Source organism: Delphinapterus leucas, chromosome 4, assembly GCF_059928025.1.
Source record: "Delphinapterus leucas isolate spDelLeu-1000000601 "Yukka" chromosome 4, BTC_Dleu_Yukka2, whole genome shotgun sequence".
NCBI classification, from domain to species: Eukaryota; Metazoa; Chordata; class Mammalia; order Artiodactyla; family Monodontidae; genus Delphinapterus; species Delphinapterus leucas.
The window spans coordinates 32034769-32611484 of NC_143132.1; the positions used below are offsets into that span (position 1 = coordinate 32034769).

At 35.7% G+C, this 576716-nt stretch overlaps 1 protein-coding gene across 1 annotated transcript; it reads right to left on the reverse strand.

Annotated features, from left to right (window-relative positions):
• Positions 1-29187: 29187 nt before the first annotated feature.
• On the reverse strand, positions 29188-419565 carry ROBO1 (roundabout guidance receptor 1). The gene is made up of 29 exons (XM_022579460.3): positions 418425-419565; positions 340147-340473; positions 167339-167496; positions 141972-142092; positions 141482-141620; positions 139301-139428; positions 118355-118363; positions 113741-113865; positions 110420-110591; positions 102832-103037; positions 101245-101326; positions 100917-101085; positions 100664-100830; positions 93989-94110; positions 93055-93286; positions 91954-92075; positions 88601-88772; positions 84828-85025; positions 79119-79161; positions 72501-72655; positions 69639-69974; positions 67296-67403; positions 64103-64244; positions 60555-60803; positions 49610-50016; positions 46569-46721; positions 39067-39375; positions 32347-32540; positions 29188-30876 (listed from the first exon to the last, which is right to left on the reverse strand). The coding sequence occupies exons 1-29, from the start codon at positions 418477-418479 to the stop codon at positions 30862-30864; spliced, it is 4815 nt and encodes a 1604-aa protein (XP_022435168.1). The 5' UTR covers positions 418480-419565; the 3' UTR covers positions 29188-30861.
• Positions 419566-576716: the final 157151 nt, after the last annotated feature.

Here is a 576716-nt window from a genome sequence, read left to right on the forward strand (position 1 = left end):
ACTCAGCTCTGTGGGAAACAACAGAAACCAAAACTAAACAGTATGTTTTAGAAAAATAAAGGTTAGGTACTAATAAATAATAAGATAGTATGGAACAATACATGAATAAACATTGAAAATGAATGACATAAAACAAGTGGTTTAGAGTTCTGAGAAAGGAGAGATTACGTGGCTACGGTAATGAGGAAAAATCAAGAGGAACGATGACGAGGAGGCAATCTTAGCAATAAGACACTTCTGTGTGTTCGTTTGTCTTGAGGAGCTTTGATTTCTTGCTGGAAAAGAGTGGAGGATAAAATTGGATTATTAAAACTAGGCCATAGAGGGACTTCCCTGGTGGTCCAGTGGTTAAGACTTCGCCTTCCAGTGCACGGGGTGCGGGTTCAATCCCTGGTAGGGGAGCTAAGATCCCACATGCCTCGGGGCCAAAAAACCAAAACATAAAACAGAAGCAATATTGTAACAAATTCAATAAAGACTTTAAAAATGGTCCACACCAAAAAAAAAAAAAAAAAATCTTTAAAAAAAAACTAGGCCATAGTTATACACACTTAAAACTAAAGAATTCAGACATTATTCTGTAGAAAGCTGGGAAATTGGTTAGAGGACAGGCAATGAAGGCACGTCATCAGTTTGATTAAAATAAGAATAGCTTAAACAGTTACATTTTACAGAGTGCCTAGAAATATGCAGAGCAAGTGATATAGGGGTGTGAAAAAGAACCTGGAAACAAGGTGATCCAGGGAGAATTAAACTTTAAATGCAATTCAAATCATCTGAGCAGATAAATGTAAAGTAACCCCAAAGAGGCAAAATGGCTTCAGTATTAAGCAGTCTAATTGAATTCATTAACATTTCTAAAGTGTTGACCTGAACCAAATAGACTGCTAGATATTTCTCCAGCAAAGATGGGTTTTTCAGGATTAGCAGAGAATTGCAATTCGGGTCTGCAACCACGGTGAACCACATGCAAGTGCCCTCTTGGCAAGGGAAGAAGAATGCTTTTATAGAGAGGAAAAGGAAGGTGAGAGGGCTGTAGTAAACAAAGAGTCTATGGCTCTTCATGGGCTGAGTTCTTACCAGGAAAGAAAAGGGATCTTTTTTCTTGCTCTGCTATCATGGCAGGTCACGGGGGCTCCCGCTTCTCATGTCCCAACTCTATTTTACTGAGGTTTCTGTTTATTAATTTTTTACAAAAGAAAAGACGTTCTCTACCAGCAGTTAGTAATGAAGGAAAAGGTGACAGAACTGGCAGAACCACCTGAACCATTGCCCAGGGCAGAGTAACCATAGCCATACTTGTCTTTGCCTGGAAATTAATGTTTCAACTAAAGCCATGTTGACATTTGACTCACAGACCTAATGCTTAGCTTTTATACAGTCAGCCCTCCGTTTTCAAGGGCCCTGCATCCATGGATTCCACCAACTCCAGATCAAATTCAATCTGTAGTTGGTTGAATCTGCACATGCAGTACCCCCAAATATGGAGCACTGACTGTACTGCTTTCACAAGCAACCTTTTGATTAATTACAATTAATTAGGTATCATGTGATTATCTTAATGAGAAAAAATAACAGGCCAAAGCATTCACCAACTATTCCCTGTGATATGTGAGCAAACCTTTATTCTGATTCATAGATCCATCTCTAAGGAGATTAGTTAGTGTGAATCTGCCTCTAAGAGTAAAAACTGCCATTTACAGGGTTCTTTGGATCTGTTAAACATTGTAAAGAACTTATGAGGTTCAGGACACACCCTAAAATATGGCATTTTGAAATATTCAATATTTCAAGCTGAAGAAATTTAAGAATAAACAGGTGTAGGAAGGACCTTCAGAACTTCCCTTGAAGCAGGTCCTAAGGCCATCAAGGGAGAGCTTCCCTTCCTATACCCAGCGGAACGTAGCATCCTCATCTCTGAAGACTGAGGAACATCAGAGGGATGCTGGGAGAAATCTGAACAAACAGAGCTTGTCAAGTTCCCCCCTGTTTATTCTACTTAGTTGATACCCTTTTTCCTATTACATTTTCCCACAACTTTCTATTCCATCAAATCTAGCATAAAAATGTTCAGGTTTAACCACTTATTTTGGGTAATTTCATTACCAAGCCTCCCATGTCATGTAAACTTATATTAAATAAATTTGTATACTTTCCTCTTGCTAATCTATCTTTTGTTACAAGGGCCCCAGCAAAGAACTTAAAAAGAGTAGGAGGAAAAGATATTTTCCTCCCCTACAGGATGTTTTGATACTAATTTATTTAATCCTCTATTATTCTACAGAGTAGATACTATCATTCCCATTTTATAGATAAAAATAAAAACAAAAACCTTAGAGGTACCCAGGTATGGAAGATTGATTCAACATTTAAAAATCAATTAATGTAATCCATCACATCAATAGACTGAAAGAAAAATATCACAGGATTCTATCAATAAATGCAGAAAAAGCATTTGACAAAATCTAACACCTATTCATGATAAAAACTCTCAGAAAACTAGGAATTGGGGGAACTTTCTCAACTGGACAAAGAACATCTATGAAAAATTTACAACTAATTCATACTACATGGAAAGAAACTTGAAGCTTTCCCACTAAGGTCATGTACTAGGCAAGTATATCTCCTCTCATCGCTCCTTTTCAACATCCTATTGCAATTTCTAGCCCATGCAATAAAACAAGAACAGGAAGTAAAAAGTATGTGTGTATATATATATATATATATATATATATATATAAGGAAGGCAGACATAAACCTGTCTTTGTTTGCAGATGACATGACTTTTCTATGCAGAAAATCTGAAGGAATCAAAAAAAAAACCTCATGTACTGATAAGCAATTATATCATGGTTGTAGGTACAAGTTAATATGCAAATGTCAATCACTTTCCTATGTCAGCAATAAGCAAGTGCAAATTGAAATTAAAAACACAATGCCATTTATATTAGCACTCAAAAAATAAAATATTTAACTATAAATCTAGCAACATATGTATAAAATCTATATGAGAAAAACTATAAAAACTGATTAATGAAATCAAAGAAGAAATTAATAAATGGAGAGACATTCCATGTTTGTGGGTAGGAAGACTCAATATTGTCAAGATGCCAGATGCCAGTTCTTCCCAATGTAATCTATAGATTCAATGCAATTTCAATTAAAATCCTAGCATGTTATTTTGTGGATATTGACAAACTGATTCTAAAGTTCATAAGTGACACAAAAGACCTAGAATAGCCAATTCAATATTGAAGGAAATGTACAAAGTTGGAAGACTGACACTACCTGATTTCAAGACTTACTATAAAGCTACAGAAAGCAAAACAGTGCGGCATTGGTGAAAGAATAGACAAACAGATCAGTGGAATGGAATAGTGAGCCCAGGAAAACACTCAAATATAATCAAATGATCTTTGACAAAGGAGTAAAGGCAAGTTAGTGAAGCAAAGATAGTCTTTTCAACAAATGGTGCTGGAGCAACTGGACAGCCACATATTAAAAAAATGAATCTAGACACAGACCTTACACCCTTCACAAAGATGAACACAAAAACAAACAAACAAACTAACTAAAAAGATGAACGCAAAATGGATCACAGAAATGTAAAATGCAAAACTCTAAAACTCCTAGAAGATAACAAATGATAAAACTTAGATGACCTTAGATACAGAGCTGACTTTTTAGATACAACACTAAAGACGTGATCCATGAAATAAATAATTGATGAGTTACACTAAAATTTAAAACTTCTTCTCTGCAAAAGAATGTATCAAGAGAATGAGAAGACAAGCCACAGACTGGGAAAAATATTGCAGGAGACACATCTGATAATGAACCATTATCCAAAGTATACAAAGAATTCTTAAAACTCAACAATAAGAAAGCAAACAACCTGTTCAAAAAATGGGCCAAAGACACTAAAGACATATCACCAAAGAAGATATACAGATGGCAAATAAGCATATGGAAAGATGCTCCACACTAAATGTCATCAGGGAAATGCAAATTAAAACAACAATTAGATACCACTACACACCTATTAGAATGGCCAAAATATGGAACACTGACAATATCAAAAGCTGGTGGGGATGTGGAGCAATAGGAACCATCATTCATTGCTGGTGGGAATGTAAAATGATAGAGACATGTTGGAAGACAGTTTGGTGGCTTCTTACAAAACTAGACATACCTTTACAATATAACTCAGCAGTCACACCCCTTGATATTTACCCAAAGGAGTTGAAAATTTATGCCTACCAAAAGACCTGCACATGGAGTTTTATAGCAGCTTTATTCATAACTGCCAAAACTTGGAAGCAACCAAGATGTCCTTCAGCAGGAGAATGGTATATCCAGATGATGGGATATTATTCAGCACTAAGAAAGAAATGAGTTATCAAGCCATTAAAAGACATGGAAGAAACTGAAATGAATATTCCTAAGTGAAAGAAACCAGTCTGAAAAGTCTACATACTGTATAATTCCATCTATATGACATTCTGGAAAAGAAAAATCTATGGAGACAGTAAAAAGATCAATGGTTTCCAGAGGTTGGAGATGTAGAAGGTATAGAGGGATGGGGAGGTAGAGCACAGAGGATTTTTAGGGAAGTAAAAATACTCTGTATGATACCATAATGATGGGTACACATCATTATGAGTCTGTTTAGACCCACAGTATGTACAGCATCAAGAATGATTCCTAATGTAAACTATGGACTTTGGTTGATAAGGATGTGTCAGTGAAGGTTCAGCAATTGCAACAAATGTACCATTCTCGTGGAGGATAATTGGAGAAACTATGCATATGTGGGTGAAGGGGGTGTATGGAAAATCTCTGTACTTCCCATCAATTTTTCTGTGAACCTAAAACTGCTCTAAAAAATTGTCTTTAAAAAAATTGTTTTTAACTGGGAGGTAGAGAAAATAAGTCACATTCCTACAGTTTTATAACCAGTAGGTTTTTGTTTAGGGTTTTAGATCCCTAAATCTGCCTGGTTCCAATACCTGTACCCTTAGCCAATCAATAATAACAAAATTAAGCATCTCAGCCTGCAAGGCTGGGTAACTAGTCTCAACTCTGATAACTTTGCCTTGGTACTTATTACCCTTTGCACCTTCTTGGATAATTCAGGCATTTTCTTATGGTGACCCAACTGTGCAGTTCATCTTTTTTCAAATTTCAAAAGCTGCCCTACCCCTCAGCCTCTTAAGAAACTACTCTCCCACGAATCTTGGTGTTTGATCCACTCAGGTCTTTCAGTTCCTGGAGAAAGCTTAATTCCCTCTTGCCTGAAGAACTTAATATCATTCCCTGACTCTAGAAAGTTCTACTCCTAGCAGCCTTCCCCCATACTGCCTAAATAACTAAAATTCCATATCACATCAGATTCTTTTTTTCCCCTACTGTCTCATTTATCTGCAGTCCTCTCCCAGTTTCCAAATACCACAGAGCTGAAATCCTTTCTGTTTCCCACCCCAGAGTGAAGCTGAGCAGCAAAACTTTCATGTCTTATGAAAAAAGAGCACAAGTCCATGGAAATTCTCTCTTTTTGCTTCCACTCCCTCTCTCTCCTTCTCCAGGAAGAATCCTTTGGATTCACAGCTTTCTTAAGAAAGCTTCCCTTAAGACTTCCCTTCCCTTAAGGTAAGAGAAATAAGAGTTTGATTTTTTGTTTTTCAAAAAAAGAACTGTAAACCTTCTCTTCTTACTCTTGTTATGCCCTCGGCGGCAATCCAAATTAGAGTAAAAATAACCAATAAATATTGTGTCAATCAATCTCTGAAATAAAGAAGGTGGTAAAGTCACCAGAAAGTTCAGCTAGACTTCATGAGGATAATCACTAATGAAGAAAATCACGTTTGATCTCTTGCTCACATACATATGACCCCTATAATCAGGCTGATCTGAGACAAACATACCTTTTGAAATACTGCTTTAGCTGTGATTCATTGGTTAATTGGAGGATAGAAATTTGATTTCAGATTAAAAACACATAAAATCACAGTGTCTGCCTTCTAGCTGATTTTGACCCTTGGGTATATACTTCAGTGTAAAGTTAAACAAGACCAGGCATGCAATGTTTTAGACATGTTGAAACTTAGAGATCAAGTAACTTTCTCTGACACTGAAGGTAAAGAATCTAAATAGAATTCATAAGAGAAGGTTGTGGCAGTAATCTCATGGACCCTGAATGTGCTTTATTCTTTCTACAATCAACACTGAAAAGACGACTTACCATATCCTGAAGATGGAAAATCTCCAAATCCAACCTGAAGGAGGGTGAAAAGAGAAGGAAGAGCAGGCAAAGAATAGAGGAAGTCATTGGCACTAGTACAGCAGATCCCCATGTTACAATGTAGAGCAAGAGGAAGCATATGAAGAGCCACACACATTCATTCATTTCAAATAGTTCCTCTTAATCTGGGTTGAGTGGCTTCATTCTACATTTTTGAGTACTAAAGTAAGTAAAATATATTTTTTTCCTTTCATTTTGATATCTGGAAATGAGCCTATTTGGCACTAACTCACATAGAATACAGACAGGACTAAACAGGCTTTCTAAAGAAATTAGCTTATTTTGGCAGAGTACTGGGTTTGCAACACCAGTTGCTTACCAGTCTATGAGTGTAATGATTAACATTGGCCTTCTTGTTCTTTCCTTTATACGGGAACTTCTGAGCCTTTGATCACCTTTCTATTTCACCCATTGCCCTTCAGCTCCACAAATTATTCACACAAACTATATTTGTTTTTTTCCTTTCATCTTTCTTATTCATTGTTCTTTCTATCCACTAATGATTATTGAATTAGTAATTTAGGGAGACCCCCCCCAAATTGTAATGTTTTCAGAGGCTCTTCTTTTTTCATGGAAGGCCATATAGATAACATTAAAATTTGCCAAGAAACAGTTGGTCCTAACCATCATTTTTAGATCTACAATGCTCAAAATCAATATTAAAACTTTGTGGAACCCGTTATCACCATATGAAGTACTTAGAGATCTAGAAAAATGGATTTTAAAAAAAATTCTAAAGATATTAAACACTGCGATTAGTGGCTATGAAGAACAGCAGATGCAAAATCTGGTTAAATAACTTGCAATATCATTGCTGTTTTCCTTAACAGGGATAATGTTAATTGTTTGTTTGAGAAATTAATTCCGGGAAGAGACTCAGAAAAGTTGAACCACAGTCTCAAACCAGATTATGATTTTTTTAGGTATTTCATACATTTTAAGCATCAAACAATATACCACATGCTATGTTAGATATTTTAGCTATTATCACATTAGTACCCTACAATCATGTGGGGTAGGGTGTTATCATTCTGTGGTTTTACATAACAGGAAACTGAAAATCAGAGGAGTCAGATAACAAACACAAAGGAAGTGCCCACACTGGAATCTAAGCATCAGAGTTACACAATCATAGATTTCCATCACACCACACTGCCTCCCTTAGTTAGACAGTACTTGAACGAGAATTTTTATTTCTCCCTTTTAAAATTCTTTTGTGCATCATGGTACTGAATAACGAATATTTTATTACATCTTCTCTCCAGTTTTTCTTTTTTTTTTTTTACTTCAAATGATTATATGTACAATGGTTTAATACTTGAATGATGTTACAAGGCTATAAAAACAACAACAAAAAGCAATATCTTGCTAATCTGCTCCCATCCAAGTCCCACTTTAGCTGTTTCCTTTCACATCTGTGTCCATATTTTAAATAATACTTTTACATATTTTTGCCTTTCAAAATTTAGACATTATTTATTTTGCTTTATGAAAAAGACAGTTAAGCTCTCTTATGTTCATCACTCCCTAATCATACAAACTCTCTTTTCCTCCATCCATTTTCTAGGTTTAGATGAAACTTTTAAATGGGTATTTACCTTATTGCAATAATAACAATACTGTTCACAGGTGAGTCATATGGTATACTAGAACAACATTTCCTTTTCTTGTACAATTTTATATAGTTTTCCTGTAATTAAAGGTTACTAGGCATGCGCAGTGAGGTGGTGCGGCACCAGCCCGCCAGAGGCATGAACTCTGGGAAGCCGTGCTGTCAGCCGCAGGCGAAGGGCTGTATGCCTGTTATGCTAGAACTACTCTATGATTCCTGGACTTCTATAAAGGTACTCTCATCCTTGAGTCTAACTCTGTGTTCTCCAGGGGCTCTGAGACCACGCTGAAGGACGAGAGCCAGTTTACAAGGCACTGCAGGGTCCACAGCCAGGACCAAGCCTAGAAAATTTTTAACAACTCTGTGATTAAACTGGGTGCTCATGAGTAAGGATATTCTCCCATCTCAAGGGGCAGGTCGATGGTGCTACAGACAGCCATTGCCAGGAGAATGACCAAAGACAAGCAAGAACTGATGGTTGAGTGCACCATCTTTGCCTTGTGGCTGACAGGGTCTTGGTGCTCCAGTCAGGTGTCAGGCCTGAGCCTCTGAGGTGGGAGAGCCGAGTTCAGGACACTGGACCACCAGAGACCTCCCAGCCCCACATAATATCAATCAGCAAGAGCTCTCCCAGAGATCTCCGTCTCCATGCTAAGACCCACCTCCACTCAACCACTAGCAAGCCCCAGTGCTGCACGCCCCATGCCAAACAACTAGCAAGACAGGAACACAACCCCACCCATTAGCAAAGAGATTTTAATATTTATGATCAAAATCATAATAAGTTCACTCTCACCAATATTATTCAACATAGTTTTGGACGTTTTAGCCACAGCAATCAGAGAAGAAAAAGAAATAAAAGGAATACAAATCGGAAAAGAAGAAGTAAAGCTGTCACTGTTTGCAGATGACATGATTCTATACATAGAGAATCCTAAAGATGCCACCAGAAAACTACTAGAGCTAATCAATGAATTCAGTAAAGTTGCAGGATACAGAATTAATGCACAGAAATCTCTTTCACTCCTATACACTAAAAATGAAAGATCAGAAAGAGAAATTAAGGAAACAATCCCATTCACCATTGCAACAAAAAGAGTAAAATACCTAGGAATAAACCTATCTAAGGAGGCAAAAGACCTGTAGGCAGAAAACTATAAGACACTGAAGAAAGAAATTTAAGATAATACAAACAGATGGAGAGATATACCATGTTCTTGGATTGGAAGAATCAACATTGTGAAAATGACTATACTACCCAAAGCAATCTACAGATTCAATGCAATCCCTATCAAATTACCAATGGCATTTTTCACAGAACTAGAACAAAAAATTTCACAATTTGTATGGAAACACAAAAGACCCCGAATAGCCAAAGCAATCCTGAGAAAGAAAAACGGAGCTGGAGGAATCAGGCTCCCTGACTTCAGACTATACTCCAAAGCTACAGTAGTCAAGACAGTATGGTACTGACACAAAAACAGAAATACAGATCAGTGGAACAGGATAGAAACCCAGAGATAAACCCACACACATATGGCCACCTTGTTTTTGATAAAGGAGGCAAGAGTATACAATGGACAAAAGACAGCCTCTTCAATAAGTGGTGCTGGGAAAACTGGACAGCTACATATAAAAGAATGAAATTAGAACACTTCCTAACACCATACACAAAAATAAACTCAAAATGGATTAAAGACCTAAATGTAAGGCCAGACACTATCAAACTCTTAGAGGAAAACATAGGCAGAACACTCTATGACATAAATCACAGAAAGATCCTTTAGACCCACCTCCTAGAGTAGTGGAAATAAAAACAAAAATAAACAAATGGGACCTAATGAAACTTAAAAGCTTTTGCACAGCAAAGGAAACCATGAACAAGACAAAAACACAACTGTCAGAATGGGAGAAAATATTTGCCAAGGAAGCAACTGACAAAGGATTAATCTCCAAAATTTACAAGCAGCTCATACAGCTCAGTATCAAAAAAACAAACAACCCAATCCAAAAATGGGCAGAAGACCTAAACAGACATTTCTCCAAAGAAGATATACAGATTGCCAACAAACACGTGAAAGGATGTTCAACATCACTAATCATTAGAGAAACGCAAATCAAAACTACAATGAGGTATCGCCTCACACCAGTCAGAATGGCCATCATCAAAAAATCTACAGACAATAAATGCTGGAGAGGGTGTGGAGAAAAGGGAGCCCTCTTGCACTGTAGGTGGGAATGTAAATTGATACAGCCTGTATGCGGAACAGCATGGAGTTTCTAAAAATAGAAGTCATACAACCCAGCAATCCCACTACTGGGCATATACCCTGAGAAAACCATAATTCAAAAAGAGTCATGTACCACATGTTCATTGCGGCATTATCTACAATAGCCAGGACATGGAAGCAACCTAAGTGTCCATCAACAGATGAATGGATAAAGAAGATGTGGCACATATATACAATGGAATATTACTCAGCCATAAAAAGAAACGAAATTGAGTTGTTTGTAGTGACGTGGATGGACCTAGGGTCTGTCATACAAAGTAAGAAAGAGAAAAACAAATACCATATGCTAACACATATATATGGAATCTAAAAAAAAAAAAAAAAGGTTCTGAAGAACCTAGGGGCAGACAGGAATAAAGACGCAGTTGTAGAGAATGGACTTGAGGACACGGAGATGGGGAAGGGTAATTTGGGATGAAGTGAGAGAGTGGCACTGACATATATGCACTACCAAATGTAAAACAGATAGCTAGTGGGAAGCAGCCGCATAGCACAGGGAGATCAGCTTGGTGCTTTGTGACCACCTAGAGGGGTTGGATAGGGAGGGTGTGAGGGAGACGCAAGAGGGAGGAGATATGGGGATGTATGTATACCCATAGCTGATTCACTTTGTCATGCAGCAGAAACTAACACCACATTGTAAAGAAATTATGCTTCAATAAAAATGTTAAAAAGAAAAGAAAAAAAGGTTATTAATTTGAACTGTTCACATCTGAACAGTCAGCTATCATTTGCAAAGTCTGCTCTCCATTTTTAGAGTTGCTTGAGATCTATTATTAGCTCTCATTTACCCCCTATCCTCTTTGCCCACATTGTTGTTTTGTATTTATTTTTTATCCCTTTTAATTTTATTTTAAAGGAGTTTTAGGGAGAGGTTAGTATAAATTTGTTTTAAACCAGCTACGTTTGATCACAAGTCCAACACACCCTGCAATGTCTTTAGCACATAATTTAGCCTTCACTAGAGCAACACATAATGTTACTTTGTATGATAATACATTTTGCTTTTATAACATGGAGCAGGGAACTTAATTTTATGTTTCTTTGGATCTACATGTGTATTGAGTGCACCGCATTTTACAGAGTAGTCACTTTATAGATTCCTATTGTTGGCAGTCAGCCAATTCATGCTGCCATTCCTTGAACGTGAAATATAAAAAGTGGGAAGACTCGTGGTAGAAAGAGTCCTGTTTAATAAATTAAGTATAATCTCAAAGCAAAAGCTTTTCTTTGAAAAACTGTATTTTTTTTTGATATTTACATTTTATATATTTTAAAAACAAATTGGGGATTTTTAAATGTTTCACAACAAATTATATGGAAAAGGGGACTTTCCAATTTTCTAACACCAAACAATTAAGTTAATTTGATTTTTAGCCAATTTGCCATTGAGCTGTTTCAGCAGGATAAATTATTCCGCTGTTCAGTAATACTGTTGGCAATTATGTTGCAGGAGAACAGGAAGGATTACATAAAAATTTCCTTTATAACTTCTCTTTTGAAGTAGCAGGGTCAGCCTTTATAAGAGTCAAGCATGGAAGAACTTGTTTTTGTATCAATATATGAAGCTAAAGTCCTAACCTCTTAATAAAAGTTCATCCACTAGTTGAGAAGAAAATATTTTCTCTTCAAATATAAAGAAAATTTAAATTAAAAGAGAAAGGTATTAAGAGTGAGTTATTTTATAAAGTTTCTATGTTTATTTTTTTTTGCAGAAACACAGGTTCCCAAAACTTATTTTATTTATTATGTCTCTTGTTGAAGGAATTTTAAAACATGAAAATGGAAGAAAAATTAAAATATCAATAAAAGTATCTTATATTTTTTTCACCTTTAATCTCTCAGGATTATTTTATAATCTAATTTTATTTTCCATGGTTTTAGGTTCAACATCCAAAAATGTATTAGCAGCAAATCTAGTAAACTGCCTTCTTAGAGCCCATGAATAAGTAGTTTTGGATGACTGTCACACCAAATGAAAGATGATTCCTTCCCTCTGTCTGGATTTTCTTATCTAAGAAACATTACTAATATCAAGCAGACTTGTTTTCACACATTAAGAGAAGGGGGTGGGAGTGGAGAGAGAAGGAGAGAGAGAGAGAGAATTGGAGTCATCTATCATCTACACTGTCCACAATCAGACTAAAATTCAAAATGATTTACTTTCAAAAGCTGATGAGAGAAAGAAAGTTAAGCAAGTTCAAGAGAAGAACAATCCTGCTAAATACATGAAGTGTAGATTATCATGGTTATTAAAAGGAAGAGGATATTTTAAGTCTAAGGGCCTGTATACAGTAGTTATATAGTAGTATAGAGTGGGAGTTGAGAGCATGAGCCTTGTAGACAGATGGTCTTGCTTCAGATCCTACTTCTGTGACGCCCTAGTCCTGTGACCTAGAACAAGCCCCTGACCATCTCTAAATACCTTTCTGCATTTATGAAATATGCAGATAGTACCTAGTTCATAGAATCATTAGGAGGATTAAATAAGAATAACTGTGAAACAACATTCTGTCCAGAACTTATTAAAAAATATTAACTATAACTGTTAACAATTTCACTCATGAATTCAACAAATACTTTTTTGAATGCTTATTATATATTCCACAGGCACTGTGAAATAAAGTTCATAATTTTATGGCAAGACAAGAAAAATTTAAACAAAAAATTCTTCTCTGCCCTTTGGCCTCCTCTCTCCCCTTACTGTGCATTGTGTATCTGCATTATGCACTGTCCAAACCACCCCCAATAGCAGGAATACCTGCTCAACCATAAAGAGCAACATTCTCCTAGCAGCAAGACAAGTCCTTAAAAGATAACATTTCTTCTTGAGCTTATAAGGGGTCACGTGACCTACCACGATGATGTTTAGATCTGGATTACGTAAACTGTCAATAATATGTCATGTGATGTACAGCCCTCTGTCTCAAAAAACTTATATAACTGTGCCTTGACTTCTAAGGGGTGCAAGAGTTCTCAGAGCTTTCTTAGATGCTCTTCCTGGGTTATAATCCTCAAATGTGGCTCGAATAAAATTTTCCATTTCTGTCTTATACTGACTGATTAATTTTTCATCAACAGCACTATTCTAGGTGTTGTAAACACTGCGTATGAAATTAATTAAACACGGAGATCATTAGATTGAGGTGGCTCTAATGGCCTGTGTAAGCAAACTAAAATCTAAGCCTATAAATATGTTAAGGTTAAGAAATCAAAACCTAAAAACAATCAATCACAAACAGCCAACTAGGCTTTCCCAAAAGGCAACTGTTTAAGGTATAGCAACTCAATTTCCTTACTTTGCTTCTGCATTTTCTCTATAAAAGTCTTACCCTTGACTCCTGTTGATGGAATGCTCCTAACAACTTCCTGTTTGGCTCTGTCTGGTGCAAATCAATTTCTGAATAAACTCTTTACAAATTTTAATATGCCTCAGTTTATTCTTTAAGGGTAGTGAATAAATCAGAATTTTTACCCTCAGGGAGGTTATATCCTAGTGAGACTACACAAACAATAAACAACAAGTAAACATAGTGTGAAAAGTGATATAGAGAAAAATAAGTCAAGATAAAAACAAGGATTTTTTTTTTAATAGATTATCTCTTGAGACTGCCTCTGCTGAGTATAGAGGCAATTCAATTCATCCAAATATATTTACTGAGGATGTATGGTAGACCTGACTTTGTTCTAGGGACTGTGAACAAAACTTACACAAATCCCTGCCCTCAAGGAGTTTTGCTCTAGTTGAAGGTGTGAAGCAAACATTATCCCCACCCACAGCTTGGAACTTCCTTACCTCCCACAGAGCTTACCGCCTGCATAAACATGAATTACCATTCCATTGTCTTCATTAGCATAACTTTACTATTCCAAGAGACTCTCACCCAGGCAAATAACTTTATTCTCCCTTTATCATAGGAACTTTTCAAAAGACCATCAACCCTTCATTAGGAAAAATCAGCAGTTTACATCCTAAAACTCTTTGATCTCTCTGTCTCAAAAGCGGTGCCCTTTCTTGTCCCACTCCTGTTCCCCTTGGGATTGAAGAGTGTCAAAGAAAAGGGGGAATTGAAACCAAGTAGGAGCCTTGGGGGCCCTCCTGTGTGCAAAAGCCCCTCCATGTCCCCCGTTTCTTGGAGAAAAAAGGCTTTAGTCTCCTAGGCCTCCCCTGAGTTCCAAAAAGCAGGTGCTAGCAGTTATTAATTAAGGAAGTGAGGGAATACAGAAACAAAGGGAAAGCAATTAAGCAAGAAAAGTAATGATAATAGTTCAGAGACAAAGCACAATCCTAGTTCATCCTCAAGGAAGAGACATAGGAGATAGGGTAGGGGATGAGAACCCTCATCTCACCAACAGAAAGAGAACTAGGCATGGCCTCTTGACACTGAACATGAGAATGCACCATGTTCGGGGTGGGTTCCTGGAGGGTAGGCAGTGATGTGGGCTTCTGGCACAGAACCCTGGGACTCGATCAGACTTCTGCCAAGGTCTAAACTGCAGCAACCCCATCAAGCTGTTCCCGTCTAAAAATCAGAACATGAGGTCAGAACAGCAGAAAACCTGAGTGGAAGCCCAACTGATAATACCAGGTGATGTCAGCACTGGCCACTTCTACTGCCCCTCTCTAGCCATCCTCCTCTTTCTCCTCTTCCTGCAAACCTGACTACAGGGTCCTCAACATACCACTTGGACATACCACCTCTACATCCATGCAAACTGTAGACCCCGTCACCCTGGCCTCCCTAGCCACTCAATAGCTAATGCCATGTGATCTCACTTACACGTGAGATCTAAAACAAACAAACAAAAAACTAGCTCATAAATGCTGAGAACAGATTGGTGGTTGCCAGAGATGGAGGGGTGGGGTGAGCTGGGGTCAGGGGGATTAGTGGGTTGGAGGACAAAATCAGTGAAGGTGATCAAAAGGAACAAATTTCCAGTGATAAAATAAATGTCATGGGGATGTAATGTGCAAAACGGTGACTACTGTTAATAATACTCTATTACGTATATGAAAGTTGCTAAGAGAGTAGATCTTAAAAGTTCTTATCACAAGAAAACAATTTTTGTGATTATGCTGATAGATGTTAACTAGAATTATTATGGTGATCATTTCCAAATATATCCAATACAAATCTCAAATCATTATGTTATATACCTGTAACTAATATAATGTTATATGACAATTATATCTCAACTTAAAAAATGACCAATATTCTTGACACTGAACATGAGACGGTACCATGTTTTAGCTAAGTTCCTGCAGGGGCAGTAACTCCTGATAGTTCATAAGCAACTGTGCAGGACTAGTTACAATACTGACACCATAGGCTCGAAAGATACCAGGCATAAGGACCCTTGTTGGGGCTCAACTTGGAAGGGTCAGTAACAAAATTCTGGCACCGCACATGGGATGGACCATGGCCTTCATGCCTGTACCTATCCACTAGGCTCCAGGCTTGCCCTGGCTCCAGCGGGAGGACAGCAGAGGCTTTGGGACATTAGTGTGAGGATGACTGACCCTGGTCTTTGAGTTCACTCTAAAGGGTAGAATGGCGGCAGCCTTCAGCCAATTTCAGAGCAACTCTGCCCAGCAACCGGATACCAGGAGTGGTGCATACACAACGTAGCCCCCAGAGTAATCTGAACTGCTGCCCCTTGAGGGGATCACACTGTAACATCTTTGGGGATGGCAGACTGAAACTCACCCATGTCTGCCTCTGACTAGCCTTCTTGCAGTACCAGACACCTGGGGACAGTGGGGACCTGTGGACAAGTGGGAGCCACAGCAGTCTTGCCTGCCGTCTCGCCAGTAGTGTTGTCTACTTGACCCCGGTGCAAGGCAATAGCGGCCGCACCAGGGCTTTTTCCCCTCCTCAGCAACCTCCAGGGATCAATAGCAGTGTTCTCCATCACTTTCAGTTTGGTAAAGGAAAGTGGCCAGCCCCGTGAACCAAGAGGCAAGACTGGGAAATGCCCCAGGTAATGAGGACCCCCTGACAAAATGGAATGAGGGCACTCAATCTGAGTTCAGGAAAAAGCACCGGGGACACCCAAGTGTGAAAGGGTCCCAAGGTAGGTATTCGACTGGTGACTTGACCTCTTCTGGTCAGCGCTAATTTCTCTGAAGTGGGCTGGGGAGCCCTGTGAGCCCCTCACAAGACCAGGAACCCCATTACTGTTCCCTCCCCTCTCTCTGCTTGTGAGGCAAACCTTGGATGATTTTTATCAACCTTGACAGAGGTTCCACAAGCTCTCCGCCCCGTATCAGCACAGAATACCAGGTGCTCTGGCCATTTGGAGAGTACCCCATGGGGATCCCTCATGCTTTTAGCCCTCACCCGGCGGAAAGTCCAAAAACTCCTCCTTTTTTGGCTGAAAGGAGGAAAGAGAAGACCCTGCCTCAGACAGCTGTGCCACCCCCTACCAGACCTAGCAGTTTAGGAACTAACATGGCTAAGCTGCTCTGGCCCAGAGGCATCCCATCTAACCTCCTGTAAGATGTTCTTACTGAGAAGGGACTATCTCAAGCACAGGCCATCACGATCAAGGGGACCCCCAGTTATATCAGAGTCCATGCTCTTTGGACGCCTCCTGTTTTGAGGAATCCATTAATAGTTTGGTGCTGGTTCCAAATTTCCTGAACTGGAAATCTTGTTTGGGTCAAATCTTGTGGCATTTGTGTGCCAACAAATCACTGCCCGTCAGTTGTTGGAAATCAATCCCTACACCCTAAAAACAGAACATCTGAGGTGCGGGAACCAAACATCCACCATACTGAAGAATAACCCGTTAGGGCGCATCCTGCAGAACTGGAAGTTCATCGGATTTCAACCCCGGACCCCCAAACATTTAATCTTTCTATGTAACACAGCCTGACCCTGGGAGATGGGGAAAGTTGGCCCATCAAGGGGTCTCTAAGTTATGTAGTTTCTGATTGTTCTGTTCCACATGAAGTTAGCCCCAAGAGGTAAGTTAAAGTTCAGTGCATTTGAACTCATGGATGGTAGACCCATTCCTCAAGCCCGAGAGAAGGGACACTTTAGCCCTTTTGAAATGGAACAACTCAAGTGTGCCCTCCAGGTAGGAGAAACCATGAAAGCTCTCACAGAACACGGTAACCAAGTGCCGCCCACACCCACTGACCTGGCCCTCTACGCCTTCTGGCAAGGAGCCTGGGTGCACCTAAAAGTCTGGAAAATCAGCAGCCTGCAAGGCCAGCTCACTCCTAAGCGGAATGGAGCCCACTTGGTGACCCTAACCACCCATTCTGCCCTGAAGCTCAGTGGGGACACTGTACTTGAGGGAAGAGGTCCCGGAGCCCCAACCTCCGGAGGGACAGCCTGGGGCAACAGCCCCCTTGACTACTCATGTAAACCTCTCTCTGACTTGAAGCTTCTCTTCTGAAAAACAACCAAAGTGTGACCAGCGGCATTCAGCCCCGGCAGTGAGCTTGGACATCAGGGTACACTTCCCTGCAGACAAAAACTTAGATACCTTCATTTTTAGAAACATTTAACATGTGACCATTAGTCTTGCTAAAATTTGGGCCATGCATCGTAAAGTATCTGGTGTCCTTTGTCTCCAAACGTTTAGACAAATGGTGGTCACTCAGGGATACAAACAGTTAATGCTAAGGCCTGGTGACCACCCAACACATCTAAAGGCAGCTGGGGAGAAATGCTGCTCCTCTACCCATGTTTATTATGTTCCCCCAAATCAAGAGGAAGCAGTTTGGAAGATGGACCTTTGACCCTCAAGAATAAGCAGCAGGACAAAAGAAAGAGGAGGGATTTTTTCACAGGCAAAGCCCATTAACAATTCCTGGGGAATCTGGGTAATAAAATAAAGTCTAACCTTTTTTTTTCCTTGGTGCTTCGTGCTTCCTAGTTTCACTTGCTCATAGGGTGCCGCGTGCAGAAGCCACACCTCAGGTCCTTCAGGCCAGAGCTCCTGCTGCTGTGCCGACACCTCAGCTTGGGATCTGTGCGCAGAAGCCAAGCACGGCATCCAATCCAAGATGGCCGCGGCAGGCCATGCGCACTGCGATCTGGAGCCCGAACAGCGCAGCTGTACCTGCCTCGCGAGAACTCCGTCTCCCTCCCCGCTGAGCGATCCCTATAAAGCAGCCCCGCCCACCGCCTGTCTGCGAGAAAGCAAACAGCAGAAAAGGAGCTCGCACCTCTCCGTTCTCTGCACAGAGAATGAAACTTTCCTTTTCTTCTGACCTCGTTCTATTGGCTCATATGATGCTGGGAAGGAGGACTTTTCTTGGGGCCCAACTGAAAAGGATCAGTAACATAACCACAATGACTCTTCATTTTCTCATATACAAACTAACATTTAATATTGCAGTGAAGATTATATTTTAATATGTACTTGAAAATACACTGTAAACTGCAAAATGCCATAAAAATTGTAAAGAAGCAGGGAAATACTCTGCAAGTATTAAATTTTATTTTTTCCCTGTTATGCCATTATCCCTACAAAAAGGAATTAAAAATGAGTATATTTCTATTCATTTTCCTTGCTTTGGTGAAGTTACAAATAAGGAATAAACAAAAAGATTAAAGGTAGGAAGAGAAAGAAAGAGCAAAGATGATTGTTCTGAATAATTTAGGTCCCGGTTATTAGCAGAAGAGTTGTTGCCTAAATTTCAGAATTTATACAAAACCCCCTGTAGCTTCTCTGGCACATGCAAATGTGAAGGAATATCACATTTCTGGTTTATAAAGTAAAACCCAAGAATCAGTGACTCAGTGTGACTGTTTGGAGCAGAAGATTCTTTACAGCTGGACAATGTATTCCTAGGATCATTTAAGGTGACACTAGGCATATAATACAAGGGTTTTGATTACCATCATCCTATTTCAAAATCAACATCCTCCCCTCAAAACATAGGCTGTTGCTTAAATGCCTGGCAACTGCCTTTATTTTCAGATCTTCTTTCTTTCTGTTTCCAAGTTTATGGATTTCCTACTCACTAAAGACATTAAGCAGTTCTGGTTATACACTGCTGTGTAACAAACCACTTCAAACTCACTGGCATAAAGTAACATCAATTTATTATGTGGGTCAGAAATTCAAAGCAGAGCTGAGAAGGCTTGTTTGGAAAGTCTTCACAGCTGCTCCATGAAATCCAGGACCCTGGCTGGGATGTTGTGAATGTCAGGGGTGACTCAAGTGGATTGGAATCATTAGACTCCTATGACAGGCACTAAAGCTGGTCGCAGTTGAGACTGATGACCGACACAAGAACTTTCTAGGTGGCTAGGTTTTTTACAGCATAGCAACTGGATTCCAAGAGCAAGTTTCTGCAGAACAAATGTTCAAAAACCGAGAGGAAGCTGCATGGACTTTAATGAGCTAAACTCAAAAGTCAGTAACCCTCTTTATTGGTTGAGGTAGTCACAATTTTATCATGAAGGGGATGAGTCATAGACTGCCTCCTGATGAGAAGAGTGTCAAAAAATCTGTAGTCATTTTTTAAAATTACGACATAAACTATATACAAAAGCTAAAGATAGAGCACAGACTCATTGCAAAATGTATGAATGAGGATGTGCGTGTTGCTCATTGTTGAATGTATTCCATTATCCCTTCTCTTCAACAAGCAGTCCATATACTTCAGAATTAACAGCTCAATACACTCCAGTGGAAGACCTGATGAGTCTAAGGGAATCCAGACTTAAGCCAAACGGTACTTGGTATTTCTCTGGACACAGGATTCGTCCTGGAAAGAGCATATGTAATGATTTAGATCATTGGGGTGCATTTTTAGAGAGTATTGAGTTTTCCTGCTTTTGTCTCTTGGCCTCTGAATATTATCACATGTGCCTTGAGGCTTGGCCTATTAATGGCCATCTTGATAACAGCTGGAGAAAGAAACATGTGGAGCAAAGCAGAGCAAAGACAAAGAGTAAGAGCCTTGATTGAACCGTGTCTGCTAAGAGCACTTTTGTTGTCCTTTTTTCAGTTCCATTACACCATAAATTTCTTTCATTGCTCAGCCGCACTGAGTTGGATTTTATGTGTTTTATGCATATCTGTGTTCAGAAGCATCATTACTGATACTCTGTCTATATGAAAGAGAGAAATTAAATATAAAAGAAAGCAATTTAATCCCAAATCCTCTTAATATTTTTATCAGTTAATCCTTTTATGTTTTTATTGGCCAATTCTTTAAAATTGTGTGATTCTAAAATTATTTTAGTTGGAGAATGATGGAAACTGTCCAAAAAAAACCAAACAAATAAATAATCCAAATCACCTTTCTCACACATAATTAAGAATTGGTCTTTGGGGCTCATTTGAATGTATTTTCACTTTAAAACATATTTAATATGTATTTTTGTAAGTAGAAGACAGTACAATTTTGAGACTACCCAAGCTTTATATGTTATAAATGAATCGATGACTTCCTTTTCAGCCTTCATAATCCAGACAAACTACCTCCTCAATTCCTGTTTAGAATTTCAACAAGCTCCTTTTTTGCCATGTGCTAGAGTATGAATATCTGTGTCCCCCAAATTCATAGTTGAAACCTACCCCCTAGTGTGATAGTATTAGGGGGTGGGGCCTTTAGGAGCTGATTAGGTCATAAGGGTAGAGCCTCAGAGAGCACCCTTTTCTCTTCTGCCATATCAGGACACAGTGAAAGATGATTGTCTATGAACCCGGAACCAGTCACAGAATCTGCAAGTGCCTTGTTCTTGGACTTTCCAACCTCCAGAACTGTGAGAAATAAATTTCTGTTGTTTATAAGCCACTCAGTCCAAGGCATTTTTGTTATAGCTGCCCGAATGCACTAAATCACCGTGTAAATACTTTTATTACATGGTTCACACTCTGTTGTGTGTGTACCTGCTTCCCATTACGTTCTTAGCAAGCATTTCTGGAGCTTATTCATCTTTGTTCTTAGCACACAGTGGATGCTCAGTAGACTGCTGAACCAATGAATGAATGCTTAGATTAAAATCAGGGTAGGGAGCTTGAGTAAAAGTTTATAAGTAATTTAATCAAACTCTGTTGATTACATTGTAGAGGGTGACTATTATTTTAGAATAGTCCAGTAGTCATATTTTTGGCACCATATCGTATAGCAGGATAAGAAATCAGGTTTTTTTCAAAATGATTGTTTAATTATGCACACCTGAAACATGTGGGGCTTAATTAATGGCAGTTGATAGTAAATCATCCAGATAAATATATTAACTTCCAAATGTATGCTAATCTTATGCATAGGTGCATTATTAGTCAAAGTAATTTATTATTTTTCTTGACTTATTTTTCCCCAAAGTACTCAAGCATTCAAAATGGTAAGGTATCTTACTTATAATAAATGCCTTAGCCCATTTAAAAAAGATAAAAAAAAAAGTTAAAACCTCTCCAAAAGATTTCTCTTTCCCACAGAGAGGTAGGGATTGCTGAGTTGGGCGAAGCAATTAAAAATTCAACTTAAAAAGTAATATTGTATGACCTTGAGCAACTTCCCAAATTGTTTTGATAAAACAAAGGTATGTGTTCTTTGTTTTTGTTTTGACTGCATTGGGTCTTCGTTGCTGCACGTGGGCTTTCTCTAGTTGCCGCGAGCGGCTACTCTTCGTTGCACTGCACGGGCTTCTCATTCCAGTGTCTTCTCTTGTTGCGGAGCACGGGCTCTAGGCACATGGGCTTCAATAGTTGCAGCACGCAGGCTCAGTAGTTGTGGCACGCCCGCTCAGTAGTTGTGGCGCATGGGCTTGGTTGCCCCGAGGCAAGTGAGATCTTCCTGGAGCAGGGCTCAAATTCGTGTCCCCTGAATTGACAGGCAGATTCTTAACCACTGCGCCACCAGGGAAGTCCCAAGGTATGTGTTCTTGGAAGGTTCAGTTTGTTTTCAGTCAACTTGTTAAAGTCCTTTAATTTGGGGAATGTTAATATGGGATTCATATCCTGTATATATCTATATATACCTTTATCTATCTATATATCCATATCTACATCTACACACACAGTCGTTATGTTTTAGAAATTATCATTTATAATTTCTTATTTTTAAAAATTGCCTTTGGAGCCTAAGCAATACTTTGAGATTTATATATTAATTAAAGATAATGGAGCTTTTAAATATTTGGTGCCAACAGCACAGAACATTTAGCATCCACGCATCTTCCTACTTCAACACAGACACCATTTTTTCTCCATTTCAGTTATAATTAATGAAATAAAGAAAGTTGGGTATTGTTTCTAAATTTTATTCACAAGTTTCTCATTCCTAAGGGGCAGTTTTGTTTCCTAGAAATAGAAGGAGTTTTAAAGCTGGATTCATATCTATACTCTATGTCTCTCTCCTGAGAATTTCATCACATTTTTTAGTCTTTCAAAATCTTGGTTTCCTTATCTGTCAAGGGGTTAAGGCTAGCCCTTTCAAAACAATTGTGGCAAAATTTTAATCTGATTACATATTTAAATCATAGCAGGTACACAATAAATGAGTCAATTTTTTCCCCATGAACTATTTATCCATAGTTTACTTCCTATGGTATTCCCCATAGTAGCTATTACAAATGCCTGCCACTCTCCAAGCCCTTACCAACATGTTGCATAATTGTGACTTGTAGGTTTGAAAACAGGATTTATATAAAGAACCATTCATTCAATTTACTATCACTGCCTCCCCTCTAAAATCACAGGAACAATGTGAAGACTCTTACACACAAAATGAAAAGGCATTTTAGGGATGATTTACACATAACCTTTACAGAGAACACATAGGTAAGATACTGCGTATCTAAACTCCACACTGTGAAAAACATAGGGCAGTCTATTAAATAGTCATTCTATATAAAAACTCAGGTTTTTATTACGCTGGTTTAAAAATATATCTTTTTCCTAACTTCAGGGTTTCCTTAGTGTGGCAGCCAGGTCAAATATTGTGCAGAACCTCTGTTTTATAAACAATTTAAGTCACCTCAAATCAGGCACATCAGTACAATTTTGGCAACACAAGCTCACTCAATCTTATGAAAAAAATGTGACAGCCAATGGTAGCAATCCACTAACCAGGCAGCCCTCCTGGAACCAGGGGCCAGCTGCAGGGCCCCAGGAGGAACCCAATAGATACAAATCTGGATTCTGCAGCTCCTTGGGTATGGAACTCACGAGCAGGGGACCTGGGCCCATGTTGGTCCCAGAACCGAGCCTTAAGGCACTGTCCACCCTGGCCAGACAGGCACTGGAGGAGGATTTAAGGCACTTCAAAGTGCAGGAGATCCCTGAGTTGCAGGGTGGGGACAGCAGCCCTGCTTGTCCAGGTTAGTTTTGTTACTTCCTGAAGCTGAGCAGGTTGTAGAAATCACTTAAGTAGGAGGCATCGAAAGCTCTGCTTTACTTGAAATTAAAGAACTCAGAGCTTTATTCAAACGCAAGAATAATTTCTAAAACCTCAAAGTGCAACTTCAGTCTTAACGTGTGGAGTTACTGATTATGCCAAAGATCGGAATGAAAAAAAAGTACCAAATCCAAGTAAATATTTTGAGCCCAATTTATTTAAGACAATGGGTTTGTATAAATGTTACAATAGTTCATCAAATGTAAGACTCCACTGATTTGAAGATCTTTATATTCCACTGTGAAAATGCTACCAATTGTAGTTATGAAACAGTGCCTCAATGATAATCTCACAGACACAAATTGTTCACACCCTCAACTTTGCTTGATATTTCATGTTTTTCTGAGGTATTTGATAATTTTACCTGCATTTATTTGCATTGTGCGTGTACAGTATGACACAACTTTAATTAATTATTGTGGTACTGTTAGAAGATGCTCATAGTTACTCTAATGATTCAGTTCATGTCTCACTGCTGTTTCCATACTTTTTTGCTTTTGTTTTGTTTCAGTGATGATAGTGTAAACTTTTTCAGAATACGTTAAATGTCAAACTCAACACCCATAGTACTAACAATTGGTAAGAACTCCACCAATGTGAAAGTAGTATAAATACCGAGGACTAATTTCATATATTCACAGTATGAAAGAAAATTTATCTTAAATTTAGAAAAAGTAAATTGATGATTGCTTAATTTTTGCTACCATGCTAAAACGTTTCCCAATAATCCTGCTTTTAGCATATGGCTTTGAGGACTCCTCTGCGACAGTTCCTTTTGAGTTCAGACTCACGTCATCTTGGCACCTTCCCGTCTCAAACACCTGCCTTATGCGTGTCCACTACTGCCCCAGGGTCTTCTACTCCCACTTGGTCTGCTCACTAATGCTCGGGAGATAAATCCCACACCCCACTCCACCTCATGCCACTCCACCCCTACCCCACAAGCAGCCTGCAATCAAGGCAGAAGCAGGAACAAACTGATGAACTTCTAGGCTTGCCTCCTTCTGTGAAGGATTCTGGAAGGGATTCTGTATGATTTTTGGAGGAGCTAGTAGGGTCCCCCTGGAGGCAATTTCACATACTTTAAAGAACAGATATTGACTTCTCCTCTTGTTCTCCTCACATTCCCATCTACTGAAATTACTTCCTAAATAAACAGCACCTAAGTCTTTGTCACAAGTTCTGCCTCTGGGGAACCACAGACAAGGCTAAGTCACGGTTTAATTCTCATCTGATTTAAGGAGGGGGGAATGTAAATTGCCAAAGTATATTTTTTACTAATTCAAATGATAAAGGTGCAGATTTCATGCAGTTATGAAGGTTAGTGATTAACCTAAAGAATAAGAGGTGCTATGATTCTCTGCTTCTGTAAAGATATTAATGTCATACTTGCTAAATTAGCAATCGTATTTGTTTCTTCCACAACTGTTTTTCAAATGCTCTTTGTCTTTCCACTGATTCCCTTATTAATGAAGTTGGACATACGCTCACTGTCTGTTTGTATGAGGTATGTTTTTTAATAGCAGGCAATGAAAACTATTGGGGTGACCAAAAAAGTTCATTCGGGTTTTTCCGTAAGATCATATAGAAAAACCCAAACAAACTTTTTGGCCAACCCAATACATCATAACTGTTGCCTGACAGCAAGTGGTTGTAAGACACAGATATATTATAATGAAACTTACATTTGATATGTTAGGGTAAGTGGCTTTCAAACTTTTTTTTTTTTTAACATAAAATTACCTGGGATTGTCTCCAAAATGTAAATCATTAGGTCTTGCCTCCTGGGATTCCGACTCAGCAGAATCAGAACAGGAATCAGGAATTTACATTTACAACCAGAAGACACATCGATGAACATCACTTTGAGAAACGTAGTCTCTGGAGAACAAGAATTTTTGAAAATATTTTTTAAATACCCATTTGTTATCTTTTCTCTCACTAATGTTTAAAATAGGCAATAAGGGAAAGAGAAAGAAAGAAAAAGAATATAACTTTTCAACTATTTTAATAGCACTCAAAGTGCTAATTAGTCTAGTTTGTTGTTACGAATAAGACATTTTCATAATAAAGGATTATCTAACTTTGAAGCATAAAGCAACATTTGTTTCCTCATGCAACCTTTGAAGGCAACAACCAAAAAATGTTTAGGATTTGCTTAAAAAGTCAATTTACTATTTCAAAATAATTTTATGCTTGTATTCTGAATATGAGCAAATCTTTTATTTTTAAGCCCAAGATCTCTTAATTTCTTACGTTCCATTTCCATATACTCTACATTTTTGTTAATTGTGGGTTAATTTCTTTAAACCACTAAATTCATAATTTTACAGCTGACAGATAGGTGCTAAGCAAACAGTTCAATTTGGCAGTGTTGGCATCTGTCTTTGTAGTGCTATTTGAATACTCTGTGTTTTGTCATTTTATAAAGACGAGGGAATAATAAAAACGAAAACGCTGATGAAAATGATCTGCTTGGGGTATTTGGTGTGTTACAGACAGAAATGTGGCCTTAATGAGAAGGCACTGGACTTTGCAGGTGGCGTGTGTTCATATATGGAAAAAACAAAGCAAAACAAAACTTGAGCATCACTACCAAAACAGAAACTACACGTAGGGATCCAGAAATACAAGGTCCTTAAGGCTATTCGTTGGGAGTCTTGATACAGACGACTTTGTGAAAAGAAAAAGGGCAATGGCCATATTTCTCTGGAGAAAACTTCCCTAAAACTTTTTGACACTAAAATGATCTTTACACTCTCATGCTCAGTATTCCATTTAATATGTTGCCAAATCCTTATTTTTTCAACACTTAATTTCTGTCTGCTAAATTTTCTTGAAATAAGCTGAGAAAACTAGAATTTGACAAAAGATATTTCTATTTTTAAAGACTAACCTCCTTGTTTAATGTTTTCTTTCATCTTTTGTAGCAAGATCATATTTTGAAATATTAACAGAAGCTGCACCTGTTATAAGGTATTTCCTGCTATCCCACCCCACTTGAGGCAGCTGAGAGGGCTTTCTATATATACTGCCCTGAGATGGTTACCAGAGAAATGCAAAGGAATGGTTACCACAAAAAAGCAATTCAACGCTCTCTTTTGGGTTTCAAAATAGATTTTTGAAATCTGTAGCAGAGTGAAGGTTGACTGGCAAGAGATAAGGTCTTGCAAACTAAAGACCTGGCGTACAAGCCATACGCATGATAGTTTTTCTCCCTCTCTGCTTCCTTCCCTCTTTTCTTTCCTCTCTCTCTTTCCCTCCCTTCTTCTCTCTCAGTATCTCTGTCTCTCTCCCTCTCTCTTTCTCCCTCCCTTTCCATCTCACTGGGAAGAGAGAATTAAATAGGAGGTGAGGGAACTAAATATGGCCAGTGTGTCACTGAGGTTTCTGATTCCTGTGCTTTCTCACCTTCTAGTCCTCTAGGGCTTGGGGAATCTGAAAGTAAGGCGACCTATGAGGCTTTTTCCAGTTGAACACCAAAGAGGCAGCAGGTATTGCCCAATAAATATTGGGCACTTACTATATGCTTTACGTATATCAACTCATTTAATCCCAACAACCTTGTAAGGTAGGTATTATTAATTATATTAATATCACTGTTTTAAGATTAAGGCATAGATTCATTACCTTAAACGGTGGTTTACACAGCTAATAATTTGAGGGGCCGAAACTCGAGCACATCTTGTCTGGATCTGGAACCAAGGCTTTTGTCTTCATAAAGCAGAAGTAGCTGCCATTCCCTCTCCCCAAGCACGCAGCCTACACGTGACAAGCAGTTTAGGAGACAGAGTGATATGGTGTGAGGCCCTGAGGAAGGGCCTCCACACCCCAGTCTCCAGAGCCCCAGACGGCATGGAAGGGCATACAAAAGTCCCATTCTGGGTCCCCTACACCCAACCTACATCAAAAGGCTTAGGAGAGGGTCAGCAGATAATGAGGGTTGTTGAGCTTGGGGAAAGGAGGATGCAGAGTAAAGGTTCTGACGAACGGAGATCAGTGGAAACCTGGACGATAGCAAGAATGCCAAAGCCCCTACCATCTGACCCCATACACCTTCTACACATGAAGACAGCCTCTGAAATTCTGATACCACCCTGCAGAGAGGGGAGAGAGGAGAAGATCCAGACTCTATATTCAGAGTGACCGAGAAAGATATAACTGAGTTCCGCTGGCATTAAGACAGTATTTTCTGCCACTAGTTGGAACAGCAGCCCAAAATAGACACTAAGTCTAGTCATTGAGACCTCAAGTCATATGCTTACACCCCTGAATTGTGAAATACATGCTGAAAATGTCATATCCTTGCCCTCAGGAATTCAAAAGCAAGGAAACAAGCTAAAACACCAAGAATTTATTCCACAATTAGGTATTTCACTGTGAATTTTACTCACCGGAAATGGAACCACCCCCATCCTTGAACCACACTTACTTTTTGACCTTTTTGGAAAAACTCTTTGCAGGTTACGGGGAACAAACTATGTGTGAAAAGTGGAGATAGCATGTGTGCAATGATTTCAGTCCATAAATACAACAATATCTTGTATTGTTTTGGAGGTTTACAGAGTCCACGTCATACACATGAATTCACTAAATCATGACAATAGCTCCATGAGGTAGGTATTATTGAATTTACAGGTGAAGTACCTGAGCCTTAGAGGTTAAGTGATATGTCCAAGGAAACACAGCCCATGACAAAACTGGGAGTCAAACTCAGGCCCTCTGATACACATAATTTGTATGTATATCATATGCTACAAAAGAGAGACTAACTTAATTTTAGTCAACTCACCAAAAGGAAAAGAAAAATTAGGCCATAAACATATCTCTCCAAATTTTTTTCTTTGATATAGCTTGGAAACTGACTTCTTGACCTATGGACTTGTTCATCTCTAGGTAGATGCTGGTGGTTACTTCATTTTTGTAAAATTAAATTTCAAATGATCACCCCCATTTTTTCAAATTTTTTCCATATTTTCAAAGTATGATCAACACAAAATTTAGCAATGTATATGCCATAGGAAAAAAACGTTCACTAAATTCTATTGCCCTTGGAACTTCCAAGACATGATGCCCACTTCATTCATCCAAAGTTGAATAACTGAATATGCTAACTTTAATCTAATGAACAATAGTATGCAACCTGGTATATGATAGGTATTGTATTCTCAAAATTTCACATATATTTGTAACCAGAAAGCAGATAATTACTGATAAACCTTTTGGATTTACATAATTTTCTTGTTGACAAAACATAAGTAGTCCAAACTTTACAAGTCAGATTTATCGTAGTTGAATTCTGGCTATTTCAGAAATAGGTTAACTGAAATTCAGATTCATACACATAAACATTTTAGGACATTTTTAATATTGACAAAGTTACTCTCTGATTAAACGACTAACTTTTAGTTTATGATTCATCTTATATCTTTAATTTCAGAAAAGTAAAATGAGAATTCTTCCTTACAAGTAAAACCTGGCTGTTCATAAAAGAGAATTTTTACGCATTTGATAATACAGTAGTGACATGTTAAGACAGCACAACTCTGTGATTAAATGGAATACATTTGATAACACAATGCAAAATAAAAGAAATCAACACAAGAAAGAATGATGTATTTGAGAACATTTTTAATAAATAATGTGACAAAATTACTTTTCTGATTATTGGATTTTCAGTATGCAAAATTATGGCTAAAAATAAGAGGCTTCTTACATGAACATAATGAAAACATTAATCACATGGATTGTTCCCTTAGTACTGCACACCTTTTCTATGTAAGTTCCAAATTATCTAAATGAACACATTTAGTTTTTGGTGAACACCACCTTTTTTTGTGTGTGTGGTTCAGTTTTGTTTGGCTTTGTTTTCCAGTGGGGTCAGGCCTGATACCTATATTTGAATAAATGTACATTTTTTTTCTTCAATAGCACCAATTATAAAGTCAATGAAATTTATATAATGACAAAAAAAGGATCATAAAAATCTACAGTCAGAGGGCATCATTTGGCAATTCAAAGCAAGTAATGCCTCTATTTGAGCTTATAAGGAATTCTTGTAAGTTTCACCATTGGCCACAACAAACTTAAACCTTTTTTTCTTTAAGTCCGGGAAAAGTAAGAACCATTGCGTACATGGCCCACAATAAAGTATGCACGTTACTTCACCATCTGTCATCATTCAAATATTCCAAATACAAACATAGAGCATTAACAAAACAGGTTAAAAACGCTTCTCAACATTTTTTTTTCAATAAGACAAAAAAGGTTAATAGTTACAATGGTTTACAAATAAAGTTTAGTGATTGTGCTTTTAAAACCAAAAAAAAAAAAAAAAGATTAAAAACAGTGCATTACAAAAACAAAAATCAAACTTCCTTAAGTGGCACTTCTGAAAGTTGAACTGACACTACCAGAAGAAATTTAGGCCAGTTAAGATAGGGATGTCCTTATTCAATTGGTCATTAAAAACATCCATTTGTTTGTAATATGCATTTATAATTGCTTTTTGATTGAAAAATAGAACAAGGTTTTTGCTAGGCTGACTTATGACAATGACTTGACAACCAGATATCCAACTGGCTTACCCCTACTTATCCAAAAGTACATTTCCAATAAGAATATACTTCAATGATTGAAATGAAGACAAAGTAAAGTACCACCAGGGGTTGCAAAGAGTATATATTTACAATGTTTCTACCCCATTCAAATTGTTTGTGGTTGTTCTGCATTTGCTACGTATTTTTTTTTTCTCCCAGCAGAGGGTGGTATGAAAGACTGATTTTAAAATCATGTTAAAATGAAGTTATGTTTTAGTTTGCATTAGCAGTTGGTTACAGAAAGATTATATCTTGAGAGCCCTTGACATGAGGTTGATTAGTCAACGTTGTATCTTTGATCAATATTTTGCTGTAAATTGGCTTGGTATATAAGCAGTGCAATGCCACATCTCAGGGGCAAAATGCAAAAGAACTGTTTTGTTCTCTCCTGCTGGCTGATGACTGAAGCAAGAAGTCAAATACTTCCCTTGCTGGAAGCAAGGTGTAATGATTTGTTCCAACAGTGAGGGGAATAGGGAGGTTCTTCGTAAGGATAGGGATCAAACAACAACAATAAAACCCCAATAAACTTTAAAAAAAAATGGTATTCCAATAAGAGGAATAAAAACGACAATTTGTACACTCTGATTGCACTGAACATTTTATCTGGCGTCATATGTCATCAGACACGAGGCATCTTGAGTGATAACTTTCACATTAGATCTCACAAGCCTCTCTGGTTGTCTTCAGCTTTCAGTTTCCTGTAAGACATAAGTTCTTGTTAAATTTTAAAATAAATCTTAGAGTATTGTCCTATTTCATGTTTATTTATATGCTTTTATTCTTATAATTTGTGTTTCTTCATTCATTCACTAGCTACACTAGAAAGTGCTCATGGCAACATATTAATTTGTCAATTTTAGCTGGTTTTGATAGCAAATCTAATAGTTCTCTAACAAGTACTAAACTGTGTTCCACACAGTGTCTGGGTGTTGGCAGGTGTGGCACAGGGTGAGAGGAGAAGGAAGAGGCGAAGTTCTTTACTCCCCCAGCCTCAACTCAACATTATAGCTCAATTTTTATTGGTTTTAAGTAGTAGGTTGTCTATGATGACTTTTTTCCCCAAAAGGGCTCTTCTAAAGAAAAACAACCAAAAACCTAAAAAATAGCTTTTCTAACAGCATTTGCAAAAGGAAAGCCTTTTTTTTTTTTTTTTTTTTTTTTTGCAGTACGCGGGCCTCTCACTGTTGTGGCCTCTCCCGTTGTGGAGCACAGGCTCCGGACGCGCAGGCTCAGCGGCCATGGCTCACGGGCCCAGCCGCTCCGCGGCATGTGGGATCTTTCCCGGACTGGGGCACGAACCCGTGTCCCCTGCATCAGCAGGCGGACTCTCAACCACTGTGCCACCAGGGAAGCCCAGGAAAGCCTTCTTATTCCAAACCTCAAAATCAAAATATTGATATATTGGGCATTATAGAAAATTCAATTTGACATAATTAATTATAATTTTTCATCTTCTATTATAAAAAGATTTAGTTTAACACTCAACTTAAACAATCTCCTTGAGATTAAATATATTTGTAAGATAAATTTGTCCCCAACTTGTTTTTTTATTAAATGATGAAAACACAGTCTTAAAAACAGGAGATGATTTTATAATATGATGTGATTTACTGCCAACTCTATCTTAAAACACTACCTATAGATTCCAACAAAGGAGTGTATCTTTGACTCAAGAAGATTGGGAAGGTCAGTGTCAAGTATCAGGTTCCCATTTTCAAAAGACTGAAGATGAACGAGTTGGCCAGGTCACCCTGATTAACCCCAGTGATCACTAGGGTGGCAGGTAGCGCAGGCAAAACACCCGCACTCACACCTGATAACTCTGTCACTTTATTGGGTTTTTATAACCTACTGTAATATTATGAATCATAATTATCTAGATCAACAGTTCTTATAACCTAACAACATTTTTGCCATATATATTTCCTATGTGAATAGCTACAGATAAATATGAACCCTAACACCTAAAAAGAAGCTGTTATTACCATTTAAAACTTTGGAACACATTTCAAATAAATCATTAAATTCTCAGAATTTCAGTTGTTGGCATCAGTGACAGGGTTTGTGATGAAACAGTAACATTTCTGTAGACTGATGGATGTTTTTAACTTTGAGACTGATATAAAAACTTGTCTAATGTTGGGAAACTTGAAAAAAATTATAGATACCTCTAATTCTTCATTATTATCTTCTCTTTCATATCCTCCAAGAACTTGCATTTCTGAAATATTTCTTCGACCTACATTTGCTTGTTCTCTTTGTCTGCTTCCTGATCCTCTTGATGACATTGAGCTTGAAGAACTAGGATCTCTGGGATTATTTGATGTCGGAAAAGTAGGTCTACAGTAAGGTAGAATATCCTCTGTGTAATGAAATACAATAAGTGCGTATGAACACCACTGTACATTTCATTGTATAATGTATCACTTGTGTCTATAATTCTGAATGGGGAAACATCAGTGTTTCTGAGGAACAAATGAGGACGTTTTATAACAGTAATGAACAAGGCAGCAATGTCTTTTGAAAATAACAACCTTGCTGTTTTCCTAGTAGTGGTTGGGATTTTTGTTGACTCCACTCATAAGCTCTTGTCTACCTCAAATTCACTTGAGATCAACATCCTTAAAAGAGGGAACCCAAACCTGGAGTCAGACATGGCTTCCAGTTCTATCCTTAACCATGTGATCTCCCATTATTTTAGGCTTTAGTTTCAACTTTTCTAAAAAAGTGATAATAGTATCTACACTCAGAGGAGCTGCTAGTGTTGATGGGAAAACAAGTGAGACATTGTAATATGTCCCTATGTAAATTATGAAGGAATTATAAGGCATTGATAGAAAAAAAGCCCAGTCTTCTTGAATCACCAAAACAGAGCCAAGACCGGATTCACTTCCTAGATGCCAACTACCATTTCAACATCATATTTTAAATTGTGAAACCTTGATTCTCAAAAGCCTGACATCATTGCTAGCTTCAAAAAACAAGCCACTCCAGGGGACCTCCCTGGTAGCGCAGTGGTTAAGAATCCTCCTGCCAATGCAGGGGACACGGGTTCAATCCCTCGTTCGGGAAGATCCCACATGCCGCGGAGCAACTAAGCCTGTGCGCCACAACTACTGAGCCTGTGCTCTAGAGCCCGTGAACCACAACTACTGAGCCCGAGTGCCGCAGCTACTGAAGCCCACGTGCCTAGAGCCTGTGCTCCGCAACAAGAGAAGCCACTGCAATGAGAAGCTTGTGCACCGCAATGAAGACTAGCCCCTGCTCGCCGCAACTAGAGGGAAAGCCTGCACGCAGCAACAAGACCCAACGCAGCCAATAAATAAATAAATAAATAAACAAACAAGCCACTCCAGTTAAGTACTGTCTCCTGAATTTCTATCTCCATACTGCTTTAAATTTGGTGCTGCATCTATTGACGCATCTTCCGACCGCTCGCTTCTCTCCAAAGCCTATCCATTCTACCCTTTGGACACCAAACACATAAAAACAAAGCAAAACAAAACCTCTTCCTCATGCCCTTTTGTTTTCCTCCTCTAAAAGCTTCCTCTACGGCCCACATTTCCTGAATGAAATCTGATTTCCCCTAAAGTTTCCACTGCAGTTCCCTGTAGTGGAAGGAGGAAGGTTTGCCTTTAGCTCACTAACACCAGCTCTAAATCACTGCTCCTCCACAAAAACATCCTCCTCTTGTGAGGGCCAAGCAGTCGAGTTATGTAGCCTTTGTAGTCCACCCTAATGATACCTTTTTCCTGTTCTATTCATCACAACTTTAGTTCCTGACGCAGACTTCTGACTCTCTGGGGTTTCACAGTCCATGTGGACCACTACACCTGCACCCTAGCTTCACGGCACTTGGTCCTCTGTGACCTTCGTCTTCAGTCCCTGTTTCATCCACCTTCTTCTACTGAATTTAGTTTTTGACAAACTACATTATGACAAAATATCTCATTTGCTAAAAGCTTTCCCCTAAGTCTGTGCTCTACATAAATCAATACTTTATCTACCGATTGCTTAGCAAAGCTTCTTGAAAAGCAACCTGGACTCAATATTGGTCGTCACAACTCCCATTCACTTTGTATCGCACCGAAATCTACTTATGCCCACATTACTACAAGGAAACTGAGAAAATTCACTGTTGGCTTTGATAATGTTAATCATGTTTCAGCCCTTACGTCTCTGGACTTCTCACTGCCCTTCATCTGAAAACCACTATCAATTTAAACATGACTACTCTCTTAGCTCCTATATCCCTCCTTCCTTCCTGGCCAGTCTTCTGTGGGTTCTTCTTATGCAGATGCCCTTATGTTGATGCCCTTCCTGCAGGTTTCTGCTTTTGGTCCAGCGTGCGCACGTGCACACACGTGTGTGTGTACAGAAAAACCTTTTTCTCCACTCACCCTGGGTGATTTCATCCATTCTCTCATATTGTAAACTTTTCTAGAATACAGCTGCCATGAGGGCAGATATTTTTCTCTGCTTTGTGTACTGATACACTCTCAGTTTGACATAGAATAGGCCATCAGTAAGTATGCTGATTGAATGAATGAGTGGCTTAAATTTTAACTCATCATGATGAGTTATTAATTTATAGTTCCTGAACTCTGCCTGGTTGAACACTTCCCTCTTGAGGGTCCCTCAAACTCCACATGTTGAACATTGACTTCATCATGTCCACTTCTCTGAGATTTCTTCCCTCTCTGTATTCCCTAATGTAGCCAATGACGTCACTCATCATTAAGATACCTAAGACAGAAAACTGGAATTATTTCAGGATCTTCCCTCCCTTCCAACAAACCTTCCCATAACCCTTAAAATGTATCTTTTCCATACATTCAACTATATAACATGTAAGGATGATTTTAACTCTAAGAAGTTTCCTGAATTTTCCCACTCACTCATCCCTGCTCCCACAGCTTGGTTTATATTCTCTACATCTCTTCTGGGGGTTGAAAATATCTTCTAACAGGTCTCTGCTTCTTAAGTTATTTCCCTCTAAACTGGCTTCACTCAGCCACCTTCCTTTTATAGTAACTACAGGCTCTCTCTGATTTAAGCTTACGTTTACCGCAAGAGCTTCATTTTTACCAATTTACCATGTTTAATGTCTAGTAATACTGAATTTCTTACAGCCTCTTCAATGTACCTTAACCTTTCATGATGACTTTCTCTGCCAGAACAATCTATCCACTCTTCTTACTTAAGCTAAATTCCACCCATCCTGGACACTCAGCTTATGGGTCATTTCCACCAGGAAAGATCAAGAAGTCTTTCTTTATATTCCATCTCCCACAAGACTGGGCTAATTTTCTCTTCTCTGGACTCTCAAGTATCAGAGCACCATAAACATTAACTGGGCATATACCCTGAGAAAACCATAATTCAAAAAGAGTCATGTACCACAATGTTCATTGCAGCTCTATTTACAATAGCCAGGACATGGAAGCACCTAAGTGTCCATAGACAGATGACTGAATAAAGAAGACCTGGCAAATATATACAATGGAATATTACTCAGCCATAAAAAGAAACAAAATTGAGTTATTTGTAGTGAGGTGGATGGACCTAGAGACTGTCATACAGAGTGAAGTAAGTCAGAAAGAGAAAAACAAACACTGTATGCTAACACATATATATGGAATCTAAAAAAAAAAATGGTTTTGAAGAACCTAGGGGCAGGACAGGAATAAAGACACAGATGCAGAGAATGGACTTGAGGACACAGGGAGGGGGAAGGGTAAGCTGGGATGAAGCGAGAGAGTGGCGTGCACATATATACACTACCAAACGTAAAATAGATAGCTAGTGGGAAGCAGCCACATAACACAGGGAGATCAGCTCAGTGCTCTGTGTCCACCTAGAAGGGTGGGATAGGGAGGGTGGGAGGGAGACGCAAGAGGGGGGAGATATTGGGATATATGTATACGTATAGCTGATTCACTTTGTTATACAGCAGAAACTAACACAACATTGTAAAGCAATTATACTCCAATAAGGATGTTAAAAAAAAAATATGAGTGTACCTGTGAATCTATAGATACCTGTCTCCCTCTCTGACTATAAGCTCCTTGAGGTCAAGGTTCATGTTTCCACAAAAATCTCAGAACTAGTACAATGCTTAATAACACGGTAGATGTTTGATATATGTAGAGATAGATTGAACTAACTGAGGTAAATGTCAGCAAAAATATCAGACCCTGAAGTCTGGAAGACCACTCTCCTTAATTAAAAATAACCATTTGTTACACATGTAAATCAGGGAGCCTCTTTTATTACAAATAATGTAAATTGAATTATGAAGGTTAAAATTATAGCAAGGTACAGAAATGATAATTAAAAGACCCATAATTTCATCTCTTTGTTCTAATTATGCATACACCAAATCTTTCCGAGTTGTAAAATTTTCTCCTGAAGAATTGAACTTACTTTGGAGGAAGGTTGCCTGTGAGCAGCAAATCGGTCTGCACTTTCAGCCAGACATAAATTTCATAATTTATGAATCACTACTTGGAGTATAATCACACAAAGTTAAAAGTTCAGATCTCCTTTGGCTTAACTGACAAAAATAAGCAAAGTTTTTCAAACTTCAGATTGTGGTGATGTCACCAAGTACTCTGCGGCCACATAGGAATGCACAGTGTTACCATCATTTCACGGCTGAGTCCATGCCTAGATGAGGGATTCAGGCTTCTGTCACAGAGCAAAGTGAAACTGTCTTCCACATTGAAAGGAAGTTGCTAATGACCAGATGCGCGTAGTAAATAGAACAATAGATTGATGTCTAATCTTACCAAAGTACAGCTTTGAAAATACAGTTGTAGTTAAAGTGCACTTACAGCCTCCTAAGATTCATTTCCCCATCATTCTTTCCTGATTCCTTCATCAATCACCTTCCTTTTCTTGTATCTCTTCTGCCTAAACAGTTTCTTCTCCTTATTCTATAATAATGTTCAAATACACTATCCTAAAACATTTTCACAGATTCTGCCTTCCTGTCAAACCCTACCTCGACCTCTCTTCTCCTTCCCAACCTTCTGCGAAGAGCCCATACTCATCACCCGCTTCCACAACTTCCATTCACTTTCCAGCCCCCTACAGGCAGGATTCTATTCTGACTACTCCACTAAAAACAGTTCTTTTAAATACAACCCACAAAAAACATTTTGTAAAATCTGTGTGTCCTCCACCCATTCTCTCACCCTCACCCCCATTCACACCCACCTTTCACTTCTGTGGCATTTTATATTCCTTCCTATCTTAAAATTTCTATCTCCATTCTTTCTGGGATACTATTATTTCTAGCTTGGATAGCTTGATTATTTTATATCACTGGGTGGATCCACCTCAGTTTCTATATAGAATGTCCCTCTGCCAAACATGTAAGTATGTATGTATGTATGTATTTTTATTGAAGTGTAGTTGATTTATAACATTATATTAGTTTCAGGTGTACAACGGAGTGATTCAATATTTTTATAGATTAGGCTCTATTTAAAGTAATGGCTATATTCTCTGTGCTGTACAATATATTCTTGTAGCTTATTTATTTTATACATAGTAGTCTGTACCTCTTTATTCCCCATTCCTATCCTGCCCCTCCCCCTTTCCCTCTCCCCATGGGTAACCTTTAAATACAATCATCTCTGACTGTGGTGTGTTGGAGAGAGCTCACTTGTTCTCATAAGAGCTCACTGTACCCATCTCCTCCCAACTCCACATACACTGATTTCATATTAGTAGCTTGAAACTAGCCATTCTGGGAGTAATTACACAACAGAAGTAAGCAAATGGCTACAAACTGGAGGTTTGTTTTGTTTTCTTTCCAGAGAACTGATTGATACATTATCTACTGTATCACTGCAAGATAATTTAGCTTTTGTAATTCAAACAATTTTCACCTCTGTGTTGCTGGTTCTAAAATCCACTCTCTACCTACAACCTTTCTCCTGATCTTTAAACTTAGTTCTCTAAGTTCTTATTGATTTTCTTCATATCTGTGTTCTTGTCAGTACCTTAATCCATTCATAACTGAAGTTATTTTCCACAAGACTTTTATCCTTTTCCCCATTCTTCTTTACATTGGTTAATACAATTATGTTCCACTAGTCATAGAGAGCCATCTAGTTAACACCTGAGTAACTTTTCTTTTACTCCATTAGTTCATTTTACTTTTTTACATTCAATTAGTCACCAAGTCCTATAAGATCTACCTCTGAAATGCCTATGTAGCTTGTTTCTCCTTTTACTTTGCATAACTGTTTTAATTCAGTGCTTTCATATTTTATACCTAGATTATTTTGCAATGTTCTGATACTTTCAGCTACCCAATTCCCGACTCTTCCTTCACTGTAGAGTGCTGTCAGTTATTTTTTTAAAGCACAAATCTGATTATGTAATTTCTTGATCAGATTTTTGGCTGGCTCATCACTGCCCATATCATAAATCCCAGACTCTTCAGAATAGTATTCCCTGCCTTCCCAGTCAGGCTAAACCACCTTTCTAGTTGTATCTTTTACCATTTGTCCCTGGCCCCAAGTATCTAATTCTCCAGCCAAACTGTAAATAAGTATTCACCAAACATTCATTTTCCCATTTTCATATTTTTTCACCACTTACTTCCTTTGCCAGATATCCCCTTCTCCCTGTTTAACTTGTGGAAATCATGCTTTCCTTTAAAATTCAATTCATTTGGCACCTCTCCAAGGAAGACTTGCATATGTCATGTATTAGAATTAACTGTATTCAAATTATCTGGGAGCATGCCTGTCTCCTCCAACAGAGAGCAAATTTCTAAATCTCACCCTTTGCACAGGATCCTAAAGAACCTAGCAGAGTACCATGCAAACATGTTCAATCTATATTTATTGGCTGCTTGACTAAATCAGTACCTTGGATGAGATGAGTCTTTGCTGGTGGAAGGTCTCGTTTTGCTGCCTTGTTTCCTCGTCCTTTCCCATCATTTTGCTGTTCCTGTGCTTCTCTGGGGTCACCTGGATTTGGCCGCATTTCAGCAACTTGTCTTCCATCCAATACTTCTCTCCCCTTGTAACTGCCTCCTTTTCTCTCTGATGATCTGTCTGTTCTTGCTTCTATGGAAGGGAGTTTTGGCACCATTACAGGTCGTACCTCCAGCTGTGCCTTGGATTGGGCAGTGGGTGACTTTATAGCAGGAGGTGGCACAGGAGGAGGTGGAAGATCTAAAAAGAAATATTTAAAGTACTGTAAAAGTTTGCCACTTATAAAGTTGTCAACATTAGCATTGCCATTAGAGTCACATTCAACTGTGAGACAATATATCTTAAATGAACTGGAACAACTGAAGGCAACCAAGGAATAAGATGACCAACAATTTTAATGTACTCTCATTTTTATCTAGCATAGGAATATTGAATCATAGAGCTGGGACTTAGAGGTTATCTGGTCTTGGGATGGCTACCATGGTGGGTATGTATGCCATAACTTTCTCTACTGCAACCACGGCAGATTTTCCCAATTGATTTCAGCGTAACGTTGCTGATTCCAGATGGATACCCTTACGCTTGAGGCAATCACTTCAAATTGACTGAGGCTGGCACTTGAGTTGAGATCTATTTGCCATCCCTAATCCACCCTGAATCCTTTCTCATTTTGTAGATAGGGAAACTCAAACACATAGATCTTAAGTTATTTTCCAATCTTAAAGGTAAATATGATCAGAACTAGGACTAATGCCCCCAAATTCTTAATTTTTGGTTCAGTGTTGTTTATACTACTATTTCATTCTATCGCATGTTCACAATCTACCATTCACTGATGGGATCTCTCCACTTTGTATATGCACCCACAGATTTTAAACAAGATGATCACTAGTATAAATATAATTTAATCTACATCTATAATTATATATTAATATATTACATATAATTGGGTATTATATATAATTCAACTTCTATTATAGACATACTTAAAGATAGAAGTAGGTATAAAATTTGATTTCTAGAAAATTCATTTGCTTTAAGTGGCGTTATTTTTTTAAAATGACTCCTATGTACATATTCCAGGGAAAAGAAGTAAATAACCTAGTAATAGCTGGAAAGTTAATAGAAGAATATGAATAGCTTCTAGTTTTAGGCTGTTCTGGTGTAGTCTGGAGGATGGATTAAAAGGAAAGTCTTGAATCCAGGAGGCCAAGAAGTTATTTTAATAGCTCAGTAAGTAATGACAGGAGATAGAATTGTATTGTTGCCTGTTCAGATGGAGAGTAGATATGTTTGAGAAAGTAAAAGGAAGAAAAATCAGTATTATCTAATGATCAATTGAATATAGTAGGGGAAGACTATCCATTAGATAACTTTTAGGATTTTTGCCATAGTTGACTAGAGGAATGAGAGAAGCATCTCTGAAGATGAGGAATATAGGGGTGAGGAAGAGGTGGTTTGCAAGGGAAGAACGTGAGTTCTATTCTAGAAAAGTAAATAGGAGGAGCTTTTGAAGTATCCAGATAGAGATGTCCAGCAGGTTGTTGTACATAAAATCTGAATTTCAAGGGAGGTCAAAACCAGAGACACAGAGATTTGGGAATTATCAGCGTAGTTTTTTTCGTCATGACTTTAGAAATGGTAATGTTTCCATATTTGCAGAGAAATGTCTGTGTGATAGAATAAGTCAACTAAAACATGTACAGAACATGTATTAAATGCTTAGTTATTACAAACTTAACATTAAGATTTTCCACAAAAAATATACACTCACATGGTAAAAATTCAAAAGTACATAAAGACTAGGAAATACAATCCTTTATACCTCCCCACCTTCATTTCAAATCCTCAGTATTGGTGCAGAGGTAATCAGTTTGAATAGGTTTTTATAGATCATTCCAGAAATTATTTATGCATCTAAAGCAGGGCTGCCAAGTTGCAAAACTCCAGGGAACACCATTCACATTAGGAACTATGTAAAATGGCCACATCTGGGATTGTGTAGAGTGGCTGTCTGCCCATCAGAATGTGACAGTCTTTCTTTCTTAGTAACATAAAAGGGATTGCACTTTTTTCACCTGTGTAGTTGTATACATTTTCATATGTGTACATATAGTTACCTCTTTTTATGAAAAGTTTGTATAATGTTCTGTTTTATGAATATATCATTATTCATATCAATCCCTACAGAGGAATATTTAGGTTATTTCCAGATATTTCACTATTATTAGCAATGGTCCACTGACTATCATTTACATATACCAGCATAATAAACTCTTGAATATTAAAATTGTGCCTTGAAAATTTTTAATATAATAGCAAATTAAGGGTTCTAGGAAGCATCAGTTTTAATCTAGTATTTCTCATTCTTGTATTTAAAAAAAAGTAATTAATCCTTTTCTTTTGTTCCTTAAGTAGATATGAATTTTTTAAAAACTAATTTTCTTTTGACCTTATGTGCTATATAACTAAGGCATTACGATTTGTTGTATTGGTTTTTGAAAGCAGAAAGCTTGAGGTACCATCTTACTACCAGCTGTTTTACTTAGGACTCCGTTATTAAAAGTGGTCAGACTGTAACTTGCATTTTGCTGTTGTTGTTAGTTCTCACAGTTCACCACGTTCTCCTTTTCATGTAAACGGCCTCAATACTTTTTATCTAAAATGGGGGCCATGGGCTTCCCTGGTGGCGCAGTGGTTGAGAGTCCGCCTGCCGATGCAGGGGACACGGGTTCGTGCCCCGGTCCGGGAAGATCTCAGGTGCCGCGGTGCGGCTGGGCCCGTGAGCCATGGCCGCTGAGCCTGCGCGTCCGGAGCCTGTGCTCCACAATGGGAGAGGCCGCAGCAGTGAGAGGGCCGCGTACCACAAAAGAAAGTTTTTTAAATAATAATAAAAATAAAATGGGGGCCAAAGTACAGTCCGTAGCATTAATTTTCCCAAGACTCTGGGAAAATCAAAAGATTTTTTTGTCTTACAACATAAATTGCCGTCGTCACTAGTGTTGATTTTCCTCCTTTACGACTTTAACAAATTTTTTTAAAACAACACTTAAAAAAAAGTACTATCATGATATTCTCCCTCATCTGTGGCTTGTTTATTAAAAACAACCAAAGAGTCAGAAGACAGGTTGTAGTGAGTGGCTTAAAGCCAAGAGGCCCAAGGCTGAGCTGTTCTAAGTTCAGACTTAGCCTGGGACTGACAATGCGAGGAGAAAAGCCTAATTCAGAACATACCTGGAAGCAGAGCGAATGAGTGACTGCAGGCTCATTTCTGCACTATCTGCTTGCTACAAACTCAAACTGGTTGCAAACACAGCTTCTCAGGAAGCTGATGACTGCCACTATCACCAAATCGTAAAGTGTCTGGGCTTCTTGGGTCGCAAAGCTGACGATGATCACTATCATAAGATCATACAAAGCCTCAGGAATCTATAACTCTCGAGACAAAATCTATTACTGGATGCTCTATATAGGTATATAGATACACCTGTATCTATCATACAGGTAGAAAAAGAGAAGAGAATCCAATGATATTTTTAAGAGTTCTAACTTCCTGCATATGATTGCCACTGTATATAAGTGACAGAGGGGAATGCTGGTGGGCGTAATTTCTTAAGATAAACAGATTACCAAATAAATTCTTTTTTAGGTATTGTAAAATCCCTGAGTCAAATCAGGGATTATCATAGTATAAACAATTCTATATTTCATAAAGTGATAAATAGTACTTTCATCCAGTTCATACCCCTAATAGCTAAAATTGGGTTTAACAAATGGGATTATGGAACTCATATATATGTATAGACTCTTTCTTTATACAATCATATAAACACCATTCTTTATACAAGACTGTCTAAATACCAATATAATGCATGTAAAATAATACGTAAGAACATACACATGGAGACAATTCTGCCGGCATTAACTCACTATGGAGATCCAGCACTCTATTTACTTAACTACTTAAATTCCCAGACCTTGTAATTAATGATATATCAAGTCAAAACAGCATCATTCCAAAGAGGGTGGTGAATTTATAATTTATGAAAAGTAGAGCTGGAGAAATAATGTAGATTTGGTTTTTAAATCAAGTATGTAAATGCTTCAGAAGGGGTTGAAAAGCGGTGGAAAGAATCAATTAGAAGGTCCTAGAAATGCACTTATGCTTGGCTTTAACTCGATAAAAGTCTGACTGATAAATATTCATATATTTTAATCCTACCCTTCATCTGGGTTAAACTTGGAAGCGGCAAATATGAAATAAATAAAGAGTTGGATTCTGCCTGTCAGTGTGTCAATAACATGCAGCCTTCTGCTTTGCAATGAGTACTCCCTGAGTGTTTATGAGACCCAGCATTTACCTGCAAACAAGGTATGGCACAGTGCCATGGATTAGGGGCTTGTGGGCTGTTATGGGCTGAATTGCGTCCCCTCCGAAATTCCCATGTTGAAGTCCTCATCCCCAGTGCCTCAGAATGTGACTTGTATTTGATGACAGGGTCTTTAAAGAGGTAACTAAATTAAAATGAGGTCCTTAGGGTAGGCCCTAATCTAACCTGACTGGTGTCCTTAGAAGAAGAGGGCACATACATTCACTGAGGGAAGACCAAGTGGAGACACAGGGAGAAGGTGGTCATCTACAAGCCAAGAAGAGAGGCTTCAGAAGAAACCAACCCTGCCTACACCGTGATCTTGGACTTTTAGCCTCCAGAACTGTGAGGAAATAAATTTCTGTTGTTTAAGTCACCTAGTCCCTGGTACTTTCTTAGGATAGCCCTAGAAAACTAATCAGAGCTGACTGACAAGGGTCATCACAAATTACTCTTTATCATTTGAGACCCAGCCACTCTTTATCTCTCCTTATAGAATTTACAAAAATTCTGCAAAGGAAACTGATAATTTGAACAAAATTTACAAAGTAAAGATGCTGCACACTCGACTGACATACCATAGACTGAAAATAGCTCACATAAGAAGTCTATTGACAATAATCAAACTCATCCATCATAGTTGATGTATTTTAATCATAAAAAGCAAAAACGAAAGAACCCTCCAGGTCTTACTAATATATTTAATTCTCATTTTCACAATTGGCAGCTCTTTAAATTCTTTCTTTCCCTTCCCTCTCTCTCTTTCTTTAATAACTGTACAAATTGTATCTGCAATTGAGTTTCTTCATGAATGAACTGTAAATATTTTTTTCAAAAAATGAGAAAGTGATTTCTGATAAAATGATGTTTGTTTCCATGCTATAATCAGTACTATCAAGAGTATGTGCATTTCTTTTATTTGGTGCATTAGGAAGTATCTGCATTTAAATGATTTTGGTTCATCAATATGCATTATGGAAATGTATAAAATAACACATAGCTTTGTTATTTTTTTCGTTACCAAATCAGAAAGCATCCAGAATTAAATTCAAGACTTGTTAGTACAGTAAACGTAACTAAAAGACAGTTGGTTATCAAAATGCTAAAAGGAAGGTAGATCTAGTATTTAAAAAACAGCTTTAGTTGTAGCTCAATTTTGTCTATTTCTGTGACTTAGAGAAAATAATTACTGGCTTCTACATTGTGGTATATATTATGACTACTCTGCATAATCACTTGTGAAATGAACATTTAGAAATTTAAATAATATTTCTTATTAACTTTTTCGCTTTCAAATATTTTAACATATTTCTTTGGTATTTCTGAAATTAACTTAAAAAATAACTTGGTTGCTTCATCATTCAATTTAATAGCTGTTATTCAGGGATTAGTTAGAATTTATATTTAATTATTAAACACACTGAAATAAGTACTCCAGAACGTGGGGCAATAAATATAGATCACAATTTTCAAGCACAGTGTAATTTGTAACTGCAACACTATGCCCTTTAACTGGCATGTTTACATTATTTAAAGCATTTTTTTTTATTGGAGTATAATTGCTTCACAATACCGTGTTAGTTTTAAAGCATTTTAAAAAGCATCACTCAATGCCAGAAGCCCCTTGAAACAAGTATAAATAAGAGGTAGAAAGAGCTACACAAACCTTTAGGCTAGGTTTTTTCCCTGATGTATTCAACCTAGATGTATTTACATCAAGGTTTGATGTTTGACCAGTTTTCTCTTAGGAGCACTCTCTTCTAGATAATAAAAACTGATAGAAGAGCTATAAAACTTGTAAAATGCCATTATAGGGATCCCATAAATGTAAAACTGCCAATAGAGTTTGGGGATTTACACCTAGTGTTTGTCCCTTCACAGAGGGAAACATGCACAAAGCCACTATAATAACCCTTCAAAACCGGATAATATTCTGACAGCTCAGTTTCGCTGACAAAAGAGTCCTGGGCAGGATCCAGGAGGCCCAGGTGCGCTGTGTCATGCCAGTATTTAATGTAGTCTAATATCAGATAGATGCTAGTGAGAGAAAATACTCCGAATAAAGTATAGATAATAGCATGGACAGCCACTCATTGCAAAATTACTTGTGCTCATCATGCTGTGAGCTTTGTATTAAATTTTTTCTGTCAAGTGGCAGGAATCAGAGAAGTGCCTTAGAAAACCTTCCTTGTAACCTTGGATAAGGATCTATAACATTGGTCTTTCATATGGTAATGGAAAATGATGCCCTTTGTGAAACATTGCTGACTGGTAATGAAGGTTCTATCAGGTTGGGGAACAGCACCTGTGACAATCTTCTCCCCCCAACCCTTTAGCAGATTCAGCAAACTTGACAAGATGGGTGAGTCTGAGAGAATTTATCTTACGTGAATTTCCAACAAAGCCCTTGGGGTTGTTTTATAAAACGAGAAGGTGGCAGTTTAATAAATGCCGGGCCACCTGAGGCACTTTCATTAAAGGCTTTCTCTAGACAACATCACAATGTTTGCGGTATTCTCCTGTGCTCCCTGGAGAATACAAGCCTTACTTCTTCAGTGAGAATGGATACTGTATGTGAAGGCATGAAGGAAGATGATTCGATTTGCCTTTTGGGGCACAGACTAACTGTTCATATCATCACTATAGTTAGAATTTATGTTTAAATGAGCTTATTGTCTTCTATTTGAATGCAAAATTCACCAGGAAAAAAAGTGAGGACATTTCGGAAGAGTTATCAGTGAATGTGATGAAGGTTAAGCCTATGCCATGACTTCAACTACAATAATGTCTATTTGTTTAAGACTATATAATAACCTTTTAAGAATATTAAAAGTATTATACATTGTTTTACTTTCTGAAATAACCTACTTACTAGAAAACTTCAGGGACTTGAGATGCCTGATAAGATATGGAAGTCAATCATTCCTATAAGTAATATGAGGCTTACTGTTTAATGAATTTTTAATGTAATTTCTAATGTCAGTGGATGCATTTTCAAGTCCTGGAGAGCCAGGATAAAGAGGAGAGATTCATAGATGTTTCCATCCATTTCAATGGACTTACCATCTGTGTAGGCTTCTCTGCGCAGATGTCCTGGCTGGTGTTTTTGTTTCTTGGTTGGTCTGGCCTTCTGTACTACCGCAGCACTCATGTTGCTGTCTGTGGAAACAGGACTTGTGGGTCTAGGACACTGGGATGCATGAAAATGTCGGCGGCCTGAGGAAAAATATCAGAGCCAAACTCACCAATAAAGTTTAATTTAATTTAACACTAATAATCAAAATAAAACACTAAAACTATAAACATCCCTAATTAAAAAAAAAAAAAAGCTTAAATAAACGATTCTAGTAAACAATAGGATTCTTCTTATTCTGCTTGAGCTATCCACTGGAAAAAATACCCTAAAAGCATTTTCAGGCTCTTTTTTTTAAAAATGGTACCTTTATTCTGATACCTATTTATTAAAGAAAAGCATTTTGACTGTTGCATCTACCTTCACTCAAGTGTTATGATTAAACAAAAATGTTAATTAAAATTTTACATAATATATCCAATGTCTGTTGCTTTCTCAAAAGGAATAGCCAGGGCCCTTAAGAAATTCATATTCTAAGAATGAACAGTACAAAATACATCCCTTATTTTAATTAAATATGTTTGTGCTATTCTTTGAAGACAGATTCCTAGTATCTTAATACATTCTCAGGTATTTTCTCTTAAGGTGGGCTGGAATTAAGCTAGCTCACGTATTCAGACCTGCCAAAAATTACTCACACCCCTTTTCTCTCACAAGATATTTATTTGCTGGTTATGGATATTTAAAGTGACCCCCTCCAGAGACTTTTATATTTTTTGGTGATGATATAGGTAGTTGTTTTCGGTTATTTGATTTTAGAGGGACAATATTCACAGGTGATAAATGAATCTGCTAATCAGACATGGTGCACTGCGGTGCTCTCCAATTCTCTGGCTTTTTCTTACAGAGACATCTTACAACTGCACAAAATATTTAATCCATAATGGCAGTGGAGATCTATTGGCCCTACACTTGACCTTTGTTATTTTGGTTCCTTGAAATTCCAGAGATTCAAATCCAGAACTTTCTGTTGCACTACAAGAAACCTCAGAGAGACCCAGACAATATGTGTTTTGGCTATAAGCAGAAGAAGCCACATATAGTAAAATCAACACATTTAAATGTGCTAACGGAAGCATATTAAGTAAAAGACATTAATGCAGCCAAGTGAGAAGCAATGTGATTGGATTATTCATTCATATTAACTTCAAGTCATATGATAAGCAGCACCCTTTCCTGAAAAGAACACTTTAATAAGCAGAGTCCAATGCCTGTTTAGTTCATTATAATTATGAACCGAACGAAAACCAGAAGAGCCACTAAATTACAGTACAATAAAATATTAAACCAAACTCTTTTTAGCTATGATGGAGACTATTACAATTAAAGTTACATATCCATGAAAAGAGAATTAGGGCTGAGACTGAACCCATTACTCATTCTATTGTGTAAGGCCATCTACTGCTCATAGACCCTAAGGCATAAGGTTGTTCGCAGATGCATTTTCAACATTATTTCTATGTCTTGTTGATTTAATGAACTGAAACACATGCTTAATGCAATCTGAAAGCAGTAGTTTGAGATGCTTAATTTCACTTATTTAGTTTTTTTTTACAGAAGATTAAAAAATAAGGAGAAACAAAAGCTATATATAAAGTTAAATGTTATTTATTTATTAGGAACGATAGATATGTTTGCATACTTATTTTATTATACCCAGAAGCAACTAGGAGAGAAAAAGGAAATTTGGTTGAATATCATAAAGTATAGGGCTGGCTGAAATAAGTATGCATTCTATGATAATAGTTTGAGAGATATTAGACATTCTTTTTCCCTGCAACACATTCTTGATAAATAATATATAGGAAAAGAAAACTTTATGATGTGAGTTAAATTTTCTCTGAATATATTCTACACTGATAAGAAATAATGACCAATCCAATATCTGAAGAGAACATGGAAAACTACCAATGTGATAGTTAATAAACTAAGAAAAACAGAACAAAATAGCAATTATTGATTTGTTGTGATAGTCTTTCTCAGAAATAGCTCTCTTTTTGACCACATTATTTTTACTCTATTCATATTTTCTTGGTTACCAGAAATATATATACACTCAACATGTATATGAATGTCTATATGTAAATATTCCATTATACAGAAATGAAAAGCATGTGATAAATGTATGATTTAAATTAAAATTTTTTTCTTTCTCATACTATTTACTTTCTAAACAGAGTTGGGAGTGGGAGATAAGTAAAAATGGGTTAAAACATAAGAATGGATATACAGTAATTAAAAACAGGCTACTGGCAATGAAAAGGGAAAATAGATGGAAAAAATACATAAGCGTTTGGATTAACTTGCTCTCCAAATTATTAGATTAACAATGTATACTTTAAGTATCGAACATACTTATGCTTGAAAATGTGTGTATAGTACAAACATCTTTATATCTTCTCAATTAAATGAGTGTTCTAATTGAGAGGACATGAAGAGAATAGGGGTTAAGGAGAAACAGCCCGGTTTCCAATGGTTGAGCGTCCCCTCTGGACATTTATCTATTTCTCCTAGACACTTTCTAATTAAATGGGATGAGAGAACTACCTCAATGAATTTTATTTTGGTGACTTTTTACATCTTAAAAAAAACCATATAACACAAACCTCATTTAATTGACCATATACATTCCAAAAGAAATTGTACATATATTTGCTAAGACTATCTTAAAAATGAAGACTTTTCAGGTAGCTTCACTCACATTACATAGGATTTATTAAATAAAAATAAAATAGAAGATTTAAAAAGCCTGTTATGAAAAAGGGAATAAGCAAGCTACATCATCATCTTGGACCTTGGTTTCCTTAGGCAGCCAAAAAAAAAAAAAAGAGTAATAATAGTTGCATTTCATATAGGACATAAGATTATGGATCTCCATAATCAGCAATATACGATTATGGATCTCCAATCAGCAACTGACAAATGCACATCGAATTTCCTTTCCCAGCTTGGAGAAAAGCGGACGACTTACCAGCAGCATCCTGCATTTGGCGCCGTGCCACTTTCAGACCAGCGTATTCTGCTGCTGCTGCCACTGCCTGGGCAAAATCGGCATCGGTGAAAAAGGAGCCGTCAGAAGAACTAACACTGGAGCGTCCGCTGGAAATGTTGTCCTCCTCTGAGGCTGAGCCCCAGCCATTGATCATGGACCCAGTGACAGAGCTCTCCAGGTCCCCAACACTGGAGGCAGGGGTCTGCTCAAGCCCGCGTAACAAAAGCCTTCTGGTCTGCATCTTGGCTACTTCCATGTCGGCTTCGTCTTCTTCCTCTTCTGGCGCATCTGTATCCATATCTGAGACAAGGGGTCCTGAAATGTAGCCGTAAGTATGGGGTGGGGAAATCGGCCGTGGAGGTGGAGGAGGGCTCACCGGCTGCCGTCTGCAGGAAAATGAATAAACAAGTATGGCTTAGCTCATTACTTAGGACAAAAAAGCATAAATTAACCAAGAAATTCACAAGTCTTTGCTTCCGTGGAGATAATTTGTTCAGGAAAAACAACGGTAAATCAGAGCATGTGTATGTTTTATTCTGAGTTGTAAGAAATTTACTTCAAAACCAGAGGTACTTTTTAAAAAATTTTTTTGCGGTACGCGGGCCTCTCACTGTTGTGGCCTCTCTCGTTGCGGAGCACAGGCTCTGGACGCGCAGGCTCAGCGGCCATGGCTCACGGGCCCAGCCGCTCCGCGGCATGTGGGATCTTCCCGGACCGGGGCACAAACCCGTGTCCCCTGCATCGGCAGGCGGACTTTCAACCACTGCGCCACCAGGGAAGCCCCAGAGGTACTTTGAAGCATGCTGGGCTACCTTTTGATTCAAGCTTAATAGAAATATACTCATCTATCTATAAGTCTCCTTACGTTTTATCTTTTGGATTACGTTCAGTTAAAACAGGGGTAAGTAATACCTATTTCAAAATTGACACCTATGTATTTGTCCTAAAGTGTATGGAATATTACTGACAGCTTATTATGACCAAAGACAGCAGACATCAGTCCTGAAACAGGCTGCTCCATAAACATATAAACATGTTCCTTTCCCTTTCTTTCATTGCCACTCCCACCATTGTAAGCAAATGGACTCATTCATTTTGACTATAGAGAGTAGAATTTTATAGGATTAAAAAATTATGCACTGAGCATATGACACAATTTCCTTTAGATTTTAGTCTATTAAAAAGGTCTAAGAGCCAAGAGCAGTTTTTCTCCAAATTACTTACTTATAAAGATTATTTGCAAGTATATTGCTTTTACCATTATTCCACCTGTTCAACAAAATGCTTACAGGTATTTTTCTTGATGCTCTGGAAGTTAAGTGCCAAAGTTCAGTACAAAACAAAGCAGTATCCTACAATTTAAGTTCACAGTTACCAATAACTGGTTTCAACCATCTCTCCACAGATCTGGGGAACATCAGTGAAAAGCAGTCCTCCTACCCTCCAACACCATCACACACAGTGAATATAAGATGACTGAGAAGGTAGAGAGCTTTTGGACATTAGTGGAAAGCAAGGTTTGTGGAAATAAGCTATTCCCAAGGCTGGAGAATGCCAAGAGATTAACTCCTAATTAGGAAAGTGCCTGAAAAAAGGGACACATATAGTGATTTCCACTTGGAGGACTACTTAGTGATGTGCTCAACAGTCCCAGTGCTCTCTAAGCAAGGTTAAAAAGATGACATAAGGGGAATATCATTTGGAAGAGTCATGACAACACCTCATCGAATTCTGTGCTTCTGAGAAGTAAAGAGGATAGATTCCAAATAAGCCTGCCGATCTGAGCACTAGTGTTGGAGGGTAAGTGACATTAGGATCTAGTGTAATCTGGTGACCCTATGGCTTGGGAGGCTAGGAGAGATATGGCATGAATGCCACTCACTGGTAGTCCATCTGAAGATGTGGCTAAATTGTTCAAGGACTACAAATGCCTATCGATGCTGTCCAGGACTGAGTCCTTCATCAGTGGAGGAAGTTGGTGCCAGCCCCCTTCCCTCACCATTCTTGTGATACTCATAGAGCAAGATGAGACAGAACAGTCAGTCGGGCTAACCAAAGAGAAGACCGGATCCTCATCTACTTTGCTCTTTTTATGTGCCCTTTTCCTTACCTTAGCGCTTGGGAGAATGCACTGGGAAGAGTGAGGAAGGAAGTGATTAAAAACAGAACACACCCATTACTCCATGCCACCATGGCCACAGGCATGTGCAATCTGCAAAAAATCTGGAAATGCATGATTATGGTTTTAAAATTAACAGGACGGGGTCTTAAATTAAAAGAAAGCAAACAAACAAACCAAAAAAACCATATAGGATCTGGTCAAGATCTAACTTAGGGACCTGCTATAGAGAGGGAAACGGAAGTTCAATATAGCACAGTGGTTAGGGTGGCATGGCAGTTGTTCGAAGAAAAAAGTGTTGTGCTTTTTATCCCAATGAATTGAGACACTTCAATAAACATGTTTTATTAACACAAATGGAAAGCATTAAAAATGAATGATTACTAAAATACTACAGTTAACTAATTTATTGAGCACCTACTTTGCAGCTAAGTATTTTACAATGTTAACTCATTTAATTTTCTCAACAACTTTCCAGGGTACTTATTTTATTATTATCTTAACAGATGAGGAGATTGAAATTCAGAGGATATTGAAATTAAGGACCTTGCCTAAGTTCCCACAACTAGTATGTATCAAATTTAGAATTTAATCCCACATTCCATTTCCAAGGCCATGGTCTTTCCTCTAAGAATGGTGTTATTACACACATATATACACACATACACACATATATATACATATGTGATATATATACACATACACAGTTCTTCAGTATAATGTGTTATTTTTCATTTCTGGGTCGTTTCTAATGCATCTGTGTGTGGCACTAGAAGAAACATGAAGAATACGCCAAAGCTGAAGTTATTTAAGAGATTAAAATGGATAATCGTTTCAATATGGAGTGTGTTACACACACAGGATGAAAAACCTTTATTTAATTTGGATTGTTATAAAATACCGTACTTAGAAGTCAATTTACAGTCTTTGTCAGCAGGCACACCCAAAATACAAGAAACTTCTTTTTTAAATGCATGTAAGACTTTTTAGCACAAAAGGGACTATTTTGACCATCAGTGAAGGGATGTAAGACAGCCAACTTCACAATGAAAGGATGCTAGCATTGTTGTATTTGGATAATTCACATTCTGTGAAGCAGAAACATCTTCACGTTAAATGAGGGCTGGCTTTTAACTACTACCACCCTGTGCAAGTGCTGAGGAAAGACAGAAACATTTATTCAAGCCATCTGTAAACAAGGCGAGCCCAGGGAACGTGTGATAAACCTGTACGGTTTGAAATATGTAATATACTCTATTTGAAAACAAAAAGCTATTTCAAGATGCTGCACTCAAGTGGGACTTGCCACAAATAAGCCTCAACCCTCTCACTTTTTCCCCCTGAGGGGTTTCAATGTCCTCTGAAATAATGTACAACTACATGGCTGCTAATCACAACACTCTAGGCTCCTGCAAAAATGATGCCTTCATAAGCATGTTCAAGAGAAGAAGGGAAAAATTCCATTAATTTATGAAAGCAGGTATTTATATAGTTTACCACATAGCATTTACCAGGCAAAAGATGGAAGGGAGAAAATACATACCTTTGAGATTTTTTTTTTAAAACTGGCATAGTTTCAATACTTTGTATAATTAACCATTAACTGGTTTGTAAACAGACAAAATATTTAATTTTTCTTGGCCTTCTTTCTTTTCCTTCCAATTATATCATACTCAGTTCATCTATAGTAATAAAATATCTATAAATTTCCTGTTCCATACATAAAATTTACTTTTACTTTTCAAGAGATTGTTTTCACTAAATATCAACTACAGTAAACTCAATAGCACCAGGCACTTTTGAAAACAGCATATGTAAATACAGTTAATTTTATTATTTTCATAGTTATTGTCTGAAAAGAGAGAAGATTCCTATTATGCTGGTCATCTAGTTTATCTAGTTTTGGACAAAAAATGGAATATCTCAGAAGCTAATGAGAATGCCCAAACTGCAATATCCATAATAATGCAAGTATGAAATACTTATCTAGTTAAATATTGCAAAGTTATAATGGTTTTAGTTCAGTAATTTCTTATTCATATACATTACACTATTTATAATGCCCCTAATCAGTAAACATAAAAGTAAAAAACGGGGCTTCCCTGGTGGCGCAGCGGTTGAGAGTCCGCCTGCCGATGCAGGGGACACGGGTTCGTGCCCCGGTCCGGGAAGATCCCACATGCCGTGGAGCGGCTGGGCCCGTGAGCCATGGCCGCTGAGCCTGCGCGTCCGGAGCCTGTCCTCCGTAACGGGAGAGGCCACAACAGTGAGAGGCCCGAATACCGCAAAAAAAACAAAAAAAGTAAAAAATGTATTCATTCTTTAAACTTTGACCGTGTACTAATTATGGTGAAGGAACTTTTAGGTTCTGAGACCAAAGGGATCACAAGGACACGGCTTAGGGAATGGTTTACTGTTTATACTTTAAGACATGGAAGAATTCGATTTTAAGGCACTCATACTTAATAAAGCTAACTATGTATCAGTCCGTGGCAGACTGTATTTTGCAAAGATGTCCATAACAATATCTTCCATCCACAGTGCTCTTCTGGGATGAGAACCTGCTAACCCCCCATCGAGAGAAGGAGTTTAGTTCTAAGTTCCTGAGTCTGGGTGGACCCTGTGACTGCTCTGACCACAGAACGTGGCAGAAGTGAGACTGTGCCAGTTCTGAGTGTAGCTCTTAACTGGCCTGACAACTTCCTTTCCCTGCCACGTAAGAAGTGCCACTCCGCTGAGGTCGCCATGTCATGAGAAGCCTGGGCTGTGGTGGAGAGCCCCTGGAGGATAAGACTCCATAAGGAGCCAGAGAGAGGTCACGGAGCACTGAAACGTCAGGCATGTAAGTGAAGAAACTCACTTCAAAGTTGATCTCACAGCCCCAAAGACCAGAGGAAGCCATGTGGGTTGGCGATGAATCGCCCAGGTGAATCCTTTCAGAATTCCTGACTCATGGAATTGTGAGTAAAACAAAACGGTTTTAGGTGATTATGTTTTAGTGTAATTTTTAGGCAGCAATAGAAAAAGGAACTTAGGGACTATCCTAGAAATTCAGCTAAATAAAATAGATATGTTCCTTGCCTGAAGGGACTTAGAGTCTAGCGGAGGAGACAATTAATTAAATACGCAATGGTAATGCAGTATTCACAAAGCTCCATGACAGAAGATATCTAGGGCACGGTGGGAACACATAGAATTGGCTTCAATCTCAGAGCTGGGACATCAGGGAAAGATTCTAATGAGAGCATCTGCCATTTAATCTTGGATCTAAAGGATATGTAAGTGTTAGCTCCAAAAAAAGAGAGGGGATAATGCTGTCCCAGGAAGATGAGAAGGCAAGTGGTAAGACCTCAAAGTGGTTGAGAGTGAGGCAGGAGATAGATGGGCCCCAGGCTGAGCGCCTGGAGTTTGTCCCCTGTGGACAGATATACCAAGATGAAGACAATAGCAGGAGGGAGGAGAAGCTGAGCCCTGCCCAGATGAGAGATAAAGAGACCACATATTCCTCATTCTCCAAGTCAAGGAGACCTTCCCGACTACACACACACAGAAAGGCTCCTTGAAGGACAAAAATGCAGGGGGGCCACCCCATAGTAAGCAATGTCAACCTACCCACAGGCCTCTTCGCTGGAATCCATCTTGGCTAAGAGATGCGCACGCACACATGGGAGGACCCTGAAATAAACCAAATACTGACTCAGAGCCAGGCAAAGCAAGATGATTGGCCAAAGGAAACCCGGAAGAAATGCCCCACGTAAGAGATTCAAACTACCACGAGGGTGCAACTCTCTCTCTGAGCCCGCCTGTGTGTGCCTATTCACACGTACTCTTCTTCCCTCTAATAAACATTTTACTTGTTTCACTACTTTCTGTCTCTTTGTGGAAATTTATTTGTCCCTGGCCTTGCCACTGGCCACTGGTCCCTGGTGGTCTTGTGGCTAGGATTCAGCGTTCTCTCTGGGGCAGCCTGACTTCAGTCTTTGGCCAGGGAACCGAAATCCTTCTTCAAGCCGCTGCAGGCTGAGGCCACCCAAGATCAAGAGCACTGGTCATTCCAGGAACTGGAAGAAACTTAGAGTAAAGGCAACAGGAACAGGGAGGAGGGGAGTGGCAATGGGTAGGCAAAGGAAGGCATGCAGCGGTCAGGTCACAAAGGGCCTTGATTGCTACATTAAGGAATCTTGCCTTTATTCTAAGGGAAATGAGAAGTCATTGAGAGATTTTAAGCAATGGAGAGACTTGATCAGTGTCGCATTTTAGGAAAATGCCTCTGCACAGTCTGCAGCAAGAAGATTAGATTGAAGAAAGGGCAAGGCTAAAGGCAACAAAGACCACTTATGGACCATTATACTAATACAGGCAAGAGAAAATGGCTGTAGGAAGTAGGGAAGTGCCTTTATGGCTGGAGATACATGTATTGCTCTGAGTGATATTCAAGCAGTAAAAATCTGCAGGAACAGGTACTTGGATATAAGGGTCTGATTCTCTAGAATGAAATCTATAGAGAAATACCTGCCTATCTTTAATGAGCGCATCATGAGGGGAGTGGCAGGATGATGAGAAACAGAAGTCATCTACTGATGGGGTAGGCATCCAAATAGGTTAAAGGTTTGAGAAGAGGCTTGACTCAAAGACTTAGAGATGGAAATTACAGCATTATATATAGTATCAAAAAGGTGGACATGACTTAAATGCCCAATATTAAGGAACTGTTTAAATAAATTACAGTATACATTTGTTTAACGTGAGTATCTGAACTATAGTTGGCATGGAAAAAAAATACCTTATAAAATTATATTGGCATATCACAAATTCAGAGCAGTGTGGGTACATGTAGAGATGAAGAACGGAAAAGATCTTTACCGAGTTCTTAATGGTGACAATTTCTGACAACATAGATCATTGGTACTTTTGTATTTTCATTTTGTTTATATGTATTTTCAAAAATTTCTATGGTAAACATGTAGAATATACCTTCAGCATAAAAGAGCAGTAATAGTTTTTTGTTTAATGGGCTTTCATCTACTTCATATTAGTGTCCAGTGTTATTAATATTGTACCTTCATAGACTGAAAGTCATACCTTTTAAAAAAAGGCTGAATGTAGTCAAAGAGGATTTTGAGGGCAGATACCCAATGCATTTCCCAATTATACCTGTTCACTTTGAGTTCACCCCCGCCAAAACAGCAGGGAGTCAGTCAACTCCTCTAGTATCAGATTCCATTCATCAGATACTTACTGAAGAAGGCTTTGTGGAACTCAATGACGTGAGTAGGACTTGAGCTCTGCTCTCAAAGAGCTTTTAATTTAAATAGGGAAACAGATGCAAACAGCCAATGCTAATGCAACATGAAAACCTGATTAGTGTGGTAGCAGAGCTGTGAACAGACCACTGTAAAGAGTAAAGAGAAAGATCAGTTGATTTTTGCCAGGCAACAAGAAGAAAGTTGCACAGGTGGTGCATTTGAACAGGACTTGGAAAGATGAGAAGTGTTCACCAGGCAATCAAAGAAACAGCATGTGCCAAGACGCATGTGCTTAGTGACGGCGCTAAGGATTTTGGGGACAGTCATGAAAGGCAAGAGCGGCCTGCCCCTCCTGCTAGCCCTCCGTGGGCCGGAGAGTGGCATTGCTGACAGGCTGTCGGTGAGTTTAAGACAACAGGGAATTTCAAACAGACTAATTAGAAAAGAGGGTGTGTGGAGGGGTTGGGAGGGAAGAGGTAAGTAAAGGAAAAAGGATTGTAAAAGGCTTTGAATTCTGGGCTAAATAGTAAGAGCTGACTCTGAATGGGAGTAACATTACCAGACTGGGGGGTAAAGTAAGATAATGTGGAGAGTGGACACAAAAGGGGAGAGAGAAGAAAAGTGGTGGTCAGGTCAAGGATGTAGCAATATTTCAAGAGACAGGGACTGAGGGCCTGCCCTGGGATTCTAGGAATGGAAACATAGGAACAAAATCAAGAGATATTTTGGAGTTAGAAAAGAAGGGGCTTGGTGAATAACTTACTTTGGGGAATGGTAGGAAGATAACAGAAGAAATCAAACCATAAGATAATTACACTGATTTCAAAATCACAATTTTTGTGATATTTTTGCCTATTTCCTTGGCTCTTTTATTTTTAATATGTTGGTCAAATAAATAAGGATTAATGATTCTAAACAAGATAGCCAATAAAGGAGGAAAAGGAACAAGTTTGAAAGGTCAAGTGCAAAGAAAAAGAATTTGATTTCAGACATGTGTAGTCTGAGATGTCCAAGTGAAAATATCATGGTAGTGCTCAAGGAAAAGGGCTGGGCTGGCGAAATCAATGCGAAAATCAATATAAGTAATACTTGAACCAAGTGTAAGGATGACAGCATAAGGGTGAGGACAGTAGGGAACTAATATTTGTTGAATACTTACCCTGCTTTAGATACTTTATATACATGATTTCATTTAATTCTCACAAGAAATCAGAAAATTGTTATCACTGCAGAAAGCGTAAGTGTAATAAAGATGGAGAAGCCTTTAGACTGACGATTGAGAGGTTACCTTCCGAAGCCTGATGGAAGCAAAATGGTATAAGCCAGCATACAGGGGGCTGAGGTGTGAAAAAGAATTAGGAAGGTAGAAGTGATTAAAGAATCCTACAGGGCTTCCCTGGTGGCGCAGTGGTTGGGAGTCTGCCTGCCGATGCAGGGGACACGGGTTCATGCCCCGGTCCGGGAAGATCCCACATGCCGTGGAGCAGCTGGGCCCGTGAGCCATGGCCACTGGGCCTGTGCGTCCGGAGCCTGTGCTCCGCGACGGGAGAGGCCACAGCGGTGAGAGGCCCGCGTACCGCACAAAAAAAAAAAGAAGGGGAGGCTAAGGAAAGTTTAAAAAGTAGTAAGGTATATACACTACCATGTGTAAAATAGCTAGCTAGTGGGAACGTGCTATAAAGCACAGGAAGCTCAGCTCGGTGCTCTGTGATGACCTAGATGGGTGGGATGGGGGATGGGGTGGGAGGGAGGTCCAAGAGGGAGGGCATATATGTAAACATATTGCTGATTCACTGCATTGTACAGCAGAAACTAACACAACACTGTAAAGCAATTATACTCCAATAAAAAAAAATGCAGTAGGGTTAACAGTGAAGAAAAAGGATTGAAGAGAAAGAGGCTGAAAAGTCAAGATAGATAAGCTGCTTTTTGATCGTGATCAAGAAAGGTGAAGAGGATGACATAAGGAACACAAAAGAAGAGCTGGCCAGGAAAAAGATACTGGGTGTACCACTTGTAACACAGAGGAGGATGGTGAGGAAATAGGTAATTTGAAAGAATGAGAAAAGAATGTTGAGGTATTTCAGAGCTAACAGCCTCTATTAGCGTCTCATTTTCTCCGAATAAGAGTGGCAGAGATGCTTGTGACCTTAATAGGGAAAAGAGATGCCTTATTTATTCTCAATCTTCATGACGTTCCATGGGTTAATAATACTAAAGTTAAATGTCTGGCAATCCAACTTCCCCCTTGTCACACAGAAGAAAATTTAACTGCTTCCTTCATTTTAGAGAGTATATGAGTTAAATTTGGCAATAAGCTCTTACTCGTAGAATAGTTAATAAACACTGCAAATTCTATTTTAACCTACAGAATTCAAGCAGCATAAACCAGAATTTGTTATTCATTCACGAATATTGAAGGAGATCTTCTGGGGCAAATAATATACTCAGTTTCAAATGATATTAGGAATACAGAAAGTAATATATATGTAATGTGTCAAGGGCAATAAAATAGCACAAACAAGATCATCAATAGTGAGAGAAGTGCTGACATGATGCAGCAATAGCTTTTATGTGGTAGAAATGCCAAGTGAAGGATTTGTGCAAAACAAAAATGTACCTGTTAGCAATGCTGAACATATAGGTTAAAGAAAGTCTAAGAAACACACACACACATACACACACAAACACACACTACTAAGTAGCTTGGACAAAAGGGCTGCAACCTAACATTCAATCAAAATAAAGGTACCTGAGTCAACACAAAATGAATACACCAAATTCATGCTTCTGTAACATTACAGCTATGAAAGAACAAGTCATTCTGCAGACCTAATTTTAAAAGACAGGAGAGGGACTTCCCTGGTGGTCCAGTGGTAAAGAATCCGCCTTCCAATGCAGGGGATGAGGGCTTGGATCCCTGGTCGGGGAACTAAGATCCCACATGCCTCGGGGCCACTAAGCCTGTGCGCCACAACTACTGAGCTCGTGCGTCTCAACTAGAGAGCCTGCGTGCCGCAAACTACAGAGCCCACGTGCCCTGGAGCCCACGCGCCACAACTAGAGAAGAGAAAACCCGCACATCACAACTAGAGGGAAGCCTGCGTGCTGCAAGGAAGACCCTACGCAGCCAAAAAAAAAAAAAGTTATTAAAAACAAAAAATAAAAGGAGAAAAATCTATTCTTCACAGACTAAAGAAGTGACATGCCCATGCATAAAGAAAACTAAAATACAAAATCACCCATCATCAATAAAATGTTACAAGATTAGCAACCCATATATTTACTACATGATCTCCACCTGTTTATGAATGCAATTATCATAAGTGGGTGAGAATTAAGGCACATTATTTTATGGTTGCAAGTTCACTGGGATCAATTAATCTAATGTTCTGATCAACAATATTACTTGATATGCTAATTACCAAGGCATACTGTGTGATGATACCGGAAAAAAGCCCCATGTGACCTGAAAATTACTTCATGTAATAGCATTCTGTAAATGCCACTTAGGAGTGGAAATTATCTGATTTGTCAGTAAAGACTGGTAACAACGTACCTCCTGTCGGGTTGGTGCTGCATGTGGCCGATCTCCTCTGGACAATCCTGTAACATGGGCTGGAGTTCTTCCTGTGGAGAGGGGGTCAGAGTGGCAGTGGACTGATGGCTGTAAGACACGGCAGCTGGAGAAGAAGCAGCTCCCCGCACAGGAGGAGTGGGGCCTCGTTCATCTTCCTCCTCTTCTAGTTCACCTTGTTGCAAATACATCCTGGCTGGTGGCACGGGACATGGCATTTCTTGGTCATAGCTAAAACAAATTATAAGGACACTTAGACTGACTTCAGGTTATTCAAATAAACTATTTGTATAGTTAGTGAAATATCAACTTTGGATTGCTTTTGAAATCTGAATCTTCTGGCCACGTTAAGAAGGTATTGTTTAAAAAAAATAGTTCACTGTCATAAATGTGTGTGAATTGTTATATATAACATTTTTTTCTCTGAGGGATTACAATTTAATTGGCTCATTACAGGCTCTGAGAAGTCATGCAATAAAGAAATCTATTTAACATAGTTTAATTTAGTAAACCCCAAAAGTGTTTGATATATTCTATCCCTCCAACTCAACATGATCTCTAAAGGATGACTCAAGGACGGTCCTGCAAATAATCCAAAGATGATATGCTAACCTCTGTGAAAAATTACTCTTGAAAATCCCTTCAGAGGGAGGTACATTGGAGATCAAGCTATTAGTCCAATATAACCCACTTTTCCTCTAAAATTATAATAGATCACTATTTCTTCAGTTGAGCACAAAATAAAGTACATGGCTTGCATTTAGGATGCTGAATGAAAAACACAATAAATAAAATAATCAATAAACAATAAAATGTCCCTTCTACTCCTCTGCTAGAGCTATGTGGAAGCTCTAAATGGATCTGGGGAACATTCATGACTTTCTCTTTTACCTCAGGGCATATGGTTATTAATTAGAATGGAAGTAACTTAATGCATTATATAAATTGTGTTCATGTTACCCCTCTCTCTTGTTCATTCTCCACCACCTGCCTTGTTTACCAGAACTCAGGAAAGTTGATGCTCATATAACATGATTTCTTTGTATCTTCTTTTACTGAACTAATCCTACCATATTCCTCTTGGACACTTTTTCCTGTGTTTCCTAGGTATCTTGTATTCATCCTGACATTTCTCTCTCTCTTCTACCTCAAACTGTTCCCCAGTTCATTTCTATTCTACTTCTAAAGAAATCTCTAAAATTTACTCCTTTTTCTCCATCCTCACATTGCTTCCAAAATTACTTTATTATAATATGCATCACTCTCTGGTTATTCACCTGCTTTAAAGTAATAAATGGCTCTTTAATTGCCTAGAGGATAAAATACGAGGACCTAAACAAGGCATTCAAGTACCTGTATAATCTGGCTTACACTTGCCTTCCCAGCTTAAATGGCTCTTTAATTGCCTAGAGGATAAAGTACAAGGACCTAAACAAGGCATTCAAGTACCTGTATAATCTGGCTTACACTTGCCTTCCCAGCTTCCTCTCACTCTCTACCATGTGTTTCATATTAGTTCTCATGTTAGTCCACATCCCTCTGTGGTTTCAATGTCCAAAAAACCCCTCCTCTTGATTGAGAAACTTCTCACTCGTTAAGCTCAAAAACAAAAGCAGTGGAATTCCCTGGTGGCGCAGTGGTTGAGAGTCTGCCTGCCGATGTAGGGGACACGGGTTCGTGCCCGGGTCCGGGAAGATCCCACATGCCGCGGAGCGGCTGTGCCTGTGAGCCATGGCCACTGAGCCTGCGCGTCCGGAGCCTGTGCTCCGGCTCCGCAACGGGAGAGGCCACAACAGTGAGAGGCCCGCGTACCGCAAAAAAAAACAAAAAAAACCCAAAAACAAACAAACAAAAAAATCAGCAAAACAGGAAAGCTTCATTCTTCCCAGAATCCGCCTTTCTTTTTCGGGCACAGTTGCATCCCTTGTTTTTTTTTTGTTAAACTATATCGACTTATTTCATTTTATTCTTATTTTTGGTGGACTAAAATAGTAATGAATATTGTTAATATAGCCCAGGAAATGAATTTTTAAAAATATAGCCAATCCTGGTTATTTGCACATTCCATATTTGCAGATTCACCTACTTGCTAAAAAAAGTTTGTAACCCAAAGTCAATACCCATAGCACTTTTGTGGTCATTCATGGACATGTGCAGAGAAGCAAAAAATTTGAGTCACCTGATGCATACATTCCTAGCTGAGGTCAAACAAGACAACACTCCACCTTCTTGTTTCAGCTCCTTTTTATGGCCTATAGTGCCATGTTGTTCACTCTCTCTCATTTTTTTTTCTTTTTTTTTGCTTTATATTGGTGAGTTCCCTGTTTAAAATGACCCCCAAGTGTAGTGCTTTAGGGATGTCTAAGGTTCCCAAGGGCAAGAAGGTTGTGATGTGCCTTAATGGAGAAAATATGTGTATTAGATAAGTCTTGTTCAGGAATGACTTACAGTGACGTTGGCTGTGAATTCAATGCTAATGAATCAACAGTACATAGTAAATAGGGTGTCTTTAAACAAAAACACACATAAAACAAGGTTATGTATGGATGGACTGACAAAAATGTTGTGACCAGAGGCTTGCAGGAACCTAACCCTGCATTTCTCCTAGGAGCAATGGCACAGTACTCGCTAATTCAGTGACTGGAAAATTAAAGTACAGAGACTTTGTTTCCTGGCATAGTTGGAACTGTAAAACTGTGTTTTGTTTTGTTTTGTTTTGTTGTGGAGAATGAAAGAACAATGTCTTCATTTCTATAATAGTCATTAGAAAGACTGTATTTTCAGGTCGATTTGTATTTTTTGTGTTAATTCTCCACTGATCACACTAGTGAAGCTGCTGTTTTGTTTCGCTGGGCGGGACCATGTCCAGTTCTACAGAATCTGGAGTGAGGAAGAAGCACGCTAACTTCCTAATTGCTGTCGTGTGGATTATTTACACTTGTAAAATCCTTGAGAGAGACAATTCAGTAAGTTTAAATTTCTACAGTTTTCCACAGAATGTGATAATATCTAAGAACAAAGAGTTTTCAGGATACTGTGGCTGTGGTATAAATCCATACAATTATTTTATGAAAGTTTAGAGATGTGCAACAGAAGTTCTGATATTTGAAAAATACAAAATCATATACAGAGAGTGATATATATGTGATCTCATATAAATTCATATATATTCATGATCATATATGTAAACTATGTGTATACGATGTAAAATATTTGTACATATAAATATGTAAACTATGTGTGTGTATAGATGTAAGTGTGTGTGTGTGTGTGTGTGTGTGTGTATTCGACTCATGATTCTTAGTTCCAAAAGAAGCTTCCAAGATGCAAATTCCTTTTTTTGGCAACACTGAGGAGGGTTTTTAAGTTGTGCTGAGCTATCAGTAGCTCAGAGACAAATGTTTTATTCAGAGACAGATGTTCATGGACCCTAGGAGTCAGTCTCCCTTGGTGATCGAGTTTAACAATTACTTAACATGGTTTAAGGAATCATATTATTCCACTTACCTCTGTCCTAAAATCCCTCTTACCTTTCATCTACGGAAATACTGTACTCTTCACTAGCGCTCTGAGGTGGATGCACCGGGGGAGGAGGAAGCAGGTCTGCCCAGTTCATGCCACCTTGTTTTGGTACCTTGGGTGTCCGTGCCCCTTTCTTGTGCCCTTGACTCCCTTGAAAAGAAATAAAATGCAAGTCTTTTACTTCTGGACTTTAAATCTTTTCTATTATCCACAGGTTAATTATTTTCTGTAAATATGACCTTATGATTCATATATATAGAGAGATAAACACACTCTTCTTCATTAATTTTAAACAGCACTTTGTACAATAGAAGACGCAGAATATTGCCAAGTTTAACTGCAAAATAAATAGGGAAAAAGCAATAAAATCATAAATGAATTTTACAAGTCATATCATTAATAGTGATCTTCTTACAGCAATTAATTGCATTATGGATTATCATCTAAAACAAATGAGCTGAAGACATATTTTCTGAATTGCCTTTCTATTATTTAATTGCTGGAACCTAAAATACAATATGATACAGATGCGATCTATTACATTTCCACTGTTGCATTAAATCACTGAGTATATATAATTTGTACTTGTCCATTGAAGTGTTTTAGGCACAATGAAATTACTCGTTTTTGTCAGAAAGGCAGGTGCAGGTGAAAGTAATTGCTGGAAGAACTAATATATCTAACAACAAAAGAAGCAGAAAACTGATTTTTAAAAAGGAACAGAAATGGGGCTTCCCTGGTGGCGCAGCGGTTGAGAGTCCGCCTGCTGATGCAGGGGACACGGGTTCGTGCCCAGGTCCAGGAAGATCCCACATGCCGCAGAGCGGCTGGGCCCGTGAGCCATGGCTGCTGAGCCTGCGCGTCCGGAGCCTGTGCTCCGCAACAGGAGAGGCCACAACAGGGAGAGGCCCGCGTACCGCAAAAAAAAAAAAAAGGAACAGAAATGTTTTTAGCCACTGTTTCTATAAAATTATGGCTTAGAGTGAAATAATGTTGCTTGAACATTCTTAGAAATTCAGAATAGCTCAATTATTCAAGTTACCCAATGTTCTGATATTAGATTTGGCATATTCTTTAAACATAGGTAGCTGCACATTTTGGTATATTCATTCTAAAATAATTTTAGGTCAAAAGATATTTGGGGATAAAATGGTCTTTATCCTCCTCCTCCAATATGATACATTTTAGATTCTTATGTAAATTATAGACAATGAGTCTATAATTATTTTTCTCATATGATCCCTTAAATTCAGTGAATTGTCTTGATCTTTTTTTTTAAACCTTTCTGAAAAAGTTCCAAGTTACATGGTACATGAAACCAAGTCTGAGTATATTCAATGAGTCTTATTTTTTTAAAGTCACTTGGAAATTTTCTAATGGCAGTGTTTGTTAAGCCAGATGTTCTTGCACTGGTATGTTACTGCACCAAGTGTGGGCTGAGGGACATGCTGTTATTCATAAATTATGACGGTCAGGCTTCTGCTTATGTGTCTCCATTCTCTCTTCCTCCACTCAGTTGTCCTGTATTGGAATGGCTATGCATGTATTGTGGAGTTAACTATCCCCAGAGCCTTCCTCTTGACTTCCTGGCTTACATCTACTGTAACAACTCCGTCTGTCCTGAAAGGCCTAACATCACAAATCTCTCCTACACTTAATTTAATTGCTTCATTCTCCCCCCTAATTACCATCAGATTTCACATCTTTGTATCTTTTTACCACATATGTATCTAAGCTGAGGGATGAAGAAACTCAATTGAATATTAACAACCTAGAATCATTTTTTTTCCATTAAGACATGTTTTTCTCTTTAAGTGGCTAAGAATTCAAAGAAGAAACACCATGAGATATCAAATACGAAAATATTTCATATACTTTTCCCAAGAGTACATCCTTGAAATTTTTCCCTTAAATTTAGGGTTTACTTACTTCGAAAAAGAAAAAAAAAAGTTGTTTGATAAGATTTGATTGTTAAAAAAAAAAAATCAAACCATACAAGAGTAGACCTAGAAAGGTATAGGAGCTATTTCTAAGATCCTTAATTCAAATAGAAACAATTTCAATCAGTGACAAAACACAGCCTAGAAAATGCCAAATCAGCATGCCTTAGTCAAGGGAAGACGGTAAAATGCAAATACCGTCTCCATTACAGAAGAGAGTTAGAGACATTTGGCTAAAAGCACCTACCAGCAACTTTAATCCAGTTGCTAGGAAGTAATATTTCTATCCTCTCCTGGAGAAACAAACTAGAGTCAAGATCAATTGGTTTTGTTCTCATTGTGGTATAACTTGTTGTGGTGCCACATGTTAGTTCTAATAATGAACCGTCTTAATTAGAAAAACAGGACTTAAGTACCAGCAAGCTCACATCTGCAACCCCTATCAGGAAAACAGCTGGCAAACAGCTGCAACAGCATGAAGACCACAGGGAAGAGGCTTCAATGTGGCTTCTGAGGCACTTAAAGACTGAAGTTGGGAAGTTGCTTTACGAGGTTTTAGAGCAAGAACTGAGTGAGGGATAGTAGAGAGATTATAAACTGAGGCAGGTTCCAACTGTACCTAATCTCATGATATTATTGCTTAGGTTTTTGATTCTGCTCAAGTGTACTCAAATTTTATATGCTTTAATAGCCTTCCTTCAAATGGTAACATATTTAGCAGATTAACTATATGTGCAACATTTTTAAGTTATATTTTTGCTGAGATGGAAAAAAGTTTCAACTGCCTTTAAAGATTAAGTCATGCTTCTGGTTTTAATAAAGGTTTTTAACAAGGAGGAAAATAGGAGCCTTGATCTTTGTTACCAAATAGAACATAAAAAATGGTAGCACAGGGAGATCAGCTCGGTGTTTTGTGTGACTACCTAGAGGGGGGATAGGGAGGGTGGAAGGAAGACGCAAGAGGGAGGAGATATGGGGATATATGTATATGTATAGCTGATTCACTTTGTTATACAGCAGAAACTAACACACCATTGTGAAGCAATTATACTCCAATAAAGATGTTAAAAAAAAATGGTTTAGTGAGTGAACAGTCCCTCCAATTGCAGAGACAAGACCCATCCCTGGAAGATTCAAATCATATAAAGTGATTAGACATGTCATATACACATATCAGATCATTAGCATTCAAGTTGTAATCTTGAAATGTACCATCCTTTTAAAGGAGAGATTGGCTTTCTCCTTGGTTTCCCTTACTTACCAGATGTACTACTGCCCCGGTCTGAACTATTGTAGGATCCTCCTGTATTCTGGTCATATGATTGATTGTATGGGATAGTTGGAGGAATTGTGTCATTTGCTCGATAATCTAGACATTTCAGATGGGAAAAAAAGTAAACATTTATTTTGGTGCCTCAATCATTTACCAATGATTAAGCTTTCAAACTATCATGTTGATCACCCGCTAAGATGTACGTAAGTGTTCAGAATGAAAGGTCAAGAAAAAAATCAAGATCTTTAAACATGTCTCCTTTAAGATTTATAAAATACAAACTCATTGCATCATCTTCTACACATGAACTGGAATGAATCCTACCAGGGACTATTTCTTCTTTTAAAATACTTATAAGTTAGCTAAGGCAGAAATCAGATTTGTTTGACTTCTTATCTTTAAAAATATAGTAACAAAATAATTTTAATAACAAGAGATCAGGAAAATGTCATGTGTGTGAATCATTAAAAAAAATAAAATAATAAAATAAAACATAAAACTGAAACTTGCCAGGAAGGTTATAGCTAATAAAAAATATATCCATGTTAAGAAGATGAAGTATCTCAGTCTCCCACAAATGCTTCTGCTTACTTAGGCAGAGGTGAAAATCCAAATGATAAACTCGCCACTGGAATGTACTGAGTAATAATCTGTCAGGCTAGCTGCATTCCAGTGACTTTATTATACTTTGACGTACCAAGTCTGTTTATAAGCAGTATAAACAATAAATCAGAGCTCTGAAATACTTGTACAGAGGACTGTCAGACCTTTCCAAAGTCTGCAATAAAGCCATATACTATACAGGAATAATATGACAATAGTTTGAATTTCCACTGTAAACTTTACAATTACAGAAACTCTCCTATTCATCTTTGTCAGTCTTTGTCATGAACTCATATATTATGCTAAGTGAAATAAGTCACACAGAGAAAGACAAATATTGTATGATATCACTTACATGTGGAATCTAAAAAATACAACAAGCTAGTGAATATAACAGAAAAGAAGCAGACTCACAGATATAGAGAAAAAACTAGTGGTTACCAGTGGGGAGAGGGAAGGGGAAGGGGCAATATAGGGGTGGGGGACTAACAGTTGCAAACTATTATTTATAAAATAAGCTACAAGGACATATTGTACAACACAAGGAAAATAGCCAGTATTTTATAACTACAAATGGAATGTAACCTTTAAAAATTGTGAATGACTATATTGTACACTATATGTACACTATAAATTACACTATATTGTAATTTATATAATAGTGTACATCAACTATACTTTGAGAAAAAAAATGGTTAAAAAAATAAATATTTATTGAATTGGGTTATTATACCAATCAAATGTTTCCTTAAACTGGGAAAAAAAAGCAAGATAACTGTATTATTAAATTAAAACGTACAACACTAACTTAAATGAAATGTTTGTCTGAAGTTATCTTTTTGCAATCTCCAACTGTGATAAGTTGTTCCCAACTCAAACCTAAAAAAAAAAGAAATCTGTGTTTCCAATTATCTGTAATTAAATGTGTTCTTTACCTGGACACTCATACACAATTGTCCTGACCTATTCAAATCGGAGCAATTCCTTTATTTCCAGAGGTCTAACTTTACAAATCATGTTATTAAAGCAGTAGTCTGAGGGACTACAAAGAAATCAAATACCTATCTCGTCCAACTCACCCATATTGTAACAGAGAAACATTCCCTTCAGGCCATAAAATATTATTCTGCTGCAACAAGCTAACACTAAGAATTTATTTTAGGTTCTATCGTGACAGACTTCAAATCAGGTTACCCAAAGAAATTTAGGTTCTGAAATCAAACATTGCACCAGTCTTAGTAATCACATGAGGTAGGAGAAATATAACAAACTGAACCGCTTCTCCAGTTCAAATTTAATTTAATTATTTTTCTTCAGTTTGATAAAAAAGCCATTCGTTTATATGACCATGTAGAAGCAATTATCTTCCATTCTCGAGTGGAAAGAATGGGAGAGTCTATTTATTTAAAGTGTGAGGTATTGTGATGGTTGTACATCTGCCTTATGAATAAAAGATTGTCCTGAGCCATCCCTCACCTACGATTAAATTTAAATTAATCTCAAACCATTTGAAAATACTTATATAGTATTCTAAAATCAATATTCCAAGGTTATTGTTGTGCTAATTAACTTTTTGACACTGGAAATTTTGAAACCAGAGAAATAAGAAAACCTTAGCGACCAAGGAAAGATTTCACACGCTAGTTGCAGACAAGTTTCGGCATGTAGTGCTGAAGGGTTAAGGACGCCAATACAGAAAAGGATGGGAATAAAGGCAAGGCTCTTCACCTTTGTTCAATTTGTTTTGCTCCATGATGTTATACTGAATTGGTGCCACTTCTTGTTTCTGCTGTCCGGACGGTTTCCAGTGCTTCTCGCTGGAGTCCCCACTGCCATTGTTCATGTTGTTGCTGAGGTTTGACTGGATGAGCTGGGTGGTGGCATAAGGGGTGGGCTGCCCTGATGGATTGACAAAACGCCCATCCTTCAGATTTGGGCTATTGAAGGTTTTCATCTCATTGATTTTGTTACTAAGGTCCACATCACCATAAACAGTTGACTCAGGGAGCATCAGATTTGTTTGTTTGTTATCCAGTTGGTTGTTATAATTTGCTATACAATCAGCTATGTGCAATGGAGAGGAAAAGGAAAAAGTCATTCTGCATGGTTATTCGTTTTCAATTTCCTTGTAAGTAGTTTTGTGAGTCACAGTAAAACTGTTCTATAAAGTATAAATGGGATTAAATATAATGAATAAAAAGGACCAAATATTCTTATGTCCTTTCTAAAGAACATAGTCAAATGTTCTTTCTAAAGAAAAATTGAGTGAATAAGAGAGGACACGTAATTTATATGGAGCCTAAATAATTCTGAACTTCTGCTAGTGTTACACAGTTTATAAATAATGCACCCAAATTAAATAATTTTCCTTTAACAGCCCCATTAATGGGAATTGCACTAAAATAATATATACACGAATATCTTTATGTGCCAACTTAACATTTTCTAGTCTGGAGTTACTGAACTATTTGAAGTTACTAGTTAAGCTTATAGGTTAAGAATCCAGACCAAAAAAAAAAAAAAAAAAACCCTCTGCCCTCAGATGAAAGAACTTGAGATTTCAATATTTTATAAAATAACTCTACTCAAAAAATATGAGGAACAGAGGTAAAGTGACAGTAAATAGTGCTCAGGAGAATTTTATTAGTTTTCTCCCTTGGTCATGCAGGATAATCATTATCAGGAAAAGATGTTATGTAATCATTTTTCATGGCTTCATAATGACACCTCAAGAAGTATAAAATGACAATAATGATGGCAAAATGAATCAAAGTAGCCAGGGCAATTTATCAAATAACACCTGAAATAATACCTAATATGTCTAATATTTCAATTTCACTCTAATTTTCCCTTTCTTTAAATATTTGAGTGAAATAACTAATATATATATATATAGGAAATATTCAAAGCCTGTAGCTGAAAATATTCAAACAGCAGGAAGAACTTAAATCATCATTTAAAATTGAAACATTTTTAAAATAAAAAATTAGTCAAGTTATAATAGTAAAAATACCACTATTTTAATTCACGGTGGCTACAACATTAACAGGTCACCTTGAGGATAAGTTTTCAACTGGATATCCTAAAAAATGATAAATTAACACGGTCACTACTAAAGATGTAAAAATGAATATAGTTTTAAGAAAAATCTGCAACTTCTCTATCCTACTGAATTCAACTACCCTGCATTTCAACAACAAATGATCAGGGATCAGGGATATCTGATCAATCTGGCTTTTAGTAATTCTTATTTCTAATTTCTAGGTATTAAGTTTTATATAATAGTGGTTAAACAATATTTTTAATGGCAATATGGTTTTGGCAATCTCGTTTTTCTTTGCTAATCTTTCCATATGAGTAATATCCAATAGAACTCTCTCAGATGATGGACACGCTCTATTCTGCATTGTCTAACATGATAGCCACTAGCCACATGGGGTTAGCTAGCCACTTGAAATGTGGCTAGTGCAAATGAGGAACTGGATTTTAAATGGTACTTTATTAAATTTAAACTTAAATAGCCACCTGAAGCCAGAGGCTACCATATTAGACAACACAGCTCTACATATTAATTTAAATGGATATTGTCATTTTTTCTTTTATTGGGCTCAGCATAATCTTTCTTTTACTTATAATTACGTGAGCACTTCTTCTAGACAACTAGAATATGGACCTCTAGAGAACATGGACTTGGTCACATGGATATATCATTTCCATATCCATATCCAATGGAGACTATGATTTGTTCTTTATGGTGCATCACACTTTTTACTTAAATGCCATGTTCTATTTCCCTTTTCCTTAACTCCATTTTACTTCTATAGTCATATATTTTGATTCTTTATGATTCTTTTTATATTTCCTCTATTGTGAATGAATGTTAAAAGGTTTTTTGTAAGAATTATTTGTAATTTTCTGTTTTTTCCTTTGCATATTGCATATTCTACATCCGAATTTTACTGTCATGTTTTAGCATGAGATTTTAACGAGCAATTTACCACACATATTTCTGAACCAAAAAGACACAATACAAAATTAGTATTAGTATACACACCTGCAAAAGATATATATTTCTTGTATCTTAGGATTTACTAGTATACTATAAAAATATAATTTTGAAATTCAGTTAGCTTTCATTTAAAGTTATTTATTACCACCATATAATTATTATTGTTGCTGCTATTAAAAATTTGGTTCACTCAAACTATAGATCTATTGATCTGCTTTATTCTTAAAATCTTTAAAATAAATACTATAAATAACTACAATTAAAATTACATACATTCTCATGAAGATGAATACTTTTGTATAATTTCACTTTTCCTTATTTGCTATCTCTTCTAGAATTTATATTCTCCGTTCTCCCTTTGCATACTGAGAAACATTTTTGGGTGGAGGGTGAGGTGTGGAGATATAGGGATGGAGAAAATATTTGAATCAGGCTAGTTTGCTAAACCATGGTTAATATTTCATGAAAATGCTGATTAAATTTCATTTTCAGTTTAAGGAGTAGAAAACGAAAGTTATCTCCTCGTGGCTTGTTCCTAACAATGCCAAGCTTGCCTATCAAGCTGTCTCTGTGCCTCTAACCTGGGCGACTATACGTGGTCAGGTTACTGTCGCTGTTTCCATTGCCTGCTGTGCAACAGTTGATGGAGCACTCATTGTGATTGTTCCCAGTATTAGGCCACGTGTCTGCCAGCCATGGCTGCGTGGCAGGTTCACTGATGTTGAGAAGTCCTGGCCTAAAGAAAAAAATATGTATAAAAGCAAGTTTTATATAAGTAGCAAATGATATTTCCTATTCAGAATTCCAGAAAATTCTTCATCTCACTAGTCTCACAAATAATTTGGTCAACTATGCCGAAAGATATACTAATTCCTTTTATTTTACAGACAAGGCAACTATAATGTAATGTTCGGAGGCACGCCTCTGTTTATAGAGCCATTATGTTGTAAACAGTGAGACAAATATTGTACCATTTGTAATGCTCTACTCCACCTTCAGTCACAGTGGCTAAAAGTCAAACATGGAATCTAAAAAATGTGGATACTTATATTTTGTAGTGTTTTAGTAGCATAAAGAATATTCTCGTTAAGACAGTTTGCATTTCTTAATTTTTGACCCATTAAAAAATAATGATCCTTCTCACAACTTCATTAAAAAATGGAACAAGCTTCTTTACTGAGATAAAGGATGCTTCACAGTAAGCACATTTGCATATTTTTCTTCAAAACCATGTTTCAGAGATAGTGAGTTTGGGGCTCTGTGACATTTTGCAGAGAGCCTCATCAGTGTTTCAGTGCACAGTTCTGTAAGCTTGTCAACATTTTCTGATGGTGACAATGTAAGATGCCTTAAATCCTATATAAACAAAGGAAAGCTACTGAATTAAATCTGGTAAAACGTTGTCCACTGTAAGAAATATTAGCGTTCATGGTTTTTTTTGCACGACAGATGTTAATCCTCTTTCACTGTGCATTGGGAATGCAAAGTACATCAGCAGTTATTAATGGCAGCCCTGGACCACCAGTGCCAGAGACACAGACTGAAGTCCAGGAATGGAAATCCTGAGGTCCTTTTCCAATACTGACTCCATTTGATAATCCAGCAAAAGAGGTGATACGATGCATCATGTACTGTCAGATCCACAATAAACAGACTGGCACTACAGAGTCTGAAAAGATTTTCTTCATGGTTTCATTTTCTTTGCTAAAGTGCAATAACCACACTTTCATTTACTTGGGAAGCAAGAACCTGACATTTCACTCACCATGGTTCCTATGCTGGCATACAGAGAATCAACCGAGGAAACTTTCTATGCAAATGATGGTTATTTGAGGAATAATTCACTTCAAATGAAAAATACGGATTTATAAGTTATATATCTGTATACGTATATGTATGTATATATGTGTGTATACATATATCTGTAATAATAATGAATGTTTACCCTTTGTTTACAATGTGTGAGGCGTTGTTCTGACCTTCATGTGTATTAACTCATTTAATCTTTCTAATAATCTACAGAGTAGTTACTATTATTATTCAGATTTTAAAGATTAGGAAACTGAGATACCTGAGAAAGGTTAAGAAACTTGTGCATGGGTACACAAAGTGAGCAAGTGGCAGAGCTGGGATTCAAATCCAAGGAGTCTGTCCGTAGAATCCACACTCTAAGCCAGAATACTATAAACACATATACTGGAGAGTGCTGAAATTTCCTAAAACCCTCAAACATTCTTAATAAAAGGAAGAGGGGGGTAATGTCTGAAGTCTAAACATTCAGAATAATGCCGTTAAAACCGAATAAATTTACTGTTAAAATTGTTGATAAAAATATGCTTTGAAGAGCAATGTTGCTGACCTGTTAAATTTAAAACATTTAAATGCAAGCTGCATCACAGATATCTGGAGCTTTTGAAATCCATGTTGGTTATAGAAATTCTGCACCTAGTAGTCTATAGCTTTCCTTATTTTCTCGTGAGCTTAAAGTGTGTTATCACTTTTTAAATTATTAAAAATAAATCTCCATATTTGATACTGTAGAAATATTATAGGATGTTTGAAGTACGGGTCAAGCCTGTCTTACACGTTTCAAAAGGAATAGACAAAATTTTCATGCTACGATTCCCTCAGAAAAACACTTTTAAAAGTGAACGTTTTGATATCATCAGAGGCTGAAAAGAACTTTTCATATGTATGGGAGCTTTCCAACAGGAAGTAGGATTAACAATTCACATCCTAGCTTTCAGTTCAGACTTTTGTTTGGAATGCTAATTATCTAGGGAAGAAGGTTGAGTCGTGATTACTGGCCCATAATGAATCTTAAAATGCCATGTGTATATTTCAGAGAACTCTGAGGAAGTCAAGGTCATATGTAGCTACTCTGATAAGGGTGTTAGGGTCTTTAGAAACTAACAATCTCTCAAGCTATCTTTATGCATTTAAGATGATCTAGTGTGTATGAGACAGATTTAGCTGCCCAAAAATAAGAAATGAAGCAGAAACAAAACACAGTGCTGGTTATAGTGATTAATATATGTCGGAAATATTATATAATGTTACCATATTTTATATATATAAAAATGCAACCATTTTATACATATATATCATATAACATGTTAGTTGTTATATTTTCATGCTAATATATGAGTTTTGCCTATTTTTTCCTTGTCTTCAAAAAGATATTATCAGGGAAAGGAAGAGACTAGGGCTCCCAAAAACCATATTTAACTTCCTGTTTATATTAAGGGGATAGTTTTGTGTCACAAAGGAAAAGAGGACAGATGCACTTAAATAATTATGTGGCAATTACCTTCAATTCCTCTGCTCCTGTTACTCCAGACATTCCAATCACTCACTCCAAAAACAAACCAACCAACCAACCTATTTGAACTCCTAAACCACAAAATAAAATACTGATACTAAAGGGTCCAGGGGCTGGGGAAAATAGTGAAGGGGCCCAGCAGCAAGGGTTGCCTGTAGGCTGTCTCCTCTTTCTTTCCATAGCTTGAAAGAATTCTGAAGCCCAGGAAGAAGCAAGGGATAGAGCTGAGAGTGGTCAGTCCTTCAAAGAGAAGCGAGGCCTGAACTCTTTCTTTCTCACCTCCCACTGCCAGGAAATGTGCTATTGGCATTCTTGACCTGGTTAGCCTTTCCTATGCCTTTCTTCAGGCTTTCTCTGCTGATTCCTGGTTTCTGCTGTGGTTTGGATTTTAACTAGGTTTTCATTGTTTGGAAGAGGAGATCGAGATGTGGGAGGTAAGGAAAACCAATGAATAGAAACAGCCACTTAAGATCCATGATCTGCCACTGGATTACACTGCAAATCCTTTGCCCTTTTTAAGTTGAGAAGAGGTCTCTTTGCTTCCCGCCATCCTCGTTTTCCCTTTTATGTGAAGAGGGAAATTCACAGTTTAGAGAACGAGGAGAGCTCTCAGGTTCTCCTCTCTCAACCTTCTCCTTTATCAGAGGAAAATGTCCAGGGCCCCCAAATCTTCTCTCATCAAGGAATGAACTCAAGTCTTCTGACATTTATTTACTCGATAACTCATCCCTTCCTTCTTTAGATACTTTTTGGTGATATCTTGCAAAGATCAATAATTCATATATTGAATTTATGGCTATAATCCAATAAATTACATTTATTGCATTACAAAACTTCATGCATTTAATTATTGATTAATAAATCACATAGCCTCTAACTCCAGGATCTCACATTCTATGGTGGGAAACAATCATTTAAGCCAGGAGTTAGAAAACTATTTCTATAAAGGATTAGAGGGCAACCATTTTAGGCTTCGTGGGACATATATTTTCTGTTTCAACTACTTAACTCTTCAATTGTGGTGGGAAAGCAGTTATAGACAATATGTAAACAAGTGAGTCTGGCTGTATCTTAATAGATCTTTATTTACAAAAACAGGTGTCAGACCAAATTCAGACCAAGAGCCATAATTTGCTGACCCCTGATATAAACAAAAGATAATTGCATTACCTCTTATTAGGTGCTTAACTGTGGTATTTATACAGCACAAGGAGCGCACGGAGGACACAGCAGGTGAACCTCAGCCAACTAACAAGGGGAAGGGGGACACATTATGGGCTGATGTAATAAGTGCATAGAAGAGAATGCAATATTGGTGATTGGCAGGTGGGTTGACACAGTGGATTGTAGGGGGTGGCACACAGAGATATGAGGAGGGCTACAAGGCCCTAGAGGTTGTGGGTTTCACATGCTCTGCCCAGTTTGGACTTGCTATTTTAAATACGGTGTGTTCTACTGAAACTGGGATCTTCAGAAGCTCAGAGACATGATCCATATGCATTTCAAAATTTCATTCTGGTTCCAACGGGCAAAGGGAATTAACAGGAAATAGTTGTAATGAAGGTAGATGAAGGCAGGACTGCTGGGAGCAATTTTAACAGATTAGACAAGGGACAAAGAGAGCTTGAAGTGAAACAATACAGCGACAGTGAAGGGAGAAGAAGGCAGGATCAACGAAATGCAGTAATAGATGCAGGAAAGAGGATGACTTGACATTTTGACTTAGGTGTCATTAACCACATGAGTCGGGTGATACAGTGAGGGCTCACAGAGTCTGAGATGCCTGAGGGAATCCAATGTTTAAGAGGTGGCATCAGAGAAGTAAGTACAAGAGTCTGACTCACTGTTCATTCTCTTACCACACTGGATCATGGAACACACACAACACACATACACAGAACACACATACGCACACACCACACACTCACAAATGGCTAGAAAATGAGACCTCTTCCTAACGCATTCCTGATGCTCTTACCCTGTTCTGGTTTTTCCAAAGCACTCACCAACTGCTTCTACTATAGAGTTGACTTTTTAAAAAATGTTTATTATTAATCTTCTATCTCCCCTACTAAATGTAACATTCAGAAGGACGGGAACTTTTATTGACTTTGCTCACTGATGCATCCCAGGCAACTAGAACACTGCCTGTCACATTGTAGGTATTCAATAAATAGGTGTGATGAATAAATAAATTTAAAATTGTGTATGTAACTGTCATTTTGAGCACTAACTCTAAGATCTTTATTTAACTGTTGCCTCTATAACATTCCAGCCTTTTTTGTCATTTTATTTGGTAAAAAGATCATTTCTATTTGGTATTTAAAATAAATCCATTTCACTGTTATACTATTTTTACATTCAGAAGGTTAATTCTGTATGATGATTTAGCGACCTTTCCAAATGGAACTTTGTAATTTTTCAGTCCTGCTGAAGAAACGAGCATTTGGTACTGAGAGATCCCCGCCATCATTTCCTCCTTGATAATCTGGTCTACCTAGGTTGAAAATTCCTTTACAGCAGAAACTAGACATATTTTATATGTGTGCGCATGTGTGTGTGTGAGAGAGAAAGCACATCTGTGCACGTGCTCATGCACAGAGACTGGTGCAGAACCCACAGAAGATGCTCAATAAGCATTTTCATAAGATCTGATTAATGAGAAAGCTGAAGTCTACCGTCATGAATATACACATGTAGAGAGGTGGCTATAGCATCAGGTTCCAGATTTATCCACGAGAGAATGTTCTTATGCCAGAGACTGTTTCATGAATGTCTGGGGTATGATTTAGACAGAATCGCCCCGGATGCAAAAACATGCCCTGGTTTAATTCCTGAATCAAGTGGATTTATTCCTTATGAAGACCTCCCTAGCTTTGGGGTCTTTCAGTGGCTGACTTTGTTTCACAGGTATGAAAACAGGAAGCTAGCAGCAGTACCCAGGAAAGAAAACAGTAGTGCTAATTGTCAAATTTGTACAGCATTTGCTAAAGGTGGTCAACAATTTTTTCACCACTCTTTCTTATTTTTATCTTTTCCAGTTGCAACCACATATCTAACTATACAAAGCAGGACACTCAATAAGTTAACTGAATTTGAATTAGAAAATGGTTCTGGTGAAAAGGTTTTTTTTCTTACACCTTAAGCTAGAGGTTACTGTTTTTGAAAAGAAAAAATTATCATAGAAAATCCTGAAGCTTGACTCATGTAACTTATACCTTCTTTCATCCCCTTTCAGCCGTCTGTCACATCAATTTGTGATTTCTCTGTGAATATATTAAAGTTCACTGAATAATAATTACCAAAAAATCATAAATGTAGGATTGAGGTTCATTTTAATGAGAGGGGAAAAAAAAAAAAAAAACCTCCGTGTTAACAAGCTACCTAGATTCTCCTTTTATTTCAACATATTTTCCGGCAAATGGAGACTGAACTATGTTGAATTCATAACAAGAACAAACAAACAGACATAAACTACAACAACTTATGAGCCAATGCTGTGTTCAGCAGGTTTCCAAATGAACACTTTTTCTTTGATAGTGTCTGTTAACTAGCTATATTTCTTAATCTTCATAAATGCCAGCGCTTAATTACTTTAACTCCTTTTAATTATCTGCTAAATCAGCAAGTCTGTCTTTCCCGGTTAAAGTGCTCCCTCTGGCGTTCACTGACTAAGATGCAACAGCTCCAATCAAGTGCATTTGTGTATAAACAAGCTTGGCTCCACAGCACAACAGAATGGAGTATTTCCGAAATATTTAAACAAATTTCACCTTTAAGTTAAACCTTTTAAGCAAAGAAAGTGATGTCATCGGTGAAGACAAGAAGAAATACCTGGAATTCCCCTGAGAATCTACAAAACAAGCAGGATAGTTACCTCCCTCCACTGCTCACAGCTTCGCCTCCTCTCTGATAAGTTACTGGAATGTTACCAAAAAAAAAGGAACAATTAATAGACATGTTTGTGTTTATATATCAAAAGCTATGACATTCATGAGCATATTTCTAGAATGGCATGTTTTCTTCCTTTCTACTTAGAAGCATTGCAAAAATTCATCACAGGAAATAGATTTCCAATTCAACTAGTATTTTTTTAAGATGGTACAGAATTAGATATAAGTTATTTTTATTTTCTTTACGTGCCAACAAGGTTGAAAACTAAGCAGAAGCCAACTTCAGTTCACTCTTATTAACTATAACTATTACACGTTTGTACATTCACATTCTCATAGATTCCAATTTTGAATTTATTATTTTCATGTAATTTCATGATTTTATGTAAGTGGAATCTTAAATTTGGGAAGAAAAAAACCTACCAGACCATTTCCCCAGAAATATGAGTACCAGTAAGACAAAGATAAACGTTAAAATAAACCTTCTTTCTCTCCACACACAAAGATGTATGCCAAGTTGTGACTAGTAATGAATGCGACCTAGTTTTTACTGTGGCTTGTGAAAACCCTTCTCAATGTATTTTCATCAGACATGTATACATATTGAAAATATATTTTAACGCTCTTGAAAGCATCCTCGGCTTAATAAATTATGGGTATAAAATTTAGCCATAACCGAAAAAGATTTGCACATAGTCAGGCAAGGGGTTAAGGCTATTAGCGTGTCTGTAAATATAGACCCATTTTCTAAGGAGAAATATGTTTCTAAAAGCTGCCAAATTCTGCTACTTAGAAGAACTCCAAACTGGGAGTCTGTTAAGGAGAGATAAGTGCTCCCAGTGATTATAATAACTGGATTAAAACCGAGGAGGAAAGGCTACAGGTACATCTTTTACTAAAGGTGAATCGAAAGAAGAGGACCCACTTTGAAAGAAACTGAATGGAATGGAATCTTAGTGCTCGGACTTAGGGAAAATGACAAGTTTTATCTTTCACATGTGCTGGATATTTTGGTTACCTTTAAGAATGTTGATTGTACGGATAAAGAATTGCAAGGGAGAGAAATTTTTGTTTGAAAACCTGAAAGCTTAAGTTAAGGGAAAAAAATGCACTGCCAAGTCTGAAATAATCAATGTGATCATTAGCATGTTAAATCATGCTGAGGGTAGAAACAGTGTGTCCATCTAATGAAACACATGCAAACAAGGCTAAGATGCAATGCGGAGTCACGAATAAGTAACGGCATTGAAGGAATGACAGGCAACACCAACCATTTCTACTTCAAGTGCATGCCTGGCATGAGTAAATGTACGGTCTTCCATTGTAAGTCCTTTCCCCCCAGCTTACTGCAGAAAATGAAATAAAAACAGAAACACAATAGTACAACACATGCCAAACTAACAAAGAAAAGGAGGGGGGTAAGCGCAAATATATACCTGTTGGTGTGAAGGTAAAAGACGGGACTGAAAAATCAAAACAAAATATAAACCAGTTATTAAGCTGAAGAGAGAAAGGGAACATATCACATTAGTATAAATCAAGCAGACAGCTGAACATAAAACAAATGTAAATAACTAGGCCAGTAGTTCTGACACTCTGATATATGAATAAAACCAAATCTGAGGTTAAAAAAGAAGCTTGTCTCTGAGGTACCATTTTGAAGGATCTGACGTTCTAGGACGGGAGGGGGTGGGGATTGTGCTGGGTTAGCCTGCAAATGACCCCTGCATTTAGTAATAGAGATTTAGCTCATGGCTTTAGTACAAACAGGAGTCCTCAACTATTAATCATTTCCAAACATTGGATAATGGGTTCTTAAACAAGTATTATCAGAGTCTTGCGTAAACCTTATCTAGAAATCTTAAAGTAAAGGCTTATTAAAGTGGGCTAACTAATAGGTGTGTTTAAGTATTCATCATCGAAAGAGAGACAGAGGGAAGGAGACAGAGAGAAAGAAAGACAAAAAGAGAAAGAAAGAAAGAGAGAGAGGGAGGGAGGGAGGAGGGGGGAAGAAAAAGAAAGAAGGAGAGAGAAAGAGAAAGAAAGAAAGAAAGAAAGAAAGAGGGGGGAAAGAAAGAAAGAAAGAAAGAAAGAAAGAAAGAAAGAAAGAAAGAAAGAAAGAAAGAAAGAAAGAGGAAAAAGGAAGAAAGAGATGGAAGGAGGAAGGAAGGAAGGAAGAGAAAGGGAAATGGAAGGAGGAAAGGAGGGAAAGAAAGAAGGAAAGAAGGAAGGAAGAAAGGAAGGCAGCAAGCAAAGAAAGAACTGGAACAAAAAAACCCATAAAACTGAATTGTTTCACTGCCAAGAAATGCCTGATACTTATCATATAAACAGTGTAATGCTACATTTTTATCATGATAGAAATTTGTGAATGGACAGGAAAAATGGGGAGCTTTAAACTTTAACTTCTCTATTATAGTTTACATTTAGAAGCTTCCTAGAAGTAGGCTAAGCATTTTTTTTTTAAATACCACACCAAAAGCTAAACAATAGAACAATAATGCCCCTCTGAAAACCTTCACCCTGCAGTTATACATCTTAATCCAATCAATAATGCCTGAAATTGAACTGCAGACCTCAAAAGTAGCAGCCTTGCCTCTGCCACTTTTCCTATCTTCTCTCATTCCTGGGTGTTGGATAACACCACAGCTATTTCCATGTCATTTCATACAGGGAGGAGGCTGACATTTTTTCCAAGCTCTTCATGTTAATTTAAAGTAAACACTGCTCTGGTAAAGAAAGCAAGGAAATCTACATTACTTCCTTGTAGACTAAAATTTGCTTTTAAGAAATCCTTAATACACACAAACTAGAATGTTGATTACTTATCACGGATCAAAAAGCTGCCAAAAATGTATTTTCCACTTCACATTTGAACTTCTCCAAGAAATTTACTTGAAGATTAGAGCACTGGGGTTGCAAATTCAAATGCCGTAGCATCCTTTACAACTGTCACTTCTTACCAAACCATTTTATTTCTGAGCATACTAGGAGGAACAAAAACAAAACCCTCAATGCTGGGGATCCAGTTTATACACTGGGCTTCCTTTGCTGCACAGCGGTCTCTGTCTTAGGAATTCTACTGTGTCTTCTTTCAGTCAGGTCTTTTCAGAGAGTCAATGTAATTTAGCTACAATCAAAAATTCAGAGCCATAGTAACCAGTCCTCATAAAAAATAATAAAGAGGTACATTTGAAAGTAAAGCTACTCAAGGAAGAATGCAGTGCCTGAACATTAATTTGCAATAAAAAGGACACAGGCAAAAAATGAAAGGTCCCCGTCAGTATTCCTAGCCAACTGCTAACCTCAGTTTAAGGAATTGAAAAAGAGATGAAAAGAGTTCTGTCTAAATGAATTTTTTACAGCTTGTACACCAAAGGACAACTTAATTCTCAAAGCTTCCAGTAATAAAATAAACTCCCACTACGTGGATGTATGTGGATAAGGGGTACGAGCAGAGGGTACACCTCCGGATAAATGTAGGGGGGAAATGTTAAAAATGCTCACTATTACCCGAAAGTCACACTCTGGTTTGATGGTTTATAGGTCAACAGCCTATTGATTTCTTTAAAATATTTCACTTCCTTTTTTCTTAGAATTACCAGCATTGTTTTGGGCATAGACAATTTAAGATTTCAGGATGCACTTTTCAAAACTGCATACAACCAGAATTATGAAAAAGTGCTAACACGGCAAAGTGAGGAAAGCAGAATCGAATGCTCACCAATTACATTTGTAATTATGTTCTATGATTTCTGCTTAAACACAAGCTAGTTAAAAGGACAATGATATTAGTTTAACAGGTTTTGCAGAAAGAGCACATAGGCATTTGCCGGCATGCTTAAAGTACATTAGTAAAAGAAAAGAAACACTTCAGAAGGGGAGAGGGTTTCATGTCACATATTTAGATTTCAAGACAAGAGAGAGCATTCAATTGTTACAACTACACAGCCATCAGACTTCATGGCAATAAAAAATACAGGATTCCTGGGGAATTCAGGAGTCTAGACGTTAATTAGTCACTTTTCTTCATTCAAATGGGATTTCAAACGCACAACTCCCAACAGCCTGCCCCTGCCCGGCTTCACAACACACAGACACCCACAAACCCCTTCTCTGCCTTGTTTTTCAGTCAAAGGTTTTATATGGTAACACGTGTGCCTGACATTGATCTACTTTGTATACGTAACGAGCACCCAGTCTCTTTGCAGTAACCTCCCAGCCCTCGTTTTCCATTTCACAGGCAGGGATACTGACATTTTGCTTTATCTCTGCATAGGACACATATCTGAAAAAGACATATTTAAGGATGATAACACTAAGGTGAACGTAGGTACACGAAGAGATTGCTGTGGAGCCATGGACAGGAGGCACATTCATGGATTTCCACAGTGTGGGTGATGAATTTGTGTTGACTCTTGCCAAGACACCTTGGGACCAAGGGCACAAATATTTTAAGACTGTTGTCCCAGACTGTTTTACAAGCGTACAGGGATATTCAGTAGAACTTTTCATTGAGAAAAGGTCTAGCTAGCACTAACAAATTCTGACTTTGCCATATCATTGATCAGAGAAATGACTTGGCCAAGCCACGTAGGAAATGTTCACTTAGGAAATATGTAGACAATTTTTTTTAAAGGGTGGTGATGGTGCAGGGGGTATGTGTTTACTGGTCATCCTCTAAATTTGCTTGGCAGCAAAAGTGTTATCTTAGACTTAAGTGTGGGCCCTATAACTAGGGTGAGTGTATAATTTGCCATCCAAAAACTAGGACAATTTTAAGAGCCAAAGGAGCACTGTAAATAATTTGTTGGACTAAAGACATAAATTGGGATGGTGGCCTGAAAACTGGGACTTACAATCACCGAGCCTTAGAGCCCAGATCTGATGCCCAAGAGCGGATGAAGCTATTTGAGGAGGGAAAGGCAAAAGGATTATCTATCTGATAGTGTTAACAACCTCATCACAAAATATAAAATACAAACCACCGACCTACAGACTTCGAGAATATGTGGTAAAAGTGTCTGTGAAATCCTTAGCATATTTGGCTTGTCCATAAAATTGTAAACAATTGCAGCTAAATAAACGTTCTCTTCTAAACTGTAAACACATTTTTTAACAAATCATCATCACCCATTAACAGTATATACATATTCAGCTCTGCAACTTTAAATTTAACAATAAAAAAGTTCTAAACCTCCTCTCTCTGAAAACTGAAGCACATTTATTAAGAAACTATTTCATAAATAATCAGAAATAATCGGAAATATCATTATTTATAAATAATCTCTTTAGCTTTACAAAGGGCAACAACACGCCCTTTAAAATTGTGTGACAGTCCAAAGCTTGTATTTATAATTCCTGTGACAAGGAGATTAAAAAGTTTCCTCCAGAATATAAAGTAATTCCCTAAGAGAACAAGGGAATGGTATCACAACGAAGTGTAGACCTACCCTGGTGAAATATATTTTAAAGGAACTGGGCCTGAAACTGATAAGCCTATTTATAGTACTGATACTCAAGAGGAGGTTATACCTAGATATTGCAATAAAATAAAAGCACTTTTGAAAATCTTTATATATTAAAATAATTTCATATAGGATATGCGTAATCATGAATAACTTGGAGTCACAGATTAAAATGAAGAGTTATGTAAACACAGTAAAATATGGAAAGCTTAGGAAAGCTAATACCTTTTCTGATACCCGCATAAGTACTAGTCAGCCCATTTCTCTTCTTCCGGTGTCGGTAGAGCCAGATGCTAAAAACCATAAGGATGATCCAACAGGCTGCCCCGATTCCTGCGATGAACGCTGGCTGCTTCACAACGTCTGAGATCTGCTGAGCAAGGCTGACTTGGTCCTCAGGAGACACGGGGTTTCCATGAGAATCTGAAAAGCCGTCTTTGGTTTAATTTGGGTGTAAAACTCAATGAGACAATGAAAAAAAATTGTGTGTGTGTGTGTGTGTGTGTGTGTATATCTCCCCTCCTCTCACCCTTGAATAGTCTAAGACACTTAACTGCCTCAGAAACACATTGTTTGAAACTATGTTTAGAAGGGTCTATAAAAATTCAGAATCGTTGGGCTTCCCTGGTGGTGCAGTGGTTGGGAGTCCGCCTACCGATGCAGGGGACGCGGGTTCGTGCCCCGGTCTGGGAGGATCCCGCATGCCGCGGAGCGGCTGGGCCCGTGGGCCATGGCCGCTGAGCCTGCGCGTCCGTCCGGAGCCTGTGCTCCGCAGCGAGAAGGGGCCACAGCAGTGATAGGCCCGCGTACCGCAAAAAAAAAAAAAAAAAAAAAAAATTCAGAATCATTAATAAAAAAACAATGAAAAATTAAAATCATGTTACCATTGAAAGAACTATGAAAAATCTTTCTTTTAAAATAATGAACATGGCCAGCAATAGCTATAAGAACGTTCATTAAATATGGGCAAGAATTATCAAGTGTTATGAATAGTCAAAAAGTCTCCCGTTTTCTGTCAGCTATTTTGATTCAAGAATTAAAAATTGATAGAATTTATTGCTATTCTCGGAGCAACTAAGCCCATGCGCCACAACTACTGAGCCCGCGTGCCACAACTACTGAAGCCCGTGCATTTGACTCTGAAAATGTTCTGCTAACACCACCTGCTTTAAAGTAGAAACATTTGTTTCAGTCCAAAACTCTATTTTTTTCCAAGAAAAATAATTGGTATAACTCATTAGTTATGAATAACATTTCTCAAACAGAAAAAAAATGCTTACTGATTATTTTTTCTTTATTAAATGACATTGCATCCTGTTAAGACACTGGCAGGTAAAATAAGTAGCATTCAATGGCTAAGGAAACAGTCTTAGGAAAATAGCACCCCTTTCTACGTAAAAAGGCTAAGTTGCTACTCATGTTGTGCATGCGTGTGTTTTTTTTTTTTTGCAGTACGCGGGCCTCTCACTGTTGTGGCCTCTCCCATTGTGGAGCACAGGCTCCGGACGCGCAGGCTCAGCAGCCATGGCTTACGGGCCCAGCCGCTCCGCGGCATGTGGGATCTTCCCGGACCGGGGCACGAACCTGTGTCCCCTGCATCGGCAGGCGGACTCTCAACCACTGCACCACCAGGGAAGCCCATGCGTGTGTTTTTTATTTGCTTTTTTCTTGAACAGAATTCCAGATTTCATTCTGTGGAGGGTCAAGTCTGAAAAACCTATTTTCACAAGCAGTTGCCGTCACCTGCCTTCAACTGTTTGTTGACTGAAAGTTTTATTTCATGTTCCAGACTCTTTTATCTATGGTTATCCTACAAGCACTTCATCCTCTGAAAGTTCACCAAGCTGACTCTTCTTTTTATTTCTACTACACCCTTTGTATCTGCTAGGTTTATAGATTTCATGGTTATTTGTGCAAGGTTAAGTTGGGTAGCTTCAGATTTTATGCAGACAGCCAAGAGAGGTTCCATGCAGACGACCAGATGGGCTTAACAGAATAAAGTGTGGTGTGACTAATGAATTAAAATGGCCTCTCTGTACCTCAGTCTTTGTCTCACTGCAGCTGAGGCTATATTAAGATATGGAAAATTGGAACACATCCATAATTTCAAAAAAACCAATTTGACCCTTAAATCCCATGATTTAAATCTTAAATAAATAAAATTACACATGGTCCTTTTTCTAATTCATATTTGAAAACCCAGTACTGAAAGTCATATATTATACAAAATAAGTAAATGACATGACAATGTATAAGGTCATCACCATGTAAATTTTAATTTCAGTTTTAATAAGTTAATACTGACTTTTCACAAAACTAGGCAACTATTTGAGTAAAAAGATCTATGTTCAGACTATTTTCCCCCATACCTTAGATAACGTTGTAACAGATACATCAAGCAATTTTTAAACATAGTTTTCGGTATTGCCTAAAAATTTTGGAATAAATGAACCAGAAATAAACCATGAAGCTCTTTTTGCTTAAAAGTTGTGTATATTATAATCTCTGTTGAAAAAAAAAGTGCTCGTTGTAATAGATAATCCAAAAATCAAATTCTGGCCAATGGCTGTGGCAGAAGCAGCAAGCTCTCCACTAAAGACGTGAATGGTACTCTCATAGCATAGAGCTGTTGGGAGGTATCTCCCTAGCCAGTTACTTGATTTTGCAGTGTTGCCATTCATCTGTTTGGAATCACAAGACTAAGCTCTGTGCAGCAGTGATGTGCACCATTTCCAGACATGTGCCATTTAAACCCTCCTCCACACTATGTGTTTCTTTTCTTCCTTTCTTCTGGCCCAGGGTCAACCTTGGAAGCCCCATGTTAAAGAAGGGACACCTCATCAGTCTGTGACCCTCCATAGCTACAACCATTGGACTTCAGGTAGACTTTATTATATTGCACTCCAGAAGTTCTGTAAGTGTTATCTGTTACAGCGGGTAGCAGTCTTAACACTGGAACATCAATAGCCGTTTCCAAATTGAATGCAAAGTTCATTACGTACAGCAACAAAGTTTATTCACAGTGGAATGCTTCTTAATTTTGTTCTGAAATAATTTCTAAGATGTCATCAATATTATCAACATGCAACAGTACTATATACTTATTTGTGATATACAAAGATTCATGTATCTGATTCATTTTCATAATTTAGTAACTGGCATGAAATATTACTAATGCTTAACTTCTGATGTGAAAGGAACAAACAAAGTTGTCTATATACTTCTTAGTATCTTAATTTAAATGTCACCTCTTAATATCTGACCCTTTTCTCTCCCCTTTCCATTTATAATTTTGGTGCTGTTTTTTTGTTGTTTGTTTCAGATTTTACTGGTAACCAATAAATTTGAATTTTATGTTCATGCCACATTGTCTATCATGAAGTGTGGTAACTAAGGCTTCTGTCAGGTTTTTGTGTTTCTTTTTTATTCATCTAACCACTTTTGAAGCACACATTGCATTTTTAACTTTCTAAGTAATTAGCATATGTCATATTCCAATGCTCTTTTACATCTCAATCTATCTTTTTTGTTATCAAAAGCAATACAATTTTAAAGACACAAAAATGGTGAATATAAATTGCATATTGCTGTAAACTTCCAATACCTAGTTTAAGTTGTTTCTTTTTAAACCCAAACAACTGTAAGTTCCATGCAGGTGCAGACTGCATCTTTCCTGTTCCCTGAGGCATCCTTGTTGCTCAATTAATAGTATTTATTGAAAAGATGAAAAAATTCAATAGGACAGGATTAGGATGACACAATACTGACAGCCTTTTGCTTAAAATATCATTTAAAAATGTGTGCTTGGATAAGTTTAAATTCAGTTGTGATATTATAGATAGGTAAAATAAAGCTAACACCATCATTTTCATAATTCTATTGCCACATTCCATAGCCTATTCAACTTGCAATGGTTGGCTCCACTATATACCAAAAAGAAAAGCAGGACAGTGGGTACACTGATATGTCTTTCAAACCAGATCTGCACTGGCACTCACCTAACTGGATGAACTGTGGCTCACTCTTCACCCCGGCTCCCGCCCCAGTGCTGGCTGCCACCTCTACGCTATAGCGGATCCCAGGAACCAGTGAGGGAATAACCACAGAAAAGGTGGAACCATCTACTGTCTTGTTTATATGGTATCGAGTTTCATTGCCCAGACACCAAACCTATAAGAAGAACACAACAAATTATATAAGTTAATGCAAAGATCAGCACTGTGGTTTTAGACTTAGACAGAGTTCAGACCTATCATGAACCTAATGTAGGAAGTTTCAAAAGTCATTTATCCCCTGGATCTAGTTCTGAGAAGACTCTTCTAGTCAAACCTAGTAGTACCTTAGTAGTACCTTAAAGACCTCCTTGAACTTTCTTATATACTTTTAAAGGATTATACCAGGTGATTCTATAAAAGTTTCTACAAAGGATTATATCAGATGATTCCACAAATGATTCTACCAAGACCCTGGTTCTTATTAACCTTATCATCAGGATTTTTTGTTTTTTTAACACCTAGAAATTATATGCCAGGAAAAAATAAAAGGAACTTGCAAAAAGCTGTATACATCTAGATAAAGAACAATAACTTACCTATTATCGTTCAGTATTTGCATTCCTACTATGGACTTGCATAATACTAGCTGACCAGATATCACAAAACAAAAATGAGTAGGAAACTCTGTGTCTAATACTTTACTTCAACAGTTCTCTAGATAAAATTCCCTGGTGCTGTCACAGTCCCATCACCTTTCATGTCAAAATTGAGAAACAGTTGATTTAAATAGAGAGAGCTTCTGAATAATCTAAAGTATCTTGGCATAAACATGGTTTTTAAAAATAAAACTGAACATAAAGAGTAAGGATCATTCTAGGATTTATTCCACCTATGGTAGGTTGAAAATGAAAGAAAAATTTGAAAGAAAAATAGCGCTGAAAAGAAAAATGAAAGAAACATAGCACTCTGATCTTGTATTTACAGTAATTTTAATTAGCCTTTAATAACATATATAAGATCATAAAGAATAACAATATATATTTGATTTAAAAGAAGAATATTCTCCTAATAAGAAAATTATTGTATGTCTCATTAACTTTGATATTTGTGGTAGGAAATTATTTTCAGGAAATTAAGATTTCTGAACTATGCTATAATCCTTAATTTAAATTTCACTAATGGATTATTTAATTATTAGAGTGATCTTTTGCAATGTTATAGAGCTTGAATATGATGCATGACAGTATTTGGACTCAGTTTCTATAAGAAAATGATCCATGGAGCAGTAAAACATGCTATATTCTTTATGATGTCCTTAAGCAAGGTGTAGGATTAGTTTCAAGTAGCCTATTGTCTAAACTGTAACAGGAAATGGGATTTCAAATAAATCTAAGAGTGTCAGTGTCCTCTATCACACGGGCAAGAACCTTTAATTTTTTTCTTTGAAAGTTAATATCATTTTAATATAATTTCAATGCATAATAACAACAAATGGTCAGACTCTATACCAGGGTCTGACCATTTGGAAATAAAGAGTCCTTTGTGATTTTTTTCCCCTCAATTACATTACACAGCTGAACCAAAGCCACAAACTGATTTTGTACCAGTCAATCAGGTTGTGAAAGGCATTTTATTATTTTAAATTGACCATGAAGTTAAGTGAAATCCACCCTTTCACATTTCTTTAGGAGAGAAATGAGTTTTGACTCTTAGGGGAAAATGCCTACGTTACACAATTTCGCTTAAGAGCTGAGACATCGCCACATTTTATATGCTTGAAAATCTCTATGACGGTTTATTTTTCTGGACTGAACCATAGCACCCCATCACTTCCCAGTCTTGAAATAACCTTGAAACTCATGAGAAGGCACTTGAAAGTGTAGAGACTCTTACCTTTTAATGACTCAATTACAGTAGAAGATCTATTTGAAATACCCTAAAATATCCACAGCACATTTATGGCAGTATTTTAAATACTTTAAAAATATGTTGCCCTTTTAAAGTACATGCAACTGTCATACAGAGGTTTTTAGTTTGTTTTTAAAAATCATTTTAAAATAAACTGTTATACCTAAAATTGAGCTCAGTATATTTGGTCATTGTACAAATTAATTTGGTACTCAAAAGTACACTTATGATCTCTATTTGGGTATTATCCAAAAGTGCACAACAGAATCACCTGGAAAGATCTACCAAAGTATATATGCAAGGGCCTTATTAGACTTACTGAATCAGAATCTCTGAGAATGGTGGCCAGGCACCTATATTTGGAAAATGATTCCATAAGTGATTCTGATGTTAGCATATAACTACCTGTAGAAGGTAAATGTGTTCACCTTCTTAGCATCAGTTTCATATCAATAAACATATATAAATATTTACATATATGAGATAATTTACAAAGTATCATAATTTAGCTAGTAACTAGAAAAATACTGAGGTATAATGGACATATAAGGCAGTGTCTATAGAAATACGTTTTCCAGTTAAAAGTCTTCTAGTATGTAGTGTGTTTACATAAGTGTTGAAAAAATACACATAAAATTTACTCTCTATTGAGATTTCCCTAATTCAATCTATCGTTTATTCATTTATCATAGCTCATTAAAACTGTGCTTTAATGTATATTCATTAACAGGATTAATCTCATGTCCTTAATTTTTATTGTACCTTGGCATGCTTGAAAATATTTGCTGGAGATGAATCTACATAACCCTCTCTAAATTCAATGATTAGAGCTGATAACTTCACAGGTAAAAATAATTATTCAGAATCACTGGATTACATTACTTGACAATACATCATATGTTTAAAAAATTCATTTAAATATATACAGAAGTTTATAATTGAATTTCCTCTGAGACATAAAATTTTGTTTAGAGATGAAAACAAGGTTTATAAAAGAATTTTCAGGCACAATAAAATAATTTTTCCAACTTAGCTCCAATGTTACAAAATTCCAAACATGTTAAAAGAAAGAAATCAAACCATATCTGATACAATTCTATGGGGCAAACTAATTCTGCAAAATGTATTTAAGCTGTTTTTTAAGGGGAAAAAAAAAGATTCTTTTATTAGCCTTTACGTTTGTTGTTTGTGTGAAATTATATGTACCTATATGTACTGTGACCAGGTAAATTCTCTCTTTTAAATTCTTTTTTTCAAATGGCTTAAGAAAAAATTATTCCACAATTATTGAATAAACAGGAAAGTATTTTAAAAATAATTTTACATGCTGCTGTGTGGACCAGCAGATGGCGCCAAATATCCATGAACAATTTAACCAAGGTTGCTTTTTTTTTTTTTTCTGCAGGGGAGAGCGGTGTCCATCAGTAAATTGCTATATATGTATTTACCTTATACTCTTGGACCATTCCATTCTGAGTATCTTCAGGAGGTGGCTGCCAACTGACAAGAATTGCAGTTCCATTTCCATCATGCTTTGATACAGTTACACTTTGGGGTGGGGCACTGGGTGCTATGAAATTGTTTTAAAAAGTAGATATATTATGAGCACATTAGAGAACACTGAAAGCAGGCATTTAACATTTAAACAAAAACATATAAAATTTATATCCATATATGTATATGTTTTAAAGATGTATCTCATTCAATTTGAATAGTCCCAAACTATTTGTTTTTCCTCGATATCACTAACCTATTGTTATCGTGAGTTTTCCATAACCAAAGTTATATAGATTATCTCCACAAAACATCCCAGGAGAATTCCTCTTTCTCCTACCCTGTAACCCTAGTCCCATGTTCTCCCTAAAAATGTTCAAAAGCATAAAGATAAATACTAACCATCCATGTTATTAACTGTATCCTATAATTTATTGTAATCAAAGTAATAAAGACATTTTAGGAAAAATTCTGGTTATTTTTAAAGAGTACACTTGTGACATGTAACCTTTAACCTTTACGTAAATACTAATTTTTAATCTCTAGTTATAGAGTGTCCAAACATACTGGTTTGTCTAGAGCTGAGGGGTTTCCAGGGACATGAGGCATAAAATGCTAAGCCCAGAAGGTCCCGGGCAAACCAAAACATTACTCACCTTATTTACGGATCATCACTCAAAATAACATTTGATAAATGAATGAAAAATAATTAATGGAAAGACAAGAAAATTGAGAATAATTCCATCTTTAAATGTGAATCTTAGTTCTGAATAATTAAATATATCCAATATGTCATTAAGCAACACAATGTACACATTTGCACATTTTTAGGTAGGCCACTACTAAAGCAAGTCGAGTATAATAGAATTTTGGTTTTTAGTAGTTCTAATTAAATAAATCCTATTAACAAAATACAATGCTCTCTATCAAAACAGTTAATAATTAATGTCACTAATATTATGACTTAATGTCATTAATACTTTTCCATTAAGTTAATAAAAGCCTAACAAAAGAGTATCGCAATGCATAGTAACCGCACATTTCGTTATACTTGCCTTCTTCTAGGGTTTTGGCAAATTTAATTTCACTATCTGCTCCTTGAAATTCATTAAAAAAAGGACGAGCCTTAATTTCATAGTTGACTCCTTTTTTGAGATCAGGAATAACCACGCTATTTTTGGTTGGAGTCCTCACTTCAAAAACTAACCACTCCGATTCACCATGGCTGGCTCCAAACGGGCGATAAAGAATTTTGTATCCTTGAATATACTGAGACTGTTGGTCCACCTGTTAAAATGACAAATAAAAATGCAACCATTCATGTCCTTTTATTGACTTTTTAGAAAATTATGAAAATTAAATGTGACACTATGCCAAAAAATTCTATCTGACTTCATTCCACAGTTTTCTAGTTTACATAAAGTAGAATACTAAAAACAAATCACTATCTTTTGTAATACGTCCGCTTTTTCAGCTTTTATGTAAATATTAGATACTAATTTCTATGCTTCATGCAGAAATGTGAGGCATCATGGCACTTCCACAACAGATATCTAGAGGTAAGTCAGACTGTCAAGGGGATGAGGAAATAAAATGTATTTTTCCACTTCCTAATTTTAAAAGACTACTTAATATTATTCAGAAATACTTTTCAGTTTCAAAAATTCATATGCTAATGATCCTATCGTTATAGTACTATGAATATATAATTTGTTTCGTCTGAGACTGGTAAAGCTCATTACTGCAGCATAATATAAAATACACACAAGATGAAATTTTTCTCTGTTTAAAGCCACTTCACAGCTACCATAATAAACAATGCTTACATTATAAAGTTATCATTGGTAGAGAGGTAAGCAACAGATATATATAATTTAACTATCTGTTGCATCTCTCTATATATACATATAATTTTTCAGGTAATGATCTTCCAAAGTCATCTGCTTATTAAAACTGAGATCAAATATTACGGCAGCAACAACGACTCACTGTCCAGTGCACTTCGACCGAAGAGGAAGAAAGGACGGTGGGGTTGTGGAGATGCAGTACGACATCTCCCAGTTCTCGCTGGACCTGCTTGTGATCCACCCCCTGACTTGTTGGGGGAACATCTGCAACAATCCAAGGAGACCATGTCAGATCCTAGACAATGCAACTGACTTGAATGAAAGCATGGGGGAAACAATCCTTTCATTCATAGAAAAATCTCAGAAAAGAAGAAGCATTCCAACTGTGAAGGATAATTCCAACCTGTGATACAGAATAAAATAGGAACAACTTAACCTTTTTACGAGAGTCAGGAGGATAGGACATATAGAGAGAGACAACAAGCAGAGGGCATGGAGACAGCAATAAAGAGCAGGAGGCAAAGATAACAATGGCAAACAGCAGCATTTGAGGACTCCTCCTATCATGTAATGATCACTTTCTTGCCAAAGATGAGGAGCCTATGCAATCTCCTCTGAGTTTGTTACACAACCTTCTGTACTGATCCTAACTATGCCAGAAAGAAAAGAGCCAGGATTTGCAGCACAGCACGTGAGTAATGGAGAGAATGGACACACAAAAAGACATCCTCACCATATAAGATGAACCTGGATAGCTTCCCAAATAAGATATATGATAAGTTAATGGTTATGATGGAGGATACATGAACCACCAACACAATAGGATAGCATAGGATAAGATAGAATAAAACAGAATAGAACAGAACAAAACAAATCTGATGAGAAAAGAGTACTTAACATCTACTTAATTGATGGTTTGGTTTAGTTTAGTTATTGTATCACTGTCAGAAAGGTTCAATAAAGAGTTCTAAATCTCAAGAACAACATTTTTGGAAAGGAGACCGAGAACATAATAAGAATTAAACTGCTACTAGTGTTCATTTATGTTGCGCTTTTTTCCCAACAAGAGAGTGTTTTGTTAAACTTACTAAGAAGTCTGTACTTGATAAAAATTGCCTGTTTCTAAAGAGATTTTCTAAGTACAGACGCTTTGCTTTGTTTACAGTAGTAAAAGGGAACACAGGATGAACAAGAGAAGAAAATTAAGATTTTTCTAATATCCATAATTCTCCTTCTCAAAGTACTGTATCTTGGCACATACATTCTGGATTACTTTCCATCGCACAAGCAACAGAAACAAGAAGTTTAGTTTTATGAATGATTAAATACTTTTAAAGAACTGAGGTCGGATAGAAAACAAAAACATGAATATGAAAAATGTGGTTGGGGACTTCCCCGGTGGTCCAATGGTTAAGACTCCATGCTGCCAGTGTTCAAGGAAGGGAACTTGGCTACAGAAAGACTGAACACCTGCTCCAAGGCCACAGCATCCATGAGCAGGCAGTAAAAGCCAGGCCTTTGGACACAAATCATGCATGCTCTTTTCACTACCCCAGACCACCTTATTCATGGGATCTAAGTTTCTTGGTTAAGAATGCAAGTCAACTGGAAGTTCATACCTCTTTGCAAACTTCCAGTTGCAAAATAAATGACTCACAGGTATGAAATGCACAGGGTGGGATATGTAGTCAATAACTATGTAATGTCTTTGTATGTTGACATATGGTAACTAGACATGCTGGTGATCACTTTGAAATGTATAGAAATATCGAATGACTATGTTACGTAACAGGAACTAACCCAGTGTTGTAGGTCAGTTATACTTCAAAAACAAACAAGCAAACAAACAAACTCACAGAAAGAGAGAACAGATCTGAAAAAATAAAAGACTCTGAGCTTCCACTGCAGGGGGTAAGGGTTCGATCCCTGGCTGGGAACTAAGATTCCCACATGCCTCATGGCGTGGCCAAACAACAACAAAAAAATGAGGTCAGCTATATGGGAAAAGAATCTAAAAGAGAGTGGACATATGCATATGTGCATATAATATTCACTTTGCTGCACACCTGAAACTAACACAACAGTGTAAGTCAGCTATACTCCAATAAAAATTTTAAAAAATGAGGTTGGTAAGTATGTTTGATGAAGTCCATGGAAGGCAGGCAAATGAAAGACAAGACAGAACAAGAGTGCTATTCAGGGGCTTCCCTGGTGGCGCAGTGGTTGAGAGTCTGCCTGCCAATGCAGGGCACACGGGTTCGTGCCCCGGTCCGGGAAGATCCCACATGCGGCGGAGCGGCTGGGCCCGTTAGCCATGGCCGCTGAGCCTGCGTGTCCGGAGCCTGTGCTCCGCCACGGGAGAGGCCACAATAGTGAGAGGCCCGCGTACCGTAAAAAAAAAAAAAAAAAAAAAGAGTGCTATTCAAAACCCTTAGATGTAATAACCTTGATTTATAAACTTATAAATAAGCAAAATGAGAAAACCTGAGATAGTTTTGGCTTCTCATAGTTTATCAGACCTTTGGCTCATATTGGCCTTCGGGCTACCCATTATCACAGACTAGAGACAGAAAGCACTTGATTGTAACTTTTCCATCTCAGGCAGATTTACTTCTCTACTGGCCTCCTTTGCTCCTACAACTTTAGCTACCATCTATCTCTAGGGTAAGAGTGGAGTTCTTGGAATAAGACAGATTTGGCAACTCCCCAACTTAGCAACTCGACAGCCATGTAATATTGGGAAGATTTCTTAACCTCACTATTTTTCAGTTACCTCATCTGTCAAATGGCAATATCAATGGAAGCTACTTCTGAGGAGGGGATTTTTGTGAGAACTGCATTTTTTAAGGCATATAAAGTCCTCTTCTTGAAGGTAGGGATTGGGTCAATTTTTATGAACCCAGAATACCTAGCACAGTTCCATACATATAGAATGTGTTAATAAACATTAGTTGAGTTAAAGCGAATTACTGTATGGGAAACACACACATATCAAACATATTATATTAGCTTCTAAACATGTTCTCTCACATGTAAGCTTCCATCCTCAGGGAATCGTCTACCTTTTAGGAAGTGTCTTAGTAATCATTTTAAAAGGTAACTACTATAATTTGCATGGCAATCTCTAATTTCTCTGGTTGAGGTAACATGCCAGTTAATCCCTTCATGGAATCTAGGAAAAATCCCTAGTGTAACCATTTTGGCAATAGAATATTATTTTAGAAAATTCCTCATCAGAAAGAAAAATGGAAAGTAATGTCTAATAATGTAATATTGAGACATGTATTAATTGGTCCCTTTATTGTTCTTGCTTTCCTTCTCCTCCTGAAAGAAATGTATTATAATGTGAAAGGTCTTCCCAACATTCAGAATTAAACTTGGAGGAAATCTCAGATATGATTCTACTCCCACTATTTCCCCAGTATTGGAGCTTCCTATACATAATCTCTGAGGGGGGGCATTATCCAGGCCCCCCTTCATTATTTACAATAACTGGTCTCTTATTATCTATAGTATACACATATTCTGTACATTCTACGTCTGTGTGCATATTCTTTAAAAGATAGGGCTCAAGAATGCTGTGTGGACAGAACATGGATAAAGAATAGTAGTAACAGTGGCAACAACTACCCCCATCTCAGCAATGTCTACCCCCCAGCCCACTCCCACTTGCTAGGTGCTCATGTCATCTTCCTTGCATTATCAAATCTTGTATTTGGGAAAGCACATTTTGATTACACTGGGACAGGGCTCCAACTCCAACTGCGACCTAGGTTTACCTGACTCCTGAACAGGAAACCATGCCCTGGATCTGTGCAACTTTAAGACCCAGCTCATTCATAGAATTGTCTACTTGGGGAAGACTTTTTTTGCAGCCATGCTGCAGAAGTAATTAAAGAAATTATGCCTGCTCCCTTGTGAATCAACTTCCAACAAGTCTTTCCTGAATTCCCTCTACCCCTGGCTCTTCTCCTAACTGCTTACACGTTCTGTACCCTTCAACTGGATTTTCCCAGGTTCTTCCCCAGGCTCCTGTTATGGCCTGACTCAGCTCGGCTTCGGTGTGTCTCAAAAGCAGTCTAAGAACTAGACGATGAAATCTGCCTCAATGTTAACTTCCACTCATTGGCTTGTTTTGGTGCCTGGAGTTAGAATAAGCATATCTTACTCTTAAAATGTTAAGGAAGAAGAAGTCAAGCCCAGTCTAACGTTGTTATTTTGGGGGTTAAATGTGCCAAGTCTTTGGATTTCTTTTCCAATGATGTGGTTTTCAGCCTTTAGTGCAGCCTCACCAACCATCCTCACTGTCTTCCTCTTAAAAGTCTACCTGAAAATGCAGTGCTCAAAACAAGACACATTACTCCCTTCGTGATCTGACCAGCTCAGATTTTGATCTGCATATAATTCTGCTAAGACTAGATTTGTTTCTTTGACAACTACTCACTCTGTTGGCTCAGGTAGGTGTGCTAATTGACTTCCAACACTGAAGTCATCCTGACACACCTGACACACACTCACATGTACTCTCTTTTTAAGCCCAGTATCCTCAGCCTATTCTTCTACAGCTAATTTTTTAAACCTCAGTTCAAGTACCAGACTTTTAAATTTGCTCCATTAATTTTAATCTTGTTAGTGCTGACCCATCATTCCAGACTGTCGAGATACATTTAATTCTGGTTTTCTCATTCAGCACACTAGCTGTGTTTCTCAAATTTTATGAACTTCCTCTGTTTTTAGTCCAGACAGTGAAAGAAATACAAGCCCAATGACAGTCTTATGGCATATAATATAAAAGAAGTATGAGCCCTGTATATTCATAAATTGGCTAATTTAATAATCCTTGTCCAATCTTGTGGAGTAGGGATTTTTAGCCCCATTATATAGATGAGGGAACCGATGCTCAGGGAACATACTAACTTGCTAGTAGGTTGAAGAGCTGAGATGAAAAATTCTTTGATTTCACAATTGTATGCCTGTTTCACTATGTTTCCAGTTTTCCAGCTGACATGGGTTTGTTTCCTTTAAGTTGTTCTACTAGCTATCATGTATAAAGGTAAGTTGATTAAAATTAAAAAAAAACTTAAATTAACTCACAGATAAAATGTTGACTACCTCCTCGCTTAAGAGTTGAGGATATATTTTACAAAATCATTCATATGAGTATATGACAGAACTGCAGTTAATGAAAAACTTTTCCTAAGGTCTACTGGGTAGAGGCCACTGTACTGGGGACAAAAGTTTAAGTTCACTTTACAGATGTCATAGTTTCTGCATTCTTTACAAATGCGTATCTAATATTGAAAACCTCAAACTGCCTTAAGGCAGGCTCCAAGAATATTAAAGCTACTGGTGAAGTGACTCATAATAGCAAATATATGCATTTGGGTGTGTTGATTTCACACAGCAAGAAACAGACATGGGCATGTTCTACACTCAGTTTGCTCTCTCAGTGAATTCTGAAACAAAAAGTCCTTCCCAAAAGAATGCTTATATACTCACTGGAGAAGACAAAACATGCAACATGGCTGGCAGACCCTCTCCCAAACCAGGAAAAAGTAATTTAAATCTTTCAGTACTTTTGTGTGCTATTTGTTTCTGTCACTGTAACTAAGTTTCCATTTTTCCTTTGGAAATATACGAATTAAGATAGAGACATTATGATTCCTTGGCATGTTGAGAAAAGAATTTTATATTTCTAATTCCTACCATCTAGAATTACCTTTCTTTATTAATCTTATATTAATAAAGTATATTTTAATTGTGATGACAATAAGTTTAAAAAAAGGTAAAGGTTGATTCAAATTCATCTTTTTTTTAATATATAAATTTTACTACTATTAAAACATTAAAATAACAGGAGGAGCAAGAGGGTGGGTAGGAGATAATAATCTGTTGAAAGCTAAAAATAATTCCTGGGCTTCCCTGGTGGCGCAGTGGTTGAGAGTCCACCTGCCGATGCAGGGGACACAGGTTTGTGCCCCAGTCCGGGAAGATCCCACATGCTGTGGAGCGGCTGGGCCCGTGAGCCATGGCCGCTGAGCCTGCACGTCCGGAGCCTGTGCTCCTCAACGGGAGAGGCCACGACAGTGAGAGGCCCGCGTACCACACACACACACACACACACACACACACACACACACACACAAATAATAATAATAATTCCTATTCATGAAAGACAATAAAAAGCAGTGTATCCAGAATGTGGTCCAAGTGAAAAAATTTCCAATTTCAAATGTTTTTAGAAGCAGCTTCAACATGTTCATTTTTCCTTTTATCTGTTTCTTTAACCCAGCTTTGACGAAAATATACATGATTTCCATTTAAAAGTTTAATATATCATGGTTCACATAATTGGCAATGAAAGATAGGCGAAACAACATACAGACCTAAATTATTTTTGCAATGGTTGCAATGTTCAAAACTCATCCAGGAGGTCATGAGTATTAATCTCAACATACATAAAATTTACTCAATTTTAAATACAATTATGTGATTAAAATTTTACACCCACATATAGTCATATTTAAAAATCAAAAAATTGAAAATAATACAAAAATATTCACATAATATTTTTGCTCATTGGATTTGTGATTTATAAAATGAGAAACATTTCTCTGTTATTCATCTTGTCTTGGAGTGCTTAATCCAGAAAATAAGAAAGTATGCAGACACTGTGTATTAAAAATTAATTGAGCAACTTGGATAATAGATCTATGTTAAATATACAATCCTAGCATGTAGTACAAATGAGTTACTTGTAAAATTATAACATCTAAAGATAAGTAGATGTCTCAAGGCTGAGTAAATCAATATTTACCTTGTGTTTTCACTGGGTCTGATATCTGGCTTGGATCACTAATCCCATATGCATTTGCTGCCCTCACAAGGAAAAGGTAAATTGCATTAGGTTTGAGTCCTTTAATGGCAAATGTTTCTGTTTTCACATTCTCTGCTACGGTCTGCCAGCTGCTGCCAGATGCATGGCTAAGGATAGATACACAAGTTAGAACATGCATATTTAATGGTAAATCAAAAGAGAGAACAACTAGGAAACATCGTCTTCACTCTACCTGAAGGCTTCTATAATATAAGATGTTGGAGTTGCACCTGAATTCAAATTTGGTTGCCATGACAACGTTACTGTATTTCGGCTGACATCTGTAACTTCAGGTTTTGAGGGGGCACTAGGGATTAAATTTGGGTCGGTGGGTCTTGGAGGCTGAACTGGAACTCCAAATTCTAACAAAGAAGAAAAAGATGAAAGATGCTTACGCAGATAAGCACATAAATGTAGATATCATACCCATCCACCTACTCAAGCATCAAGACATGCTCTTCATCTTTTTACCAGTGAGTAAACAAAAGCTTTATTTTAAGGTAAAATACTATTGAATTTACCTTGGACTTCAATGTAAGCACTCCATGTTGCTTCACCGCTGGGGGTTGATGCAATGCAGGTGTACCGACCAGTGTCACCCAGCTGAGAAGACAGATGCAAAATAAATATTTGGAACAATCAAGAGCTCACTGGGCTGAAAAAGCAATTATAGTTTTGTATATGGTCCATGAATATGGATAACTTGCATTAAAAAGCACTAACCAGAAACTGCCTCTTAATTTGTTTTTATTGAACGTGAAGTAAAATATTGCATGAAGACAGAAGACAAAAATGTTATTCTAACTGTATAATAAAAATATAATATTTAAGTGCATTAACATCACCATTTTCTGTGTCGTGCAGTAAACAATGAGCTATATAACTTTAATTTCAAAGGGTTAATCTTTATTACTAATTTATAGCTTTATATTTAATAAGTCATGTAATAGGGCTAATAAAATTTAGCCAGTGACTATTCTTGCTATTTCATATATTATGTGAGTTACACCCATATGGATATCAGAGATAAACAAATATTTATAGAAAATGGATAGACACAAAATGATTTCTTCTTAAAGCATTCACTCTTTTTTCTCATTTTATTTTTTTAACCTGTAACTTAAGGCAGTTTCGTAAGTATAAAGTCAAACTCCAGCTGGAATGATGCTTTCTCTTCCTTTGAAAGACTGACTGCCAGAAAACAAACACAGGTCACATGTTCAACGTTAAAATCATCAGTACCATAATGAACCCATATACCTCTGCCTAAGGTAATAATTTTATCATCAAATAATGTTGGATAAAACAAAAATGCTGTCATCTTGCTCTGGCAATTGTAATAACAAAGTCACAATCATTGTCACATAAAAGTACAACATATTAACTTTCGTGGCACATAAAATGAACTGCTATGTTGATCCAAAGCTCCAAAGAAGCCGCCCATAATAGGCAATAAAGCAATCGAAATTTATGTTTATTGCTGTCAAGGCTATTCTTTCATATGCCTCATGAGCTTGTCTGATCTTGATCTAAAATGAAAAGAAAAATCAAAGCGAAAGAACACAATCCTGAAAGAACAGGTATGGGATGTGATGCCCTGGGAAGGTAAATCCCTAAATTGTTCCCACAAACCTGTGGGCTTTCATCATTTAATATTCTGATTTGAAATGTACATTCAATGTGTACATTGCTTTATTGTTTGCATGCAGAGTATTCTGTAATTGCAAAATTCTGAACCAAATATTCACAATAAAAGAACTCTTCAAGTACACGGCACATAATATGATACTGGAAGGTATCTTTGAAAAATGCTTTATGGAATGAATGCATCACATCACCACTTGGAAGGTATTTTTATCTCCCATAAATCCTCATCCTTTTCTCCTCCATATAAAACCTTAAACTACTTGCCATGGGCTAAATTATGAGTCAAATCATCTTTAATATACACAGTGAAATGTCTGAAAGAACAACGCATCAAATTAAAAATATATTAATACTGTTATTAACATTTCATTGATTCTAAAATTTGAGACTTCAACACTAGTTGCTGGAGGCAAAACCAAAGTGGAACAAAATGGGAAACCCAGGGTGTCATTTCAAGTTACCTTAGCATATCGGATCTGTAGTACTCCGGTCTCCAGCTGTTTGATTCGAGAATCTTGGGTTGAAACAAGGACTCCATCCTTTCTCCACAGAATTGTGGGCACTGGACTGCCTGTGGCCACACAGCTGAGCACTAAAGTACCATCCACTGCTACAGTCTGATTCACAGGACCCTGTCGAATGACTGGGGGAGGCCGGTCTGCGATCACTGCCAGAACAAACAACAGGAAATAGATTTCTGCAACTGGAAGCAATTTTCTAATCATCCGAACAACAGCAGTTGCTCTAGGCTTTGAAACAAACTAATTAAACAAGTAATTAAAGTAGGAGACATGCATTATTCAGAATGCATTTCTATGATGCACTGATTCAGAATATTAAAATGTGCTCCTTTCAAATGACCAACCACCGACTAGGCTTGCTGCATTGTCAAGGGACCTACTTAACTTAAGAGTTCAGAGGCTAAATAAGGATTGTGGATGGTGAAGGAAATGTATAGTGGAGAGAAGTGGAATACTGTGCTTTTTAAACTTTAAAATATGTAAAACACAAAACGACAAAAAACCCATTTACCCCAAGGAAACGTATAAGACAGATTTTCATAAATGACCCAAAACCAACTTGATAATCTTTCTGAGTCCAACAGAAAGAATGATGGTATCATACCAGCATGCTTGACAATTTTGGATTCAAAAATGTGCTTTGGACTTTGATAACTGATCAATCAATATGACTGAGCTCTTTTTATCTTGGAATTTTTTCTATTAAAAGAGTACATAGTGAATTCAGAGAAACTGGAAAACTGTCTAAAAATATTCTTGGTAAGCTAATCCAAAAATATAATTGAAGTGGATATCCTAACCCAGGATACAACACACTTCCATATCAGAATTATAGGAATGGGAAGGCACTTTCGCTAAATCTATCACCTTAACAGTTTTAATGTCCCATGGAAGAAAACAATGGAAGGCATTTTTATAACATATAAATAAAATTACTCTTATTATATGAAAAAATCTAAAACCTAAAAACTTTATCTGAGATAATAAAGTCATAAATTTAGGGAAAAATCCAAAACAACTGTAGTGGAACTAGTATAAATCCTGCATTAGAGAGATGTTCTGATCTCCTGACATAGGCAATTTAGGTGAAGTTCCATAGATAGTTTTTTAAATGAATAAACATTAAAAATAAAGTCCATTTTTCATTAATAAACTTTAAAATTCTGAATATTAGTTTAAAATATTTTAAGTCACAAATATTCAAAAGACAACTCTAAGAAATTGCCTGATTAAACAAAACTGGTTGCCAGAGTGACTAAATTTTGGATGCAACCATTTGCAAAGCTGGATGTGTCATGTTCAAAGTTTTATGCACCAAAGATTTCTCACAAGCTGGAGTCACACTTCAATTTGTTCCTCATTTATCATGCAATAATTATTAGTTTTGGGCATTCAATCTAAGAAAAACAAGAAAGTGAAATCAGCAACTGTGCATTTTCACTCCACCCTTCCAATTCTCTTCCATCTTTGGTTGCTGGTGTGAAATCTGTTAATACCGTGGAGGTATATTAGAAGGCTGGAGTTTGAAACTTGGCAGGAGTGTTTCAGATACTCCACGGATGAAACATATAAGCCAATAATTCCTTTGCTTAGAATCGTTTAATCTCTTCTACATTATCTGTTGATTTTGGCTCAAATCAAATTAGAGGCCCCTCCTGGTAAGTATGAAAAAATAATGATAAGTGTTTTAGTGCACTGGGGTTTTTATAAGACTCTACCACCTGTGTTCCCTTGATTATAAGAATGAATGAATATTTATTTCCAGTTATTAATTGAATTAGTAACAGAGGGTTTCTTTATAACTGATTATAATAAAGTCCAGTAACAGAGTGGTTTACATTTCGTAGTCTTGTTATATTTAGAAACAATCCAATATCCGGGGATTTATTCAACTTTCTATATCTTTACAGTTCTTTGATATTTGCATCATATTTAGCGTCATCCTCACTTCCTTATCCTATCCTAACCCAGTTTAATGATGTTGTTTCTCTGTTATTGATTTCTCCCTGGTTTACACTGGGTATTTTACAAAAATAAAGCAAGAAAAGAGAAGCAGGGTTGATTATCAGGCTACACCATCTGTCATGTGTCTTTAGGCAAGTTCCTTAAATTATCTAAGCCTCGGTTTTTTACCTGTAACATGAGGATAATAATACTTGCTCTAACCAGCTCAGGGGATCGCTATGAAGATATAAATGGAATAACAAATATTCCATGTACTTTGCTAATTGCAAAAAGCTAGACAATTATATGAATTGTGATATCACGATCCTTTTCTGTAAAATAGTAATATGTAAATCAGAGGTAAAAAAGTTCATTAAAGCAATTTTATGTTTTTAGGTAAAGACAATGAAACATTTTGGTGTTGTCACAGATTAGAATAAAATACTGATGAAATGTTCAAAGTTACACAAATTAAAATGCGTAGTACATTTAGCAGTCAACACTAAGTTTAGGATTTATGAGAAAAACTTCAAATAGAGTCTAATAGCTCACATTTGGATTATTAAAATGAATTATCAGGTAATAAAATAGGATGTGTAAGACACAGAAATATGATTTAAAGAAAGTAAGTGCATGGACTTTGTAATCAGAAGGACGTAGCACTGTAAAAAGAAAATGTTCCGTATTTGTGCTCTCCAGTACAGAAGCCAAGAGCTTCAAATGCTACTGAGCACCTGAGTGTGGCTGGTGTGACTGAGGAACTGGATGTGTAGCTTTACTTAATTTTAAGTAATTTTGATTCAAATTTAAATAGCCTCATGTGGCAAGTGCCTACCATACTGGACAGTGCAAACTTTTATTTTTGTTTTTCTGTTTTATTTTTAACAACTTTCTTGGAGTATAATTGCTTCACAATGGTGTTAGTTTCTGCTGTATAACAAAGTGCATCAGCTATATGTATACATATATCCCTATATCTCCTCCCTCCTGCGTCTCCCTCCCACCCTCCCTATCCCACCCCTCTAGGTGGACACAAAGCACCGAGCTGATGTCCCTGTGCCATGCGGCTGCTTCCCACCAGCTATACATTTTACATTTGGTAGTGTCAAACTTTTGTTTTAAATCTCAGTTCTGCTACTTAGTATCTGAAGGATCTGGGTATATCTTTTTACCATTCTCTGCCTCAGTTTCCTCATCTGTAAAATAAGAAGTCAGATTTGAAATTATTGAACTGTTTAAAGTTCTTAGCATAATGCTTGGCACAAAGGAGGCATTGAATAACTTTACAAAAGCCAGGACATGGAAACAACCTAGGTGTCCAACGACAGATGAATGGATAAAGAAGATGCGGTACATATATACAATAGAATATTACTCAGCCATAAAAAGGAACGAAATTGGGTCATTTGTAGATATGTGGATGGACCTACAGTCTGTCATACAGAGTGAAGTAAGCTAGAAAGAGAAAAACAAATATCATATAACAACACATATATGTGGGATCTAGAAGAATGGTACAGATGAACCTATTTGCAGGGCAGGAATAGAAACGTAGATGTAGAGAACGGACATGTGGACACAGCGGGGGAAGGGGAGGGTGGGACAAATTGGGAGATTAGGATTGACATATATGCACTACCATGTGTAAAACAGATAGCTAGTGGGAACATGTTATAAAGCACAGGATGCCCAGCTCGGTGCTCTGTGATGACCTAGATGGGCGGGATGGGAGGGGTGGGAGGGAGGTCCGAGAGGGAGCGGGTATAGGTATACATATAGCTGATTCACTGCATTGTACAGCAGAAACTAACACAACATTGTAAAGCAATTATACTCCAATAAAAAAAATTTCTTATTATAAATATCAGTATAGTGGTGATGGTGGTGGTAGTGGTACAGATATGAGGAGTGTAACAGATGATATAACCCTATTAGAGCAGGGTTTAGAAAAGTTTACCTAGTTTTCCACATGTTCAATGAAAGATTTAAAGACCCTAAGAAATGAGGGTATTTCATCAGAAGTAATATTTTTTGTCACCTCAAGAATAATAATCATAAAATCTATGTTAATACATATAAAATATTCATAAAATAATTTTAAGTGAAAAAGAATACAGAATAACACACACACTGACTGGTTTAAGTATGTAAAATTCACATCTAAAAACCAGCAAACATCAGAGTCATATATCACAATTGCCATCAGTTTGTAAACATATCTCAACACCTATGAGTTAGGCTGTAAACTGTTACCTCATTTCAGCAATTAGGGAGCTGAAACATTGAAAGTTCACGTGACTCGTCCAAATCAAAGAGTTAGTCATTGGCAAATAGCTAGTAATTAGAAAGTTAATGCTCTTTCCACTGTATATCAATCACTTTTGAGAGATTAATGCAAGTGATTTTAGATTTTATACATCATTTAATCATCACTAACTACTTCTTACTTTCTAGTAATTAAGAGAAGAAACATTTTCAATTAAATAGGTTATATGAATTTCTATGTTCCTGTGTCAAACAGGATTTGGGGTAGGCCTCAGCTACAGAAAAACAACATTCAAAGACAACTGCTACTCTACCATATTCTGTGTCTCATGTTTTATTCTGCCTTTGCCTTTGTTCTGTTTGCAAACAGTAAAGAAAGAAAGTCGAGAAGCTAAAGTCAAATAGTTTCCAGAAAATACTCTGCCTATTACCTCTCTTCGACTTGATTTGGTAATATGTAAATACTGATATTATCAGCACTCACAGTAAGTACAGTTTACCTATGAAGAATGAGTCCATAGTTGTAAGTTGTTTGTACAATATTGATGGACTCCAAAATAAAGAAAACAAAACTAAAAATACAGTACCACCACAGCAAACACAAAACCACCTTAAATCTCCCCAGAGACTGTAAGATGAAACTTTTAGAAGTGAATTGGCTATCGGGGATGAACCCCAAATCCACAAATTTAGGAGTTTTGTTTTCATTTTAGTTTAGCAAAAGTTGACATGCTTGATCTATGCTCACAAATGTAACCATTCACGATAAGGCCATGTCAAAAGGCACCTAGAAAGTTTTGCTTTCAATTATGAGAATAATAATAGATATTTGAAAATATTTTATTACAGTTTTCTTTGGCCTTTTTAAATGTATATCCTTACATACAAGTTGCTTTATAAAGTTGCAGTCATAAACATATATGCAAATCTATGTTCTACTTTTTCTATATATTGATTATATTAATCATTATATTCATTACATGGTCTTCACAATCATCACTTAATAGCTCTAATGTATGTAAGAAACTGTAAAAACATTTTAGGTCATTCTAATGTAGTAGGGCAGTAGATACATAATATATATCATAGATAGTGTTAAGAGTGTAGACTTTTGAGTGAGACAATCTTAATTTTGAATTCTGACTTAACCAACAGCTAGCTCTTCATTCCTTCCTTCTTTGTTTCATTCACTTGTTCAAAAAATATCCATTGAGAGTCTACCATGTGTCAGACCTTGGTGGATACTGGGTATATATTTAACTTGATTGGACAGATAAATTCCCTAAATTGGAAGACTCAGATTGTTAAGATGTTAATTCTCCTTAAATTGTTCAATAATTTAAGTGGAATCAAAATTAAAACTCTGATTTTTTTTGTTTGTTTAGGATGTTAAAATGTGTGTGTGTGTGTGTGTGTGTATACTATGTGTATGGAAATTGAAAAGTTGATTTTAAAATTTATAAAAAAATGTAGAGGACCTCTAATAGCCAACCCAAAACAAGAAAAACAAAGTTGGAGACTTACACTACCAGTGTGTAAGACTTACTATAAAGCTATAATAATTAAGACCATACATACTTGCATAAATAGATTAATGGAATATAATAGAGAGAACAGAAGTAGGCCACTGCCTGTATGCTCATTTGAATTATGATTAAGATGCCACTGCAATTCAGTGGGGAAAGGACTGTCTTTTCATAAGTGATGCTGAAACAATTAGTATCCATATAAGGGAAGAAAAGGAATTTTGACCCTTATTTTACACTATACACAAAAATTAATTCAAGATAGATTAAAAATTTAAATCTCAAAAGTACAGACAATAAAGATTCCAGAAAAAACACAGGAGAATATCCTCAGTCTCAAGGTAGATTAGGGAACTAAAAGCACCACATATAAAAGAAAAAATAATACATTGGTCCTCATTAAAATCAGTTACTTAAGCCTTAAAATCATCATTAAGAGGGTTTTCCTGGCGGCGCAGTGGTTGAGAGTCCGCCTGCCGATGCAGGGGACACGGGTTCGTGCCCCGGTCCAGGAAGATCCCACATGCCACGGAGCGGCTAGGCCCGTGAGCCATGGCTGCTGAGCCTGCGCGTCCAGAGCCTGTGCTCCACAACGGGAGAGGCCACAACAGTGAGAGGCCCGCGTACGGCAAAAAAAAAAAAAAAAAAAAAAATCACCATTAATAGAATGACTGGGAAGAAATATTTATAACACATATATCGGAAAAAGACTTGTATCTGGAATACATGAGAAAATGAAGAAAAAAAAACAAATGAGAGAGAGAAATGAGTATATGCATCCACCAAAAGGCAAACAAGATAACTGAGTGCACATGCCCACCCATAGACTTATACAGAAATATTTAGCTTTATTAATAAAAGCCCTAAACTGAAAACAACCCATCAATAAAGGGTCCATAAATAAATTGTGAGCTATTTATACAATGGAATACTATACAGCAACAAAAAGAATGTATATATGTTTATTTTATGTATATATGTATATATACATATGTGTATATAGGTACTGTGCATTGTTTGAAAGTTCATTTTAAGTCACTTTGTTTTTATGAAAGACCTACATTAGTACATGTGCCCACTAATCAAAATAAATCTGAAGTGGATTTTCATTTTTATGAAAAGAGGAAATTGCTTCTTCACTTGATGCCATTTCTTTGGCTTACAAAAGGTTTCATAGGAATGCTCTACTTTCGGAGAGCAGGGAAACCTGTTATATACACATATGTATATATTTTTAATATATTTACATGCTTACTTATAGTTTCTTTTCTTCTTACTACTCTCCATCTTATGGTTTGGAGATTTTCTCCATTACTGCGTTTTTATGATGTATTTGGCATTAATTAATCATGCTTAGAAGAGTTGATAAATAGAACAAAACCACATTACTAAGAAAAACTTACTCATCATGAATTGTGAGTTGGATTTGTCAACAATTCATCTTATCTCCTTAGTATGGAGGAAAGAAAAAGGATGATATTTTACACTAAGGGATTTTACAATAACTTCGTATTTTCCAAAACATGGAGAGTCCTACGTACAACTACTCAGTGTAAACTTTCCTTGTATAATTGCTAGGCTTTTATGAATGTAATTTGATGCTAGAAGTTTATAGTATAGCCAAGTTAAAATAAGAATGATTTTACATTTAATCACTGTATCTTCATCCTTTTCACATTACACCAAAATCGCTATAAGAAAGGATAGAAAGTTGAAAATAAATGCATTTACTGGCACTCTCTTTAGACCCTAAGCCAAACTTGGACATTTTGAAATAAAATGTTCTACTTTACCATCGGTAACTTCCAAATATGCTTTTGTGATGATACTTCCAGCAACATTTAAAGTCTGGCAGATATAATAACCAACATCAGATCGCTGGACATTAGTAATAGTGAGGTCACCAGTCTGGGAGACTGAAAAACGGCTGGATGACTGTGGTGGCTGATATGAGAAAAGCAGATTCTAGAACCCAGAATTTGGGAGGAAAGAATAACAATAGGTTAGTTGCTAGTTTCCAACATGTTGGCATACATACATACATATATCTACAAATAGATGTATAAACATTTACACACACACAAACACACATACTTGTATATGCAAATAAGCTAAATATCCTCTAACACATACCCAGATATAGATGTGCACACACATAAACATATAAATGCACAAGGTTTAATGATCTAGCCTTAAATAGGGCTATTTGAAAATTTAAATGAATTCTAAATATGGATATATGCCTTTATAATTTCAGTTTCAAACAATACTAGATATAAAAGGATGTTAGATACCATTAGAATTAAAAGTTTTACATATTTAACCAAAACAAAGTCAAAAGCTTTGTTTCACATAGATGTGCCTATTAGGATTCTAAACTCTAAATCTTTTCATGTATAAAAATAACATTAAAATTTAAACACTTGCTGACAAATTAAGTTTAAGAATATCATTTAGGCACCATTATAACTATGTTACCTGTCCATTATAAAAGTTCACTAATCTATCAAATTGTTAACAGTTTCTTGTTTTTCTGGTTAAATGGTGGGCACATCTATTATAAATTTTTAATCAAATACTGAATTTAAGAATTCCTGATGGAGTTTTATTTTTGCAGAAAGTTATCTTAAAAACAAACTCAAAACAAAATGTGATGTTATTCTGTGGTACAAATTTCTCTCTATGAATCAAAATATGCTCATTGGAGAGAGTGCATATTTCATGTAAAAAACATATCATGTCATTGTTTTTCATGAAATAAAGAATATCAACATTTCTTCTAATCAAATAAATTTGCTACTTTTTAAAAGTTTAGGTGCCTTTTAACATTTGTCATTTACAAAGGCTTAACTACTATTGCATGGAAATGTGTCCAATGACAAAATTTTAGGTAACAGTGAGTTATATCATTAAATCAAACCAAACCAAATCAAAATTATTTCAAAGTTTGATACAGATTTTAGGTGACAATGAATAATTTATTTAAATAACTAAGTGAATCATTTAAATATTACTCTACTAAGAAGAACTGCTAGTGGATTTACTATTATCGCTACTTGATATTCTTATATAATACACTTTCAATTTTTCCTGTTCTACTAAAATATTTTTTTTTCTTGTCTTTAATTTGCTGTCAGCAAATTTAGTCCTTTGAGGCCAAATGAAATGTATTAGAACCAACTGAGGTATTAGAACTTAAATGACAGCCTCTGTACAATAGTCAAGTTGATATTTGCCTACCAAAGTGAAAATTATAGTGAACTTGATGGCATTGCATACAAATGATTAGTGAGTGCAGTCAGTAAACTACCTGTGTGTTATTTGTATGAACATAGTAGAAGCAAGATCATAAAGCAACACACCCAAGGTTGATTTAAGCAAAAACTAAAAGAGGTTAGGAATAACTGTATCAAAAATGAATGAGAATGTTGTTTTACAAGTTTCAGAAACAAGTAAAGGGAAATGTGTCCATTTACTGAAGAACTGAAGTCACTAAGAGATAAGAAAAAAATTGTGTTTTGGCCATCATCAAAAAATCTACAAACAATAAATGCTGGAGAGGGTGTGGAGAAAAGGGAACCCTCTTGCACTGCTGGTGGGAATGTAAATTGATACAGCCACTATGGAGAACAGTATGGAGGTTCCTTAAAAAACTAAAAATAGAACTACCATATGACCCAGCAATCCCACTACTGGGCATATACCCTGAAAAAACCATAATTCAAAAAGAGTCATGTACACAATGGTCATTGCAGCACTTTTTACAATAGCCAGGACATGGAAGCAACCTAAGTGTCCATCAACAGATGAATGGATAAAGATGTGGCACGTATATATAATAGAATATTACTCAGCCATAAAAAGAAAAGAAATTGAGTTATTTGTAGTGAGGTGGATGGACCTAGAGACTGTCATACAGAGTGAAGTAAGTCAAAAAGAGAAAAATAAATATCGTATGCTAACACATATATATGGAATCTAAAAAAGAAAAAAATGGTTCTGAAGAACCTAGGGGCAGGACAGGAATAAGGATGCAGACGTGGAGAATGGACTTGAGGACACAGGGACGGGGAAGCATAAGCTGGGACGAAGTGAGAGAGTGGCATGGACATATATACACTACCAAATGCAAAATAGATAACTAGTGGGAAGCAGCCGCATAGCACAGGGAGATCAGCTCGGTGCTTTGTGTCCACCTAGAGGGGTGGGATAGGGAGGGTGGGAGGGAGACGCAAGAGGGAGGAGATATGGGGATATATGTATACATATAGCTGATTCACTTTGTCATACAGTAGAAACTAACACATCATTGTAAAGCAATTATACTCCAATAAAGATGTTTAAAAAAATCTAAAAAAAAAACTATTTTAAAGTTTCCTATTATTTTTAAAGTGAAAGTGTTTCAAAATTCCCTTTTTAATAAGCTGAAGCCTAATAGTGAACTTAATTTTTAAGACCACAGATCTCTATATTCTAGCTTCAATATATATAGAAAATTCTGGTTTATAAAAATATATAGAGAGTAGGACTTGATAGCAAATGGTGACCACATATTACAGTTTTCAAAGAATTAGAATATACTGAACTATATCCAATATGACATCTATGTTAAAGAGACTTTCATATAGTTTGATGAATTTTTAATTGATAGATATATGATAGATAAAACATAAAGAAGCAAAGAAGACACTTCAGATTCCTGGTGCTTTCAGAAAAATTGCACTGACTAATTATCATCTTTGTTTTAAATGTGTGTAAATCTCTTTTAACATATAATTACAAATCTCTGAATAATAAAAAGTTATAAGTAATTAAGTTGAGAAAAAAGTAGTTTTTAAAAAAATGTGGCTGAATTGGAAATAAAGGTAAATTTTATACAATAAAACAATTACTATTCTACATACCACTCTCTGTACCAAAACTAGGCAGGGAAAATTTGAGAATTAAAACAAGGTAGGAAATTTTGTCTTCTCTTTTATTGCTGAAATGATTAGGTCACTCAGAGATTTCTCAGTTCTCTTAAAGCGACAGATATGTGACTAAATAATTTGTTGCTTTTTGTTATATATCTGGCACTCATCTTTACTGATTGAAATATTAGAACAAGGTCATACCTGACTCCCCTCTCTCCTCCAGAAGATAGCTGGTTGAGGATTTCCAGTTGCTTCACACTGGAAAGTTACAGTTCGTCCCAATGCAACAACCTGGTCACGGGGTTTCACAACAAAATGTGGAGGTTCTGAAGGAGATGAAACAAATTACCCTGAATCAAAAGCATGGAGTCATTGTCCTATTTGAGACAATTTGCTGATATCCCAAGTGCTGCTGTTATTTTATACCAGTTGTTATGTACTCTATAGATATACATAATGTCCCAATTCTCATCCTTAACCTAAATGAAGCTAAATTAAGTGCACATTCATAGAGTGGAATCGTGTAGCTCTGTAAAGAGGTTTTTTTTCTTTTTAATTACTTGACTTTCTAAGATTAACTACCTTATTAAAAAGAATTCTTGAACTACAATTTGACCATTTACATTCAACGTATGCCTGAAATTTGTATGAATAAATATCTTTTCTTATTTAGAGCTGCTTAAAGGTGCATGGATGTTAATCACAGACACAAGGACCTCCTGATGTAGGCAGGCCCTAAAAATTAATTTAACTCAAAAGCTCCCGAAATGCTACCATGGAAATTATAACCATTTAAAATCTTCAGTCCAATTACTTGAATAGAAATGAATTTAAAGCAATAGTGGAGTCGAATGCCTCTTTCATTTACATAGGCAAGGGCATGTTCAAACAGAATATATATGGAAATGAGGGCAAATTTGAAACATCTGCTCATCCTGACATTATAAATACTGCCAGCTTTGTCCAAACTGTTTGATTTATACAGACTTAAATGGCCACTTCATCCAGCAGTAAATAGAGTGTCAGAAAATTGTGTCAGTTACATTGAGAACAATGGCAGCTGAAAACATGAGGTGTGCTGATGGGGTCACTCGCTGAAAAAAAAAAAATTTAAAAAGCTTGTTTTGGGGCTGTGCTTTATGATTGGAAAAAATGTGCACTGAACATAAGTCTTTCTACCTACTGTTTACACTTTTCAAATTCATTTGTTATCAGCTGTCTGAAACGCCTAATTATTCTCCTTTCTTGTCTCAGTTCAAACTGAAGTGAATGTTTCAAGCCAGACACTTAACAGTTTATACAGGATAATCCGCTTTTTAAGACTCTTCCATTATTTCTAACCTTTTCCTTAAAAGTACTTTTAGTTACTTATGTCAGTCACTTAGGATAACTGCTTCAAGTGAATATGAATCAAAAAGTATGTTCAGATTATGTCCACAAGTGCTACTTCTCTGTTCATGAGAATATGACTTCTTTGTGAATGAAGATGAGTATTTGAAAGGGTACTCTTTTCTCTTGCTAAATATTTTCTGGTCAATTGTATCTGAGACATATATACAAATACTTATGATATATAAATTTATCAACTTTACACATTTGTATGTATACACATATATACATGTGTGTAAAGTGGAATGTAAAGCCCCTTTAAAAAAGGCGATATGTAAAACAACTTGCATGGCCACAAAACTGAAGAAAGCAATTAGATCTCCTAACTTCTAGATAAGTGTGCTTTCTTCTATACTCCCTTTTTATTTTTAATTGAGGTTTAGTAGAAATTATACCATTTGACAAGAAAATTACAGGAGACCTGAAAAATCAGGTCAAATGCCCTCAAATGTCCTGTAACTTATAGGGAAGAAAATACAAAGTTACGAGAATAAGTTTACGTTCAATTTTGGTAATGCTGATGTTCTAGCTTATAATTTTTTTAAACTCTGATTGTAATTGACTGGTTTACTCATGAATTTGGCAAACACTGTCATTAGCCAGGTATAATAACAGGCGTGTGCATCATTGCCTGAGGATTTTCTTCCACACACATCCATACAGAAGCGTTTGATTCCTTAGTTAAGGGTTGGAATAAGTGACATAGAAATCAGACCAAGGAATTGAAAGGACTGACTGGATAATAAACCAAATCCAGAAGAGAGTTTGGTTTGTTTCAATGAAAGAAAACCAAGTGATTAATTAAATGAATGGGAAAATATGACTTTCCAATATATGCAGGGAATTTGAGTAGGAAAATCTAAATGCTCAAATCACTTAGACAAGTAAAAACTTCGGGTGGTCTCTTTTCTAAATCTCAGAACCATGTCTAATAACATGTGCCAGAATCCATGTTTCTTTTATAAAACGCCAGCTCTCCTCAAACCTCAAAGACTTATGTGGGAACAAGGGATACAAACCCTTATACAAACTACATTTATCCTGCAGCAATCCTTCCACACAGGATATTTGCCTGGAAATGAATTTACTATATCTTATAGGCATATCCTCCAGCCAACATCAACAATGACATCAGCCACGAGGCATGTCTTAGAAAAAAATCCTTTCCTACATGTATGTTAAATATTAGATATAGACATAGCTCTAAAAAAAATTTTAAATGGATTAAATATGCCTTTTTCAATCTTCTATCATCACTTATCTATTTAGATTGAGAAGGCCAATCACCATATGCATCTGATGTTCATGATAAAATGTTGGACTATTTTTCAAGGGCTACGATATTTAAACTTGCCATAATTAAAAACACATAATCATGTGACTAATATGATGTTCAGTGTTGAAAATACAGAAAATTAGATAAGCAAAGAAAAGCTACCTATAATTCAGCCATGCGAATTGTACCATATTGTTTTAAAATATTCTCCTACAGTATCACTTGAATGACTGTTTAATGGTCTAAATACAAATTACCTTAATTATTTAACTAATCTATTGTCTTTAAATTTAGATTGTTGCTAATTCCCCCCTTAAACACAATGGTGAGATTTACATCCCTCTCAATTTTATTCAAGTTTATTTCAACTGAAACTCTCTCTGATAGGACACTTTCCTCCCAAACCTCACTTTCCTCCCAAACCTCACGAACACTGAACATTAACATCCTTGTCAAACTTAGAATAGAATCTCCTCTTAATTGGCACTTTTATATTAGTGAGGTTAAACATTTATATTCACATTACCTTGTCATTGATATCCTATTTGTTGTGGATATTGTGTTCTTGTGCTTAACTTTTTTTTAAAATTTATTTTATTGAAGTATATTTGATTTACAATTTTGTGTTAATTTCTACTACACAGTAAAGTTGTTCAGTTATACGTAGATATACATTCTTTTTCATATTCTTTTCCATTATGGTTTATCTTAGGTATTGAATATAGTTCCCTGTGCTATACAGTATTCCCCTTCTAAATAAAAAGGCAGGGGGTGGGTTATGGGTTATAAGGGCTGGAATGTTAGAAAAGATTAAAAACCTTCTATCTCAATGGTGTACAAACTTTTTTGTCTTCTTAAGCCATGAAACTCCTCCTCCAAACAAATTCTTCCACAAAGATCTAATTCCTAAATAGATAACAGCTTGGGGACAGGGGAGGGGGCTCCATGAAGTGGCTTCTGAAGCCATTTCCGGGGGTCCCTCTACTCTAGGTAGTGGTTCAAATAACATCAGCCTAATCCAAACACTGCCTTTTAAATTGTGCTTAACTTTTTGATTCTAAGAACTAAGGATAAGCTAAAATTTTATCCACTTCTCAAAAATGTCATAGATATATTTTTCCATTTATTAAAAGTCTTTCTAATCTAGTCATTTGTGTTGTTCTATCAGTAAAATTATATAAAATAGATTACATAATACATATGAAATTATATAAATATTCACTCTATTTTCATCCTGTATTTTGCTTTTATTAAATTTTAATCCATCTATATTTTTGCATATATAGAAAGCTATTTTTTTCTAATAGCTCATTATTACATCACCATTATTGAACAATCCATCCTCTTATCTGTATTAGTATGAAATGACATCTTTATAATATGTGTATAACTTTTTAACTTAAAACATAGAGAGATTCTTTTAGGGTCAAAATTATTCCCTGGAACACCATAAAAAATTCTCCAAAAATGGTGCTCCAGCATCCTTAAAGTATGTGAATGGACCTTCCCCAAAGTACTGATCATGAAAGTACTTAGAAACCTTTATTTATATGAGGACAAATTGTTCATCAAAGCAAACTTTGATAAATTTTAGACACATCATGTGGTTATTTCTTACATAAAATGAAATGATTCTGACACATAGAAATGAAAATGAGTGCAAACAGCCCTAAGTGCAAGCTTATTCACCAGCAGGACTTTTAATGACTAATATTGAATAACAGTTACAAAAAGACAGACATGGATTCATAAACATACTTTGGATCCCCCAAACCCAAACTGTCCTCTGGGCACCTATTTTTCTTCATTTGTTTATCTTGTGAGATATAAATTGAAATAGTACTTAATCAAGATAAAGTCCTATCACTTATTTTATCACTCATTTAAAAAGAGAAAAAATAAAAGGATGCAGATCACACATCATTTAATAAGACATAAAGTTAGCAACCCCATTACCTTTACTCTTTGTCACAGTTACCCATACTTCCTGCAGACTTTATTCTGTGCAGTCTGTCTTTGTGGCCAATGACAAGTGAAACATGGAGGCTGATTGGTTGAAGGACATGGAAGGGTATGGATGGAAAGGGGAAGAGAAGTTCCAGTCACAGTGACACGATGATTAGAAGATGGCCAATAAAATGTCAACTTACCAGACCCAACTAAAACGAAACAAAAAAAGAAAACATGGAATAAATAAAAATAAACAGAAAATGAAACTGAAAAAGTAATAAGATTTGACTTAACAATGATCGTTCTTTTAAAATAAAATGAAGAACACATTAATATTTGGATACATGGCTCATACTGTCCATGAATGAATATTTGTTAGCATTTCCAGCATCATCATAAATCATTTAAGAAAAATAGAAATGAATCTTAAAATCTCTACTTTGATTAAATGGCAGAGCTACTACGAATGATAGCTATGAAATTATAAAACACTTTTCAATGACTTTACATTTTGCTACCAGGATTAGATAACTATATATGTAATGGGTTTAAAAACACACTATAAATCTTAACTGCTAATGCTACAGAGAATAGAAATCAAGCATCTTAATCAAAGATAATGAAGTATTAAATCCTGTAACTCCACCATCAGATTAATTTTAAAAGGTTCATGCTGTCAATGATATTCTATTAAACCCATGCTTCTCATACTTGAATAAGCATAAGAATCACCCTAAGATCTGGTTAAAATACAGGTTATGATTGTATAGGTCAGAAGTGTGACCAGGGATTTTGCAGAACCCACGTGCTGCTGGTATAGGACCATAGGTTGAGTAGCACGGTTAAAAAAAGGTATTATATTTGAATTCTTGCATATTTTTAATTGAGAAAACACACAGGAAAAATGTAAACACATTATGGAAACAGAGAAAACTTTATAACACTATCTAATAAAGTTATAATCACATTACCTGTTTTCAATGCTGAAACATTGGGTATTTTAACATAGAAAGCTCATGTATTACATATTTAAAAACTGGAAAGCAATTGTTTTGCTCTTTTAGAAACAAAGGTAATTACTGTCAAATGCAGAGCTTTTTCATAATAGCCCAGTAGACATCCACAATATATTCTACTCAAATAAATAATGTCCATGTCTTTCAGCAAGTCACAACTAATTAGACTTGATATACATTCCGGTACTTTAAATAAATGAACTATGCCAAGCACTGCTGCTGTGAAATGGTAGTTTTAAAATAGAGAGAGGAGTTTTCCTGCCTATTGTTACCACATATGCAAAATTTAAACGTAATTCAGAAGCACATTTTAACTCACACGTTCCCTTTAACGTGAGTGAAATAAATTGTCTACTTTTCACTCTAAGGTAAAAACTCTAAGCATAATTTTTCAATCACGCAGGCAAGAAAAGTTAAAAAAAGCATACTTTCATTTGCTCAGGCATAATGTTTATCATAGCATAACTATGTTATCCAGATTTGAAAAAAAACAGAGGATGGGACTTGCTTACATTTCTCATAACCTTAAAGATGATGTCTTCTAAATGACAGGAAGAAATGTTCAGAAACTACAAGAGAGAGAACCTGACAACTGTAGCAACAGAACTTTGCTTTGAGAAAACAAAAAGTCATAAAATTATCTTTTGGGTAATCTGAAAATAAATTTGATCTCATTAGACTGATGCAGTTAAAATCAAGCCTTATTTGAAGTCAGGAGATCAAAGGAATAATTCCTAAATAGTTTCTAGTTGTGTATTTTCAGTAATTTAAAATTTCTTAAACAGTTTCAAAAATATTTAACATGTTAGAAACCAAAAAAATCACTGGGAAGCAGCTCATTTAAAATTTTTAAAAGCACTTTTCCCTTGCCTATAGGTTTTACCAGCAATTGAACCATAGCAGTTGAATCTTTTAATTAAAATCCAGTGTGTTTAAGCATGTTAGGCTGGGCTTCCCTGGTGGCACAGTGGTTGAGAGTCCGCCTGCCGATGCAGGGGACACGGGTTCGTGCCCCGGTCCGGGAAGATCCCACATGCCGCAGAGCGGCTAGGCCCGTGAGCCATGGCTGCTGAGCCTGCGTGTCCGGAGCCTGTGCTCCGCAACGGGAGAGGCCACAACAGTGAGAGGCCGGCGTACCACACACACAAAAAAGAATGTTAGGCTAATGCAGTTGCATATCACATCAATGACAATTGATAACTGTAAGGTTTTTCATAGTCTATTAAGGACCCTAAAACTTATCTAAAACAACATCTAACACAGAAGCTCCTAAAACATCAGAGGTTTTTGAGAGGACCCTATCCTGAATGATCATTTAAGCTTTTAACAACCATGATTATCAGGAAGTGATTCTTCTTATCTAAATGAAAACCTGCCCATCACAATTTCATTTGTTCGAGTTTCAGTAAACAAATAAATGCCATTTATACCCTCCAAATAAAATCCTTTTTCTCATTTGAAGAAAATTATCATCCCAAATTTTCTCTTCTGGAGAATAAATGATAGAAATTTCTTTAAGTTTTTCTCAGATTTCCCCTTTCTCTGTATTTCTCTCAGGGTCAGGTCAAAGGATTTTTTTTTTTTTTTTCCATTCAGAAAGCAGAGATCTTCTACACAACAGGCAGTGCCTATTACTGTCCAGTTAGGAAAGTCCAGAAAGAATTAGAAAAAACAAGAGTCATTTGGATCCTGTTCATTCATTATCCTCTAAAGCTCCTGGTTTATGGGCTGCTTCACTCCCACCCTCCACATAACTCGCCTCATCTTTTTTTTCTGCTTTAAAGGCTGGGAGCACCTCTATCCCAGCTCCCCTTTCTCCCTAAGAAAGACGAAAAGCCTGTCTGTCTCTATCTCTAATAAAACAATAAAACAATAAAATGTTAGCTCTGGAAGTGACCTTAGAACTTATCAGTCTAACCCTATCTTTTTGCATGAGAAAACGGAGAACCTAAATTGTTAAATAACTTTCTCAAGGTCACGGATGACTAACCAAAGGCTGTCTTCCAGGTCTCTCGACTAAATCCATGTCTGTACAAATTTCCCTACTAGTTAAATCAGTTTGGGGAGAACTATATGCAATAGGACACAGAATCTATTTGATTTTACATTTAAACTGTTATAAACTGTTTAATCTAAAATCATTACTACCTACACATAAAAATAGTTTTAAAGAATTCCTCATGACATTAAAAATCTTTAAAGAATATTTAGCTAGAGTTTTAAAAAGACATGGGAAACTAACAAGTGAGAAGAAAACAGACTTAAAGGCTCTTACAAAGTTCACCTTTTTGGGAAAAAAATGTAATGCAATCATTTCTTAAGGGTGAACCAATTTTAATCATTTCTTGTCTTGATCTCACTATAAATTGAATAAAATACTACTCTTTTGAAGCATGAGAAAAATATCTTAACAAAAAATACTTTTTAAGGTAAATGTGTCAAATAGGAAGGTAAAAAAAACTTTAAAAAATAAATATATATTATTAAGAGGAAAAAACCTTACTAGTTTTTCTTTTTTTTTTTTTTAACATTGCAACATTGTGCAGATTACAATCCATCTCCAGGAACAGCTTTAAATTTCCTTATATTGGAGGGAGTTTGGAAAGGGGTGAGGGATTAGAGAATTTGCCACTAAGTTGAGTTTGTATACAAAGCATACTGTTTTCACCTAGATTTTATTTTCTTGGGGTTGGGTGGGGGAGGAAGGGAAGTTAATCGAAGTCTAAATATATATATATATATATATATATATATAATATATATAATACACGTTAATTATATAATTTTATAAAACTCTGGTTCTCTTTTGAGTCTAAAAAAGAAAAAGAATAGCTTTCTTCCAAATATTTGGAGATATACAAACATTATACACTCGACTAACAGTTTTTAGAAAAAGAACTGTTCAAAAAGTTTGGGAGAATTTAGCCTCTTGCTCTCTGTCTGTCTCTCTCCGTCTCTCTCGTCTCTCTCTCACACACACACACACATACACACACTTAGAATAAGAGATTTTCTTCCTCATTTGAATGTGCCATCAAAGGGCTCCAGACTATCTAATTAGTTTGAAATCTTATTCTAAGAATGTACATTGTTCAGACACTAATTTCTAGGTATAAATGAGAAGAAGCTAAGAGAGAAAAGAAACAAAAATGAAAATAAGGAAGCAAAGAAGGAAAGAAGGGAGGGAGGGAGGAAAGGAGAAAGAAAAACTCATTTCTTCTATCTCCTTGCCATATTCAGGAGACATGAGTCAGAAAGATGATACATGTTTGAAAAAATTATACAGAAGCTGGAGGAAGAGGCTTTTTTTTTGGTCTGAGAAAATAAGTTAGCTGGACAGATACTTAAGAAGTCTTCAGATTATGTCTAATAAATACAGGGACCAGCCAATCTTAATAACTACTTACGCCAGAAGAGAAGTAGATAATGGGCCTAAATAATAGCACGCACGACTTAGGAAAAGTATAGAAAAGAAGCAGTTAACAGTAAAGGTCACTGAACCATGAATTGGTTGCCAACTGTGATGTCTCTAGAGGTCTTTAAAAATGGGATTTATTTCCATTTGGCCACAACAGTTTAGCTATATAACGCTGTCTGGTAAAGAAATAGAGTAGCTGACTCTTAAAGTGCTTTCTACGCTATGATTTTAAGACTCTGGAAGTTCAGAGGTAAAGCAAGACAACAGATATACCCCTCTGCTTCCAATATTTTTCCTTCAGATTATGCATACCCAAATGTATACTCTAGTAGAAAATGTCCTGGAAAATATTCTTTTCAGTTAATATTACCTAAAGTTGATGAAGTACTTTGTACACATAGCTCATATGATAAATCCAGGAGATAGCAGAAAATTCCAAGAAAGTAAAATATTTGCATGATTAGCACAACATTAAAATTACAATTTTGGTATTTCCACATTGAAATCTCAATGTTTGAAGCATAGTGGCAAAAATATTGGAGTTTAACCTTACACATTAAAGTCCTGAGATTCTTCACTATTAGCAATGGGCTATACAATTATTTGTACTGTAATGACAGAAGATTTCACAGTATTTGGGTCTAAAATAATTTAAGTATTCTAAACTCTTAGAATGGCCCTATAGAATATTTCATAGCTAAGCAAATTTACAAACAGTAGGACCAATCCTACTAGCAAATATCAGAGAACAGCACCTTTCTTAAATGGGCTACAGATGAAATCACCCTGACTATGGAATTCTTCTGCTAATTCATAGATATTCATTTTCATTATTAGTAGCTAAATTGCAGTGAATCCCTAAATTGATGTGATGTTTTTCATTCTCATACACAGTGCTTTTTGAACAGCAGGGCTCAATTAACAAATCTGACAGACTAGAATTGTAAATACCACATTCCAGAAGAATATGAATGGAGTAAAGTAATGAGTTACAAGATTTTTTTGAGAAGAAACACATTTTTATTAAAACAGAGGAACACTCAAATTTTTAAGGAGTGAAGTATCTACATTTGAACTGACAAATCCCAGTCACTGTTACACCAGAGAAATTTTATGCATAGATACTCATGAATGATAATATCTCTAACAATTAAAAACCCTCAAGATATTTTAATACTCGGTATGATTTCTTTTTAGGGAAAAGATTGCGTTTAACATAAAAGCCTGTCATTACATCTTTCAACTTTTCAGACATAAAAATAGAGTGATTAAGAGGAACATTTTTAGAATATATTTAATGGATACATAAAATACCATGAACTTTTCCCCTCCACTCAAATATCTCACTTTATTCTTTAGATCAGTGGTTCTGGAGACAATTCTGATTGTCACAACTGAAGGGGGGGTGTTCCCGGCATCTACTAGGCAGAGGTCAGGGATGCTGATAAACATCCTACAACGCACAAGACAGCTTCCCACAGCAAAGCATGATCCAACCCAAAATGTCAATAGTGCCAGGACTGAGAAATCTTGCTATCTGCACAAAATACCTTGCACTATGCCTGACATATTACAGGTACTCAGAAAAAGTTAGTATTCTTCTTTTCCTTCTGCTTCTACAAATGTCCCCACTGTCCCCAAAAGCAGTTATTAAATGGTGCAACTTAGTTATTTGCCTGCTAAAGAGTCTGAGATTGAAATGCAGCTGCCCAGCAATCTATGATAATGTGTATGCCACCAGACGTAGGATCTCAGGATCATAATTTTGGTGGTAATACTCCCGAAGTCAACTTAGAAAGCCAGAAACCTAGATCTTTCTTCTCCTTATTCCAAGAGATACACAATTCATTACCAAATTCCACAGCTTGTATTTCATAACTATTTCTCCATTCCATCCACCTCTTTCTATCTCTATTGCCACCACCTTGGACAAGTTATCCACCAGCATTCACCCGAACTAATGTCTTGCTTTTTTCCATTTCAACCTCACAATTCAGCCACAATGATTAAAAATAAACTAATCTGATTATAGTACATTTTTGCTTAAAACCCTTCAATATGGTCCCATTGCTCTTAAAATAGAGAGCAAAATCTCGAACATGGCCTCGTTATGTAACTCTTTGGTGTCTTCTCATATCCCTTCCCTTCCTCCACCGCCCTATCTTAGCCCCATAGATTTTCTTCTCATCCTCGAGTACATGTTGCTCCATCTTACTTCCGGTTCTGTTTATGCTGTGCCCTGGGATCCTCCCCTTTTAATTCCTACTCACCCTAGCACTCAGCTCAAAAAAAAAAATACCTCTTCAAGGAGCTTCCTCTAAATTTGATACTAAATTTTATCGGAATGCTATATGTTCTCACAGCAACCTCAACTTCTCTCCTTGAGCACTTACTGTAGTTTTAAATTATACATTTGTGATTATTCTATAAATGTCTGTCTCTTAAACTAGCCTATAAGCTCCATGTGGGCAAGTATTTAACCATTTTGTTTGCCATCATTTCTCTAGAACTTATCAAGTTGAGGACATTATTCACATTGTAAATATCTGTTGAAAGAATGAACAAGTGACAATAATGCCCCCATCGCCCAGTTGAAAGCACTTTCTTCCTCCCTGGCCTATCTGTTCAAATCTACTTTTCATATACTGCTGATGCTGTAGACATCTATGTATATCTCTCTTTATCAATAGGCTGTAATAAGCTCCATGAAGGCAGGCTCCATGTCTCATAATCTGTGCATCCTTCACAGTGCTTAGCACATTGTTTTATATATAGAAGGTGCTCAAGAATTTGTTTAGTTGAAAATCTGGAACCCTTACCTTCAAATGGCATAATTCATGGAGGGTCAGCGTTAAGGTACATGATGGCATAATGATAAAATTATTCAATAATGATAAAATTGAACAATTTTGGATCAAGATTCTCTGCAAAATTAATCAGATCTATCCTGCATAAATCACATAACCTTTCTACATCTCAGTTTAGTAAAGAGCCATCAATGTTAGCTAACTATGTGTCAGATCATACACTAGAAACCTTCTCAGCAACTCTGTAGAAAAGAGTTCAATATGCCAGTTTTGCAAAGGGAGAAATGTGAAAATTAAGTAATTTTCTTAAGGTCACACATCAGGTAAGACATGGCAGACTGGAGCTCAGGTCTGTTCAGCTCTTTAAATCCTTGCTATTTTTACTACCTTGCATGACTTGTTTGTTTGAAAATTTTTAAAAAGTGTTAAATCTTATTCTAATGTAAATTTGGTTCTGAAATCTTTTGGCTCCATGACCTAAGCAAAATAATTTTCAATAAGAAATTATTTACAAAGTAAATCATCAACAAAATGAAAAGGCAACCTACTGAATGGGAGAAAATAATTGCAAATTATATTTCTGATAAGGGGTTAATATCCAAAATATACTAAAAACTCATTCAACTCAATAGCAAAATACCAAATAATCTGATTAGAAAAATGGGTAGAGAATCTGAATAGACATTTTTCCAAAGAAGATATATAGATGGCCAATAGGCACATGAAAAGATGCTCAACATCACTAACCATGAGGGAAATGCAAATCAAAACCACAACATCACCTCACACCTCTTAGAATGGATAATTATTAAAAAGACAAGAAATGAGAATGTTGGCAAGGATGTTGAGAAAAGCAAACCCTTGTGCACTGTTGGTGAGAATGTAAATGAGTGCGGCCACTGTGGAAAACAATATGGAGGTGCCTCAAAAAATTAAAAATAGAACTACCATATGATCTAGCAATTCCACTCTAGGGTATGCATCCAAAGAAAACAAAAACACTAATTCAAAAACATATACATACCCCATGTTCACTGCAGCATTATTTACAATAGCCAAGATATAGAAAAAATCGAAATGCCCATCACTAGATGAATGGATAAATAAATGTAAACTAACTAACTAAATGAATACACACACACACACACACACACACACACACACGCAATGGAATATTACTCAGCCATAAAAAGAAGGAAATCCTGTCATTTGAGACAACATGGATGGACATGGAGGGTATTATGCTAAGTGAAGTAAGTCAGACAGAGAAAGAAAAATACCAAATGATCTCACTTACATGTGGAATTTAAAATAAAAAAAACAAGTCCATAGAGACAGAGAACAGGTTGGTGATTGCCTAAGGTGAGGGTGAGGAGTAGATGGAATGGATGAAGGGGGTCAAAGTTACATATTTCAAGTTATAAAATAAGTAAGTCATGAGGATCTAGTGTACAGCATAGGGAATATAGTTAGTAATACTCTACTGCATTCTTGAAAGTGGCTAAGAGAGTAAATCTTAGAAGTTCTCATCACAAGAAAAAATTTTCTAACTTTGTATATGGTGATGGATATTAACTTGACTTACTGCACTGGTCACTTTGCAGTATATATAAATATAGAATCATTATACTGTACACCTGAAATGAATATAATGTTATATGTCAATCATACCTTAACAAAAAAGATATTATTTAAATGCACAATATGTATTAATATATTAAATTAACATGGGTACATAATCTGCTTCACATATGGGCATGTTTCAAACATATAAAAAGGTTTTAGGGGACGAAATGACTCATGCTATATTTTATTTTCTCATTAAAAAGAAAGAAAAACAATGTCCAAACAGCCAATTCCATCTCTGAAAGATGATATGATGCAACCTTTTAGGACAACTACCATAAATGTCAAATGCATGCAGTCAAGTATCAAATGTATATGTTCACAGTTTGCTATACATTATAAAGACATCTCTGACCTCAGTTTTTTCATCAGTAAAACAGAGCCCCCATCCATGTCTAACATTCATAATCTCAACAATCCAGCACAGGAATTATGTAATTTACCATTATTTCCAAGAAGCCTAAATCAGGCCAAAATTACTGATCATCAATTATATTTAGTCATTTAGTACACTTGGGGGGAATAAAAAACCTAAGGAAAAACACAAGAGCACAACTCATCTCTTTACTAATGACCTAAAAAGAACACTGTTTGAAATGACTATTCTACCATCCACAATGTTAACTTTTTAAAAGCATCTTTGTAAAATGGTCATTTCTATCAGTTTTAGTTGTGCAATGCTCTAAATTTTCTCCTAATAACACTGACCACACAAAATAAATGTCCTACAGCTAAAGCTAACCTTAACAACCATTTATGGATTTTCCTACTCTCATAATTCTGTTTTAAAGCAATTACTCAGCTACATTTTGTCTTATACTTATTTTAGTATTTTCTACAGGTGTGTTTATACTGGCACATTATTTATCAAGTCCTGAGAATAACAGTTTAAAAGCAAATTAAAGTGCTCGTGGTATTTTAATCAGTTTTGCAAACTTTAGGTATGATATTAAAAGGTGGTGACTTCCAATTTATACAGAATCTTTTAAAAAATGAAATAAAAAGCATATTATATTTTGAAATTATTGAAATAAGGCTCAAAGGACACCAGCTGCTGCTGGTATAACTATTCTAATGATGACCCTAATGTTTGGAATATACTGAAATGATTTGTGAATCTATAAGGATGAATACTGTTCAGTGTAATTTTCAATTCTGTGTATACCTATAAAATATTTAAAACGATAGCAAGCAAATAATAAAATTTGATACATATGGATGCATAAAAAGACCATTTTTCAATTATCTTGCATATTTAATTCACCCAGGGTTCATCATAAGAAAAGGGTGTCCTTGATGTCAATTAGTCTAAAATTATTCTCTTTATGATTATTCTCTCTTAAACAATGACTTACCTCAATCACTTTATGTCCTAATAATTCTGGACAAAATAGGATACATCAATGTAAATTAACTTAGAATTAATTCTTTTACATTAAATTATACACAATATCACAAAATAATTCCAATTCTTAAAGTTATGTGAGATTGTCAGTAATGAATCTAATGTTTTAAAATGAGCTACCCATTAATGACTAGAGCAAAAATCTAATTTATTTCATTCAAATTTCATTCTCAGGCTGAGTAATGCAGATTGTGTAGATCCACACAACTCGGTTACATATTTCCAGGATGATGTCATTAGTTCATAATGTAGGTTGCTAAAGACAGTTGCTAAGTTATACATCTACGTAACTGAGCAACGAGAGAAACTTGTCCACTGTTATGTAGATGAATAAATCACAGTAAAGCTCAGAACATAACGGAAGACCCATGATGTGCTATTTACTAGTGTGGTATTGTGTCATTATTTGTCACAGAATCATCTTATGTATCAATTATTTCTTGTACCTGACTGCTCTTCTTATTTCCTCAAATACTTGCTTGGCAAAAAACATTAAGAGAGTGTTTCAAGTTCTCTGTAGGAAGGCTAGGTGGAGAATTGCTTTTTCTTTTGATTAATTTTTAAGATTTTATCAGTTTGTTTGAAATAACTAAAAGCAACCCAAAACCTTCATGAGTAAGTGAAAGAAATCTAAGAGAATGTCACATCTTCAACAGTCATTAGGGTTAAAATGACTATTTCTGAAAGGCTATAAGAACACAAGGAGTTCTTTATTTTATCTTTTCTACAAAAAAAAAAAAAAAAAGGAAAAGAATCATAGGCCATAATGCTGCTGGGTCTCAATCAAATCAAATAGCATAAAAAAAAACCCAGCAGGAGTGGAGCTCGGCATCCTATTTATGCCACTGGATCAGAACAGTTAGGAGAGGAAGCCATTCTCACAAATCATTCTCTTGTTAAATTCTGTAGTGGGGCTTCATTAAACCTCTTGAATGATAGCACTTGACTTTCAGCCTGTTCACAAAGAGCTCAGCTGGCAATACTGACTCTTTAAAAGTCTTCAATCACACATTGTCTTTTGGGTTTTCTTTCTATAATAACTAATCTTTTTTTTATTCTCATTAGCTCCTCAAATCTTCAGTTAAATTTTTAAAATCATTATTTTAACTACAAAACAAGCAACAACAAAAACACAAAACCCACAACAAATCCTATAAGGGAGGCATTCTGAATAAGACTCTTGAGTTCAACATTGAGTGTAGCAATACATACATATAGGAGGTGGTAAATTTATATATGACACTGTGTGTGCGTGTGTGTGTGTGTGGTGTGTGTGTGTGTGTGTATCCCAATCCCTGAAGCACTGTTTACTCTAGTACCGCTGACTTTACTGGGCCTTTGTGGATTGCTGCCATGTGTGATGAAGAATCATTCCCCAAAGAACCAGTCTGCCATATCTTGTCAGAGTGTGGCAGACATGTTCACACACATATCAAGGTTCTTAAAGTCATCCAGTAAAGCTTTGGGGGCCTTAGAATATGTGTTTCATCAAAACGTTGAACTCACAGTCCTTTTTTTTTTAATCTGAAACACTTTATTTACCATTTCATAATAGTGAATTCACAGTTCTTAACGAAAATCTTGGATTATAGTAAACCTGACTTGAACCTGCAAAAGGGCCATCTGACACTATTAGTTTTGGCTTTGACTCAAATAACCATGTTATTGGTCAGAAACAATGTACTATTATACTGCCAGCTTTTCTGAAATCAGCAATTTAAGCACACTGTTCCAACAAATGATTTAAATGAAGTCTACATCAAAGAAAGGAAATTCAGAACTGAAGGGTCCAGTTTTTTCTCTCATTACTTCTTTTCTGTCTAGATATTATACCAGCTCTAAAAAGTCAGATGACTCTTACCCTCTATCAGATCTCATATGCTGATAGAAAGCTTTAGCCTGGTGAAGCCTGTTTATGGGAATTACAAATTTACAAAACAGGCTTTCTTTCCCCCAGAGTTTGTTTTTGAATGCAAGTTTATTAAAGTTTATCCCTCACTACTGGCAATAAAATCCACAGTAAGCTACATTGTTTAATTTTCACTTAAATTTTAATTTTACATTCTGAAATAATTATATAGCGGTCCATAAAAAAAAAAAAGCCATGCACATGACATGTTGCAGTGTTCTGTTGCAGAAATTAACATGTGGTTTGGTAAACTTCAAAGTTGCTATTTCACATCTTAGAAAATGTTCAATGCACAAATGCACATTTCTTTTAATGGACTATGCCTTCTGATTAATTTTCAAGACTATTAAAGTTTTAAATTATATGGAAGTTATTACTGGGGACAATCTAGCCACATTATTTTTATCTCTAGTTTCAACTGGTCCAATATATGGATTATATTTATGGAAGGTGCAGTGAAGGGATTCAATATTATTCATTTTATCAGGAAATTTAGCAGCATTGAACATATAAAGGGGGATAATAATTATGTTTAAAGATCAAAGGGAATCATGTTAATTATGGATCTGTTTAATAAAAAAAACTATTTTGGTCTCAAATGCATATCAAATACACACAATTAATAAAGACAAAAAAGTATTTTTACCTAATGTAGATTTTTTTGTGTTATACCTAACTTTTTTTCTGTTTCTTGAAGCAATTAGAATAAAAATTGACATTTTTTTAAACCACAATTACAGAAACCTTGATAGTCATTGTTTATTGAAAAGCATTTATTGTGTGTCTATATAAAGTATAATGGGAGATGCATACATGACTCAGACTTTAATCTTTTTATACAGCCAGTGATAAGCAGCTAAGAGCACTAAAGCTACATAAAGTCCTGATATATACACATATAAAGACACATGACTGAAATGACTCCTTCTCTTCTTCTGCCTTCTTCATATCACCTTTATTGCTTCTCCTTTTGCTGAGCATTTAAATGCTTCACACAATGTGCTAAGCATTTCATATATATTAGCTCATTTAATCTCCACAAAATCCTATGAGGGAGACATATTTACTCCCCTTTACGGAGGAGAAAACTGAGAATCAGAGATTTAACATCTTGTACATTCAGTTTTTGAATCCATGTGTGTCTATCAGAAAAGACTGTTAGTTCTACCCTACAGAACATTTCCTAAAGCAGCAGCAAAAAAAAAATATTGAGGACTGATTTTTTTTTTTTTTTTTTTTCGGTACGCCGGCCTCTCACTGTTGTGGCCTCTCCTGCTGCGGAGCACAGGCTCCGGACGCGCAGGCTCAGCGGCCATGGCTCACGGGCCCAGCCGCTCCGTGGCATGTGGGATCTTCCCGGACCGGGGCACGAACCCGTGTCCCCTGCATCGGCAGGTGGACTCTCAACCACTGCGCCACCAGGGAAGCCCCTGAGGGCTGATTTTGACAGACCTCAATATCAAGGAATCACAGAAAATTATAATTGCAGAAAAGCAAAACAATTACCAAATTCTACATTAAGCAGCAACTAAAAATTTCACATCTCTATGGTCAACGTAAATATTACTGAGACTCTAATGGGTTTTTAGTTGTTTTGAAAGAACAGATGAGAAAAATAATCATAACAGCCATCATTTTGCATAAGCATTTCATAATCCACAAACCACTTTTATGAGAATATACTTTGTTAATTATCTTTTTAAAACTTTTCTATCATCTTTGACGTTTATAGTCCATGTACATTCATTTTTTTCAACAGATGAGTATACTAAAACTCAGAGAAGTTAAGTGACTTGCCCAGGATACCACAGCTGGTATATATCAGAACAGCCCTTGATTCGCTCAGACAGAAAATGTTACATGAGCACCAAGGATGCTCCTAAGACTGCAATAAGCAACGAGACTAAGAAGGTGAAGTACATAAAGTGTGTCTGTAAGGAACTCACAGTCAAATGGGGCAGATATTGAAATGCAATAAGGGTGGCAACAGCATGCAACGGGTCCATGAATGTGCATCCCTAACCTGACACTGGGGTAAGGACTGCCTGCAAAGCTTCCTGCAAGATGCCTGCCTAAGCTGGATCCAAGGATAGGAGTAATTAGCAAGTAGAAGATGGGTCAGTGGGGGCAGAGCATCTTAGACCAAAGGACTAACATAAAGAAAAGCCCAGACGGAAGCTCCATGGTGGTATTTACATGAAAAAATATGTAAACAATACAGTGTTACTACCCTGAAGGGAGTAGCACGAGGGGACTAAGTAGCCAGGCAGAGCAGCATTTAAGTACTTTGAGCCTTATCTGGAGAGATGGGAAGCATGACAATGTTTCATGAATGGAACTAATACAATTCGATTTGTATTTTAGGTCAATGTACCTGTTGTATGAAGGATGGATTCTATGGGACAAGATGGAGGCAAGGAAACTGGTTAGATGTTAAGTTTCACTGCACAAGAGATAATAAAGCAGTGACAAGAAGATAAGACAGGTGTTGAGAGTTGAGAAATATTTAAAAGGCAAAATAAATAGGATTTTAAGGTGACTGACATTCGAGAAATGGAAGAGTAAAGCATGACCCCACCAGCACCCAAGCTGCCTACTAGTGTGTATTTGCAGGTTGCATTGCCATCAACTGAAATGAAGAATACGGAAGAATTCAGCTTCTTATGCCTCGTCTGCTCCTGTTTTCACTGCATCACTACTATTTCCTGTGAATTAATACTCACACACTGGGTTAGGAGAATCTTAAAAGCTTAGCCAAACCTCTGACAGTTGCTTCTTGTTTTACTGGAAATCATAACTATTGATCAATTCCTAGTTCATTGGGATATTAACTAGGGGTCAATTATAAACTATAGTGCCCAAGATATTTCAGCATTTTTTTTTTCTTTTCCTTTTTCTTTTTTTTTTTTTCTTCTTATTTTCTTTGGCATGCAGTTCACCAGCAGCAAGGAGAGAAGCTCTAGGAAACATTCCATTAGTAGCAGTTAAGTCAGCCAAAGGACTGCACTGGTCTTTTTTTTCTGCCTTGTGTCTCTCCGGTCTCACATCAATCTCAGACTTCAAGTTTCAGCCTTCCAGAGGCTGTCAGTGGCTAACCAATCCTAACGGGGAAGTGCTCTGTTCCTTCACTGCAGAGTAGGCATAATACTTATGGGAAGCATCAGACAAAATAATAGTTCTTCAGAACAGAATAGAATGCACGTCTTTTTGATGATCCATTTGAACATTCCTATTGTATGCCAAGAATACATTAAGGAGATATCAACATCATTCATGATACCATATTTTAGAACTAAAAAAAAAAAAACAAAAAAAATAGGTGATGAAATTGAGAGAATGGAGTAATTTCACATCAAGGGAAGAAAAATGGATAAGCGCCTATGAGAAAAGAGCTGGGATGTCACAGAAATCCCAATTGTCTGGTAACAGAGCATCACCTGGTTTAGAGATGTTTGGCATCTGCCTTTTCTTTTAACAGAGCTGTTGCTGAAAGGGCAGAAAAGCAACTGTTTTTTGAGCTTCAAAGAATAACTGGTCCCTGGGAGAGGCCTGTGGAGGAGTGCAGTGGGGTGTGAACTAAACGTCCAGTTTCCTGTGTCTAACTGGCTCAGCACTTAGGGCTAAAGGGAAATGGGAAGACTAAATGTCTTTTAGTGCCTATTGTAAGAAAGACAGACAAAAATGGGATTAGATTTTCTTAATGGTTCAAGTCAGCACAGATAAAATGAGATTGCTTGGGAAATGGCTGGTACATGGAAGTTTGTTTTCAGTTCGGTTTCCTGTGACAGACATAGCGATGGGAACACGATCACTCTGGTGATAGAGAGTCACAAATTTACTTTGTCAATGAAATTGTGACAGTAATAAGAGCTGCTTTATCTGTGAAGTTGCAAAGAGAGTGGAAAGATTAATAATACCATCGAGTTTGCCTTGTTCAAGCAGTGAGTATCACTGAACCAAAGAATTGTAAGAAATCTCAGAGGTGGAGGACAAACTTGGAAATGGGAGAAATTTGGAGTTTAAACTCTGTGTGGCTTTATCTTCTATCTTTCTTTCAGAAGAGCACACCTCATAAATGGAATTATTTAAAAAGCTACAGACATGATTGTCATCATAAATAATTACTAATTTTATAGGTTTTGCTATTAATAGAATGATAAAGTTATTTTTCTGCCTTTATTTTTCTTTTAAGTGTTTTGAGGCTGCATCCACCATGCTTTTCTTTAAAGGCTACCTTCAACAAAGAAAAAAAAAAAGTACCCACTGTTTAAATTACTATGAATTGGTTCAAAAATGAAAGCAAGCAGGAAAATTTATGTTGGCTATCATGTGATTACAAGAAGAACCTCAAGGCCCACCTGGCAAGCATCTAATAAAGACCTAATGGGTTTAGATTAAGATAGTAAAATAATGTAAAACAAACCTGCAACCATTCTCGGAGCACCAAGCCGAGGCATAAATTTTAGCAGTTTCAATAGCACACTGTTTAAAAAATCTGGCAGGGTGCCTCACTGCATCTATTTTGTTCAACTTAGACTTTACATTTTATAGGTATGTCACAACCTATAAAATGGTTATAAATACTACAGTATATATCTTTTTCCTTAAACGATGGGGCCATTATGCAATATGAAACACTAGTTCAGAAGATAATTCATTCCTACTGTGACAGCTAGCAATCCTAATACTTGTCGAATTGAGACATTAAAATGCAACTATCACAACGTAATCAATCAAAATTGAGATGAAATTTCTTTAAAAAGATGCCTGAATTTGTTTGTGTATTACAGGTTTACAAAGAGAATTCTTGAGGAGGTGCATAGACATTATTACAGTATGGAGGGAAAATGAGGCAGACAAACATCAGGCGTAAATGTAACAACACTGATGGTTTACATTTATAGGTAATAAAGTTTTGATTATTCCAGAAAATGACAGAATATCAAGTTCAGGTTAACTGAATTTTCTGGTTAACTGGGAGCTAAACAGAAACACTTCTCTGTTGTGATCATTCCAAACAGCATTACTTCACCATTTTTTATTGGTCATGTAATGGACATTAATTATTTTTCAATAGGTCAAATTACTGCAGAGTCTCTGAGTCTCTGCTGAACGTTTTTTCATAACGATAACACTCCATTGCTCATAAAATGTAATCGGTTTTTGAATCATTTCTATTCCCAAGTGGTCGTAATTTTCATTAAATTATCTAGTTATTTTGCAAAACCTCAACATTAAGTCCAGCACTAGTTTTGATGGCACTAACAAGACTTAACACATTTAGTTTAAAAGCCAATAAAGTTTTTTTTAATAAAAAGGTAATGCTTTATATTTGAGAAGAGTTTTAATAACTTGTTACATAATAAATTATCATGATTATATTACTACTTCAGGTTTCTCATTTACAATAGCAAAGGAAGACCTACCTGTCTAGAATTATCTGAACATTACTACTTTTCTTATGAAATAACCAATAATTATTAAAATTAAGTGATAAAGCTATCACTAATAATAACGCTTATATGACTACAACACTCCTTATTTATAAAACACTCTGTAACAGACAATATGTTAAGCTTTAAATATATATAATTTAATTTAATCCTTATAAAAATGCTGTGAGGTTGGTATTACTGTACCCATTTTACACATGGGCAACTGAGACTCATGTAATCTAAATAACCTTTTCTAGGCCACACAGTTGGTAAATGACAGAAATAGGATTCAACTACATTTTGTCTGACTCCAATGTCTATACTCTTCGCTACACAATTCTCTGTAACACACTTCATCCAGCCCTGGTAATTCCCAAACTCTAGAGCAATTTTTTTTTTTTTCGGTACGCAGGCCTCCCACTGTTGTGGCCTCTCCTGTTGCGGAGCACAGGCTCCGGACGCGCAGGCTCAGCGGCCATGGCTCACGGGCCCAGCCGCTCCGCGGCATGTGGGATCCTCCTGGACCGGGGCGCGAATCCCTGTCCCCTGCATCGGCAGGCGGCCTCTCAACCACTGCGCCACCAGGGAAGCCCTAGAGCAATTTTTTAAAGCCCTTTATTCTTTCTGTTAGCTCAACAGGTAACTCCTCATTCCAGAGACTGATGAACTTGCTTGAAAACAAAAATAAAAACAAATTTCTGTGCTCTAACCCAGATCTACTAAATCAGGTTCTCCAGGGGCATGCTTGATAATCTGTATATTTAACAAGCTTCAGATAAGTTTAGATATACACGTTCAGATAACATCAGATAACAAACTCCATCTAAGTTTAGGAAACTCTGTCCAGCCCCAGGTTTTACTCTGTTCCTTTCAAACACAGACCACCAGGCAGCCATCAGAGATGATTATCTATTCAGATCTGATCCAACGTAACCTATTGTTAGCACTCAGGATCAAAGTCACCAGAAATGCTTGAATTTCCCCTGTGACGTACTGTATTGTGATATCTCTACCACTCAAGCAGAAGGTTGGAATTCAAATGCATATTTCAAATTGTAACAAGTATTTATTACATAAAGTGCCTACTAGATGCCCAGTACCATACTATAAGGACTGTGAAAAATACACAAGTATTAAAACCAAAGAAATCATGAGTTGAGAATGGAATACTTGAGGAAATACATACAGACAGAGTCTCTAAAACAGCAGAATCAGGATTTCAAAAATATATATATATATCAAAAAAAAGGAAGTAATTCTCAAATGAGGGTTAATTTTTAAATGTTAGAACTAATCATATCTGTACTGGGGGTGAAAATCAAACGCTCACCCTTATTTAAGACAGTTTTTTTCCCCGAACTGCTACTGGAACACAGGGCTCTGTTGTCCAACATCAATTCTCAAAATTAAATATTTATTGCATGAAGAGTGAGGAAAAGGAAGATTATTTTTAAGCCCATACTGACTCCAATAGTGCCTCAAAAATGAACCACAAATGAAATACAGAAATCAAAAACAACTATGCTACTGAATTTCTAATAATTGTTTCCTGCTATCAAATGTATTCATTTCTGATTAGTTTCCTTTGTAGTAACTAATATTTTTCTATATTCAATCTCAAAGGAAAAAAATACATAACTTCTCAAGTTTCCTTTGAAAAGTTTCCTTTGTTTTTTTTCTTAGTTAAGTTTTGCTGTTGGGAATCATGTTACTTTCTTTGACATACTGTGTATATTATTCTAGCATGTTAAAGGTATTTTCACAGTGATGTTAATATGCATATTTTATTTTAATAGTTGAATAAAATAATAACTTCTCAACAATACACAGATCTTTCATAAGTTTATAGAAAACCCAATGCAGTTGAAATAAGAACTTCTAAATTCCTTAAGTAGTTTCTGGATTTGATCATTCGTACCCAGTTTTCACTGAAATCCAGGCTTAGGAGCAAGAATTCCATATGGAAAACTTAAGGCTGAATTAACTTTGGAATTGAGTATAAAATTGCAGGAAGAAACTCTATTTTGATTTCAATGTCTACTGTAGACACAGCAGAATGGCTATTATTTATAAAAGCATCATCTCTCTGACTAATATAATAGACAGTCAGCCTCCCTGTCACAATTGCCTGGAGATAGACACACCTTTTCATGTCTTGGATTCATCCTGGGCTACTTTCACTCCCTCCGGAGGGCTTCTGAACTTGAACTTGACATCTCTTAAATTTATGCTTTCTCTAAATGTAAAGGGGTTTTCTTTTCTTACAGTTTTAGCCTTATGTGGAGTTCAAGTCTAACTCAGATTAAAGAGAAGTAGTCTAGGCCTTAGAAATTCAATGTTTGTTCTTGATCTTTTCTTTTTTTTTCTTTTGTTTTTATGAGGTTGAGCTAAAAACCCCAAAGGGGGACATAATGGCTTTAGAGACAGGAAGGAAATATTCTTTATTCCTTTTTTCTACTGTAAAAAGCCCACAAGGCTCTTTTGTAGAAAGCCCACAGTAGAAGCTCTCCTTCAAAAGCCACCTTTTTCTTCGTAATAGCCTTAGAGGAGACAGTGCTCAGAAAAGATGACAGAGCAAGTGTTGCTAATGTCATACTCAGAAACAAGCTAAGTGGTTTATGGTCAAAATCCCTGTTTATATACGTGTCAAAATACGGAATTTTTTTCACCAACAAAATGCTCTTTAAAGGTCACTGTCTCTCAAATTCCACAATAAACAATTTGTCCCTAAAAAGGAAAAACATGAGAGAAAGTTCTCAGATGATACATAGTAAGAAATAATCAGTATGACATCATGGAAAAAGGGGAAAAGGGATAATGAGAATGAAACACATATGAAATTATGGAGACAAAGGAGGTGACAGAACCATTTCTGCATATCAGTTTAAGATGTGACTTTGACATTCAAAAGCTTGTAGCCAAAGAATATGGCACCCATTTTGGCTCACACATCACACCAAATAATAAATCTTCATCAAAATTAGCAAAGTACAAATGCAATTAATTCACTCAACAAATATTTATTGAATGTCTGTTAAGTCACAGGCACGGTGTGCACAGAAAAAGACTGCAAAAGTCCCTACTCTATGGATGCATCTTACATTCTAGTGGGAAACAGAATCTTTTCACTTTTTTGTTCTGAACTGTACAGACCCTTGAAAGTGCATGACCTGAAGGAATGGTAGACGTATTTTCATTGAAAGATCAAGTTTTCGCGGCAGTAGCTGTCATTTAATTAAAGCTCTGTGTTTGAAGACCCAGAGATTAAAGCACACTCCCCTCCTCTACTTGACGGAGAAAATGCTCTCATAATTTAGAAAACTTAGTTCAATTTCCTGTAACAGACACTTACAGAGCTCCCATAGGCAAAACAATAATTTCCTTTAAATATGTTTGGAATAATGTATATATATACAGCACTATTTAAAGTCTATATTTTATATAGACTACTCCAATATGTAATATTTTCAAATATCAACATTGTATCTCATATAATAAATCAACCACAAAAAATGTTCCCCAAACCTTACCTTGGACAGTCAGAGTAGCGGAGGCTTCAGCTTTTCCAACCATATTTTCCGCAACACAAGTATATGACCCCGTGTCACCAGCCATCACCTTCCGAATTTTCAAGGTATGATCATCTCTGATTTCATATCTAGTGACATAACAAAAGAAAGCACAGTTAAGTGACTTTCTACTTGAAAGAATCCATCATTACAAATATGTATTTAGGTATCAAATCACAGCCAACATTCTCGAGAATTTAAAGCAGAAGGTAAATAATGCAGCATTCTTCTAAGTAAGCATGTGCATAGAAAAGAGCACTTCTTTTATATTCGTGTGGGCAAAAATATTAAAACTACTTTTTAACAGAATATTTTTAGGCAAAGTTGACGCTTATTTGTTTATTTCCTCAAGCTCCTGTACTCATACTAAAATTTAAGTGACCATTAAACACATTTTTATTATATGTCAGACTTTAAGCATTTTGTAGGTTCTATCTTTTAAAATTCTTATAACACCTTATGAAGTATTATGCTCATCTCCATTTGGTAGATGAGAAAATTGAGGCATAGGAAGGTAAGGTAGCTTGGCTTTGGTCTTCAGCTATTTTAATGGCAGAGTTAATATTTAAACCCAGAGAGTCTTATTCTGGAATTCCCTTGCCTTGCCTCATCTTGCCTTTTCTTAAATGTTGGGTGTCCCTTGAAATTTCACCTCAGTCCTCTTTTTACTCTATATGATATCCCTGAGTTATACTACCTACACTAGTTTATATACTGATCGACCACACAAACATTTGCTGCCCCTATTTCACTTAAGCTCCAAATTCATAATCCTGACTAATAATTAGACATCATACCTCCAGAGACACTTAATATTTAATACGTTAGATAAAACATTTTTTTCTTATCCTATCACATAAAACAACTCCTTCTCCTAACACAACCTACCTATCTTCCTTCACCAGCTCCCTATATATAACAAATCATTCAATTCATCAATTGGGTCTCAGAGCTTTCTCTCCATGATGGACCCCTAGCCTATTTCCATCTCATCTCCCGGTTCAGGCGATTCACATCTCTTATCTGGACAACAACAATGGTGACCCAGACAACGGCATCCCCCCAACCCCTTGCCACATTAATGTGATACCCATAATGCTAAAAAAATTATTTCCTCTAAAAAGCAATTCTGTTCATAGTTATCCCTCTTGGCTTATCAATGTGCATGCCGTATGATTCAGAATTCTTTAGTCGATACAAAGTCCTGTAAATCCGGCCTCACTATCTCCAGCCTGGTTTCCCATAACTTCTTGCCACATGCGCTGTGTACCGCCATGCTAAATTTCCACCACTCAAAACAGTCTTAGATATGTGTCTATGTTGTGATGTCTCTTTTCCTGGAATACTCTTCTCCTCTTTCTTGCTTATCAAATTGATACATATTTTTCAAGACATTGCTTCTATGTCACTTTCCTTTGAGAACTCTCTCCTGATTTTCTGCTCCCATGGGTCTACCTTTATGCAGCAAAAGGGTTTGTTACGTTACTCTGTATCTATCCATACATGACTCCTTTGGTGAGTTCCTTGACAGCAGAAACTATACCTAAACACTTGCTGTGACCCCCAAACCTAGCAGGGGCTCAAGGTATGTCTGCTGAATGAAGGGACACACTAGAGAAGACAGCCTAAAGACAGTGCCTGAAAGTTTCATTTCATTACCTCATTCCCTAAGGCTGCGAGTGTATCTCTGCTTCTAGCCAATTTAAGGATTTGATAGATATCAAGAAACTCTGACCTCTTCTACCATTCCCTGGTGATGTTGTAGCTAAGGAAAAGGGAGTTTGCTTTTTAATTGGTTTGTAGTCACATCTTTAGTGCTGTACCTCCCTTCCCTACCTATTCCCATATAAGACATTGGTATTAACTGTAGTCTGGTTGGACAAAGAGAAAACTGTTTAAGGAATGTCACATCTTCCAAGGGTTCCCTGGGCAGGCTGGGGTCATGAGCTTACAGTTATCTGTACACTCTCAAAGAAAGCATGGCAACCTTCTGATTCTAATTATCTCCGTTACTATGTCTGGCCCAAGGAGATCAAGGAGTCTAGAGTAGACCATTCTAATGGCTTATATGTGAAAAGTGGTCTGATGAGAACTGTAGAAATTCCAAGTGGATGAATCCCATCATTAAATTCTGATCCATACCTGGATTTGGGCAGTTCCCCATCATCTTTCCTCCATCGTACTGTGGGCACAGGGTCGCCTCGGGCCTCACATTTAAATTCTGCACTGTCATCCACAGTGACTGCCAAGTTACTAGGTCTCTTCACAAATGAAGGTCTCTCTAAAATTAGAAAAAGTCATCTCAAAAAAAAAAAAATACAGATGAACAAACTAAAAGCCATTTTAGATGTTCCGTAAGAGCAGATTTATAATTTAAAATATTATTTAGAAAATTATTCCACCGAGTTCCCTACTTCTCCTCCCGAGGTGTAGTGTTTCCTTCGAATTGTCTTCCTATGTCTTGGCTACTTTATCTCAGGCTGCTTTACTGATTTCTTCTGTCTTTTTTCCAGCCCCAAAAATATTGGTTTACCTTCTAGAAAAGGTCATTTCTTTCTCCCTTGTATAAAGATACTAAATAATAATAAGAGATAAGCTTTACAATGAGCAGATCAGATAAAATTGCACTTACCTAAAACAGTTAGCTCTGCTACTTCACTCTCACGTTCCCCAACCATGTTGGTACCAACACAAACGTATTTGCCAGCATCACTTTTGCGGGTGTAAGTAATCATGAGTTTTCCTCCTCGTATCTTAAAAAAAAGTTTCACGTGACTATCATTAAAATTGCTATAGTAATTTTTACATGACAGAGGTCTTCATAAGTGAAGTCAACTTTCTAAGCATGCAAAGAAAGACGGATTATATCAAAAAGCTGATGTGTAGTATTTACTCTATAGGTAATAACTTTAAACAGAATTTATTCCAAAGGTACAATATAAAAGAGGCAAAACATTTTTACTTACCTACATTTCTTGTAAAGTAATTATATTCTATATAACTAGAAATTTGTTTTTCCAAACCAGCCAAGTTCCTTCATATTATTTAATTAAATGAAAACCAAAAACATTGTGTGAACGATTTGGTTAGCAAGTGGAAAAAAGAAAAAGGAAATTTTTTTTTAACTGCAGTATAATTGATTTACAATGTTGTATTAATTTCTGCTATACAGCAAAGTGATTCAGTTATTCATATATATATATATATATATATACACATCCTTTATCTTCTTTTCAGTATGGTTTATCACAGGATATTGAATGTAGTTCCCTTTGCTATACAGTAGGACCTTGTTGTTTAGGAAATTCTTAATACCATATGACTATAATTAACATGTAAATACATATTAGCTATACGTAATTGCAAGGAAGCATATTCTAGTATTACAAGATGTGGAAATTAAAATGTCTCTAATTACTTAATTTGCCAGAGTTGCTTTAAGCAAATATATCTTAATTTCCAAAATATTACAGAACCTAACCTGTCCTAAAAAACGTAAGTGTCTCTGCTGTCCAAACAGTTTCTTGGGGACTTAGGAGGCAGAGACCGAACAGATACTAATAAATCATCTGGAAAGTCATTCGGGTACACTCTTGAACACTTAATTATTTGAAGAAGGATTAATTACAAATGTAAGCAGACTTCCAGTACAATATGTAGGCCAAAGCTAATCATGAATTAAGATTGGGATGCGGAAATTGAACTATCTTTACTTAATTTAATATGCTTTTGGTGGGGAGTAGAGTTCAATTACCCCTGAATAACTATAATGCTCTGAATCTTAGAAAGGTTTTGTCAGGGATAACTTCCAGAATGTTTATTCATGGAGGTTTTGACCTCACAGTTATTTTGTGCAGTATACAGATTAAACAAAGGAGGAAAGAAAAAATACAGAAAGTAAGGAAGGAACCATTCAAATAGAATTTTTTTTTCATCCTAGACTGGGAGTTTGTTGAAACTACTACTTTATTAAAGTGGGGTCACAGTGTTTTGGAATGCCTAAATTGCTTTATTTCAATCCAGACATCCAAACTAGATATTGCGACCAAGTCTTTATGTGTTAGGACAAACCAAGTATTAATAGAGCAGTTTTAATTTTTGTGCCTTTAGAACTTGACATTTTTCAGTCCTTTTATTTAAAAAATGACCATGATTCTCTAGGTGTCATTATAAAAATCATCCAGGGACTTTTCTCTGCATTGTTCATGATTCTATCCCTCATGCTTAGAAAAATGTCTGCATATAGTAGTCACTCGAAAGATTTTTAATGAATGCAAACTGCTTTTGTAGATAAAATTAGTCTATTATCCACTGAAGCATTTTCATAAAGGTTTATAGCAGCTACAAGATATATTAATGATAGATTTATTGTTTTCATATATACTTACCTGTTTTCAAACAGAATAAATAAAAAGAACAAATAAATGTCACATGAAAAGAAAAAAACCTTCCAAAAGTTTACTGTCAATACTTTATGAGCATTTTTCTTTTGTACCTCCCTCTCTCTCAATATAGATATAGATAAATAGATATGGAAATATAGATATAAAATATACATACACACTTTTACTAAAGTAAAATCATGTGATTCATGCTTTTCTTTGTTAAGTTGCATTTTCAACTCAATAATATCCTACAAAGCACAAAGGGGTCCACCACAGTAAAGAATTATCACACACCCCGTATGTCAATAGTGATGATGTTGAGAAACTTTGTTCTAAAGACCTGGCTCTGGCCTAAGGATAAAAGCTGGATTAATATAACAAAAGGAAGGAGGGATTAAAATCATGTAATACCATTAATGTTTACTCTATTTGGAAAAATCATCACTGAGAGTCCCCAGGTTAGTATAAATACGCCTACACAACTTCCATCCCATTAACAAGACAATTTCACTATAAAACCCTACATTCTACTCTACACTCACTGGCAATAATGGTTCAAAACCCCAAAGTGAACATTACAACTTAAATGGAAAATCAAACAAGCCTCACCAAACCTGGGAGAAACTTATTTCCTAGGAGATGATAGAGACAGAAATTGACAAAAGTGAAGGAAGAAACAACAAATTACTGAAAACAGAGAAACACACAAAGTAACGGATGCAAATGGTAGTCTTCAGTTTCTACAAGTTCAAATTGATTTTGGCATTATGTCAATGGCTGAATTGAAACAGAGCAAACCAAAAGCCATAATTCTATTCTCTATGGTCACAAATGTGGACTGCATGGTGGCCTGTTCTTTTCAACAAACAGAAGAATAGAAAAAAACATAGTGCTATAACCCCGATCAAATATAACGTACCAGCTTTAAAGCAGTACCTACTATTAACAATCACCATTTTATGCTGTCATATAAAAATATTGATTGTAAAGGGTGACTATACACATTCTAAATCTTAGTGCTCCTTTGTAAACCAAAAATTGACATTTCCTCTCTCTACAGAGAAAGGAAGAATATGTCTAACACATACAAAACACCATAAATGTGAAAATAGCACTATTTAAAACAAGTTAAGAAATACTTCTTGGCAGCTCTCTTCCTGCAGCTGGATCTGACAGCCGAATTGTAAACCTATCAAAAATGAGTTTGTATAATGAACAGACACAATGTTAAACACTGCACTGCAGCAGCTCTACTTCAATTAACCTAACCGGGTAGTGGAGAAGCAGAAAGAGTTAAGCTTTCCGACAATATGGCATCTAGCCTATGTCAAAACTCGAAGCAGAGGTCCCACTTCCTCATTACCATCTACCTTATCAGCCTGCAGTAGTAACCACATTAGAAGCCTACATTTCCATAAGCTCTAGACAGCACTTAAAGGGGGACCTCGGCTAACTACATACTAGGTGAAAACAAAACAAAAAAGGTCCTAGTGGTGTTGCTACTTCTGGGGAAGGAGACAGGAGGAGAAAGGAAAAGGTGGGGAAAATGTTAAAGTTTCAAGTATCTTTATACTTTATATTTTTCTTCAGAACAGTTTCAGATTAAAAAAAAAGTTTTAGTGACATTAAGGTATGGAATACCTCAATGTACTTGATATATAGGATTCTTATATACTAGTATTTTTCCTTTAAGAAGCTATAAATGATTATATACCTTAGGGGTAAAAGCCTTCTCTCCTAGTACTTAAAGACTTCTCTGAAGTAGTTGAAAATCTCTTCTAGAATGCTTTCATCTCCTTTATTGCATTGTTTACTGAGTAACAAGATGATATAGAAAAATCAGGTATAAGATGTAGCTTTTCAAACAAAAGTGAAGAGAATTATTTCATATTTCTGGTAAGCATGAAAAACCACAATCAGAATTCTCACTTCCAGAATACAAGAAGGAACATTATCTTTGCACATATAGAAGCATGCTTTCTTTTAAAAAGTAAATTAAGTAAGCTTTTTGTCTGGTTATTCTATGGCATATACAGCTCACTCTGCAATCAGTGCTTAAAATCAGAAATAAAGATGAACTTAAAATGAACCCCTTGGTATGTCGTCATTTTCTACCCTAAAGCAAGTCAGGTGATTTGCAGTATCTGTTACACAGGAATTGTTTTTCAGGCATCACCCCGACAATGTTATCTATACACCTCTAGGTTAATACACTAAACCAACTGGGGCTAATTAACTAGTTTGGCTACACAAAATCTTTTCTGCTTTTAATTACATTAACCTAATGTGACTTGAATTCAGCAGACCAAAAAACGAAACCACTAATTATATTAAAGGCTTCAAAGATGATTTCAAATTGCTAACCACCAAACTGTCATATAATTTATCTCATTTCCTTTAGTAGATTTTGCATTCAAAATCTGTTTCTTACTATAAATACTATTTTTAAAATAGATCCTAACAATGGATTAAAAGAACACTGATCTAGAATGCTAAAAGAGATATATGTTTAAACAATATACGTAAGATGCAAATAGGTGTTATGATACCAATGAGAAATGGTGCAGTACTTAATTTTTACAATTTTCTAAAAGATTAAAGACTCAGAAATATTCATTTACAGTAGTAAAGACTTAATAAGCAGGGTTAATAGGAGGAATAAAAATTTTAAAGCACCCAGGTTTAGAAATTATTTTTTCTGAGACACTTGATTCTTTACCACTGTTTTCATACTGTTTTGCAAAGTAAATGAGATGAGAGGTTTTGAATTATAGTCTACTGTATCATCCTTAAACAATTCACTAAGTCTCTTTGGGCAGAATATCTCTTCATAGCAATGCTGCCAATTCTGCCTGGATCTTTGACCTGTAGAACAGATATCAAACTGTTGCGAACTAGAAGGGAAGTACTTTGCATGGGTTTAAGACTTCTTAATGACCATGAGATGCAGGTACCCCAGATGGCCAGTCACAGGCCCCAGACATTCTCTTTGGTGAACTAAACTGCAAGGCAGTTTTGGGTGGTTCCTAAGGACTCCTTTCAACAGAGACATGTAAAGAAGAGTCACAGTAACAGCTTTTATTTCTTTAACATTTAGCATTAAATCAACAACAAAAATAACCACCCCCCTCAAAAAAAAAAAAGATATATTGTTTGATCAGGGAGCAGAGAATGGGAGGAAATGGAAAAATACCCATTACTTTCCAATCTGGTTGCAAGAGTGGTATCAACCTTTAATGTAAACAATTCCAACTGAAGCATCCATACCTTCTAACATATACCATAGTACCTTTCAAAATCAATTATGCTTTGTTGCATTCTAAATTAAGGAAAAACACTGGTGGTAGTGTAATTATATTGTACAAATGATAGGCAAAGGGTTGGATAAAATACATGTCTCATAGCAGTTAAAAGAATTATAACCAAGTAAAAGATAATTCATATAATTCAGATCTTATACAATATCAAAGAATACAGTATTTCTTATTTGGCAATATTTCTTACTCACACTCCCAGGTAAGCAGTTCCTTAAGAGCCGTTAGTAAAAAAGCCATGTCTAGAATGAAATAATTTCATGTTTTTCTAATCATGGTTGAATATCATGTGTAGGTACTTTATATTTTTTGAATATACACCTTCATGATTTTGCTGTTTCACTCTTTGGAACCTAAATTTTAATGGAGTTAGTAAGCAGATAAAAATGTAAGTTTTTGAAAAATTTCCACTATCAAAAACCATTGATATAGGACTTCCCTGGTGGCACAGTGGTTAAGAATTCACCTGCCAATGCCGGGGACACGTGATCCCTGGTCCGAAAGATCCCACATGCCCTGGAGCAAATAAGCCTGTGCACCACAACTACTGAGCCTGTGCTCTAGAGCCTGTGAGCCGCAACTACTGAGCCCATGTGCTGCAACTACTGAGGCCCGTGCACCTGGAGCCTGTGCTCTGCAACAAGAGAAGCCACTGCAATGGGAAGCATGTGCACCGCAACGAAGAGTAGCCCCTGCTCGCAGCAACTAGAGAAAGCCCATGCACAGCAAAGAAGACCCAATGCAGCCAAAAAATAAATTAAAAAAAATTTTTTTAAAAACCATTGATATAGGGCTTCCCTGGTGGCACAGTGGTTGAGAGTCCGCCTGCCGATGCAGGGGATGTGGGTTCGTGCCCCAGTCCGGGAAGATCCCACATGCCGCCGAGCGGCTGGGCCCGTGAGCCATGGCCGCTGAGCCTGCGCGTCCGGAGCCTGTGCTCCGCAACGGGAGAGGCCACAACAGTGAGAGGCCCGCGTACGGCAAAAAAAAAAAAAAACAAAAAACAAAAAACAAATCATTAATATAAAACAATTTATATCTACTACTCTTGTCACCATCAACACTTTTCTTAAGTATAAGAAGAAATGTCAAGAACTTAACCTTTATTTATTCTATTTATTTGTACTAATCTTGTCACACAAAATATTTTTAAAACTGATATCATGTATCCATAACAACATGATTTCATATTAAAGTCTCAAACATAAGTTTTATTTTAGATAGATAAATAAACAATAAACCATGGTTAGCCAAATCACAGTTCTTCCTCCTGGCTAACAAAGTTTATTTCCTTTCTACTTTTCATAAAGGCTACTGCCTCTCAATATATTTTCCAAAAAAAATTCAACTCTTTCTATTCCTATTTTATTCTGGTTCACAGAGACCTCAAAAAAAAGGAGAGAAAGAAAGAGAGAGAGAAAAAAGAAGGAGAAGGAGGAAGAGGAAGAGGGGGAGAAGGAAAAAGAAATGCATTGTCTTAAATTTCCCACTCAAGTTTCTTGATGAGATGTGATCTGGTTTCAAACTCGTCATCCAAAAGCTGTTAGGCAAAGCTGGCATGTACTCAGGACCAGTTCAATATAGACTCGTGATACAAAATGAGAGTGACTGTGTCTCTTGGATGGGTTAAACTAAGAAAAAATAGATTATATGCTAATATTTACAATACTTTTTTTTACTATAGATTATTAAAAAATGTAGTTAGATTTCATTCACACTGTAAAAATTTTTCACCTGAATGATACTAATCCATTTGCTTGCCCATTCTTATGCAAAGCTCCCTTCCTCTTTATAGCCTACTTATGGTATGAACAATGTTCATGAGATTTTCATGAAAAAATCTTGTACAACAAAAGGATGCCTGGATAAGTACATATACATCGTAAAGAAATTATGAAAATGACAAATTGAAAACACATGACCATTCCACATTTTACTTGGTGACATTAAAAGGAACAGCATTACAAGGAAAAAAAAAACACAACTTATTGTAGGTCTTTCAACTGTTCTCTTAGGAGTGGAATTGAGAGGAAAAACAGGCAATTAGGATCTCTCCGTTGGCATCCCATATCTGCTTGGGCTACATGCATACAAGAGAACATGATCCAATTTCATTTGTTTGCTGGTACACTTTACAATATCATTTAAAAACCAACATGATTTCTGCCAGGAGTTTAAACACACTTGATCATCAGAGAGAAGCAACAAGAGACTCATGCAGAAAAAGCAATTATCCCAGTGGGGACACGTGGCTCTCTACACAGCTTGGTGAGCTGTCAGCTGAGAACACAGGCCTGGGAGAATCGCTGCCTAAGACTATGGCAGCTGCATTTCTCTGTGATTTTCATTTCTCTGACTAAACTTCTCATTTCTTCCTCATAGCAATTTATAAATTGGTAGTTGGCTCTTTGCTGCCACAGAAGCACACCCAGGATAATTCGATATAGACTATATCAGGAAGAGCTGTTTTGCTAATTGCAGGCAAGTGGGAGCCACCCTGCAGAGAGGCATAGTTAGTTAAAGGGAGAGGATGATTTTCTTTGTGAAGGTATAAATTGTTACCTTTCTATCTATCTAGTTTATATCACCAGAGGACCTTGCCATGAATCCTAATTTTAACAAGGAATAATAGAAAAAAGAAACCCAGTCTCCTTAAAAGACACCGATTTTGCTTGCTTAAGCGTGGCTCAAAGTCAATATGAAGACTTGGGTTTGGCATTTTCTCTTGAGCACCCATTTTCTTGAACCAGTCAACCGGGAAAGCCATCTCTAATTTATCGTATTCTAAACCAGGGGCAGACAACTGCCGAATGCTGGTGAAATGGAGAGCAGATGAAACAGTGAGGGCTTTTAGCTAATTCCCCAGGTATCTGGTTCCCAAGTCATTAAGATCAGAACCCCAAAGTGAATCCTATAAAAAGGAGGCAATATAAAGAGTGGTTTGGGAAGAAAATAGCCTTTGCTAGCTATCCCCCCAAAGTAAGTAAGTCGATTGATCTTTACCTCTGAAAATTCTACGTATTTCATGGTAGTATTCTGCATACATATGAGAAATTAATTTAGTTCCTAGCCATTAAAGTTAATGTATTGGTTCCTTCACAGGTCTCATGAAACAATGTCCTGCTGTTTTAAAGGTAAAAACAAAGTCTTATGGGCAATTTTCACTTTCCTACGAAACCAGGATTGCTTTTTATCACCTCTTCCAACCATCTGGCTATAATTCTGAATTTACATACAGTCACTGTTAGGACAGCCTGAAATAAAAATCTATGAAGGAATTATGACTATACTCTAGAAATAAAGTTGACAAATGCTCATCATATTTGAGGGGAGAAAAGCTCATTTTCAAACACTTGGCTCTTTTGAGTTACAAGCGGACCAGCTGAAAATACTTTTCAAATTGTAAATCTTTTTTCTTCACCATGGGTTCTTATGCTCAGTTCTTTTCTCCAATTTTGGTCCAGTGTGAGAATTTCCCTCACCACCAAACGCATTGCTCAGATAATGCCTTTTCCAGAGACACTATTTTGTTACTCTTGAAATTTAAATTCACTTATATTATGAAGAAGACATATAACCATGGCAGACAAAGTCAAACCAAGGTTGAGTATATAAGGGATTCTTGGATTTAGAAATGCAGGATGACTTTATGGAAATGAAGTACAGAAATTAACTAAGGAGAATTGCTTTATGGAAACATATTTGTAACTTGCAAAAATGAAAAAGCAATAAAAGCATTTAATACTGTTTATTAAGATTCTATACAAGTATGAAGATCCCTAAAGTAGCTACAAATTGAAATAAACACTCATTCCCATTCTGTGGTATTTTAATCTAAAAGAGTCAAAGGAGAACAAGAAGAGACTTGCAAGTGACAGGCTTAATTGATTAATCAGAGTCAAGGCTCATCAGACAGGGTCGGTCAGAGATTCAATATCCATATGGCCAGTTGCTTCACTCTCTTTTATTGATCACAAGACTCTGCTGGAACCTAGCTCTCTTACTTGGCAAATGTGTGCCTCATTTCATAAGGGAAAGATGATAAGATAAAAGACGATAACCCCCTCTCCTCCACCACTGCACATGGTAAAACAAATGAATATATATCTACAAACTACCTAAGAGAAAACAAGTAGACTAATTTACACATGTAAGGAAGAGAATAAAATCTTGGGAAGAAAGGTTTGAGCTAGGGCTTAAATGAACTCTTTTTGGTGGGTTACATTAACCTTCAGAATTATCCACATGTACTTCTATTTCCTGAGAACTAATGGTTAACTTGTGGACAAATAAATCAAAATAAATGCATCCTGCCCCTTATAGTTCTATAGTTATCTGTGAAAACAAAAGAGAAAATGTCTATCTGAAGAGTATTTCAGACACCATTTGGAATGATACTTGTTTGTGACAATGCTTCTCAGCCATAAATGGTTTGGTTCCTCAGTCAAGACAAAAACATACTGAACAGAAAATGTAGTGCAAAAAGTATTAATGCTGTTAAGGATCTCAGTGTTTTGGATTGCTCCTAACCCTAAGGCTATGAGTTGTAATATTTGAACTTTGATTTGAAATTCAGAATTTTGTGAGTCCTAGGTTGCTTCCATACAAACCTAAATAGGAGGTTTCAGGATTGAGTAGAGGGAAAGGTTTTGGTGTTAGTGATATCAGTCAGTGGGAAAATGAAGGCGCAAGATAAAGTCAATACGAAACAAAAACAAACAAATAAAAAACTTGATCTTATGCTTCTTGCTTCTCTTCTATATAAAATATAAGTTCTGCAATGGCAAGGAGTTTGTTGTATCTCTAGAATCTTGCTCAATATCCACATAGAAAGTACACTATCAGATTTTTCAAGATCTGAGATGTAGGATACATGGAATTCTTTGATTTCAGTCATCATCTCTTCATAAAAAGGCTTGATATTTTAGAATTTATGTTAGAAGTACACTCTTTTCTACTGTCTTGTGGAAGACAAATTCAAATTCTGATGACTTCATACAAAAGTAATAAATACATTTAAATTTTCTAATGTTTCAGTAGGAGTTTTAAATGACTTAACAACTGGAAAAACCTGAAAAAAATTATGTCCTAAGTGTAAAATGCTTTTGGCAGTTTTTTCCACAAACACATGAAAAAAAAATCAGTGAACCTGTGGTAAATTTCGTAAATGTACTACTGTATTTAAACAACAATCTGGAATACCATTACTTTTGTGATTAATGAGAACCATGACGCGGCAACATGTGCTGTGTATATGACATTGCTGCATGCATCATCTTTCATTTTTACAACAGTCTCACAGGTGAGGTATATTTTTCTATTTGGGGATGAGAAAACTAATGCTCAGAGAATATCAGAAACTTGCTCCAGATCATTTAGTAAGTGATTGGAGTTCATTCTGCATAAATCCAAAGTAAAGTTTACATAGTGCACTTTCTTTTGGACAGAAAACAAGAGCTCATGTTTTCTGTGCTTCTCATGCCACAAACTGCAAATTGGCAATGTCTTGTATAGATTGCGAGAACCAACAGCTTGGCGAAGAAATAGGTGCTATTGGTGGACCTCCCTGAGTCCATTAGATTGATGGCCTTCCATCTATTACACTCCATGTTTAAACCTGAGTGATTGGGATAGCCAATCTAATTGCCATTAATCCATCTAGCTGCCAGTGGAAAAGATGTGCATGTTTACATTTCACATATGCATGTGCTCTTTGCAGGCGAAATCTAGTTAGGTAAATATCTTAACGTTAGTTCCTATACAGAGGAATAGCTCTTCTTTCCCCATATAAATATGTACTTATTACTATGGTATATTTAAAATTTGAACAGAATATTTGTAAGGTTTCCTAATAAAGATGAGAAAATCTGACATGATCTTTTATAAGCATGATGTATGTAGCAATATGGTGATGTGATGTATCTAGGAGAGAGAAGAGTGACACCATGAATGTTAAAAGGCAAAGAAATAATGGATTCCTTAGTAAATTACACTTTATCCACTCAAGGAGACAGAGTTCCATTATTTTCAACCAGTATTATACAGATTGAGTTCACCTGCTTTTGAAATTTTCCCATACAAGATGACGCTCTTAAAGGTGACTTAGACATGAGCCTTCTCCTAGTGTGATCAGCCTTTAAAGCTTCGTGATCACCTAGATTTGTAAGATTTAAGGAGAGAAAACCTGTGCCATCTGTTAGTAATTTTGTTAATGCACACCGGATTATTTTACAAGTGTATGATTTATCATATTATCAAATTCTTTGGGCTTAAGGAGATAAAAATTGAAGTGGTCAGATATTACCAAGAGAGTATTAGTACTTTTAAAACAACTCACCTTTAGACAAAAGAAATGCAGAATCAGCATTAGATTAGAGAAGACATCAGCCCCAGCATAAGATTTGGAATTATTTTTGGAGAGAGCTTCTTTAAAAGTGACAATATGAACAAGATGGAGAAATAGATAAAACCAATTTTAGCCAATTGTAAACTATGAAAAGGAAAGCCCAACCCCTTTGCTCAGATTAAAAATAATTTTAAGTTTAAAGGCTTAAAATAATTTCTTTGATTTCTGCATTTTGAACTATGTTTTAAGGAAAGAATGCTGTACAATCAAATGCACTTTTGAATCTACTACTTTGCTTTTAAAGATTACAATTCATTCTTCCTGTGGTAAACAGAAAAATAAAATTATGTCTGGGCCATCATGAGCAAACACCAAAATCACAAGCATTTAGAAAAGTCAACTTTTTAAAAACAGAATTTATGAAAAAGTACTCTGATATGATATAAATATTTTCCAAATTATAGGCAAGATTTATAAGCAAGGTTTTAAATAAATTTTAAAACTGTATCTTTAGAGAAACATTTCACCCGTGATTAATAGAACATTGAAAATAAAATAAACTGGTTGGAACACCATCCTTGAAACCACAGAAGATTGTACCTTTAATTTGGCAAACTACTTTAACCTATAATTAAACAAAGTGCTCCCAGACAGTAGTAAAATTCCACTAGTCCTTGGCTATTTGGAAAAATGTAATGGCCTGATCAAATACATCAAAGTGCTTGGAAAGTGAAGAAACCCAGCTGCTTGAGTGAGCCTGCATTATAAGGAAAAAACAAACGGGACAACAACATTTGTAAGTCAGCTATCTAAGTTAATCAGCAATTCCTATTATGAGCTCTGTCTCTGACCATGTGTGTTCATTCTGTAGAGTTATAATACTTCTGGTAGTATACTGTATTGATAATTACCTTGAATTATGAGCTATAACTCTTTCTTAGCTGTTTACTCTAATTTCTGAGACACTTTCTGCTTTCTGGAAGATCTCCTCTGACTGAAGGATCATGGATGCTGAACAGCAGTATACATCCACAGCAGGTTTTGGCCCAGTGAAATTCAGGAGTTGGCAGAATTCCATACCGAAGGTGGCTTAGGCAGATCTGCCAGGCACTCCTGAAACTAACATTTGGGTGGGACTAGATTTTGGGAGAATATTCAAAACTGTTTTGGAGGAAACATATTTGGAAAAAAAATTCAGAAGGCCAGAATCATCTTGAGAGATTTAAAAGAGTACTGACAGTCAACATTAACATAAAGCTGGATAAAAAAATCTACATTGTACAATACCAAACTGTTCAAGAGTATTCTGATTTTTCACATATGTTAGGACTTTTACTCATATGGAAGTTCATTACACTTCTTAGAGGAAAATTCAAAGTTGAATTATAGTATATTGTTTCCTGAAGTCACGAAAGATTATTTGTTAAACTAGACAATATTTTATCTGGCACTCTTTAGCCTCTGCTACTTTATCTCTGCATCCAACCGTACTTGCACCCTCTCTGCGGTACTTGAGTCATTTTATATGGACTTACAAGGATTTTATTAGGAATTACAACTAGGTGTCTCAAGGGACCCAGACAAAAATGGGCACGCAGACTATAAATTACAGAGGCCCCTAAAAGTATATGGCATCCAGAAGGAGACTCATATATTTGTACACTTAAAAAAAACTGATTGAAACAGGATATACCATTTTTATCAGCATTTTTTGTTTGTTTGCTTTGTTTTGTCCACTAAATAATACAAAAGGGTTCTTTTTCATTCTGAACTTAAAAATCTCTGGTCTCTTACCTCTCCAAGTTATTAATATCAATGCAGAATGAACATTAACTGAAAATCATGACAGCACTACTTAAAATAACACCTTACAATAAGGCAGTTATTGTGAGTCTTCAAAACACTCTCACTGCTCTGGTTTGATTCTCATTATGAGCCTAATAAATAGGGAAGGTATTATTAGCTTAGTATTTTCAACAATTAAAGGATGTGACCAAGGTCTAGTTATTAATGCAGTTTCAAAAAAGGAGCTTCAGACTTTCCCAAGATGGCCATAAGTTAACCTTAACTTAGTATTTAAATTGCTGTAATTTATTTTTATTTATTGGATGAAATCCTGAGGCAATCTCAGATAATCAGTCACTTAAGATGAATTTAGATATGTTCTTAAAAACATAATTGATAAAGCAAAAATGCATACAGAATTATTAATCAACATGACACAAGGCCATGTTTGTACCCAGTGGATAAATAATTGAAAATAATAAGGGAAAATATAGAAAATAATACTTTCTTTTTTTCTTTATTTTTCTTTATTTATCCATTTATTTATTCTTGGCTGCATTGGGTCTTCGTTGCTGAGTGCAGGCTTTTCTCTACTTGTGGCAAGCAGGGGCTACTCTTCATTGCGGTGCCTGGGCTTCTCATTGCAGTGGCTTCTCTTACTGCAGAGCACGGGCTCTAGGCACGTGCGCTCAGTAGTTGCAGCACGCGGGCTCTGGAGTGCAGGCTCAGTAGTTGTGGCGCACAGGATTAGTTGCTCCGTGGCATGTGGGATCTTCCCGGACCAGGGCTCAAACCCATGTCCCCTGCACTGGCAGAAGGATTCTTAACCACTGTGCCACCAGGGAAGCCCAAAATAATACTTTCTATAACTAGTACTAAGATAAGAAATACTGAATTTAGGACCAAAACAAGTAGCAAAATTGTATGAAATGAGTCCAGTAAAACACTTTACCTGTGGATTTTTTGTTAGGAAATATCTTAAATTTAAGTGTTGTTTGAGAAGGGGTGATCAGGTCTAGTTCGTCACGGGAAAATCAGAACAGGCATTGAGAGGTCTGGCTCTTATTCCTGACTCACGATACAGATCCATTAAGTGACTCAGGGCAAATCTACTCCCCTGGCTTCCCTTTCTTTCTTAAAAATGAAGGGACTTGCCTATTTACCATCTCTCCTCAGCTCCATCTCTAAGATTCTGTAAGTATTTGTAAGTCACACTTACAGAAATATATTTACTCACATAATTAACCTGTATAATATCTCTTCCTTCTCTTGCTGATAAGGCAGTGCAAAAAACGTGCTTTAGAAAAACCTAAATGGTATGGATGATACCTCCTTTCCAATTTATTAGGGAATAAGAAAGTAAATATATAAGTGCATATGGAAATAGAATCAAGTATGTTCATATTAGCAACTTTTCAGTTCTGAGTATACTAGAAGACATTATTATGATTTATATTTCATTCATTTAATATTTGCTCAAGAAATATGTATTGAGCTCCAACCACAAGACAGAGGGAATACGGCTGGCCTTTATGTGTCATGTATATTCAATGAGTAATATATAAGTAATAATTTGCAATAGATTAAAAGAGAAATATTTAGCAAAAGGAAAAGGAACAGATAATAGGAAGTCAAATCTAGTGTGGAAGTGCAGAGTAGGGTTTTGCAGAAGGCTCCTCTGAAGAACTTGCCTTTAAGTTGGAACTTGAAAATGAGTGAGCTAGACAAAGACGGTGTAGGTGTCAAAACATTCCAGGCAGAGGGAATTGGATACGCAAAGACTTTCATAATTCGGTACTGCAAACTCTTAGTATCCAAGCTTTTAAATGCACGTCTAACACACAAATAATGAAAATCTAGAGAGCAATAATCAAATAAATACTCACTGGAATTATATTTATAACTATATTGTCATCTAAACTAATTTGTGTGCTAGAACTGAGAAGGCCTTAGTTTATTAAAATCCTTTCAAAAGAGTGCTTGGGCTTCACAGGTAGGCCTGAGATGCTTGGCTTTCTCTTTTCTAGTTTCAGCGTCCAAACAGGATGAGTGTATGTTTAATTATTTAAATAGAATTACAAGTTTCTGAAAAGGTTCAGGATGTTCCTTAGGAAGATAAACCAGCCTTTCTCAACCAGTGAACCTCATCTGAATCACAGCATTTCTCAATTCCCCCGAGAATTGTACATAACTAGGACTGTTCTAGATGCACGGGAGAAAAGTCAATTTATTACACAGAGTGGATGCCTTAGGGCATTAGGGTTTAATTCTCTTGTGGAACCCCCAGTTGATTATTGCGTTTCACAGTAGGGGTGAATATAGGATTTTAAATTAGTTTCTTAATATCAATATTAGTCTGAAAACTTTACTTACTCATAATATTCACCTGCACTAAATACTCATGGTGATTCTGTAGAAATTGATTTTCTCACAGTTGTAAATCAGTATAAATAGAAATTTAGGTGAGACAAATGCTGGGTCTGTTTTCATATACATATATGGTCTTCTTGTTAATTCAGAAAAGTTGAAATTGCTGTGGCATAAACAGTTCCTGATTTTCCTTATCCATCAAGTTATTGATTGCTAAATTTATCCAGAGTTCAGGCAGGTACAACAATAATCACCAGAATACTGATTACTAATACGTACAGAGTGTGTCACCATTTAAAACGACATGTAACATGTATTTCCTCACTGGATTCCCACAAGGACACTGTAAACCAATATAGGTATTATTAGACAATTAATTTCACAGATGGATATGATGAAATATTATAGAGATCAAATGTCCATAAAATCATGCATATAGGTTTTAAAACATTGTCTTATAATATATGAAACTGTTTAATTTTACTAATACTGTATTTCAATGACTACATTTGAAAATTAAGTATGATAGGATATAAATTTACTTTTTAACTCATTTCTTCAGTCTCATGATTCATATTATAGATTCATATTAACTTATATTTAAATCATGAATAAAATTTTTATTCTTTAAAAAGAGTTTTTATTCTTTAAAACATCATGAATAAAATTTTTATTCTTTAAAAAAGATGATATATAATGTGCATGACTCTTTATGTAAGACGGGCAGAAAAAAATTCTGGTTCAATACACCAGTTTCCTTTGACCTTCACACAACAGAACTACAGATTTATTTTTCAGGAACACAAATTTAACTTCTCAGGGAAAAGGGGCTCTATGACATCAGCTGCATTAAGCATGTTGATTTCCTGTAGGGGAGCAGAGGGGAAAAGGAAGCAACGGACATTGAACAATGAAAGAAGTTGGAAGACCAGAGGAGAGCACTAATCGAAGGAAGGGAGGAGAAGCAGATGGCTTAGGAAGGAGACATGTGGGAATTGGGGGGAAAGGAAGTAATTGGCAAGGAGAGGGCTGAATGCCAAATTTATGAAGGATCTGGAGGACACTGGGGATTTGGATGGGATGTGAGTCAGCTGCTTTTTACCAAAATATCACACCAACAAGGGAAATCAAAGAAGCCTACAAAGACACACAGGAAGCAGAAAAGGACTTGAAAAAGAACTGATGACATATTGCATTCTAACAGTTGTACCCCTTAGCATGAGGAATGGGAGGTGTTAAATCATTTTTTATGTATAACTGAATTGTTCTCCTAACTTCACTAATGATTTTCAAGTCTTTAACTTGCTTATGAAAGAAATGACATAGATACAACTCTTCTATTTAAACTACATTTTATTTACCTTGTATGAATGAGATTTCTCATTCATATATAAATCAATTCATTTAAACCATCTAGGCTTAGGGTGACCAACTGTCTCAGTTTTCCCAGAACCGAGGGTTATTCTTCTGGGACTAGGGATTTTCAGTGCTAACACCAGGACAGTTCCCTGCAAACCAGGATGGTTGGTCATCCCATCTAAGTAAAAACCTTAAGAAAAGGCTGCTAAATTAACCTTTGCTCATCATGTTAAAACACATAGATGCTGTGAAATTTTTTCCACATTTTCAAAGAAGAATGAACAAAGTCTCAATATGGTTATTTGATAAGTAGATGAAATTGACAATAAAATGGTTTCTGGACTATGGATTTGATAGAAATAAATAACTTATAATGAAAGTATTTCTTTATAATCTAAATTATTTTTTCTATTAAGTAACAAGAAAATCTATGAGACATATAAAACGTTTTGTAGCATGCTGCTTTGAAGACAGGTAGGAAAAAAATTAAAAATTCAAGACACAGCTTATCTCAAAGAATAATACAGGTCATTCAAAAATGTTTATGTCACAAAGCCACATACAAAAAAGATGGGAAAAGCATGCATTGTTCATCTCTAAATTTTAGCTTAGAAGCTAAGAATTTAGGGCTTCCCTGTGGCACAGTGGTTAAGGATCCACCTGCCAATGCAGGGGACACGGGTTCAAGCCCTGGTCCAGGAAAATCCCACATACCGTGGAGCAACTAAGCCCGTGCGCCACAACTACTGAGCCTACGCTCTAGAGCCCGCACGCCACAACAACTGAAGCCCGTGCACCTAGAGCCCGTGCTCCACAACAAGAGAAGCCACCGCAATGAGAAGCCCACACACCGCAACGAAGAGTAGCCCCCGCTCAACGCAACTAGAGAAAGCCCGTACGCAGCAACGAAGACCCAACACAGCCAAAAATAAAAATAAATTTTTTTAAAAGCTGAGTTTCGAACATGAAAAGAATGTCTTTTAAGCTCTTCTTTTAAATACTAAAATGAAATAATTCAGGATAAATGACGGTGAAAGGTTATTTTGAAGAAACTTACGCTGGAATTTCAGAATTGAGTCCAGGCAGATCTTACCATTTACATTGTACTGTTACTATATTAGTTTCTACAATATTTTATTGTATTTATATGAAATTGTGAAGCTACTACATCAATATTTTCTTTGACTTAATTATCCATTTATTTATGTAATGTCTCATAATTGCTTAATTTTTCAGCAATAACTTTTGACGTGTGTACAGCTGATGGTATTAGAACCTAGCTAATCCACAATTTGGACAATTAACTATAAAGTACAGTCAGTTAAATCATTCTCTGACTCATTCCCTTTTAATATAAGTCCTTCTTTCCCTAAATGCCAAATGGCAAACAGTCATTTATCATCCTCTTTAGATAATCTCCTAAAATCTTTTGAGGTAAGACCTCTAGTGTCCAGAATAAATAATTTTAGTTTATCTGAGCTATAACCTTTGGTCGAACTTGACCATTTCTGTGCCATAGTTTGTGAAACTACCAAACTTCAAATTTTATAGATCTTTGTTATGTTACAGTTTTTACTACTGGACATAATATGGACTAATTCTCAAATGTACCAAGCTTAGTTTCAAAACCACTATAACCTCCACTGTGTGAACTAATCTCTCCAGACCCTTACAAACTCAAAGGCAATATTTCACAACGGAAACTAAGAGTTACGGCCATTCTGAGTTGAAATTTGCATTGACAGCAAATCAGAGTCTTTAATATATGTAGCAAAATCTATAGGACCTATAGAAAATGTTGTCAGTAAAACAAAAGGCAGGTGTCCCCGCAGTCAACTGGAGTTAACCACTGCACTAGTGAAATTTTAGTATCTGTGTGACAGGGTCAGGATAAAATGGGTCAATATATATAAAGTGCTTAGAATAGGACCTGGCACATAGTAAGTGCTACATTAAGGGTTTAATATCAATATCCTTCTCCTCCTCCTCTTATCCATAAGACTGAATTGACAGGTATAAGTGTGCCATAATGGAAAGAAAATAGCTTATTCATTGAGTTTTAAAGGGGATTAAATGAGATAATATTAAGTTTCTGGTACATGACAGGTGCTCAATACACAATAGCTATTGTTATTACTATGGTAGAGTAGTAAATTGTTGGTGTCCCTACAATAACCAATTCTAAAACTCAACACATTTGTTTGAAAAACTTCAGATTGAAAAAAATAGAGTGGTGTTTTTTCAGTTTGTTTTCATGATAGACTTAAGCACAAGAGCTGTAACATTCCGGAGGAGCTGTAACATAAATATTTATTGCATATTTACTATGTTCCATGTACTGAGGATTTACTATTATTCCTATAAATATTAATTTATCAATCCAAGTCCAAAGATTTAATTCCCAGTCATAAATCATCAGATCTCATATACAAATACATATAACTATCGTTTTGTTTTGTTAAAATAATGGTATCAATTTGCTATACAAATTTATCATATGTTGAAGTAAACCATATAGTTGATCTTGTCTCATCAGTATCACCTAGGTACTATTGGATACCCTAATACATTTAACTTATGAATACATTTGTTTTTATGCTTATAAATAAATTAAGTAAGTGTTATTTAAATCTTCCGTGAGAGATGGGCTATTTCCTTCTGTCTTTATGCCTGCAATTCCTGTAGCTACCACCAGGAGCATTTTCTTTTTGTAGAGAGCCAATACAAAAGATATGGCGTGGGGGCGGGGGGCTTCCCTGGTGGTGCGGTGGTTGAGAGTCCACCTGCCGATGCAGGGGACGTGGGTTTGTGCCCCGGTCCGGGAGGATCCCGCGTGCCGCGAAGCGGCTGGGCCCGTGAGCCATGGCCACTGGGCCTGCGCATCCGGAGCCTGTGCTCCGCAGCGGGAGGGGCCGCGGCAGTGAGAGGCCCGCGTACCGCAAAAAAAAAAAAAAAAAAAAAAAAGATATGGGAAACTGATGCCTCAGACATTCTGCAGTTGTGTGACCCCCCAAAACTAGCCTGATTTTTAACACACTTAACTTTTCGCCAAGGTAACAATATTAAAACTACCCAGGACAAAAAAAAAAAAAAAAAAAAAAAAACTACCCAGGTCTACAAATATAAAATAGATGGCAAATTTTTTAATAAGCTTAATACCATTTCACAATGTTTTGACATTAGTAAATTTCTCTTTATCAATGATGATTGACTCCATCCAAAAACCCAAAATCATGCTAAAATTTTTCTTGGGCATTTTTGGGTCTAGTTGTCAGCTTTTATTCAACATAATTCTGTAATTGACAATCTTTATACATACTTCAGATCTTCTGTAATCTAGGAAATTATTTGCGATATGTACTTTCAACTGTACTTATCTTTTTCTTTAATTCAAGGGCAATTTTAGTTTTTTAACTGAACACAAATTTTTTTCTCAGTATTTGGTATTAGTTGTTTTCTCCAACCTTAACATTCTCAGTTTTTCACTCATACAAAATAATCTTGACTTAAAGTACAATATTTCCAAAATGTAATGAAATAAACTCTATATATCATTTTTTATAAAGTACATCGAAATGTTATTCTACATCAAAAAGAAGTCTTTGGTCCTCTGATTCATCTCTATGAGAAAAATTCATTTATTAATAATAATGGTTATGACTATGTCTCAGACATATGAAGTAAACCTACTTAATCCATCCTGCCAGTTAAACTACTTATATTCTCATGCTAAATACACTAAGGTTTAGAAAAAAAAGAACGAACACTAGAGACAAACATCATCTAAGGCCGCCTTCAAATTATTCTAAGAAATACACGCCAAAAAAGTTCTAAAAGATTCTCCTCTCAGGCAGGAAAATAAGAAAATGCTTTTTATATTTTCCTGCATTATAATCATCATAGATCTAAAATTTGGCTTAGAATACAGGTCAGTGTAAAAAGAAGTGACTTAAGAACATCAAAAAAATACAGGTGCAGCTACAATTCAATTACATATTTTCCTTTTTTGTAGGGTGTGGCTTTGTTCTCACAGCTGGGAGAGTTGTACTTTACATTTTCAACAAAGAAAGCCACCACATCAAAGAACTCTAGAAATTCCTATAACCAAAACTGTAGCAATAACCATGCAATCTTCACTTGTCTTTCATAAAGATATTATGTGCTTTAATCTCTTGTTTGTCTGTACTCAACACATTTGGCAAAGTAACAATAGAAATGAAAACAGTCATTCAAAAACAAAGTTCAGGAAAGAAGAATCACATAAAATATCTAATAACCAACTTCTCTTAAGAATTTACTTTGAATTTTTGAAAAAAAATTAGAAATAACATCAGGCATTCTGTTTCTGTTTTAAGTTTTTGTTTTAATTACTCAATTTTAGTTTTGCCTAAAGGAAGAAATCCAACAAAAACAATTATGATTTAAATAAGAGCAGTAATTTTGCATCCAAACTGCTGATTTTTAATCTATTCATTTCCCTGCATGTATAGATGTGTTTTACCTCCAGTGTTTTATTAGTTTAACAGTCATAATTTACACAAAACACACAGATGGTCTTAGAAACAGTAAAAGTTTCAGACGTTACAACTTCCTGGCATACGGAACACTATCATGGATCATCATTTTGACAGCATTTAAATGATTTTAAAATTATTTATACATTAACATCTTGGCATCGTTTCATAGTCATAGGTTATTGTAACTTTAAATTGTTTGATTCCTGAGAGCAGTTGGTTCTTATATTGACTATAAGCTACTAATGGGGGGGGCATTGGTGCCCTTTATTTACAGCGTAACATCTTCTAGACAGCAAAATGTAAAAAATATAGAAAGAATTGTCTATAGAATTCTAACGTGTCTGATTTCAATCTTTCCAATTTCTCTTGTACCAGTTCAGTGAGTTTTAACCCCACTCCCTGAAACTGCTCTTGTCAAGGTCATTAATGACTGACCAAGTTGTCAATTCCAATGGTCAATTCTCAATCCTTACATTACTTGATCTACTGGCTGCAACTGATTCAGTCATTGCCACGTCCTTAAAGCACCATCTTCAGTTGGCTGCCCTTCTAGTTTTCCTCCTTTCTTTCTGACTGCTCCCTTTCAGTCTCCACTGCTCTTTCGCCTCTTTTCCCACGAGAGCTAAAGACTGGATCTCTCTTCCTTTCTATGTATAATCACTCCCTTGGTGATTTCAGCCTCCTATTTTTAAATAATATGTACATGCTGATGACTCCCATATTCATTAAGATAGGCTACATTAGTCTGTGTTAGGAAATTCTCTATGGTTTAATACAACAAAAATTTCTCATTCATTCTACATGTCCACCATGGGAAGACAGAGGTATGGGGTGGAAAGTTCTACTACACCTAACTCAGGGACCCAGGCTCTTTGGGTGTCCTGGAACATGTGTCCTCCTTGGTTGCCACCTGATAAAGAGAGAGAGCGCTGGAAGCTCACCCACTAGTATTTAACGTCTTTAATTTTCACTCATAGCTCATGAAGCTGAACCAGCGAAATTGCCCCGTGGCAAGGAAGCTGGGAAGTGTTTCATCTGCCCAGAAGGAAGGGAGGACTGTATGGTAATGAGTACTTGTTATGTCTACCACAACTCAAATTTTTCTCCAGCCTCAACCTCAACTCTGAATTTCTGACTCATGTTTCCAACTGCCTATTTGACACTTATACTTGGATATCTAATAAGAATTTCAAAATTACAGTGTCTAAAACTGAGTTCCTGATACTTCCCATCCCAAATCTTCCCTTTTTACAATTAATGGCATCTCGACCTTTTCAGTTGCTCAGACCAATGGATTAAGGTAATCCTTCTCTTTTTCTCACAAGCCACATCCAATCTCTTAGCAAATTCTGTCGGCAATTGCTTCACAGCAGATCCAGAATATAACCTCTCCTCTTCAAACTACCTCCTAAGAGAGTGGTCCAAACCACCGTTTCCCCTTTGCCTGGATTACTGCAAAAACTCCCACTGTGCTCTCCACGTCAGCTATTATCGCCCTTCACTGTGTACTGCAGAGCATGGAGGATTCTGCTGAGAAAACTCTGATGCTTTACACCTTGCTTCGAGGAAAAGCCAAACTATTTACAATGTCTACTAGGTCCTAGACAGTCTGGCTAGTTTTGGGTTTTTTAAAAAAAATTTTATTGGAGTACAGTTGATTTACAATGTTGTGTTAGTTTCTTCTGTACAGCACAGTGAATCAGTTATACATTTACACATATCCGCTCTTTTTTAGACTCTTTTCCCATATAAGTCATTACAGAGTATTGAGTAGTGTTCCCTGTGCTATACAGTAGGTCCTTATAAGTTATCTATTTCATATATAGTAGTGTGCATATGTCAATCCCAATCTCCCAATTTCTCCCTCCCCACCTTTCCCCCCGGTAACCATAAGATTGTTTTCTACATCTGTGACTCTATTTCTGTTTTGTAAATAAGTTCACTTGTACCATTCTTTTAGATTCCACATGTAAGTGGTATCATACGATATTTGTCCTTCTCTGTCTGACTCACTTCACTCAGTATGACAGTCTCTAGGTCCATCCACGTTGCTCCAGATGGCTTTATTTGGTTCTTTCTTGTGGCTGAATGCAGTCTGGCTAGCTGTCACCACCGATGCTATCTCCGACAAATCTCCCCTAGCTCACTCCGCTACTCTGCTCCATCCACACTGACCATTCTGCCTGTTTTTTTTTTGAATGGTAGAGGTACACCATGCCTTAGGGTCTTTGAACTTACTATTTTGTTTGAACACTCTTTATCCAGATACCTACCTAGTTCCTTCCCTTAATTTTTTCACATCTTTATGGGGAGCATTTCTGGTCATTTCTATTTAAAATTGGAATTCTACCCCAATCTTAATTAATCTGTCTATCACTTCATTACTTTTTATAGGACTTATTATAGTCTAATATACTATATGTTATACTATCTATTTTGGTTTTATCTGTATAATTAACCACAGAATATAAACTCCAGAAGGGCATTCACTGATTTTTGTTTAATGCTGCATCTCCAATGCTGAGAATTTTATCATTAATTTGTATTAAACACAAATAGGTAATCGGGAAAGACATGAGGGAGGAGACGGATAATAATGGTTTCAATGAGTTTGAATTATTAGGGTAGGAAAATGTAAATTACAGATAATGGTCATCAAACGACTTAAAATAGTTTTTAAAGGGGAAAATATTATCTTAATTGTGCATAAGTCTAAAAGGAATCTGTTATCACTAACAGGAGAAGCATTTGGTCCCAGAATCTCTACTCCTCTGCTCTCTTAACTCTGTATCCCCGAGTCAATATTTCCAAATATAGTTCACTTTGCTATGTGGCTTGTCAGCATCTCCTAAAAGTACAGCTAGGTCCTTCTCACTCCAATTCCTAGAATTAATCATTTGACAGACTCATTCTAATTCGGATCAATGCAGGAAAAATGCTTGATTTTCTTTGAAGGTCTCTAAATCCCTGTCCACCACAACCTTCTCTCTTTTTTTGTTTTCTCACTATTTAATTTTCATGCTAGTCTGCTAGCTGGTTATTCAGAAACAGTGCAAGCATTTATTAGGATTATGTGGTCTGTGTTATAATTTTGTTCTTCTACAACTTTAGCAGTGACCTTAGCCTTACACACACATTCTCCTGGGAAACATTAAATCTTGGCTCATAAATTCACAATAGATAGACAGTATGTGCAGAACAAAGAAAACAGAAAAGGGGAATGTTGTACAATCAGAGAATCAATGAGAGTTGGTTTACTTAGGTACTTTAGTTAATGCCTTACAAGATAGAAAAAGCAAAGAAGCCTCATAGAATCGCTGCTGTCAGAAGAAAACGCATCATTACTTACTACAGACAGCATACTTCTCTACTCACATCACAGCAGAAATTTGAAATCCAGTAATCTAGTCACACTATTTTATTCTGGAATGAGATCAATCCATCATTAACCATCATTCAGAATGAGATTTGATTTTTCAGAAACGATATCAAACTCTACAGAACAGAAAATCAATTTAAAAAGGAGAAAGAGATAAAAATTCTGAAGGGATTTAAGAAGTCTTCTGGAAATATACTATATTTCTGAATTCTATTTATAATTTTTTACTATACCATCTAGAAATGTGATATGCCCTGAGTGATGCAAATAATTATGTCATACACAAAAGTGTTAACTCTAAGACATTGACATAGAAATTAAAGTCTTCTTTTACTGAATAGCAAACTAAACAACATGCATTTTCCTCACTTATTTTTATGTCAACACAAGGAGAACTGAAATATATTTATTTTAAAAGAAGAATTGAAAATGGGAGTTAACGCAATCCTGTATTTGAAAGCACCTACTTTTTTCTCTTTTTCTTTCGTGAAGATATACACAGTTGGATTTCTAAATGTCCCCCACCGCTGGCTTAAATACTCACAGTTATTCTTTCATCTTTATCATCCAGCGGAGAGCCATCTTTCCTCCACGAAATGGTGGGCTCCGGATGGCCTCGTGGAGGCTGGCATTCCATCACTGCAGGCTCTCCCACAGCCACCATGACATCGGAAGGGTTTTGTCTGAAGTCATCCCGTAGTACTGCAGGCACAAGATTAAATCATTACACTCAACGGTGAAATATACAGTCCTTATCTCTGAACTTCAGTGAAGGAGACATTTATTATAGTAAACGACTACTAACAGCTATCTCAGTACATCTTGGAAAATCTATATCTACTTACAGACATATGCAGTTTAATAATGATATCTGGCCTTAAGCACACGACAGGGATAATTTGATATTCTTCACAGGCCAGTGGGCAAGTGTTTTTTGCTGCCTAGTGCCCTCACAGTTAGCATTTGGCTTATCTCTAACTTGCACTTCTCTGTCTACTGCCTACAGTTTCTCATCCATGTGCTAATGAATATAACCAAACCCTCCTTTTACTTACATGACACGTTGGGATGATGCTTTCTGTTATTAAATGGATTACACATGCATACAAGCAAAAATATTAAAAGTAAAAGTAGGGCTTCCCTGGTGGCTCAGTGGTTGAGAGTCCGCCTGCCGATGCAGGGGACGCGGGTTCGTGCCCTGGTCCAGAAAGATCCCACATGCCGCGGAGCGGCTGGGCCCGTAAGCCATAGCCGCTGGGCCTGCGCGTCTGGAGCCTGTACTCCGCAACGGGAGAGGCCACAACAGTGAGAGGCCCGCGTACCACAAAAAAAAATTTAAAAATTAAAAAATTAAAAAAATATATATATATATACTTCCAAGCATGCATTTGACTGAGATATTTTAAAGATATTTCAAACTAGTGTATAACAGTATATAGTCACTATAATTTAAATATGTCCATTACAAAAACTTTAGACATATTTGCAAAGTGACTAAATTCAAAACACTGTCTGTTTTTCCATTATCACTGAGTGAGGGACAGTGTTAAAAGGCACCAGTGATGATGACAGCATTGCTACCAACCATGTCACTTTGTATGTTCTGTACTTTTTAGTTTTTGTGGATTTGGTGAGGAGTACACATTACTTCATTTAAATTTCAAACCTGCTCAGAATAAGAGATATTATTAACCCCATTTATATTATTAAACATAATTTTTTAGAGGAGGAAACAATTCATTACTATAATCCTAACTGGATACTAATATAATACTAACATACTGTGAACCAGTATTATTCACTTTGCGATTATTGGAATAAAATGTAGAAAATAAATCAAACATGTATTTCGAAAATAGTTAATACAGTATAATTGTCTTCAGTATTTTGTTAACACCAAGAAATCATGAATTATTTGGCATCAATTAGCCTTAAATCACAGCTCTGTTGTTTACGAGGTAGGTAATCTCGAACACATTACTTAATACCTCTGTTTCCATATTTACAAAGCAGGAATGGAAATACACACTTCAATACAAAATCTAAAAATGTTAGTTACCTTTCTCCCACCCCATTTTCCCCCAGTGTGTAATAAAAGGTGAACAATTTTAGTAATCTAATTTGATACTTAATATGCTCATTGGTATGTTAAGTGCACAGATTTGAAGTGATAAATATTTATCTTTAAAAATCTATTGAATTAAATATTTGATACTACAATTTTGTACTGGAATGAATGTGTTTCCATTTCAATGGCATTTAAAAATATGTCATGGATGAAGTACTACAATGAAAAAAAAACTTACGATTTCAAAAGTCACCCTTAAATTTTGGTTTCAAAACCCCAAATAAGCTTAGAGACTTACAAAATACTATACTTTTCTCTTACAATTCTCTACTTTTCCTTCCTCTATGCCAGCTAAGTGTGTGCATACATCTGAGTAAGCCTTAATATCCACTCAACAAAACCGCTTTTTAATCTACATATTACAACAACTTGGGCACAATATGACAGTATTAACACTTGGAAAATACCGCTTCAAACAGGAGATGTCTGTCCTCATTTTTGGAAAGAACAGTAAAAGGAAAAAGCAAAGGAGATATGATCACACCACACTGTTGTAAGTCTAACTCCATAGACACACTATTTACTAATAAAATACACAGACACAAAGATAAGCCTTGCTGAACTGAAAACTGCAGCTACTGTTAGCACATTATAAAAGAACAGAGTACGAAGACTTCCACTATTTATGAATTTACACTACTATTAGGTATTAAGAATACACCACAAATAAAATGTAAGGTTTATAGAAAAAGCAAATGAACTGACCTTAACAAACAGTATGTGCTTTTGCTAGATCACATTATTAATCTAAGATAACACCTCTGAAAATTTTTAACACCCTCGAAACATGCAGAAGTGAAATACTTTTCAAATTAAAATAAATAATTTGCACCACTGTTCTGTTTGGTGAGCTTAAAACCAACTTGGTAACACTATATCTTATTTACAAATTGAGATATCTCAAATAAACCAATGAAGAATAAAATGTCTTTCAAAAATATCAAAGGTCTAAGTCAGATAAATCAAGGTTTTTTTTTTCTTTTCCATTTACTATGTTATTTGGGTTTTTACAGTATATAATGAAAAGCTAACAAAATGTAATCCATTAAAGATTGCTGCTTAGATAATGCTCATGTAATTATTTTTGCAGCTGTGAAACACAGAACTCTAGCATTGCTTATGGCGACAGGCAACCTTGCATAAAGTTATGAATTTAAGATTTTTTTCTCTCTTCTATAAAAGCAACTTTTTTTCTTACTTGCCTTGAACATTTCCTTTTGGGGAAAAAATAGTATGTGTCACATTATAAAATGATATGAACTTCTGGTTAAACTATCCAATTTTTTAAATTCATATGTATATTTAAGAAATTAAAATAAAAATTGAATTCAAATGACTGGCAGCATCTTGCAGAAAAAAACAATGGTATCCATAAATAATCTGAAACACAGATCCTTTAAAAGAAAATCTCTCCTTTTCTTCTGTAACATGTCTACTAATCAAAGTGTATATTCGCAAATGTTTCTTGATTTGAATAGTATGAAATTCTAAAATATGGAACTAACTTTTGAAAAGATTTGATATTAATTTGATAACATATATAATGTATCCAAGTAGACACCACCTAAAAAGGTTGTTAAACCACAGTTCATCCTAATATCATATTTCTTCCATATTTATGTAATTGTTTTATGTTTACAGGTTGGTGCATGTAATCTGGCTCAACTGCTTTTCACTTTTTTTCATTCTGCTCAATTAGAAAAAAACCATAAGCTTCATTGAATCTGAATCTCCTGGAAGTTTTTGGTCTAAAAAAAATGGCCAACTAAAGTTTATCCTTTAAAACAAAACATATAATCATTTGTCTTTCTGAAAAACCATACATCAATTTTAATACAGTTCTCAGAATAAGTAAATTTGCTTTCAGAAAAGGATTCTAAAATTCAGTGCTGACTTTGCAACCTATTTGGGTAACATTGAAAAGACAAGGGACAAAGTGAAAAAATACGTTAAATGGAAACTTTCAAATATTATGGAGATTTTAATATTTGTAACACACTCTTTAAAAGCATTGTGGGAAATTTTAGAACTGAATGAAACATAAAATTATAGAAAGGGCAGGAGTCTTTGACAACATCTAATCCATCCCACAAATAGAGGCAACTGAGTCCCAGCTTTGTCACTAGCCTGTGTTATTTGTCAGGAACAGACCAGAAGAAAACATCAGTATCCTGATTTCCAAGGCAATGCTCTTTTTAAAATTGTTTTACCATGTCACCATTTTACCGTAAAAAGCAATTTTCCTAATCTTTTGTATTTCCAACAAATCCACTCCCTTACTGCAGAAGGTTTGACTCACCAGTGATTGTACATCAACGCACTGCAGTCTCAGGACTGCCCCATTTTGGTGAGGCTCAAATGCTCCCAAAATTAATTTTGTTCCCTAATCATGTGGTGAACATATGTGAACTATAATACTCTGGCTTCATGAATCACAGAATCTTGGTGTAGTCAGGGGCCTAGGAGGTGTGGGACCCAAACTTCTTCTTTTAGAAATTAATAACCTAAGGCTCCTCAGGAGGAGAGGAGCTCATCACATAAATAAGAATAATGATATTGTTAGCAATATAATAATAATGTTAGCAATGGCTGACGATCATTGAACATTTGCTATGTAAGGAACCATGCCAAGGATCCACTCATTTAATCCTCAAAACAAGGCTATGCAAAAGTGACTTTATTAGTTTCATTTTACGAATGTGGAATTTGTAAAGACAGGCGCAGAGTCCACCAAGGACACTTTTCCATCAACTTGCCCACCCATCTGATCTTAACATTGTATGCACAATTCTAAATGTATGGCTATTATGATATAATTAATACTTCAGCCTTTTTCCAGTAGAACCGAAGTTGAGTGAGAAATCTCCCTCTTGACACTCAAATGGCTACCTTTGAATATATTGTGTATTCTTGTATCTTCTCAGATTTTTCCACGTTTGGAAGAGGCCACTGAAGATTTTCAGTGGCATACTGAGAATTAGAAATCATCATTCAGATTACCTATGTCGTGCTTTTATGATGATTCTTCTATTTCAACAACAAAATGACTGAAAAAGCTGCACAATAAAAAGCATCTTAATTAAATATGGGCATTTAAATTTGAATTTTAATGGGGATCTTGGGAAAAACAGAGGAAGAGAATATGCAGTCCTGGGAATTTATCTTTTATCAATGAAACCTCGCAGCAAATAGTAGTAAGCAGTTGACAGGGGAAGGGAAAAAAATGAATGAAACCCTTAAAAATGGGACATATTTGAGGAGAAAATAAATGTGGAAGTGTATTCCCAAAGGCAACAGCTTTAAGGATGCTCAGAGACAGCCTGCCTTGGTTACAATGTACCACTTCAACTGCTTTCAAAATCACTAATCACTTCTATTGTCTTTAACTAGCAGAGATTGTATTACTCACTTCTTTGATACTTTTAGTTCGTTATCTAAACGTCTACTTAACATAAGTAAGCTGTATTTCGTTTTAAAATAACTATTATTCTTTCATTTAACACATCTGTACTGAGCACATACTTGGGTGCTTGGCACCCGTGCTATAACATTTGTATTTCCCTTGCAGCACAGTTTACATCAGTGGAGAGGTAGGTCAAGAAACAACATTAATCTTCACCTTGTCAGGAAATGGTAATACAATAGGGTTTATTGCAGGTTATTTTGTATTAAGATATATGCTTTAGGAGCCAGCCAAGGAAGCATATCATAAAGGCGTAACTATTTTCATTCTTACTTTTTAAGCTCACAGCGTTACCCAGAAGAGCAAAGTGTTATCTGGCGTAAAATGTTTTTCAAAACTCCTTAACATTTCTTAAAATAAAATCATAATTCCAAATGTTTAAAAGCATTCCAACCAAAGGGATGAATGTCCAGAAAGATATTTTAACCCATTAAAAAAAAAAACTAAAATGATAATGTATAAAATAATCTTTCATGAAGTATTATCTATTTTATAGCATCATATTCTTAAGGTATTTGATATTTAAAGTGATGCATGCACACATCAATTCTGTATAAAGTTATGATTTAGTCATGATCATTTCCTAAAGCGTACATATTTACTTTTTAAAATTTGACACTGAAAAGATCTATGAATGCTCTTCAATAATTATGTCATCTTCCACTTGTGTTTTTTGTAGCATGCAACTTTATTTTGAAACCTTAAATTATACTTTGGTTAAGATCCTGGAAGAAAGTATGCTAGTAAAAGCACTTATTTTCTCAACTACTGCAGCTTTTCAAGATTCACAAACCTCCTATGCTCTACCCTAGGAAAGCAGTACTTTTTTTAAAAAAAATTATACATTCTGAAAAAGTGATATAGTATGGATGGATGTCAAACATCACTCAATCTTAACTAGCACTGAATACAAAGCCTTGCAAATAGAAAGATAAGTTATTACCAAAATGAAAGTAATTAATAGCTATTTATTGGGTTTTGTTTTAAACAACATATGATGGAGGAACAGGCTTAAACACAGTTGCATGCCTCTGTGTTCTGCTGGGCGGCAGCAATGGGGGAAAGCCATCCTTGCTCTTTTAGTGATTAGAATTACCTCCAGGTTGGGTCCAAGCTTAAACCACATTCCCATTTTGCAGAAACATGGACAGCATAATGACACTTCCTAGGAAAAGCCCTCACAGCTCTCTGCTGTCAATGTTTCCTGGTTTCATTATTTCACTTCAGGAATCATGTGTGCTACAAGATGTACCCTAGAGTGTATTACACTGGCACCAAGTCATCAAGACAAAGGGGTGAAGTTTGGCATGCTAGATTTACGTTAAAACCTATGATGCATTCCAGAGAAAGGCGTACCTCAATAAGGATCAACATTTAAATAGTTAATATTCAGCAGACTTGCAATCTGGTAGATCATAAAAAATGAACTCCCAAAGTTAGTCAGGTTGCTAAAATCATACGTTTTCACTTAAAGATGTCAGTAGCTTACTAGATGTTTGATTTGTATACACTTTCAACTATAAATTAAGTGGATTTATTAATGAAGAATGCAGCTTTTGTAAAACACCATTTGATAAAGTATTATTTGTAGCTAACGTTTATTTAGGAGTCAAAAAACAGAAGTCAGGGGTTTTAGAATCACCCCATGTATCCCACCACTATGCTATGATTTTAATAGGTATATTCACAATGGCTCAGTTATTTCCATACAGAACAGAAAATTTTACACTCCATCTTGCTAGGGTTATTACGAAGACTAATTATTTAGTATTTGTACAGGACTTGCCATTTATATGTGCATTACATCTGCAAAGAAGTATTACTATTAGTCACTATGTGAGGAATTGCCAAATTTCTCAGCTGCCAGTACAAATGGAAAGGAGGACAAAGAATGCCATTGATGAGGGTTTCTAAGTGCCAGAGCAAAAGTCATATTCAGGAGTAGCCTGGCAGGGTTAAAAAAACACAGATAGAATGAGACTATCTGAGGTATGGGACCCTGATTAGGGCAAGAGAGACGTGTTCTTTCTTTTGTAAAATCCAACTTTCTATTTAGCGCCCTGCTAAATAGAAATATATATATATGTGTGTGTGTGTGTATATATATATATATATATATATATATATATTCCTTGATCAAAGGAATATACTTATCTATTAGTTGTCTGGCTTTTTGTATTCAAATGTCAGCTCCATGAGAACGAGAAGTTTGTTTTTGTCACTATGTATCCAGTGCCTAGAATAATGCCCAAGACATAGTAGGCATTCAGAACATAAATATTTACAATACACCTTCTGAATGCTGGGTATTATATCTGAAATAGCGCTAACATCAGCTCAAGTCCTACGTTTATGGTGTGCAAGGTATGGGGAGGAGACAGATAATAGTCAAATAAACACATGCATAGATACACAGCTACAATCGTGATACATGACATGAAGGAAAGGATAGGATTGCTGTGTGAGAAACTAATGAAGGACATAATTTAAATAACAGTTCAACTAAATCCTGAAAAATGAATAGAACTTATCCTATGGAAGTGTATTGCACGCATAGGAAATAATCCAGGTTGAAGAAAAAAACTTTAAGAGACTCAGACTCTGGTTAGTGGGACAGGTTGACACTGGTGCACCATGAGATTGTCAGGGGAAGGAGAGGCCAGATCTGCTGCGCACAGCGGTCATGATAAAGGGTCAGCTTTTATTTTAATTCCCATGAGAAGCCACTTCTGTGGTTTTTAAGCAGAGCTGGAATTATCCTATTTAAATATTCATTTTAGTGGCTTTGTGAATGAAACGAAGAGGGAAATAAGAACTGAAGTGGAGAGACCAATTAGAAGGCTATTGTAGTAACTAAGGGGAAGAATGATGATTATTTTTATACTATTATAATGACACTGGATTTGGTACAAAAGGGAAAGGAGAGCTATACACTGGGGGTAAAAATCTAAACAACTTCTTGAGGGGTTGAAGCTGAAAGAGAGAAAGATGTCAACAGTGATACCCCAGGTTTCTGATTTGAAGAACTGAACATGCCATTTTTAAGGGATAAGAGGACAGAGAGATAATATACAGACAAATCCTCCCATGAGGAGAATAGAAAAATAAGAAACCCATATTATGAAATTATGTGTACATATGTAAAAGTTGATAATTTGGGAGGAGAAGAATAATATGAAAATTGTTTTATTGATTAAAAATGCTATGGTTTCAAATTCTGCCCCTTAGTATTTAACACAGGACTCATATTTACCTGTTTAGACCTTTATGCTACTACACTCCAAATCTCAACTGCTCACTCGTATCTCTTGATTAATTATATTATAACTATTAGGATGACAAAGTTTAATTTAGTTGGATGCATATCATTTTTAACTGACTGAAAATCTGACACAAAACTAACTGATTTTGATTATATAGGTATATATACAAATATGTGATTATACCTGTCTGTATATGTGTGATGTATATGATATATATATGATTACTAATAACTGAATTATTGTTTTGATATCCACACGTTGCAGCAAATTAATAAAAACTCACTTAGTCATTTTGTTCAGAGAATAAGACAACTCAAAACATTAGGGCATTTTTCTGGACTGCCATCAATTAAGCTTAATTTACTATTTATGTATAAGAGAATCAATAGCATAATAAATGTTATTACATAATTAGAATAGTCAGAAAATTCACATTTGTCAGAAGTTTCCAAAATCTCTAAAGCATAGTAAAATTCCCTGGGAAAATGCTGCATCATGAAACTATTGAGGATTTATTTGTGATTCACTCATTTGTTCATTCATTCAATAAAAGTACTATTGTACTAGGAGGTGGTGGCTAATAAGATAAACAAGACATAGTTGATCTATGCTTTCAAGGCACTTATTTGGGTTTTTTCTTTCTTTCTTTCTTTTTTTCTCTTTTGTCACAGAACGCCTTGTTCAACTGAAACTTTAGACAAAGGTTTAACATGCAAAATAGATCAAGGGGATAATGTTGACTCCTCCAACTGGGGCTGCCCTGCAGGGGAATTCAGGTCTAGCAGTAAACTGACATATGGGAGGGTACATAAATTTCCCCAGCTCCTATAGCTATATTGTATGTAGCTAGTTAAGTGATAACCCTGGATTCAGGTTTGGACCTGGATGCAGTGGGGTACCAGAGCCTACATTTTTAGCACTAAACCCTAGTGGCTTTTTAGGAGATAGATATTCAGACCTGAGTTTGTCTCCTTGGCAGTTTATAAGAGAACTCCACTTCTGTGCCATTTCAAAATGCATCCAGCTTTCACTGTCATTTCGAACTGAAATGTGGAGTCGTCATTCCTTGCCTCTAAAATAATGCGTAAAATAGGCCTGTATTACTACAGCTTCTAAAACCATAAACTTATACAATCTAAGTGCAACCTCCCCCACTTCCACCGCCACCCCCAATTGCAAATGAGGACCTGAAGTCAGGTGCTAAATAAAACGATTCAAGGTTGTACAAATGAGGACCTGAAGTCAGGCGCTAAAAGGATTCAAGATTGTACCAATGAGGACCTGAAGTCAGGCGCTAAAAGGATTCAAGGTTGTACCAATGAGGACCTGAAGTCAGGCACTAAATAAAAAAATTCAAGGTTGTACAAACGAGGACCTGAAGTCAGGCGCTAAATAAAAAGATTCAAGTTGTACAAACGAGGACCTGAAGTCAGGCACTAAATAAAAAGATTCAAGGTTGTACAGACGAGGACCTGCAGTCAGGCGCTAAATAAAAGGATTCAAGGTTGTACAAATGAGGACCTGAAGTCAGGCGCTAAATAAAAGGATTCAAGGTTGTACAAATGAGGACCTGAAGTCAGGCGCTAAATAAAAGGATTCAAGGTTGTGCAAATGAGGACCTGAAGTCAGGCGCTAAAAGGATTCAAGGTTGTACAAATGAGGACCTGAAGTCAGGCGCTAAATAAAAGGATTCAAGGTTGTACAAATGAGGACCTGAAGTCAGGCGCTAAATAAATGGATTCAAGGTTGTACAAATGAGGACCTGAAGTCAGGCGCTAAATAAAAGGATTCAAGGTTGTACAAACGACGACCTGCAGTCGGGCGCTAAAAGGATTCAAGGTTGTACAGATGAGGACCTGAAGTCAGGCGCTAAATAAAAGGATTCAAGGTTGTACAGATGAGGACCTGCAGTCAGGCGCTAAATAAAAGGATTCAAGGTTGTACAGATGAGGACCTGAAGTCAGGCGCTAAATAAAAGGATTCAAGGTTGTACAGATGAGGACCTGAAGTCAGGCGCTAAATAAAAGGATTCAAGGTTGTACAGATGAGGACCTGAAGTCAGGCGCTAAGTAAAAGGATTCAAGGTTGTACAGATGAGGACCTGCAGTCAGGCGCTAAATAAAAGGATTCAAGGTTGTACAGATGAGGACCTGAAGTCAGGCGCTAAATAAAAGGATTCAAGGTTGTACAGATGAGAACCTGAAGTCAGGCGCTAAGTAAAAGGATTCAAGGTTGTACAAATGAGGACCTGAAGTCAGGCACTAAATAATTGGTTCAAGGTTGTACAAATGAGTGACTGTACACAGTAGGACTGATCTTGAAACAACTATTTTTCATACTTTGTTTTCATAGGCATTTTTTGAAGTGCCTAAGACCAGAATATTTTCTAATTAAAATATTTACTGGGAAACAAAGGTGGTTGTTAAAAAACAAAAACAAAGCCCCAGGTATTTCTTTACCTTCTCAAGCTCCATGCCAGCAGCTAAACAGAAGAAGGCCTAAAAGCAGTTTTCAGATTTTATGGGGGTCTAATGGCAACAGTCTCAAGGAAGAAAAATCCTCACAGTTTAAAATGATCTCGTTAAAACCTCTCCAGTAATCGGGAAGAGCCCGAGAAAATAGCTATTGGATTTAAAAACAAAAACAAAACCGAAAAAAAACCCAACCAAACTATTCTCCCTAATGTATCTTAGTGCAGCATAATTAATATTGCCCATTATAAACATCTCCCCCTAACCCCCAATGAAAGGAATATTTAAGTGACAGGAAAAAACTAAGTCTAAATAGCACACACAAACACACACACACACACACACACACACACACACACACAGACATAGCGACTAAACAAAGGAGTCTTTAATTGGTGACAATCTGCCCTAAATCACTGTTACTATTCCCCAACATAATAAGTTTCAGATCTGTTAATACCTCGTATCTTCCCCTATCACTGGGCTGTCCGGGGCTTCAGAATAATAATGCCAAGTACCTAACAGAGCTTTCAATCTCCAAGGAATATAACAAACATGCAATTGTGTAGCTGTGTGAGCTGCCTTTTCCTAACAAACTACACAGCCCTTGGGAGAGTTCACTCAGCCCTCAACTCTTTGGCAGACAAAGTTTAAGACCTCTTTTTGCTGATAGCTGGAGTCATGCTAACAAGCCTTGCCTTGAGGTACTAGGGATTAAACTGGTAGAAAAGCAAATAATTTTGTAATTCTTATTAACCATTGTTATCTTTACCAATAACCCTCAGCGTTTTACATAATATAAAATGTGTGCCTCCTAAGGAAGTATCAGATGCAAAAGAAACAAATACTGAACGTGATAAAACAATGCAATAAAAATAATTATTGCTCTATCAATATAAAAACCTAAGGGGAATCCACAAGCAAGGACATTTTCAGGTACCTCAGTTTTAGAAATGATATATATAGGGAGAGTGAGAATCTGGAAAATGTAAAACAACCATACCCCATACACCTTTGAAATGTACAGGTATTTTGGTTTGAAGACCACTTGCTCTAAAATGGCTAAGCCCTCACACCCACTAATCTAGTCACCAGCATTAAAGAAGTTAGCAACTCATCTCTATTACAATGGGAGCCACAACCTAAAGCATGTACAGAACCTCATGAATACACATGAATTATCTTCCTTGAACAAAATTTGGTTAAATTTCATAAACCTAAGCTGATGCTAACATGGTTTATATGCTTAATTGTAGAATTTGAAGTTAAACAATCCAAACCAAACGTAATTATTATGTTCACTGGGTTGAGTAAATTATCTATGACCCAATAGATCAAGGTACAGTTTTAAATGATCAGTAGTCAAAATGGGAATCAAATAAGCAAAAACCTAGTCTCAATGGGTGAAGAGGGCCAAATGCTTCTCTGGAGATTTTAAGACCTCTGCTTATAATGAGGAACAAATGGCTCTTGGGACCAGGTTAGCTGACCAGTTCTTTAAAATACCCTACAACCAACTTAAAGAACTACAAAACCATTAGCTACTTTTAAGGAGCTCAAATAAATACAAAGAAATCTCTCAGTTTCTCTGCAATGCTGGCAAGCTTGGGATTACTTTTCTTCTTTAACAGACCCCAGTTGGAACAACAACATTTCTTGTAAATTAAACAAATGTATAAGGTTTTTTTTTCCCACAAGGAGCAGCTCTAACTTCTGCTTTTCTATTTTAAAATCTTTTTTTATTTTCTAAGTGCTAAAAGTTGTCAGTATTTTTTTAACCAAGTAGTTTATAGCTAGTCAATAAAATCTCTGATGATCATAAAACTTTTTCTGTTTTCTAAATATTTGCTAGGCTCCCTGACATATATGTAATACAAGTTCTCTCTCAATCATCAGCACTTCTTTAACTAAGAGTTACAATAAAAACTAAACAAAGAATGACAACTTTAGCTATCAATTTTAATCATGTATCCTTTATCAACTACTGGAAGGATATACAAAAACTGATTATTAATAGTGTATAACCTTCTAAGTTGAAATTTATAATAATTCAATTGACAAAACAAGGCACAATTGCTGACATAATAATATTAAATACTCATAAAACTTTGATGCCTAAACTCAATATTATAAATTTTTATGGACAAAAATCAACATTTTTTCACACTGTAAAATCAAGATTTTTAAAGTGAACTTAATGCTAAGTTAATTTGGTGTTCCTATCCTTAATCGTGTATATTCAGTCTCAAAGACCTCAATTTCATTAAAAATCTACATAGCTGAAGTTCACATTTATTTTCAAAACAGGAATATTTTCTTTATCAACAATGATGCAAGAGTACCTTATCCTGATAAATTATAAATTTTTGTAGCTCTAAATATGCTTTCTTGACTCTTAACAGATATCTTAGGCTAGTATATAAAGGGTCCACTTTAAATACATGATTATTTTTAACTGACAGTGACCTATAATTTAATAGAGATGAAGTTCAGAACTTGCAGACATCATAGAGGAATCACAAGGTCTTCATGAGCAAAAAGCTAAGTCAAGTAAAGGATTATTTACTAGTTTAAAAAAAGCATGGCAGCTCGGTGCTTTATGACCACCTAGAGGGGTGGGATAGGGAGGGTGGGAGGGAGGGAGACGCAAGAGGGAAGAGATATGGGGATATATGTATATGTATAGCTGATTTACTTTGTTATAAAGCAGAAACTAACACACCATTGTAAAGCAATTATACTCCAATAAAAATGTTAAAAAAAAAACAAAAAAAGCATGGCAAACATCAAATAGCCCTTTGACCTAAATACCAAAAGGCAGGAAAATAATGAAATTTAAAACACATTGTTAAATGGGAAGGAAATCTAAAAAAGAGTGGATATATGTATACATATGACTGATTCACTTTGCTGTACAGCAAGAAACTAACACAACATTGTAATGCAACTATACTCCAATAAAAATTAATAAAAAAATAAATAAACTTAAAAAAATCACATTGTTCCTACTCTCAATAATATTTTTACTTGCTATTTTATTTGGTTAAACATTTTCAAATTCACTGTTTAAAAAGAGAAGTTTATGTGAACATATAATAATCTGTGATATATATCATTAAATGTTCCAATGTCACCAAACAAATGATATGCTAAATTAAATTAATTTTTTCTTTTGTGTTCTCAAGGGCAGAACTAGAGAGAAAACTCTTTACTTGAGTTATGCATACCAATTTCTTCTTTAACTTCAAAAAAAGTAAAGGTCATGACCAACATTTCATATAAGGAAAAATCAGCTAGGTTTAACATTTCTGATGGAAAGTATAACATTTTAAGAATTAGTAACTTTATTGTCTTTACTAATCAAACTATTAACATTTAAATAATAAAAATCACGCTATTCCTCTTTGCTTAGAAACAAAAGAATCAAAGAAAGGCATTTCAAAGCATCATAACCAGAAAAGAAAAAACACAACCAGTAATTATACAGTGTTCCAAAATTTGAGGGAATCGTAGACATATTGAAAAAGGTAATTAAATATAGAAGAAGAAGATGAAATAAGCACCCTGCAATATGATAAGCTCCTACAACTGTAATTAATTGATCTAAGTAACACTTGAAATAAACATATTACCACATTTCTAACAAGGATAAGAGCTGGCTCAAAGACAAGATTGGCAATTAAAATAGCCTAACTGCATTACATGGTCACATAAATTCAGTGTTGGTAGCAAAATAACAAATAAAAGTAAAAACATAAAAAAAAACACAAAGAAATTTCTTATAGGTTTTTGATTTTGTACCCTAACGGCTAGAAAATGAACTACTGAAAACATTTAGAGCAAGCACCTTCCATATTTTGAAGCTGTTCGTAACATTTTAATCCATGAACACTGCCTCCAATTTAAATGACTTAATATATGTGATAGTTTATCATCTTTACCATAAAAAAGAAATTTATACCTTAATCTTCCAGGTTATCATCAAGTTAGGGAGTTTGGGATTGACATGTGCAAAACTGAAATATTTTTTGAAGCAACTCTAACTTTTCGCCATGTATTCACCATGAAGTGTGATAATACAAGCCTACAAGCAGACTTTACAAAATAATGCTACCTGCTCTTCATCTTCCAACTCCATCTAACTGATTGCCTACCTTTTTGTTTATTCATTTTTTATTTTATTTCAGTCAACAAACATTTGAGTTCCTACTACTGGGAGCCTTTGAAAAACTGTCTCCATCTATGATGCTGCCAATGTTGAAACCCTCTGTTGGACTTGACTCCAGGGGAACTCCTCAGCCAACGCTCCCTTCCCACTTCTTTCTTCAGCTCCTATTGCATTTCATACCTGCTACCCCATTTCCCACTTCTTAACTTAGGCCTCAAAGACTGGAAGTCTGTACATAAAGGAATTTGAAACCAACATAGACAGTGTGAGTAGTTTAATCAGTTAAGGTTAGTATATGAAGTAAAAGTTTTATAGGGTGGAGCTGTAAGAGATAATTATGCACTAAAAGATTTAATTTTAGTTAGAAGCTACAAATAAATAGAAGTTGAATGTGGATTTTCTTTTTTTGTTTTCCTCTGTGGAATTCTTTTATTGACTATATTGACATATAACATTGTGTAAATTTAAGGTGTACAACATGCTACTTTGATACATTTAATATATTGTAATATGACTGCCAAGGTAGCCATATTTCACATTACATAATTATAGTGCAACATTGTTGTCTCCATTCATTATACTGTGCATTACATCAATATGTCTTATTTACTGCTCATTGCAAGTTTGTACCATTAAACAACATCAATTTTATCCTCTACCCCCCCAACCCCTGGTAACCAGAATCTTACTGTTTTTTATGAATTTGACTTTTTTAGATTTTACATATAAGTGATATCACACAGTACTTGTCTTTTTCTGTCTGACTTGTCTCACTTAGCATGATATGCTCAAGATCCAACCATGTTGCTGGAAATGGATGTGGATTTTCAATAGATAACTCTGCTTCATCTTAAATGCAAAGGAAAAATTCTAGTAGATTTTCAACTGAATTCAACAGAGAAGGATTTAGTGAAATGTTTTAAAGTTTTATACTTTGGAGGCAGGAGAGAGATAAAAGATAAGCAGCCCACTCTATACTCTGTGACCTAATTTCATAAGTTTATTGTTTTGAATTATAGAATGTTTTAATTAAAAGGAACTTAGTGATCTTTTTAGCCCACGTCTGCTTCATTTTACAGATGGGAAAACTGAGTTCAGCAAGGTTTAATGCTATTACAACCCAAATAGATTAAGAAAGCCCATTGACTTCCAATTAGACTATCATTATCTACTGACAGCTAGAACAGAATCCAAAGATAACAACGAGCTTCTAATTGCAAAAAAAAAATTTTTTTTTGAATTTGAGATGGAATTTAGAGTATTTCTGAAGCAGCTTTAACTGGGGCTTTAATTGAAAGTCCTTGTCAGTCACAGGATTTGCTCAAGGTGGTTCACTGGGGAGGGGTTGCTTATTTTGTACTTTTCTTGCTAGCTCAGTCCCAGAAACCCAACAGTAAAGAGAGAATTATATTAATATACTAAGTAATATCACTGTAATAAGCATTAACCACATGAAGAAATTAACTAAACCCATTCCTGTAACAACCATTTAAAAATTCGGTACTATATCTGATAGTTTACTTTCAGTTTTGAAAACCTTCAAGCTTAGGAATTTCATTCTCAGGCTCATGAATTTAGGTTGAAGACAATGTCATCATAATCTCCACCTGTCACAGAGATATAAGGCCTATACTGATAAAATAAATGGTTCATTCTGTCATCATGACAGCTATAAAAAGTGACAGCTCTCCTAAGACTGCATACTTACTTTAGTTTAATAGGAAAATGTATGAAAAACAATTTGAGGGTTTGAGTGGGGTTTTTTTAAGTAAAAGACTTAATATATCAGGAAAGTATGGTTGTAATTTGATTCCAATCTTAACACCTCATCAATGAATCAATGTATATTTTGGATTTTTTTCAAATGCGTATTAAGATACTGCATGATTAAAGAGGAACACCTCCCCATTAATTTTTTTTTTTTTTGCGGTACGCGGGCCTCTCACTGTTGTGGCCTCTCCCATTGCGGAGCACAGGCTCCGGACGCGCAGGCTCAGCGGCCATAGCTCACAGGTCCAGCTGCTCCGCGGCATGTGGGATCTTCCTGGACCGGGTCACGAACCCGCGTCCCCTGCATCGGCAGGCGGACTCTCAACCACTGCGCCACCAGGGAAGCCCCCCCCCATTAATTTGTATAATAATTTCAGCTCTTCCTTCAAGTTCTGTATATGTAGATATGATGGGATATTGTTGTTGCCTACACGAAATCTTTCAGGGAAGGCAAATAGCTCTTTCATTTGGAACTGGGTCCAATCTAGCATTTTGATTATATGTGGAAGAGAGGACATCTTAAAAAGTTTGCTTGTATGTCAAACTTTACAGGGGGAATAAAAGTGATTATTTTAAAAATCATTTAAAATTTAGAAACATTAAATTTATTATAAAGATAAGTTTGATAAAAAGTACTTATAATTCTATATATACAGCAATCTCAGTGGCTTTACTAAGAAAATTACCTTAAACTACAAAAATACATATTTTTTAACTTAAAAAAGCTACTTCATAATCTTTTTACTAAGGGAAAGGGTAGAAGAAAAACTGTCTTAAAGAGTCCTTATAAAGGGAAAGAGAAAATAAAGTATAGTTTTAGATTATTCTAGTAATCATGACTATCTAACAGAGTATAACACTAATAAGGTGGTCTTTGGAAATGCCGTATAGTGTAAGATAAATATAAGAGCAAGCCAAAGATTTCCAGTCTCATTTTATCATGTACTTTAATAGAGGGCAAAGCTAGCTAAACAGATGGCACTCAGGATTTCTCAATGAATTCAGCATCTGTGTATACATGTTGCATAAATGCCAATTAAAATGTGTCCAAGTAAATTTACATCCCTTGCTGATAGAAAGTAAGCCAATCTTGCTGGCTCAAGATCAAGGTTAAACTTAATCAACTGCCAAACTTGCAGCAAGTTGCTCTCAAATTGTACAGAAATTCCGAGTGAAAAAATAAAAACAGAACTCCTGTTGATTTGTATTTATTTACATTCATAACTCATTTCCAAAGCCTTGGGCTAGAGCTCAAAGGGAAAAAAAGTTACTATTTGTATGACTTGGCCAACTACACTTTTAACTGTATTTCTAACAAATACCTCTTTGATTAAAATGCCTGCCTGAATAAATTTTCCTAACCTCCTCCTTGCAACTTCCTAGTTGAGATCATTTTGTTGAAAAATTATCCTTTCAAAATGATCTTGAACAAAGGAAAAAGGCATGTAGCAGTCGGAATATCATTTATATAGGAAAGAACAGAATCTGCTTCAGAGTGACAGGCAGCCATGAAATTATTTGAAACAATTCCTCCTAGAGGAATATAAAAATGGCTTCACCTGACATCTCTTTGGCTCTATATTTTTCTGCAGCACCTGCTCACCTCCAGTTCATATGTACCTCCCTAAAGCTTTTTTAGGCTGCGTTAGCCTTGCTCTTTTTGAATTTCAAACTTTCAATACCCACATTACTCATTCTAAAGAGAAATTTTGGACTTGCTATTAAAAATAGGCACCTCATTATAAGGGACTATTACACAGACATTAAATATAATGTTCTTTTTAAAATAAAGTAATAAAATGCTCAAGATAAAACGTTAATTGAAAAGAGAAAGCATACAAAAATAGGTATGACTCAGTTTCCGAAAGTACGCTCTATAAAACACTAGTTCAAAGTGATCCTAATATGTATTTGCTTTAAAAAGTAAGATATTTATGTTTGGAAAATGTTATATTATAGCCAACGTTTGGAAAATTACAACATTCATTAGCATATTAAAAGTACTGTGAAGTCCTACAATAAAAAGAAACTCATTTAACTTTGTTGCCCTAGCATTTTCCAAACACATTTGACCATGCCAACTTTACTTCGTTTAGTTTTATAAATTACTTGAGGAACATCAGTGCCTTCTTTCTAAAATAAAATCCTTAGTAATATACTTTGGGAATGGACAATATAAAATATGTTTCTAGTTTTTGCAAAAAACATAAATATATATGCATATATGTAGAAAGCAGAGGCATAAAGAGAAGATAAACTATTAAGAGTAGTCACTTCTGAGTCATGAGATTATGATTTTTTAATCTTTGCCTTTGTACATTTGTGTCTGATTTTTCTAATATAGTGAACCTATATTGTTTTTATAAGAGAGAAAAACATACATTGTACTAAATGCATCTTATTTCATATATTACATAAATATACATGATATCGTTTCTCATCCCCCTACTACAAATAGCTAAAAATCTGGCATTTTGTATGTGGAAGCCTTTGAATTAAGAACTGAATCTCATTTGATCCTCACAAAGGCGGATGAAAAGTTTTCACTATTTTACCAATGAAGAAACTGGTATTTTGCTTGCTATATGGGGTAATCAGGATCCCATCCTAGGTCAGTCTTGTGTCAAATCCCATACTTTTAAAACACTAAGCTCTGTTAAAATCTTGAGGACAAGAATTAGGCTTCATATTAGACATTCCCAAAGTATATCAAAAATAGTACCATATGATAATAACCAAATAAAACTAATACTTAACATTCAATATTAGGTGGAAGGTGTGTGTGTGTGTGTGTGTGTGTGTGTGTGTGTGTGTGTGCGCATGTCCTAAATACTAACATTTAATGAGTATTTTATGCTGTGCTAGGAACTGGGTTAAAATTTTGTTATACATTAATTTCATTAATTCCCACCAGAACCATATGAGCTTAATACTATTATTATCACAACTTATTGGTGATAAAACTAAGAGGTATAGACGTACAAAAACCAGGATACACACCATATCAGTTTAATTCTAAAATCAGGGTTCTTACTCACTAAATCAGTGTAACGCCACAGGAGGGATGCTTTGTTATCCCAATATGTACTTTTTAAATTGTGTTTTTTTTTTTTTTTTTTGGAGGGGAAAAAAAGCTTAGAAGGCAAATTTAGTTCAAATTGCTTACATCAGTATATAGATGTTTATTCATTCTATTCATTTTTTTTTCTTAAAACGATGAAATTAAACTGTTATCCCAGAGGGATGAAAAAATCCATATCATAAATATACTTAGATTTTGATAAATATCTAAACATCTCTTTAAAAAAATACGGTTCAAAATAAAATGGTAAGGGCTTCCCTGGTGGCGCAGTGGTTGAGAATCTGCCTGCCAATGCAGGGGACACGGGTTCGAGCCCTGGTCTGGAAGGATCCCACATGCCGCGGAGCAACTAGGCCCGTGAGCCACAACTACTGAGCCTGCGCGTCTGGAGCCTGTGCTCCGCCACAAGAGAGGTCGCTACAGTGAGAGGCCTGCACACCGCGATGAAGAGTGGCCCCCGCTTGCCACAACTAGAGAAAGCCCTCGCACAGAAACGAAGACTCAACACAGCAAAAATAATTAAATTAATTAATAAACTCCTACCCCCAACATCTTAAAAAAAAAAAGTTCTCATCAGAAGAAAAAAAAAATTAAAAAATAAAATAAAATGGTAAAAAAATATTTTATGGAGCTGTACTCTATGATTTTCTGACTTACAGATTTGGACAGGAAAGAAAAAAATTCATGATGGGTGGGTTTACACTACACTCAGCATGGTGTACTAGATAATCCCCAAGCATCCTTTTCATTAGTTATGTCTTCTCCCTCTACTTAACCTTAGGCAAGTGTATCTGAAACAATGGGTGCACAAAAATGTTGGCTGCTATCTTTAATACACACGACAGTGTTCAGAACACACTACCCCCGAATGGCACATTGAATATTTTAAGAAGAAGGAATTTGAGAAATGGCAGGTAGAATAAGGGCCCTCTGACCTCCCTCTGCTCCACTGAAGCATAAGACCCTTATGTGAGAGGTGCATCTTATACCTGGAAGAAAGGAGAATCCTTACAGCTGAAGATGGAGGGCCATTGAGAGGGACCTGAACTAATAGACCTTGCTTATTTCCATCCACTTTACTATCCTTAGCTCACACCTATTTGTCCTATCATGTTTTTCATGACTTTCTACTCTTCATCAGACCTAGTATAAAAATGCTCAGGTTAGGGCTTCTCTGGTGGCGCAGTGGTTGAGAGTCCGCCTGCCGGTGCAGGGGACACGGATTTGTGCCCCGGTCCGAAAGTATCAGAGGAAGCACACTTTAAATTCTATAACCTGATAAGCATTAGTTTTTATAAAATGAATAAGAAAAGGAATATGCAGTTCAAATTTTGCTCCCTGCTCAATAGAAGTTTATAAACAACAACCACTAATACCAAAAGTCTCCAAAGTGTCTCTATATATGCAAAAACATTTACTCTGTATAGGCAAAAACATACAGAAATGACCTTCTATTCGCCTTGCAAAGTATTAATGACTTGAAAATGTATTCAGTATTTACCCTTTAATAAATTTCTACCAAACATATATTTAGTCACTATCCACTGGTAATTTGAAAATACTCTTCAAAGCAAATCATGAAACTTAAACTTTACTTATAATTTTAATTTACTGGAGGGGATGTTTTCCAATTTTCCTACATTTAGTATTTGACATTTCTGATTTTTATGTATCATACACTTTGAAGAAATCCATTATGTGTACATATCCCTTTATGCAGGATGCCAACTTGTAGCCATCATAAAACAAAGCTGATTAACTGGTAAACCATCCAATAAAATTCTATCTTTTGGTCAGCTTAACCTAAAAGAAGTTTTTCCACTAAATTGCACAGATGAACACAAAACTTGGACAATTATATCCCACTAGCTCATGTGAGTAATTGCTAGGGTGGAAAATTGCAGCAAGTATGAAGGTACAGATGTTCATTTTTCAGATGACCAAAATAAGGGGAAAAATGTTCTTTTCCACGCTGAATTCTGTTTACATAATACATTTTGCTCTATTTACACTTTCTATGGAGTAGAAAAAGTATTAAAGTAGAAAGACAAAAATGGCACAATGGAAAAACAAACTGAGCCCAGATTATTTTACACACTTTTCTATAAAGACACCTGTTCATATTTCTAAAGTATAAGTAAAATAATTAAAATAAAATGAGACAGGTGAGACTACTAAATCATGTACTACAGGACTGCAGTTATGCTTTTTGAATTAGCACTTCACTCAACATCCAATAATGTAGTCAGTACTCTGTACAAGGAGGCAAAGTTACAGGAAAAGTGGCAACAGTATCTTCCTTTAAATATGTGCAAAGATTGTTCTTCAACTTGCTGAGAACAAAATACAAGCTATCCCAGCTTCACAGCGTTCAGAACTTTTCTAACAAGCTCACCTAGTTTTTGCTGGTGTGCTTTCACGCTACTTCAATATAGTTTAGTCCTCTGGACCCAGTTTTGCCCTGTTGCTTACTGCAAAATTATTCTCTGGGAATCATTTTTGGACTTCTATTGAAAAGTGTTTTTTTTTTTTTTTCTTAGCCGCCTTAGCTATTGTTTTAACCCATCTCTGCTGAGGTCTGTGCACAGACTGCTCCAACAGCTTTCTCGATGGTTGAGAGCCAGCATCTCATTTCACAGGATTGACAGAGAAGACAAGTAGGGAGCACAGCACGTTCCATTTAAGTACAATCTACTCTTCTAAATTTAGGACACACTTATGGAATCAGAATCTTGTCCTATGGTTATATGTTATTACATTGTACTATATTATAGCATGTTATATATATTTTTTTAATTGTCTCTTTTCCCCACCTGTCTCATGCCCCAAGAAAGCTTTGGTCCACAGCACATAGAGTAGCATCGAGGACATAGTAGACACTTAATAAGTACTGTACAATGAATGACTGAATGAATGAACCTCATATCCCCCATCAGGCACTCTTCTGTGTGAAGAAATCCTTTAATAGCGTTTCCATGAGTAATTAGCCCTTGGCGGCCCTTAACACGATTCTATAAACAACAAGAAATAAACCTTTGGCTATAACTGGCAAAAAATACACTCACCTGCTGACATTGGTATTTTCCTTTCCAAATTTATTTATATTAAACTAGACTGTATAAATCTGGATAGAACAGTGTTTAAGAGCAGAGACTGTGGAGCCAGACTGCCTGGGTAAGAAACTTGGCTCGGCCGCTTACTTAGTATATGACTTTGGACAAGCTGTTTAAGTGTTTCATGCTTGAATTTCTTCATATATAAAAGAAGAAGAATGAAATAGATTGATATTAAGATTGATAATAAAAACTATCAGAGAATTGTAAGGATTAAATAAGTTACTATATGTGACACATTAAAATAGTGCCCAATGAACTGAATGATAGCTACAAATACCAGCTAGATATTATGGTAAATATTAATGTGGTTAATATTAATATAATAGTGAATTCTATTTCTAGGATAATTACTATTATTATTAATCCCATTGGGAGACTGGTTAGATTGAACTAGACCCTAACGGGTTGACTGTTTTTTGGTGGACAATAACATTTGTTTATTGATTATGGAAAGTTAAGGACCAAACTCCTGCTAACCCGATTAGAATATAGATAAACTATGTAGTTACCTTCAGCTATTAATTAAAACAGCATCTTTATATAAAAAAGCTCTCCTAACTGATTCTACTAAGAAACATTAACTTCTAATGAAAGGATGGCAAGGTTCAAGAAAAAGCACACAGCAATGTCAAATTGAGAGGGATTTTAAAATGTGGGTCAAAAGACACACTAAAATAGAAGAAATGGGAGGCTCATGAAGACATATTTAGGCTGTATCACAATTTTCCCCAGTGCATATATACAACAGATGTCATCTGGTACCACATTATTCTTACTACTATTATTATTTAAATGAATAGATATAATTTTAACCAGCATTCTTTATATTTGTTTGTATTTGAAAGTCACGTTATGGTGAAACCAAATAAGAAATGCACCCATGAAATTAGTTGCACATGTCTAATCCACTTTAGTGATTATTTCTTTTCAACAGTACTTAATTTAAAAGAAAAGTCAAAATAAAAACTTTTGCTTACTTTCTATAAAAATATTTATTTTCACATGTGTGATTGATTTATCATTAACTGAGATTAAATGTCACAGCCATGTTACAGCAGCATATTAAAATAAGACACAATTTCCGAAATGTAAAATAACTTAGATGCTAGGAAAAAAAAAAACAACAACTATATAAAATACTCTGGGCTCAGTTTGTTTTTCCATTGTGCCATTTTTGTCTTTCTACTTTAATACTTTTTTTACTCCATATGCATGTACGACCACATCTCTCCATTAAATAAAAACATCCCCTCAAACTTTCCTTAAATGCATTTTCATATCTTATTCCTTCCTCCATTGCCAAACATTCTTCAGGTTGAGACACACAGTCTAAGCTTCTTTTGTCCTTATCCTATCGAAACGCTTCTCAATTTAGAGTTTAAACATCTTAGCTGTCCTGATTAGAAAGCCTTTTTCAGGTTTCATCCTACTAGATTGTTTTGCAGAATTTGTTTTTGTTGACCATGGCCTCTTCTTGGTACCCTACTCTCACTCTGGCCTACCATATTCATTTCTGCTGCTTTTCTTTCCTTGTCTCCAGCTGTTTTCCTTCTTGGTCTTTATGAATTTTTCTCCGTATGTTGTCTTTTTTAAGGTTCTATCTTTTTTCTCCTCCTTTTTTACTAAATACTCTTCCTGACTCAATATTACTCAACCATATAATGTTCTATACTGTCTGTATGTGGGAAGCTTCAGTATCTATAAACCTAGCCCAGATTTTTCTTCCAAGTGCTAAATCAATTATACCACTTTCGTCATACATAACCACTTGGATGCCTCATATGATTGAATCCTAAACACACACGGTCTTCACCAATACCACTTGTCTTAAAAAATAATAACAATTATCACTTTTATTCCTTGAGTATATCCTCTCTCAGTATATGAGTACGCTGAGAAATCCTAGAGTCAACATGGAATCCTTACTCTGTAACAGCTCCATATTCATAGTCAAACTTACCACATTTTTTCCTGCAAACCAGTCATCTTCTCTCCAACTCCAAATTCACATATTAAATCAGATCCTAGCCAGCGTGTTTGTCTAGATTAACCGTCTAAGTTTAATTCAATCTAGATGAACCCAAAGCATCTAATACAACCCCAGCTGGCTACACAAAGTCTCTAGAAAAGTAAAGTAATGGATGTAGTTTGAAATAATTTCCTATGTGATTCTAATATAACTACCATTCCTCTCTCCTGTTTTCTCTGGGCTCAGGGTTGAAATCACTCTTCTAATCCCTTTATATGGTTCTTATCCTTGACTTCACACTAGAATCCTCTGTGATAGAAAAATTCAAATGTATGGGTCCCACATCCAGAGATTCAGAAGTAATTGCTCTAGAATACAACCTGCTATTTCCAATACACAGCCAAAGTTGAGACGCTCTCTTCTAAACCAATAATATCTAAAGTAAGTGAGCAATATTCCAGGTCTACATAAAATAATCCATTGGTATAGGATATTAATAGAAATTCTATTGGTATATATGTTAAATCTAATCCTTAAATTTTTAATAAAATTTCATATGATGTTTAAAAATGTACATAATACCGTAGCATCAGTATATAGTAGTACACAGTAAATACTTTTACCACAACTGTAGTTTACTTGCAAATATTTGTTACTAAACAGGCATGTAAAAACTGAAAAGTCTGAAATCTTTCCCTGTAAATTCTGTAGCTCGCCACCTCTCACTGTGCAAATGGGCCTCCTTTCACCCAGCCTCACATCTTCTTGGGCCAAGGAATTATTCCACTGTAGTTATCCTTTGGGAACACCAAATACGATCCCTGTCACTCCCTTGTTTTAAAATCTCTATTGACTCCAAGCTGCCTTGTTTAACTCCAAGTAGAAAGTTTAACTAAGTGACCTATTAAAATATAAGTAAAAATTCTTAGTAGGGCTCACAAGTACCTTCACAGTGTCTCTTCAAGCTCTTTAGCCTCATTTCTACTCTTCCATCCCCATATCCTATGCTGCAATATTTGCTCCATTATCCCAATATACTATGTCCCTGTTCACATTTACTTTACTCAGTCTACAGTGGTCAATTTCCTTCTTTTCTACCTGATATACCTCCATTTAATTTGCAAAGACAAAACAGAGTTCTCTCAAATATTCCAAGATTCCTCTAGACAGCATTAATTAAATGTCTACTGGAGTATTTATCACATTATACTGCAATTATTATCATATATATTGGTTTGTTCCTATTAAATACTGAGATCCTTAAGGACAAAAGTTGACTTATTCATCTTTATACTTTCCCAATATTTGGCATTGAGCTAAGTGTACAATAGTGGCTTAATATATGTCTTATAAACCGTTCAGTTTTTCAATAAATATTGATTGATTGCCCACTATGTGCCAGACACTCATGTAAGCACTATGAAAATAACAATAAAAAATTAATCTCTGAATAAATAAATGAATACAATGAATTTTAAAAGTGAATGTTGTTTGTTACAAGGAAAATCAGAAGAAAAATAGCCATTACTAAAACAAATAAACAAAAGTAGCTCAACATTTACTACGGACCAGGATTTCATCTACACATACAATTAATTCTGTTTTCTTTCTCTTAATAGGACTTCACTATTAATAGCAATCTAAACACCTACTGCACAATGATAAACTATGTTCATAATAGTAATCTAAAGGAAATTCAAGATCCTACGATGCTATGTTAATACAAAATTAAATATGTCTATTTTACTCTGAGGTTCTACTGCATTTGTGATATTCTAACTGCAGGAAAAAATCAGACTTAATAGAATAACAGTACTAGAAGACATAAATTCATCACTATACAGAGGGAAAAACAGATTTACAGAAGTAAAATGTCTCGCCTTAGGTCACACAACTAGTTAATAACTGAACCACCAGTGTACATCACACCTCCAAAGACTGCACTCCTTAGACCATACCAAACTGATTCTCTTTTGGTGAACCAGGATATCTGGCCCTAGATTAAATCATGCTGAATTACACTTCACTGTCCAAGGAACAGAATGTTATTATGAATAAAACATTGCTCCTCATTGTTTAAATGTAGTGAGACTTGAGAAATATAAAACATTATTATGGCTCTACGAAATATTAAGTGGCTTTGAACTAAGTTAGGTTTTTGAGCATCTAAAACAAGAGTGATTGCTAGGGAATGGTGCTTAACCAGAAAAAAAAAAACAAAAAACACATTTTAAAGGATAGGTTTATAACTCCTCAAATATGGTAACACCATGTAAGCACTATCAGTATACAACAATCATAACCAAAATATTTATAATTTGTCATATAGAGACAAGAGTTGTAGCTTAGGTTAGCTGAGGTTGAGAGTGAATTCAGGGTCAAACTACCCATTTACTATTCAATGCCTCAATTTCCTCATCTGTAGAATGGGGATAATAATAGTAATTATTGTTATAACTAAATGAGATTACTCATGTAAAGCCTAAATACCATTGCTGGTACATTCTAAAACACTTAATAATGGTAAGCCACTATTAGTTTTATGATCAAATACATAAGGCGCCAGTATAGACAAATGGTTACAAGCACAAGCCTTAAGTTCAGACAGGCATCTCAAAATTCTAATTCAAAATGTTGAGCTGTGTGAAAACTTACATCAAGTATCTAAGGAAACATAATACACTCTAAGTATAGAAGTCATGATTACTATGCACTTATGAATTAATAAACGATAATAACAATGCATGAAATTCATCTGGGAAAGTTTAACAATCAAAAGTGAACTGGAAAAAGAAAGATTGGGGCTTCCCTGGTGGCGCAATGGTTGAGAGTCCGCCTGCCGAGGCAGGAGACATGGGTTCGTGCCCCGGTCCGGGAAGATCCGACATGCCGCGGGGCAGCTGGGCCCGTGAGCCATGGCCGCTGAGCCTGCGCGTCCGGAGCCTGTGCTCCGCGACGGGAGAGGCCGCAACAGTGAGAGGCCCGTGTACCGCAGGAAAAAAAAAAAAAAAAAAAAAAGAAGGTTTAAGTTCTAATGGTTTAAGGAATGATATGAATATATATTGGATTTGTCCAAAAAATAGTAGCAAAAATATTCTTACGGAATTTGTTTTACATAGGTTACAAACTGTCCTGAATATTAAATCGTCTTCATGCCTTAATTTCTTATAGGATAATTCTAGATGCCATTAGACATTGGCAACTATCAGAATTACTTATTCAATAACTTTAAAAAGTTCTTCTTGTCCTTGGGCTTCATTTTCTCGTCTATAATGTGAACATATATTCATCTGGGCAGTTACTAAATTTTCTTCCCATTCTATAATACTATAAAATTAATAAGCAGGACCACCATGTACAGTTGTGCAGGTTATTCACTGTACAAGTACACCCAGCAAAGAGGGTGAATGGGTCTGAAATGCAGCTTGAACTTCACTTGCCAAGCTGTGCTCAGGGATGTTACTGCAGGTTTTTGCATAAATTTCAAAGATATAAATTTTAAGATTATAATCCTATATTAAAGTGTTTGAGGTACACATTACAGTCAATCACTTTTATAGTTCTCATTCTTTTAATCAGTTCAAAAAATTAACAAACCCTTCTAAGTCCTTTTCTTTAATTTCCATATTTATTCCCTTTCAATGTAAAAACAGTGCAGCGTGGCGACCTCAACCACATTCAAAGTGGATACACTCTCTCGGTGAGGCTCCAAGCTCTCATTGACTCATTACCTTCCCCAATGAACTTTTACTATCTCACTCCCCTCAAAGTACAACTGTGGGTTGCTTATTTGATAACATTTTTTTTTTTTTCTTTCGGTACTCGGGCCTCTCGCTGTTGTGGCCTCTCCCCTTGCGGAGCACAGGCTCTGGACGCACAAGCTCAGCGGCCATGGCTCACGGGCCTAGCCGCTCTGCGGCATGTGGGATCTTCCTGGACCGGGGCACGAACCCGCGTCCCCTGCATCGGCAGGCGGACTCCCAACCACTGAGCTACCAGGGAAGCCCTGATAACCTTTTCTTAACTGTCTTTGCCTTCTCCTTACTCCTACTCCTCATACAGTCCTGTCTTCTGTGCTTCTCAATTAGACAAATCTCACAAATTCTGCCTATGATTCAATTCCTCCTTATTTGAAGATAAATAAGGAAATTCTTTATTCTTTATGAGTACCTTCCTTTTTACAATATTGCTTGAAATTAACCCGATTCCAAGTATTCCAACAATTTCTTATATCTAGTAACTTCCATGTCTGTCCACCTTAGGTTTTCACAGTAGAAATGTAACAGTGTATATTTATTCTCTGTGTACTTGCCTTCATTTAGCTTTGTTTTGCAAATCCTAATGAGTATATAAACGCCCTCTTCCAATAATGGATATTTTATTTAACTTCTTTCTTATTTATCAGAGTTCACACAGAGGGCTCTTTGGTTTTCAAAAGTAAATCAGAATCAGTACTTTTTAAAGGTGCCAACGAAAACTGCTAGTTCTCACTATAAAACTCTCAATTCGGGCTTCCCTGGTGGCGCAGTGGTTGAGAGTCCGTCTGCAGATGCTGGGGACACGGGTTCGTGCCCCGGTCCGGGAAGATCCCACATGCCGCGGAGCGGCTGGGCCCGTGAGCCATGGCCGCTGAGCCTGCGCATCCGGAGCCTGTGCTCCGCAACGGGAGAGGCCAAAACAGTGAGAGGCCCGCGTACCGCAAAAAAACCCAAAAAACAAAAACTCTCAATTCAACAAGGGTATATAAATTAAACAAAATGTGAACTACTTTTATTTTGAAAAACACAAAATCAGTAGAAAGAAACAGATAAGAGCACAAGTCCTACGGTCAGACTTCCAGATGTGAAATTGGCTCCGTGACCTACTACTCATTGCTTTTCTCTGCTTTTTTCCTCCTATCCTTAAGATAAGGGAAACTGCTTATCCTTTTCGTTTTTTGAAAAGTAGAGTTAATAGTCGTTTCTATCACATAAGTTTAATATGCATGTAACTTACAAAAGTGACATTATTATGGTCACATTATGTAACTAAGCTTAATACGAGCAATAATGATGTTGATTTTTGATAGGAAAAACACATTAATGAAACAGTGTTTTATAAAACTATTTCAGTGAATTTCAAGAATTATTTCTTGACACTATTCTTAAAATAATCATAAATTGAGTACTTAGTATGTTGCAAGATGATGCTACATATTTCATATGAGCATTTAGTTTAATTCTCATGGCATCCCCATGATACAGGTATTATCATTTTACCATTTTACAAAATGCGAGATCTGAGTTCTCAGAGAAGTTAAGCAACTCACCCAAGGTTACACAGTTAATAAGTGCACAAGCCAGAATTTTAGCTTAGAGGTTTGTGTAATTCCAGAGCTGAAACTCCTAAACTAGCAGCCCTCAAACTTTAGCTCACATCAGAATCACCTAAGTGGCTTGATAAAATATAGATTGCTGGCACCCTGGCTCAGGGTTTGTGATTCAGTTAACTCTACTATAGGATCGAGAATCTGATTTCTAATAAGCTACCAGGTGATATAGAATCTGCTAGCTAAAAAAACAGACTTTGAGAATCACTGGCCTAAATTATTAAATATGCTGATTTGATTGTTTCATTAAGTAACCTATTAAAAACCTAATTAGCAATCCTGTGGGCATAGACCAATATTTCAAGTTCGTTATAATATGACAATTCGTAATATTATTATCTTTATATGATTTAGTACTTAAAAATTAACTATAGTAATTGAAATGAAGACAGCAAGTACTTCAATGATTCCTTGGGATACAACATGGAAAAAGTAATATTTAATACAGTTAAATCCAAGTACCATTTATTTAGTTGAAGTAAATCAGAATTTTTTTAATAATCCCATACTGATTTTTGGAAGCAAGATGTTACGGATTTATTAAAGAAAATAAGTTCATCCAGGGTACGTAATAATCATAACTGCTTTCACTTTGATGGAGTTTATTTTGTCTGTTGCTTCACATTACTGTAAGTAAAAATCTGATTTAATACAAGCTATCACTTCTGTGTGGTTTTCATGTACTAATATTTATGTATACTGATTTCAGAAAAAGTTAAAAAAGTAGAATTCAAAAGGTTACCCATAGGACCTGGAACATTCAGTATTGCCAAATAAAATAATTAGATCTCTGACATTCAATTTGAGTCCAATTATATTGCTTATTTTCTAAAAGGCATTTACCACATTCATGTCTTCTGAAAACAGTTCTATCACAGGTACAATTTGAAATAATTCCAAATTATCTAATTGTTTACCATTTCTTGATGTGTTATTGTTTTGTTTAAAAAGACAAGTAATTAAAGTTTCAGTGCATTTGGTTCTATGATTACAAAATGTTAGGGCTTCTTATTCACACTGACAAAACCAACACAGCTAAAACTAAATCCTAAATTTATAAGATGTTAAAAATTAATTGAGGAATTAGAAAAAGATATGTCTAAGTTACTCTACAATTTCACCATTCTATAAATATATTCCAGTGAGAATTAGACAAGATTTCACACTATGAAATTTTAATAATGCCACAACTAGGTATAATATTCAGGAGAATAGGTAAATGTCTCTACCACTTAGGGGAAAAGAATTATGAATGGACTAATTTCACTAACCCAGTATGGGCTGAGCCAAGTACTAAGATGTGAAAGATCACTATTGTCATCCAAACTAATAAGCCCAGTAATAAATTTAGTAAGCCTGAATGAAGTGCTGAAATTTATTTCTAATAAGTGTTGAGTGATCTTGGCAAATCTAGAGAACTAGACCACACATAGCTAAAATTCAACAAGTCATCACTGGTTTTGTGTCCCAGGGGACTAGAATGAATTAAGAGCAAGGTTATCACTTAATGATGAAAATAAAGAGAAAAATTAAACCTAAGATATTGATAATAGCATTCTCATTCCAAAAGCATTAATTTAGACTTCACCTCAACTTTGGGCTCAAATTTGCAAATGAAATTAGGGTTCAAGTATGAACTCATCTTTTAATGAATGAGAATAACTGCTTTTCCACGATCTCTCAGCACCTTGGAATACAAAAGTAGATTCACTCTTGGTAATGATTTGTGACCGACATTTTGAGCAGCACAGATAGTATTTCACATGCAGATAAAAATAAGCCACGCCTTTAAAATATAAATGATAGTTGTCATCGTATGGTATCAAAAATTGCCTACATTTTGTTTTCACTACATCCTTTGGGAAATTATATAAATGATCTGCCTTTTATCTTCCATCTCTTCCACATTCTTCATATCCTTTTGTCTTCAATAAAATCTGGTTAACCTGAGAGAATACTGGGAGGCTCTCACTCACTCAGTTTTTCAGTGCTAGGACGGAGTGCGAGCATTTCGTTTTCAAGCTCATTGAGACTTTTAGTTCATTGACCTCACACTCTCAAGAGCTACCCTCACCCCCTTCTAGCTCAAGCCATTCGTACATACAGCTAGCTATCCCATCACACCATCACTTTCAGCTACCACCTCTGTTGAATCAGGATTTGGATAATTCAATCCCATATATTCTTCCCCACACCTTCCCCAAGTCTACCAACATCTTGTTGTAGCTCACCATCTACAAATGGCTCATGCAAAATCCCAGCTTTTTTTTTTTTACCTTTTATAATGAACTTAATCTCCACTTGTAAGCCTTGTCCTCCACTGTCCACAAACAATATACCCTGATATAAACTGAAGGCTGTTTGAACTCTAAAAGATAAGTTCTCAAATCTCTGACAGCCTTCTTTTCCAGTTTTCTTGCTCTTTTTACACCTGGTGTCAAGACACTAAAACTTATCAAAACATCCAGGTCTTAGATGCCACTCCAACCCCCATCTTTGTTTTCATAGCATCCCTTTCCTAGATTTACAATTTCTCCTACACAGCTTAAAATTCATGGCCCATTGCTTTAAATATTTGTATCAGCAAGGACACTTGGCTCAAAATTGCCAATGCTCCCTACTCTATTGGATTAATCAACAAGGAAAGGGCATTATCTAACCAAATAAAAAGTCCTGAAGTAGGAAGCTCCAGAACTAGTCCATTCTCCAGTCAGCAATGTCCTTATAGATCCAGGTTCCTTCATCTTTCCAGTCTCCAACATTCACCTCTTGTGTTTGCTTCCGCATTATGGTTGACAGATGGCAGCTATAATTCTAGTTCTCATAAGGCGAAACGATATGAAGAGGTAGTAGGAAAAGGGAAATGCCACCTCAGCCTCTTGAAGCAGTCTCATCAGACTTCTATTCCTATCTCATTGTCAAGGAAGGGGTCAACCATCGTTTATGAAACCAATTATTGCTAAGGAAGTGTAGGACAGTACAAAAAAGGATTCATCCTGGAGCTCGTAAGAGGACTGTCCTTCCTTAATTAAGTCTTATGGTGGAGAGATGAACACACCAGTTCAAAACTGAAGCTCTTCCACCGAGAATGAAGGGGAGAAAACTGCCTGATACATAACCAGCAGGGTATGGCTCTCTATTTTCTTGCCACTAACCATTTTCCTGTTGTCACTTTTTCTTCCTACAATCTTTCATTATAGGCACACTATTAAGTGAGGCACAAAATCAGCAGAATCATTATAGTATTAATGGTTGTCTATGATCCTACCCTGTAGGTTAATATTAGAATACATGCCAATTTGCTGAATTATCTAATAAAAAGAGCAGCACGGCATGCCAGAAAGAGTCCTTTGCTTCAAATAAAACAATACAACCAAATCTCCGCAATCGCAATTCAAGCCCTGACTCTGATATTTCTGCCTTGGGAAAGTCAGCAACTTTAAAAACCAATCTTTACAAGTGAATTTATCCTGAATCTAATAAAGTTTAAGCTTTAAGGCTCTTCACTGACACAGGCTCCTTCAACACCCCTGATTGTGCATTCTTGTATTGTAAAAAGACTCTGAAATTTTTAAGAGCTTTAGACTCCTAAAAATCTGTATCCGTCTGTGCTGATACCTTTTCTACCTGGGTGCTACTGAGCATGTCACCTACCCCTTTATCCATCCATTTCCTTACCCTCAAAATTGGCTTAATATAAGGAGCCCCACCTTGCTTGCAAAACTGTGATGAGAATCAAAGATACATAAATAGAAGTGCTATGTAGTAATGCTCTGTGTAATTATTATAATCATCGATATACAGTGTTCTCTTGTGGCCGCTATTTTCCAGCAAGAGGCTGCTGTTGCATCTGCTCCTGTAGTTCGTCTCCAGGATATTACAAGAGCTCAGCTCTAAATGAGCTGTGCCATCCCTGACTGCTGTCCAGAATACCCATTCAGCTGCAGGTGTTTTCCAGCTATCTACTGTGACGTTACATTGCTTCAGGCTGTGCTACAGGGGACCCTCAAGGGTTTCATCTGCCTGCCATGTGCTCATGTCCCCTCTGGCCCTGGGGAGTTGAGTTTCGTGAAGAATGGTTTCAACTTCTCAGGATTGCATGAGTCCTGGGATCTCATTGTGGGAAACTATGCCCTACCATCTGGTGTGAAGCGTGGTACTAAGAGATGCTGATAGAATTTGTCTTGTAATTGAATGTGGTGATGGTAGGTGTCATTTCCATAAACAAGACTAGACAGCACAATAGCTTCATAGACTTTAATTTTGGTCTGGAATGTGTTTCTTTGTTTTCATCATCCTGTCATTCTTGCAAATGTTATGAGTTTTAAAATATGATTTATTACTTTACCCACTAATGTGCCATTATTAGATAGAGAGCTGCTGAAATAGCAGAATTCGGTAACAAGCAATTTCACAAGCAATTATGCAGTCATGGGTTGAGTGCATCCAAGTGCTGCAAGGGTTGAATGGACAATAGCAAGTAGAAAGCTATCAAGGGGTGCAGGGATGAGCAGCCTGTGTATCAAAGAGAAAGAACTATTCTTGTCCTGGCCATCACTACAGCACTGATGAGAACAATCATGTAAAATGGGGATTATACCCAAGACAAATTCTACAGTGGCCTCATTTCCCCCCCTCAACATTTTATATCAATTAAAACAAATTAAAATCAATATTAATAGTCTCTACCATTTATTGAGCTTTTACTATATGCCTCACTCTGCTAAGGTCTTATTGTACATTATCACATTTAACCCTTATGACAATCTTATGAAATAAGTAATAATATCAGTGGTTATATATGAAGAAACAGAAGCTGATAGGTGGAAGTTAACTTACTAATTACAGTTATTAACGCATGAAGGTGAAATATAAACATGAGTTCTTCAGATTCCAAAGACTTCATTTCAATTCATTGCTTTTTAGCCATGAGTGCATAATGGAATCTCCTATAGAGTTTTGTTGTTTTTTTTTAAATAAGATACTCATAACTATCGAGTTCACTAGCTCAGGCTTGGAATCTGGTTTCTGCGTTTAAAAAATATTCCATAGGCAACTCCAATGCACACTTTAACTGGAACCCTCAGATTATACTTAGCCTTACAAAGCATAATCAACAATGTCACCTAGAGTTTGATAATGAGTTAAAGAAACATGCTAATCATGGGGTCTAAATGTAGGTATATGGTCCAATATTTTTTTTCCTTTTGAAATATCGCAGATCAAGCTTTCTCTCTGCCTGGGTGACAAATAAATCATCAAAAGCAATTGGCTTAATTATTGAATCCTACGTAGGACATCAGATAGAGTATATCAACATGCTAATGCTAAAGATATATTACACCTTACATTAGGAGCTGGAGAAAAAGTAAGAACTGAAAAAATTAGCTTTTTAAAAAATTTCAAGGTACTGCGTTTTATCCATATAAATGTGTCAAATGATATTCAGGTAACATTTTTTCATGTACAGGCAATTCTCTATGACTAAAACAAAAGCAAAACCCCGCCACCAGGGAAGCCCCTGAATTATTTTAAAATTTTAAATTTAAAGGAAACTATAGAATTATTTTTAACTAATTCCTCATCTTAAAAAAGAAAATCATATTAATTATCATTGTGACTTTTTAAAAGTTAATATTTGGCTAAATTTTCTACATGTAATTAAAGACCTGTACTCTACTCTTAATTCTAAAACTACAAAACTATAGCAAATAGGGGCTTCCCTGGTGGCGCGGTGGTTGAGAGTCCGCCTGCCGATGCAGGGGACACGGATTCGTGCCCCGGTCCGGGAAGCTCCCACATGGCGCGGAGCGGCTGGGCCCGTGAGCCATGGCCGCTGAGCCTGAGCGTCTGGAGCCTGTGCTCCGCAATGGGAGAGGCCACAACAGTGAGAGGCCCGCGTAACGCAAAAAAAAAAAAAAAAAAAATATATATATATATATATATAAAATAAAAATATAGTAGGAGGTACTATAGTGTATTGGTTAAGAATATGGATTATGAAACTCAATTGTCTGGACTGGAATTCTGGCTCTAGCCTGAGCTAGGTGTGTCACCCTGGGCAGGTCATTTACCTCTCTATGCCTCAATTTCCCTATTAATAAAATGGAAATAAAAATCATAATGCTTACTTTATTGAATTATATGAAATTACATAAAATTAAAATATATAAAACAGATTAGTGTCCAAAATATAGTAAGCTCTATATAGATGTTTACTATCATCACTGTTATTTTAAATTTAAAAAATTCAATTTCTAATAAAGTAGTATGAAACTTTAGAGTTGGGAGGAGCCTCTTTATTTTACAAGAAGGAAATGAAAGCCTGAGTCACTTGCAAAAGCGAGTGACAAGGCACAGTCAAAACTAGTATATAGTGTGCTGAACAGAGCAAAAGAGTAGTTCTGTAGCAATGACATTCTTTACCAGTGACTATATTCTTGGAGTTTTAAAAAGAAATAATTTCAAATGACTCATTTTAAGTATATTTCAGAAAAGTAACTTACAAATAGGCCAGTATTGTAATCAGATTGAACAGAAAACAATCCATACTAAAAAGTATGTCATGTTTTCAAACTACTGATGCATCATTTATGGTTTCTTTACAGAAAAAAAATTTGTCTGTAAAAAGATAACATTTTCTTCCAATACCTACCCTAGATAACACAGTACAGAGCTAACCTTTGTTCTTCAGCAACAAAGCTGACAAATTACCCAAGAAAAATAATGAAGCATGATAAAAGTCAGAGCATCAGCTCATATTCCAGGCATCCTTTTAATTATCCCCATTAGTAAATAGGAAGCTATTTCTCAATGGAAATAATAGAGTCCTTCTTAACCTAATCTCAAACCTAATCTCAAGGACCAAAATCATAGCCTCCCCTTCCCATAACTGAAAATATGTAACATTCTGGTTTAAAGGCCAAATATTTTGACAGAAAACTCTTGAAAACTGCATAGCCTGCATGAACAGCTTTGCATATGTAAATAACATTAAGATAGGGCCCAGGAACCATCTTTATTGAGATCTCAAAGAACAAGATATTACGGTAAGATATAAATGAAAATACTAAAGTCACTTCCTTCAAGTAGCATAACCTTTTTGGTGAAGATACAACTGTAAATATGAAGATGATTTATAATTACTCATAAAACAACTAAAAGGGAGTTAGCATACAGTATTATAATTCTGAACCCAAAAGGAAGAAAAGCCAGTCTACAGCTCAAAGTTGAGTTTAAAAAGTGTAATTTACACAGAAAATTTTTTAAAGTCCATGTTTTTGCAAATAGGAGAGGACTTTCAATTCAGGCTCATATGGAAGTTACACTTCATCACCAAAGGGAACAGTGGCACAAGCATGGAGGCATAACCCAAGAAAATGGAAACGATATATCTGAGCACAGAGCAGACCTTGGCCCTTCACAAATGGAAGGAAAAAACTTTCTTGAGGAGCCACTTCTTTCAATGTATTGATGGAGTAGTCAATTAAATATGAACTTCAAATCCTTGAGATAGACTTTGACACAATAAACAGTCTAGGTTTGAATCTCACCTCTACCACGTATTGGCAATGTGATTTTGCACAAGTTACACTATCTCCTTCTACCTTTTAATCATTGCAAAATGTGGATGACAATAATGGTAGCTGCCTCATGTGACAGTAATATGGATTAAATGAAATAATTTAGGTAAGATGTTTGAGATAAAGCATTCCACCGTGCAGATACTCCATATATGTTGGCTATTATAGTTATTTTTCTTATTAGAACAGAGTAAACCAAAATGATGAGGAACATCTTCCTACAGATGAAGTAAGGATACATGTTCGTTAGTCACATCTCACTAAAAGATATGACTAATGAGAGATTGAAACTCAACATCAGAATCCCATATAGTATTAGTACAGACATACAGTCTTATCCGTGAGGGGTTGATTCCAGGACACCCCGAGGATGCCAAAATCCTCAGATGCTCAAGTCCCTTATATAAGTAAAAGGGCATATATTTGCATTTAACCTACACACATCCTCCTGTATCCTCCTGTATACCTGTATAATCATCTCTAGATTAACTATGATACCTAACATAATGTAAATGCTATGTAAAGAGTTGCCAGAGCATGGCAAATTCAAGTTTTGCTTTTTGGAACTTTCTGGAATTTTTTTCCCACCCATATGAAGCGCCAACTATACTGTGTGTGCTTGCACATGCACCCACGCCCCCTGCTGAGGTTTTCTGTGTAACAAACTACTACGAAACAGAGAACATGGCTGTCCCAAGCCAATTTATCTAACAGACACTTAGATATCCTCACTTCAATGTTCCTCTCGCACCCCAAACTCACTGTATCCAAAACTGAGCTTCTAATCTTTTCTACCCTCCTCTACTACTACTCCTACTACCCCACTTTCCACTAATTCTGTTGTACCAAATTTAGCTCCTCTTTCAAGTCCTTTCGGTCTACCATCAAGTTCTGTCAATTTTAATTATCATTCAGCTCTCAATTCTGTCCACTTTGCTAAAACTCCACTGCCACTTTTTTTTTTTTTTTTTTTTGCGGTACGCGGGCCTCTCATTGTTGTGGCCTCTCCCGTTGTAGAGCACAGGCTCCGGACGCACAGGCTCAGCGGCCATGGCTCACGGGCCCAGCCGCTCCGCGGCATGTGGGATCCTCCCGGACCGGGGCACGAACTCGTGTTCCCTGCATCGGCAGGCGGACTCTCAACCACTGCGCCACCAGGGAAGCCCCACTGCCACTCTTATTTACTTCCATCCTTTCTCTTGACTAACTCACAGCAGCTAACTCCCTGTGTCTCCAACCTTTCCCCTTTGTAATGTCTCCTCTCTGCTACAGGAGTGTACTGTCTAAATGCATATTTTAAAAATGTCACTACCCGGGTAAAAATCCCAATGGCCTTTCATTTCCTTTAGAAGAAAGTCCAAAGTCTTTAGGGTAGTTTATCATTTATATGTTGACCCTTTTTATTCCACCCTAATGTCTTATCTTTCCACCCCCTGGACTCTAATCTCTCCAATCGACTGAACTACTTTTCATCTCATGTGTTTCTTTTTGATTATCTAATTCCTGTTTACCTCTGGCCACAACTTTAATAATTCTTCCTCCTGGAGCTCTTCCTCACTCTCTAAAAGTCTGGCACAGGTGCCCCTTCTATTCTGCCATCATCCTGTATTCCCCTTCCTAAGTTTATACCTCATCATTGTACCCACATGTTTAAATGAGTCTCCCACAAGACCAAAAGTTCTCAGAAGTTGGGGGCAGTGTCATTGTTCATTGATCTATTCTGAACTCCTAGCCCAGTGTCAGTTACACACAAATGCAAAAGAAATCGTGATGGTATTGAACTTTATAGTGTTCTCATCCCACAGTACTGGTTCAGTTATTTCCAAATAATCCTTCTATGGCCTTCATTTTAAAACTCCATATTGCTATCAGTCAATCAATCAATCAATTTATCTATCTAGATATAGAATGGGAAGGCTCAATTGCCTACTATAATCAGGGTTCTGGTACCCATCATGGCTGTACTGGAGCAGCATCACCCCTTATGGCCCTACACTAGCTAAGCCAGATTTCAGTCTGCTTCTGAGTGGTGGCTACTGAAATACAAAAGTGAGTATATTTCAAGAGGTTATGTAATTAATCAGGAATAACCAGATATCACTCTTCAGTCACCTTTCATAAAGCAGAGAGATTTTGGGGGGAGTAGTAATAACAGTTAATTATGTAACCCTTGGTATAATGACATGTTTAATTCTACACCAAAATGGAAGAAGTTTCTTAAGCAGTTTTTCCTAAAAACCACCACTATGAAAAATTATAACCATATATCTTGAAAATACATATGAAATGAATGAATATGTACATAATTTTAAAACCCCTGAGAATCAGATATTTAGGTGTGATAAAATGCCTCTTGAAATTACGTCATACTTGGCATGAGATAACAAAAAACAAAATGTGATCTCTCTTTGTATATATAATGACTGTTCTCTATGATATGAGGAAACAGAATAGCAACGTAGTATGCTATCAGTTATTATAAATTTTTGGTTTCTCTTTCTCTAAAAAACATTAAATAATCCAAATCAACCACAACTGTTGATATATGTGTTATTTTCCTCACATTTCACATGTGTAATTTAGTATAAAGAAGACAAATGCTATTTAGAAAACATTCTATAAAATCCAGATGACTATAGAAAAATGCAGGATTGTTCAAGTACAGAATATAGTATATCATCATTCCAGGATCTGTTACATCTAAATAAAATACTTTTTCTTTGGAAAAACATAAGAAGTTAATTTTTTGAATGGCTAATTAATAGGTACTACGCATGATATTTTCAGTAAAGTGTCAAGTAAATATGTTAGAACCGATACATCAAATAAATAAGATTACTAGGTAGTACGTATAGATGCTATCAACCTTTCTGATTGACTCTTATTTACTCTGCATTTAGCTGCCAAAGCCACAAGCTTAACAGTTCTGTTTATAAAAACAAAGTGAGCAAGCTGAATGCTAAGAACAAATATATGTGAACTCATTTTTTAACTTGTGGATGCATGCATGCACACACATCTTTTTATTACCAGCGTGCTCCCAAATTAAAATCGTTACCACATGCTAAGTAAACTTTTTCAGATGTTCAAGAAAGGAGATCAAATGAGACTTCATCATATATTTTTAGATCCCTGACCAGTCAAACGTATAGGAACACAGATATGTCAAAACATCAAGTAATCCAAAGGTACAACAACTTGGAAAGTTTCAGTTCAATGAAACTCATGAGTAGCTTGGTGTACTTTCATACTTTCCTTACTGATGTCTTATAGGTGAAGCTCTTCATGGAAACTTATTTAGTAGTTATTTGAAGGTAAGACTTGAGTAGGGACTAACAGGAAGATGAGAGCAAAGATAAGCTGGGAAAAGAGGTTTATCTTTCCAGGTAGATAGAAAATCAAAAAGCAAAACATGCAGGTAGAAAGGAACATGTTATATTTGGGGCCTTGAGAAAATCAGCTTGGATAATTTTTTATTGGAGGTATGAGACTGATAAAGTGATAGATTAGTATCATGTAGCGGGGTCTAATGACCATTCCTGGAATTCTTCTCTTCGCCTGCCCCAAATTCTCACAGCTTCTGTTAAACCCCTTTTGTAGATAAGGGAAGTTTAATGGATGTGTGGGATCCATTCTCTAGTGGATAAAAAAACCTATTTTACGATTTGTCATCCAGTGCAGTAACTGAGTTTTGGCCTGCTTCTATATCCAAACCTATTTCCTACTCTAGTTTCAGAAACTGAGCCATTTTATCCTACCATTTTTGAATCCTTATCTTGTTTCTCTGCCTAGTTCGTGGGTTCTGGTGCTCTTTTCTCTAATCTTCTGGATTTCCTCCACCCTCAGTACCAATGATTGTACTACCATTTCTGGAACTCATGCTTCTCTTGCGCCAACCCTTTACATGCTGGGACCCTCACCTAGCACACTAAGACAGGCTCTCCTGATACCACACACTTCCTGCTATTTGATGTTATTTTCAAACAGTCATTCAAAATCAATTGTATTTTCTGCTCAAGGATTCACCCTTATCATATTCTTTTCCCTTGATAAGCATATCTTGGTTCTGAGTCATCCTAACATGTCAAGTAGGGTGCCAGTTCACTCTAGTACTTTCCTAGAGTGCCTCATCAAACACAGTCTCCTGTTTTGTAATTGGTTCTAAAGTTGGAAGTCTGGACAGATGTTTTGCTAACAGTACAAGTGTGCTGTTGATGTTCCAAAAGGATTTTATAATGGCACTCATAATAGCTGACATTAACAGTTCTCATTATCCTCAGAGTTGAGTATATTTTATTTTGCTATTAAAATACATTTTTAAATCCTGCAATATTTCTGGGACAAAATAGATTTAGGAAGCAACTCAGAAACAACTATCAACAGCAAAGAGATAGCTAAGTCCTTTAGCAATATCTGACCAGTAGTAAGCAAAGGAATTACGATAATTTCTGGATCCCCTGTTAAATTCTTAAAAGATATTTGCCTAAATATGAAAGAGAAAAAAGGTGATGAACACTTTAATGGGTGTGCTCAGGAAACTTAGCTTGCAATGAAGCTGCAATCAAAAGGGATCCCCAAAAGCCATCAGCCCTCAACCTCAGAATACGATGACTTACCCTCATTTGTAATAAAAAAAATCACATTAGCCTCACGTGAACATGATATAATAAAGGTTTTTAAAAAATGAATTCAATCTAGAAATTAAAAGTTGAGAAAATTCTAATCAAGGAAATATTAAATAGTTCACGAACAGAATGAATACTGATTATCTTAATTCTCTATGATTCATCACAGACTGAATGTCACACCACTTTAGGTTGGCGAACATAGAGTACATTATTTTATTCAGATGAACACAAACTTAGAGTACTTACTACTGTGAGATATGGTATGGCTAAAAAAACCAATTCACATGAGGTTTAGGGCTCATAAAAGATAGATCTAGGGGCTTCCCTGGTGGCGCAGTGGTTGAGAGTCCGCCTGCCGATGCAGGGGACACGGGTTCGTGCCCCGGTCCGGGAAGATCCCACATGCCGCGGAGCGGCTGGGCCTGTGAGCCATGGCCGCTGAGCCTGCGCGTCCGGAGCCTGTGCTCCGCAATGGGAGAGGCCACAACAGGGAGAGGCCCGCGTACAACAACAACAACAACAACAAAAAAGATAGATCTAGAAGGTATTATTAAAGGAAGTTAAGGACTTTTCCAACATACTTGTCCCAAAAGTTCATGCTGCAGTTGGCATGGGAAAACTTCTGGATAGCATTAAGTAATGCTTAACATTTCTTTTGTCTTTGCTGAAAATTTATTCAGGATATAGTCAATTATGAAATAGTTTTCTAATCCTCTAAATAGAGGATTAAAATAGAGGATATTCTGTTCATATTTTTAATCTTGAACCTATTATAACATAAGATACATTCAATGTTTCAGTACACAAAAGTTTATATCAACAGCATTCACGTATCAAAAACCTAAAATTGCAGCGCTATTTCTCTATTCTAACTTTCTTTACAATTTTATCCTAATTCTGCCATTAACAAAATACATACAGGCAAAATGAAAATGCTGTATTTTAGTTACAAATATTTAAATTGAAGAAAAATTCCTGTAACTGTGCTATATAAAATATAAATGCAAAGCACGTGGCTAGTTGTAGATAATCAGGAAACAAATCCAGAAGTATTTTATCTGTTGCAAACATAATATGGGGGACTTTCTACAAGTTACCTGCTTAACAAACAAGTATTTTACCTAATTAGCATTTCTTCGGACAAATAGCTTATAACAAATAAGAATAAAACAAGTTTGAAAATGAAATTCCAGTAAGCAATTTAATAACAGAAATATTCTGGAAACATTTAGTGGTACATTTACACATAAGATATATATGACATGACAAAAACAGGAAAAGGAAATGCTTCCTGTAGGTTTGTGATGGTTTTTTTTAGTGTTTGATGCCCTGTAGTAATCAATGTATTCACTTTACAGTGTGATTATATTAAATCACACTTATATTTTCTCATGCTGATCTTTTTCCCTGAAGAGGTCTCATAAATGTCAAGTCTTTCCAAACAGAAGGCACTTTTTCTGGCCATTATTTCTGTTTCTTTGCTGCTCCAATCGGGTGATTCAACAGGCCAAAAATTTCCTAGGAAGAGATTTTCATGAGAGGCAGAGCAGTTTTACAGGCAGTGAGAGGTGTATCTGCTAGATTCAAAGAATTTATTATATAATTTCTCTAATCTTCTACAAAAGTACATTTTCCATATCTAACCAGTTCAACTATTTCTTTCTGAAGAATGCATGGTTTATGGGAGAATATTCTTGCAGTGATACATTGCTACTAGTTGAAAAAGCATAAAAATAAAGAGTTTTTCAAGATATAACCATTCAAGTTCGAAAATAAGAACAAACTACACATCAAGACCTTTAGTACGCGAAGAAGCATGTTGTAGAGTCCTTCCCTAATCACTGGAAGGCAACACAGAACTGAAATATTTCTTTACTAAGTTACAAAAAGAATACTCCAAATATATAACTAAGATATGTCAAAAGACTTGGGCAGGCTCATCAAACGATTTGGTACAAAAACGAAACAAAACAAAAAACACTAGATCCCAATCCAGAGATATATCTGCTTTTTCTTTATTAAACCTACTTAGTTAATTTCAATTTATCAAATAAGTGTTTTCAATATTACATAAGACTTTATGGAAACCATGTTACAGAAGGAACCCATGGACCGTCATCATTGTCATCATCGTCATCAAGGGCCTCAGCTGCAGCATTAACAATAGGACTCTACCCTTGAAAGCATTCTACGAAGCGCTTTCATTTTTATTCTTTCCTTTTTAAGTTACAATGTCTTTATAAGTAGGGAGTTCATATATATGTTTTTATTTTATAGATATGAAAACTGAAGTATAGAAAAGATATATAAATGTTTTATGATGACTTGACCAAGGAAACATAGCTAGTAAATATTCTGAATAAACACTGCCTGCAATAAAGGCTGTTTTCCCTTTATATTAGAAGTATTTACATTGTACCTATATTGAAAAGAAGGAGTAATCTCTGATCAATGCAGTCATCCAATTCTAACAGGAGAAATTATGCCATTGTAAAAAGAGTAGGGACATGAACATCGGACCCATGTGAGTTCAAGTTCCCACCTCTCCATTTAAGTAGCTAAATATCATTGGTAAACTGATCAGCGCGCTTGACCTTAAGCTTCCTCACCTGCATACTGGAAATATTCCTATCTTTCCCTCCCCCATAGGGCTACTGTGAAAATAAATGAGATGCATATGACAAAGGCTCAGGGCAATGTCTAGAACATACGATGCACACACAAACACAAAAATGTTTGTTCCTTTCTCTCCAAATGTTATACTATTCTATACCATGTACCTAATGTTATGTCTAGGAGAAAAATTTATACGGTCGCTGTTCTTGAGGAAATTTTCACCATTGAGAAGAACAAAATGTCAAACAGAAAACAATATACTGAAAATATGATAGGTTATAAAAATGAGGCACCAATCACTTTTTTTATAGAATGTCAGACTAGAGAGAATATAAAGTGGTCTAGATTATTCACTTTCTGCTAGCTATTTTCTGCTAATACTTCTAGTTTCAAATAGTAAGTGGTCTTTTAATTTTTCTCTACACATGATTTAAAGGCCTTTGTATCTAGCCTTCTTTTTTTTAAAAATTAATTAATTTATTTATTTTTGGCTGTGTTGGGTCTTCGTTTCTGTGCGAGGGCTTTCTCTGGTTGTGGCAAGCCGGGGCCACTCTTCATCGCGGTGCGCGGGCCTCTCACTGTCGCGGCCTCTCTTGTTGCGGAGCACAAGCTCCAGACGCGCAGCTCAGTAGTTGTAGCTCACGGGCCTAGTTGCTCCGCGGCATGTGGGATCTTCCCAGACCAGGGCTCGAACCCGTGTCCCCTGCATTGGCAGGCAGATTCTCAACCACTGCGCCACCAGGGAAGCCCTCTAGCCTTCTTTTTGAGATATTTCCACGAAACACATTAAATTCACTAAGACTTCTTCCTATTTTTTCCCCTGTAAGCTAAGCTATGGTTGCTACTGGCAGCATGAAGAGTGACAATATAGGAACAGATTGGCCATGGACTCAACTATGGCTTAGGAAACTAGCCACACATACAGCTTACTTTGCAGAAAACCAAAAGGGAATAAGATGAAAGAAGGCTACTAAGTCTTCCCAATTAAAGAAAGTCTCAGTACTATATCTTGAGAGTGATTACCTCTTAAATGTGCACGTATACTTCAAAAGATGTAAAGTTGCACGGTGACACTACGTGCTGCAAGCTGTACTTAAAAAGATTTTCCTTCTACATAAGAACCATATGCACCTAAACCCTTATGCTATAAAGTATGGTGTCTCTAAGAGCATACTAAATCATTCTCCTTCAAAGCCCATGTTCTTCAGATTTCATTAAAGTCAACCAACAAACCCCTACCCACAGCATTTTGAGATACTCTTTCAAAACTAATACATCTTTCCCTATAGATTATAACATTTAGATTTGGTAAATATGCTGGACTATTATTTGGAGACTTTTGTTTATTTTTCAGACTTTCTACTATTAATTCGGTTCTAAATCAGAATTAATAGAAATGGAATAGTGAGCACAGCTCTGGTTTTTTCCCTCAAACATGTCATAGATTTATTAACAGATTTATTCTTATATTAAAAATGAAGCTAAGCTAGTCTTATTTCTCAAGCATTTTAGCTTAGGTTTCTTCTTTCTTCCACTAAAACATCTTCTGTGTATACAACATAAGTAAGGAAAACCACAACAGTTGTTTTCTGCCAGTGGGAATGTTTCAAAAACTATTACTTCTGAGTGGCTTCCTTTCTCCTCCCACCCCACCCTTTCTTTGGCAAAGGAGTCTTTTATTAAACCCACTGTACCTCTCAATCATTCCTCCCTCCCTTCTTTTTTTTTTAACTCTGAAAAAATAGTACTGAGGGAAAAAAAAAATGTTCTGAGGAAGACATTTTTCTTCATTGACGAATAGTCTGGAATCTGGTAACTGGATGAGAAATTGAGTATCTGTTCCTTGACTCAATTCACTGGAGCAAAAGCAAAAAGAGAAAACACTCAGGGTTTGGCAACAAACATTCCTCTGGACATATTCCATTGGCTTGTGGCACAACTGCTGTCCATATATTAAGAGTTCCAATGTCTATTGGTTGGGTTCATCTGCTTCAGGCATTTCTCTTTTCAGCTCAGCACTTGTTGGGCTTATAAGAGCTCCTTGAAGGTTCAGTTTCAAAAAAACCTCTTTTGGTTACACGAGTTCCTTCTGCTTGTTCCTTTATATAGCTTCCTGTTTGTGCCTGTTTATTAAATGCTCTTTTCCAAGTAACCACTGACTGTTGGAACTTTTACAGGATTCATAACGATTCATTTGATCTTCAAATGCTTGGAAGGAATCACTATTGGTCCTATCCTCATTCTACCACTTGAAAGTCTGTCAGCCCAATTAACACATTCCCAATTGTGCACTACTAGGGCTTTCTTGGGAAAGTTCATACCAAATTAAGAGAAAGTTGGTATTTATGTACGTATTTTTCTTTCCTGGTATTTACCACGTTGAGAAATATATTTGCCAGAAGATTTCTTGTGACTAATTTAGTCTCTCTCCCCCGTTCTGTGTCTTAATGACACAAACCACGTGAGAAAGTCACTAAGAAATGTGGAATTGGAATTCTCTCCTTAAAGTGTATATTTAAATTACTTACACAGAAATAATTGTCAGTTAACCATATTTAAAGCTATCTATATAATTCTCTGATCTGTTTTTTGATAAATAAATGTGTCTCTTTCTTCTAACTCTAAATTTGGTCTTAAGATCCCCATTACTTGGTTCTTTTCATAATCACAATAGTATCCAAATATGAACATATTTTAGGGTTTGAGAAAAAATTAATTTTGATGACATTCATTACAGCACCTTTCTTTAGGGTAACTAACTAGGTCTATTGGAGTAAAATATACCAATTAGATGATAATAAGTAAACTTTCATTGTTACTATTCAATATTATTATAATGGATTTCACTCATACTATTTTAAACCTGAAGTTTGTACTTTCTGTATTTTGAAATGTACCCTACAGATATAACATATTTTGACCTATCAATCAGTACATTATAAAGAATAAAGTACATTACATATACACATGTAGTATAGTATAATCATACTTTATTTTAGCCAGTGGTATACTTGAGCTAAACTTGTAATTATTATATAGCTTAATAATATTTTACTTACAAAGGATTTACAAAGAAATTTTAAAATATTTAATTTGTTATCTCTAGCTTTGGAGTTATTTATAGCTGACCCTAATCCCAACCAACACAGCACCTGATTCAGACTTGAGGTATCAGTGAAAGTTGCTAGAAGGAAGTGGTGTCTAAATTGAGAACTGACAGGTGAAAGGAGAGTTGTTGGAATGAAAGGTGGTTAAAGTGTTTCAAGATGAGGAAGAAGGATGTGCAAACTGGGAGGTCAGATTATGACATGCTTTAGCACTAAAGCAGTATTTGGAAAAGTGATTAGTGTTTGCGGAAGTGGGAAGAAGGTTTCAAGACATAAGACTGTAGATATAAATAAGGGACACATCAAGTGGGACTTATAAGCCATATTAAGGTGTCTGAACTTTATATTTGAGGAATTGGGAAGCCCCTGAAGTTTTTGTTCTGTTTTGTCTTAGGCAGGGGAGCTACGTAACCAGATTTGCATTACAGAAAGACAATTGTGGCAGAAGCTATGTAGAAATCCATTCCAATGACACTGATATTCTTAAAAACTCATGAAAGCCCACAACATAAAGAATGTGTTAAAACACTTTCATACTAAAAGATATGGATTTCACATTATAAATCTTTATAATATTATCTTTTAATTAGAGATTTATATGTACATAAGTACCAAGATGGCATTCTTGTATACGGTAGTTTTATGGAATTAAAAAAATTAATTGCTGGGCTTCCCTGGTGGCGCAGTGGTTGAGAGTCTGCCTGCCCATGCAGGGGACACGGGCTCGTGCCCCGGTCCGGGAGGATCCCACATGCTGCAGAGCGGCTGGGCCCGGGAGCCATGGCCGCTGAGCCTGCGCGTCTGGAGCCTGTGCTCCGCAACGGGAGAGGCCACAGCAGTGAGAGGCCCGCGTACAGCAAAAAAAAAAAAAAAAAAAAAAAAATTAATTGCTAATTAATAGAGTGCTTTATAGTTACTAAAAGTTTTTCACATACTCACTTAATGATTTAGATCTTCTAGAATAGGACAATGAAGGATTAAAAAAAGCAAAGGAAGGTTTTTCTACACAGACTAAGACACAGTAGAAAATTAATAGGATATTTCATTTCTTTTCCAAGACTTTCCCACAGAGCAATCTATAAGGAGGAAAGTACAAACAGCAGTAGGATCAAGAATTCTGGAATGTAAAAGAGAAAAAAGAAATTACAAAAATTTATAAACATTGGTTATTTTTCTCTTAAGAAAGTAATATTTTCAGGTTTAAACAACTTTATAGAGAAACCAAGTGACATTTTCTCTGTGTCCTTGAACTTTTTTTGGTCCTTTTACTAACCTAAAGCATTTTCCAAAGAAACTAAAAAGCTGTATGTAGTAAGAGATAACATAGGAAACTGACTTCCAGTCAGGGAAAAGGAATTTCCCCCTCATAGGCAAATGAGCCTTTGTTATTCTTTTCCCTTTTAGTGAAAAATGTTGCCATATTTCTTTGAAACTAAAATGCCATCAACTGCAAAACTTACTCAGATTTCAGAGCTATTAAATGTGAATAAAAAGATGGCGTTACAAGTGATGAAGAACACTGAAGTGACAGAAAAGACGAAGTTGCTGTGGAACTTCCTTAAATTCCTGTCAGAATCAAAGCAACAATGAAGAGTTTGTTGTACACAAATAAAAGCTTATGATAACATATGGTGGCATCCTTTTAAGCTCTAATTTAAACATCTGTATGCATACACACAGTATATACATGTGCATTTGCACGTGCATGTAAAGGCTGAAGTTCCAAAGGGAGAATAAATGAGGGGGGAAAGAAGGGGTGGAAATAGGGCACAGAAGAGCTGGCATGCCATACTACAAAATGAAAAGAAGCCATAGCATTATTAGTATTAAAATCCAACAAACATTTGCTAAATCCTTGTAAACCCATTAACAAGATTTGTCATTACAGTTCTCTGTTCTGTAACTATGAGAGAACAGCAATGAATAATGATGCTTTCATGACATAGGAACTAAAACTTGTCCATTTTCCTCATGAGGGTTTTATGAGAGTTTAAGAAATATTAGATAAACAGATTATAACAAGAATGAGGACATTTTTTCTACAAAATGATTTATTTCATAGGCTATTTCATGGTTTTCATCTCCCCCAAAATCAGAATTCTGCTTCCTGACCAATGATGGGGTTAAAACCATCCAAAATTAATGCTGTAATGTATATTTTAAATGTTAAGCCTAGCCAAAGCCAACATCACTTAAATAATGATGGGTAAAAATAAAGTACAAAGATTTTTAAATTAAATTGTAATAATAAGTGAAGCAATGTAAATGACATAGCCTCAATGACTTTAAATATATTGTTGAAAAAAAATCTCGATTTTAAAAACGGGTTTCATAATTCAGCACTCATGTTTCAAGCAACTGTCCCAGGTTGGAGAGAGATGTAGGAAATTTTGGACCTAAAAACGCAAGACATATGGTCTTGATTGCCTTTTGCAGCTACGTTAAGAGTTCAGTGTAAAGAAAAGCTTTCCAAACGCCAGCTTGCAAACTAGGTTTTTATGTGAAACTCTAATAAAACAGCAGCAGATGTTTCTATGCTATTAATTTGTTTGGGACATTTTTGGCTGGTTCATTCCAAATCAACTGTTATCCCTTGTCCAACAACTGCAGCATTCATTTCTTTTTTATACATGGAGAAAGAGAGAGAAAGGAAGCTTTTCCTTTGGAATAGATATTGCATCAATTTGCTGTATTCATGGGAAAGTGAATGCCAACGCTAGTTTTTTGGGTTTTTTTGCTATTGGGGGATGCAGTGGGGGGGAATCACCCAGCCAAGGAATTGCAGACTAATCTTGACTTATTTACTTCCGAAACAAATCTTGACTTACTTACTTCTGAAACCTGCCTATATTGCTGTAGATGAATGATAAATTTATTCTGGTCCTGATTTACATGACAAAAAGATCATCACCTTATAAATGTTCACACCATCAGAGTCAATTCACTTCTATTCCCCCTCTCTTAACCTTGTAATCCATTCTTGCTGCCCCAAAGATCTTAACAGATTGCCCCTCATTGGATGTAATATACCTGTTGTTGAGTTCTATTAAAACAGTCAACATGCTTTACCTTCAGAAGGAAAACAGACGTGATTTTCAAAATTCAAGCCTTTCTTTAACTGAGTCATTTTCCCAATTATGTATTAATCAAATTTTGACAGCAAAAGTGGGAGGAAACAACAGATCCATCAACAGATCCAGATGATTCCCTCCAATGGGGCCAAATGTGTTCACTCTAACCAGTTTTCCTCTGTAACTGGGCTCCTGAGAATTCATTTTTAAGGATCATTCTCAGTCCATACAGATTATTAGTATCTTTCAAGATTATACAGAAATCCTTAATGGGATTTAGATAGAATCCCTAAAGCCTATTACTCTATGAAATTACTCAGGCTGCTGGCTAAAGTGCCAAAATGATTTGGATTTCAGTTTTGTTTCTAAAACAAATGTAATAAAGTATCATTAACAAATTCAACTACAGTTGGTTCAAGTTCAAAAAATCTGCACATTCTAGTGTAACAAGAAAGTTTTAAAGCCCTAATGGAATTTTCTATAATTCTCTCCTTAATTGGAAAACATTTGCTACTTGGAAGTATTTCCATGATGTAACAGCCAACTAACAAAGCAAAGTACCTTATAAGACTCTTTGTCTATATGTATATACTCTGATTTTTGACATCGTAGCTGCTCTTCCAGGCCTGTGGGAACAGCGAAATCCTACAATATCTCTCAGTTGCCCTGAGGATAGAACCCATGTTCTTGTATGATGAGCATCTTTCAGATCTCGCTCCTCTCCTGCTCAGCTCTCCACTTCATCTGTTGCCACTCTTGACCTCCCTTGCTACTCTATCCTCCAGGCCGACTGAACTAATTTCAGTTCCTAAACTAGTCACCATCTCTCAAGCCACTGTTTGGAGACTAGTATGTTATTTCTTACATCCCAAAGTCTTAACTAGTCACCTACTGTATGTGGTCTCAGTCTCAAATTAGCTCCTTTTTCTTCTCCTACAAATTTCTCCTAATTCCTTTCATCCCACAGCATCTACCTGCCCATCACTGCCCCCCACCAACATAACACAGGGGAAATCTCATTTGTATATGCTCACATAAAACACAGTCCTTACCTTTGTAAGAGCAGAATACATTGCACTTGTCAATCTCACTCAAGCTCCTTTACAGTAGGAACTGTTTAATGTTACCATAAAATCTTTTCCTAGCACAGTACCTGAATTTTAGAAGCCATCTGATACTACACTTGGAATTGAACACTCTTTAGTACCTCTACAACACCAGCATGGATTTTGTGATGTAGAGACCATGTAGCTGCATTTCTTGATTCTGCTTATTCTGCTAAATCAAGAATGGGTTTTCCAAACTTAACTTGTCCCAAACCGAGTCTCTGCTCTGAGCCCTCTTCTAACGCTCCTACAAAATCATGTTTCTCCTACACTCATTTCTGACTCAAAAACTCTCTGATTTTCCCATCTCAGAGTAAAAGCCAAAATTGTTATAATGACCTGCAAGACTCCGTCTATGCCATTTGCTCACCCTATTAACTCTCTCACTTCTTTAACATACTTCTACCTTATGCACTCTGTCCAACCACGCTGGGGTCCTAGCCATTCCTTAAATGCCTCAGGCACACCTCCTCCCTCAGGACTTCTGCAGTTACTCTTCCTTCTGTGTGGATAATGGACACCCACAAGCTCCTTCCTTCACCTCCTTCAGATTCTTAGTCAAATCACACTTACTCAGGGAGGTCTAGCCTGGTCCCCTTATTTAAAACTGAATGAATATCCTCACATTTGCATTTCCTAATCCCTTTCTACTTTATTTTCGTCTTTTATCATCTAACAAACCATACACTTTCCTTATTTATATTACTTACTGTTTATCCTCCTTCCTGTACTGCAAACGCCATGAAAGCAGAGATTTGAAACAGAGTTTTTTTTTTGTCTCCCCAGCACCTATAATAGTGCTTGCCATTAAGGAGATACTAAATTAATATTTAACTGAACAGTGTTTGATAAATATAATAAAACTAAACTACATATCTGTATTTCTAAGCATATCTAACTATGCTAAACTAAACTAAAATCCTGACCTTGATCATTGTTTTTAATTGCAGCTTTGTAATTATTCACATGGTAGAATTGAAAAACTAGTAAGTATAAAATGTTAACAGCTTACACCTTAATGTCTAAAAATATTTTTACATATTTTTGTAGTTTTATAGAAATTGATAGAAGAATTTCAGTTAAAAAATTCCTTTAATTCTTAGAAAAATATAAACTATGAACTGTTCCAGATTCTTTAATAAAACTAAAACACACAGCTATTTTGTCAATCATTATATGATCTAATCTTTGGGAAAATAAAAACCACAATTTAACCAAATTTAAAATAATCAGGAATAAAATAGTTTATACACCAAATATTTTTCATCTAGAAGCTTTAAACATATATTCACACACACACTAACACAGACATACATCACACTTTGATAACAAAATAAAAAAAGTCTTCAAAGTCATAAAGTTTGAAATTCACATCACGTCTGAGCTGAAAGCTCATGTTTGTAAATTATCTGTCAAATTTAAAATCATTTCTTGGTTTTTCTGGTTTTTACAAGAGATAAATACGTGTATAAATATATAAATATAGATGTGTCTCTATTCACCTGGACCAAAAATGTATATATATGGCCCTAACTTAGTTTATTTTTACACTGAAACATTAGTATACTGCACTCCCAGATAATCCAAAATCAGTTAAATAGAATCCTCGGAAAAATTCCATTTAACCAAAACATTTTTTTTGTCAACCACATTAAAAAAAGAAAGCTATATATTATGCCATGCACACCTGTGCCTTCATTCCCATGGTTATACACTAGATAGATCAGAGATCTCAACACAGGCAGTCTGACTTTAGAGTTCATTCTTTTTTTTTTTTTAATTTTTATTGGAGTATAGTTGCTTTACAGTGTTGTGTGAGTTTCTTCTGTACAGCAAAGTGAATCAGCTATATGTATACATATATCCCCTCTTTTTTGGATTTCCTTCCCATTTAGGTCACCACAGAGCACTGAGCAGAGTTCCCTGTGCTATACAGTAGGTTCTCATTAGTTACCTATTTTATACATAGTATCAGTAGTGTATATATGTCAATCCCAATCTCTCAATTCATCCCACCCCCTTCCCCCTTGGTATCCATACGTTTGTTTTCTACGTCTGTGACCACTACTCATTCTTAATTAGCCTCCCTGTAGCACTGGCCTATGGCTATTAACATTCATTTCTGCTCTCACTTCTGTCAGAGTAATAGTTATCATTTATTGAAAGTCCACTACAGGCAAAGCTTACTTGAGTTCTATCTGTAAGCTCTAACTACTAACTACATGGATGTTGTCCTGTTAGGCTGGATCGGAGTACAGATATTCCTTCCTTTTTTCCTTCCTTCCTTCCATGATTCATTCATTCATATTTAAGTAAATGTTCCATTCCTCCCAAATCCTAGACCTGTTAGCATATTAGGCTGTTCAGTTAAGTGTATGGCAATTTTCTTATTGGTAAATTGCAAGTGTGTCTTTCTGAGACAAATATTTAAAACAGGATGCAAGGTCATTTAGGCATAGTTATTCCACTACTGACGGACCTTTTTACTCTTTATCAGCTTGTGGAAAATGTGGCTTTATGATATATTTTGCCTTTAATTTTTGAGAACAGAAAATAATTTCTAATAAATAAAAATATAAGGGATCGTGTCAGATTGTTAATAATCTAGAAATTTAACATTGGTTTATCATTAAAATATACATAGGAATTTACTACATCAACAGATAAGGTGGGTAAAAACACAGGTGACATACTCAACATATCCAGGAAAATCATTACATACAATTCAGAACTCATTCATGAAAAAAAAGAAAAACTCAGAAAATTAAAAAGATACTATATATTTAAAATTTAGAGCAACTATTACTCTTAATAGAGAAATATTAGAAGCAGTTCTTCTTGAATCAGGAATAAGACAGGGAAGCTTGGTATCACCATTCCCATTCAACATTGTTCAAGAGGTCCTAAAAAATAAAGTTAGAGAATTCCAACCTCAACAGTCCCTATAGTCATAGATAATTTCAATGATCATAGTTCCAACCACCATGGTTCCTAACTAGGGCTGTGAAACTGGAATCTGGAAAATGAGATAAAAATACAGAAGTCCATGGTGCACATAGCAGACCTACAGAGGTGAGGCTGTCTGCTGTTGGAACTTTTTCAGATCACATCCCAAAGTCTTGAGTAATTCAGCATTGGAAGGAATAGTCCCTCATGGTTCAATCAAAACACAGCTAAGCAAAAGCTGTGCACAGAACTTCTAACTAAAACCGCTTCAAGGGCTACATTTTGCAGCCAGAAGAGCTAAGAATGAATGAGTCCATCTGCATCACGTTTAATATTCAGTCTAATATAGGGAAGGTTTAAGTAAATTGCAGAGGCCCTAGGCTATCCAGACTCCCAGCTGGCATTTAGGTTACGGACTCCACCTTGGAGTTTAGGAAGCCAGGGCTCTGTGGGGCTTGGGGCAGAGATGACAGAGGTGCCTAAAGTTCCACAGCCAGATCCTCCGGGGGTGGCATCATTCATTCACCGCACCACTGTGAGGTCCGTACAAGCTCTGACCTCCCTCAGTCTCCTAGAGCCTGAATCTGCCAATGATGGTTGGTGGAAGCCGAAATCCTGCAACCACCATGGCAGCCCTGGATGCCTAGGCTTCGATCCCGGGCAGGGGCCTTCTGCTCTCAGCAGTGGAAGCCATGACCGTGTCCCCACGTCTGAAAATAGAGGCAGTCAGTGCCTTGGAGACCAGAGAGAAAGTGACAGAGCCTAGGTGCCAGCAGCCACCTGGGAGCTTTACTACCTCAAGCCCGCAAGTGCTGCTGGGAATATGGCGGCTGGCGTGAGGGCAAATGAGCTTAATTAAGCATTTGTGTGCCTGTTTCTTGACCGTTTGGGTTTCAGCTTCCGTGAAGGGCCTGTTCAACTTTCTTGCTCACATTTTATTGGACTGTTTGCTACCCCTACTCTGCAATATTTAATTTATATATTTAATATTCAATATATTTGATAAATTTTAATATATTTGATATATTTTTAATATTTTTTATTGTGAAAGCTAATCCTTTTTCGTATGTGTTGTGAAGATCTCTTGATCCCTGTCATGTTTTTTTCACTCTCTCCATGGTGTCTTTTTGATAAACTGAAAATTCTAATTTTAATGTCAAATTTGGAGTTTTTTGTCTTTATAATCGTAAAGAAAGTGCTGTTTACCTTTATCTTTTGTTTACCTTTACCCCAAAGTCATAAAGTTTTATTCATATATTGTTTTATAGTTTTTCTTTTTACATTTATGACTTTTATCTATCTGACACATGTCTTTGTAGAATGTAGAGCGTCTACCTCTTTTTTTTTCTTTTTTTCTTTTCTCCATATGAATAGCCTCTTGTCTTGGCACTTTTTACTGAAAAGATCATCTTTTCTTCCCAACCTGTAATATCTTCTCTGTCATAATTCAATTTCCATTTGCCTTTGTCTCTGTTTCTGGGCTCTTAATTGTGCCTGTTGATCTGTTTGCCTATGTCTGTACCAGTCTTCATTACTACAGTCTTATACTAAGATTTTACCTCTGATAAGGCAAGGCCTCCCACCTAATTCTTATACTTAGACCTGTCTTGGTTATTTCTGGTTTCTTGCTCTTACATAAAAATTTTATAACAGCTTCTCAGCCCCCTCACATACACACACACACACACACACACACACACACACACTCCTGTTGAGATTTTTATTGAAATTGAAAGAAAATAAATAAAACAGAATCATTATTCTCATTGAGGGAAAATGATTTTCAGCTAAGATCTACCATAGCTATTTATTGCCTAATAGGATAGGATTTTTACAACTTTTTCATTCAGTCCACTCTCTCTTTGTAATGCACCTAGGTTGCTGGAACGAATTGAGAGTGTGATGTAACAAAAACATAAAGTGATCTAATTTGAAAGCTAAAGGATTTCATACTTAGCCTACACTCAGCAGTTTCCTTATTTTCTGTCAGGTTGGGGCTACTTATACATATTATTTTAGTGTATGCATTATCTGTATGGTTAGAGGCAAATTCTTTTAAGATAGAGAACTGTTTGCTCACTCCAATAAAACCCTCATATATTTTGCACTGTTGTGTTTGATTCTTTCCAGTATTTAGCATGTCTATGAAGGTCATGCCTAGCAAAGAATTAAGTATTTCATGCTTATCATTCATGTTTATAATAATTCTGTAAGATAGATACCATTATCTCCATTTTATACCTGCAGAAATTGAATCTTAGAGAGGTTAGGTAACTTGCCCAAGGACGAATAGCCAGTAAGTGGCAGGACCTGGATTGAAACCCAAGTTTTTCTTAGTTTAGGTTGAATAAATGTTTATTACATGTATAAAAAATGGTAATAGAACTCAATTTGGAAGAGGCCAATGTGGATACATTGTAAGCGATTAAAGATGTATGATATTAATTGAGATTTTATTGACTTTAATCATTCATTGTTGATAGGTTGAGTCTGTACCAGACCTATGATTCCCACTCTGCAATCATTTCCTTCAGCTGCAGCTTGATCTATGCATTGTTTCTCTTGCCAAGAACTGCAGAAGTCCAGGCAGCCTCTCATACTGGTCTGTAACTATATTAAAACTGCTACAAATAACTGAACAGACTGTCTCTTATATATCATTCAAACCAGAAGTTCAGTGGCAACATACCACCACAACCTCTTTCTGATTTGGTAGCTATAAAAGTTGCTCTAGGATTCTTTCTTCTGAGAAAAAAATCCTCATACACACACACACACACACACACACACACACACACACACACACATAATCTAAAACGCTATGCGATCTTTCTTGACTTAAAATATGATTCTAATTACAGTAAAATTTCATCTGTCTGGCCCACTAAAAAAATAATTCAGGCTAGCTAGCTAGTTTTCCTTTTGAGGGGGGTACAAATTATGAAGCAAAATTTAATGTTTTAATCTGAAAATGTCAATTAATATATAGTGGACACTTCAAAATATAGGGAAGTATAGATAACTGATTATATCTTCATTTTATAATGCTTCTGTTTTATCCTATGACATCCCACCTGTAAAGTCATTTTACCTGTTCAGGTGTGCCTATCCTTACCTTCTTTTTTTCCTCTTAATTGATATCTTTTCACATGCAACAGGTTTTAGATACCAGACTACAAACTAGTTAATATTGTATATAAATTAATTGTCAACAGATTCATAATAATAGCATGTCTCACCCCTTCCTCCCCAGCTCCCATAACAGCACATAATGAGTATTTGGATTTGGCCCAGAGAAATGAGGTTACAGGATAATTTCATTTAATTCAATTAAATTCTACATAATTTAATTCCTTTCAACAAACTTTTACAGACATCTGTGGCTACTCCAATATTCCAGGAGCCTGGGTCCCTGTCCCTTGCTCCAGAAAAAGATCCTGAGACAAGGCTTTGAGTGCCATCACCTTTAGGAGAGTGGGAAATTCAGACAAAGAAGGAAAGGAAACCAATACAGGACGTATTCATGAGCAGATAGAGTCCTACTGGAGCCCTCTAGGACATTATATGGAATACCCTTCAGAGTTATTCCACTAGAGGGGATAGGACGATAAGGTATAATTACGCATCAAATCCTCTCTGGGGAAAAAGACAAACGTCTGGAACTGATTGAGGGATAGTTCTGGACATGTTAATTCCCCACAATTTCAGGGTACCTACACGTACAGCCAAACACATGGTCAGAGAACGAGTCACACATATTTGCAGAAGAAAGCCCTGTGCATGTATGAAAGCAGTGAGTACAAAGCAGATTTGAGTGCTAAACCAGTAGCATCCACTACAATATCCTTAAAGTGCACAAAGGGAAAAATCTAGAGATTCTGTCTCTCTATTCATAATTCTGTTTGTGCCAGTTACCCTGGATCACCCAAATATTCTCCAAGCACCTTCTGTACACAAAAACTAAATTGGGCACTGTGGGAAAGACAAAGATATCAAAGACACAGTCCCTGCACACCCAAGGGACTAGTAGTTAGTTTTTATGATTCTATAATCTGGTGGAAGGGTTCTATATGGACTCTCTAAGCTCAAAGAGGCTAGATGTATATATTTCAGAAGGCCACAGGCAGACTACATATTACATATTTCACAATACGTAGCACAATACGTCTTCCCCTGAAGAACGAACATTGCCATGGGTTAAAAAAATTATATCTGCCTTCCTCACTCTGTTCCAATTTAATGTCTATCCAAAATTAAAAGGAAGCCAATGGAAAAGGGGGAAAAAAAGGAGGAGAGATCAAGTGGTTGTTTATACTTCTAAAAAATGTAAATATTTTCCAAAGATTGAAAATTAACATTTACAAATTTAGTTGAACATGCTTTGTTCATGCACAATAGTGCATTTGTTAACAGTGACATATTTATCTGGCCTTTCCTAGTCCTAGGAAAAATTATGTCAATTTTCCCTCAGACTGCCTTCCTATTCTGTCACACAAATTATTTCATGAAACATGAATCCAAATGTTCTGTTCTTTTTCAATTTCCTTTCACCACAAATTCCAGAGTTCTGCACTTCATGGCTTTTCAGTAACAATTCAGTCTTTTTATTCTAATGGCAAAAATGCAATACTGCTGTCTTTAATCAAGCTACTTTTGACATGTCTTCAATAGTGAAGATTCAGCCTTTTGTGTCAAAGGGAAACTTTTAAAAATAATTACAATGATTTTAAATTATGTTTTGCTGATGCATTTTCAGCTCTTGGGATCCTCATTATTGCATTTTCCTATCAGTTTCCGCAATGCTTTGGCTCCTTATTTTTAATGCTAGATAATCACTATAAATACAGAAATGTCACATTTTAAAGATTTCTCATGGGACAAATATATAGATAATATACATAAAGTATCAAGGAATTTAAGATAATTTCCTACCCTATCTCTTTGTTAACAAGTCCAAGATCTAAGAGGAAAATAAGTAATAGGGGAAAAAATACTGGACACATATCCTTATTGCATAACTCAAAGAAAGCAGGCTAACTCCAGTCATTTGTTAATAAACCGTGAAGATCATCTACATATAATTAAGTGGCAGGAAGACGATGGCTCCTTTAAGTCATCATCAAGGCAATACAAATCTGCCAAAGAACATGGTCTATAATCTTCTCTAAGACCTGGCCCTACCTATATTTCCAGCCTCAGCTCACACCTTTTCCCATCTCCCTCCCCCCATCCCTTGTGGTCTCTGAACATGAATAACTTTCTCTTACCTTCAGAATTTTAAACTACCAACATTCTCTTTAAGAGTATTCCTTATTTTCCTCATAAATTTTGTCACAGTTTGCGTGTGTGTGTGTACCTACTCACAGTATGTATGGCTTACAAGTCTAGAAAGCATTTCTATTTCTTACACTATCAGGTACTCAACATCTCTCACAGCTAGTGACCACCCAATTAACATTAGTCAATTAAATGAATAACAATTTTCATCCAACACTTTGGGATAAAGAGAGATCTACACATTTATTATTCATTGACCTTAATGAGAGATATGACTTGCTGAATTCCTTAAGTCTGTATTACACTAGCTTTCCAAGAGCACAAACCAGAAATTATTCATTTTGTTTCCTTATTTCTAGAACAGTGTTTAGCATATCGTAGGAACATAAAAAAAGTTTGTTAAATTAAGTAAATCAATGGGCACGTATGATAGTTCCCAAAGTTTCACATTAGTCAATGTGAAGAAGTATAATGGTCTGTGACAAGAGATATATATTATATATTATCAATGCTCTTTATCTTCCATTCTCTAAAAGCAATTATGTTTGATTCGGAGATTTCTTTTACCCTGTTTGGTTAAATAAAGTCAACATAAAAATCTCGTTAGGAAGGATTATTTGTGATTATTTGCATTATTCAAAACAGACTGTAAAATTTCCGGTGTTTAAACAAAATATATTTGTAATGATAAATGACAAATGTTGGCTTAAGATACCACTTGGAACTGTAGTTTATAATGATAGAAGTCAGGATGTAACAGAAGTCAGGATATAATAGAAATGATGAGAAAACAAGCTTGGAATCAAATAAACCTAGACTCAAGTCCTGATTTAGCTACCTAAAAGATATATGACTTTGGGTAAATTATTTAGACTCCCTAAAAGAAGAGTCCTTTTCAACGTCCATTTAATAGGCATAATAGTACCACTCATATTTTTTGTAAATATTGGAACAGCCTAAATTAAGCAAGTAATATAATGGTTACATGCACATAGTAACCTCTTAATAAAGGACAGCTATAATAATACTCGTTATTATTATTCATTATTTTTTATGAGGCAGTATGTTTAAATTCCCTAATCTGTTATTTTCTCCCCTTTATCTCTGCTTATCCACCTATTGCCTAATACTTACTCCATCTCAGGAATGAGTTTCTATTCCTTCACAAAGCTATTCCTTTCACCTAAATTCTGCAGCTCACTTTTTTCACTCTCAAATTTTTTTTCTCTGAATAACCTTTTTTTGTATAAAACCCAAAATAATCTCCTTTAAAGGCTATCATTCTAACAAGGCAAGAGTTTCTTCAAATACATAGAGAATGCGTTAGTTACAAATAACTATCTTTGAATAGAGGTAAACATTTTACAGTTTAAAAAAAGCAGACTCATATAGTTTCCATTCACGCTTACGAAGGCATTTTTAAAACTTAAAAACTGCTAGCCTAATAGTAAGAACAAGAGTATACAAAGAAAGCCAAACAAGTCTGAGGTCAGCAGAAAATACGCCCAGCAGCAAAATGATCTCTGGCCAGACGATATTACTCATCAAATAAGCCCTGATTTAGACTAGCTGAACTCAAAAAAAAAGAGAGTCCTGAAGCAACACATATAAAACAGTGTGACTGATAACAAGTTAACCAAAATCTTCCTCAGGAGATGAGTTAGAAATGTCCCAGTCCCAATAGAAGGCTATTCTAAGACAGCCACATATGTCTTTCTTGAAAGAGACAGCATTCATAAAGGCTTGGGCCATCAATTCTCTAGAAAGCCAGGAGAGGAGCAAAATACATTTTCTATTGTTGATTTTTTTTTCTGTCCCTTAAATCACATCATCATGAAGAAAAAGACTGGGTACACATACCCTTAGAAGATGTCATTCTTCACACAAGATGTTTAACAGAGGCCCTACCTGACAAAATGCATTATCTACATGTCAGTCCTGTTTCAAATTCAAGAGACTGTAGCTTCATGTAAATCTGATTTGGATATCAACTGTAAAAGTGATATTCTCTCTGGGACAGTCACCTCATATAAAATGTGCTGATACTGTTCAATCTCAGTGCTTAATTAAATCTGTCATATCCTAAGGATTTTTATTAAATAAAAGGAATGATGACTCCTGCTAAGATTTTGAAAGATGTGAAGTACCCACAAAGACCACTTTGCTGTAGTTCCTATTGGAAGAAAACATTCTCCATTCGAAAAATGCCTACAACCTAGGATATCCAAAAAATCTCTGAATCAGCATACCCATATCACTGTAGTACAGTCAAAGAGTTGTAACGTTTTCTATTTCCCCCCCCCCCCGATGAGTCCTAAGTCAGCTGTAATTCATTAAGGAAGTTGTTGGAAGCCAAATTAAAAGTTCCAGAAACTGCATCATCTGACATAAAGGAACTCTGCTTTAGTAATAGATTCAGAAAAGACTAGCTAGTTTTTCAGCATTACTCCTTTAATCTCATGTAATCCTGTTACGAATGGATAATACACATTATATTCTGTACAATAATCAGCCTGTACTACACATTATTGCTTCAATGAACTTTTTGGTTATTGAACCATTACAGAAACATCTTTCTCAAAAATGGTTTTAACTCTATAGTTTGCCTCATTTCAAAGCCATAATATGCCATGATTTTTGGATGCAAATTAACAGTTCTTGAGAAAAGGTGATCCTTTTTATGATGTTTTAACATCTGTTTTAACATAAGTTTGCTAGAGGTCAATCAGAGAGGCAGAAGCATGTGCTAGTGTAAAAAGTAAGAGATGATTGTGTAAGGAGTACTTCCTTTACCAACAACCCTATTAAAATCAAGAACTGAAGTTGACGATGGAGGCCATTTAGAATCTGTACTTCTTGGACACAAAATGCTCCATTGACTTACTTCAAGTGCTATTATGGAGGAAGAGGTAAAGGGATAAAGATATATAGAGTGGGCTCTAGTTCTCCAACTCCTGCTCCAATCAGAGCAGTTTTGTTTTAGCCCTCCGCTGTGATATATTCATCTCTCATACAACCTACACATTCAGACATGATACATTGACACCCTCAAATGGTTTTTTGTACTGTTTTTTGTACTTCAGCTGAAGTAACTATGGTGACATGACCTGGCAGTTGACATTTCGAATTTGGTAGTTGCCATCTTTTTCTGGACAGGATTGTATCTGTGTTTTAATGTGCGATTGTGCTTACACATATGTATATATCTTTAAGTTTTGCTTTTATGAAAAGAAAAACAGAAAACTGAAATGATGACACTAGTAGTAAGCATTGACCTCAAGTATAATATAATTATAAATCTAAATTTATAGGAATGTAGGAGGGGTTCATTTTAATTTCAACTGAATAGTTCGATAGCTATGTTTCAGTTGGATAGGAAAAGAGTAAAAGAACATGTATGAAATTATGGGAAAAATTGTCAAATATTGTGTTTAAACAGTAAGATATAATTAGAAATCACGTTTTAGCTTTCGTGAACTGGAACTTCTTATCTTACTACATGAAAATCTATTATTCAATTATCCCTTTGAGAATATAGGACTTGTCTGTTGTGCTGCACTATGACATTTTATCCCTAAGACTTGAAAAAAGTTACAAATAACAAATCTATTCCAATCTCCTGAAGTAATTATTAAGAAATTCGATGTCCCCAAAGTTAGAGACTAATCTAAGTTCACATAACACGTAAGTATCAGTGGTCTTTCTAATAGTTCACAATCTATATTTGTAGAATCATGTCTTTCGAATGTATATTAGGCAGGGTTCTCCAGAGAACAACAGAATAGTGTGTGTGTGTGTGTGTGTGTGTGTGTGTCTGGAGACAGAGAGACAGAGAGATTTTAAGGAATTGGCTCACGAAATTACAGCAACTCTGAAATCTGCAGGGCAGGCCAGCAGGCTGGAGACCCAGGGAAGAGCTGATGTTGCAGCTTGAATCCAAAGGTAGTCTGGAGGAAGAATTCCCATTCCTTAGGGGACCTAAGTCTTTTTCTCTTAAGGCCATTAACTAATTAAATGAGACCCACCCACATTATGGAAGGTAATCTGATTAACTCTAAGTCTCCTGATTTAAAAGTTAATCTCATCTAGAAAGTATTTTCAGAGCAATGTCTAGATGGATGTTTGACAAAATATTTGGGTACCATGGCCTAGTCAAGTTGACACACAAAATTAACCATCAAATGGTGCTGAAAGACTCGATTTAGGAAAAAATAAGACCTGAGGCTATTAACATTTTGATGTACAACCATTCAAAGGTTTAAATTAAACCCAAACTCTGTAGCTATGTTATTTTGCTCTGTAGTCATAAACGGTTAAGTACGGACAGTTTGAAGGCCGGTTAGCTTATCCAATAGCTAAAAATTCGGATTGCAATATTAAGTTTACTTATTCTTCTTCTCAGCATAAAATTCATTTTCTGCAAGTTGATTTTCACTGATGTTGCATTTTTCAGTTCCATGTTATGCATATTTAGTCTTCCAGAATGTAGTTTTATCTTGTCTAAAAGGCCAGTTTTTTTTAACAAGCTCCAGAGAATTTCCAATAGGGCAAAAGGTGGTCAGTGGAACAGACTGCACTGCTAGAATACATTAATTTACTACTGCAATCTTCATTTGAAAATGCATGATTAATGATGCATGAATCCAAGAATAGAACAATAATTTTCTGGCAGAAAAGTTTCATGCTACCATACTAACCCTAAAACAAATGGTTCTATCATGTACATGGAAGAAAAAGATAGGTGTATGAACTTAATTACAAAGAAATTAAAATTTTATTTTGAATCCTAAAATATACTTCCTCATGATTTTGATCACTTGGATATGTAAGAATCATGGAATATAGTAACTTTAAAGGGATCTTAGAATATTTCCAAACTATACTTCTCATTTTTTAGAAGAGCAGACTGTTGCCCTTGACAAAGGTCAAACAGCCTGTCAGGCATGAACCATGTCAGAAAACTCTGTGCCTTGTGTTCTTTCCACTATAATACATGGCTTCCTAGTGGGGAAAGTTCTTGATCCAAGATTACATTAAATCAAGTTTGCAGAAATATTACCTAGTAAAAAATCATGCAATCTGGCAGTTAACCAACTAGCTAACTATAGAAAAAGAACTTTCATACATCCTCACAATAAACTTTTTATGATGGAAACAGTGTGGAATGTTTCTCAGGGAACCACTTAGTAGATCATGGAACAGCAGTAGGAAACGTTCAACAGCATAAGAGCATAGTGGTTTGCAACCAGGTGAACTATAAAAAAAAATCACTCACTGGGAAAGACACTAATATTCTAGTGTTTTCAGTAGTGTAATGAAAACATAATATTTAGCTTCCATCTATAATATGCTAAATAACAGATCTGTAATTATGTAATTCCTTTTAAAAAAAACCTAGAACAGTATCTGAAATAGAGGTGAGTCCTCAATAAATACTTAACGGAGTGGAAACGGCTTTGAAGGATTACAGAGTTATGATAACACTGGCACTTTCTAGAAGCAAATGTAATTCTTCATATATCTGGAAAACTAAACAGATTAAAGATATACTCATTAAATTTCATTGATATTCCCTTTGTACTAGTAGCAGCACTCACAAGCTACGTGGACAGGTCAGGATTAACTCTGTAAGCTTGGTTTTACACCTTTTTGCTCTAGTCCATTTGTCTGTCCTAAAAATATCTGCTTAGTAGGTGATAAGAGCTATACAATGTTTACAAGCCCCTCCCCCCAACATGAGGAGAGATCTGTGATAACAAATACGGCTATGTCATCAAGAGCTAATGATTTCATCCCTACCATCTTCCTAGGATGGCCTTTAGACTTGTGCCCTGTTTTCACTCTTAAAAAAGACCATAGGGACCATAAAGGTACCTCTTGAGATAAGAAGAGGGCTGTATAGATAAGAAGAGTTCTAACGCCCCCTTAGAGGGAGAGATTCCATTTAGAAGTTGGTTGTCTGACTTGTTTCTATGTGTAAATAATGGTGAGATAGTTAGCGAATATATTTTATGATGGAAATACAGGAATATTATTTATCATTATTGGAATGTTTGAAGACTGTATTTTTCTTTGGGTTTTAAAAACATTTTAGGTTTTTATTTTGACATATATACACTAGTATATTTAAAATAGACAACAAATAAGAACCTACTGTATAGCACAGGGAACTCTATTCATACTCTGTAATGACCTACATGGGAACAGAATCTTAAAAAAAGTGGATATATATATATGTGTGTGTGTGTGTGTGTGTGTGTGTGTGTATAACTGACTGACTTTGCTGTACAGCAGAAACTAACACAACATTGTAAATCAACTATACTCCAATAAAAAATAAAAACATTTTAAAAAGGAGTTGGACAGGATGAATAGACACAGTTATGGATAAATTTTAGAGTTTTCTCCCCGATTTACATAGGCATAGTATAGCTGTATAAAATAAAGGTGACACATATCCAAGTGTGGACTTGTTTAATGATCAGCCAATCTTCATTAAAAGTCTGAAAAGCAAATCCATCCATGGTGGTTAGAGACAAAGACCCAGTCATGCATCCAGTCCTATTTTTCTTTCTATGTATCTCTTTTGTCTGTTGGTCCTTGTTAAATGATTAAAAGGCCTGGTCCTATATTTCTCAGCATCACATTACATCAGAACAATGGCCCACTACCATTACCAGAAGACTTCACTCCTAATATCACAATCTCTACTAATGTTGCTGACTATATTACTTCATGGCCTGAATACAGATGCATGTCGTGTGCTCCTCTGCTGGAAGAAACCTTGGAGATCATAATTCATAATTTCACATTTAAGAAAGGGGGCTCAGATGGAATGACTCATTTGATCATTCATTAGTAGGGGGAGAAGAAACAGAACTCAGTTCTCATGATTTTCTGGCAGAAAACTTCCAGAATATAAATCTAGAAATAGATTTAGAATGTGGCTGGGTTATTTATTGATGGAAACCACCCCACAAGTCCTGCTTTGGCAACTCTGGATTGTAATTTTAAAGCCACATTCATTGACAAAGTGCTTCCCAGACACAAGGGCAAATCTGATTATAAACAATAGTAATTACTTCTATAGCTTTGGTAACACAAATACCAAAACTGGCTCATCTTAAAAATGATTTTAAAAGTTCTATAAATATTTAGATAAGTGGATAAAAACATTCCACAAATAGTAGTTTGGGGGTTTCTTTATATTTATTTTGAATGTAAACTGCATGTAAAAGAGACAATCATATAAAATTATCTCTATTCGCTATTTCTCAGTGTTTCATACTATATTTGTTAAATAGCTAATAAAATACACAGCACAATTCTTTAAATTGTATACAATATATAGAAGAGATATCAGATTATCCTACCCATAAGAAAGCTACTAACTGGCAGTATCTTTATTTATTTATTTATTTGTTTAAGATTGTTCTTTTTTGATGTGGACCATTTTCAAAGTCTTTATTGAATTTGTTACAATATTGCTTTATGTTTTGTTTTTTTGGCCACGACACATGTGGGGTCTTAGCTCCCCAACCAGGGATCAAACCTGCACGCCCTGCATTGGAAAGCAAAGTCTTAACCACTGGGAGTCCCTATTTTTATTTTTTAATGAGCTTTATTGAGGTATAATTGATATACCAAGAACTGGATATATTTAATATATACAATGGATGAGTTTGGACATAGGCAAACACACATAAAATTATCACCACAATCAAGGTAGTAAACACATCCATCACCTTCAAAAGTCTCCTTCTGTCCCTTTGTTGTTGGTGGTGTTTTCTTGTGGTAAGAACACTTAACATGAGATCTACCCTCTTAACAAGTTTTTAAGTGTATAATGCTGAATTGTTAACTACAGGCACTGTGCTGTACAACAGAGCTCTAGAACTTACTCATCCTGCCTAACTGAAACTTTATACCTGTTGAACAACTGTGCATTTTCCCCTCTTTCCAGACCCTGGCAACCACCATTCTACTCGTTTCCAATGAGTTTGACTGTTTTAGATACTTCATGTAAGTGGAAACATGCACTATTTGTCCTCCTGGGACTGGCTTGTTTCACTTAGGGTAATTAATGTCCTCCAAGAACTCACCACTAAAAATCACTCATTAAATGTGCGTGGTATGTGTCCCGGGGTAGGGGAGGCAGGTGATGATACATGAAACTACTTTGGTAAAATATTAATAATTGTTAAGGCTTAGTTGTGGATAAGTGGGAGTCAATTTTACTATTTTTCTATCTTTGAGGTCATTCTAAATTTTCTTTCTTTTTTTGGCTGCACCGCTCGACACATGGGATGATCTTAGCTCCCCAACCAGGGATCAAACCCATGCCCCTGCAGTGGAAGCACAGAATCTTAACCACCGGACCACCAGGGAAGTCTCCCATTCTAAATTTTCAAAAAAAAGAAAAAAAAGCTCACTGACCCTCATCCATCCTTCTATTCAGTTGAGATAGATTCATTGTTTTTTCCCCAATTGGCTAGCTCATAGATAATTCAGTGTTAGACACTTTTTAAATTTCTGATCTCACTCACTAACCTTTCTGCACCATCTTTTTCCTCTCTACACTCAAAATATTTTCTTTGATTCATCCTTTGTTCTTTTGTGTAAACACAGATATTTATGCAGGTGCATATACTCTCCACCTTTAAAGTAGATCTCAGCCAGAATTACTGAGCAACAGAGACCTTGGTTTCTCTTGCTCCTTCTCTTTTATTCAGAGGAGGGCTAACCTCATTAACTATCAGACATCTGCCTCTGCGAACTAGTGATGCTTGAGGGTAACTATTCACTCATGGTTTCACTCACTCATTCGACTAAGTTTGTTGAGTAGGAACTAAACGTTAATATTGTGCTAAGAACCAGGTATACAAAGAAAACTGGACACAATCTACATCTTTACTACGTAAAACTGGGTGGCAAATCAATAACAGACATGGGTTTTAGTAGTTTGTAATATTCTCAGATGAAAGAAGATGGATCCCAAAGCTATTCAGATGAACTGGAAGGGAAAACATCTTGGAGGAAGTACTTACTTCCTGAAGACAGCAGTAAAAAAAAATGAATACAAAGGTGGGAGGAGGCACTCTAGTTATAGAGGACAACCCAAGAAGAGGCATAAAACAGAAAAACAAGGCAGTGTATGCAGAGAACCAAAAGCAGTTAACTGTTAATACAGCATGAGGTAGGATGTATGGTACGACGAGGCCATAGATCTAGCAGGGGCAAGATAACAGAGAGCTTCATATCACATGTTAAGGATCTTGGATTTTATCCTGTTGGTAATTAGAAACCACATGTTTAAACAAGTAAATGATGTAATCAGATTTCCATTCTAGATAGATCACAGTGGTCACTCTATGCAGGGTTGATTTCAAAGAATTAACAGTAAAAATGCTGTTATAATAGACCAGATGAGAGATCATAAGGGCTTAAAGTAGGGCAGTGAAAAATAAGGATGAAGGAGAGGGTAAACATTGTTTTAAAAGTTTGTTCATAAATTAAGCAGCGTTTAATATTTGATCACATGTGAAAAACAGGATAGGAGTGCAGTGAGGGAAAAAGCAAAGGATTTTTAAATTAGCTGACCAGGTAAATGGTTGTGCTAACAACAGCTGAAGAGAATACTGAAGGAAAAAGATGTTTAATTATATTTATGATTTCAGTTTGGGACATTTTCTTAGGATTGTTTTGTGGGATAAGTGAAGTAAAAATACTTAATGTTGGGTCTGGTATATAGTAAATGTTTCATATATGCTACCTATGATTTAGATACTTATGGTAAATAAAGGAGGAGATGATCAATAGGCAGTTGGCACAATTTTGCAAATTGTGATATCACTTGGGAAAGTCTGAAGGAAGATACACATTGGGAACTCTGTGTCGTATTTGATATTATGATTCTAAATAAGTTGAACAGGAAGAGCATGTAGAATAAAAACATAAACACAGCAAACTAAATAAGATAACAACAAATAACAGGCTACAGTCCAACCTTTGGCAAACACCAGTTCTGGGTGAGCGGAGACAAGGAACAGCAAGCTTATATGAGAGAATGTAATTTCACAGACTCTAAGGAAATAATATTATGAAAGTGCAAAATAGAGTAGAGAGGTCCAGTAAGATGACCAAAACAGGACTGCTTACTTACTACAAATAGAAGGACATTAGTGAGCTAATTTAGAAGAGTTGCAGTGGAGTGATGATGACTGAAAACAGATTAGAGCGGTTCTCACTGAGAATGGAAGGTTAATAACTAGACATAATGAGGGTACACCAAACTTTCAAAAAGTCCTAATAAAAGAGGAAAGAGAAGGTGAGGGGAGAGTGGGGAAGGAAAGGGAGAACAGATTATTGTCGAGGTAGTGATTTTGGATGGGGAAGGCTTGGGTGTATTTACAGAAGGAATTTAACAGGAAATGAGAGTTTGAAGGGGCAGAGGAAGGAATAACTTGATGGAGGAGGGCCAGAGGAAGCAGAAGATGAAGCTGTTAGAAAAGGCAAACGAAAGTAGCAAAGAACACAAAATAAAGTGAGTTTTTCATATTTGGTTATTTGAAATACATCTCTAGCAGCTCTGCAGTCATACCAAGCTGCTTAAACTTCTTAATGATCAAAACCATTATTAACATGGAGACAAGCTAATTTCTTTAAAAAATACAAACCAACTATTAAAAGGCAAAACATACTAAATGTATTCATATACTTCCTTATCTGGCCTTGAATGATTATGCATGAACTGTCAAACTGAGCTGAGTTAAGGAATTGCCCTGGTTTCAACTGAAGTAGCTAAATTCTTTCAATTCATTGTTGGACTTGATTTTTAAAAACCTGCCCTGAAGATATCTTAAAGAGTTATATTTCCAGAATATTATAGCTCTTTATAATGAACTATTAGTACAGAATAAGTTTTCCCTCTCCCATATTAATTACAGAAATAAGTATTGTTTTCTAAAATGTAAATGTTTGTGTATATAACGACAGTTAAAAGTATAAAGATTCTGTCCCCAAGTAAAGCTTTAAAAAAAATACATTCAACTTGTTTTACTAGTGGGATTTATCACTTTCAGACTGACTATTGTAACAGAGTGAAGCCAAAAGATGAATCAATGCCTATTCTATATTAAACAGATGTTTTTGTCATCCAGAATTTTCATTACTCACAGAACAGAAGCCTCCATTAAAATCAAGTCCCACATTTCAAGGAACTGAAGTATTTTTTTCTCTGTGAGTAATGTCATCACAAATTATGTATTTAATAATATTTTCCAAATGTTGTCTTATTTAGCTTTTCTAGATGAAACAAAGGAAAAGAAATTACCAATAGAAAAGTAAATTACCCCTCCCAGAAAAAAAAAAAAAAACAGTAAGATGAGCATTTGGTAGTAAAGACAGAAAAGCGCTTAGAGATGAGATTTACAACTTGGCAGACAAGACACCTGAACATGACATTTTTAAAAGACAGTGATTCAGTGCCATGGGATTGTAAGCAACATTACTGATGCCTCCAAATCAAAAAGAAACTAAGAAACTGCTATGACACAGTGGCCCATATTCTTCACGTTACAGTACTGTCGTCTAAATTTCCTACAGGGAGCGCTTAAGATTGAATCACAAAACAGTAATTTCTAGGTAAAAATTCTACTGGGAAATGATACACCCATAGTTTCATGCAGACGACATGTCTAAGAAATTATATCAAATTATGAATTATAAATTCCCACATTTAATCGACTGGGAAATGTACATTTCATTGTATTTCTAACTGCTATATTAATCTTCTACATCTCAATGTAGCAAGACAGCCAAATTAAACATCTTTAAAGCCACAGTCATATATTCAGGTTTTAAACTAAAAGTATTCCCATCTTAGAGAAGCAATAGTCTAATTAATTATAACCTTAGGGATGACACTTTCCTTACTGTCTTAATACCTTTCTTAAGCACTTAAAAGAACATTTTAAATTACTTCACCTATTTCTGAGGTGGAATTGAATCATTCCAGTTGGGTTAGACCAAATTTATTTTAGAGAAATTAGTGATGTGGAAATCTAGTAGCCTCCAAAGATAAAATACATATTGAACAAACAATGTTGCCCAAACCAACTGATCCTTTTTACTGTCAAATATAGATGGAATATATTTTATGATAGCTTATTCTAAACCAGTACTTAGAAATGCCTGCATTTCCATGTTTCACTAGTAAAGGAGAAGTTTGGTTCTCTTTCAGAGCTTTCCCCAAATCTCTTTATAAAATTTACCATTCAGGAATTCATTTAGAAAGCACGAAAAACACTCACTCATATTTCACAGTTTCAATTCAAAACTATAATACAGTTATTGACAATGATAAACAATAACACTATAATATAACAGTATTGCTGAGGCTAAACCAAGAAAACACAGTAAAATAATCACTTGCTGATTAAGACTGGAAATTAAGTTGTATTAGGGGGCAAACTGGCCTGCATGATAATAAAGGAAAGCATCATACTCTGCCCAAATTTTCTTTCCTTCTTCCATAAAACTGAGTTATAAACAAGATCTCTCTTTGATGTAAGAATGAGACAGAAGCATTTTAAAATAACAATTTTAAATTGTGGCATTCAAATTTAATAACTTCTAAGACTATGTTTTATACCAAAAGAAAGAGCATATAAGCATCTGTTGTGATCAACAGAGCAACAACACAAAAAGTCTAAACCTAAACATATTACTATTATATATATCGGAAAAAAAGAGAAATGAAAACAACATAAAATAGGAATTATAATTCACAAATTAGTTGATATAGATGTTAATAAATGACATAGAACGATTAAAATAATAAATGTGGGTTTATCAATGTTCTTCACAGTTAAAAACATTTATCTCAATGATTTGCCATATATTGTTTATAACGTTGGCTATATTCAACCCCTAATTTGAATACAGAAGCTTAATGAAGAAAAAGTATTGGTAGTTTTATTGAAATAACAGGGAATTTTTATGAGTAAAAATTCCTAAATAATGGAGAAGCTGCTTAAAATGTGTCTTTTATGACACTGCCAAACAATGGGCTTTTTAAAATATATATTCTGGTTAATAGAACATTGCCGAGAGAAGTAAAAAAAAAAAGTTGCTTAATATGATCTAAAATGGATATTTTTAATCTATTCCATAAATAGCTAAAATCATATTTAGTGACACACTATTATTAAGTTCATAAGGAGAAATGCTTTTCTTTCTTAAAAATTTTATGTTTTTCTGAATGTGTTATCCAGTGCAATTTGATAGGAAAGAATACATCAAGTACAGATTTGGGGAAAAAAATGGCAAAACTATCATTTTTTTGATGATATGACCATTCATGAGGCAACCAAAAAAAAAAAACTGGCTATTTATGAGAATGTGTAAGAAAGTGTTCAAACTGAATAATGAAAAATTTTCCTTTCTTATATATCACTTGCCAAGAATACAAAGAAAATAATTTATAGCCACAAAAATATAAAATATACAAAAATAAAATTACTGAAAATTGTACAGGACCAATATGAAGCAACACACATACACACATATACACACATGTGTGCACATGCACACAAACACAGGCACACCATTAAAGAACAACATCAAACAACAGATAACTAGATGGAAAAACACATGCCACGCTGCATAGTGAGACAACTCCTGATTATAAAGATGGTAAATCTGCTCACACTATTAACCAAATGTTATTCAATTAAATTCCCAATTTTGCAAATATACCTTAACATTCTCAGCATTTGACTTTTTTTTAAGACTGTATTAAAATTCCAAGTGAATTCAAGATTATTAATAGTACTGAACACATGTATACATGTAAGGAAGCCTACTGTGATCATAAATTCAGCTAATAAACTAACATCTTTCATTTAGTCTAAATTTTTAAAATTTTAATTCAGATTTATAAGAACTTATAAATAAGTTAACCTTTCTATGCCCCCTTTTCATTGATTTCATAAATGGCTATTGTGAAAGAAAGTACCAAAAAAAAAAAAGCTGTCTATTATAAAGGTCAGGTTGACACTGATCACAATCTATGTGTACTTAAGAATCAATACATGAGGAGGGAAGGGAGGGTGCGATGAACTGGGAGATTGGGATTGACATATATACACTACTATGTATAAAATAGATAACTAATGAGAACCTACTGTACAGCACAGGGAACTCTACTCAGTGCTCTGTGGTGACCTAAATGGGAAGGAAATCCAAAAAAGAGTGGACATATGTATACGTATAACTGATTCACTTTGCTGTACAGCAGAAACTAACACAACATTGTAAAGCAACTACACTCCAATAAAAAAAAAAAAGTAGCATGAGGGAGTTCCTTGATGGTGATGAAACCGTTCTGTATCTTGTGTATTGTGGTAGTGATGACATGAATCTACACAGGTGATAAAATTTCACAGAACTACACACACACACATACACAGAAGTGCAATTTCCCGGTTTTGATAACACTGTAGTTACCAATGTTTTAAACTCTTTGCCTGGTAAACTGTTTATTTCTGTTTCGTTATACTAAGCTATGTAAGATGATGACTGGGGGAAACCAGCTGAAGAGTACTATTTTTGCAACTTTCTGTGAGTTCATAATTATTTTCAAAATAAAAAGTGAAATGAAGAAACAAACAAAAAAGAATCAATACATGACCAACATTTTATCTAGCTCTCCTTCTTTTAGATTGCTATTTGATTCAGCTACTTCAAAAAAGCTGATCACTATTTTCAATTCTTCCATTAGACATAAGCCAAAAGAAATGACCAAAAAGAGAAGGGGATTGTCAGCCTTATTGCCCAACCCACATTCCCCAAACATAGACATTTCTGGCACTCCCCCGACTAAATCTAGATTTTAAAAGATGATTATTACAGGCTAGTGCCATGCTTTTCAATTATTTCAAACCATGGCTTTGTTTGATAAACAAACAAACCAAAAAAACGTTTCTCTAGAGATCATGAGAGATTTTCTTTGTGGGCATATCTTTTTCTGAAATCTACCCTTAGCTAAGAATCACAGCCCAAGGTCTGTAGATCTGAGTCACTAAATTCTTCAGAGTACTAAAGAGTTAAAAGCTAAGATTCATCGCATTTCATTCTTACAGTTGTCCAATATTTAAAACAAAAGTTTGGTTGTTAGCCTTTCTGATCATCTGATCTTATCTCTGTGTGTGTGTGTGTGTGTGTGTGTGTGTGTGTGTGTGTGTGAAATTGGTGGCCTTCCTTAGTCCAGGGACTCGTGTTGGTTTGCACCGAATATTCTTTTTTCAGTAACCCTTGTCAGTAACTTTAATGGAATATCACAATAAATATTTATTAAGATAGAAAAAGATAAACAATAATATTTGTTGAATAATTAATTCTTTTAAAAATTTATTAAAGCTCTTTCATTAGGAACAAATTCATCTTCATTCCAGGAACAGCACGATTTTATCACCTTTAATCATATCCACTTCAAACTAAATCTTCACAGACTGAAAATTCTAGTTTTGTCACTCTGCAAGCACATGAAAACTGTTTCCTCCCTTGAACCACTCAAGTCTGCTCTCGTTTGAACTATCCCCATCGCTTGGATCACACCCACCAACAACAAAAGCACAAAATGCCACCTCTTCTGTTGCCTCTCAGGCCATCTGCAGCTAAATTGGCTCTGCATGAATCACCCCCATGAATCATGTTTACATTGATTAAGATAACAGAGAACAAATGATAACAAAAAGTGTATTAGCTAAATGATAAATATGTTACCAGAAGCCACACAAGATATCAACGAAACGTCAGGAAGGCAATATGGGACTATGTCTTACCTGTCAAAAGTTATTTCTAAAATAAATGGACCTTAGGCAGCATGGCCAATGCTTTCATTTTGGCTGTCTTAATGATCAAAGCAAATCATTGCATGATTGATTCAGCTGTTTCAATCACAATGAGGGCCAAAATGAATGGATTAGATGTTCAGCTGTCCTGATCATCCAAAGGAAATAGATATGGTCTCAGTATTTAAAAAAAAAAAAAAAGTAGCTGCAATCTAGTGATAGCTTAAAGTGACTAAAATTGGGCCTTCATATGGAACAAACAGTCCGTAGATTATAACCAGTCTACGAGTCATATTCACCCACTATCAAATTATCTGACTTTAGATTTCAAAATTGAATGTAATGATAAAAAAATGATCACTAACGTTAACTGAAGCCTTAATGTATGTCATGAATTAGTTTAAAGTGCTTCATAGGTCTTGATGAATTCAACCTCACAACAATCCCGAGACGGGTATAGTTATTACCCACATTAAAGATGAGGAAACCAACATATGAGGTCACACTTGTGTGAGGTCATATAGCTAACTGTGCAAAATTGCATAGCTAGTAATTGAGTCACTCTACTTTCAAGCCTTAATTCCTCATAATGTGACTAAAATACTTAGTTGAAAAAAATATTAAGACACAAATTAATGTAATAGAAAGTCAATTTCTATTTATATCGATGTAAATTAAGAAGATAAGCCTTTTAATTCTAATAATTAAATTATGAAAAGTGAATAATGTATATATTATATTTTAGTTATAATGCCAGTAAGGCAAGGTTATGTGTTAATACTATAATATTTACTAATAGTATGTACTCAACTTCAGATTATCCAAGATAATCTGGAGTAAGGGTCATGGATAAACCTAAATCATACGTAATACTAAACTATATTTAGCTCTGGATTATCTGAGAATACATAAACCATAGCTAAGGTGTAGGAGAAACCTGGCATTCACTCATCTCCCCAGCAGGGCTTGAAAATAGACAACTTCTTACCGCTGAACACTTCAGAGCTTAAAGGAGGTTCAGTGAAGTGTTAAGGGCTGTGTCCCATGGGAGACATGAAGGAACTCTTTCCTTCCTCAGTCAGAACAAGAAAAAGGTCTCTACAGTATATGGGCCATAATTAATCAGCTAAGAAGTATCATGCCCAGAACTACTGACACTTGCCTCAACCCAATTATCTGATCTGACCATAAATGGAGTGGAAATAATGATGGGAGAACTAATATATACTTTGGAATAGGGAAGGCCTTTTTAACAATGTCACAAAAGCCAAAGACATAAAAGAAAAAAAAACAATAAAGGCAATGACTTAGACCCCAATTTTCTATACTTCAAAACCGCCATAAACAAAATCAAAAGATAAATGACAAACTGTGAAAATACTTGCAATTCCTATGACATATTACAGACAAGAGCCAATTAACCTAATATATAAAGAATTCATACAAATCAACTAAAAAAAGATAAACAAGAGAAACATGAAAAGTATATGACCCAATTGTTCACACATAGACCCACACATATGTTATAAATGACTCCTAAATAGATGAAATAATACTCCACATCATCCATAAGGGAAAAACAAATTAAAACTATACTGATGTACAAAATAACCAAAAATTCAACAACAAAAAATTAAAAATTGATTTTACACTATTAGTGAAGTTTTCAGAGAAACGGGAACTATTTTGCCTTACTGGTGGGACAAAATTTCTTGAATTGGTGGGAAGAAAAAATTTGGCAATATCTAACAAAGTTACAGATGCATATGCTTTTTGACACAGTGATTTAATTCTAGGAATTTATCTTGCTGAAAAATTTTCACATTTGCAAAATGATATTTGTATAGGATTATTCACTGTAGCACTGTTTGCCACAGTAAAGAGATTGGAAACCATATAAATACATAGTAGGAAGGAATAAAATAAAGTATACACTATTCAGACAACTAAATACTATCCACATATAATAAAAAATGAGGAACTTCCTTATGTATTGATATTTATATGTATAACATGCTACCATTTGTATGAGAAGCATGCCTTTACTTTCATATGCTTAAAATTATCTCTGGATAAATGACCTCTGGAAGGATTCCCCCAAAACTAGTAATTTGGAGCTTTCCTTGGAGAAGAACTAGGAAACCAGGATATTTTTACCATGGATTATTTTTGAAGTTTTTGAATATTGAACTATGTAAATGTCTTAACTATTTAACAATTTATGTAAAAATAATAATCTGATTTTCAGACCTGAAAATCAGTGCTTCATTTATTCCCTGATTAGGAGACTGAGACGCCTTTCATGAGGCCAAATGTAAATTCATGATTTCTTTTCCAGTAGCGTTGTACATCTTAGCAAAAGACTGTTAAGGAGGAGTGAATCTTTCTTTTTTTTTTGAATCTTTTTTTTGATATACTTTACTTAACATTCTTGTTTTATATATTGAACTCCCCAAAAGTTCTTTGATGTCCCATTATTTAGTTATACTTTACAGAAAACAGCATTTTGGCATCATCTAGGGCAAACAGGTACTAGGTAAACATGTCTCAGAGAAAGTATGTCTCAATAATAGTATATTTCTCCAAAAATATTTTAATAAGAGCTACATCGTGATCTAGAAATAAAATAAAGCTAACTTTCCTTTTTCTTTATAGACAGATCTATAGCAAAAGTTATTCCAGAAACCAAAGTTTAAAAAGAATCCCTTTGCAGGGAAGAAATATATATGTAGCAGAGAAATCGTCAGGTGATAGGCCAGTATAATAAATTACACTCTCAACAAATTGAGTAAAAGGACTTGAAATAAGCTGAACGAAAGTTGAAATCCTAATTCCACATTTATTTCATTAAGATTCAGTCTACAGAAACTATCTTTAGCTTATCTGTACATCAGAGTATGTAGGGCTTACATATGAGTGTGACCAAAAAAAACAAGAAAAAAAAAAGGCATGAAGAAGACTGTAGGAGCCCCACTGAAATCACTTTATGCTAATATCAGTATTTTGAGAAATGAACTGTGATCATTCAATTTAGATGCATTATACTTGTCTAAACGGCTGTGTTTGTGTTCCCTTTCCACTTTAAAATTCAGTCATATTCTAAAATTCACTCTGTCCCCCACTCAGGCACTAATGAAGGAAATGCCAATTTGACACACTTTACGAAGAAACTCAAAGTTAATTTAGCTAGGATCAAATGAAACTCAGACCTCCTCCTCAATCCTTTCCTCCTCAGAGAATGTGTTTGTGATTTTGGACTCAGTAAGGATTTTTCTGACCTTTAGCTGTCTGCAATTATTTTTTGGTAGCCCCTTTTTCTGGATTATCCAACTGTTTAATATATTCTCACAGAGTCTCCTGGCCTTTTAAAGTTTAAAAAACCTAGGAGAAAAGAAGTTTGTGATTCACCATAATTTTACAAGAACAAATAAAAGGTCAAAGGACCCAAGCCCAGAGATGACAAGATAGCTCACTGGCAAATCAATACTAGTCTTTGTGTTGACCATGACGAAAGATTTATGAGCAAAGGGCAAATCTGTTAGAGGGTTCAGGGAAACCTTGTGCTTGGGCAAGATCGCTCTCGCTGCTCTTTTGTCTCACCTGAAAATCCACCTGTCTTGCATCACAGTTCTCAATATAAACATCACAAAATACAAGTCTAAAGTTAAGTTCTAACACTTAACATACTTTAAATGCAAGTTTTCCCATATATTTTCAATTAAATCAATAAAGCATGCATTCAGTAGATAATACAGAAGTTAGGATGGCCTCATGGTTTAATAATTAAAGAATCCAGCTCCCACTGGGGTATAACACCTTGAAATTACTCCAAACCAGTCTCTGGAAAAGGGAGGGTGTAGGGTTAAGTGCACCTCCAAAAGGTGTGTGTATTATCTTAATGGGTCAATGCTATTTTAAAAGATATGTCTACATTTTAAGTAATTTTGTTAAACTAAAATAACACCTTATTAAATATGTTATACTTGTAGAGGTTGAAGAAAAAAAAATTGGTCAAAATTTGACTTGTTTACAATTCTGAGACTCTCCCTAAGGACTTATTTCAAAATAGTCTTTAGGTATATATGTGTTCTTGCACTTTCTAATAAGGTAACCACTGGTGTGAATTTTTATGAATTATAATGTGCTGTAAGTATAAAATGCACACAGATTTTGAAGACTTAGTATGAAAAAAAGATGTGTCTCATTAATAATTTTTATATTGATTATACCTTAAAATGCTATTACTATTTTAGCTATTGAGGTGAAATACATTTGAAATGAAATACACATTGAAATAAAATTATTGAATAAATAAAATTATTAAGATTAATTTTATTTTTTTATTTATTCTTGGTAATGTGGCTACTATAAAATTTAAAATTACACATGTGCCTCACATTTGTACACTACAGTATATTTCTACTTTCCTTTATGTCTATATGTTTCAGTGTGTGCAATATGTATGTGCACATGTGTGTATATACATATATATATCCTAAAGGAAAATGCACATGTGTGTATATACATATACATATATATAATATATATATATATATATCCCAAAGAAAAGAAAAATGTTTATTGGAAAGGAATTGACTAAATGATAAAAAATACTTTCATAAAGGGGGTAGAATTTTGTTTTTAAAGCCACTATGAATACTACAGAAACGAAGGCAGTCTTGGAATGGCAGAGGTTCAAGAATAGGTCACTGGAAGCTCAGCATAATACCCAGCATGTCTGGGAAGGCTCCAGAGGGGAAAGTGATACCATGTCTACATGTTTTAATCCCCCAGTAGCACAGGCAGTCGCCCTGGAAGACTGCAATAAGCTGCCTTTCCAGATAAGGTAATACAAGTGCTTATGAAGAAAAGCTTTAAAATCCATGCAGTAAATCACTAAAAAAACAATGTGTTCCGAATTCTGAAGGCAAGTACATTATTTTTCCTGGATTATGGTAGTGTGCTCTACTTTGCTGGGTTTTAAAGGTGGCCCTTAGAGACTCTGAAATATTGGAATTCCGCTTATTTTTATGTAACATCAACTGGACACTTAAATTAGCCCCAAAGATTTCTCTTCCTCTGCCAGTGCCCTAGGATGAGGTTTCTTCCTGCCACTAAACACTAGGGAGATGGTAAGAAAGATATAAATGTAAAATCTAATTAGTAATCTCTTTTGTAATTACAAACAAACTGCATGTAGGAGTTCTTCCTCAGTTAAGTCACTACGAAGTCAGACAAGTGAGGTTTGGAGTGACAATTTCCTCTGTGAAGGCAAGACAAATATAAAAAAACAAATGTTTTCTTCTTGTCCAGACTTGGAGATAAATGTCAAATTTCACTGAAATGACCTTTAGTCTTATAAATCATCAGTCACATTTTATTGCATTGATGATTTGATTTAACAAATTGTTATTAAAATGCATGCAGATTGGATCCTCTGCACTCCCCAAGTAAACCAAAGTTCAATCTGAAATGTTTCCCTGTGAATACCAAGCACCTCCCCTGTTAAAACAATCAATACAATTCTCATTTGTGATGGTGGTGTCTTTTCATACAATTGTTCAGCTAGGGATAAAAAATCTTCAGGCCTGTAGAAAATGTTACTTTACAAATAGAATTTTGGAAACCATAATCTTCGATTCATAGATTCCACAACTATGAGATCATCTTAAGGATTCCAATCTTTGCTGTTTCTTTTTCTTTTTTTTAATTGGTCTATTTAGACAAGCCTACGCTATGTTCATAGTGTAGTTAAATACCATGCGTTGACTCCTGACATTATGCTGTTATTACCTTAAAATGGAAACATTCATTTAAAGTATATAAGTGGTGTACTTTTTAAGAACCTTTCTGTGGTTTTCCAAAAGCATTCCAAAGAGGTTACTTACGTTGCTTTGAAACTGGTTTGAGTTATGGAAAGGCCATAGCCTCAGACCAGCAGCTGAGACAGCAAAGGAGATGAAAGTTTTTAGCTCAAGATCCAAGGGGAAACACAGCTGCTACAGCTGGCCTGCTCAGATCTCAACACTTAGTACAATGATCGAGAAGGCGATAATGCTGTATCTCGGCTTGCAAAGTGCATTAATAAAAACAACCCTAAAACAGCACAGGGAAATCGATTAATCAAATCTAGGCTCCAGGCTGAAAAAAATGAAATGATTAAAAACCAAAAAAAAAGGCAAGTGAAAGGCAAATCCTCTTAGATTCTTGGAGATAACTGCTCCAGAGATGTGATCTTGACTAAAAGGCATCATACAAAGGATAGAATATAACTTCTTAAGAAACCAAGTTTACCTTGGACAGTTACTTCTAAAAGAGTTTCAAATTACTCTAATGGAAAATGGGAATTTGGCAAATGTGTATCTTCCATAATAGGTGCCAGAAGTGTCTCAGGCCACAGTTTGTTTCTTTTTAATCTCCGTCCTGCAGAACACATGCGTAAAGCTGGTAGATCTCAGAGATTAGCTGTGCCAACACGTGGACTACCTGAAGCTATACCTCAAAACAGTTGTCTAAGGAGGGCAAGCGTGCTTCCATGAATCTTTCAGGGAAACTGGCAAAATATCTGGATAGGGCATTTTTCCAAAATAATTATAAATATAAGAAAAATGTAAGATTCCTTTACTCATGTTAACACCTTCCTCCTGAGGACTTCAAAGTTCTAAACAGCCATTATCTTATTAACCTTAACAACCCAGTCAGGCAGGTAAGTAAGTGGTATTATTATACCTATTATTACACCTATTTTAAAGATAAGAGCCCTGGCTTGGTAGGGGCATGCAACTTCTCCAAGGCCACACACTGAGTTCAAGTGGAAATAAAACTAGACCAGCTCATTTCAGTCTAGAAATTCTTCACTGTTCATTCAGTGATTTCTGCTTTCAGGTAAAAAAAAAAAAAAAAGTTAAGATAATTAAAAGCATTACATTTATATATACATATATAATTATTTTGTTTGTTTGTGTAACAGCAGCGTGTTTGGAAAAGGGCAACCTGCAGAAAGATTATAAGAATTATCAAACAACTAAGCAGCCTGCTGAAAAAAAGTTTTCCATTTTTCTGTCATTTTTTTCCCCATAAAACCCACCTGCACATTTTGAATGCTGAAGAACGTTATTATATTTCTGCAAATGATCTATAGCACCATGGAGGATCCAAGAAATATTCTATGATTTTAAGTTTTCTCAACAACCAAAGAAACGTCAGTTCAAACTGGCCTAACAGCTGTTCTAAAGGAAAAGGAGAGGGTTGTCGATCTTACTTCTTCATCCCATCTACAAAAGTAGAAATATTTACAGAGTTATATCACAACTTCGGTAGGAAACATTTTCATTTAATCCATCATTCATTCAATTACATTTGTTCTAGGTCCCGAAGACAAAGCAGTAAGCAAAGAAGATGGAGTTCTTGCCCTCATGGCGATAAGTGATGAATGGAAAACTAAAGCAGTGTGAAGGAGTGAGAGCATGCACAGTGAGGGTGCAGGTTGCCTCACCCTGGAGGGAAATCCTATTTTCGTGACTTCTGTGCGGCACAGATTTAAAGCAAGTATAAGGAAGCAAACCACGTGGACATCTGGGGATAGAACTGTTCAGGCAGAAGGTGTCCTGCTAGCCTGGAGACAAGTGAGCCTAGTGGGGAAAACAAGGTCAGAGAGGGATTGGGGGAGTGAGAACAGAGATCATGTCAGGTTCAGAGTCACTTGCAGACTTAACTTTGACACAAAATGAGACAAATTCTGCAGGATTTCAGAGCAGAACATGAAGTGACTTACATTTTAAAAGGATCACTCTAGCTGCCTTGAGAAGAGAAAGGGGTGTAGGGATTGGGCAGGGGTGGAAGTGGGAGCCCACTTAGGTGGTCACTGCAGTAATCCAGGTAAAGAAAAAGGTGGCTCGGTTGGCCATGCTAGTGGGGATGGAAAAACAGCATGAGAGCCTGGATACATGTTGAAGGCGGAGATAATAAGATTTGCTGATGGATTGAATGAGGCATATGAAAGGAAGAAAAGAGTCAACGATGGCTTTATGGCATTTAACTTGAGCAATTAGAAGACGGAATTTCTATTTACTGAGCTGGGAAGCCTGGCAGTGGAGCAGTCTTCAATATTTGTTTTGGACACAGTGAGCTTGAGGCGCCTTCTAGATCTTGTAGTAGAGATGTTGAGTTGGCAGTTCAGTGGAGTTCAGTGGAGCAATGCTTTACAAAAAAAGGAGGTTTAAGGGATCTTCCCACTCCCTTCAGTTACTGGTAGGGAAGCATAACAAGTGTTCTCATAAACACGTTTATTAGAAGCTTTGGCAGGAATCAGGGTCTCCCGAATCCCAGTTTATCTCTTCATTATATCATGTTATAACTGTATTTCTCACTTTCCTCATTACAATGCAGTTGTAGAGATTAAAAATTATACTCCACGCAAATACACGGCACAGTTCCCGGTATACAGAGAGCATTCAATGATTGCTGGCTGTTTTTTACTGGATGTTTATCTATAAAATATGGCTAATAATTCTCACAGATAAGGTATGAATTTATCTGGGAAGGGCACCTGAAAGCACTTGAAAATATGAAAATCAGTTCTATAAAATGTACATTAGTATTATAAACCATTATTGATTGAGCCTCAACAATGTGAGACATGAAAAATACAAAAAATAAGTTAATAGAATTATTAAAAAATAAAACAAAAAAGCATAGACAACTTTTTAAAAAAGGTAAGGTAGCCTCTGCTGTTGAGATTGTGAATTTTTTTTCAGATTAATTCACTTCATTTAACTCAAAATAATTTATAGACTGTCAACCAGCATACTGATTTTTTTATTTAAAAAATACTGAAAATTTAGTGGTTTTTCTGAATATAATATACTATACACATTATAGGGAAACACTTATGGGGTGCTCATGCTAGTTATCAATAAGGTTATAATAATCTCTCCATATATTATAAATTTAAGCAATGCATTAAACCAATGTGTGTAGCTTCCAAGAAATTTAAACCATGTTTTAATTTAGCATCAGTTCCTAGGAAATGAAACATAACTTCTAGTATGCATTCATTTTTAACGGTTTCTATCAATCCCTAGCCATTTAGAGATCTCATTTAGTATTATAGGATATTTATAATTAAGTAAAGCAATTTAATACATGTTAAGCAGAAGTGCAAAGGTGATTTGTGGGAAGGAGTACTTTAAACCTCTGAAATGAATTTGACTCCAATTAAGTGAAAATCTTTATCATTATAACAGATTTCTCTTTTCTGTATGGTAATGTCAAGTCTACTTCCTGTAGTATGTTATAACAACTTGTATTAAATAATACTTCAAGTGACAAAACTCTTTAACAGGCGACTACCAATTCAAACAATATTAAGAAGTCACCAAACAAAAATCTGGAAGAAAATGTGGTCAGCATTATGATTTAATTCTCCCTTATCATATTTTTTCATTAAAAACACTTAATGCTTGCCTACTGTTCAAGTCTTTGTGATAACAATTTGATGCCCCGTTATTTTAGCAATGAGAAGGAAGGTGTCTATAAGTGAGACAAAGGAGTTAGGTAGGGATCAAATCATTAAAAATGTTGGCTAACAGGCTAAGGGATTTGGATCTTACCATGAGGACAATAAAACTGTATAATATAAGATTAATGTGATGGTTAATTTTATGTGTCAACTTGGCTAAGCAATGGTACCCAGCTGTTTGATCAAAGAGCAGTCTGGATGTTGCTGTAAAGGTATTTTTTAGATGTGAGTGACATTTAAGTCAGTAGACTTTAAATAAAGCAGAATACCCTTCATAATGTGGGTGGCCCTCATCCAGTCAGTTGAAGGCCTTAAGAGAAAAGATTGAGATCCCCTTCTTCCTACTTTCCCCCCACCCAACACATAAAGGAATTGCCTCCAGACTCAAGATTGTAACATCAACTCTTCCCTGGGTCTCCAGCCCTACAGATTTTTCAGACTTTCCAGCACCCCCAATCATGTTAGTCAATTCCTTAAAATAAATCTTTCTTTCTAACAACCTCCTATTGTGTACATATCTCTCCTATATAAAGGTTTCCTATTATTTCTCTTTCTCTGGAGAAGCCTCACTATTGTAATCACTTCATAGTCAAGTTTAATTTTGTTAAAAAATATATATGCCAAAATATAAAGAGTGGCTTTCTCTGTGTGGCAGGATTATGGATGGATTTCCCTTTCTTCGTTATCCATTTATGTAGTCCATGATTCTTCTTGGAAGAGCATATATTAGTTTTACTTTTATAATCAGAAACAAGTAACGATCTCTAAAACTAAGAATCAGAAATTTACAACTTCCAAATAAATCTTTTATGGTAACTGTTAAAATTTTTCTGAAATTGTTTAAATGCTGGAAATTGTATACAATTTTAATATAAAGGTTGTCTAGTCTAATAAAAAAATGCAATGAAGATTATAGTTTCTTCTCATGTATTTCAACTAACTTCTACGGATTTCCAAAATATTAAACATTTTAAAAGGCCTTGACCAAATGAATGAGAAATTTCCCAGGGCACCAAAATTTGCTTATACTTTGATAGAATGGCATAACATAAAAGAAAGGTTATAGCTTGAAAGGATGGGAATTGACCAACAAAATAACAGACAAAAAGAGGGTCATAAAACAGAAGTTTGCTTGGGATTAATCATCCAACCACTGTCTACTGAGAAGGGTGCCAATATACAAAAATGTGATTTATCTGGTCCTAGCAGTACACAAAGCACCTGTTTTAAAGATGCTGTCATTAGGTTCAGTAAGCCTAATGCCACTAAACATTTGAATCAGACCCTGACCACTTATTCTGATTCCATGCTCACCCAGCAGCATCCCAAAGAGAGTATGTCTTTGTATCATGGCCATAGAGAAAAATTTGGGTGTCTGGAGAACCTAAGTGTTCGAGCTGGCGTTCTGGTTTATGTACTAGTAAGTCTCTCCGAGCTTGATTACTGTGAGTCTACTCTGAGAAACACACCTACTCTTTTTTTTTTTTTTAATTGAAGTATACTTGATTTACAGTGTTGTGTCAGTTTTAGGTGTACAGAAAAGTGATTCGGATATGTATATATTCTTTTTTCAGATTATTTTTCCTTCTAGGTTATTACAAAATACTGAGTATAGTTCTCTGTGCTATACAGTAGGTCCTTGTTGGTTACCTATTTCATATATAGTAGTGTGTATGTGTTAATCCCAAATTCCTAGTTTTTCCCTCTCCCACCCCCACTTTCCCCTTTGGTAACCATAAATTTGTTTCTATGTCTGTGAAAGAGATCTACTCTTAGAGTGCTAAAAAACAGGTTTCCAAACTAGCAAAATCTGGCAAAACCTGCACAACCATACATGCAGCAAGGTGAATCCGCCTATGCCACCCTGTGGCAACTACCTGGGTTGATAATTTGCCTTAAACAGTTGGCACACTCTGCACTGCCAGGCAACTCAGGTTTTCTCATTAATATTTTACACCATAATTATTCAAATTATATGGTTCTTGAAAGTAAAAGTGGCTCATATAACCTCATTAAACATATTACATATTATTATGTATCTTTAAACTACTCTGCTCAGGTTTCATGCAGTATTATTACTGCTACAATGAGCATTACTTTAAGCTTAACTTTTTTTTTCTAATTAAAAAAAAAACTTTTTTTAAGCTTAACTTTTAAAACTAGGTCACAGACAACAGTACAATAAGGAACAAAGTCTCCTTAAAAATAATTAAGCAACAACAAAAATTTTGATTTAAACTAACATCCTAAGAGGAACAAAGAATTATTGCAAAAGGAACTTGAATTATCACAAACTGCTCACTCACTCAACATAAAATGATGAAAACGTACCAGAATCTTTTTTTTTCTCCCTTTAAACACTAAGGGAAATGAAACTAGGAAACTTCATCCAGATCAAAAATTACTTTTACATGTTGTTTTTATTATTCTAAGAGGAAAAAACATTTTATAAGTTAGCTCCAAGGGAAAATTCAGAAATGGTACACTTTCAAAACTTCCTATTTTTTTAAGCTTCATGAGTAGCAAATTACGTTCTAAAAGAAAGATCTATTTTCTACATAATCTACATAATGGTTATAATTCCTTTATGGTTTTGAACATCAGCAATGGGTTCTGAATAGGAAATCCGGATTGATGTTTCCAGGACTTATTATAAAAATTTTAGAGGAAGAACAAAAACTTCAGCTAACTTGAGAATTATATTTACCTATAGTAAATATCATACCCTAGCAAAAAAAGTATTAAAGAATTCAGGGGAAAAGGCCAAGAACAAGCACATAAACAAAGTGAATAAACATGTCACCAGAAGAATACAGAAGCTATCTAACAATGAATAACTTTCCTATGCTTATTACAAGGATGTCATCTTGGGAGATAAAATATAGTATCATAAATTTAAAGGTCACTGGATTTTTCAAGGTAACCCAAACACTGTAAGGACATACAATTAATTCTCCCAACAGTTAGCGCATAACCAATAATAGCAAGAGCCCCAGCTATGTCTCATAAAGTCTCTCTCTTCTTATGTGCCCTGACCTATAGGTATAGTCCCACTTAAGAAAAAATACACTAAATTATCCAAGCTCTTTTGATATATTTTATGTTTAGAGCATACTGAAAGAAAAAAAGTATTTCTATTTAAAAATTATATTTCATACAATTAAATGAATTATCTATATTTGATCAAAATATATTTTACATTCTGGATAGTAGGTACAATCTATATAAAAGATAACAGACATTTGAAAATTATTGCCATTGTTTTCTCTAACCCTAAAGGGCCAGTCCTAAATTCAATGTCTAAACCCTTAAAATTCCCATTCCAAATTATGCTTTTGACTTTTTTGAACAATGTTTACGGCATTAACTAAAAGCTATTTATATTTGAAATGTTTTAAAACAATTTTATTCATGGTTACATCCATTGGAAAAATATCTCCATTCACAGCTCAGGTGATAAATATTATTTATGACACTTATTCACACAATATTCATCCTCCTAAAAGCTGTTTTTCAAAGCTCCGAATTGGTAGTATAATCATTAGGAAATAAATTTGTAGAAACAAATGAATGTGACAAGTACTGAGAATGTGTATATAAAAAAGATTGTAGCCTCGTAGGCAAGCTTCATTTTTTTCAACTAGTGGACATGGGTGCATATGATATAAGGAAATGTGTTTTTGCAATTGTAGTAGGTTAATCAACAGACTTTAAAAACCTGGAATTTTGAAAATTTAATTTGTGTATGCTTTGGGCAATTAGCCATAAAGGGTTAACTTAAGAGTTAGGCATCAACCGAGTCCTGATTATGAGCCTGGTGTTTGGAAGTGTGCCCTATTCTTACAACAGACCCACAGAAATCAGCTCCAGATATTCCTGCTTTTACATATGAGAAAACAGACTGGAAGAGGTTAAGGCAGTGGTTCTCCAAATGTTGTTTCTGGACCAGCATCAGCATCGTATAGGAACATTTTAGAAATTCAAACACTCAGACCCAACTCCAGACTTGCTGAATCAGAAACTCCAGGGGTCTGGTCAGCAATCTGGTTTTATCAAGCCCTTCAGGTAATGCTGACACACTAAAATTTAGAACAACCAAGGGGCTGAGATATTTTGCCTAACACTACACATCTAATCCTTGGTGAAGCTGGAGGGGCCTCTCTCTTTTAAATCTCAGGCTTTAAGCCAGTACCTTCTATATGGCCTTCAGTTGAAGGCAACCCTTTTTGTTTCAAATTCTTATTTCTTTCTAAACTGGATTACTCTTGATAAAGAGAGTATACTGAACATAATGGAATCTTTGATGCTGCAGAACCTTACAATGCCTCAAGGTCAGCATTCTGACAAATGTTCAACTGTCATGTAAAACACAGGAAACATTCCTGATATACTGTCAAGATTCGAGATGGAAATATCTGGCGCCTCCAGCTCCCAGCTGCTGATCTGGCCAGACTAGCTCTCCATCCCATCTTTCTCAGCCTTGAAACAGGCCTTCTTCATTAAATGGGGGGTGGAGGTAAGCAGCATTTTAGGACTGGTGCTCTAAGATGAGGAGAGAGTTCTTTAAAGTTAGGAAGCGAGCAGAACTGGGGCCATTCATTCTCTTAGAGGACACACTGGAGGAAATCAGTAACAAACAAAAGGACTCCACACCTCACAATAGCTCTATCATTCACCTCTTCAGTCATCCCAGATCCCTCCTTCACCAGGAGCAAAAGCAGACTTTTGATGTCCTATGCCATTAACTAAGCTGTTGTCACAGACTAGCCCTGATGGTGCAACCAATTGGTGCTACCAGGGTCTCAGCACCTGCAAATCTTTAGAAAGTAGGAACTTGCAATCGGTGAGAGAAAGTGTCCAAAGCACTTTGCTTAAAGGAATACATATGTATGGCCAAGTCTAGAAGTCAGGTTTCTACAACTTATTTAAGTAGAAGAGAGTGCCAAAGACTGACCATCATCACCTCAGGACATATCTGGGAACTGCTAATAAATACCCCAAACTTTTCCTTCTTCCTCAACATACACAAACCGACCACTCATTCATTCAACAGCAACTTGAGCCATGCCAGGTTCTAGGTAAATTGTATGGAGGCAGGGAGACCAGTGACAGACCCCTGAAGCAGTGCAGGAGAAAGTAACTCATGCCAAGGTGGTCCTAGTAGAGACGGAGAGAAGTGTTACAGATGGAGTTTGGGTGTGTTTGGAAGTAGAGTCTTGCTGATGGATTTAAATGTAAGGACAGAGAGTTTGAAGTATAGGTTTCAGAGGAAGTACAATTTCAGAAGTGATAAGATCTAGGACAGGACCAAGGAAATGTAAAGGAAGAGATCACTGTAGATAAGGTGGTCAGGGAATTGAAAGGCCAACGTGTTGAATGGATCATCTGATGTTTAAGTCTACAAGATAGTGACAGATGTCAAAATTAAAAGAAAATCAATAAATAAGGTGTTAAAGTTATTACTGCATGAGTAATTATTACCCCTCCCTATCTGTAGGTTTGCAATTCATGGATCCAGCCTATCATGGATCAAAAATATTCAGAAAAAAAATTCCAGAAAATTCCAAAAAGAAAAATTTGCATTCACTACATACTGGCAACTATTTACATAGCATTTGCATTGCATTTACAATGACTTTCAAAGCAATGACATTGTATTAGGTACTCTAAGTAATCTAGAGATGATCTAAAGTATATGGGAGGATGGATGTATGTTATATGCAAATACTACACCATTTTATATAAGGGATTTGAGCATCTGCAAATTTTGGTTATGGGGGGATTGTCCTGGAATCAATCCCCCTCTGATACTGAGAGACAACTGTATATGATAGTAATAAGGAAGGATATCAGGAGGTAGAGTCTGATTAAATGAACATCAAAGAAACAGAGGTTTTGGAAAAGGAAGGAAGAGAAATAATACTTTTGGTTACCTCATGAGGTGTTTTGAGTGGAAAATAATGTAGAGAACCACTGCTTTAAGAACATAATGATGTCTCTTTATTTCGTTAGACATCCTGGTCTAACTGTGGTTAAAGGCTTTCTCCTTGGTTCATAGGACACCATGATGGATTTTTCCCCCATGGATCTTTACCAGGAAACTAAGGGAGATAAACAAAACAAAATAATAACAGTAATAAAAGCACAGAAATGAATAAGCTTAAAGAAGAAAGACTCCTTAACAAAACTAACTAGTCTAACCACAGACTGAATTGGCTGGAACCAAGACTAAGCATTCATTTTCCTCGCCCAGAGCGCATGAGGCTTACATGCCAAACAGAGTGGGTTCAACTCAACTCAATCAGAGGTCAATTTTTAGCCCCTGCCAGGACCTTCCAGGTACAGGCCCTCAAGGTGTTCTCTTTGACTGTCCTCTACTACTTGAAGTTTCCCTCACTCTGGCAAATGGTACCTCTTCCTGGAAGAGGCACTTTCCCATCTTTTCCTAAATTCTTCCTGTAGCTATTAACTTTTTTAAATTTCAGCTTTAAATGAGGTATAACACATAAAACTGTAAGATATTTAAACTGTACATGGTGGTGATTTGATATACGTATACCCTGTGAAAGGATTTCCCCATTAGTTAATTAACACATCATCACATGATGTATTTATCCCTTTTTTTTTTTGGTGAGAACATTTAAGTTCTACTCTCTCAGCAAATTTCAATTTAACAATAGAGTGTTATCACCTATAGTCACCTTATTTTACATTAGACCCTCAAACTTTTCATCAGGGGAAATGGAGAGGTTGGTAAAAGGGTACAAACTTTCCTCTCCAGGTTTGAAGTCCCCCTTGCTGGAAGTTTTTCCCAAGCATCCCAGGTGGTTGCATCCAAACTGCCTCTACCAGTTAAATTCCTGCTACCTCCCCCTTATATGAGACTGATTATCCTCAGTCTCACTAAGAAGACTATGGGTTTCTTCTTCATTTTTTCACCAAATGACCTTACGCATTCTTCTGCCTCAACTATCATATTGATATTGATGGATTTCCTATAGATACCTCTGGCCTGAAACCCTCCCAATTTCCTTCTCAAATTGCATGAAGATAGTAAATGCACAAATCTAAACTCCTTATCTTCTCACTCAGAAACCCTATGCTTCACATCTCCTTTATTTTGGACCAATAGCATCACCTTCCTCAGTCTCCAAGGCTAGAAAGTGTTATATCTGGACTCTACATTTACCATCAACCTCTCATTCAATCAGTCACCCTGAAAGAGTTTCTGGATATAGCTGCATAATTTCGACCATTTTTACTAGCACTTTCCTCCCTTCTCCATCCCCTTCTACACAAAAGCCTTCCAACAGGTACTCTGCCTCTAATACATCCTCCATATTGACACCAGGCTTTCATTTTCTAAAACATGACTTTTAGTCTATTACTTCCTGCAGGCTAAAAGTTTCGATGACTCCTATTACAGAATAACGTTCTAACTTATTAGCAAGGTTATACAAAATCCCATTTTCATTTCTTATTGCTATGAATGCCAGGCTGCTGACACATCCTGAATATAGCATATGTCTTTGCTTTTAAGTCGTGTAGTCCTTAAGACAAAAAAATACCTTTCCCTTATTCATCCTTCAGGATATACTTCAAAAGCTACCTCTTCAAAGAAGCTTTCCTTGATCTTTTTTCTCCCCATTAGAAATAACCTTTCTCCCCATTAGAAAGAACTGCAATTTCCTTTGTGTCCTGAACACTTTTTTTTATAGCACTCTGGAGCCCCTTATATCTAAATAGGAGTATATAGACTTTATTTCCCAACTAGACTCTACGTTTCTTAGACCTTCAGATATTTGAGATAAACTACTGAACAAGTGAAAGGGAGAACAGAGAACAGTTTCTCTGAAGCTTTCACATTTTATAATATTTGGATTAAAAATAACCCAAGTGTGGTAGACAGAATAGCTTTCCAAAGATATCCATGCCCTAATCCTTCACACATGTGAGTATGTTACCTTGCATGGCAAAGGGACTTTGCAAATGTAATGAAGGCTTTATGTACATTTTAACACAGGGAGAGTATACTGGGTTATCCAGGTGGGCCCAATCTGATTACAGGAGCTTTAAAAGCAGAGAACTTTCTCTGATCAGTATCAAAGAGATACAGCAGAGGTCAGAGAGACTGTCAGCATAAGGGACTCCACCAGCCCTTGTTGAATGGAGCCAACAGGAAAGCCAGAGAAGGAATAAAAGCAAACTCTAGGGCTCTAGGGGCAAAGAGACCAGCCTCTGATTGACAGGCAGCAAAAAAACAAAACAAAACAAAACAAAACAAAACAAAACCAAAGACCTCAATCTAAACAACCACAGCTGCAAGGAACTGAACTTGGCCAACAACATGAATGAGCCTAGAAAGTGGGTGTTTTCTCTAAAACCTTCAGTACGGACCCTATACGATTAGTCTTTGTATACATGGAAAACTTGGCTCAATTTAAACAAGTAGAAGTATTTTTAAATGGCTTATAAATATGGTCCCCAGCTTCTTTCCTACTCTGAACATACTTGAAAGATACAATATAAACCTCTCAGCAATCACCAGAGGATAGTGTTGGGTAAGAGGTTATGTATACAAGAATTTGCAGGGCGTACTATCCTCTTGACAAGTCTAATACACCCTTTTCCCAAATTCCCTTCCAAACCCCTAGTCCAGCTAGTTAAGAAACACTGGTTTGGAACTGTCAAGGACCACCCGTGCACTCTAAAGACACTGGCTTAACGAAATTTAAGCTACTCTTAATCTTCTGAAAACTGGATCCTAAAAATGGACCCCTAAAAGATCCAGTGGTCAGAATAACTAACCTTGCCTATACCAGGTTAATATCAATATAAGCATTGAATGTATAGAAAGTATTGAATGTTTACTCTGAGCCAAGAAAGGTTCTATATGGCATATCTCAATTCTTTCAAAGAATCTTCCAAAGAATCGATGAGGAAACTGAAAGAAAACAAGTGAACTAACTTGTCCCGTATCTCACACCTAGTAAATGGTACAGGTCCTAATTAATTTAGAGACCTAATATTTTCAACATCTGATCCGTTTGGAACTGTAACAGCATCTAATATTCACTGAAACTCTCTCATATTTTATAGAGACCATACTTGCATTTTTACTACAAACCTTTAGATTTTTAAGACTAAGTGAAAGAAGGAGCAGTCGGTCGGGAAACATGCGAACTGTATGTGAGGAAAGGGTGTGAGTGCAGAACCAGAGCCAATGGCAAGCAAGCAGGGGAGGCCACTGCAGAGGGACTGACAACTGCAGCCTGGTGTCATTCACCAGTGGGCAACTTTAGAAGTGGGGGACATATAAGGATCTGGGGGAGACAGTCTCCCTACCACTGAGCCAATAGCTCCTCCCAGGACTAAGACCAAAAATTACACTTGTTTTACAGCTTCTTCATTTCAGGGGATTCTTTGAATCTGAAATTTCATATGCTTGGTTTCAATCCACCATGTTCTTTCAGTTAAATTTCAGCTGCTTTCAGTTAGTAGGCTAGGGAAATATGCCAAAATGTACCCAAATGCAGTCACCATTGCACTGAATGCTATTTCTAGTCCAACTATTGGGAGCTGAAAGGATGAGGGATGGAAGGGTCTTTCTACCGTCAAGATCATTTTGGCAAATGCTAGATAGACGAATGTCTCATCTGGGATAGTATGGAAGAATCCATGGCACACTGATTCTACTAACATAACTTTTTATGCTCTGTAATTAAAATTTATTGTATGACAACCTGTTGTCTCTACAGTGCTAAGAGATCACTGACAACATAACAGTATAAGGTGCTTCAGAAAGTTTGCTCCCTGCATTCTGGGCTACTTATATAGTTTACAAATTCCCATCTTATTCAAAACATAATTAGATTTACTCCTTCCTCATCAGGAGGAATATGTTGATTTATTATCTTTCAAACTACACTGATTCATCTTATTTATCCCTCTTCTCCAAAAAAACAAAGCAAACAAACAATGGGCTTCATGGCCTATAAAGGAATGTCATTTACCTTTTCCTGAACCTTCTTCTTTGCCTTGGATGATCAGTTTGCTAGCTCTTAGCTAAAAGAAAGAATCCTGACATCCACAATATTTATTAAAGTGAAAACAAATTAACTGCCTAGGGTAAACAATGTAATTTGAGGTAATTCAGGTATAAATCAATATAGCATATCCCTTGGGAGGCCAGCACATGAAGAACCCATACTTGAGTAATTTTAATAAATTTTTTAATGAGATTATATACATGCAAATAAATTTTTCAGGGACAAAAATGGTAATACAGAAGATATTTTTTACACAGCAATGCATAATGTTTGAAAGTTATCAACTGCCTAACTACTAAATTAATTACATTGAACAAAATTAACATCATTTCAAAATTAGTTTCAGTAAACAGATGTATTCTGAATTAAATATAACCATTTTAGGATATAATGATATTAGCAAAAGGATCTTATGTCTCATTTTAACCTTTTCTAAAAACATCTATATAGAAAATCTCTCATGTTTTGTAGATTTTTTAAAAACATTACCTCTCCTATTTAACCCTTTCTGTAAATAAGAAGAATAAACAAAAAGAAATTTCAGGGAAGAACAAAAAAGACGAGGCATTTTGTAAAAGTTCCCTACCACATGATGTTTAACTATAAGACCTTTACGATTATAAATGTTAAAAAAACAAAGACTGGATTTTGTTTTTCATTTCATCTGACAAATTTCTATATTTGGGCACTATTTTTTTTGTAATGGATGACATTATTTTTACTAAAACAGACTTCCAATTTCTGTTGCAGTACAATTCATTTATTTTAGAACATAATATATTATCTGAGTGATACTACACTTCTGCTTTGCCTGCCTGTGGAAAACTCTTTAGATCTGGATGTGTGTCTGCACATTTTACTTATTAATTTGAACAAGATTATTCAAGTACAGTTCCCTTTGCGCAGTACTTAAGAGAAAAATAAGTAATTGGAAAAAAATGTGCCAACAATATAAAATAATAACAAATACAATCAAAATTGTCATAACTGTCATAGCAACACTTCTGGGGGAAAATGCTACATTGATTTTTATCACAACTGGCAAGTATACTATAATACCAAAATGACAAAAATTTTCTTACCGCCGTATTCTTTACTCATTTGGGTTTAAATAAATCTGATGTTCAACTTTTAAACTAAGAATGTCATATAAGAACTTAATTGCTTAATGAGCCATCTTTTTTTTTTTTTTACTGTACGTATGATACATTTTCTTAGATAATACAGAGTTATGGTTTCATCTACATTTCTGAGACAAGTATTTGCACACCTTTAATGTCAGGAAGAGTATCTTACACTTATAATGCTTCACTAGGACCTAGAACGATGCTTGGCACACAGCTGACATTCTAAAAATATGGACTGAATTTATCAGTGTGTTCCAAAGTTATGCAACTGTTGTGTTTGAAACAATGGAAGGCACAATAGTAAATTCTGGTTGAGTTTTATGACAGTTTTAGAGACAAGCGGTCAGCTACTGTGAGATAGAGCTATTACAATCCGAATGGCTACAAGCAAGTAATACCAATTACCAAGAATAATCCTGTTTTCTCAGGAAGACCTTAATTTTCCTCAATGCGCTCACATAGATTTGTATTTTCTAGCTTGTCAAATCTCTGAAAAAACTCTCACACTCCAGAATAGGGGCATCTGTGAAAAAATTCTACTTCTATCTGATATTCCTCCTGCTTAAGGGTCTCTATGTACCTGGCAACTCCCACATCACATGCCAGCTTCACTGGTTATATCCAGGCCCACGTTTTCTGTGCTGATCGGTCATCCTGGTTAGTATTTTAAAATTAACAGAAAAGCTCAAATGTTTCCCCATTCTCTCCATTAGAGTGATTTCCTAAATTCCACAACTCATACCAGACAAGGTATATAAAAAAAGATGCCACCAAAAGATGATCATTCAATATGCTTCATAAATAAAATTACTTTGGGGTTAATTTTACCACAAATTCATAGCCATCCCACCAGATGACAAGGTAAATGAGTTAAATGTGTTTGTGCAAACATATCTTAGGTTTGTATTTCCTAGGTTCAGTAAAAACTATCCAATACAAATTTATTCTGAAGGTCACAGAATTAAAATTCTGCAATAGAAGATTATCTAAAGAGTAAGGTTCTTAGGAAATGGTCCTAAAGGTGAAGGAAGGAAACTTGATATTAATTCTGATTTTTAAAAGAAAATTAGCAAGGCACACCAAATTCCATTTACCTGTGGTTTGATGGGAAAAATGTGCTAACTCAACAGGACAAGACTCCTTGGTTGACAAGCCAACATTCCAATATAAAATATATTTAGTTTTACATTCAAATGTTGAACATGATTCTCAAACAGAAGATACAGATATAGATCTTTTAATATCTATGTCTGTATATATCACAGATGGCTTCAACTAAATTCAACTGTAACAAAAAAACTTCTTGGAAATTCTATCTTATATTGACCAAACAGGTACAGAATATTACACATTTTGAAAAATAAACAGAGTTTAACTGTATCTTCCTTGCATTATTTTTACATGAACATTATTTGTATGCTCATTAAAACTGTCCTTCTTATAATTAAATATAGAAACAGGAAAGGAAAGGGAATAAAGGACAGAAAAGTATTGGAAAACATATTGCTAATGAATGCAAACATTTGCCAACCAAAAGCAACAGAAAAAATTAGAAAAGTATCTTCTGTTTATTAATAACAATGCGTGTGTGGAAAAAAATAAAAATGCATAGACGGCAGCATTTCACATGAGGGTTCCTTGAATCGCCTGTGTGCCCAAAGAGAGAGGTTTTACCTGAAATAAGACAAGAAAGATGGGGACTGCTAAATCCTATCATTAAAAAAGCTGTTTTTGCCTCTGTTTACTAAATTTATATAGATCTCTGCTTTACAATCCCATCACCATGCCATTTCCTTGGATATACACATATTTTCTTAAAGAAATTACTGATAGTATTATATAGACCTAGAACCAGAAATATATTTTGTAATGACGCACTGCTAAGGCATAAACTCACATAGTGATCCAGGAGACCAAAAACACATTTTGGAATCTGAGAATCTTAATATTGCTTCTAAATATTCATCCACACAATTTCTGTTTTGCACAGGTGAATACAGACACATCTTAAACTTACACGGTTTTAAAACTGCACTGCATAATGACAGCTCATATAGGGCTTTGTCTATGTTGCACTTATCTCTTGGGACTAGTGGGATGATGGAAGAGAAAAAAGAAATATAGTCCATAATGCCAGACCATGAAAGATCTCTACTGGTATCTAACTGTGATACTACACATAGCATCAATTTACACCGGAGAGTTTCAGACTGTAATAGATCCTTTTGTGCTTCAGTTACCACCAACCAAGAATGTGATTAGTATAAGACAAAATTGCCCACCAGGTTTGCAGTTCCTTTTGCAAATTTGATCTATCCTTAACTTTGACAAATTGGGACATTATTTCCATTGAAGTTTCTGTTTATCCTGGAGAACAATTCAGTACCCCATTAAGAAAATTCCTTTTGCTCTTAACTTGAATATTTCAAGGGATTGTTCCTTTACCACAAAACCAAGCAATCAGTTCCATTCCTGCGCATTCTTTTCTTTTCTTAAGATTATTGTTCCATGAAGCTACCTTGTCAGGAAACTGGAAAATTGCCATCTTCATTTATATTACCTTACATGTATTTGTAGTCTTACGATTATATCTCTTTTCATTCCCATAGGATAGGAGCAAAATGCTAGCTGTCTGAGGATACAGGAAATTGAAATTTTGTCACCTGCAGAGGACTAAAAGTGTTTGATATTTTTCCCCTTCAATGTTCAGAAAGAATCTCTTGTGCGTGAAAGAAAATTACCTTCCCTTCAGTAAGACACATCTGGAAATATTCTTAACTGTAGTCTTGCAGAATGACTAAGAAAGCTGATACCAATGTTTTTGTGATTTATTACAAGAATGCAGTGGAGTCTTTAAGGGATGTTTTCTTTTACTCAGCTATTTGCTTGGGAATCACGATGCAACTGATAGCCAGAAACAGAAATTTTTCTTCACTGAAGGGCATTTTTTCCGGATATCTATACACTGCACCAAAATGGAGTTGAAACCAAATAACCCAGTGGGCTTTTTGGACTTCCAGAAATGCCTTCTAGCTTGTTTTAAAAGCCAGATTGGCCACAAATTTTCTTCAAGTGGCCCACAGTAGAACTCTTATCATGTTATGCATCATATCTTCAACAGAAGATTTTCTGCCATCCCCTAAGATCTCATGCTGTGCAGGGAGAAAATGCAACTACAGCAGAGTAGCCCAATTTGCCTTAGAATTGAGACTAATAGCAGAACCTCTCTGTCTATTCTTGTCTTAAAGGCTTGTTAGACTCCCAATGGGGAGGAAAGTTTCCCTGCTGATAGAGTTGTAGCATATCAAAAATGAATCATGAGTACAAAGAAAGATTATTTTGTTCAATGAGACATTTCTTACTCCCTGGCTCAGGCGACAGCATTTCTGGCTAATTACCCAATTACCACTGATATAAGGTATGAGGAGAGAATTAAGGACGTGAGGAAAGGGAACATGTAGAGCCACCAAGACTTGATAAGACTTGATAAGTATTTTTATTTCAGCAATGTACCATTAGAACAGAGCACAGAAGAAAACACTTATAATACACATCGTGACATACTCGGTAATAAGATTATTACCAAATTTTATAGAGGATGTGACTGCAAACTTGGGAGATTTTAGAGACCAAAAATAATGTCAAAGTCTGAGTTAGAATTGAAAACACAGGTACTCCAAAAGTTGACAGTATCATCCAATGAAAGACCTAAATAGAAATTGGAGTGAATTTAATGAGTAGCTTAAAATTTTATTCTTTTTTATATAATCGTATCATTTCTTAGATACACAGAGCAATTACCACCCTCCCCAACAAAATGGTTTACTATTAGAAATCTTCACTTTAATTCATAATATAAGGCATTATCCAAAGGTAGCAACAAAACTATCATTGATTTTGATTGTTAAAATCCTCACAAAAAAATTTCAGGATAAAGTAAAAATAGGAAAATTGAGCCTTATATAACACTGAAGTAGGAAGGGAATTATGCACTCTAGCACAAGATAAAAAGGGAAAAAAACACACTTGGTACATCACAGCTGTCTTCTATTACATATAATTATCCATTCTCAGACTGAGCTAGGGAACAAAAGCTTAGAAAGAACAATGGGTATGTAGATGTCAAAAAGGTAATACTTCTCTTCAACTATGTACCCTTTTATTTATTTATTTTTTAAAGAAATGTAGGTAGAACAAGAATAACCTGTTTCTGTATTATAAACTTTGTTTTATTTTGCATGTTTGTGGAAAAGAATGTTTAAAATATTGATCAAGAATGAGTTTTGGCTATTGAATAGTAAGTTTTAAATTATTTCTTTTAGAGTAAAAAATGAAAAATTTATTTTAAATAAACGAACACATTATTTATGCAAAATTTTAAAGTTGAAAATCAACTACAAATAAACATCATAGCTTTTTTTTAAAAAAAGAAACCTTTCTGTTTCAACAAATGATTAAATGAAACTGAAATTTAACTATCCAATTCAAATAATAGAATCTTTTTTTATCAAAGTTAAAATCTCAATATTTTTAGAGTTAATAATTTTTAATTCATTTGCCTTTGTCATTGTTCAACTTAACACAGTAATTAACCCAACTTAACCCAATAATTAAACTTGTGTGTAATATTTCTGGGGTTGAATCTCTCCATTTAACCCAACATTTTTTGAGTGTGAGAAAAGTTTCAAAAATTTGTATTTAGCTTTCTACCCACAATTCATAAGCTTTAAGCAAGAAATGTGGTGCTTCATGTCTGCAACACAACACAAGATAACGAGAAGTAACTTTAATATATAGGTCACCAGCACTTGGTCACCCTTTCAAAGATTGAGATGCTTTCAGTAGCTGCTTAAAATAAGAGGATACCATAGCAACTGAAAATAAAAAGAACTTTGTGTAAAATATGGATCATTAATTTAAAGCAAAAATCAACTTTATTTTTAATGGGTATTTTGTCATTCACTGTATTCACAGCTTACTTCTTATTTTCCATCTACACCAACTTTGTGTACCACCTTTCCTTTGGTTGGGGTTTGTTCACTTGATTTGCCTTTGTGGGCCTGGTCAACTCCATCTATCTGCCTGCAAGTGACAGAGTACTGTAAGGAAAATTAGTTGACAGTAAGTCCAGAGGCTGTTGATATTATTAAAGTCTGTTCTCATGTTCAGTTATGCCCTCAAGGTCCCAGACTCTCATTTTCAGTTCTACTTATGTTTGCCATGTTTCTCCCTTGTGAGAAAATGATGACTCCTGCAGTTGCAAGCATCTCATTCTCATGCAGCAATAGCTTCAGAAGAACAGAAGCATTTAGGAGTAAAAGGCTTTCATACCTTGCACTGCCTAACAGGGAAGAGATGATTCACATACAATGTCTTCCAAAGGACAGAAATGGGTAGGAATAAAAAGGCTTTCTTTTGTGCTGTCCTACAGGGAGAAAATGTTTCCCAGGGGCACCAGGGCAAATTTCCTTTTGTAAACCTCTGGAGTCATGGCTGAGCCCTTCATCAATGACAGGGGGTAAAAAGATTGCCAAAACTGGCCAAACCAATTAGGACACATCCTCTCAGTCCAGGCACATGGCTTCCCAGATAACACCGAGATACTCTTAACAAGAAAAACCACTGGGTCTGGGAGAGGGAGAAGAGTCGCAAGCAAGAGTGTCTACCAGTCTTGGGACCTAGGCCTCAATTACTAGCTACATGACATTGAGGAAGTTTCCTTTCCTTTCTAAACCTCAGTTTCCACACCTGTAAATAAGAATAAAAATAATAGCACATGCCTCGTAAGATTATTTTAAAGGTTACATGACTTACTACATATAAAGCATGAGACATAATTCCTGGAATACAAAAATCACTCAATAAGTACCATTTGTTGTTAGCTGTTTTGGTGCTATCACAGATATGAGACAGTGCATTGCCTATGTTAAGAAAATCTGCATTTCCTTGTTTTCCTCTAAGAGTAGCCTTGTGAAAGGGGAAAAAAAAGTTATATAAAGATATTGGTGCCCATGTGAGTGTTATGTGTTTGGAGAAGGAGAGAAGGACTCCCATAGGAGTCCAGTGGCATCTATGCCATAGGAAAGTTGTGACATTAGATATGATTTCAAACACCTGAAAGTTAATGATTAAGAAGGTTTGTGTTTTTAATGTGAGTCAGTTTTATTTTTATTATGTAATGTAAAATACACTGAACTTTAGATTTTCATCTTTTGTTGTAACTTACTAAATTCCTTTTAAGAAAAAAACGTTTTCCATCTCCTTGGCTTTAATTTCATATGGCATCACTTGATTTCACTAAAATATGATTTTTTTCACCCACAGTATTATTATTTCAACAAAGTTATATAATTTTCACTATACATCTGATTTTTTTAAAGTTGCTACTTTTGCACTATGTTCCTCCTCTCTATTAGTGAGTCTTGCTTTTTCTAATTTTATTTTTACAATGTGTGAAAAGAAAGCAAGTTAATTTGGGGAACCTATGCTTCTTCCATAGAGTTAGAAAAAGATATTGTGTTATATGCTTTTACAGCAAAAAGGAATTTGTAAATCTAAGGTTTGGGTTTTTCAAAAAGTCACTACTTAAATATTTGAGTCTGAAACAGATCTACTTAAGAAATTCTACATCCAACTATCAGAAAGTGGAATGAATCCATCTGTTGCCATAATATGCTCCTGATGCTCAGTTGTATAAAAAGCAGGATAAAAATAAAAGAAAACCATCTCCTTTTGCTTTAAACTCATGACCTATCAATTATGGACCCAAGAGCTTTTCTTTGTCACTTGCTATGTGATCAACAATATGAGACTTAAGACTGAGTCTGGGTCTCCCCAGATCATATTTTATTGCAACTATTTTATAAGATGTGAGCATAAGCTGCCTTACATTTCATTGTTTTCTGAGACTTGTGACTACATATACTCTAGCCTAGGGAATTTTTGGACTTTTAACAAATACTCTTTTCTATGACGCCTTGTCCGGATCAATCCCCTCTCCTCCTCACTGCTTTCCCCACCAAACCTGACTGATGTTACAGTAAGTTGACCCACTCCGGGGGGAACACAGACAACCTTCCCAGAACAGCCTGTGCGCTTTGATAAGGAATTGACTCCAAACTATGCTGAGTTTGGGGGAAGGCACAATGTCTGGTTTGATAAATCTTGTCTGGACTTTCCAACTCTGCTCTTGTTTCAACTTCCCCTGCTGCAATCTGAATCTATTCTGGAATCCTAGAAGACTGCAAAAGGACAAAAGAAATTTCTTTTATTGTTATAAGGTTTATGACCTTGCATTTGATGTTCGACAGTTGAGAAGGATTATTTTCTTTCTCTAACAATCAGTGACTGCGTTTGAGACCCCAACATTATATTAAACAAACACACTGAAGGACAAATTCTGCTTAGTTAGAAACCCAAATGAAATACAACATTTGGGGCTGGTAGTGGGGGAGTGTCTGGGCATCTTAAAGCAGGCTAGTTTCCAGGTTGTAACACTCACATTACCAGAGAGCTCCCCAGACAAATCAGGGCATTTGTCCTTCCAGAAGTCTTGTTTAATTCAATAGCCCAAGTATGAGAGTTTTGGAAATTCCCATGATACTGATAATTCCACAAATACTGTTTTTCACTTCAGAAACTCTTAAGTGAAGAAGGAGTTAAAATCCGAAGTATTGAGGACGATTTCGAGAGAATGTGTCATAAAATTTACAAATTTTATTTTAGGATTTATTTTAAAATTAGGAAACATAACATTGAAAATGTTCACTTCCCAACTCAGGAGAAAGAGATCCTGTTTAATGGAAGAGCAGGAAAAAGTCTGCATTTTGGATTGGATAAGTCTCACCCAATAATGTTCTTTTCTTCTATGGGATAAATATTAAGAATACTAATACCCTATTATATTCACTTAAAATTCTTTCCCCTCCCCCAAACAATCTAAGGGGAAATACTGAAAACTCATCTTTCTACATTAAAGGGCTATGTTTAAGTTCCTAAATCAGTCAGCCTCTGTCTCTTTCCTCCCTCTTTAGCTCTCCAAAGGAACTCAGGTAGCTCTGTCAGTCGAAACGGGATTTATTGTGCCACTGTACTTAGATCTCCCTCTGGAGATATCCAATTTTGCCCTATCTCTTCCTTCCAAAGGAAAATAGATGAGCTGGCTAAACTGTTAGATCTTACTTCTGGATTCTCCACAGATTTCTGGCCATGAATTGAAACCCTAGCTTAGACAACATCAAAGACCTGAATTCCAATTTTTTCCCAGAGTGACAGTCTAATACGCAAGTGTTTTATTACTTGTCATATGCTTGGGACTAAGGAAATTTCTTTTTACACATGAGTAAATTAAAAATGGGATACAATTTGGAAAATATTTCTTAATAAAAGATATTTCTAATATTTGAGTCATGTAAGGGGTCCAGTATAAAATTAAACTAAAGGAATATTTCTTCAAAAATTTAAACTTATTATCATGTATATTCCTGAGAAAAGATTAAGGTATTTTTAATAAATGCTTTCCAGGGAGAAAAGTTGAAGGGTTAAAAAATACCCTTTTTTGTGTGTTCATTTGTTTCCAGGTGATTTCTGTGGGCCATACCTTATGCTAGATTCTTTATATTTCAATGATCTCATTTAATATATACATCAACACTGTGACTAATATAAGTATTTTTATTTCAGTTTTGCTGATAAGGAAACTACGCCTTTGGCAATCAAGTGACTTAGCTAAGATACTATAGCTTGCATTCAAACACAATTGGTTTGTCTCTGTAACCCATACTCCATATGCCCCTTTGGAAATGTAGAGAGGGAATATTCTTGAAGATATATGACTTCCATTACTAACTTTACAGTACTAGCAGTAGGGGTAAGCTCAGCTTTCAAAGGAATGCTCTAAAGGAAACATGAGTTAAAATATTAAATCAGATTAGGTATTAAAATATATTTAATCACAGTATCAACTTGTAGCACTTTTAAGACAAATTACTTATATCCCCTATAAATATAAAGTTAGTGATTATCTAGCACACAGTAGGCACTAAATAAATATTTACTGGGTCATTGTTTATTAAAATACATTTATTTCTCAGTAATTCACTATATACTATCCATAAAACTCTGTGATGTGAAAGATAGATAGTAAAAGAATTATCTCCCAAATTTATAAGCCTTTAATACTTTTTGAAAGACAGCTTAAAACTAACTTTAAAATATTATGTCATAGGGCTTCCCTGGTGGCGCAGTGGTCTAGAGTCCACCTGCCAATGCAGGGTACGTGGGTTCGTGCCCCGGTCTGGGAAGATCCCACATGCCGCGGAGCAGCTGGGCCCGTGAGCCATGGCCGCTGAGCCTGCGTGTCCGGAGCCTGTGCTCCGCAACGGGAGAGGCCACAATAGTGAGAGGCCCGCGTACCGCAAAAATATATATATATATATTATGTCATACATTTCTCCAAAGAGGACATACAGATGGCCGAGAAGCACATGAAAAGCTGCTCAACATCATGAATCATTAGAGAAATGCGAATCAAAACTACAGTGAGGTATCACCTCACACCGGTTAGAATGGGCATCATCAGAAAATCTACAAACAACAAATGCTGGAGAGGGTGTGGAGAAAAGGGAACCCTCTTGCACTGTTGGTGGGGATGTAAACTGATACAGTTACTATGGAGAACAGTATGGAGGTTCCTTAAAAAACTAAAAATAAAGTTACCATATGACCCAGCAATCCCACTACTGGGCATATACCCTGAGAAAACCATAATTCAAAAAGACACATGCACCCCAATGTTCACTGCAGCACTATTTACAATAGCCAGGTCATGGAAGCAACCTAAATGCCCATCAACAGACAAATGGATAAAGAAGATGTGGTACATATATACAATGGAATATTACTCAGCCATAAAAAGGAATGAAATTGGGTCATCTGTAGAGACATGGATGAATATAGAGACTGTCATACAGAGTGAAGTAAGTCAGAAAGAGAAAAAACAAATATCGTATATTAACACATATATGTGGAACCTAGAAAAATGGTACAGATGAGACTTCCCTGGTGGCGCAGTGGTTGAGAATCCGCCTGCCGATGCAGGGGACATGGGTTTGTGCCCCGGTCCGGCTGGGCCCATGAGCCATGGCCACTGAACCTGCGCATCCGGAGCCTGTGCTCCGCAATGGAGAGGCCACAACAGTCAGAGGCCTGTGTACCGCAAAAAAAAAAAAAAAAAAAAAAAAAAAATGGTACAGATGAACCGGTTTGCAGGGCAGAAATTGAGACACAGATGTAGAGAACGAACGTATGGACACCAAGCGGGGAAAGTGGGGGGGGGGGTGAATTGGGAGATTGGGATTGACAACAAGAACCTGCTGTATAAAAAAATAAATAAAATAAAATTCAAAAAAATAAATTAATTAAATTAAATTTTTAAAAATCTACAATGAAATATCAGTGCACACTAACCGGTATGGCTAACATAGACAATACAAGTAATGATGTGGAGCAACCAGAACTCACACATTGCTATTAGAAAGGTAAATAGGAAAAAAAAAATTTGTCATAAAACTATTTCATGTTTTGTATTATAATACATATGTAATATATACTTAGTAAGAAAATTAGCATTCGGCTTTCAAATACTCATGCTATCCACATATGTATTATAATAATATGCAGTTATAATACGAGGTATTAACAACTAATACTTTAAGGCTAAGAGTAAGGGACAAAGAAGTCTTTGAAAAACCTTTGCCTTATATTTTCAAGTGTTCAATATTTCCTTGAAATATTTGTTTGTTTTTGCTTTATTACTAATCATAATATATGATAAAGCTCAAAAAACATTTAATTAGTAAAAACTGAAGTGTAGAGTTTCATAATATAAGAAATTTAATTATTTTTACTATTAGACAGCATCAACCATATTAAGTGATTCTATCATGATAGATAAAAATTTCAGCCAAAATTCAAAAACTACACTGTCTCAATTATTTTTACTTTCACAGTATGAACTAGTGTTACTTCAACAGTAGTTACCTCAAACTAAATACCTCTATTCTACTGAAATTTACCTAAGATCCAAAGAAATAAATCTACACCCACCTGCTGTACTTCCAAATGGACAAATCATTGGCTCTAATAACAGATTAGAGCTTCACCATATATTAAACAATAGGAATTTAAAATGCATGAGGTGTACAGAACTGCACTGAAGTGCTAAAACAAGGCATCATATACCTCCAGAAAAGTCATGGGAAAATGAGAAAATGAAAACAAGTTACACTTCAGAGCTTTAAAATGATGCCAAACGATCTTGGCAGCAATTTTAGTTATTATGAAGCAATTCATTTAAATAATAAATGGATTAGGAATGATTAAGAAGGGAAAAGAAAAGTCGCAAGAAATCTGTGTCAGTTCATTGAAAATAAGTCATGCTACCTTCCAGGCTTTCTGGCCTGGTTGATCAGGAAAGCGTGACAGCAATCAAACGACATGAGATTTTTTTGTGAAAAATACTGGGACAGAAAATTAGTAAGCTTAAAAGCAAAGGTAGGGGCTTCACTGGTGGCATAGTGGTTCCGAGTCCACCTGCCAATGCAGAAGACTGGGTTCCAGCCCTGGTCCAGGAAGATCCCACGTGCCGTGGAGCAACTGGGCCCGTGAGCCACAGCTACTGAACCTGTGCTCTTAACTAGAGAAAGCCCACACGCAGCAATGAAGACCCAGTGCAGCCAAAAATAAATAAACAAATAAATTTTAAGAAAGAAAAAGCTTTTCTTAAAAAGAAAAAGCAAAGGTAAACTAAACACAATTAAAATAAAAAATAAATCATAAGAGCCCTGGGATTGTGAAGTCATATAAATGACATACATAACGGTAAATTGAAAAAAATTAAATCTAGTAGCTAAAGTGACTTGATTTCACTGATTACTAACTTATAATAAAGCTAGGATAGAAAAAAAATCAAAATGCATACATTCAGAGGAGCTTATGGATATATTTGCAAAATGTCCACCAGTCCAAAGACACTAAAGAAAGGGGTATGTTACCAATTGAAAAATTATCATAATCCAGGCCAAGTATTCGGGCAGTCTCCAAACATCAGAACATTTAGACAATTTGGTTTTAGGAAGACAAAATGTTACAGAGAGAATCATGAAAATCTGTCCCACATGGAGATTAAAAGAGGAGTCAAAGTGAAAAAATATCAAGCTTTTACCTGTCAAATGTTGGGAATTAACAACTCAGAGGAGAAAGAGAAGCTATTAATAAATGCTTCACATATATAAACTTTGCAATTTAAACTTCACTTTTCTTTAGTGACAGATTTTGTTACATGAAATCAATCACTATTTACCAAAAGAACAATATATATGTGCTCGCTTCGGCAGCACATATACAAAAGAACAATATATGAACATACTAAATATAGACCAGAGCATAGTTAATGAAGATTACCAGGAAAGAATTCAGTATTGACATCTAAGACTTAGTCACTTTCTAAGTACAGTAAAATGACTAGAGAGCACTAAGTGCCAGGAATGAAAAGGAAAAGTTAATCAAAATTGAGTAATCAAGACAATAAAAGATAGTAACAAATTCCAAAAATGAAAGATGTTATATCTTGAGAGTACAAAACTCACTCGTTTCCATTTTTGAAACGCATCATCTAATAAGTTAGATAGTGAAACATGCAAAGTTTTCAATAATAAAGATATATTTTATCTCATTTAAAGTAGGTCCATAGAGTAACCACATATAAAATTGTCCAAGGAGTCAAACACAAATCTACTTGTAGAAATAAAAGCTAAAGTTTATCCGTAATTACATCTTATTCTTATGAGGACTAAATTACCTGATTACACGATAGGGTTTGCTGTGCTTATTCAGATTGTTATACAGTCTATCGATAAGTAAAAGGAAGTATGCGTCAGTAGGCATAAGAGTGGTAGTAAGGAAACTAGCATTGACTTACAAGCACTTGTGTTACACACATAATGTATTCCAACTTATATAATCAATGGCTGGTTGGAATAATAAGTTCATTTGATCCAATGTGGGAAAAATCAAAACCATATATTAAAAAGTATGTGAAAATTACATATTTAAAAAGAATAGAAACTCAAGATACTCTGAAGTAAGCCAATCACTAATACAAATGTCTCATTACCTCCTTTCAAGATCAACATAAGAAACGTGGTAAAGAACCTACTAGAGTGTAATTTTAAAGCTTTTAAAGCTTTAAAAGCTCTGCTAGGTTACACTCAAAATATTTTGGTCAAACCAGAGTAACAGATACCTGAAGACTCTGAACCAAAGAAGTAGCTTTAAAATCCCATCACTTTTTTGTTTTCTATTTGAACTAAAGAGAGACTTTATTTATAGCATATATAGTATCATTTGGGTCCACTTGGTGTGAGTACATCACTTCATAAATTCCACTTAATTCAGTTACATAGTGTCAATTCCAATCCCTGTGCCTTCAATAGGATGAAAGCTCCATGAGGGCAAGAAATTTCATCAAATTGATTCACTGCTGGACCCAAGGGCCTACAACAATGTCTAGCACATAGTAGCCACTAAATATAATTTACTGAATAAATGAATGCAAATGATAAACACGGAAGCAATTGATGGTACTGACATTTTATAACACCTTGATAATTTGCGATATGCCTATATTCTATACATTTTAAATTAGAATAAGTATAAAAGAACAGGGGAAATAATTTCTTATGGAGAACTTTAAGAACTCTAAGAATACGTCTATTGAGGATGAGAAATATTAATGTAAAACTAAAATTTCCATGTGAAAAAATGATAAAGTCAATAGAATAACAATATAAATTCAGTAAAAACTGTGCTATGCATTAGAAGAATGCACTGATTTGAAATACTAAAAAGCATGAAAGCATCACAATAATAAATCTAAATAAAAGAAAAATTACACAGCATATTTTTAGGCTAAATTTGAAAAAGAAAAAAATGCATATTCAAATATTTCATTAAGGGCTCAGGAAAAATAATTCTGATATAAAAAATAGTTTAAGATCTACTTTTTAAAATAATTTAAAGTAAAATGAGCATTCTTGCACACTTCTAACTAGATTCTTAATTTCAATGTCCCTCAGACCAATCCTAAATGATATCTGTTAACAGAATTTAAAATTGTCCTTGAATACAAAGTAAAGCTACCTGCTTTTCATTCATAGAATGGAATATTATGCAACCTCTAAAAGTGATGTATTCACTGAGAAACATCTAACTTGTACCATGTTTAAAAAAAAAAGGTAGAAACAGGGTGTATTAAAAAGGTAAATTTTGCATAAATTTATCTGAATACTCTTTGAATCTCGTAAAAGATTGAAAAATTTACATCTATTCAAAACTAAGAAGTGCATTTCGATGAGGATCTCCTATATCGTACAGGCTTCTGGCTTCAGACAGACTCCTGAATCACATACCTGCTGAATCACACGTTTCCTGTGTCTATGCTGACACCACCTTACTAACTTTCACTAAAGATTTTTTTTGATTCAGGGCCATTAGTCTCAATGAAAACTGTTTTATTACTTTAGGAATGTTCTTGTTTGAAACACCAAGAAGCGAACAGTACTTTAATGTTGAGCAATCCAGGCCTAGTCACAATCCAAACAATTTACTCCCAAATCCATCTTCCAGCTCAGGATTCAAACCAAAGCCTGAGCAAAACTCCAATGTCTAAATGCCATGAACCTTGGAAAATACCACTAAGCTGTGAAATGTATAATTTCAGATTACTGCACAGTGGACACCTGTATTTTAAACTGCTTGGGAAATAAGCAGCCAAAATAAAATCGACAAATTGCTTTCTCAATGATAAAAGAATAACAGTATTACACTTAAGCTAAATAGACTATATGAAGCTAAATTTTACTGATCACTCATTCACCTATCTTTCTATCAACTCATATATTTATTTTCAAAAGCCTCAAAGGATGCAACAGAAAATGCATGTGGTGCTCTGTAGAGCAAATGTTGATTATTACCTTTTACTATCCAGGCAAAAAATACTTGCTTTCCTACATAATATGCAAATGACAAAAAGATAAAGAGCTTACAATTACAAAACAAAAATTTTAAAGCTGGAAGTTGGCCATTTTTTAGTGGAAGTTATCTTTTAAATATGGGGAAAATTGAGTCAGTGTATTAGCATCGTAAGATTGCTGCTCTAATTTAAACCTGTTCATTGTCTTGCCCTACGGTTGTTCACTCTTCCCTTAATTCACTGTGCTCTACTATCCTTCTGCCAAAAACATTTTAAACGAAACTAAATAGCATGTGCAACAAATTTCCTCTGTTATGTTAGGTCGGCCTCAATAAAAGTTATTAAAGACTGCAACCAAAGAATTACAGGGCAGGACAGAAAACTTATGAGAAAACATTCTCATTTTCCCTAACAAAATATCCCAACATTTTAAATGGCATTTACTTGATCTGTACTTGCACAGGTGTGGCAGGTAGGGTGTATGAGTCTACATGTACATCATGCCTACAAGCTGGCTGGCTAAAATGGCATCATCTATTTATATAAATTTCACATACCTTTCCACCCATGGTCTGACCTAGATAGGAGGTTAGGCAAATATAAGCAAAACTCATGTAGCATTTTTTTAATCTTATAAAAATTCATGAACATCATTACCGCATGCTTTCATTCATTAAAAAAAAAAAACTAAATACCATCTGTGCACGATAGTCTAATTAGGGGATTAGAATCACAGACACTTTGCTGGCTCACATGTTCAAGCACATGCCCCCTTGACCATCTCAGGAAAGAAAATAAAAAAGAACAATAAAAACGTAGTCAGAGGCATCCCTTGGATTCAGCTTTGGCTACCAGAGTTAACTAACCCCACAGAATTTAGCTGTCTATCACTCCCTTTGGAAATTGACTCTTTTTTTTTTTTCCCCTTGATGTGCACGCTTGCCCCAGCGCAAGCCTTAGGATAAACTTGGCATCGTATGGCCCAGGTTTTAATAAGATCAAACAACATTTTACAGAAGACTGGTATTTACAGTCTGCAACATACTATAGGGACACATTTTTCTGGACTTGGTACCCACAATAGAAAATTCAACTGATAATACTAAATTGTTCTGAAAGAAAATTAACGAACTATAGTCATTACTCAGGAGTGATGTATAATATATACATGACCCTGTACAATATGTATAATAGAACTTGTAATACTTATTCAAACTTCATGATAATTTTAGGGTCCATGAATTATAGAAGCTGAATTGATAAAATGAGTTCATATAGAAAAGTCAAGACACATCATATTTATTTTCAGTTAGGACTACTCTTCTTCCTTATCCTAAATTCTAGTAAAATTATTGCACTAGAAGCATTTAAACCATAAAGATCATGCAATCTGATTTGATATAAATCCTGCCAGTCCTACAAGCTAGGATCAGAAGACTGAATCCTACACAGCCATTTAAGATGTCAACAGTTAAATACATTCTGCCAAAAAAAAAAAGAACAGTGAAATTGTGCTGTTTTTCATAACCAGAAAAAAATGTGCACTCTGTAGAATAAAAGGGTTTTCACCTTAGAAAATGCAGGTGGTAGGGGCTTCCCTGGTGGCGCAGTGGTTGGGGGTCCGCTTGCCGATGCAGGGGACACGGGTTCGTGCCCCGGTCCGGGAAGATCCCACATGCCGCGGGGCGGCTGGGCCCGTGAGCCATGGCCGCTGAGCCTGCGCGTCTGGAGCCTGTGCTCCGCAACGGGAGAGGCTACAGCAGTGAGAGGCCCGCGCACCGCAAAAAAAAAAGAAGATGCAGGTGGTGGATCAGCAGAAACCCATTATCACGTGTAGCAAAGGGTACCTTTGTGTCCTCTCCATATAGCACAAGGTAAAAAGAAAATAAAAACATGGAAAAAAAATAATAATTGAAAGAAAGGAGTAAATCAGTTAAGCCACATAAATTGTTACACACATAAATTTTTTAACATTGAAAATAAAGTGCAACATCAACAAAAGTGCAAATTAAATGGCACCATCACAAGGCCACTGCTCTTTCGACCATCATAGTACCTTGAGACTCAAATTTGTATCAATTTTCTGTTTCTAGTCCAGTCACAGTGCTCCATAACAAGAGTGACCAGTCTGCTGAAGAGTAGCTATTTATGCCTTGGTTTCATAAGACAGATCCATGTCCAGCTGGAAATAAGTTCAGGCATTTTCAGCCCAAACCAGCTATATAACTAGGTCTCTTCAAGTAAAATTAGGTCTACACAGATTCTTCACATTCAGATCCAAAGAGAAAAAAAGCCCCCGTTTAAATATAGCTTATAAAATCTGGAATTATATGCTATTCTTTCAGTGGTCAGACTCTGCTAGTTATTGACTAGTGTATTCTCTTTGGATTCTGGAGGCCATTTCTTATGAATATTGGCTGCTGCAACAATTTCATATTGTCAACAGATGCTGGGATGCTGCTTATTCAGCTCAGGAGTGGTTGCCAGTGGAAGCTCATTGCTTCAGGCTGAAGCAAATTAATCCCAGCAGAGATGAGTTTTATTTGTTTCTCTAATAGTGGGAAGAAATATTGATGAGAGAATTCTGAGCTGTGCTAAGGACAAGAGGCTGCTGGAGATTTCACCAACTCACTTTAGCATCTCCAAGTTGGAGGGCATGTATGGTAGGGAGCCCCTCTCAGGCTGTGTTACCCGTAGGGCATCCAGCTCATAGATTCCTCTTTCCACAACAAACACACAGCTCTTTGTTCTCCCTCTATTTACAGTGAAAAGCATTAGCCTCGTGTATGAATGTATTTATGTCTGGCAATAAAATATTTTGAAGAAAATAATTTAAATGTAAACAGCAAGAACTAAAAGCATTTTTCTTTCACTGAATTTTGTAAAGTATATTATTTTCAGACACTCAGCATAAGTACTCTGTTTTCCTGAATTTAACTGTGATGAGCTAATTTTTTTTAACTGAAGACACTATTTTCCATATTTTTCTCTTACTTCCTGTTGAGAATCCTTCCTCCCCAGGAATAAAAACTGGCAGATTTTACTAATAACTGCATCAGAGTCAGGCCCCTAAATACTTTCCATTCGTTTAAATAGAAATTCCTTTTAAATTAGCTTATGGGCCTCCAGTAAGAGTATAGTTATTCAATTTTTTAGTGAGTTACCAATTTAATATACTTTTAATGGGCATGGTATTAATAGATCAAATGGAAATAAACGCACAAACAGGTTATGGATTTTAACTCTTCATTGTTAGATGAATAGTAAATAAGTAACACGTTAATACAGGGGTAAATTTTATGGTATTAGATTTGACGTTTATGTGCATTTCAGCCTTGTTTTTCCATCTCTTTAAAAACTAATGGTAAGTGAAAAAGGGAATTTTAGGCATTTTTTTATCCTTGATCTTAGAGTTACCATACTCTAAATATTATAGTTTACATTTAGGGCAAGTTTTTAAATTTAAAGATGTTATAGAAATGACTACATTTGGAGAAAGCGTGTCCTGTAACAATGGTCAATGGAATCTAGCATGAGCTCTAAGTATTACACTCAATTTCCTGATTTGTAAAGGTAAAAAGCGTGCAGAAATTGAAATGTGAAAAAGGTCCCTGGCAAAACTAAAAACTAGTAAATAATTTTTGACTAAAACAATGAAAGTTGACTCACATATTCACCTGCTTTACAAAGACCATGTGAACATCCTACATGTTCAAAACACCATTGTGTCCTTCCTTCCCTTATGTTTCTGTTCTCATCTTCAAGATCTCACCCTTTCTTACTTCAAAATATAACAAGCTGCTTCGAGCTGACATTTCAAGCATACAGCCGTCATGGGGAAATATCTTCCAAATGTTTCTTCTTCATCGCATCTTTCTCTCACCTCAGGAAATGCACACACCATCTTCTCTCCATGTTTCTCAACATCTACTCCTCAACTGTCTATCTATGTCCTCAGGTCTTCTCCCTCCATTCTTTTCCTCCCCTCCCTCACTGTCCCTTTATCTATCACTTCATCTGTTTAATTCATTCATTTATTTTTGTCAAAAACGTGGAGAAAATATCTCTCAGTCTCTCTGTTCTATGAGGTAACCTCTCTGTTTTCCTCACCCCTTCTCTCTCCTGTTCTTCTCCACTGTAAAAAAAAAAAACAACTGAAATAAGCAGTTGTTCTCAGTTCCAATAATTCTTTTCCTTGGCCATTTGTGCTCAAGTTTTAAATTTTATACTTTCTGTTGCTCAAAAAAGTACCTAAGTGGCATGATGCGATTCAGTATACCGAGAAAATGTAATAAGATTTTGCCATGACTTCTAGGTGTTCTCTTACAGCAACAATCACTGCCGTGATTACAACTGTTTACCTTCAATCATAAGATATTTAAATGATTACAATTTTCTGTCCTATTCTATTGCATTGTTGATGATTTGTTATTATACAGTAAATTTAGCGACAGTATATGCTTTTTGGGGTTTACTCAAGAGTCCAGCCACCATTTAAAACTCTCTCCCATCTAATGCCTGAAGTTTCTTAGATTAACAGCTTTTAGATCTGGAAAAGACTTCCGAGTATAACCTTTTTATTTTATGAATGAGGGTTTGAAACCCAAAGAGTAGACTGTTTGGCCCAACGTTTCACAGCAAAGCTAGAACAAGGAGATGGCTCTCCATGTGTAAAGTCATAGAGCCTGACTGTACTGGGTAGTTTAGGATTGCAGGAAGAAGGAGCGAGAAGAATGAAGATACAAAAGAAGGTGAGAGTTAGATCATGTAGGACTATTCCTTTATACAACTGGCACATGGTAACTGCTCAATACATATTTTATTAATGAACACTTAGATGCCAAGCAAAGGAACATAAGTTGTATTATACATCTGATGGGGAATCACTGTAGGATTCTGCTATAGGAAAGGGTGACAGGCCTGTATTTTGGAAATCAGTTGTTATAAGCAATGTAGTAGAAGATGGATTTCTGTAACATGGTATTAAAAGCAAGAAAGCCAGTTGAGAAAATGCAGTAGTTCAGATAAGAAATGATAAAGTCCTGGATTAAAATATTGCCAGGAAGAAAAAGAAGGAAGATTGTGTGTGTGTGTGTGTGTGTGTGTGTGTGTGTTTCTTCTGTAGGTGCCCCTCATGGAACTCAAGTCATTTCTTTACATGAAGGTTCCATCCTCCACTTACAGCACACTAACCTGATCCATGAGATGTTGTGTGAGATAATCTTCATAAAGTTCACATAATGTCATGAAAAATTCTGAGCATTCTCAAAAATGCTTCTCATAAAAAAGAAAAAAAAAACAAAAAAACAAGTTCCGCAAATCCCATTTGCCAAGGTGAGGATTTTCCATCTATGAAAACCTAAGCAATGAAATAATTATATTGATAAAGTAATGATAATGACAACAGTAACACCTGACACATTAGGAATATACATATGCCAGGCAATATTCTAAATGTTTCACTCACTTAATCCTTGCAGCAATTTTATGATCTAGGGACTATTATTACTCTATTTTATAGATTACTAAAATAAGAAATAAGATTACTAAATAAGAAATATAGATTACTAAAATAAGAAATATAGATTACTAAAATAAGAAATATAGATTACTAAAATAAGAAATATAGATTACTAAAATAAAAAATAAAATAAGAACATGTTTACTCACATGTTCACTATTAAACATCTACAAAGAGGTGGAGACTGAATTTGAAATTTGTCATTCTAACCATAGGTCCTGTAATGACTCTATATTTTTAGAAAAATAATGATCATATAACCCTGCCCATTTTGCAGATCAATTAAGTAATATGGCATGTTCAAGGCCATACTACTGATAGCAAAAGTGTGTGTACGTATATATGCGTTTTTACACTTTAAGTACCTCAATATCCATTTAATGAATAATATTACCTGGATATAAACAAGTTCATATATTTGATACACAAGATTTTTTCTCTTGGTTTTGCTTAAAAAATATCAGATATTTATGTCAAATATTTAATCAGTAATGCTTTTTCTAAAATGATAAGTTAACCCTTACTAATCAGAATTGTAGAAATTTAGCATGTATATCTTTTAGAAGGGAAAGAAAGAAATAAAAAGTTGACTGTAAGAACAATACTTAGACTATAAGCCTTTTTATCCCAAGTTCATATGTTGCTAACAAAGTCAATCAGTTTCAATCATAAAAAATTTGCACTATGAAACATGTAAGTTATATCTGTTACCAGAGTAAAGAAAGAAATTGCCTTTCAAAAACCACTCATTCAATAAAGTTATGATTGCTTTATATATACTTTGTGGGGAGAAAGGAAAGGCAAAGATTGAGAGGACCCCCAAGGAGCTTCTATTTATTGATCTGCATAGGGGTGATATGGACAGGTATGTTTAAACCAAGTAGTGATGGGCCTTGCATGCTAACACAGGAGTGTTCTGCTTGGTTTGCTTTTATCCTATAATTACGTGGTAAACATAAATATTAGGCTCACCTGGTTCCTTGAGATCTGAATAAGATCAGTACAAACCTCCCTTCCAAATGCTTGGCAGTTCAAATACCTTCTCAAGGTTTATGCCAAATCACTGAAAGCTGCTTCTATAGTTGGGATCTGTTTCACACTGCATTAACAAACGGGAAACCGAGGCTCCTCCCAGGTTTGCACATGACTCCCCCCTCAACCAAAAAATCCTCTCCAGAAAGCATTTGTGACTTGAGTCCTCTTATCTAAAGAGTGGGAAGATCATGAGGAGATAGAATTGCACACATGTGTTCACCATTAGATACTGTATTTCGTAAAATGTTGCCTCACAACAAAGGGAATTTGGAGCCAGAGGAATTCTTTCCTGTTCATCCTTGTTAGAAGGCAGTTTTGATCAGCTAAATTTTTTTTTAACAAAATAAACCATCAAAAAAGTATTTCTCTGGGTAATGTATATTTGATTAATCACAATGTCCCTTTCTCTGATATTAAAATTTTAAAAATTAATGTTAACAATTTATTACTGGTAAGTCATTGATTTACAAAATGGGAATTTTTATAGGTGTGTGGGTTTTTAATATCTAGTCTGATCATGGCTGAAAATTTTAAACTATGTTATGTACTACAACAAACCAGCGATTGCCAGCCTTTTGTGGTAATATTTGAAGTATCGAATGATAATATTCTTAAAACAAGTCTTATTTCCAATATTCCTTTTCTTGCTTAAAAATAACACATCGTTTTTAGAATGTAAGTCCATTTAAAATTAAGTAACCATTTCAATGCTAAAGTGAACACTGTCAGAAAACAAACAAGGGTATAGAAGTCCTTTTTCTACCTTGAAACAGTAGTTCTTTACATTTCAGAAAGCCCTCTGGGTTGCTTTCTTGTCTTGACTTCAAAGAGATATATAAGCTTAGATCAATTTTTCAGTGGCATACAGCATAATGAGAAAAGAGCCTGGCTCTGTTTCAGGTCATGGTGAACCAACCTCCAAAAATGCTAAGAAGTGTACAATTTTTACAAGAATTCCCTTTATTGGTGCCGTAAGATGGCTATTACATTAAGATTGATTTAAGACCCATGAGTCATTTGAAAAAAATAACTGTTCACCCACTGGTTTGATGTTTCTTATGTGTCATATTTGATATAAGCAGAATATAAACAATGGGTCCTTAAAAAGTACAATAGTACCATCTCTTTCATGACAAGATGATGCAAAAGATACCTTCTGAACAAAGATACCCCTTCTTAAAGGCAGTGTTGGAGCATATAGTTATAGATAACAGAGGGAAGATTTCTAAAAAAAATGACTTGAGTAGATGCTGCAATTTCAAGAGTTAAACTATTAGGAACCTTTAGAAGTGATCATATATGAATTCAATATGAAAATAAAGTGTGTTAATACTACTAGCATGAAGTAAAATAGTGTTTTTGCTTTCCTTGTTCCATATTTACATTAAGCATTTTTTCAAAATATGCCAGTCTGTGTTTATTTCATAAATTTCAAAAAGAATTAAAGATGAGCCAGGACAGCACATTTTTTCACATATGCTGGAGAAGCATATTAGGGGAATGCTAGAGGCTCTAACATTCTTTTTTTTCCAAATTCAATTACATTTCCAAGTTTACTGTACACAGGGCCCTAAAATTAAATGAAATTCACCAACTTGACTTCTTTAGAGAGCCATGACTAGAAAGAAAGTGCACATGTGCATGAGGGTACATACACACAAACATGATTCTAATTAGGGTGTACATAGTCTTCTAGTGATTGATGCACACGTGATATTTCTTCCTAGTCAGGCAGAAATGTTACAAGTCAGCAATTTGGCGGGAACAGAGACTACCATGTATATTGCCAGTTGGGCAGCCTGACAATATGGGGTTTTGATTCCTGCTTGGGAACTGTGTGTTCATAACAGCATAAGCCTCATTTGGATTGAGGGAACATAGAAAATAACTCCAAGGAAAAAGAGGATGGGGAAAGTCAGTCAGTAAAAAGGGATATATTTAGAAATGCACAAAGCTTAAAAATTAACAATTACAATATAGGTTCTAAAAGAAACTGGATTGGAAGAAATAAGATTTTTAATAAAAATACAACTTTCCAAGCTAATGAGCCTAATGCATTACTCACTTGTTCTTGCTCTTCCTTCTTTCTGACGGGCTCCCCCAGTAATGTCAAATTTCACTTAAATATCACCCTCTCAGTGAGCTCTCCCATAACCATCCGAAACTGAAGCCTTCCTATCCCCACTGCACTCCTTGTATCCCATTGATTCCTTTATTTTTCTCCATAGCACTATCACCATCTAACATACCATATATTTTACTTATTTTCCTAATGTCATCTCTCCCCACTAGAACATAAGATCTGGAAGAGTGGGAATGTTTTCAATTTTGTTCATGGCTGTATCTCCATGACTCAGAAAAATTTCTGAACAGACTAGGTGTTTCATAACAATTTGTAAATAAACAAAGAATCCCCATTAGTGAAATTAGTACATTGAAGAACAGCAGCAGAATGTTTTGTTGTCCATAAAGACATATTCTGAACTTATTTTTTCAGTTTTATTTTTAATTATCAGGATACTTTATGTGTTGATTATATTTATATTAAACTTTTTTCTGTGCAATCTAAATAATTGGCTTAATAGGTTTTTTCCATTCCTTTTTATATGTTCCACCCTGAGAAATAAAATGTTATAAAACATGAATATTAGAAGAAATAAAGGTGGGAACAGGTTGAGATAATTATAAAAAATGAGTCAAAAATATGAGATTACAGTTGCAGTTTCAGTAATAGCTGAGTAGCTTAAATTAAACTAAACCACGCACAGATAACTATTATATACTCTGGACAAAATATAAAGAACAACTCTTTGAAAGCACTGGAGAGTGACTAAAAACAGGCATAAAATGGAAAGGATTAAACCTTGAGAAAAGGAAACTGCACTGGGAATTAATGTGGGGAAATACACATTAATACAGCTTTTTTACCGAAGGCACTCCCCAGGCCATGCAAAAACAATGAGTTAGATCTCAGTCATAGAACTCAAGCAGAAAGCCTCAGTTTTATTGGCCTGAGATGTAAGAGAATGGAGCTCAGAACTGCCAGAGTGGCTAGAAGCGGCTAAGAAAAAAAATCCAGAAATGAGAGAGTCGCATATGAATGAGCTCCAAATCTGCATATAACTTCCCCTCAAATCCCTGAATGACCCATGAATTACACATGTGCACTGGAGGTGCCAGTGTTCCCAATGGGACGCATCAGCTAGAAGGCCAAAAGAGCTGAGGCTAATATGAGGAAGATGGAGTTGAAGTCATACCAAGTTAGAAGGGCCACATCTTATGAGTAAAACCCATGTCCTAGGCATAAGAGGTTTATCTTGGACTAAAGGCAAAACCAACCAAAAAAAGCCATACTAAAGGAAAGTAAAACCATAAAGTTTAGGGTGTCAGAATGTAATTTAATTGCCGGCTAGAAGAAAAATTAACATACTTTGGGAAAAGATAACAGAATGCAGAGTCTCTCCAGTGTCTAATTTGAAATGTCTGGTATACAACCAAAATTTCTAGACATGTAACTAATGTACAGAAATATGCTGATGAAGTAAAAAGAGGTCTACAGAAACAGACCTCAACATACCTCCAATATTAGACTTAGCAGGCAAGGGCTTTATAGCAGCTAATGAAAATAAGTATAGTGACTAATGGAAAACATAGTCATAAAAATCAAACAGATATAAATATTCAGCAGACAAGTAGAAAATATAAATGAGAATGAAAATAAAATTCTACAACTGAAACGAAATAAAAATCTGTAATGAAATTCACTGCATGAGCTTAACAACACATTGGAAATGGCAAAAGGAAGAACTGATGAACCCAAAACCTAGTCTCTAGAAATTATCCAACTGAAGAGCAGAAAAAAAAATGATTGAAGTAAAATGAGCAGAGCCTCATGGACAGGTGGGTCAATACAGAATGGCCTAATATGCATGTAAATAAAAATTGCAAAAAAGAGAGGAGAGTGAAAATGGCCAGAAAAGTGTTCCATGAAGTAATGGCAAAATGTTCCTTACGTAGGAAAAAAAATATAAGCATAAAACTCCAAGAAACTTTATGAATATCAGCATAATAAATCAATAAAAACCCCTAAACACTTCATGGTCAAACTTCTGAAAAGCAAAATTAAAGAGAAAGCCTTGAAAGAAACCAAAGGAAAAGATGGACATAAATTATATCTAATTTCTCCTCAGAATCAGTAAAAACCAGGAGAGAATGAAATAATTAAACTGCTTTAAGGTAATAGCAAAACAAGACAACAAATTTTTTAAAAACTCCACAGAAGTCTATATCTGGTGAATATACCCTTCAAAAATGAAGGTGAAATAAGGCCATATTCAGACAAAGGCTGAGAGACTTTACTGCTACAAAAACTGCACCACAGAAATGCTAAATGAACTTCTTTGCACCAAAGAGAAATAACACCAGATCGAAACCTTAAACTACAAAGAAATGAAAACCTTAAACTAGAAATGGTAGATACATGGATAAGTTAAAGGCAATTTTTTTCTCTCAATTTCTTATAAAAACTATTTTTTAAAGCAAAAAAAAAATTAACATATTGGTGGGTTTATAACATATCAATATAAATTATAAGACAACATTACACAAAGGGTAGTGGAGGTAAACAGAATTATGCTGGTGCAAAGTTTTTACATTCTACTTAAAGAAGTACAGTAGCATGCCAAATAGACTATTACCATTTAAGTATGCATATATTTATATCTAGGACAGTAATTTAAAAATTAATATTAATAATATAGCTTAAAAGAGTATAGTTAAAAATCTAATAGAGGAATTAAAATAGAATATTAATATATATCCGATATATATGTTTGAATATGTATATGATTACAAAGTAACAGACCCAAACCCAACTATACCAATGATTACATTAAATGTAAACTATTCTATTTAATAGGCATAGACAATATTATTAGATGATTATATTGGTAATATTAGACTAAAATTAAAAAAGCAAGACTACCCAGCTTTGAGGGATGCACTACAAATATGAATACACATATAAGTTAAAAGTACATGGATGGAAAAATATATATAACATCTAAACAGTAAGTATAATAAAGCTGTATGGCTATATTACTATCAGACACTATAGAATTCAAGACCAAAAAAATAAAAGAATAGAGAGATATTTCACAATGATGAAAGTGTTAATACCAATCTTAATTTGTATGTGCCTAATAAGAGAGATTGAAAACACATTAAAAATTAACAGAACTAGATACATTTACAATTATAAATTTACAATTAGATTTACAACTATATAAATTACAATTATAGTTGAAGATTTTATCATCCTCTCTTAGTAACTGAGAAAAACTTCATATTGTTAAGATACGCATTCTGCACAAAATGATCTATAGATTCAATACAATCTTAATACAAATTCAACCAGGCTTTTTCTTTTGTAGGCATTAACAAAGTTATTCTAAAATTTTTTAAACTTTAAAGAACCTAGAATAGCCATAATAATTTAGAGATATACAGATTGCCAACAAACACATGAAAGAATGCTCAACATCATTAATCATTAGAGAAATGCAAATCAAAACTACAATGAGGTATCACCTCACACCGGTCAGAATGGCCATCATCAAAAAATCTACAAACAATAAATGCTGGAGAGGGTGTGGAGAAAAGGGAACCCTTTGCACTGTTGGTGGGAATGTAAACTGATACAGCTACTATGGAGAACAGTATAGGGGTTCCTTAAAAAACTAAAAATAGAACTACCATAATAATTTAAAAAAGAAAAAGGTGGAGGAATGACATTAAGGTTTTAAGATGGTAATGATATAATAATCAAGAAAGTTTGTATATTTGATTTTGGCATAACCAAAGACAAATAGATCAATGGAACAGAAGAGAAAGTCTAGAAATAGACCCACACATATAAAATCAATTGATTTCAACAAAAGTGCCAAGGCAATTAAATTGGAAAATGAAAGTCTCCTGAATAAAACATGCTGTAACTACTGGATAAACATATGAAAAAAAAAAAACTTTTCCCCCTTCTTCACACTACACGCAAAAATCAATTTGCTCTACATCATTGACTTAAATGTAAAAGCTAAAATGATAAACCTCCTGGAAGAAAACACAGCCATATATCCATACCCTTGGAGTAGGCATATTTTTTAAGAAAAACATGTCATTAAACATTTTTTAATGGATAAACTGAACTTCAGCAAAATTGAAACCTTCTGCTCATCCAAAGACACTATTAATGAAATGCAAAGGCAAGCCACAGACTGAGAGAAAATATTATATGTATACATATATATATATACATATATATACATATATATATATATACAGATGGACATATATGAGAAAGGATTTATATCTAGAATAGATTTTAAAATATTCTACAAATCAATAACAGAAAGATAAATAGGATCCCTAAATGGGCAGAAGACTTAGACAATTCACAAGAGAAGATACATGAATGGCTGATAAGCATATGAAGAAAAGTTCAACATCATGAGGCATTAGAGAAACACAAATTTAACCACAGAGAGAGATCTCATATCCACTAGAATATCTACAAAGGTTGAAGATACCTAAAAATGGTGCAGACATGGAGCAGTCAGAACAGTTACACTGCTGGTGAGAGTATAAAGTGGTACAATCATGTTGGTAAACTGCTTGATTATCTTTTATAAAATTAAACATATACTTAAGATACAATCCAGCAATTCCACTTCAAACTATTTACCCTACCTCCACAAAAAGAAAACATATGTCCATAAAAATACTTGTACAATAACATTTCTAGCAGCATATTTGGAACAGCCCCAAACTGGAAATAATCTAAATGTCCATTAATCAGAGAATGAATGAACAAATTATGATATATTCATACAACAGAATTCCACTCAATAATTTTTTTAAAAAAGAATGAACTACTGATGTGTTTAAACTAGTGAATGGATTTCACAAACATGTCAAGTGAAAGAAGCCATACCAAAAGAACACACACTGAATCATTCCATTTATATGAAGTTAAGAATAGGCAGGGCTTCCCTGCCTGGTGGTGCAATGGTTGAGAGGCCGCCTGCCGATGCAGGGGACACCGGTTCGCGCCCCGGTCCGGGAGGATCCCACATGCCGCGGAGCGGCTGGGCCCGTGAGCCATGGCCGCTGAGCCTGCGCGTCTGGAGCCTGTGCTCCGCAACGGGAGAGGCTGCAACAATGAGAGGCCCGCGTACCGCAAAAAAAAAAAAAAGAAAAAAGAATAGTCAAAACTAATCTCTTGTGATAAATATCTAAATAGCAATTGACTACGGTGATAGGGATAGACTGGAAAAGGGAATAAGGAAACTCTTGCAATGACAGACACATTCTATATCTTGATTAGATTTGTCATTACGTACATTCATCAATGCTCAGACTGGGAACTTAGATCTATGCATTTCACTGCATGTAAATTTTCCATCAATAAAAAGATGTGATCATCTACTCCATAGTTTGATATTTATTTTAAAATTAACTTTTAAAATATAAAATTTACCAAACACTATCAAACAACTAATACGAGATGTCAGCTAACTTAAAGTACCAAAGAAATAATATGAGACTTACAATTCCAAAATTAGAAAAGACTTTATAAACTGCATTGAAGTATTCCTATAATATTTAGCTTTTGTGTTCACAACAAACCACATTCAAAAGTTAATCTCTGGCCCTAGAATGGTCCTTTTAACGTCTTTGAAATGGAAGGGAAAAGAGTTCATGATACTTAAGTGCTCTTCTGTAATTTAAAAGTATTCTTTTCAACATTATAGGAAAGATTTTTTTAATCTAAAGTATCAGCTGTATGACACACTGGGAAAAATAATCTCATGACAAAACTACTATTACTACTTTTTTTTGGCATACAAAAAGCTGTATTTAATGCACGCAACTTGATAGGTTGGGAGATAGTTATACAACCATGAAACCAACACCACAATCTATGCCATAAACATCTCCATCACCTTCCAACTACCACTGCTTTTTAAATTGGCACAAGTATATTTAACTATCAGAGTGTTTCTTCTTCAATTGTGTTACAATGATATTTATATGAAGTTGCAAAATAGACGGTTTCTGGGCACTTTTTACAGTTCTTGCTAGAGCCATTTCTAATGATTAGCTTTTTAATTAGGATATTTGGGAATGTCATGAAACTTAAATTTAGGTTTAAAAAAACAAACTTTTAGAAAAATTATAGAAAGGAAAAATCTTAACATTTGCCAGTAATTATAGTTTTAACTTTAAATATAATGACAATTTTGAACTTAAGTCTAAATGATTAGTAAAGTTTCTAATTTTCTCCAAGACTTAAAATATTAATAATGTTGAATTGTTCAGAAGTAGCACAGGATCCTTACTCTATATGCAGAAATTTCATTGTAGAAGAAAGGCCAGATTCCATTCAGATTTAATACAGATCCTTGTACTGTGAAGCTAACGATATTTCTGAGCCACAAAGATGACACAGACATGAGGAGAAAGGCTTACTTTCCTTAATAATGTATGAACACTGCACTCCTACCAAAGTTTGTATATACCATTAGGGCCACCTCTATGCTTAAAGTCTTGTGTCTTCCAGGGGGCCTGAGAAACTAAGAATAAATACAGTACTTTGCATTGAAGTATTGTTATTTGAAATAAGTTTATTCTTTTTTTTTAATTGCATGGAGTACATTCATCATAACTTAAGGCTTATGGAAATGGAAATTTGAGAATATAAATGAGCAAAATATCAGACAATCTAATGTCAAATAAAGGATAAGGGTAGTGGTGTTTCACTGAAATTAAGTGCTTTGTTGCATTGAAAGCAAACTCAAAGATTTGGTAAATTTGGCAAGATCTATTCTAGGTATAGATCTCTCATGGGGAAAAATAGTCTCTCATTAAAAATCAATATAGTTGAATCCTTCAAACAACTTGAAAACACATAAATAGAATATGAGGGCATGCAGTGTTGTCTTTTCATTATACCATGCACCTGACAAGCAATAGAATGCCTGGGCACAATAAATATTGGAGACTAAAAGGAATGAATGAAATTAAGAAATTTTTCTTTTTATTTGAGACAGGGTAGAAAATCAGTTCATTACTGACTCTTAGGGAGGTTGACACCTCTAATTAGATGTGATACAAATCATGCCTTGATGGGAAAAAAATGTAAGTTTCGTTATTTAGGTGTGGTTGAGATAGCTAATGGTGACAGCCTGTACTCTGGAAAATAAATAGATCTGGTGTGAGAAGACACTGGCCACATAATCAACTTGGGCAAGCTGCATAATCTCTCTAAAGCCTCAACTAAGATGGGGATAATAATAAATGCTGCACTGTATTATGTGGAACAATTGTAAAAAAAATACATAAAGTATTTAGCACAGTGGGTGGTAACAGTAATTGCTAGAAATATTTATTATTACAATTATTATTATTAGCATCATCAAACATCATTTCTATTATCCTGAGTGCCAAAATAAAAGACTAAAAAGTCTCACTTGAAGTCAATCGAATTAAATGTCTGTAATATTCTCAGTGGGTAGATCAGTGGAGAAAGTGCTTAGTTCATGTTTCTGAAGAGTTTAGTTCTCTTGATTTTTATGTATAACTGGACCATTAATCTGAAACCATTCCTAGTTTATACATCTCTGAGTTTCCTCATATCCCTTATATAAAATCAACTACATAGTCACAGGAATTCCTCTTCCCACTGTACTCTCAGGAAAGGAGTTTCCTACAGTCCTCGCCTCCATCAGGTCAACCACTATTGCCCTTTGTTTTTCCTCCCAACCTTAGTCCCCTAGATATCATGAAAAGGAAACCTCATTCTGGCACCAGCAAAGAATCCCTGCAACATCTATCCTTTCCTCTATCCCACTCTTGCCCACTGCCACTGGGGTAAGCACAGCTTATTAGGAGATATGTTCTTGATATCTCAAGTTAAAATTCTGAATGCATCTGTCATAGAATCACTGCTAGGTCTCATATATAGGCTGTTTATTAATATTAATCCCAGGCCTCATGTATAAATATTATTTATAAATTATAAATAATTTTCTTGGGTAGGTTTAAGAATTAAGCATCATAAGTTTTAATTTGAATAATAATAATTTCAAAGTTAATACAACATATTACACTTTTAATTTGAATAATAATAATTTGAAAGTTAAAACAACATATTACACTTTGGAGAAAAAAATCTCTCCTATATAAAAGAAAAATTGCCTATTTTTTCCCTCTTTCATATAAGTAAATTCTTCTTTTCTACATTATAAAAATTGACTTTTCTAAAACATTATTTTATGACAGATTTTTCTTTAGGATCCGGTATGAAAAACTTCTCTCTTTTGAAAGAGAGAAGCTTACAGATCATGAATTAGTATGTGAAAGACCATGAAAGGGCTTCTGCTTTTTTCCTCACTGCTCACTAATTCTGAACTTTGACATAAGTTGTTTTCTTTAGCTCTCCTGTTCATAAAAAAGGGAGAAGAGATCTTCCATGAAAACGTCTAGTAATATTTCTAGAATACGCAAAAATAAGATTTTGCTAGAAATGTTTCACCTTTTCAACACTTATCTGAATCTCAATTTTTTTGCCTTTAAAAAAGTAGTTTGTTTATCTATAAATCCAAAGATCAAATTAAAAGAATATATAATTCTAACTGTAAAAAAAACAGAAAAAATAAGAACCTACATTAACATTTCCCTCAGCCAACATATCATTCAATCTCAAAGATAATCTCACAACCAGAAAAATGCAAGGATGAAAAATAAGTAAAAATGGCAATTAATATACCATTATGATTACCATTATATGTATACTTTGACTTACTTTTTTAAAATTTAAAGAAATGAAAAAACACTCAATGACTTACATTTTAAAAATAAACAATGCTAAAAAAATACTGAGTACTCTTCAAAGTTTACCTAATTTTTGCTCACTTTTCTGATAAATTACAAGTTATTTAGATACTAAAGGATAAATGGAGCTGCATTTTGTGACCAAAATTTTGTGATTATAATTTTAACTGCCGCTGGATATTCAGTACTTAGGAACAACTGTTAAAACAGAATATGGGTTTCCTAGCACATCAATAAAAAGAAGGAAAATAACATACAGGCAATAGAGAAGAAAGAAGACTCTAATATGAATTTTTTGTCTTAAAAATACCTGTCAGCCACAAAAGAACAACCAACTGGGTTAAAGAAAAAGAAGAATACAACAGAAGCCAATTATCATTGAAATTCACCAAAATTTCCAAAAATAAGAAGCCTTGTTGTTCTGCCTATTGTGGCTACCATATGTGCCTGCAGGAATCCCCAAAGACAAGAATCGAGTCTTTGAAAGACTCTGATTACATCCCTGTTTTAGGCCTACCTCAGGCAGCCTAAAGGTTCTGTTAATCAATTAGCTGAGGTCCATGCTAAGCCCAGAAAGGGAACACTATAAGGAGAGAGGCTGGAGCACATGGAACAAAGATATCTATTGCCGTGGATGAGCTTTTCTTATGCAATGCACATGGGCCATTGTTCCATTCTTGAAGAATCACATTAATCAATGTTCAGAGGCTGCACCTCCGAAATAGAGAGTTGGCTGTTCATCAGTGATTTATTACAGAGCCCAACATGCATTTGACATAAAACAAGTTGGTAGTTTGGAAGCTGCCACTGGAGGGGGGGAAGGGAGGAATGGTTTGGAGTGTGAGGTAAGGGGTGCTAATGCAGACACAAATCAGTTCCCTTCAGCACTCAGAAAAATACAGCTGCTGACCATATTTTTATGGTTACAAACACCCATGCTTTCCTTGAAGACTAAAGGTATTATTTTGATCAGCACAATTAGGGAAATGATGAGACTTTAAACTTGAAAAAGAAAGGGAAGGAAAGAGAAGAGAGAGAGAAAGAGAGGAAGGAAAGAAGGAAGAGAGGGAGGGAGGGAGGGAGGAAGGAAATCAATCCAAGGTGGGGTGGGTTGTAATCAATGAGAAAGGGCTTCCTTGTTTTTCAGAATGGTTTAAGCTTTCAAATGAATCCTTGCTTATGGGATATATTTTTAAATGTTTTCATTGGAAGGCACACCATACCCATCCACTACCCTATTTCGTGAGAAAAAATACAAAGTCCAATATAAAATGAAGCGTAAGTTTAAAAATAAATCATGTCACACTAATTGAATGGTCTGTTAACTGAATGACCAGAAACATGAGTATATCAGTTAAAAAGCAACATTTTCCTTGGGGGAAAAATCACTTGTGCTTTGGCAGGGTTTGGCATTATCATCATAAAAGCTGACAAAGTAAAATTCACTAGAGCAGGAAACAGTGGTTGTGTTGTGATGATTGTTTTAATTCTCAACATAATTTCTTTTGAACCCAAGGCCATTTTTAGAAATAATGATCACATATCTTAAAACAAAAATCTGGATACAACATTTGATGTGTTTCAGATGACCTATTTGGCAAAAGGAAGTAATTTTTCTGAATTGGGACTCTTCTAGAAAACAAGGACCACACTTTTGTCATACACTTAAGAGCAATCCTCAAAATTTCAAAGATGGGAAGAATGAATGTTTAATTAATCCTATTAGATAAAAGTAATTATTCATCACCATTCACTTATCTTCAACTGCTCAAGACATCAAAACCTTCAGAGACTTAAGACTATCAGAAACAGCTGCTTTTGGCCAATTATGTTCTGGGCTGTCAAGACTCATAATACTCAAACAGCTCCTTCACTCTATTAAAACCAGGAATATTATTCAAATAGGTATGTTGATTGTAACAGGAATTTTAACTTGATTTAAAATAAAAGAATGTACCCAAAGAGGATTATATTCTCCTTTCCTTGCTTTAGTTTCCTCAGTTGTTAAATGGGATAATAGTACTAAATGACAGAGTTGCTTTGGTAAGTGTTCAATAAATGTTTCCATTTGTTTAAATTTTAAAATATTGATCCCTGTAATCATTTCATCAAGGCTTTAAAAAATGCTTTCCTTATTTTTAATCCATCTTGTATTCACAAAGGAGAAAAGGTGGGGAGGTGGGGAACAAAGGAGAGGAACCCTTAGTCTTAAATTACCTACTATGTACACCACCAATCCCAACAATGAACACATCTGCCTACACAAAAATCATTCTTAGTTGACCACTGGATGGAGTCAGAAAAGCAAAGGTAAGAAAAAGCAACATTTTGGTACAATTTGCTCAGATCACTTAAGTGTGGGAATTAGAATAGGTGTGCATATACACTCACATACACATTAGGTTCTGCTATCTATCTACAGATATATCTCTGTAAGAAAACAATCTGTGTAGTTGTGAATGTGACCCTTCTTATTTGTACCTCAAAGATCTAGACTAGTGATTCCAAAACTTGGCTGGATAACAGAATCACCTAATTTTCTAAAAATTCCAAAGTTCGGGCCATACCTTGACCTAATTAATTCACAACATTAGCAGAGGAGGGTGAGGTGGGGTGGGAAACACAACAATCCGTATTTATAGAAGCCCTCCAGGTGATTCCAGTGTGCAGATGCATCTGGGAACCATAAATGTTCCAAAAGCAATTTCCTGGCAGGTAGCATGTTTAGAAATCAGGACTGGGAATAGCTTTTATGTATCTTTGTATATCCCAAGTAGTTAGCATTCGTGTCCTTTAGTTAATTTTGTTCATCACTTCACTTCATGGAAATTAAAAACATGTCATTAAAATATTAAATTAATGAGATACTTTTGAGTGAGAACTTGTGTGGTACACTTGAGTTATTTTGAAAGAAGCCTGGATTGCCAAGAACATATTTTTGAAGGACTATCACTGTATTTTTTATATTTATTATACTGCATTATAATATCTATTTAAAGCTAATATTTTAAAAATAAACTTGTAACATGAATCAACATCTATATCTTTTTTACAACAAAATTGCTGACTCATAATTCCACATAAGAAACAAGAAAGATAGCAAAGTAGGAGGACATGGAACTCATCTCCCCCCATGAACACATCAAAAATACATCTACATTTGAAACAATTCTCAGTGATAACTAACTGGAAACTGGCAGAAAGACTCCTGAACAATCAAGGCTTTAAGAAAGATTCACATGTAATTGGGTAGGAAGGGAAGAAAAGCGATCAGGTCAGGACCTGTGGCCCTGGAAGGAGACTTAAAGGAAAAGAGATAATACATAGGCAGAGACCCACCCTGAGGAGTGAGTGGTGAGAGCCAAAGACTGGGTGCTCCAGTCCTAGGGTCCTACACAGGAGAGACAAGTTCTGTTGGCTGCTTGGGGGACTGTTGGGACTAACAGGGCAGTGGGAAGCCTGGACTCTGCTTGTGAGGAGCACATGTGTTATGGCTTGCCCCCAAGATAGGGTGGAGGCAGGTTTCCTGTGACCACCTCAGCATGCACCCCAGCCAAAGCAGAACAAACACTCCAGCCCTACTTACTCCGTGTCACAGGGCTGCACTGGATCTAGGGCTGCCATGATCGGGGAGAAAACTCGACCACAGTACACAGAGGGTCACAACCAAACAGACTCACACCAAGATATATCATAATGAAAACAGCAAAAGTTAAAGATAAAGAGAGAATTCTAAAAGCAGCAAGAGAAAAACTAAGAGTTGTAAATGAGGGAATCCTCAAATGGCTACCAGCTGATTTTTCTGCAGAAACTCTGCAGGACAGAAGGGAGTAGCATGATATATATAAAGTGCTGAAAGAGAATACCTGCAACCTGGTATATTCTACTCAGCAAAATTATCACTTATTATCAAAGGAGAGATAAAGAACATTTCAGAGAAGCAAAAACTAAAAGGGTTCATCAATACTAAACCTACCATAAAAGAAATGTTAAAGGTTCTTCTAAGTAGAAAAAGAAGCAAGAATCTATAGGAGGGAATTCCCTGGCAGTCCAGTGGTTAGGACTTGGTGCTTTCACTGCCAGGAGCCTGGGTTCAATCCCTGATCGAGGAACTAAGTTCCCACGAGCCATGTGGCGTGGTGAAAAAAAAAAAAGAATCTATAGGAAAGGGAAAATCCCACTAGGAAAGGCAAATACCAGTATAAAGATTAAACGACAAAATAAATTGTAAAAACAACTATAACTATAACAAACAGTTAAGGGATAAACATGAAGATGTAAAGTATCACATCAAAAACACAAAATGTGTGGGAGGGGGGTAAAAAATGTAGATCTTTTAGAATGTGTTTGAACCTAAATGACTACCAACTTAAAACAAGAAGATATAGCTATAGGTCAACATATATGAATTCCAGGGTAGCCACAACCAAAAACCTATAATAGATACACAAAAACTAAAAAGAAAGGAACACATGCATTCTAGTAAAGAAAATCATCAAACCACAAGGGTAGAAGCAAAAAGAAGAATTGATAAACAGTGAAGAACTACAAAGCAACCAGAAAGCAAGTCATAAAATGGCAATAAGTACATACATATCAATAATTACTTTAGGGCTTCCCTGGTGGTGCAGTGGTTGAGGGTCCGCCTGCCGATGCAGGGGACACGGGTTTGTGCCCCGGTCCAGAAGGATCCCGCATGCCGCGGAGCAGCTGGGCCCGTAAGCCATGGCTGCTGGGCCTGCATGTCCGGAGCCCGTGCTCCGTGATGGGAGAGGCCACAGCAGTGAGAGGCCCGTGTATGACAAAAAAAAAAAAAAAAAATTACTTTAAATATCAATGGACTAAATGCTCCAATAAAAAGACATAGGGTGGCTGACTGAAGAAAAACCAAGATCCATCTATATGCTGCCTACAAGAAATTCACTTCAGAGCTAAAGAAAGACACACACAGACTGAAAGTGAGAGGATGGAAAAAAGATATTTCATGCAAACAGAAATGAAAAGAAAATGGGGGTAGCAATACTCACATGAGACAAAACAGACTTTAAAACAAAAGCTATAAAAAAAAGACAAAGAAGGAGATTATATAATGATAAAGGGATCAATACAGGAAGAGGATATTACACTCATTTAACATATATGCACCCAATACAGGAGCACCTATATATATAAGCAAAAACCTAGACATAAAATAGAGAAATTGACAATAATGCAATAATAGTAGGGGACTTTAACACCCCACTTCAATCAATGGATAGATCATCCAGACAGAAAATCAATAAAGTAACAGTGGTATTAAATGACACAATAGGCCAATTAGATTTAATAGATATCTACAGGACATACCATCCCAAAACAGCAGAATACACGTTCTTTTCAAGTGCACACAGAACCTTCCCCAGAATAGATCACGTGCTAGGCTACAAAACAAGTCTCAACAAATTTAAGAGGATAGAAACTATACTATTTTTCCAACCACAATTGTAACAAACTAGAAATCAATTACAGAAGGAAATATGGGAAAAGAACAAACATGTGGAGACTAAACATGCTATTTCAAAAAAATAAGTCAATGAAGAAATCAAAGAGGAAATGAGAAAATATCCCAAGACAAATGAAAATGGAAACACAACTTTCAAAAATCTATGGGATGCAGCAAAGGCAGTTCTAAGAGGAAAGTTTATAGCAATAGAGGAGGCCTTCCTCAAGAAGCAAGAAAAAATCTCAAATGAACAACCTAACCTTCCACCTAAAGGAATTACAAAAAGAAGAACAAAGTTACAAGAAGGAAAGTAAAAATAAAAATCAGAGGAAATAAATAAGGTAAAATAAATAAAAGCAAAAATAAACAAATTGGACCTAATTAAACTTAAAAGCTTTGCATAGCAAAGGAAACTACTGACAAAACAAAAAGACAACCTACTGAATGGGAGAAAATACTTGCAATAACATGACCATGAAGAGGATAATATCCAAAGTATATAAACAGCTCATACAATTCAGCATCAAAAAAACAACCTAATCAAAAAATGGGCAGAAGACCTGAATAGACATTTTTCCAAAGAAGATATACATATGGCCAACAGGCTCATGAAAAGATGAGCAAAAGTGTTAATTATCAGACAAATGCAAATTAACACCATAATGAGATTATCATCTCATACCTGTCGGAATGGCTATCATCAAAGAGAACACAAATTTTGTTATGTTGGTAAGGATGCAGAGAAAAAAGAACACTTATACACTGTTTGTGGTAATGTAAATTGGTGCAGACACTGTGGAAAACAATATGGAAGTGTCTCTAAAGACTAAAAATAGAACTACTATATGAATCCAGCAATTCCACTCCTGGGTATGTATTTGGAAAAAGCAGAAACATAATTCGAAAAGATACATGCACTTCAATGTTCACAGCACCACTATTTATAATAGCCAAGCTATGGAAGCAACCCAAGTGTCCATCAACAGATAAATGGGTAGAGAAGATGTAATACACACACACACACGCACTCACACACACACACACACACACACACACACACACACACAGAGGAATATTACTAAGCCATAAAAAAGAATGAAATTCTGCCATTTGTAGCAATGTGGATGGACCTAGAGAATATTATACTTAGTGAAATAAGTCAGACAGAAAAAGACAAATACTGAATGATATTACTTATATGTAGAATCTAAAAAATAAAACAAACGGATATATACATAGCACAACAGAAACAGACTCACAGATACAGAGAACAAAGTAGTGGTTACCAGTGGGGAGAGGTAAGAGGGGAGGGATAGGAGTATGGGGTTAAGAAATACAAACTACTATGCATAAAATAGATAAGCAACATGAATATATTGTACAGCACAAGGAATTATAGCCATTAGTTTGTAATAACATTTAAAGGAGTGTAATCTATAAAAAAAAATACTGAATACTAAAAAAAAAAACTGAATCACTATGCTGTACACCTTAAACTAATAAAATATTGTAACTCAACAATACATCAATAAAAAAAATTTTCCCCTCCCAATTTTACTGAGATATAATTGACATATATCAAGTTTACGCTGTATAGCAGAATGGTCTGACCTATATATACTGTGAAATGATTACCAAAAAAAGTTTATTTAGCACCCATCACCTCATGTAGATACAAAAAAAGAGAAAACAAAAAAAGAAAAAAAAGTAGTATATCACTGATAGATCCTCATTCTTGAGTGGGAACAAAAAGATGGTATAACAAGGAAGTCTTGTCCAGATGTTTGACCTGGATTTACCAAATGCTTGTGAATGGTATAACTTACATTGTGAATGGTAGAACTCATATATGATATATTATATTTAGTAAACAAAAATACAAAATACAGATAGTGTTTATATATCATTTCCAAATATATGTATATTTGTTACATTTGTTATATATTTGCTATATATATCAATATTTGCTATATATACAATATATACATATATATGTGTATATATATATATATATATATATATAGCAAAAATAAACAAATTAGACCTAATTAAACTTAAAATCTTTGCAGAGCACAGGAAGCCATTGACAAAACAAAAAGACAACCTACTGAATGGGAAAAAATACTTGCACATGATATGACCAATAAAGGGGATATATATGCATATCCCATCTCCATCCCAAAAGTAATTTTTCTATTTTTTTAATGTCATGTCTTTTTTCACTTACTTTGTAAACAGAGGGAATAAAAGCAAAGGCTGAAGTGGGCACAGTCTAGATATTGGTAGAGAAAGAGAGAACAGGAAGAAGCCCAGAGGCGCCGACAGTGTAACATGCCCAAAACATCCAGGCATCATGCATGAGCCAGGACATTTGTTCTTTACTCTCACTTACATTTGATTTATTCCCAATGTTCTGTGCCAATACCAGTACCCCAGGGTTCACCAAATTCTGGAGTCATTAACTGGCTCAATTTTAAAATAGTAAGTGTCCTTTTGGTCTTTACTGATCATAGAATAAACATGGTGCTCTTTTTCCTTTTCTTAAAAGATAAAGTAATTAGAGGCTGTGGGACAACTTAAAGAGATGAGTACATTTTCTGAAGGTGGAAATCCCAACTCCTATAAAAATGCCATGCTTTGTGACTTCATATACCTGGCAGCCATTAAAATTGTGGGGGGCTTCCCTGGTGGCGCAGTGGTTGAGAGTCCGCCTGACGATGCAGGGGACGCGGGTTCGTGCCCCGGTCCGGGAAGATCCCACATGCCGTGGAGCGGCTGGGCCTGTGAGCCATGGCCACTGAGCCTGCGCGTCCGGAGCTTGTGCTCCGCAACGGGAGAGGCCGCAACAGTGAGAGGCCCGCGTACCGAAAAAAAAAAAAAAAAATTGTGGGTACTTTTCATTGCAAACTATAATTATCTTATTAATTAACTTACAGAAGTGATTGTTATTCAATGATAATGTTTTAAAATCATGGAAATAGATACTTCTCTGCAATTTAATACTCAATAGAAGGATGCATGGTTATGTCCCACTACAGGTAGCTGACTTTAATTCTAGTTTATATACTTCTGTTTATGTATTAGACAATATCTAAGAACTAGGAAAACTGGGGATGTTTACTCTCTGAACATAAATTTTTAAACATACAGAAATATGGCATGGCTATAAAGCAACAACAACAAAAGAAGACATGCCTTCAAAATAAACAAAGATCTCATATTCAAAAACTGATATTAAACACACTTTCATTTAGATGGTAAAAGAAATGTAAATGATAACATATATCTACAAATTTTTCATTACCATTTCTCTACTTTTTTTGCCTATTTGTTACAAACAGTGATTGTTTCCTTAAAAATAATATCATCTAGAAAAGCACACATCCTATAGAACAAAGGCATCCTCTAAGAATTCATCAGTATGATAGGTTACCAGTTGGAATTTAGACAATGAGATAAATGCAGATAATTATGAATTGTATTATGAAATGAAATTGCTTTCAACAGTATCCCTGTTGCTTTAGGATTTCATGTCTACAACATAGTCTGGAGCACTGCAGTTGCTCTCTGGGTAGCAGGCAGGAAAGCCTTTGGGACTCTGGATGTGTGAGGCTATTATTTCTGGGCTTTGGCAGTAAGAAATATGATCTGTGCCCCAGGAAAAACACTGAAACCAGAAGACATAGTAATTTAAAGCCCAACCACAAGAAAACAGAAAGTTCAGTTACACATAATTGCACTTCTCTAAGATACAATCAATACCGACATATAAACAAGTAGTTGTTAAATTAATATTTTATTTGGTTCAACCAACCAAAATTCTTAATAAATTTAAGATTATTTGACAATTTCTATTATTCTTCAATTATGTTTATGACATAAACATAGAATGTAAACTAAAAAATCATTGCTAAATATTTAATTCTCAAAAAAATATATGTATAGATTCATGGATCTTAAATTATTGTATCAAACATTCAGAGTGTTTTGGTATAGGCCTAAGAATATAAACTTTAAAATTCTTAATCTGTAGATCTGATAAAAGAATTGCATGTTGTTCTTGATGAAAATGTTGGCTGCCAAATAAACTAAAATATTTATATTAATAGATGCACTGCTGTTTTAAAATGAAACCTTGTTACACATTTTTAAATTGGTCCTGGATTTAGCTACATAAAAAGAATAGTTTCAGGAATGACAGTTTCTATTACTTTTATCTTTGCCTACACATATAGAAGAATGCTTAAACACACCGATTTTCACCTATGATTTTTGAGTGTAGAAAATGAAACGTTTCTAAATTGATTTCTTATATTATCTTTAAAAACAAAGAAACACAATTTGGGTATAGAGTATGTTAACCAATTTCCAAAATAAAGAGAGATGTTATCTCTTTCTCCAAAATAAATGTCATGTTCTAGAATGGAAATAATAGAAGTTGGAAACAAATACTTTTGTAGTATTAATTTGACAGAAGCTACAAAAAAGAAAAAGATAAAACAGAAAATGAAATGTAACACCTTTATTCCTCTCATCTGTCTCTTTCTCATTATCCATCCATGGAGACATTAACAGCCTCACTACACAGAGAGAAATTGCTTGTTCATTTATTGTGAGACTCTTTTTCAGATAAGTGGCAATTTGCATCCTCATGAGCAATGTATGGCAATATCTCATCTGGTCCAATGCAGTATGCAATTTTGCACACAATGTCATGCTGACCTAAAGTAACTAGGATATATTGCTTGCATAAGAAATATAATGGATAGGGGAAATTTCCACGTTCATGTCTTCCAGCCCACAATTTCATTATGCCATGACAATCAAGAATACAGCAGATGCCACACCTGCAAATATTAGGAAGTTAATTAACCAATGAAATATCAACAGGGATTTTCGTTCAGCCAACAAAAATAATAATGTAAAGTTCACTCAGATTAGGGATAGCAAAAGTTTTATACAACTCTTCAACATTTACAAGGAAAAAAGTCTAATAATTGATAGGAGTATGCCTTGAAGAAATTTTACTTTAAAATATGGTAAATATAAAAGAGAAGCAATGTAAAACATTAAAACTTGCTGCTAATTATAGATAATTATGGCATTCAGTAGGGATTTTTAAAATAATGCCATTTATTTTAAAATGCTCTTTTAAATTGTCAGAAAGCTTTTAAAATTATTTTTGACTAAAATCAAGAGGGAAATTTAACTACAATGGGAGTAATGTATCTCTCTGTAACAGGAATGATTTAAATCTGTGAAAAGTGAGGCCTGACAGGCATAAATTGTCTCCTGTCTTTTGATATTTAGAAGATGCATTAGCTCTCTTTTCTTGACAGAATACAGTATTCCATAGGTAGATTAGACCCCATCAAATGTCTACACTAATAACTTTTGTGATCGCCCATCTTTCCGTGACGGTGGCCACTTTTCCCATTGTTTTCCTTCTGTCATTTATTGCCGGGGTGGGGGGAGGGAAAGATCAGTTTGATGAAATATGAGTGCCCTTTATAACTGTCTCCAGAAAATTACAGTTTTCGTTTCTTATACTGGACTCCAGGTCCATCGCACATTCTAGAATCCCTGATAAACAACAGCCTAGAAAGCAATGGAACTCAGGCAATCACTCAGTGCCACTAATCCATGACCATTTGATATTTTGGCATCTTTGACGATTTTCAAAGCTATTGTAAGGGTAAAATATTTTCTGTGCTCTATGAAATAAATATTTAGAGTTTTACAAAAAGCCTTAAATAATTAAGTGAAATAAAATGTATGATAACATTTTAATATGTAGTGAAGCAGAGGTATATTTAAACAAGCAAATCATGTTTGAAATGAAAGAATAATTTTATGCTTTATGCTCTATTTTAGATCAAAGAATTCTCTTATACAAACTACTATTTATTCTCCGTAGAGAATAAATCCCTTTTTGGTTTGCAAAGATTAGGTGACAGAGATTTCCAAAATCTAAACTGATTTTTCTTGCCTTATCTTCCGCTAGCTTCAGTACACAATGAATAACTTTTTATATAACTAAATTTTCATTTTGTGTTTTCTTAAGAAGGCAAATAATATGAAATTTCTGTAGAACGGTAAAATATTAAAAATATATTTATTGGTACAGAGATATTTTCTAGTATTGCCCTAAAAGTCCAAGCTATAGAGTCTTATTTTTTCTATAGTTAATTTTCTTTTACTCCTAAGTCACAGGAAGATGTCATTATGGTAAACAAAGCAGAAAAAGATTTTGAAAATTTGTTTATTTATATAGACAGGATTCAAGAACTACTCTCATAAGGAAGAGGTAGCCGCAGTTTAAATGGGACAAACAGAAACATAACTCTCTTCAAATACATACAAACAAATAAGTTAGAGTCATAAATATAATTAAAGTTTGCCACTTTTTAGTAACATAATCCTCAATGAGGAATATTCTTTTGAATCCTCTTTTATAACTTCAAATGCCACACACATCATATACGATACATATTATGGTTTTTCAATTTGGCCAACAGAAAGTCTTAGCTACTAAACAATGAATGCTTTCTCCATATTTAGTCTATTTTACTTTTGGATGCTTTGTCCCACAACACCTGCCTTCCAGCTTAACTTCAAAGGAATATGTCATATATAATAAAAGCATCTGAAAGGAGGAAACAAATCTGACATCACACTTGTTTTAGTCTTCATTGTTAAAAAAAAGTATGTAACAAGCAAATTTAGATTTACTTCTTAAAAGATCACTGAGGCAATTATTAAAAAAAAAAGTGTAGAAGTATATCTTGCAAGGAGACTTTTCAATGATTGATTACACTAGAGAGACAAAGAATTGAGTAGAATAGGCAACTCTGTCTTGGTTCATATCCAGGCTCTGCCAAGTGATGATTAAGCGTAATTTGTAAATTTACTCATCACCCTGAGAGTAGTTTCCTCACCTATAAATGGGAGCAATGGTTTTATTTACCTCAGAGGATTATAGTAAGAAGTAACAGTGATTCCATATGAAGCATTTATAACAGGGCCTAACACAGAGTACTAAATAAATGTTAGGTAATGAGAGTATATTTTTAGATGACTAATATTATTATTTGTGTGTGTGTATGGATGTATGCGCTTTTGTGTGTGTGTGTGTCTGTGTCTGTGTAGATATTTCATACCTGAGTTGCCTTGGCGAAGAAAGTAATTTGCCCACGTTCACACAATCAGAAAGCATTGGGGGCAGGATGTGGGTCTAAGTATGTCTGACCGACTTCAAAGCCAGTGCTTAACCACTATGATAGATCGCCTTCTGCAGCTAAGGCCATGACTGTCAAGAACAGGTATGATGGTAGAACTGTTCCATCTCATAGGTGAACGTAATTCTAATCAAACTACAAGGTTTTTATAAATGTGGAGGGGGAAGGATTGTTCTGCATTTTTTTTTTAATTGTTTCTCTGTTTTGCCTTTTAAATAGTTATTTAGGTATCACTAACAAGAACCTTCTTCCTGAATCCTGAGGTCCTCCCTGCCATATTAGGTTTTCTCTGACAATCACTGTGAACAGAACAGCTGTCCAACATCTCTCATAAAATAGTTCCTAATTCACATGGAATCATTTGCCCCAAACTCCTCTCTCCTGTCTTCTTTATAAAAGCATGTCACAGCTGCATTTCAACGAGGCTGGAGTAGTGCCTCATCTGTGAGCCATCTCAATGGACAAGTAACATTTTGAAGTGCACACAAAATGGGACCAATAGTGCCTTCCTGTTCATTAAAACCATCCTGACAGCCACTGACTTGGCCTTTATGATGCGGCTTCTCTCTGTGTTTGCCGAGTCAACATTATCTGCACCTGTAGGCTGGCTCATGCTGAATCAAATGTGAAAACTGAAGGGATCCTTAAAAAATAGAAGAGTTGGATTCCTTTTTCCTAAGATAAGCAGTTCTCCTGGACCAAATGTATATGTGTACATCCAGTCCAATACTTAGAACATTACTATGATTGCTAACAAAGAAATTAAAGCAGTTGTTCTCAAATGATTTGGTGTCAAGAGCCTTTTGTACTCTTAAATATTATTGACAACTCCAAAACGCTTTCATTTATGGGAATTTTATCCATTGACACAATTATGTTAGAAATTAAAATGGAGAAATATTTAAAATATTTATTAATTTACTTTGAATTAAAAATAACCCTATTATGTGTCAGTATAAAAATCAATTTCATGAAAAAAATAACTATATATTCCCAGACAAATAAATTCAGTGAAAAGAAGGACCCTGCTTGACATTTTTGCAGGTTTTTATTAAATGTCTGGTTTAATGAGTAGACAGCTGGATTCTTCTGTCTACTTCTGCCTTTAGTCTGTTGCAACATATTATTTTGTTGAAATATATGAAGAAAATCCAGCCTTACAAAGACATGTAGTTGAGAAAGGGAGTATTTTAATAGCCTTCTCAGATAATTGTGAATATTCTTCTATCATACTATTATACACACTCAACATGTGGTAGTTCTTTAAAAGTTAGTGGCAGTGGGGAATCTGAAACCACTTCAATGAACTTTTTGTAATCTGTTACCTTAAAAGCCATTGTTTTATCTTGAACTTTGAATGGATCTTTTAGCCGTACATGACTTTGACCTGGGGACTCCCTGAAAGGATCTCTGGACCACACTTTGAGAATCACTCCAACATAAAAAACTGAAAAGAATATGAATGCCCTCTTGCACTGTTGGTGGGGATGTAAATTGGTGCAACCACTATGGAAAACAGAATGGAGGTTTCTGAAAAACTTAAGAATTGAGCTAGCTATTATCAAGCAATTTCAGTTCTGGGTATTGATCTGAAACAAAACCCCACTAATTCCAAACTATATATGCACTATAATGTGTAATGCAGCATTATTTAGAGTAGCCAAGAAGTGGAAGGAACCTAAGTGTCCAACGATAGGTGAATAGAGAAGATGGTGCGTGCGTGTGTGTGTGTGTGTGTGTGTGTGTGTATATATATATATTTACACACATTGGACTATTAGCCATTAAAAAATGAAATATTGCCATGTGCAACAAAATGGCTGGATCTAGAGAGTATAATGCTAAGTGAAATAAGTCAGACAGAGAAAGACAAACACCATATGATCTCACTTATATGTGGAGTCTAAAACAAAACAAAACAAAACAAACAAAATAAAATGAAAACAGACTCACTGATACAAATTACAAACGAGTGGTTGTCAGAAGGAAGAGGGGTGGCAAGTGGGCAAATTAAGTGAAGGGGATTAAGAGGTACAAACCTCCAGTTATGTAATAAGTCACAAGGATGCAATACACAACATAAGGAATATGGTCAATAATATTGTAATAACTTTGTATGAGGACAGATGGTTTTTAGACTTATGGTGATCATTTCATAATGCATGCAAATGTCAAATCATTATGTAGTACACCTGAAACTAACATAACAATATAATGTAATATGTCAAATATATTTCAATACAAAATTCTTAAAGAGTATGAATGAAGAAATCTAGCATAGTGACAAAGCAAGGTGTAGTAATTATACAAAGAACTTTATAAAAGGGTTCAAGATTTTGGCTAACTCATACCAGCATTATATGTTTAGCACTGTAAACCAGAAAACAGGCCTATCCTGGAGATGCAGCCTTGCAAGCTTGGTTTAGGTAGAATAGAGTCAGATGGCCAGACTGAGCTTTTGCAGTGAACAAACTACACAACTATACATGGTAGCCCTGGTTACACTGACATACTAGGAATGGCAATTCACACATAGTAGGGGGAAAAAGGAAGAAAAAATTTGCTCTTGTGAGCCATAACAATTTGAAATAATTCATGCTATTCTTCAACTTTCATTCTTTCACTTCTGGGGTATATTCATGACAAGTTTGGCAGTTAAAAGTTCATGGTCAGTAGAAAATAATAATATCAGGTCCCAGCAGAGTGCTTTTATTTCAGGACATGTGTATTACCGGGGGAACAAAGTAGGTACATAGAAAACATTAAAAAAAGAAAGAAGAAAATCTAATTTTAAATCTTATGATTAAGAGTTTTCTTTTTAAAAAGTGAGAAATTCCCTTCAGTTAAAAGCAGTAACAAAACAAATTTGTAAGCATTTTCCCTTTGTCTCATAAAGAAGGTGCACACTACCCAAAGAAAGTGACAGTTCATGAAAATATAATGAAACAAAAGATTTTAAAATAGAAAACTCTGTAAACATTGAAATAGTTTAAAACTTTTTTCTTTAAAGTGTGATGAGATCATTAATTTTCGCTGGTTTGCCTCAACTTGAGTATATCAGTAAAGGAAGATTTATAACTAAATTAATGTTCAGCAAAAATTTGTTTCTATCTCATTGCTTTTAATTATTACACCATGCTGTAACCATTACCAAATTCATGCTCTCTTATTCATTTATTTCTATGCAGTTATAATGTAAATCTGACTTTTACCAACATAACCTACCATCAAATAAACTAGCTAATTCCTACCATATCTGGTGCCACACAGTACAATTCCAAAACTAAGGAAATTGCTAAACATCAATGTCTTTCAGAGACTTGTGTTATGTGGTAAATATGCAATTTTGCAAAACACAGGGTTTATAAATGATGACTCATATACACTGGAGATTACCAATAAATCGGAGTAGCCATTTAAAATGAATATATTAAAAGCTGGTTATAAGTAGAAAAATTACTGTATTTGGTACTAATTGTGGTTCTTTTTCCTTTACCACTTTCTGAGCTCATTAGAATCACATGTTATGTGGAAAGTCAGACACTATTGCATCCCTTATGCCATTAGTTAACCTTAAGTTTCCACTATACCAAGCTGCAAAAGGCTTTGAAAGTACATACTTGTAGCAGAGGTAAAAACAACTTTTATTCCACAGATAAAAAGCATGCATGGGCTGTATTGAACATTCGAGTAAACTGCACTCTAGAACTTGCTAAAATCTTTCTAATAGACATTTTTTGGTCAGCCTTTCAACATAAATACAATAAAAACATAAATTGCATTCCATACCCTAATCTGAAAAAGTTAGTTTTACTGAAAAATGAGCATCAAAAACAATAAGAATAAGCCAAAAATATGAACATGAAGCTTAAAACAATTAAAGATTTCTTTCAATACAGATAATATTTAAATTACAGATATACAGGTGGTAAAGCAGAAAGAAAATCTGATTATGAGCCATGCTTCTCCTAATAATGGTAACTTATGGAGCGTTGCATTTCAGTGCAGGAAAATGGTGATTAGCTTGAATCTCTCTACCTCCAGTTCACTAATGCCCAGCAAGAGTCAAATTCCAGTTGGCCCCAGGTATACTAGAAATATAGAATACATTCTTCTTTAAACAGAAAACTACATTTCACATCAATGTTGGAATTTTTCAGACAATCAAAATGAAAATGACCATATATATAAAATCATTTTCATGTTCACAGAAAGGATTAAGTTATAAATTTCATAATCTATGTACTTGGTTCAGCAAGGAAAATATAGCCAATGTGAATCCTACACTGTTAAAAGGATAAGAGTCTTGCCCAAGAGTTTCAAACACAAAGTGTATTCCTCTAGGGGATAAGAGGTAGCTATATTAAACCCAATGAAGTGTCAAGCATAACAAACACCTTTCCTCTAATTACATGCTCATCAAAAAACCTTATAAGGTCATTTCCTGGCAGCAAAAGAATTTAAGTACACTTGTGAATATTCTGGTCTCCTAATAAATTAAATCATCAAACTGAAAATTAATAAATTGCTAATCTCATTTCCTTTCTCTTTTGAAAGAAGGGTATTCACTTGATATTTATATCAAAGATACATCAAAGATAAAAGAGCAATTCTAAAAAAAAAGAAAAAAACCTAGGGAAAAAAGGAATCTTTTTTTTAAGACCACCAATATTATTTTGTTAAACAGTTATTTAATTTTAATGTCATGCATTATTGCAATTAAAATGATTTATTAGATAATTTTAATAACAATCAATATTTGTTGCTGATTAACCATTAGGTATCCTACATTGATTCTAATACTTAAAACTGTAAAAAACAATGATGCCACAATAAAGGAATAGAATCACTTGACCCTGAAGCTCTCCAAATTTTAATTAATGTAAAGTCAGACACCAACAGTGGCATTTTGTGAAGACATTAAGAAAAGAATATATGGGTATCAAAACACTCCTGAGTCTTAATATTACACTACCTAATAAGGAAGGACTTATTTTGAATGAGAGAACAAAGGAGGAATAGTAAATTTGCACTTCAAAATGAATGACCTTCAATGTATAAGACAATCAATGGCATGTGTATATTCATAAAGAATCCTGCATGGTCCTATGAATAAAGTTTTTGTTAAATTGAAAATTCAAGCCACTTAATATATTTCAAAGGTGTCACATATTTATCTTTTATATACCTAACATGTGTAAATGTCAAGACATGGTTCCGTGTGTGTGTGTGTGTGTGTGTGTGTGTGTGTGTGTCCTCAGTAAAAGATGACTCCAAATCATACCTAGGTTCACCTAAGAATTGGAGATTTTGTAGAATTCCTGCCAAGGAGGCACAGGAATGTTTTATTCTTTCCAATCCCCCTAATACCAAAACTGATTCAACTCCTAGAAAGGATCAATGAAAATATGAAATGTCACCAAGTAATTCATAAGAGAGTTGATTAGTCAAATATTAGGGAAATCCTGAATGAAACTATAGAGTGGATGAAGAGGGTTAGGACAGAGAGAAATGGGGAGAAGAGAGAAATTGGAAGTGGGAGGAAATGCCAGTAGGTTCCATAAATGCCCCTCCCAAGCCAACGGAGCAAATGCTTTTACAATGCTTTGCTCATATGTTATGGCAAACATTCTAGGTATTTCTCTGGGTAACTTCCCTATTAGAGGTCATATTTTTGAAAAGTGTTAACTGAAATATGCTGAAAGCAATGTTACAAAGTATTTTATAAAAGAGAAGTTCTCAATGGGTGGTCTCTGAACCTGCTTCATCAGCAACACCTGGGAACTTGTTAGGAATGCAAATTCTCAGGCCCAATCCCAGGCCTGCTAAATCAGAAGGTATGGGGCTGGGGCCCAGGAATCCAGGGTTTAACAAGTCATACAGGTGATTCAGATAAACACAAATGTTTGAGAATTGTTGATCTAGACTTTAAGAAAACAGAGCTTGGAGGTAATTACACCTTGAGGAGAAAGTTAGGTCAAAAAGATCTTTCAGTTTATCACTGCACTAAATAATGCCAACTATTCCAAAAACGTGTAAGTAAAAGGAGAAATTTACCATTAGACAACATGGAACCAAAGACATGAAAGAACTTAAAGGAAGTAGTAGATAATTAGATCCATACTTTGAGAAGCTCTGAAATCCAGTCTATGGCAAATTGTTGATTTCACACCTGTAGTTTTGAAGTCTGCTTTCATAGAGCATAGTTACATAAACTTTTTTGAAATTGATGTATAAGAACACAAGCCAGGAAATTTACTAAACTAAAATTGAGTGGTTAAGTAAAAGAGCATTCACTTGATAATCGAGAATTTAATGCATGTGCTGAACCCCTTATCCTATTTAATTCACAGTTACTTTATGAATAACCTTACCTCTTTTATGGATATGGACTGTATTAGTAATACTGACTGTATAATACTTGGTCAGGGAGATGTTAATATGTCCATTGTGCTATTGGAAACTGCTGATCCTGATTTTACTAAAATGAGTAAGAGGGTCATACACTAGTAACCTGACCTTTAACCTGAACTCTCCTTTGGGGAATTTTGAGATGGACTAAATCAATTGATATGGCCATTGCAATTGAAGGCCCTGTCAAAATTTTAACAGTATTTGAAGGGGGTAATTGGGACATGAAATGGACTGTAAGTAACATGGAACTACAGTTTGCAATATACCAGGAATTCAACACACTTGATTTCTTCTTTATTCTGTAAAATGTGAAGCAAACAAAAAAGTTAAACAATTTTCAAGCAGATACTGAGAGATTCTGCTATTTTGATTCAAATGTATGTCTGATGAGTGTTTCTTTAATATAAGAAATGAAAAAGTTTAGATGATAAATGATTTTTTTAAAAATAATTTAACAAATATATCTTGATGGTTGAACTATCATTTTCCCTAATAACTTCATAATTTGGGGGAATATGGAACACAGGGAAGAGAGTTATTTTACCTATTTGAAGGAAAAATATTTTATAAAAGAGCATAGTTAAATATAACCTCTATTTTACATTAAAAAAACAATCAAATTGAAGCTTAATTTCTTTCAATTTCAAAAACTAAAATATATATGATATACATACTGATTTATGCCTGGCCCACAAGGTGCTTTTTGTAGTGGACGGAAAAACAGAATGCTTTTCAACATCAATATATGTTTTAAATTATACTAATAAGCAACATATCAGCTGTGAGGTGAGAGGACATTGAAAAAGACTACTTCAGCTTACGGAAAATACCAGCTGTCTCCACTCTGTGAAGATGGATTACCACCTGTCCTGTTATCTTCCATACACAATACAAGGCACGTTGGTCATTTTAACCAGGATAACTGTACCCATATGTTCTCTAATTCTGGTCTGCATGCTGCCTACCATTAAATATTTGTAATGGATCACTGTAAACAGCAGATTAGCATGGAAGACAGGGTGTTTAAGCGGAGTCTAAGCCTCTGTTTTATTAAATCTCCTTCCTTGTTCCCGAAACCTTGCATAAGCTATGTTTGTGATAATATCGTCAATTTTAGCTAACTAGTAAAGCCTCCATGTGAAAGCAGAAAACAGTGAGGGTCTTTTTTTCTTTGTAATTTCAATGCATAGTAAGTTCAGGCTACATGTCACAATAAATTAAAACTTACGTCGTCATTAAAAAAATATATTAACCACTAAAACTATCACATACATAATTTACTAGAAATAATTTTGCTAGAATTTTTTTCCTTTACTCGCCACTTACAAAAAAGTTACATAATTGAATGTACCTGACAGAAAATAGTATATGAAAAGAAGTACAGATTTTTAAATATTATAGCTGGAAAAAAGTTACCTTTATTTGAAAAATAAAATGCATATTTAGAGTTATATCAGTTCCTTTACTAAATCTTTAATCAACAAATGGGGATGGATAAATAAATGTGCATTTCTACTATGGAATAAATGGAGTAAAAACTAAACTGTGTTTCATTATCAGACGCATATATGTACTTAGTCAGCCTAATTTGTAACCAATAGTATGTAAAATGCTAAATGATGAGATATTGAGTTCTGTTTTGGTGAATGCAGGGCTAACTCAGCTCTATCGAAATCAAACACAAAGTTGTGGCCCTACTATGTTTACACTGTGCTGTAGCCAACTGAACAATGGACCAAACAACAGGTCCACTAGCAGCTGTTTTGCCTAGCGTTCAACATTTAAGGCCTCCAGTCAATATGATTTCGTCCAAAAGATTAATAACCTAAAACAATGCAAAAATAATTTATAAAAACAGAGTAAAACGTATATTTAAAATTCCATTGCTTCATCTTAGATTAACTAGAAGGATAAAATGATTTCAAAATATAATCATTGTGAATAGTCATAAATTCTAGTTCTCTTGGAGGAAAATAACAGACTGATACTTGCAGATGTATTTGTTTTACATTGTCGAGTTCTAATTTATATTAGTCAAGCATTTTATTTCTTTCAACTTGTACAATGTCAGAATTCCTGATTAAACTTTGAAATAAAAAGAATAGGGAGAAGCAAGAAGAGATTAAAGGAACACATTACAAAAGCTTTCTTGATTTACAAAACTTTCCTTAAAGCAAAGCAGAAAGCTATTGTAATGTTTAAAGACAGAGCCCTTTTATGTGTGCAGATGGGAAGTGCTTCTAGAAAGGGTCATATTTCCTTAGGCTAAAGACCAAGAAAACTTAACTGCCCCAGGCCTAGAGTTTTGTAGTGAGAACAATTCATTCACTGAGAGCATTAAGATTCAGTAATCAAAGTATGAGGACAAGGGTGTGATTTTCATCTTATCTGAGCACAAGTGACTACCAATTCAAAAGAAACAAATGGCAGTAAGAGAATGCAATCTCTCAAATGGCTAGGATTTTAAATGTGTGGTCCTCTATTTCTTTGATTTTAAATTTCATTTTGTACAAATCATTCACTATATGATAAGCCAGTAACAGACATTGTGTTTGACAATTTCCAATACAATCATATTATATTTTTAAAATCTCTTCAAAAATCAGAAAGCGTAAAACTATGCTGCATCAAAAGCTAAAAAAAAGATACTAAGTAAAGAAATTTCCCAAATATTTATTATCAACAGCCCATAATACAAGAAAACTAATGCAAATTTAAAGGTAACAGTTACAAGTTTTTAAAATACTACTTCACTCAGTGCACATAATGAGTTTCGTTGAAAAGTTTAATGTTAGAGTGTCCTTAAGAGCCAGATGGAGAAGCTGTGTATTAATATACATACTTATCCTATGCCCAATTAACATCCTTTGTGGACTCCAATGGCCCTCACCAGCTAGCTATACCTATTTCCCTGACACTATAGCTATACCTATTTCCCTGACACTACTCCAGCAAGAAGAAACAATAATATAAATCAATATCTTTATTGGATGAAACTTGCCTGGTTTTTGAACACCAGCCTTAACAATAAGGTGCAATGGTTTACAATCCTGCATTTAATTTTTCCTACTTAAATCTGACTAAAACCTTAAGTAAAAATGGAGAAAATGCTTTTTTAAGGTAAGACGTAGTTAAAATATGGCAATTTTTTATCAAAAATGCATTATTAATCATCTGTTCTACATGAAAATACTTTCTCTTAAAGGATCAGCACAGAAAACTTACAAATGCACCTATTCCCTTTTTTCATTATCTTTATTGGATGTTTATTGAAAAAGAAGACAAAAACAATGGAAAACTGAGAGGACAGAAGTGATATGGAAGATACAGGTCCCACCATCTTACATGGCATGACAAAAAAATGAAAGACTATCATCTCTTCTGACAAGGTCAAAATTAGCCTTTGCACCTTGGGCTCCTGGAAGCATAATGCTAAAAAATATAGAGTTAACAGTGGTTTAAATTTAGATTTACTCACAATTATAAAGGTATCAAATAGTAAGAAACACCAATAATTTTCTAAAAGATTTCACAATTCTAAAAATATTCAAAATTTAGGGAGATATGAAAAGTTAGCCTTAAGTATTTCTGATTTAATTTTAACCTGCTTCTCTCAAAGGCTCAAATATTCTTATATTCAATTTCTATTTAAAATTAACTTCATAATAATCCAAGCATATTTCCAAATGAAATCACAATGAGAAATGTAGATAAGATTAATGATGGTTTTTACCTGATATATTTCCCGTATTTCCACATAATGACTGATTACTTTTCCCTCCCACCTCTTTATGTATTTTGTTTTATGACAATTAAAAAAAATGTTTCTGTAGCATAACACTTATTAGACATGAAATTTAATTACTAAAGTAAAATTTAGATTATATCCAAGATATGTTAACAAATTTGCCTATTTGAAAACTATATAATTTGGGGAAAAATCAAATAGAAATATATTTAGATCATTTTTTTTCCAAAGTGATCTTTTCTAAATGAAAATTTTGTTATTTATCTAATATATATGATTATGTATTTTATATATATCTTATCCAAAATATAATGTTAAATAATAATGAGCAAAACCTCATGAAAAATTGGAGGCCTATCTTATAACAGTTTTAACTATCTGAGTATGGTACTACAATAACTGAATTTACAATTTCCAATCTAGTTAAATACTGTTTTCCAGGAATTATTATTCCGTTTAATTAGAGTCTAGATAGACATTACTAGGTAAGTTCAGGTATTCTCTTTTTGAAAAGGAAAAACAAACAAAAAAAACCCCAGATGGTACACATAAGAGTTTATGACCATCTTCTTTGAACTAGTCAGGACAGGAAAACTTCCACTGTTAACTTTATTACATAAGTATACTTAGAGGAGATGAATGACTTAAGCATTAGAAAACCAGATAAGAAGTCCGAAATCAAAAATTTTTGCCATAAACTCTCAGGTTGTATCATTAAATATTCATATTCCCATTTAATAATGATTAACATCAAAATAGGCAGAATTTCTCTTATAAATGGCTATTCACTTATTTTAAAAATAAATCTGAAATATTCAGTATTAATAAATACCACCTCTTAGAAAAATAACAAATATTTCTAAAAAAAAAAGAGTAAGCTAAATTACACAAATGTAGGCTGTTTATTTTGCCTCTGATACCATATTAAATATAAGTGTAACTTGCTGAGGGTGGTAAATTAACTTGTTTTATATGTAGAAATATGATTAATTTTATAAAATCTCAATTTCTATCATTACTCTTCAGCTAAAATAAAGAAGAAAAGATGCTATATTCAAGGAATGACTGTTAAAACTCCAGTCTCAAGAAGTTCTTAGTCATCCTGAACCTTCAAACAGGCCTTGGCATAAATTCAGATCATGTCCCAGGTAAGATAATTTCTCTGGGGCCATATCATTCACTCAGCTTTGAAGGATTTATCTTAGACAGATTTATCTGGCCTATTAACAATTCTAATTCAAAGAATCCAAACAAGAAAGCAAGCACAAAGGAAATAACTGGGGGGTTTTCAACCCCAACTCTCAGCTTCCATTCAGAAAATATCTTCCTTCTTTTTATCCTTTCCTACGTGAGTTGTTATTAATGTTGTTTAAATAGCAGCTACTAGAAGGGCCTAATTTGTTATATGATTAATTTCTATATATCTTTAAGTACATAGCACAGTTCTATACTTACCATAGGCTTTCAGCACACATTAATTGACATTGAATAATATTTGACAATAAGTTAAATAATAAAGCATGATGTTGTGAGCACCAAAGCCACTTGGTAGTAGATTTTTAATCAACTATTAAAAGTTGATAACCATATTTAACACATATATATGGTAAACCATTTAAAGAAAAATCATAAAACAATTTTAATTTATTCCTTCTCCTATGACATAAGATTGGATTGTGTTCATAACATTTACATCTATAAATGGAAAATAAATCTGTAAATGGAAATTACATCTATAAACAGAAAAAAACATTTTTCAGAGTGAGAAATATGTAAATATTTTGGAATGCCTATGGTCCATAAAAGAGTCAGAGAATGTGATGAGAGAAATAAGAGAAAACTAACCGCGATGGAAGAGCAGCTTGGAAAACTTATTAACCAGAAAAAAGTCTCACATGGAAACTACGGTAACTTTTGTTCAATTTAGAGAACAAAAATTAGCTATAAATTTTAAAGGACTATTTGATGCTTTTAATGATTAAAGATGAATCTCATCCCTTATTTGGCAATTTTTAGATTTTGTATCATGTTAATTTGTGGCAATCTTTCCTAACTCAGTGTTTGCTTACTCTTCAGGATATAAAAAAATCACCAGGTAGTCTGTGGTAGGGCAGCCAAAAGAAATAATTATCAGCTCAATTAGATCCTGGCTTTCTTTCTTGAACTTTCCAAGTTCAGATTATTACACTGATTGTCATTCAGCTGAGACTTCGCAGCTGCCTTCCAAGGTGCCAGAAGGCGGGGTCTATCTGTGAAGGTGAGTACAGTTCATACATATATCCTTCATACCTTTAGGAAACCTCTTGTAGAAGAGAATGCTTATGGTTACTGATAGCCTACCACCATTATACACTCTGATATGAAAAAATAAGGCATCTGGCAATTATCCCAATCTGAGTGTGTTTACCTAATTCTCCACCACATGTTTCTGCAACCAACTTATTGCCCCTTTCTTGTGGTTCTTTCTGGAGCAAAGGAACATCAACACATTGACATGATTTTTCATATTCTTACAAATACTTTACCAATTTTAGCTAAAAGTTCAGTGATACACTGACAATGTTATCTCTAACACAATCGTATCAAAGTGAATTATAACTACTGCCCTCAGACAAATATGTCATATCAATTCATGTTTGATTTTCTCAGTGGCTTTTATATCTGTCAGGAGATCATGGTCCCATGAACTTCAAACAGTCCCAAGTGAGTCGTCAGAAATGGAGTTTCTGTGGATCCTCTGAACAGGGGAACTCACACATCTACTTGATCAAACAGTACAAAGCAGGATTAAATAATAGGACTTTCACATCATGGAAACTTACTAGCCAGAGATGGCTGACATTTTCTAAGCTGAAAAATTGTGTTGACTTTGACAATATAAAACAACATGATTAAGGGTAAATTAAGTAGAATCAAAGTATATGGCTCTAACAGAAAGCTGAACATGTCACAAGAACAAACTCATCAATACAAGAGAAAGGGAAACAGTATGTGTTCACAATGTAAGCCAGCTGAAGTTTTACTGCTTCCCAGCTATTTACTTAGCGATTGCCTTATCAACATCTAGGCTTTAAAAGATTACCAATGCCATGTCAGAAGATCCCAAATATTGATCTCTCCTAGCAATACGGGTCATGTTCTTTTAAGGGGCCATATTAGGTAATGGTTTCTTTACCCAAAGCTGTTCTGTCTTTATAGCACAGAATAAGTTGAAGAAGGCAAGTTGATACGGGTCAAATTTTGGGAGCCTATTAAAGGACAATAAAGGCAAAAACAAGGGAAAAAAAAACTATTAATTTACTTCTCTTTTTAGCCCATCTCAAATTTTATTGGGGGAGTCTACTTTTTTTATTTTTGAGTATACTAATCCTGTGATAGTTTGATTTGTCATAATGCATAGATATCAAAGCCGCAGCTCAATCTTAAACGTAAAATGTATACATCTTGAACGAATTAACCGTGGCAGGATAAAAATGTAAGAGTTTCATATGTAAAAAGGAATTACATGTAAAACAATATTAACATTTTTACTGGTTCTTGTCTATGATTGAGTATAGATTAAGAAAACAAATAGAAAAATATAATTTGAAAATTGTGTATATTGGCATTTATTTTCCAAAGGAAATTATATATATATATATATATATATATATACATATATATATATATATACACACACATACACATATCAAGCTTTGTCATTATTTTTGAGAAGGTAATTGTCTCATGTGCAAAATGAATTTGTCTTAAGTTTCACATTAATGATTAAGAATCCCTCATGATTAAGGAGTCTCACTAAGTGTAAGAAGCAAAATAACATAGAGATTATGAGCATAAGCAAAGTTATTTAAATTACTTGGGCCTCAATTTCATCATCTGAAAAGTAAGGATAATAATTATGCCTACTCCATTGAGTTTTGGTGAGGATTAAATAAATTAATAAAGAGTCTGGTACTCAGAAGCATTGGTTATTATGACAAATAACATGGCCTTTTACCTCAACTCCTTCCTCAACTTTAAAAAACTTAGATTGTATTCTAAGATTGTATTCTTAGATTGTATTCTGGTTTTACTAAGGGCCAATTTATACCACTAAGTTAAATATAAACAGTTAAATATAAAAATTAATATTTTAGATTAAATATTAAAATTCAATATTCTTCCTTTGCTTCTGTTCAGAATTTCAGTAATAATGTTCCATATATACAAACACAATTTCCACAGCTAAGCACTCTCTCTATGGTGCTTAAAAAGCTTCCAAACAGCCAGGAATGTACTTACACAGTTTGATTAGCCCCTTATGTGAGATAAATGAACATTTTTTGCAAACACTGAGTGTGATACAAGTGAGTGTGATACAGAGATTCTCTGTAGGACAATAAATATACCAAATGTAATGTTTCTGAAATAATATGATTTAGTTCTCAAAATAAGTCCACCTTTTTAATTAAAGAGCCAGAATTTTAGGAAGGTACAAGGATAAAAAGAAAAGGTTGTAAGTGGCAGAATACAAATGGGTATGTTTACACACAAAATTTGTAATAGCTCACCAGCACAAAAACACACTTTGAACAGGGAACAAAATCTGGCATGAACAGTTAAATCTGTCAAACAACTATAATGTAAAGAAAAGACACAGCACATGTAAAAGAACAGAAAAGAGCTTTAACCATCTAGTGAATTAAACATATAAAAGGCAGACTAGGTTTCCATGGGATTACAAACATGTAAGCCTAGTCATTAGAATAAATGCTTTGAGAATAAAATCTAAAACTAAGGCTAAAGTTATCCTTCAGAAAAAAAGACCAAAAACTAATCTCTTACTGTTTCCCCAGCCCCACACCACCAAGCAGAAACGTCTGGGAAGATCACAGAGGAACGTACCTTCTGCAAGCAGACTTCATCCTTGCCGCATATGATCATGACCTACACTCACTCACCAATCTGCCCTAGACATACAAATCCATAGCAACTGATTAAAAAATGAAAACATCATCAAAAATGCACAAATTCTTATGAAAAAGCATAATTTTAAAGAAAAGGTCATAGAAAAGCATAAAAGAAAAGATCATAGACAAGGTTGTCAGAGCTAATTAAATTTAAAGTCCTCTCCTCTGGCTTTCCCTCTCCTCTCTCTATTTATTTTTATAGAACTGCCAAATGGCTTTCTCTCAGGTACTAAGATTGTACAGCTTTGCAAAAGCATAAGAAATATCATAAATTCTAAAGATATCATTGATTACTTAATAAAGATAACCACCTCTCATCTGTACAATGCCTATCTCTGACCATTCCAAATTACTTTCCAATAGTTACCAATAACATAATTTTTATGTAAGATAGTAAAAAGTGTTACCTATTTGCAGATAAGAAAATTAAGCCACAAAGGTTAAGAGGCATTATCAGGTCCTTAGAAAAGTCCCAGAAAATCAATCCCAAGCGTTAAGCTAACAGAACAGTCGTACACCAAACATTTTGGAGACTTTTTCTCTGCCAGGCACTCTTCTAGATCAGCAGTTATCCAGAGTGACAAGGTCCTTGTCCTAATGTATCAGATACTGCAGGAAGGGAAATCAATGGTAAAAAAATTATATACCATTATTCAAATGATCCCAGCCTTCTTTTGTTATTTGTCTGTTTGTTTGTTTTGGTTATTTGCAAGTCATTTACTGCTAAAATGGAAAAAAAAACTATTAAGAGCCCCCCTTCCTCAGCGGCTGTACTTAGAACTGTAAGTTATCAATGGACAGATTCCAGAAATTTGAGCTGAATTGGCGAACAAGCTTTTAGAGATGTGTGTAACCCTACTTTAAAATAGCCCCCTCTTTTGTATCAAATCAAAAACCTATAGGGGAGAAAAGATACAGGGACTGGGAAGAAGAGAAAGTGATTGATGATACTCCTTGTTCCAGAAGAAGTTAATCCTCTCTCAAGCCACCTATCCCACTCATCAACTCAAGCTTCCTAAGAAATATATCCCTCAGGGAAGTCCTCTGCCCTGTCACCTACATGAGCATCAGTAGCCCAAGAGCTTTCAGCATGAACTGATTGCCCATGTTCCTCAGATGTGTGAACTAAAGTCCCTTTAAGGAGGAACTTAACCTGTGGAATTAACGACCTATATTTTCAAATTGGCAAATATTTTCATTTATAACAGTTACATGTTCTATATGTAATATTACAGAAATATGACCTGAACCTCAGGTGGCAATGGAGGAATTTCTAAATTTAATCAATTCTGTTAGTGAGCCAAAAAAAAAAAAAAAAATATATATATATATATATATATAATGTATATATAATAAAAATGACTTTACAGATCTGGAGAAATGGTGGCTTTTGAATAATAAAACAGTGACTATAAAGATATGTATACTCATATACTCAAGTTTTCTAATGTATACTCAACATTCTAAAATGTGACACAATTACATCTAAACTTAAATCTGGAAAATAATTTCAAATTAAATATTAATCAAAGGTGCAATTATACCAAATCAATTTCATGCATTGCCATCTTACAGGATGAAGGCAAACTGAAGTATAAATTATTTATAAGAAAAAAAATCCATAATAACATTGAGCTCATCATTGCAGTAATTGTAGCATTTCAAGGCAAGGGTAGAGAGAGAGGAGATTTCCTTTGTTCATATTTCCCTATCCAAAATTTCATGAATAAATCATATGTTTCAACCCTATTTTAAAAAACTAAAGAAAATCTGAATCTGATGTTTTTTTAAAACATTAAAAAACAAAGAGGAGCTTTAACTGAATCCATAACAGCATATTAAAAGTTTTCCTTGATTTATGTATGCTTGTGTGTGTGTGTGTGTGTGTGTGTGTGTGTGTGTATCCTTTCTGGCTTCAATAAAATCCCTTTAAAATTGGAACCACTTCATTCAAATTAACATTCTTTCCTCTCTCCGCTTAGTATAGCTAACTGTTGTAGCTTAGAAAAGGGTTATCATCAGCACAACTGAGTTAGTCAAAAGAAACAGTTACCAATGTCTCAGATTTTATGTCTTCCTTTAGGCAAAAGCAGAAGGAATGTTCTAAAATTTTTAAATTTTAAAATACTTAACATGCTTATTTATATTTATATGAAAATGTTTATATTTTAAAAATTCATATTAAAATTTTATAGTCAATGCTTTTAGTTTTATTAATTTTTAAATTTAACATTATAAGAGAAAATCTGAATTCTATATTTTTTGGAAGAATTTATGTTGGATTATTAAAACAAACTTTGGGATAAAGTTTTATGCTATATATTCACCTATAAATGTTAATGTGAGGTTATCTAAGAGTTTAGGGGGAAAATGATGCTTATTTCCATTGATGTATATCCATACATGTATCTTTTGGCTATCCATGCAAAATATCTTCTATTAGTATAAATTATAAAATCTTAACTTCACTCCTTCATTTAACGCATATTAAATTTATAGTCTGAGATACTGATCAGAATATGATGTTAAACTAATGTCTGACTTAAAGCTCTTTTCAGAAAAATTAGCTGATATATGCAATCACAGACTTGACTTATCATTACAGTTGATTCTAGAAAAAAAAATATTTGTTCCTAAATAGAAAAAAAAAGAAGATTCATAAAGCAGACCAGGCACAAAAAATGCAGATAATTTATGCAATCTCTCATTTCTACTGGACATACAAAATGCCAAATTGTACATTAGCACCTTCAAATATAAGAAAGAAAACATTGTTTTCCACTGTTTTTGGTTGGAGATCATTGTATAGAATTTTTTACTGGCAGAAATTCAGTAATAACACACCCTTTGTGACCTGTGCTAGGTACAACAAGTTATACACAGTGCTTAAAATTAAGTGGGAAATACAGACAGGTAAACATTTAATTACAATACAGGACTTACATGCTGTGATCAAGGTATGATGTGGGTAAGGTTAACCTTGACTTGTGATGGGAAGAGGAGTAGGGTATACAGAAAAGGAGGCTCAGAGGATGTGATAACTCTGCTGAGGTCTGAAGCAATAAATAGCTTTTTCCAGATCAAAGGGATGGGGGTAGGAGAGCATAAACTCTAGACTACAGTGCCAGGATCACACAAATCTTTGCAAGTCACTTTAAAGAGTTTAGATTTTAGGAGCAATTGAGAACCTCTGAGTGAGCAATCAAGAGAGATCAGGTTTTTACTTGTAAAGAAGTATTACAGTTATCTAAGTGAGAAATGATGGTGATACTAATTAGAAAAATAGCAAAGGGGATGGAGATAAGTGGGAAAACACTAAAGCTATTCAGGAAAAAACATCAGGAAGACCTGATGATCAACTGATGTGAACAGACAGAAAGAAAGGAGGAAGGAATTGATCTCAGGTTTCTGGTCTGCTGGGCTGGATAGATGGCAGGGTGGTATCATTTTCAGAGTTAGGAAATAATAGAGGAAAGGCAGGGATAGAAAGGAAGATGAAGAGTCTCATTCTGGATATCTGAGTGGGAGATGCCACCAGGACCTCCAAACGGAGCTGAGTGTAGAGGTCTGCCTAGAGAGAACAGAACAAGGAGTGAGTCAGGACAACTTTGATAACTGAATCCCAGGAGGAAGGTGTGGTCCTCCAGGGTAGGCCACAGAGTAAAATCTCCTGGAACATGCACATTTCAGCAGTAGACCCAGCAGAGCCAGAAAAATAAGAGGAAAATCAATAGCATATGTGTGGTAGACCTTGCTAGTTGCCTACTAAATACCCATTGTTTGGAGAAGAAATGGGCCAGTTAAAAACACATCTCTCCATGCAACTTTGAAACTAAGGGTGGCCATCAAATATCGTCCTAGCCAACAAGATGTAATCAAATTCTAGTGGGTGGGACTTCCAGGAAATTTATTATTTTTCTAAAAAAACAATAGGCTGATGATTTTTCACATTCCTCCCTCAAGAACAGCACAGAAATATGACACTGGGAGGTGCAGCAGTCACCTTGCAACCACAAGAAAGAAAGTCACACACTAAGGTTGGTAGAGCAGAAAAAAATCAAAAGGAGCTGGATTCTTAATGGCTTCTTGGGGCCGATATACTTTCTCTCTACATCCTTCCTCCAGAATCAAATTTAAACCTATTTGGCTAAATTGTCTGACTGTGGTTACATGCAATCGGATGCAATCCTGATCTAGCTGGGTGCCATGAAATTCTGGGAAAGGGAATATTTCACAAATAAGGTCAACTGTGTCAAATGGCTGCAAGAGGTAAATTACATCCATAATAGAAGGCAGAGTTTAGAAAGCTGAGGTCAAGGCTATTTAGAGTAACAGGATATTAGTGAGAGAGAAGGGTAAGGAAGGCCACACACTGCGCTCTGCACCTCTTTGCAAAGTTTTGGTAAAGCACTATATTTAAATTGCCTATGTTTGGAATACTGAATGGATCCTTGTTATATGGTTTTCAAAATGCTGATGTAGAAGAAGAAAACATCCCCAGACACAAAATGGAAACAATAGTATATCATATTCTTACTCCTGTGATCTTGAAACAAAGAACCATGAAGATAACCACACACCTGAATCTGAGATACACACTTTTGAAATTGTTTGTCCTCCCACAAAGTACCAAATATTACCGTTTATCCAAAATGTCTTCTGAGAAAACCATTTTTTTTCCTGAAAAAAAAAATTCTGACAGTTCATTTAAGTGTGGGAATCATAATAATTTAGATCTCCTACTGGTGTTTCACATCATTCATTAATATATTAAAAGCTATGAAGTCTTATAGAGAAAATACACTTAAAGATGTATTTTCCAAATTATTTTTTTAACAGCTCACAGAAAAAAATTCACTGGAGCATATTTTGAGAAAGGCCACAATAAAATATTTAAATGCTAACCATGCCAATAACAACAGTTTTCCAAACCCTTAAAAATATACTGTCATAAAAGACATACTGTATACTGATATATGAAGAATACTTATCATTTCACAAATATTTATGTGGATTTTAAATACACCTGTGTATAAGAAGATGCCTACCTCTGGGAACAGAAAGCTTTTTCTAAATGTAACAATATATGGTATTTTGTTTTCAGCATCCCCCTTCCTGAAATAAAGAGATACATTCTTTGGGACCACAGGAATGGAAAAGGTAAGCCTAATAATGTGCCTAGTACAATAAATAGCACGTAGAACCACAGCTACCATTCATATAATGCTTACTGTTGGCCAGGCACAGATCTAAGCACATTATGTGTGTTAACTTACTTAATCCTCTCCAAAGCTCTATAAGGTAAATAGAATAATATCCCCACTTCTTATTAAAGTATAGAAAGGCTAAGTAACTTCACCAAGGGCAGAAAGCTATGCTAAATGAACACTTACTGAGTTTGCTGGGAACAAAATTTATTTTACCTTGACAGAATTAACCGTATCCATGAACAGTTTCCATAATGCAGTCTATGGATAAGAGTCATGGGGTTAATGGCTTAAGAGAACCCCTTATATTAAAAGAACACAAAGTCCTCTTGGAATAGGTATTGTTATTCACCTGAAGTTGATGATCAAAATTTTGAAGGAGATTGAAGAATCATAACTGACAGAGTCCAGAAAGAACCTGTTTCACAGGAAACCATACAGAGACCTAAGTGGTCATTACTTCTTAAAAAGAAGGAAAAAAAAGAAAAGTGGTAAGGAATTGACTTTATTGCCTACAAATACTGGGGAGTCTAACCACATAATTCTGAGGTTATTATTCAAGTTTTAGGTTTTGGTGATTTTGACAAAAGATGAGAGAAGTGGAGGAAAAGGTAATTATCAGCAGGACCTAAAACATTGTCTCCACTGGCCAGAAAACATTGTCTGGCCATAAAACATTGGCCATAAAACATTGTCTCCGTTCCTGTGGAATTTTGGTTCATTGTTGCTTTCTTTCCTGAAGTAGTCCCAGAGGTAGATATGTTATAATCATATTTTCCAAGAATTCCCTCAAGCAAGATTCAACAAGGTTGCAACCTGCCCTAGACTTCTTTTTTTATATATATAGAAATTTATTTATTTTTGGCTGCATTGGGTCTTTGTTGCTGCGTGTGGGCTTTTTCTAGGAGCAGTGAGTAGGGGCTACTTTTCATTGTGGTGCACGGGCTTCTCATCGTCGTGGCTTCTCTTGTTGCGGAGCACGGGCTCTAGGCACACGGGCTTCAGTAGTTGTGGCGCAAGGGCTTCAGTAGTTGCGTCTCATGGGCTCTAGAGCGCAGGCTCAGTAGTTGTGGCGCCCAGGCTTAGTTGCTCTGCGGCATGTGGGATCTTCCCGGACCAGGGCTCAAACCCGTGTCCCCTGCATTGGGAGGCAGATTCTTAACCACTGTGCCAGAAGGGAAGTCCCTACACTTCTATTTTAGAACTAAGGGAAGTCACTTGGGTGACGATGACAAGTGCTGAACTGTATGATCAAAATGTTCTCAGTGTCCTTCTACAAACACAGGCTCCTAATCCATTTTCTAGTGTCTGACCGATATAAGAATCTAATAAAAGGGTAACTTAATATGACTCAGTCTAGATAAAGTACAGTATTATTTGGTAAAGAGATACAGGGTGATGAAGAAGGAAAGATTGAGACAGAATATAAATCTCTTGTGAGGGATGTCCTTTCCCACTTTCTTCTTAACTTTCTGGGTTTACTCTAAGTTTTACTTCATCATTCACTGGATAAGATTAAAAATGTCCCCTTTCAGGCATACTAAATACCTTGGTCATAAATTTTTATTTCTCTTGACAAGTGTAAAATGTCATAAGCGCTATTAAAACTTCAATTTAAACCTCTGGTTAAATACGACATAACTTAAAATGTTACAAAAGCTACAATTTCCACTTTGGATACTAAGAGACTGCGATTAGAAACTGTTTTATTATACTCATAAACCTAAATTAAACATCAGATGCACTTTATTAAAATTTAGGTCGCACTTAATAACGATCTTCAAACATAAGAGCTGCTATAATTTAGAAATGGCTGTTCTGTTATCACTTACCATGTAAAATGAAAGAAAGTCATGCTGCAGCACAGAATTTAAGTAAATTAAAGTAATAACTTTGTGTTAACATATGCTGATGCATATAAGGGATATTGATGATGGAAGCTGAATAATCTTTTGTTCCGAACCTCTTTTAATACAACAAATGATCTTCAGGTAATTTAAACTAAAAGTCAAAAGGACAGATTAAATGATTTCCAAATGATCCTTCCAGCACAGTTCCATTCTTATTAATAAAACCTAGTTTTGTTTTATTTCACAGTTTTCATTCTAGGAAATGTAAAGTAAAATAAAAAACCTAGCATTTCTCTTTTGGATTATGCTAAGCAAATATAGCCTTCCATGAATTTACTTAAGAATATCTAAGATCCATTTCACATATTACTTTTCTTGATGAATGATGGTATGGATATTAATAGAGGTTTGAGTATCCCCTTCTCCGATTAAGATTCCACTCTGTACATATTCATATGTAGGAAGCAATCTTTTTCCTTATTCATCCAGGCAAATGTATTTTTGTGCTCTCCCAAGCTTACCCCTACCATACCAGTACCTGCTGCACCACCACCCCCCAGTGCGCATGCTCTCTCTCTTCCCTTCCCTGTCTCTTTCTCTTTCTCCGCCCCCTTCTCCTTGAATCTCTTTCTCTGTTACTCTGGATATGTTTCCCGCTGTATCCCTCTTTTGCTTTTCTTTCTGTGTGTTTCTCTCCCTCCATTTCTGCCCCTGAATGCTGTCTCTACCAGTCTCTTACATATCCCTCCCCACTCTGTGCCTCCACTCTTACTGGTTTAGAAACCCAGGATAGTTCCCCTAAAATCATACTTCACCTGCTTCTCTTTTTAAAAATCAACCACATTGGCCTTGCATTCCCAAAAGGTGTTTGGGGCTCTGGGAGATGAGCAGGGGTCTATGAACTCCAGTTCACCACAATGTATACTAGGCTTCTCAAACTTGAATTTGCATGTGAATCATATGAACCACCTTAAAATATTGTTTAAATACAGGGTCTGATTCAGGTGGTCAGGAGGGGGGCCCAACATTCAGCATCTCTAACTTGCTACCAGATGATGCCAATGCTGCTGGTCCATGGAGCATATTTTGAGTAGAAGCCTCCAGCTGCTGCCTGTAGTAGACCCAATCCTTCCCACATCTGAGTTTGCCTCCCCACACGTTTCTTCTCTTTCTTATCTTCTTCTCTTTCTTATCCATATCATGCCTAGTTGCTGCAGCACCTAGATTTCCATTGGTCTTTACATCTTATTTTATTTTATTTTTTTTTTACATCTTATTTTAATTAAGCTTTTCTAAAAGTATATTTCATCAACCACAGACGAAAGCCTAAGATTGTAACGAGAAATGTAAAATATTACTGTTATAATTTTCCTTTGATTTCTCATCAAATTTGCTTCATTAAATATAAATCTATTGGACTATGATAATAGCTTTACATATAATATACAGATTACCGGCAAAGTACAGGAATGCAAATAATTCTACTTTACAGAATACTTATTTTGTGTATTTTTCCCCCCTATCCAGAAAGAAAAAGAGAAAGTAAAGATGGTTAGGTCCTGTTTTGCACATGTAAAGTTTCTCAAGGGAACTTCAGAAAATCCGTTCAGGTACCATAAATACTAATTGTTTCCTTATCAGTCAGGAAGTTTAAACCCCTTTGTTTTCTATCAGTCATTACACTCATAAACACAGGTTGATGCTACTCAGAAGGGGTCAGTACACTGAGAGAGACTGTCCTACACTTATTAGAGCCTAAAAAGAACTCATTTGACTTTTTGTACTAGTGGAAGTCAACTAAATTTCCTGAGTAATGTTATCGCACAAAAGGGCCAATTAAATATTCCAAAATCTTGAAAGAAAGAAAAACTCCCAGGGAAATAGTACCGAGACCGCATTCTAAGAGCCGTGCCTTCAGATGTGTTTGAGATCACGTGACCTGCTTGCCTTTACAAACAGGTTGTGTGGAAATGAGATTGCTCCTTCAAGTGGCATTCTCATACTTTATGATGCTCCTCAGACATGGAATAAAACACTTCCAATTTACATGTTAGGTCACATCACTTACAATTGGCCAGGAATGGTGCTAGGCACTTGAGTCACAGATGGCTCCAGAGGAGGTGACTCTTGAGACAATCATAAGAGAGTGACCGGGGTCTTCCCTGGTGGCGCAGTGGTTGAGAGTCCGCCTGCCGATGCAGAGGGCACGGGTTCGTGCCCCGGTCCGGGAAGATCCCACATGCCGCGGAGCGGCTGGGCCCGTGAGCCATGGCCGCTAAGCCTGTGCGTCCGGAGCCTGTGCTCCGCAACGGGAGAGGCCACAACAGTGAGAGGCCCGCGTACCGCAAAAAAAAAAAAAAAAGACTGTCAACAACAAAAGACTATATTCTAACTGGTGGTAAAAACTCAAGTCTTTAGTAAATATAATCATGTCACAGAACTTAGCAATATTGCTTCTTTGCTTAAGTGAAAAAACATGTGAATTCAAAACGAAAATTTTAATGTTATGCCAACTGTAAAAGTTACAGAAATGAACTTTTTCATTTGACCCTAAGACAAAAATGATTTAAGTCAATACTATTTGCATGCCTTACATTAACAACGAGAATCTAAAGATAAGGGTAAATTTCTCATACCAGGAATTTCAACTCAAGATGGAATTTAATATACTTAACATGCTCTGTACTTAACCAGAAATTAATTTAAGAAAATTTACTTACTGAAACATTTAATTTAAATTTTAGTATATTAACACACATATCTTCAAATTCAAAATGAAGTCAGTCCATTTCTGAAATAAAAAGCATCCAGATCCCCTTTGTATAAATAATCCTAGTGTCTGGCCATAATACAGGGAAAGAGAAGAAAGCAGTGAAACCAACAGCACCGACAATTAGATTTATGATTTATAATTATGTGCCAGTCACTGTGCTACACACTTTATATGCATTATTTCATTTACTCATGAATCAATTTTGCAACAAAAAGTCATTGCATTTTAGGATATAAGTGTGCAAAAAAGAAGAAAGATATTTTAAAATCATTAAACTAAATGAATCTTTAACATTCTTCATTTGAATACTGAAAACAAAAATAATATATATATAAATGTTTTAGAATCTCATCAAATCATGGAAAATGGCAAAGTTTTTTTAAAAGATAAAGCAGATTAGAGGAAACAAATATTTTCAAAGATGCAATATAGAGCTAGTTCAATTTCAAAGATAAAAAGTCTTTCAAGGAACAATATATGTGTGTGTGCACACATATAAAGGTCAACTTGATTGTGTGCACAATCAATCAATCAATCGATCGATATTTTATAATATAATGGCATATTCTATTTTCACCTGCTCATCGGTACCATTTTACTGCCAGGAGTCATCCTTTCATCTTCAGTGCTCCAGATTTTAGAAATACATTCTACTATGCCAACACCTGGCTCCTTAGCATACACGTCAGTACACTTTCTCATTTTATCCAAAGGAGGAAAATCAGATAATTCAAATTCTAAATCACTTTATAAGGAGAATTGTTTAATAACAATGAAAGATCATAGTGTATTGAAAGTAGTGGGAAAATATTACTTTAAAATATAAACATTTTACCTCAAAGTAATTACTATTAAAAAGCACCCCGGTTAATAAAATCTGGGAAGATTAATCTCTGATTAACTGTACAAAATTATTTTTTTCTGGAAAGATAGTTCTGTGTTTTGCTGCTAAGACAGTCAGCAGATGTCTGCCTAGTCTGAAGGGAATTTCTCTTCCTCAGGAGAAAACAGCTTACATAGGAAACAAATAGCCATATGCTGACTATGTACTACTTAGCAGATGACGTAGAGAGACATGTTCTGTAATCGAAAGCATGAGGGTCAAGGTTCAAATTAATTTTCCTTAAAATTCAATGCAATTACCCAAGCTCGAGTTACTTATTAAATATAAGTTGTGTTGAAGAACTGTGCTATCAATTTGTGCCAGGCATAAAATAAAGTTCTAAATTTACTAACTGGTAATGTTGAATATAGAAGAACAGACCCGTAAAATATTTTTCTAAACATTTAGCAGACTCTCAAATAGAGCTAATACGAAACAAAAAAATACTACTTGCAACACCATTTTAGAAAGTTGGGTTTGAAACTGAGTTAAACAGTGAATTTTCATAAGTCTTAGAAACAGCAATATATTCTAAATTTACAAGTTAAAGTCCTCATCAAGATATATCATTCTTGGCTTGCAAAGAAAAACAATAATTAAAAAAAACAAATAAAAAAATGCATCTGTGATTAAAAATTGGTTTCCTTTACAGAGATAAGCTTCCAAAAATTCAAGGTGGAAACTTTAGGTGTAAGGACTACCATATATTTCTTAGCATTCCGATTCTTAGACTTTATAATTGTGTGAGATAAACTTAATTGCATCAAAACTGAGTTTTCAAGAACAAGAATACAACTTTTACTACATGGCAAAGAGCAGCACCTAAAGATCGGTCAGTGCTTTTCACTGGGTCCAACCTGGTTATCATTGCGATTTAAATGAAAACAAAAATAAATAATCCTAAAGATAACCAATAAATGCAATCCTTTTGGTATATTATTTAAATTTAAATAAATATTAAAAACACAAAAGACAAGAATATTATCATTTCTATACAAAAATAAAAGTTTTAAATGACGTTCCATATCATTTTTTTCTCCACTGTTTGAGAGATTGACAACTGTTAGGAACCAAGAAATCCAGTTGTTACAGCTGTAAAACTTGGTTTAAAGGCAAATAAAACACAGATAAATGTTTTTAAAAGCATTACCAACAAAACTGTGATGTGAAACCAGTGTTGCCTCAAGACACTTTTGTTAATGCTATTACTTTGGGCTATAGCGTCACTAAGAAATTAGATGAAATATTTGTCTTCCTGTGGCTGAGCCTTTGGGAAGAATAAGAATAGCTCTTACTGAACTTCTGGTACCTAAACTAAGAAAATATGCAAAAAAATAGTAATATTCTCCAGGAAATAATAAAACCAAGCTATAATAGTACTTTATAGATTTAACCTACAGCAAATGTGACCCATGTTTCCCTGTCCTCTTTCCCCTCCTGTATTTATGTAACATACAAAAGGCTAGTTTTGATTTTAGGATGCAAGCATATTTGAAAATGGTGAATGAGCAGTAACCATTGGCTAAAATAAATAACTGAAATACATGTGAACTAAATTACTATATATCTATTTGTAGTGCACTGAACCATGAAATTTTTAGACACAAAAACCCATTTTAACTGCAGAGTACTTAATTTTTCCCAAATAACTTATGTGACCAAATAACACAATTTCTTTAAATAAAAACATGCTTTTAATTTTTACAATTTAACTAGTATAAAAATTATTGGAAGCAAACACTACTTGAACTTTTCACATGGTTTCAAATAATTATAATCACTGATAAGGTGATCCTGGGCTTCCCTGGTGGCGCAGTGGTTGAGAGTCCGCCTGCCGATGCAGGGGACATGGGTTCGTGCCTCGGTCCGGGAAGATCCCACGTGCCGTGGAGCGGCTGGGCCCGTGAGCCATGGCCGCTGAGCCTGCGCGTCAGGAGCCTGTGCTCCGCGACGGGAGAGGCCACAACAGTGAGAGGCCCGCGTATCGCAAAAAATAATAATAATAATAATAAAAAAAATAAGGTGATCCTTATTATCAAACTACTCTTATTAACAGCAAACTATATTTGATAAATATATAATATCTATATACTTCTCCCTTCCCAAGTATATGAATTGTTACTGAATATGATCTTAAAGTATTTTCTAGAGTAGTTTTATTAAATTTTATTCAGTAAATTATGATATCCTTTTTTCTCTGGAGCTTGACAACATTTTGGAATGTGTCAGGAATATCCCACTAAAATTTGTGAACTATGCATTAAGGGACTATGTATTTGAATATTTTACTGGTAAAAGTTATATAATGCTCTTATGTCTGGTTTCAATTTCATGATCGTATATTTGTTGACTGAGACTGCAAGAGCTTTTCCCATAATGGACTCTCAAGGTAATGGAATGTCTAAGTTAGAAACAGAACTTAACTGGAGACTAATGGTGTCTTTTAAAATAACTGCACAAAAGCCAGATTAAAACAGACAGGTCTCTAAATCCCAATGCATTAAGGATATCTTGATCATCTGAGGTAAAACTAGAGGTGTTTTGAAAAGGAAGATCTAGAGGGTAAGCATTTAGACTCTCTACTCAAGTCTATAAACTTTTTTAAAAATTCTGACAATGATAAGAATACAAGGAGAGTAGAAAATAATACAGAAGCATGAGATGATCTTTGATATTTCTGTTGGTACACATTTCTTATAAAGAATTCTAATTCCAGAGAATAAACAATCACTGTTTTTCCCTCCTCATCCTCAGTTTCTTACATACCACACACAGGAGTTGGCCTAGGTTATCTACATCATCTTTCTTGATTCTCTAAATTTGTTCTCAAATGTTAACTCACATTTATCTTCACAGAAAATAATAATTCTTAAGTATAACGGTGCCAAGCATTAGAAAGGTGTTAATATCGCAACTTTGAAAGATGACTTTGTCAAAACATATATATATATGTCTTATAAATAAGTTGAAACTTTAAAATTATTTTGCTTGTGCTACATTTAAAGTTTAAAACACAAAAAGAAAAAGAAAAATATCTTTCTGCTGTGATTATAGCTTTTATACATCTCACTGATTTAGCTCTAGGACCTTCACTGAGAATCAAGGCAATAAGAGAAAGTACAATAAGTTAATTATCAGTTAACTGTGAATAGAGAAATATAAACTTGGGTTTCAAGTAAACGTTTTAAAAATGTGAATGCCTAATTCTGACAGAGGTTTAAATGGTTACTTTAATTTTTTATTCTATCTAATTAAATTTTATGCTCGTATCAGATATCTTTGGCCTTCTGTCTCAAGGTAAGTATTACGTGGCTCTGTGAGTGTGATCAAATCATCTAAATTCTCTGGAGATGATTTCACATTAATAATATGATTGAGTTGGAATAATCTATCTTTAAATTCCTTTCTATGTCTATAATGTCATAATTATCTGTGGTTCTTTATATTCATGTTCTAGTTGAATGCAGGAGACAATGTTAGAGATTGTGAAAACTGATTATATAACTAAAATTTTGAACATACATTGTAGTAAAATATCAATCACCTTGGAAAACATTATATATAAATATAGACATAGTTATGTATACAGTTTCATATATAATTATAGACAGCTAAATTTAAAGTGATATTAAAATTTAAAGTGAATTAGATCTAAATTTCATTTGTGTCTCCAATCCCTATACAATTCTCAATTTCTGTCACATATACATATACACAGCAGGATTCTTTCAAAGGAATGAAATTTTCTGGCCACCTCTTGAATGTTTATTGAAAATAAGCCTAATTCTAATTCAAATACAATACACATCTAGACTCTATATATAACAACTTAATCATTAGTCAACTAAATCCTTATTGAGGTAATTCCAAATGAGCAGCCTTTGGTATTTGTGTAAATAAACTGAACCATCAACTCCCTGAGGATTCCATCCATGTGTTTTCCTCCAAGGGTGCACTACAGTGTAGCCAAGATAATACAGTATGAGGCATATACATACATTTCTTTGGATATAGCTTTACCGAAAGTGTATTTCTGAGAATTAGAAACAGTTTAAAACTACACCCTACACTACCAGGTGAAAGTATCTCTCCTAATGAAGACAAATGAAAAATACCCTACACTATTATATTTCCATAAACATCCTCATTTTCTATATATTTAAAAGGAACAAAGGAGGCGAATACATCCATTTCAGTGAGCATGTTCAACAGAAAAGAGCTCCAAAAAGTAAAACAAAGCACAGGGAACTCTGCTCAATACTCTGTAATAACCTAAATGGGAAAAGAATTTGAAAAAGAATAGATATATGTATATGCATAATTGAATTGCTTTGCTGTACACCTGAAAGTAACACAACACTGTAAATCAACTCTAGTCCAATATAAAATAAAATTTTTTTTTAACCAAAAACTTTTTTTAAAAAAGTAAAACAGTTCAACAACTATGTGTAAATCCCAATTTAGCTTGAATAACCAGCTAAGATGAGAAATATAGAAAATTCAAACAAATAGTAGATGATATTCATATACAAATCTAGAGATTTTGCTCAGGTAAGCCTGTGATACAGGTTTAAACTTTTATTACTGTGATCAAGTGAAATGATCCCATGTGGCCATCCCTCCAAACACAGAAAGCCCATTTTACTTACTGGCTACCTCCAGCGATGCATTGTGACTCACAGCCTCTCCGAGGTAATTCCTTGCTACACAGACATAGACCCCTTCATCAGGCCTACTTTTTCGTCCATGCACTATACGTAAGAAAAATAAAGATCCACTTGGCAGCAACATTCGGTGTGAGCGAGGGTCATCTTTGTCTGTCTCCACTCTCTCCCCACCTTTGTACCATTCAATGGTGGGTGTGGGGCGGCCTTCAGCTTTGCAGTTCAAAGTTGCAGGTTCTCCTTTTGAGACAATTAGGTCGGAAGGGTGTTCAACAATGCGAGGTGGAAAATCTTCCTGACGAAGACGGGAGCCTGCATAAGAATTGACAAAATACCTTCATTTCATCACTTGAAAACAATTAAAAGTCTTATTTCAAAAGCATAGGCGTTAGCACTATGACCTAAACACTGCATAATAATGACCTACTCTTCCTCACCTCCTTACTAACTAATCCTTCTGGTGTCCACCTTGACTATACCTTCTAATTCCTGAATCCTTTTGACCCACCACTTAGAAAGTGCTCTTGCTAAAACTTTGTCTGTACAAATCCTGTCTGCTCTCCAAATCCCTTGTCCACAAATCCTTTCAGAACCCATTACCCTGTCTGTTTGTACCATGTACGTGCCTGTTTTTGCAGAGGAATGTGTTAGAGAATTGTCGACTATTACAAATAATGGCATGGCTTCCTGGAATCTCATTTTTAATGAAACATCAATCAACACTTTAGCAAAACATATGCTATATAATAATAAACATTTATGTTAAAATATATATGATGGAACTGTTCTTTATATTTTTCTAAATAATAAATATATATGTGTATATATGTGTGTGTGTGTGTGTGTATATATATATATATATATTTACTTTCCCAGAGTTTTTATTAATAAATTACGTTCATTTGTCTCCAATAATTCTGTTACTATTTTAGTAGACTTCAACGATGAAATGTTAAATAATGGAGTTTAAATAATTAAATATAACATTCAATGAAAAAGGATACTAGGTGAGAGCCTACATTCTCGACCTTATATATTACTTAATAAGTGAAGGCCTGAGTGTATGTGTCATTTAAATATTTTCTGTCTGTATCTTATTTTTTTCAATGAGATTATAATCTCTAAAAGAGGGATTAAGTTTCCTACCTTACTGTTGCCATGGATAGATTCCATATGTAAAAATCTTAGAGATTTCTCAACTTCAACAACCAAACCTTAAACCTTGTTCTCATCTAGTGTTCCGATCTCAATAAACAATGAAAAGTAGAAACCAGTCTCGCTTGACACCCCTCTTTCTGTCCTCTAACCCTCCCCCAAGTTTCTTAAATCAATCTACTCATCTCACTCTCTACAGCCAGCTACCATCCCAGATCAAAGTACTATAGATTCCCACCAGGATTTAGGAAAGCAATTAAATAGCTTCGCTTCAATGCAGCCAAATAATGGCTCTGAAATACAAATACAATCTGGGTCCTCCCCTACTTCAGTGGCTCTTAAAGTAAACTCATCGCTCTTAAAATCTTTAACAAAACCTACAAGAGTCAGTGTGTTCATTCCCCTATCTGGATCTCAGGATGCCTCCTGTTCCACTCCTTTCTCTGCTTTCTTCACCCCAGTCTTCTGTTAGTTCCACAAATATATTAAGCTTCTTCCTACCACAGGCCTATGCCTGCCACAGCGTCTGGGATCAAAAGGATGTTACCCTGGTTTATACCCATTCTTCTTTCAAATCTCAACCTTCCGTGATCTTTACCACAAAACTTAAATGCTTCTTTTTAGCAAGGGTATGAAACTGCCTATGGTAAAATAATCAGAATTATATTTTAAATGTATTTGTTTGATGCTTTGAACACTGTCTGTCTTTCCCAGCACTCTGGAAGATCTGTGGGTCTGATTTTGCTCATGGTTGCTTCCCTTATCCCTGGCAGAGTGCTGAACACACTACAGATACTCAACAAATAAGTGTTGAGTAAATAAAAAAAATAAACAAGTGCTAACAGCAAAACCCTATCTGAGTGGAATGATCAGAAGCTTAATAATCATGCACTGTACAAAGAGACTTTAAAAGATTTTATTTTTAAATTGTAACCACATAGGCTGTTTAACCTCTACTAGACTGTGAGCTCTGCATGGGGTTTATTTACATCTCTAATTTGTAACTGCTGCAGTTACTATTTCTTAATGAAACGATAAATGAATGATGAAACTAAAAATCTATTATTTGCTTATGTCTACCATGAAACAAAAAACTTATAATCTGAAATATTGAGAAACAGCTTTAGTTCAGTGCATGGTATACAGCATACTATAAGTCCGTTAAATGAAACCAGGCTCTAAAAGAGGGGGAAATAAGCCAGCTACATGGGGAAAAAATTACTTGGAAACTCGTGGTCTTTAGCAAAGGCTATACTGAAGGCAAATGAAATTTAAATTGAATTTAAGATTACTCAACCACAAGTGCTGTACAGTTCAGAAAATAAAGCATTGTAATATATTACTGGCCTTTATTTTGGCTGTAATTATGAAAGATGGATGCTAATGAAGATCAACTGCTGAGGTAATATATATTTAATTTAAGCCAATTTTATTTAGTCTATTTCAGATAGGAAACGGGGATGTACAGGTTGCTATAAGAATACAAAGAGTGGGCACTTAACACTGCCCAAGAAAGGCATGCTGACACATGAAACTTGAGGTAGGTCTTGAAAAATGAGTCCGGAAGAAAAGAAAGGAAAGGATTTCACTCAGAGGCACAGCTACAAAAGCATATGGTACACTGTGGGACCTGTAGGTAGGTTAGTACAGCCTCAGTATAAGGCAGGTGTCAGATGGGCTTTGTACATCAAGCCGAAGTTCTGGAACCTAAAAGAAGGCAACAAGAACATTCAAATATTTTAAGCAAGGGACTGCATGCTTAAGTTTGGTTTTAAAGAGCTCACTCTTGATAGTATGAAACTAGACTGCAGCAGCTAAGCTAGGAAGGGATTAGTTAGGACACTTTTACACTCTTTAAACAATAAATTCTGAAAGCTTGAACTTGGATCTTGACAGACAGAAAGGAAGATAAAAGGAAGAATCTCGAGATATTTAGTTACAGTATCAACAGGACCTACCCACTGGCAATGTGGGAGAAGGTGGAAATGAAAAATGCACAAGATGGAAGAGAAGCAGAGGATAGAGAGATTCTGAGTTTCTGATCTGAGCAATGGGTGAAGGGCAGTCCCAATGAAGGTCAAGAATAAAAGAGTGGGATGTGGTGAGAGGAAGAAGGACAGAGATGATTTATTCAGCATGAGATGTGGAGAGTTTGGGATACTTCCAGAATATCCAAATAAGGACGGCAAGTTGCCTATTAAATATCCAAGTTTGACCTCAGGAAAAAAATCTCAGTTGGATCCTTATATGAAAATCAAGTTGGAGACTGAAACACTGGGAAAGAATAAAACTGCCTAGGGAGCGTGTATAGAGGAAGTAACGGCCAATTAAAGAACCTGGAGATCACCCAGGCTCCACAAAAGTGCAGTGGAGCTCAAGACTCTCTCCATCCCTAACCTACAGCTACATATAGCTGGACCACAGCCAATATGACTTTTGGGAGTGGAGAGCTCAGGCCCAAGTTTTCACCATGATGTTTGTACAGCAGCTTTCAGTAAAAGACTTTCAGCAATAAAAATGCTCTCTATTCTATTAAAGGCTAAATTTTCAAAATGCTCTGTGAAATATTCTTTTCTCAGATTGTTTACTCAAAAAAAGATCTGGGTTCTCAGGTCTTTTAATCTTGCTAATGTACATTATGTGCTCTAGAAGAAAAGTATAATATGCAGCAATTTCTTAAACTTATTTGGCCACTGAACTCTATATTTTTCTTTTTATGGGACATACCACTGAACTTTGCTTCTGAGGAACACACTTCAAAAGAAAATACACTCTGTTAGCATATAATAATCTGAAGAGAATGAACAGGGTTAGCAAAAAAAAAAGAAAAAAGAGTTACTTGGCTGTAGAGCCAAAACTTTTGGAAATCACAACAAAAAACATAGAAATGCCACATTTCTCATAACGTACAACCTTCAAGAAAGGAACTTTCCAATTCCCGAGTGATATTTATCACAAGTCATCAGTTAACCTCAATAATAACAATTATAAATTGCACTCATCATTTCTATTAAAAACTATAATAAATTATTCTTTATTATCATGTCTAAACAGGAAGAAAAGGAATGGAAAAGAAAACAAATATTAATTATCCACCATCTCCTTTGTCACAACAGCATCTTCATGAGGTGGGTGCTGTTATCTGGTATCCATATGGCGGAACTAAGCACTGGTGCTTGGCTGGAAGGTGGCAGTGCTGGGATCCAATCCTAGTCAAATTCAAAATCCTTGCTCTTTCCCACTATTCCATAAATATTGCTAGGATTAATTAGTTAAAATCCATTCTTGTTTCCAACACTGGAAGTTGTTAATTTTGATTACTTTCATTTAAAATGTAGATAATGAAAACAGTAAGAAGCAGTCAAACCTGATAACATCTAATGTTCTTTTCCCATGCAATCAGAGAATATCTAACTGTAAATCATATGGTTTCATAGTCACTCAACTCAGTAAAGACTTTCATGATGAACGAATGAGAACATAAAGCATTCCTTGTGAGCTTATCTAAATATGAGCTTGCATTTCTGAGTAGCTCTCCTATTTTATCAGGTTTTAATATTTGAGAACCTCAGTTTCTACACAGTTTGCACAATTAAAATTAAATATCACTGATCCCCATTTTTTTTTCCACCAGCATGCTTTGAGGGAAAAACGTCACCCAACTTCTATCAATAACTGTGATTCACTTTCTCAAAGGAGGACCTTGAGGGAGTTACACCAAGAATAATTAAGGAAGAACATATATAAATCTTAGAGGTTGTGTCCATCTCCACTCTGTCACAACACCTCTCTTTATATAATATTCTTGACTCGCTATTCATAAAACGCCTCCTTTCTTCAATCATAAATTCTGAGTTCCTATAAATCACCCAATAACCACCATTTTAGTTATGCTAATTTGGGTATTTTTTATATAATAAGATAAAAGGTTTATATCACACTTGGCAAAACCAAATTCAAGGTTTCAACTATATTCTGCATAAGAAACTAAAAAGTTACAAAGAAGAGAGGGTAAAAGGAAGGGGGCTGATGGAGTGAGGCTTTAACAAGGAACTAGGATGATAACGTCAGCTGAATCCTGACAAGGCAAGGCAAGAATCCTGGTAGGACCTTGGGAATATAACGCAATTGACTTCAGGAAAGGCCAGCATCAGGGAAAAGGGCAGGGCAGGATTCCTTCAACAACTGCCCGGTTGGAAGATAAAATATAAACACAAGTGACTGAAATATCTAAATATTTACACAACCACAGCTGGAAAAAGATACACACGTAAGTGCTAAGTATTTCAAGGAAATATATCAAAGTCACATGAGATTTATTATGAGGAAACCAAACTCCTAGTTGGATGTAAACTGTTCCCCCCTTTAAGACATTGCATTTACAGAAACATAAGCAAGTAACCGTTTAAGAGACTGATTTGTTAACATTCTGCTGAGGTATGCAAACATACAAATATATAATTTTATTCTTTTTTCCAATGTAATCTTCTTTTCTAGTATAGCAGTAATACGTGTCTCAGGGTTTTGTTTGTTTAGGTTTTCAAGTCTGTTTCTTCTTAGCAGATTGAGCAAAGCAGTATTTATTTTATTAACAAAGTTTTGTTTTGATCCAAATTTCTTTTTCCTATCCCGTGGTAGGTAAAATGGAAAACCTAAATGATTAAAATATCCATTCGTATCATGTATCATATTAAAACATCTGCAGCACAAGAATGCCTGTAACATTGCTAAAAGCACAAGAGAAACAAGTTCAGTGAGTAGATGACATATGCACAATGAATATTAATAGACAATTTGGTGACATTTGCCCAAAGGGGGGTGTGGAGAATATACATTTGCCTTGACAACATACCTATATTTGTAAAAGAATACTTACATTCTTAAAAGAGCCTTGCCTCTTAACCTTTTTTATTTAAGCTCCATTTACATCTTAAGGAGCAAAAGGTCTCCAATTATTAACATAAATCCTATCATGGGCTCCAATCCTGTAATTTTCCTGTCAGAATTTCATCCTACAAGGAGATATTTGTTAAAAATAAGAAGACAGCACCCATTAATTACTCATTGTGCAGAGAGTAGACTTAAATATCCTCTACTGAGTTATACACATTTCCCAAATACTCATGCTTACTGTAACTATAAAAACAGAGCACACTCTACAGAAAAACTTGGTAATTTCACCTGAAATTTATATAGAGTAAAGGAATACAAGATGCATTAAAATAATTATATGATTAATGGATCATGCCATTTTCCTTAGGTACTTTGTGCCTTCCTAATTCCCCTTGATTATAATCCCACCTAACAAGTTGGGGAGAGGGATTATTTTCTAGTCAAAATTTAGAATAATCCCAATAATTAACTGAGTGCCACTGGTACTGTCTGTTATGATCTTAAATGATTACTAAAATAGACCAAAATGAAATTCTAGGAATCAATCCCTGGTATTTTTGTAATATTTCTACAGAATCTAATATCATATGGCGGTGTCCCCAGAGATGTGAGAAAGACTGACAGTCGCATAAGTTAAATTTTTGAAACAATATTGCTTGCCCTTCCCCCTATTTTTAATAATATGATCATGGAATACAAATATTGCAGAAGCTACTATGGCATTAACTGCAAGAAATGCCTCAGCTGACTCAAATCAGCCAGGATTTCACTATAAACTATAACTAAAGGGACTGGAGGGTTGAGTTGTTCAGTTGAGTTCATGCTTCCTATCTGCCCTTTAGTAAAATTTCCAATTAACATGCAAATAAGAGAATTTTATTTTCAATAAAATGCCAAACAAAATATTTGCATATCTTAAAGCCCAAATTCTCTCACTCTCTTACCCATTAGTTTACCTATATATCATGCCTACATTGCATTAAGACTTGTGCTAAACATTGGCAATGCAAAGAAAAATGAAATAAAATTCCTAACCTTAACAGCCAGAAGTTCAACAAAAGAGACAGAAATATTAATAAGGATAATATTGAAAAATAAGAGCCATACAAGGAGAGGTAGGAGGAGGAGAAACTAGATTCCAGAAGAAGGAACTGCATTGGCAAGAAAGCATTAACTAATACATTATTTGTGGGGAAATTTTATTAAATCTAAAGAATGGATTCAGTTTGAATGGGTTTAAATCTAGGCTCTGCTACTTGTTAGCTGTGTGAACTTGGATAAATTGCTTCACCTCTCTGAAAGTTTCTTCCTCTGTAAATGAATATAAAAATAATACCTATGCTTTAGAGGATAGCATAATCCCTGAAGCACAAAATAATATTGCATTAACTCATGGGTTAGAACCATTAAGTAGTATTTTGGAAATTGGAATAAAGACCATTGTTTGATTCTATGATTCTCTTCTTCTGGGATTACATTAGGACTCTTGTTAATTTATAAAGAAATCAATTACATTTTTCCTAAATCTGTAAGAACAGTTGCAGACTAAGCCAGTCTCTAGTTTTAGTTGAGAAGTCAAACCAAAATAATTTCTCATTTACACAGTTCTTGGCAAGATCTGGCACAATTCCAGCAAAACAGTTTTCAAAAGAGGATAAAAAAACAAAATAAAACTAGAGCACTTAGCACAGCCAACTGATTGTTTTACTAAGAATTATCAGATGTTGACGCTAAGGTCATCTATAATGAAGCATCTCTGTTCCGTGTGAAAAATATTCCATATAGATATATTGATTAAATATATTACTTTCAAAACTTTAAAAGACACAGTAATGCTTTTAAAATAATACAGATTCGGGTTGAGAGGGCCAAGATGGTGAAGTAGAAAGACCCTGAGATCATCTCCTTCCATGAACACACCAAAATTGCAACCCTTTACAGGGCAACTATCTATGAGAGTGACCTGAAAACTAGCAGAAAAGATCTTCTATAACTAAAGCTATAAAGAAGGAACCAAAATGAGACAGATAAGATGTGCAGAGACATAGTACAGTCAAGACCCACACCCCCAGGGAGATGACCCACAAACAGGAGGAGAATCACAACTGCTGAGGTTTTCTCCAAAAAGCGAGACGTTTAGGCCACCATTGGGCTCTCTAACCCAGGGGCCCTGCCTGGAAGAAGAGCTCGCAGAACACTTGGTTTTGAATGCCAAAGGGGTTTAGATACGGGAGAGTCAGAGGGCTATAGAAAACAGACTCCTCTGTGAAAGGGCATGCAAAAAATTCACACCCTCTGAGTCCCAGCCCAGAGGCAATAATCTGAAAGGAACCTGGGTCAGATCCACTTGCTGATCTTAGAAAAGCCTCCCAGAGAGGCAGGAGGCAACTGGGACTCCCCTGAGGACATAAATGCTGGCAGTAGCCATCTTGGGGAGCTCGTTATACCATGAAGACACTGGTGTAGGCAAGCACCATTTTGGAGTCCTCCCTCTGGCCTATTAGCGCTAAAGGCTTACCCGGCCACCAGGGGGGGCAGCCCAGCACCAGTCACCACACAAAGCAGGGCTTAGCAGTCAACCAGACCACAAGCCCACCCCGCCTACCAGCGCACCCACAATAGTTAGCCCTGCCACAACAGAGGGGCCCAGGTAGCCCACACAGGGGACACCCCAAGAGCATACAGCTCTGGTGAACAGAGGGGAGCATGCTGCTGGGCCCCATAGGATGTCTCCTATGTAAGGACACTTCTCCGAGACTGGGAAACGTAACCAACCTACCTAACTACATAAATATAAACACAGAGAATTAGGCAAAATAAGGAGGCAGAGGAATATGTGCCAAATGAAGGAACAAGACAGAATCCCAGAAGACCTAAGGAAAGTGGAGATAAGCAATCTACCCAATAAAGAGTTCAAGGTAATGATCATAAAGATGTTCAATAAACTAAGTGAACAGTCATATTGTTCTTCTTTTCCTTTTCATTACAAATATAAAAAATCTTATGGGTAGCGAGAATATAGATAAAGTTGGTAATTGTGTAGCATAACATTTCAAGTCAACTCTCTGTAGATATACTAAGACTATCAAAATTCACAAATAATTCTTTATTTATTAATGCTCATACTGATGAACCAAGATACTTAGGTCTGAACATAGAATCGCTTATTTCAGCTTTTAGGACTGTTTTTTATAGACAAAGCGTTTTGGACAATATTTTGAACTATGAAAACAGTATATGGGTGGTCCTGTGAATATTTTTTATTGTTATAGAAATATAGTTCATCCTAATATTGGATTTTCCACATATTAGAACAAATTATGTGGCATTCCAATCAATGTTAATTTATACTTCATTTCTTTGGATATAATATAGAAACAGCAAATGGTTATAAATTTTAGCTAACTACTTCAGTACACAGAACATGAGAAGATTTTCCTTATTGAAATAGCAACATAAAAACACTCTTATAACTGTATAAAATAAACCTGGCTTACTAATCTTCCTCTGTCCTGAATTCAAATTTCTAGGGGAAAACCTTTATTCTGAAAATAATCTTATTTTTGTGTTTAAAAATATGTTTTTAAATCATAAATTAAAAGTACATAAAAACAAATATGGATAAAATATAATTCCTTAACTGTACAGAAGTTTTTAAAAATGATTATGTAAAGTAATATTTATCAATTCTTTCCCTAAAGAGTTACATTAGATTTTCATAGAATCTGTATAGATATAATTTACTTAGTCAATAACCTTTAATCAATTAAAGTATTAAAATAAAACTTTCAACTTTATTTCTTGAATTAGTCATGCTTGAGCCATATTTAGAGAACTCCTGAATCTAGGTTAAGTTATTAATGTCTGCAAGATAGAGTATGGAATTGCAATTCTAAAATTAATGGTCTAAAGAGTCTAAAGACAATTACTCTTTTGGAAAACAAAACACTTAAAACAACTTTTAAAAGATTACTGAGAAATCTCTATAGGAATGCAGTCAACTTCACTCATTTTAAAACACAGTCAATACTTCTGACATGAACAAGAATTTCTAAACAAACTCTTTTACAATTAGCAAACTTTCATCTTTACCTCTCCATAACTTCCCCATTTCTCTCTCATTATATCTCAAATTTAGTTCTTACAGATTCTAAAAGGCACCCTAATAAAAAAATGCTGAGAGGCAGATTCTAATCCTTTGACATATGAGATATGAGGATTTAAAAACTATTCTATATGTTAACTTAAAATCGACTCTGTAATCTTTATTTTCTAAAGAGATAAGTAAATACTTCATCAATCCACAACAAAGTTCTGTGTAGTTGATCTAACAGAGAAAAATCCATGTACATAAATTATTACCATATGTAAATTTTGATGCAAAATGATAAAATTCCAAAAAATTCTTCTGAGGATTTTTTTCTTTTTTGCACTCTGACTTGAGATTTGTAACGCTCTCTCTCTCTCTCTCTCTTTCTCTCTCTCTCTTTCTCTCTCTCTCTTTCTCTCTCTCTCTCTCTCCTTCTTTTGCAGGTATGTTTGGAATTTTTTTTTCTTGTGGAATGGAGGTCTGTTGTCACTTTTTCCTGAGGGTTTTTTATTTTTTAATTGCAATAATATGATGTCTATATGAATTTATCATTTTGTATGTTAATGTAACTTTAAAAAGGAAATATAATACTTTTAATCATTATTTTGATGGTGGTTTAATTAATTTTGAGGGGAAAGTGCCATAAAATCAGTTTTGATTAGAAAGCATTTATAATATTGAAATACTTCTGCTTAGTTACTAAATAAAAAATAACTGAAATACTTCTACATCTCCAGTGCCTACAATAGCATCTAGCACTCAGCAGGTATTCAACAGAATTTGTTGAATGAATAATCAGATAATGGGAAAAAAATGATGGGTGGGTGCCCTCACACATATTTATAAATAGTTTAGAACATGGTATAGACACACATCCATGCTTGAAGACAGTCAGTGCCCACCCTCCCCCCACCCCCCCCACCTCCCCCACCCCCCCGGGTTCAAGAGAAAGTAAGGGAAATCTTTACTTCTGCTTCTGGGAAGCAAACATCCACAGGAAAGGAGCCCTGAAGCAATGGCCTCCCTGAAAGGATTTGGAGATACACTGGTCCATTTGAAGTAGGGAGCTTTCTTTAAAATTAATTCTAACACCTTTGGAACCTGTACACAGTATCATGTGCAGCACAAATACAAAGATTAACACAAGTGTAAGTTGCACAATTCTAGCACAAGAGATAGACTGAGAGAAAGAGAGACAGAAGGAGAAAGAGACCAAGAAAAAAGATGTAAAAAGAATATTAATGTCAATTTCTTAGGGATTGTTGAAAATTCTCTCTAATTTTCTCTAGCTTTTAAGTATTCCATGATGTTCTGGTATTATTTTCATAATAAAATATTTTATTTTAGAAGTGTGAAAGCCAACAAAATGTTTTGCAAAATATGGAGAAAATAAAATTCAACTTTTGCTAACTCTTTAGCATTCATTTATTCACTCAACAAATAAGTACTAAGTACTCACACTACACCAAGTCTTTGCTAGATGCAGGTAATACAAGAGTGCAAACAAAGAAACAAACAAAAACAGTAGTACCTGTCTTTCTCTCTCTCTCTCTCTCTCTCTCTCTCTCTCTGTTACTAAAACTGCAAAGTTAATGTGAACGATACACAGCTAACACTGTGTGCACTTGAACAATGCATATGCACTTATATACCTTTTAGCCAATATTACACTTTTTTTGCGAATACACAAAAGCAATCACTGAACAAATGAAAGAGTTGTATATGCAAAGCTGTGTGAAACATAGTTAGAATTAGTGGAAGCAAATGTACTCCATGCAAGATAGAATGAGCAGAAGCCAATGTCTTCAACCAAAAATAAGCCTTCCTGGAAAGGTTGAAAGTCTGTATGAGATTTAAATGAAAAGAGGCCACAAACCCTGAGGCGCAGAGCTGCTTGGTCCTGCCCTGTGCCATCACTAGGAGTTCAAAGACTGAATATGGATTTAAACCTATTAACAGGTATCAATCGCCTCTTCTCTTTAGGAAACAAATAGACCTAATTATTTTACTTATCTTCGATACATTACAAGGTAATTCCTAGTCTATGTCACTCAGGGAAAGTCTTTTTTTCTTTTTAATCTTAAATAAATTTTCTCTTCACATTTTACTATTTTTGAGCAATTCTGAGACCTTCTATTAATAATAAATTAAGACCCAATTACATTATCAAAATATATTTACATTTTTCCTACTCAGCCTGTTAATAACTAGTAAAATATTTCAATATAATAGGTATTTCTCTAGCTTTCTGCTAGCACTGAAACAAGAACTGAGATGGAGAGGGATGAAAGTTGTTTTTGTTTACTTGGCTGATTTTTTGTTTTATTCATTTTAGAACTGTATTTATTTGTAACTATATTTATATAATGTATTATATATTATTTATTTATAGAATATGGTCTTTTGAAAAAGTAAGGGTACTTTTCTTTTGGAATAAGTATTTTGTTTACTACAAGTATGTATAAAATTGCATCTAATGTTTTCAGAGACAAATATAGGCGCATCAAAATAAAGCCTTCCAAAATATCAGGTACAGGCATTCCAAACTGGAGTAGTAATGACCCACTCAGTAGGTAACCTTTAAAAAATTTTTTTTTAATATTAAACATTAAATGAAAGCAATGAGCCTCAATATGCGATCCATCTTTATTTGTTTTAGAGGTTTCTCTAATTTCTAAGTATTCTTTATTTTATTTTTCTGCTTTAGAAAAACTTGGGATGAGGTTAAAAGTGTAGATAAGTGGTCCCTGACCTATTCAGTCATGCCTTTTGGGTGTGACGACTTCTAAGTGGTACTTTACACAATGTGATTTTAATGAACTCTAAAGTTTGAGAGCCACTGAACTAAAAGCTGAGCCTATGATGATATATATTTCTCATTTATTGAGTGTTCTGAAATTATACCATTTTTACAACATTTCAATGACTACTAATGTTAATACTAGCGAATAGTTATACAGTGCTTACTATGCATTCCACACTTTTCTAAGTGTTTCAAATGCATTAACTCATTTAATTATCACACACACACAAAAAAACTGCAATGTTATTATTAATCCCATTTTATAGATGAGAAATTGAAGCATAACAATGTTAAGTACTTCACCTGAGGTCACACTGCTAATATATGAGAGATCTGAGTCATGGTCTCAGGTAATTTGGCTCCAGAGTTTACATTTATAATAGCTATTCTCCACTTAACTATTAGCAGAACCTTAATACAACATTTAGTGTAATCATGTATTAAAAAATCTAAAATATATATGACTAATGTATACTTGCAAGAATACCCTCTTCAAAGAGAATATTTTACTCATATACTTGTGCATTACGAAATCACTGAGTCAAGAAATGGAAAGAAAATGGCAAATATTGTTCCAGGGGTAGGAAGTACAACAACATAACTTGAGCTGTTGTCTCAACTTTACTCAAGTTAAAAATTAACCTATAGTATAAACAAGCCTCTCAAAATCGACAGCCAAAAAGTTATGTTTCCTTTTATATATTACTTTTATAAATAAAAAATATACAAAAACTGATATAAATTAAAATAAATAATAAAAAATGCATTGCAGAAAATGTAGAAAGTATGGAGTAAAGTAAATAATAAAATACTTACTTATAATTCCATACACTTACAGAAAAAAACAAGGCTATTATTTTAATACCCTTCTTTCCAATATTATTCTATTCATTTTTACATGATATATCCTAAAATCAATTTTTTCTTACAGTAAACATTTTGCCCTTTCACTAGGAACTCATGAAAAACATATTTTTATGTTTTTTTATGTATAAAAACCATAAAACTTTAAATGTATAAATAATATATCTCATTGATGTGCTACAATTAACTGAACTTCCTTATAGGAAGTTTATTACCAAATTTTTAGGATTATCAAAATCTAAAGTTTAACATAATTGTGTATACACCTTCATTCATGTATTAAATTATTTCCTTAATATACCATCTTAGTTATGGAATTTGGGGACCAATGAGTTTTTAAAAGTTTAAGTGTTGATGCATATCTTCAAAAATACATTTTTAAAGGTATTTTTTTAAAAATTTCAATAATTCCAAAAATATTTAACACCTTGTTAAAAAATGCTAAATTCCAACTTTTTTATCTGTAACCTACAGTTGTCCGGTACTTTGATTATAATACTGCCTTTCTAAAATGTTACTTTAAAATTCTCTATAATCCTTTAATATACGGAAATGAAAATTAAGTATGAATATACTATTAAGTATATGATTTTTCTTTAATGCTATATTCCTAGTTACATCACTTTAAAAATATGCTTATTTGTGCCTTCAATTTGGTTCACACTGTTCAGAACCTTCCTGCAAAATACTAATGACTACTCAAACCCCTATTTTCATTACAGATTATACATTAAATTTACAGGATTAAATTTACATTTAAACATTTATTAATTCTCAAAACAACTTTAAATTCTAGTCTCAGGAAATCTTCAAGTTTTAATTCTTATGCATCCATTAGCCACATAAACTCAATGGTTTAAACATAATTTTTGTATCTGTCTCCTAGAATAATGGAAATAAAAACAAAAATAAACAAATGGGACCTAATTAAACTTAAAAGCTTTTGCACAGCAAAGGAAAACATAAACAAAATGAAAAGAAAACTTACAGACTGGGAGAAAATATTTGCAAATGATGTTACTGAGAAGGCATTAATTTCCAAAATATACAAAACAGCTCATACAACTTAATATCAAAAAAACAAACAACCCCATCAAAAAATGGGCAGAAGACCTAAATAGACATCCCTCCAAACAATACATACAGATGGCCAACAGGCACATGAAAAGAGGCTCAATATTGCTAATTATTAGAGAAATGCAAATCAAAACTACCATAAGGTATCACCTCAGACCAGTCAGAATGGCCATCATTAAAAAGTCTATAAATAATAAATGCTGGAGAGGGTGTGGAGAAAAAGGAATCATCCTACACTGTTGGAATGAAAATTTGTGCAGTCACTATAGAGAACAGTATGGAGGGTCCTTAAAGAACTAAAAATAGAGTTACCACATAATGCTGCAATCCCACTCCCAGGCATATAGCCAGAGAAAAATAATTTGAAAAGGTACATGCACCGCTATTTACAGCACTATTCAGAGCAGCACTATTTACAATAGCCAAACCATGGAAGCAACCTAAATGTCCACTGACAGATGAATGGATAAAGAAGATGTGGTACATATAGACAATGGAATAATACTCAGCCATAAAAAATAATGAAATACTTGCATTTGTAGCAACATAAGTTGCTTATAAGAGGAATCTAAAGAAAAAAAAGATACAAAAAAAAAAAAAAAAGATACAAATGAACTTATTTATGAAACAGAGAGAGACTCACAGACATAGAAAACAAACTTATGGTTACCAAAGGGGATAGAGGAAGAGAGAGAACTTAAGAATTTGGGATTAACTTATACACACTACTATATAAAAAATAGGTAAACAAACAACAAGGACCTACTGTATAGCACAGGGAACTTTTACTCAATACCTTTTAATGAGCTATTGCGGAAAAGAATCTGAAAAAGAATATATATATATACATATATAAAACTGAGTCACTTTGCTGTACACTTGAAGCTAACACAACATTGTAAATTAGTAATACTTCAATAAAAAAAGACATTTATTTTTCTTTAACATCTTTATTGGCGTATAATTGCTTTACAATGGTGTGTTAGTTTCTGCTGTATAACAAAATGAGTCAGCTATACATATATATATATATATATATATATATATACCTGTATCTCCTCTCTCTTGCATCTCCCTTCCACTCTCCCTATCCCACCCCTCTAGGTGCTCACAAAGCACCGAGCTGATCTCCCTGTGCTATGCAACTGCTTCCCACTAGCTATCTATTTTGGTAGTGTATATATGTCCATGCCACTCTCTCACTTCGTCCCAGCTTACCCTTCCGCCTCCCCGTATCCTCAAGTCCATTCTCTTCGTCTGTGCCTTTATTCCTGTCCTGCCCCTGGGTTCTTCAGAACCCTTTTTTTTTTTCTTTTAGATTCCATATATACGTGTTAGCATATGGTATTTGTTTTTCTCTTTCTGCCTTACTTCACTCTGTATGACAGTCTCTAGGTCCATCCACCTCACTACAATTAACTCAATTTTGTTTCTTTTTATAGCTGAGTAATATTCCATTGTATATATGTGCCACATCTTCTTTATCCATTCATCTGTCGATGGACACTTAGGTTGCTTCCATGAAAAAGACTTTTAAAATTATCTCGTTAGTCAGGAATGTTAGAACAATAGCTACAATATACTTATGTTCCATTTTCATAATTCTCACAGTCCTCAAAATGTTCTGAGTTAGGCACTACTATTATTCATAATTCATAGATGAGGAAACAAACTGAGGCACAGAAAATAAGTAACCAGTCCAAGATTTCACAGGTACTAAGTGATGGAACAGAGATTTACATCCCTGCAGTCACCTCCAGAATTCAGGCACCTAACCACTAATCCATGCTGTAAAACAGTCCAATTATTTAAGGATTTATCTTATATAAGAATAAATATCATCAATCCAAAGATTTTTCTTCAACTCTCAAATTAATGTAGGAAAAACTAGAAAAAATACTTCGGTTCTACATGGTAGTTGGGAGGAAGGAAGGTAGTGAATTCATATCAGAATACTTGGGTTTTTCTCCTAGGTTCATAAATGACTACCTCTCCATCCTCAGTTACTGGGTCAGTTTCTTCATCCATAAAATGAGGTTAATATAGCATGTTAAAGCTGGAATAAGAACAGATAAATTTGTCGATCCTCACATTTTCCAAACAAAGGAAAACGAGTCAACGGATTGAAAATACTTGATTAAAGCTGACAACAAATAATCCCTTGTAGCCAGAACCAAGACCTGGTCCTTCTGAATCTTTTCAACATGAGGTTCAGGATAAAATCTTTTGTAGAAGAGTCTAAAGAAGAGGTGTTCTTAGCTCATCCAGGATGTGCTTCAAAGTGTCTATGAATTTTTGAGAGTGGAGGCAAATTTCTCTGGGCATGCACAGAGATATAAAAAGTGACATAGTCTTAGGACAGGTTCTAATCTTCACAAGAAATATAAGGTTAATTATCTTTATTTTTTTAGATGAATAAAGAAAAGTTCGCAGGAGTAAACAACTTGCACAATATCTCCCAAATAATTCACAGAGAGCTGAGAATCATATTCAAAGCTGCGGGCTCCAGGACCCGCAGTCCTTACAATGCATTGCCATGCAACACTGCTTCTCTGCCTTCACATTTTAACAGGCTGAGCGCAGTTAACACCTGTTATTATTATTCCCTTGCCCAAGCAGGAAATTCAAGTTATTTTGTGTGGAGAAGTATTTTAGCAGACATTAATATTAAGAAAGGAACAACACTAGCTGGCATGAAGGTACTGAGCACTTAGTAAATCAGTAACTTCCAAGCATTTATTGGGAATTGTGAACATGTGATCTCCCCATATCATATATATACTTACCTTGTAATGTTGGTGAACTAACCCTATACTTCAAAATCTTACAATGGAGGACTTCAGGACTGAGAAAGACTGGTGTTTTTAAGTTGGGGAGGGCTTATATATGTTGGGAAGTTCAGAATCCAAGAAGTTTGTGATGAAGCACCAAAAACAAAATATATACAGTAAAAGCCAGAGAAGAAATAAGAACCAAAAGTGAAGTGGGGAGACTGCTTTCTCAGAGAAGACGAGGTTTTGGTTGGACATGGAAAGCTGGATATGATTTGGGTTGGTCAAAGGTTCCTTGCCCCTGAAATTATTTGGAGTTTTGTGTTGATAAACATATTTGCATTTTTCTAGAGAGACAATCTATACACAGAAAAGGCCACCAGATTCTTGAAGAGGGACAGTAAGGCAAAAATAACATTTTTTTTAATAAACAAAATAGTTGAGTGTATCCATTTTCTAGGGTTGCCATAACAAAGTACAACAAACTGGGTGGATTAAACAACAGAATTTTTTTGTCTCACAGTTCTGGAGACTACAAGTCCAAGATTAAGATCCAGCAGGATTAGTTCCTCCTGAAGGCTGTGAGAGAGAATCTGTTTTATGCTTTTCTCCCAGCTTCTAGCGGTTTCCTGGAAGTTCCTCAGCTTTTGCTGCACATCACCTCACCCCCAAACTCCGCCTTCATCTTCACATGGCCTTCTCCCTATCTCTCTTTCTGTGCCCAAATTTCCTCCTTTTAAAATTGGATTAAGGCCCACCCTAATGACCTCATCTTAACTTGCTCATCTGCCAAGCCCCCATCTCTAAATAATGTCACATTCACAGATACTAAGGGTTAAGACTTCAACAACTGTTTTTGTGCGACAAACTTCAACCCATAACAACCCCTGGGATAAGCAGAAATGAGTGAGAAGGATGATTCGAAACAAATATAGAGGGGAAGAAACAGAATAATGTATCAAAAAGAAGCCTAGCATCATTTGTATGAAGGGTTTGGTCTAAGACTACTAGAAAATAGGAGCTGAAATGTCAACTTGGGCCAAACTCTAAGATCTAAAAATGTTCAAGAGAGGCTTCTGGATTCTAGCCTCTTAGTAACAAAGAAGTTCTTAAAAGATTTTGTTTTGTTTTGTTTTGGTTTTTTGCGGTACGCGGGCCTCTGACGGTCGTGGCCTCTCCCGTTGCGGAGCACAGGCTCCGGACGCGCAGGCTCAGCGGCCATGGCTCACGGGCCCAGCCGCTCCGCGGCATGTGGGATCTTCTCGGACTGGGGCACGAACCCGTGTCCCCTGCATCGGCAGGCGGACTCTCAACCACTGCGCCACCAGGGAAGCCCCTTAAAAGATTTTGATAAGTAAAATAACAGGATGAAAACAGGACTGGGAGGACTGGGCAGGATGAAGAGCAGTGGGAGGAGACCCAGGACTGATAAGATAATCACCGCCCCATAACACAGGTGTGAGGCAACAAAGGTAACAAAAATGAAAAGTTCAAGTGACATTGTGAAGTAAGAATTCACACAACTCAGTCCAACAGCTCTGAGGTTTGGGGTTTGAGAGACAAAAAGAAAGCCAGCTTTGGGTTGCTTTCATCTGAAACTTGTGTTTGACTATGAGAAACAACCAACACTGTCAATTTCAGTTTTTTTCATCCATTAAATATGACATAACTCTAAGATTTTTTAAAAACCAACTTAAAGCTCAACCGATGATACTTTAAAAGAGTGTAGAGAAGGCTTTCTTTTTCCATACCATTCCCATGGATTTTTTAATTTCAAGAATTATATGTTTCAGGGCTTCCCTGGTGGCGCAGTGGTTGACAGTCCGCCTGCCGATGCAGGGGACACGGGTTCGTGCCCCGGTCCGGGAAGATCCCACATGCCGTGCAGCGGCTGGGCCCGTGAGCCATGGCCGCTGGGCCTGCGCGTCCGGAGCCTGTGCTCTGCAACGGGAGAGGTCACAACAGCGAGAGGCCCACGTACCGCAAAAAAAAAAAAAAAAGAATTATATGTTTCAGATTATAATCTATAATTATACTATATATTTTCCTAAGATAACTTCACTTGATAATTTAGAAATTATCTTCGATATGTTCAGGAAAATGCTATCAAACTAGTATAGTTATACTTAAAATTTAATGCTAAATTCCATGAACATTTAATACAGAAACTGTTTTGATGATACACACAAGCTGATATAGTGTAGCAATATTAGGACAAATCCTCAAGGTTGTTTAGAACACTTAGCTTTATTTTTTGCAGATCATCTTTAAACCTGTTTTATAAAGTGATAGAATACTGAGGCCACTCCTACTTCTTTGAGCAGAGTAAGAAATGTTCTTTGGGCAAGTTTTTTAGCAGGAAAATCCCATGTACATCAAAAAAGTCTTCAGATGATTACCATTCCAAGTACAAGTTGAAACCATCTAAGTAATTTATCTTCTTTAAGCATGTTTATTCTTTTCAGAGAAAGAACAAAAGAAGAAAGCATACAATCTTTGTTATTTAATTAGAGGTATTGTTTAATATGAAAGTTACTATTGTAAAGAAATCATCTGTTCCTACTTAAAGAAAATGATTTTTTTCTTTTTTTTATTCTCTGTTTGGCTGCGTTGGGTCTTCATTGCTGTGCGCAGGCTTTCTCTAGTTGTGGCGAGAGGGGGCTACTCTTGGTTGTGGTGCACGGGTTTCTCATTGTGGTGGTTCCTCTTGTTGCGGGCTCTAGGCACTCTAGACGCGCAGGCTTCAGTAGTTGTGGCATGCAGGCTCAGTAGTTGTGGCGCACGGGCTTAGGCATGTGGCATCTTCCTGGACCAGGGATCAAACCCGTATCCCCTGCAGTGGCAGGCGGATTCTTAAGTCACTGAGCCACCAGGGAAGTCCAAGAAATTGATATTTTAATAAGGCTAACTTTCAAAAATAATTCCCAATACCATAAAAACCATAATGGGGCCACATTTCATTATTCTTACATTCTAATCCAGTGCTGTCCAAGAGAATTTTCTGCAATAATGATTAAAATGTTCTATATGTGCTCTCTCTGATACAGCACCCATCAGCCACATGAGGCTTTTGAGCACTTGAAACTCAAATTTTTTTTTTTTTTTTGCGGTACGCGGGCCTCTCACTGTTGTGGCCTCTCCCGTTGCGGAGCACAGGCTCCGGACGCACAGGCTCAGCGGCCATGGCTCACGGGCCCAGCCGCTCCGCGGCACGTGGGATCTTCCCAGACCGGGGCACGAACCCGTGTCCCCTGCATCGGCAGGCAGACTCTCAACCACTGCGCCACCAGGGAAGCCCCGAAACTCAAATTTTATTTCATTTTATTTTAATTAATTTCATTTAAATAGTCACATACAACTGGTGGCTACTGTGCTGGACAACACAGTTCTAATCTACTGGTAAGTGAAAATAAATGCAGAAGGGACAATCAAAACCTATACCTGTAGCTCTTAAACACTGCTATATATCACAATGAATACCATAATTTATATCCATGAATCTTAACTTCTGGGGAACTTCGGAGTAAACTAGACAGGTGGACTCTTGTTAATTATTCGGATGTCAGGGATCCCCACTCCTGATCCACTGGACCAAGTCTTTCAAAAATCTATTTTTAACAAATACCAGAGGTAATTCTGATGCACATTAAAGTCTAAAAACACCTGCTCTATTTCTGGTTCCAGTGCAAAGTTGAGTCACTGTTTCTCTAACAGGAAATATGAATTCATACTAACTATTGAGTTCTAATGTTAAAACATATTGTTTTAACTTAAATAACACTGGCACCTCTTAACCAACATTTTTAAAGAGATCCATCTCTTTAGAAACAACTGGAGAATAAATTATTTCACATTCTAAAATACCACTAGTATTAGCATCAACTAACTTTCCCAGACAAGTGCTGCGCTTCACCAGATCTCTCTCTGTGTAGATCCTATAGTAAATGACTTATCTGCCTTGATTATTAACACAACTCTTTTTTATTCTACAGCTTTAAATCCATGCCCTAATACTGGCTACATAAATCTATGCAATGTCATTCTCTGATTCTCAATTTCCTTATCTGAAAAAATGATATAAAACTGGAATGAAAACTCCTACCTCCCAGAATTGGTATGAGGCCAGATGTAAAGTGCCCAGCAGAGAGTCAGGCACATAGGTAATAAATGCTAGGTATCCACTTCCCTTCCTCTTCTCAGTTGAGTGCTTTTCTATTTACTTCCCTTTCAATCCATTCATCTGTCGATATTGTGGATACTTGCCTGAAACCACTTAACCTCTATTTTCAGTTTTAAAGCTAGGAAGAGTCTGAGAGCATGCTTCCCTTTGGCAGGGGAAATCTAAGGGCATGTGACTCTTCATCAAGCTATATTCTGCTATGACCTGCTCACTCTTGCCCACCTCTCCCCTCCACTCCACCTTTAAAGCTAGGCTACTGTTTATCACTCTAAGCCACACCCAGTTCCTGTAACTAAAACCTTGCTTCCCTACTTAAGACTTGATTTTTAGGTTTTGCCTTACACACAACCCTCACTCTTTCATCCTCCAACAAAGAAAGAATGGGCAGTGAAGACTTCCTTCATTTATACAGGACTTGGGAGTAAAAGCCCCTCAATGTGGTCATACAGCATTTGATATATCTTGTTTAGAAGCAAAAAAGGATTGGTGACCCTCCATCTTTTATTTTCTAGTGGTATTACACAGCTGTAGGGTTGGTCCACATTTGAGAGTTAATCCCTTGCATCAATAGGAAAAATTCCTAAAATTAAAAAGACGCTAAATCTAATAAAAGTATTTCAACATTATGTAAAGTGATTTCTCCACCTTATAAGAAAATACGGTAACTGTTCTAAGCATTAGGGTAAAATTGAATGCTATCTAAAAAAAAAGAAAAAGAAAAGAAAAATGTTTTGATTTTCTCAAACTGGCTACAATTACGTACACAATTCTTTTGAGGTTTACCTGTTTTTAGTCTTCCAAAGGTGAACCCATCACACACTTGTTATCATTTTGGGATTAGAATGGCAAACAAATAAACTTTTCTACTGAAGTTTAAGAAATTATGGGTGGAGGGAAATCAATATTTCATATTAAATGCAGTTGATTTTTAAAGTGCTATTATAAAACTATCAAAAGAGCTTCTGAAAGTTTTACTTGTTACCTCCTTTTAGAGACCATGTGATTTATTTGAGGACAAAGTAATAAGGACCTTGAAGAATAACTAGCAAGATACTCTCGGGAGTCATAAAATGGAAAGCATGATACTTTATGGTAACTGAAGAAATACAATTGTAAGTAATATATGGATTTTTAAAATGACAAGAGAAACTCTCTGACCATAAGTTAGTGAGAAGAAACTGATCAGGTTTTGTCAAACTTCTATTTTCTTCTGTCAGGAGTTGTTTCTAGTCCAATTCAACAACAACAAGGTATGAGTTTTTACATTATGTGAGATACAATGCATTTTCTTTGTCTGAAAAATAAGTTTCATTCACATGATACACCAGTAAATTTCAGAATATATTCCATTACTGGTAAGGGTAAATAAAAATGAATTTTATAATAGATGTCAGTCTATGTATTTTATCTTTTTTTTTTTATAGTTGATTTACAATGTTGTGTTAGTTTCAGGTTTACAGCAAAGTGACTTTATCTTAATGAGTATCCATGACTTCCTACTTTTAAATATTTGAAGATGAATAAAGGGAGGCTCAGAATAGTTAAGCACCTTATTTGAGGTCTAATTTTTGGTAAATTACTTGAGCCTGTCTGACACTACTCCAATAAGTTGAAATTATCTGAATTTTGTAAAGCCAAGGGGCACATGACTGAATCTCAAAATCGTGTCTGCATCAAGTATTACTCTATAAACTAAATAACTATTGTTCTGCACACAAATGTACCTTTTTAAAACATAAGAAGATAGTTGTTATAATTGATAAAACATAAATTTTCTTTAAAACAATACTGAATTCCCAACAGCTTTGTTCCCCCAAGTGAAACGCTATTAAAATTATAAATATTATCATTACAGAAGCTCAGATATTAAAATCGCGTTCCAACATTCATAAAGGATGGAGGAGAATGCTGTAGAGCATAGCACAAGTCTACAAGTAGAAAGAATACCTAACTTAAATGTCCTTCTCCTAGGAACTCTTTTGAATTATATATTGGTTATACTGCTAATTGCTTGGCACAGAATGTTAGAAACACGACAGCAGAGTAAGGTTGACCATAACTTATTTCATCCTGACTCTAGACCAGAGTATTTGAAAATGCCTATAATAGTAGTAGAACCAGATAAATCTATGGTGAGCTCCACTTCCTGGATATTCTCAGTCAAGCCACTTGGGAAGCACGGTATCATTTCAGTGTGCATATTCAATGGTTTACGTGTTGCACTGAAACAGCAGCCTATTGTGATGTGTCTGGCAGCGTCACATGTGGAGATTTGAAGCCCTCACATTTTCTAAAGTTTGTCTTTCAAAAAACCCAACACGAAGCATATGAAAATGATTATTTGATATAAAAGTCATATGGATACAAGCTTCATTTTCCATTGCACACGAAAAATAAATAAATAAACAACAAGTAAAGTATTTGGTGTTTGCAGAGTTAAATTACTATTATTACACATAGATAAAAATTCACTGAGTTATGAGTGAGACACAATTCACACAAAAGCAAGATGATAGCCTAAATAGTCTTTTCATAGGAAACTTTTAAAAATTTAAATGCAGTCTTTTTGGATACATAAGGGAAAGAGAATTACCTAAAAATGGTTTATATTTATATGAACCTTTATATTTTAGAGCACACTTCATTTCTCAAATTGGAGGTACCAAGAGGAGGCAAAAGGCTACATAAAGATAAGGGTAAAAAGAAGTAATAAAACTATATACTAACTACCACAACAGGGTATTTTTCTCTTTTTATACTCAGAATATAACTAATGCTTGAATGAACAAAGTTCAAGCGTCAGTGATTCTGAGGAACTGGTGATAATATCTGCTTCACAGATTAAGTAATTCAGGAGAAATTGCTAAACCCAGTGCCTCACACATAATATATACTCAGATAATGCTGGTTCCCTTCTGCCTTCCTTCTTTGGCGTTGGGTAATCAGACCAGAGGGTGTTCTGGTCAATAGTAATACCACACTGCATGATGATGTCAACAGCTCTTTTATCATTAAGGTCCAACCTTCAAACTTCCAGCTACATCCACCCTCTAATCTTTAAGGTGCATTAGAGTGAGAGTCCTTTATGCCTTTTAAAGAGCTAAAAGCATAACGGTTGCTCAAATATCACTTCCCCAAAATCTGAAAACAGAATAGATTAAGAAGTCCAGATGATTTGTCCAGGGAATTTAATATTAAATAATCTACAACATAAAATAACTATAATAATATAATTATCAAGTAATTATTACAATGAAAAAAAAAACCTTTGCAGAGGTAATGAGCAAGTTATCTTCTAGAAAAATTATAATTCATTTAATTCAGTCCACAATCAATGGATGCTTTTATCATCATAGGTTTACCCAGAGGAAACCAAGAACAAGAGTGCCAAGTGACTCACCCATATTACCTAGATTTAATCAGCTAGTAATTGAGGTAGAATTTGAATCTAGGTCATTTGATTGCAAAGCTCGTCTCACCATAAATGATACCTCTGGGTGTTTACTCTTGGTATAGATTTGCAGAAAATATGTCACTATATTCTCAGGATCAACAACAACAGAATTAAGAGGAAAAGCAGTTCTCAGATTTATCACCTGGAAAGTTTGATAAACCAAATCAACAGAGAGATTCTGATTTGGTAGGTTTGAGGTCTGGCTCAGGCACCACAGTTTGAGAAGCACCAGCTCATAACATAAAAAACAGACACAGAACTGGTGATGCACACAGAAAGAAGTCCCAGTGCGAGCAAATGGGTCAGCCTTAACAGCCTGAAATGGGAAGTTAAAGAGGCCAGGCCACCAGCAGCAATTCCGATATCCCTTTAACCCACCTAACACAAAATAAATTTAAAAACCTACATATCTGGGGCTTCCCTGGTGGCGCAGTGGTTGAGGGTCCGCCTGCCGATGCAGGGGACACGGGTTCGTGCCCCGGTCCGGGAGGATCCCACATGGCGCGGAACGGCTAGGCCCGTGAGCCATGGCCGCTGAGCCTGCGCGTCCGGAGCCTGTGCTCCGTAACGGGAGAGGCCACAACAGTGAGAGGCCCACGTACCACAAAAAAAAACAAAAAAAACCTACAGATCTAATGCACCAACAGAAGAGGTCCTATAACAATAAAATGGGATAAACTGGTAAAACTACAATACTTTGTACTGACACTTTAACTCCTTTAAAATATCCAAAAGGCTAATAAACCCATTCTTTTTACAAATACTCATAGCAAGGGCTGTGGCCACTGGTCAGTCAGTCCTCACACAGCTGACTATGGTCAACAGTGTAATTTTCAGAATTCCTTTTACTTTTTGTATCAACAAAGCTTAAGTTTAAATATTTTCCAAGTAGTGTCAAAAGCATATCTTAGAAGTTCTACTAAATAAACAGGACAGTCCCTTCCACACTCATGCTTTGAAAACCACGTCACGCTACACGTGTAATCATAACATCATCTCTTTCATAAACTTAAAGAATGGATCAGGGGCTTCCCTGGTGGCGCAGTGGTTAAGAATCCGCCTGCCAATGCAGGGGACATGGGTTCGAGCCCTGGTCCAGGAAGATCCCACATGCCACGGAGCAACTAAGCCCATGCGCCACAACTACTGAGCCTGGGCTCTAGAGCACACAAGCCACAACTACTGAGCCCATGTGCCACAACTACTGAAGCCCGCACGCCCAGAGCTTGTGCTCCACAGCAAGAGAAGCCACCACAATGAGAAGCCCGCTCACTGCAACGAAGAATAGCCCCCGCTCGCCGCAACTAGAGAAAGCCCACGCGCAGCAACAAAGACCCAATGCAGCCAAAAATAAATAAAATAAATCTATAAAAAAAAAAGAATGGATCAACATGTTTACTTTAAAATAGCATAAAAATTTCCATTTCAAGGCTTTAACAATGTAATAATAATTATGGTAATAATATTATAACTTAAAAAATAAACAACACACATGGTTCTGGTCAGGGCTATATTAACTAGAATTATAAGCTCACTAACATGTAGAGGAACTTGACACTGAGTGGCATTCTTAATTTCACTCATGATTCAGTATCCTTCACTGATTATTAAAATCATTCACTGCCCCCAATTGTTAAGGAACAAAGAGAAATTTTCTTCAGCTGCATATTAATTCTCTTTGGTGGCGATTTTTTTGTGAGAGTGGAGAAGTCCATGGCCAGTATGCTTTCCCTCCACTCTTCAGGTAACAGGCTCCACTCCTAGATCACAGGGGCAAGCACTGGCCCCAGGCTGGTGACACCAATTACTCGACCAGGAATGTAACTATGACTAATGCCAGGACAACTGGAATCCTTCCCTGGGATTTTCCTACCTAGAGTTGGAAGGGGAAAGCGATTAGATTGTGAGCTGCCAAACATCATGTTTGCTCTTGCAATGGAAAAGATTCATCTGTAAAGTAGAAAAATGAAACAGCCACACAAGAGGAAGCAGAGGAGAGAAAACGAAAACACGCTGGTGCCATTTGGTTATTTGTTCCTTTTGCCACTTAAGTCTGATTCCATCAATGCGTTTTCGATGGCTTGAGCATATGAGTTGATGAATTTTCCTTTTGTTATTGAATGGGATTCTTCTGCTTGAAACCAGATCGTCCTAATGCACTAATTTCCCTGTATTAAATCAAGCTTTTCCTCCCCTGGACTGTGTCACTGTGGAGACCCTGTTAGGAATTTTACACTATCACCTCTCCACTTCTCCAATGCCTTCAAGTTTCTATTCATCTTCTTTTCTTCCATGAAGCTTCCAAACCAGTACAATCCATACCCTCTTTATTTTAAAGAAAAATACTATGATATATCATCTTGTTATCTATAACAACATTCAAATCTTCTATTATTATTTAACTTATTACATGTATATGTCTTTTTTGCTAACTAAATTATTAACAGCTTAAGGTGAAAGCCAACATCTTAAATTTATTTGCAATCACCTCAGGTTTTCATACACTTCCAAGCTGTACAGATGTTAGTATTACTGATGCCATCTTGGGCCCTTACAGTTTCTACTGTCCTTCTGCTGACTCTACCCAGGACTGCACTGTGCAGTGAATCATTTCTCTTTGTCAAGGGCTTTGTAGTTAATAGATATTGTTTAATAATCATGAGGACCAGGTAGCCTCTATGCTCTGTTAGTCCCTAAACAATGATGAAAACCTTCCTTGATTTATTCCCAGTGCCCACGAGGCTAGTTACACCCATTCATAAATCTTAACTTAGGAAAGCACGTCCTGTTTCCAAGCCACCTACCCCCATACCCTAGGTTAACTATAAAATTGTCCCAATGGCCCCTTGGTGCAGAGGGCAGCCACAAATGCTTCCTGATCATTGTCTGCCGGATCCAGATCCCACCCTGTGAGTAAGTTGCCCTATAATAAACTGACCCACTGATTATATGGAGCTGCCTGCCTTGGTATTCAGTCTCACGATGCCTTCTCAGTTCAGTGGGCAACTTTTGTTCCCTCCATCCTCCAAAACAAGCATACATATAAAGTATAGTAAAGGCACGTGAACAAGTTCTGGCATGCTTTTCATATTTTTCAGTGGAAACTGAGGAGGTAGTACTAGTTTAAAAATCTGATTCACTCAAAAGAGGTTACATAAATACCAGGTATTTATCATCTAAAGTGTTCTCTGAATTCTTCTGAAGCGTTTAGTCTAAATAATAATGTCTGAGGTGGACAGGAAGTCCACTTAAATTTAGTTTCTTTAAAAAAATTCATTTTCATAAAGTGTTTAGTGTCCATTATATTTTTCTCATAAAATATATAATCAGCTTTGTTCTACTTAAGTCTAAAACTCATAAGACTGAATAAATGAGCTACCTAAATGAAACCATAAGTATTCACCAAATCAAAAGCATTTTTCTTAAAACAATATACTCTTGCTGTTTTAATTTCTAAGAAACATGGACTCACTTAGAGAATTCTTTTTTAAAAACAAGTTATATGTAAATTATTTTCAAACATATGCATCCTATGTCATATTCACATCATGAGCCAATGGATCAATTTCTATTAATGTATCATTAAAATCCACAGTGCTCAACTCTCTTGCAATACAACATTAAATAAATGTGTTTGAACAATGAAAAGCAAGCAAGAAAGAAAAAGACTGAAAAATCCAAAGAAAGGGAAATTCCAATGTGATTCACAACTTCAGACTTACGAAATTTAAAAAACATTTTTTCTTTCTTGATGGAATGTGTTTCTACTGAAAGCTGAACCAAAAGTCATGGTAGCGGCTGTGGATTCTTTAGACAGATGGTGTCAACAGACCAGTCGATTAGTCAGCTTGGCAATGGAAGAAGGATAGATAGTTTTACAAAATGCCACCAAACTCAATATATGAAAAACAGAAAGAGGCTTGAATCCGTACTCTGATACTTGATCCTGGTTACTGCATGGCTTGTAAAATAGGCTACTCTTGTCACCAGCAGTTTAGAGCTTCCTCGTTAGATTTTCATAGAAATGGTTCTCAGAAAACAAAGCCAAATCCCAGAAGGGACAGCTGGGTTTAACAGGTGAAGAGATCACATCTAATGGTTTTCCTACCGAAGCCCCATTACTGCTGATTTTCTTTCTTATTTCTTACCGAATATAAACTAACAATGTCTATTTCTATTTTTTTTAAGATACATCATTTGAGAATTTATTTATAACCTAAGAGAAACAAATAGTGTACCCAAAATACAAAGTCCCTATATACATATACAAATACAATAATTTAATGTTTTTGTTGCTCAAGGTAAATTTTATATTAGATTATGTTTTGTCAAGTTTATATTAGTGTTCAATAATTCTGTCCCAAGAGCCTCAGACCATCTCTACTAATGCCACCAAATTAAATCAGGACCAGAAAGTTCAATTTGATTAGTCATTTTCCTGGTGAATAGGGGGCTCTTCCAATATAAATTAGAATTTTCATTATCTTGGGAATGAAACGAGGATATGGGGCCCTGCAGAGAAAAAAGCTGATCTGAGAATCAAGGAAGCTGATTTTTCTTCTAAAAAGTGAGTTGTCTAGGACATGTCTCTTAGGCTCTGCTCACCCTTACTAAAGATATTGCAGTAAATTACATTTAAAATAAATCTCTTCCAGGCTAGCTCTGATAGTAAAAGACAGTTAAATGAACCTTTTTGGTTTCACCTGAATGTATCACATAAATAAGCATTTGAAACATTATCTCCTATTTTCACAACTTTGCCTACATACAAGGGGAATTTGATCAGGTTAAATAAAAACTTTTGTAACAATTTTATTTGTGGTTTCATAAAGATAAAACCAGCATGCCTGGGAATTCCCCAGCGGTCCAGTGGTTAGGACTCCCGGCTTCCATTGCAGGGGGCACAGACTCCATCCCTGTTCGGGGAACTGAGATCCCGCAAGCCACGTGGCAAGGCCAAAAAAAAAAAAAAAAAAAACCAACAGCATGCCTTCCTGTCTGCTTTAGGGAGACTGTTGAGGCACAATGGATAAAGAGAATGAGGCCTGGACTTTGGAATCCCAACTCTGCCCTTTAACTAGTTGTGTAAACTTGGGCCACCCATTTCTTAACTTCTCTTATCCTTAGTTTCCTGACAAAAAAAAAAAGTAACTATTGAGAGGACTCAATGAAATATAGTGTGAGAAAGACTTAGTACAGTCTGACACAAAAGTAGGCCTGCAATAAATGTTTCTTTTGAAAGCTAAAGCTGTTAGATCATCTATTTCTAGCCAGAAAAATGGGGCTCAAGGAAAAACAGAATTGTTGAATGTGCGATCACATGAAACTGAAATTAATTTGTCAACCTCTTCCATGGCCCAGGGTGTTCAGCAATAAACATAAAAGGGAACGGAAAGTCCCAGCACTTAAATGGTGAGCATAATTATGTTTCTATAATCATGTGACATTTCAGACCATTACTCCCTAACATTCAACTTTGATCCTGAAAACTCTACCTGCTTGAAGGCAGCATAAAGACCTTTGCTCACCAGATATTTAAAATAAATTACGTAAAAATATACAGGTGAGCCTAATTTTGTTCTTTTGTTTTATTTTATTGTTTATGTGGTTTTTTAATTTCAAGTTTAACCAGAATTAATTCTTCATACTACGGTATAACGTGAATTAAGTCCTAAACAGAAAAGCAGGCTCACTGTAATACACACATTAGAACTGCTCCAGCAAGGTGTAGGATCTCAAAATCAAGGGCTAAGGGTTAAGACAGGGTACTGAGAAATAACAGTGGCAATAAAATAATAGACCTCCATCCTATAGTATGCAATTTGAACTCAGTGTTGCCCTGAACCCCAAAGTGGAGACACAAAGACTCCCCTGGAGATAGAAGAGAAAGAGGGAAAAGAACCTCTCAACCATGCATTAGAATTAGTGCCTACACCAGTCCGGAGTGTGACCTCGGGCTGCTTCCACTCTGCCTGAGAGTCCCTTGTGCCTAGATGATTAGGAACCTGGAGACATAATCCTGACTGTCAGATGCCTCAAGATTCCAGTCTTCTGTCTACCTGGAATTACATGCAGCCTACTTTTCCTTGACATAGCTTCCCACTTAAGGCACAGGACAGCATAATCTTTACCTTCACGTTGCCTCCAAATCCCTCACCAATTGTAACCAAACTCTTGGATATTTTGTCTCTCCTCTTCATATCAGCATTTGCCCAATTTTAGTTCTACCCAAATCCTATACAGACTCTCTATTTTCATCAACTAACTGAATTTATATATTTTACTTTACATACAGCTATAAGTTTCAGAAGTCTTTCTTCACTTAATATGACCAAGAAACAATCTATTTTTGCATTGGAAGAGAAATAAAAATGAGCCAGAAATTAAAGTGCACAGGGTAATCCTTTGCCAAAGAGAACAAGAACACATAAATTTTCGCTAAAATTTTCTTTAAGACCACAATATGTGGTTGCCTTGTACATATGGTGAATTACAGCAAATCTAATAGCCCTATTACAGTTTAACAGTGAAAATCTGAACTTTGCCTAACACCAAATTCCCTTAAATTTCTTCATGCAATTTGAAAAGGGGATTCAACTAGAACTTTAAGACAAAGAAAGTGGTATAAAACTATCCCTTTCCTCTCCTAAAGTGACTATGACTATTTAAGCTGAATGTTCTCAATTGTCTATAGGATAAATTCCACAGCACTTAGCCCAGTCAGTTAAAATCTTCCCCAACCTGAACTCGATCTACATTGTTTTTAGAAACCTCTTTTTTTTTTTTGCGGTACGTGGGCCTCTCACTGTTATGGCCCCTCCCGTTGCGGAGCACAGGCTCCGGACGCGCAGGCCCAGCGGCCATGGCTCACGGGCCCAGCTGCTCCACGGCATGTGGGATCTTCCCGGGCCGGGGCACGAACCCGTGCCCCCTGCATCGTCAGGCGGATTCTCAACCACTGCGCCACCAGGGAAGCCCTTCAATCTACATTTTTAAACCCCAATTCCCATGACTGCCTTCCAATCTAGAAAAGTCAGATTACTCACTGGCCTGCAAACATGCTTTGCTCTTTATCCACATACTTCCCTCTTCCTAAAATTCTCCTTTTTCCCACTGCCCTCCTCTTCACTAATTTAAAGTACCTACTCCAGCATGAAATCATTTCTCCCTACAAAGTTTTGAATCATTTTTCCTTGTCGTCTGGAATTAAAAATTGCATATATTATTCAACTATTTATATTTTTTTTCACTCAAACTACAATGTAAGTTCCTTGAAGAAAGGAACAGAAATTTTTATTTTTTCTTATTCAAACCAGAGCATCTAGCAGAGGATCTCAACTCAAGCAGCCAATTGCTAGTTTTAAAAAAATCCTAAGATACATTGAAGAGAAATAGAGGAAAGCATAAAAGAAATGAACCATGAGAAAATAAAAATCTTCCTGATATATTTAGAAATATATACCACAAAATTAGCATCACACATTGGAGGCTTAAGTCCTACTTATTAACATATTCAATACTGCTCAAACTAGTGATTATGTACACTTAGGGCCTTGATGAAAATGTAGGCTAAGGAAGCCTAATGTAGCCCTCTAGGCTAAGAAAGTACTTAAGTTAAATAACTTTTTAATATCCATATAGTAAGCTGCTCTAATGTATATAAATTAAGAAAGATAATTATAATAATGTCATCTAAACTAGGAGGACAGAATTGTCTTGCCAATTAATTTTAAACATTACCAATATATTGAATATAATTTGCAAGTATACAAATCCCACATCTGTATTTCTGTAATCTTAAGTTATTTTTATTGTTCTTTCCTATACAGGAGTCTCAATCTAGTTCTACAGATTTCAAAAATTATCAATTACACTGACTATATCTGATATTTTGATTTTAGATATGCATATCTACTTATAAAAGACCTCTATATTTACAGATGTAAAACCAATAAAAATATATGCTTCCATTTGTGGCCAATTCAACCAACCAAAGTAGGGGTAAAGGAATGGGTAAGTGAAATCCAAATGAAACTTCCAATCTCATTTCAGCCAAATAAGTCTAGTCCTGTCTCTTCTGGATCAAAGGTTCTAGGCAAAGTATCTTCAGTTTTCACTTCTTCCATATATACTACCTTATATTTGTTTGAAATGCTGAGAAATAATAATGATAGTAATAATTAGTAATGGCAACAGCCCCTTAAGGAGTACTTATTGAAACCAGCTACTACCCGTGACATTACACATATTATGTCATGCTTAACAACAATTTTATAAAATAGATAATATTATCCTCATTTGGAAGGTAGAGAAACTGAAACTCAAAGATGTGAAATACCTTCCCTAATATTCTATATCAGTAAGTCGCAAAGGCTGGTTCCAAAGCCTGTGCTCTTCCCATAATATTCTGTGTGATTAAAAATAGGTAAGAGAGAAGGAAAGAGCTGATGATTCCCAAATAGACTGTTTTTCCCTTTCAACAATTAAAGTCTGACTGTGCTTAAGCTGAAAGAGTTAACTTTAAAATTCTGCAGATTGTATTCCCAGCCACCTCCCTTCCAGCAGAGGTCAAATTCAGCTCAAATCTATTCTCCAACTATTTACAGACCTCTTTATCAGCATTAGTACCCTTCAAGTTCTGACATCTCTCTTCAGGCCAGAAGTATTTATTTAATCAACAAGTACAGCTTGAGGAACATCAGGCTCTTATTCATGGTTAAGTAATTAAAAACGGAAAACACATCACCAAGTGCCTAATATATGCAATCATTAATTGGTTCAATTGGTGAATGTTTCCCCAGACTGCATTTGTTCCTTAAGGATGGGTGCTGTGTTCCTATCCACGCCTCATGGCTTGCAGAGTTTGCTAATTAGTGCTTTCCTAATCCCATTCAGAAAACTGGAGCAAGTTTTTGCCATTCCCCTTCCATAAATGGGTGGTCACCGAGATAAGGTCAAACCAGCTCAGCCTACAATAGCATCCTTAATCAGCCCAAGCGAAATGAAAATGAGGCAAAAATCCTGGCTTTTATCTCACACTGTCTTTGGAGCTAATTAAAATGCACAGGCTCTTCCTCCTGTTTCAACCCTGCTGTTCTACACACTAATAAGGGAACAAAAGGTGCTGAAAGCAGTGGGCTGAATAATTGTTGAAATTTACAGTTCCTCAAAGGCAACTGTTAAAAGATTTCTGTCTCCTCAGCAATGCAGATCACATTCTGATAAAGTATCACTAAGTAAGATCTCCTCTCACATTTATACTAAGCATCATAGAGATTTGGGGGAGGATTAGGATCCTATAAATTGATGACTCTTTTGTTGATCTCCTTTTACTTACTGGCTTTCAACTCACTTTACTAACCAGAGTTAAAACAACACATGTTCTTTGACTGAAATCTGCCCCCCCCCCCCAGCTCCAGTACCCTGGGCCTTTGCTGTTTTAAAAGTACTATGAAAGCTCATTGGCATAATAAACAAAAAGATGGGAGGGGGAAGTTGGATAAGACAGGATATAGGCAAAATGAAAGAAAATGAACACGTATGCGCGCACGCGCACGCACACACACACACACACACACACACACACACACACAATCTACTTAGTCTCATACCCCTCCCAGACATTTTACCCACCAAAAATAAATCCTTAAATTAATAATCAACCTTAATAAAACTAGCTTCTAAAATAGAGTAAGCTTTTGATCTCACTGTTCCCCTGCCTCAGGGTATTCCTTTATATTTATTGAAATACACCTTGAGCATGTTACAAGTAAAACAATAATTTCCTACACTTTAATACAGGCGCAAGCATATAATTTAAGGAAGCATTTGCCAAGGAGTAGCACATGTTCCAAACACATATACCAAATTAAATTCACGTTATAATCATGTTTAAAAATCAATACATTTAGTAAGAATTCAACATGTTCAAAGAGGCATATTAGCCCAAAACTGTAATTATAAGAAAGTGACCTACTCCCTAAGATTGGGCAGGATATAAGATGTCTGGACAAAGGGTGAAGATTATAATCACCACCTCCTGCCCGCCACACCCCCCGCCAAAAACATGGGCACAAAGAACTTAACATATTTTCATCTGTGCTTGGCACAATGTCAAAATGCCATGTGATGTGAAAACTTCAGCAGGCACCAACTACTTTTTTGAAGCTACACAAAAAACTCTAAAAGGATAGAAAAATATAAACATATACAGATAACTAATAAAGCACTTTTCCAACAGAGGAACATTCCTTCTATCAAAAACTTAAATATCTTCTTGAATATTTTCACCACAGCTCTTGCATGTATAATAATCTCTGTTTCTCTGCAGCCTGGTATTCATTTAAAACAAACAAAACACTGTAACAGTAACTACTAGTCTTCACATCATCGGGAAATGGCTGAAAGATACGCAGTAAAAACTTTGCTCCTTGGACGGAACTTAGCTTCTTAGGTCTTTTTTCCCTGCTGCCTAGTTATATGCAATTCTATAAACCACCTCCAAACACTTCAATCCATGGGAATGTGTAATGATTACACCCCTGGTAGATATAGCTTTAAAATGATCCATCAAGATAGATAATATTAAAGAAATAATAATTGAGAGCCATTAGTGAGTTTAAAATATATATTACTTTAAAACTCTAAACCACTACTAACATTCAAACTATCATTATCTTCTAAATCGTCAAAGTAAGACAATAATGACACATATAAAACATAGTATATGAGTTACATGTATTAGCTTATTTAATCCTTTCATCAACCATATGAAATAGATCTTATTGTTTTATCCACTAAAGAAATGAGAAAGCTCATGAGCAACAAAAGTTTAAGGAATTCAAATTTCCCAAGCTCACAGAGCTTGTAATTAGGCACTGAGTTTGTGCACGTAACCATTATGCCATTCTATATAATTAAAGAAATTATAGTATATTGTAGTTCATTTTATTGTACTCGACACAGCAGCAGTGGTTTCACATTTGGAGTCAGAGACTATGTTAAGCACCTCACACAAATTATCTCATTTAAATCTCTCAACAGTCATGAGGTAGGTCCTATTACCCTCTCCCTCTTAAGTGACAACCTCTTTAAACAAGAAAGAGATGCCCCATGTCTACTATTCAAAGCTCACTAAGCCATGGCATTGCAATAAAGGCATTTATGCCTGATTAAACTCTGAGCTTTTCTCTTTTAACTGTGGTGAAAACACATAACATAAAATGTACCCTCTTAACCATTTCTAAGGGTACACTGCAGTAGTGTTGAGTATATTCACATTTTTCCGAAACAGATCTCCAGAACTTTTTCACCTTGCAAAACTGAAACTCTATACTCATTAAATAATAACTCCTTCCCCACCCCCCGCTCCCTAAAGCTGTCAATACTGAGCATTTTTGTATCATTATAAACATTTATAAACAAACACACTCCTATACGTTGAAATGATAGTAACTAGATTAAAAAACTGAGTTATTTTTTCTTTCTTTAAAAAAGTCACACCTTGGGCTTCCCTGGTGGCGCAGTGGTTGGGAGTCCGCCTGCCGATGCAGGGGACGCGGGTTCGTGCCCCGGTCCGGGAAGATCCCACATGCTGCGGAGCGGCTGGGCCCGTGAGCCATGGCCGCTAAGCCTGCGCGTCCGGAGCCTGTGCTCCGCAACGGGAGGGGCCACAACAGTGAGAGGCCCGCGTACCGCAAAAAAAGAAAAAAAAAAAAAAAGTCACACCTTAAAATTACGGAAATATCAAAGATGCTGACTTGAAAATGTTTACGTAAGAGTTGAGCATTTCTATCACAAATTCCAAGTGTGATATTCAACAGCCGTCTTTTTGTGGTTTTTACATTTTTAGACAAGAAAAACAGTGAGGTCACTTCGAAAGGTTTCAATATGCTAATCACAGTTATCAAAATTAAATAACTGATAAATGGAAATGTGTAGCAACTAAAGCGCAAATTTACGACCCCCTTTCTTTCCACCTTATCCCCCCATACACACACGCACAAGCCAACTTCCTAAAGGGAACAAAGAAATGATTTTGAATTAAATTACCACTTACACTTTCTTTCCCCCTTAGTTGCTCAAAGGCAAACACAAAGAACCCTGGCAGACTTTTACAGAATCCATGTCTCAATCCCATAGGTCAGGACATTTGATACTAATGCTAATCAAAAAAGCATTTTAATTCAAATTGCCACAAGATTCAAATCCGCAAACTCAGCTTAATAAAAAGGTAGAATAGTCTATCAGAACTCATAATGTAGTCGCTTCTTCTGTGAGTGAGTCATACTTGGCATTGTAAAAAATAATATAGGAAAATTACAAGAGTTAAGCAACAAAAAACACAAAGCTTTAATGTGAAGGAACATACGTATGAGGAAAAAGAAAGGGGTAAAGACATGTGACCAATCTCAACTGTAAATATTAATATTTGAGTATTTAAGTAATTGAGAACAGATACTATCTTGGGTTAAAATGGAAGGAAGTTGGGGTAGGGGTATTGGTGTAGTGACACCGAGAAGTCTATTGAAAGCAGAAAGGCAAGTTTTAAAGAAGAAAATTTTAAGGGCAATTGGCTCAAAGCAACTTGTAATCTGGGTGACAAACTTAAATAAGGTGAAACACATAAACAAACATATAGTTAGGAGAATCCATGCTACGCATGCATGCTATCAATGTATAACAATGAAAATGTTAATAACAACGAGAGTAATATAGAAATAAATTATCAAAGCTTTGTGCCAAACACTGTGTTAATATTTCACTTCATTCCTCCAATAAATTTATGAATGTACTAGGATAATAATGCCAGTGATGATTTTACAGATCCATTTTACAGAAAGGGGAACTGAGGCTGGGAGATATCAGGGATGTGAGCTGACTCCAGAACCTATGCTATTTACCATTATTCGATGCTGATACATGAGATTAGGAAAATCAGACGTTACTGCTAAACTCAGCTTCCCCAAACTACTGCTGAGATGTTCAGAAGGTAGACAAAGAAAAAGGAGGTCAGAGGGAGGGAAGCAAGTCAAGAGGCTGTTTCAATAAACATCAGGTTCACAATGAATGATGTGAGAGGTATACAGACAAAAGATCAGTAGTAATTATATTGGGAATATACTGTAAATGAAGTATAAAAGGTATAAAAGTCTTTCGGTGCCTTCCAGAAACACCATTTGTTTTGTTTTGTTTTTAATTGAGGTATCATTGACATACAACATAGTGTAAGTTCAAGGTGTACAACGTGTTGATTTGATTGACTCATATATTGCAGTATGATTACCATTACAGCATTAGCTAACACCTTTATCGTGTCACATAATTATCTTTTTTGAGGTGAGAACGATTAAGATCTAGTCTCTAGCAACCTTGAAGTCTAAGCTATATTATCAGTGACTATAATCTCTATGCTGTACATTGAACTCCAGAAGTCTACTAATTGCAAGTTTGTTCCCTTAAATAACATCTCCCTGATTCCCCACCCTTAGCCCCTGGTAACCACCATTCTATTCTGTTTCTAGAATTGGGCTTTTTTAGATTCCACATATAAGTGATATCATATAGTATTTCCCTTTCAATGTCCAGGACTGTCCTGTGTCTTCCTACTCACCTTTAGCTCTCAGAGACCCTTGCTGAGTGAGCAGTGAGGGCGTCTTTCTTTATTCTCCGCCCCAGAATTAGTTTTCCCATTAGACCTTGTTCTTAGTTGAGTGGGGATGAGGAAAAAACGGGCCATTCCTATCAGCTGGCTAGCAGATTAGACTATGCAGGTAACTACACCAATTTTGGTCCAGAAAAGTGAAAGGAAGTGGTAGTATTGCATAGAAGGCAATGTTTTAAAGGTGTAAAAACTGAATGGGGAAGTAAAATGATTTTGTCTTATACCGGGGGTTCGCAACTTGTCTCAAATGGACATTTTGAATGAGATCGTTGTTTGTTGTGAAGGGCTGTCCTGTGTATTATAGGATGTTGAGTAACATCCTTGGCCTCGACTCGCTAGATGCCAGTATTTGCCCAGTTATAACAATCCAAATTGCCAAATGTCCAGGACAACCATTTTAGGTATATTTAAGGGTTTTTTGTTTGTTTTGCTTTGTTATTATTATTATAGATTAGTATCTATATGGAGTATTCAAAAGAAGATTTGCAGATAGCAACAAAGATGGGATTTCAAACAAAGCCTGGGAAGTCCACACTGCCAAGCATTTGTGGAAATTCTACCTATTCAAATATCAGCTCTACAGAGTTACGATTCAAGTTATATGAATGGTGAAAACCTCGACAGTGAAATAAAGGAGGGGCAGCAGAAAGTCCAGGGCTAAACCTTGAACGGGTAACATGAAGTTAATAATCAGGTAAAAGACATTAGCAAAAAAGAAAAGAAAGAAAGAAAAGAACAAAGCTTATGGCATGCCGTCTCCTCCAAAGCCAGGAGCCTGAAGAAGATAATCAGAGACAGAGTTCACAGAAAGGGCCAAGAAAACAAGAACCCAGATGATGCTGTTGCTTTCAGCCAAAAGGGAATGGTTGGATATCTCAGAGAAAAGGGCTCTAGAATGAGCATTTCAAGCCACCACCTTACCATTTGGTGCCCTAGAGCAGTCCTCTGTTACCATAGTGGAATCAAAGAGTTCATGTATACTTAACCATGCTTGAGTGGCCAGCAATTACTATCAGCATAGGTTATACTTCCACGGTAGCATTCAGTGAGGAAAGAAAGAATAAAACCCAGTCCTTCTGAGTCGTGGATGCTAACCAGTCAACCATGCTGGCCAAATCCTGCCTCTCAAATCTCTTTGTAATATACACTATTCACCCAGGCAGAAGTCTTCAATGACAGCTATTCACGTGTCCCAAGCTGATCAAATTCAGGCAACAGTGATGGTTCAGTTCAGCACGACTTGCCTTTACTGAACTAACAGAAAATGTTTCCCGACCATCCATCTGGTGCACAAACTCTACTGTTCTTTTAGGCTTTTAATGGACTGTCCTCCAAATGGCACATCAGAGAAAACATTTCATCGGAAGAACAGGTATAGAAGGCAGCTACTTGTTCAGCTGCAACCCTGGCCTTTTGGGTTATGTGCAGTCTTAGTTGTGAATAACGGGGGATGGGGGGGAGGCTTTTCCCTCTTTTCTAAACACCCCTTAGTCTCCTTTGAATCAAAGCCTCTAATTATGCCAGGCAGGCTGAATGATGAGTAGTGGTTTTGTGATCCCAACTATTGTTCAGAAGGGCTGAGATCACCAATGCATTTTCCTAGGTATAGAGAATTTGAAGGGAAAAGTCTGAGTACTTACCATCTCTTTGTTTTCTTAAACAGTGCCTATTTACAAACTTTTCACTAGTGAGTAAAAACATTTACTGGCAATAAAACACAGCAGTGTTTCTAAATGTTAACCTCTTCCCCCCAAACATGACAAAGTACTCTGAGTGTTCGGGAGGAAAAAAGCTGCTTTCTTTTCTGGTTTTTTGCCACAAACACAGGATGAGGAGATGGAAAGAAAAAGGGCAGAAAATCAGAAATAGTTTACATACATAGAGATAGGATGGATAGATAGATATAGATAGATTGATTTCCTCAGAGCTATCTATACCACAAAAATGAGCAACTGCACCCTATCTTTATAAAACCCCAATAAAATACACAAAAACAACATACACAACAGATTAGGTAAGGGTAACTCTTACTCCTCACAGAATTATATTGGCAATAAAATATAGGTCATAAAAATGAAGAAAAGATAACAACCTGGTGATAAATCCCATGACCTCTGAGGTAGACCAACAAGCCTCCCTTTGGGTGGATGTTTGTTTTCTGACAAGTAGGTGGGATCTTGTTAAAACATCCTTGAGTCAAGAGTCATGCTATAAAGACATTATATATTTTAAGTCACTAAATACCCAGAACTGTATCCAAAGATAAATAATTGATGAATAAGATAACAATGAATTCACACCCTGCATGTACTTTTAATAATATTTGGCGAGTAAACAGATATTCCAATGTCTTCTTCAGCATCAAAGTTACTGAAATAAATCTGGGGAAGAGCTGTGATGATGTGAACAACTGACTGTCCAAATGTTATTTCTTCTTGAGAGTGAAATTTGAAATCTTGCTGCCCATGTATTTTTCTCATACATTTGTGATTTGTTTCCAAGTTCACTTTTTGTCAGAGTTTTCATGTCAATTAAAAAGAGCTGAGAACTAAAAGGCAACTTTTTATGAAGGAAAATGTGTTCATCTCACAAGACTGGCAGACTCTTCTATCTGGTCCAGTTTGGGGGAACATTCGTTTCAATTAGCTAAAACTAAAAGCAAAAGAGCTGTGAAGACAGAAAAAGAATGATGCCTGCTCTGACTTTTCCACAACATAATTCTCCAGTCTCGCATTTTTGTGGTCTAACATTTTCCTTATTGGATACACCAGATTACTAGCATCATTCCTAGAAACCTTTTATCTCCACCTGCTGGAAGCCTGAAACATAACTGGGTTCAAGATAATCATAGACATATTTCAGGAAGAAAAAAAAATATTTACCCAAATTAGATTTTAAATCACCCATTTTAAACTATAGCCCTTGGTACATTTTATCTGTCACTGAATTAATTCACAACCCTAAAATTCTTTGTTTTGTGATTGTCACAAGGTTTATTCTTCTTGTCTATTTCTTTTTAAAGTTTTAAAGTGGGTCATTACATGCCATCAAAATTGTCAAGCTATTATTTTGCAAAAAAATGATGGAAATGCGTAACAGTTGGATAATAGTCAATGGTCCTTAGGAAAGACATTGGTATGGAAAGATCATACACCACATACCTTGAGTTATAAGGAATGTAATGTCTACTGTTTATTATATACAAAGAAAAATGATGCTGAGGTAAGAGCTTCAAAAATAAGATATTACGTATTTTTAACGGAGAAAAACAGCTTTCTCTTGGGGAAAAAAACCCTCCTCTTCTTTAGGATATAACACTGAATTTTAGCTGCATATCCCTCAGGGGATATGGAAACAGAAAACAGCTGCCTCGGTTCACCTTCTGTTGTATAAATTAATTGTCACTGTTGATTATTCACTAATTTACTAAAATCAAATCTATATATCTTCAAAAAAAGGTTACTGCTCTTTCTGATTGCTTACATATAATTGGATGTAATAAATAATTTAGTAGAAGCCTAAGACTATTATAAGAAGCCAAAATAAAAGTTAATGCATAATGGGTATAAAAACAAAGTATTTGCCTTTTGGTTAAACATTTTTATATCTCATTGGTGTTTAATAACAGCAATCATCACTGCAGGGAAAAAAAAAAAAGAAAGAAAGGGGAAATTGCCTGCCAACGTTGGATTTTTCCTTTTAAACTAACAATAGTTTCCTAAAAAAACACTAGTTTTTTCTTCCTATAATACTTTCAATCATTGTTGATTGGCAGTATGCCATTTTGTTCATGTTGAATACATAAGAATCTGTGAATAAACCATTCTTCAGGTAATATTTCAGAATTTTATATATTGTGTTCCTCCAGCTTTTAAGCAAGAGAACAATAGAACCCACCAAAAGTTTACCACACCACACGCAAATGAATCTGAGTCAGTTTTCTGGTGAATAAGTTAGTATTCTCTTTCAGCTAATTATAAGCAAAAGTGAAAATGAATCAGTTGCAATATCACTAATACGTAAGCAACAACAAAGCAATGGGATTGCATTCATGCTTTCAATATAACTTATGAATGATTATTATTTGCCCGTGCTGTATCTGGTACAGGAGAAACCATAAACAAAAAGTTAAACATCTCCCATCCCCTTGCAAATTTACATTTAGTTCATCCTAGAATGCAGAAGTATTTACATTCTTTTTCAAACCCCACTGTCAGTTCTTGTCGTTTAGTTAGACTTTATTAAAACAAAAATTGTTTACATAAAACTAAAGAAATTATATATAAGGTCATTCACAGTAGCTAGCACTTCATGGAAGTTCCATAAATATTTGCTGAATGGATGAAGGACCAGCAAGAGAAATTAATCCTGGATTTAGGTTTTTATAAATTAATCTCTCTGATTAAACAAGCTTGATAAAATAAAATGGTAAATATAAACTGTTGCACACAGAGTTAAAATAAATACACTATGAATTGCCTTTGTAATAGGAATCAGTTTGTGCTTGTTCCGTTTAGATGTCTAATAAATCACTGTGGAAATATTAATACCATATTCCAACCAACTGAGTTATTATTATAAGTAATAACCTACATTTAAAACTCTAATTATACATTACGTTATGCAAAGTAGTAGTATCTGTTTAAGATGGCAGATTAAAACGGCCTCCACTCTTTCTGGAGCCACTAACACAAAAGTTCTGAGATGGGGTAGAGGGATGGGTATCACCAATGAACAAGAGATATTAATGTGCTTCTGATGGAAAGAGAAAGACTAGGAATGTGTTAGGAATTAAATAGAGAGTGTAGCTTAGAATTCGCTGTAAGGTGGCTCTGGAAAATGTAGAAGTCTACAGAAGCAGCCTTCGGAAATCAAAACCCATCCAGCAGGTACTGTGGAAGATGGGTGTGAAAAGGAACTAAAAGCTATAGGAATTAAATTAAAGGTCTGCATAAGGGCAGCTCTCTCTCTTGTCACCCCCTCCTTCCCAAGTGCAGGCAAAATCAGGCAGCTGGTATTTACCTCCAGCAAAAATTGCTGACCCTTTCCCAGTGAAACTGAACAACCTGCCAGGTGAGACCTGGCATAATCCTCACTCTTTAATTTGAGTGATCCTATAGTCTGACAGCTGGCTTCCTAGCTGATCCCCCTACAGCAAAGGCTCACTTCTGTTTACCTCACACAGAACTCCTAGTGAGATTTCCAAGTAAGCATTAGTTACAACTCAGAAGACTTTTATTAACTACATGGCCCTTTTTTCTATAGGGAGGATTACCAGACATACAAGAAAAGCTGCAGAATGAGATGCGAGAGACAAAATTAAGAAACTAAAAATTGACCCCAAAGAAAATGAAGGTAACTCAAGCAACACACAAGAAAATGGGGGGGGGGGGCGGACAGAATAATAATAAACTCATTTCTGAATAAAGTCAGGAGTATTCAGGAAGATATTACATCTACAAAACAAGAATGCCATGAAAAAGGAAAAATCAGAAAAAAAGAGCATGTTTGTGCAGATTAAAATGATGACTAAATTAAAAATTATGGCTAAAATTAAAAATGACGACTGTTCAGTAGGCTTACAGAGAAGACTATCTGGATTGGAACACAATGATGGATTGCTGTGGCAGAGTAGCTTCCACTAATGGGTACAAGACAGAATAAATTTATTTAACAAAGAACATGGTGAGCATACTTCTTCCCAATGGCCCTGATGCCATTCAGGTATCTACCCATCACCAACATGTCTCAGATGAAGGCGATTTCAATCCTGGCTCCAGGAACCTTAAGCCAACCTCCACATGTCATTTCCCTAGTACATTTATTGGTCCAAAGGTGGTATTTAACTGAAAATGGATTAATCAGACTAAAGGGAAGGATTATTTCATGAGGCTGAAGGAGCAGTTCCTCTCACTATTGCTGAAATTAAAACAAGGATCTACAGTTACCACCAGCAGCCATTTTGCCTCAACAAGAAAGCAGACCTAGGCTGAAGTGAACCATGGGGAGAGGCAGAAAGAACACAGTGCTTGATGACATCTGTGAGCAGCTTATGTCTCCTGGATTTCTGCTCATATGACATAACACATCTGCTTACTTCTCAAAGAGCTGTGAATCAAGGTTTACAGTGACTTGCCAGCAAAAGCTGCATAACTCCAGGGCCACTATTTAAATAGAAGACACATACACTTGGAATTGTGCCCTGTGTCAACTCTGCCTAAAGTATTAAAGTCAAGATGGAAGGCACAAGAGACTCATGTGGTCTCAATCAAGGTCTCGAAAAACAATGTGATCACAAATTGATCTCAGACCAGAAGACATCCAAGAAGTTCAAGCATCTCTGTGTACATCCAGTGTTTCACAGGGCAACAAAAAGCCTTGTTCAAGGAAAGCTCTGAAACAGATCAGATTCTTCTATTTTTCCAAAACTGAAGCAGCAGTGAGGACCAAAGAACACACCAAGATTGGGTTGGAGACGAGAGTACATATATCCAGTTTGCCATGGAGTGGCAGAAAAGTTGGATAATATTTTATCTAAGTGTTTCATTATATTGCGCTAGAACTTTCTCAGTTCTCCTCCACTAATCTCCACCATTATAGAACCCAACTAAATCTAAAATCATCAGTGTCATCAGGAAATCTTTTCTGACCACAGGAGGAATGAATTCAAGCAAAATACAGTGAAATTAATTTATGCTCTTGAATTAGCCATGTTCCATAATGACGTGTGTGTGTGTCTATGTAAAGATTAATTTTAAGAAGATATTCACAAGTATGTGTATAGAATATACACATACTTTAAACATTTCTAAGAAAAAGAATCAATTTAACCAAGCATACTCAAATCCTGAGTAAAATGTTCTTTAAGACTTTTTTTTCCCCTCATAGGTGTAAATTCTTTGAATGTGCATCAAGTTTAGGCAGTAATATAAAGGCCTAAAAGCCTTCATTTACTGGCTTCTTTAAGTTGAGGAAAGAGCATAATATACTTATACATGTAGTTGAACCCAGTCAAATCAGTTCTGAGACTTATTAGGGCATGACGCTGTTGACACAAGGCTAAGTGCAAAGCCTTGACCTTTGCGTTTCCGCCATGACCTCAGGGACCAAACCTACTCATCTCACCCCAACCTTTACAACTTGTCAGATCAGGCTGCTATGTTTTTTAAAGGATCAGTTAGCCCAAATGAAAGCTATTTACTTTGCCCATTATTGTTCAGTGCTCTTGAATTTCTTTTTTCAGGGCCTACAAACAGTTAAATCTATTCAACTTCTGTAAAAACAAAATGTTCCCTAAATTCTTTAAAGTTTACATCTAAAATCTGTTAAAGTCAAAATGTTTATTTTTTTCCCCACAAAATCCTGTCATATTTTGACAGAAATTCAAACCAAAGCAAAAACTGTAAGTAAAAAGAGTGTTAAATATTAAAGGCGAAGAGAGTGGCCAATTTGTTAGATATAAGGATTTTTAATGTCTCGAATATTAAATTATAGTTTCCAGCACTTACCTTAAGTTCCACGTGAGCAACCTCAAAAATATCTAGTCACTTAAGCAAAACTGGTCTACTTAAGCATCAAACTTCATTCCTCATCTGCTTTTAAGGTCAATGTAGATACTAAACACAGCTTTAAAAGGAAGCTTTAGTCTTCTAATCCCATTCCTGGGTCACAAGAAGCAAACTTATGCCCTCACACTCCATTCCTTAACTGAAATCCAGTCTCCAATATTTGAATCTAACTAGGAAAAGGCTATATCAAATTACCCAAAGTACTTACTCATAGAAATGGAAAGAAATGGAAGCATTTGGGGGGAGTTGGATCTATCAAAAATAGTCAGTGGAGAGAAAAAAGCAATTTTCCCCTCTCAAAGTATGCTAGTGTATTTATTGTGGTAAATCGCCTTCTTTATGTAAAAGATAGTAAATCTGTTGGTTAGGATAGTCTTATCTCAACAAAGGGCAGGCATTCAGGATCTAAAGTTTCTGAATCTCAGCAATGTTAAACAGGGCTTTAAAACGAACTTTCAATTTGGAATACTGAGTAAATGGGTTCACACAGCATGGATTTTATTGTAGACCAAGCTAATTTTCACATTTTCCTCTCTATAACAAGCAAGTCATTTGTTCTCTTCTGCACTCATAATGGAAAGAAAACAAGACTTTCTTTGTTTGTGTACATTAACTCGGTGCTGTAAAAGTCATTCAGTCAAGCTTCACTATACTTTCACCTTTAAACCCTAACCTGACTTGTAACAATATTTGTAGCCTCTAAAATTACACTGGTTGAAGCCAGACAGAGTTAATCACCCTTCACTGTCTCAGTGAAAAGTATAATGACCTACCATTTAATGTGAAACCACTAAGATGCTAGAAAGGGCAAGAATTCACATCGTGTGTTTATAAATACCTCGCAGGCATGAATCCATACATTCAAGCTACCAGGACACTTTTCATACGACAGTTGTTTAGAGAACCAGATGGAAAATAATGACTGCTGTACACTCAAAGCCAGAAGTGTCTATTGTGCTATTTTATATAGCGCACCTTATACTTTTAACGCTGACATAAATTAATTCTAACAAATTCCATCTGCAACTAAAAAAAGAAAATCCAAATCAAAGTTGGGTAATTCATATTTTTTCCTTTCCAGAACTGTTGCTTCCACATAGGGCAAATCCATCAGCAAGAACCTTCATTTCTACCTGCAAGGCATGTTCCAAATCCTTCCTTCAGGACTGTTAACACTGCACAAGCCCAGAGGCCCCGGCTCTCACCACACTTGGGATCTATGCTCCAGGGGCTGGTCATTCATAGCAGCATGAACGATGCACCTGAAACTGTTCAACAAAGAGACCTAGACCACTTCTCTCCATCTCCCTGGTCCCACCACCTCAGGCTGAGTTCCCATCAATCCCCGTCTGCAGCATCCTCTTAAACCTCCTCCCCATTTCCACTCTTGCCTCTATACTCTATCATTCCAGAACTTGCTGAGTAATCTTTTTGGTTTTTAAAGCAGGTAATAGTACTCAGAGAATGAAAAGTGCATCCCTACAGGGCCATGTAGTTAATTAATAGGGCAACACAGACCTTAGGCCCTGAGCATATACAATGTGAGTAGAGGGTACCAGCAAACCAGGGTGCAGGGAGACTGCCTCAGTCCAGCTCCAAGTGACAGCTTCCACATGTGAGGACGACTGTAAAGTGATCAGACCATCTAATTTTTCAAGAGAAGCTATAAATTTTGATTTTCATGTGCAACTGCAATTTTTCAATGTTGCGTAAAATTTTAAACAATGTGAAATAAGCCAAATAGCCCTGCCGACTGGCATAGGACACTGTTGGGTGATGACACTTTATAACACTCTCCCCCTTTATTAGCATGCTTGGACAAAATGCCCCTTCTTTTCCTCTAATTTACCAAGCTTTTCTTACCTCAGATCCTTAGCACAATACTTTTCCTCAAGTTTTTTTTCATTCATTCTTATCCCTGAGATCTCAGCTTAAAAGTCTCCTCTTCAAACCTTTCCCTGACTACTCTATCTAATATAAATCCTCCCCACAAGTCACTTATCACATCACTCTATTTAATTTTTCTTAGAGTGTATCTCCTCATTAACAAGGATTTGAATAAGTCACACTGGTAGATTTAGTCTGTAAGCAATGGCCTTCCTCATGTATTAATATTTAGTCTGTAAGCAATGGCCTTCCTGATACATTAATAAAACCCACTTTCAATAAAAATCAATCAGAATATGCTAAACTGAGCCAATAAGACAGATACACACACACACACACACACACACAACCTTCAAGCTTCATTACTTCATAAAAGCACATTGGCAGGTTGACTGATTATTGCTTGTTCACTAAATATTTACAATAGTTTTCTGCAAGAAGAGAGAAAAAATACCCTTTGTGTGTGTACACATGCATACACACACACACAACAAGCATATGTATGTTTATATGTGTATGACTTCTATTGAAATGGTTAACATGCAAGTAAATATTAATCTACCTCAGTGTGGTTCTGCCAGATGGACTTTTTGAGGAGTCTCCTCATGTCGACATAAAGCAGTGGTTCTCAACTTGAGGTAATTTTTTTCCCCTCTGAGGTTTGGCAGCGTCTAGAGACATTTCTGCCTCTTGCAACTAGGGGGATGCTATTGACACCTAGTGATACAGGCCAAGCAGCTGGTAAACATCCTCAAGGTATAGGACAGTCTCCAAAAGAAAGCATCATCTGGCTCAAAATGTTATTACTGCTAAGTTTAAGAAACCCTTAAGTTTCCCTAACTCCAATTTTGCCAAAAGAAGTAAGAGCTACCCTACAGTTTTGGTCTGGGGAGGTAGGGAATAATTTTAAATTAGATCTTCAATACCATTGTGAATTTTTTTTTTTTAATATTGTTTAACTGACTGCAGGCATGTAAGTTCTATAAGGGACCATAAAAAAACCCTTTTGTTGTTGTTTTGATTTTGGTTTACACCTAGTACAGTGCCTGGTCCCTTGTAAGCCTTCAATAAAGAATAAATGAATCGGGCTTCCCTGGTGGCGCAGTGGTTGAGAGTCCGCCTGCCGATGCAGGGGACAGGGGTTCGTGCCCCGGTCCGCGAAGATCCCACATGCCGCGGAGCGGCTGGGTCCATGAGCCATGGCCGCTGAGCCTGCGCGTCCGGAGCCTGTGCTCCGCAGCGGGAGAGGCCACAACAGTGAGAGACCCGCGTATCGCAAAAAAAAAAGAATAAATGAATCGAGTAGCAGTGATTTGTCATTTTATGCTTCACACTGGCCATGTGTCTAATGTTGGCTGAATAAGTGAAGCATTCAGGTTGAACCAAAAAATACGGTTGAGTTCTAGGCATACATAGATCAAGAAAAAAATTCTCTTTGCTCTCAAATTATTCAAAATCTAACACTGGAAACAAATAATACAACACAATGTAATTCACACATTCTTACTGTAAAGGCATACAAAGACTACTATAGTAGCATAGAGAAGGGCCAATTCACCTAGATTTGAAAAATTGGAAGATGGGGTGGAACGGATGGGAGTTCAAAATGTCCTTCTAGACTTGACGCCTGGCCTACCTCGGAGGTGCTAAGTACTAATTAGGCAGAGGGGTAGGAGGAAGAAACAGCATTTTCAAAGATAAGACTGGAGAAGTCAGAAAGGGTAAGCAGTTTCGCATTGCTGGGGTAAGTAGATAGCTTTCTGCAAATGAGAGGAGAAACATATTAAGGCCCTACTATGTGAACATAAATGAAATTTCTGTCTTAGTATCCATCGGGCCAGACCTCTCTGTTTCCTTCCCACTAAGAGATTCTGTGAGCCTATAATTTCTTCATTCAATTACCACATTATGGGCCTGCCCTTAAACATCGGTCTTCATAATCTGTTTCTGACACACTTGTTTCCAGAAAGTCTTTCTGAATCTATATAGCATGATCATGAATTAACACTGTAACTTCAAAATTAGAAAAACTTGTAATTCCAGGAGTTCCCCGGTGGTCTAGTGGTTAGGAATCCGGGCTTTCACTGCCGTGGCCTGGAGTTCAATCCCTGGTCAGAGAACTGAGATCCCACAAGCCGCGAGGAGCAGGCCAAAAAAAAAGGAAAGAAAAACTTGTAATTCCAAAGAACAAAACTTATCTAAGATCATACATCAGCATTCATGCAACCTGGGGTCCTCCAGACTAGGGCTTTGTCTGAATCACTGTTATATTCCCAGTGTTTATCCCAGATAATGTTACATAATGATCACTCGGCAAATATTTGTGGCTTCAAATTGTAAGTTGAATTTACTGCAGACTCCACGTTTTTCCTAAATCAATAGTGCATATTGAAATTGCAATGTGCTTATCAAAGGATAGACTTGTTCAAAATTGAGATTCAGAAATGACCATTTCCTTTAATTTTCCCTTTAATAATACATACCTCTGATCTTATGTACAGGTTCCCATTACTGTAATCTATATAGTAATAATAATAATAAAACAGGCAGGAAGAGCTCATTTATTTTAGATCCTTCTCTCTGTCTCTCTCTTCACCCTCTAGCCTCTCAGGAGAAACTTCTCTTACCACATATACTAAGGTTTCTCCCAAAACTGTATCTCTAAATTAAAGAATCCCACATATGTATATGTATGACTGATTCACTTTGTTATAAATCAGAAACTAACACACCATTGTAAAGCAATTATACTCCAATAAAGATGCAAAATAAATTAATTAATTAAAGAATCCCTTAAAATCCGGATGTAATTTTTTTTAGCATTTCAGTCATTGTAAAATGCTCACATGGACAGCTCACTGGCATCATACACTCAACCTACCAAGGTACAAGTTACAGTGTTTCCTCTATACAAACTATTCCTCCCTTATCACTGAAAAATCCTTGCTGTCCAGGGAGTCATCTAAGGGTCACCTGAAATCCCTCTATCTTGCATATGTTCTATCAATTCTATCTATTCCTTCTACTATATCTTTCCCCTTTGCTTCATTTCCATCAATGCTGTATTTATGCATCATCTCTCCCCTTTATTATTTTAATAGCCTTCTAAGTCTTCTCATGGCCTGTAGCATCCTGCCCATTCAATCCACTGTCCTTACCACTGGTTGGGAGATCTCTCTATCTCACCCAAGAGAACAGGTTCTTCCCTATCTAAAAACCTTTCCTTTGCCACTTAATGACATTCACTCTACTTAGCATAAAATAAAAGAAGCTTCATATTTTGACCACAAGTTTATCCTTACAGGCACCTGATCTGTAATTAATCCCAAACTATTTCTGGTTTCTCCAGCATGCAACACAATTTATCTTTTCTTTGCCTACGTATATGTGTTTCTGCTGCTTAGTCTGAGGGGCAAACAAGCAGAAGGAAAGATATTCTTCAATATTTACTTCAATTATTCTTGAAATACTTCCTGACCTAGGAGGAAGTATTCCTTTCTTGCACTTCTATTACCATACGTGTATTTTTTTCCTCATATTTTAATTTTTCATGTATCTTCCTCAATTATCAGACAATGTGAACTCTGTGTGCAGAACCCATAACTAAATCCATCTTCAGATTACCAGTGCCTAGAAGTCTCTCACCTATAGCAGGTGCACAGTAAAAATTATTTTGAATGGCAAATATCCTAAAGAATAAGAGAAAATTGCACTGTATCTTCTATGCCCATCTATTTAGGAATGAGTTTCAGTAACACATAAAACTATTTTAAAACTTCCCTTTTTTAATAACTTGAGGTTCTTGAATCCTCTAGATGTTTCTCTACAACCTCAAATATAGATCACTGTAGATTCCTAAAAGAAACAAGCATTTAAATCTCTCTTCTTAGCACTATTCAAGGCAAACCCCAACACTATGAGTTCTTCACTATTACATTTATGGGGAAAAAATTATTAACATAAAGGATAGTTAAAATATCTGATAACATAGCCTTATTTATCTTTCATTTGTGGGAGGATTTATTATTTTTTCATTAGATACACTTTATTTTTTTAGAATGCTAAAATGGTCAGTTCAGTCTTTGTCCATTAGAGAAATATCTTCTGACCACCCGCTTTGTGCTAAGTGTGTAGCAACTATTGGGGGGCTCTTAATTCTGTAATACAGTCATGGGTCATCCCTCACAGAGATGTGAGACTACTGTAAAAAGCAGAATTTAAATAATCATGGAAACTAATTAATACTGAAGCTGACACAATGCTTTGAACAAGAGTGCCTTTAAGACGGTCTGTGAGGGGCTTCCCTGGTGGCGCAGTGGTTGAGAGTCCACCTGCCGATGCAGGGGACGCGGGTTCATGCTCCGGTCCGGGAAGATCCCACATGCTGCAGAGCGGCTGGCCCCGTGAGCCATGGCCGCTGAGCCTGCGCGTTGGGAGCCTGTGCTCCGCAACGGGAGAGGCCGCAACGGTGAGAGGCCCGCGTACCGCAAAAAAAAAAAAAAAGAGGGTCTGTGAGTAAGGAAAGCTTCCTGAGAAAGTGAGGGTGAGCACATGTCAAGCAAGGAGCAGTGACAAGCATACTGGGAATACTGGGCCGGGATGAAATACAACAATATATAAAGGGGGATGTGCCACACAGCAAGTAACAGCAACATGACAAAATAGACAGATGGCTCCTTTGGCCAGGAAACCTCCCTACAACTCTCCCTACCCTCCTCCTGATGTCAGTACTATTAATCAATACTTAATTAGCATTAAATAGCGCTACTCTAATATTCTGTTGCTTTCCCAGAAAACATACCATATGAAGAGATACAAAGAAACATTTATAAGACTTATGTGTGTTAAGGTTGGGAGGTAACAGTTCTATACATAAGTTTGATCTATGGTGAGACTGAGATGATGTCTTTATTGAATAACCTAAGCACCGTAATTTACAACTTGTCTCATCAATAGACACACAATTTTATCTCATCTTATTAAACACACACACACACACACACACACACGCACACACACACACGGTCTCAGAAACTTAGTATTGGTTGCAACTCCCAGTTCATTTCTACATCACCTTTCTGGACTTTGAACTTCTACTACTTATTAAATATTTTTTATGAGAAAAATAATGCCTTTCCCCATTTAATCTCAATACTCTTCAAGGTAGGTATTATTGCTATCAGATGAGGACACTAAGGCTTAGAAAGCTTAAGCAATAGAACCACGTTCACATAGTTCGCTAATATATTAACTCTATTTTCTTATTTTTTGTATTCTTCATGCTCTGGCATCTGGGGCCTTGCTGACTGGGAGAGACGACCCCTCCTAGGGCTAGTCGATTTCTAGAGATGGCAAACACGTGCGGAAGAACATTCTCTTCAAATACAAACCAACCAATCCAGATCCCACATGCTGAATCACCTCTTCCATCTGGCTCTTATACTCCAAAAGGCAATATTCCTCTTCCCTAATCACCCCAGGGCCATGTACCTAATTAGGGACCGTCCCTGTAGCTGACAACCTGCTGAAGTTACTGAAACTATTCAATTCTAAAACTGGTCACCTTTCATACCCTGCCTTACTCCTTCTTTCCTGTGAAAACCACAGGAGAGCCTTTTGCCCAAGCTCTTGCCTCCTTCATTCTGCTTCAACCAACCCTCCCCAGGTAGGGAAGCATGGCACCCTCTGCATCCCGCTTCTTGGAATCTGTAAGTAACAACTTCATGACAGTCATTTCTGTGTCTGCATGTCTTGCCATACCTGATGAAAACAAATCCTGGGTACTTTCAAAAACAGCTAGTGATAGTGCCAAGATGAGAGCACAGTCAGCCAGACACACAGAATGTGATGTCATTATTTATTAAATGAATGAATTACTCCACAGGCTGAAATATTACCCACCTAAAAACGACACAATTTCCCAAATATATGTCAATGACTCATCCAAAAATCAGGTCCTTGTATACAGTATTAATGCTTCTCATTTGTTTTGTTTTGCTTTTTGCGGTACGCGTGACTCTCGCTGTTGTGGCCTCTCCCGTTGCGGAGCACAGGCTCCGGATGCGCAGGCTCAGCGGCCATGGCTCACGGGCCCAGCTGCTCCGCGGCATGTGGGATCTTCCCGGACCGGGGCACGAACCCGTGTCCCCTGCATCGGCAGGCGGACTCTCAACCACTGCGCCACCAGGGAAGCCCCTCTTAACATTTTTATTGGAGTATAATTGCTTTACAATGGTGTTCTAGTTTCTGCATTATAACAAAGTGAATCAGTTATACATATACATATATCCCCATATCTCTTCCCTCTTGCGTCTCCCTCCCTCCCACCCTCCCTATCCCACCCTTCTAGCTGGTCACAAAGCACCCAGCTGATCTCCCTGTGCTATGCGACTGCTTCCCACTAGCTATTTTACATTTGGTATTGTATATATGTCCATTCCACTCTCTCACTTTGTCCCAGCTTACCCTTCCCCCTCCCAGTGTCCTCAAGACCATTCTCTAGTAGGTCTGCTTCTTTATTCCCATCTTGCCCCTAGGTTCTTCATGACCATTTTTTTTTTTTAGATTCCATATATACGTGTTAGCATGCGGTATTTGTTTTTCTCTTTCTCACTTACTTTACTCTGTATGACAGACTCTAGGTACATCCACCTCACTACAAATAGCACAATTTCATTTCTTTTTATGGCTGAGTAATATTCCATTGTATATATGTGCCACATCTTCTTTATCCAGTCATCTATTGATGGACACTTAGGTTGCTTTTGCACAGCAAAGGAAACCATAAACAAGACAAAAAGACAACCCTCAGAATGGGAGAAAATATTTGCAAATGAAGCAACTGACAAACGATTAATCTCCAAAATTTACAAGCAGCTCATGCAGCTCAATATCAAAAAAACAAACAACCCAATCCAAAAATGGGCAGAAGACCTAAATAGACATTTCTCCAAAGAAGATATACAGATTGCCAACAAACACATGAAAGGATGTTCAAAGTCATTAATCATTAGAGAAATGCAAATCAGAACTACAATGCAATATCATCTCACACCGGTCAGAATGGCCATCATCAAAAAATCTACAAACAATAAATGCTGGAGAGGGTGTGGAGTAAAGGGAACCCTCTTGCACTGTTGGTGGGAATGTAAATTGTTACAGCCACTATGCAGAACAGTATGGAGGTTCCTTAAAAAACTAAAAATAGCTTCCGGGAAGATGGCGGAAGAGTAAGACACAGAGATCACCTTCCTCCCCACAGATACACCAGAAATACATCTATACGTGGAACTGCTCCTACAGAACACCTACTGAACGCTGGCAGAAGACCTCAGACCTCCCAGAAGGCAAGAAACTCCCCCACGTACCTGGGTAGGGCAAAAGAAAAAAGAATAAACAAAGACAAAAGGATAGGGACGGGACCTGCACCAGTGGGAGGGAGCTGTGAAGGAGGAAATGTTTCCACACACTAGAAGCCCCTTCACAGGCGGAGACTGCGGGAAACCTTCGGAGCCGCAGAGGAGAGCACAGCAACAGGGGTGCGTAAGGCAAAGCGGAGAGATTCCCGCACAGAGGATCGGTGTCGACCAGCACTCACCAGCCCGAGAGGCTTGTCTGCTCACCCGCCGGGGTGGGCCTGGCTGGGAGCTGAGGCTCGGGCTTCGGTCGGAGCGCAAGGAGAGGACTGGGGTTGGCGGCGTGAACACTGCCTGCAGGGGGTTAGTGCGCCACGGCTAGCCGGGAGGGAGTCCAGGGAAAAGTCTGCACCTGCCGAAGAGGCAAGAGACTTTTTCTTCCCTCTTTGTTTCCTGGTGCGCGAGGAGAGGGGATTAAGAGCGCTGCTTGAAGGAGCTCCAGAAACTGGCGCGAGCCGCGGCTAAAAGCGTGGACCACAGAGACGGGCATGAGACGCTAAGGCTGCTGCTGCCGCCACCAAGAAGCCTGTGTGCGAGCACAGGTCACTATCCACACCCCACTTCCGGGGAGCCTGTGCAGCCCGCCACTGCCAGGGTCCCGGGATCCAGGGACAACTCCCCCAGGAGACCGCGCCTCAGGCTGGTGCAACGTCACACCGGCCTCTGCCGGCACAGGCCTGCCCCGCACTCCGTGCTCCTCCCTCCCCCCAGCCTGAGTGAGCCAGAGCCGCCAAATCAGCGGCTCCTTCAACCCTGTCCTGTCTGAGAGAAGAAAAGACGCCCTCCGGCGACCTACACGCAGAGGTGGGGCCAAATCCAAAGCTGAGCCCCTGGGAGCTGTGAGAACAAAGAAGAGAAAAGGAAATCCCTCACAACAGCCTCTGAAGCAGCGGATTAAAGCTCCACAATCAACTTGATGTACCCTGCATCTGTGGAATACATGAATAGACAACGAATCATCCCAAATTGAGGAGGTGGACTTTGAGAGCAAGATTTATGATTTTTTCCCCTTTTCCTCTTTTTGTGAGTGTGTATGTGTATGCTTCTGTGTACGATTTTGTCTGTATAGCTTTGCTTCCACCATTTGTCCTGGGGTTCTATCCGTCCATTTTTTGTTTTAATTTTTTTTTTTAATAATTATATTTTATTTTAATAACTTTATTATATTTTATCTTACTTTATTTTATTTTACTTTATCTTCTTTCTTTCTTTCCTTCCTTCCCTCCTTCCTTCCTTCCTCCCTCCTTTCTTTCTTTCTTTCTTTCTTTCTTCCTCTACTAATTCTTTCTTTCTACTTTTTCTCCCTTTTATTCTGAGCCGTGTGGATGAAAGGCTCTTGGTGCTGCAGCCAGGAGTCAGTGCTGTGCCTCTGAGGTGGGAGAGCCAACTTCAGGACACTGGTCCACAAGAGACCTCCCAGCTCCACATAATATCAAATGGCGAAAATCTCCCAGAGATCTCCATCTCAACACAAGCACCCACCTTCACTCAACGACCAGCAAGCTACAGTGCTGGACATCCTATGCCAAACAACTAGCAAGACAGGAACACAACCCCACCCATTAGCAGAGAGGCTGCCTAAAATCATAATAAGTCCACGGACACCCCAAAACACACCACCAGAGGTGGGACCTGCCCACCAGAAAGACAAGATCCAGCCTCATCCACCAGAACACAGGCACTAGTCCCCTCCACCGGGAAGCCTACACAACCCACTGAAGCAACCTTAGCCACTGGGGACAGACACCAAAAACAACGGGAACTACGAACCTGCAGCCTGCAAAAAGGAGACCCCAAACACAGTAAAATAAGCAAAATGAGAAGACAGAAAAACACACAGCAGATGAAAGAGTAAGATAAAAACCCAACAGAACTAACAGATGAAGAGGAAATAGGCAGTCTACCTGAAAAAGAATTCAGAATAATGATAGTAAAGATGATCCAAAATCTTGTAAATAGAATAGACAAAATGCAAGAAACATTTAACAACGACCAGAAGAACTAAAGATGAAACAAACAATGATGAACAACACAATAAATGAAATTAAAAATACTCTAGATGGGATCAACAGCAGAATAACTGAGGCAGAAGAACGGATAAGTGATCTGGAAGATAAAATAGTGGAAATAACTACTGCAGAGCAGAATAAAGAAAAAAGAATGAAAAGAACTGAGGACAGTCTCAGAGACCTCTGGGACAACAATAAACGCACCAACATTCGAATTATAGGGGTTCCAGAAGAAGAGAAAAAGAAAGAGACTGAGAAAATATTTGAAAAGATTATAGTTGAAAACTTCCCTAATATGGGAAAGGAAATAGTTAATCAAGTCCAGGAAGCACAGAGAGTCCCATAAAGGATAAATCCAAGGAGAAATACGCCAAGACACATATTAATCAAACTGTCAAAAATTAAATACAAAGAAAACATATTAAAAGCGGCAAGGGAAAAACAACAAATAACACACAAGGGAATCCCCATAAGATTAACAGCTGATCTTTCAGCAGAAACTCTACAAGCCAGAAGGGAGTGGCAGGAAATATTTAAAGTGATGAAGGACAAAAACCTGCAACCAAGATTACTCTACCCAGCAAGGATCTCATTCAGATTTCATGGAGAAATTAAAACCTTTACAGACAAGCAAAAGCTGAGAGAGTTCAGCACCACCAAACCAGCTTTACAACAACTGCTAAAGGAACTTCTCTAGGCAGTAAACACAAGAGAAGGAAAAGACCTACAATAATGAACCCAAAACAATTAAGAAAATGGGAATAGGAACATACATATCGATAATTACCTTAAATGTAAATGGACTAAATGCTCCCACCAAAAGACACAGATTAGCTGAATGGATATAAAAACAAGACCCATATATTTGCTGTCTACAAGAGACCCACTTCAGACCTACAGACACATACAGACTGAAAGTAAGGGGATGGAAAAAGATATTCCATGCAAATGGAAACCAAAAGAAAGCTGGAGTAGCAATTCTCATATCAGACAAAATAGACTTTAAAGACTATTATAAGACACAAAGAAGGACACTACATAATGATCAAGGGATCAATCCAAGAAGAAGATATAACAATTGTAAATATTTATGCACCCAACATAGGAGCACCTCAGTACATAAGGCAAATACTAACAGCCATAAAAGGGGAAATTGACAGTAACACATTCATAGTAGGGGACTTTAACACCCCACTTTCACCAATGGACAGATCATCCAAACTGAAAATAAATAAGGAAACACAAGCTTTAAATGATACATTAAACGAGATGGACTTAATTGATATTTATAGAACATTCCATCCAAAAACAACAGAATACACATTTTTCTCAAGTGCTCATGGAACGTTCTCCAGGATAGATCATATCTTGGGTCACAAACCAAGCCTTAGTAAATTTAAGAAAATTGAAATTGTATCAAGTATCTTTTCCGACCACAACACTATGAGACTAGATATCAATTACAGGAAAAGATCTGTAAAAAATATAAACACATGGAGGCTAAACAATACACTACTTAATAACGAAGTGATCACTGAAGAAGTCAAAGAGGAAATAAAAAAAAAATACCTAGAAACAAATGACAATGGAGACACGACCACCCAGAATCTATGGGATATAGGAAAAGCAGTTCTAAGAGGGAAGTTTATAGCAATACAATCCTACCTTAAGAAACAGGAAACATCTCGAATAAACAACCTAACCTTGCACCTAAAGCAATTAGAGAAAGAAGAACAAAAAAAACCCAAAGTTAGCAGAAGGAAAGAAATCATAAAAATCAGATCAGAAATAAATGAAAAAGAAATGAAGGAAACGATAGCAAAGATCACTAAAACTAAAAGCTGGTTCTTTGAGAAGATAAACAAAATAGATAAACCAGTAGCTAGACTCATCAAGAAAAAAAGGGAGAAGACTCAAATCAATATAATTAGAAATGAAAACGGAGAAGTACCAACTGACACTGCAGAAATACAAAAGATCATGAGAGATTACTACAAGCAACTCTATGCCAATAAAATGGACAACCTGGAAGAAATGGACAAATTCTTAGAAATGCACAACCTGCCAAGACTGAATCAGGAAGAAATGGAAAATATGAACAGACCAATCACAAGCACTGAAATTGAAACTGTGATTAACAATCTTCCAACAAACGAAAGCCCAGGACCAGATGGCTTCACAGGCGAATTCTATGAAACATTTAGAGAAGAGTTAACACCTATCCTTCTCAAACTCTTCCGAAATATAGTAGAGGGAGGAACACTCCCAAACTCATTCTACGAGGCCACCATCATCCTGATACCAAAACCAGACAAGGATGTCACAAAGAAAGAAAACTATAGGCCAATATCACTGATGAACATAGATGCAAAAATCCTCAACAAAATACTAGCAAACAGAATCCAACAGCACATTAAACGGATCGTACACCATGACCAAGGGGGGTTTATTCCAGGAATGTAAGGATTCTTCAATATACGCAAATCAATCAACGTGATACACCATATCAACAAACTGAAGGAGAAAAAACATATTATCATCTCAATAGATGCAGAGAAAGCTTTCGACAAAATTCAACACCCATTTATGACAAAAACCCTCCAGAAAGTAGGCATAGAGGGAACTTTCCTCAACATAATAAAGGCCATATACGACAAACCCACAGCCAACATTGTCCTCAATGGTGAAAAACTGAAAACATTTCCACTAAGATCAGGAACAAGACAAGGTTGCCCACTCTCACCACTCTTATTCAACGTAGTTTTGGAAGTTTTAGCCACAGCAATCAGAGAAGAAAAGAAAATAAAAGGAATCCAAATCGGAAAAGAAGAAGTAAAGCTGTCACTGTTTGAAGATGACATGATACTATACATAGAGAATCCTAAAGATGCTACCAGAAAACTACTGGAGCTAATCAAGGAATTTGGTAAAGTAGTAGGATACAAAATGAATGCACAGAAATCTCTGGCATTCCCATACACTAACGATGAAAAATCTGAAAGGGAAATCAAGAAAACACTCCCATTTACCATCGCAACAAAAAGAATAAAGTACCTAGGAATAAAACTACCTAAGGAGACTAAAGACCTGTATGCAGAAAATTATAAGACACTGATGAAAGAAATTAAAGATGATACAAATAGATGGAGAGATATACCATGTTCTTGGATTGGAAGAATCAACATTGTGAAAATGACTCTACTATCCAAAGCAATCTACAGATTCAACACAATCCCTATCAAACTACCACTGGCATTTTTCACAGAACTAGAACAAAAAATTTCACAATATTTCTATGGAAACACAAAAGACCCTGAATAGCCAAAACAATCTTGAGAAAGAAAAACGGAGCTGGAGGAATCAGGCTCCCTGATTTCAGACTATACTACAAAGCTACAGTCATCAAAACAGTATGGTACTGGCACAAAAACAGAAAGATAGATCAATGGAACTGGATAGAAAGCCCAGAGATAAACCCATGCACATATGGTCACCTTATCTTTGATAAAGGCAGCAGGAATGTACAGTGGAGAAAGGACAGCCTCTTCAATAAGTGGTGCTGGGAAAACTGGACAGGTACATGTAAAAGTATGAGATTAAATCACTCCCTAACACCATACACAAAAATAAACTCAAAATGGATTAAATACCTAAATGTAAGATGAGACACTATCAAACTCTTAGAGGAAAACATAGGCAGAAAACTTTATGACATAAATCACAGCAAGATCCTTTTTGACCCACCTCCTAGAGAAATGGAAATAGAAACAAAAATAAACAAATGTGACCTAATGAAACTTCAAAGCTTTTGCACAGCAAAGGAAACCATAAAAAAGTCCAAAAGACAACCCTCAGAATGGGAGAGAATATTTGCAAATGAAGCAACTGACAAAGGATTCATCTCCAAAATTTATAAGCAGCTCATGCAGCTCAGTAACAAAAAAACAAACGACCCAATCCAAAAACGGTCAGAAGACCTAAATAGACATTTCTCCAAAGAAGATATACAGACTGCAAACAAACACATGAAAGAATGCTCAACATCATTAATCATTAGAGAAATGCAAATCAAAACTACAATGAGATATCATCTAACACCGGTCAAAATGGCCATCATCAAAAAATCTACAAACAATAAATGCTGGAGAGGGTGTAGAAAAAAGGGAACCCTCTTGCACTGTTGGTGGGAATGTAAATTGATACAGCCACTGTGGAGAACAGTATGGAGGTTCCTTAAAAAACTAAAAATAGAACTACCATATGACTCAGTTGGAAACAACCTAAGTGTCCATCATCAGATGAATGGATAAAGAAGATGTGGCACATATATACAATGGAATATTACTCAGCCATAAAAAGAAACGAAATTGAGCTATTTGTAATGAGGTGGATAGACCTAGAGTCTGTCATACAGAGTGAAGTAAGTCAGAAAGAGAAAGACAAATACCATATGCTAACACATATATATGGAATTTAAGGGAAAAAAAATATCATGAAGAACCTAGGGGTAAGACAGGAATAAAGACACAGACCTACTAGAGAATGGACTTGAGGATATGGGTAAGGGGAAGAGTAAGCTGTGACAAAGCTAGAGAGAGGCATGGACATATATACACTACCAAACGTAAGGTAGATAGCTAGTGGGAAGCAGCCGCATAGCACAGGGAGATCAGCTCTGTGCTTTGTGACCGCCTGGAGGGGTGGGATAGGGAGGGTGGGAGGGAGGGAGAGGCAAGAGGGAAGAGATATGGGAACATATGTATATGTATAACTGATTCACTTTGTTATAAAGCAGAAACTAACACTCCATTGTAAAGCAATTATACTCCAATAAAAAATTTTTTTAAATAAATAAATACAACACAACCATATCTAACAACAACAAAAAAAAACCCCTAAAAATAGAAGTACCATACGACCCAGCAATCCCACTACTGGGCATATACCCTGAGAAAACCATAACTCAAAGAGTCATGTACCACAATGGTCACTGCAGCTCTATTTACAATAGCCAGGGCATGGAAGCAATCTGATTTGGTTTTTGTTTCTTGAAGGAAGGGAAAGGAAGTAAAGAAGGGAGCTGGACTCAAAGAACATTTTTAACATGTGAGGTTTGTTACTGGTACTCCCCTACCCAGCCCCCATCCCACCCGCGCCGCCAACTTCAAATTTCACTCTCCCAGTTTGGTCCCCCATATTACTCAGGAGCCAAAGTGGCCTCACCCTTCTCCCTCCCTGACACTTCCCAGTTATCTGTCACCATCCCACACTCCAAAGGAAAACTTCCATTCCCCAAGTGCTAAATAGCTGAACTCCAAGTAAAAGAGGACCTTTAATCTGATTAAAATAATTCACAGTAAATTGCAAATCTCTTAATCCTCTTAGAGGCAGTAACATTATTTTTTTAATTTGGAAGGGGAAAGCAACTTGATATAGCCTCTAACTGTTGGCATTTTCATACAGCATAAACAATAATATATTTTGCTTTATTCGGATAGAAATGGTTATCACATTGGCATGGCAATCTGCCCAGAAATCTGTCTCCAACCTGTCAAATTAACCCTGAATCTTCTCTTAACAACATTCACCCTTCTGCTTTGTTTGTTTGTTGTCGTTGTTTTTAAATCTCTGGGGAGAGGTCTTAAGGTTTGGAGTGATATCTCTGTAGGGATAATTTTTATGTTTAGGGTTTGTAAGTCAGGGTCTATACAAAGCAACTATCATGAACTCGTTTCTTTAAGAAAAAAAATCGTGATAAAGATGACCAATCAACAAAGCAAAAATGAAAACAACACAATTCACACTTAAATAGACATTAGAACATGTCAAACACTGTTTTAAACACTTTATGTATATTAACTTATTTAACCTTCACAGCAACCCCATTATTTCCATTTTACTGGTAAGGAAACAGAAAAGTGAGATAAGCTATTAAGGTGACATGGCTGGTGTGCAGTGAAGCCACATTTCAAACCATTGTATTTTAACTCTGAAGCCCATTCCCTTACAATCACTACACTCTACTGAAAGACACACTGATTAGGAAAAACTCAGGGATAAATAATCCAGCTCCCTGTGTTGTTCCTAGGTTAAAAACTGCAGAATTTAAATTCTGAAAGTGGCCTTAATGTCACTGTTTCAATTCCTGCATTTTACAGGTGAAGAAACTAACTCATGGCATGGTGAAAAGCTACCTAGTGGCAGATTCAAACCCAGAAAGAACCAAGTCTGAATCCAAGTCGTGTTTTTTCCCTCACTATACTACAGTTAGTCCATAGAAAAATCATAACAAAACCTAGAAACTCCAAGCAAAGGTAGATATTCAAAATCCTAGCCAATGCATTTTGTAGGATCTGGTAAATACAAACTCTTGAGAGCTCCCATTTGGCAACTCTGGTTTTTCTTCTTTCTGATTACTCACATCTCTGTTTCTAAAAGAATGAAAACTTACCCAAGAATCAGAGGGATTATTAATTTATTTTATAACTCCTGTCAAAGCAAAGAAATTCATGTACTGAATCACTTATTAATTCACTGAATGTGTTCGTTGTAATAGTTAAGTAGATCTAGACCCTCATAGTTTGAAAGGAGACCTGGATAAGTAAATGTAATAGAGAATGATCATGGGCAAGGTCACAGTTTTGTAAAGGGTGCTATGGAAACACATAAGAAGTACATCAAAACTACAGTGGGTGGGTGGAAGGGGCGTCTAAGAGTTTTTGGAGGAGGAGACACCTGAATTTATTCATTAGGCCAAACAGCAGTTAGGGTGGGGAAAAGGGGAGGAAAACGGAGAGAATGGAATGGGTCTAGACAGAGCAGTCCCAGATAGAGGAACAGCACTAGAAAAGCCTGAGGGATAAGAGGCTGAAGCTGGTTCATATGTAGGGAACCCTAATTAGGCAGGTGTGCAATATAATCAAATCAATAATAACAATACCTCCAGGGCTTCCTTGGTGGTGCAGTGGTTAAGAATCCGCCCGCCAATGCAGGGGACACGGGTTCGAGCCCTAGTCCGGGAAGACCCCACATGCCGCGGAACAGCTAAGCCCGTGCGCCACAACTACCGAGCCTGTGCTCTAAAGCCCGCTAACCACAACTACTGAACCCGCGTGCCTAGAGCCCGTGCTCCGCAACAAGAGAAGCCACCGCAATGAGAAGCCCTTGCAGCTCAACGAAGAGTAGCCCTCGCTTGCCGCAACTAGAGAAAGCCCCCATGCAGCAATACAGACCAATGCAGCCAAAACTAAATCAAATAAATTAAATAAACAAATTTTTAAAAAAATACCTCCAAAAGACAGGGTACTTTTTCTCTTAAGAAAATAAATCAAACATAACGTTTCTGTGGTTCACAAAAAACGGAATAGTCTTTATATGGAAAGAAATAGGAAGAAGAAATAGACAAAATCAACAAGACTTAGGCAAATTAGCTGATAGGTTTTCATTACATTCCTTTAAAAGCTTCAGTTCTCAACTATAGAAATAATTTCCAAATAAACGTGAAAGTCATGGCTGCCGTTTTAACTGATGAAGAATACATTATTATTAGCAAGCTATTTTGTCAGAGCATCAAATAATGCTCATCTTTAAACATGCCTCCTGTGGACAATGAAATGCTGGTGATGGTTTCCAGCTTCAAATGAATCAGTGCTCACTGCTCAGGGCACAATACTGCTTCTGACCTCTTCCCCTGCCCGTGCCTTGACCTTCTCGCACTCCAACGTTATTCCCTGCCTTTTGCTGTGAGCATCTCATATTATTCGTGAGCTGTGGCTCTAGAATTTAGCATGAGGAGGGCTGCCCCTGATAGATGTCTAACAAGAGTAATGCTCTTAATGATCCCCAATGGGACTCTGCCATATCCTTCCAGCAGGATGAGTCGTTGGAAGACAAAAAGAAATTCTATGCACTTTACAGTGAAACATAATGAAGACAAGAAATTTTTACATATAGGAATATTTTACTTAGATTTAGTAAGAAATGACCAGTTTGGGTTTTTTTTAAAGAGTTAACCAAAGCGTCTTCATATATATTTAGCTTTGCAGTATATCTTGAACACCTGAGCAAATTATCCCATTTCTACGTTGCCTTAAAGAAATCCTCCAAGTGTTGTTTTAGAAACATTTATGAATTATACACAAGGTTTCTTCACAGAAACGCTAGATATGCTCTTGAAAACTGTGCATAAATCAATATTTTGTAAATTAAATAACACTTTTCACCAACAAATCATTTCAGAGATGCTTTATTTTCATTTCTCGTTAATATTCAATTGGCAATGATTGCTGACCCTTTAGATTAAGCTTCTCTCCTGATAATATTTCTGTCAAACAGCTAATGATCTATAAAACAAATAATAAAACAAATATGGGAAACCAGGTTTTAGAAATGGTCCTGCAATAAATACTTGCAGAAGGTAAAAGCTTCTTTGCAATTCAGCCAAAGCCCCAATTTTATTCTTATTTCTTCTGATTTCCTTAATGTACTTTCTCAACCTGTAATTCATAGGCAACACGGTGGTGTGTCTCTTAATAGCAATCAGTAAACCTTTAGACTGTCTCTGTTGATAATTTCTCTTCTTATTCAAGAATATATTTATTTATTCAGTTCATCAGGACCTCTGCTCATCAAAGGGCTTATGGTTTTGTTTTTGGTGTTCGTTAGCTTTAGGACAAAGAATAAACATAAACAGTCAAACTGATCACTTTGCCTGGCTTAACAATTTGTAAAATGTAAATAATGCCTAATAAAGGCAGAAGCTTTGGGTTAAATAAATAAGCCATTATGTAACCATTTAGCTAGAAACAATACAGTAAGGATGGCCAAACACCAGAAAAGGAAAAGCTTCGAAAACGCTGAAGATAACAGAGTGAGGGGATATCAATGTATTTAGAGTAGGAATAAACAGCCACAGATAGGTCGGTTCTATATGGGACGGATAATGTAATATTGCAGCTACAAAATGATGATCTGTGGGCCACATTTGGTGTGAAGACTTGCTATTGTTGTTGTTACTTTTATTATTAATTTAGACCTAATTGTTCCCATTACAGGTTGGGAGATTTTACTTTAAAATACAGATTTATGCCTTTTCTTGAAAACTCTGAAAGTCTATCTACATTTAAGTCCACACATCCCCATGGCAACATCCAGCCAACCATCCCTTAGACCTGATACAGGGCCTTCCTTACACAGGCCCTGTATTGGCATTTCAGTTTTCAACCGTTATAAAATATTATCAGAGAAGAAAAACAGAATCTCAAAAATTTCATTTTGTTTATCTTCCCTGCCAAGACTCGTGACTTTAGAACAGGAAGGGCAGTTCGAATATGGTTCAGTGGTAAATGAAGGTGGGAAGATAAGTATCTAGCTTATTAATATATTTTAAATCTCCTGATCCAGAAAAGCATTACATCCCAGGATGCTGACAGAACTTTTAGATGAAATGAGATATTTATTTGAACACTAGGAAGAAGTTAAAAGTTATCTAAATTTTTACTAAAAAAGAAAACAGGATCCTCAAAATCCATGTTACACTTTAGGACACTGACAAAATATATATTAAAAACAGTAACAAAAGAACATAACCAAGTGAAATGACTCTTTATCAAATAAGGAAAATTGGAAGAAAACAGAAACCTTGTGTGCAGAGAACAGAAAATTTTAAAGAGCATAGCTGTCTTCAAATATCGGAACAGTTTCATGTAGAAACTAAACTGAATTTACCATGGGTAGTTCGGAGGGTAAAACAGAGTCCAGTAGGACAGGAAATAGAGTTGAGTTTTAGCTTAATTAATGAGGAAAATTTATACAAAACTTATAAATGGAATCTTCTATGCTATGAGGAGATAATTCCTGTCACACAGAAAGTAATGAGGATAGAATAAAGAATAGGTGTTCAGGTTACTGCAGAGAGGGTAGAAGCACAGAAATAAAGTTGTTCTAAGATACTGTCCAAATGATTCTCTGATAGGTTAAGAACAATAAAACATATATCATTATATCTAAGTTTGTCTATACACTGCTATCCATACCCTCAGAGAATATGCCAAAAAGTAAATGTCTTAATTTCTAAGAATTATGATATCAAATTTATATTTATTTTTTATCACCTCTTCTCCATTTGGTGGAAGCTCTTTATGATCTAAACATAGGCTCACAGGGTAGTCACACATACCTCTGTTAAATTACCTATTGGGCAATCAACCATTTAGCATAAATTCCTTAAGTGCAAGAAATGGGCTTTTTTTTTTTTTTTAATAACTTACTGCTGCCTGGTAAGATTGATCAAATGAATGAATGAATGTTATTATTAAATAGTGTACTCTAAAATATGTGTCGTAAGTGAAATTCTATAACAACTAACTATTGTAAAATCTACCTCTTCAAACAGATTATATCTTTTTTTCAGATCACCACTCCTGGATGCACCTTTCTAACACTTCACCTTGCTCAACAAGATATTCTATTCTTTCTTTCAACACTCTTTGGCAACCTACTTATTCCAGGGAGAGTTTGCTGACTAAGTAAATCCCCTTAATCTATCAGTTCTCAAATGCAATTCTCACTTTTACCATCATATCAAAACATCTTTCATTCACAGAGTGCCAACAATTCACTCATGTGCTTCAACATACATTTTCCTGTCTATAAGTACACAACCTGGATGTTGTATTAAAAGCTCCTACACATTATCAGTATGTCTAAAACATTCTTTAAAGTATCTAACAGCAACAAAAGTAGACAGTTGGTTAATAATAATTTTTCATTATTATCAAGATTGATAATCTTGATTTATCTAATCAAGATAATCAAGATTGACAGTCATTTACTGAGGAATAAAGAATGTTATTAAGCTCCATTCATAATAAAAAACAAGTAGCATTATCGAATACAAATGAATGGCAGGCTGCAAAGCAATAAATGCACAGAAACACATTTATTATGAAGTTATTTTAAGACAGAGTAAAAACCTTAAGGCTATGACCAGGTCTCATATGAGGGAGGGTTTTAGAAATGATACCTAGTTTCGATTACTGGTAAAGAGTAAGGAACCGGGAAATTTTTCAATTTTCATTTAAGCATATATGAAGTCATAAACCTATGGACAGAGAGAAATGTACCATCCCATCTACACATTTGGAAATAACTTTGGAAGACTATTGAGTTCAACTGAGAAAACCACCCCTAAGAAATTACAGAACAATCTTTAGTCAGACATATCTATTTAAAAGAATGGGACTTCCCTGGTGGTGCAGTGGTTAAGAATCTGCCTGCCAAGGCAGGGGACACGGGTTCGATCCTGGTCCGGGAAGATCCCACGTGCCGCGGAGCAACTAAGCCCGTGCGCCACAACTACTGAGCCCACGTGCCACAACTACTGAAGCCCATGCGCCTAGAGCCCGTGCTCCGCAACAAGAGAAGCCACCGCAGTGAGAAGCCTGTGCACCACAACGAAGAGTAACCTCTGCTCACCGCAACTAGAGAAAGCCTGCGCACAGCAACGAAGACCCAATGCAGCCTTAAATAAATAAATAAATAAAATAAAATAAAATAAAAGAGTAAGAAGAACAAAAGAGTAACATTTAAAAAACCAACTATATTACTTCTGAGAGAGGGTTGATTACAGTACTGTTTTTAATAGTTACTACAGATTCTGGCAGTTTTCAGGGATCATGTTCACCAATGCTACATTCTTTGTTTTCTAGAAAACTTGCCATCTGAGAAGGATACACCTTTAAAGAAATAGTAGTAACAGATTCTAACCAAGCTGTTGCCTAATATACTTTTATTATCCATAACATCGTATCACTATGTTCACTGTCTATTTCAGACTCAAAAAAACAAAAATTCAGCACCAGTTTCTTAGAGAAATTAGATGCCAGTAATAGTATTTTCTCTATGAAGACATTTCTATTCACTTACCCAAATGAGCTCTCATAAAACTTACTTTGCTCCTGTGTCAGATTTACTCCACAAACTGAACAGCACTGAATTCCACTAGATCATATTACAGGCTGAATTGAGATTTCTGTGTTCTATGGTGTATAATGTCAGGGTTATCAAGCAAAAGAGGGGAACAGACAATCAATATACCAGAAAAATCTATCATCTAAAAGGCAACTAAAACAGCTGGGCAGCACAAGTTAGTTCCCTCACAAAGAAGCATCTTAGCCTTGTTATCTACACATTTTATACTGTTTCATCTACAACGATTTTCCTATAAGGAAACAGTGCAGTGGGTATAATGGTGATGAGCCAAATTCTGCAATCAGACAGGTTGGTTTCAAATCCTGATTCTACCACGCTAGCTGACTGACCACAGTCAAGGAACGTAAATTTTCTGAGCCTCATTTTCCATATTGATAAACAGGGATAACAGCAATGCATTCATTCTTAATGTGGTATTAAATAAGATAAGGTGTATGAGCACTGTGCCGGCACATAACTTTATACATTTTAGACTTTATAATAATAATTATTAGAGATATTATATTATTGATTCCTAGTCCTGTAGGTTCAATGCACATAACTGGATCCATAACTCATCATTTAATTACTTGTTTTTTTCATCGTCAGGCTATATACATATATACACATATATCTTACAATATATTTAATAATCGTGTGTGGTTATTAAAGCATTATGTTCAATGTGTCAAATGCAAAATGGTGAAAGAGTAGTTTTGAATATGGGGTCCTAGGAAAGGACGAGCTCCTGGATTGGAATGACCCCTAACAGGAGAAAAGACCAAATAATGCAATGAATTTTGTTTCCTCTCTGACCATACTGAATCTAAATAAAAGCTGCCCTTACGATGCGTCTACCGAATCCTAATTATTAACTGATGAATAGCAACAATCTTGTCAGTTAAATGCTCCCTCATCTCCATGCAGTATCCAAGTAAAGCTTCTGCCCATCTCCTCTTTTTCTTCTACATGTTTAGGTTTCGGCAATTAATGAACTACTAAGTTCATTAATTGAAGCAAATTCCAGTTCCAAACTTAATACCAGATTGGTAAGGAAATTTTCACTTCTCTTCAAATATAAGGGAGAAAAACAGATGAGTCTATCTCCCACAGCCTGTACAAGCCAGTTTACTTTATTCAGACAGCTTGCTAATTGAATGGTCTGGAGACACTGAAATTACTTCCCAAACCAGGCAACTAAAGTAGTTTAAAGTTACCCAGAGGTGTGTAGTTAACACTTACAAATGTGTTTTAACTCACTTTGATATATGAACAAGCACCATTAGTGAAGTTTCCAAGTAATAAAAGACTGCCTTTTAAATCAAGCCTGAGTAAACAAAATCAGCTTTAAATCAGTGAAACTGCAAAGTATACATTTTATATTTCCTTTATATAGGAAAGGAATTGCAGGCAGATACTTCTAGCCAAACTAAAAGTTAGTACATTGTTAGTGGAAGAAAACAACCACATGCTAAAACAGAAAATATAACAGAGTATGCACGTTATTGAAGTTTGGAGATTAAATTTTGAGATGGTACCTCATTAGCACCATCTGATGCCAAATGATCTTGGAACAGACAAATGTAGCCTGATTCACTTATTCTTTTGCCCCATTTTCCTTTCAAACTCTACCTGGGATTGCTAATGACATAAAAGGGCCTCCGTCATATGAGTGGAGAGAAACTAAAATCTGGCCTCTGTTTCCTCTTCTGCTAACATCCATGAATGAGTTTACAGAGTTGATATTTTTTCCATGATGGTGCATAAATTATGACCATACATCACATGCTACAAGGAACTTGACTGTCATATAAGCACACCTCTTGTTATGTTCATTGAAATTTTAAGTTATATCAAGAAATAACATATACCTGAAATGATTTTTAAAGTACTAAATGGTCACATGTAACGATTTTATTACTCCTAAGAGAACTTTTCTCACATTAAAAGAAGAATCTACAGGGCTTTCCTGGTGGCGCAGTGGTTAAGAATCTGCCTGCCAAGCAGGGGACGTGGATTCAAGCACTGGTCCAGGAAGATCCCACATGCTGCAGAGCAACTAAGCCCATGAGCCACAACTACTCAGCCTGCACTCTAGAGCCTGCGAGCCACAACTACTGAGCCCACGTGCTGCAACTACTGAAGCCCGCACACCTAGAGCCAGCGCTCCGCAACAAGAGAAGCCACCGCAATGAGAAGCCCGCGCACCGCAACGAAGAGTAGCCCCTGCTCGCCGCAACTAGAGAAAGCCCGCGCGCAGCAACGAAGACTCAATGCAGCCAAAAATAATAAATTAAAAAAAAAAGAAAAGAAAAACCTACAGAGTGTCAGGGATACAGATTCGGTCTCTGACATTGTCAAGCAGAACCCCTTGCAAATAACTTTGGGAGAAAGTTCCAAAGGCTCCATGCTCGTTCCATGGCTGACTGTGGATAAGCTGTCCCTGGTTCTCGGGGCATGTACACATAAGCTGAACATACGCATAGATGACCCATACTTTGAACTTGATACTTTCTGAAATCCAATCAAGAGCATTTTGAGAAAGTGTGACCATGAGCTACTACTTGCCAGAAGTGCTTTAAAAATGTGTTTTCTAGTAAGGAAAACTAACATGATCGAAAAAACAGATCCCTGAGATACACGGTATTATTAGGAATTGAAGCCTACTACTTCCTATATGCTACATATAAATCACTCACTTGACACAAAAAGAATATATTCCCACTTAAGGCAGAACCACACTGCTCTGTATACATTTGCTTGTATCCACTGGTGGTGCTTTTAATGCTTCATTTAAGTGTCAAACTAGGTGACAGGCATTAAGCCTGTAGACCATTCAGCATCAAACTCACGATCTAAGAACCTTTTCTACCATTGTTTACCTTCTATACACTCTCCTCCCAATCAGAAAATAAATTAATTAAATAAAATAAACAGATATTCTTTTCCGGCTGTAAGCCACGGACAGCTCTGAACACGGCAGAGGTACTTCTCTCATTGAATGAAGTCAGAAAGATATGCACAGTCATGCTGTTCAAAATATTGGTTTATGTGTGGAACAACATTGTCATAAGACATTTGGAAGCCAAGTAAAATCACAGAAGTAAGGGAATTTGTAGCAGTCTGTTTTGGCTTACAGGAAATGAGACTGAGCTCTCCCATGAAGCAAGCAACATGACACCTTCCAGCATTAGAAATAGCCTTTTGGTTGGCTAAAGAGCAAAAGAGAGGGAAGCAACGAAGTGGAGATCAAAGCTATCTCCCTGTACACTACAGATAATCTTTTTTTCTTCCTCTTCCTCAACAGCAAGATTGAAGGAAAGTGCTGAAGGTAGAGGGACAAGGGGAAAAGGAAACCATGCTAATCCAGAATTGTAGGGAAAGGAGATGGCCTTTGATCTCCACAGGATGGCAACTTTATAGGCTATGCATAAGCAGTTTCCAACCAGCTGATCAACCAGGTATTAACACTCAACACCCTTCCATGATCAGTAACCATGAAGTGAGTCATCTGTGGATAGCAGTCAAGCAGAAGGCTCATCTACTACTAAACGACCACCAGCCCATGCCCAACCCAGAGGGGAAGGTGCAACCCCAGGGGAAATGATTGTTTCTCCACAGGCAGGCTCTTCCCTGATAAGCACCAATTATTTGCCTTGGGACTCAGAGCAAAATCTTTCCTCAAGTGTGCATGAATGAGGACGGCATTCATTTTTCAAAATACAACTTGGAATCCGTGTATTTCTACATCACCAGCAGTCATTGTTTTGACTTCTGTTCGGTGTCTTTTTTTAAGCATGCCAGGAAATACAGACATGATAAAGGCTGGATGTGAGTTGGTTGAATGTAAAGAACCGATCATCTTGCTTGGTAATCTAAAAATTTAAAGATCATTTACTTAATGGCAGGATAAAAAATGCCTCCCTTCCAAATTCTCAAGAGTTCAAACCACAGTCTTGTTTGGGTGAATTTGGGGGACATGTTTTAAAATTAAAAAAAAAAAATGATTGAACCATAATCTTTCTTATTTTAAATCCTTCATTTCTCTCTTTCAACTAGGAAAGTGCACAGTGGTTAAGGGTTTTGGAATCAGCATGGTTCAAATCCCTGCTCATCCACATCTCCTAACCTCTCTATGATGTAGTTTCCACAGCGATAAAATACAGATAAAGTAAAATTTTCGTAACAATAGCACCTATGTCATAGGGCTCTTATAAGCATTAAATAAGATAATGGTGACCGTTCCACAAATGACAGTCATATCTTCATAGCACTAGCAGTAGTCATCATCATAAAGTTTCTTACGGTGCCCCAGAATTTGAACTTGATCTCATTTTTTTTATTATTTCCTTCTCTCACTTGCTGGTCTCCTCTAAGCAAAAACATTATGATACAGAAGGTAACTACTTAGCTTTCCACTCCTCTGTATAAATTGAGGAAGTCAACATTCTAAAGTCTTCTTAAATATAGCTTAAAAAAAAACTATTTTATGAATTCATTAAAGATTCCAACCACTCCTTTGTTTTCAAACTACTCCATGTTTCAAACTACTCCTTTGCTTTAAAAATTGTCTAGTTCTCTATATAGTTGTTAAACATAGAGCATACACACTGACATCAATTTTTCAAGAGCCCACTTTTCAGATTTGCTCTTTGTGCTATGTGTGGTCAGAGGGTACACTAAGATTGGCTCTGTCTACTGCCACTCTCCCTCCTCCTATAGTTTAAAACCAGCTTAATTATGGATCTGTTTCTTCTACTGTACTTCTCTAGCCTTCTGCTTCTGGTTCCACCTTTTTTTTTTCCTTTCTTATTACCGAATTTCTTAATATACTCTACAGATTACCTTAGGCCTAATTTTTAATTGAGTAACAATTTTGATTTCCTTATATTTTTCTATAAGAAATCAAGCATGCAAGGCAGTTATACTTTTGTTTTTAGAATTAAACATTTTTCTAAAGGCCAGAACTTAAAATGAGCATTACCTTAACATCTCTTATTAACACAGAAGATGATACATACTCAACTATTTATGATCTTCATTGGCAAGCTGTTATTCTAAGCTTCCTCCCAATCTTATTCCTCTTGCCCAGTATTTTAAATTACAGATACCTACTCAACGTAAAATAAATAAATAAACAAACAACTGTGATTATAGGTTTGAAATTTAGCATTTTGTATCACTTTATTCACACAAGAGTATTTCATTTGTCATAGGGAAGACTAAGGGAAAATTTCAGGTAAATTTATTGTTCTGAGACATTTTAACTGTAAATATCTTATGTATTAGAGGCCCCATTATCAAGAAATAGGATGCCTTTAAAAGACGTCACAGTATTCAGATAAGTGTATTTAAAAGCCAATAAGTTTATAAAGAAATGAATAAGAAATTATTGGAATTACCAAAGAATCTTTCCAGTTACAGAGACCACAGAGCAAGATAAGTGGCTCACATAGTGAAACTTATCTAAAAAATTTCCCTCCCCCCAAGAGAAAAAGACTCCTCCCTCCCAAAAAAAAGGAGGAAAGGAAGACAGCACTAGTGAATTTCTACTTCATTTGAAGTTCAGATCTCATCCTAAGTCTGAACTGAAATTCAATCACTTTTTCACTTAAAAGCAGTTTTGATCAAATGGAGTTGAGGAGAGGAAGTCCATAAAGAAAGAATGTTTAGAATCAGTTCCTGAGAGATCACACAGATTTTTTTTTTCCAGGGCTATCCCATCTGCTCCCCTCACCAAAAGTCTAGCTCTCCACAGAAAAGAACTCAGGTATACAAACACTAAAGAAATTTACCATGAAAAAGAATTTCTAAAGAAATACCTATTTTTTCCAAAATCTTAGTTTCCTAGAATAAAAAGTTATATATTGTAGCATTAGGCTAATAAATAAAAGACTACAAAAAACAAACACATAACATTTTGATGTTAAGTATGACATCAACACATCAACGTGAAGTTTATAATCTGTATGAAGAAAACTATAGGACTTTGTTAAGTTGGCAGCCAGGTTTTTTTAAAAAAAAAAAAAAGGAAAAGAAAAAAGAACTGACAACCAATAGATGTTTTTACAGGTTAAATCTTGTTGAAGGTACCTTACCCCCCTCAGTACACTTTGATTTATTTAAACTCACCACATTTCTCTTAAATACACTCCATTAACAAGTGATAGACTGTGATCTTAGGCTTGAGGCAAGATATGAAACACAACCTTTCAAGAACTTCATTCATTCCCTGCCCAGGTGTCTTGAGCACGCCCAACTCTACTTACTTATCTGAGTTTTGTGAAGTTTTATTCAAGTCAATAGTGTGGCTTTAGAATAGCACACAGTCGTGAACCCTCCCCAGCAGCCCAGTAATCTGGCCTCCCCAAGTTCAGATTCACAGCTGGAGTGAAAGCCAGCAGAAGACCAATAAACAGCTTCAGGTTAAATATGAGAGAGCATCTCACAAGGACAACTCTGACCCCACCAAGAAAGTGGATAACCACACCTATCGGAAAAACTTAGGTTTATTAAAATCACCAGTAGCTTCGGTGGAAAATTAAATTAGAAAAACAAAGCCAGAAATCATTTCAGCTCTAAGGTTATAAATGCCTTCTATCTATTTAAATTACAAATCTCAGGTACTAAGTACTAATCAAATTATCAAATCTAAAGGGCAGTACACGCTCCGACATATTTCTCCAAGTGCAGACAGAATTTGCACGCTGACACGACTAGCTTTCAGTGACATCCTATTACTGTGACCCTATCTTTAATCTACTGCCATGATAAAATGTCCCAACATATACAAACTCAGCTCAAACAGTGACTAATGACCATTAATCCCCCTATCTTCAGTAATCTGCTCCTCCAGTCATTTATCACACTGACACTTCACTTTACACACGTGAATAAACTTTAACCGAGAAGGTGAATCAACAAAAATCTCAAAGGTATCTGAAGCTGTAAATTAAACTAGGGGGAGACTTGGCGAAGAGAGACAAATAGAGAGATCAGATCTGAATGTTTCTGATTTGCATCCTTGTCTGGTATGGGGGTGGGAAACCATTCAATCCCTCAGATATGAAAACTAAGAAAAAAATACACGAGAGAGGGGAAGCTGGAAGAAAGAAGAGGCGGCCGGCCCCAAAGAATCTGTTTAATCTAGTCATCCTTCCACTGTGACAGGAATGAAAACTTCAGCTTTCTGTTTTCTTCAAAGGAATAACAATTTAATAAATTTCTCATTTAGTTCCGTTGCAAAGGTTCCTTTTAGTCAGAAAGCATATTTTAGGGATTATTTTAGGGATTTATTTGCCATCATTTAGCTGATGTGTTTTTCTTTTACATATTTCCTTAAGTAAAATCCTTGGTCAAAATATTAATCATAGCCGTGGACCACAAAAAGCTCAAACCAACCTTTCAAAACTGTTTCATAATCATGGAAATTGCGTGACTCTAACGTACAGGCTCTGATGCAACTTGAAGCTCAGTACAGGACTATAAAAAATTCCCTGAGGTACACTGTGTGTGTGTGTGTGTGCGTGTGCGTGTGTGTGTGTGTGTGTGTGTGTGTGTGTTAAGGCCTGAAATCGGATCCTTGATTGAAACCAGAATCTACCAAAAGGAAAGAAAGAAAAGTTGAGCCGTGGCTCTGTTCCCTAGTAAAAGTTTCTTCGGGAGGGTAAGAAAGCTATTTGGAAGTGTAGATGCAGTGTACACTCTTAGGTCAGACGTATCCCACTGCAGTATCCTTCCAACAGCTCATGTGAAGAGTTTTGGTACTATTTAATGAATCCCCAAAATCCTAAATTCAGCCTTCTGTTTTCCCTTGCCAATGAAAACTCCCAGGCAACTAAGTGTTCCCTTTCAGATACTTGCAACCTCTTGTTTTCCTTCTAAACTCACCCAGGCAGAGGGGATACTTTATATCCTACGGTAAGAAGGAGTTATTTCCTGAAGTTTCTTCAGAATCGAATTTAATTACAGACCTTGGTTATATAAAACAACTATTAATAACCCCTTTGCTCGAAAGAGGAGGGGCGAATTGGAGGACCAGGTTCAGGAATCCTGGCGGGTTTCTGGGCTCCAGCTCCCCGGGCGCACACCTCCCTTCCCGCGGGAAGCAGCCGAGGGCTGAAACTCACTTTGGCTCATCCTCATGGCCCAAGCTCACCGCCAACCGCTGACTCTCCCACCCTTGCGCTCCGACGTGCGTTTGCCCAGAATGATCTGGGCGTGCCTCGAACTTGGCAAAAGGCCTAGGTCTGCGAAGAGGCTTGGAAGGTCTTGGGAGATGAGGGAAAGGGGACAACACAAAGTAGGAACTAAGAACCTTTTCGTCTAAAACTCCTGCCAGGGGTCGGGCCCCTCCGGCCTTAGAAGGGAGAGGTCACCAAAATGCAGTTCGGGGTTGATTCTGAAAAGTGGAGAGGGGGCGTGCAAGGGGAATGGAGGGTGAAGGAAGAAGACGCGGGGTTACCTGAACAGAGACATATTAATCCAAAGAGGTAAAAGTGAGCAGGCTCCGCGATCATTGTCCTCGGGTGGATCCTGCATACAGTCTCATGCCAAGAGGAGAGAGTAGAAATGGGGTCTCCAAATTTATGAAGCCACACACTACACACAAAGGCTTAATATAAGCAACGTGGGTCAATCCGCCAGGAGTTTTTAGGGCAATTACTTGTCCACCTCTCCGGACGCTTGTCAGTATCTCTGAGCCCTCTGCAGACTAAGAATTCCAAGGTTTGCCTTCTCTGGCGCCAGGGTTTCCGAGGAGGCTTGGCCACTTCCAAGGACCATCCAAAGCGAACAACAAAGAGCCGAAGCAGAAGAGCAGTTGTGCGGTTTCCTGCCTCCACAATCTTGCCGAGCCTCCCGGCGTGCTCCCGCGGCGAGGGCCGGCGCGGCGGCGGCAAAGTTAGCGTGTGAGAACGGATTAGGGAGGGCCGAAAAGTGCTTCTCCGTCTATAGGCGAGCCCAGTCAACAGCTGGCCACCCGCGCCGGCGGCAAAGGCAGCCAAGGCAGTGGCAGCAGCTCGGGAGGACGGGCACAGGGTGCCGGGGGTGTGCCTGGGTGACTCCGCGCGCTGGGGGCGAGCAAGGGGGCGGTGCGGCGACAGCGGTTCCCTGGGCGGGCCCTTGTTCCCATCACTTGGGGGATGCGGAGGGTACTGAAGAAGGCAGCTGCTCCGCGGACACACTCAAGCCTCCCGGGCGCCCCCAGCCCAGCGCGGCGCTCACCATCCCTCCGGGCCCTCGCCCGCGGGGGCGTGCGCGCAAGGCACCCCGAACTCTCCGCGGCTGGAACGCTGGAGCCTAAACTTCCAGGCGGTGGCTGCCCGCAGCCCGGGCTCGTGGTAGCTGCAGAGAGGCACCCGACCTCCCCGGGGTGGCGGAGAGGGGCCAGGAGGATGCCGCTGCGGGTGGGAGCGACGGCTGCCGCGGCTCACCCGAACTCCGCTGGGATCAGCGGCGTCTGAAGTTTCTACTCTCACGCTGCCTCTTCTCTGGCTCGATTGCTTGCGGGTTTCCCCCACAGTCCCCGCGGCTCCCGGTTTCCTCCCTCTCTTTCCCAGCCCGAGAATACTTAAAGGGGCCGCGCAGTCCTTTCCACGCTTCACTCTACACTCTCCAGACGCCGGTCTGGCAAGTTCTGCTCGTTAATATTTCCATCCATAAGCCAGGGTGCCCGACTACGCCCTCAGGTGAGAATCAAACTGCTCAGGATCACAAAGCCGAGCGAATTGGAACTTGCCTTGTTTCTCTCGACACCCCTGGCTCCCCTGCACCTTTCTCCAAATGGAACCTCCCAACCAAAGACTTCAAAAACCCTCCTGGTCCAGCTTAACCTCTTCCCTACCGTTTACAGGAGTTGAAATAAACTCTCAAATAACTCTGTCTTCACCCTTCCCTATTCCCATTAAAAAAAAAAAAAAAAAATCAAACGTGGGCAAACAAGCCTATAGGACAGGAGGTAGAGAAATAACTACGTAGAATTTATTACGTAGTTATATGTAATACGAAAATCAGTTTCTTTTAAACTGTAGTTGTTGAGTCTCCCGTAGAAAGGCTACCCAACTTGAGGGGCGCAGGAGTGGGCCATGGGGACTTTTTATCTTTTGTAAGCAAATGCCTCTCCTTCAACTTCATTGACTCTCAGTATCAGAATGCTAACAATGGGGAAGTAACTAAGGAAGAGGGACAAATGTAAAAAACATCCTTGCTACCCGGGAGTTTGCGATTGTAAGAGAAGTCATTCAGCATTTCAAAACCAAAAGGCGTGGGCTTTAACATCTCATACACCTCGCCCTGAAATCCCAACCTACCAGTTACTAGCTCTGTTACCAGGCCAAATCTCCGTTTTCCTTTCTGAATCAGAGACTCTTGAGATAGTCACAAATCATACCCAAAGCAAAACAAACCTAGCGCATCTAATGGGCATTCTTGCATTCATTCATGCATTTATTCACTCATTCATTTTTCTTTCTTTCTATTAAAAAAGACACTATACAAAAACCACCTGAGACATGGTGAGTGCCCAGTAAATGGTAGATATTGATATTTAGGACTATTATACTTTTCCACAAATTATTATGCACCAAGTTATGTACAATAACTTCAAAATGTTTATTTGTTATCTGTCAGGATATACCAGAACCTGCTTCCAGTGGTTGACTCTGGAGAGGGGAATGCATGATGGATGGAGAGGTGGGAATGGATTTACTCTTGTCTAAATACTGTTGTACATTTTTTTTTTAAGTGAGCACATGCATTATCTAACAAAGGATACAGTTTTGTTTTTTGGTTTTTTTTTTTTGCGGAGCACAGGCTCCGGACGCGCAGGCTCAGCGGCCATGGCTCACGGGCCCAGCTGCTCCGCGGCATGTGGGATCTTCCCGGACTGGGGCACAAACCCGCGTCCCCTGCGTCGGCAGGGGGACTCCCAACCACTGCGCCACCAGGGAAGCCCAGGATACAGTTTTAAAAGCAAATAATATATTCATTTTGGATGCTGATGGTACAACCAGTGACCTTGGAGCAGCATTTTGTAGAAAGAAACTCTGGCTAACAGAACCTATCTCTGAAAGTGAAAGATAGTTTAATCCTGAAAAAGCTGATTGAAAATTCAGTAAACAGGCTGGAGATAAGAATTCAAAGACTCCAGCCAAAACCTTTCCAGCAATAAAAAACAAGAATGTGCATTAAATGCTGAAAAACATACATCGATTTGGTCTTTGTGAAGGATATTTAGTGAGAAACATAGAATATGCCTTTTTTCCCCTTGGTATAAAATGTGCTTTTAAGATAAGCTTACTTAGTAATAGAAAATAAATAACCTAAAGCATGGTACTTGAAAGAAAGAGAGAGAGGGAGAAAAATCCCTCAAATCTCATATCATCTGAGTGCATTTTAAATAAAGATTTGAACTTCCACTTAGTAAAGGATGTATGCTTTTACATATAAAGTATCAATAGAATATGTGTAAGAATCCCTATCGTATTGTTTTTCCAAAGTGAGTCTCCTGGTCTCCAGAAATTTGCTAAGATTTCTCAAATTCTCCTTTACCATCTCATTGTCATTGAATGGAAACCATATTAATACTCCCTTTGATCCTTTTATTTCTCAACTTGAGTTAGCGACATCCTCCCACCCACCAGCAACTCCTCTCTTCTACTCTTCAAGGCTATCCTACCTAGGAGAGTCAGCAGGAAGAACCCTCCAGGAACTAACTTCTGGCAGCCCCTCCCCGGCCACTGCCACCCCAGCATGAGGGTCATCATCACCAGCTCATATATGTTGATCCTTTCTTCTTCTCCTGCCTCATCCAAACTGTACTTTTCTGTCAATTATATCAGTAAAGGTAGTACCTGAAGACAAATATTTGTATTCAGAAGGTATTTGGCATCTGTAACAAGTCAAACTCAGTGTACCTGAGAACTTTCATAACTTCTTCCTTTCACTCACTCACTTACTCATGCAAACAAACAGTGAACATTACCTATGTGCAGGAAACAATAAAGGGCTCTACAGAGGCCAGATGTAAATAGAAACCTATTCCTCAGGCCCTCAGAGCTCTTATATAGGGAGCTACACAGGCTCCAGAGTGGAAACTATCAGAAGAATCAAAAACAGTGTCATTGGTCTTCCCTGGTGGCGCAGTGGTTGAGAGTCCGCCTGCCGACTCAGGGGACACGGGTTTGTGCCCCGGTCCGGGAAGATCCCACATGCAGCGGAGCGGCTGGGCCTGTGAGCCATGGCCGCTGAGCCTGCTCGTCCGGAGCCTGTGCTTCGCAACAGGAGAGGCCACAACAGTGAGAGGCCCGCATACTGAAAAAAAAAAAAAAAAAAAAACCAAAAAAAAACAGTGTCATTGGGATTAAATGACAGCTCAGTGTATTCCTGGTGGGTGAATCATAGCAACTTGTCACTTTTCCATTTTTACTCCTGAACATTAAGTTCCTAGGAGACTGCATGAAATAATCAATGTGTCTGTATGAGTATGTGTGCAAGTGTGTGTGTATACACATGGACATGGTGCCCACATATGTCAGGTCTTCGGGCAGCTCTGACACATACAATAGAACTCTGACTCATTCCAGACTTATTGGGTGGGAGACAAAGATCAAGGTATGGAGAAAGTGTCATAATTTGCACTCAGAAACTCTATTCTGATCACCGTGATCTGAATGAGTGGTAGAGTCTCAAGTTCCTTTTAGAGAATTTTGATCATTTGAAGCTTATGAAATTCAGGCTCCCTAAAATGAGAATTTTTTTTTTAAATGAGAATTTTTGAGGAAACCTGAAAGTAAGACATTCTAGTAGTCCTGTAAATAGGAGCTTTTTTGACATTCAACATTCAAGAGCAGTAATGATATCTTGAGTAGGTCTAATATGATTTTCTCTTTCACAGGGATAGTTATAGGAACTCAGGAAATAACAAAACTCCCAGGATCTCTCTAGGGATTCCAGATATCACTTACCCAGATCAGGAGGAACACAGCTGAGTTCTTAAGAAAAATACAAACCAGAACATTTCTCTCTTTTCCACCCCTACCAAGAAGCCGAGAATCAGACCAAGCCTGAGATGCAAGCTGAAATTCCAGGAGGTCTGGTAAGAAGCACCATGATACATCAGTACACACAAAGGCTGGGCTGTATTATCTCTCAGATTACAATAGTTTATCAATTTTTATACAAAATTGCTGAATAATCTGTGCAATTTTTGGTACCTAAATTGATGAACTAGATTGAATATTTGAATAATTTAATATTTGATATTTTTCTAAGTTTGGATACATAAGAAAAGTCCCATTTAAGAAGGTAACCTAAAGTAATCCTAATAAAGGGAGAATAAACTCATATCTGTTGGAATATCTACTGTGTTTTGAAACACCCTGTCTCTAGAGTAAACATTGCTCAGTCTATGCCATGCTGCTTCTGTAGTAATATCTCTCACTACTGACAATTGAAAGCTTCAGTTTTCCTCACTAAACAGCATATGGTAGTTACCTACAGGATAACTTATTTTTTTTTAAATGAGCAATACAATATTACTTACTGATTCTAAGTGCCATATATGACAGCAACAAATCACATGTAATAAATCACGTATGGTTGGGTATAGATTTTACATGCAATAAGAGTTCAAGGAAAAAAGAAATAATTTAGAGTTAGAATAATAAAAGGGAAAGAAAGGAAGGAAGGAAGGAAAGAAGGCAGGAAGGAAAAGAAAGGAAGGAAGGAAGAAAGAAAGGGAAAAAAAGAAGGAGAAAGAAAGAAAGGGAAAGGAAAAGAAAAAAGAGGAAAGAAAAGAGAAGAAATGCTACGTAGAATTTTTAAATATGTGTAACTTTATTCCTCATCAAAGAGAATAAAGTTTACCAGAATGTTTTCTTTCAAATGTACATAGGGCACATTTTAACAGTATTATTTTTGTTTGTTTCTCTGCCTTTGGGTAATTATGGCCCCAAAACCAGGAACCATAGGGAGAAGAGATTTCCTGGGTTATCTGTCTTTACTAGGCATTATCAATGTTTTCAATACAGGAAAACGTGGGCTAGAACTCCTTAGGCTTCACCTAATCATGTGCTCCAGTCTCACTAACAGCCTCTAAGGCCCATTAAAAAATATAAGCTATGATACACTTGAGTCCCTATGGAATTACTGTGACTGTGCTTGCCTTTTAGCATCTCAGCATCTTGGGGACATTGTAGATACTCTAAAATTAGATGCTATATTGCTAAATCCTTGTGGTAGCACCTAGGACCTTAACCGTTAGCAACATGGTTCTCACTAGGATTTAATCCTGTAATGTTAACAGGCAATAAGTTCCTGAAGAAAAAGGAGAGGACACTGGGAAGTAGCATTGATTGAGGGCAACGTTTTGGGCCCTTTACAAATGTTATCTGATTTAATTCTCACCATGATCACGTGAGGTGGCATTATCACCCTAATTTAGAGATGAGGTTGGGAGAGTAAGTCATTAACTCAAAGTTCAGAGGTCTGGAAGTCATGGATCATATATATGAACCCAGCATATTTTGAACCAAAATGTATGGGGGGAAAAAAAGAAAGAGCTCCATGGTAGGACAGGCACTTTGGTTCAAAACAAGCTGGGTTCAAATATAAGCCTCTGCTCAAAACCCTCCAGTGGTTTTCCATCTCACTTAAATTGACGACAGCCCACTCTTTCCAGAAGTCTAAAAGACTGCACAGGAGCTGGTCTCCCAACCTCCCTGACAGCATCTCCTTCCCCATACTTGCCCTTGCTCACTTTGCTTCACCAAAACAGCCTCTTAGCTTTTCCTAGAATGTTATCAGGCAACCTCTAGCCTCAGATTTTGTACTCGCTCTGGCTGGAATACCTACCTTCACGGGTGAGCAAACTTACCCTCTTCCCTCTCTCAGGTTTTCTAAAATCAAACCACCTCAGAGAGGCTTTTTCTGACCACCAATTTTAAAATTACACCCTTACACAATACTTTCCATACCCTTTTCATGCTTTGTTTTTGTTTTGTTTTGTTTTTCCTCCAGAGCACTTATCCGCATCTAAGACATTACATATTTCCTTATTTATTTTTATCAATTGATCCACTCCTCCTAGAGTGTTCTATGAGGTCAGAGATTCTTGACTATTTTATTCACTCTTTTATTCCCAGCATGCAAAACAGTGCCTGCTACTTCATAGGCGGTCAGATGTTTGTTAAATGAATGAATGAATGTCTTATTGTTTGTTAATCTATCTTTTGGAAAAATGCTTCCTTAATGAACCTATTTCTGTAGTTCTAAAGTACATTTTCTCAGATATATAGTTCAATCGTTTGTCCACTTCAGCTAACAGAGAACTAACATGAATGTCACACATGGAGTTGATGTCTCGGTGTACTTCGGTAACTTAAAAGCCAAGGTTCTGACTAAGTAGGCACATGCTGATTTGGGTCAGGTTATTTGAATGCAAAGAGATTGGAATCCGACTTTAAAGTATATAACATTCAAACTGGAAGTGACCTTTAAGATTAATTTTTCATAAGTGAGAAACCTAAAGTTTAAAGAAACTGACTTTCCCTAGAATACACCTTTAGTTAGTGCTTTACTCAAAACTAGGACCCAGTCCTCTAAATCGCTAGAGATTTCTTTCCATCAGAGCAGGTTAATCAGAAATTCTTGGTTAAGAATCTCTACCTTTAGAACACTTCTATCACTAGATATGGTAAAATATAATTATATTACTATTATATTATACAGAGAATTTAACATATTTCTGTCTTCTGGAATATAAGAACCATGGCTTTTTGTTTCTATCTCCATTTCCTAATAGAATAAAAATAATAACAGCCAACATTATATAGCATTATGTGCCAGAGGTATTTTTTGTATATTAACTCATTTAAATCCTCAGAAACACATTAGTAGATCAATTACCATTATTATCCTATTTTATACATGAGGAGAAGGTGGACATTTAACTAATATGAGGCTGAACATGGATTTGAACCTTGGTTCCCTGAATCTTATCCCCACAACAGACTGTGAAGTACAAATAAAAATTATTATTTAAAGTAATGTTATTCTTGCAGATTTGGTTCCAGCTTGAGGAAGCCATTGATGTGTAAGTTTTGTTTTGTTTGTTTAAAGATCTACTTTCATTTTGGAATAAAAAAGTTACTCTGAAATATACGTATCTGTACTTTTACTTCTACATGGAATTTAGGTGTTTAAATCTTATTTTATTTCTAAAATGTTCAAAGGGGTTTTATGTTTCTCTTTAATGAGAAGGCATGGAAAAATATATAGTACAAGTTTGTTAAGACATTCAAAGTATACTGAAAAACATAAAGGTGGATATATATTGATATCATACCATAGAATTTTGCTATCTTTTCATTTCTTACTTCCAGATATATCTGCAACCAAGCATATACTATTCTAACCATGAATTAAAAATCTCTTAAATTGGGATCATAGTTAACAGCTGCACAGCTGAATGACACACTCTATAGGCTTACCATTTGGACACAAACTATTTTGTAAGTAATTTACATTATGTTTAATTCTGCAGATGTGTTATACAAAACTGTTTAATGCTTTTGGTTTTTCATCACTTTTTTAAAAAACCATTCAAGAAATATTTAGAGGCTTGAGGTACATATGTTAGGATTTATGTCTCATTTTGTACATTCTTTATGTTTAGTCCCACCTGCTACTTTGTTTATTCTGAATAGTATTTTAGCTAGGTTCTAACAGTTATTTTAATCAGTTCATTAAAGAGGCATTATGTTCATTCAAAAAACATCTTGAAATTCCGTTAGAGCTCCCTATTTAGAGGCTACTTTCTGGGTCAGTAAATACAAAGTAGGCCTAAATATTTAATGTTATAATAACTTTGGAAGAAGAGTATCCAAGTTTATCATAAATAATAATAATAACAATATAATAATAATAACATTAATAATAAAGAATTCATTAACTTTTAGTATTATACACCATATTGAAAGTTTTATGTTATTTGTTTTACAGCCTATTAATGTATTTCTCTTATGGAAAAATGACCTGTCTTTTGAAAAGCTCAATCAGGCCTTTGGGATTTAATAGCTGCTTGGCGTGATTGAAAAGTAGGATTCTAAATATGAGGTGCTCATTCTTGTGGATAAATACTGAATCCATATCCTACAGTTGTCTCTGAGAAACAAACTGCTGTTGAAAGTTGACATGAAATGTAAACCTACTGTCTTAACAACAAGGATAATTATATATTTTCCCAAGCGTTTAATCACCTCCTCTTTAACATCCTGGCCACATTCCAAATGAAATCATCCAATTCCATTATTCTAACTGAAAATCTTTGTTGATTTGATCTAATCTCATCTTCTCAATTTCCTATCACTATATACTACTTTAAAGCTGCTTTATTACACCTAGAAGGTAGAATTTCACTGGCATAGTACATACCTTCTTGCATTTATGTATCATATGAATATCTTTGAAACAAAACAGATGTTTGCTGAAGCCAGTAAAACAACCTTACGAAAACATCATACAAAAATTATTCTATTTATTCAAAGATTTCTAAAGCTTACTTTTTTCTTACAACGCTTCAACTACAAAGTTAGAAAAATTGTTTTACTAATTTAGCATGTCAATATTTTCCCACAAATATTCTTTGAGTGCATACTAAAACTAATATGGTTTATATCCCTATATTCAGATACTAATTGGTTCTAATGAGATTTTATTTTTCTTCAAAATATCAGAGGAATATATTTTTAGGACATTTGGAAAATACAAAAATAACCCCAAATTTACAATAACTCTCTCAAATATAATCACATATGCATCCTACATTTTATTGTAGCCTTTTTTTTTCATTTTTTCACTCTGCATGTATAGACTTTTATTCTTACAATATGGAATAACAGTCTAAAATGGCTATGTAACCTACATTTTCACTCAATATGTCATAAAAATTTTTTCTGTCATAAAATATTCTTCAACACCATCATTAAAAGAGTGAAGTAAAATTCCATCATATGAATATACTAAAATACATGTAACTAATCTCTGATGGTTAGATATTTAAGTTAGTTTCAATTGCCACTAAGGTACATAGAATCTGCTTTTAAAAATCATACTAGGATGTGGTCTTGCTAGTTAAATTGTTAATAAATTTCATTTTAATCACAGATATTCTACTGAAGCAATACATACATTCCCCCATTTTAAGTGACTCAATTGCTTGGAGTTACCATGCAGATTGTTCAAATAATCTTAGACAATTCCTAACACCTGAAATTTTCACTTTTTTCCAATAGGATTATTTTGCTTGTTCAAGGGGTGCTTTTAATTTTCATTATAACTGATTAAAAAATGAAAATGTTTGTATTTCTCAAGTATGCTTGAATTTCACAGGTCTTGTATTTCACACCAGAAAGTAAACTTGTTTCTTTTAACAAGGGCAATGAATCAAGACATAAAGTTTTTCTAAACAATTACTTTTGTGAAAAAGTATAAACTTAAGCACAATTCATTATTTTACTCATTTCTCTTTCCAGTTGGGAGTGCACATTGTTTAACATGTGGCTATCATAATTACTGACAGTGACCATAATGTGATCATACTTACATGTGCTAGTCTAAATAAGAATCAACCTAGCTGTGTAATGTGCATCCTAGTTTATCCAAATCGTATTATTTTGGTTAACATCACCTAGTTCTTGATTTTCCTCTAAATTCTGCATCTGACTTACTGTGTAACAGGAGTCTGAAAATTTAATTATCCTCCCTTGCTTGCCAAAATATGAACTATAAATTTAAAATAGGGCTTCCCTGGTGGCACAGTGGTTGAGAGTCCACCTGCCGATACAGGGGACATGGGTTCGTGCCCTGGTCCAGGAAGATCCCACATGCCACGGAGCGGCTGGGCCCGTGAGCCATGGCCGCTGAGCCTGCGTGTCCGGAGCCTGTGTCCGGAGCGGGGGAGGCCACAACAGTGAGAGGCCCATGTACCGCCAAAAAAAAAAAAAATTTTTAATAGTTAAAGGAAAGACATCAGTTCTCATACTTGATACCTTACTGATTGAAGATGTAATGTTATTATTTCTTGAGGGTAGTAATTTTATCACTTAAAAATATCAGATCTTTATCTGGCAAATTAATCTGTTTTAAATAATTGTGATTTTTCTCAATTCTATTTAATTCATACAGAAATGTACAGAATACTTGGCAAAGTCTAATAAATCAGATTATCCACCACACTAGATTTTTCTGATCTTGCTCTCTTTAATATTTCACAACAATAATAGTACTTGAAAAGGTGATAATGAATACAGACATGTTTCTTTAGACATGCTTATACATTCTAGAACATCATTAAATGTGTTTTCCAGGTGGAATTATATGATTAAGGGACCAAAACACAGTCTGAAGAGCTTGCATTTTAGCGCAGACTTCCCCTGGGTACTTCCTACTCATCCTGTAAGTCTCAGAGGAAAGTCTCTCCCCCAGAAAAGCCCTCCCAGACTTGCCATTTTCCATCTTCCCCAGTAGGTCAGGTGTCTCTGTAAAATGCTTAAAGAAATTTCGACTATTTCTCCATAGTACTGACCACACATGTGAAATATATATCTTTTAAGCCTGCCTCTTTTGCAAGTCTCATAAACTCCACAGTGGCAGTGATAACTTCTGAATTGTTCACCAATGGTGTTTTAGTTCATATCAAAGTACAATGAACACAACTTTGTGCTTACACTTCTGTATAGTATCCTAAGTTTTGAGAAATACTCAGCTAGACTAAGAGAGGAATAAAAAGAAAACCTAAATGCAGATATCTGGGCATTCATGCCTTTTGCATTTAATCTATCCAATTCCAAAAGGAAATGGGCAATTATTAGAAGAGTTTCTCTGTTTCAGTGTTCTCAGCTGGGGCCATTTTTGTCCTCTTCCCCTCACTCAGGATATTCAGCAACGTCTAGAGATGTCTGTGGTTGTCACGACTGTGTGGAGGAGGGGGAAATGTACTACTGGCTTCTAGTGTGTAAATGCAAAGGATGCCGCTAAACATCTTATGTTACACAGGACAGCCTCCACCCAAAAGAAAGAATAACCTGGCCTGAAATGTTAATAGTGTCAAGGTTGAGAAACACTGCTCTAGTCGAACTTTAGCACCTTTTGAGGGAATTTTCTTCTTGAAGGGATTAAATAAGTTAGTGGAAATGTATCTTATTAATGGGGTACTGTTAGGTTTCAAAGTTATTAGGCAAGCAATGCTGTATACCTTACTGTATAGGAAAATATTGGAAATGTTGTAAAATCCTATGCAAACAGCTCAAAGCCAAATGTTTATATACCTTAAAAAAGAAAATTTAATCACATTTTTCTGATAAGTTGAAATCTAGAGCTTATATAAAGAGGCATATGTTTTCAATAATATGTTATTTCTTCCATGTAAACTTGGAATTAATGGAGTAAGAAAGATGATGGGAAGGTAAGGCAAAGTGTAAAGTTTTGAATTGGTGTGGACTTAACCAAGCAAATACGAGCTATTGAGCACTGATTAGAAAACTTCTTTGGTGATAGTGCCTAAATGCTACAAAACTTGCAACGGGCACTCACGGGCTTTTGTGTGGACATGGCTTAGAGTAAAAGAGTAAAAGTTATCTGTTGATATGTTCCAAAGTATATATAGTAAAAAATAGATATATAATATATATTACACTAATCTTCCAGGGAACTACAAGATAAAGGAATGTCTGAGACAAATCCAAATTTAAAAGCACTTAGTGTTTATTTAAACTTTGCTCTTTGCAGCACGAAAGTGACAAGTTTGGTGCACGCTTAGAATAATGACTGATGAGGCGCTATATTTATTTCTAAAATGCATAGAGATCTCTGCCACTGACAAGCAGGGTGACCATGGACATGTCTCCTAAGATCTCTAAGATCTGCCTCCTTTTGTATTAAGTGAAGTGGATAATAATTCTTACCTTATAGGAGGGTTGTGAGGATTGAAACAGATAATATGCAAAAAGTGCTAGCACAGTGCTTGGAATAGAGAAGGCAAGTATTTAATATCATTGATAATTATTGGTGTGATTCCATTGTAAAAGAAAGAGCACTATCCTGGGAACTTCAGGATTAAGTTTAAAGTTAACAGTAGAAAACTGCAAACGTTTTAAATTAATAAAGCAAAGTATATAAGGGTTGTTGCTTGAGAGATTGTTTAGAAAGCCGCAAGTACAGTTTAAAAGACATCTACATACAATAGAGTTCTAAAATAACTCAAATTTGATTTTACGAAGGGAGTTTCAAATTAATATAGTATTTAGAAACCAGTATTCTTAAACAATAGCACATTAGTGGCGGCCTATTTTTGAATAGCCCAACTGAGTATATGCTAAAATTAAAGTTGCCATGGTATATCTGAAATGTGATGGTCCAATGGTGCTCAGATATTATTAATGTAATGTTCTCAAAGTATATCTCTTCTTAAATGCTATGAGAATAAGTAAATATGTTTCTTAAACCAACAGAGGAAATTTGGAATTTAAAAGATGTATACCTTTTCATTTTATTCCTCTGACAAAATGATAAAATCTATTTAGAATAATATTTCATTATAAGTTCAGAAACATACACCCTGGGTGTAAAGCCAAGAGAATGAAAAGAAAGTATTCAACGTCTATATTTAAGTGTCATGAAATGAGCTTTATGATGATTATCTATTTGTGGGTAGGTGAGACTTACGGGAGGGAAACAATAGCTTCTAGAATCAAAGAGTCAGTTATTTAAGGCTGGGCGGTCTGGGGATACTTTTCATGACATTATTATAGTGCTATGTATCAAATAAATTAGGTTTCTAATACATAGTAAGGAGTACCAAAAAACCTTCAGAACCAATTTAACCTTGAGAGAAAATATTACTTTGTATTTAAATTAGATTTTTATTAAGATTTTCCTTACATTGCGTATTAAATAATCTTCACACACTATTTGAGAAGTAGATTTCATTAGTCCATCATAAATTATTTTGAAACAGTAATTAATATAATAATATAATAAACTGAGTTTAAAACACAAAGCTTAGTATAAGTACTGGGCAACCATTTATTTCAAAAACATAAATGAGATGAGAGGGATTCCTGCCCCTATGAAATGGGTAAAAGAATCTCCTGATAGTAACCTCTTTACAAATATTGGGAATTTGTAGTTTTTGAAATTCCCTTCAAAGACTGGATAACACTACGTACTAAGATATTTATTTCATGCATGTTCCCTTGGATTAAATTTGGATTGTCAATTCAGTATAGTTAGAGTAAATTATCCAAAATATGATTCAAAATTCAAAACACACACACACCCACATCCACATTTTGGTGAAATAAAAGTTCACAGTAGGTCTCTTTATATTTTACTTTGTGTCTTGTACAAGAGGGAAAAATACCTTCTCTATGAAACGTTTTAATTGGCTGAGGGTGTTTAGTATACAATGCTCTATTGCCCTCTGCTGGCTAGAAAATGATAAATAAAGACTTCCCATCTGCTCTGTATCTATATGGGGGCTTTAGAAAACTATGGAAAATAAAGACACAGTTCAAAATAATAAAACAATGTATTACAGTGATAGGAAATTTAAAAAATAAATTTATAAAACATGCTTATCATGTTTCTAAGGTTCCCTAAAATTTTCTTATTTTTAATTAGTTTTCATGTTATCCGAGTAATTTGCTTATTTTATATAACCCTAAGCACTGTCATTAGTTTAAAAAAATCACTCTAATTCATTATTTTAAAGCAATAATTGCAAGAATCATATTTGTGTAGGAATTTTGGGGATTTACTAACAAGATATGTATAATTTATTGTTGGCATATTTGTGGAATATTTTTATAGCTATTATGATATAGCTAGTGTGAGTTAATTTTTTTTATAAAGAAAATTTTATCTGGTTTTCAACATAATTTTATAAAAGTGCTAAAACTAGCTAGATATTAGAGTTCTTCTTTACTAATTTAAACAAGTGACTTACCTTGCACATTTCATTCTCTTTTAAAGCATTATTTATATGCTGTTCACATCCCACTGAGGAATAACTAACATTGGTGTATAATCACACGTAAATCCTTTAATAAAAATAACAGTGACAAGGCCCCAAGGAACAGAAAATGCATAGACTGATGAATTTACCTCGTTCCATTTTAGGACTGCACGCTGCTTTAATGCTTGATTACATTTAGTTCAAAATCATTTCTAAAGCGTAACCTTACCATCCATGGCAGAAGATGCAGATTTTATTATTAAGGGGGACTTGCTGATTTCTCTAAAATATACTTAAGATAGAAGTTTAAAACAAAGCTGTCACTGTTTTTTCAAAAATTTGGCTGGTATTTTGAATCTGGGATTTATTTTATATTTTCAATAGTTTCTCTCAGCTACAATATAAGTAGAAATAATCTGGTTTTCATTTCTATGAGTGTATTTCTTTGGAACATTTATAAAACTTGGGTCATGGTGCTTTGAAATAGGCTTTATTCCATGAGCTCTGCCTTCCTACTTTATCCTCAGAACCAGTGTCTATTATGAATCAAGAGGATAATTCTCCCCATGGCTTCCCTGCCAAAACAACTGTCAATCCTTTTAAAATTTTCTGGAGCAAATGGTGTTTTATAACTTTAACCACATCTGTTCCAGAATATATGCACACCTCAAAATTTCCAAGAACACATTTTCAGCCCAATCTATAAGTCGCTAGAAGTCTTTGGTTCTCCACAAACTGAGAGAAAAAAAGTTTCATCCCAGAAAATATAATTATAAAAATAAGATGGAAAACAAGTTTTTTACCTTCCAAATCATGAGAGATTTAAAAAAAAAAGAATGCACTTTACAGTTTTTCATATTTAATCCTCATAAAACACTATATATATATAATATATATACATATATATTTTACAGTTTCCATTTCAAAACTCAGGAATATAGGAAAATGAGATTCAGAGAGATAGAAGACTCATCCAAATTCACAGAGGATGCCCTGTACATCGAAAGCCAGGTAGGTCTGCCTAAGTCCAAGCCCATGGTCTTTTTATGACACCTCACAGCCTCTAAAAGGGGAAACAAACTGGGAATCCATTTGTATCAGGGTCTTAAAATGATCATGCCTTTTGATCCAATAATTCCCACTCTGGGAAGCTAAGGAAATATTCAATATACAGTTAAAGATGCCCATGACAGCATTAATTAAAATAATGCAGGAATAAGAAAACAAAACTAGGAAAGGGCTACTTTTTTTTTTTTGGCAGTACGCGGGCCTCTCACTGCTGTGGCCTCTCCCGTTGGAGCACAGGCTCCGGACGCGCAGGCTCAGCGGCCATGGCTCACGGGCCCAGCCGCTCTGCGGCATGTGGGATCCTCCAGGACCGGGGCATGAACCCGTGTCCCCTGCATTGGCAGGCGGACTCTCAACCACTGCGCCACCAGGGAAGCCCGGGCTACATTTTTAATAAAAAATAATGGATAAAGAAGTAAACTATGGCGCTTCCCTGGTGGTTGGGAGTCTGCCTGCCGATGCAGGGGACACGGGTTCATGCCCCGGTCCTGGAGGATCCCACATGCCGCAGAGCGGCTGGGCCCGTGAGCCATGGCCGCTGAGCCTGCGCGTCCGGAGCCTGTGCTCCGCCACAGCAGTGAGAGGCTCGCGTACTGAAAATAAAATAAAATAAAATAAAAAAAGTAAACTATGTATGTCATCTAATAGAATATTAGTCATTAAAAATAATAGTTTTGAGTTACTTAAAAAGTTATGAGTTGCTTAGGGTAAAACCGGCAAACAAACGTTTATTATGTAATTATATTCAAAAAGACAGGTTTATTGGTACTGACAGAGAGACGTGTCCTATATTGTTGGGTGAAGAAAGTTAGTTATGTAACAATAGTATGTATTCTATAACACATTTTGAAAAAAAAAAAAAAAGTCCTAGCATATGTGAAAAAGAATTATGTAACTTATGTCACCCTGTTGATCTAAGAAATAAAAACAGTAAATAAGTTTTAAAGTGTATATTTTTATACTATATAAACTTTATAACATGTATTACTTTTAGGATTATAAAAATTATAAAGATGTAATATTTACAGTATGATTATAGCTGTGATGAAATACACCAAAATAACAATAGTTGATACTTTAGGGTGAGGAGTATATATTTATTGCTTTTTTAAAAAGTTTAAAATTTTTTCAATATGTTTATACTTGTTTTAATAAAAACTATGAAATAAGCATTATAAAATAATCGTTTCCAACAAATAATAGTTTCCAATAATAGTGTTCCTTCCTTCTATTTCTCTGTCTTGTGGATTTTTGTGAGAAATATTGTTTTACTTTGCTGTTCTTAAAGTACTTAGCAGGTTCTCGTGGTAAATGACCTCACATAGGTGCATTACTCTTATAGAACTAACTTACTTAGTGAATTTCTATGGAAATGTTAAAATTGAAAGCCAACTTGACTGACTTATTGCTGATGTCTGTTAAAGAATAAGAAGAGGGCTTCCCTGGTGGCGCAGTGGTTGAGAGTCCGCCTGCCAATGCAGGGGACAAGGGTTCCTGCCCCGGTCCGGGAAGATCCCACATGCCGCGGAGCGGCTAGGCCCGTGAGCCATGGCCGCTGAGCCTGCGCGTCCGGAACCTGTGCTCCGCAACGGGAGAGGCCACAGCAGTGAGAGGCCCGCGTACCGCAAAAAAAAAAAAAAAAAAAAAAAAAAAAAAGAATAATAAGAAAAATATTACTATAGTATTCTATTAGTTCAAAATTCATCAATTCCCAAAAATAGTAACCTGAAATTTAACTTTTGTTAAACAACTTGAAGAGTACAAACAAAACTGCCATGACCATTGATGCATTTAACCAAGGGACCTCATAGTTTTCAAACATCTCAAGTACTTGAAAGATACCTATTTACTTATAAATTAATAAATGATTTTTTTCAAAATATCTCATCCTCTTTAAAATTGATGAGGCAATATCTTCTTTCGCTGGTAATATGAGTATAGTATTTATAAATTATGACTAATTTTGACTTGGGTTACCAAATTCATCTAAATTAATGGAAATTTCATATGAGAACTAGAACACGGTACTATCAAAGTTGAACTCTTCACGTTACTGAGATAACTTCTAAACGTTTATGAAAAATAAAAACGTTAGTCTTTTTTTTTCTCCCTTTTCTTTCTTTTATTTTTTATTATAAGCACATAGACAAATAATCATTTGTACAAGCAATATATTTTGGCTTTTATTTGGGTGTTACCCTGAATGAAAAAACTGTGGATGTGAATTTATTCATCTTTTCCTTTCTACTCAATACCCACTCCTCCTGGTTCTCTATGGCAGAAAGAGCTAAACATAAACTTGCTTTAATTTCAACATCATGTCAGGCAGGACTGAATGTGTATTGCCTTTCATGTATAAACATCTTTTAAATCTCATACCCAAAGAAATACTTTGCTTTTGAAAAGAATCTTTATGCATACGAATAAAGCAAGTATATTTTCTTTAGTTCTCAACTCCTACAGTAGATGGTCTTGTACAAATTAAGGAAAAAAACCTTAAAAACATTTATGACTAAAATATTAATCAAATAATGACGTCACTGTGTTATTAAAGAATGCAAATATAACAAAATTATCAGTTTCCTTTATTCTTTCATTCTGAAAAAGAATGACATTGACTGGGAATTTTATAATGGCCCAAAGGAATGAAGGCCTCTGTGTGCCTCAAATCTGGTATTTTAAGTTGAAGTCAGCTGTTAAGAATTACTGAATTATCCAGGGCAGAATCTAGGGTATGGCTCACATTACAGTATGTTGGATATGAAAAGTTGAACACAAGAGGGGTGAAAATTTTCAGTGATTAAAAAGGCCTGTGGGATTGAATTTTTAGATTCCAGAGCAACACATCAAGAGGAATGTTGCAGGTTCTCAAGTTCTTGCAGCAAATTGTGTCTGTAAATCGATGAAATGTTCCTGAAGAAATATATCAAGATGGCTCTAAAGAGTATATAAAATTTCTTTCAATTCTCACCGGAATGAAAATTAAATCTGATGGGTGAAATCAAATACATAACAAAGCTAAGAAATTGAATGTATCAAGATTCCAATCAGGACAGAAAGTAGGATGAATTATTTCACTTATTTTCTCCTTTAATATTTTTTGAAACAACATTTATTAATGATTTCAGAATTAATTTTAATTAATCTTTATTGTGTCTCAAATATTTTAGGCATTCTGTATGATACAGTGACAATGTTTCTCTGTATGAATATTGCGTAATGTCTTCAGCTCTATTACTTAGATTTTAATAATTTCTCTTCCATTTCATATTGAGTCTTCTCTGAACCATTTTTCCTCATAAATGCAGCTGACATATAATTAAACATGACGAGTTGGTGGATAACTGAGTATATGTAGATATTGTTGATTTAAACATGTATCCCCAACATCAGTATTAAACAAAATATTCCTCTTTTGTGCCAGAAGGAATAAATTTTGATAAAATTTGTCACAGAAATTATATATATTACAAAGGGATTTTATATTTAACAAGCAAATTGTTTACAATCTATGGGGCTAGATATAGACTCTTCTTTTCCCCCTCTTTTTTTTTTCATTTTAAAATTTTTTGGACATAATGCAATGCCTTTCAAAAGGCAACTTTTCAATACAAACTTTAAAATTAATGATACCAAATTTTTCTCTCTAAAACTCACTGTAGCAAGTTGAGGCACTTTATTCTGGCATTCACAATTTAAAAAAATGTTTTTTGTAAGCTTCACAGAAAAACATTTGAACAAATTAAAAATCATTGCAGCAATGTACAGAGATCTCATATTCCTTTGATTTCCTGTGGATAAATGTGTGAGGACTCCAAGAAAAAGAAATGTCTAGAGTAAAACATGTTCTTGAGTTTTTGGTAAAGGGGATCATAAAAGTTTGTGAAATTATTCAAAGTAAATTGGAAATACATTTTTTTACATTTTATGTTAGAATTTAAGTTTAATTGAGGAATTTGTGAAAGGGAACTAAACATTTTTAGAAATGCATTCTTTGTTACTGTATAGCACAGGGAACTCTACCTAATGCGCTGTGGTAACCTAAATGGGGGGGAAGTCCAAAAGGGAGGGGATATCTGCATGTGTATGGCTGATTCATTTTGTTGAGCAGTGGAGGTTAACACAACATTGGAAAGCAACCATACTCCAATAAAAATTAATTAAAAAAGAAAAGAAATGTGCTCTTTGTGATATTTAACTCTCTCTTCACTGTTTTATTTCTTATCAGATAAAGAGTGATGCTTCTTTTAAATACAGTTTTTTGAGAAAATAGAAGTAGTTATAAGTTCAATCATCTCTCTATTGTCCCCTCATTATGATCCAAGAAAGATTTTTTTAAAAAGCTAAATCAGCTGAGATTTAAACTCCTTTGAACTAGGAAAGTACTGTATGATAGTTTTCAACAATTTTACAGCAACTTGTAATAAAGTAATAGAAAGTAAGAAAATTACACATTGGACTCTAAGTTAAAGCATGAAACGTCTAAAACTAAGTTTAGTAGGAACTCATCTCTATCATATGGTGATTTATGCAACATAATTGAAACAAGAACACATTTGGCATATACTCCAGTAAGACTCACATTTACTAAATTACTCAGGGAACCTTTAAACACATGTATGGCTGTCTCTTACACAGTATATCCTTGTGATGGTGGTGCCCTGCCCAGTTCTTGCACAATTGTGAGGCTTTTCTTTCAATAATTTGCTCTAAATTTTGAATCTTGCAGACAGTTAACCCACTGATCCTTGTACTCTCATCATTTTTATTATTTTTTGTTTTTGTTTTTGTTTTTGGCTGCACCACGTGTCCTGCAGGATCTTAGTTCCCTGACCAGGAATTGAACCTGGGCCCCCTGCTGTGGAAGCATGGAGTCCTAACTACTGGACCACCAGGTAATTCCCTACTCTCATCTTTATGTACCACAGTCAGCACAAATTAGGAAAAGTAGCTGTGGACAACAAGAAGACACACCCTTGCTTTACAGAAATAAACTTCTTAGATAACTTTTCAGTATATTTCCCTTTCAAAAGGTGAGGCCAACTTTTACTTGTACAGTTGCTGATCGTGTAATTTTCTTTCCTTGATCTCATTTCACTATTGAAAACTGAATACGTAGGTGGATTTTAAGATTCAGTAAAAAGTCATCTGTAAAATATTAAAACTGGAAGAAAAGCTTACTTTAAAAAAAAAAAAAACCTCTACAAAGATACAGTAATCAAAGCAGCATGGTACTGGCACAAAAACAGACACGTAGATCAATGGAACAGAGTAGAGAAAAGAAAGGGTAGAGAGCCCAGAAATAAACCCACATACTTGTGGTCAATTAATCTGTGACAAAGGAGGCAAGAATATACAATGGAAAAAGACAGCCTCTTCAATAAGCGGTGCTGGAAAATCTAGATGACTTCATGTAAAGGAATTAAATTAGAAAATTTTCTCACATCCTGTATAAAAATAAACTCAAAATTGATTAAAGACCTAAATGTAAGAACTGAAATCATAAAGCTCCTATAAGAGAACACAGGCAGAACACTCTTTGACATAAACTGTAGTAATATTTTCTTTTGAATTGATCCCCTAAGACAAAAGAAACAAAAGCAAAAATAAACAAATGGGACCTGATTAAACTTAAAAGCTTTTGCACAACAAAGGAAACCATTGACAAAATAAAAAGAAAACCTATGAAACAGGAGAAAATATTTGCAAATGATATGACTGATAAGGGGTTAATATCCAAAATATACAAACAACTCATACAACTCAATATCAAAAAACACAAACAGCCCAATTAAAAAATGGGCAGACCGCCTGAATAGACATTTTTCCAAAGAGGAAATGCATATGGCCAACAGGCACATGAAAATACGTTCAACTTTGCTAATCATCAGAGAAATGCAAATCAAAACCGCAATGAGATACCACCACACACCTGTCAGAATGGCTATCATCAAAAAGCCTACAGTTAACAAATGGCTGGTAAGGATGTGGAGAAAAGGGAACCCTAGTATACTGCTGGTGGGAATGTAAATTGGTAAAGTCACTGTGGAAAATAGTATGGAGGTTCCTTAAAAATCTAAAAACAGAACTACCATATGATCCAACAATTCCATTCCTGGGCATATATCTGAAGAAAACGAAAACACTAGTTCAAAAAGACATGCATCCCAATGTTCATAGAAGCTTTATAACAGCCAAGATATGGAAGAAACCTAAGTGTCCATCAACAGATAAATGGATCAAGAAGATTTAGAAACCCAACTACATATATAATATATAGAATGGAATATTACTCAGCCATAAAAAAGAATGAAATCCTACCATTTGCAACAATGTGGATGGACCTAGATGGTATTATGCTTAGTGAAATAAGTCAGGCAGAGAAAGACAAATACTCTATGTTATCACTTATATGTGGAATCTGAAAAATAAACCAAATGAGTGAATATAACAAAACAGAAATAGACTCATGGATATTGAGTGGTTACCAGTAAGAAGAGGGATGTGGGGAGGGGCAGACAGGGACATGGGATTAAGAGATACAAACTACTAGGTATAAAATAAATAAGCAACAAGGATATATTTTACAGCACAGAGAAATATAGCCATTATTTTGTAATAACTTTAAACAGAGAATAATCTCTAAAAATATTAAATCACTATGTTGTACACCTGGAACTAAAATAATCTTGTAAATAAGCTGTATTTCACTAAAAAATAAAAGCCTCTCCCTGAAAAAGAGTATCATCATGCCTGGTATTAAAAATTAAATTCTAGTGACCTTCCCAATGTCACATGTGATCCTGGGTCAAATTCTACATTTCCTACTCTCAGATCCAGACTGTAGCACTCCCTGTGGCCAGGTAGAAAGGCTCACAAGCATATCCCCAGACCAAGAGCAGAACGGGCTGTATTCTCTAAGCCCTGAATATAGACAGCAGCCTCAACACAGAGGTTGCTCCTTTCCCTCCACGCAGGAGAAAAGCATCCCTCTGTTAGCAGATATGTCTATTGAATGTAGAAAGACAGTCACAAAAGCAACAAGTTTGTTGTGTGGGAAGGTTCTAGAGTGGGGAAGAAAGATGATTGAAGACTCTTTGGTTAGACAATGCCCCAGAACTGATGTACAAAAAGAGTTTTGATCCGATGTTCTGTATATTTTGATAACATTAAGGTGGAAAAAATTTTTAAGGAATTGGCTTTAATACTTATTTCAGAAAATAGAGATAATTGTTCTACCTGTTTCTTCCTTTCTTTTTATTTCTCTTTTTAGAATCCAATTCTCTACTGTTTTCTGGCAAAGGTATCTTCCCCTTAAAAAAAAGCCCCTTTATTTTTCCTGTGAAATTCAGCCTTGGAGCTGAAGTGTTACATAATTTTACTTTTAGAATTTAATTGTCAACCAGTGTCATCTGTGGGTCAGGAGAGTAGGGAATATTGTACTAAATCCCAGGGAGGAGAAGCTGGGCAAAAGAAAACAGCTGTGGTTTGGGGTTGAGATGGAGATGGGTTTAAAATTCTAGGCATCTACTTAAACACTATGTGACTGCAAGCAGTTTTCTTAACTTCACTCTCAGTTTCCTCATCTGTAGAATGAGGATAATAATAGCTTCCTGTCAGGATTGTTGTGAGGATGAAATGAGATACCCGATACATAGAAAATGTCTGGTATATAGTAGATGCTCAATAATTAACCATCATTATTATTACATGGTTTATTTTATGACCTATGGAGAGTTTAAGTGGATCGATACTAATAACAAGTTGTAATCAACCACAGAAATATAAAAATTTCTTTCTGATCTAGGCTCGCAAAGGACTTCCAGACATTCTGAGAATTCCAGAAAGTACTAATGGTGGCAACCAAAACATGAGAAGGGGTCAGGGTTCTCCTCAAGATTTCTCTGTAATCTTCAGCAAGTCTTGTGTTTCATGGTATCATTATTAATGGGAGATGTATGTCCAGCCAATGGGGTGCAGATCAAATGACTTAATAGGTCAAAATGTGCTTTGTAATTTTTAATATTAAAAAAAGTTAAATCAGGGCTCCCCTGGTGGCGCAGTGGTTGAGAGTACTCCTGCTGCTTCAGGGGACACGGGTTCGCGCCCCGGTCCGGGAAGATCCCACATGCCGCGGAGCGGCTGGGCCCGTGAGCCATGGCCGCTGGGCCTGCGCGTCCGGAGCCTGTGCTCCGCTACGGGAGAGGTCACAACGGTGAGAGGCCCGTGTAGCGACAAAAATAAAAAGAAGTTAAATCATCACAGACTTTTCAGTTATTCATACTATTTCACAAACTTAATATTACAGCAGGCTAAATCAGCTTTGACTTCTCAGCTATTGATACCATTTCAATAAATGTAAGATAAACTTTAAGAGCTAATAAATTTAAAAACTATAAAGAATAATTTACTAGAAAGGATGAAATCACGTATTGTGAAATAGGTAATACCAAAGGTCTAATTATTTCTTATCTCCAAACCAAAAGCACAACTCTCATTTTATTTTTCCAATATGAAAACATTGATTCTTTGACTATTACTCATATCACATAGTTTTTCCACTCCTCTCTCTCTTGACATTCTTGACATATATATATATATATATATATATATATAATACTTATTGGCTGTTGTTATTAGAGTGTTGCTCTATATTCCCTGATGTGGACATGGGGCATCCTAAAATTACACTAGCTTTTAGTTTTCGTTTTGCCATTTCAGTGGTTAACTATGACTCCTACCTCCTCTGAGATCACTGATCACATGAGTCAGTTGTCTCTTTCTCAACATAAAGCATTCAATTATGTGATACTTCCCTTTAAACTTTGATATCTCTCTAACTGCTTACAAGAAACATTCCAGACACTTTAGCCCAAAAGGCTCTTCGGAGACAAGCTCATGTCTTAAGGCTTTCCCTCTTTTGGCTTTCTCATGTGCCTCGACAGAAATATAAGGCCCCCAAATCTTCTCAGACACCACCCTTACCCCATACTGGGGACATGTCTTTTGTCATGGCTTTTCCCTCAATTTCCTGTTGAGCAGTGAACACCAGCTTAGATGCCACTTCTCTCATCACCATCCTCACTCCTCTGGGAAGAATGGATCTGCTTGGGGAAGTCAGGATTTTATAGCCCTAGATCTCTTTATACATTCATCTAACTAGCACTAGTCACATTTCCCTATTTCTTTATCTCTGTTTTTTGGTTGTTACTTTTGTGTCTGTCTCTCTCATTTACAAAGTGAAGTCTTGAATCACCCACACAGTGTCTTATTCATCTTTGTGTCCCCAAGACCTGGGGATTTCTCTTTCATGTCCTCAACTGAATCTTCGAGACATAAATATGTGTGAGCCATTGGCTTATATCTTAAAGTTAAAATTGCAACCTCTAGAAGTAAGCATTAATCCTAGTTTGTAAAAACATTCTTTTTTTTCATACGTCCCATAGGATGTTGATGGATATATTTTTGAATGATTTTCTCTTCTATTTCTGATACCATGACAGTCAATGAGTGAAAGATACAAGTAAAAACTGGAATTAAGCTAGAATAAAAACAGGCACAAACAACAATTTACATGAGAATGCTAATCAGAATGCTTTGTTTTCTAACAGCTTTTATGAACTTCTTCTACCAGATGCCTATGTTAAAGTACAGCTTGGCTAACTTCTGCAAGGACAGATCTGCTTTTTCCAAAAGGAGGGTTTCATATGGTTATCCCACACAGGCAGCCTTTAACATTTTACTATCTGTGAACAGGAGGTTAGAGTGCTGTCAATCACTCTGGGTGGTCTCTCAGCAAATGTCACACTTGTCACCACCCTCTAACTGAGATTAGGAATGTGAAGTCCCATCAGGGCCCAAGTTCTGGCCACATATTCATGGTCACTGTGGTGGTGGTAGTGAAGCAAGGCTTACTGTTGCTTTCAGTTCTTTATTCATATCTGTGACAGACGGAATAAACCATGCTGACAAGATGGGACTGTAGCACAGACATTTCCCCTTTTCTCTGGCTCTGGTTTGTAACACTCTAGGCAAACAACATTCACAGCACTGAGATCTTGAAACACTCTGGACTCATCTTTATATTATTTCCCGGAATCATGAAAAAAGTATGATAGCTACCACTTATTAAGTACTTCTATTATCCAGGAACTAGACACACACAGACGCAGAGGTCCCAACGAAATAAGTAAACACACACACACACACACACATACACACACACATCCATTTGTTCATCCATTTATTCAACAATATTTTGAGCAGGTAATACTGTATACACACATATCAATTTGATGTTTAAAATATTCTAACATACCTTTATCTTTTTAAAGATGAAAAATTGAGACTTAGGAAACTGAGATGCAGAAAGATAAATACTTTTCATACAATTAATTAAGAGCAGAGTCTGCTTTTAAAATCATATATGCCATGAAAACTCTCACTCTTTATACTTCCTGACGTCACAAAAAGAAAATAATAATTTAACCGTGTAATTTCCAAAAGAAGAAGTCAATTATAATAGTAAGGCAAGGGCACTGATGTTCTGAATTTAACAATGGATTACATCAGATTCCTAAGAAGTAATTCTGTACAGAGTTCCAGGCACATATTCTCTTTTACCCTTGAGTTACTGGATCAAAAATTCCTATATGTGAAAAGTGAGAAGTTTGTCATTGAATCCTTAGGCAAATATACATTAAGATAATAACTTATCTCTGTGATGTGATTTAAATGATAGATGCTTCCCCAAATGAACAAATCAACCCATTTTTTTTTTTTTTTTTTTTTTTTTTTGTGGTACGCAGGCCTCTCACTGCTGTGGCCTCTCCCGTTGCGGAGCACAGGCTCTGGACGCACAGGCTCAGCGGCCATGGCTCACGGGCCCAGCCGCTCCGCAGCATGTGGGATCTTCCCGGACCGGGGCACGAACCCGTGTCCCCTGCATTGGCAGGCAGACTCTCAACCACTGCGCCACCAGGGAAGCTCAACCCATATTTTAAATGCACTAGGAGAGTGCTACTGAAATAAATTTTATAATGAAATCTGAATTCACAATAATTGTTTCCTGAAGCTCCATTTTATTGTTAAATCTAGAGTTTTCTCTCATCCTCTTAATACCCAAATTCAGACAATAAAGTTGTATTTTATCATAACTTTAATTTTTGCTCCATAATATAAAAGTTTCCAAATATAATTCTTATATTCCTTCTATCTTTTAATTTCTCTCTTTTCCTGAGGCCGTCATACAAAGGGCTCCAAAAATTTATGCTAATGCAACACCTTCCACAAATAAAATAAACACAGTTGCCTAATGCTCAAGAAGACTGTCAATAAGATACACTAGATGCAACACATCAAATGTTTCCAGGAGACTTATAATTGGAGGTTTGTGCATATTCATCTTAATGGAGTACAAAAAATAAATCACATAAAATACATGAGGGACATTAATAAACCAATTTAACACAAAATTCCATTTCCCCGATGGTCTGAAGCTTTATGCTCTTTGAATTTGCTCTTCTCAGGCACAGCAGTCATATGTGGATCTTAACAACTATTTTTAATTTAAAAAATTCTCTTTGGAAAAGGATCCATCTGTTTATTGAAACAATCCTTTGCAAAACCAAGGAGGTCACTTCAGGTCAAAACCCATATCTAAGTTGGTTTAAGCTTAGGGTAACCTAAATAGTGTGTCAAATTGGGACTACTAGGTATATAAAATGACATCATATAATTTTTAAAAAAACTCTTAGATTCTACATTCCTTGTGAAGAACTGGTTTTACGGGTAAAATCTGGGGAGGAAAAACCTATTGGAATGCAAAAGTGTATTTAACATTTGTTTACATTTCCACAACATTATGCTAGATTTAAGCTGTCAAACTAAGTTGATAACAAATGTTAAGTATAGAAATATATACAGCAACCCGCCGATTGCCAAACCAGGCAAACAAAGAACTCTTGTCAGAGGGTTACAGATTCCAAAGTTAAATGTGAGGTAATATTTTCAGGGTAAGGTTTCTTTTTTTTACCTCTAATGGAATGACTTTTATTTATTTTTTATTTTTTTTGCGGTACGCGGGCCTCTCACTGTTGTGGCCTCTCCCGTTGTGGAGCACAGGCTCCGGACGCGCAGGCTCAGCGGCCATGGCTCAAGGGCCCAGCTGCTCCGCAGCATGCGGGATCCTCCCGGACCAGGGCACGAACCCGCATCCCCTGCATCGGCAGGCGGACTCCCAACCACTGTGCCACCAGGGAAGCCCTGGAATGACTTTTTAAATGGCTGCACTTGTACAGCAGAGCAGGATGGATACATCTGCAGTGGAATTCTGCACAAGGATTCACCTACAAAACTAGCTCTACAAATGTGATTATTGCTTGGCTGAATTGCACGTTACCTTGAGAAATAATACTTGGGATAAAAATGAATAAGTTTCTACTGCTTAATGTGAAGAAAGTCATTTGCATCTTTGTTCTCACTTTTTTGTTAAACAAATGAATTCAAATGAACAATGTACGTGAAACTCTTATTTCCCATTCGTTAGTGTTATATTCCTCTCATTTACTTTAATGGCCAGTGAAAAACAATTACATTTATTAAACAATATATTACATGACCAATATTCTAGAGGGTACAAACTTATATGTCTGGTTTCTCCACACAAAACGTTTATAATTTGGTTTCAGATATAATTCATCAATCAATAACGCAAAAAACCATGATAATAACTATAAGTGTCATGAAAGCACAGTGAGTTACTTGATGGAAGGGGCCTTATATTATTGTCTTCTAGTGTCCAATACCTATTGTTGGCAGTTAGCGTGGAATATGGAGGAAGGAGAAAAAAAAGTCTATAATGAAAGAGACCAAATTTTTTAATGCTAGAACAGTTATTTGCTATCTGGCCGAGGAAATAATTGTCTCAGTTTCCTTTTATGCAAACTGAGGATAGCAACACTTAATCAGCATTTAATATATAAAACAAATTATATGCATATATCACACCCCTTCTGAAACATACATAATTGTTACTTTCCGCTACCTACACTTCTTTTAGCATGTCACATTGGACTTTGAATAGTTCTTTGAATGAGAAGTGCTATGGAAAAAAATGATTCTGAATCTTTGAAATGGAGATGCCAGAATGAAAAACAAACAAACAAACAAACAAAATCTAGGAGTTTAAAAAAAAACTTAGAAGTACTGTAAATCAACCCAGGAAAGATAAAAATGAAAATAATTTTTGGATTTTTCCTCATTTTCATTACTCTAATGCTGAAAAAAGTGAAAGACATTAATGTTTAACACAAACAGTAGAAGTTTATAACTGCATATTTAAGTTTTTCCAAAAAAAAAAAAAAAGTATGAAAGTGAAAATGGGGAGAGGGGCGCTTAGTGATCTGCTGCTATTAAGTCCAACCACTCACTTCCAAGACTAGAACTTGGCCATTCCCAATAACTGTAACACCCCATAACCTCAATTCAAATGCTTCCTTCTCTTAACATCTTTCCAACATCCTTCCTCAATTATTCTAATATTTCCTTGACCTTAGCTGGAATTATAATCTATTACCCATGCCCCCCAAATAGTTTTTACTATTCCTCTCTCAACTCATGTCCTTCCTCCCCTTTCCATTTATTTATTTAATTTATTTATAAATAATTGAATTATAGTTGATTTACAATGTTGTGTTAGTTTCAGGTGTACAGCACAGTGATTCAGTTATACATATATATGCATACATTCTTTTTCAGATTTTTTCCCTTATAGGTTATTACAAAATATTGAGTATAGCTCCTTGTGCTATACAATAGGTCCTTGTTGGTTATCTATTTTATATACAGTAATGTGCATATTTTAATCCCACACTCCTAGTTTGTCCCTCCCCCCCTTGGTAACCATAAGTTTGTTTTCTATGTCTGTGGGTCTATTTCTTTCTTGTAAAGAAGTTCATTTGTATCTTTTTTTGATTCCACATATAAGCTATACCATCTGATATTTTTCTTTCCCTGTCTGGCTTACTTCACTTAGTATGAAAATCTCTAGGTGCATCCATGTTGCTGCAAATGGCATTATTTCATTCTTTTTTATGGCTGAGTAATATGCCATTGTATCTATTTATCTATCTATACCACATCTTCTTTTGTTTGTTTGTTTAGTTTGTTTGTTTTTGTGACTTGTTTTGTTTCCTTTTTGGCTGTGCTGCACAGCATGCAGGATCTTAGGTCCCTGACCAGGGTTTGAACTCATGCCCCCTGCAGTACAAGTGCGGAGTCTTAACGACTGGGCAGCCAGGGAAGTCTCTATACCACATCTTCTTTAAAACATTTTTTTAAAAATAATTTTTACTATTCCCCTCTCAACTCATGTCCTTCCTCCCCTTTCTATTTAATGTTCCTTCACTATCATAATTTTCTCACATATTTCCTTGCAAGGGTCTTGAAACACCTGTCCTCTTCTCTTTCACTTTATTTCTCTGGTAAGAATCAACCTCCAGTTAAATCTTACTCTCAGTGCACTACCCACCAATCAGATTTCCTGCTTCAGAGAGGTAACTGACTGATGGCCCCAGCTGTTATAATTTATACATGTATCACTGAATTTGCAACCAGGACATGATTTCCACAAGCTGCTCTCAGCCCATGCTGAAAATAGTGGCAACAGCAATGCAGGACTTCTCTGATGGATGAATTTTATTCTGGCCAAAACACTTTACAACTGTGCCGCAGTCTGAGAAACTTCTCACCCCACCTTCCTTCTTTTCCTCACTCATTCACAGGGATAGACCTGTACTGTGGTCTGAAGACTCCTACCACATCTTCTGGTACCCTTCTCTTTCTCTCTAACAGACTGACTATTTGCTTGCATATCCAATCCTATTTTGACATTGGATTCTCATGAAACCTCAGACTAACACAACTGGCATCCATGCAGCTGAGCATGGCTGGAAAAGAATACACAACCATGCTGACCGCCTTTATTTTAAATTTGTGACCATTAGCTTCAAGTGATTTACTCACTTAATAAGTATTTATGAAATATCATGATTCCATCATTCCTTATGTCCTTGAGAACCAAGATACTCAGTATGGAAGAAAGGAGATACAGGTGTAATACAGAAGAGACAAAGCAAAAATTGTGGGTGTATCCTCGCTCTGCCCACTGAAAAGGTCCAGAAACAATGATTAATCATTGAGCATCCCTGGACCCAAGCTGCTGTCTTGAAATACCCTTTTCTGTTAAAGAAAGTCAGGGCTTTTCAGAAAAATGGCTGATGTTAGGTCTAGGGCAGGGTGCAAGATGAGGCTGAAACATCTTAGCATAAAGACTCTATTGGCCAAAGATGAGACAATTTAATCTTGGATAAGGACAAGATTTACAGTGGATTGACACTCATCAAATATGTTTAAATTCATGAATTCATGTTTATATTTAAAGTCTAGCTGTCACTCTCTGAGTATGACTACGAAACAATTTATTTTCTTAAAAACTAGTTAGATGAAAGGAAAGGATCTAGTATTTGTCCTGGTTTTCCATATGAACTGTACCACTGGATAGCCAAATGATAGATGATGGTGGATCTCTCTTTTTAAAATTATTCTGGGCAATTAAAAAATATAGAATTAGAATATTACTGTCGCACCTCCTAAGGGAATTAATAAATAGTGAAAAACAGAAATAATGTGCTTCTGTTTGCAAGACTTTAGGCTTACCGAATAAATATAATCTGAGTTTGATAAGTCTACTGGATCTAGCTGCCAATTTACAGAAAATACGGAGTTCAGAGAAAAATATTGAACTACAACATGTAAAAGCCTACGGGTCAGTGTCTTGGGTTCCTCCACAGATAACCTGTAAGAAAAATAAATGGCTGGAAGAGAAATCTGTAGATTAGTTGAGCCCTAAAAGACACATTGTGTTTAAAAAAAAAGTTACATGAAGCTAAAGTGTCTAAGGATGCTTACTTGCATGATACAATCATAAAGAAAAGCAGGGGTATGATTATTATAAAAGCCAAATTAGTGGTTATTTTGGGCTTGGAATGAGGGATTTGTGACTTGCATGGGGCACATATGGCAGGGTTTCTAAGATGGTTGGCAATGTGTCATTTCTTGACCTGGGTTACATGGGTATGCTCCTTGAAATTATTCACTAAGCTATGCATGTATTAGTTTGGTTTGCTATATCTACATTTTATTTTACAAGAAAAGGTTAAAAATGCTATTCTGATACTTTCAATCAAATTAAAAAAAGAAAATAGAGACTCATTTTGTAATGAGAACACTCTCATTGCCATGGTATTAAAAATACAAATGTGACTATAAATACAATTGCCAAAATATTCCTTTTTAACATAAAAAATTTCTCAGAGTAAACTGCTATACCAAGTCTGATTTTATCAGGGAAAAATGCAAGCAGGAGGTTCCCACTTACTATCTTTTTTCTCTTTGTTCTTCTTTTTACCATAATAAGGAGCTCTTGGAAGACACTTGAAACTCACAGATCACATTTGAAGAAATATCATTCAAGGAGATATAAGGCAGAGACAATATTTTAGAGGAAGCCCTAGCATGCCTAGAAAACCTGTAATCATTCTCAGCAGATAACTGATTATTTGGCTGGAATATGTTTAAAGGAGAAGCTTTGCTCCAAAGTTGGATAAGTGAAGGTGGGATTCAAGCATGATAAAGAACAGTGAGCGGTAGAGGGGCAGTAACAACTATAAAGCCTTTATGATTTCTTTAATATTGCCAGGAAGCACATTAAAGGTTTCCAGAGCTGACTAGATACTATTAAAAAATAATTGTGTCTTCCTTGCTGTGAATTACAAGTCTTTTATATGTGGAAGAATTTTTGGTGGATGCACAAGGCAGGAAAATAAAATGAATTTTAATTTCAAACGCTCTGTGATACAACACAGTTTTTCCAGCTACAAAGATGTTTGTAATTACAGTTTCATGACCGTAAGGAGTTAGCAAAGCATATAATACTTGTGCAAGAAAATGCTGATTATTCTGTTGCAAATACTTCCCTTAATGTGTGTTAAGTAAACTCTTTATAGAAATGGTCTTAAGACAAATAAAACTCAGTCACTGAAGTAATATAAGGTTGCTTTTTATTCGGTAAATTTCCCACAGGGAAATTTAAATCTTACAACTTAATGATGCTTTTAAAGTGGTGTCATTTGAGAAATTAGTTTCATAATTGTTACATGGAGTAGTGAAATTGTTCTGAATTGGAAGACAAAAGAGCCAGGGTAAAATTCTGACTCTGTCAATTACAAACTATGTGACTTTGGGCGACTCGTTCAACTTGTATCTTGGATCGCTTTCTACAAAATGAGAGAGCTGAACTACATAGATCTAAGATTCTTTCCAGCATCAGTGTTCTCAAGTTCATCAACACATTTAATTTCAATTTGTTGTGGGGGCAAAATAAATTCTGCAAAAACTGTATGACAAAGAGTTATAATGTCTGTATTAGTTATCTATTGCCGTGTAACAAATTACCGGAAAAACGTAGCAGCTTCCCATAACAAACATTTATTATCTTACACAATTTCTGAGGGTCAGGAACCTGGAAGTGGTTAGCTGACTGGTTCTGACTAAGGTCTCTCATGATGTTGCCTTCTAGATGGTGCCTGGGGCTGCTGTCATCTGAAGGCTTGGCTGGTGCAGGACAGTACACTTCTAAGTTCACTTACATGTTGGCAGCTCTCAATTCCTCACTAGCTGTTGACCCACGTCTTTGGTCCCTCGCTTCGTAGACCTCTCTTTCTAGGGCTGCTCACAGCATGGAAGCCAGCTTCCAGCAGAATGAGTGAACCAAGGACAGAGAGAGTGTGTATGTGTGAGAAGGTACATGATTGAAGGCATGGTCTTTTATAAGCAAATATATGAAGTGACATACTATCACTTCTGTCATATGCTATTGACCACACAGACCATCAGTGCTACAATGTGGGAGGGTGTGAATACTGCAATGTGTTGATCTTTGGAGGTAATTTTGGAAGCTAGCTACCAAAGTGCCTGTACTCAATATATAATTAAGGCCCAGATGCACTCCTGCAACCCTCCCTCTGCCCAGATAGACAAACCTCTCACATAGTGAGTGATGTGGGCACTGCTATGGACATTGCTGAAACATAATTTGTCTTATCTGTATTCCTAACCATCAACATAGGAAAATTTCTTTATTTTTAAAATTAATTTCTATTGGAGTATAGTTTATGTACAATGTTGCGTTAGTTTCTGCTATGCAGCAAAGTGAATCAGTTATACATATACATATATCCCCTCTTTTTTAGATCCTTTTCCCATATACATCATTACAGAGTACTGAGTAGAGTTCCCTGTGCTATACAGTAGGTCCTTATTCGTTATCTATTTTATATATGGTAGTGAGTATATGTCAATCCCAATCTCCCAATTATCCCTCCCCCCCTTCCCCCCAGGAACCATAAGTTTGTTTTCCACATCCGTGACTCTACTTCTGTTTTGTAAATAAGTTCATTTGTACCATGTTTTTAGATTCCACATATAAGCGATATCATATGATATTTGTCTTTCTCTGTCTGAGTTACTCCTCTCTTTATTTTTGAAAGTATCCTACCTTCTTTTTGCCCCAAATGGCTTTACCTGTAAATTTATGAAATGTGGTTATACAATGTGAGTATCTTCAATCTCTCTTATATATAGCTTGTTATTTCACTATACCTTCATATTCTCTCTTTATAAATTTCCCTCAGAAAGTCTATTTCTTGTATAGTTTAATTTCATCAGTGGTCCCAAATCTATTCTTTTCACCATAATTATGTCTCATCAATTAACTTTTCTTTATCCCACATTCTCCATTTGCTCGCTTCTCTTGGTTTATTTCCATGACTTTCTGTCTACCTTACAGCTCTCTAATTCACTTCTAAACTTCCCGTGGGAATAGTCTTCACTTTTCCCTCATTGCCTTAACAACTTTTTAAACTTTGCAATCTAACTTTCTCATTGTTCTGAAATGACCAGTCTCCCTATTTGCCTGATCTAATGGCTATTCAAATATTCTCCAACTTCTGAAATATTTAATGGCGAGCTTCACTTTTCTTCCTAAAATTTCCTTCTTCTTTCTATTATTATGTATTCTTTCCTCTCTTTACCCTAAATTTTAAATTTCCCTAGGCTCTTTGCTTTTAGAGTCCTTTATTTGTCCATTTTTCATCTTATAAATATCACCTCAATGAAAGACTAATGTTTACTTTTGACCATTTTCATGTATTAAAATTCTGTTTTAACTTACTAAAGAATATCTCTATCTGAATTTACAGCTAATATCACAAATTCAACCAAATTCAAAATAAACCCAGATCTTTATTTAGCAGATGCAGAGAGTGTCTTTTATTTCAGTTAATAATATTTCTATTACTCACCTTACACAAACTTGGGATCTTAAAGTATTTACCTATCTATCGTCTATACCTATCTATCTATCTATCTATCTATCATCTATTTTCTCCCTGTAGCCTTTCCACTGTGTAGCATTTAACGTTTGGATGTACTTCAATTAATGTCATCACAGTCTTTCTCTGTATTTCTTTCTTTAAACTCAGCCCTCTAATTCTCTCCTGCCCTTTGGGATTTTTCCCCCTTGGTCTTCAACTTCTTTCTTCCCATCCTTTTTCAAAGTGTTTGCTATTTACAACCTTTGTATCTTTGATTAAGAAAAAAACTTGACATATCAATGAAACCCTTCAAAATCTGGCTTATGCCACCACCTAAATTTCATCTCAAGCTACTCTTTGCTTTTCCCTTTGCTCAGAGAGGCAATAAGTAGTTACACGATAAACGCTGACTCTAGATTGTACTTGGATTCAATCCAGGTTCTGCAATTTAGCAGTGACTTCGAGCAAGTTTCTTAACCATTCTGTGCCTCAGTTTCCTAACAGGCAAACAATAATCCAATAACAATGGTAGCTACTTACTGAATTAATTAGTATGTTAGCAGTTCATGAGAAATAATAAGAGCTATAATGTTTGTTATTACTATTTGAACATATGCCTGCAATCTTATATTTCATTTTCTACTATTTTCTTTCTTTTTTCTCCCTCTTTTTTTCTGATCTTTTACTAAGTTCACCAAGTTTCTTTCATCTCCCACCTCCAACTTTTTCTTCAAATGGTTTGGAAGTTATTCATGCTGCTTCTATTTATTTATTTGTTATCCTTATTTTCATTCATTTACTGACTACTTTTAAATTGCATATTTGATTTAACAAAGTCCTAGGTCATTAATCTTCTGAAAAAAGAGAAGGATCTTTTAACATTAATCTTCTGAAAAAAGAAGGATCTTTTAAAATTAATCACCACCCATTTTTCATATTGCTGTTATGAAACGTGTAAGCACCAATCTGGTTTTATAACCACTAATAATTGGTTGTTGTTGCTATTATTATTATTTGAAAAAAAATTTTGATATACCCATAATTGTCCACTTAACTTATTAAAACTAATTCCTCCTTGCAGTCTAGGCCTTTAGTTTTCTTCTAAGTAAAATTATCCTTTTTTTTTTTTTTGTAGTTCTCTCTGCAAATGACTAAGTGATAAACTTTGTCTTGCCTAAAATCAGTATTTATTTTACTCTTACTCTTAAATACAAATTTTTCTGGGTAGGGAAGTTTAGGTTTATGAAGGATTTTTCAGTCAGCATGTTGAAGATATTATTTCACTGTTCTCTGATATGTTTTGTCATATCTTTATCTGAGGAGCCATGTGCATCTTTAAATTCAGAAATTTCTCAGCCACTATCTTTTGAAAATTGTTTTTCAGACATCTCTTTTAGCTACCATAGCCATATGTTTTATACTCTATTTAAATTTCAATGCCTTCTGATTTCTTTTTCTAATGCATTTTTTGACTCCATAGTTTTCTGTGCAACAAACTAGGAAAATAATTTCAATTTACCTCTTCAGTTATCTCTAATCTGTTTAATATAGTCATAAAGTTTTATTTTAATTACCATATTTGTCATGTCTAAATGATTTGGTTATTTAAAAATCTACTTATTCATATTTCACACTCTTTTACTTATCATTTTGGTTTTATTCTTTACTTTTTATATTTCTGTATAGTTTCTATATGTCTTTCTGGTAATTTCTCTTCTTTTTTTTTTTTTTTTTTACGTTATGCGGGCCTCTCACTGTTGTGGCCTCTCCCATTGCGGAGCACAGTCTCCGGACGCGCAGGCTCAGCGGCCCAGCCGCTCCGCATGTGGGATCCTCCCGGACCGGGGCATGAACCCGCGTCCCGTGCATCGGCAGGTGGACTCTCAACCACTGCGCCACCAGGGAAGCCCAATTTCTCTTCTTTTAATCTCTGTGACAATTTTATATAAAGTTACAGTTACCAGTTGTTCCATTAACTCCAGTACTAGGGATGCTCTGGCTTTTTGTGACTTCAGACTCTCATGGTGTTTCTTTTTTTATTTTTTTTTTCAGTGTTAGAAGTGGGGTGTTTCATTTAATTGTGTGGTTTGTACTTTTTCTATGATGAATTATTTTCAGTGAGTGTCCCATATGTCCTTAATTATGGAAGTTTCCCTACTGAATTTTAAAAATATATATATTTCAATGATTTTACGGTAATTTCTCAGCTTGGTATTCCTATCCTATGTAATGTAAATTTGTAATCTCTGTACTATACACACACATATACGTACATACACACACTCTAACTATTTAATTCACTTCTGTATTCTCAGCAGCACAAATTCTAATGCATAGTAGATATATTTTTGGTAAATATATGATTCATGAAAGGATACATGGATGTTCCATGATTCCTTAAATAAATAATATGCTGTAGCAATATCTGAACTACCTTCTCTTCTAACAAATGTTCCATGTTTCATAACCTCATGTCTTACTTGAGCTGTTTATTCCCTCCATCGTGACAACCTAGAATCTCATCTTTTTTTTAAAATATTATCTTTTCCTTTAATCTTTTTAAATTTCACTTGTTACAAAGAACTTGAATTATAATTGTATTTTAAAAAAGTAACAATGGAAATTTCTTTTTTTTTTAAGAATCTCATCTTTTAAGGATTCTCTCCAAAGACATTTTCTTTGAAAGCTTTGTTAAATTTAAATATGTAAGCTTTTCAAGTAAATTAAATATTCTTATTAATATAAATTTCCTTCAGGAATATACTGATTTTTCATTTTGATGCACTCAGTGCTATAGATTAAATGTTTGTGTCCCCCAAAAGTCATATGCTGAAATCTGAAACCCCAGTATTATGATATTAGGAAGTGGGTCCTTTGGTAGGTAATTAGGTCATGAGGGCAGAGTCCTCATGAATGGGATTAACAGCTTTATAAAAGATATCTGAAGCACTCCCTAGTCCCTTAGAATGTGCGGACACAGTGTGAAGATGTCTGTCTGTATAACAGGAAGCTGGTCCTCACCAGACACTGAAACTGCTGGTGCCTTGATCTTGGACTTCCCAGACTCTAGAACTGTAAGAAATAAATTCCTATTGTTTATAAGCCACCAAGTCCATAGTATTCTGTTACAGCAGCCTGTATGAACTTCAACACGTAGATTTTAATTATTCCCTGCTCTTTGCACTTTATTAGAACTTGTAGAATATACTTAGTCAAAAAGCTCTTGCTCTGGGGCTTCCCTGGTGGCACAGTGGTTGAGAGTCCGCCTGCCGATGCAGGGGACACGGGTTCGTGCCCCGGTCCGGGAGGATCCCACGTGCCGGAGCCTGTGCTCCGCAATGGGAGGGGCCACAACAGTGAGAGGCCCGCGTACCGTAAAAAAAAAAAAAAAAAAAGCTCTTGCTCTGACACCATGTCATGCTTGTCCTAGGTATGTCACAGAAACCTTCATGCAGAGGTTCAGCTTGTTAACTGAGGGAAGAATTCAGTCAACATATATTCATTTGACACTCACAATTTTAAAAATAATAGTAATTTGTTGTCATCATTTAAAAATAAATACACTGGAAATAGTAATGTGTATTACTTTGGGTGTGTATGTGTGAAAAAAAAATCAGATAAAATGGCAGTCACTGGCCTGCACTTCTTCCTTTTGATCACTGGTTAAAACTGAGTTGCAGCTGCACTCTTTAGGTGGTTTATGTTATATCAATTTTGCCACAGTGTCTACTTCTTTTTGTTCTAGAATTTGTCAGTTTCACTCACTTATATTTCTGCCTGGCTCCTGTAATTATTTACAGTTCTGGGATATGGTTGCGAAACATTCTTCATAGCTCATTGTTACCAATTATTGCCTTAGGCCTCAGGATGAAATTTTTATGTACTGCTATCTATTTTAAATCAGTTCATTAGAAATAAAGAATTAATGAACATTAAGTTATAAATATAATGATCTACGTTTTAACTGAATTGTATTGCTAAACTTTGCTTCTTTCTATGTTTTTCTCCAATGAAAACATGCAGTTATTATAGAAACAAAATTTTACACATACATTCAAGTTAACTATAATGCAAGATTTGCCTAAATCTGCCTTGTATATTACTAATATTTGTTAACTTAATAAATATCTATGTATTACTGCTAAATATACTGCATTCTTTTTTTTTTTTCTTTTTTCTTTTTTAGGCTGCGCCACATAGCTTGTGGGATTGCAGTTCCCTGACCAGGGATTGAACCCAGGCCCTTGGCAGTGACAGTGAAGATCCTAACAACCGGACAGCCAGGGAATTCCCATGATGCATTCTAAGGAGAGATGGGAATTTTTATTATAACTGAATAATGATCAACTGATTAGATTACTGCAAGTCTATTAAAAACTGACAAAATAATAAGCCTGAAATGTTGCTACAGTAGTTACTGAAATGGTGGCATCGAGCTAACTGGGCAGCAAGATAACATTTAGATTCTAAACAAGTAATCTGATTACTAGTTTTATTTGTTGTGAGGAAATAGAGCCCAATTCGTTTCAAGATAAATTTAAGCTTATGAATGTTTATATTTATAGTGTCAGTCATTTGATTAAAAGCATGTTACAGAAATTAATATATAAAATTAGGAAACAATATATATTATTTTTCATAGTAAGTTTTTAATTCCTTAGCTGCATGAGACTGTAGTGTTTATAGAGGCTGGTGTTGCTGAGAAGTGTTGCTGAGACTCAGATCTGTGGGAGAGCTCTAAATGGATATGTGAGCCATCAAGAATAATAACATCAAATCTTAAAACTCCAGTCTTAGGACCTCTTATAGTTATATTTCCCAATTATCTGGAGACAGCTTCCTTAGGAGAGTACCACAGGGAGCCCTTCATCTACCATGCAAACTTTGACAGAGGATGAGATTATAGACACTACTGAAAGAACATAATCAATATTCAGGCAGAACATAGATTAAAAAAAATATGATCTCAGTTCGTGCTACCACTCTCTGGAGAGTACTGTAAAAAGAAGAACAAAGAGTGTAGTCCTGAGCATTCAAAAACATAGCTTGCTTTCTGTAGTCTGACCCCGTCTGAGCACATTTGTGCTTTTAATGCTTTGCAAAAGTAGATATCCAAATATGACAGGAAGACAGTGAATAAGACAGTATGTTTGCTCCCTGGTTAGATCATGATTATACTCAACAAGGTCTGATGCAAGTGCCATTTTGCCATACAGCTCTTCTCTTCTATAGTGGGATACATCTTAGATATATAGAAGCAATAACATAAAGATAATGCTAATATTTCTCTTCCCTGAAATGGATGCAAAAGAGTTGTATGAAAATGATTCCACATAGTAATCCATAGATACCCTTACTTACCAATTAGTCTTCAACTATACTCCCATGACTCTTTAGTTGATTGTGTTCATTTAAATATTTCAGAATAGGGAAAAAAATCCATGGAACTATATTTCTTGAGATCCTTATCAGGTCTGGAAATAATAAAAAGTCCTACACTTTTCTTTTTCTTCTGCTCAAGCCTTGAACACCTCCCAAATCAAGCAACTTGGAGTTAAGTGAGCTCTCTGTTGCTTCCGTTATCAATGATTTTTATACTATTTCAAAGTATCCTGATTCTCAGCACTGATATTGATAAAGAAAAATTACACATAATTGGAGAAGGTGGTTCTATATATGTAAGTGCTTTTTGAATGAAGACAGTTTAGAAAAATAAGTATGGTTTATCAAGTTCAAAACATACGCTGTTTTATTTTAAGCTGACATTGAAAAAAGCATACTTTGCTGTTTACTCATTTCCTAATAAATACTGCAAACGTTTACTAGTTAACTAAAAATATATTTTTTTCTAATAGAAAATACAAAAAATTCAATAGTTTAAAATACTTCATCTTCCATTTTATTTAGTAATTGTGTTGAGTTAAAATGCATTTCATAAGATAGAACAAATTTAGTTGTGAATTTTATCCTTCAAGCACAAAGTACAGGATGTTAACATAGAAGAACCATTTACAGAAATCTCCATAAGACTTAAAATGTTCCCTGATAACCAAGGAAAGAAGTTACTCTGGATTGACATGATTCCTTGTCATGTGTTTTTGGAAATGTTTAAATAAGGTGCCCGGTAAACTTTACATTTGGTAACATCTCCATACTGAAAGTCGCCATCATGCTATGTTAAATATTTACACAGCAAAAACTTACTGTGGTGGAGAGGTGAACTGAAAAGGTGTCAAAGATTCACTATTATGTGATAACATTCAGAGTATGACATCAGCATATAGCTTCATGTATCAGTATGAATTTGAAAGAAGATAAACATTTCTATATAAAGATGGGTCTTCCTTCATTTTTTTAAAATCGATTTTACCATATTAAAGGGAAGGGTCAAGGCAAAATGTTTATATGTAAAATAGTAATAAAATATATGCTTTTCTACTTATGTTAAAGTATATAAAATTCCTCAAAGAGGAATGGCCTAGGCAGTTTTCTGGTGTCACAGCTAATAATGGTGTTTAGAGCAGGCTGATAATCATGGATCCTGTCACAGTTAACACAAGTTCTGTAGCATCACTAAAGAACAGAAATGAATGGTGCATTGGTTAGGAGTGGAGGGGATGTACCAGGAAATATAAGTTCTATATCTAAAGGACATTTTAGGTAAATCTCTGAAGGATAATTTCAGAGTCCAAAAAGAGTTCAGGAGGAATTCTAAAGATATGTAAAAATATACTTTAAGAATTAGTGGCTTTAACTCCATCATGTTTCACCACTACCTACAGTATTTGGAACAAGACAAAAGCTCTTGTTTCACTGAATAGCCTATGGTATAATAACATAAATTCACAATTAAAGAAATGGAAAGGGAGATTAGGACAATTAATGTTATTGGAAATGTTTGGGGATTTATATTTAAGGAGAGGCGGCATAATATAAAGGTTGAGACTTTTGGCCAGTGGCCAGTACTGCCATTCTCTAGCTATGTGGACTTGGGTAAGTAATATTACTTCTTTGTGCCTTAGTTTCCCATCTATAAAAATTGGATAATAATAACACCCACCTGATTGGGTTATTAAGAGGAATAAATGATTTTATACATATAAAGTACTTAGAATTGTGCACAGACTGTATAAAGTGTTTAAATAAGTAAAAAAAAATAAGTAAATGTGGGATCATATATATACAGATATATAATTTATATGTAAATTTGTACAACTTATTTTTATAATTTGTTATTTTATTTATTACCATTATTTTATATATAATTTAACAAGTTACCATTATATACACACTACTTTTTCTCATGACAGAAAAAAAAGAGACTTTGAAATAATAAGAAACTAAATCTTTCTATATGAAGGTCACACTCAGTAGTGCATTAGTTGCCTTTACTAAGTAAATCAGAATGGAGAAAGCCAAATTTATAGAGAAAATACTAGTATAAATTGGTAAATTCCACATAAAAGAGAGTAATTACATTCCTGGAACATCTGGAGTACTGTGTGATAGTTCCATATCTTTTCATAAATTTAGTCAGGGGGTTTATTATAAGCGTGGAAGAAGAACTATACATATGGCACCTAGTGGAGTGACTTGCAGGTACTATATGTTGCCCTAGATAGAGAAATGAGAGCCAACGGCCCTCATTTCTAGGACAAATGAATTTATTATATATATGAAAGAGCAATAAAGTAAGTATGGTTCTTCTAACTAGAACAGGCTGCAATTAAGAGATAGCGATCCCTTTGTTCCAGTAGACATTCAAGCAGAGGTTGGAGGACTTTTACTAGACAATATTGTAGAGGGAAATTCAAGTATTATATAGAGTGCTGGAATAGATGATTTGTAATCTTTTTCCTAAGCCAGGATTCCAAGAAATATATGAAGATGGAAAAAAATTGAAATAAAAGGTGGAGGATTATCATATAATGCATAGGTTAAAACAGTCACAAAGAAGGGACTAAAATGAAGTAAAAACAAACTTTCTGACTTTAGGTCATAATCTGCTTGCATTATACACTTGTAATACACCAACAAATTTGATCCAAACATATGAATTCTCAATGCATAGAACTAGTTATCATGTTAATTAATTTCTCAATTTAAAATGTTAATTGGATGTTAATGGGATTAAAAAATTGAAGGGCTACTGAACCATAAAAAGAACTATTCTTGGACATAAAGTAGGAGTTTTTTAATATGTGTAGGTGATGTTCTCTAGTGGCTCCAACATCCAGTGTCCTTTAAATAGAGTTAAAATATACAATGGACATTTTTGGTCAATCTCTATATTCTGGGGACTTCAGCAGTTGAGTTTCAAAACCTTACGTTAGATGATTAAGAACAAAAGCTCCAGACTTGCATTTGAATTGTACACATTCGAACCAACAGAGGGTGATGGGATGCCTCAACATGCACTACTGCCCCTAGAGTTCCAATAGTTTATAGCATAATAGTTTCTGTAGTCAGTGATTAAACAATATATTAAGAAACAACTAACACTCCAAAATAGGTGTGAAAACACCATGGTAAAATGTCATCTCAAAGAAAAATAATAGTGTACACTTGTAAAACTATTATTAAATAGTTTATCAAGCATTTCCCATGCATTACCACATTTGATCCTAAGAGCATTTGATCCTGTGCCTGAGACAGTAGACAGCACTGAATCATTATCTTACAGAAGGGAAATTAAGAATCATGAAAGTTAGATTCAAGGTCAACTATTTAACACATAACCTAAATAGACCTAAAATCTACGTGTTTTGGTCTAGTTCACACTCTTTCCTCTTTGCCTTATGGTCTTACTTCTTACCTGACTCTACTATACTGAATTTCCACATTTATCAAGTTGTAGACTCTTTGAGTCAGAAATAATATTAGAATTCATGGGTTTAAACATACATATACACCCCCCAAATCCTATGAACTCATATTATTATGTAATTGTAGACGTTGTACACATTAAACTAATATTTAATAGAGAAAATGAGAAAATAACACTTGACCTGGAGATAATCAATAATAAACTCTTTTGTTTATTATTATTATTACTCTTGTCAGATATCACAGTACTTAAGCATATAATAAAAGTATTTATTTCAAGTATGTGGATCTTATCCATACTTTTTAAAAAATTACATTTTCTTTAAAAGGTATTTAGCATATATGTGTTACTCATGACATACAGATGGTCAATAGGCACATGAAAAGATGCTCATCATCGCTAATTATTAGAGAAATGCAAATCAAAACTACAGTGAGGTATCACCTGACACCAGTCAGAATGGCCATCATTAAATAGTCTACAAATAATAAATGCTGGAGAGGGTGTGGAGAAAAAGGAACCCTCTTACACTGTGCGTGGGAATGTAAATTTGTGGAGCCGCTGTGGAAAACAGTGTGGAGGTCCCAGAAAAACTAAACATAGAGTTGTCATATGATCCAGCAATCCTACTCCTGGGCATATACCCAGACAAAACTATAATTTAAAAAGATACACACACCCCTATGTTCATAACAGCACTATTCACAATAGCCAAGACATGGAAACAACCTAAATGTCCATTGACAGATGAATGGATAACAAAGATGTGACATATATATATGTATATACATATATATAATGGAATATTACTCAGCCATAAAAAAGAATGAAATAATGCCATTTGCAGCAACATGGATGGACCTAGAGATTATCATACTAAGCAAAGTAAGTCAGAAAGAGAAAGACAAATACCATATGATACCACTTATATGTGGAATATAAAATATGACACAAATGAACATATCTACAAAACAGAAACAGACTCACAAACATAGAGAACAGACTTGTGGTTGCCAAGTGGGAGCAGGGAGAGGGAGGGAAAGATTGAGAGTTTGGGATTAGCAGATGCAAACTGTTATATGTAGGATGGATAAACAACAAGGTCCTATTGTATAGCATAGGGAACTATATTTAATATCCTGTGATAAACTATAATGGAAAAGCATATGAAAAAGAATATATATATGTATAACTGAATCGCTTTGCTGTGCAGCAGACATTAACACAACATTGTAAATCAACTATACTTCAATAAAATTTAAAAATAAATAAATGTGTTCCTCGTGATAATACCCAAATATAAATTCTAGAACTTAAAAATATAAAAATAATATTTGAACATACCACAAAGCACATAAAAATATTGAATTTTATGTAAGAAGCACTCATTTCAACAAGACTATTTTCTTAGGGAATGGTACTTGTAAACTCTAATCTATTTCATAAGGCTATTTCATCGTTTTTAATGAATACATTGAACAAGTCAAAAGAGGTGGGCTGAGAAACCATTTTACTGCCAATTTAGAAAGTGATTAAGCAAGCACTGTTTTTTCTGTGTCCACAATAGGGCAAATGGAGAACAATGCTCATCAATAATTCCCTTTGGGAGCTGCATATTTTTAATTAAATGTGTTCAATATCCACTGGATTGTTTTGTGATCTGGTATAAGATTAAACATCACCAATAAAATTAAACCTAAATTTAGATGAAGTGACTAATGGCAGATAAAAATAAAGCCCACAGTCCCCAAATTAATCTCAGTGTAATTTTGCAGATATCCATACAGTAAAGGTGATAGTCCATTTTTAAAGTCATGAGAGTTCTCATCCTACTTAAAAGATGGTCAAAACTGTAAATCAGAGTCTATTTCTTTAATTCAAAATGACCACAGGAAATGTTTCACTGTCAAGATAAATACGTTATGGCAAAAATTACTCAGGATCAAAGCCTCAGATCATGATGATTTTTAAATGATGTATTTCCCTATTTCAAAAGTTTACATATATTATAGAAAAATTAGAACATGAACACAAGCAAGATGATAATGTCAGTGATAGGCTCATTAAAGTGTTACAGAGTTGACGTTAAGTGTATGTTTAAAATGGAAAATAAATTACTACATGTTGATCCATTTCACACATATTATTAAAACCATCATGTAAATAACCATTATTTAAGAAAAATAATTTTTAAGAAGCTTTTCATTTCTTAATATTAACTTTCATTTAAGTTACTTTTCCATTATATGCTATAGTAGTGAGAAATTGAGAGCTATCTCAAGTTTTCCAGGAAATTGTAGTTTCTAGTCATTTGCATGATAAAGCATTTTGCTGCATGTTCATAATTTGTCTGAATCAGGTATTTGACGTTTAAGTATACTAACATACACTCTATAAAATCCCCAAAGATAGAATTATATTCTATTCAGTCAATTTAAAAAATTAGAATATTTCACAATTTCTAATATGATTTCTCAAAATTAAAAACCCTGCCTCAAATTAGTTTTAAACTAAAGCTTAAAGACTAAGCATAAAAATGTATAAAAATGGAAAAGAGGTATGAAAAACATTTGCAATAAAGTATTATTGCTATTAATGCCAGTTAAAATATGTTTGATCCTTCAATGAAATGAGTAAGTAGTATGTAAACATGAGAAAAGGTCATGGCTATGCTAATTCATACAGCCTTCGTATTTTCAAGGTGGTGTATTAAAAAGCTTTAGGTGAAACATTCTCTGACCCAAATAAGCACAAGTTCTTCCCAGTTGGTTAGGGCAATTAAGGATTTATGTTTATTTAAACGTTCAACTTTTTCTTAACCTTTTCTAGAATATTGACCATGAACCGACAGTTTACCTTGGGATGTATTTTAATACACCACTTCCCAAGGACAAGGCTTTCTGACATGGCAAATCAAATCAGGGGCCATGGTTTAGTGCATGTATCTAATTGTTGGAGAGATACACTTTATATTATGTGAATACGCTTCAAAAACAGGACAAGTGAAAATTTCGATAACAGAGAATCAACTTATAGAGTCCCAGAAGTCTTTCACCAGAAACCCCATCCACCTTTTATAATTAAATAAGCACACTTTACTCTGTAATCTGTTATAATACACATTTTTCTTGATAAGGTTTTGTGAGGTTTTTGTGGTTGTTGTTTTGCTTTCTTTAATTTGTATTCTTGTGAAAAATGAGGCTGTTACAGATATTGGTGGAAACTTCTCAGTCCTCCCCCTCCATGCTAAGATGCTGCCTTTGTATTAATATATGAGGTCAATCATTTGGTGGGCATAGTGTCTTTTAAAACAATTCCCACACTCAGATGGCTGTCAGTGGTGGTGCCAGTGAACCGTTATGCAAAGCCCCCCAAACACTTTGTAAACTTGAATCTTTGAGCACAATAGTAAAGTTCAGTGCTGGAAAGAGATAGTGTACTGAATACACAATACCCAGCTTTGTTTGATGGGGGCTTCTGTGAAGGAGTAGGCTACTTAATCTCCCCATTTGCCCTGGGGATTCTTACTGTTTTAACGTGTCCTTTTTGAGAGTCTGTGAACTGTAGAATATATGCTGGTAACAACTTTCTTTGGGGCTTTCCTCCGAAAAGCCCAAAGCTGCCAACACAAGAAAGCTGACACAGTGGTGCTAACAAACACAAAGGAGACCTTTAGCTGTTTGTGCAAACTGCCTGGCTAAAGTTTCGTGTCATGCCTTGATGAAGGATCTAATTCTTTGGCTCATTTCATAGGAATCTAGCTTTTGTGACAATGTGGAAAGGATAGCTTCTTCATGCACTTGGGAAAGAATGGAGAAATTTGATGTAACATGCAGAAAATTTGTGCTACTTAAAATAAGGTAAAGGATTAAATTATATAAGACTTAATAACGACATTAATATTATATTAGCAATTACCTATGTTGATCATTTACTCAACTTAAGACTATTTTTAGGGTCTATTAATATCACTTACTTAAATGAGAAGTTATAGTGAAATGCCAATTTTATTTTTCTATTGTTATTCAATATTATATGTATTCAAATAAAACATGAAGTAGAAAGTTAACTTCATGTCCTTTTAAAATTTGAAGGTAATCATTGTGCAATACATAGATGTTTCAAATCAACAAGCTGTATACCTTAACTTATACAATGTCATGTGTCACTTATATCTCAGTAGAGCTGGGAAAAAATTCAAAGGCTTCAAGTAATGGTGTTTAAAGCATTATTCTACCTTTTGGAGAACAATTTATTTCATTCAAGAATGTATCTGGGATGCTAAAAAGAAATGCCACAGCTAGAAGTGCTAACTGCTCCAACTATTCAAACAGAGTTCCTACCTGAAGGTTAAATTTACACAAGTCAATCCATCAATATGTTGGAATTTTGCCATCCAGAAAAGTTATATAGTGTTAATAAGAGATCTTTTTCTACTCATGCATTTATAATACACGTTAAAGTTATAAAAATCACATGTATGCATGAGTGCAAAGCAGAAACCTTACCTAAGAGTAAAGAAACAAGTGAGGATGTATTTTTACAAGCCCAGCACCTAATGAATTTTGTAATATTGGATGTAGTATCAGTTCACTCTATTATAATCACCAAATTAATGAAGATGAATTTTCTTAAAGTGAAGAGAATAAATGTCTAGCAGAGTTTTGGATTAATGAAGTGAGTTAGACAAAACTGCATTAGAAATGTTCATAGTAAAGAAAAGAAAAGGGTCCTGAGCCCCACTGTGTGATTTTTAAATTGCAAATCCCAGTACATACGGGGTAGATAACTTTGTTAGTTGTCTTCTTACCTGGCCTAACCAATGCTACACTCAGATCCCTCCTCAACACCTTCTCACCTCCATCCTTCTTTGCCTACTGCATAGAGCTGTATGGTCTGGAGAAAGGCATGTTGAACTTATTTTGGATCTCAGGGAATGAAATCTCCCTTATCTCTGTAGTGTATTGTTCTACAGTCATACAATTGATGTCTAATGAGGCTTTCAGGAATACTTTATATACAAATAGGGAGATGCCTCTAGCTTACTTGGAGTGGTTTTTTTAAAAAAGTGTTTACTTAAGAATAGTGACTGGAAAAGAGTTGGAAATGGACATAGAGAAAAAAATAAAAAATAAAAGGATTTAAGATATTTGGCTGTTAGAAAATGGAAATGTCACAAAGTTAATATGTTTTCAAATGTGGTAGTTTGTGAAGATTCTGCAAGTAATTTATTGTCGTACTATATATCTATTTATCAATTGATTGGCGATAGATTCTGTATTTATCTATCTACAGCTTATCATTTTTTTTCTTCTTAGGAATTGCAAATAAACTAGCTAAATAGTATTTTATGTCTGAAAGGATGACAATCTGAGGTCAAATAAAAATAAACACTTAACTACAATATTTTTAGCATCATGCTCAAAAGAGCAAATTTCATTCTTTCTGATCATGGTATCTCCCCTGCCAGGTAAGTATCCAGTTTCATTCTTAACTGAATTTCTTTTTTTTTTTTCTTCATTGAGAAATGGTAGGAACATAGCCCAATCCAACTTAGTCTCAATGGTCTAATTTATTCCACATGGGCCAATCAGTGGCAAAGCAAACCGCTCTAAAGGAAAAGAAGACAGTTCAACTGGGCACCTGAAACACCTTTTAATTCACAGATAGTATAGTACTTGATTCTATAGCGAAGGAAAGTTCTCTCTATCTAGAGTGACATATATTTGGAGCTAATTCACTAAATGAAGACTTTCACCGAGGAAATTTCCATTTTGGTCCTGAGACGAACTCTGGGAATTTGTTTTATTCTTACAGAAGAGCGTTTTGCTGCCGTATTTTTTTGCTCACCACATTAGGCTAGAAAATTCCAGTGTTTTTCACCTTGAAAACCTAAGCTTTAAAACACTATTCAATTGATTGCATTGGCTGACTCCAGAAGCCAAACCTGATAACATTAACACTTCTGAGCTATTATGAGGTGGTCTAGTTTATCGTCTACTGTCTACTAGGAATAGACAGTTGCTATATTTGGATTCTGTGACAATGGGCAAGTCATTTAATCTTTCTTGGTTTCAGTTTCCTCATCTGTAAAGTAAGGATAATAAAACTTACCAGGTTATTGTGAATGCTAACATTAGCTAATATTTAGTGAGTGCTATGTGCCAGAAATTTTTCTAACTGCTTTTTATATAGTCTTACAACAAATTTATGAAGTAGGTTCTATTATTATAGTTTCACCATATTAAGTAATTTGCCCAAAGTCACACAATTATTAAAATTGTGGAACTGAGGTTTGAGCCCAGGAATCTGGATTCCAGAAGCCATACTCTTAACCATTAAACCAGACTCTGCATAAGAAAATACGTGTGAAGTTCCCAGGACAGTGTGCAGTATAAAACAGAAAAGTCAGCGATTGAGGTTCTGATTAGAAAGAACTGAAAAATCTGCAATCCTACTGAGATAAGAGAGGAAATAGACATATTTATTACTTTCTCATAAGAGAAACAGTCAATATTGAAAACTGTAAAAATTGTAAATTAATTTAAATTTAATCTAAAATTATACCCTTTATAACAAATATTTATTTATGGCAAATAATGTCAGTTGCCAATATTTTAAATCTCTACTTAGAAATATTATTTGAAGCTATACATTTTTGCATGGACACAGGAAACATGGCTTTAGAAATATGCCCTTCAAAAGTTTTTCTATAGTATAGTGATGAAATAAAAATTCACATTTTAAGGCAAGAAAAATTTAAACATAAAAATTTTCTCTGACCACTTGGGCCTCCTCCCTCCCCTCTAATGTGCATTGTGCATCTGTATTATGCATTAATCAGACCTCCCCAATGGCACAAATACCTGCTCAACCATAAAGATCAATTTTTCTTTTTCTGGCGCCAGCCATGTAACTCCCTAGAAGGTAACACTCCTTTTTCAATCCTGTAAGGGGTCATGATGACCCACCACTCACCTTGTGTGTGCAGACATCTTTGGCGAACTTTATGTACAGCGCCAATATATCATTTCCCTTAAAGATAGCGATTGGGGCAGAACAGACTGGTCAGAGGAACTGGGCCTCACTTAATGGAAGTTCTTAGTTCAAATACTTACTTATGACCTTATTAATATTCCTAGCTGCATTACTTGTATTCTGCCTGTTTTACAAGATGATTGTTTCTTGCATTACCAAATGTGTGACTGAGCCTCCAATAAAATTAGTGATGATTAGGTGACCTGAAATAGTTGGCCAAAATATAAGTACCATAAGATCAATGATTGTAATAGAGTAACTATAGGCGTGGGAAGAAGCAATAAGAGGGAACCATTTCCTGGACCATAACAGATTAGTAAAACAGATGGTCCAGAGGCTTTTGGTTACTGTTAACAGGGCCTACTCTAGTAATAGCACATAGAGTAGCCTATCAACGAAATCCTCGCCTGGCCTTGGAATGAGCATTCCAAGCACCATAGGACGAAATGGTCATGAGGTGCCTACCAAACCTTAGTCAAAATTAAGACCAAAAGGGAAGGGATTGTAAAAGTAAAATGTTGCCACAATCCAGTTCTACAAGAATCAAGTCATTAGCCACTGCAGTGGCTGACCTACAACATACCCTGAAAGGAATTCCGTGTGAAGACTAGTATAAGGCACTTTGTGCTCTGGGAAAACTGGCAGAAAGGGCCTGCAAATAGATATTTTCAGAAGTGTTTTATGAACCTGGATTCTTGTGTCTTGCCATACTTAGAAAAGCAATAAAACTATTAACTAAGATATCTGTTCCTTGTGACTAGCAGCAACCTTCTATTGGGATGCATGCTTGATTGCACGTACTCCCTTCACCAAGATCATTTATATACTGACCTCCCCCCTTATCTCTTCAGAACAGTCCTCAGAGCTCTCTGAGAGACTGTCTCCTGGTTATAACCCTCAGTTTGGCTTGAGTAGAATTTCCATTTCTTCTTAGATTGACTGTCGATTAATTGTTTTTCATCCACGATAGTATTCACAAAAGCATCAACACTAGTAATTTAGTAAAACCTTCCAAATTTAACATCTTATTAGTTGTTTATTTAAACAAAGTGAGTACTTAAATCATTGATATAACATAATTCAAATGTTTAGAACTAAATTCTATTTCTTGATTTCTCTAATTTCAGTGATTCGAAACAGTTCTGTTTAAGGTATTTACCTCTTTATGATCTTTGCAAGGTATCTTAACCCACAAGAATTTAGAAGTATTATCATACATGATTAGAGCATGTTGAGTCACGCAGATTTAATTTATGTTGTTTGGGCATAGTTATGTTTTCGCCTCATGTGGCTTCATGAAGGAGATCTAATCCAAGATTCAGTTTAAAGGTCTGAAGGGCAAGGTTTGGCAGCATGGAAACAAAAGTTATTTTCAGATGAGATTTCGCAAATTGGATCAAAGTGAGAGGATAACGAAGAGTTTTCCCTGGTTATTGAGACTGAAATAAGACAGTGATGAACTTTTGAGGGCTCTGAGAGAAACAAGAGTCTTTGTGTACTAAAACATTGAATAGCATTCAAAGAATGATAAGAATTCTGCTTTTGTAACTAGGAAGTAGGAAAATATGATAGTTTTTATCATACACAGTAAGTCAAGAGAAACCATGTTTAGCCAAATGCCAAGAAAGCGTGCATAAAGATAAAAATTAATATCTTATGTAGTTTAGTCTTGGGAAATAATTTCATTATTTTAAGTTTCAGCAAATTGATGAATTAATAGTGAATGTAGTATATTATCTCTATAACCAAGTGCATGTCTATAATTTTAACTAACATGATGAAAAAGAAAACTTACATAACTTCTATATTCATTAGCTAATGTATTCATTATAAAAACATCTGGTATGAGCACATTATCAGCCAGCTAACTTGCTAGACATTGGAAGTACAAAGATCAACAGAACATCTTTGGAGCCCTTCAGCAACTCACAATTAGATAATGAACAAATGAATTTGCTCTTGTGTAAGTTATTATGTGCAATTCTATCCAGGTAGTAATACTCATGTGTGCAACCAGACTGGGTGGTGAACACAAGGCATTTCTGCAGGATGAAATTTTTACCCAACTCAAATTCCCCTTGGTATTGTCTTTCAGTGCATGCCACTAAGAAAATTAAAACTCCTCTAGAAAGCCTCAAATTGCCTTAGAGAAAGTTAATTTGCCCTCTGGATCCTAATAGTGAAATTTAATGGCACTATTTGCTGAATTTTTAAAATACTCTGTGAAGTGATGTGGCTGTTGAGATTCTTAAATAGGGCTCTTGTCTCCTCTCAATCCAACTGGAGTTCTATTGCAATTCTCAAAACAATGTAAGTTAAAAAGCGGATCAGTGATTATGGTTTATTCTATCAACATAGTGGATAAACTTGAAATGTGTTAAAGTAGACTTGAAAGCAAGTCGGGGTTTGATAGATAATAGCTCTTTTCAAAGTTTGAACAATTTTAATAGTCTTTTTATAACATATGGGAAAACAGAAGTGAATATTAATTTCTAAATTATATTTAGAAACTTGTGTCATTTTTAAAATTTTGCATCATGAATGTACAATTATATTAACATCAGCTGATTGTTACCAGAGTGCATATTTTACGTTTCTGATATAGTGCCCAAAACAGATTAAGCTGATTTTCCATGAAAGCTTGATGAGTTTGTACAGGGCATATCACACTATTATAAGAATGCCTTAGAAAAGATAGACTGCTGAGGCTGCTGATGGAAATAACTGCTCCTTACACAGCTTTATATGCAGGCTGCAGGGTCTCCACTAGAGGGAGATCATTAGGAAATGCAGTGACATTTTCCTATACACCAGTACAAAACAGAGGTAGAAATCTCATTTCCATAGAATCAGGCTTTCCTCCCTCCTTACTAATATATAAGTTTGTAAGTGGAAAGAAGCAATCTTTTATTTTTCTACTCACAATCTCAAAATGTATTTAATTTAAGAATGAATTCTTAGGTAACTCCTTCTTGAAGTCTTTTCCTCTGCTTTCCATAGGAACATTTTGGGAACTAGTGTTCCAACATATTTCCTATAGATTTTAAAGAATTTAAAAAGGAATGTGCTGAATAATTCAATAAAATGTTTTGTGAACATTATTGAATGTTTTGATGTCTACCTTTAATAATCTCTGTAGCTGCTAGTAACATTATTAGAAATTTAAAAAATAATCATATTTAGTTACTGTGTATTAACATTCACTGAAAAGCATAGTTAATCATCTTAAGGACCAGAATTGAAGTACATCAAGGCATAGAAGGAATTCCAGGCATTTGTCTGTGTCAGAAATCAGTCAGAAACACAATTCTTGTTTAAAAAATTGAAAAATGAATAACTAATTTTAAAAGGACAGTAGAAATACTTCTTTTAATTTAAAGCACGTCTTTCATTTTAGAAATTATGTTTCAATACAAACTTAAGTTGCATTGATTTAATATAAATAGTACTGTTTCTAGGTACTTCAAAATTGTTAACATTTTTTCATTATACAGAGGTGGGTTTCTAAACCTTTAATGATGTGCTATTTAAATATAATGACTTGGGCTTCCCTGGTGGCGCAGTGGTTGAGAGTCCGCCTGCCGATGCAGGGGACCCAGGTTCGTGCTCCGGTCCGGGAAGATCTCACATGCCGCGGAGCGGCTGGGCCCGTGAGCCATGGCCGCTGAGCCTGCGCGTCCGGAGCCTGTGCTCCGCAACGGGAGAGGCCACAACAGTGAGAGGCTCGCGTACCACAAAAAAAAAAAAAAAGAAAGAAAAAAGAATTATATGTATATATATAATGACTCTGACCAATTCTTCCTTTTCTTAAATTAAGTGACATGAATTACTTGAGCATGCTCCTTCCTTCCCTCCCTCCCTCCCTTCTTTCCTTCTTTCCTTTCTTCCTTTCTCCTCCCACCTTCCTTTCTTTTCTTTCCTTGTTTAATTTCTCTAGTAATCAAGCAGAAATGGACGCTAAAGTAAAATGTTCATTTTTCAAGTTTGAATGACTAATGACAGAAATGGGGGCGAATTATGTGAACATTTTATAGAAAATTATATCTTTTGTTAGAGAAAGAAAAAGTGTAATAAAGAGAGTTTGAGTAACTGGACTCATTTTAATCTACCTCAGACAGTATAGATAACTCTGTTTATCAAGGGTTAAAATACTGCTGAAACACATCCTTCTAAAGATTGTTAATTAAGTGGACATTTTTGTGATTTCCTGGTACCAAGGGTATTCCCCATTTACATATGTTTAAAACTTATTTACTGTGATTGTTGCTGGGAGTTCAACGATTTTGGAAAGGAAAAAGTTTCTTTCTGTTGCCTTCTGTCATGGTGAACAATAGAATCACAATACTGAACTCAACTAGTGTTCATGACTGTTGTGTTCAATTTCACACTAAATTTGGTTCCTTTCTCATGGGGCAAGACTTTAATTCTGCTGGTTATTTGATATGGGAAAGCACTCTGTCACTATAATACCTGCTATGTGATCCATGTATAACAGAATGACTTTTCAATTGATTTAGAATTATTCATTATAAACATCCACTATCTTGTTAAATTGGATGGGATTAATTTTTCTCATAAAAAGTTATTCACAACTTAAACTACTGTCTTAAGACCACATTGGACTATAAATTTTGTCAGAGAAAATATCAGAATGTAGAATGACTTAAAGACAGCTTATTTTATCTAATAAGCCATGTAGAAGTTAAGTCGTAGTTCTAGTTCACATTTTTGAATATATACAAATTTTTAGAAAGGTAAAAATAATACAAGTTTAAATTGTGTATTCTGGATTGCTAGATTTAATAACTTTTAAAATAAACACAGTGAGCACATTATAAAGAGGGTCACAGGAAAAGTAAGATGCATGCTTTTAACTCCAATTAACTTGATTTACTTAACAAAAAAAGGATCTTTCTTTTGCTATCAGGAAAATGATAAAGATCTCATATCTTTATTTTTGCCTTCCCTACTAAAATTTGACTTTCATAAAGGTAGGAATTGTTGTGTGTTTTGTTTACTTGCCTGCTTCCCAGACCTTGATTGTTGTCTGGCACATAGTAAGCAGTCACTAAACATACATTTAGTGATTATATGTATGAATGTAGTGAAGATATGACAGCATTATTTTATCTAGAATATAATGTGAGAATAACCTACAGGTCATTTCTTAAAAGAGGCGCTTCATCTTTCAGATTTTTTTCACAAGATGTTATTTAAATCATGCATTCAGTGCTTATCCATAAAAAGATCAGTCAATAAAAAAAATTATAAAGCATAAAGTTGTCACTGAAAATTTCTAATCTCAGTGATCACCACTATTAGCATTAGATGAACAGTTACTTATCTTACTTTTATTATCTCTCTAAAAAAATGACACTTTCCATGTCAATGAATAAAAATGTATAACTCCTTTTCAATAGCTGACTAACCTATTTCACTGATATTCCATTATTTATTTAACAGGGTCCCCATTCATGAAAATTTAGTTTGTCACCATTTTGTAATTATAAACAGTATTCCAAAGAACAATGTTGTACACATTTTTTGCACTAAATTATAATCTTGTTGAGATTAAACTCTAGAAATGAAGTTTGCTGAATCACAGGAAACGCACATTTAAAGACTTGGTAATTGGGCTTCCCTGGTGGCGTAGTGGTTGAGAATCCACTTGCCAATGCAGGGGACACGGGTTCCTTCTGTAGTCTCTAGTATGAATGGTTAATTTCTTCTCTAATAAAGAAGTACACATGGAAAAAAAAAAAAAAAGATCCCACATGCCACAGAGCAACTAAGCCTATATGCCACAACTACTGAGCCTGTGCTCTAGAGCCCATGAGCCACAACTACTGAGCCCACGTGCCACAACTACTGAAGCCTGCTCGCCTAGAGCCCGTGCTCTGCAACAAGAGAAGCCACCGCAATGAGAAGCCCGTGCACGCAACAAAGAGTAGCCCCCGCTCTCCGCAACTAGAGAAAAGCCCGAGCACAGCAACGAAGACCCAACACAGCCAAAAATAAATAAATAAATTTATTTAAAAAAAACACAACAAAACAAACAAAAAAAACGAACTTGGTAATTATTATCAGCCTATTAGGTTAAAAAATGTCTCTAATGTATATTCTTACTAACAGTTACCACATTCTCAACAAGATTCATGCTTTAAATCATCATAGTATTTGCCAGTCTAGAAGATAAATGCATTGATTATTGTCTTTTTTCGTATTTCTTGACTGCAAATAGAGATGAGTTTATTAGTATTTTTAGACAATGTTATTTCTTCTTTTGTGAATTTTGTATTCAAACCTATTTTTTCTATTGGTATTTTACATCTTTTTACTAATCAATTTATAAGAGTTCTTTGTATATTTAGGGAAATAAAGGTCTGTTAGATACCTTGCAGTATTTTTTTAACAATTTTGTTTTGGGTCAAGCCAGTTACTCTTTCTCTTTATTGTTTTTGTCAAATACTTCATAATTAGAAAGGTTTTTAGATCCTAAATATTTTAAAAAGACATTATCCTAAATATTCTTCCACTACTTTGATTGTTTTAGACATTGACTTTTTGGGTGGGTGCATAAGAAATGAGGAAGGTATTCCAATATAATTTTATTCCCCAAATGACAGGAGAGGTTAGAAGTTAAAAGTACAGGCTTTGAATTCTGACATGTCTTAGTTCAAATCTTGTTTATTCCGCTCATTATGTCTGTGATTTTGAGATTAACTTCTTTGTATCTCTACTTACTTAACTGTAAAATGGGGCTGATGATTATAATACCTAGTTCACATGGTTGTTGAGATGGCTGAATGAGGCACAGTGATGGGACCATTGTAAACACTCAATAAATAATGGCTTCAGTTTTAGTAGTAGTGTTGACAGACAATGCCACTTGTCTAACAGAAACGCTTTTCCCCATTGATTCACGGTGTTAGCTTTAACACATATAAAATGCTGATTTATACATCACTTTATTTCACTTTATATTTTATCTCTCTCTTCGTCTATTACAATAAGAATAACACATGGCTTTAATAATTATAATTTTAAGCTAAGTACAGATTTCTGAAAGATGAAGCACCTCTTTTGAGAAATGATCTGTAGGGTATTCTCACATTATATTCTAGATAAAATAATGCTGTCATATCTTCACTACATTCATACATATAATCACTAAATGTATGTTTAGCGAATGCTTACTATGTACCAGGCAATAGTCTATGTCTGGGAAGTAGGCAAATAAACAAAACAGACAATAATTCCTACCTTTATGAAACTCAAATTTTAGTAGGGGAGAGAAAAATAAAGAAATAAAAAATACATACAGTGTTTTACAGTGATAAAGAGCATGGAAAAAAAATAAATTAGGGAAGTAGTTTAGTTAGAACTCAGCCAAGACCTGACAAACCTGAGGGAACAAACCATGTGAGTTTGTGGGAAGAGCAAAGGGACTGGCAGTGCTGAGGTTCTCAGGCGGGAGCATTTCTGGAGTGTTTTAAAGACATTAGGAATTTCAGTGTGACTCAACTTGTGTGAATGAGGGAAAGAATAAAATTAGAAGAGGTCAGAAAGATAGAGTAGAATAGGTCAGATAAACATCCTGCCAGTCCCATAGGGTGAGTAAGCTGAGAAGCCACTGCAGAGCTTTGGGCAAAGAAGTGACCTAACCTGACTTAACATGAAAGAATTCAGTTTGTTTGCTGGGTTGAGAATAGACTGTAGGGAAGCAAATATGGATAAAGGGAAAACACTTAAAAGGTAACTGTAATGACCTACATGAGAGATGATAATGACTCAAATTAATGTGGCAGAGATGGAAAAAAGGATGGAAATTCTTAATATATAAATATGAAGAATTTATTTTTAGATTGGAAGTTGGGATGAGATTGGAGTCAAAGATAATTTCAGAGATTTTGTCCTGAGCACCAGAAAGGATGCATTGTTATTTATGGAGAAGGGGGAACACTTAGAAGAGCAGGTTTGTTGGGGATTGGAAGTTCAAAGGTGTTTTTTTTGTTGTTTGTTTGTTTTGTTTTTGTTTTACTGGACATACATCTATTTATTTATTTATTTTTGACTGGAAAATACTGTTTTTATTTGGGGGAGGGGGTATGAGGAACAGGGGTGGGAGAAGTCCCCTACTTTTTTTTTAATTTAATTTTTATTGTATAGTAGAGTACAGTTGATTCACAATGTTTTGTTAGCTTCAGTTGCACAACAAACTGATTCAGTTATACATATACATACGCTGGACATTCAATTTTGAGAAGCCCTTTAGACCTCTAAGTGGAGATGTTGACTAACAGTGGGATATACTGGACCAAGAGATCTGGAGTAGAGATATAAAATTGGGAATGCAAGATATAGATGCTATGTAAGGAACTTTGGCATTGTTTATTATTCAAATAAATAAAATTTCATTTCTGAAGTACAATAGCATTTTGAAAATATCTTATACCATGAATTTTCATCCAACTCCATTTAACCATCTTCCTATCCTGAATGCCTTCTGTTTAAAAGCCCTTAATAATAACGGTATCCCACAATTGCATAGCTCTTGGTCTATGCCAGGGATAGAGAAATTGAGACAATTATGAAAGTAAAAATTTAGAAAATTAAGATCGTTTGGATGTGGCAGGTAGTAATTGAGAAACAGAAGTCAATGATCAATGCCTATTTGGCGTAACTGAAACCCAGAGTGGATCATTTTTTAATACCATATTCCACAATATGACAAAATTATGTTGCCATGATTATGATAATCAGTAGTTACTATTATTTTCCTGATTTATTGTTTATCTGTAAAACAAAACTTAATGATTAAAAGGATTAATTTCCAATAAATTTTCATTTCTGAAGTACAATAACATTTTGCAAATATCTTATACCGTGAATTTTGATCCAACCCCATTTTAACCATCTACTTATCCTGAATGCCTTCTGTTTACAAGCCCCTAATAATAATGGTATCCCACAACTGCAGTAAAATATTTTATATATAACCAGTTCAGTAAATATTTTATACATAAACTAAAATTCAGTAAAATATTTTATGTATAAACTAAAATTCAGTAAAATATTTTATACATAAACTAAAATTTACTCTTACCTAATACATTGCACTTTAACCTTTTTTTACTGTTTTAAATTTTAAAACACACGTGCACACACACACACACACACACACACACACACTCAGATTCCAATGGGTCACATAGAATGGGAAGAGAAGTAACTCAAGCTCTGTTTCTTTGCCTTTAACATCAATATACTCCCACTGATTATTCTAAATATATGTTTAAATGCAAGAATATGTGATACCACAGGGTTTGGAGACATAATCTTCACACAAAGAGAGCTCAAATGATTCTGAACCTTAAGAATTTTCTCTGGAAATGAGCATGTGTGACTGTGTCCACATGTGCCAATGGTAGGCTGTATAACTTGGAAGTTCTCTGAATTAATTTTCATATAAAACACACTGTTCATTAAAATATAGGTAATACATATATGCTGATTTGAAGATTTTATGAAAACTAGACAGTAAGCACAATTATTTGGAGTTTACACGAAATTAAAGCTTTTTAGAGGAAAAATATTACTGACATTGTTTAGAATTGACAATACATGAAAATAAAATGAGTTTTATCATTGTTTAAACATTGTCTACAGACAGCATATCCCCTTATTTTCTGCCCACAGGGCAGATAGTCTTACTACTCTGCCCTTAATAAACCACTCTCAAGTATGACATACATCATTCTGTTTCAGGTAATTGTCTTTGTGACAGTTCAAATAAAATGCAGAATACAGAAACTGAAACAGTTCATGGAATCTACATGTTCAACAAGCTCCCCGGAGGAATCCTATGCATAATGAAGGCTTGAAACCCCCTGGACTTAAAGAATGAACAGAAAACAAGAAAGCAGAGAAGGAAGGTTCAGAGATGCTTGAGGAGAGCTAGAAGAATTCTAGGGAAAATATCATACTCCCCTGCCCCATTGAAATTCGTCTTTATCCATTCTTCTGTCGCTCTTATGTGGAATCTAAAAAAATGGTACAAGTGAACTTATTTACAAAACAGAAATAGAGTCACAGATGTAGAAAACAAACTTACAGTTACCAAGGGCGGGGGAGGGATAAATTGGAAGATTGGGATTGACATATACACGCTACTATATGTAAAATAGATAGCTAATAAGGACCTACTCTATAGCACAAGGAACTCTTCTCAATACTCTGGAATGACCTATATGGGAAAAGAATCTAAAAAAGAGTGGATATACGTATATGTATAACTGATTCATTTGTACAGCCGAAACTAACAGAACATTGTAAATCAATTATACTCCAATAAAAATTTAAAAAAAAAGAAATTTGGCTTGACCATCTGATTTGCTTTGGTTAACAAACGTAAAAACAAGTGAGATGGGTCAGTTCTGGGCAGTAGCTTTAAAAGCAGGATGTATGTCACCAAATTCTCTTTTTCCTCTGCCATAATGATTGGTAACACAACACAGAGAGGTTGCTCCATCAGCCTGGGTCCTGAAGTGTGATGATGTAGAGAAGAACCAGCTTACATAAGTGAGGACCAAACAACCCTGTACTAAGCTACAGAGACTTGGAGGTTGTTTATTACTGCAGCATAACCCAACACTTTCTGATTGATATAAGTTACTTTAAGAAGGATAGAGAAAGAAAATTTTCACATGTAGAATAAAGTTCAAATAAGGTGAAAAAGATAGAAGAATGTCTAATGAATTTGTCAGTGAGAAGGTCAATGGTGTCTTAGCAAGAGCAGTTTCAATAGACTGATGGGAGGATATGTCAGAAAGATTCATCATCCCGCAAATGATCAGGACTCCATGGACATTCTTTGATATGCAAACAGAAAAGAACCTTCAGGCCTCATCTTGTTCGTTGCACTCGCACATGGCAGTTCAAACTAGAAGTGCGTGAATTTGAATTATCAAGCTACATCTTCCAGAGAAAATTAAAAGAAAATGGTATTGCCAAAAGTATTACTTTAAGTGCTTAAGCACCATCAGCTTTTATTTTTATCAACTTTATGAATAATACTTAGTTTTACATAATAGTGTTCTTTAAATGTTTACCTCAGAATTTGTTAAACTGTGAATCTGATTTTGGGGAGGGGCCAGGAGGGGGATTCCAGACTTAGCAAATATGAAGAAACAAATGACTAACTGAATTGGCAAAGGATTCCCTGAGATGGCAAAATGCACTGAAGTAATCTTATGGCTGATTCTTTCCTCTTGTTTATTCAATGTCTAACTACTCAATTGTTACTCATTACATTTTGATTCTGGCATCTCGCTGGAATTATTCTTGGTGCTTCCTGTGTGAATAAACTGAACTGACCACAAGATCCATGACAGAGAGTGTCTCTTAGAGAGTAGCCCATGTCTTATAAATAATCAAACAACCTTATTTTGAACCTGATACAATTCCAGATTTCAATCTTGAGCATAACCATGGTACTAGGGCTCAACACATATCTTTAGCAGAATGACATTTTATCAAGAGCAGGGAGAACAGTTGAGAAGTTATTCTGGTAATCAAAGAGAGACATGACGGTGGCTTAGATCAGGGAGCAGTGGAAGTAGTAAGTGGTTGGATTGTACATGTATTTTGAAGGTAAAACCACATTTGTTAATGCATTGGATGAGGAAGGGAGAGGGAGGGAGAGAGAGAGAGAGAGAGTTACGTACACATGCACACAAACACACACACAGAGTCAAAAATATATTTAAATTTTTTGTTTTGGCTTTCATTTTTGGTTTATTTTGCTTGGTATTTTGTTCTTCTTTTGAACAATTGGAAGACAGGCATTGCCATTTGATGAGTTGAGAAAGATATTCTACAATCTGTTCACAGTCTATGAATTCATGTGTATGTACATGCATGTGTTCCATTTTTATACTAATTGTAGCATATGAACACCATGTTCTGGGTCATGCTTTTTTTCTCTTTAAGTGTGTCCTGGAGTTTTCCCCTAATTATTGCATGTAAAGGTGTCTCATTTATTTAATGGCTGTACAGACTTAAGCATAACCTATAGATATAATTTATGTATTCACCTCATTTATCCAGTATGTTAACTATTTTCCTTAACTGCACTTTTTGTCTTCAGTTTTTTACTAATACGAAAAATACTATCATGGACATTCATGTACAAATATTTTCCCATACATGGAGAAAGCATCTGTAGGATGAATCCTTAGAATCAGAAATTCTAGGTCAAGGTTATGTTAATTTTTTTTTTTTTTTTGCGGTACGTGGGCCTCTCACTGTTGTGGCCTCTCCCGTTGTGGAGCACAGGCTCCGGACGCACAGGCTCAGCGGCCATGGCTCACGGGCCCAGCCGCTCCGCGGCATGTGGGATCCTCCCGGCCGGGGCACGAACCCGTGTCGCCTGCATCGGCAGGCAGACTCTCAACCACTGCGCCACCAGGGAAGCCCAAGATGTCTTATTGATATCAGTTTACACTTGAACTCTTAAGGTATTTATAAAACGTTTAAATCTATAATATATTTATTAAATAGAAATTGTTAAAAGTATATGAAAATGATAATTCTCACTAAAAGCAATATAAAGTTTCTTTTTCTCCTGATGACTGACTACCTAGATCCAATAAAAATATATTTTCAATTTTAGATCATCATCAAAAGGAAATCTGATGGTATTTAGACTAATTATTCATATAGACATTTATTAATAATCTAGAAGTTTTTAGTATCATACTAGGTGCTGTATGTATCAATAAGTAGGACAGAGGAGTATATGAAATATTGCCTTTGATCTCAAAGATCTTACATTTATTTTGGAGAAGTAAAAATTAACATTAAGAAGAGATGGAATTTATTGCTTTACTCTGTAGTACAGTCTCATCAATGGATTGGAATCCATGACTCCTTTTCATCAGCCTTACTCAGCAGATCTCTGAGCTAGTTGTTACCACTGTATTCCTGTTTCCACTGCCATTCTCAGGTTTGGTCCAGACTCTCCATGGAAAAGGAGAGATTGCCTTTGAAAACATTGCACCATCCCCTGCTCCTATCTACAACTTATCAGTGCTTACACTCCAGGTAATTTTAAGGCTTTGGGGAATGTGAACATGGACTTTTCTTAAAAGAAAACTGGACAATCTTATCATAAACATGTTTGAGTCCAGACAATCTGGAAAACACTGGGGGCCAGAATGGGAAAAAAATGCTTTTTGCAAGAAAAAAGATAAGGTTTAAGTCTGACCTTGTAGAATGAAAAGGATTTAGGCAGAGCAATTGCAAACATAGCAGAGGCATGAAATTCAGATTGCTTTGTTCCCTTATTTCTTTTCAAAATACATCTTAGATATAGACATATTCCATTTTGGTTCCAAAAATCAAGGTCAATTTCCCAATATTGGTCTTTGAGGACTGATCTCAATTTAACAAATTTTACTCTAAAGAGCTGAAATATGGCTGTATTGAACAATAGACATTAATAAGAAGATAGACAAATCAATAATAAAAGTATGGCATACGTAGAAATCTGTGGTCAGAGTCTACATAAAGCCATATTTATAAACATATATACAAAGTCTTTTATAAGAATTTTAAAAGGTGAAGCAGAATTGCAAGTAGGTAATTTCTAAATTATTTATTTTTAGAGAGAAACATTTCATTTATAAAGTATGGGCATTATCTAAGTAGAAAACCTGGATTCTTCATGGATATGAAGTTTCAAAAGTGAGTCCTGATTTGGAAAATGGGACTAGTGCTGGATTTTTCGTTGGGATGTGAAAGTAGGCTTTATTTCAAATAATACAATTCATGTGTTCATTAAAAACAAAACAAAATAGGAAAGTGCTAAACAAAAACCTTTGACATAATTGTGTAGCATGTAGGCTTTGTTTATGGAAAACTATCCATTTCCACTTGCAACTTTAGTATTGCATGATTAAATTAACTGTTTGTCAAGTCAGTTTAAAACTACATCTTAGAGGTAAAAGACCAGTGTGTTGATCCATTAAGCTATATATTATTTAAATACTAATCAAAATGTCAATGAATGTTTTCACTGTTGTGTAAAAAAACATTGCCTAAAACCTGTGAGAAAAAGCACTATTAAACAAGAATGTACCTTTAAATCTCTTCTTAATTCATTTTTAGACATTTTCTTTCTCATATCCTTCTAAATCCTTGCATTCTATTACGCATGTCACTACACAGCCATCAGTTTTAAAAAAGTGAAATACTTGTGTTAAGATTTTTCTTGATCCTGACCAGTCTGTGGAATAAAGAATAGTTTATCAATCTACTTGAGACTATCATAATAAAATATTTTTGCTGTTTTCATATAGGAGTTCTTAAGCATGATAAATTAATCTGCACACTATCTAGAGAACAGAGGCCAGTTGTCTTCCCCTCAGTGTACTTAGAAGAGTTACTCACTAAAAAGAGGTGAAGATAATGAAGTTGGGAAAGAAATGTTTTGATGACTGAGAACTAAAAAGAATGTCTGTTCATTCTCATATCTTTTGTGACAACACAGATGAGATTTATAGGCTGAGGAGTGACCCATATGTCAGCCTGATTTCCAATCTTACAGGCTCCTACAATTGTGGACAGGTCTATATATAAATTCCTTACTTTTCGTTGTCCTTCTGTTGAACTGGGGTTCCTTTATAAGAGACAGTAATCTTTGTATAGAATTTTAATAGAGAGAGGGTAGTATCAAATTCTAAGAGAAATTTTAGGAGCAATACTTTTAACACTGGGTTCTCATTGCCATTGTCTTGCTGTGACCACACTGATGACATGATATATTAGGCATGCTGAAAAAGAACCATGATATTGACATATGGGAGGAATATTCTCAGGGGCTGTCTGTCTCAGTATAGATTATTTACCCTTAAAGCAAAACACACATGGTCCTGGCCTATGCCTGTTAAGCATTTATTGAATCTAGACGACAAAGGTTACACCCAATGGGAATAAATTTCTAAACTATGTAGCATGACTACATATAAGAAACAGATGAAATATTTTATGTGGCCTTAGAGCAGATTACACAGTGTTCCATATAGCTGTTAATATATAGTAAAGTAGAAATATAGTACATTTGAAAGAATAACTTTCTTTTTAGAAGGCCATGGAAGGGTCCTTTGGCTTCCTTTAGAATGAACTAATTAATCATTTTCATATTTATTTCTCCATGTTTCATACTTTTTTCATATTGTCACTGTCCAAAATGGCAAACACAGATGGATCAAGGTACAATAAAAGGTCTGGTCTTACAATTTTTGCCTCCGTAATAGTTGCCTAAAAATCACTGTGAAATTTCTCCATAGTAATGGACAATCAATATATTACATTTTCTCTACATAGATGATTATTCATCACAGGAAAATAATGAAGATATTTCCTTATAATATGTGGCTAATTTTCCTGTTTATATGACGGAGAGTAAACATAAACACTTAACTCTTGGTTACTTGACATTATCATTAAAAAATACTCTTGTGCTACAAATACTAAAGAAACATAGTTTTTCTCTCTCTAAATAGTTTTGTTCTTTTCAAGGTATACTTGTTTTTCTTTTTTGCTTTGCTTTAGATTCAGTTTAATAAATGAAGCACTTAGTACCAAACACTATGCTTTATGTGTTGGGTACACAAAAAATGAATAAGACTGAGCTTTATCCCAGTGGTGGAAAAATCTAAGGAATGGGAAGTAGACAGACAGGTAAGTTAACAATTATGTGATCTGTGTTATAAACAAGAAGTACCTAAGTGCCCTGTACAAGGCAATTCAAGATCTTTTGGAGCAACTCAGGTAAAATCTCAGATGAGGTGACATTGAGATAGACTTGAAACGAAAGGCCATTTTCAACAAGAAACCGGAAGGAGAAAAGGGACAGAAGTTTGAAAATGTACGATTGAGTTTCTACCTTGATTTCTAGCATGAAAATAATTCACAATTTTGGATTTGTATATAGCATCCTATTGCAATCACTTTTGAAGAAGATGGATATAGTTTCAGCATTTAAAAATGAGAATAATTTTTATCATCAGAGATTATGAACATATTTCATACAGTGAAATATGATTTACGGAGATAATATTATGGTAGGAGGTGGCAGACTGAATATAAACATTTGTGTGTGTTTGTGCATGTGTGTGCATATATATATATCAATTGGTCATTCATGGTCCTGAAACTCAATTATTATGTGTGATATTGTGATTTATAAGAAATATATATATTTGGTTATTCTGATGGCCAAATATATATATTTTTCATATATATTCATACATATTTGACCTTGGTCCACATTTCCTTGCTCACAGCTCCCCAAACCCTTGAAATTCCTAAGTGTACAGAGTGGTTTAAAAAAAAAAAAAAAAATGTGTCTTTTGTTATGTTAATGAGGTGACTTTTGGACAGAACCTAAGGATGGGAGGTGGTTGCCAGGAGAACTAACCTTCTGATTAGAGGGCTAGAATTTTCAGTTCCACCCCCTAATTTCTGGTGAGGAGAGAAGGGTTTGAGGTTACATTGATCACCATTGGCCAATGATTTCATCAATCATGACTACGTAATGAAGCCTCTATAAAAATGGAAAAGAACAGCTTTTTGGTCTCCTTCAGGCAACCAGAACACTTGTCAGCAAGCTCCACAAGGACAGAAGGTCCTTTGTTCAGGACCTCACCCTATGTACCTCATCATCTAGCTGTTGATATCCTTTTATAATTAATCAGTAATCTAGTGAGTAAATAGGTTTTCCTGAGTTCTGTGAGCCATTCTAGCAAATTAATCAAACCCCGGAAGGGGGTCAGTCAGATGCACAGTTAACAACCTAAGCTTGTCACTGGTATCTGAAGTACAGGATGGTCTTGTGGGACTGAGCCCTTTACCTGTGGAATCTATTTCCAGGTAAATAGTGTCAGAGTTGAGTTGAATTCTCAGACACCCTGCTGACATCCTAGAGTTGCTTGTTGGTGTGGAGAAGCCCCCACCCACACACACGTTTAATTTGGGTTCAGGTACGCTTTGGACTACCCTAACTCCAAAAAGATCTCTTGAAGCTCTTTTTAAACTGGGCATCATGTTCTGGGAGGGAGAAATAACTCAGGTGCATGTATTCTTTCATCTCTCCCTGCAGATAATGGGAATGAATTAGAAAGAGATAAGTAAATTTGATGGCAGGTGTACTAGACCCAAGTATTTACTGAATATCTATTAACTGTCAGGCACTGTACTGGATACTTTAAAATGATGTCATTTAATGCTCACACTCTTTTTGAGATAGCTATTTTCCCCTTTCATAGAAAAGTTAAGTGATTTTCCCAGTGTCACTCACTGACAATATAATCAATTTAAATGAAAGTCTGTCTCACCCAAATCTTATTCTTTTCTCCCTAAACCGCATTTCTAATTTTTTCCACATAGCTTGCATCAGGACAGAAAGAAGAGTGAACCGCTTAGGAAGCTGAAATTAAGGACAATACTAGCTGGCCCCAAAGCACAAGAATCAATAAAAAATATTGCAAACAATGAATAAATCTCCTTCAGAGGAACCATACTATGAATTCACATGATCTTACCTAAATTAAGCCTAAGTTTTGCATAATAGCTGAAATAATTGATGTTAAGTGACAACACGTGTTCACTAAGCCTTCGAACATCTATTTGAAACCATGTTATAGGGATTTTGGGCTTTTGTGGTCATCTGATTCTTATGTATTCTGGGAAGGTCTGTAATAAAGATATTGCCTAGATTTAAGCAGAAGGGCCGTTTGAAGGGAAGACTTGAGATAAGACTTGTTTGAACTCTTAATTAACAGATGGGTCCCTTTGAAAAGAAGCTCCGGGCACCACTGTTTTGTTCTTGAACAGAAGAAAGATTTCTTCCAGGATAATCTATAATTTACAGGATTTTGAAAGCTGGTTGGATAAACCGAAGGCTATTAGCACCTATGGCAAAGAAGAGGGGGTGGTCCTTTTTTTGTAATCAGGCACCATGCCAGTCTAGCAGATGGCCAGAGGTATATATAGAAGGTGCTTGGGTATTACGCCGATTGAGTGGCTTCCAGAGGCAATGGAAGAAACAGCCTCACCGTGACTGGAAATCATAACTCATTTTTAAAACACAGACATAGCTTCTCAGGCACCTGAGAACGCTTTGGAGAACTGAGATCAATACAGCATATTAGAAAGAGGGCTAATGACATTCATGAGTTAAAAGACAAATTTGTTGGCTAAGCCATATTTGGGAACACATGTAGCAGTAAATGGGTTCTGTCAAATCCCAAGTGTAGACAGTGCAAACTCTGTTAGCAATTCATGATTCAGTACCCATGTCTTTATGTGAGTCACTGTAAATAAAATTTTACATTTGTAAAAATGATGCTCTATTATGATAATTTGAGGAAGTCACTGCATGATTAGCTTTAACTGAATTGATAATGAATCTGCCACCTGCCTAGGAGTTGCCTCTCCACCCGGAGGCTCTGAGTTCCTCCCTGTTTTTTGCCCTGAAGCTTCATGTTACTCCACTTCTTTCTGCTTGAGGCTCTGATCCTCAGTTATTCTTTAGGGTTTTACTCTTGGTAAAGCTCTGCTAATCTGAGAATCACAAGAATCTGAAAGAAGAGAAATAGCTTCAGTATGCATATATTTTAAAGTTGGATATCTATAAATAGTGTAGGATCAAGAATGGTAAATAGTCCTATAAAGTTGTCTAATCTGTAGTGACACCAAAAATATTTAGGGAATTCAATTTAGCAGGATTTCCGGGTAACATTTATTGGCTTGAATCTAAACATTTTAGAGGAGTGCAGACAGTCATATTAGGATTTCAGTTTTAAGGCATGATTGGATGAAATGTCAATAAATGCAAATGATTTTGTAAAACAAGTTTCATGTGAACCAATATATTGCTCAGCTCACAGAGTCTGCATTTAATTGAAGCTGATCTCATTATACTCTAGGGGATGTGGTCAGAGCTTTGACCTACTAACTTCAATACCATTACTGAATCTTTTTTCAGTACTAATGTTGATCTGCATGTGTGTGTGTGCATGTGTATACATGTTTATACTGTAATTGTCTATAAAAGAAGTACATATACAATAGATAATATTTCAACATTTACTCCTCAGAAATTAGTACTTTTCATATGAGAGTGTATGATGTCAATTAAAAAAAATAGAAACCATTTCAGATGCAAAGCATGGACAATTTTGTAACAGAGCTAATTTTCTTCCCTTTTAAACCTACCAATTTTCACCTAAGAGAATGTATTTTACCTGAAAGCCTGCAAATGTAAGGTTGTGACTCTTACAATAGTGTCATGCTCATGTGATGTAACCACAGCTCAAACCATCAGCAGGAAGCTCTGCAAGTCCAAGATTTTCAATCATAGTAGTAGAATCAAGCTGATTAGACATTATAAATTGCAGCCATAAAACACATGGACAAGGCAAAGATGTTATTTAGCCCTACTAGATGTAATCACTAGATATCCCAAATATTCTGCTTGCCTATTTATATGAACCACTTTTATTTGTACCTCATAAGAATAAGAAACAAATTATTTGAAGTATGGCAGTTACAAATTTGTGGCAATGCTTGGTTGACAAAAATAAAATTTAAACAAGGGGCTAGCAGGGGGGCCCTTAGCAGATATTTTTTTGCTTCACTTTGATAAAACTCTACTATCCTTGAGAGTCATTACTGAAAAAATTCACTAACACAGATGTGTATGTCCAAAGAGACAAGCATATAAAAGTTATTTGTGCTATTTTGCTCTTATAAATTATTAAAATTGTTTCATTATTTATGATAAGTATTATTTTCAGGCTTTCTATCTAGGAGCTTTTTATGATTCTTCTAATTAAAAATGGTTAACTATATCTGTGTATAAAATTAGCAGCTATAAATTCCTAGTGACCTGGGATGTATCTGATAAAACAAGAGGAAATAAGAAAGTAAATTATCAAAGAGTTTGTCCTAACATGATTTCAAAACCAGAAGATAGAAAGTGAAAGATTCAGTCAAATTATTTGATATGTAGTGAAAACAATGCACATGTTTGAGTGAATTTAACTGAAAACAAACAAATCTAATTAAATCTAATTATATTTGTGCATTGTTTGCATATATTAGTAGCAGCTTATTAGACTTAACAATGTTAAGCTTTCATGTTTAAGTATACATCAAACATAATTGAACATCAAAAAATAAAGAAAGGAAGACATAGCTAAAAAATGAACATGGACTAATACCCCCAAACAGAAATGAACTACTAGTACATTCATAAATAGAACTTAGACCCTGGTCTTAGATCTTTTTTGCACTATTGTTTGAGGCTTGGTGACTCCTAGGAGGTAGAGTTCGCACATACTTTGGAAACCAAGCACATTATCTCCAGCTGAAAGGCAGTAATTACTGTAATAAACAAAGGCTGACCTTAGTTTAAACAAATGAATGCTTTTTGTTGAGTAAGCAGTTTACAAGTACAAATAGCCCTATGAATTTACTAATGGTCTTCCATCTTTATACATTTCCCTTGTCATATACCAAACAACAACAAATAGACCTTCATTATTTCTCCTAATAATATGAAATATCTAGAATTATTAAATATAAATTCCATTACCTTTATCTCATCTGAAGTCTCTTACCAAAAAATGTCATCCAAGAAGAAAGAATATATACATACACAAACATATACACATACATATGCAAATTATATAATTAAAAATGACCTTTAGTAAATGTGAGGATCAAGCTTTCTCTGACTATAGTTGAAGCAAATTATGTATTCATTTTAACTAAAGTATTCTGCCTTAATTAAAGATGATGAAGGACATGAATAAATTAAATTGCACTTTAATTTGACACATATTACATTTGCTTAGGGATTCACAATGGTTGCAAGCCTAAGACATTGATTTGAGAAGGAGGGAGACAGCAGCCTCAACAGGCTATGAAAGCAGTGGCTCTCTACTCTGCTGGCACCTCAGAATCATCTAGTGCAGATTTTCAAACAGGAGTACCAGCGTTTGTGCTCCACCGCTGGGGATTCTGACTTATAAGCCGGGAATAGGTTCTGGATATGCAAGCCCAGGTCAAGAATTACTCACTTGAAGAGTGAAACTAGGTATAGGTTTGTCCTCACAATTTTGTGAAATTCTGGATTCTCTCATGAGGAGTTCTGAACTCTTTCATTGTCATATTATTTGAAAGATATATTAGGCAATTAAAAACTTGTATTTTAATCCATTGCTGGTCAAGTTTAACATGGAATTAGTAGAAAACATTTAACATGAATAATGACAGAAATAATACTAAATAATGGCATAATAGCAAGAAAATTTATTTTTTCAGATTGTTGTTTGCTGACCAATCCAATGTTTTTACTGGATATTATTAAAGTAAAATAAACATGTAATTGTAATGTTGTATACATTGTCTCTATTCCCTAAAAGAGTAGAAACCTGGTTTAGTACCTTTGAATTCTTTTCTTTTTTATTATTAATTTTTAATGTTAACATTTATTGAATACTTATGGTGCATAGGTCGCTTTTCAGTGATGGGCTTGCACAATCATCCTTTAATTCTCACCAATCATATGCATTAGTTACTATTAACATCATCCCGATCCTTAGAGAGGTCACTTAGCTTAAGGTCACATTACTAGATTACCTTAAGTAACATAGATACAACCCATGGTCTTGGATGGGATGACTTACAGAGGCCATCATGACCTTGCCCTATCTTATTTGAAGGACTACTGCAAAACCATATCAATGAAATCAGTGTAGTATCATAGTGCAAGAACAGAGGCATAGATTAATGTAACAGAACAGACAGCTTAGGGGCAGACCCATACATATATGGGGATTTGATCTATGAAAATTTGCTACCAATAGGGAAAGGGTAGATGGCTTTGGTAGATAGTATGGAGAAAACTGACTTACTATATGAAGAAATAAAACACCATGTAAAAAGTGGCCTTAACGTGCCTTAAAAACCAAAATATGAGAGGCAAACCTTGTTAAGAGAAGAAATGTAGGAGACTGTGACTAATTCAAAAGCAAAACCGTAAGACAAAATAAGATGCTATGACATATGAAAATGAAGGATTTCTGTTTAAGACACCATGGAGAAAGAAAACAGACAAATGACTAAAGTGAAAAGATATTTAAAATATGTAAAATCAACAAAAAGAACTTCTGAAAATCAACAGGAAAAAAAGCAATGACTGTCAGAGAAAAATGAACAATGTTTATATCAGGCAATTTATGGAAGAGGAATCCCCAAAGACATAAAAAGTGATATTCCAACTCATTAAGGCACAGAGAAATGAAAATTAAGTCATGCAATATGGTTATACACCTGATAGATTGGCAATCTCATGAACTACTGGTGGGAGTGTGGAGTGGTGTAGTTGTTCTGGAGAGAATCTGGCAAGTTCAGTTTACTTTAGGTGAAAGAACAGTAAGTATTCTTAGGTCCAATTTGGATTTTGCATATTAATTTTATCTCATAAATTCCAGGCCAACTGTGAGTAGTAGAGAACAAAGCACACTCTGTAAATTTATGTTAATATTTGTATTATAATATTATATAATATTATATTATAATATTATAATATTATAATAATAATATTTGCCAACTATCTATATGCGTGCATTGTTTTCTCCAACTTGGAAACAAGAATTGCAGAAGAAAGATGAAAGTGCATTGAAAAAAGTCTCAATTAACATGTTTGTGGTAGAAAGAGTATAAGCCGAAGTTACACACAATTAGCCTGAAAGCTGCCAACCAATATTAGTAATGTTGATTATGGCCATCCATTGGTATTTATGGAACTCCTCCTGCCTATATGGTTTTGGAAAACATTTGTTTTTGTAGAATGGATTGCCAGTTTCAGTTTGAATTCTAATTCCTACTTGTTTTGTTTCTGTTAAATCTGAAGTAAGGTAATGTACAATGGAAAGTCCTTGGTCATCCTGGAAAAATCTCCTAAATTTAGCTCTGGTAACAGACTTGACATTTACATAGCTAGATACCTTGCTTAAAATTAAAGCAACTTAACAAGCTGAAAAGAATATTGCTCTAAAAATTATTTCTTTTGAAAAAAGTGAATATTCTACTTTAAAAATAAAAAGAACTTGCCATATGAAGGAAAAGATACTATCTTTGTTTTGCTAGTTAAGAGGTTTCTAAAAGCCTATATAAATCAGAGATTTACCATACTTACCATTTATGAGCTCCCTCTGGGAAAAATAAAGCTGTATATTTTTTATTAGAATCTACTAGTAGAGCTCATTTTTATTATTGTGATGTCACATTCTTAGGGTTTCATTAAATTAGCAACATTTTTAATGAACCTTGATTGCTTCAAACAGTTTTTGTTTCAATACACTAACATTGCCTGAGCAAATAAGACAAATACTTCTATTTTGATACTCTGGAACAGACTCTGAACTATAGAAAGAACTGGATTTTTATTAGCATTTTACTCATGTATTATATGAATTTGAATCCCCAAACGACTGTGTTTAGTGCATTCATTATCTTAAGAATGAATTATTTTTGCTAAGAACTAAAGTCTTTAGCAAGTGCTAAATCTTAAACCCACATTCAATTTAATTAGACTACTTCTGAGTAAGAACTCATGTGAATGACATGATACATTATTAAAACTTTCATGATATTTAAGGTAGAAAAACTAGGTTACAAACAGCATGCACAGATTTTTTTACAAAGCACAGTATAAGTTAGAATATTATATGAATACACCCAAATACAAGAATGATAAATAGAAAGTACTAATTATCTTCAAGTTCATTATCTGGGTACCCAAAGAACTGAGGTTGCACAGGAAAGTGAATTTTGTTATAACCGAAAATATTCACTAACAAAATCATCAGTTATAAATGTATTCCCCTCAAATATCCTTCCCCACTTGCATCTAGAACCTATCCCCACTCTTTCAGTCAGTCTTTGTAGATCAGTCTCAGCTAATCCGATAATCCAAAGCAAACACAACACATATCATTTGTAAAGTAAAATTGCAAATCTTACCACAGATACAGGATGTCACAAAAGAAGAGATTTCCATGAAAGCATTTTTGGAGAACTGCTTACATTACACAAAAAACACTGACAGATGAGATTTTTCAGAGTTAGACCAGTTGAATGTTAAGAATGAGAAAATCCGTTAAGTATGATAAAATGGGTTCTACACAAAGAATATGATAATTCTGGTAAAATCACATGTGAAATGATGGATTTCATATCTTTCCATCACACAATATTTATCACAGAAATTGTGTTAGATTTGATGCTTGATTCATTATCCGAGTTAGGGCAGAGTCCCAAACATAGCATACATTTTATTGAGCATGATATAAATTACTTTTTCTAAGTTGTGGTTTATTTTTAAAAAGTCCTAATTACTTTTTCAATTTTAATGAAATGTGCACTTGCCTTTTGTGTGTGTTTGTGTGTGTGTGTGTGTGAATTCCTTTTAAGTGAACTTTGTTCATGATTACAGATGGGTAATGAGAACCGCTTGCATATTAAAATTTTGGGTGTTGATTTTAATTGGTGCTTTTTTATTTTCTAAATTACCTGTATTATGAGCATATTAATTATGTAATCATTAAAACCTTCAATATAAGTCATTTTAAGAAATTGGGTGATACTCTTGAATTGCTTAATTAAATGAAGCTTATTAATTGACACATTTGTAGCACTCTGAATTTTAAACATTATCTTTTTTTAAAATTATCATTTGGGTCTTCCCTGGTTGAGAGCGCAGTGGTTGAGAGTCCGCCTGCCGATGCAGGGAACACGGGTTCGTGCCCCGTTCTGGGAAGATCCCACATGCCGCGGAGCGGCTAGGCCCGTGAACCATAGCCGCTGAGCCTGCGCGTCCGGAGCCTGTGCTCCGCAACGGGAACGGCCACAACAGTGAGAGGCCCGCGGACCGCAAACAAAACAAAACAAAACAAAATTATCATTTGGTTGACATGAGGTGTTAAAGCAATTTTAAATTGGAAGAATAAAACTTTCCCTTGAACTTTACAAAACCCAAATTGTTTTAGTTACAGTAGAATACAGGTGTCTATGTAAAAGGCACTGTAACCTACTCCTGATAAAACAATCAAATAAATTCTTACTCCATGTCAGAATGCCAGTTGAATACCAAAAATGCATCATATGCATTTTATTTCATGTTCTAAATAATCCCTAAAACTTTGATTTTAGTTGAATTGGTTGATTCTGATAGCTGCTTGCAAAGCAAGTTTAAGTGAACCTAGTATGAATGATAAAAACACCTATTTCTTTGTTGGAGAGGGTGTGGAGAAAAGGGAACACTCTTGCACTGCTGGTGGGAATGTGAATTGGTTCAGCCACTATGAAGAACAGTATGCAGGTTCCTTAAAAAACTACAAATAGAACTACCATATGACCCAGCAATCCCACTACTGGGCATATACCCTGAGAAAACCAAAATTCAAAAAGAGTCATGTACCAAAATGTTCATTGCAGCTCTATTTACAATAGCCTGGAGATGGAAACAACCTAAGTGCCCATCATCGGATGAATGGATAAAGAAGATGTGGCACATATATACAATGGAATATTACTCAGCCATAAAAAGAAACGAAATTGAGCTATTTGTAATGAGGTGGATAGACCTAGAGTCTGTCATACAGAGTGAAGTAAGTCAGAAAGAAAAAGACAAATACCGTATGCTAACACATATATAAGGAATTTAAGAAGAAAAAAAAAAATGTCCTGAAGAACCCAGGGGTAAGACAGGAATAAAGACACAGACCTACTGGAGAACGGACTTGAGGATATGGGAAGGGGGAAGAGTGAGCTGTGACAGGGCGAGAGAGAGTCATGGACATATACACACTAACAAACATAAGGTAGATAGCTAGTGGGAAGCAGCCGCATGGCACAGGGATATCGGCTCGGTGCTTTGTGACCGCCTGGAGGGGTGGGATAGGGAGGGTGGGAGGGAGGGAGATGCAAGAGGGAAGAGATATGGGAACATATGTACATGTATAACTGATTCACTTTGTTATAAAGCAGAAACTAACACACCATTGTAAAGCAATTATACCCCAATAAAGATGTTAAAAAAAAAAACACCTATTTTTTATCAACTACCTTTTTTCTTTGATGCATAGAAAATAATCTAAGATACATCTGTATAAATGTCTAATTTATGTAAGGTAGCAGAAGTAATGGGATAGTTGCAGCTACTTGTGTAAAAAAATGCACTTCTGTAATTGAAAGTGGCCATATTTTGACTTTTTCTCAGCGTTTCACTTGTTCACCTATATAGTCACTTATAAACATCAATAACAAGATCCTAGTGTCCATTCAACTACATTTACAAGTTAATACAGTCATTCTAATACTTCATTTTGAATTAAGTTCTAGAGAAATCTATTAGATTATAATAATAAGAATTTGCTTCCAGAGGTTCTCTTTATCTAATTTTTACTTTAAAGATAAGGACAACCATCAATTATTGAGTACCATTCTGAATTTTTCTCCTTATTCAACATTTCTCCTTGTACAACTGCTGCTGTTAATGGAAACAAGATAGAAATATATAAGAGAAAGAGGTTAAAACTAAAAGAAACTACAAGGACATTAAAGGCTGTGGTGAATAGGGGTGTCCTATGTCTGGTTAGTTCACTGTAATGTCTTGGTTAAATTATAGAGTGAATAGTCTGACTGATTCTCTTTAGCACATTTTTCACTAATGAGGATTTCTGTGGCAAACCCTATTCTCGAAATGGTAATTCAGTTTTGTACAGTTCTTTGTGAAAGGATTTTGTGTGACTCCACTGGTTCTTTTTAAATTGAAAAAACCTAAATCACATTTGAAAAAAAGATAATGAACAAGCATATTTACCCATAATAATTACGTGCTGTATATATATATATATATATATATATATATATATATACGTGCTGTATATATCTTAAAGCATAAATTGAATGACATAATATTTTATGTAGCTCTTCATATTCTTGATGGTAAGGTACATCACAGTGTCTCTTTCATTTTTTTAAGACAGAAAAATCCGTTTTGGGCATTTGTTTCTCGATTAGATCCTTAAAAACTGAGGTCATGTCTGACCTGAATGAACATTAAATTCCCAACACATCAAAAGCCTATTTTATAAGATTTAAATTCTTGGGTAAAGTTCTTTTCTTCTTTCTTTTGGCTTTATTTTAAAAGAGCTCTGTCAATTTAGGGTACTTTTCCAAAGTTCTATTATATACCATTTTCAAAATGCAGATGCTAGCATAAAACATATGATAAAGAAAGTATGCCATATTACATAATGGAAACTGATAGAACCGTGATAATACTTAAAAATTAATGTCAATTTCTTAAAACTCTTTTAATCTCAAATTATGAAATAGTTCACACATGCAGAAAACTACACAAATAGATACTCATTTACACTTTGCATAAACTGTCAGTAAATTTTTGCCACATTTGGACATTCTCTTTTTAAATAGAAAGGAAAATTTATAGATACTGCTATAGCTGTTTTCCTATCTGTTTCTACTCCTCACTTCCCCAGAGATAACTAGCATCTTGAAGTTGATGTAAATCATTCCATGCATGTTTTTATATTTTTACTAGACATGTATGGTTCTCTTATTTCATCTGTAAAATTAAAGTGTTATACTTAATAAGTTGACACATCATTATTATTAGTTTTTAGAAATTTTATTAGAACCAACTGAATAGCACTAGAATTAAAATTGACTAGGCTTCTGCCAAGACTTCAATCTTCAAAATTGATTTTGGGGGAATAAAAAGTCCTTTATGTAACAGTTATTATGAAGCATCCCATTTTTTCCCATGACCTTTGTTTCCCACTTGTAAAATTATTTATACTGAAATTCATTAGCCTGCTCCTGAAGAGAAGCACTAAAGGCTATATAAGTAACCATGGGTTAATTGGATAACTGTGGTGATTTGAAAGCTTATACATGCTTGACTTTGCAGTTATTAATAATACATGAAGCTCACTACAGATAAGCCCTACCTAGGTGTGGGAAGCAAATAAGAATAGAGTCTAGATTCCCTGAATTTGATAGTTGTGGCAAATCAGGAAAACTGCTTTAATCCATCTCTGACTCAGTTTCCTCATCTATGAAATAAAGAGAATAGAACCCACTCTGCCAAGCTGCCTTGAGGCTTATATGAGATAATGCCAAACAAACAGTGCTAAGTGCTCGCTAGATGTAAGTTATCACGGTGAATGTCAATTGGGTATATTTTACACTTTCAGAAATAAGTTCATTGACAGACATGGAAGACTTAAACGTAAAGAATTTTCATTTCTATGTTGCCTCGATATCTCATTTCTTGATACCTCATTTCTTAACTGAGATTTTGCTCCTTTGGTATGATTCCTGAGCTGATGTATCCTGTGGGTAAATTATTATTGGGTAGATTTTTTCAAATGTCTACCTTCTCTTCTTCCAATGGTTTTGCAGTATCTAATTGCCTGTATTAAATCCCTTTCTTATGAGAATATATAGAGAAACTTCTGGTTCCTTCAACTGTACCAACTTCTTCCAAAATCTTCACTAGTTTTTGAAAACAGAGACCCATCATGCAGACACTAGCAGTTACCCCCAGGACCTCCAGGATGAGAATCTGGGATTTGTTAACTCACCTGCTTAATGAGAAGTGAGTGAAATCTGGATGCAATTAGAAAATGAGGCCTTAGTGTCAATTTTAAAAGTTCTCATCACAAGAAAAACAATTGTAACTACCAGTGGTGATGGATGTTAACTAGACTTATTGCCGTGATCATTTTGCAATATATACAAATATCAGATCATTTTGTTGTACAACTGAAGCTAATATAATGTTATCTGCCAATTAGATCTCAATTAAAAATAAATTAAAATTAGAATAAAAAAAGAAAATGAGAACCTGACCATTTGTAGTATAAAGTGACAAAATGGTACTATGATATATCGCCCCTGGTCACCTGTAATGAAATGCCAATTGAGGCAAGGCTTTGATGGACTGTAGGGTTCCTGCAGTAGGCTATCATGATATTAATAAAGAACACAACGACTGTGTAGGTGGGCTGCCTGCTTCTGAGTGCACTGAATCGTTTAGAGAAGTGATATACCCAGCTTTTAAATTCTTGGGTCAAGGCACAGTGGTAGTAGGGGCACAGAGAATTGTGACTTATCGCCTCAGTGCTTCTTGTGGCTGAAATTCTGACTCAGCATTGCTGGACTGGGGCCTCCTGTGTGAAAATTTAGAGCATTGACTGGGGAAAGTTCAGGAACCTGAAAACTGGAATAGAATTATGGGGATGGGTCCAGATAAACTTGAGCACTCCAACCCCCCAAATTCCACTGATCCTCCCTTGCCAGCAGGAAGAGCCTTTTCTTCCCATGGATGAAGCTGGTGCTGCCTTACTTGGAGTCCTTGAGATACTTATCCCATTAAAGGATATCCATTCACCTCGCACCCTGCTCTACTGCTCCTAATTACCCCCAGAACAAAGATCAGATTCAATTTCCAACATACCACAGCTACAATACCTAATTCAGGAAAAGAAGGCTTACTAGATTTTGTTAATTTATTCCAATAGAATCCTGGTGAATATTTATGGGATATGATTCTAAATGGGCTAGACCAGAAAAGATGGAAAATAATTTTAAGGTGGCTGTGTTTATTAATATCATTGGATTTAACAGAAATTCTGGAATCAAGGGCTAGTTTGAGCTGCTAGAAGTAGTTCTAGCTGTGTGTTTGATATTGACTGAAACTTACACTCAAACGATGTGTTTAGTAAATAAAGTTAAATGCCTGAAATTCTTTGGCATAATGGGGAGGGAGGAATTCATGTGACTGTTAAGCACTTGACATGTGGCTAGTCCAAATCAAGATGTTCTTAAAGTGTAAAATAGTGCAAAAACTGCAAACTATCTCAGTGATAATATGGAGATATGGATTTATATGAATTACATGTAAATTTTATATGGATTACATATTGAAATAATAATATCTTGTCTATATTAGGTTAAACAAAATATAATTTTAAAAACAATTTCAGTTATTTCTTTTTATTGTGTTTTAAAATATGGCTTTTAGAAAATTTGAAAGTACACATGTGGCTTGCATCTGTGGCATGCATTTATATTTTTATTGGGAAGCACTGACATAGAGGGATTCAAATGTTTGAGTGGATTTACCATTTGTGACATACCTACCCATCCTCCAATTCTGTTTTCTGAAAGGGCCCATAAGACAATCCCATCAACAAGGCATCACTATACTCGAGAGAGGAGCCCCTGTATTCTGGAAAAGCATTATAATGTTTGTTCTCTGTAGGCTAGGGATGAAATTAGGAAACAGTGTCATTGTAATGAGCTCCCTGATTTCAATGTGCATGACAGGGTCATGGAGTGGCCAAGACTAAATGGTAGCAATTAACTACCAAGGACAAAGTGAACATGTTTTTCACAATAGTCACCTGACTCCCAAGGATATTTTGTTGTGGTTTACAGATCATGACTCCCTAAAATTAAAATAGCTGTGAAGTTACCAAAGTATAATTAAGTTTTAAATAAATAAAAAAATATTCTAGGTTTGGTGAAAAAGACCTGACTTGAGTCATGTGTCCACCACCCAATTGCCAAAGCATCAGTGGTCACCCAGTGCATGGGTTGGGAGCCCCGTAACTGAAGGAGAGGCCTGGTAGTTGTGAAAAAGAGCCATGCAATACCATCAAATTTATGTATGATAACTTTATTTTTGGATTTCCCTAGAGGAAGCCCATTTAGCAAGATGTCTGATTTGAAGAAAGGGAGATACAGACTGTTTGAGAATGCTAATGCCTAGAGATCCAGAACACTATTGTGTTTCATCAGTCAAATGATAGAGTTTTTTCTTAATACATCTGCCATTGTGCCTGAAATCCATCTTGTGACAATCTTTTCAGTTACTGAGTACATAGATGAATCAACAACTGGCAGAAAAACAATTGTCTCCCTGACCCATTGAATGAGGACTTTATTTATGTATTTATGTATTTATAAAAACCTTTTATTTTATTTTATTGTTGTCCATGCTGCCTAGCTTGTGGGATCTTAGTTCCCCAACCAGGGATTGAACCTGGGCCATGGCAGTGAAAGTCCCAAGTCCTAACCACTGCCAGGGAATTCCCAAGGACTTTCTTTTAATAGTAAGAAGTCTTCAGAATTGCTGCTCTATATAAAATCAAAAAATCAAATGAAATGCCCTACCTGTGTGAAAACATGAACCAATTACTGCCAATTTCCAAGGACTTGAAATATACAATTTGTGTTTGACCTTAACTTTTCCCCATTAAACTAAGTCTTTGTTCCCTGCAGAAGAAAGATAGGGCTTGGAGACTGACAGTGATCATTGTACACTTAAACAGGTGGAGATTTAAATGTTAAAAACTGTTCTGGATATTTTCTCTTTACTACAGAAAATTAACAGAGACCCTGGCACATAAAATGAAGAAACTATTCTGGCAAATTCATTCTTCTCTCGCCAGTAAATAAACGATACCAGAATAATCTTGCTTTCACTTGGGAGGTATGGTACTGCATATTCACTGTCTTATCTAAGGGATACATCAACCCTCTATCTTTATTCCTCTGAGATCTTGATCATCTCACTATCCTCAAGTCAACATCCTGGCCCACTAGATTGTTGAAATCAGGCACATAGATGTTGGTGAGCAGTAAGCAGCAGTTACTCCATATGTCTTTGTAAGGCCTAAGCCTTCCAAAGCTTGGACGATAAAATCCCATTAAAAAATAGGGTTCTGTATATGTATAACTGATTCACTTTGTTATAAAGCAGAAATTAACACACCATTGTAAAGCAATTATACCCCAATAAAGATGTTAAAAAAATAGGGTTCTGCCCACTATTCCTGTGAATTTTAGGGGTCTAGTCGTGTCAGGATATTCTTGCCAAAGTGCCCCACATTTTTCAGCTTGTTAGGTATCTTTGGATAATGGAAGAACTATATACCACATTTGGGTGAGCTTTTCCTTCCTATTTATCAACTGCCCATAATGCTATCCCTTCTGAGTGTGAGCCAGAGTAGGCTGTCCTACTGTTTCAGCTTGGTGCGCAAAGCAGCTTTGTTATTTGGCCATATGACTGAGAAAATCAATTGTGCAGTGATGGGACATGTATGTTACTTATGGCAAGTTCTGACAGTAGAATCACAGCATAGAGCACTTTGGGTTTCAGGGGAAAGCAATGACTTCTTAAATAAAGTCTCCTTTTGAAGTCCAGCTTCTGTCTTGCAATTTGGGTCTAAAACTAATTGAACTTCGGATCAAGGGAAACTAAATTCCTCCCCAAATCGTACAACTGCCGTGAACAGGGTGATGTTTGATCCCCTGGGTCATAAAGTTGAATATACAAAGCAGCATGCTATTGTCAAGTGAAATTATCATAGGCAAAGCAGGAATAGTCTCAAGCAGGTACTGAAAGCACAAAAATGTTGCATGTGCAGGTAGCAGCTGCCAATCATAATGAATCTATTCTTGCTACACCTCCACCTCTCCTTCAATCCGTATATATGGCCACCTGAGGTGTTTCTCATAATCAGTCAAGAGGGGGAAAAAAATAAGCCTGATAAACATTCAGTTCTGCATCATATGTTGGCACTGGTTGGAAGTGGACTGTTGCTGCATTATAGCCCTTACAAGAATGTCATGAAGGACAGTAGGAAAAGTAAATCCTTATGGTGGGAAGAATTCTGAGTAGAACAACTGGTTGCCCACTTTACCTAAAAGAGATGACTAGAGGTATGGACCTAGACTGATTCAGGTATAGTAGCTAAAGGGTTTCATGGATGTTTGAGGTGTGAGAAGGGAGAAGTTTGAAGGATGTGTAACAAGAAAATCTGAGCAAGAGGTATGAGGTGGACCTTTTGAAATGAATTCAGATATCAGTGTCCTGGGTAAATGTTTATAAAGGAACATGTGTTACATAGGAGGCTTCTAGTAGAAAGGTGGCAATGTTGACCTATATGTCACTCAGCTTCTTCCTCCACAATCCCACTGCTTCACAACTGGCTCATTAACCATGTGTCCAGTGTAGCAGGGACAGAGGTTGTACATGGGCTTAAAGACTTCATATTACCATTAACAAAACTGGATGGCCATCAATACTGCTGAAAGCCCGGTCTGCCCATAGCACAGAGTAATGCTGAACCATCAGTACAATGCAATAGCATACAGGGTCCACCAAGACAACTGCTTTCATCATGGGGGAGGGAGAAGTGATATGTCCTCACTGGAATAGATGTTCTGTGAATGAATTTTCTTTTCTTTTCTTTTTTTTTTTTTTTCACACCATGTTCTGCCAGACCCACCATCCATGCATTTACTCTACGCCTTGGTCTATATCAGGTTATCATGCATAACATAGCTTCTGAACAAAAAAAAAATATTTTTTCAGCAATGAATTGAAGGGGGGAACTGAATAGAGTCTTCAATAACAGTGAAATAACCAATGGAATGTTCAGTATATTCAGTTATGGACCACCTGGATGCCTTATAGAGTTAAGTTTCTTCCATCAAGGAAGGAGTGTATGTTATGAAACAGTGACTAATTTCTTGTTTTTTGTATTGCTAGTCTAGTAGTGATTAGTATTGTTCACCAAGTATTTCTAATTCCTTCTCCTCCAAGTGTCTTGGTAGGACTGTACTTCCCTACTCTGTCGAAATTAGGTGTGTTCATGTGACTTTATTTGGATAAATAGAAGAGCAGAAGTTACTTCTATGCAGAGGCTTTTAAAGCCAGCTCATGATTGTTCTTGCTGCTGCAATCATGGAAGCCTGTGTCAAGAGGGCATCTCTGTTAGCCTCTGGAATCTGAATGACTATATTGAACAGAGTTCCCCCCTGGCCTTTTAAGCCCGACTAAAACATGCATTTTTGTTTCATTGCCTTGGAACACTTATCTTGTATTGCCATGGAAATATAGTTTTTGCTTGTGACCACAGCATAACCTACTATGGAACTATGGTACTATGGTACTAACCATAGCTGTAGTACCAACCTTCAGCTGATTCAATAGTTTCTTTGCAGCAATGTAAAGTAATAAGAGTAAAATAATTTTACAGCAAGTGCTTATGTACTGATTACATGGCCCTCTAGGTGTTAACTCTTTTTTTTTTTTTTTTTTTGGTATTAACTCTTTTGATAAACTGAAGTTGCACTGAAGTCCATGAATTGTGAAAAAATTCTATAGGAATAACTGTAAGGAGAAAAAAATGATCATTGCCTAAAATTCTCTCTAAAAATTAGAGATTAGGAAAGATTAACCAATTCTCTTTAAAGTTTCAAAAGAATTATTGAATGTCAACTATTATTTCCCCTTTATGAATTGGAAAAGTTAAAACAAAAAAGGTGGGGGATGGTTTGCATAGGACCTTAAGCAGGGTTCTAAAGCAGTGCAGGGATAAGACTACCCATGATTGTGTGCTGACAGTTCCTGGCTGGAGGCTGAGCATGATGCTGCTTGGAAGGCTTTGAGCCTGGGATGTGTCTTATTAGGTTAGTAGGGAATCATTTTCAAAGTCATGCCTCTGTAGTTAAAGTGGAGAATAGGTAAGCTAAAATAATATTTTGTATAAATTTCTGTGTAAATGAAGATTCTTACTGAATTACCAAGATAATTAGGGAGTGCATTTTACTGTAGCTTCTACAACACAAGAATTATTTATTTCTTAAAAATTTGTTAAACTTTTAAAAAAACTCTTAAACTGAATCCCTCATATGTATAGGTGTACTGTCTTAAGGATGTCGTTCACACCTAAAAAGTGTCTGCATAGTTTGTGTTTCTGAGTGTGTCTACTTATCTACACATCTCTAAAATTTGTCACTTTGGGATATATTTAAAAAATCAAAAGCATTCCTTCAAAAATTCAAATCACTATTCATGAAAAGTATTTTCTCCACTGGAACTTGTAACTAAAGAAAATAAAATTAGATGAAATTTTCCTATTAGAATCAAGATTTTGCCATTTTATAGGAGCTCAGACACTGTGCTCTTTCCTCCTCTACCACAGAAACTCAAAATATTTAGCTGCAAAGTTTACAAGATTGAAAATGTTATAAAATACTAAGTATAACAGTCAATGCCTTAGTCAACACCTTTTTGGAATGACTTAAATCACCAAAACATTCATGAAAAACACTGGAATTATAATTAGTGTTAATAATGTGAGGACAACACAAAATTTGATTTTTAATTAAAAAAAATAATTGACATAGACTGCTTTGAAATCTTCTTTCATAGAATTCCATTGTTGTTAGAGTTCAACCTACTTTTCAATGCTCAAATCCACTTGAAGCTTCCATGTTCTATGTCCCTTAAACTTCAGGAAGGCAGAGTTAGGCATGTCTACTCCCTATTGTCAGTTATTATGAAAATAAAATCAGTTTTTCTTTTTGTCTTAATTCAAAAAGAAAGAATTTTGGAGTGTTATACATAAATGTAATCCATTATCCCAATCTTCTGTTTTATTTGCTTCCTTTTCATATTTTCAGAGAATTGGCAGAATTGCCTAATAACTGAGGTCACTCCAAACAAATCACAGATTTTACCACTTTATAAATCTGAAAAAATGTGTTTCTTTCTGTTAACTTTGAAAGGCTAATCCGATTGGTTAAATTGATATGATGCTATGATTTTATTCCCAATATGGGTCAATAGAAAGTAGAGATGGTTTATCATTTTAGTAAATGTTTATTAATTCCCTATGATGCACAAAAGTATGATGCACAAGTTGCAAAGAGCAAGTTAATGAGGGGTCCATCAGACATGATGATCCAAGGAAGAGTCATGCATGGTATTGATTTTAACAAATTTAAATATTAAATACCCTATGTCCCTAGTACAATGCCCTCCCCACGGTAGGCACTTCAACATGTGAGTTTTGCTTAGGTAAATGAATAAATGATCACCCAAATATTTCATAAAGAGTAGGATAGGTATTTTATATGAACTTGTAAATTAGTATGTTATTTTCTACAGCCAAATATAAAGGACTTAAAAATATATGTAACCACTAAAGTTACATTATAAACGAATAAAAAATTCTGCTAAAAGCATTGGTAGACAATAAATATCAAGGATGTTTCCCAGAAAGTGGGAGAGAAAACAACAAAGAATTAGAAATTAGGGAAGAAAGGACAAGAGACTTAATGAATCATTCTAAGAGGTCCATAGTCTGACTAACAGCAATTCCAGAACAGGTGATAGAGAGATGGGGGTTATTAAAAAATAATTTAAGAAAATTTCCCATAACTAAAATAAATGATCCTCCAATTTGAAAGAGCCCATTCAGTACCCAGCATAATCAAAGTAAACAAATAAGCAAGCAAACATGGACAAGCTACCACAAAGCACATTACAGTAAAACTCTGTTCTTGATGTTTTAAAAGTTTTATTGTGCTATGCTTTTAACAGAAGACTAGGCTTCTGTTAAAAAGAGGATAAACGAGGAAAGTGGAAGAAGTGAGATCCAGGAAATAGGAGAACCAACACAAAAGAGTGATAAAAGAAAGCCCCAGGGGCTTCCCTGGTGGCACAGTGGTTAAGAATCTGCCTGCCAATGCAGGGGTCACGGGTTTGAGCCCTGGTCCAGGAAGGTCCCACATGCTGTGGAGCAACTAAGCCCGTGTGCCACAACTATTGAGCCTGTGCTCTAGAGCCCATCTAGAGCCCAGGAGCCACAACTACTGAGCCTGTGTGCCACAGCTACTGAAGCCCGCATGCCTAGAGCCCGTGCTCTGCAACAGAGAAGCCACCGCAGTGAGAAGCCCACGCACCTCAACGAGGAGTGGCCCCCGCTCACTGCAACTGGAGAAAGCCTGCGCTCAGCAACGAAGACCCAACACAGCCAAAAATAAATAAATTAATTAAAAAAAAAAAAGAAAGAAAGTCCCAGGTTTAGAGACAAACCATTCAGTTTGGGACAAAAACATGGAGGGTTTCATGAGAGAAACAACTGAAAAAACCTCAGATCAATGGAATATTGGATATGATTAAGCATTTAGGAAGTTAAAATGCAATTATTAACCAGAAAATGAACAGTCTTACATAAAGATGGCAATGCAATTCCTTTTTTTTTTTTTTTTTTTTTTTTTTTTGTGGTCCGCGGGCCTCTCACTGTTGTGGCCTCTCCCGTTGTGGAGCACAGACTCTGGACGCGCAGGCTCAGCGGCCATGGCTCACGGACCCAGCCGCTCTGCGGCATGTGGGATCTTCGCGGACCGGGGCACGAACCCGCATCCCCTGCATCGGCAGGCGGACTCTCAACCACTGCGCCACCAGGGAAGCCCAGCAATGCAATTTTAGTAGTCTACTTGGCTCTGCAGTAAACTCACATAGGGACAACTTGCTTAGCCTTACCAATGTAAACTCTGACTGTTAATTTAATAAAGGGTGTGGTAGTGGGAGAATAGGGAAAAAAAAAAAAAGATTTACTAGATAATGTATAAAACTGACAAATCAAGAAGTATTTGTGGATGCAATTTATTTAAAAATATAAAGGAAATTATCAGGAGAAACATCTAACAGAGTAAGAAGATAGATTGAGGGGAAGTGGGTTCAAGAATAAGGAGATGGAATAGGGACCTACTTATTTTTGTTTAAAGCGTGTGTCTTATTTGATTTAAACAATATGTGCATTAGTTATTGTGATAATAATGAATCTAGGATGAGAAATAGCAGAGACCTAAATCATTGGTTACTAGCACTGTTGCTGTTGTGTAGAAGGAACACGGCTAATCTATTTAATTTCTAACTACATTCTCAAATGTAGCTTATAGTCACAACAACCTCTCCCAACCTTTGTGATGTTGGAAAATGTGTAATTAATTTTGGACTATTTCTCTTCTGGAGTATTGAAGCAGACATCAGACACTGTCACTATTAATAAGAGCATCTTTCTGAGAGGGTTGTTAAGAGGATTAAATGAGTTACTGCATGTAAAGTGCTTAGAAGACTTCATAGCACATATGAAGGGATAATACAGGCTAGTTATTAGTATGAATACATAAATTTAAAAAAATGCACATGTCTCAATGAAGTTTCTGTTTGATTTTAATCAGGAATCTATACCATTAAGAATGTAGAGTGACAGAAGAATCAATGTCATCGTCAATTAACAACAGTTACCTGTTGAGATTCCACAATGTGAGGTGAACATGGTTTGGGGGATGTTATTTGTGTGCATATAGGAAAACATACTAATTTGTCCAAGAATTTTTCTTTTTATAAGAAAGCATATATTTTGTTTCCTACCAAACAGAATTATAACCAAACTTTATTTGGAGGTAGTGTTGGTTTGTAGAAGACTCCATTATCCCCATTTGAAATTATTCTGGAAGTTCTGACATTTTGTGGCTAGATTTTTATTTAAATTGATACTGACGTAATTCTGATAACTGTTCAGTTTTCAGATTTTCAAATTTACATTTAGCTTTTCTCCCAATATGCTACGGTAAATATAGGAAGCTAATCCTCAAAACAGACCTATGCAGATAGGGGGCATTATCTTATCTTTAGTATGTAGAAATGAGGAAAAAGGATATATTTTAGATATTACAAATCAAATTTGTGGACTTCTTTGGTACTCAAAAACCATATAAAGTTAATTTCCTTTCTAATTAATAATCTGCTTTCTAAAAAGATTAAGCATGCTACTGGGATGTCATTAGCTCCCACTTATTCCCTAAATTTTTATGTATTGATAAATTTCTCTCTACACTTCATGTCATTGATTAAAGCTATACATGAATTCTGTGTATATTTCAGATAGTTAAATATTCTTGGACGTATTACTTAGTTCTTTTCATATTTGTAAAACACCATATGTACTTCCAGTCAATGAACAATGTACTCTTTGTAGGAGCTCCTTTAAAAAAATAATTGATCATTCCATATTCGACTTCTTTGGGATATCTGTCTGGCCTCACAGAGTGCTGATTTGAAATCCCATCTTACTTGTTGTTGCAACAAAGTCTATATACTTTGTTAAATAATCCCCAATACTTATGACCCAGTTAAAGAGGAAATGGGCTACTTCTCTGTAAAAAATGTATAAGTTCACTTTAACAACACACCACCATGCTATCTTAGAAATTGTTCTGTATTCATTGATTAGTAGGAGAGAGACTGAAATGTTTTCAAACTTTATATGACTTTATAGTATTGTATCTGAAGATGGTAAGGAGAAAAGGAATCAATTTACGTTTCTTCCGTAAACTCTATATTACCATATTTTCCTGGGCCTCTTAATGAAATCCCTTATATAATTTAGATAAGTATAGTATATGGTTTAAGCATTAAGTACCATTAATAAAAGATTATCATTTGTTGACGAAATCATTAATAAAAAATAAATTCATGTGTATGATATGAGGTCCATGGATTCTAGTTTGATGGGTCAATTTGATAGTGATGGTCTCAAATGGTTTGAGCAACAGAGCAGATGTTGTAGTGACAAATTAGCTCGCAGTGGAAATTGTACTCTTTGTAGTGGTAGAAAAAGGAGAACCGGAGATGTGTGGATGTGAATTTTAGTGAACTGGTGATCTACTTCTTTGGGACTGTTTCATGTTCCCCAAAATACGTTTTCCAGAATTGTATGGCTCCCTCTGAGAAGGTTTTCTTCTAAATTTATGAATATTAGGAGGAGAAAGAAGAATCCCACATTTAGCTCAACGAAATGAAGCAACATGTACTGAAAAATAATCACCCAGTATACCAGTCATTATAAGTTTACTACCTCCTCCTATTAATTCATCTAATGATATGTTTAATAGCAGAAATCTGACTACTGATTAATCCGATGGAGAAAAATAAATAAGAATGAAAAATTCAAAAAATGCTACATTTAGTCTTAAATGCATTGTTATTGAGGTTCTCTTAAATCAACACTCCAACATGATTTATGCATTGGTTATATATAATTTTCAGGAAATCCATAAAAGACAAAGAACAAACCCTATTAGTGTATCTAAACAATGCAGTTGTTTAGACTGGGTGAGCACAAGGGAATTGAACTAAGATGCATTGGCAAATGAGGATCCCCTGAGAAAAACACTATGTTGGATTCCTCTTTTCATAAACACGAACTTCCTCAGTATTTATGGTATTAACAAATGACTTTTACAAGGCTTCTTCTAGCTAAGTTTCTGGAAAAGTATCATCATACCAACTCCCTCACCATCTTACCACCAAAGGGCTTTGATTTGTTGGTCCTTTAATCTCAGTTCTTATGTTGAAAGATAGGGGGGAAATGAGAATGAGTTATCTATGACTGAAATAAATATAAGTATTAAAGTTGCCTGTAAAGGTGCTATTAATTTGCATACTTATTCCAAATGTTAAAACCCTGAATTTTGTAGATGAGGGATAATATTGGAGAAAATTATTACTATGAATATAGTGAGGATGCTTCTAAAGTACCAGTTTATTATTTTATACCAAGGTGAAGTGTATCTGTTGGGTTATTCTCTTTTGAACACAACCATCTGTAAGATTGTAATGAGACAGACCAGTTCTCCATTACCTCTAACCCCAGCTACTTCACCACACACACACAAACACACAAAAAACCTAGTTACAGCCCACAACCTGGCAAAAATCTATGAACTGTGCTAACAAGAACTAATGAAAAGAACGTGATAAATACCTGCTGTTACAACAAGACCCCTGTCACATCATTATCTGATTCAATGTGTTAAAAGTGTTGTATTTCATTCTTTGCTTTTATCTGAAGTTTTAGTCAAATTGTCTCAGATGTGTAACTTACGCAACTATATTCATAACTATGCTTACAAATTCTGCCTGAAACATTTACATATTTCCAGGCTAACCATTCTTAGACATCTGTAATATGAATTATTTCTAACATATTCAATTAGCTAAATTGCTACTTTTATGCTGACATATACATGCATCTATTTAAGAAGTGGTTTGCAGATCAGGTAACAATGTCATGCAAACACAATCCTGAGGTATAAGTTGGTAATTATGATTTACAGAACTCTTGTTAAGAGTTTGCTTTCTGTTGTTGTTAAGGCTTCAGGCAGAACAACAAAAAGCAAATGTACAGATAATTTTGAACCCCAATTACTTGAAGGTAGTCTTTTATTTCTTTTGATAGCAGTTTAGTTAGATATTAAATCTCTAAGAAAATAAACATATTAGTGATACCAATGTTTCAGGCTCATAAGCATCTTTTTACATTAAAAATAGGCAACAAGAATGCATGCAGTTTTCATGTTAAATTTCTCTTCCCCAAAGTGTTTCCTTTAGCAATATGACCTCCCACCTGAAGAATGAATAAAGTCTGGAAAATGAGGACAAGAAGTTGTTGGGATTGTTAGCTGGAAGCAGGGATGATTAGAAAGATAATTTTATACAGGTGGTTGATGACTGATGGAGGTGGCGGTATTTTAGGAGAAATAGACAGTTAGTATTTGGGAAAGAAACACTCTACCTGTATAGCCCAGCGAATTGTCATCGTTATCAGAGGTGGGGATTGGCGTCCCGTTGTCCTTTCCCCTCTCTACGTCTTCAGGGTCTGTCGGAAACAACACCAGAGCTGCTGATGGGGTCACAGTAGTAACAGTAGTTGCCATTTCGATCACAGCATGTCCAGACACAAGTAAATCCACATGTGACAGAAAAACACACAGGGACAACACACAGCACACTTCATCCTCGCCCCTCCTGCGGCACACTAAGCCATTCGAAGATCTCAGCATCATGGCTTACAGTCTCTACTTTTTCATTTCCCTAATTCTCTGCTCTGCCTGCACCTTTGCTGCACTTCAAAGCTGGTGAAGGGCTCTGACTGCCCTCTGTGAGGCCGCCAGCGCGGACTGAGGGAGCATATGGAGGAGGGAGAGGGCAGGGTGGCTGAATGCTAGCATTGCTAATTTTCTACCTTATTGTTAATCAAAGCTATTGACTGTGATCACTCCCCATCATCGCTTCATCTCCTGCCAATTACAGACTCCAGGGACTGTACCTCATATGGGGGGGCGGGGAGGGTGTGGGGAAAAATAGGGTCTTGTCAAAGAAGAGGGTGGATGATAAAAATGTCATACTTTTTTTCTGAGCAACAGCAAAGAAAGCGCTGCAACATCCCATCTTTCAAAAGGCAACAGTTTGTCATCTTGAAGGACTGAGATAAATTTACTAAAATGAGTGCCTGTGTAAAAGGAGACTTAACTTTGCACATTTGGGTTTGAATATCTGAAAACATTCCAAATTGTTTGCGATTCTATATTATAGTCATCCGGATAGGTATTTTCATTCATTCATTCTTACTTTTCTTGAATAAAAGAAATGCTTTTGTGTGTTTTCCCAATTGCACATTAATTTTCCTATGTGGAATTTGAGAGATGAGGCTAAGCACGACGGCACTCAAGTTCCAATATCCAGAAGCTGAGTTGTGGTATAAATATACACAGAAGCCCAGTGACACCACTAATTTCACTCGTGCTCACTCTATGCGTCATATCTCTGTGTGTTAGATAAATATGAGCTGAGGCTCTAGCTCCGTTGCTGATAAGCAGACACAGACACAATAAAACCCAAGTGCGTACCTCCTAAATCGAATACCGTAGAGTCATAGGTCATTCAAGTTGTGTAGGCTTTTTATCACCTTAAACAGCAGCTACAGAGGATCTCTCAGTCTGAGCAGTGAAGAAGCACAGCTGTTTACTCGAGGAAGAAAGTCTGTCACTTATGAATGAGGCAGCGAGAACGCGCAGGTAATGCCTCTCTAGAAACAGCACAGGGGTCATTAATTTTGTGTCCCTGTTAGTTTTTTAGCTAGGTTGACACATTTTGTCTAAGACGCCACTATTCAGGGATGATTTAGAAAATTTTAAAAGAGGATGAAAAGGCCAACATGAATCTGCTTTGTGGCTTTTGCACGTATCACATTTAACTACTCTGTCCCTGTCTTTCCTCCTTTCTAATCCATGTGTCATACAATTACCCTGGTGTGGCTAAAATGAAGGACAAAAAAAGGTTCAGATCTCTGAAGGGGACCAAAGGGGAAAAAAGGGCTCATTATCACTCTATTCATCCTTGTCTTCCCAGCAATGGCTGTTGTCCTGTTTGTCCTTAAAATCAACTCTGGGAGTGAAAGAGCAGGGAACCAGTCCGCCAGCTACCCCTCCAGCCTGTTAACGTATTTGCACGAGTTGTTTAGGTCAGAGATTTAAGTCACATCAGTAAGACAGGACGGGAAATAGGCATTTTTGTGTACTTTGAGGCAGTGTTAGCACAGTGTTCTGCCCCGAACTAAGTAACCTTGCTCAGGCAGGCTAACCAAATAAAAGAGGTTGGTGTAGGAAGATAAACAGAAGGTGCTTGTTCAAATGTATTAAAGGGCTTTTAAGGGACCACCCTTGCGTACAGTCTTGTTTTAAAAGATACATTGTGTTTAGGGTCGACCTTAATTTTACAGACTACCAATTTTTAGCAACAAATGCCCCTTTTCAAAGGAAATACTACTCTTAATTTATGATGGGATCGTTTATTTAATGTGAATACACACATTTCTCACCACTGTTAAAAATACAGTAGAAAGCTATACAAATCCATGACATGAACCAAATCAGTTTGTCTGTAGAGTATCATAAGACTTTGGGGATAAGGCCTTTGTACTCCTTGTTATTAAACCTTCCCTGAGAATGAGGGTATTATTACAAAAACAACAGAGATGAGGAAAGGAAGTTCACTATCATTTGAAATGAGATACCTAAATCTGTTGAAAGTAGATTTTTCACCTATGTCTAACATCCTAAGTGGTTTCTAAATTTGCTTTCCTGTTTCCACTCATCACCCTTCCAGCCCCTTCCTCGGTTCAGGAAAGAACAGACTTTGCATCAATGAATCTTACCATATTTGTGCAGTACATTCTATTTACCTAGTACTGCCTTTCATTACTAATATGCTAGACCTAAAGGAAACAAAAGATGTCATTTTTACTAACTTCACTCATTTTTTTCTTCCCCTTCCTTTTTGTCAGAAGATAATTATAACAGGAGATAACCACTTGACTCACTGCATGTGAGCTGTAGGAGAGAGTCCAAAAGATATTTATTTAAAGTTTTTGTTAAGTAATATTGATTATGCGAGCCATGGAATAGAACATAATGAGGAAGAGATTATCTAGTGCTTACAATGTCTGAAGGAGGTTTTCTTGTGCCCCGCATCTGTATTTAGGGCTGTCCAGGCCTGAATTGAAGTAGGTGGGGCTGTGATTGATAAAAGCCAACAACACTCTGAAAAATGCACTGGCACTAGGGGTGCTGGGTTATCTGTGTCTGTTACCCCATTAGACTGTGAATTCCCAAAGGTCAGGTAATCTGTTTGCTTCCCATTTGTACAACTGCAGCCTGCCACTGGACCTGCAGCATTGTACAGGCTTGGACAGTTGTTTTTTTTTTCCTTTAAGATAATAAATGAATTAATGAACAGACGGTAACCAAGAACGTGAAACTCACTTCAGGGATAGGCTCTCAGTCTGCAACAATTTAAAAATACAAAAATTTCATTTTCTGTACCAATATCATAGTCAGAAAAAAAAAAAAACTTGATATAAATTAACTCAATGCTACCGTACTCTCTATATCCCTAGTATCTGTAAAAGCATATAAAGCATGTTCAATATAAAAGGCAGTCTTGGGTCATAAAATTCGGGTCAGAAATATGTTAAATGGACACCTCTACAACAATCTTCCATCAGACCTGTAGACTCATCTGAATCTAATGGCCATTTGGCCTTCATTGCTTTTCAAAATAACCAATTCCAATTTTACAGTTAAGTCCTCTCTTTCATGTTAGTTTTTTTGTTTTGTTTTGTTTGTTTTTTTAAAGCTGTTTTCTAGATCTAAACTTGAATTCTAATCTGTTTGGCCATACAAACCTAATGCCTCATCTACAAAGCCCATTTCCCTCCAGTGCTCTTTAAATGCTGGTGTTTCATAGAACCCCAGACCTCATCGTTTTCTTGTTCAACATGCTCTCTGTAGTTGTCTTTATCAAGGCTCGCGGCTTCAACTATTTTTTAGAAGATGATGAAACTTTTTTCACTTCTTAGTTAGATGCTCTACCAATGACCAGATCTTATCTTCACTGCTTATTCAACTTCATGAGTTTTCCAAGAAACCTCACACCTTCTGTCACCAAACACTGAGATCATCATCTTCCCCTTCAATCTACTTTTCCCCTATACTCCCTATCTGTGTTAAGAAAGTCATCACTGTGCTACATTTTTAGTATTTTGCAATTCAGTGAAATGTTAACATCTGTAGTTAAAATTGAACTCTGGCTTATGGGCTTATTGCTCCTGGTAGATTTTGCTCCATACTTATTTATTTTTTGAAGTGGGTTGTATGTCAAATTTAAGCCTATAATACATAAGCTTATATATATACGCACATCTATAAAAATAATATGGTTATATGTGTACATATATATTGAATACATGATCATATAATACACACATTACTTCTATAAGATGTATTATATATGAGTGTGTGTTCTTGTAAGAGTCTTCCACAGATTTAATAAGAGCAACAACAATGATAAAAAGGAAGAAAGACCAATAGTTTCCTTTACAATGGAAATTACGTCTTTCAGAAAACTTTACCCTTAAACATAATAATTTATTAAAGGCGATATGACTTTCTTTAAAGGTAAATTAACTGGTAAATTTGAAATTTGTTATTTTGTGTAACAGTACCTTTGCTGAGATATCCCCAACACCTAAGACAAAGTATAATGGAAACTTCAAATTAGAAAAATCATTATATAGCAACCTCTGACAAAATAATTCATTCAGACAAGCATCATCAGTGGAAACTAAATCCATTAGGTGAAAAGTGGTATGGGACAGCATATACAGGCCCAATGTATGACCCCAGAGATTACCTGCTAACTGCACAGGGGAAAATTTATTTTTATAATGGATAGATTTGGCAATCACCGCTTGAACTCAGTAATCAAACTGAGTATCACCGATGGCTGGTGACTAAAAGTGGGAAGACAACTGTGTGATAAAACATACAGTAGCACCTATGAAGCATTCAGGCTAACAATGCTTGCCCTGAATTCAATCAACACTTAAGATCCAACTTAAAATCTACAGAAAACAAAATATATCCTTAGGATATACATGTGGAATAACTAAGGGGTGGATTATCTAACTTACTTTCAAGTCATTCAGAAAAGTATATTAAGAGCACTAAAGCAAATAAGGCATAATGTTAACAATTAATATCTATTATGAAAAACATTCCACAAAGTTTAAAGGATGGTGGATGAAGACTGAGTGGTCTAAAGTTTTCTCTATAATGTGCAGCAGAAATTCATGCCATGAAGTTTCTCTTTCACTGGTGATATGAGTAAAATAGCTAATACTTTTTTAGCACAAAGACTCATATTTGTACTACCATTCAACCCATATTTCTCTAACTTGTTCATTATTCAATGGTAGCCAGTGTTATTTTGTGGAAATGCAGAGGCCTAAGAGAAAAGTCTATTGTTTAAATTGTTTCATTTATTAAATTTTTTTTTTAATTGAGTGTGAAATTCATAGCTCGGAACATTAGTTTCCATTTTTATCCTTCATTTCTGTCATATTCAGTTATGTAAATATATGTTAAAAATAATATCTTCTCCCTTTGGTCCTACTGTAAAGTGTCAAGCTGGTTTCTTTATAGATTTGCATTATCACTGTGCAGGTTTTTGGCATTAATTGACATTTTGAAGATGACCATTAATAAAAGATTAGGGAAAAGCAAATGAATATAAACTACTATCAATATGAGAATTGTGTTCTACAATTGGATCAATTCTCATCGATTCTTTCCTACTAATCAAGAGGAATGCCAGGAATGGGTACTTTAAATGGAATACTGAGAACATTTTATTAGAAAGCCAGGCAATGGATTACAAAATTAAGTACGAAAACTATGCTTGTGAAGCTTTAAATTTGTGTCACAATTCTACAAGATCAAGTTAAACCCAAGCTGCTTTAATCATGTATGGTTAAAATAATTATGGAAGCTACATTATCATTTTCTCCAGTCTTTTGAACTGAGAATAAGAGGAGAAATAAGAGTTATGCTTACAGAGATGGAAAGAAAAAAGGATCAGTGGGTGATTTTAAGAAGTATCTACTTAAAAAATAAATCAGGGAATGAAGCACATAAAAAATTTCATTCACAATGAAGACTGAATGACTTTTCCAGAATCTTATACATTATAGAATATTAACCATAATATGTATCAAGTTCCAAAATTGTGCTACCAAATATTGAATGAAACTATTTTAAAGCAGCAATATGGTAACAGAGAGAAAACAATGTGTTATAACCACTTCCAATTTTGCTATTATAAGGAAAATCAACGTTGTTTCTTTCAAAGATAAAAGGACCATGATTATAATGATCCCTGTGGATAATGATTTAATGATTGTTAGAAAATGTATCGAGATAAAATAAGTTAAAATGTCAAAACTGATGTAAAATATGTATTCAAATAAAATTTTTAGTGAATGGATGGTTCTTCCTAAATTTGAAGACTTTATCCTCCAACACCTTTGAGAAGAAAAAAAAATTGAGTGGTTTGGTATTTGACTAAACTAAAATAATCTCCATGATAAACTAGGCTATTGTAACTGTGACCTAAGATGCTGGGGTTGTACTAAATGAAAAAGATTTCATACAATGATCTCAAATTAAAGTCTAGTGCTTTGTCTCATTTTCTGGTTTGATTAGACAACTGAATTAATCATATATGAAGAAACAGAAGCAAAAACTGTTCAAGTAATATTTATACAATGCTTTAGTTTATTTAATGTGAACCACATCACTTTATATGTATGTATATTTTCTCATGTAAGTTTTACAGCTCTATCAAGATCATAGTCATCATCATGATCATGATCCGTATCATCATTTTTCCCATTTTAGAGATGCTGAAACTAAAGTTCAGAGAATTCTTTGTCCTCTGTCATGCAACTAGTAAATAGTGAATTTGGAATTTGATTCCAACTGATTTCTGACTCCAAAGCACCACCTTTTTTCACTATACCCTATTTTACTATACTCTCTTTACTCACCAATCTAATTCTAGGAACTGGAAGGAATTACAATAACATATAGGCAATGGGACACCATGTTAGTGATTCTTTTCCAGTCACTGAACAATAAGATTGGGTAATTTCACAAATATATCTCTGAGCTCCATTAAGCATTTCACAGGGTTTCTTCACTGTCTTCTTCTATAGACAAGATAAAATAGTTTATAAGGTAGTTGGTTGTGTTTCAGCTAGAAATGCACAGTAAAATATTACTAAAATAGGACTTATTATTAAAATGAGGCTTTGACACATATTTTTAAATATATAGATTTGGAGATTGAACAACTGACTAAATAAAATCAAGATAAATTCAGATTCCCTTTTTTTGACAACTACATTTTTTTTTTGTTACTCTTCAACAACAAAGATTTATGTTTTGGTATAAGTTTAAGAGCACTTAAAACAGGGTCATGACTTACTCTTAGGATGCCTAGCCCTAGCACAGTGCTAAGAGCAGAGTAGATAATCAATACATTTTTGCTGAATGATTGGATGAAACACTGAGGAATAGTTTTGCTAGAGTCAAGAGTTTTAGATGGCCGTAACTTTTCTCAATGAATGAATATCAATTATTTCCTTATTTTGGACTTTGTTATGCACTTATATGGCTAAAATTATAATCACTATAAATCTAATTCAAACCACATTATGGTAAATTACTGTTGCTCATAGAATAATATCTTTCTCCCTTCCCTACTCCTCATGTCAATATGTACTCTAGGAAATAGAATATTGTTTAACTTAAATCAGATGAGTGTTTTACTGGTGAAAGTTGTCCTTTTTGCATGTTAAAAAAGGGTGATTTACAAATATCCACCTATGATGAAGTGGATATAAAGAAAAGTATAATAAATAATGATAATTCCCCAAACCAAAAGAAGTTGTAATATAAATAAACAAGAGAAGTATTTAAATATTGCCAGGTAGGTGAACTGTACTTTTGCTCTTATGAGCACCCTCTGATTTGAGTAATTTCAGATATAGATATAAATATAGATATATCCTGATTTGAGCAAATGGAATGCATTTTTCTGAGAGGCTGCTCTTGAAACTGAAGTAATATAATACAAATCTGGAATTTGCCAATGCTGTATTCTATTTTTGAATTTGAAAAAATATTACAGGTGTGGAAAAAAATGGAAAAATACATGAAAAGTCTCAAGCACAGTTTTGTTTGAGCTAATTTGGGTTATATCTCGTTACACCAGGCCAAGGAAATCTGATTAAGTAATAGAGACTTAACCTATCTTTAAGCAAAAATATAAAAAACAAAGATATATACTTCCTTACATATCTCTATCTATCTATAAAAATTCTATTAACATAAAATATACTACTGAATGTTAGGAAGGTAAGTGCATTAATGGATAAGCCTGCAACTCAGAAGAATACAAATGTCACCAGAAGATGCTTTTAACTCATTTAAATTCAACTTAATTTGAAAAAACAAGATCAAGTGGCTTCTGTATGGAAATCGTTCTATTGAAGGAGAAATGCTCATAATTTTAAAACCATTTGTTTCCAGATCTCTTCTAGTGGAAACACTGACAAACAGAGCTCTTAAAGTAATTAGGAAAATTATGCTTCATCATGACAACATGTTTTTTTTTCTTTGGTGCCTGGATGTTTGGTCTAAGAAAGTTATGGAGGTTTTCATGGAAATAGTAAATGATGACTATTTCTTTATATAATGAGAAACTAAGCCGGAAATAATTAATGATGACTATTTCTTTATATAATGAGAAACTAAGCCAACTGTCCAATTGAATTCCGCCTATATTCAAAATGCTCAAATCAAATCCTCAATTACGTCCGATGTGACAGATACCTTGGTGGGACAGAATTTAATCTGCAGAGATTTGCTCCCTTGAACTTTATCTGTGAGAGTTAATTTCTGGCCCATTTTACTAGTATTTCTGCCTCTCTCCGTCTGTTGACTTTTTTGTTATTCTCTCCACCCACTTTGCCCTCGTATTCAAGGGCTTTTCTTTTATTGTGCTTAGCATCTGTTACTGTTCCACTCCCTTCCAGTCAAAGCATACGGTAACTTCAACACAGGCTAATTAAGTGGTGCTTGAAGTTAGTTAACAGGTGGTGGCCCCAGCTGCCCTAGTTGTATGAACAGACACATCTTGCATTTTAAGGGCAGAAATGGCACGGTAGTAATACGTGAATTAATGGAGTACTCCTTACATAGCATTAAAATTATGTTGGGGACCAAGAAGAAATAGAATCACTCCTCTTTTGTAGAGGGAGAAATCTGGTTTTGGGGTATGGTGATAACATTTGAGATCTGAATAAAAACTCAGACCTCTTTATCTTTTTAACCAATGCTCTTTTCTCATCATAGAATGGGTAAATTTATTACCATTTCCTTCAAGTGTGTTGATAAAACATGTTTCCAATCACTGCTGCTAGTTAACATGTTGAATGATATTTAAGTAACATCCACATGATTTGTTAAATTCAGTCAAAATATCAACTAATTTACTTAGCATTTTGGAATCACTACAACTAAGTATGTATGCTTGTTTATTTAGATATTCAATACAGTGTAATATTTAGGAGCCATTAGCTAACACTCTGACCTTGGACAAGTTATTTTATCTTTTCATTTTTTGGCCTCAGTTTCTTCATCTACAAAATGTGAAATAATAGGTCGATTTCACAGGAGTGTTATGAGGACTAAATAAGCAAATATGTGTAAAGATCTTACTATAGTCCTAGACACCTAATAAGAAGTCAGTAAATGTTAGCTATTATTATAGTTCATGTAAATTCAAAATCAGTGTTAAAGGGATCATTTAATAGTTCTTAACGGAAAAAAAATCCTACATACTTGCCTCTTGAAGTGAGAAAGACACGTTCCATTTCTGTTTTAATGTGCCAAGTTTGAGTTTACGTAAGAGAAGAAAGTGAACAAGGCATCAATTAAAATTCAACAGAAAAATGGATTTTGAAAATTTTATTTTTGTCTAACCATGTTACATCATGTCTTCTCATTGCATTTCTTCAGCATCTATTCACACAAAATTCCCCATTAAATCATTCAGGAAGTGTTTACACATAGGCAGCATTTCATCCAAATGGTAGACCCTTCGAACTGCACACTTTTTTTTTTTAATTTTTAGTTTGCCTAATTGCTTGTTTGCTTTGTGCTGACAAGGATGAATTCACTCAATTTTATTTCTTGAGGAAAAAACCCAACACTTGAAATTGAAATTACCCTACAGATTTCCTCACTCTTAAGGCAACCTTTTTTGTTTTTTGTTTTCCTTGCCTACTGCTGTTTCAATTCTTGCCCTTCTTTGGCTGTCTCCTGAAGAGGGATAGAAATTGTTGGTGCCTTGGAAGGAGGTGGGGAAAGTCTGAAACATCTGCAACTTGGGCCCGAGATCACGTGATAAATGCCAGCTCCTCCCCAGCCCTCCCCCCTCCAAATGTCCTACCAGTAGTGACTCTCATCTATATGCAACAATTATGGGCATCTCTGAGGCAGCATTCACTCAGCCGCTAAAGGGACAAATTTCCTCCATAGTCTCTTCATTGTCTGCTCTTTCTAACCACAGTCACGGTTTTATGCTCTTCATTCTAATTGTGCTTTTGATGATTGGGGTCACTTTATGACTTCAGCTTCCCCAAAGGTCACAGGGATTAGCTGTGTCCAATTGAGGACCAGAGAGAGCCATGGCGGCTTACCTCCATTCATCCCCCTCCATTGATTTCCCCTCAATGTGAGAGTGGCCATGGTGGTTACTTCTTGTCCTTTCTTCACGCTTGCTATTTTTCCTTGCAGCCCTCCCTCACTTCTCCTTGGAGAAGGCGGTTTGTAGCCATCACTGTGACACTAGAGGTTTCACTGAAGCAAATCCACACTGAAAGCAGGGAAGGTACATTGGGCACTGCCTGATCAAATCAGCTTGCGCTTGATTCTTCCTGTATTCTTTCAGTTTACTTAGCTCACAGTCATTCAACACTGACATTTGAAAAAGTCAAGCTGCATTTTAAAACAGCATTCCCTTATTTGCTATGTGTCACTGAGTGTAATCAACTACACACATATAATATATAATCTATTGATTATAATTATGAATGCTATAATAACATATGCACTGTGTGTTTTTTCTCTCTTTTACTTTGTTGATTCTGACTTATCTTTGTGGTTTTTTTGTGCACCGCCATTCTAGTGTTCAGAGCATGCTGGTTTGCATTTGTGTTTTTTAATGGGAAACTCTGCCAGCCTTTTTTCTCACAAGTACTTTTATAGTGAGATAATATGTTTCACTTACTAGTGTTGTTCCAAAAGAGACATTCTTATTGTAAATTAATGGAAATTCTTGAAACCGAAGACAATAAAAGTAACTATTTTTAAGGAATGTGTATATGTGTATGCCTGCAGAGGGACTAAGGGTCCTGAACAATAAACACCCAAATAACCCCAAGTACCTTAAAAGACATTAAGCCATTTATGTCATTATTCATATTCAAGGGATAGTGGGGACAGTTTATTACAGAAAAATATTTTCTGGGCACCAATGCTCTTGGCTCATGAAGAAGTCTATTCATAACTGATGGTCAACAGTTTAAAACATGGTAGGAGGTAGTCCTCAGGAGATTTTCCTTCTTACTAGGAGTCAAAGGACTAGTAACTTTCTAGTTAGTGAGATTATCTGCTTGGCTCAGAAGAAAGATGAAACTTTGCTGCACATTCACATTCAAATTTGAAAATATTGCATCAATTAATTTCCATCTTCTGCAGTCCCTGATTTATAATTCATCATACATTTATTTGTACATGTGGAAATATGCTGATTTGCAGATTTAGTGCCCTCTGCCATATTGCCTCATTTAACTTTTCAAGCTTCATTCTTAAAATTTTCCATAAATATTTAAGGTGGAGACAGCCTAAGGGAGTAGCAAATGTAGGATTTTTTTGTTTTGTTTTGTTTTTTTGGCGGTACGCGGGCCTCTCACTGCCGAAGCCTCCCCCGTTGCGGAGCACAGGCTCCGGGTGTGCAGGCTCAGCGGCCATGGCTCACGGGCCCAGCCGCTCCTCAGCATGTGGGGTTTTCCCGGACCGGGGCACGAACCCGTGTCCCCTGCATCGGCAGGCGGACTCTCAGCCACTGCGCCACCAGGGAAGCCCACAAATGTAGGATTTTTGTTTCCAGTGATGCAGCTTCACGTGGATACTTTTTGTCGGCACATGTACGGGAAATGGATGGAAAGTTTAATATAGAAACAAATACTTTTTCGACTGGGCTTTTGTGACCATTTTTTAATAGAGGCGAGAATTTTTAAGGAAACACATTTTCCTGCAAAATGGGAAAGGGAACTGAAGTGCATAGATATGGAATAAAAATCTGCTGAGTTTTACATATTGCCAGAATTATGGTAACTACGCATGGATACTGTGGTGAAATATTGTAGAAATTATAAGTACTTTAACTCTTGCTGGTGGAGAAAGGGAAAAATAACTAGAGAAAAATCTCTGTAATCTTTAATCTGCAATATTTGGCAGTTGAAAATGTCCTAAGGCTTTAACATAAACCTTAAAACCATAATAGAGGGAGTCAGAAATGGCCCTAAGATTAGCAATTTATATTTAACAAACTAATAGCCAGACTTGCATTAGTAGTAAATTAATGAAAATAAATAAAAAAATCTAAGAATATGTACCTTTATTTTTAGATTTTTGGGGGGGATAAGACTAAACTATTTATTAATGTTAATGTTAAAATTTTATTTTTGGAATGTGTATTTCATACTTAAATATGATTATAAAAATTACCTGACAGCATAATACCTGGTAACCAAAATTTCCAATAAATATAAATCTTCCATTGGTTATAAATTGCTTACTTATTTATAATTTTGTAGTTCCCAGGGGGGAAATAAAAAAGTCTTTTATTGTATGTAATTCTGCCAAAGAGAAATAGGTATAAAGCATCATAGTGAATGAGAAAACACACACAGTGGAAAATGTGCCAAAGTAGTTACACAGTGTAAGTAATTGATCATTATAAAAATAACAGCATACTGTATGCCACAATTAGAGAATTAAGATATTAATGCCAACCTTTTCATCAATCACATGTGTACTTAATTTACCAGGCCATTAACAGTTACATTATATATTCTTCTTTAAAAAATATTATATTCAGAAGGCTATTAAGTCATAACAAAAGTCATCCTGAATCCCACTATAAGAACTTAAAGCTCTACTGCCTTTGCTGGTAAAGTCTGAGAAGCTTGGAAATTCTAAGTTTGTGTTCAATAGGTATTCTGAAATTCAGCCGTCTATTTTGAGATAGCTGTATGTTCACATCCAGTTTTAAGAAATAGTGTAGGAAGATCACTTACACCTCTTACCTAGTTTCACCTAGTGGTAACATCTTGCAAATGCCACAGACATGGTGTTAGCAATGATTTAAGCAAGATAAAAGGCATTTCCATCACAGCAAGTGTCCTTCATGGTGCTCTTTCATAGCCACACCCACTTTCTTCCCACTAACCCCCTCCTTGTCCTCTGGCAATCACTAATCTATTCTCCTACCTATAATTTTATCATTTTGAGAATGTTCTACAAATGAAATCATACACTATGTAACTTTTTGAGAATAAATGTTTTTCAATCATCATAATTCTCTAAAGATTCAATCCAGGTTGATGCTTCTATCAAGAGTTTATTCCTTTTAATTGCCACATAGCATTCCACAGTATGGCTATATAATAATTTTTATTTAGTTATTTTTTGTGGTACACGGGCCTCTCACTGTTGTGGCCTCTCCCGTTGCGGAGCACAGGCTCCAGATGCGCAGGCTCAGCGGCCATGGCTCACGGGCCCAGCCGCTCCACGGCATGTGGGATCTTCCCGGACTGGGGCACAAACCCGTGTCCCCTGCATCGGCAGGTGAACTCTCAACCACTGCGTCACCAGGGAAGCCCTGCTATATAATAATTTAACCATTGACCAATTGAGATATATCTTGGTTGTTTCCAGTTTTTGTCTATTATGAATAAAGCTGCTATAAACATTTGTGTACAGGTTTTAGTGTAAACATAAGTTTTCATTTCTCTGGGTAAAATGTCCAGAAGTGCAATTGCTGGGACATACGGTAATTGACATTCAGTTTTTTTAAGAAATTGCCAAACTGCTTTCCACACTAGCTGTTCAATCAGCCAATCAGTTTTAAAAGGCATACATGTGCCCATCATCGGATGAATGGATAAAGAAGATGTGGCACATATATACAATGGAATATTACTCAGCCATAAAAAGAAACAAAATTGAGCTATTTGTAATGAGGTGGATAGACCTAGAGTCTGTCATACAGAGTGAAGTAAGTCAGAAAGAAAAAGACAAATACCATATGCTAACACATATATATGGAATTTAAGAAGAAAAAAAAAATGTCATGAAGAACCCAGGGGTAAGACAGGAATAAAGACACAGACCTACTGGAGAACGGACCTGAGGATATGGGGAGGGGGAAGGGTGAGCTGTGACAGGGCGAGAGAGAGTCATGGACATATACACACTAACAAACATAAGGTAGATAGCTAGTGGGAAGCAGCCGCATGGCACAGGGATATCGGCTCGGTGCTTTGTGACCGCCTGGAGGGGTGGGATAGGGAGGGTGGGAGGGAGGGAGACGCAAGAGGGGAGAGATATGGGAACATATGTATATGTATAACTGATTCACTTTGTTATAAAGCAGAAACTAACACACCATTGTAAAGCAATTATACCCCAATAAAGATGTTTTAAAAAAAAAAAGTAGGCAAAGCAATATGTAGAAAAATCGAGAAATTAAAACATGTTAACAATTTCAAAAAAAAAAAAGGCATACATGTATTCACATGGGAGAAATGTCTCTGTGGCATTAAAGTTAAACCTTTGAGAGCTCTTTCCTTTCCTCCCTCTCCCTTCCCTCCTCACTTATCTCCTCCCTTTCACTTCTCTCTCCTCCTTTTCCCTTCCTTCCCTTCTAGTTTTTACTTCCTTCCTTCTTCCTTCCCTTCCTTCCTCCCTCCTTCCCTCTCTCCCTTCTTTTTTTCATTTCTTCCTTCTTATGTATGTATGGAATTACAATAGAAGGAATGACTATGTGAACCTAATCTGAGAACAAGAAAGATAGTATTACAGCTTCATAGGTTCTTTAAAAGCATTGAAACTTAGTTTTACAGGCTTTTTCACATTTAATAATATCTTATCTTTCTTATATTAAAATAAAAATACATAATTGATATCAAGGACCTAGAAAACACAGAATAATCTTTTTGGTAACCTTTCTCTAGTGATTGTGACAAGCTAAAAGCCAAAAATAAGAGTCACTTAAGTATAAAAAAATCACAAGACAGAAATTTATGTTGTCATTGTGAATAGCAATCTACCCTCTAAGAGAAAAAATTAATATCTTATGTTATTATGCAGTTCAGAATAAAGCATTTTGGGATCATTAAATCCAACCAAAAGATTTGTGTTCTAGGCTAATGTATAACTGTAGAAAAAAGCCTGAACAAAATAAATATATAAATTTATGCTCTACAAAAGGCTTGTAGTTTTTGTACATCCTAGATATTTTCACATACTATAAAAATGATGTTATTATATCAACTTACTAAAAATGATCAAGTTGGTTTAGTTTGTCTTTGTGAAACTATAACAACCAGTTGTCGGTATTTAAAAAATCAGTTGTTAAAGGATATAGGAAAAGTTACATTGGCCAGGGGAGTAATAATAATCTCAGGCACTTCACTATAAAAACAAATATAAGAGCAATAGATAACAGATAAAAATAGATAAAAAATCATTTGTAATCTCAAACTTTTCTACTTACGGAATCAATTAGAGTTGAAGGAAGATTCCTGATTCTAGAAATATATTCCAGAAAAAATATATATATAAAATATATATTTAATCCCATAAGAACTGTATTGTCTTAATTTTTTAAATATGAAAACTAATGAATGTAGAATTACATACTAAAACTAGTCCTTTGAAATGAATATATCTACCATACTTGAAAAATCTTGTTATAAGATTTTACAACAAACCTATGTCAATTAATAAATGGATTGTCAAGCTACTACCATAAAAGATGATGTAAGAAAAAAAAAATATTGCCCAACTGACCTGATCAATTTCTATGAAAGAGATTGAAAGAATATTGATGGGGGTCAGACAGTGGATTGTCCTGAATTTAAACTACAACCTTTTATTCAATAAACTCTGACAGCTTGGGAGATAAAGTTCAGGTCACACTGGCATTATTGCCTTAACAGTGGAATAAAGCACAGTAAAATGAAATGAAATAAAATAAAAAAATAGTAAAATGATCACCCTCATGGTGTTCTGTGAATGAAATGGACAATGAGATAAAGATATGTAAATAATTCTATTACAGATGATGGAATTAAAGATCATTTAATTGGTAAGAAATCATATTGGGTGTGTTTTGCTCAACTTCTTAAATCTTTCAGAATACTTCAAATGGAAACGTTCATATTAAAGATAAAGTAAGAACAAAAAAGCTAGTTAAATAAATTGCCTCAGAAATTTTCATAGAATATTTCTATATATAAAATAGTACACATTTATTACAAATACAGTACAAATCCAAAGGCAATACTTTCACAGAGCTTGGAATTGTCCCCAACCACTTCTAAGGTCCATCTGCCATCAGTTACTTTTCAAGAGTGGCCTGAGAAAGGATGTTTAGGGCATCAGGGTAGATCCCAGAGGAAAAAAGAAAGATGGAGAAGAATAAACCACTGAAACTTTAAGAAAAGGAAATGGTCCATTAAAAAAAAAAGCCCATTAATACTATGAACTATATTGATTTCTTGTCATTTTTGTAAACCTAACTGCAGAAAAAGTCTTCATTATTATATATTTATAGAGCTAAGAATAGCATGTCAGACATAGGAGTACAGTATACGCATTTATAACCTGAAGAATGCAGATATCTTATCAGCAGAAAATATGATTATAAGATTAATTTTTCATTTTTTGTTTGCTATTCAGGCTTATACAAAATTAAATGTATGCCACTTTATAGAATTACAATAAAAATTGGAAACACAAGAAAAAACATGTAGAGTACTGGAAGAAATAAAGAAGGATTTTGGAAGAAATAGATAAAAATACCCAGTATCAAGTATCTAAAAACATTAACTTAGATTTTAGTGCATTCTTACTATTTAAGGGGAGACAAAGGAATGAGGAGGCCTAGAATTCAGGAATAAGACAGACAGCTCCAGGCAGAAAAAATAGTGAATATTTTTTTTTAGTAATAGCTTTAGTTACATATTGACATGGTATATATATTTATATATAAATATATAAATATATATATTTATAAATATATATATATTTAGATATTTCTAAAATGTAGAAATTGGTTTTGAAAAGAAATGAAAATAAATGTTTACATAACCATGAAAAACAACATAAGAGAACCCTTGATTTAAAACTAGATAGCTGCATAGTAGAAATATTCTGAATTTACTTTTCAAATTGCAAGTAAAAATAATGCTGGATATTTGGGTTTAAGTTCTAATTACTTCGTTTTTAGTGACAGTATCTCTATACCACCCATCAGATACAAACATAAATTAAACACAGTTGACAGATAGAAGCTAATTTTTTTCTACCTTGAATTCCTATTTATGCCTGCTTGAGAGATATACTTTGCCAATCAAAATTCAGAAGATACTTTCTGTTTGGTAAAACCAAGATGTGTTGCCCGTGAAACTGTTGATGTTTATGTTATATTCATTAAAAAGAAATGTAAACTGAGTAGGGGAGTTTTCTTTTCAGAAAATGAATCCTTTTCCAGAGATCAAAGTGGCTGAAGATAAAGTATCCAATAATATATTTAGGCGATGTTCATGAGGCAGCTATATTCCATACACAGATGTTGTCTCAGGCTGAAATTACTTGCTTAGAATTTGAGTTAAATAATCCCATACTTCAAATGACTTTAGGAAATTGGATGTTAGGGAGACTAGCCAGCACCATTCAATTAAGTGGTCCTTGAACAGAAAAGTGCTTTCCTTTGGATGGGGGAAGAAAAAGAGTTTGATCACATTTAAGCTAATCTATCATTTATCATACCCAGTGGGTAAGATAGTTAATGACTATATTGATTTTTTTTTTTGTGCTTAGTTTTTTTTTTTGTGGTTTGCGGGCCTCTCACTGTTGTGGCCTCTCCCGTTGCAGAGCACAGGCTCCGGACGTGCAGGCTCAGCGGCCATGGCTCACGGGCCCAGCCGCTCTGCGGCATGGGGGATCTTCCCGGACCGGGGCACGGAACCTGTGTCCCCTGCATCGGCAGGCGGACTCTCAACCACTGCGCCACTAGGGAAGCCCCGTGCTTAGTTTTATACACAACATTTAACCAATATGAAACTGTATGTGGGATTTGTTTTCCATTTGTTATTGATGCACTTAAATTATCTTTATTTATCTCTGTGTGCACTGATTTCAAAAGTGAATTTCAAAAGGGCTTTAGGTAGTGTCATTTTCTTAAAATGTATTCTAATTTTCATATATTTTTTTTAAGCTTTGGATATTTTTCTTGTCTATAGTTATCTTCAGAGCTCTGTTTACTTTTACTAGGAAGAAAAAAAAAGCTTTGAAACTTTGCCAACAATGTTGGTCACAGACCTTTCAGAAATAACTTTTCTGGTTTCTCTTTCTCTTTCCTCGTCTGCCTCTGTCATATCCCCATTGTTCATTTATGTGGGTCACTGTAATTATTCTATATTTTCTTTGAGGATTATATGGACCATTTCTAGAAAGCTTCTTTACAAAAAGACAAAGAAAGGAATGGAAGCATAATAGATATGCAGAAACTGCAAATGTGGTTAAATAGGCATCACAAAGGTGAAGGGGGTTCACTGTTATACCAAATAGCTATTTAAAAATTAAAAGAAAAAAAAGCAGCAACTAGATATAAGCAGGGCAAGGTCTAAAATAGCATGACATGAGAAGAAGAAAACAAAACAAAATGACTTAGGCATTATATGAGAAGTAGGCAAAGCTGGTTTCTCCCTCCCATGGCTTATACCATTGCTAGCATTCAGTTCACTTATATATAAGAATACAAAAGCAATATATGTATATATACATATGAATATATAATCTAATACATTGTTGCTATTATCATTTTGAATAGACTGTTATTTGTTAGATCAATTAAGAATAAGAAAAATAAAGTTTTTATTTTATTTTTACTTATTTCTTCTCCAGTGCTCTTACTTTCTTTATATAGATCAGAGTTTCTGACATATATAATTTTCCTTCTCTCTGAAGAACTTCTTTTAACATTTCTTGCAAGGCAGATCTACTGGCAACAAATGTCTTCAACTTTTGTTTGTCTAAGAAAATCTTTATTATTTCTCTTTCATTTTTGAAAAATAATTTTTTAGAGTATAGAATTCTAGGGATTTTTTTGTTGTTGTTCCTTTCAACACTTTAAATATTTCACTCCACTGTCTTCTTGCCTGCATGGTTCCTGAGAGAAATCAGGTGTAATTCTTATCTTTGCTTCTCTGTTGGTAAGGTATTTTTTTCCTTTGTCTTCTTTCAAGATTTTTTCTTTATCTTTGATTTTGTAATCTGAATATAATATGCTTAGGAGTAGTTTTTTTTTGCATTTATTCTGCTTGGTGTTTTCTGACATTCATGGATCTGTGGTTTGATGTCTGACATTAATTTGGAGAAGTTTTGCTCATTATTGCTTTACACGTTGTTTCTTGCTTTATCTCTTTCTTCTCCTTCTGGTATTCCCATTATGCATATGTTATACCTCTTGTAATTGTCCTGCAGTTCTTAGATGTTTTGTTCTTTTTTGTTTTTACTCATTTTTCTCTTTGTTTTTTCAGTTTTAGAAGTTTATGTTGTCATATGCTCAAGCCAAGAGATTCTTTCCTCAGCCATATCCAGTCTATTGATAAACCCATCAAAAGCATTCTTCATTCTGTTAACAGTGTTTTTGGTCTCTAGCATTTCTTTCTGATTCTTAGAATTTGCCTCTCTCGGTTTACATTACCCATCTTTTCTTGAAAGCTGTCTACTAGGCTGGCACCTAATGTAACTTTACTCACATCTTTCTGTTCTTTCTATTTTTTTCTTTTTAAAGTATTTTCGTAATCTGAACTTGCCTTGTATATTTATTTTGAATACATATTGAGTGTTGTTTCACTCCATTGGATCATAAGCTTCATGAGAACATAGCTTGTATATCTCATCTTTTTTTTTTTTAATTCTTAGCATCTAGAACAGTGTTTAATGTACTGTTCAACAGATGCTCAATAAATGTGTTTAGTGATACATAACCGTATTACTTGTGAAATGAAGAAACAAATAGCACAGACAAATCTTGAAATGGAAATAGTACAGATAATTATGTCCAAGGTGAATTTTCATACAATAAAGCTTTCACCTTCCAGGGTACATGGGAATAAATTAATGGAAAGGACTCCAAAGAGAAGACATAAAGAAAAAATTTAATGGGACTAGCAGTGTACATATGCACAACTAACAAAACTTCTGGCATCTAAGAAAATAAACCTGATTCCAAGGACAAACTTGAACTTACTTGAGAGTGATAGGAAAAATAAAAGAAACAGATTTTCATTTTCTTCAATATGGTTATCCTCAGTGTTCAAACCAACAAGTTGCATGTCTAAAAATGATTACAGTTTTTAACTATCAATTCTTAAATTTACAACTAAGTTTTTGTTTTCCTTTAGACTCTTCAGTATAGTAAAGTGGTTTAGAGTACTCTGAGTCAGGCTTCTTTCTTCAAATCCTAATTCTGTCACTTAATAGCCATGCTATTTTAGGCAAATAACCTCTCTGAGCCTCAGTTTCCTCATCTGTAAAAAAGGGAATAATATTGACACCTAATTCATAGAAAGCTTGTGCAGATTAAACGAGTATATGTAAGTGCAAAGACAGTAAAGGCCATATAGGTGTTTGTTTTTGTTTAGTTCATTGTTTATATCTCTTTCTGTTTGGGTAGTAAGATTCTTGATATTCCATGATGCTTATAAGCACTTATTCATAAAGAATCTTTATTAGATTTAGTGAGCAGGGTAGAAGAAGAAAAGAAAAACAACAATTCTGAGGAAGCAGTAGAGGTGGCTGTGTTCCAAAGAACTTTCTGTGGAATTCAGAGGTCAATTTGCTGAGGCAAGCTGCAGATGGATAGATAAAGTGTGATTTCCGCATCTTTCTCTAAGTGGTAATTGTGGGCCTTGTAGCCAAGGGCCTCTTTTAATGAATAAAAAGGAATGAAAAGGTCATCCCTTTTCTTTTTTACATGGTAATCTTGGAGCATTGTTTTCTGAAAATGTCAGGATCCTAAACACATTGAAGAAACCTCTAGGATGCTGGTCTTACTAATCAGGCAGTGACTTAAATGGAGCCTCCATCATCATCAGGACACTGGTCCCCATGACTAACCTCAGGCCTCAGGCAACAGATGCTAAGGGCTGCTGGAGGTTGCACAGCTGCCCTCCAACCTCTGGAGAGGACACTTTGCTTCAGGGTTAGCACAAAGATTTGCTTGTTTCTCTAAAGAATATATTTTAAAGAGGAAGAAAGTAGCTCAAGTAGAAGAAATCCCAATTCCTTCCCAAAAATACTCTATAGAAAGGCAAATAGTCCTTTGATTCTCTCATAATTATCTAAAAAAAAAGAATAGAGGGAAATATCTATATGCTGTTAGAGAATTTTCAGTATAGATTTGTGGGGCAAATCATACTGAATTTTTGTATTTTTCCTTTTTTCTCTCTTATCCCCACTTTCCACTTCTTTTTACATGTCCCTTTTTGTCTACTATTAAAATATGGAAATGATGCAACAGAAATCAACTTGGAAGATCATTCCTGGAGAAATTTTCTTAACCTGAAATCTCAGTCTTTTTAAAATTTTCTTTCAGCATACTTTTTGGTCTAGCATATTTCTCCTTTGATGTAAATATTTTGACTGATTTATTTTCTTCTAACTGACCTTCTAACTGAAATAAAATATAAAATTTATAAGATATTTTAGTCACTGTGCTAAGCAATATAGTAAATAAGACTTGAATAAAACAGGGTCCCAAATATTCAGGAACCCACAGCCTCATAATATTCTTGAAAGTTTCAAATAATCTATCATAATACCAAGACACAGTATAAATAAAGTCAGAACTTCCAAAAATAAAGAATTCACACATAAGCTTTTTTTCCATCACAGGAGGAAATAAGGTGAATGAGAAAGAAACTGAGAAAGACAAAAAGGAAGAAAAAGAATGGGGATGTATAGAACATGGGGACAGAGAAAAAGACTGCTGTGGTGTGGGGATGTGTGTTGACTCTCCACTGTATTTCTACTTTAAAACAGACAAAAAAGAGCACCATCGTGTTTAATTGAACTGTCAAGAGAAGGAAAATAACACTATTTTAAGTATCTATTTGCTAAATGCAAGGAAAAGCATGTTTATGATACCTATATTGTGTAATAGCTATTCATTCATTTAAAACGTTTAGACAATCACATAATAAGGGCTGCATTTACTGGAGGGGAGATGCAGCGAGGAAACAAAGGCTTTTCTGATTGATATTTAAGCCAAGATCTGAAGAATGGGAGACGGCTGTCTGAATGTTTCAACAGAAGACACAGCATGTACAAAGGGCCTGAGTTGGAAAAGCCTCAGATGTTTTCAAGGATGTAAAAAACAAAAACAGTAGCACATCTTGAAAAGTCAACAAGGGTCAAACCTGACAAGGGCCACATGAGGTAGCTCCATGCTGACCTCAGTAAAAGTTTTGATTGTCTTCTAAGTGCACTGGAGGGCATTCGGAGGACATAATCCAATTTATGTTTTAAAAATACTAGCTTGTCTGTTATGTGGTGGATGAATGTGTGTGCTTTGGGAGTAGTTGGATGGTGTCAGTGACATAGAATGTCACTGATGGTGTCAGTGACAATGAATGACATTTTGTCATTCACATCTTACAGATTTGGAAAGCAAAGTTCAGGAAAAAGAATAATTCAAGATCAAGATTTCCTCATTGTAGAACTACATGGCATCAAGTAGCTAATACTCCGTCCCTTTTTCCTAACTTTATGAGGGAGCAGATGGTTGGATCTCTATCACTAAAATTTCAACAATAGCAACAATAAGAATAACATATAATTTTATTTTGTGCTAACTCTGAGTAAACTCTATGTTTTAAGTTCTTAAAAATATTGTAATTAAAGAAATCTTCCAACGATTGCTGCCGAGAAGTTAACACCCAAGGATGCACAGATAATAACTGGTCAAACTTTGATTTCAGGCTCTATTCTTTGAATCCGTAGCTCACATTCTTAACCAAGATTAGAGAAGGGAGACCACTATGTGATTTACTGTGTTGGTCTAAAGGGGTATTACAGAAAACGGCGAAAGGAATAACAATTTGACAAATAAAGAAAGTTGAGTTCCTCCTCTAGAAATCTGCTTGTCTGCTTGATAGTACCATGTTTTATTTCTATAGCTCTTTACATATTCATTTATTTGAATAAATATATATTACATATTAATTTATATGGGTTATAAATATATAAATATACTGAACTAAGTTTTAACTTATTTATATGTCATATTTTGTCCTTAAAAATATTCTACGTGGTATGCATGACAATTGCTATTTTGTCCATTTTACTTCTTGCGAAGTAGTCCCATCGAGCTAGGTGACACATCCAAGGACATAAACAGTTGCCTCTGAGTGAGGCTGGATCTAAAAACCACCCTAAGTCATATCCACTAGTCATTCTTTATTTTAATGCCTGCACAGCATTACCATCACTTAAAATTATCTTTAGTAGATTTTTCCAGTTTCCTTCATTAAAATTTAAGGCCAATGAGATGGGGGACTTTAATTATCTTGTCCCTCAGCACCTCAAACTTGCTGGACACATGGTGGGTTCAGAGTAAACATTTGTTGAATGAACAATACTTTAAAACATGCAATACTGATCAAAAGTGGCAGACCTACACTGGAATGAAAATCTTTAGAATCTTCACTGCTCATTCTATCACACTGTGCCATCATCTCAGATCATGGTCATTTGAGATCATGTAAGGTCACCAATAAATGAGATGGTACTTTGCTTTGCAAAAGCAATTTCCGATAGATACATTTTATTTCAAATTAACCACAGTTACACATCTTGGCAACAGAAGATTTTTGTGTTTTTTTTCCCCCTTTGTTTTTCTGGGTTGCATTTCACATGAGGGAGATGAGATCAGTCAACACAGTCACTTGAGACTGATCAAAGCATAAAGTATTGCATAAAACAACTCACATTTAACCTTTGCAAATGAATAAGTAAAGGGAAATTCATGAATTCTTAAAATATTGTCCCTTGGTGCAGATATCAGCCTCTTTCTGCTTTCAGCATTAATTCACATGGGCATCTTTTCCATAAACGGTCTTATTTTTCCTAAGCAACTGGTATTGCCATTGAATTTTGTGGGGGAAAAAAAAGACAAGTTTAAAATAATGTACTCTTTATGAATCCTGTAACTAGGCTGAATAATATTTAGAAAATAAATTCCATTTTAGTTTTTCAAAAGTAAGCTTTAAAAGTCAATTCCTTAAACATTTATGTTAAGGCTGAAAACTGTTTCAACTATAACAATTTATGTTTGCAATCAGTTTACTTAGCACAAAAGTATGGAGGAAGTATAAAATAGTAACCACCTCCCATTTTTAAAGTTGTTCTCCATTTTCTGTGGTTGGATTCTGTGACAGCTGCTCCAAAGGCAAGGGTGAAAATAGACTTAAGTACATCTCTGCTTGCGTGTACACATGAGTGCCTCTCAAAGGACACATTGACTTCCAGTGCCAGTGATGCATGTGGTTCACAAACAAAGATAGAAGACTACAACCACATCTTAAACACTGAGTGCACCGGGTCCCTGTGCACAATGCACAAGGCAGATTTTTTTTTTTTTTTTTTTTTTTTTGCGGTACGCAGGCCTCTCACTGTTGTGGCCTCTCCCGTTGCGGAGCACAGGCTCCGGACGCGCAGGCCCAGCGGCCATGGCTCACGGGCCCAGCCGCTCCGCGGCATGTGGGATCTTCCCGGACTGGGGCACGAACCCGTGTCCCCTGCATCGGCAGGCGGACTCTCAACCACTGCGCCACCAGGGAAGCCCCACACGGCAGATTTTTAAAGATCCATTTTTTTTCCAACTTGTTTTATTGCTTGCTAAGTCACATTCTATGAAGAAAAGAAAATAGGACATTATTTGTAGAAAGAGGGATAAGCAGTCTGTATAAAAGTTAATACAGGTATTTGGGAAGTAAGTAATTATTCCTGTATTAAATTGCACTTACTTCTTTGAATGAAAACAAACCTAATACTAAAACACTCACAATCAAGTATATTAATATCTGCAAAGGAGAACTTTTTCCAAAGACAAGAGTTTTTCTCTTTGCCTAAAATTACTTAGTAAATCAAATATTTTCTTCATATATGTCAAGAATATACCCATCTGGAACTGAAATGTTGTCTTTTCCAATTAACAGCAAAGCTAGAGAAAGCCAGTCTCTCTTCTCTGCTATGGTTGAGTACTAGCACCCTGTGCCAGGAACTATGCCTAGCATTTTCCATGCATTGCCTCACTTATTTCTAAAAGGCAGGTCCAGATGTTACCCTTAATTTATAAGTGAAGAAACAGAGGCTTCAGGAGATTAAAAAACTGTCAAGGCTGCCCAGCTAGAGAGCGGCACAGTCAGAATTTGAACTGCAGTCCCAGGTTGCAGCCAAGTTGCCTTCCACCAACGACTGTGAGTCAGGCCTTCATCATTTCCAACCTTGACTCATACCACAATCTACCATTCACCGTGCCTCCAGAATTAACAAGTGCACACAGGATAATTCACTTCCCAATTTAAAATCCTCCAAGTCCTCAGAATTAATTTTCAGTTTCTCAGCCAGGTAAGAAAGGCTCTGGACTATCGGCCCACTGCCAACTTTTCTAGATGGTCACTGACTCCTAAACACTTTTAGTACCAGCTATAACTACTTACCATTCTTCGGTGAACCACAGACATCTTTATTCCTTTGCCCATGTTGTTCATACTCCAGGCAACATGCCTTTCAACTTGTGTTTCTGATGGAATTCTGTTCATCCTGCCTAGCTCTGCTTTACTACTTCCTTTCCTAACCCCCATGTAGAATGAATTGTTTTCATTGCCAATTCAAAGCAGGCTACAGCTATCATAAAAATAATAGCACTAGATTATAAGCTCTAGGTCGTGTAAATATCCATTGGCTATAAAGTAAACTCTTTCAAGTACAGGAACCTCTTTATTCTGATACCCCTTTCACTTTTCATATTGTTACCTAATAAGTGACCAATACATGTTTATTGATTGTATGAAATAAAAATAGATTCTATTTCAATATATAATTATAAAGAAAAAGTATTCATTCTTTGCACACTTTTACTTCAGTTTTTATAGTTTAGCATTTTTCCTTTTCCAGCAGTTATTCAATTTGGTTATGGGGTAAACAATTCATCTATCAACTCAGAAAACATTTTCTAATTGCCTCTTGAGCAATACTTTATGTGGGATGGTCTGGACAAAAGGTATGATTGGAAAACATAGGGAAAGGATGGAAATGAAGAAGCTATACTATTAAAATTGTAGGTTAGAGGCTTCCCTGGTGGCGCAGTGGTTGAGAGTCCGCCTGCCAGTGCAGGGGACACGGGTTCCATGCCCTGGTCCGGAAAGATCCCACATGCCACAGAGCGGCTGGGCCCGTGAGCCATGGCCGCTGAGCCTGCGCGTCCGGAGCCTGTGCTCCGCAACGGGAGAGGCCACAACAGTGAGAGGCCCGCGTACCACAAAAAAAAAAAAAAAAAAAAAAAAAATTGTAGGTTAAAAATTACATAATTAATTTCCATATTTAAGTAGTAAAATATAGACAAGTGCATAATTACATGTGACTTTCTTGATTAAACAAGGAAACTAAACAGTTGGGGTTGCTGAACACTGTATTGATTAGGATACCTACAGATTCCTTTACTCTCTAAGCTTCTTATAATTATAAGCTTCTAATATCACCACAATCAACTGCTTAGAACCGGAAAGCATTATCTGGTTATTGATTCGTTCAAAGAGCACACTTCAGGCTTCGTTTTAGGGGGTTCATTCTCCTAGGGAAATGCAGCAAACTGCATGCCCAACCCCAAATATTCATTTTCATTATCACCTTTTAAAACTGTGTGTATTTTTATGTTCATATGTGGGCCTGCTGTTTTTCTCTCTCTTTGTTTATTTTGTTGCTGCTTTTAAGTTAGGAATAGTCCTCTGGGGAATTTTTTTCCAGCTTCATCCCTGGATTTTCTCTGCTATGATTTGGTGAACACATATAATTTTTTTATGGTCCACCATCATTGACAGGCTGGCCCCAAGGCACAGGGTTCTGTGTAGCACATCATGGTTTATTGATGAGCAGTGGGAACTGAAACAGAGTGGTGGAAGCTGGCACACCAGTTACAGATCCTTGTTTAGAAACCAACTGGGCATTCAGTAATGAGAGCATGTGGTCTTCTTTGCAGAACGCAGCTCAGGCTAGAGATCCGTTGAAGCACGCGTTAGAAGGGAAAAAAAATCAAACGACCATATAGTTCAAGTAGTTTGCCATCAGCAGTTTAAACCTAGCATTATTTCCTTATCACACCTTTAAAATGATTTGAAGGAAAGCTTCAATAGGATGGAATTAAGAGTAAACTGAGTTCTTGGAAAAGAGTTATAAGTGCATGATAAAAGGAATACGAGTTTACTTTTGACCAGAATTATTTATTTTAAAAAGTTTCTACTTATTTGAAATTTCTACTTATTTGAAAAAGCTATATATGCATATGGTAAATTTTTTTTTAAATTATGAATGAATAATCTGGGTAACCACAGATATAATAACTATTGTTGCAGTTCCTTTCAGAAATACTCCATGTTCATTTACTTTTTAAAACCAATTAGTGCACATAAATACATTTTCTAAATTTCTCTTGTTTTCACCTTGAACAATACATTTGGGATAATGTTTCATATCAGCCGACATAAATTTACTTAAACTATTTTCATAGTGGTCGATTATCTGGTTACACCACGGTTCATTTAACTGACCCTTGTTTCCAATTAATAGAAAATGTTAGAATGAACATATTTGTACATAAGTAGTTCTGAAATTATGTGAATATATTTGTGGTTTCATTTCAAAAAAAGTAAAGGCTAAGTCAAAGAGTATTTGTCTTTTACATTTCTACCAAGATTTATGAAACCATATTATCCCATACTCTTGACAACAACACCAAAATTTTAGTTATATTATGGTTGAAAAATGGAATGTCATTGATATTTTAATTTTGTTGAATTTTGATATTTTAGTTTTATGAATAAAACTGAGCACTTTTTCATCTTTTCCTATGATCTGCCTGTTCATGTAGTTTGCAAAATGTTCCATTGAATTTTTGTTTTTTTGTTATTCATTTATGTATTAATAAAAAATATATCATATATTGTTACAATATTTACATATAATAGTTTGTAACATGTATGTTACTATTTTCTGTACTATATGCTACAAATATTTTTGTGATTTATCTTTTGTATTTTCCTAATGCTATCTTTGTGTAGATATGTTTATTTCTTATGTTGTAGCACATTTTAGTAACTTACTTTAATACTTCTGGGTTTTCTGTCTTTCTCAGAAATAGATTTCCTACTCCAAGTTATTAACCATTCTCTTACATTTCTTCTAGACATTTCACTCTTTTCATTGCTATTGTTTAACTTTTGGTCTACTTGAAACGTGTTTTGTAATAAAGAGTGAGGTAAGGGTCCTCTTTATTTTTTTCAAGATATTAAACACCTTACCCCAACACTATTTGATGTATAATCTATCTTTTCCCCATGTTTCAAATGTCATCTATTTTATTGCATTATTCTGTTAATTCACAAACCAACTCCACTCTATGCTTATGCTGTGTTTAATATGTGATTCTGTTACCTACATTTATTTATAAATATTAATTTCTTCTGGTATTTTACCATGTGAGGCTGCTGTTTTTGGTTGTGTAGATTGTACCTGAAATAGTCTCCAGATTTAAAAAATTTTCATCATGTTACTGTCAAATATCAACAGAAAAAAAATGTTCTGTGTCTACCTCATGGGATTGTTGTCAGGACCATATGTAGTAATGTGAATTTAATTTCCAAAGGGTAAATTACTACTGGAATAATTTCAATTGTTCTTAGAATCATTCTAAGTTGTGTGACCTATCCAATGGAGTTCGAAGCATCAGTAGGGGTTTTATATGAGAATTTTCGTTCACCCATTTTTATCCAGGTCTAACTGTGTTCTAGAGGAATTTAGGCATCAAGGGCCACTTTTTTTTTTTTTTTTTTTTTCTTTTGCGGTACGCGGGCCTCTCACTGTTGTGGCCTCTCCCGTTGCGGAGCACAGGCTCCGGATGCGCAGGCTCAGCGGCCATGGCTCATGGGCCCAGCTGCTCCGCGGCATGTGGGATCTTCCCGGACCGGGGCACGAGCCCGTGTCCCCTGCATCGGCAGGCGGACTCTCAACCACTGCGCCACCAGGGAAGCCCAAGGGCCACTTTTACTTTTGCCAGTTGTCTAAAACAGTTCAGGTGCCCACTAGATATGCTGGTAGAATTATAAATGTTCAGACCCAGTATTTGAAAGTGGCTACCATTTAGTGATTGGAACTGAAAGGGTACAGTTGTATAAGTGACCAGGTCTACTAATTTTATAAGATTTACTGTTGCACTAATTGCCAACGTGCAAATCAATATCCCTTTTATTTAATACATTTCAAGCCCTTCAATCAAACATGAGAAAAAGGCCTCCTAACCTAATGGTTTGTACTATGCATGCCTTCTATTTGCTGTAATGCTTTTCATGTTCCTGAGTTCAGGGATTGGCACTTGATCGGGTCTGGCTGTGAGCTTTGCATTTCCTGACCATAGTGAATGGTTCACAGATGGGTATGCCACCAACCAAAGCCAATGAAGCATGATGAGGCTTTTACTGAATTTTCTGGAAAATAAATGATTTCCTGTTTCACTTGAATCTGAGTGGATGTAAAGGCTAGATGTACTTTGACAATTTTATAGTGTCTGAGAAAAAAGATAGCACACAGAATGATGTCGAGAGATAGGGAGTAACTTACGCCTGAAGACATTTTTTAGTCCAGAACCTAGCTTTACTTGATGCAAAATATTCCCTTTTCAGCTTAAATTAGTTTGAGGCCATTCTTATTTACAAAATCCTATGAAGAATTCAATGTTACTTATCAGTATTGTACATTATATCATGATAATTAGTTACTCAAGTATTCCCATTCACAATAGTATTCCATGTATTCTTCTTTTGCAAATTAAAGACCATGTATATGTAGGTTGCAGCATGAATATCAAATAAACATTAATTGTTTTTCCCAATAAGATTCCTTAATTAAGATACAATTTATCGGGCTTCCCTGGTGGTGCTGTGGTTGAGAGTCCGCCTGCCGATGCAGGGGACATGGGTTCGTGCTGCGATCCGCGAAGACCCCACATGCCGCGGAGCGGCTGGGCCCGTGAGCCATGGCCGCTGAGCCTGCGCGTCCGGAGCCTGTGCTCCGCAACGGGAGAGGCCACAATAGTGAGAGGCCCGCGTACCGCAAAAAAAAAAAAAAGATACAATTTATCAAAGTTAATTTTAATTAAGTTATGTAAGGCCTTAAAAAATCCTCTTTTTAAATAAAGCATTTCCATGTTTTCAAAGATTCTCACTGGAAGCCCATGATTATTAGCTCATAATTTCTTTTTAGTATATAGCAGTCAGAAGCTCAGTGTTAACTAAGGGCATATTGTAGATTCTATAAACATTTCACAAATATTGTCAAGAGCAGCTTGTAAAGGGAACTACTGACTGACTCTAATTGTGAATGTAGTGAGATAGAAACTTGTAAAATTTAGAGTTGACACCTAGCATCTTGTTAATTTTCACATGATTGTTATATCATGCAACTAGTTGTCCAGATAAACTATTGTGACTTTCAGAAACCTAATGTGATCACACAACGATCACAGTGTGGATCAACAGGATGACTGGTGAGAAATATTAAGACCGACTGCATAATACATACTTCAGACAAAAGGAAAATTAAGAGTATTTGATAATACCAAACTTTCTAAACAGCTTCATGCTTTTAATTAAAAGCTGTACTGTACTGAATCTAGGTACCTCTCTTTCTCTCTGTCTCTCTCTCTCTCTCACACACACACCCCTAATACATAGCATCTAATGTTACTCTAAGCCATATTTACTGTTTACATCAGAGGAATTAAGTAAAAATATCCATTAAATATATTTCACACATGAGATCATTTTTTAAGTTCAATAATTATGTATCATTCTGATAGATATGCTTTCCTTTTAACCTCCTCATTAGAATGACAAAAAGTCAAAGTCATTTTTGGTAATCAAAAGGGAAAGTGGCATGAAACCATAATAAGGGAAAACCAGCTGAGGAGCCTGCTACAAGACAATACCATGTATAATTGGTCCTTAATTATGCAAATTTAACAAATGGCAGAAGGATGGTTGTATTTCTTGATCAAGGCTGCCTGCCAAGTTGACAAGCTGGCGTCAGTGTAGGAAGGAGCCCACTCTGTGATCCTGACTGTGGCATCTCCTTCCACATTGCCAAAATATTTTTTGTGGAACAAAGAAATTTGTTGATTTGCTAAGACAAGTTAAATTTGTGTTTTTGGTGTAAGTGAATATCCCCAGTAGCATCATTAACAAAGTTTTCTTAAACACATCATTAATTTTTTTTTTAAAAAATAAAGGCTTAGAGACCCCAGAAGAAACCCAAATAATAATTAGCATATATTTGTATGTAGGATAAGTTTGCTGCATAGTTCTTCGTGAAAATACTCTCTGCACACAAAAGCTTTTGCAAGGAAAAAAAAAAGTTATTGGAAAAGTAAATGTGAGTTATCTTTTAATATATTAGTTAAACAAGATATATAGGAAATTAATTATTACTCTGTTTCATTTTTACACCATGGTTTTGTACACACCTTAAAATATCTTACAATTTGTTTACTAATTGTAAACAAATAAGTACTTTAAAATTCATTTATTCATATGCTTGCACTGGGACTCTGTAAGACAGAGATAGCCTCTAGAAACATTGCTTTCTTCCTGGCTCCTGACATACAGTGGACTGAAGTCCCCCATTGCTCTCAGGCCTTCTCTTCCTAACTTAGCACCTATAGGCAATTGTTGCTCTCTTGAGATAATGGACGATACTCCTGCAGGATCCAAGTCTCCCACAGCTTCAAAATGGTAGATTTGGCTTTTGGTGAGCCACACTGAGACATACTTTCCAATACATCCATGAGGGAGATAACTTTAATGAAGGAAAAATAAAGTTGTGAATAATTCCTTTCCTTTTCTCAAATGCATTTATTTTACTGCTGTTTTTAATTGAAGTACAGTTAATTTATGATATTAGTTTCAGGTATACAGCATAGTAATTCAGCATTTTTGCAGATTATAGTCCATTAATAGTTATCACAAGATAATGGCTATAATTCCCTATGCTATACAATATTTCCTTGTTGCTTATATATTTTATACATAGTACTTTGTATCTCTTAATTTCATACCCCTGACTTGCCCCTCCCTCCTTCCTTCATCCCTTTGGTAACCACTAGTTTGTTTTCTATACCTGCGAGTCTGTTTTACTACTGTTTTGAATGAGGAAGAGAAGTGGCATGTTTTAGCATCTTGCCAGTGAAATTTACCATTCTATGTATTCTAGTTTGTAATAGGCACTAGAATCATTTCCTGCTTCTTAGGCAGCAAAATCTGACTGCTAGAGTTTTGTCACTCCATACAGGGTCTTGGTAAGAATGTATTTCAATAGGTCAGGGAAAATTCCTGAACAGCTTGTAAGAAACAGCATACACAAAGTTGCGAAGAATTGAAGAATAGGAGAAAAGAAAAAATAAGGACCAGAAATATGTGGTAGAAGTGATTTAAAATTAGACTGAAAGCTAAATTAGGGTGGAACCAGTAGTAGGAAATGTGTATAGAAGGATGTCCTTCACTGACATATTTGCCTTAATTTTGTATGTTCAAAAAAACACTCTCTACTTGAAATAGTCTTATCACAGGTAAAAGGAAAGAAAAACTTACACAGTGTCTTTCTCTTTGGAGGCATGATAGTATGCATCAAACACCAATCAATTATCTATTCTATTTATCAACCCTAATCCTGGGGTTCACAGTAATAGCATCAGGATTTTATAAATTTCTGTAGTAAAATACTTTATTCATTCAAAATGGGATTAGCCCAGGATAGTTTTAGTATCTGTGAAACACTGTCTTATTGAAAAACCTATTCCTATTTTGTGTATTTAAATATGGCCAGATATATATTCTTAGCAACAAGCATGATATTCTGAAAAATAAAGTAAAATAAAGAGAAAGCTAGGGACCGCAGGCCATGTACAGCATGAATCACTGATAAAAAACTGAATATGACCTGAATTTCTGGAACAAATATATATACAACATGTTTAAGTAGATGATCCCAAGCCCTTTTAAAGCACTTTTGTATAAGTTATGTTGCTCCTTGGGACTCATATTTTGAGAGGTTTACTTTCACTCAGTCTTAAAACAAAGGAAAGAATCCTATATAGAGAAGTTCAGCACTCACTTGTTTGTGTAGACAGATGAACAAATGCCTTTATAAGTCTTATTCTCCTGTATCCCCTGACTCTAAATCTTAAAGGAATATTGAACGCATAATTTTCCGAGTCATATTTTACAAATGGCATTAGCCTGGTAATGACATGGCTGATTATATTGTAGAAGTAGATCACTAAGATCCAGCCTTACAATTCAAAAAATTCTTGGAAAACTCTGTATGGTATTGTTTCATAAGAGGAGGTCATGATGAAATTCTTCAGTGTTACCGTTTGATTATACCACATCTGGTATTTACAACAGTCCAAGGGTATGGAAAATAAAACACAGAACCAATGAGTCCTCAAACACTACCTAGTACAGATTGTTAAAGAAGCAACTGCTAATGTAAAAGTGGTCCAAATCCTTTAACAAATTCAGTAAAAGTGTCTCTGCATGGTCTCTAACAGCTACAGACAACATCAGGCAGCAAAACTTGTAGTACTAATGTGTGGTTTCAAAAGAACACAGCACAATCTCTTTAGAAGTAAGTCCATCAGGAGGATGCATATTTGAAAGACATTTAGAACAGAGGTTCACGTCATCTGACCTCAGGTGACCAATCTCATGATCACATAATGACAACACAAAGTCATATTGCCACCACCTCTATAATGTAACCAGAATACAAACACTTCACTCCCCCTCCACCACCACCATCATCCTGGTCCATCCCACCATTATTATAACATGCCTGCATTATTGCAATAGCTTCAACTGTTTTTCTCATTTACATTCTTCCTTTTTTTTTTAAGATTTTTTGGATGTGGACCATTTTTTAAAGTCTACTGAGTTTGTTACAATATTGCTTCTCGGGGCTTCCCTGGTGGCACAGTGGTTGAGAGTCCACCTGCCGATGCAGGGGACACGGGATCGTGCCCCAGTTCGGGAAGATCCCACAGGCCGTGGAGCGGCTGGGCCCGTGGGCCATGGCCGCTGAGCCTGCGCGTCCGGAGCCTGTGCTCCGCAATGGGAGAGGCCACAACAGTGAGAGGCCCGCGTACCGCAAAAAAAAAAAAAAAAAAAAAAAAAATTCTTCTGTTTTATGCTTTGGTTTTTTGGCTGCGAGGCCTGTGGGGTCCTAGGTCCCCAACCAGGGACTGAACCCACACCCCCTGCACTGGAAGGTGAAGTCTTAACCACTGGACTGCCAGGGAAGTCCCTTCCCATGTATATTATTCTTGCTCCTTTAGAGTCCCCTTTCAAAACAACATCTTCAATGATCTTATTAAAATATGAGTTAGATCATGCTTCTGTTCTGCTCAGAACTATCCAGTGGTTCCTCCTTTATTTCAGAATTAAAGACGTAGGTCTTATAGCAGCTTACAAGGGCATTCACAACCTGGCCCCCTCTCTGATCTCAGTCCCAACCCCTCTCTCCTTGTTCTTTTTGCGAATGCCTACTGGTCTTCTTACTGTTTCAAACACCCTGCAAGTTCCCTCTCTTAGAACATTCTCCCCCAGAAAGCCATACAGCTTACTTTCTTGAATCCCTCAAGTTTCTGCTCAACTATTACTTTCACAAATCTGATGCCTCACTGAAAATTGTAACACACCCTGTTTTACCCCATCTCTTTTACCCTGATCAAATTTTATTTCCATGACTCTTCTCATATTCTCTCTTGCTTTAAAAGTTAATTTGTGTATGTGTTGTTTATTTTATGTCACTGCCTCTCTGCATCACTAGATTGTAAACTCCATAAGGACAAGAATTCATGACTATTTTTTTTAAACGAATGCTCCTCCAGAGCCTAGAACAGTGCCACACATGTAAGAAGATGCTAAATAAGTATTTATCATTCACGTAACATCTTAATTCACATAACCATGAAGTTTAGTAACTTTATTATAGTTAGCATGTTTTGGCCAGAAGACCTTACTCTGCTGTAGTGTTTTTTGCTTTCTGTACATTTAGCTATTAATAATTGGTTGAGGCGCCTCAACACTATATTCTTATGTGGAATTTTGCAAAGTTATTGACTTCTTTCGGAATTAGAATGATTCATCCATTTGAGGTTACAGAGAATGTTATGAATGAACTCTGAATACACTCCCAGAGAATTTTCCATTCCTTATCATAAGGAGATGGTCCACAGAACCTTTTGTAAAGGATCTGATTCAAACAACTAGGAATCAGTGTCAAAACACCCTTACTATTTTCAAATAATAGGAAGCTATATGTTATTTAAGGATTCACTCAAATTCCAAAGCCTGGAAAAGTATCAATCCCTCAGGGTTAATCAGTTACAAAAATTCAGATATTACTCAAAGGAAATTGTCTGCCGAACTTGGGTATTTATAATTGGACAATACATATCAAACCAGTTACATATGTCATATAATCCACTGTGATAGTCCTTTTGATGTGTCATCTTGGCTAGGCTACCATCCCATTATTCAACCAAACACAAATCTAAGGGTTGCTGTGAAGGTATTTTGTAGATGTGATTAAAGTCCATGATCAGTGGATTTTAATTAAGAGATCCTGAAAGGATACCCTGAATGGGCCTGATTCAATCATTTGAAAGGCCTTAGAAACAGAGCTGGGTCTTCCCTGTGGACAGCAGCTTAGCTCAAGGGGAGGAGCTCCATCCAGCTTTCCGGCGGGCCTGTCCTACAGATTTCAGGCTTGCCACAGTCATGCAAACCAATTCCTTGCAATAAATGTCTTAATACATAATTTCTACTGATTCTGCTTCTTTGATTGTACCCTGACTGATACAGCTACTAATGCCTCAAGGTAATATAAGACTCGGTGGAGCTAATAAGGGCACAGAAAGCTGCACACTTAATCCATGGCCTGTGGCCAATCCACTTCTGTTAGAAATGAGCAAAAATTGGAAAATCTTTTCAAACTTGCCCTTGAGTAAATTTTGGATTGTTGATTATTTATGATGGCACTGCAGAAACTGAATATTCATTACTCATCAAGTACCTTCATTAGGAATTTTTATTCTCCTAGAGTTATCTCCTGCAGTTAGAAAACCTGCTTTTTTAAAAAAAATAATTTTAAGCCTAGTAAATCATATATATATATTTATGAATATATATTATATATATATGTATATATATATATATTTTTTACACCTCAATCAGTAGATAAAAATCTTTCATGAAATCTCCCACTAGGATGTAAGTTGCATTATGGAAGGCAGGTTATTAAAGTTTGTGTGTGTGTACACAACTTACTTGTTTTTTGCTATTCAGCCTCTTTCTCCAATTTTCTAAGCATCCATTGTGCTTTTTTTAACCTTTCCTGTCTGCCCTTTAGGGGGAAAGCTAGTATTTTACTAAGTGCCCTTTGAATATTCTCATTGTTTTGTATCATATGTCTTATTTTTTTAAAAATAAATTTATTTATTTATTTTTGGCTGCGTTGGGTCTTCATTGCTGCGTGCAGACTTTCTCTAGTTGCGGCGAGCGGGGGCTACTACTCTTTGCTGCGGTGTGCAGGCTTTTCATTGCGGTGGCTTCTCTTGTTGCGGAGCACGGGCTCTAGGCACGCGGGCTTCGGTAGTTGTGGCTCGTGGGCTCTAGAGCGCAGGCTCCGTAGTTGTGGCGCACAGGCTTAGTTGCTCAGCGGCATGTGGGCTCTTCCTGGACCAGGGCTCCAACCCATGTCCCCTGCATTGGCAGGTGAATTCCTAACCACTGCGCCACCAGGGAATTCCTCATATGTCTTATTAATAATGAACTTATTAATAATAAACTCAACTTCCAGCAAAAAACAAAACAAAAAAATTTACATTTGGAGTCTATCCTTTTTGTTTCTCTAGCCATCTCAAAACCTGTGTGTATGTGTGGGTGTGCATGTGTGCAAGTGTATACAAGTGTGCATATACATGTGTGATAACATTTTATAAATAACAGAAACTAATTTAAAATAAAATGAAAGAAAATGGAGACCTGGAAAAAAAAAAGGTTTGTTCACTAATGTACCTTCATTGCCTAAATCAGTAAGGAATCAATATTTGTTGAGTGGATGAGTAATTTACACTCTTATGGAAAAACGTAAGACATCCAGGGACATCTTAGGCTTCTGAATTAATGCTACTGGCAGTCACATTGTGTGAGATGACAGGCACATATCCATGAGTCTCCAGTGTTAAGAACAAAGACTACCAACATTCTGGCTACTCAGTTTCTAATAATGTTTCCTAACGGAGGCAACCTGTGTCAAACCATGTCATTTTCTGCTGGTCAAGGTATAGTTAATTTTATTGATTATTACATCAAATAATGGTGTTTTAGGTATTAGAATCAATAATAACACAACAGCATTTCCTAATCCATCCAGATCATCTAAGCTCATGCTGGTAATTTTTTGAAGTGTTAGGAAAGTATGCTAGGAGAGCATTTAAGGAGACGGTTGTTTAAGGAAGCCTTGATGGGGAAGTGATATTTAAAGCTGAGACATGAAGAATAAAGATGAGTTGGTTAAGCAAAGCCCTAGGGATAAAGGGGAAAGAAGACATTGGTAGCACTGAAAACAACGATTTAGGTAGAGGCAGTAAGTGTTGAAGATCGCAAAAAAACAAGAATGGAGCTGCTGAAGAATTGAAAGAAGCCCAGTGTAGCTGCAGCCTAGATACCCAGCGGGAAAACAATGTTATGAGTATTGAAATATTAATGACTTGGATCACCCAAAGAGTACTTACGGGTGCCAAGCATTTGGATTCAGGACCATGCTATATAATAGTGATAAATATTCATTTCATTATTTTATTATGATACATTCGTTTCATAGCTCTCCATACAGTCCATACAGAGATTCTATACAAGATATAAGATTAAAAATGTAGGGCTGGGCTTCCCTGGTGGCGCAGTGGCTGAGAGTCCGCCTGCCGATGCAGGGGACACGGGTTCGTGCCCCGGTCCGGGAAGATCCCACATGCCACGGAGCGGCTGGGCCCGTGAGCCATGGCCGCTGAGCCTGCGCGTCCGGAGTCTGTGCTCCGCAACGGGAGAGGCCACAACAGTGAGAGGCCGGCGTACCGCAAAAAAAAAAAAAAAAATGTAGGGCTTTTGTCATTTATTTCTTTTGTTTGCTTCACGCACATATCGTAGTAGACAGTAAGTGTTTGTAGAGATTACTCTGTAGGATTCCATTTTAATCCTATTTGGTCTTACTTTTTTTTGTTTGTAGAAATGGACACACACAAAGGTTTTAAATATTATATGAATAGAAAAGTCTTCAAATGAAATCCAAATAGCAGTATAATTACTTGGACTACTTGATTTTAATCAGTGCAAAAGATAATCTCTTCCAAGACTAAAGATTGTAAGTGTTTGAAATCCGGAATAAAATCCTCCTGTGTAGGCACTGTTTAATTACATCCCTTAGCGTAGGTAAATTTTGTAAGTATGATAAAACCACATTAAAAGGGATTCAGATCTGGCTTTTCCGTTTTAGGAGCAGATCAAATGTTAGAAAGGAGTGGTGAGAAATAAACAACCTAAGTGCATTTTATTACCTCAATTCAAATTTCACAAGTTTTAGAAGTCTTACTGTGAAAGGCATAATTAGCAAAGACAGTTTCCTAGATTTACTGAGTATACAAAAATAAGGATACGTTCTACAAAACTCTGAATTTAAAGTTTAGCGGAAAATTATATAAATATTATTTGATCATTAATACTCTTCATAATTTTAATTTATAAAAATGTAGATAAAAGGTTTAAAAATCCTAAAATGTGAAATTTTGTCAGAGAGCGAGAGAGCGCGTTACTAACAAAGAAAACAATATGTACAAGTGATGAGTCTTAGCTATCTGCGTATCCTCTAGTACAGCTCTTTCATAAAATATTCTCACTAGATTAGAGTTCACGGCCATTGTGCCAATCAAGAGTAAGGAGGCAAATGAAACCTTCAAGCTTTCATCCTAGGGCCTCATTTACCTACTAATTACTGATGAAATCATTATAGGCCTCCATCAGTTAACACACCACTCATTTCTGTTACCACGTGAATGCTGTCAGGGGCCATGGTGTGCTATTTAGGTTGCTATTTATCAGAAAATTTAAATGTGTTTCCAGGTCAGTTAGCAATCAGAGGTCATTCTTCTCTTCTTAAAATAATCCAAGTAAAGTAAACACATCAGCATCAATCCATATAATCTACTAATAGGGCCCATTACCTAGGTATCTAAAAAATGTATCTGTAAAAATTGTGCATTTTAACTAGGAAAAGACTTGAAATGTTCAGGTAGCTTTGTCCTTATATTGAAAATTACTATCCTCTTTATACAGCAACCTAAATTCAATTTCCTTTCCGTGTCAAAACCAAAGTAATGCAAAGTTTGGCCAATTTGCTGCAAATCTGTCTTAGAGGAAAAATGTTGCCTCACGTATACTTTCGGACATAGATGTTATCATTACCAGTGAATTTAACAAGTTATCTTTTCTCTCTCAAGAATTTAAATACATATTAAACCTTCCAGTAAATAGTCAAGAAGGCTAAAGGATAAATATGTTAGGAAGTATATAGAGTTGACTTTTCATCAATTTGATTTTCATGGTGTACATTTGTATCTGTCTGAAATAATTTATTTTTCATACTTATGATCGTTACTTTTCAACAGAGTAATTTACTTTATATGTAACGTTCCTTCATTTAGAGAGACTTTATGTGGTTTATATTATGCAGGTGTGTGCTGGTTCCAGCTGTACTTCACAAGAGCTGGTGGATACATTTTCAGGAATTTTATGAGCTAGTTAACAAAATCCATTATTTAACAATCTATTATTAAAATTAAATTATATAAATTGATAATTAAATATGTTAAAAATAAAGCAGATAGATACTAAAACCTCATCATTTCCTAGTTATTTCACTAGAGTTTTACTATTATCATGCCCTTGACTGTGTTTAAATGTATTTTATCTGACTGGAGAAACACTATATAACAGTGTGCCACTGAGCATGACTTCTCAACTTTTCATTTGGTGATGTCACATTATTGTACATGGTGTAAGTATACATGTCATGGAAATTGGAATAAACTACGCATCACTACATAACAGGGCTTAACTTATTGTTTTGTTCATTGTCTAGACAAGAAAGTCATGAAGAAAATGTTAATAATGCAGCTTGGACTTAAAAATGTGTCATTTCAGGAGTCATAACATTGTGAATAACACACAAAAGATAAGCTATTCTTTCATTATTCAAAAATTATTAACCATTTCAGCAAAGAAGTCATTCATATTATTGACAAACAAGTGAAATTCTGACATACGTTTTTACTGTAACATTTTGTCTTATTTGTTAGCATAAATGAAAATATCAACCAACATTCACGTCAGAACTAGAAATGCAACCACAGGTTGGTGATGGATACAAAAGTTAGAGAAAATCAATAAAAATATTCTCTAAGAATCGACCAACTAGATGAAATCTACAATAGTAAGTATGGTATATATACAATATTATTACTTATAAATTATGTGTCATACATCCTTATATCAGTATTATACTAAACACATACACACACACACACACACACACACACAAAACCCTTCCCTCTGGCGAGTCCACTGTTAAAACATTTACCACCATATCACTGCTTAAATGAATATATAAAATATAAAAAGGCAATATATAAAATAAAAGTATGTGCTAAAGTAAAACAAAAGAAGAGGCATAAAAATGGAGCCAGAAGTGAGACTTGTAACAATAATAAGAACAAAAACATAGATTATCAAAGCCTACTAAGGTTCTATGGGTAGACTAAATCTGCTCTAAACTTTCTAGTAGATGCTGTGAAAAATAAGACCTAATGCTTTACTAATTCATAATGTTTATTAAAGGAAAGCATACTGATTACTTAGAAGAAACTATTTTTGATCCTACATTTATTTGTAGGGGGTTGGGCCAAATTCTGTTCTTCAGGTTATAATGAATGACTACCACATCTCCAAACGAATAAACAAACAAAAGAAATAATCACCTTCTATCTTCTAAAAGTCAAACATCTTTATTCTTTCAATGAAATCTTTTTATTATATTAACTAAACCATCTTTATTCTATTAATTAAATTGTTCCAGTATTCTGTATTTAATGGTCCCCTCAGGAGACAGCAGCCCTGGAAAAGTCGTCTTCCTGAACCTATCCTGGAAGGACTGTCCATGTTCAACTGGGAGAGCTGATTTCTAAGTTCTCTGAAGGAGGGGTTTTATCACAGACTGTCTTCATTTTTGTTAGTTTGGCGCGATCTCAGACTTGACACGTAGTTGTATTAAGAGGGTACAAAACTGCACTGCTCCCAGTTATAAATGTGTATCCCATTATTTTCATCTTTTTAATCCTATATCTTTCTAGCTATTTCTCCCACTCTATCAACCCTGTGAACTGTGTGACTAATTATACTGAAATACTCACCATTTCTAGGATATGCCATACACTTAAACGTGTTTTCTTCTGCTTATAACACTTACTCTTTCAGTCTGAAATATGTTCCTACCCTTATCTAGGATCAAAGAATTTCTGTTTACTGTTCAAGACTCAGACCGACATGCTAACTCTTGATCCTCCCACGAAGAGTTAAAAGCTTTTTCTTCTCTGTTTCTAAAATATATTTCTCGAGTATCTGCTTTTAAGGATTTTGTTAAGCTTAGTAATTCAGCTGTTTTCATATTCACCTCTAAGAAACTGAAGGCTCTTTGAGATGAGGTCTGTGTCTTTGTAATGAGCACTAAGAGTGGAAGTGTTTTATGTGGATCAGGTACTCACAAATGGATGACAATGACACATTGATGTGCAATGATGGGTGAGGCCAATCACTATCTTTATAATCATTATTAGACTTTTATTTCATAACTTTATAACAATAACTATATTAACTATTATAGTAACAATAACTATTATAACAAGTTATAATAACAATAACTTTATTTGACTTGTATTTCATCATTAAGAGTCAACCATAATGGCATAGACAAATAGCAACACTTGGGTTCATCTTCGTCAGAATGATAACAGTCAGTGAATACACTTGCTAACAACCACATTTTAGGAAAGCTTACTTTCCAATGGGACAAAACTGATTTTTCTATAGAATTTTGAAACTGCTCGCTTTTAAAGGCTATAGAATAGCATCAGGGAAAATCTAGACCTTAGTGATCAGATGATTAAAACCAGGGAAGAAAGGGGTTAAATTTTATGCACAAAAAAGTAAATAAATAAAAAGAAAAAAAAACCAAGCGCCATTTAAGTTTTTCATTTAACTTTATAGTGTTTGTCATTAATTAGCAATATTAATTTTTTTTAAAAGGAAAAACGTATTTCAGGTAGTACTAATTTACCATTAGCCAGCTGCTTTATTTGAGGCTTCTCTTTCATCTCCAATAGAAACACCAATGGGTTTGGGAACCCTTACTTTTAAAATATAAAATAAAACCAGTATAGCATTTGTTAACAGTTTTTATATCCACCTTTTTTTTTTTTACCTTAATCAATCTAACATCTAGTTCTAGTAATTCTAAATCAGATATTGAATTATGTAAGTCATATTTATGTAATATGCTTGAATCAAATTCCCAAACTTACCTATATAATTGTTCTTCTTTCTTCCAAATAATGGAAAACTTCCCTCAGATTCATCTAGGCCACGCCGCCGACAAACATAAGCTAACACTGACTAAAATGCTTGATTATTATAATTTTTACTGGATTACTCAGATAAAAACTATCCTAGAGTAAACATAATAGAAATGGTGCTTATGACTTTCTTCTAAGTGATTGTAACTATTCTTCCAGAGCATATTCTTCATCTCTAACCATGCGACAAGAATCATTTTCAGCTGCCAGGATTAATGAAGATAATCGCTACTTTATGTATGTTGCTGGCATACGATTCTTATTCTTCTATTTGCCCCTCAAAACCAATAGATGAAATGTTACAATGCTAAATACGTATTTTATGAATTGTATCACTCCATTTAAAAAATGAAAATTATGATTTTATATGATAATAAACAAAGGGCAGTCTGGTTACGTTCTGGTTATCTTCTTTTCCCTTCATCCAGTTTCATACTCAATCCCTTGATGGCTAGGCTAATCCACTGGCTACCCTGGGACTGGGGTCTTTCTGGTTTATATCTAAAGAACAGTGAAAAAATGAAATTGAGCCAGATCTCTAAGCCCGAGGGACCTCCAGCTGCCTAAAGTCTTGTAAGCTACGGAGTTGTCAAATAAGTTTCCGAAGTTTGAGAGTGTGCTCAAATGACACACTTTTACAAAGCACACATATCTTTTGCCGGAGTATTCTCCAATGCATATTTATATCACTCCTTATGTCCAAAGATAAAGCTACAGAAGACGTCTGATCTCTGGTTAAGGTCATGACCGAAAAGTTATCCATTTTACTAAACTTTCTAAATAATACTAAGAAATAGCTAGTGTGTACTGTTTTGGCAAAATGCCATCCACTTTAGTGATTTCCTTCAATTACTTATTGAAAATAATTTGTAGACTTAACCATATTTGAAGGCCATTATCGTAGCGAGTATTTTCTTCCTCATTATTCAGAACTTTTTTTAGGATTCACCTAAAAATGATCTTTTATTTTCCATAAATATAATTTAAAATCTTGTCATTAGTAAATGTAAGCCTCAAATTCTGCAAAATATTACTAGTTTCTTAGTTTATAATGCAGATTATTATTTATCCATTTAGTTTATACATAATTATCTCTGGGTTTTACAGATTTGGGGCAAATAATCTATATACGGGGAAAACATATGTTTTATTATATTATTATAGAGGAGACTATTATAATAAATATTTATCATAAATATAATAATACATTATTCATTTTATTACATTATTATGGGGGACTTTGGAAAATTTTTAATTAGATGTTTTATAAGGTTTTAATTAAAAAAATAGTTCTACAAAATTTCAGTTTTTCTATAAGATTTTCCATTTCCCTATCGCTGCCCTAGTCACTCCTACCATCTCTAAGCAGAGCACTGAAATGAAAGGGAAGCTTAGATTCTCTTTTCAAACCATCAGAAAAATAACCTAGGTCTCAATGACGGTAAAAATACAAAGTTGTGTCCACTGAATTTTCTACTTTTCTGAGGTCAGATATACATTTGACCCTTTCTGAAAGTTTTAGGCCTACCACCATTGATCTTTATTAGCTGCTGTCATTTTGGAGCCAGAATTCTTAGGGCTTTACTGAGACGTATATTGCCTCAGATGGAACACTCTTCCAGCAGACTAGTCCCCTTTTAATAACCTTCTCCTCCCTACAAGGTCAAGGAGCTGGGGTATATAGGATGGGCGGACACTACTACCCCAACCTTTCCCCTGCCACCCTTCACTCCTGTCACTCAATGGGTCTATTCTACACCTCCCCCACTTTAGAAGGCTACAGAGAATGATTTCCTCACACTGACTAGAGCACTAAAGGACACCATTATAGAGCTATCTTATCTTACATTCAAAAGAAATCTAAGGGATTTCAGGAAGTATGAATGGCTTTCATTACTGAAGCTATTTCTCCACATACATTGAAAATGGCTTCTAGAGATCACTCCCCAGCTTACTCAGGGACTCTGTCCTCGCCCTTGCCCATCTTGGCTTTCTGTAAAGAAATACTAGCTTCTGCTGCCTGAGGTTCTCCCTGAATTACTTAAAAAAAATCTTTACAGTGTGCTGCTTATTCTTTAAGATTATAGTTAAACAAAACGACTCTATTTTATTTTAGTTCTGATCTCACTTATCATTTAAGAAATTATATCTCTGATTTTTTTTCAGAAAGAAGATTCTTTTTGAAAAACTGTAAAGAAAATACATTTATCTTTCTGTATACAAAGTCGTGTGGCTAATTAGAAGCCTCTTTTACCTGCAAGGGTAAGGGATATTTTAGAGTAAATCACCATTAAAAATTGGAATGGAAGTATCAGTTTTTACCACAATTTTGGGCAGTTTGACTTTTGTTATCTATCCATCTATTTAACTATATATTTAAAGAAACACTGGCTGGTAAAAGATGCTTACTCAATAAAACTATATACATTCTATTCATTCTCTTTTCAAGAGTTCCAATTTATCTATTTAGAATATGAAAATCTAATGAATGAAATTAATTTTTAAGAGAGTAATATATTTTAGAGATTCTGGTACATGTTTGAAAAACAGCAATAAATGAAGAAATTATTGGTGATTTAAGAATTTATTCTGAAGAAGCATTGTCAAGAAATTAATTGCATACGTTTCTACAAATTCCCCCAATGTGCATAAACATCTATATAATGAAAAAGGAATTAGTACCCTGGGTTCTTTTTCCTCATTTGACTAACATGCTCATTTTAGAAAAAAACACTGGTGAAAGATATAGCTTTTGAATGAAAAAGAGGGGGAAAAAAACCCGCCATAGTGTCACAGATGGCTGTCAGAATAAAATGAAGCATGGGTCTGTTGAGGGAATCAAACATGAGTGTGAAATCCGAACAGAAAGGCACGGAGCAGAAGGCAACATTTCAAAAGGCATTTGGCACCAAGTGGCATTGTGAGGGTTAATTTACTGCCAGGAGCTGCTGGGCCTTTCATTCTCCACAGACACACAATAGACAGATCCCCAAAGTGCCCATCATAATCACAGATGCTGGGGGATTAATGCTAAGATGAAAGCTTCATGAATATTAAAAATATCAAAACTGCTAATGATGGAGCAGAGTTTGAAATAACATTCAGCCTCAAAATCTAAGAATATGGCACGCAGGCATAGTAAGACACTGTCTTTTAAAAACTGATTAAAATCTACTCAATTTGTAGCAGAAAGAGGCTTATGCATATTAGGACCTGAATTGGCTGCCAAACTTTACAAATTGCACAGACTAATTACCATAATTAAGCCTTGGATTGAAGAAGAAAATTCCATTTATCTCAGGCTGACTCAGTGGAACTTCAACAAAGAAAGTCCTGACATCAGATGGGCTTTTCCCTCAAATGATATTTCAAAGCCCACTAAAAATAAACAAACAAAAGAGGCCCCATCCTCTTAGAAGCAGGAATAGTAACCATTCAGTGTAAAATAGAGTTGAAGGAAAGAACTGTTCAATATTATAAAAGCTAGTTTAGGTAGATTTAAAGTTTACAATGTATGAGAAGCTCCATTAAAAAAAAGTGGAATTCCTTAGTTAAAAAAAAATCTGAATTACAAAATACTTATGTATAGAACTAATAACATTTTAAATTTTAATTATTTATTAAGATATAATTGACATAAAACATTATATCAGTTTCAGGTGTACAACGTAATGATTCAATATATGTATACTTTGGCAAAGGATCACCGCAATAAATCTAGTTAACATCCATCACTATATACAGCTACAATTTTTTTCTTGTGATGAGAATTTTTAAGATCTACTCTCTTCGCAACTTTAAAATAGACAATAGAGTGTTATTAACTATAGTCACCATGCTGTACATTACAACCCCAGGACTTATTTATTTTATGACTGCAAGTTTGTACCTTTTGACCACCTTTAACCATTGAATTGATAAAAATTTGAGTGCCTTGTAACTTATTGCATTGGTTTAACAAATAGTTTCATATGATTTAGAATTTAGTTAGCTTGATTTCTGATAAGGATAAAGATACCTTAACTTGCTATATCTTCTCTCCACTAATATGAACATCAGTCTTAACAAAAGTAAATCAGGTTAGACCATATCAGAGTTTATTTATTCTTTAGCTTTCTTAATTTTAAAAAGCCATGTCAGCAGGTATGAAGGTTATTTCCATATGTTGCCTAACCTAAATTCAGTTAGTTTATCAGTGAGTCAGAGAAATTTTTCAGAAAAAAATGTTATCACCAAAGTTGACATTATCTTTATGGGCAGTAAAGTTGCTACATCTATGCCTAGTTTTTGAAGCTCACTTCTGACACTGAATAAAGGATTCAAAACAGTTACATCTGATTATGGAAAACACTATGAACAAACGGCTTTTTAATCAGTGTTGAACATTTAGCTTATATTTTGGAATGGATTGAACTTGAATCAAACTAAAGCATTTACACTTTTAGTTTACAACAGTTGCTTGTAGAGCTCGCAAAACTGGCCATACTTTAATTTCATTGGTTCATATGTGGAAATGCTTTTTGGTGTGCTTTTTCCTATATTTCCATGATTTTTAAAGCAAAGTTTTAACTTGCCTCCTTTTTTTTTTTATCCAAGTAGTATCCATTAATTAAAAATTTTCTATTGCCTCCAGATTTGTTCCCACTAACTTATTCTTCCCAGTGATTTAGGACACAGATATGATGATGTTGTTTAACTTTCCTCCCCAAATGATGGGCTTTCAGAATGAAACCCAAATTCCTTAGCACAGCATCCAAGGCCTTTATAACTGCCCACATCTACTTCTCTATCTTCATTTTTTTTTTTTTTTTTTGTGGTACGCGGGCCTCGCACTCACTGTTGTGGCCTCTCCCGTTGCAGAGCACAGGCTCTGAACGCGCAGGCTCAGCGGCCATGGCTCACGGGCCCAGCCGCTCCGCGGCATGTGGGATCTTCCCGGACCGGGGCACGAACCCGTGTCCCCTGCATCGGCAGGCGGACTGTCAACCACTGCGCCACCAGGGAAGTCCTATCTTCATTTCTTGTTAATCCTTTTTCTCTCTTTCTTTTTTTTCTTTCTCTCTTACTTTTCTTTCCCTCCTTTCCTCCTCTCCTCCCTCCCTCCCCTTTTCTTTCTTTCTTTCTTTCTTTCTTTCTTTCTTTCTTTCTTTCTTTCTTCCTTCCTTCCTTCCTTCCTTCCTTCCTTCCTTCCTTCCTTCCTTCCTTCCTTCCTTCCTTCCTCCCTCCCTATATATATTTATTTTTTACATCCCTATGTTTTAGGCACTGGAATAGCCACTGGGAATAAATGTCTAACAAAAGAAATATGACTTCCTGACTCAGTGGAGATTACAATTTAGTGGACAAGAACTAAATTTTAAAAATTTCTTTTCACTCTTCTCCCCTCATACCACCACCATTCCACACATGTGCATACACATATGCAGTTTTCCATTTTCCAACTGCAAGCAGGGAGGAGGTATAGTGTAATAGTTGAGAACACATATTCTGGATTTTTGTTCAAATTCGAGCTTCACCCTTTGGTAACAGTGTGAGTTGGGCAAGTTACCTACTGTACCTATATACCATATCTCAAAGGGTTGTTGTGAAGATTAAATAAATACAGTCTGGCACATAATAATTGTAGTCATTTTTCTTAGTGCAGTCAGTACTACAAAGGAAGGGAATCAAAGTTATGTTGGCCTATGACTGAGTGAGTGAGGGATCCAGTTCAGTCTGAGGGGTGAACAGAGGCTTCTCTGATGAAGTACTGAGCTGATTTCTGGACGGTGCACAGTTGAAGGGGATGATGGTAAGCCCAAGTGTTTTCCGTTCAGAAAGAACTTTCCTGTGGAGACCCTGAGGGGTCCAGCAGCCCGAAAGAGAAAGGCTGAGAGAAAACTAGTGAGGCTGTAGCACAGAACACAGTGTGATCAATGAGGCTGCCACTCCCATTAATATTTGTGGAGGTGCTGTATTTTCTATTATGTATAAATTTCCTAGATTTTAGCATCCCCTGTGCCTCTGTCAGTCACTCTTTTCCAAAACCTGTCTACTTGTTCTTCAGAACATATATATAGCATTTCCTTCTGGAAGTCTCCTCCTCCTGGATTCCACCCTCCCAGCACCACTCCCCCCTGTGCTGGATAAGGTGCTTCTACTCTCTTTAAACCCACATCAGAGCATTCATTGCTCTGAATTATACTCATGTGCTTCTGCGTGGGGACCTACCTGATCACAGGGTTTTTCCCTTATTTATCTTTGAATTGACACTGTCCTGACACCAAGAAGGGTCTTGTATATAGTATGTGCCAAGGTGTAAAAGTCTGTCAAATGAGTACATGAATTAAATATATACCCTCAAAGCATACCCTAAATGTTAAGACTGCACAGTCTAAATAGCAAATTGAGAATAGATATCCAACAACGTTATAGATATCCATCGAACGTTACTTATCCTGTGAAAGTAAGGATTTCTGGTGTAAATGAACTCTCATTATAAACACATACAAACTCTTTTATTTTTAAATGCAAGACATAGTTGAAATTCCTACTATGGATTTTTTTAAATGAGGGGTAAGATAAACTTAAGAAATCTTCATCAAATTTTATATCCATAAGCACTGATCTACTCAGAAAAACAGTAAAGATTTAACTAGAAATTTAAGAGAATTTATAATATTCATTTTTAAATATACCTTTATTGAAAACAAAAGTTAATTAGATATTTTTTCCCTGTATGCTAAGATATATTACATTTCTGTTTGTATTTATCTTTATTTTCTCCTTCCTTCTAGTCTTAAAATTATTGTCACAGTTGATATTCATTACTAGTGCCATATGATGCTAAAAGCAGAAGCAGCAGTAAACTTAGTGACCTGAAATTGAGGGGCTACATTGCTCTTTGGCATCTACAACACTGCCTTCCCCTCCACTTCCTTTCCATCCTTTTTTCTGTCAAGGGCCATATGCCTTTTGCATGGCCGGAGATTGCACAGCTGATTGTCGCTGACTGACTGTCAAGCTCCAGAGACTGGAAATGCCCTTTCCCTTCTTAGTGTCTGTCTTGTGAGCCTATGTGCAGAGGATGGTGACAAAAAAAAGAAAAAAAAAAAATGTCAGTTATTCTAGCCTATAAATACAAACAGAACATTTACATTCCACTAAATAGTGACTCACAGTATTGTGAAAAATGTTGGTCTATGACACATCATTACATAGATCTGCCATAGATCTGCCTTCACTGTGCTGGGACACAGTGGTGTGTGTGTGTGTGTGTGTGTGTGTGTGTGTGTGTGTGTGTGTGTGTGTGTACATGCATCGGTAAGAGAATGGGTAGGAGATAAGGCTGGAAACATAAATTAGGATCAGAGGTGTAAAGGGGGCAAATTTTAAATGAGATAAAGGAGAAGCAGACATTCTCAACAGGGGTTAAGCTAAAAATATAAGTCCTAACATATTTGAAGTGACTATTATTTCCATTCTACCAAGGATGGGACATAACAAGTACCAATTTAGTTACAAAGGAGATAGGTTAATTCATTACCTATGATGGCTGCTTTTGAGCTTTAGGGCTTAGTGAACTCTGGTTGACAAGGAAACTGATGCTTACGGTCCCGCACTTGCCTAGACCCCTGCCAAAGTATGACGAGAAAAAGAGAAGAGCTGAATTGATGTGCGGTTGTTGGGGACTGCTGGGTTAAGGTGGTGGAATGGGAAGGGACCCGCTTAAAATAATGCAGCTGGTGAGTGTCAGAGCCAGCACTGGGTCCTATTTCACACCCCGAGTAATCCAGCCACTGAAAGGAGACAGTTAAATTGATGATGAGGATTACCTGTGCGTATAATATTCTTCCAGTTATTGGAGATACAACTTTAAAAAATATCCTGAATATCTGTTGTCTATGAGGCAAAAACAACACGACTCTCCGTGAGGGATTAAGTCATGATTTAAGAACCCCAAGGAAGGACAAGTTTGGCTTAACTTCCCTCTTTACTTTCTCTCCCTGGTTTTAGGTTTCATGATTTCTAAACAGGGTGGTGGTTCTATTCCTTCTTTTCACCGAGGGCTAGTAAGAATATCCTCTTTCCTAAAAAAGAAAAAAAAAAAAAGAAAAAGAAAAAGAAAGAAAGAAAGAAAGAATTTGTATAATCTCCAGGTACCTATGTTGAATAAATAATGGACATGTAACTGTCAATAATCAAGAAGACTGACTTTTAGTGACCTAAGCCCGTGCCCTCAAATTACACTGAAATTTATCTTACTATCCTTTTATTGATATAAAGGGTTAGTGGGTATCACATTAATTCAGCTCAGCAAAACTCATATTTATTCCCATTGGTAAAGGGTCTCAGAGCATCAGTGATGCTTGGATGTTTGCTGAAAGCTTTTGAAAAATCCCATTAACTTTTAAGTGCTGATAACTTCAATGTTCAACCATATCCCTTACAAATTTCAAGTGCTGTTCTTGTCTAAAAAAATATTGCTGATCTTACTTTTTTAGTTGGCAAGGACTTAAGCAATGTTTATTCTACTAGGGTGCTCCCCCTCCCACCACAAATGCACACAGGGACAGAAAGAGAGAGAGAGAACAATATTTAATCATTGTTTTGTATGTGGGTACAAAAGGGAAAATATTGAGAATTACCTTTTTTTGACAGAAAGAAGTAGAGAATCTAGTGCCATTTAATTTCCTCTTTAAGATTGTGCTAGAAAGCTTGAATTTGCTTTATATGCTGAAATAAGTAAGAAAATCCTGATAGTTAAAAGAGAACAAGGGTCATGGCTTCAGTCACTTGATAACAACACTAGGGAGAAAAGCCAAGGACCAACTTCTGGTATTTTTGTATCACAAAGTCTACTCTACGAATACTTGAAAATACTTACAGCTGATATAAATGAAACAGAGGGAAAAACAGATAGCTCCATCAAAGAAAAAACTCCAACATACTGAAATTTTTGGTAACATTGGTGGCAAGAGCAATCATGATTCTGTGGGGAGTTTATGCTCATTTTTTCAATGAGATTCTACTTTGAAGTGCAATGTAACGTTATATCTTTTCTAAGAGGATACAGTGTGATCGTAAGAGAAAACTATCTATAGAAAGTGGCTTAGCCTAGATTAAGAGCAAAATAATAACTGAGGGTAACTGGTTGGTGGTTCTAGAGGATGTGTCTTCTAATTTGTTTAGGGTACAAGTGCTTTATTTGGGCAATACTTTAAAAAGATTTTTAAAAAGTGAATATTATTGCCACATGCATCTGAAATTAATGGGCACAAACTCACAAAGTGCTAGAAAATGGGTTCTATGACTATTACAAATATGTGTGTGTGTATATCTATCTCTCTGTCTCTCTTTCTCTCTCCCTATCTAACTATCTATCTATCCATCTCTCTATATATATAGTTTTTATAGTAAACATTAGCGGGATTCCTTTTTTTCTTCGTTTTTGGCTTTTTGTGCATTGCGTGGTAAAATATTTCTGAAAGATTGCTAGTCAGTTATCATCCTGCTTTGTTCTTGACTAGGATATAATCAGATTTGTAGGAAAAACACATAAGAACCTAAGGCAGTTCTTATAGCAGTTGACTTGATGGGATATTAAAACATCTGTTGTCAATAACTCCAAGCATTTTTGGTACTCCAGCCAATACAAACTTGTTATTCAATTATTAATAATATGACAGTTAATGCTTTACTCTGCTTCAAGTTATATAAAATGCATTGTTTAAATTCTGTAACCATTTTGTTTTCTTCTGGAGTTTGGCTTTTGAATATTTGCTGGTTTTATACAATCACCAGTCGTGTCAAGGGGAAGAAATAAGTGTACTGGCAGGATGCAAGGAACAGAATAACATATGACTTTTAAATGCCCCAAAAGAGAAAGGATTAGGCCGCTCATTATTGAAAGGATATTTTACAGATCGTTAATGCTCTGCTGTTTGCTCACATTAGTTCCCATAATGAGACCCCTATTCCAAAAACAATAATCCTATCAACAGTAACTTGAAATGTAGGTTTTCTGAGCTTTGGAAAGAGAGCTCTGCTCTCACTTGAGACGATATATAGATTTCCATTGCAGCAGATATCACTGAGCTGCTATGTGAACTGTTAGAGTATATTCTAAGAATTTTATAGGGAGTTGTCACACAACCTACAGTTGCTTATGCTTTAGAGAAGCAGGAAGGTATTACTCAGAGAGATAGAGAGAGGAGAGAGAGAGGTTACATCTAGGTGAAGAGATTCCTATTTCTCTTGGCCAGTGTGGATAGTGGGGTGAGGTCAGGGCCAGGACTTCTGGTAGTTGAGTCAGCTTGGGTCTTTCCTCCCAGGCTGGGGCAGGACCGACTTAATGGGAAAGGGTTTTTGTGCTAAAGCTCTTGTTTTCAGGGAAAGTTTCCTTCTGGTCTTGTAAAAGTTCCCAGACAGACTGGGAACACTGGAAAGGACTCCTGAAAGGTGAAGAGAATTGCTGGAGCTCTTAGCATCTAAGTTCCTTCTAAGAGTTTCCTTCTACAATCTCCTTCAAGGTATGGATTTGAGCTCCACAAGGCAGACTGATTATCAATATAACCCACAGCATCTCCCAGTTTGCCTAGAGCAAAAGTCAGGGTGCCTTTCCCTCTGTCTTGTCATAATGGATAGAGCACAGATTCGAGATTCAGCTTGATTTCCACTTCACCGTATTCTGGCTTTGTACTCAACTTCAACAAAACTCAGTGTCTTTCTTTGTAGAATATGGCTAATGATGACTTCTATTTCAGAGTGTCATGGAAATCACAGTATCTGCCGGAGCAGGCACTCATAAAATAGTTCTAAGGAGTAGTTCATTCAAGCTGTAAAAATAACCTAACCGGACCTTGGCAACACTCTGAGAAGTGAAGGTCTCTGGGGTTCCAGTTTGTTCTTCCCTCTATCCCTCCAGGGGTCTTGTGGCTTTATGTTAATGAGAATAATTTATTTTTTAGACCATTTACCTTTATAAGGAGAGGATTGTAGAAGCTATACATTAAGCCAAAGGAATTATTCTAGTTACGGAATTTCAGGCAGTAGTCAGCAGAGAGACTTAGGACAAATATTCTATTTCACTCTTTCACTCTCAAGGGGCTCCCTATTGCATAATATGTAGAGATGACGTTTCAATTGTCAGATGATTCTTGCCACATTTGATTTTAATGACATTTCCTCATCAGAATCTTTACTTATCATTCTGATTTTTTTGTATGCATGTCCCTAGATAATAACTGAATAAAATAGTCGAGATTAGAAATAGTCACATGGAGATTTCTGTCTTCAGAATACTTGTTTAAATACCATGAGAGCAATGATGGCAGGGGTCAATATGGGCCCATAAAACATGACTGGCAAATTTGAAATTAATTGGTTGCCATAGTGCAGTATCTGGTACTTTTGCTTGGTTATCCTAGAGATGCCACATACTAAATATTTCATTTTGTGATCTGAGGAGAGCTGGCATTCCTTTTCTCACATGGGTCTTCTCAAAATGAATTTCAGATTTTAGAATTCATAATAAGACACATATATATGCCTTATTATGACTTATGTTTTATTATTATTATTTTTGTTAGCTAACATTTCCATTTTTATTTTTATTTATTTTCTTATTTTTGGCTGTGTTGGGTCTTCATTTCTGTGTGAGGGTTTTCTCTAGTTGAGGCGAGCGAGGGCCACTCTTCATTGCGGTGCGCAGGCCTCTCACTGTCGTGGCCTCTCTTGCTGCGGAGCACAGGCTCCAGACGCGCAGGCTCAGTAGTTGTGGCTCACGGGCCCAGTTGTGCTGTGGCATGTGGAATCTTCCCGGACCAGGGCTCGAACCCGTGTTCCCTGCATTGGCAGGCGGATTCTTAACCACTGCGCCACCAGGAAAGCCTGTTTTATTATTAATATAACATCAATTCAAACATTTTATCTGTATGTATATTATATATTATATGTATATAAATATTTTATATCTAACATATAAAATATTTAAAATAATATATATATAAAACATTTGAATTCTGTCACCAGATGTTGTAAATACTTTTCACTTGAACCCAAAATTTCATTAAACATTACTTAGAGTAAAGAATAAAAGTAAGATAGAGAATCCTGAAAGATTAGAGTTGGAAAGAAATGTGAGAATTTAACTGCCCCAAGCCCTTTATGTTAATGATGAGGAACACAGGGCTAAAAATATTGAATGAACTATATTCAAGGTGACCTAGATATTTAATGAGAAGTTTTATACCATATTCTGCAGCCCAAGTCCTGTGTTCTGTCCTAATACAAACCTTGGGCTGGAGAATGCTACCCAAATAAGTTTATTGGCTCTTCCACATAGGTGGGCATATGTGTTTTTCATTACACATGTTTGATGCTCAACTGTTCTTATCTCATGAATGAAACTGGTTCTTCTTTCTCTGATTTATCTTGTGTCTCTTGTATTATGTATGTGTGTGTGTGAATGTATATATAGCCAAGGCTCCTCTTCACAGCCTTACCAATATGTCCTTCATTTCTGCTGTACAAACCTGCTAATTAGGTCACAAGCCTCTCATCCTAGCCCCTGCCACTATATCCCAATGCCCATCTTGCTCTTCCCATATTCTGCTGGCTGCCTTATGGACACATGGTAGGACTGTACTATCCCACCCTTCTTTAAGGTCAGGTATGGACGACTGACTTGCATTCAATGAAACATGAGTGGAGGATTTAAGAGGTAAAACATGATTCATCATGTTCCTTCTCACTTTGCAATAGTCATAAACATATGTTGAGATAAAGTCTCCCTCCCTGGGTTTCTGAGTGGCAACAATGAGCAGAGCCCCTTTCTAACTCCAAGGAGGGCATGTGTGAAATAAACTACCCTATGAGTAAACTACCCTATGTTGTCTCTTATTAGGACATTATATTGCATGGTAATAAAAAATGATAATAAAGTATAATAAATGGAAAGATATTTCTCTGCCAAACGTATGACAGAGAGAGTAAAAGAGAGCTATGGTTTCTCTCGAAAAGCTTCACTGTAGAAGTGGATTACAACCCAGGCTCTGACATATGTATAAAATGGGGAAAATATAAATCATCAGGCCACCTGATGTGAGTGGAGAGGTGGAGATTATCCTCAGCATCCTGCAACCTTAAGAACAATGAATTCCCTTCAGCTTAGAAAAGCTCCAAAGGTATCTAGTCATTCTTTAAATATATGTATATTTTTTACCTCTATCAATCAAACACCAGTGCTTATAAGAAAAGATATAATGCTGTGCTTCACAGAGATGAGAAGATGTGATATATAGAAGAACTTTCTGATCAGTAGAGCTCTCCCCAAATGGACCTGGCTTTTTTGTAAAAGGCCAAATCACCATCTGGAAGAGATACTGAATAAGACTTTCTAGATAGTCTCTAAATTTCCTTCAAATGCCAGGATTTTGATATCTTCTCTCTCTACCCTAATTTGTCTAGGTTTTCTCTGGAGCTGTATAGATCACACTCACATGAGCATTTCTTAAATACTATTTGATACTGACTATCACCTCTCTAATTGAATATTTTTTCTCAATTACTGTAAAATTTTAAACCTGGTGTTGAAAATAATTTTTGTCCAACACTGAATAATTCAGTCATTTGAAGGGGAGCCATTGAAATGCAAAATGTTGGCAGAACTCATTTCAAAAAAGGTTCCAAAAGAGATCCAGAAAACAGATGGCCCTGGGGTTAGCTCACTCTGCCAAGATTTCTGGGACACATTTTACTTTGGGTGGTATGTAATCTGATTTGTAAAAGAAAAATCTGGTTTCAGGCCCAGGTGTAGATAAATTCCATAAAAATAATAATTAAAACTCGTTCTAGTATCTCTGCAGAAACAAATCTGCATTTATTTCATGCTGTTCTCATATACAATATGCAACTCAATTTAGTTCATGCTATTTAAGTGATGGAATAAAAAGAAAGCTGAGAAAAAAAGGGAGCCCTGTTTATTCCTGTGTGATCTCAGGCCAGTCACTGATCCTTTCTGAGCTCAGCGGTCTTACAAATGTTAACATTCTATGAATGTGCTATTTCTTTGATAGAAGGGAAAAAATGTACCTTCTTCCTATTTTAATACTGAGTGCAGAATGTTTACAGACTGCCATAGAAACCAGTCAGCCCTAAACTGCTACTCCTTGGAACCAGGTGTGATGGAGGAAGGGGAATAAACTGTGAACATAAATAGGTGTTAAGAAATTGTGTTTAGCCTCTTAGAGATATCTTTACTGTTTTTATAACTATATTTGCAATACTTTTGTATGTAAATAAATTTAGGTGTATGTTTGAATTCTTAATGTGGACAGAAAAGGCTGTTGCTTCTTCAATTTACTGCATAAACACTAAAATTAGCATCAAGTTGCATTAAATATTGGTGGGGGCAGCCACAGGATACCTTTTATTTTGTTACTATAATAGTAACATATTATCATCAGAGAAGAATAAGATACAACAGAAAATAAAAGTTTTAGTTGACATCTTTCCATATATTTACCTGGAATCTTTTAAGATATGTATGTATACTGTGCACATATGTGCACCTCTACTGTGTTGGGGCATATATTCTGTGTACACACAATCACACACCATTTTTCTGTTTGTAAAAATGGAATTTTTTTCTTTCATTCATTTTTAAACTTGCCTTTTCTTTTAATATTATTTTTTATTAAAACAAAAATTTTCAGATGCTGAGCATAATTTTGCTAACATTTTCAAGTCATTGCTCTATGGGAGCAGAGATCTTATCTTTTTCTCCACTGTATTCCTTAAAGCCAGCAGAATCCATAGTCATTTACTCACTAAATATTTACTGAACAAATAAATGAAAGTAAGAAATTTAAAAATGCCCTATAAGTTCAGACATTGTTAAAGTTAGGAATACAGGTGTACAGAGATGCTTTAAGGCCACTTAAATATCTCAATTGGTGTTTGGTTGATAAGACACATATAAATGTATTAAACACATAAAATAATTAAGAATAGAGGTGCACCCACATGCCAATCCAGGATGACAACTTTTCTTGAATTAAAAAAATGTAAATATGCAAAAGGAATGAATATAAGTAGGAGAGGAAGAATAAGAAAATTAGCACGTTGTATAAGCTTCTGCTTCTGCTCATATGGGTCTTATAGAATATTTCTGTCAACACAGAAAGTTCTACTGGACAGCATTTGCATTAGAGCATCCTCATTTCTGCTCAACAGCAGATTAGAGGATGCAGAAGAATGGATCAGTGAACTGGAAGACAAGGTAGTAGAAATCATCAAAACAGAACAGCAAAAATAAAAAGGTTTTTAAAAAATGAGGATAGTTTAAGAGACCTCTTAGACAACATCAAGTGTATTAACATTTGAATTATAGGGACGCCAGAAGGAAAAGAGAGAGAGAAAGGGACAGAACACCTATTTGAAGAAATAATGGCTGAAAATTTCCCTAACCTGGTGAAGATGACAGACGTCCAAGTCCAGGAAGCACAGAGAGTCCCACACAAGATGAACACAAAGACATCCACATTGAGAGATGTTGTAATTAAAATATCAAAAGTTAAAGATAAAGAGATAATCTTAAAAGCAGGAAGACAATATCTAGTTACATAAAAGGGAATCCTCATAAGGCTATCAACCGATTTTTACAGCAGAAACTTTACAGGCCAGAAGGGACTGGCACAATATATTCAAAGTACTGGAAGAAAACAAAATGCAACAAAACAAAACTTACAACCAAGAATACTCTACCAGGCAAAGTTATCATTCAGAATTGAATAAGAGATAAATGATTTCCCAGACAAGCAAATCTAAGGTAGTTTACCAACACTAAACGGTCCTTTCAAGAAATGTTAAAGAAAATCTTTAAACAGAAAATAAAAGGCCATAACTAGAAACAAGAAAGTTATGAAAGAAAAATATTCTTACTGGTAAAGGTGAACATATATTAAAAGTAATGGATCAACCAACTATATAGCTAGTTTGGAGGTTAAAATAAAAAGTAGCAGAATCATTTATATCTAAAAGAATTCCTTAAGTAATACACAAAATAAAAGGATGTAAAATATGTTATCAATAACATAAAATGTGATGGGAAGGAGTAAAATATGTTGTGCTTTTGGAATGTGCTCAAACGTAAGTAACCATCAACTTAAAATAGACTGCTATACACATAGTTTGTTATATATGAAACTCTTGGAAACCACAAACCAGAAACATATAACAGATACACCAAAAATAAAGAGAAATGAGTCCAAACATAACATCAAAGAAAGTCATCAAATCACAAGGGGAAAGAACAAGAGAAGAAGAAAGGAAGAGAGAATTGTAAGAATAACCAGAAAATAATGAACAAAACAAGTGTATAACTATCAATAATTACTTTAAATATAAATGAACTAAATTTTCCAAACAAAAGACATAGGGTCGCTGAGTGGATAAAAATCCAGACCCACATATACTTTGCTTATAAGAGACCCACTTCAGATTTAAAGACACATAGACTGACAATTAAAGAATGAGAACAGGTATTCCATGCAAATGGAATAAAAAAAAAAAGCAGGTGTAGCAATACTTAGATCATACAAAATACACTTTGAAACAAAGAATAGCAAGAGACAAAGAAGGGCATTACATAATGAAAAAGGAATCAATTCAACAAGAGTATATAACGCTTATAAGTATCTATGAACCCAACATAGGATCATCTAAATACATAAAGCAAATATTAACAGATATAAAGGGAGATATTGACAGTTTTCCAATAATAGTAGGGGAATATAACACCCCACTTACATTAATAGATATATCATCTAGATAGAAAATCAATAAAGAAATGTTGTCCTCAAACGACACATCAGATCAAATGGACTTAATAGATATATACAAAACATTCCACCCGAAAACAATAGAATACACATTCTTTCCAAGAGCACATGGAACACTTTTTAGGATAGATCACATGTTAGGCCACAAAACAAGTTTAAATAAATGCAAGAAGGTTAAGTCATATCAAGCATCTTTTCTGACTACAATAGTATGAAATAGAAATCAGTTACAAGAAGAAAACTTCAAAAACCACAAACATGTGGAAGCTAAACTATATGTCACTAAACAGATAATGGGTCAACAAAGAAATTAAAAAGAAAATTAAAAAAAATCTTGAGACGAATGAAAATGGAAACACAACATTCCAAAAATCTATGGGATGCAGCAAGAGCAGTTCTAAGAGGAAATTTATAACAACACAGGCCTATCTCAGGAAAAAAAACCCTCAAATAAACTTATAACTACACCTAAAGGAGCTAGAAAAAGAAGAACAAAGCCCAAAGGTAGTAGAAGAAAGGAAATAATAAAGATCAGAGCGAAAATAAATAAAAAAAGAGACTAAAAAAATAATAGAAAACATCATTGAAACCAAGAGCTGGTTCTTTGAAAAGATAAACAAAATTGATTAAACTTTAGACAGACTCTTCAAGAAAAAAAAGAGAAAGGGCCCAAATAAATACAATCAGAAATGAAAGAAGAGAAGCTACAATTGACACCACAGAAAAAATCATTATAAAAAATTACTAGGAAAAATTAAATGCCAACAAATTGAACAACCTAGAAGAAATGGATAAATTCCTAGAAACATAAAGTCTTCTGAAATTGAATCAGGAAGAAACAGAAAATTTGAACAGATCAATCACTAGTAATGAAACTGACAAGTAATAAAAAAAACTCCTAACAAACAAAAGTCCAGGACTAGATGGCTTTAAAGGCGAGTTTTACCAAACATTTAAAGAATAGCTAATACTTAGCCTCTTAAACTACTCCAAAATTGAAATAGATTAAAGACTTAGATGTAACACCTGAAACCATAAACCACCTAGAAGAAAACATGCAGTATGCTCTCTAACATCTGTCTTCGCAATATTTTTTAGGTCTGTCTCCTTAGGCAAGCACAACAAAAGCAAAAACAAACAAATGGACTACATCAAACTAAAACGCTTTTGCAAAGCAAGGGAAATCATCAACAAAATGAAAAGGTAACCTACTAAATGGCAGAAGATATTTGCAAATGACATCTCATAAGGGATTAATATTCAAAACACACAAAGAAATCATAAAATTCAATACTGAAAAACCAAACAATTCAACTAAGAAATATTTCAAAGGAATACATATGTATGGCCCATAGACACATGAAAAGATGCTCAGCATCACTAATCATTAGGAAAATGCAAACCAAAACCACATGAGATATATCCTCAAGCATGTTACAATGGCTATTATCAAAAAGACAGGAAATAAAAAAGTGTTGGTGAGGATGTGGAGAGAAAGGAACCCTCATGCCTTGTTGGTGGAAATGTAAATTGGTGCAGCCACTATGGAAAACAGTATGAAGTTTTCTCAAAAAATTAAGAATAGAACTACCTATGATCTAGCAATTCCATTCTGGGTATTTATCCAAACAAAATAAAACCATTAATTCAAAAAGATATATGCACCCCTATGTTCACTGCAGCATTACTTACAATGCTGCCAAGATATGGAAGCAACCTAAGTGTCCATCAATAGATAATGGATAAAGAAGATGTGGCATATATACAATGGAATATTACTCAACCATAAAAAGGATGAAATCCTGCCATTTGCAACAACATGGATGGACCTAGATGGTATTATGGCAAGTGAAATAAGTCAGACAGAGAAAGACAAATGCCATGCCATATGGTTTCACGTATGTGTGGAATCTAAAAAACAAAAGAAACAATCAAAATAAAACAGAAACAGACTCATATAGAGAGAACAAACTGATGCTCATCAGCAGGGAGAAGGATTGGGGTTGGGAGAAATAGGTAAAGGGGATTAAGAGGTACAAGCTTCCAATTATAAAATAGTTGTCATGGGGATATAATATACAGCATAGGGAATATTGTCAATAATATTGTAATAACTTTGGACAGTGACAGTTATCAGACTTATTGTGGTGATCAATTTGCAACGTATATAAATGCCATACTATATGGCATTTATATGTCACTACGTTGTATAGCTGTAACTAAAATAATATGTCAACTATGCCTCAATAAAAAAATACAAAGAAAATATTAATTAAATGTTAGTTAATTCTTTCTGTGGACAATGGCTCTCTGAATAAATCATCTTGTTTTCGCCTAGCTGGTTAAAACTACTGATGTTTTCTTCAAAAATTTGTCTGCCTTGTCATATTTTCATTTTTTCTACTTTTATATTAATTGTTCTGAAATGTAATAACATTTATTCGATTGATCCTTGTATAGGACATAGCATCAGATCGAGTAGATATTAATTACCTGGGGTAAGGAAGACATGAATACTTACTATTTCAGAATCAGATGCAATATAACCTCAAGTTTAGAGTATAGACAGAATGGGTTCTTAAGCGGGAAATGTGACCACTTATTACAAGATAGTTTGCAAGCTTCTAACACTTTTCATATTATTTAGATTATATTTCACTTATGAGAACAGGTTTGTAGTAGGTAATTAACTATGTGAAGCCCACATTAAGGATTCAGATAATAAAACGTTAATGTTAATATAAATTATTAATATACTACACATATTGTGTGAGTGAATTCTGAACACAAGGATATGTATTTACTAATTTCCTTTGGAAATTAATGTGCAAAAGAATAACCCTGCTCTAACCTTGCTTCATATTGGCCTTCCTCCTGGGAGGAATTTGATTAATGGGAGAAGTTATGAAAGGTATTATGCTTTGATTAATGTACTTTAATTTTTCTAAAAAAAAATCAAAGGTGATGTCTTTTGCACATTCAACCATAAAATGATTATATTCTCTGAAATGTCTCATTCTCTTATTTTTGACATTTCTTGCTGCAAAAGTTTCTCAGAATATAACCCAGGAGAAAAATTTATATTTGACTAAAGCTTCACTAGTTGATAACTACTTTATTTTTAAAGAGGTCTCAGTAATACATTTTATTCTGCAGAAAGGTTCGTTTATTAAAGGAAATCAAACAATAGTTTCAGTATCTATAGCAGTAGAACATGTGATTGCTTAACATTTGCCGTCTTTCCCTATTTTATGCTAAGAGGTTGGTATTGCACTCTTTCTGGAATTGATTTAACTCTTGAAAAATTATTTGTCCAAAAGTTAAACTTAGGAACATCTCCTCACAGTTGGCCAAAACCTATTGTCTCATTTCTATCAGTAACCTTTACCCTGCTATATGGCTTTGGATTGCATTTCTTATCAGAACATTTTAAAAAGTATTTCGTCGATCACTAATCATGCTCATTTATTTAACAGATATTAACTGAGTCCATACTATGTGCCAGAAACAATACTAAGTGCTGTTGAATAGTGTGGTTCCTGCTGTCATTGATTCTATATTCTAGAGAAAGTGACTGATGTTAAATCAACATGAAGGTAATATAAAGTTAATAATTGTAATAAGTGATAGGAGGAAAAGAAAGATGGGGCAACTTAGATTGATTAAGGGTTCATCAGGGAAGGCTGTTCTAAGAAAATGATGTATGAGCTGAGATATAAAGAATTAACAGGAACCATTCATAGGAAGTATCATGGAGGCTAACGGTGATATGTGTTAGGTAGTGGGTGTGAAAGAACAGCAGAGGGAATGGCAAGTCTAAAAGCCCTGTAGGTAAGACGAATCTTCTCATGTTGCTGGGACTCTCAGAAGCCAGGGGGCTGGAATATAATGAATGACAAGATGAGTTCAAAAAGGAACATCCAGGTTCATGTTGGCCATGGTAAATAATTTTATCTTTGACTTACGAGTGAGAGAATGCCACCTAAGAGCTTTAAACCAAGTTGTCCGTATCTTTAAAAAATGACCATTCTATTCAGTGGAGGATGGATTATAGGTAGGCAAGAATTCACCTAGAGTTCAAAATATTACCTTAGGACAGGTGAGAGGCAATGTTGCTTGGACTAGTATGGTGGTCATAGAGTTGGAAAAAATAGATGGATTCAAGATACACATGGTTTTATGTGAGGGGTGAGAAGAAAAAGTTTTAAGAATGATTACCAGTGTCCTGGCTTGTCATGGTGGTGGTTGGATGTGACATTATAGAAATAGAAGAAGACTAACGAGTTGCAGCTTTATGGAAGTAGTTTAGAGCTGAATAGATATAGCAAGAGCTTGGGACATGCTAAGTTTGACTTATTTATGAAACACAAAATAGATCCCTCAAGTAGACAGCTACATATGAAGTGTAAAGTTCAGATGGGAGTCTGGGTCGGATGGATACAAAAACTTGTGAGTTTTCTTATATGGATGGTGATGATGATGATGACAATGACAGCAAACGCAAAGCACGCTTTTTGCCAATAACTATTTGAAGCACTTCCTCTATACTATCTCATTTAATGCTCAAAATGACTTTATGAAGTACTTACTATTATCCTCCTTTTAAAGGTAGAAAAACTGAGGCTCAAAAATCACCAGCTAGTAAGTGCAAAACCAGCATTAGAAGCATGGCACCCTGGATCCAGATTCCATGCTCCCATTTACTACCATTTGCTGTTCTAAACAAAACAAAACAAAACCTAGATATATATTCACTTTGCCCTTTATACCAAGGATATAGCTTTGATTTTCTCTCAGAGAAAGATTATGTGTTCATCAAATGATAAAAAGTAGAAATTGTTCAGTATCCTCTTCTGATCTTAGAATATGAGTTTAATCGCAATCCTCATGCTCACATGTGATGATAATCAATATGAAATTGATCCCAATAAAGTACATAGCGAGAAGACACCCCAAAACTGATCTTTGGGGAATTCCAAACTACAGCTTGCAAGAGAGGAGAACCTGGCCATGAGATTGAAAAGACAGCCAGAGACATAAGAAGAAAACCAGGAGAATGTGGAATCATACAAGCCAAGAGCCAAAGGAAAAGAGAATTTCAAAAGAATGGTAGAAGTCAACTGTGTCCACAGCTGCTAAGATATCTAAGCAGGTTTATTATAAAATACAAGTTCCTCATAAATCAATACTAATTTGAAGGAAAGAATGTTGGAATAGCTATGGACCGTTAAGATCTTACTCTAATTCTAGCCCTGACTTTACCTAGACGAGTATCACTGGGCAAGTTTCCTAATCTCTCCAGATTTCAGATTCCTAATCTACAAAATAAATATAGAAAGATAATTTCCATGGGTTCTTGCATCCCCAGAATGCTGTTTTATTATTTATGGTTTATCAGTGTTTCACGGTAATGATTTTTTGTTGTTGTTGCTGTTGTTAAAACACCTCTTTCTGAGCAAACAATATATTGTTGCTCGCTTTCACAAAATGACTTGCAATGGACAGCACATTCCTAGTGTGGGAAGGCAGCTTACACACAGATGTCATGCAAAAAGTCTTCTTTTTAATTAGTGGTAGAATTTATGTGAAGATTAGATTATAATAGGATAGTTTCAAATTTCTGCATGGAACATTACTTTCTTTTTATCCTAAGATATAGTCTCCACTATCAACACAAAATATATTTGTATCCAAGGAATCTTAGAAGGTCCTCAAATCTCTGGCTTTCACTCTTCAAAAGTTGTTCAATTTGGCAAGTTCCTCAGGTACTTGTGTGCTGGACATTGGCATGTGTGTAGACATGTAAACGTTGCATTTGCTGAACAATGTTCACTTATCTGC

Excerpts from the sequence above, each read along its gene's own strand:
- ROBO1 (XM_022579460.3), bottom strand. The coding sequence starts at position 418,479 with ATGATCGCGGAGCCTGCTCACTTTTACCTCTTTGGATTAATATGTCTC. Across the intron at positions 79,162-84,827 it reads TTATGCGGGTATCAGAAAAG|TAACTTATCAGAGAGGAGGC; the intron begins GTATTAGCTTTC and ends GTAACATTCCAG. Across the intron at positions 39,376-46,568 it reads CAGAGAAGCCTACACAGATG|ATCTTCCACCTCCTCCTGTG; the intron begins GTAAGTCCATTG and ends ATTTCTTTTTAG.